A 456,174-nucleotide genomic window follows, 5' to 3' on the forward strand; every position below is an offset into this window, starting at 1 on the left:
CTCTGTCATACTTTGAAATTGAAAGACATCTATAAGAGATCATACATTCTTGTACTAAATTACTTAAGCAAGTGGCCCAACCTATTAACCTCAGTCTCACAGATTCATGAAGGTTCATGTTCTCATCTTCAACTCCAAAGTTTCTCCCATCCATTTTAGTACAAGTTGTTATCCTTCCTATTCATGGACTTCTCCAATATCTACTTATATGGATATGGTGTCTGTTCCTTATTTAGACGTCAAGTTCCGTAGGACCACACTGAGGACAAAATCTCCAATGTCATGGAACGTGTCAGTACATGAAATTACAACATAGAAGTAATAACAGATACAAATAAATGTTCATGAAACTGAAAAAAGTCAGTCCATAAATTTAAGTAAACGCTATCAGCAAGACAATAAGAATCAGCTTAATTTCTCAAGGAACGCCTCGACAGAATAGAAGGAGTAACCCATGAGGAAACTCTTCAGTTTCAATTTGAAAGCACATGGATTACTGCTAAGGTTTTTGAGTTCAAGTGGCAGCTTATTGAAAATGGATGCAGCAGTATACTGCACACCTTTTTGCACGAGAGTTAAGGAAGTCCGATCCAAATGCAAGCTTGATTTCTGCCGAGTATTAACCAAGTGAAAGCTCTTATTCTTGGGAATAAACTAATATTGGTAACAAGAAATGACAATAAGGAATATACATATTGAGAGGCCAATGTCAAAATACCCAGACTTGTGAACAGAGGTCGACAAGAGGTTTGTGAACTCACACCACTTATTGCCCGAACTGCCCATTTCTGAGGCAAAAATATCCTTTTAGAATGGGAAGAGTTACCCCAAAATATAATAACATATGACATAAGCGAATGAAAATAAGCAAAGTAGACTAATTTTCGTGTAAATAGCAGTATTAAGTCTTTGAACAAGATCCTGAACATGGGCTTTCCATGACAGCTTCTATCTATCTGAACACTTAGATATTTGAACTGTTCAGTTTCACTAATCATATGCCCATTCCGTGAAATTAAAACGTCAGGTGTGTGTTAGAAATTGTAAAAACTGAGTCTGACTGTGATTTAGCGTTAGTTTATTTTCTACAAACCATGAACTTAGGTCATGTACTGCACTATTGGAAACCGAGCCAATGTTGCACACAACATCCTTTACTACATCTACATCTACATCTACATCCATACTCCGCAAGCCACCTGACGGTGTGTGGTGGAGGGTACCTTGAGTACCTCTATCGGTTCTCCCTTCTATTCCAGTCTCGTATTGTTCGTGGAAAGAAGGATTGTTGGTATGCCTCTGTGTGGGCTCTAATCTCTCTGATTTTATCCTCATGGTCTCTTCGCGAGATATATGTAGGAGGGAGCAATATACTGCTTGACTCTTCGGTGAAGGTATGGTCTCGAAACTTCGACAGAAGCCCGTACCGAGCTACTGAGCATCTCTCCTGCAGAGTCTTCCACTGGAGTTTATCTATCATCTCCGTAATGCTTTCGCGATTACTAAATGATCCTGTAACGAAGCGCGCTGCTATCCGTTGGATCTTATCTATGTCTTGTATCAACCCTATCTGGTACGGATCCCACACTGCTGAGCAGCATTCAAGCAGTGGGCGAACAAGCATACTGTAACCTACTTCCTTTGTTTTCGTATTGCATTTCCTTAGGATTCTTCCAGTGAATCTCAGTCTGGCATCTGCTTTACCGACGATCAACTTTATATGATTCCATTTTAAATCACTCCTAATGCGTACTCCCAGATAATTTATGGAATTAACTGCTTCCAGTTGCTGACCTGCTATATTGTAGCTAAATGATAAGGGATCTATCTCTGTATGTAACCGCAGCACATTACACTTGTCTACATTGAGATTGAATTGCCATTCCCTGCACCATGCGTCAATTCGCTGCAGATCCTCCTGCATTTCAGTACAATTTTCCATTGTTACAACCTCTCGATGCACCACAGCATCATCTGCCAAAAGCCTCAGTGAACTTCCGATGTCATCCACCAGGTCATTTATGTATATTGTGAATAGCAACGGTCCTATGACAGTCCCCTGCGGCACACCTGAAATCACTCTTACTTCGGAGGACTTCTCTCCATTGAGAATGACATGCTGCGTCCTGTTATCTAGGAACTCCTCAATCCAACCACACAATTGGTCTGATAGTCCATATGCTCTTACTTTGTTCATTAAACGACTGTGGGGAACTGTATCGAACGCCTTGCGGAAGTCAAGAAACACGGCATCTACCTGTGAACCCGTGTCTATGGCCCTCTGAGTCTCGTGGACGAATAGTGCGAGCTGGGTTTCACATGACCATCTTTTTCGAAACCCATGCTGATTCCTACAGAGTAGATTTCTAGTCTCCAGAAAAGTCATTATACTCGAACACAATACGTGTTCCAAAATTCTACAACTGATCGACGTTAGAGATATAGGTCTATAGTTCTGCACATCTGTTCGACGTCCCTTCTTGAAAACGGGGATGACCTGTGCCCTTTTCCAATCCTTTGGAACGCTACACTCTTCTAGAGACCTACGGTACACCGCTGCAAGAAGGGGGGCAAGTTCCTTCGCATACTCTGTGTAAAATTGAACTGGTATCCCATCAGGTCCAGACCAGAGGCCTTTCCTCTTTTGAGCAATTTTAATTGTTTCTCTATCCCTATGTCGTCTATTTCAATATCTACCATTTTGTCATCTGTGCGACAATCTAGAGAAGGAACTACAGTGCAATCTTCCTCTGTGAAACAACTTTGGAAAAAGACATTTAGTATTTCGGCCTTTAGTCTGTCATCCTCTGTTTCAGTACCATTTTGGTCACAGAGTGTCTGGACATTTTGTTTTGATCCACCTACCGCTTAGACGTAAGACCAAAATTTATTAGGATTTTCTGCCAAGTCAGTACATAGAACTTTACTTTCGAATTCATTGAACGCCTCTCGATAGCCCTCCTCACACTACATTTCGCTTCGCGTAATTTTTGTTTGTCTGCAAGGCTTTTGCTATGTTTATGTTTGCTGTGAAGTTCCCTTTGCTTCTGCAGCAGTTTTCTAACTTGGTTGTTGTACCACGGTGGCTCTTTTCCATCTCTTATGATCTTGCTTGGCACATACTCATCTAACGCATTATGTACGACGGTTTTGAACTTTGTCCACTGATCCTCAACACTATCTGTACTTGAGACAAAACTTTTGTGTTGAGCCAACAGGTACAATGAAATCTGCTTTTTGTCACTTTTTCTAAACAGAAAAATCTTCCTACCCTTTTTAATATTCCTATTTACGGCTGAAATCATCGATGCCGTAACCGCTTTATGATCGCTGATTCCCTGTTCTGCGTTAACTTTTTCAAATAGTTTGGGTCTGTTTGTCACCAGAAGGTCTAATATGTTATCGCCACGAGTCGGTTCTCTGTTTAACTGCTCAAGGTAGTTTTCAGATAAAGCACTTAAAAAAATTTCACTGGATTCTTTGTCCCTGCCACCCATTATGAACGTTTGAGTCTCCCAGTCTATATCCGGCAAATTAAAATCTCCACCCAGAACTATAAGATGGTGGGGAAATCTACTCGAAATATTTTCCAAATTATTCTTCAGGTGCTCATCCACAACAGCTGCTGAGCCAGGGGGCCTATAGAGACATCCAATTACCATGTCTGAGCCTGCTTTAACCGTGACCTTCACCCAAATCATTTCACATTTCGGATCTCCGTCAATTTCCTTCAATACTATTGCACTTCTTATCGCTATAAACACGCCTCCCCCTTCACTGTCCAGCCTGTCTCTATGGTATACATTCCAATCTGAGTTTAGGATTTCATTACTGTTTACGTCTGGTTTCAGCCAACTTTCTGTCCCTAGTACTATATGGGCGTTGTGACCGTTTATTAATGAGAGCAGTTCTGGGACCTTTCTGTAGATGCTCCTGCAGTTTACTATTAGCACATTAATATTGTTATTCCCTGTTGCATTTTGCCTACTCCTACCTTGCCGTGTCTCAGGAGGCGTCCTGTCGGGCCTAGGGAGGGGATTCTCTAACCTAAAAAACCCCCATGTGCGCTCCACACGTACTCCACTACCCTTGTAGCCGCTTCCGGCGTGTAGTGCATGCCTGACCTATTCAGGGGGTCCCTACATTTCTCCACCCAATAGCGGAGGTCGAGAAATCCAAGCTAGTGTCATCAGCAAACAGAAATATTTTAGAGTTACCCATAATACTAGGGGACATATCATTCATATAAATAAGGAATAGGAGTGGTCCCACAACTGATCTTCAGGGCACCCCCCCCCCCCCCCCCCCCACTTGACAGTACCCCACTCATATCCCACATCAAAGCTGTTATCAACATTGTGAATAATGACCTTCTGTTGCCTGTTGCTAAAGTAAGAGGTGAACCAATTGTGAGCTTCTCCCCGTATTCCGTAATGGTCAAACTTCTGGAGCAATATTTTGTGATCAACACAATCAAATGCCTTAGTTAAATCAAAAAATATGCCAAGCAGTCGAAACCTTTGGTTTACCCCATCCAGTACCTCATAGAGAAAAGAGAATATAGCATTTTCAGTTGTTAAATGACTTCTAAACTCGAACTGTACATTTTTAATAGCAAATCGCGTGATATAAAAGGGTCAATTATTCTTACACACACAACCTTTTCAATAACTTTTGCAAACACTGATGGCATAAAAATAGGTCTAAAATTATCTACATTATCCCTTTCTACCTTTTTATAAAGCGGCTTTACTACTGAGTTCTTTAATCACTCAGGAAACTGACCATTCCTAAAGGAAAAATTACAAATATGGCTAAATACAGGGCTATCACGTGCAGCACAGTACTTTAATATTCTGCTAGACACTCCATTATAACCATGAGAGTCCTTACGGTAGTCTTCAGTGATTTAATTATTGACTCAATCTCCCTCTTGTCTGTATCACAGAGGAGTATTTCAGATGTCAATCTCGGAAAGGCATTTGCCAAGAAGGTTATATGAATTCCTGTAGAAACTAAGTTTTTATTTAATTCACCAGCAATGCTCAGAAAATGATTATTAAATACTGTACACATATCTGATTTTTCAGTAAAAGAAATGTTTTACTGTGAACTGACTTTATATCGTCGACCTTGTGCTGCTGACCAGACACATCCTTCACAACTGACCATATGGTTTTAATTTTATCCTGTGAATTAGCTATTCTCTTTGTATACCACATACTCTTTGCCTTCCTGATACCATTTTTAAGCACCTTACAATACTTTTTGAATGGGCTACTGTAGCTTGATTGTGACTACTTCTAACATTTTGATATAATTCCCGCTTTGTTCTACATGATATCCTTATCCCACTAGTCAGCCACCTGTGCTGTCCATTACTGCTAGTACCCCATTTAGAGTGTTCTAATGGAAAGCAACTCTCAAAGATCATGAGAAATGTGTTAAGGAAAGCATTGTATTTATCATCTACGTTATAGGCACTATAAACATCCTGCCACTCTTGTTCCTTGTAAAGGTTTAAAAAACTCTCTATTGCTGTTGGATTAACTTTCCTACATAGTTTGTAATTAAATATGACCTTAGGTTGAGTACAAAAGCCTTTTAGTGTTAAAATTTGTGCATCATGGTCTGAAAGGCCATTCACGCTTTTGCTAACAGAATGCCCATCTAGTAATGAAGAATGAATAAAAATATTGTCTATGGCTGTGCTACTGTTCCCCTGCACCCTAGTTAGAAAAAAACACAGTCTGCATCAGATCATATGAATTTAGGAGATCTATCAACATAATTTTTCTTGCATCATCATATACAAAATTTATATTGAAGTCACCACATATAACTAGTTTTTGGCACTTCCTACAAAGTGAATCAAGAATCCTCTCTAGCTTGAGCAGAAGTCAGAGTTAGGGGACCTATAAACAACAACAATTAGAAGTTTAGTTTCACTAAATTCAACTACCGCTGCACAACATTCAAATATCTGTTCAGTGCAGTGTTGTGATACGTCTATGGATGCAAATGGAATACTGTTTTTTGTGTACATAGCCACTATAGTTCTGGCAATACCAGCCATGACCTTCCTCTTCTGTGTGGATGCACATATATTACCTGAATTCTTACGGGACTCGGTAAGAACGTCTTCCATGAATAATGAGTGTGTTGGGTAGGGACACTATGAATGTAGTGTGTGGACATGTAAGGTGAGAACGTGGGTCTCGCGGGAAGTGGGCATGAAATAGTTCCTGCTGTCGCACTAGCCTCTGTGCCCTCAGTGGCTCAGATGGATAGAGTGTCTGCCATGTAAGGAGGAGATTCCGGGTTCGAGCCCCAGTCGGGGCACACATTTTCACCTGTCCTCGTTGATATATATCAATGTCCGTCAGCACCTGAAGGTATTAATACATAATTGTAATTTCTTCAATATCTGTCTTCCTATATTTTTGGCTATTTGCACTATATAGTAATATCAGATTCCTTTCCAAAAAGAGATAGTGACAAGTCCACCTCAATTACCCTACACATCCCTCCTCTGCTGTTAACTCATGTTTCCAGTTCAACAGGGAGCAATCCATCAGGCATGGTGTTTCCAGAAGTTTATTAAATTGTTATTTCACCATAAACAGCATGAGTCACCATTGAAAACTACTAAATTTAATAACTGTATAACAGTGCACAAACAACTTTGACAGAACTTAACTTAAGAACTGCTACAGCAGCAGTGATGTAAGCAAACTTTGGTTACAGACAATAAAACACTTTAAAATTCCTAATGTAGATGTTCATGCATTGCTCTTTGCTGAAGACCAAGTAACTGTTAGTCAGAATGAAAATAACCCACAATAACCAGAGAATACAATCTGAACATCTCCATTCCAAAGACAAAATCAGTGTAGTGATGGCTTGACCAATTTTGAAGGAGGTAGAGTGGGCCAAAATATCCAACTCTGACACATAATACTTTGCAGTGCTTCTCAGCAAGGTATTTACTATTTGTATACAATCTGGTATCTTTTTAAAATGTATTTGTGGAATGTGGAAATAAATTCCTCAATTATTTTTCTTCTTCTTCTTCATCGTCATCATCAACAACCACAACAACGTCATACATATTTCTTCACTTTTATTAGGTATTAAAATACAGTAAATAGGTAGCAGTTTCATAGATCAATTTTATTCATTTATTGGTTTTGTGAATTTAGGACTGTACAACATACGAAAGGTATTGGACCATTTCTTAATTGGTGTACACATTCCTTGAAATTTTTATGTACATCAGTTTAGCGAAAGGTTATATTACATTGTATTTTATTATTCTATATTACTGTTGTGGTCTTTAGTCTGAAGACTGGTCTGATTCAGCTCTCCATGCTAACCTATCCTGTGCAACCTCTTCATCTCCAAATAACTGCTGCAACCTACATTCTTCTGAATCTGCTTCCTGTATTCATTTTGTGGTCTTCCTTCATGATTTTTACTCTTCACACTTCCCTCCAGTATTAACTGATGATCACTTGATGTCTCAGAATGTGTCCTATTAGTGTAATCACTTTACAAAACAGTCTTAATTGGTGCTGGAGGTTTGTTTCTCTGGATACTGTATAGAAGTAGCGATTCACTAAGTAAACCTTCACTGTTGACTTGAAATTGTTTCTATCTATTATTATTTTTGTGGATTTTGGTAATGCATTGTTATTTGTCTTTTAAGGTAGCTGTGTACAAAATAATTATGAGTGATGCATCAACTGCTACTGATTAATTTTTCTTTTATAATAATTACATTTTACACTATCTAAAGCCAAGGAAGTGGTAGTATTTTTTTTTAATTGTGGCTTGCATGATAATTTTTGATTACCTCTTCCATTAGTCTAATAACCTTTTTCTGTAATCTAAATGATCTCAAACTTGCTCCACAATTTCCTCAAAATATTACATCATATTTAAATATTAAGTGAACATAAACAAAATATATGGTCCTGAGATTATTATATGATATACAGTTCCTTAGTACTCTTACTACAAAACATGTTTTGCTCAGTTTTCTGTTTATGCAGTCTACATGTGTATCCCATTTCATGTTGTGTTGCATCCATATACCGAGAAATTTTTTACTTTATGTTTTTCTGATTTTTTGTCCCATTTACTCAAGTCTACTATACTCTTTGTGATGGCCTTAAAGTTGTTTTCAAAGGATTATTTATCACTTAATGCAATTAAGATGCTGGTGTCATCTACAAACTGGTACATTTACATATGGTAAGAATAGTAGTGGACCCAAAGTGGAACTCCATGTTTGACCAATAATAAATCTGACTGATGGATACTGACTGCCCCATTTAGTTCATGTGTTATCTCTGTGAGCTGTTTTTTTTATTTTATATATATATATATAGAAGTATGATTTAATCAAGTTCTGTGCTCTCCACTAAAACCCCAATTCTGAATCTTACCAAGTAATTTATCATAGCTGATTGTATCAAATGCTTCAGATAAGTCTCAGAATATGTTCAGGGTAAGTTCCTTCCTATTTAGTGCTTGCAGCATTTCATACATAAAAGAAAAGGTTTTGTCAGGTTTGATTCCATAGGCAAACATTTGTGCTCAGTGACTGTACACATTTCAATCAGTAAAGAGCACAGCAGCATTTTTGACTTGATTGCTGTACCCTTTACCACCTGAAAGAGAAGGTTGCTGTTTCAGTCAAGTGATTTTTCCTAAAACCATGTTATGATTCTATTAGTGTATTACATTTATTTATGAAATTAGACAATTTTTGTAAAGAAGTTTCTCTAGAATTTTTGAAAATACAGACAGTAAAGAAACAGATCTGTAGTTTGACACCTCTTACTGAGTTCCTTATTTGTATAGTGGTTTCACTTCAGCAATTTTAAAGCATGTTGGAAAGTTATCAGTTGACAAGGGCAGGTCCACAAGATAGGTCAGTGGTTCAGAAATTAAGTCTACAATTTGTTTTACTACAATATATACTATGTTATCTATTCCTGATGAGTGTTTTGATTTTATAAGCTTAATTTCTTGCTGTAATTTTTGTATATTAATTGACATGAGAAATATTGTGTTATCTACCTCATCAATTGTTGATGTCATTTGTGTGTGATGTTTATGAGTGACATTTTGCTCTACAAAATTTTCTGCAGCATACACAAAATAACTGTCAAACATATTAGTTGCATCATTTGGTTTGCTGATAGTTTGTGAATTGTTATTCAACTGTCTGTTACTAATTTTAGTTCTGTTGCTTCCTGTTTCTTTCTCTACAATATTACAAACTGCTTTCATTTTACTGGCTATATTTCTCACGTAGCTGTCATTTTCCATCATTTCAGCATTTTGTATTACCTTTCTGAGTATTGCTTCACAGTTTTTAAAATACCTATCAAATTCAGATGTTGTGGGACACATTTTACTTATTCTATAAAGGAATCATTTCTGTGACTGATTTTCTAATGCCTGTAATGATCTTTTTTTTTTTTTTTTTTTTTTTTGTTTTGACCTCCTAGTTGTAAGTGGAAATGCTACATCAAAATGATATTTAATTGTATCTATAAAGATCTTAAACTTGTCAACTATATTTCCAGTACCATAAATTTGCTATCATGATTCTGTTTTTAAATAGTTTCTAAATATTTAAATTTTCTGAACACTGTAAAACCTGCTCTCATGAATGCTTGCCAGTTTATTGGCCTTATAACTTTCAATATTGAAGCTTATGGTTTGTGCATAGTGGTCTCCAAGTACAATCCTTACTATTTCTGCTTTGTAATGTTGTTGACAATATTGTGGAAAGGATAGATTGCTACTCACCATATAGCAGAGAAATTGAGTTGCAGACAGGCACAACAAAAAGGCAACTAAAAACATAAGGATTCAAGCAGAAAGCCTTCTTCTGAAATAGACACATTCACGCAAATGTAGCTCACACAAACATGACCACTGCCCTCTTCAGATCATCAGTCCCCTCCCAGAACCTCTTCCCAGAGTCCATCTCTCCCCTTACACCTACCATCCTACCATTCCCCACTCTCCTACCTTCTACATGCTTTATAAAGTTGATAAACTCAACCAGCCAGAATGCCACATTGTGGCCAATTACTGTGCCCCCACTGAGAGAATCTCTGCTCTAGTAGACCAACACCTTAAGCCTATTACCTTAAATCTACCCTCCTGTATAAAAGATACCAGCTGATGCCTCTCCCTTTATACTAACATCCCTAATGCCCATGGGCTAGCCACTATTGGAAACTACCTTTCCAGTACCCAACTGATTCCAAACAAACCTACAACCTCCTTCCTGGTCACCATGACCAGATACATCTCTCACACAATTACTTCTCCTTTTTCTCCTTTGAAGAAATCATCTACAAACAAATCTGGGGTACAGCTATTGGTGCCCACATAGCACCATCCTATTCCAACCCATTCTTGGGTGATCTGGAGGAATCATTCCTAAACACCCAGAATCCCAAACCCTCACCTGGTTTAGATTTGAGGGAATATGGAATAGTTGTAGGTAAACAACCAGAATTCTCTCAGATACAGATTTATTCACACTTAGCTTCTACACAGATACAAGTCCAGAGGTTAACTGCCGTTAGCATCCAACATCCTCCCCAAAGCCCTCTTCTCAAAGATAGCACACTTACGCACTGAACAAATATCGATATTTATGGCGCTCTATGCCACATAGCCCCCCCGCACAGTATGGAGTACATCCCTGTGAATGGGGGGGGGGGGGGGGGTGAGAAGTTAGAAAGGTAACATACAGTTCTTATGCATCAGGCAGAAGCGGTCGACTGGTAGGAGACTGGGGGGTGAAACCCGATACGTCGACGGCGAAGTCAGCAAGCGACGCCGGCGGCTGAAGACGACGTCCCGTCCTGGAGTGGAGGTGAAGCACTTCGTCAGCCGGCAGGCGGAGAATCACCTTGCCAGAAGGCTTAACAAAGGCACGCAAATTGCCACACGCAGCACTTCTGCTCAATTTAAAGCGGCGCACCACATGAGATTCTGCACTTCCTCCCTCAACATTGTCACACACGAGTACCACACACACCGTATCGCCATCTACGACAACAGATAATTTTTGTATGTCATCAGGGTGTACATGTGTTGTGAATTCTTGGGTGGCACCTGTACGAGCAATGGTAGGGAGGCAGGGAGGTGTGGGAAAGCCATGGCAGGGGGAAGCATCTGCTAAGAGGGGGATGGCAGGTGCACTGGACTGCGCAGGAGACAACCTCGGGCGATCAGCTGACAGACGATGGAGCGTGACCGAAGGCAACGAGGAGCCAGCGTGGCTTGAACGGTGTGACAAAGAGCTGTCACACGAAGATGGTAACACAATGGTAGAATCCAAGTGGTTGACAGTTCGACTGCGAGAACTGTGAGGAGTGAAGCCCCGAAAAGATTGGCCACTCGAATTAGATGAACGCAGAGAAGGAGCAGTGCTCGGCAGAGAAGCACGCTGTGGAGAATCAATACCCGAATGCATGGTATGGGAAGATGGATGGCCGCTCGAAGCAGGAGTGGGAGAATTAGGGGCAGAATCAGGGAGGTTCACCTGAGGCTCAATGAAAGCTGGTTTCACTCAGTTGAGTGAGACCGTGGTTACAGAGTCTTTTATAAGAAGATCCATGTTATTCTCAGAGCGTTTGATGACCTTGTAAGGACCTATGTAGGGCGACTGAAGTGGGGCTTTGACTGGGTCGTCTCTGAGAAACACGTACTCACAAGAGTCTAGCGTGCACGGTACGTACATGCACAGAGGTGTATGAGCAGCCGGAGGTGGTGGCTGAATTTTGCTGCAGTGCAAGCGCACCCGCTCGAGAAGTGAAGGGAGTTCATAGGGCCAAAGAAGTGGGGTGGGAGTGACTAATTCTCCAGGCAAAACCAGAGGTTGGCCATACACAAACTTGGCTACGGAACCCTTGAGGTCTTCCTTGAAAGTCGCACGAAGGCCAAGAAGCATGAAGGGCAGTGCCTCTGTCCGTAGTGAGTCATGGCAACGCAGGGCAGACTTTAAGGTGTAATGCCATCACTCGACAAGCCCATTGCTTTGGGGGTGGTATGCAGAAATATGAATTTTGACAATACCACACATTTTACATAGGTCAGAGAAAACTGAAGACTCAAATTGTCGCCCCTGGTCAGTGGTGAGGTAAACAGGTGAGCCAAATCTAGAGATCCACGAATCTAAGAATGCTCGACTTACTGTCTCAGAGGTAATGTTCGGAATAGGCACAGCCTCAGCCCACCGAGTCATCCTGTCAATAGCTGTAAACAAGTAATGGAAACCCTCGAAGGGGGGCAAAGGGCCTACGAGGTCGACATGAACATGGTGAAACCGGCCTGGCGGTTGGGCAAAACAGCCAAGGAGTGGGGAAGTGTGCCTGGAAACTTTGTTCTGTTGACACATCATGCATGCCCTTGCCCAAGACTGACAGTCGCGGCGCATGTCTCTCCAGACAAACCGTTCAGCTACTAGACGGGTGGAAGCTTTGACACCGGGATGTGCTAATGTGTGTAGTTTGTCAAAGACCTGGTGTTGAAGGGGCTTAGGAATGAATGGCCGCAACATACCAGTCGATTCATCACACCACACTAAGTCAGATATGCCAGGGAAAGTAGAGCGTACCGGTTGGAGAGAGGAGCTGTGGTCCGAAATTAACTGCATGGTATCGGGGTCTGCCGATTGCAACCGAGGTAGGTCCGTTAGGTCAATTAAGGTTGTGACAGCACCAACACGCAAGAGAAAATCAGCAACCAGATTGTCTGCTCCTCGGATGTAGCGAATGTCATTTGTAAATTGCAAGATGTAATCGATGTGACGAAAGCGTCGTGGGGGCGGATCAGCCGCAGGATTTTTTATGGCAGGAACCAACGGCTTGTGATCAGTGAGCACATAGAAATCTCGTCCCTCAACATCAGTTCTGAAGTGTCTTATGGCCTCGTAAACTGCAAGTAATTCTTTGTTGAATGCTGAGTATTTCTTCTGCACGTTGTTTAGCTTTTTTGAGAAAAACTGCAGGGGGTCGTAACATCATTGTATGTCTGACTCAGTACTGCGCCGATAGCATTGTCACTAGCGTCAGTAGTGATAAACATTGTGGCGTCCACACGTGGGTGAGCAATAGTGACAGCGGAGGCCAACAGCTGTTTGAGTTCGTTAAATGCCTTGTCCATGTCTGGTGTCCATGGTACCTGGCGGGTGCCAGAAGTTTGTGGGCCAGCGAGAGCATCTGTGAGAGGAGCCTGCACCGCAGAAGCGGTTGGCAAATGTTTTTGGTAATAATTAACTGTTCCGATGAACGTGCGTAATTCCCTATAGGTCTGAGGGCGTCGCATCTCGAGAACAGGCTTGATCTTGTCCTGTGGTGGTGTCAGACCGTCCGATGACACAACATAACTTAGTAATGTGACGGATGACTGGTGCAATTGAGTCTTTTTATTGTTCAGTTCAATACCAGCGGCTGCTAAAATATCTGTCACGACTTGAACACGGTCATCACTCTGTTCCAAAGTAGAAGCAAAAACCAATATGTCGTCCATGTATACGAAACAAAAGTCTAGATGGGATAAAGTTTGATTGATGAAATGTTGCCACGTTTGGGGGGCGTTTTTCAACCCAAACGGCATAAATTTGTATTGGAACAGCCCGAAGGGAGGGGTTATGGCAGTCTTTTCAATATCCTCCGGAGCCATAGGAATCTGATGAAATGCTGCTTACAATCCAAAACAGAGAAGTACTTTGCACCTGCGAGTGCATGATTGAAGTCTGCAATGTGTGGGACCGGATATTTATCAATGATGGTGCGGGCATTTAAACGCCTATAGTCTCCGACCATACGCCAAGTACTGTCTTTCTTTTGGTCAGACAGGATAGGATTAGCCCAGCAACTGGAAGAAGGTTCAATTATTCCCTTTTGTAATAGATCACCCAATTGTTCTTTTGCAATTTTCATAAATTCCGGCTTGAGGCGGCATGGGCATTGCGATATGGGCGGCCCATCGGTTAGACGTAACCGATGAACTGTGCCATTAGTGACCACTGCAATACGTGGCGCGACATGACAGTCAGATGTCCGTGAAGCGGAGCAGGCAGTTGTGGATGGGCAAAGCTGTGGCGCTGAGGGCACGGAAATACAGGTGTGCCAACTGCTCGTAGGCTGCGTAAAGGCCGCACGCGTGTTAACATGGGCGAAGTTGGTACACTGGTTCTTGGTAGTGGGCCGTGCTGCTACGAGCGCTGTAGGCACGAGTGGGCATGGCCGAACAACAGATGGCCGTAGTTCATTGCCACGAGCTTGGCAAGTTAATTGTCCATTCAGAACGCAAGGAGCATGAGCACTCGGGCATACACTATCATTACAAAAGGGGGTGCTGACACAGTTTACAGGGTTCACAACATTGTTGTTAATGTGCGCGGGCACGGGAACACCAGATTGTCACAGACTGACCTTGTCTGTATCCGACGAGTCGTCTGCTTGTAGTGCCGCGAGGCATTGTTGTGTGGAGGCCAACTCGTGGTGTATGTTGCAGAGATGCAGCAGCATTTCCGTTCATTCCATCCGCAACTTCGAAGACTTGGCGCACTCCACTAGCCACTTGTTTGTCCAAGATTGCAGCTCCAAGGATAGGTTTACACACTTCTTAGCACAGCACACGTTTGGTGTTTGCCGAACTGTCACTTGGCGGAGCGAAAGGAATATGTTTGTTAAGGAGGGGGTAAAACACAGTATTTTGCACAAAATCTAGTGATAACTGATAGTGCTTGAGGAAATCAATTCCGAGAACAGGTTCTTCAATTGTTGACACTAGAAACATCCACTCCAGCTTGCACTCGGGCGAAAGTTTCACTGTATACAAAGTGGAACCCGAGCACTGTAGGGTAGACAAGTTCACTGCATGAAGTACTGTTTTGTGTGGTTGCACTTTATTGGTTGCTAGGCGAACCGGCAGCAAAGAGACGTCTGCGCCAGTGTCTACCAGAAAACATACACCTGATCGTAAATTGCGAACATAGACTTGACCACACTTACTGTTGTTGTCCGAAACGGAGTGCAACGTGGGATGGTGCCCATTGTTTACATCGTAGGAGGTGGCACCGTAGCCTACCTGCAGTTGGAGTTTGGGTAAGAACACGGTGACTGGCATTTGCGAGCTTGCTCCCCGAATCTCGCGAGGAAGAAACAGTAAGGTTGAGCGGGCCTGTGCTCCTGTGGGTAGTTGCTAGGTGACGGAGTATGTGCCCCAGAGTCTTCCACAGAGGCCGATGCACTGTCGTTGCGGGGAGTTGAAGGTGCAGGCAGGGCGGCTAGTTTAACAAACTTGTTATTAGCAGCACCAGACAAGGGTGTGGCGTCAGAAAGCGTCTTAGTGCGGTTACGTCCAGAATGCAGTGCACGGAGCTCACGTTGCCTGGCGGAGTATGCTCGGTCGGCAGCGCGTAAACATTCATTTACTGGCCTATCTTCATACGCAGAGATTGCAGTCTGGACAGGCAAAGGCAGCTTTTCAGTCCAGATTTCTGCGAGCATGTCATCAGGCATAACTTGCTCATCGATGAGAAGACAGATGCACCACCACAGCTGGGACGGAGACCTGTCGCCGAGACGCTCTTCGTAGATGAGCTATCGCACATTTTCTCTCCTGGTTTTAGAGACGCACTCCAGTATCGTCTGTTTCACCACAGCATACTTCCCTGCTGGGGGGGGTGCTTTGACCAGATCGTAAATTAAATCTATGCGGTCATGAAGATGGTTCATGAGGCAGGCGAAGCGTGCGTCGTCGTCCAAAGCACAGACATTGAATGTTTGCTCAACCAGGTTAAACCAGAAGTACGGGTGAGTGGGTTTGAAGTCTGGTAGTTTTGGCAGATTCAGCACTGCAGTCACTGCGGAGGTGCGCCTATTACTTCGGACGGAAGTAGAGCATGCAGAAGATAGCGAGTCCGAATTATTGGCATCCCGTAATGCGGGAATCATGAAATTCACTTGACGTCGGGGGGCGGGGGGGCTGAGAACAGTGTGAGGATCGTAGTCAAAATGTGCATTCTCATTGACGTGGTAGCTCGGAGAGAAGCCACAAGTACTTAAGTGCGCCGGTGAATGTCCGTTATGCACACAGTATTAACTCGACCGTGAGTGGTGGGGCTGGTTGTAGATGTCGGAGTAATTACTGTCCAGCACAGAATTGTTGACTTGATTAGAAGCAACACAAGGATCCCACACACGTCCACTAGGATGCACACTCGGTGTGATATTTGCTGTTTGGTGAGCACTGAACACCTGTTGACTAGCCGGCGCGGAAGGATACACACGTGGCGGGAACTGATTCGAGTTTGAATTTACTACTGGGTTTTCCAAAGTAGCAAAACCTTGCTCGACGCCACGAACTGTATCGAATTGTGCGTTCGACACAGGAGTAGGAATGTTCCGACTAACACTCTGTGGAGAACACGTGGGAAGGTCTAGGCTAACAAAGCCAGAGTCCACGACCGTTGGTTGTTGGAAGAAACTGGCGGCACTCGATGAATTCCACTGCATGTTCTGGCTGAAGGATTCTTGCGCCATGTCCACTACGATGGCAGGAGTGATGGAGAGATGTTGCTGAAATCTGGGCGGTGGTGAGTGCTTAAAGGCCATTGTCTGGAGCTGAACAAAGGCCCTTGCGATTGCGGAGAAACCCGACGCGGTAGGCGTGTAAATAACCTTCGGGCGGTAACTCGGACGCTATTACACAAAAAATGGGGTCAACAGTGAGGGAATATGGAATAGTTGTAGGTAAACAACTAGAATTCTCTCAGATACAGATTTATTCACACTTAGCTTCTACACAGATACAAGTCCGGAGGCTAACTGCCGTTAGCATCCAACATCCTCCCCAAAGCCCTCTCCTCAAAGATAGCACACTTACGCACTGAACAAATATCGATATTTATGGCGCTCTATGCCACAGATTCATTGATGAGATGTTTGTGATCTGGATTGAGGGTGAGGATACCCTATCCACATTCCTTCAGAACCTCAACACCTTCTCCCCCATTCACTTCAGCTGGTTCTCCTTAACCCAACAAGCCATCTTTTCTGATGTTGACCTCTGCCTCAAAGATGGCTACAGCAGTACCTCCATCCATATCAAAATTACCCACCACCAGTGATACCTTCATGCCAACAGCTGTCACCCATTCCTTACCAAGAAGTCTCTTCCATACAGCCTAGCCACCTACGCCCATCACAAATGTAGTGACAAGCAGTCCCTCTTGAAATATACCCAGGGCCTGAATGAGGCCTTCAGAGAATATAATTATGCTCCCTATCTTGTACAGAAACAGATCTCATATGCCTTATCTCTCCAAACACCCACCACCTCACAAAGTCCCACCATCTGGCCACAGAGGAACATACCCCTTGTGACTCAGTAACACTCAGGCCTGGAGCAACTGAATCACATTCTCACCAGAGTTTCAACTACCTCTCATCATGCCCTGAAATCAGAAATTTCCTACCCACTATTCTTCCTACCACTCCCACTGTGATATTCCATTGCTCACTGAACCTACACAATATCCTTGTCCATCCATAGACAAGCCCTGCTCCCAACACCTTTCCTCACAGCTCATATCCCTGTAATATACCTAGTTGCAAGACCTGTTCCATGCATCCTCCCACCACTGCTTACTCTAGTCTGGCCACAAGCACAACCTATCCCATCAAAGGCAGGGCTACCTATGATACCAGTCATGTGATAGAGAAGATCCAAAGAAGAGCGGCGCGTTTCGTCACAGGGTTATTTGGTAACCGTGATAGCGTTACGGAGATGTTTAACAAACTCAAGTGGCAGACTCTGCAAGAGAGGCGCTCTGCATCGCGGTGTAGCTTGCTCGCCAGGTTTCGAGAGGGTGCGTTTCTGGATGAGGTATCGAATATATTGATTCCCCCTACTTATACCTCCCGAGGAGATCACGAATGTAAAATTAGAGAGATTAGAGCGCGCACAGAGGCTTTCAGACAGTCATTCTTCCCGCGAACCATACGCGACTGGAACAGGAAAGGGAGGTAATGACAGTGGCACGTAAAGTGCCCTCCGCCACACACCGTTGGGTGGCTTGCGGAGTATAAATGTAGATGTAGATGTAGATGTGATCTACAAGCTAAGCTGCAACCACTGTGCTTTGTTCTACATGGGCATGACAACTGACAAGCCGTCTGTCCACATAAATGGCCAATGACAAATTGTGACCAAGAAACAGTTGGACCACCGAGTTGCTGGGCACGCTGCCCATCACAAAAATTCTTCATTTTAATGACTGCTTCACAGCCTGTGTCATCTGGATTGTTCCTACCAACATCAGCTTTTCTGAATCACATAGGTGGGAATTTATCCGACATTCCCATAACCCTCCTGGCCTCAACCTTTGTTAGTCATTGTCCTTCACTCATCTACCCCTTTCCTGCTGCCACTCCACAGCCTTCTATTCCACAAGTGCACCCACAGTCTTCATAGTTCTTTCCTTTTCTGCCGCAACCCCACCCTCTGTCCAGCCTCCTGACTAAAACTAAATGCCCTTCTCTCTCTCCACCTCATCCCCGCATGTTCACACAAATGTCACTTTACCATCCCCCTGCTCTCCCTCTCTATCCCTGCCCCAGCTTCCTCCTTATCCCCACCACTCAGACTGCTTCTCCCATCACACACAATTGCTCACAGTTTGGCCTCGTCAGCCAGTGAGAGTGGTCATGTGTGCGTGAGCTGCATTTGCATGAATGTGTGAGCATGTTGTCTATTTCAGAAGAGGGCCTTCTAGCTGAAAGCTTGTGTGTTTTAGTAATATTTTTGTTGTGTCTGTCTGTGACTCAACTTCTCTGTTATATGGTGAGAAGCAATCTATCCCTCTCATAATATTTTCCATTGTTCATTAGAGTTAATTATTATTTGATCTACTGTGGATTTTGTATTGCAAGTTTCCCACGTGGGTGAATGAATTACGGTTTTCAAGTTATACACAATTAAGATATACAATAGTTCTGTTCTTACTTATGGGGCTTGCTAAAGTCAATAAATTTAGTAGTATATTGCTCAAAGAGTACAGTAATTAAGACCTTATTAGCAAAGAAATGAGAGAAAATTACACTAACAACCCACTAAAAGACAGTGAAAGTAGCATTTCTAATTCATGCAGATTCTGAAAAATAAAATCCTCAAGAACCAAACAAGCTAAAATATAAAAATCATAGACTATCAGGATTTTGTTATTGTACCATTATGAAATAAAATTCCTGGTAGCAGAGAAAAATATAGGACCAATGAAATTCTTAACCAGTTATGGAACAAAAAATGTAAATAGTCAAAGAATCATGCAGGTGTCAATTGAGTTATAGCAACGGAAACAGAAATCTACTTCACTTTGATCAGTTACACAGTACCTTTCTGTCACTACTTTCCAGTAATTGCAAACTCAAAATGAAGTATCTGTAATTGTCTTCTAGATATTTATATAATTTGTCTGGGTATGATGCACATCTATAGTAAAGTGATGTCTTTATGACGATTAACATGTATGGGGCGTCGTCATAAAATTTTGAGTACTACCTCAAAAAATAAAGTGATATAATTAATTTTCTGTTTGCTTACATATCTCTCCAGTCCTGGAACACAATGAAAAATTTACACACCACAGAACCATAGCACACTGCTAGTGGTGACAAACAAAATGACACAACCACTGAAAAAATGGAATATAGTGTGGTAGCTTGTTTTCTGCGTACCAGAACAGTTCATGCTAAATTGATGGAAGTGTAAGTGTCAACAATGCACCATCATTTGGCACATGCTTAGGTGGTGTAGACACTTCCAGTGATGTCAGACAAGTCCGAATCATGAAGAAAAAAGTGAAACACCATCTGTTTGTGAAGATACAGGCACTGCAAGAGAACTGGAGGCCATGGCACTCAAAAGCCAACATATCACAATTGAGAGGCAATACTGTAAAAGGTAAAAATCTATCATCAATCAGTTTTCAACATCTTGCATGACAATTTTGAATGAGACAAAGTTTACCACCTGCCATTATCTGTGACTGCTCACATCCATTCAACAGTCTGCCAAACCAAAGCATCAGTGGTAATGTTGCAGTTGTGTCAGGTCAATCCAGGTGACTTCTTTAGCCACTTAATCATCATAGATGCGTACTGCATATATCACTATGACCCCAAGACAAAGAAGCAAAGCAAAGAGTGGAAATATGAAGATTCACAATCACTGAAAAAGGTGAAGATTTAAGCAAATGGGCCTAGCTGACACTCAGTGTTTTTGACACTGCCACAGTGTGGTGCACATTAGGAGCAAATTGTCACAGGAGCAGTGTATGGTAAATGAGAGCTGGTATAGATACGTTATTGAACTTTATTTTGGTGAATTATTGTAAGGCAGATTAATGACATCACATTGGCACCAAATTTCATCACAATTCTGGCCAGTGCCACCAGGGATGAGTCACATGATGGGAATGTCATCATGCCCATCCTTATCCACATCTCACATCTGGTCTTGATGCCTCTGTGATGGAGGTCAGAACTGTGGTGTCCACCATTGAAATCGAGTGGTTTTCTTTTGGGTGACCAAGGAAAGTATTTCAGACACATCACTGCTGAGAATAGACATGAAAAGGCATCAGGAGGTGGTGCAAGGGCATCAATGAAACCACAAGGTTCCTTGTGGCATTCACTTATGCATGCTTTGGGGTCAAAAATGACAGATTCCAGTGTGATGTGCAGCAGAATGATGTTCTTGACAGCCTTTAACATTGCTGACACCTCCTGAACAATTAAATGATTTTCAAAGGGCATTTTAGGGCTGCAACACCGTTGAACATGATCTGACACCTTTGGAGTGTAGTGCGACAGCAATTGTGGTTCTGGTATAGGGACCATTTAAAATCATTTGATGAAGTCTGAACATGATCGGAAGCAGCAAAGGAAGTTCCTGCTTTTTCAGCCCTCCTTTGGCATGATCGTGGGGGACGTGGTATTGACAAGTCCATGATAAAAAAGCAAAGTGTCCCTCTGAGACCCTCCAGTTCAGCAACACCATTGGTGCCACCCTAACACTTTTGTTGAGCACTTTAAAAATTTACCTGTACAGAGATAAACCTTGACTGATTCTCTTGACACCCTTCAGCTGAGTGGCGCTATGCTGCTGCTCTAGCACCTGCTTGGAGGCACGCAGAATGTGAAACGGTGTCAAAAGGGTTGCCTGCCGGCAGGTGACTGGGAATTGATCAGTGGTGGTCTCTGAATGAGCACATTTTAAAGTGCTCAACAAAATTGCCTAAATGGCACCAATAGTGTTGCTGAACTAAGGGTTTCTAAGACCCTTTGTTGTTCAATTCATGCATGTGTCAGTGCCACACTTACCCATGATTGTGTCACAGGAAGGCTGAAAAAGCATGAACACCCTTTCCTACATCCCAGTCAACTTCAAATTTCATCAAATGGTTTTGAGAGGTCTTTAGCAGTTCCATCCTCTACACCAAAGCAACAACTGTGCTCACACTGCACTCCCAAAGGGGTGACACCACATTGAAAATGGTTGTAACATCACAGTGCCCTTAGAAAAGCGTTGCATTGTGTGTAGGGGTGTCAGCAGTCTCAAAGGTTGTCAGGAATGTCATTATATAGCACATCCCACTACAAACTGTCATTTTTTATTGTAAAATGTGTGTAAATGAATGCCCCAAGGAACAGGGTGGTTTCATTGATGCCTTTACACCACCACCTCCTGACACCATTCCATGTCGATTCTGAGCACCGGTGCATCTGAAATATTTTCGTTGACCACCCATAAGAGAATGGCATGATTTCAACACTGGGCACTAAGGTTCTTACCTCCATTGCAGAGGGTATAGCAAAGGGGTGAGATGTGGGTAAGGAGGGGTTTGAGAACCTTCCCATCATGAGACATGTCCACACTTCTTACTGTTGTTATTTATAGACCCCCAGACTCTGATTTCACAACGTTTTTGCTAACGCTAGAGGAGGTTCTTGGTTCACTTTATAGGAAATACAAAAAGTTAGTTATATGTGGTGACTTCAATATAAATTGTATAAGTGATTGTGCAAGGAAAAGGATGCTGGTAGACCTCCTTAATTCATATAATCTTATGCAAACCGCATTCTTTCCAACGAGAGTGCAAGGGAACAGTAGAACAACCATAGACAATATTTTTGTTCATTCGTCATTACTAGAAGGGCATTCTGTTAGCAGAATGGTGAATGGCCTTTCAGATCATGATGCACAAATTTTAAGTCTAAAAGATTTTTGTGCTGCAACGCAGGTTAAATATACACTCCTGTAAATTCAAATAAGAACACCGTGAATTCATTGTCCCAGGAAGGGGAAACTTTATTGACACATTCCTGGGGTCAGATACATCACATGATCACACTGACAAAACCACAGGCACATAGACACAGGCAACAGAGCATGCACAATGTCGGCACTAGTACAGTGTATATCCACCTTTTGCAGCAATGCAGGCTGCTATTCTCCCATGGAGACGATCGTAGAGATGCTGGATGTAGTCCTGTGGAACGGCTTGCCATGCCATTTCCACCTGGACCAGCGTTCGTGCTGGACGTGCAGACCGCGTGAGACGACGCTTCATCCAGTCCCAAACATGCTCAATGGGGGACAGATCCGGAGATCTTGCTGGCCAGGGTAGTTGACTTACACCTTCTAGAGCACGTTGGGTGGCACGGGATACATGCGGACGTGCATTGTCCTGTTGGAACAGCAAGTTCCCTTGCCGGTCTAGGAATGGTAGAACGATGGGTTCGATGACGGTTTGGATGTACCGTGCACTATTCAGTGTCCCCTCGACGATCACCAGTGGTGTACGGCCAGTGTAGGAGATCGCTCCCCACACCATGATGCCGGGTGTTGGCCCTGTGTGCCTCGGTCGTATGCAGTCCTGATTGTGGCGCTCACCTGCACGGCGCCAAACACGCATACGACCATCATTGGCACCAAGGCAGAAGCGACTCTCATCGCTGAAGACGACACGTCTCCATTCGTCCCTCCATTCACGCCTGTCGCGACACCACTGGAGGCGGGCTGCACGATGTTGGGGCGTGAGCGGAAGACGGCCTAACGGTGTGCGGGACCGTAGCCCAGCTTCATGGAGACGGTTGCGAATGGTCCTCGCCGATACCCCAGGAGCAACAGTGTCCCTAATTTGCTGGGAAGTGGCGGTGCGGTCCCCTACGGCACTGCGTAGGATCCTACGGTCTTGGCGTGCATCCGTGCGTCGCTGCGGTCCGGTCCCAGGTCGACGGGCAGGTGCACCTTCCGCCGACCACTGGCGACAACATCGATGTACTGTGGAGACCTCACGCCCCACGTGTTGAGCAATTCGGCGGTACGTCCACCCGGCCTCCCGCATGCCCACTATACGCCCTCGCTCAAAGTCCGTCAACTGCACATACGGTTCACGTCCACGCTGTCGCGGCATGCTACCAGTGTTAAAGACTGCGATGGAGCTCCGTATGCCACGGCAAACTGGCTGACACTGACGGCGGCGGTGCACAAATGCTGCGCAGCTAGCGCTATTCGACGGCCAACACCGCGGTTCCTGGTGTGTCCGCTGTGCCGTGCATGTGATCATTGCTTGTACAGCCCTCTCGCAGTGTCCGGAGCAAGTATGGTGGGTCTGACACACCAGTGTCAATGTGTTCTTTTTTCCATTTCCAGGAGTGTATATTGCTGTAGGACATGGCATGAATTACAAATGAGGAAGATCTTCACCATGTGCCTCCATGTACTGGGACTCCATAATTAAAGAAGCAGTCAGAATATGTATCTCTAAGAGTTTAATTAATAGACACATTTTCAACTAAGCAAAACATGGGAACTAGTTTAAGTGGAACAAAGAAATTCATGGCCACAGAGAGATAAATGAAAGCAAGGATAGCTAAGATGAGCTGGGGCACATTTGTTTGGGTCCATGACTCACTACCCTGACAGGCTGCTTTGGAAGTCAATTGCCCACGGAAAAGGGAACAAATAAAAGGCTGTACACACATGTATAACTAGCACCTGTGCTTTTCTAGTAAACTGGTGCTAAACTGGTAAGCCAAAACATCTAGCCATAGTCGCACCTGAAGATAATGAGCAGCTGCCTTGTGGAAATAATGTACAGTTTAGACAATACAATCTGCTGCTATGCCTGATATCCTTTCAAGCAGGAATATTCTAGTTTTATACAGAGTAGTGATATGTTACAACAGTGAACAGTCATTATATGACAATCCTCACTGTTCTGCATTGATAAGGCTTGAACAGCTAAAACTGCCAATCTCACAGACCAGGAAGTGGCCAAAACATAGTTGGCAGCAAGAATTTCGTATGAAAAATTTTAGCTGCTGATTGGAAAGCAACATTTGCAGAATGGCTAAGAACTGGTTAGGGAACAAATAAAAGGCTGTACAAACATGTATAACTAGACAAACTTAGATACTGTCTATGGATGATTAAAGAGAGCATTGGAGAGAAAAGAAGCAACTGTATACATGTGGATAGCAAAAGCTCAGGTGGCAAGTCAGTACTAGTCAAAGAAAGCAAATGAACTTTAAGACACTACTATTTAAAGGGAAGAAGTAGTAAATGAGGATGAGATGAGAGATATCATGCTGAGAGAAGAATTTGACAAAGCACTGAAAGATCTAAGTTAAAACAACATTCCATCAGAATTACTGAGACGCTTAGCAGAGCCAGCCATGATGAAACTCTTTCACATTGTGTGCAAGATCTATGAGACAGGGAAATACCCTTGAGCTTCATGAAAAATGTAGCAATACCCATTTCAAAAAAATCAGGTGCAGACATTTGTGAATATTCCTGATCTGTCAGTTTAATACATCATAGATGCTAAATATTGTCCCCAATTATTTACAGAAGAATGGAATGAGTGGAAGAAGCCAATCTTGGAGATCAGTTTGGATTCTGTAAAAAGGTAGGAACAAGCAAGGCAATACTGACCCTACAATATATCTTAGCAAGTAACTTACAGAAAGCAGATGTAAGAGTTGAAGGGTATGAGAGGGAAGCAATGGTTAGGGGAATGAGCCAGTGTTGTATCTTATCCATCATGTGATTTTGTCAGTACATTGCACAAGCAGTAAAGGAAACAAAGGAAAAATTTGGAAAAGAAATTAATGTTCAAACAGGAGAAATAAAAACTTTGAGGTTTGCTGATGACATTGTAATTCTAATCATTATACACTTTTCTTTGGTGAAAAAGACAAGTACCAGTAGTGCCAGCATGATCACATATGAACCAGTGGAACTTAAGGCCACAAGTTCATAAACATTACTGGTTGGCACTAATGTGCATTTAGCTATCCCCTTTTTGGGTCCGTTTTGTTATGAGTTGGTCAAATTGTTTAGGTATACTAAGGTACAAACTGTGTTCTCTAGAAATGTGGGAATGCAGTTCCTGCTTCCTCACTATGAGAAACCTAAGTCTTTCCCCTTCTCAGTGTTGGGAGTATATAAAATTATACACACTATATTGGCCAAATGGGGAGATCCTTTATAGCCTGTTTCAGTGAGCATCTTTTAACAAAGAAAAGGACAACTTAAAAAATATTGTCCCTTTGCGCAACATTTGAAAACTTCTCACTATCACCCACCACCCATAAATGATCTCAATATTTTGCATGTTGTAAAAAAGGTAAGAAGATGAACATCCTCAGAGAATCTGAAATTTTGAAAAGAGTCTATTTTAAGAGGCCCGGCCTGCAGCTGGCCTTCCATAACCAGGGTTACTTTGAAGCTATGATGTTCCTTTCTAAATAAATGTCTATGCACATGTGGCTTTTGTTTATCCATTCGTATTGTTTAGTTGTGCTTCCTTGTTTTTATCTTATATAATTGGCCTAAGTTTATCATTAATCTGTTAACATTCTCTGTTTTCCCCCTTGGGAGTGCCATCTGGTACTGTGTCAGTCACTTTGATTAATAGCTCTGTAGTACGAGCCATAACGTGTGCCATGAGGATGCTTTATGAACCTGGCCTGTTGTAAACATGCCCTACACTGTGTTAAGAGTGAGTATGCATAAACTTAATGTGTGATCTTGTACAATTTTATTCCTTATATTACTCACGTACTTTGTGAGCCAAGGTCTCTTAGCCCTGAATATTTGTTCCTTTATCTCCACACTTATTTACGTGGATTCTTACGTTTGTTCCACATGCCGGTCTTCACCTTGAAACATTTCTTATTTATTTCCATAGGTGGATGTGACCTGTATATTTTATTGGATGACATGCCATTTATTGTGATTGCAGGACTTTCTGCAAATTTTCCAGTGGTCTTCAAGTGTTTTTACCTTGTGAGTTTGTCTTTGCTTGCACTCTTTTCACAACTTGGGTCATGGTTTCCCAGTTGCTTTATTTAACAGACAATGTAGCTTTATAACTGATTCCTAACTCATCAACGTGTACTGAGGAAACTTGTTTTCAACCAGATGTCTGATGATGCTCCTGCAACAGTGAAATGTGTCATAAATTAAATAAATAAAAAGCCATTTTGGAGACTGCCTGTTATTCTTTCTTGATCACATCCCCACTTCATCGCTACTTCGGAGATGCTGTGTCCCATTCCTCATGCACCAACTGTAACACCACATTCAAACTCTCTTAAATCTTGGTAACCTGCCATTGCAACAGCAGTAATGGATCTAACAATTGCGCCAGACACTTGTTGTCTTATATAGGCATTGCCGACTGCAGCACTATATTCTGCTGTTTACATATCTCTGTATTTGAATACACATGCCTATACCAATTTCTTTGACTTACTAAGAAAAAAAGAATATTACTTTTCACATGGTTTCTGCACATGACACTGTCTGATGTATGGAATTTTTATGCTACATGGCTGCACATTCTCTTACACTCATTCTGTTGGCTTGTAAGGTGAAGCACCAAACTTGTTAACTGAAAACAAAAGATAATATTATTAAATTTTAAAAATAGCTACAACTTTCATTTTGCCTACAATGTCTTTGCCAAATTGGTAAGGGGTATATACAACAAACGTAAGATTTCTAATTGTTAACATTTATTCCTTGTAAAAGATTTCAAGTTGTGGTACAATTGCCCAAATATATATTTCTTATGCATCACAAACACCAGTCACCTTTAGCATTCTTTGGCCCCTAGACAAATGTTTATGAGGACCCCCAAAGCCTTCTCAACTGATAGGTGCTGTATGTTGTTTTACAGGAGAGCAGTAAATAAGGTCTGCTTGTACTGTCAATAATTTATTTATTAACAGAATGTACCACATTTGAATAGATACAAACATTAGGTCAACACCACCACCACCACCAACAACAACAATCCTCTTTTACCTGAAGCAACACCCATTGGGAGGGTAATGATAATCCTGAGGGCAATTCAGTGTTCAGAAAATGTGGATTGTAACTTCAGCTTGTTGTTGTTGTTGTGGTCTTCAGTCCTGAGACTGGTTTGATGCAGCTCTCCATGCTACTCTATCCTGTGCAAGCTTCTTCATCTCCCAGTACCTACTGCAACCTACATCCTTCTGAATCTGCTTAGTGTATTGATCTCTTGGTCTCCCTCTACGATTTTTACCCTCCACGCTGCCCTCCAATGCTAAATTTGTGATCCCTCGATGCCTCAGAACATGTCCTACCAACCGATCCCTTCTTCTAGTCAAGTTGTGCCACAAACTTCTCTTCTCCCCAATCCTATACAATACCTCCTCATTAGTTACGTGATCTACCCACCTTATCTTCAGCATTCTTCTGTAGCACCACATTTCAAAAGCTTCTATTCTCTTCTTGTCCAAATTAGTTATCGTCCATGTCTCACTTCCATACATGGCTACACTCCATACAAATACTTTCAGAAACGACTTCCTGACACCTAAATCTATATTCGATGTTAACAAATTTCTCTTCTTGAGAAACGCTTTCCTTGCCATTGCCAGTCTACATTTTATATCCTCTCTACTTCGACCATCATCGGTTATTTTACTCCCTAAATAGCAAAACTCCTTTACTACTTTTAGTGTCTCATTTCCTAATCTAATTCCCTCAGCATCACCCGACTTAATGTGACTACATTCCATTATCCTCGTTTTGCTTTTGTTAATGTTCATCTTATATCCTCCTTTCAAGACACTGTCCATTCCGTTCAACTGCTCTTCCAAGTCCTTTGCTGTCTCTGACAGAATTACAATGTCATCGGCGAACCTCAAAGTTTTTACTTCTTCTCCATGAATTTTAATACCTACTCCGAATTTTTCTTTTGTTTCCTTTACTGCTTGCTCAATATACAGATTGAATAACATCGGGGAGAGGCTACAACCCTGTCTCACTCCTTTCCCAACCACTGCTTCCCTTTCATGCCCCTCGACTCTTATAACTGCCATCTGGTTTCTGTACAAATTGTAAATAGCCTTTCGCTCCCTGTATTTTACCCCTGCCACCTTCAGAATTTGAAAGAGAGTATTCCAGTCAACATTGTCAAAAGCTTTCTCTAAGTCTACAAATGCTAGAAACGTAGGTTTGCCTTTTCTTACTCTTTCTTCCAAGATAAGTCGTAAGGTCAGTATTGCCTCACGTGTTCCAACATTTCTACGGAATCCAAACTGATCTTCCCCGAGGTCGGCTTCTACTAGCTTTTCCATTCGTCTGTAAAGAATTCGTGTTAGTATTTTGCAGCTGTGACTTATTAAACTGATTGTTCGGTAATTTTCACATCTGTCAACACCTGCTTTCTTTGGGATTGGAATTATTATATTCTTCTTAAAGTCTGAGGGTATTTCACCTGTCTCATACATCGTGCTCACCAGATGGTAGAGTTTTGTCATGACAGGCTCTCCCGAGGCCATCAGTAGTTCTAATGGAATGTTGTCTACTCCCGGGGCCTTGTTTTGACTCAGGTCTTTCAGTGCTCTGTCAAACTCTTCACGCAGTATCTTATCTCCCATTTCATCTTCATCTACATCCTCTTCCATTTCCATAATATTGTCCTCAAGTACATCGCCCTTGTACAGACCCTCTATATACTCCTTCCACCTTTCTGCTTTCCCTTCTTTGCTTAGAACTGGGTTGCCATCTGAGCTCTTGATATTTGTACAAGTGGTTCTCTTCTCTCCAAAGGTCTCTTTAATTTTCCTGTAGGCAGTATCTATCTTACCCCTAGTGAGACAAGCCTCTACATCCTTACATTTGTCCTCTAGCCATCCCTGCTTAGCCATTTTGCACTTCCTGTCGATTTCATTTTTGAGACGTTTGTATTCCTTTTTGCCTGCTTCATTTACTGCATTTTTATATTTTCTCCTTTCATCAATTAAATTCAATATTTCTTCTGTTACCCAAGGATTTCTATTAGCCCGCGTCTTTTTACCTACTTGATCGTCTGCTGCCTTCACCACTTCATCCCTCAGAGCTACCCATTCTTCTTCTACTGTATTTCTTTCCCCCATTCCTGTCAATTGTTCCCTAATTCTCTCCCTGAAACTCTCTACAACCTCTGGTTCTTTCAGTTTATCCAGGTCCCATCTCCTTAAATTCCCACCTTTTTGCAGTTTCTTCAGTTTCAATCTGCAGTTCATAACCAATAGATTGTGGTCAGAATCTACATCTGCCCCAGGAAATGTCTTACAATTTAAAACCTGGTTCCTAAATCTCTGTCTTACCATTATATGATCTATCTGAAACCTGTCAGTATCTCCAGGCTTCTTCCATGTATACAGCCTCCTTTCATGATTCTTGAACCAAGTGTTAGCTATGATTAAGTTATGCTCTGTGCAAAATTCTACAAGGCGGCTTCCTCTTTCATTCCTTCCCCCCAATCCATATTCACCTACTATGTTTCCTTCTCTCCCTTTTCCTACTGACGAATTCCAGTCACCCATGACTATTAAATTTTCGTCTCCCTTCACTACCTGAATAATTTCTTTTATCTCGTCATACATTTCATCTATTTCTTCATCATCTGCAGAGCTAGTTGGCATATAAACTTGTACTACTGTAGTAGGCATGGGCTTTGTGTCTATCTTGGCCACAATAATGCGTTCACTATGCTGTTTGTAGTAGCTAACCCGCACTCCTATTTTTTTATTCATTATTAAACCTACTCCTGCATTACCCCTATTTGATTTTGTATTTATAACCCTGTAATCACCTGACCAAAAGTCTTGTTCCTCCTGCCACCGAACTTCACTAATTCCCACTATATCTAACTTTAACCTATCCATCTCCCTTTTTAAATTTTCTAACCTACCTGCCCGATTAAGTGATCTGACATTCCACGCTCCGATCCGTAGAACGCCAGTTTTCTTTCTCCTGATAACGACGTCCTCTTGAGTAGTCCCCGCCCGGAGATCCGAATGGGGGACTATTTTACCTCCGGAATATTTTACCCAAGAGGACGCCATCATCATTTAATCATACAGTAGAGCTGCATGTCCTCGGGAAAAATTACGGCTGTAGTTTCCCCTTGCTTTCAGCCGTTCGCAGTACCAGCACAGCAAGGCCGTTTTGGTTAATGTTACAAGGCCAGATCAGTCAATCATCCAGGCTGTTGCCCCTGCAACTACTGAAAAGGCTGCTGCCCCTCTTCAGGAACCACACGTTTGTCTGGCCTCTCAACAGATACCCCTCCGTTGTGGTTGCACCTACGGTACGGCCATCTGTATCGCTGAGGCACGCAAGCCTCCCCACCAACGGCAAGGTCCATGGTTCATGGGGGGGGAACTTCAGCTTATAAATTTCATTTAGACGAAGAAATGGAAGCCCTTTGTTTTCTGTTGTCTTTGTCAAATCCAGAAATGCAGGTGCATTCACTGACTTAAACATTTGTATTTCTTTCATAAGATTATCACTCACATCATCAGGATTAGTTCTAATTAATTTTGTAATCATATCACTATCATCCAAATTTGTATTTACTCTAAGAATAGCTTCAAAAGTTGCACAAATATTTCTCATTTATTCTTAGTGAGAAGCCATCTGTGAAACAGTCTCATCTATGATTACATCAAAAACCTCTCTGAGATTGTTACCAAGTTTCATCTGGGAGTGTGTCAGGTACTCTACTACTACCCCACTCGGATTCATCAAAGAAAATCTTCCTTTTCTTTCCTCTCTTTTTTGAAAGAAAAAAAAAAACTGCCTCAATCTTAATTTAAGTAGCCATTAAAAGCTCTGCTTAAGAAAGGCAAGAGAGTTCTTACATCCTTTTTTCATATCAGTATCAAGGGAAATATCTATTAACTGCGGAATCAAACTTCTTACGTTTATATGGTCTAAAATGTCACTCCAAACAATGAATCAATATTTCAAAGTTCAAGAAATAACTGATTGGCCTACTTACTTCTGTTATCCCATCATGAGACAAACTACATGGACATTTTGTGTATTTTAAAGCTTACATTACTTATGGTAATTCTTCTGCTATAGGCTTCACTGCCACAGTTCTTGAACTCCATCTTCTTTCAGCCAAGCCATGAAGAGATCGATTGCCAGTGCATTTTAATGACCTTTCTCATCTTTGTGTGCTTACACTGAAGAAATTGTACAGTTGGTTCAGATAGCTGAAGAATGTACCTACTACTTTATTACTTTTTGTAGCATGTAATCCTACTAAGTTCAGAATATGAGCTGCACAAGGAGAAAATGATGCCCATAGATAAATGTCTCTAATTTTTGCCTGCACACCTCTTATTTGACCCACCATATTTGATCCATTATCAAAGCACTAACCATGGCAGTGCTGTATATCAAGTTATTGCTTGTTAAATATCTCTATGATAACATTACCAATTGCATCACCAGTCTTTTTCTGAAAATCAAAATATTTGTGAAACCGCTCATGAATTTTCACCTTAAAATCCGAATATTCTGTTTGGTTTTGGACACATCTGAAGTAGCATTGCAAATACATATTAATAATAATAAAAATACAGAGCTGCCTGTCTTTCGTTTGAGGCTTTTTAAAATATATTATCCCCCCACAAAGATAAAATCTCATTCTGTGCTCTCCAAAATAAACAGTGCACAATTTTTTCATGTTTCTCTTGACAGCTTTTCACATAAATTGTATATTCTCTTAAAAATGGGTCATATTTAGAGAATAAGTCAATTTAACCGCAAGAACTGCCATTAAAAGCCTCTCCTAATTGGTGGCTGTTTCCCCTCCTTGGCAGATTTCATGAGGCTAAGATAATAGTAACATCTATAATTCTTTTTAAAAGCTCATGCAAAAAGTCCTTCTTTCTTTCAGCAATAGTTTCTGGAATGTAAAATGCACACTGCTACCTATTAGACTTTGTTCATAACATCTCTGAGCTAAATAATTCTTTTCATGCAACAAACTACTCTCATGAACATGAAGAATGGAGTAAAGACCTTTCCAACTTGTTTTCCTGTAGTCAAAGCCTTCATCTAGTTTTGCTAAACTAAATGTAATAAGCTTTTCGGGATCATTCTGAAATAATACGCATGACCAACAGAAGAGTTTCTTCTGGCTGTCATTCCACACCAACCAATCTATTTTTACTTCAAATTTGATATTAGAGCATTTGGAATACAAATGACGCTTGGTAAATTTTCTACTTTGTCTACAAACTGTTTGAAAGTCAATAATTGAAACATCCTTTCTAATAATTCTGTCTCTATCACGGTTATTAAATGGATATACCCATTGGCCTCAGCTACTTGGAATCCAGTCACAATCACTGGGTGCAGACTCATTACTTTTCTTTGCTTACCTCTCGTTCATCAGATGGCAAAATGCCTACATTAGATGCTGTTAGTTTAAGTGCTTGCTCAGAACAAGTTTCTGCTTTTGACAATGTTGAATGGTTACTTACATTTGATAATGGATTATCTTTTGACAAAAAGTAGCTACCTATTAGCTTTTTAATTTTCTCTAGCATTCTCATGAATTCTGTATTGCATTCACATTTTCCTGAGTGCTTCTGGGCACCAGATTTATGTTCATAACACAATACTGTCCTGGAAATAAATAATTAAATACTTACTAGAATATATTTGCATGAATAAGGAAAGCATCAAATAGCAGTTAAAGTAGGGGTTCTAAACCATTTTTAAAATTTTGTAACCAGCCTCACATTAGCAATAATATAAAGAGAATTGCCTGGTAGATGCAGAATATATGTATTACTTACAGAAGCAAAGAAGGCTAATTTTCATGAAAACAACTTCCACACTCCCGTCACTGCGAATTTAACTGAATAAGTGAAAATAAGCACAGCACTTAAACCCAAAAACACCACATGTAAAACAACAACACACTGACAATAGAGTCAAGTGCAAAAATAAACTGTTGTCAATATTGTTGCCAATGCCATTTTTATGAAAATAGCAAAGTCACACTGCTAGAGTCTGTTTAAATTCCTACAGGCGCATTAGCAATGGAGTAAATGCTATTCTTTTCACCAAAGGGGTTCTAGAATGTCACTCAGTCCATATTTAAATGCCTTTCACCAACAGAAAAACTCATTGTCTATATTAAGGAGGACCTTCGTCATTCAACATATCTCACGACATCTGAAGTATCTATACGTATTGTGAGGGTGGGTTTGAAATACACCTGAATGTGATTCCAATTATTTGTAACCTATATGAGAAGCAAGAAGGAAAGTGATTTGATCCCACAAAGTGGATAATACATTAAAAAGGTAAAAAAGTTTCAGTTTATGGGTGCTGAGTGGCAAGAAATTAATGTAGATAAAATGGCTAAAAATTATATCACACAGTGAAGAGTAAGACTACAAAATGGTACTCACTCATGCAATCCCACAACAAACCCACACAATCACTATCTCACACACATTAAAACAACAGAGAAAAGTGAAGAAGGTGATATACCTGGGATTAAAATATAAATAAAACAACAGAGGAGTTAAAATAATGCCACAGGGAAATCAGAATTGCTGAGCACTTAGCAAAAACATGGGTGAGGCAGTCACCCTTTTAACACATTATTATTGTGTCCCTAGGTTTTAAGAAATAAGTTGGACATATCACAAAACCTTAAAATTCTCAATACATTTATTTGAATGTCACATAAAATACAGGACAGATCTGATCTGTTGGCAAAATCTGCCACTGTCCTCTGATCTGAAAATAAAATACAGTCCATTAAAATGTGATGCACAGTGATCTGCACACTACAAGCATCACACATTGGAGGGTCCTCTCACTGGAATAAGAAGCTACATTTCGTAGGGCCGTGGCTTATGTGCAGATGAGTAAGGCGTACCTCATCACACCTGCTTCGCTGGAAGGGGTTCAAATGGCTTTAAGCACTATGGGACTTAACAACTGAGGTCATGTCCCCTAGACTTAGAACTACTTAAACCTAACTAACCTAAGGACATCACACACATCCATGCCTGAGGCAGGATTCAAACCTGCGATTATAGCAGCTGGAAGGGGGTACACGAAGGCTGTGTTCTGGACTTAACTAGATGCAGCTAATTGTCTGCCACTTTCAGCCACTCTTGCCCCCATTGATGCATGACTCTGTACCTCAACAGTGAGGTGATAACATGCAGGGGGATGGCATGTGGAACTAACTGAGGATCTCAACATGCTTGCTTGGCTGCTACATCTGCCCTTCATTCCCTGCAATATCCACGTACTCTGGCACCCTTTGTGGGCAGAGGTGGGCACCCTGGGGTATTCTGGACTGCCTTATCTGCTGTGTACAAGTGCTATAAAGAGAGAAGGGAACTCAGAGAATCAGATCAGACAGGGAATTTAACACCCAGAACACATCTCATCTGCTCCAGTGCCTGCAAGATCATGTATAATTCCATGTCGAATACACTAAACTTACGAGGCAGTCTGAACTTGTGGACATAATCAGCAAAAACAACAGAGTAACTAATGGAGACTCCCTGTTTAGACCCATCAGTAAATACAGCTACATAGCTATGGTATTCAGCTAAAATGTCATAAAACAATGTATTAAAAACATATGGAGAAGTGCAACCTCTCCTGTACTGCACTAAACCTAAAAACATTCTGGGTCTCTGCAGTAACCTGGGTGGTAAGAGGTGAAAACCCTGTATTTGGAGTTGGACTTGCTCCACACTAAGTGTCACCAGTTCACACTTCGAGAGGATCCCACATGGCCTTGTTGCTGATGGACGATTGGTAAAGTGATGTTCCGTAACTGGATGAGCAATGGTGTGGTATGGAGGTGAACTGGGAGTAGTGAGGAACCTACATGCCTGATGCACTACGAGCAGTTGCCACCAGATGATAAGTGGTGGTTCCCCAGCCTCAGCACAGAGACTGGGAATGAGGCTTGTCCTGTAGGCACCTGTGGCCAGCCTAATCCCCTCATGTTGGGTAGTGTCAATAATCTTCTTGTAAGAAGGCCTTGCTGACTAATACCCTGTGTACCCATAATCTAGCCATGATCACTGGAAAGCCCTATGAAACTGAAGCAGATGTGCACTGTCTGTTCCCAAGGACCTGTGGTTAAGACACATCAAGATGTTCAGTGCCTTCTGGACCCTTTTGCCTTCAGGTCCTATATGTGTGGTAACTATGACAATTTGGAGTTAAAAATGAGGCTTAGAAACCTCACAGAGCCTTTAAAAGTGAGAATAGCATTCCTCATATTAAAGCCAGATACACTGCAAATACAATGACAATTATTAAAATACATGCACGCGCACATGCACACTTATCTGCAGAAAACTGAAAACCATCTCCCCAGCCCACTGCTTTAACCTCTACACTGTAATTTCCAAATGCTGAGTCACTGTTGAAATACTGGAGGAGGAACAGAAAATTGCAAAATCATGTGCAAATAAGGAGAATTTTACAGGACTCCTTACCACAGACATAATAATGTTTATGACAACGGAACAGACAGTAACTCTTAAAACACTGTCATGAGGAAGACCATTCTCCTGCTCAGGACGATCTGACAACACATTACCAACTCAGGACTTAACAAGACCATGATTAACTATTTGGTCCATGCTCTTTCCTATGCAGCTCATTAAGGTGACTCATTGGTATCTACTGGGACATATTCAGTCCTTACCTTGTTTGAGGAGAGGTATCAAAACTGTCTCCCTCCGCATGTTGGGGACGTGGTGTCTGCCACGCCAAAATAAAACATTTGGTGTAGATTTCCTTTGATGCTGCTGGTGAATGTCAAAGCATGCGGTAACAGATTTGGTCCGGATTGGGTGCATTATCACGAGCCTCAGCCAATGCAGAATCCAGCTCCCACCTAGAGAAAGGGCAGTTGTAACACTCAAAACTGTTGGATTTGAAGTTCAACTGGCCCCTCACTGGGTCACACAGTATTAAATTTTGCAGAGGTAAATACAGCAAGTACACAGTGATTCTCTGACACACATGAACTTCAACTGCAACTGCCTGCAGGTCAGTACCCAGAGGGAGAGCAAAGGAGTAGCACGCATTATTCACAAGCACAGCGACCCTTCCCTTGGCCCCTTCCACAGTCGGGTCATCCTTGCAATGAATAGTATAGCCCCATAGTACAGGGGCATCAGACACTTTAAAAGGATTTCCTGTAAACACAAACATAGGAGACATTCCTTTGCTAGGTATTTCAGTTCCTCCATGTGTGTCCTGAACCCATTAACATTCCAGTGCAGTTTGGGAGCCGTTTATCACAGATGATGATGATGATGATGATGATGATGATGATCAGCGCCCGTGTTATGACCCTACCTTTGCTTGGTCCAAACTCGCCACTTTCAGGAATGATGATGAAATGATAAGGACAACACAAACACCCAGTCATCTCGAGGCAGGTGAAAATCCCTGACCCCGCCGGGAATCGAACCTGGGACCCCGTGCTGAGGAAGCGAGAACGTGACCGCGAGACCACGAGCTGCGGACGTTTATCACAGAAGTAGCACTTTCACACTGTCCTTCCACTAGGGAAGATAGCCCAGTGCCACTAGTAGTGGGTGAAGGCACACTCTTGGGGCAAGATGAGTGCCCCAGGCTGATATCAAGGTCCATTGGCTCTAAAGATAAACTGTAAGAGACATCAGGGGATGTGACACTGACATCATCAAACTGATTACTTCCCTCCTCCTTGAGTGGTTCATGTTTTGCTTTTATTGCCTAGGGAGGCTTTGGAGCCACACCCACATAACTTGTAGTGGCAGCATGAGATGATGGACCAGACTGAACCTTTTGAGGGGCAGGGAGCTCTGCAACGTCGGTCTTTTCTAATGTTCTGTAGAGGGGGAAGGGGGGGGGGGGGGATGGGCTTCGAGATAACTTCAGCAGCACGAGGGCATTGACAAACATAGGTACCAGTGCTGACACTAACACATTTGTGTAGCAATATTGGTCTTTTGAATTGGCTGTTCAAGAACAGAAGCAAAGGAAGTTGTGAATCCGGGGGGCACCATGGCTTTATACATCTTTTTGGCCCCACCATATGGGGCGTGCTTCGTAGTTTTAATTTCTTATAAGCCTTCCGTTCTTCAAGATATATGCTACAGGCCGTACTCCAGACAGGGTGATCCCCAGAGCAATTCAAACACTTCAAAGGAAATTAACAAGCCGTTCTACATTTGCCAAAAGTGGCTTCTCCTTAACACTCAAGAGTAATATGTGTTTAGTGCTGGCATTTCAATCAGCATAATGAGTTAGGGGACATAGGGTTGCACACTTAGGTGAAGGAATCCTGGCTCGACATGCTCTGGAAGTTTGGTGCTGTGAGAAGTAAGTATAAACAAGTCATCTTAACAAGATCACAATCCACCGTTTTCATAATATTTTTGACATTAAAAATGCCTTCTTGGCCCCATTCAGCTTTAAGTTAATCTTCGTGAATGTCCACCAGATCCCTCCTCGTCACAACACCTTAGCTGCTGTTCAAGATGGTAAACAGCTCACTTTCAGTGGCACATTCTCCAAGGTTTTTTGCTTTCTGCAGGTTTATCACTTGTTTTCAATCAACAGTTCCTCCTTGTGAAGTTGCCTGACAGATTTTAAGATGCCGACAATGCCCTCTAAACCTTTTTGGTGGAAGAAAGGTGAAACTTTGTCAAAGTTGCCCTCTTTCCTCTTTACTATTAAAAACACATTCTGACTAGCAGCATGCATTCTGTTGTTAGGAAAAGTCTTTAAATTAATGTCTTCGTCAGGAGGATTGGCTACATGATCCCTCTTGTTTGATTGGTCTTGGTACCTACTGGTGGCTGGGAGGAGGAGGAGAAAATTTTAAGGGTACCATCGTGGTCCCACAAGCAACTAGGGGGATAAAGGTCTGCTTCGACAGAGCCCCACAAGCCTAAGTAAGCCTTATCCAACTGAGGTGTGGCAGTTTCTCCAGAGGTTGCCCACTAAAGACTGTTCCACATCAACAGCCATGCGTCTCACCTGCATGCAGCACACCTTTAGATTTTTTTAAATTTTTTATTTTTATATATAGAGGTTTTTACACTCATCACAATTCAGGTGCTCAAGCCAGGAGTCCCATTCCCTGTGGCACACAATGTTCCACCACCATACCATACGATGGTCACTGAAGCAGGCCCAGAGCATACAGTGACGGAGGACTAGTGGCACTTATGAATCCCCAGGTCAGAAAACCTGGTGTCTGCAACCCAGTACCTAACGAACGAATGGTGAGCCCCCGAGAGCCTGATAAGTGTACCACAAGATTTTTTGCAATGAAAATTGACACTTGAGTCCACTGTATGAAGTTACCATTTGATTACATGAGACAATACTATCATATGTATTTAAATGAACCGTTCAAACTAATCGCAGGCATTAAAGAGTATGAGTCAGTAAGTGCAGACAATGACTGGACTTTCCCTCAAATAAGTCAGCTTTCGTTTCAAAAACTTACTGAACTATATAGATATTATTTGCATGAACCGATGAACTTACTCTTTGCATTTGCAACAAAAGTTTCAATCGCTTCGCTTTGAATCACTTCTTTTTCAGATTTTTCTTGGTACTAATTTTATTACATTTCTTTTTATACCTATATGTGATATCTTGAAATGAGTAATCCGACTTTTAAAAACTGCAAGATCCTTTACTCTACATCATCAGAAAAAAAGTCCATTCATACAGGATAATGTCCTCAAAACCAGATTTCTTTTTTGCTTAAGGGAAAAACTTACAAAGTCACCATCATTTTAGTGACTTTTACAAAATTCTGCAGCTTTGTTTTTTAATGTATACAATACACTTTCAGAACAATCAAAACAAAATTTCTTTGGAACCATATGACTCTCTTCTTATCACATCTGTAAGACAATACACTACCATTTACAAGGCTTGAATTGTTCCACACAATCTAAACAATTTAAGTATTTGCCTAAAATTTTAAACACCATTCTGCACACCAAATAATCCTAGCACATATTTTTTGTTGATGATTTCACTTAGTATCCACTGTGGGATGACATAATATACAGAATAGTATTTACGCTTGGACTTTAGTCACAATGTTGTGTTTCGAACAGTAAGCATAAAGTAAAATGAAGAAAGCAAAAATAAAATCAAATGTTGAAACTTCCTAGCAGATTAAAACTGTGTGCCAGACCTAGACTCGAACTCGGGACCTTTGCCTTTCGTGGGCAAGTGCTCTACCAACTGAGCTACCCAAGCACGACTCACGCCCCGTTCTCACAGCTTTACTTCCACCAGTAAACAGACTTTCTTCTAGGAGTGCTAGTTCTGCAAGGTTCGCAGGAGAGCTGCTGTGAAGTTTGGAAGGTAGGAGATGAGGTACTGGTGGAAGTAAAGCTGTGAGGACAGGGTGTGAGTCGTGCTTGGGTACCTCAGTTGGTAGAGCACTTGCCCGCGAAAGGCAAAGGTCCCGAGTTCGAGTCTTGGTCCAGCACACAGTTTTAATCTGCCAGGAAGTTTCATATCAGCGCACACTCCGCTCCAGAGTGAAAATCTCATTCTGAAAATCAAATGTTGATTTCCATTTTTAACACAGATTTATAGATGTGCTCTTCTGTAATGAGAGTAGTGATGGCCCTAATATTACTGTACTTTCTTGATCATGTGCAGCAAGCTTGCTGAAATAAACAGCTAACTAGCCACATGTAGAGGTATCCATTTCTGCCTAACATGCACCACACCAACTTGTTTCCCCCCCCTTTCCTTTCACTTTTTTTTCCTTTCCTGTGTGAATTGGCAGTTAAAGCTTCGAATCTGCTTTTTGTGAGATGTTAACAAATGACAAAAAAATTGCAGCATGTTTTCACACGATACATCCCATTGCGAAGAAAATAATGGTGATTCATTGATGTGTTGTTGCCAATTTCCCGACAAGGGGGCTTCAGAAAGCAAGTTACGCGTGTTGTCCCACGCTAAGACCACTGCGCAACAGATGTGGTGTATTGTCAGAAGAGAGTACACATTCTGGGTCCCCTATAGACACAGCTCTGCCGTAGTACAGACAACAAGTGCATCACAGTCTGGGGGCGAAATGGCACGACAACTGGAGCCGTACTCCACAGTGGAAGTATGCGAGTCAGTACAGTTCCTGTTGGTAAAATATCTAAATTGTACACAGATTCATCATGAAATTCTGGCAGCATATGGACTACATGTAATATCACATACATTTGTATTGTAATGGTACCAACAATTTGACCAACATTTCGCATATGTGTTTGATGCTGATCAGCAAGGAAAGTCATCGACATTGACCACATATGACAACATCCAGGCAACTGAGGAACTGACTGGCAGCAATCACAGATTTTCCAATGATGAGGACACGTACACATCAGATCTAGAATGGCTCTATGACTGCGGGACACATTTCTGTAGTCAAAGAACTGAAAAATTGGTAGAACACATTGACTGTTGTTTACACAGGCTATGTGACAATGCTGAAAAATAGTGCCACGTATCTGTGTCACTTTGAAGTGCAGTGCAACATCCAATAAAAGTAACTCGGCTTGCCATAATAATATGTAATCTACTTTTTGAAGTCCCTCGTACTAAAACCTGGTCCAGTATAAATGCTGAGGAGATAAAATAATTAAAAGCCTTGCAGCATAAATTACTCAACAGGAATGAAGCTTGTATGATTCACACCATGACCTGCAAGACCATTCTATGTTCCAAATGAAAAACAACCCACAATTGCACTAATTATGTTTATACTAAATCTTGACCATGCTTTCAACCATCGTAATATAGCCTTCTTCAGAAGTCATAAGCTTTTAAAAATGAAAAACGTCTTAGCCCAGCCGCTGCGTTACAATCAATAAAATAAAATAAAATAACTTCAACAGACATAAGCCTGTTTCGATCATAAGTAGAACTACATATGGCAACCGTATGTCCTCCGCCACTAAATCCGTTATATTTCGTAACGGTTGCTGGTGTTGTTGCCATGATGAAAATAACATTCTATGTTCATCACATCTAGTTAACTGACTACCATTTTTTAAAGTATGTGCACCTTTTTCTAGCTTAGGGAAATGTCCATTAATGAACCAACTGTCCTGTCACCAACACAACCCTTATTAGTTCTGAATGATGAACTTTAATGGAAGTGAGAGCACATCTCTCTCAGCATTTTTTTTTTTTTTTAAGCAGACTTACTGTGGGTCAAAGGGAAGGGTCCATAAAGGGAAAGGTTATCACTTTAATTTCTTTGAGTGCATAAAACATAAAGAAATTCTTTGTAATAATGTATTCTGCAACAATACTTATACCAAAGTTGTAGTGTTTAACAATATACAGATTCAAAGAAACAACAGTCCAAAACTCACTTTTTGTAGTACAATAGTTTTAAAACACTCTACACAGGTTACTGCTATTATATTGTATCAACAATGGAGCAGTTTCTCCGTTAACATCTATCACTTGGAGGTAATGGAATAAAGCTCAACAATTGAAATACAAATGAGTTATGATTTTGTAACACACATATGGGGCACCTTACTGATCATTCATGGATTATAATAAGAAATGAAATGTAAAAATTTACTTTGAGAAGAGTAATGCGATGTTTGCCACAAGTATTAGTTTCCGTGCTCACCAAATAAACTGATACTATGAAAGTACTAATTCATAATTGTTACGGTGATTTTATACACAGTTCTTCATTTAGGTCAATTTTAATTTACAATACAAACTAAAATGTGCCTTTTGTGGTTGCATGTTAAAATTATTTGCATTAACTGTTGTTATCGAAGACCATCACATATTTACAGAGGCACTACAGCTCCCCGGTAGTGTTTGCCCCAACATTTATATGAATAGCCAGTAATGCAGACGACTGGTGTAGACTCAGAAATAAAGCATACTAAAAACCTGTACATTAAAATACACACATACTAGAAGTGAAGTAAAATTAGTTTTCAATGAGACTGAGTCAAACTCCTGTCTGTTAGACAGGAATTACTGACTTGCAATGTATGGGTCGTGGAAACACATGAAGCATGTTCTCACTTACAAATAATTAAATATTTCTTCAAAACTGGGGACTTTGTGGTTACATATAACTATCAAAGTCTGCACTACTGGCAAATGGTAGTATATCACATTTAAACTAATCTACAGGGTCATTCAGTTAAAAGTATTATAAAATTTTTTGCAAAACCTATACAGTGATGATTTTCTCCATTACATTTGTGCCTTTAAAAACGATTTCTATCCCAAAGTAAACTTCTACTTCCACTTTTTAACAATCTGAGGAGACTGTTAATGAGCAATCATGAATTTACATAGATAAAAACTTATATGTATTTTTCACAGAAAACTGTAAAACTGTTCAATCAAGTAAAAGTTTCTTTAGACATTCACACTACAAAAATGTGTTTCAGAGGTAGAAAATTATCATCTCATTGATCTGAACAGAGTAGAGATCCAAAAACACAAGACACATATATGAAAAATATCTAATACATGAACTAGTCTGTTGATTACACACATCAGTTTCTGCACAGAAGAGACTGGCAATGCTGAATGTAATAACAGGGAAAAGATAGATATAGGGTCTCTGTGAAATGTGTTAAATAAAGGTACACAACTGAAAGCAACAATAATTGAACACTTTCCCATTCACACAGTTTGCCACAGTTGCAATTGTGTCGGCTCAAAAATTTTGCATACTACTTTCACACTGTCTTTAAGGAATACTTTAATAACAACCTGAAATGACATGATTTTTCTTTTCTCTCTCTGTTTTCCTTTTCTTTTCTTTTTTTACAAAAGATGAGGAAATAAATATGTAACAAGTATCAACATTTACATCTGCATTATTATATAACAAAAATTTGAGTAACACAGAAGTAAATTTTAAATTACACATATAAAAACACTGAACAATAATAATCAAACATGCAATTAACATTGCGTAATAGGGGTTTTCTGCACACACACACACACACACACACACACACACACACACACACACACCAAGTATATTATCATTTCAACAATGTATACGAGGAGTCATAAACATGAAAAAATCTCAATTAATCCAATTTTATACATTATAAATACATTAAAATATTTGGCAAGAATGTACATAACAATGTTAAACTTGTATTATAGAAAAAAGGACAGAAGACATCAGAAAATGACACACACAGAAATGATAGAAATTATGTCACTGAAGAGAACAGTTACACCCAATATGAATGTCTGATATGCTGGCTAAACTCAATCAAACAGAACTGCCTGTGGCTACTAACAAGATTCTCTTCCCTCCCTTTTCTTCAGGTATACGTAAGATGTGCTGAGGGCTACCCGTATGTTTTACTGGGAAGGTACATTGTGAAAATATGCAGAAGTTGTGCTGAGCAAACCCATCCTTTGTTTCTGTTTTCTCTGCTCAGTCATCTGCAATAAAAGGGATCTTATTAACAAGTGCTAACTGCATATAAAGAATAAAATAACCAAATCTATGGTGAAATCAGAGATTTATAACATTAATAAGTGTTCTCCTACCTGATCTTTTAATTCAGTGAGCTGATGTGAAAGTGTTGCCACAAGATTCTGAGTTTTCTCTAACTGCGCCTGCAGTGTCCTTAACTCCATTTGCTCACCTTCACCCTCATCCGCAGCCAGAGACATTGCTCTCAGTCTTGGAAACCAATCGAGATTGCGGTCCTGTAACAGATTGCAACCAAATTTGTCAGCATAAGATTTTTACAACTCTACTGTTAGCTAATTTTACACTACTTGTACCATGGTGCATTAACAGTTCTGATCTGTAGCAACAATATCCCTACCATTATTGTGATCAATGAGTAAATATTGTCTTTAAAGATGATTAGTGGGGAACACAGATTTTTTTTATGTACAGTGTCACAATCACTCAAACGTGTAGCGTATGCAATTAAAATATTTTTGAAGAGTGTGTGTGGTTTCCCCTTCCCCTTGAACAATGTGACATATTGGGACTCAAATACAGTCAGTAAACCTATTATACCTATGGCCTTCAAATTGGAAGAGAAGAATGAAGGCAATGATTAGTTGAAATTATGAGTTAATATATGAGATACAAGCAAATTGCTCAACTGTAAGAGAACTGGCTGTGTGATGCAGCTGTGAAGGTGTAACACTATTATCGATATTACCCATAATATAATGGTCTTATATAACTTCTTCATCCATTTATTACTTAATGTGACCTGTATATCCATGCTCTTTGTTGTAACATCCATGTAAATGTTTTATTCATTATTTATAATAATTTATGTAATGTAATTAATCTATGGATGTAATTTCAAAAGTAATGTGCTGTAAAAGGAGGTAAAAATCAAAACTTTAATTGTAATACTTGAAGGGACGTCCCTCCACAATGGAACTAGCTAGGCAGGAATAGAAAAGGTGGATCTGGCAGTTGAACTGCAAGGCTTGTGTGTGGCATGAATCAGTCAGTGGCCAACAGGCAAAGGGTGTGCAGCTTATGAACTGGAAGAGGCCAGAAGAACTGCAAAATTATATAATATAGCCCCACTTGCACAAGTAATTGGCTTATTATTCATGGCATACTTTGGTTATCTCTGTACTATGAAAATCATATGCCAAGAGGACAATTTTCAGAGCTTGTTACACAAGAAGAGCCACTGATACTATTGCCAACTTTTTTGAATAGCACAGGAGATCAACATTGTCACCACCTTCATCTAATTATCAGTTGAGTACTGCATAATTGCATGGTCCAGTTATGTGGTTTCGTTTTCAGCAATAATTTCGTGTTCTGTAAACTTTTTGTTGAGCCACCATAATTTATCCTCAGCCATTTACCTATACAGGGTCCTATATCAAGTGCTATGATAAATCCAAGTATTCTATTTTACTGAACTGAAAAGCAATTATCTTCTTCAACAAAAGTTACTAAACTTTGTGGAGTTATAAAGTACACAATCATATAGTGAACATAAGTTTTGAAATACTCCATATAGTGCTCATTAATGGTCAGTTAACGTTTCATCAAAGAACAATTACTAAGATAAGATTTAAAGTATTCAGTTCAAAGATTCTTCTTATTGAAATTATAGTATTTACAATTTCATGTGTTATGTAGTTAATAGAGTTTCCTGTATTGTGTTGTGACTAAAGTGTTCAGCCTCAATGTGAATCTATTGATAGATTAGTTTTTGAATCCCCATGCTAATAGTTAAGTGACACTTAAATGAAATATTACAATAAAAGCAATCAAGAATAAGCAACTGGCTATAAATATTCAAACTATACTAGACCTAGGTATACCATGTTCCCCTTGAGCTAAATAATATAAGGGAATGTTTCTTGAGAATGCAAATAATAATTAGTACAAAAAGATAAAATTACGTCATAAGTATTTCAACAGCAGTAATTTCCTATAACTAAGCTAACAAAGGAACCTCTTGTCCAAGACAGCAGTGCTCCACCATTACTCATTTACCTATAATTATCACCACCTTCCTACTGTAATATACAGTTCGTAAGTGTTATCTAGAGTCAGTTGTTGCCTAAGAATATTAATACTCCTCCTTTGTAGTTTAAGTCAAATCACTGGTACATCGCTTGCTAAATTGTGCTACTGTCTCATATCTTATCTGCAAAACAGAAGTTCAGTTTCAAGTACAGTCAATCCCAATAGTTGACTTTCTTTAAGAAACAAGTTATTACTGGGTACAACTTTGCCTAATTAGGCTGGTGACCATTCCTTTTTACATAATGACAGTTTACTTGATTACTAATAAAACCTTTGTTCAATTCCCTTTTATCTTGCTACTGCTTCCATTCAATAGAAATCTTTAAGTAAGCAAAATTAGTCCAATACCTTCCCATTACACACCATCATGGTCACAAAAATAACAATCCTTTCACAGGAGTTAAATTATCAGCATATTACTATTTTAATGGTAGCCAGTATTGTCATAAATGTTTTAGTTCCAGTATGGCATTTCCAGTATTTTGCAAACTATTATTAATACTGTGTGATCTGAGGTTTTCCCGGCGTACAGAAATCTTGTAAATTTCTCAGGTATTCAGCCAGGTAGCATCGTCCAAAAGGCACAATATTTCGGCAAGCCGACGTCTTGCCACGTTCTTCTTCAGACACCAAGAACGCCTGAAGATGGCAAGAAGTCGGCTTGCCGAAATATTGTGCCTTTTGGACAACACTACCTGGCTGAATACTCGAGAAATTTTCAAGATACCATTAATATTCATATTAAATATGTTTGAAACATGTTATCAGCATTGAGTTATACATCCCTAATCACTTTGTTGTGAACAGAAACCTGAAATCTTTTACAGACCACAAAATTCCAAATGTGTATGTACAATGTTGATTGGTAATTAAATAACAGTTTATTAACTTGAATAGGAACAAATTCATCTTCTGATAGTTACATCTCTTTTCTTCATAAGGAAAAGCAAATAAATGTCACACAGGCTAAATCATGACAGGGACCGTGAACATTAAGATATGCATTAAAAAGTTTAATAGAGATACAAGCTACACACTCATCACTGCACAATAATGGGTGTTCGATACACAGTCTGCCACTAACTATCAAGCAAGGTGGTGCAGAAGCCCCAATTTGAGCTAACATTTCATGTCTAATAGTCTTGTAATCTGCTCCATGTGTAATGGTATAACTTACTTTCAGGTGTGAACTGTGGACCCCTGCAATTTCTGTGTCAAGTTAGTCACTTTTGTTGATGAAGATAGATGAGGTAAATGTCAAAAGCTCAAAATTTTACCAAAATTTTGCTACCAAGTACGCTAAGAATTTTCTATTTAAGAAATTCATCACAAAAAACCCATTGCCAAACTGTAAGTAGTAAATTACAAACAAAACCTAATGTTTTTAAATAACTTTTGGTTATGTATGTGAAATTCATAATGGATATTCACTATATAAGGTGATTCTGGCACAAGCTCTTTCTGTGGAATGGACAACTAGTTAATTTCCTCCGCATTTTACAATATACTGTGATTCCAAGTGACATCCCTCACAAAAACTATGTATCACTGATGATAAAAGTATGCAATTACAAAATGCACATGAATGAAAAGTTTTTGCATTTTATTGTTTTACACTAACATGAAATCATAACAATACCTTCTTCACATTTACTGTCTGTGAAACTTTGGGAAACAGTTCATGTGGTGAATGAGATTCTCCACAATATTGAAACTAATGCATGATGCAGCACATATAGAAATTTCCTCATACTGCAGGACGTATCAAAAAGAATCACCCAATTTCTAAAAAATCATAACTATTACGTTATTTGAGATATTTGCGTGAACAAACTCTCGAGTTTTCCATGGGTCCTGCTAGGTAGCAGCAGTGTGCACCCACTTCAGTTCTAGTAAAAATGTTGTTGGGCCCGCCAACTTCAGTTTTAGTAAAAAGGTGTCGGGACAACAGAAAGTGTTTTGCGTTTGACATTTTGCGCAGTGCAGGTCAGTAATAACCATTCAGCATGACTTTCATACTAGGTATGGTGTGGCTCCTCCTACAGCACAGAGCATTAGACCATGAACAATTCTGAGAAACAGATTGTTTCAGTAAAGACAAATCACCAGGCTGTCCCTGAGTGTCTGACACAGACATCAAACACATCTGCCACAGCTTCACAAGGAGTCCACAGAAACCCATTCTGCTGTGCAGCTTGACAGCTCAATGTGCCTCCGATGTCCTCCTGTTGTGTTTTGCGTTGACATTTACACATGAAACCATACAAAATTCAGCTACTGCAAGCCCTTCATGAAGGTGACAAACAAAAATATTTGGAGTTCTGTAATTTCATTCTTGGCAAGTTGGAGAATGACAGTCTTCTTCCATACTTAGTGTTTAGTGATGAGACAACATTCCATTTAAATAGAAAGGTGAACCATCATAATGAGGAACAACCACATGAAGTTGTACAACATGAGAGGGACTCTCCAAAATTTATTGTGTTTTGTGCAGTTCCATGGGAAAATGTGTATGGTCCATTTTTCTTGACCAAGAACACTGTTACAGGAAGCACATATCTCAATATGCTTGAGAAATTTCTTTTCCCATTGTTGGAGGCTGATTCGAATGACTTCATTTACTGACAATGGGGCACCACCACACTGGCATCCGGATGTGTGGGAGTTTTTAAATCAAAGGATTACTGAACAATGGATCGGTTGTACTGGACCAAATGATTAAGCCTCCAAGCTCTCTGGAGCTGACTGTATGTGATCATTTCTTATGGGGGTTTATAAAGACTCTGTTGATATGCCTCCATTACCAACAACAATGAATGAACTGGGACATCGCATGACAGCATCTGTGGAAGCTGTAGCTCAAGTTTTCTGTTCATCAAAAACAAAATTAATTGTATATATTTATTAGTATCAGAAATATAGACGTACCAAATCAGATGATTCTTTTTGATACACCCTATATTTGCAGGTCTTCATGTTAATTACTTTTTCTCTTCACTGTTTCATGTCCAACAGAAGATGCTTACCTAGCATAAAAACTAAGATAAGAAGTTTCACCAAACCATTTTGAAATGTTAAATAGATGACAATTTTATTAACCTAGTGCAATAGCTCTTTACAAGCCAGTGTATTATACATGGACTTTCTTATTGCAACTTAGTCACTAAGTAAATGGAAACAACAAAGTAAGGTAACCAATACAAATACCCAGAACAGAAAAAAATTTGAGATCTTTGCAAAATACCAATCGATCTACACTGCATACACACGGTTGTGATGGGGATGACAGACCTGAGATAAAATGTTGAGATTCATATTCGCCAAAATGTGCAAACAATAGCCTCCTTCCAAAATTCTCGAACAGTTATCCATCATGTGACCTTTAAGTCACATATTTCAAATTATGTTGGGTGACTGAATATATAAATACCTGAATTAACTCTTTAGTTACTGAGGAAAACATGTACTTGTTGGCAACTGCATTCTTTACAACAGATGAAAACTTGAAACTTCTTTGCAGATTAAAACTGTGTGCCAGATTGGGATTCGAACCCTATGGCTCATCTTTCGTGGGTTATGTTCTTATTGACTGAGTTGTACAGGAACCACACACAGCCAGCCCTTACAGTTTTACTTCCACAAGTACCTTCACAGATGTTCTGCTACATACTTTGTTGGATTGAGTCCCATTTTGGTACACAGTCCAGGTAGCTTCAAAAAAACTGCACACTCCACAGCAAAGTGAAAGATTCATTCTGGAAACCATCCCCTAGACTATGGCTGAGCCATTTATCTGCAGTATCCCTTCTTCTAAAAGTGATACTTCCACAAGGTAGTAGAAGAACTTCTGTGAAGTCTGGAACATAGGAGGGAGGTACTGTCAGAAATAGAGCCATGAGGGCAAGTCTGAGAGTCATGCCCAGATACCTCAGTTAATAAGAGCACAGCTGGGAAAGAAAAGATTCTGGGTTCAAGTACTGGCCGGGAATACAAATTTAATCTGGCAGGAAGTTTCAAAATGGTTCACAGTCCACTGGAGAGTGAAAGATTCATTCTGCAAATAAAAATGTATAAAAAATATGTACTGAAGCACAGTTTGCTAGGAGTGAAATATATTCCGCAACAATCGAGAATTCACCAGTGAAGTCAATGTACTTTGTGATTGTACATTGAGTGTAACAGACACTCCAGACATACGCCATCATTCTTCCTCCTGCCACCTAGGTGTGTGAACAGATACTTTAAATAATACTGATAGGAAATAGCAGGTGGCACGAAGACGCAAATTTCTCAACTAGCTAAAAGATAAAATTCAACTGAGCAACTACACTGTAACCCACTTCTGAGGCAACTGATGATGTAAGTTAACTCCAATATCAACTTCATTACACTAAATTGAGGAAAATGACAGAGGAGCAGGATGCTAATATTACTGCTGGATGGATGAAATACATGAAGTACAAATATTAATGGAAAATAAACTGGTCTTGAGATACCTTAGTACGATGTGTGTAACAAATCCTTCATTTACGATATTTTATTTCAGTTACTATATTCATATACTTTATGAACATGCATGTCCACATTACTAGAATGGTCAAAATAATTGTACATAAAAATAAACAGAAGCTTTGTAAAGTCTTAATTTGCAAGCAGTCCAAAACAGAATTGGAAAAAAAAAAAAATGAATATAGAAAAATAGAAGAAACAGGTACATTTTGAAAATTAATATTATAATGGGATCTGGCTTAGTTTTTTTAGTTTTGCAACAATATTGTGAATGTGCATTGTTCAGAAGAAGAAGAAGAAGTAGCAGTTCAAGGCAGAATCTTATCATGGTGATTTTGCACCTCTGGCAGAGCTGCAAAAACTCGTGGCGTAAATATCACTTTGGCAAAGTGACGTGTTACCCAACGTCTGTCTAGCCAGTGAATGATGATCGCAACAGTTGAAAATTCCTTTTTACTTAAGTATTTTAGAATTGCAAACTGTTTTGAAGTGTTTTTAATGTTTGTGCATCTAAACAGGTACGGATGGACATATCGCGTCTTCGAGGTGGGATGGTGAGGGCAGCTATACTACACATTGTGGTGCCTGCTTTCTTGGCAGATATTCTGTGCTACGGCATTCTGGCTCAGAGAAATGGGTCATGCGATCAAATAAAAGCAAACACTGTGACAATGGTGTCGACGTCACATGACACAGATGGTGCTTAATTATCTGGCAGATTAATACAGAACCATTATTTGTTAATGTCAGACAGAAGCAATGTAATGTTATAAGCTTTCACATTCCATTATACAGCTGCAACAGAGTAGTAGTCCACATTATTGAGATTTACACTGTCTGCCTGAACTTTATTTCAAGAGGCAGCAGTTCAGAATTGACGAATAACAGCACTTGTAATCTGGGCCTACAAATTTCTGCAAAGTACCAGAGTGGGTAACAATTCATTCTGACGACCTAGTGCAGGACCAAGAATAAATTCCATGGTGAGAATAAATAAAATTTGGCAAAAAGAATATATTAAAAGAAGACCAAGAAGAAATTAACAGTTTTTAGGGAAAAATTTACGGACGAATAGTGCTGTTGTCATTGTCTTTAACGATGTGGTCAACAGCAGAAACATTATATTCAATCGCTTCAATAATTACATCCGAGAAGGATTAACAGTGTTCACAAGAATTAATTTGTTGATGAATAATAATTAAATCAATTGACAACAATCAGCTTATTAAAGTCTATGACTCAGAAGATAGGCAGCCGAATCTTCGAAGAACTGCAACTGTTTCATCTATTCCAAATCTATGCTACAGCAGTGGGCAGTAGCAATGTCAGCTGAACACCTACTAATGGTAGTGCAATTTCACTGAGATGCAGTGGCACGATTCCAGTAACATCATGACACAGCGAGCTGCTCTACTGAGGTCAGTGGACTTTATCAAAATCAACTCATTTTTTCAATTTTGTTTTTCAAAAAGTTTTTAATGAAGTCATCCACACTTTAACAGTTATTGGTAGGAGAAAGTCTGTCATTAACTTAGTATCGCTTTCACTGTATACCTTTACTGACCAGAAGCATGGGGCAACAGTTTAAGGAGACTGTGAAAAGTTGGAGCAAGCAATTTAGTAAGCAACTAGATACTAAATTAAATGAGTTGAACACAAGTATCAAAGGTCCTTGGCTAATGCTGATACAAAGGCTCGAGGTGACAAGATGAAGTCGAATGTTCGTACCCAAAGTTTTATGCTAGATGCAAATACAGCTGAATTAAATGCAAACATCAAGGTGTAAGGTGTTAAATCTGTAAAAACACTTGTTGAAAATATTGCACTGTCAGAAATTAAATGAACACATAAGGGACCTGATAAAAAAAATTAGAAATTAATAACAGAACATCACAGTTACAAGCTACAATGTCTGCTTTAGCAGAGGAGTTACATTACGAGGTGAGATAGGGACTGTATAGAGGATGTGTAGGCATTTCGCAGTGAAACTTCTGCAGTGAGGTTGAAACAACTTCAGCAACATTTGGCCGGTCCACATTCATAGCCATCAACTTGCTTTGGATGAAGAGGTGCACACCTGGGTACAATCACGGTCCCACGGGCAACCGCAAACATTTTTCCATGAATGCATTGACTACCGTGACTGACACTGGGATAAATTTATTAACAATTATGGTGATTGTTTTTAAAATAACAAACAGCTTACCTATTAAACTTCCTGGCAGATTAAAACTGTGTGCCCGACTGAGACTCGAACTCGGGACCTTTGCCTTTCACGGGCAAGTGCTCTACCAGCTGAGCTACCGAAGCACGAGTCACGGCCGGTACTCACAGCTTCACTTCTGCCAGTATCTTGTCTCCTACCTTCCAAACTTTACAGAAGTTCTCCTGCGAACCTTGTAGAACTAGCACTCCTGAAAGAAAGGATACAGCGGAGACATGGCTTAGCCACAGCCTGGGGGATGTTTCCAGAATGAGATTTTCACTCTGCAGAGGAGTGTGCACCTGACCGAGACTCGAACTCGGGACCTTTGCATTTCGCGGGCAAGTGCTCTACCATCTGAGCTACCGAAGCACGACTCACGCCCGGTACTCACAGCTTCACTTCTGCCAGTATCTCGTCTCCTACCTTCCAAACTTTACAAAAGCTCTCCTGCGAACCTTGCAGAACTAGCACTCCTGAAAGGAGTGGCTAAGCCATGTCTCCGCTGTATCCTTTCTTTCAGGAGTGCTAGTTCTGCAAGGTTCGCAGGAGAGCTTCTGTAAAGTTTGGAAGGTAGGAGACGAGATACTGGCAGAAGTGAAGCTGTGAGTACCGGGCGTGAGTCGTGCTTCGGTAGCTGAGATGGTAGAGCACTTGCCCGCGAAAGGCAAAGGTCCCGACTTCGAGTCTCGGTTGGGCACACAGTTTTAATCTGCCAGGAAGTTTCATATCAGCGCACACTCCGCTGCAGAGTGAAAATCTCATTCTGGAAGCTTACTTTTTATTTTTCCATGTGCCTCATTTTTTATTTGATTGTCTTTTATATCTAGAGACACTATCATTGTGAAGACTGGAAGGTTGTTAGCAAACAGACCTCTAAGGAAGGAGGCGTACTTGTTGGTTACTAGAGAAGCAGAATATTGTTGGTTTTGAGGCATACTCCAAAGCTGCAAAATAGAGGAACCTATCCGATCTATAGTGGTCCAGTTATTATACTGTGTTAATAGATGAATAATAAGGATGAAGTGGTCTGAGCCTTGTGTACTGTTCTTAATGCAGATAATCATATGTAGGGGAGTATAGTACTACAAAAGGTTGCTATTGGTCCTGAAATTGCTATTGATTAAGGGCAGTGACACAGTGAATGAGTATATGTGCTGTAATCATTATGGCGATATATTTTGTAAGTGTTTTGTATATCTGATTTATTAGATGACAATCTGATGAGTATTAATGTGCTTTCTAATGGATGGTAGTGACAATGATTGCTACGATTTTGTACAGGGGGAATTTGTATTGTTTGATAATCTACTTAGTTTTATGGTTGGGTTCGTGCATATTTCTTAGGAGAGGTTAGCTTAACTCATTTGTAAATAGCATAGGTATTTACCTAACCAATGTTACTTGAAGGAAGTAAAAACCAAGTACAGGGTATATATTATGAGTCATAATTTTGCTTTAGTAGTTTAATCTGTTAACAGTGTGGAGGTTACTACTTGTGTTGCTACTCTCTCCACAGACATTCAACAGCAGGGTGTTAGAACCAATGTTTGGGGCTTACGGGCGTGAAGCCAGAGGTGTTGATTCTGTGGGATTGGCAGAGATCCTCATCCTCTGGCCCACCACTGGAATACCCACCAGGTGTGGATCCTTAGGAAAGGAAGGGGGTGGGAGTGGGGAGTGGGTAGGGGATAGGTGTATGTGTTTGGGCTTCATCATTTTTCTTTCTTCAGTTCTAACATTCCTAGTCTTACTTTTCCTTTCTTTCCTTTTCATCAGGAGTACCATGTCTATCCTCCTCCTTCCGCTTTCCACTGTGGAAAATCATCTCTTATCGAGAAATTGAAACCTGTTTTAACAGGAGTGCCACAGAGATAACAGTACACAGGCAGCTTCCAAACAAAGTTAAGCACATAAAATTTAGAACAGGATGTGATAATTACTGGATGTTCCTTGAAAATAACTACACGAGAAATGCTAGTTCTTAATTAACTGTGAAACTGGAGAGTAAGCTAGACTACACAGGCAACGAATTAAGATAATGCACAAAATGATTATGGATAAGCCAAGTTTGAGTTGTGACATATTTAATGAATTCAAAGTAGAATTATACAAGCTGATACTTAGTAGAGACATTAGGATTAATATCTTTCACTGAAGTCCAAGAGTTGCAAACTTAAAAAGAACTAGTTTCTCTGAATTTCATTTTTTTATATTAATGATGGGATTTTATACTTACAAATATTATGGATGTATATTTTATAATAGTGGTGACATCATTTGCCTAAGGGGGGGCAGGGAGGGGGGGGGGGGGGGGGAGATATGGTAGTACAACATATCACTTCAATGAAATGATGTGTTAGCCAATGTCTGCCTAACTGATGAATAATGATCATGATAGTTACAAGTATTTTTTTTTAAATTAAGTAATTTAGAACTGCAAACTGTTTGGAAGTTTTGTTACTGTTTGTGCATCTAAACTGGTATGGATGGAAGCCTCGTGTCTTCTAGGTGGGAGGGATGAGGGCAACAACACTATGCTTTACAGTATCTGCTGGCTTGTGTTCAAAAGAAAAGTTTTCCATTATTTAGTAAAGAGCTGAAAATGTCAAAGTTTCCAGATTCCAGCATTGAGCTTCAATGGTGAAGAAGTCCTCATTAACATGACTTACACGGTTTTTCTGAACTTTATTTCAAGATGCAGTAGTTGAGAATTTAAGAATATCAGCAATTGTAATGAGAACATAGGCATTTCTACAAGTTATTAGAAGGGGCAACACATCAAGCTGTGTAGTAAAACTACTTTTCTGGAATTTTTTTCTACACAGATTTAGCAAAGTTTATAACTCTGTATGTAGGTTTAATAAAACGAGCATTACTGAAAAATTTTACTTAAGTAAACTATATTGATGAAAAATAATGCACACAACAAATTAAATGTATCACTGTAGTAAATGAATAATAAATTGTATAAGCTTTCTAAAAACTGGAAAGTTAAAAAATCCTATATCTCGTTGTTTACGGCAACTACTGTACATTGGTTTTAGTACCATGCATAATAAAGAACAGATTTTACTTATTCTTCATAAATTATTAATAGAAGAAAAAATTAATTAGAAATAGAAGAAAAAATGGGTTACAATACAAAGTTAAGAAAGCTCTCTTTTTTAGGAATTGTTTTTATTATAATTTTACTTTGCCTGTCACTGTAGTCAAGTTTGGCAGTTGTGCCATATTCTATTGTCACAATAGCTAAACTTGAGAGCTTTCTTTCTTTCACACTTTACCTTAAGCAATATTTTATCATTTTTAATTTGCTGAAACTGCATTAACAAGATGCTACAGTAACCAGAACCACATACCACATACTAAAAAAACCTTCAAAACATCTACATCAAATGGTATGCTGTGGCAACGATATTTGTCAGTTCACACACCTGGAACTTGATAGCAGCTATTTTTTTTAACTACCTCTACTGTATCAATAGCTCTGCAATATTTGGCATCAAAATCAGCAGCACTTTTTTTCAAGATAGGATACAGAGCTTTGTATTAAGATGCAGCCTGATAGCAAATTGAAGCAACATGAAGTGATGTGAAATAGGAGAGGTCTGTTTTCCATTTCAGTTACTATTCTATCAAATTCTTGAAGCACTCACTCAAGGTTAAAATAGCTTCTTGGCACAGATCAAGTGCGCCTCACATTCAGTCACTCTCTTCACCTCTCTCAACCTTGCAACAGAAAAATTATTTTGAGTGGATACAGAATCATAAACATCTTCTCCTTTGGCTACATACTTCTGCACTCTTTCTTCATGTAGTTGTTTAATATTTTTCACAATACCAGCTTGCAATCTCTATGATACATGAAGGGTAGCACTGTTATCTTCTAGAGATTTGTTGGTACAGTTCAGTTTCATAAATACATCAGACTACATCTCCAAAGAAATTTGTAAGCAATTTCACTGAGAAGGATCCTAATACCCATTGCTGTTTCAGTGGTCCATTTGTCTGTATTCGTTATATCCTGTGCAGACTTGCGTACAGATCGTAAGTTCTTGTGAAGAGCTGCAAAAACTCGATGCCTAGAAGATCATCTTAAATCATAGTGTCTCTTGAGAGCCATTTTAAGCAAAACAAAGGGAAGCCTCAATCTCAAAGTAAAGCTGCCGATGTATTCAAAGAACTGTACCACATTTTCAAAAAAAAGTGATCATTAAAACAAACATTTCTATGGCTTGTTTGCAAGCAAGGCATAAATTTGCCAGATGGTTTTTCCAGCATATATTTGCTTGAATGTCTTCATATTTTCCTGCCAGTGCTTGAATCATTAGCAAAGCCTTGGCCACAACAAGTCTGAATGCCCCAGTCATTACTGTTGAGCTTCTGCAATATTTCTTCCACTAAGTTCCTTCAGTTTTCTAATGACTTACGATGAAGTCTTATGACACCAGATGCTTTCACAATGCAGCTGATCACCAGTGGTAGAGCATACATTTGTTAACATCAGGGTTTAACTGAGAGGAACAGAGTATAGCTGTCTATTTGCATAATGACAAACAGCTCCTGTTATACTGATCTACAATACAATAGCAAAGTAGCAACAAGAACTCCACTGTCAAACAAGAGTAAGTTGTGTGAACCGAGTGCAATACTGCCACGTGAAACATGTCAGCGATAAATAAATGTTTGGTTGTAGTCATCTCTTTATGAAGCTACATGGAAGAAATGACATTGCAGAATTGACACTGTGACAACAGTGTGCACTTACAGTACTGGGCTGAGGGGAAGGTGGCTCATCAGAGGTAGAATACAAGAACATGAATGGTAGGAGAACTCACGTACCTCTCCCAGTTAATTCTTAAACTGTCTTTCTTCCTTTCTTTTTTGCCGCTGCCCCCTCCCACCACACTCACTATTTACATCCACTCTATGCTCGCACCCTCGAAGAAGGCCTATCTTGCCACCACTCGGTACAGCCCTGGTTTGAGATGACACAGTAGTGCTGCATTTCAGACTGACACATGGTCACTTATATTTTATAACAATGATGAAAATCTCAATGAAGGTACCAAAATAAATTATACTACAAATTCACAATGAAATTTGTCCTTACAAGGGAAACTCCCCGTCACACCCCCATCACATTTACTGGTAAGACGGCCCAGTGGATAGCCTGTCAAAAACTGAACACAGATCAAGCATGAAAACAGGAAGGAGGTGTACTGAACTGTAAAAAAAGAAGAGTTTAATCATGTGACAAACTGGACTTGAAGACTCACCTATTTTTTTGGTGGGCAGTGCTTTACCATCTTGCCATCAGATTGTACTTCATGAGATAACAAAGTACGATTCTGTGATAAATTATCTTTTGTTTATCAAACTCAGCAGATACTTCTGAATGATGGCAGAGTATCATGCACAATATAAAAAGTCTTGGTCATTAACTAATAGTGTGAGACAGTATCAGCACTACTCACATAGCCTGGTGAATATTGTGAACAAGGAGACAAATCTGGGTTTTGCATGATAAGTTCCTTTGACATCCTTGCTAATTACTACAGTAAGGTAGACGATATCAAACATATACTTATTTTTTAACATTTAAGTACTTACTTTCACCATAGCATAAACGTAACTCTCTGGACCAGTAAATTCTGTTGGATCTTTCACTTTAACCAGAACTATGAAATAAAGGTAATGCCACATGTTGTGCTCACATTTTATGTGTTCTTCAAAACTCACTGTCTTATTATCAAATGCAGTTCTGTTGAGTCCTGTTGGTGGAAGAGAGAGAACCGATATCAGAAACTGTGATAAAATACATAAATATTGCATGGAATTTATTAACAGTCATTTTTGTCAATATGCCTCCTGGGCATCATGACTATTTCAGTTACAAAAACTCCATAATATTTTGACAAAGCAGCAGCCCGGCAGATTATTTAACTGGTTGAGTGAAGTCTTGGGTATCTCTACCACATTTACTGCAATTAAATATTCACAGCAAAGAAATTATAAATATGAGGAGCTCAAAGCCAAAAATAACAACAGTCCTATTTTAATTTTATTTTTTAGAACATACAAGACTTTTAGCAATACCCTCACATCACTGAATGTACTGCAGACAGTTATTTATTGAAATCCAGATCAGGTATAAATTTAGTGTGAGGCTCATAGTAACAGGAATGAAAATTGCTGAAAGCATGGTCTAGATTTCAAATAAAGAAAAATAGCACATTAGTAAGTACAGCAGAACCTCACTAATGTGACCTTGGATAAGCCGACTGCCCACTTAGTCTGACCATCCCATTCCTGGTGTTCATTTGCATGCATGGCCCGCCACTGCAGTCAGTTCTGGAATTGTCGGTGTCTCATCATCTGCGATATGGAGCAGTAGGCAGTTGACCGCTGATAGGTGCAGTAGTTGGATCCGTTTCAGTATGAAATAACTTGTTTCTAACTCGAGCAACAGCAATACTGTTATAAATTATTGTCAGTGTTCTTCGTATATACTAAAGTGTATCAAACTAAATTATGGTACCAACTAAATGTAAATGTTTGACACTGTTTTTAGTGGAGAAACTGAAAGTTCTTGAAAGGTTAGATAAAGGTAAGTCTCTTCAAAACATTGCAAGTGAAGTAGGGGTTGGCATAACAACAAGAGTTGAGAAAACAGTCATAGTTTAGTGGAGAGATCCTCTTGTAGCTATATGTGTAGGAAAGGTGCAGCCATCCTCAGCAGTTAGGTAATCTAAGTCAGTTGTAAATTCTAACAAGAGGAAGAAGGAGGAGGAGGAGGAGGTGATTCTGCTGCTAGGTAGTTCGCATGGCAGAGGTGTGGGCCAGCAGTTGCAGAAAGTGTTGAGGAGTGAGCACCAGGGCACCAGCATTGTGAAGCTTAGTGCAGGGTTGGCTCAGGCGACTGTTAGCGTAGAGGAGTTATGCAGGAATTTTATGAAAGAGGATCAGGTACTGATTGTGGGTGGAGCTGGGAACAGTCTGGATAGGGACAGGTGATAGCTACTCAAACTGGTGGCACTAATGTGTGCTTCATGCAACTGTTTCAGTGTTATGACTGGTCTCATCTTAATGCAGCTGTTAGGTGTGTTAACATGGGGCTGGAGAAGGCACTGATGGCAGAGGACATGGCTCTCATTGCAGTGGTGCCAGTTGGGTCTATCAATAGATCAGGTTTCACTAAGCATGGCCTGCACTCAATAGGTGTGAGTAGGGGAGGCTGGCAAAGCATATAGGTGACAGTCTAGTGGGCAGTGGTGGGATCATTCAAGGAAAAACTCCCGTAGTAGTTCGTGTTAGAGCAGCACCTTTCTTAGATTGAAGTCAGGTGATAGGCATCTCTGCTTAAACAAAGTCCCTCTAACAAAGAAATCATCTTCAAAGGAGGTCAGGTATCCAAGTAGTGAAGGAATTAGCATCTTTCATCAACATATAAAAGGTATTATGGAGATAAAGTTAGTGAACTGCTTCTAGATGTTGACTCTGAGATTATTGGTATAACAGAGCAGCACTTAAATAATTTGACAATTCTGAGGCTTCCTTTACCAGGATACAGGTTAGCTGTCTGTTTTTCAAGGGGTTCCTAGCAAAGTGGGGGAGTAGTCATGTATGTAAAAAACAGCATTATATTTGAGCCTGTAGACGCATCATGGCACTGCACTAATAGGTATTTGAATGTTGTGCAGGGGCATTGAATTTAGTGAAACTAAACTTGTAATTCTTGTTATTTATAGGTCCCATAACTCTGACTTCAGAGCATTTCTGCTCAAGCTAAAGAGGGTTCTTGGTTCACTTTATAGGAAGCACCAAAAATTAGTGTGGTGACTTCAATATTTTGTATGTGATTGTGCAAGGAAAAGGATGTTGGTAGTTCTCCTAAACTTATATGATCTGATGCAGATTGTGTTTTTCCGACCAGGTTGCAGGGGAACAGTAGCACAACCATAGACAACATTTTTATTCATTCTTCATTACTAGATGGGCATACTGTTAGTAAAAGGGTGACTGGTCTTTCAGAACACGATGCACAAATTTTAACACTAAATGGTTTTTGCACTTAAACAAATGCTATATATAATTACAAAATATGTAGAAAAGCTAATCCAAGGGCAACAGAGAGGTTTTTTAAACCTTGTTTAAAGGAACAAGAGTGGCAGGATGTTTATAGTGCTGATAACATAGATGACAAATATAATGCTTTCCTTAACACATTTCGCATGTTCGTGGAAAGTTCCTCTCCATTAGAACATTCTAAACAGGGTACTAGCGGTAAACGGCAGCCTGGGTGCCCGAGTGATGCGATAAAGATATCTTTTAGAACAAAGTGCGAATTACATCAAAATGTTAGAAGAAGTCATAATCCAGCTACAATAGCTCACTACAAATAGTATTGTATGGTGTTTAAATATGTTATTACGAAGGCAAAAAGAATGTGGTATGCAAATAAAATAGCTAATTCACAGGATAAAATTAAAACCATATGGTCAGTCGCAAATGAAAAGTGTGGTCAGCAGCACAAGGTCAATGATATAAAGTCAGTTTGTTGTAAAAATATTTCTGTTACTGGTAAGTCAGACATATGTACAGTATTAAGGAATCACTTTCTGAGTATTGCTGGTGACTTATATAAAAACTTTGTTTCTACAGGGAATCATGTAACACTTTTGGAAAATGCCTTCCTGAGACTGATGTCTGAAATACTCTTCTGTGATACCAGTAATGGGGACACTGAGTCAACATATAAATCACTGAAGACTAAGGACTCTCAGGGATATGATGGAGTAACTAGCAGTATAGTAAAGTACTGTGCTGCTGATGTTAACCCTGTACTTAGCCGAACTTTTAATTTTTCTATTAAGGATGGCCAGTTTCCTGAACAATTAAAGTGCTCAGTAGTAAAGCCACTTTATAAAATGGGAGAAAGGGATAATGTAGACAATTTTAGACCTATTTCTATGCCACCAGTGTTTCCTAAAGTTACTGAAAAGGCTGTTTATGTAAGGAGAATTAATCATTTTATTTCACATAATTTTCTGTCAAATCTACAGTTCAGTTTTAGAAGTGGTTTAACAACTGAAAACACTATATTCTCTTTTCTCTGTGAGGTACTGGATGGAGACAATAAAAAGTTTCGGACACAAGGCATCTTTTTTTATTTAACCAAGGCATTTGATTGTGTATATCACAAAATATTGTTCCAGAACTTGGGCCATTATGGAATATGGGGAGTAGCTCACAATTGGTTCACCTCTTACTTTCATAACAGACAGCAAAAGGTCATCTCCACATTGCTGAGAATGGCTTTGATGTGGGGTCTATGTGAGACACAGTTAAATGTGTGTGTGTGTGGGGGGGGGGGGGGGGGGGAGGAGCAGGGATCAGTGCTGGGGCCACTCCTGTTTCTTATTTATTTAAGTGATATGCCCTCTAGTATTACAGGTGATTCTAAAATATTTCTGTTTGCTGATGACACTAGCCTGGTAGTAAACAATTCTGTGTGCAATGTTGGCACTGTTTCAAATAGTGCAGTTCAAGACATAAGTTTATGGCTTATAGAAAATAAACTAATGCTAAATCACAGTAAGACTCAGTTTTTACAGTTTCTAACACACAATTCAACAAAACCCAACATTCTAATTTCATAGAATGGGCATATGATTAGTGAAACTGAACAGCCGGCCGCTGTGGCCAAACGGTTCTAGGCGCTTCAGTCCAGAACCGCGCTGCTGCTACGGTCGCAGGTTCGAATCCTGCCTCAGGCGTGGATGTGTGTGATGTCATTAGGTTAGTTAGGTTGAAGTAGTTCTAAGTCTAGGGGACTGATGACCTCAGATGTTAAGTCCCATAGTGATTAGAGTCATTTGAACCATTTTTTTGAAACTGAACAGTTCAAATTTCTAGGTGTTCAGATAGATTGTAAACTGTCATGGAAAGCCCATGTTTAGGATCTTGTTTAAAGACTTAATACAGACATTTTTACTATTTGAACAGTATCTGAAATAAGTGATAGTTAGACATGATAAAGTAATCTGCTTTGCTTATTTTCATTCACTTTTGCCATATGGTATTATATTTTGGGTAACTCTTCCACTTTTCAAATGATATTTTTGGCTCAGAAATGGGTGGTTTGGGTAATAAGTGGTGTTAAGTTCACAGGCCTCTTGTCTGTTCATTAGTCTGTGTGTTTTGACATTGGCTGCTCAATATATACAAGGGTCGTCCACAAAGTAAGTTCCATTTCTATTTCTATCCATGGCAGCACTACGAGCGCAGTTCCGAGGATGCGTGGCACTTACTCTGACTCAAGGAGATGACATGTATGCCATTTTCAGGTCACTGCTGCCAATGTGTGCTTTGTAGTGCTTCTTTATAATGTCAGCTGTAATTGAAAATGCCGCCGTGTGTGATATCAGATCTGTGATTCGTTTTCTAAATGCAAAGAAAGTTAAACCAAAGGAAATTCATTGGCAAATCTGTGAGGTTTACAGACAAAATGCTATGAGTGATTCAATGGTTAGAGGATGGGTCAGACTGTTCAATGAAAGACGTGATAAAGTGCACGATGAAGAATGAAGTGAACCCCCGTCTGTGGTTACTGATGAACTGGTTCACACAATTGAAGAGAAGATTAAGCACAGCCATATGTTTACACTTAGTGCCCTCGTATGGAAGTTCCACAAATCTTACGATCACTAATTCATGAAATTGTTACTGAAAAACTGAAATTTCAAAAACTTTGCTCACGTTGGGCACCAAAAATTCTTACTGAACAACACAAAAAACAACAGATGGGCAGTGCACTTCAGTTTTTGACACACTACAATGAAAAAGGCAATGGTTTTCTTTCTTCGATAGTAATGGGGGATGAAACTTGGGTATTGTACGACACCCCCGAAACAAAATGGCAATCAATGGAATGGAGGCACACTTCTTCCCCAATGAAGATTAAGCCTAAGCAAATCTTGACACCTTGAAAAGCCATGTGCACTGTTTTTTGGGACAGAAAAGGCATTTTGCTGACTGATTTCTTACCACGAGGCCAAACAATCAATGAACATGGTTACTACGAGACCATTAGGAAATTGCACCTCACAATACAGAACAAGCACCGACGATTACTGTGAAAAGGTGGTGTTTTTTTTCCACGATAATGCCCAACCTCAAACAGCGAATGTGACCACACAACTCTTATGGGAATTTCATTGGGATGTATTTGATCATCCTCCGTACAGCCTGGACCTTGCTCCTAGCAACTTTCATCTCTTTTTACACCTAAAATCTGTCCTTTGTAGTCAACACTTCAACAATGATGATGAGTTCAAAGAACATGTTAGCACATGGTTGAATACACATGTGGCAACCTTCAATGAAGAAGACATACACGCTACGACAAGTGCCTACAAAATTTCTGGAGAAAGGCATGAAGTATGCTGCTGCATTCATTTTCAATAAGCTACCATAAGAATTCAAAGATCTTAGCAGTAATCCACGCACTTTCAAATTGAAACTGAAGAGTTCCCTCATGGACAACTCCTTCTATTCTGTCGAGAAGTTCCTTGAAAAATTAAGCTGATTCCTGTGTTATATTGTTGATTGCATTTACATAAACTTATGGATTTTTTTCCTTTTTTTGGAGGGCTCAAACATTTTATTTTCTCTGTTATTACTTATATGTTGTAATTTCATGTACTGATAAGTTCTATGATGTTGGAGATTTGCTCCTCAATTTGGTCCTATGGAACTAGACATGTATTAGAAAAAAAGGAAAACTGTACAATGACGATTGATGATTAGACGGATTGAAAATACACAAGATTTTGTAGAGGCCTAAAAGTGAAATTCTAGACAATGCCTTGATCGTGTGATTTGAGCAGCAGAAAAGAAGAACAACTCCATTGTCTGGACATATAAAAGAAAAGGCATTGATTTGTATGAAAAATTGGATTACGAAAATGAAAATCAATAATTTACAACTCGTGAAGGCTGGCTACATTGGTGGAAAAATGACATGGCATTCGAAAAATACGGTAATTATATTCAGTGAGAAGTTGTCTGCTGCTGAAACAGCTGCAAATGAATTTGTTCCAAAATTTGAAAACTTAGTTAAGAGGAGGAAAATAAGCTAAAGTTATGAATTAAAGTTTGTGTTGGAGAGGGCACTGGACCTGGATAGTCCATGCAGCAATGTTAACCATAGTGCTGCAGTGGTGTAATGGTTAGCATTCCTGTCTAGTAAGCATGGAGACACAGGTGCAGGTCCTGGCTGTAGCACAAATTTTAATTCATTTCTTCAGATTCCATCATTATCATAGATAAAAATGAGACTTAAATGACCAGAGGAAAATGTAATAAAAAGATCTAAAACAGTTTAAGCTGACCCATGATCAAATTTATAACATTGGTGAGTATGGCTTAAATTACAAAATGGTCCCTACAAGAACTCTTGCTGGAGAAAATGCACCTACTGATCTCTGTAGTAATGATAATAGCAATCACAATATGCCACTGTTTGTCATCAGAAGGAAGGAAAACAAAGGGCTATCAAAAACATTAATAAGGGATCACTACCTGTGTATTATCCTAACCAGACGTCAACATAGATGGAATCCAGCCTCTTTAGCAAATGATTTTATGATTAGTTTATTCCTGTCATTACAAAACACCTAAAAGGAAAAAAAAACTCCTTAAACATGCCATATTTATACTCAACAATGAGACATCTCATCATTCTGAAGGAGAACTTGAAAAAGATGAAATAGAACTTTTCTTCTTGCCAATGTAACATGTTTAATTCATCTCATAAACCAGGGGATCACTGAGTCGCTGAAGAGGCAATGTTGTTGATAATACACTGGGCTTATATTAGAGAGGACACAACATGGAAGCGTAAATATAAAAGATGTAAATTGTACAATTGCTGATGTTTGGGAAGAAATGCCAGCATCAATGCTCAAAAAATCTTTGCGCAAACTGTGGCCAAAAATGAATGAAAACAAAGAAGAAAAATCACAAGAAATAAGTGAAGAGAATGAAGGTGAAACAGCTCATGCAATAAGTGATGAAAGGCATGGCGTAGACGCTCCAGTGATTGTGAGGGTTTCGCAAACTTTAGAACCGGACTTTGAGCCCACTGATACGTGTGGATAACTACAGCTGAGGTTAACTGCACAATGGAAGGAGAATGAACAGATGAGCAAACACTGAATATGTAACTCTAACAGCTCATGAGAATGAGAAAGATAATGAAGATACTGAAACTACATCTTGACTCAGCTCAAGTACGACATACAGGCGAATGCATTTGATAAAGTCCTTCAATGCATTGAGCAAAGTACTACACCTCTCCAAGGAAACATTTTGAGGATTAGGAAACGGCAGATCATCATGGCGAAATCAAGACTGTCATCTGTTAAGGAAAAGAACATTACATTCTTTTTTAATCCTGTTTAAGAACAGAACAGTTTTTACCAGGTGATTTCTTATGTTTTAAACAGTTATGTGAAAAATTAAGTTGTGTGTCAGTCCAGTACTGTAATAAGGTATGCACAGTTGTTAAACTTTCACTTACAGTATCATCATCTTACTGTTTGATACAGATGTATTTTACAATACAGACACTACTGTACACTTCGCTTTTATGTAAGATTTTTTGGCATGTTGACTTTTTCTTTTCATCTTTTTTACTATTTTTAACGTGGAACAATATTTCAGACAGTCTTCCCAGTTGAAAATTAAAGTTTTTATTTACTGTATTGTGATGTTATGGGTCAATAAAAGTGTTTACCTCATAATCCGGCCTTTTTTGCACTCTGACCATGCTCCCAGTCCCAGTGAGGGCAGATTAGCGAGATTCTACTGTAAGCCCACAGTTGACAGATGAGATGACTTATTTTTAAGGGACTATATGTATGGGTGTAGCAATATATTAGTATGATTTAACACTGGCTATTGCACTAATGAAAGTAATAGGCATTGATTTTGAGCAGTTCAATGAGTCACTTTTAAACAATAGACAACAGAATAGGAACTGCGCAGTGTTAGAAGGAAAGACACAATGACAAAAATCTATGAAAAGCACAAAATTTACATCCAATATGAATAATGTTATAAAGTATAAATGACTGAAGTGTCAGATAAATGCATCAACATACCTGGAAAAACACTTGTGTGACTGTCCTGAGCAGTAATAATATCTAAATACTGTCCAGTTGCTTGTTTCATTATGAGCCGACACTTAAAATAATACAGAGATATGAAGAATTCTAATGGTTGAGTTTTTCTCGGAAAGCTATAAAAACTATCTATTCTGCTTATTCAAGACTTCACCAACAAAATTAGTTGATCAAATGTGTTTCACAATAAAGTGTAGTGGGATACAGTACAAGTTGAAAGTGATTTGTCAGAATAGGGTGTCACATTATGATGAAATTCCTAGTAACAAACCAAACTAATTGCCCTTAGCTTGAAAATTATGTTCAGTCTAATCACATAGGTGAGATGGGAGCTACTAATGCCACTTAATATTTGATTATATGATTCCAACAGCACATTTCTAAAACATATTAGAAACTATATAAATTCACACTTACCACATATAAAACAAGTGTCCTTAAGTATTAGCTCCTTTTGTTGTTTCTCACTTCTGAGGTCGGCAAAAGTATCAATAATAACACCAAAGATCAGGTTCAACACTATAATAATAACAATGAAGTAAAATAGAAGATCATACACGACTCTTGCCACAAACAGAGGTTCCTGAAACAGAATACAAAGCATTACTCATTTTGTAATTTAAATGTGACCATCTCTGAATGTCATTTGCAAAAGAAATGTAAATGTTCAACTTACAGTACTGCTTGGAGCTCGTAAGATGTCACCAATTCCCCCACCATTTCTTAAGCCTTGGTTCAGTGTTGTAACAATACACATAATCAATGAGTCACAAGATCTTTCTTTCACTTCACTTGATACTGTTACAAGTTCAGCTACACCTTCATGGTAGATGTGACCTATTGGGAGATCAGGAAAAACATCTCACAAAATTTTAAAACATACCTTAGAATTAGTAGGCTGATTCCTCAAATGGTGGAAAAAGGCACAAAAGAAAAATAACTTCAACTAAATGGAACAGAAAATTAAAACATACAAACTGACTGTTAATAATATGCTTTCAAGCTGTAAGATGTACTACATAGTGTGACAAATCTGGATGCTGTTATAGATTACTCAGACTGTGTTGTTATTCCATCAAGGTGATAGTGAGTGGTCAAACTCCCCCCCCCCCCCCCCCCCCCCTCACACACACATTTATTCTGTCCATTACGCTTCTTCCTGATTCCCAAAGTGATTTTTTTAACCTTTCTCCCCCCTTACTTTAATTATATCTGTAGTTTCATTAGTGTCAAATTAACCTTCTCGGAACATGCTTTCAGCATTCCAAGTAGTTATTTTATAAAGGAACACAGGGACCACTAAATGTCTCCTGGATTTCTGTTACCTTAGCATCATAATTTCTATTAGGGAACTGATGGGGTTCTTTCCTGTTGCCCTCATCTTCACAGTAATATAACCATTTCAACTGTTACTGTCATGCAGATAAAATTAAAGTCAAGAACCTGTTCAAGATCAGTTATTATCCATTTTGAATGTTAATGGTGATTGTTGCTCCTTTTGTACCATCCCAACAGAATGGCTAAACTCTACTTTTGTAATGATACCAGAACAAATTAATACTAAAGAATGCTCTGAACAGAATTACATGGTCCAGTCACATCAATGTGACCAATTGTTGCTCATGTCGGCACCAATGACTCATGCCGTCTGGGTTCAGAGTTCATCCTCAGTTCGTACAGGCGGTTGGCGGAATTGGTGAAGGCGGAAAGCCTCGCTCGCGGGGTGGAATCAGAGCTAACTATTTGTAGTATCGTTCCCAGAACCGATCGCGGTCCTCTGGTTTGGAGCCGAGTGGAAGGCTTAAACCAGAGGCTCAGACGATTCTGCGGAGATCTGGGGTGCAAATTTCTCGACCTCCGCTATCGGGTGGAGAAATGTAGGGTGCCCCTGAATAGGTCAGGCGTGCACTACACGCCGGAAGCGGCTACAAGGGTAGCGGAGTACGTGTGGAGTGCACATGGGGGTTTTTTAGGTTAGAGAATCCCCTCCTTAGGCCCGACAAGACGCCTTCTGAGACGCGGCAAGGTAGGAGTAGGCAAAATGCAACAGGGAATAACAATATTAATGTGCTAATAGTAAACTGCAGGAGCGTCTATAGAAAGGTCCCAGAACTGCTCTCATTAATAAACGATCACAACGCCCATATAGTACTAGGGACAGAAAGTTGGCTGAAACCAGACGTAAACAGTAATGAAATCCTAAACTCAGATTGGAATGTATACCACAGAGACAGGCTGAACAGTGAAGGAGGAGGCGTGTTTATAGCGATAAGAAGTGCAATAGTATCGAAGGAAATTGACGGAGATCCGAAATGTGAAATGATTTGGGTGAAGGTCGCGGTTAAAGCAGGCTCAGACATGGTAATTGGATGTCTCTATAGGCCCCCTGGCTCAGCAGCTGTTGTGGCTGAGCACCTGAAGGATAATTTGGAAAATATTTCGAGTAGATTTCCCCACCATGTTATAGTTCTGGGTGGAGATTTTAATTTGCCGGATATAGACTGGGAGACACAAACGTTCATAACGGGTGGCAGGGACAAAGAATCCAGTGAAATTTTTTTAAGTGCTTTATCTGAAAACTACCTTGAGCAGTTAAACAGAGAACCGACTCGTGGCGATAACATATTAGACCTTCTGGTGACAAACAGACCCGAACTATTTGAAAAAGTTAACGCAGAACAGGGAATCAGCGATCATAAAGCGGTTACGGCATCGATGATTTCAGCCGTAAATAGGAATATTAAAAAGGGTAAGAAGATTTTTCTGTTTAGAAAAAGTGACAAAAATCAGATTTCAGAGTACCTGTTGGCTCAACACAAAAGTTTTGTCTCAAGTACAGATAGTGTTGAGGATCAGTGGACAAAGTTCAAAACCGTCGTACATTATGCGTTAGATGAGTATGTGCCAAGCAAGATCGTAAGAGATGGAAAAGAGCAGCGGTGTACCGTAGGTCTCTAGAAGAGCGTAGCGTTCCAAAGGATTGGAAAAGGGCACAGGTCATCCCTGTTTTCAAGAAGGGACGTCGAACAGATGTGCAGAACTATAGACCTATATCTCTAACGTCGATCAGTTGTAGAATTTTGGAACACGTATTGTGTTCGAGTATAATGACTTTTCTGGAGACGAGAAATCTACTCTGTAGGAATCAGCATGGGTTTCGAAAAAGACGGTCATGTGAAACCCAGCTCGCGCTATTCGTCCACGAGACTCAGAGGGCCATAGACACTGGTTCACAGGTAGATGCCGTGTTTCTAGACTTCCGCAAGGCGTTCGATACAGTTCCCCACAGTCGTTTAATGAACAAAGTAAGAGCATATGGACTATCAGACCAATTGTGTGATTGGATTGAAGAGTTCCTAGATAACAGGACGCAGCATGTTATTCTCAATGGAGAGAAGTCTTCCGAAGTAAGAGTGATTTCAGGTGTGCCGCAGGGGAGTGTCATAGGACCGTTGCTATTCACAATATACATAAATGACCTGGTGGATGACATCGGAAGTTCACTGAGGCTTTTTGCAGATGATGCTGTGGTGTATCGAGAGGTTGTAACAATGGAAAATTATACTGAAATGCAGGAGGATCTACAGCGAATTGACGCATGGTGCAGGGAATGGCACTTGAATCTCAATGTAGACAAGTGTGATGTGCTGCGAATACACAGAAAGATAGATCCTTTATCATTTAGCTACAAAATAGCGGGTCAGCAACTGGAAGCAGTTAATACCATAAATTATCTGGGAGTACGCATTAGGAGTGATTTAAAATGGAATGATCATATAAAGTTGATTGTTGGTAAAGCAGATGCCAGACTGAGATTCATTGGAAGAATCCTAAGGAAATGCAATCCGAAAACAAAGGAAGTAGGTTACAGTACGCTTGTTCGCCCACTGCTTGAATACTGCTCAGCAGTGTGGGATCCGTACCAGATAGGGTTGATACAAGACATAGAGAAGATCCAACGGAGAGCAGCGCGCTTCGTTACAGGATCATTTAGTAATCGCGAAAGCGTTACGGAGATGATAGATAAACTCCAGTGGAAGACTCTGCAGGAGAGACGCTCAGTAGCTCGGTATGGGCTTTTGTCAAAGTTTCGAGAACATACCTTCACCGAAGAGTCAAGCAGTATATTGCTCCCTCCTACGTATATCTCGCGAAGAGACCATGAGTATAAAATCAGAGAGATTAGAGCCCACACAGAGGCATACCGACAATCCTTCTTTCCAAGAACAATACGAGACTGGAATAGAAGAGAGAACCGATAGAGGTACTGAAGGTACCCTCCGCCACACACCGTCAGGTGGCTTGCGGAGTATGGATGTAGATGTAGATGCCCATGTTTGATGTCAACATGCAACATTCACCGACAGATGGCAGCACTAGCAGTGCAGGGTAGATAAAGTGTGTTGGGGTGGGGGTACAGAAAACAGTGCAGTTGTTGTCGTAATGAGGAAATGGAGAGAGATTTATCCGAGATCCAAACAGGCATTGGTTGGTTGGTTGGTTGTTTGGGGAAGGAGACCAGACAGCATGGTCATCGGTCTCATCGGATTAAGGAAGGATGGGGAAGGAAGTCGGCCGTGCCCTTTCAGAGGAACCATCCCGGCATTTGCCTGGAGTGATTTTAGGGAAATCACGGAAAACCTAAATCAGGATGGCCAGATGCGGGATTGAACCGTCGTCCTCCCAAATGAGAGTCCAGTGTCTAACCACTGCGCCACCTCGCTCGGTGCAAATGGGCATTGTCATGGGTTTTCTGACCAGGTCGGAAGCATTTCTGAAACGGCTGAGCATGAATGACAAGCAGTTACACATGAAATGTAAAATCATCCCAGCAAATTAAATGTTCAAAGAGATTTTGGGACTGCAGCCTGTCAGCGTAAACTTCACTCCAACATATTTCAACTGGACACTTCAGTCATCTTCAGGTGGGCCACCAAAGACTGACAAAAATACTCTCTGTTCCCCCTTATATAGCATGACAGAAGGACCACACCACTCGGTGGCAGCACTTTTGCTGGTGGAACTGCAAGGATCCGCAGTCGACGACACTGACGCTCGGCGCAGTCATCTGAGTATTCTGGCATTTTCATCTGGAGCAAATCTCAGAGATGACAGAATTCCATGCATTATCCAGCTGGTAGCCACTGTCCCGGTTCATTAGATTTCCCATCATGCATATTTCAATGGATTCTTTTATAACAGAGTCCTAAAGAGATGTTGCTGTGGCCAAAATTAATGTTTTGTCGTACTCCATTCAATGTCCGCTGAAGATAAAATGTTCCATAACTGCAGACTTGCTGGGTTGCAGAAGGTGAGCGAAACGTTTATGTTCTGTACAACATGGTGTTTGTCCTATACAGGCCCAACCACACTGGCAAGGCATTTTGTAAATTTCCACCTTTCGCAATAACAAATTGTCCTTCACTGAGCCCAGCAGGTCCGAAATCTTAGGTGATGGGCAGAAAATCACTTTCATGTGAACATTACTAAGGATTCAAATTATTTTGAAGGAAATTTTTCCAAGAATGGATGAGAAGACAGGGACTTTGCTGGCACATTATCCTCTTTATCCACTTCTCAGTTTTGACTGAAAATGCCCTGTTAATTTGCTGGGTCACGTATCCACTGTCTCTGAAACTGTCCATAAATGTGCAAGCTCTTTAAGTAAACTATCTGCATCTGACACTGTATGGGTCCTGGGTACAAGGATTTTGAGTACACTCATGGTTTGGGATGAGTGATGGCAACTTGAAGACCGCAAGTACAAATAAGTGTGAGTGGACTTAAGGTAAACTATGTGTCCCACAGAGCCATCACTCTTCGGTCTAGGCAAAAACATCCAGGAATGGGAGTTAAGATGATGTAAAATCTCCATTAACTTATCTTCTCTGTGGAGCCACACTATGAAAGTATCATCCATATACCTCCAAAAAACAGTTAGATTAAGAACCACTGATTCACGTACTTTTTCCTCAAAATCCTCAATAAAAAAGTTAGCCACCAGTCTCCCCTGGAGTCTAACATTTTTTTGGAGGATTTTGAGGAAAGAGCACTTGAATCAGCATAGTGTGGCCCCACAGACAAGATAAGTAATGGAGCTTTTACATCATCTTAACTCCATTTATGAGAACATTCAATTTACTATGGAATTAGAGAACAATGGTTGTCTCCCATTCCTGGTTGTTTTGGTTAGATGGAAGAGTGATGGCTCTGTGGGAAATTTTGTTTACCGTATGTCCACTCACACTGATTTGTACTTGCACTCTTCAAGTTGCCATCACCCTTCCAAACCATGAGTATGCTCAAAACCATTGTACATACGGCCCATACAGTGTCAGATGCACATAGTTTACCTAAAGAACTTGCATATTTATGAACAGTTTCAGAGACAACGGATACTCGATCTGGCAAATTAACAGGGCATTTTCAGCTTAAACCAAGGACCGAGAAGTGGACAAATGAGAGAATGCACCATCAAAGTCCCTAGCTTTTCTTCCATTCACTGGAAACATTTCCTTCAAAACAGCAAGAATCCTTAGTAATTTTCACATGAAAGTGATTTTCTGCCACCATCTAAAGTTTCCGACCTGCTGGTACCAGTGAAGGATAATTTGTTATCGCGGAAGGTGGGAATTTACAAAATACCTTTCCTGTGTGGTAGAGCCTATATAGGACACACAACATGCACAATGGAAGAATATTGCACAGAACATAAACATTGCACTCGTGTTCTGCAACACAGCAAGTCTGCAATTGGGGAAAATTGTGTGTCCAGCAGACATTCAATGGAGTATGACAAAACAATTTTGGCCACGGTAACATTTCTTTGGGACTCCATTATGAAAGAACCTGTTGAAATATGCAGTGCGGAAAATCTAATGAACCGGGACAGTGCCTACCAGCTGGATAATGCATGGGATCCCGTTGTCTCTGAGATTTGCTCCAGACAAAGATGCCAGGATACTCCAATGACTGCGGTGTGTGGCAATGCTGAAGACTTGCAGAATGAGATTTTCACTCTGCAGCGGAGTGTGCACTGATATGAAACTTCCTGGCAGATTAAAACTGTGTGCCCGACCGAGACTCGAACTCAGGTCCTTTGCCTATCGCGGGCAAGTGCTCTACCAACTGAGCTACCGAAGCACGACTCACGCCCAGTGTTTTGGAAGGTAGGAGATGAGATACTGGCAGAAGTGAAGCTGTGAGGACCGGGCGTGAGTCGTGCTTCGGTAGCTCAGTTGGTAGAGCACTTGCCCGCGAAAGGCAAAGGACCCGAGTTTGAGTCTCGGTCAGGCACACAGTTTTAATCTGCCAGGAAGTTTCAATGCTGAAGACTCCTTGCAGTTCCACTAGCGAGGGTGCTCCTGCTGGGCGGTCTGCTCCTTCTGTCACCATGATTCTGACGCATGCATGGCAATACTATCACAGCGCGTTATATGTGGTGGAGCAGAGAACATCATCATTTGTCTTTGATGGCTCACCTGAAGATGACTGGTAAGTGAGCAGTTGAAAATCATGGCGTGAAGTTTACGACGACCAGCTGCAATCCCAAAATCCTTCGAAGTGTTCATGTCATTAGCAACAGCAAAACTTGTGGTTCATGCTCATTGTCATACTGTACTTTCTATTATGAGGGTATTATTTCACAGTTCAAGAATAAACAGTAATGGCATGATATATCAGGTGACTAATTTATTAGAACAGAGAATCTTTTCTACAACTGGAAAAAAATGTTATATTGCTGCAAGTAGTTTTCTTGAACTAGGAAATAATTTCATTCAGACTGTGAAATTGAGAGTTCCACTTCACAATCGTCCCAAATGGTTAGCCTAATGGCAAAAGCTGTTGCCACTCATGGTTATTGGTAGCTACCAATTTTACATAGACCAGCTATTGTCAGTTACCCTCCGTGATTTCTAGCCAAACTATCATTGCACCACATGTGACAAAGAAATTGCACACTGCCATACCTGATGGATGTGTTTCATGTTGGATAGTACAGAAATGTATAAGAACATCACACAGATGACGAATTAAACGTTTTTCCAGATAGGGAAAGGGGGAGGGGGAGGAGGATGGAGGGGGAGGTTGTATGTACTGCTCAGGATTTGAATTCTGTTTGTGATTTCTGCTGCCAATGTTCGCAAGTGCATGTATCTCACCACTCTTCTAGTCATTTTCTGTCATTTATTTTACATAATTCTACAATCAGAATGGTGATCATCATCATCATCATCATCATCACAGCAGCAGCAGCAGCAGCAGCAGCAGCAGCAGCAGCCGCTGCCACCAACTGTTTGTACAGAGATTGTTTACACCTTTTAGTTTGTAGGTATTCTTACTTGCTTCTGAGTAGAATTGAAAAGTAGCTGTTTATTTATCTTTTTTAGCAATGCTATTTATTTTGTTGTAAATAGTTTTCATAGTTTTTGTGTAGAGTGAGTTTAACTTCTTGGGTTAGTGTTCACTATCTGGTGTACACACCAAAACCGATTAGAGATGGATTGTGAATTAACGTATTGTGTATGGATGCACGGGGAATTGGCCATTGTCTATAAACAGCTGGAAGCTGTGTTGACCACGGTCGACAGGCTTAGACTGCTCCCCTGGGCTGTGATGGCATTGGGGCACTTGAGACAATTGGTTTGGTTCCTATGGGGTCTACAGTATCGCCTGCAATCCCTGATGCCATTGTACCTTCCAACTTGCGTGTTGTGGCTGGTCGATGCTTACCTGACAATGACTGGGGAACAGTGGCAGGGTCGTGAATCTCTGAGCAGAAAAATGAAAGTGGGTACTGGCCACATAGCTGTCCCCTTACATCTTAAAACAGGTTTGAGATACTATCCACTGCTGAAAGTACTTCTGATCCCGCTCCGGACACCTTGACTATTGCGGCTGTTGGCAATCTTACTGAAACGTCCAAAAAGTGCAGAGGGTAGGACTGCTTGTCAGTGGGAGTTTCAATGTTAGGTGGACAATGGAGCCCCTCATGGAAATAGCAAGCATGTCAAGAAGGAAAGCCATTGTTCACTATGTTTTTTGATTTAGAAGGGGGGGGGGGTGAGGGGAAGGGAGGGCGGCTCATCAAAACTGTGGAAGGGCTTTGCTGGCAGTGACTCAGCATGCTGGGTGCTCCTGGCTGCCAATCAACGCTCACATTAGTATGAATGATGCCTGGGCTTAAAGGCCAATCTTTGTTCCTACAAGTGGCTGGCTGGTTTTGGTGAAGACAGCCAGCCTCGTTTGTGTGATGGAAGCAGAACTACTATTTTGTAGCATCATTTCTACAACTGATCATGGTCCTCTGATTTGGAGCTGAGTGGAAGACTTAAACCATATGCTCAGACGATTTTGTAACAATCTTGGATGCAGGTGGAAAACTGTACGACCCCTCTTAGTAGGTCAGGTGTGCAATACACACAGGAAAAAGTACTAGGGTAGTGGAGTATGTGTGGCATGCACGTATTAGTTTTTTTAGGATACAGACTTCTCTCCACAAGCCCGATAAGATGTGTTGTGATTCCAGACAAGATAGCACTCATCATAGGAGTTTGGAAAAAGAAAATGTTACTATAGTATTAGCTAACTGCAGGAGAACCTACGGAAAGGCCCTGGAAATAGTCTAATTTATAAACAGTAACAATGCCCACAGAATTATAGGGATAAAGAGCTAGCTGAAACCAGATGTCAACAGCAATGAAATCCTATATCTGATTGAATGCTGTTGGCAGGAGTGCAGGGGTATGTGTATACACAGAAAAGGGGGGGGGGGGGGTAATGAGATTAGTACAGATTGTGAATGCAAAATGATTTGGGTGAAGATAATTTGGGTGGTGCTAAAGGTGGATCAACCATGGTATTGTTTATAGATGCCCTGCATCAGGAGCAGTAGTGGCAGAATACTTGAGGGGAAACTTGAAGAATATTTCATGTAAATTTCCTGTTAATGTTATAGTATTAAGTCGTGATGCCAACTTACCAGCTATAAACTGGGAGACTACAGTGATTAGGGCAGATAGTAGGGACAGGGAATTGTGTGAAATTGATCTACATCTACATACATAGTCCGCAAGCTACCACATGATGCATGGTGGACTGTACCTTATACCACTACTAATCATTTCCTTTCCTGTTCCACTCACAAATCAGCAAGGAAAAAAGTACTATCTATATGTCTCAGTCAGAGCCATAATTATCTTCACAGTCCTTATGTGAAATATACATTGGTGGCAGTAGAATTTTTCTGCAGTCAGCTTCAAATGCTGGTTCTCAAAATTTTCTCCATAGTGCTCCTCGAAAAGAACATCACCTTCCCTCCAGAGATTCACATTTGAATTCCCGGAGTATCTTTGTAATACTTGCGTATAGTTCAAACCTACTGGTAACAAATCTAGTTGCCCGCTTCTAAACTGCTTTGTTGTCTTCCTTTAATACGATCTGGTGAGATCCCAAACACTCTAGCAGTATTGAAGAACAGGTCATAATAGAGTCCTATATGAGGTCTTCTTTACAAATGCACATTTTCCTAAAATTCTCGCAATAAATTGAAGTCTGCCTTTCACCTTCCCTACTACAATCCTTACATGCTCGTTCCATTTCATATGCATTAGCAGCATTATGCCTACATATTTAATCAATGTGACTGTGTCAAGCAGCACGCTGTATTCAAACATTACAAGTTTGTTTCTCCTATTCATTTGCATTAACTTACATTTTTCTGCATTTAGAGCTAGCTGCCATTCATCATACCACCTAGAAATTATGTCCAAGTTATCTCATATCATCTTACAGTCTCTCAATGATGACACTGTCCTGTACACCATAGCATCATCAGTCAACAGTTGCATATTGCTGCTCATCCTGTCTACCAGATCATTTATGAACGTAGAAAATAACAGCAGTCCTATCACACTTCCCTGGGACACTCCTAACCATACCCTTGTCTTTGATGAACACTCATCATCAAGGACAACATACATCATAAAATCTTCGAGTCCCACTCATACCTGAGGATCTATTATGTACAATTGTACCTTTGTTAACAGTTGACAGTGTAGTGTCATGTCAAATGCTTTACAGAAATCTTGGAATACGGATTGTACCTGTTGCCCTTCATCCATGGTTCTCTGGACCTCATTTGAGAAAAGGGCAAGCTGAGTTTTGTACAAGCAATGCTTTCTAAAACCATGCTGATTTGTGGAAAAAAGCTTTTCCCCTCTCAAGTACATTTCTTACAGTCAAACTGAGAACATATTCAAGGAATCTGCAAAAAACTGCAGTTAAAAGATATTGGTCTGTACTTTTGCGTGTCCATTCTTTTACCCTTCTTACATACTGGAGTCACTTGCACTTTATTGCACTCACTTGGGACTCTGCACTGGGTGAGAGATTTGTGATAAATTCCAGCTAAGTAAGGGGTCAATGCCATAGAGTACTCTTTGTAAAACTGAACTGGGATTCCCTCTGGACGTGACAATTTATTTGTTTTCAATTCTTTCAGCTGTTTCTCTATGCCAGGGATACTTATTACTAAATGCCTTATGCAAAAATTATTTTTAACTATTTAATAAGAGAACCAATTTGTAAAGGTAACATCTTATATCTGCTGATAACAAACAGAACCAAAGTTTTAGACTCTGTCAGTGTAGAACAGGGAATCAGTTATTGTAAGGCCATTACAGCATCACTGAATATGGCTGTAAACAGGGATAGAAAGAAAAGTAGTGAGGTAACCCTATTTCGACAAGAAACAGGTTTCAGATCACCTGAGTAGTCACCACGAAAATTTCATCCCCACCACTAACAACATTGCATATCTATGGACCAAGTTCATAAGCATTGTACAATACACTTTAGATACATGCCAAGCAAAGTTGTGAAGAATGGAAAAGACCCATCACAGTTTGACAGTTGTCTTACAGAGCCGTTATGAAAGCAAAGAGAACTTCACCACAAATTTAAATGTAGCCAAAGTCTCACAGGCAAACAAAAACTAAATGAAGCCAAATTAGTGTAAGGAGAGCCACTCATGACGTATTCAGTTATTTCAAAAAGTCAAATTCTCTCTACTGAGTTGACAGAAAATCGTTATAACTTTTGGTCATATATTAGCTCAGTAAATGAATGAATGGTATCTGTCCTGACACTCTGTGACCATAAAGGCACTGAAATGGAGAATGACACAAAAGAGGCTGAAATACTAAATGTCTTTTTCTGCAACTATTTCACAGAAGGTTATCTGTAATGCCTCCTTCAAATTGTTGCATGAATAAAAAACAGCTGTTATAGAAATAAGTGACCATGGGTGAGAAAAGCAACTGAAATGACTCAACAGAGGGAAAACCACTGGACCTGATAGGATAGCAGCATGATTCTGCATAGATTATAAAGACCTTGCCCATCTTCTAGAAGCAGTGTACTGTAAGTCTCTGGAGGAGTGAACAGTTCTTAATGATTGGATTGGATTGTGGACTGGACTGGAAATAAGCACAGGTCATTCCTGGTTTCAAGAAGGGTTGTTGAACGTATGGATAAAACTATAGGCCTCTCTGTCTCTGATGTTGGTTGGTTGTAAAATTTTGGAACATATTTTATGCTCACACATTATAACATTTCTGGAGACTGAAGATCTCCTCTGTAGGAATTTTGGGTTCTGAAAACAATGATAGTTTTAAGTCCAGCTCGTTCTGTTTGTCCGTGAGATCCTGGAGGGGGAAGATATCGACACCTAAGTAGATGCAATGTTCCTTAACTTCCACAGGGCATTCAGTAAAGATCCACATTGCTGCCTAATAAACAAAATACAAGCTCACGGTATATCAGACCGACTCTGCGACTGCATTGAAGAGTTTCTAGCAAACAGAACATAGCACTTTATTTCCAATTGAGAGAAGTCTTCAGCCATAAAAATAAGTGCAGGTGTACCCAAGAGAATGTTACAGGACCATTAGTTATACGATACAGTAGACATCAGAAGCTTTTTGCGGATGGTGCTGTCGTATACAGAGGAGTAACCGAGCTCGAAAATTGTAATGAAATGGGGGAAGACCTGCAGATGACTGACACTTGGTGTGGGGAGTGGCAATTGTCTGTCAACATAAACCAATGCAACATACTGCATATAACATAGACAAAAAGACCCACTATTGTACGATTACACGATTGCTGCACAATCACTGGATGCAGTTACTTTCACGAAATATTTAGGAGAATGCGTACGGAATGATTTAAAGCAGAATGACCACATAAAACTAACTGCAGGAAAATCACATGCCAGACTTAGATTCACTGGAAGAATCCTCAGAAAATTTAGTCCGACAACAGAGGTGGTAGCTCACGAAACCCTCATTTGACCGATACTCGAGTCTCGCTAGTCGACATACGTTCTGTACCGAGTAGGAGTGATAGAGGAAATAGAGAATATCCAAAGAAGAGCACCATATTTGGTAACAGGTTTAGATAAGCGTGAAAGCATAACAGCAGTGCTCAGCCAACTCCAGTGGCAGACATTGCAAGAGAGGCATTCTGCGCCACAATGTGGTTTACTGTTTAAGTTCAGAGAGTGCGTGTTCCGAGACGAATAAAGGAAAATACTACTTACTCCTAATATCTTGCAAAAAGACCACAAAGATAAAAATCAGAGAGATTGGAACCCACACAGAGGATTACGGGGAATCATTTTTCCAGTGAACAAATCACGAGTAGAACAGGAAAGGGAAGAAGTGACAGTGGAACATAAAGTACCCTCTGCCGTGCACCACAAGGTGGCTCGCGAAATACAGTCGAAGATGTAGATTGCGGTTTAAAGAGGTAACTCTCAAAGCTGTTCCCTTGGCCTCTCATCGCCCAAAATTTTTTTGCGTGTCGGGGGCGGCGAGGGGGGGGGGTTACACGCACGCGTGAGCGCGGGCCCACAATATGCCACCAATCTGACACAAGGAGACAATTACAGCTGTCTCCGCTCGTGTTCCCACGCACACACCCGACATCCTCGACACTCCCTACCGTCGGTCCCACTTTGGGGGTGACGACTACTGACCCCAGTCGGGCACAAGTGAGAGAAAAAAAAAAGAGTGTATATGTACTTGATGTTCTGTAACTCTTATTGCGAGGAGAACAGGTGGCCACCACACCAATCGGTACTTGCCAGTGTGTTCCTCGAACCACTCTATCACACTCCTAGCCTCGTGACACGGCGCATTATCTTGTCGAAAAATGCCACTGCTGTCGGGAAACGCGATTGTAGTGAAGGGGTGTACGCGGTCTGCAACCGGCGTACGGTACTCCTCGGTCGTCATTCGGTTGTCACAGTGCCTCGCATTAGCTCTACTGGACCCGTAGATGCCCGTACGAATTTTCCCATAGCATAATGGAGCTGCCACCGGCTTGTATCCATTCCACAGTACTGGCGTCGAAGATCTGTTCCCCTGGAAGATAATCAGATTCGTGCCCTCCTGTCGCCACGATGAAGAAGGTACCGGGATCCGTCAGACCGTGCGACACACTGCCACTGTGCCAATGGTCACTTGTCCATTTCAGTTGTAGTCGTCGATATAGTGGTGTTAAGATTAGCACATCCGTGGGCTGCAGAGGCCCACTGTTACGAGTGTTCGGTACATTGTGTGTTCGGACACACTCGTACCCTTCCTGGCATTTGTGTCCGATGTTAGTTCTGCCACAGTTCACTGCGTGTCCCGTTTTACCAGTCTTCCGAGCCTACGACATCTGACATCTGTAACGAGGGGTGGCTACTCGACCCCACGACATCTGGACACAGTTTCACCTCGGTTTCGCCACGTGTCGTAGATCTCGCCACGGCACTCTCGGAACACCCGACAAGTCGTGCTGCTTCTGAAATGCTCGTGCTGAGCCTCTGGGCCGTCACAATCTGTCCTCGGTCAAACTTAGACAGATTGCGCACCTTCCGATTCTACACACGGACAGCGTGCTCACTGATACTACACGCACATATCTGACTAGCAGTGATTCCTCACCAGGTTACACTGCTATCACTTAGATGATTTATATCGATAGTAGGTCAGTGGTCACAATGTTCTGGCTGATCAGTGCACACGAGATAATATTAACTACTTTGTAAAATCATTTTAACACCTGTCCGAATATGCACCAGTGCTAAAATAAACATACTGAAATATAGTGTATTGAAACACATCTCAATATTACGGACATAAGTGCCCCTACCCCCACCCTAAACACACCACCACTACCACTACCACTACCATTACCACTACCACTACCACCACCAAAACATTTTCCAAAGGGACATACGATAATCCATTCCACTTACATATTTTAAAACTTACCATCTCCTTTGTGTCTTGAAGTGATGTCACAATTTCTGTCAGAAGTGCAACTTTCAGTACTTCTTGCCCCATGTCCCGAACAGTGAGAGGTTTGAGCAGCTGTAAATAGTTTTTATATTTCATTGTTGCAAATAGTGCCTTTAATAGTAATGGTACAGTTTACAACTAAAACTAACCACTTAATGTACACTGAAGAAGTCGAGCTGTTAATAGGTACAGAATGCAAGTTTAAAAACTTAGCTTCGATGTTCTTCTCAAAACCTACGTTATGCTGTGGGTATACACACCTTCCGATGTTTGTATTTTAATGAAACGTATGATGCTAGGAACATTCTTGGCACAATATTTTAAGCATTACAATCTAATGCAATAGATGTATAAGGTGATATTGAAAGTTCCGAAAGTTCCACACACTTTACAAAAGAATTTCTGATGCAAAGCCCAAAATGAAATGTTTTTGATGTTTTCTACCACAGATTTGTTATTTAACTGTCCCTAGTCAGGCTAATAGTGTCTCAAAACTGTTTACTACAGCGCCGTCTCAGTGGTGGATAAATGAGTATGAAGAATGTCCTAGCCCACCACCAGATTGACACGGCTACCAACAGATCTTGTTCACACCTCTAATGAAGTTGCACAATGTGAGGATCGCAGTGCTACTTACAATGATCATATTTCAGCACTTGTTACAATTTGACCACAATTTTTCTGATCTTTTTTATTTTAGTCTGTAGCATCATTGTGCACTGTACTCTTCCCTGCAAAAATGTTATTTGATTTCGTAACACTTTTATGGTTCATTATGCAATGCAAAGTTTATCGCAAGAGGAAAAATCCAAGTCTAAAAAACATGGAAAAGAGTTATTCTTCCAGGGCAATTACATTGCTGTTATCTTTAGTTAGTCAATTACTTAGTTACATGTTCCATGGATCATTTTGCACGATAGATCGTAAGGATGTGGAACAGGTCATTTCACACTCACATCACATTAGTTTGCACATACGGTAACATTCTGAACACTTCTAAGGTTTTTTAATATTCTTTTAAATTTTTTTATTACAAAAAATATATACAGATATAAGCTAGTAATTCCTACCCATCATCTTTTACACATTACAGCAACAGAAATTCTACAGAACAGAATGAGTTGTCAAGGAGAAACTTTCTCAATTTCTTTTCAAATTTTACTTTGCTGTCTGTCAGACCTTTTATATCGCTGGGTGTGTGATCAAAAATTTTTGTTGAAGCAATGCGCACCCCTTTTTATTGCTAAGGACAACCTTAATGTGGAGTAATGACCGTCATTTTTCCTTCTGGTATTGTAATTGTGTACACGATTGTTCCTTTTGAACTGTAGAAGATTATTTACAGCAAACTTTATGAGGGAATAAATCTACTGTGAAGCAGTAGTCAGAATGCCCTACTCCTTAAACACATTTCTACAAGATGATTGTGGGTGAGCACCACACATAATTCTTAGAGCATGTTTTTGAACAATTAAGACTTAAGACTTAGTTGAGTTTCTATGGAACTTTATACCATACGACATTACTGAATTAAAATCTGCAAAATATGTCATCTTACTGATTTGTTTCTCCCCAAGATCTGCAATGCTTCTAAGCACAAATATGGACAACTTAGAATCTTGAAGTTTCCACACTATTTATTATTTCCTGACCATGTGTTACACTTATCATTGGTGTGGTACCCCTAGATGTGTAGAACTGAATATGTTGTGTCTTTTTAAAATTGAGGATGAAACCACTTGCAGGAAACCAGTCAATGATACTTTTAACAACTTTGTTTAACATTTCTTCTGTTTCTGTACATATGCTTGGATTGATTACAATACTAGTGACACCTGCAAAAAGAACTAATTCTACTTGTTGTATATTAGACAGAAGATCTTTTACACATATGATGAACAGCAGTGGATCTAAGGTTGAAGCTTGAGGAAACCCGTAAGTGATTCCTCCAAAGTAAGAATTTTGTCCCTGGACTTTATTGCTTGAATTACTAAGTACAACTTTCTGCATTCTTTTGGTTAGGCATGGCATTATTCATTGGTTGACTATACCATCAATCCCATAAAATGTCTATTTATCTAGGAAAATACTGTGATTCACACAGTCAAATGCCTTAGAGATGTTGCAGAAAATACCAACCGGCACTATTTTATTATTTAGTGCTTGTAAAATCTAGTGAGTGAACATGTACGTGGCATTATCAGTAGATCACCTCTTCTGAAATCCAAACTGTATGATCTGCATAATATGCTCGAGTTCACCGAACATCCGTTGCAATATCAGCTGGTAAGTGACTAATACATGCTAAATACATTTTTGTTTACTCAAATGGAGAAACAGCAGTTGAAAATCATTACCGATGTATTTCATTTTATGGCGAACGAAGTACAAACAGGAAAGGTAGGGTAATATTTTAGAATGAATTTTGAAAAGAAAGAAGTGACAGTCAGGAAGAAAGAAAAAGTCAATAGTCACTTATGCCCTAGACCAAAAGAATGAAGAAAAGATCTGACTAACAGGCGTTTCACTATCAATGAACCTAATGATCGATGTCCAAGAAAGTTAGCGTCCTTTGTACCAGAGATATTAGCGCATTTACGACATATCCCAGAGTTCCCAGGAAATAACATTCATGGACACTTATGAAATCTGAAAAGCAATGATGAAGGTGCATGTTTGTTATGCCAGACGTGAGCAAAGGTTTATACGAATCTGTTATATGCTGAAAGGTGACGAGCAAAGTTCAAACCTAGTCCAGTGTAATAACCTGTAAATCAGCTGGAGCTTTGAGTGTGATTCCATGATGGCTTTCTTAACATGTGTAAGGACCCCTGTGCTACAAGTAAAAATGTGATAAAATTGCTGAGTGATCAATTAAAACCATGCTACTACAGTAAATAACAACAACAACAATAATAATCGTTTTTGTATGTCCATACTTATTACATAATCATTTTTTTACAGTGCTGGTAAAAATATAAAGAAATGAAGAAAAGGTGTTAATCTTTGTCTTGTTGTACATTAACAGATTATGCAAGATACACCACACAAGTTACAATGGAAAGAACTAACATCTATTGTACTGTCAAGCAAAAACTGCAATTATTTATAAGAAACTCATACTCACGTATAACATCTTTATCAACATTTAGTAAGAAATCATCTTTGAAGAACATGTATCCAATGATTGAAAACATATATACCAAGATGAGAGCCAGAACCGCTGTCAATATAATAGATCTACCATTCCGAGTTACAGATCTTATTACATTTAATAATGTTTCTTCACGGTAAACAACATCGAACAGCTGCAATGAGAAATTTTGTAAGCATCAGCAACAAATAAATTTACAAGCTTTTAATATAGAATTAGTAAATCAGCCTGAGCACCACAAAACATAGCATTATAATTATATAAAAACACTTGATGTTGGCAAATGAGAATTATTATGAACCTCCCTGACAGTTTAAAATTATATGCTAGACTATAACTCCCACCTAAATCTTAGCTTCTGTGGACACAACTCTGCTTACTGAGCAATTTTAGCATTTCTCATCACCCCCTGCAAAGTTATAATCTCTCAGTAGACCGCTTCAACATAAATTCCACAACATGTCTCCTCCATGCCTTGCTCAAAAAGGACTCAGTTTTAATTTGTCAGGAAGTTTCATTTAAATATGAGCTACAATTTCCTAAAATTATCTCACTAAACCAAAGTCAACCATACCTTTTCCCTACTACCAGCCTTACATGCTTGTTCCATTGCATATCACACTGCAACATTACACACACATATTTAATTGACATGACTATGTCAAGCAGTACACTGCTAATACGGAATTTGAACATAAGAGGATTGCTATTCCTACTTATCTGCAGTAACTTTATTTTGCTACATTTATAGCAAACTGCCATTCATCACACCAAATTGAAATTCTACCTAGGTCACCCTGTATTCTCCTACATTGATTCATTGACAATACTTTCCCACATACTGCAGTGTCATTAGCGAAAAGTCACAGATTGTTGTTCACTACATCTGTCAGATCATTTATGTATACAACAAAGAAGAGCTTCCTATCACATTTCCCTGGAGAACTCCTGGTGAAACCCTTGCCTCTGATGAACACTCCCCTCAAGGACAATATACTTGGTTCTGCTACTTACAAAGCCTGCAAGCCACTCATACCATGGAACCTATTCTGAGTGCTCCAGCCTTTGTTAACAGATTGCAATAGACTACTGTGTCAAATGCTTTCTGGAAATCTTGGAATTCTGGAATCTGCCCTTCATCCATAGCTGACAGGATATCACGTTAGAAAAGGGCAAGCCAAGTTTTGCAATAGCAATGCTTTCTAAATACAAGCTGATTTGTGGACAGAAGCTTTTCTGTTTGAAGGAAATTATAGATAATGTGTGACAGTGTTACATAATAACACAGATATCACGGCTACTGCACTGCATCATCTGCTGAACATGACTACTGCGTGGAATTTTGTGGAAAAAGAAGGGAGGAAAGTAATTTGGAAATATAAGCGTCAATACAATATGTAGCCGATACTCTTAAAATCACAACTGTGAATGCATGAGACTCTGAAGATAATAAGTATATTGACAACAGAATAAATTAAAATAGTTTGTTATAAACAAAAAGCATAAATATTATCCACTGTGAAACAGTTAAGGTTCTGCACTGGTGATTGTGATAAGATTTGATTGCACATTTATTATATGAACAGTTGAATATTTGTATTGGAAAGTAACACATTTGAAGAACATAGTGTGGAAATGGCAGGAGGAAATAAAGTACTAGTCTTGACTAGTATATTTATTTTACACCTCTAGTTCCATAGAATTAAAGTGAGGATAAATCTCCAAAGTCGTGGAACATATCAGTACACGAAATTACAATATAAAAGTAGTAACAAATTAAAAAAAAAAAAGACAGTCCATAAGTTTATGTAAATGCAATCAGGAACATGAAATAGGAATCAGCTTAATTTTTCACGGAACTCCTCGACAGAATATAAGGAGTGACCCATGAGGAAACTCTTCAGTTGTGAATTGAAAGCACATGGATTACTGCTAAGATTTTTGAATTCTTGTGGTAGCTTATTGAGAATGGATGCAGCAGTATATTTAGCACTCCTTTGTGCACAGGAGTCAAGGAAGTGCAATCCAAATGCAAATTGGATTTCTGTCTAGTATTAACTGAGTGAAAGCTGCTAATTCTTGGGAATAAGCTGATATTGTTAACAAGAAATGACAGTAAAGAACATATACATCGAGAGGCCAATTTCGAGTATCCAGACTAGTGAAGAGGGCTCGACAAAAGGTTCACGAACTTACACCACTTATTGCCCGAACTGCCCATTTATGAGCCAGAAATATTCTTTGAGAATGGGAAGAATTTTACCCCAAAATACAATACCATATTTGTGTGTCGATTCCAGTGGGAGGCAGGGGGAGTAAATTTTATAACAATGTATGAATGAAATTTAAATATTGGTTCTAAATGATTTTCAGTGGATATATTTAAAATGTGAAGCACAAAAAAAAAAAAAAAAAAAAAAAAAAAAAAAAAAAAAAAAATGGCTCTGAGCACTATGGGACTTAACAGCTGCCGTCATCAGTCCCCTAGAATTTAGAACTACTTAAACCTAACTAACCTAAGGACATCACACACATCCATGCCCGAGGCAGGATTCGAACCTGCGACCGTAGCAGTCGCGCGGTTAATGTGAAGCACAAATAACCATTTGTGATCAAATGTGGTTGGCTGCAGATGGACTTTTAACTAGAATAACTGGCCATATGAATCGCTGAGCTGAGCGCATGGAGAGGTTTTTTTGCAATGGACACTGATCTGGTAAGATTGTTTAAGCGGAAAAGTGCCACACATGTATACCGTGCAGAGTAAGGCATTTTTGGGAGTTAATGTATTAAATTTAAACTGACAGAGTTCTGACTGCTCTTATTCAGTAGTTAAGTTATCAGTAGCTGCATGACCAGTTCAATTTGTTTTGGTATGAAATTGAACCAATTCCAGTTATTTCTTGATATCATAAGAACTCATATATTTCATTTTATATCTTTGTGTCGATGGATCCTGCTTACCGACTGAATTTCACTGACCGATTGTTTAAATTTAAAATGTGCAGATAAGGGTATAAATGCAATGGTGGACAATCGCTCCCCTCAGTAGAGGAGTTATCTACTAATGTTTAGTGCTCCATTTACCCCTTGGTGGGAAAGAAGCGTTAGATAGTTATTTCCTCTGTCTCATAGCAGTTTGGCAGGCATGACAGGGATTTGAAGTGTGCGCATGCTACTCTCCCAGTACATTACTATATGGTCAATAATTCTGCAGCAAACCAATTTTAAGATTAGTGATCTGTAATTTTATGGGTCCACTGTTTTACCCTTCTTAATTACAGGCACTACTTGTGCTTTTTCGTCTCTTGGGACTTGGCAAGAGATTTGAGATAAATGTAAGCTAAGTAAGGGACCAATGCTGAAGAGCACTCTCTGTAAAACGAAACTGGGATTCCACCTGGACCTGACAACTTATTTGCTTCCAGCTCTTTCAGTTGCTTCTCTATGACAGGATAGCTATTAGCTATTACTATGGCCTCCATATGGCAGTCTGTGAGACAGTCAAATGATTGTGTGTGTGTGTGTGTGTGTGTGTGTGTGTGTGTGTGTGTGTGTGTACAATACTCCTTCATGAATGATTTCTTAAATGCAAAATTTAAAACTTCAGCTTTCCTTTAGCTGTCATCTACTGCCACTTCAGATTGGTCTACAAATGACTGAATAGAAGCCCTCGAGCCCATTTTACATAGGATCAGATTTCTCTCAGGTCCTTTCAAATATCTTTCTCTGAGCTATGTTGGTGGAACCAACCTGCTATATGCTTCACACATTGATTTTTTATAGACACACAAAATTTTACTAATAATTGCCTGCTGATATTTTTCCATGTAATTTTTTGAACAATGAGTGCAGCAATCTCTGCTTCCTTGGCATTTCTAAATTTTGTTGTTTAACCATGATGGGTCTTTTCCACCCTTAATCCACATACGTGCACATATTTTTCCAGAGTGCGATTTACAATCAGTTTAAACTTTGGCCTTAAATTCCTCTATATCCCTCAACTTTTTCCTGTCCTTATCCTATATATGCACTAGACTGCCACGTTAATCTATATTTGGCAATGACAGTGGTATAGGGTGGCTGGATGCCCTTCTTGCTGTCCCACCCCCCCCTTTATATTCATACAAGTGGTTCTCTTTTCTCCAAAGGTCTCTTTAATTTTCCTAGTGAGATATGCCTCTACATCCTTACATTTGTCCTCTAGCCATCCCTTCTTAGCCATTTTGCACTTCCTATCTCTCTTATTTTTGAGATGTTTGTATTCCCTTTTTGCCTGCTTCATTTACTGCATTATTATATTTTCTCCTTTCATCAATTAAATTCAATATATCTTCTGTTACCCAAGGATTTCTACTAGCCCTCATCTTTTTACCTACTTGACCCTCTGCTGTCTTCACTATTTCATCCCTCAAAGCTACCCATTCTTCTTCTACTGATTTCTTTCCCCCATTCCTGTCAATCATTCCCTAATGCTCTCCCTAAAACTCTCTACAACCTCTGGTTCTGTCAGTTTATCCAGGTCCCATATCCTTAAATTCACATGTTTTTGCAGTTTCTTCAGTTTTAATCTCCAGTTCATAACCAATAGATTGTGGTCAGAGTCCACATCTGACCTAAAATCTCTGTCTTACCATTATATTACCTATCTGAAACCTTCCAGTATCTCCAGGCCTCTTCCATGTATACAACCTTCTTTCCCGATTCTTGAGCGAAGTGTTAACTATGATTAAGTTATGCTCTGTGCAAAATTCTACCAGGCAGCTTCCTCTTTCATTTCTTGCCCCCATTCCATATTCACCCACTACGTTTCCTTCTCTTCCTTTTCCTACTATCGAATTCCAGTCACCCATGACAATTAAATTTTCATCTCCCTTCACTATCTGAATAATTTCTTTTATCTCATCATACATTTCATCAATCTCTTCATCATTTGCGGAGCTAGTTGGCATATAAACTTGTATTACTGTGGTAGGCATGGGCTTCATGTCTATCTTGGCTTCAATATGTGTTCACTATGCTGTTTGTAGTAGATTACCCGCACTCATTCATGTAGTAGCTTACCCACACTCATTCACCTCATCACAAGTCTTGTTCCTCCTGGCACCGAATTTCACTAATTCCCACTATATCTAACTTTAACCTATCCATTTCCCTCTTTAAATTTTCTAACCTACCTATTCGATTAAGGGATCTGACATTCCACGCTCCAATCCGTAGAACGCCAGTTTCCTTTCCCCTGATAACGACATCCTCCTGAGTAGTCCCCGCCCAGAGATCTGAATGGGGGACCATTTTACCTCCGGAATATTTTACCCAAGACGGCGCCATCATCATGTAACCATGCAGTAAAAAGCTGCATGCCCTCGGGAAAAGTTATGGCTGTAGTTTCCCCTTGCTTTCAGCCATTCGCGGTACCAGCACAACAAGGCTGTTTTGGTTAGTGTTACAAGGCCAGATCAGTCAATCATCCAGACTGTTGCCCCTGCAACTAGTGAAAAGGCTGCTGCCTCTTTTCAGGAGCCACACATTTGTCCAGCCTCTTAACAGATATCCCTCCATTGTAGTTGCGCCTACGGTAAGGCTATCTGTATCGCTGAGGCACACAAGCCTTCCCACCAACGGCAAGGTCCATGGTTCATGGATGGGGGGATCAGAGATTTATACCAAATAAATTAACAAAGGACAGAGCTGATGCCACATGGTACACAAAACAGGTCAGAACACTGTTGCAGAAACAACAAAAAGAGCATGCCAAATATATACAAACACAAAACCCACAAGATAGGCAACCTTTCACAGAAGCTTGAAATTTAGCATGGACTTCAATGTACGAGAGTTTCCACAATGAAACTTTGTCTTGAAACATGGCAGAAAATCCAAAGAGATTCTGGTCGTATGTACGGTATGCTAGTGGCAAGAGACAACCCATGCCTTCTCTGCACGATAGCGATAGCAATGGAAATACTATCAATGGCAGTGCTGCTAAAGTAGAGTCACTAAACACAGCCTTCCGAAATTCATTCACCAAATAAGACAAAGTAAATATTTCAGAATTCAAATTGAGAACAGCTGCCAATGTGAGTAACTTAGAAGCAAATAACTTCAGAGTAGTGAAGCACCTTAAATCACTTAATAAAAGCAAGTCTTCCGGTCCTTACTGTATACCAATTAGGTTCCTTTCAGAGTACGTTGATGCAGCACATATATAACCACTCGCTCAACAAAAGATCTGTACCCAAAGCATGGAAAGTTGCACAGGTCACACCAATATTCAAAGAAGGGTAATAGGAGTAATCCACTAAATTACAGGCCCTTATCATTACTGTTGATATGCAGCAGGAGTTTGGCACATTTATTATGTTCAAACATTATGAATTACCTAGAAGAGAATGGTCTATTGACACACAGTCAACATGGATTAGAAAATTTCGTTCTTGTGAAACACAACTAGCTCTTTACTCACAGGAAGTACTGAGTGCTACCAACAAAGGATTTCCTATTGATTCCATATTTCTAGATTTCCAGAAGGATTCTGACACCGTAATTCCCAAATGGCTTGTAACCAAATTGCATGCTTATGGAATATAGTCTCATTCATGTGAATGGAGTTATGATTTCCTGTCAGAGGGGTCACAGTTTGTAGTAACTGATGGAAAGCCATCAAGTAAAACGTAAGTGATTACTGGAATTCCCCATGGTTGTGTTATAGTCCCTGTGTTGTTCCTTATCTATGTAACTGATATAGGCGATTATCTGAGCAGCCATCTTAGGTTGTTTGCAAATGATGATAATGTTTATTGTCTAGTAAAGTCATCAGAAGATTTAAACCAACTTGAAAATGATTTAGGTAACATATCCATATGGTGCAAAAATTGGCAGTTGACCCTAAATAATGAAAAGTGTGATGTCATCCATATGAGTGGGAAAAGGAATGCATTAAACTTCGGTTACACAATAAATCAGTCAAATCTCAAGGCCATAAATTCAACTAAATACCTAGGAATTACAGTTACAAAAGCTTATATGGGAAAGCGTACAGAGAAAATGTTGTGGGGAAGGCCAACCAAAGACTGCGTTTTATTGGCAGAACACTTAGAAGATGCAACAGATCTGCTAAAGAGACTGCTTACACTACTCTTGTCTGTCCTATTTAGAAGTACTGCTGCATGGTGTGGGTTCCTTACCAGAAAGGATTAACGGAATACAACAAGAAAGTTCAAAGAAGGGCAGCACGTTTTGTATTATCGAGAAATAGGGGAGATAGTGTCACAGACCTGAAACAGGATTTTGGGTGGACATCATTAAAACAAAGACATTTCTCATTGTAATGGGATCTTCTCATGAGATTTCAGTCACCAACTTTTTCCTCTGAATGTGAAAATATTTTGTTGACACTGACCTATGTAGGGAGAAATGATCATCTTAAAAAATAAGGGAAATCAGAGCTCACACAGAAAGATACAGGTGTTAGTTTCTTCCGCGTGTTGTTCAAGAGTGGAATAACAGAGAATAATTGTGAAGGTGGTTCGATGAACTCTCTGCCAGGCACTTCAGTGTGATCTGCAGTGTAGCCATGTATATGCAGATGAATCATTGTCTGTATAGTGATACTGTAGAAAAGGCAGTCTGTAGCTACAAATTCTAAAGTCATTCCATTCCGTGTAGGTTGCCAAACTAGTTGTTCATGATAGTTTTCAGAAAATGTGTTCCAAAGTACTTCACAAAACTGGCTGTCCTTATCACCTCCAACTGAATCCACAAACATCCTAGTCTATAATCAGTAGGTCAAAGTTACTTCCAACTTACACTGCACAGTTGTGATAATTCCAGGCTACTGAGTGCAGACTATCTTTGAATGAATGCAAAGCTGTTACGGTGGCATCGGGAGGCCAATAAAAACACCCAACGATTACTCTGATCTCATTAAGCGCTCTCATTTCACTCACTGTATATCATCAGTGGCTTCAAACAATTACCTAGCCTAAAGAAAGCTCCTTGTGCCCTCCATAAGTACTCTACTACCCAAGTAACTGCTTCCTCTGCGTAGTGCATCCAACAGCTGTTGAAGTCTGGAGAGGCACAGGATCAGTACACCACTCTCCTGGCCATTATCAGCTTTCTTCATCTCGGAGCTACTACTTCTCACTGAAGTTGCTCCTCAATTGGCATCACAATCCTGAGTGTACTCTGTTCCACTCTTCCCACTAAGAACAAATACCTGGCAGTGCCGGGACTCAAATCCAGGTCCTCCACATACCAGTCAGACATGCTGACCATAGCGCTACAGAGATGGACAATTCCTATGTTTGGTTAATTATAACTCAATATTATAATGTACATAAAGTTGATGTTTTGAGTTCTGCAGCACTGCAATTAGCAAGATGTTCATAGCGTTATTTATTATAGTACAATTTAGATTTAAATAGTGTGTGTGTGTGTGTGTGTGTGTGTGTGTGTGTGTGTGTGTGTGTGATTTGACATAAAACGGATAGAACGGTGGTTTTGTTAAAAGTACTTACGCTGAGTAGCACAGTGGTCACATGACCGAGTCTTTAAATGAGCATGCAGAGCAGTGCAAAGAATCTTTTATCGGGCTGTCTTCAGCTTGGTAAGGACTTGTGCCTGGTTTGACAGCCAGAGAGGCACAGGGGCTTGAGACTGTGTTAGTGGCACTTGATTTGATCATTGATCATGAGTAGAACACTCAGAAATATTTCAGGGCTCTGAATTTGGTTGAGACTTAGAAATTTCAAGTCACTTTCAGTCACTGATTCTTTGCAGTCAAGCACACTTTATTGCTATTTAACTGTTTGTAAGCAGCTGTGAGCATTCAGTGATTTGACTGCATAATAATTTGACTCAATTGTGTGATGAACTTTTTCTATATTATTCGTGATAATCTCCATGATAATGAACTTCAGATTTCACTGTGAATGCTAATAAAACTTAACGCTGATGAACTTTAAAGAGCCTGTCACTGGTTCTTCATGAATTAATGCACGTTTTTATGCATTTATTCCATAACTGCTATTGTCTGTAAACACTCTGCTTGCACCACGTAACTATACTTCACTTTAATAATCTGGGTATTCTACAATTGGTTTATTAATTTAATGTGAGCCTACCATTGATGCAGATATTTGTGTGCTTATAAAAATAAACTTCTGGTTAAAATTTCAAGCAACCCGTTGCAGGCAACACTAGCCTATGGGGTCATTTTCATATATTTACCCTTCATTTTACTTACTTATTTGTTGATTATATCTTGTTTTATTCACTACTGTCATTAGTAGAAAAGGGCCTCTGGATTAAGTTTATACAATGACTTGGGCTTAAAAGAAACAGTGCATGGCCAACCCTTAGTGATTCAACAAGCTATACTGAAAAATCAGGTTGTACACTGCCCACAGTAAACTGTTTTCCCAGCCACAACAGAGTTTAAACACGTAAAGGCATCAGCTGGCTTTTGGATTTGCACAACCAAACTTGTTAAATACACAAAGCTATCTACTTGAAAATGTCGAGCCTGTCACTGACACTAGTTCACCAGATGCTGGCATATACAAACAAGCAGCCTATTCTCCTCATGGTTCACAAATGGACACTAGCATCGTAGTGTCTGACTGAGCTGGTCACTGGCTGTTCAAAACAATTGACAGCTACACTACACATGCCATAAATCTGCACTACACAGTTACTAAAATATGAGACTACGGTTCTTAAAGACACAGACATGCAAGGACTTCATGAGTTAAACTATAAAAGTCCATATAAAAAGCTAAATATGTAACTTTCTGCTCTCACAGTGCATAACAAATGGAGGTTAGTGCCTGACACTGTATCATCAACATAGTCAGCATCAGAGCTCCTATTTGCTGATTTAATATCCACAGTGCCTCTGTTAACTAAAATTAGAAGCTATACAAACGTGAACAATGTTAGACACACAGGAAGCAGTAGTAACAGTCCTTGCATTTTAGAAATTCACATCAGAATTAGCATTGAGACATTTAGTCCAAACTTGTATGGCAGCAATGTTTGGTGATTTTGTCTTTAATAATGTAACACCACCATCCATTAAAGATTTTCCACACTGGCACAGAATCTCAAACCACATGCTGTCTAAAAGCAAGATTATCCTGCATAAACAACATAGTTGTATAAACACATTCAGAAGACTGAAAAATCTTGTGTGAATGTCTCAAGGATACTGCCATTCCTGGATGAAACACTGACATCAGAGAGCAATGTGACCATTCTTCCTTCTTGCTGATTTCTTTATTTCTTATGCGCATGCGCAATGTATGCCAAATCAGTTGTTCAGGGTAACCATTCTGGCAAAAACTAGTCTGTAATTCATCGAGTTCATTTTTGTAAATATTGTGGCTCTATTTATGCCAGTACTGTGAACTATTCAGATGTACAATTGCAGCTGCTTACCTGAAGATACACTATGCGCTATTAAACATAGAAAGAGTGAAGGAGATATTCTTCAACTTAGGCTACAATATTTACTGATACCTCTTCTTAGTTACATGACTAATGTACAACAGACATTAAAGATTGACTTCTTTTAACACTTTAACACATCTTTTTTTCAAGTAAAAATGAAAATTAAAAAGCAATATGCAGAAATAAGTAAAAAATAAGTTATACTATTTAGATGACAAATGAATTTTGACATACCAGAACAGAAAAGAAAAATGGATGCATAAAAAGGGCTAAAAGGCAAAATATCAGGTAGGTGAGATGGTACAAAAGCTCTGCATCTGTTATCATCTGTTCTAGGCTTTTTGTAAATGTTCCTTGGTTTCCCATGATGCTGACTAAGTGGACTCCTTTGAGCAATACCTGAAAAAAAGGAAAAAAACTTGGTATCATTTGTTAAAGATCTAATAAATACTATCATATGAGAGGCATGAAAAAACAAGGAGGCACCATTGTTTTATTTTTTCTGAAAGCATTTAATTGTGCACAGACACTGAAAGCAACTCATGATTATTGTCATAGTGCGTACAGCTTTTTTTTCCCCCACAGCATCATCATGGTATCTATACACATCAAAAGAAAGCAACAAATAACCAGAAATACATAAATCCAAGCAGTTATACATAGTGATATAAATTAATACTTACAAGAGATCAAAAATAATTCACATTTCATAAAATATCATATTACAGTGCCATCACTATTTTCTCGTGCTACTGTGTACAATTGGGACACGGGCAAGTCTTTTGCTAAGGCCACAAGAGCAGCCAAGCATAGAGCAGACCAAAACACCATTACATGAGATGCAGCAAAGCCACCAGTCGATTCCCACACGGCAGGCCGATCTGGGATCCAAAAATGCAATGACACTGAAGCAGCAGAAATGCATGGTGATTGCAGCATGGGCAGGCCAAGTACTACACCTCCAAGCTATCAACTTGTTTTGGTGTGCACGGTTTGAAGCAGTGCTTTGGCAAAACAAGTAGGCATTGAACCAGTATAAATACCCATCACTTTTAGCTGAATGCATCACAGTCTGTCAGCTCCATCTACAGGAGGTGGGCTATGTCAGTTGATGAGACAACATGCTTCTACAGGCAGCCACCATGGGATTTGGCATTCACCAACTACAGGTCTTCTCCTGGTACTAAGCCCACTGCTATGGACTTAGCACCTTCCTGTCAGTGCACTACTTCCAGGCTCACTTCAGCTGCTGCCGGCATTCTGCCCGGAGACCACCAGCTCGAGACTTGGGTGGTGCAGCTGCTCAACCACCCATGCCTGGGAGGGCATACTGGCGCTGTATGCTTTTGCTCACAAGGAAAGACACCACCACTAAGAAATGCCTTCCACTACAAGAATCATGATGGATTTCCACGTCTGCCTTGAGCTGCAGATCGGTGCCCAGATGGCACCTGTGCTTCCACGGACTCCACGTGTCAGCATTCCTGCCCACCTGTTGGCTGCCTGTTGCGTCAGCACTGCTGCTCTTGCTGTCATCAGCACATAACCTTGCCACCGCCACAGAACGTCATTATGAATTGTAGTTTAATCTCAGATAATATGTATGACTAGTAAAGATATTTCCCTGAACAACCATTAGTCAACATCCTGACAACAGCCCACCGCCTCAACTCAACCATCCCACTGTAGAGGTTATCCACAATGGACCTCAATTTTGGTGTCAGATATGTGATTGACATCAACAGCTGGACCAGAGACCTTGTCTCCAGCTGCAACCCGAAGCATCATACTGCAGTGGAGTGCAGTGTTTTTTCGTGTTTTGTTTGACTGCAAGCGCCATGGTAAGTCTGTGGCTCTTTTGCCAGATTTTAAATTGTGTTTGAAGGGTCACTATGTGGCAGGTACACTCAGGCAGTGATATGAGGGTGTGTAAATATAAATATTAATTTTTGCCAGGTTAATATGGGCAACATGACATATCATGAGCAAATGACAAGTTTCTTTGTCTACAAATATATATGGTGTTAACCCTATGTAGTGTTTCAGAAGGTGAAGCTGAGTTTTGTCAATAAGTGTTATGGTAGTGTTACAATTAAGTCTCCTAGTCATTTTATTTTATTTTTCCTGTTGTTTCTGTTTCTTTGTATTTACTGAACAGAGTTTCCACAACAACACAGTCTGACAACTGTAGAAAATGTGAGCTAGTCTGTGCTGCTTAGAATTAGCAGCGTATTTTGTTTTCTGCAAATAGCTCATTGTGTTTAAACGTGAACAAGAGCAGTCATGATTAGCCACTCAGGTGGAGAAGTTAAGTTACAGTGTTAGAATAGTATTACATTTCAGTGTCCTTGTCATCACCCTGTTTTGTTCTCATTATTTGTTGGATTTTATGTCATTGTAGAGGGTCAACCAATGTCCTTTGCAGTACCACAGGGCAATACTGTGGACCAAACATTATGAATTTTAGCAGCAGAGGCAGCTCAGCTGCAAGCTTACAAGGACTGTATGTCCAAGGAAATAAAGGCTGAAGAAAGGAACAGAGCTTTGCACAGAAGAGTTACTCCAGCACATGAGAAGAAAAAGCAGAGAGAAAGGGAAAACTGGATGGTTAAAAATGAGCCTTCTGGAGCAAGGAATATGAGGATTTTGGAGAGGCTGGAGGGTAGGACAAAAAGGGCAGTAATCATCTAAAAGGAAGTTAGTAGTGTCAGGTTAGTGGATGCACAATGCAATAATGTAGAAGTTAATAGGAGTAATGCAGAATTATCAGCTCCAACACCTTGTGGATAGGCAGAGTCTGAATTAGCTGTAGTACCAAATGGAGTATGTGTGTAATGTAGTGAAGTGGATAAGAGTGTGAATATCAACATGGGTAATTGATATGCAGTATTATCTAACCCCCCCCCACCCCCCCACCCTTTCGAACCATGGACTTTGCCATCAGTACAGTGGCCTGCATGCCTCAGGGATACAGATAGCCGTACCGTAGGCTCAAACACAGCAGGGGGGTTATCTGTCTGTTGAGATACCAGACAAACATGTGATTCCAGAAAAGGGGCAGCAGCCTTGTCAGTAGTTGTAGAGGCAACAGTCTGGATGACTGACTGATCTGGCCTTGTAACATCAACCAAAATGACCTTGCTGTGCTGGTACTGTGGATGGCTGAAAGTATGGGAAAACTACAGCTGTAATTTTACCAGAGGGCATGCAGGTCTACTGTATGGTTAATGCTGATGGCATCCTCTTGCATAAAATATCCCAGAGGAAAAGTAATCCCCCATTCAAGACTCCGAGCAGGGACTATTGAGAAGGATGTTGCCACGAGGAGAAACAAAACTGGCATTCTACGGAAAGAGTGTAGAATGTTAGATCCTTTAATCGTGCACTTAAAAAAGGGAAATGGAAATGTTGAACTTAGATATAGTGGGAATCAGCGAAGTTCTTCGGCAGGAGGAACAGGACTTCTGGTCAGGTGACTGCAGGGTTATAAACAAAAATCAAATAGGGGTAATGTAGTAGAAGGTTTATTAATGAATAAGAAAGTAGGAATGAGGCTAAGTTACTATGAACAGCATAGTGAAAAAACTATTGTAGCTAAGATAGACACAAAGCCAACACCCATGACAGTAGAACAAATTTATATGTCAACTAGCTCCACAGATGATGAAGAGATTGAAAAAATGTATGAGAATATAAAAGAAATTATTCAGACAGTTAAAGGAGACAAAAATTTAAATGTGATGGGGGACTGGAATTCGATAGTAGGAAAGACAAGAGAAGGAAAAATTGTAGGGGAATATGAACTGGGGGAAAGGAATGAAAGCGGCCTGGTAGAATTTTGCACACAGCATAATTTGTACAGAAACGAGACGGCAGTTATAAGAGTCAAGGGACATGAAAGGGAAGCAGTGGTTGGGAAGGGAGTGAGACAGGGTTGTAGCCTCTCCCTGATGTTATTCAATCTGTATATTGAGCAAGCAGTAAAGGAAAGAAAAGAAAAATTCGGAGTAGGTATTAAACTCCATGGAGAAGATATAAAAACTTTGAGGTTCGCCGATGACATTGTAATTCTGTCAGAGACAGCAAAGGACTTGGAAGAGCAGTTGAACGGAATGGACAGTGTCTTGAAAGGAGGATATAAGATGAACATCAACAAAAGCAAAACGAGGATAATGGAATGTAGTTGAATTAAATCAGGTGATGCAGAGGGAATTAGATTAGGAAATGAGACACTTAAGGTAGTAAAGGAGTTTTGCTATTTGGGGAGCAAAATAACTGATGATGGTCAAAGTAGAGAGGATATAAAATGTAGACTGGCAATGGCAAAGAAAGCGTTTCTGAAGAAGAGAAATTTGTTAACATCGAGTATAGATTTAAGTGTCAGGAAGTCGTTTCTGAAAGTATTTGTATGGAGTGTAGCCATGTATGGAAGTGAAACATGGACGATAAATAGTTTGGACAAGATGAGAATAGAAGCTTTCGAAATGTGGTGCTACAGAAGAATGCTGAAGATTAGATGGGTAGATCACATAACTAATGAGGAGGTATTGAATAGAATTGAGGAGAAGAGGAGTTTGTGGCACAACTTGACAAGAAGAAGGGACCGGTTGGTAGGACGTTCTGAGGCATCAAGGGATCACAAATTTAGCATTGGAGGGCAGCGTGGAGGGTAAAAATCGTAGAGGGAGACCAAGAGATGAATGCACTAAGCAGATTCAGAAGGATGTAGGTTGCAGTAAGTACTGGGAGATGAAGAAGCTTGCACAGGATAGAGTAGCATGGAGAGCTGCATCAAACCAGTCTCAGGACTGAAGACCACAACAACAACATAATTTAATCATCACAAATATTGGTTTAAGGATCATGAAAGAAGGGTATACATGTGGCAGAGACCTGGAGGCACCAGAAGGTTTCACATTGATTACCGTATTTACTCGAATCTAAGCCGAACTCAAATCTAAGCCGCACCTGAAAAATGAGACTCGAAATAAAGGAAAAAAAAAAAAAATTCCCGAATCTAAGCCGCACCTGTAATTTTAGACTCCGAAATTCAAGGGGAGAGAATAGTTTTAGGCCGCACCTCCAAATCGAAAAAAAGTTGGTCCATTGTAATATGAGACACAATTTAGGTCGAATGAATGACGATACAGCTACAGTAGTTTGGTTCTAGTCGTAAGCATAGCAGTTAAGCTTTACCAGGTAGCAATTGCTGTGCGTCAGGTGCTCCGTCCGTATTTATTCGGGTACCCTTCCTTTTTCACGTGCTTCGTCTGGTTTGAATCGATTGCTTAGTTTGCTTCGATCTGATAATTGCCGTTTTCTTTGTTATAGGTGTTTACGTCACTCTTAAGCTGAAAATGCATTACTGTACTGTGTCATGCATTGTTAGTCGCATTCTGATAGTGCGTGTTTACGACCTGTCGCGGCTCGCGGCATGGCTAGCTTTTGTGCGCGCTACCGCCGCTTACAAAAAAAAAAAAAAAAAAAAGAGAGAGAGAGAGAGAGAGAGAGAGAGAGAGAGGTATCGTCTCATTAGCAAAACAATGGCAAGAGACTGCTATTTCTTGTTACTTACACTGCTGCTTTCTTTGATAATGATCAACAAGAATCAAATAATAGACTGCGTTCTGAACAAGAGTTAGGTGAAAATTTTTCTCCATTTGAAAACCTTCGGTGCCGCTTCTTTAGTACATCAAATTCTGCACAGAAATTAGTCATCTTAGGTTTAAAAATCTAGTCAGTTGCCGTGCTTCATTTCTGACTGTATCACTATTAGGCATAAGAATAATACGAATATAAACATGACACGATACGTATATTATGCCGCGTTTGCTGTTGTCTCACTCCAGTTTCGTAGTTTATTAGGCAGACTGGATTTAAATGAGATAGCAGCAAACATGAAAAATACGTGGCACAATGTTTATATTCGTATTATTCTTATGGTGAAGAATATCACTGCATGTGATTTACATTTCATCAGGTTCCTATTAGCAACCATCTCTTCTCACAGGTAGGAAAAAATTGAGAACGTAGAGTTGGCCATATTGACAAACATCCCAAACAGTCTTACCAGTCGGATTTTCGTAGTACATTGAAATTCTGCTACATTCAAAGATGAGCAATACAGAATTTGTATTTACTTCGTTGGATAATGCATGAAAATGCAGTGGTCGAAATTCGGGGCGGAGAAAAAAGCTCGTCTTCCACCTTTTTTTTAAATTTATTTACTGACGCAGAGGTTTTGGCGCCAGTATTTATCTTTGTGCCTACAAAGCTTGCCTTTGTAGCGCTACATATATTCGACGGCAGAAGTTAGTTGTGGCGGCACCTACCAACATTTTTCAGAACCTCCGCTTGCTTTGCACTCGATTCTAAGCCGCAGCTGGTTTTTTGGATTACAAAAAGCGAAAAAAAAGTGTGGCTTAGATTCAAGTAAATACGGTACATAATATTCAGACAGCGATTTTGGAACCAGGTTTTAAATTGTAAGACATTTCCAGGGGCAGACGTGGGATCTGACTGCAATATATGGGTTATGAACTGTAGATTGAAACTGGAGAAATTGCAAAAATGTACAAATTAAGGAGAAGAGACCTGGATAAGTTGAAAGAACTAGAGGTTGTTGAAAGTTTCAGAGGGAGCATTAGGAAACAGATGTCTAGAACAGGGTGAGGGAACACAGTAGAAAACAAACGGGCAGCTCTAAGACATGAAATATCGAAGGCAGCAGAGGATCAAATAGGTCAAAAGCCTAGCTGCAATCGAGATCCTTAGCTAATACAGGAGATATTGAATTCAACTGCTGAAAGGAGAAAATAAAAAATGCAGCAAATGAAGCAGGTGAAAGGGAACACAAATGTCTAAAAAAATCAGACTGACAGGAAGCAAAAAATGGCTAAGGATGAATGACTGCAGGCCTATTGCTGGCACCGAGTCCAAGGTGAACACTGTGGACATAGTGTTTTCCAGTTGGTGGGCTAGTTCCAGACTCACTTCAGCAGCAGCCAGCCTTCTGCCATGGAGGGCACCTGCTCGAGACCAGGGCCGTGCAGCCACTCAACTACCTACACCCAGACTGACAATGTAACACCAGTGCTCAGAAGGGCAGATGCCGTCGCTGAGGACCATCTTCTGTTACAAGAATCATGGCGGCTTCCCATGCCTGTTGGCACATCCTGCCTTCGGCTGCAGCTGTGGACTCTGTGTGTCAACATACCTTCCCATACTCTGGCATTACAATAGGCTGTCAGCTGCCTGTTGCAGCGATGCCACCAGCCACCACTCTCTTCATCGGCATACACCCGGGAGGGCGGGGGTGGAGGGGTTGCCATCGGTGAGCGTTGTCACAAGTGGTGTCGTTTATTCTCCAATAAAATCAGTGAGTAATAATGACATTTCCTCGAGCACCCATCCCTGACGACAGCACACAGTCTCAACTCAACCCTGCCACTGTAAAGGTCCATCCATTCCACACCTCTACAATATTAATATGGAAATCTGTGTAGTTACTGCCCCACCTAAAATATCTACTGAACCATAAAGGTTTCTTTGCACAAGAGGTGTTGGTCCAATTTGAAGGCACCACTATCACTGACCACCAACTAATAATAAACAAATCGCAGGTTATCTGAACACAGATCTATGTTATGGAGAGAAACCCATAGCAAAGATACAACTAATGCTGTTTCATGAATTCTGTGTTAAAAGTTATTATAACATGTTACATAAAACGTTGACAGTAGACATAAGAAAAAAATAAAAATTTTACCATAAAAGTAAAAGTTGGTTGTAGAAGACTATAATGAAAAAAGAAAAATACTGACATCTGAGAATCAATAGTGTAAATACGTGAAAGTAAAGTAATACAGAACACCATATAAGCATAGATAAGAAAAGTGAGAGTAGTAGCATTACATGAAAGAAAAAGGAATAACACCTAAGTCATATAACAAGTGTGGCATAGTTTTTAAAACAATAATCACAACATAGAGGTATATGAAAAAATAGTAATTAAGACTTCCTCCCTTCTCCCCCTCCCCCAATGTCTAGGTAATAGTGTGCGAAGCCAAGAAGGAGAAAAAAAAAAAAAAATAGAGTGTCAAGGCAATATAACTAATGTTACATGCCTAAAATCTACCACAGTTTCTTGTGCTGGTTGGAATGGAATCATGATGTATGATTTACATAAGGAATAAACTGAGTCCCATAAGTACTAATAAGCACGGTGAACATCAAGCCGTGCAGTAGGCTGAAGACGACAAAGCAAGTGCCAATGAAAGAAAAGCCAAAAATATAATATCTGTGTCCATTTATTACATCTTATATGAGAAGTGCAATAGCTACCATGATATTGGGTAGGAAACATAATGTACTTACCAATGTAAGATGAGAATTAACTACTACATCACATAACAAGGATTGAGCATAATCTAATGGCTGTAACTAAATTCCCTTTACAGATATTGAGGACAGGTTGCTTACACCAAAGAAAAAAAAAGAAAAAATGTCTGGGTTTTAAAATGCATACCTGAAGAGCTAGGAGCACTTGGTCGTCTTCCATACTGTGGAACAAACCTCTTCTGTTGCAAGCTCTTCGCTTGGGCCAAAACAAGAAAGAAATGTCCACTCACTCATAGCTCTTCAGGTATGCATTTTAGAGCCCATGTTTACATGACTTTTTTTCTTGTTTTGGTACATATCAATTCCCACCAAAATATGGAAAGTAAACAGCTTTTAGTAGAAGTGATGTGTCTCACAGTATTGAAAATGACTAAGTGCTTACAGCTCTTAATTTATGCATTTTAAAGTCCGTGTTCACTCAACATTTTTTATTGTTTTAGTATAAGGAAGCTGTCTACAAAGTCTGTGAAGAGAATTTACTTACACTATATATATGAAGCCCTGGAGTAGCCTGGAAGCATGCAAGTGCTAATATGCACACAAAATAATTACAATTACAGTGAAACCCCTATCTTACATTTTCATCCAGTCCAGACATAAAAAACGCAAAATTGAGGTAAATTAAGAATTGAGGAAGACATTAAAAACCTCCAAAATATGAGCAAAAACATATGTAACTGACATATATGACTACAAATTATAATCCTTTCCAATATACTGTATAAAATCTGTATAAATGAATGAAATAAAATGTACAATGTAATGTTTACACACTAATTTGTGGTAATGAATTTCATCAGTTCTTAAAGAATCACAGATGTGTAACAGCAAGTAAATACTCATGCAAAAATTGAAATTGGTATCTGGTACAAGATAATTGGGCTATTTTTCCACACGCTATTACTGCATGTTGTGTGTCAAAACATGCGTTTTTGAGAGATCTTTCCTTTGTGCTCAGCCAGAAAAAAGCAAAAATTTATGAACATGGTGAGTTAAACTGAAAACTGATCTAGGGTGAAAGGTGTAAGAATCTAACATGTGAGGCGTGTGTTTTCCTTCTGTAGCCAATGGCAGTGCAGCATACTCTGGTGACATGAGCACAGTGACCTCTGGTGTATTACTTGTAAGCCTCCAGCAGGCGAGCTCATTTTACATTGTGTGGATTGAGTATGTTTCACACTACTTTTTGCGGAAACTGATGTAATCACGGCTGTAGTGGCACTGTGAAAGCAATTAGAAACGAGGCTATCGATTTGACAATCACTATACTGCTGAGTTGATGTTTATGGATATGTCAGTGGCAGGAGAATCCCTGTTGTAGCAAGAACTCTTTATGGGAATGTGTTTGTGGTTGTGCAGCATGTGAAATATTTGTGACAAGTAAGAATATGAATGTTATTGTTCATTGTTACATTTGCAGCAATTTAAACTGTCCCCTTACGTTCCTGCCTTACCACATACTTGCAAATCACCACACACTACGAAATGGACAGCCAAATATTTATTTCATCCTTTGTTCTCTAATTAAATGGAAATGTTAAAGAAAATCGAATATTGCAGAACATACTTGTATTGCATTCATAACAAAGTCCCAGAACGTGTTAATAATGCTAAGATAGAAGAAAATGTTAGCATAGAGCAGGATGTGAACTTACCACCTCTAACTCTGTAAATTACGTCGTCATTCATTATGCTACACATAAATAAAAGAGTTTTGTCTCTTGTCTTGGTTATCATAATCTCTTTTGAAGCCTTATATTTTTGATGCTTTATTAACTGACATTTATTGATAAGGGTGATGTGTTTGTCAACAATTTTCGAAGTGCCGCTGCTTTGAAACAGCGCGCACGCACGCACGCACGCACGCACACACACACACACACACACACACACACACACACACACACACACACACACTCTTTCTCTGCAAAGGAAATGAATAATCGAAATGCACACAGTTCACACCAGGGTTGTTCACACATGCTCGCAAAAATCGAGTCGAAAGCTCAATGGTGACATCACAACTCCAAAAAGTAATGTCAAGTATACTCGACCATATGTTACATGTGTTAGTGTGGTGTGGTCGATGCACTTGCTGTTGGCTGATGTAATATGTCACCAGCCAATACGAGCTCACTAGCTGGAAATGACAGTAGTTTCCTTGACTCTGATTGAGCATATTTGTCGAGACTCAGTGTCTGAATTTAAAAGACTATGTTCGATATTGTTGCTAAAAATAGTAAATTGGAAATACATGTGAAAAGATTAGACTGAGTTATAAGTGGCACAAGAAAAGGTTGCGGCTGGGCCCCTTCATCATGTATTGGCTTGGTCTGGAACACTTCATGTTGAATGTCCTGTTTCTCTATTGCTGTTGAAACCTTGCAGTAGTTATATCATGATTGTGTAGTGAAGCTAAACATGGAAGTTGTGTTGGCAATGCCGACTGTTGATTACATCAGCATTACCTCTCTCATGTCTCCCCTCTCTGCAACAGCCTAAAATACTCCCTTAACTCCGTCACCACTCGTGGTGCAAATCATGTCTTCTGTGCTACTTATAACCTGCTCAGTCACATCAAACGTTAACAAGAAGAAAACAGGATGAAGTCAAGCGAGACAATGAGTAAGGATGTAGAATCAAAGTAAACATTACTAGGAAGAAACATAAAATCGATGAATTTTTAGCATTGATCTTATGAGTTTTTCCCTGGGGCTTCGAATTTATAGCCTAGAATTGCAAAAAATGTAAACTCAGAGAATTTAAAATCAAAGTTCCACTGTATATCACTTACATATAATTGGTTGGGCTTTATGCATTTTTAGCTGTTTCATGCTTTGTTTTAGTGTATCAGATACCATGACAATGGTGTGAAAACAAAACTGATGGTAATAATAAAAGACAATTAAACAGATGTGTGTCATGCATTAAAAAAATACAAAACAGCCACAGGCAACCAACTTCACCTACTGCAGCAAATGCTGAAAATCTATGACAGTATATTTACATCCAGAAGAAAGTGGTCTCTACTAATCTAAGGCTTGAAAATGTTGTGCTTACTTTTGAAGCTTATTCCACACAATCTCACACCACCTTCTCAAATTGTACTATGCAAACAATTCTGAGAGCCTACGCCAGCTCTCTGTGGCTTTAACATTGCAGTTTCTCCTAACTTTATTTCCACACTAACAATTTCTTATGATTGAAATATTCCTTGTTGTGATAACTTATACATATCTGTACATATATGTTTGACACTCCTGCTGTACCATTGATTTAATATATGTCTGCAAGTTCCTATAAGCATATAAAGCTCCTTCTTTGACAATCAACCATTAACTGTAAACAGTCATAAACCCCACCAAGGACAAGTCACGACTATATCAATAAAGCAGACAGTTGTTTTTTATTAAAGATAAGCAGTTTACTAACATGTATCTCCAAAGAATGGCACATTCAAGACCTTGCAACATCTGAAATATTCATTTCCAACATTGGTAACTTATCTCAAAACACTCAGTTTCAAATTCTCAACTGTCTGTCTAATTTTGATCCCAAACATTTGACTACACAATGAAGTACTGTTTCATATTTTCATGGGAAGTGGACATAACAGATGATAAATGTATTCTCCATTATGTACAAATTCTCTTTGTTTACTGCAACAAATAAACTGGAGATTTGGGGCTGACTGTACAAAACGTACATTTCCTACATTATTTATCAGTTTCATTTAAAGTGTTAATATGAAACAGCAATTATAATTACCATAATTGTCATAAATTTATAAAAAAAAGTTACAGTTCTGAGGTGTAAAGATTACACCATAATTTAAAAACACAATCCTTTAGCAAAGGAGCTTGTAGTATTCCTCTTATCAGACATCTTATAACCTCAAAAAAGAAATTTCAACCGCATATTAACTATAGAATGAATACAAAGTGGCCACACTTTTAAAAAATAGTCCGATCTGTTTATGGGCCATCTAGAGGAATCCTTCCCAGCCTCCCAAGACCATCAACCCCTAGCCTGGTTCTGGCTTATTGATGATATATTCATGATCCGGAATCAGGGTCAAAACACCCTGCCCACATTCCTTCACAACCTCAACACATTCTCTCCCATCAACTTCACCTTTGTCCTTCTTAACCCAATGTGCCACCTTCACTGACCTCCACCTCTCTGATGGCTTCACTCACACCTCTATCCATATTAAACCCACTAAGCACTAACAGTATCTGCATTTTGACAGCTGCCATCCCATCCAGCCTGGTCACCTATGGGCAATTTATCTGCAGTGATGAGAATTCCCTTGCCCAGTATTCTGAAGGTCTCACGAAAGCCTTGATAGAAACACACTAACCTACTCCCCCCTCAACACACACACACACACACACACACACACACACACCTAGCCCACAAGCAGATTTCACGTGCCATATCCTCACACACCACCAATCTCCCAGCATCCCCGAGAATCAGCTACAAGAGAGCATCGCCATTACCCAATATCATTCTTAACTGGAACAACTGAACCATATTGTGCAGAGCTTGCGTTATCTAATATCATGTCCTGAAATGAGTGACATCCTTCTCAACCTCCCCTCAAGTGGTATTCCGTCACCCACCCAACTTAATCATCATCCTAGTCTATCGCTATGCCACACACACTCCCAGTCCTTCGCCACAGGTATCCTATCCATAAGACGCTGAGCCACATGTGAACTCTGATGCAAACACTGCACAGCTTTTTATGTCACTATGATATACCAACAATTTATCCACCAGGATGAATGGCCACCACCAAACTGTTGCCAAGAACCAAGTTGACCATCTGGTGGCACAAAATGTTGCTCAGCTTAAAATATTCAATTTCAGGGGCTGCTTTACAATCTAGGCCATCTGGATCCATCCCTCCACACCAGCTTCTCTAAACTACGTAGATGGGAGTTATCCTTGCAATACATCCTATGCTCCCACAATCATCCTGACCCACTGTTCCTACACCTTCCACCCAAAAGGTTCCCCTTTCTACAGCGTACCACTCCTTCCCAATTTATGTTCCCATGTCACCTTCAGCACGCACCATTTCCTACTGGCTCCATGAGTGTATCACATGCCCAGCCCGTGCACCTGCCACCCCTCCCCTCCTGCAAGTCTCAACAGTCAACAAGCTGCCTCCCCCCGAGCCACTAGCCACCCACCCCAACCCCTCTTCTGGCCTCCTGTCTCCCTCTTCCTGTACTCACCCCACCTGCCTCACACTACTGCTCCTCAACCTATTCCACCAGCCGAAATGCAGCACTGGCACTGTGTGTCCAGCTTGTGCCATGTAAGGTTTGTGTGTGTGTGTGTGTGTGTGTGTGTGTGTGTGTGTGTGTGTGTGTGTGTGTGCGTGCGCACGCTCTAGATTTAAAAAGGATTACTCTGAAAGCTATAAAGTTTTCTTTCATTTTTTCATGCCTGTTGATGACTCAACATTTCTGCTTTTTGGTGAATGCTCTCCTTTACTCCTCAAATATTTACAGTCTTAAACTTCATGGCAGATTAAAGCTGTGTCCCAGACTAAGACTTGAACTCAGGACCCTTGTCTTTTGTGGGCAAGTGCTCTTACATTCTACTAGAACCTTCCTACTATAATGAAATCTTATTATTTATGAAAACAGATATACATACAGATTCTCTGTGAAATGCTGTACTGGAAAGCACAATATGATGTACTACCATATAAACTTCTAAAAAGGGAAAGAAAGCTTTGCACCACTGCATATCTGTTAACTTATGTGGGCTTAGACTGAGGTGCAGCAGTGAATGAAAGAATATGCTATAAGAAAGTAAAAAATTACTTTTCACAAGGTAAGACACTATTTTTTCTGCAAAATAAAAACAGAACAATAATCAACAGTCTGTTCGAAAGGGTGCACCTTTGCACATCTGTGAACTGAAAATCCACTGCTGGGTAACATGCAATACTGTGTTGCTCCACCTTGTGCATTTAACAGGCTCAGACCTCCATGATACACATCCCGCAAGACGATCGGGACATTGCTGCTTAAGCCCGGCCCACTCTTCACTGGCAGACTTCCTGAGCCATCCAACCATCTGGAGGGTTTCTGTGATGATGCACTGAAAATTTCATCTGGTCCCAGAAAAACGTAATCAGGTTCAGGTTAGCAGAAACTACAAGCCATTCACTTAGGTTGATTCCTGCCTCCTAATGGCATGTGTTCACATAGTTGTGATGTGCTCCTGAATCTGAATTATCATTTTGCAAGACAAACCTAACTGACCAAATCCTGACTGTGGGCTCAACAATAAGTTGGAAGTTCCTGTCCTCATACTGCACAGCTTTTAAAATACCTTGAATAGTGATAGCTGGCATTCGACACCTCTACATGATATTGGCCCTCAACATGACTGACCCACCTCCATGAAGAACCTGCAGGATTGCACACCTGAGGCCTGCACTGGTACCCAGCCACCTCTGTACTCTTCTATGATGATCATTAGGCATCAGATAAATCTTGCAGTCACTGGCAAAAAGAGCCCAATGCCCTTGATCAAGCAGACTATTTCAATTTTACAATGTGTATCACCCAATGACAGAACATTTTAATCATGACAACAGATTATACACTTTGGTGTTCATTACACTACACAATTTGCATGAGCAATTTTTCCATCTCCCTTTATTGAAATTTTATGATACCGGCATTAGGAGCCATCAAGTTTTCATGCATTTCCACACAAGATAGTTCCAAAATTAGGTCTTTCTCAATAAACTGTAGTTCAATATTTATTACATAATGTTTTGTCAGATTAAGTTTCCATAAATCCATTCATGGATCTCAATGGCAGACATTCTACATTTATATTGAATGTGGAATTCACTTCATTTATTTTACACGTATTTCTTCTGTTTATTACAGACATTTTATTTGGAGAAGCACACAGCAGTACAGTAATTTATACTTACCAACAGGTAGTGAGTGGTGGTCTGAGGTAGACAACTGCCAAGTACCTAGTATGTTTGTGAAAATATTTTTGGCTGGAAGAATTGTTACTGGTGCATCAGGAAAGTGAAATAAATTCCCATTGTGTTTTAATTACGCACACACTTTTACAAAGCAGATGAAATACAGTATAAAAAACTGCCAAATGAGTAGCATCAAACATCAGAGTTGTGTGTTCATACTGCATGCTGTTTCCACTAGACCAATGGTACATAAAGCACTGAACTACTTGAGCATTAGAAAACTTTCTCTACCAACCACCATAGCCTATAGTGACAGTGACTTGTGAAGGAGGCTAGACTCAAGAGATCTTGAGGACAATCAGGATTATTGCTTGTTAGGAATGAGTTGGGACTTATGCTGCAGCTGATCAGTGAACAGATTTGTTTTTCAAGTAATATAAAAATGCAGCCTTAAAGGATGGAATCAAACTTGAAAGCCTCTGACAGGAAAGTCTAGATACTGAACAATCAGTTACAAGAGATCAGTGACAAAAATACCAACTCATCCAGCTATTCAGTTATTACAAATTATTTCTATTAGATAATGACTGCATATTCCACCTACAGAAAAAGTATGTTTTATTTGTATGCTTCTAGAATGCCGAGTTGATAATGTGTGCAAGATAGGTTTAATACAGCCATTTCCTGAGCCTACAGTTCCTCAAACAGTAGCCATCATTCCTTGAAGCTGTATTTCCACATTATCCACATACTTGGCAGCAAACACATTTAGTTACATAAAAATATTATTTACAGACAAAAATTACTTACTGTTAATGTGCCAAGGAGCCACAGTGTTGGTTCTGGCCCAACAGAAAATATCAGCCTCAGAATTGTAGAAGCAACTAATGTCCTTACACCAGATTCACGAGGTACTGTTATAACAATAGCTGCAGACACCAGCATTACTGCCCATATCAAACCCGACAAATGATGACCAAGCTCTGATAAGAAAGGCAATATATTAGTGCAGCATTGAGTATTATAATTGGCTGCAAAATGATTTATAACAAAAGAAAGTATGAGAAACAGCTATGAGCCACTAAATACATTTCAACATTTAATTATGTACTATTTTTTAAATGTGAAGAATGGTATTGAAATGAAGCAGTTCATCATCAAAGGGCTTTAATAATATGCAAAAATTTATGTTGACTATACAAATCATTATTAGCTGACAGCCATACAAAAGTACTCAGAGACTCTGAATGAAGTGGTGCATTGGTTAGACAGTGGACATATTTTCTTTGGAGGACTATGTTTCAAACCAGTCTGACCATATGTATGAAAGTTTTTCATCATTTCTAATTCACTTCAAAGGATTTAAAAAGAATATAGATGATTTCTTGCTCCACACTTATCCAAAGAAGCTTGTGAGGAATTTCTGATCAGCACAGCATCAGCAAGGGGCTACATTGCAACCCTTCCTTCCTCCAAATCTGAGAATGCATTCTGTGCACAAGAAAAACATGCTTTCAAATCAACTTAGGATACTACACTAAACACAAAACCAGTTGGCAAAACATAGTTAATTGGTAAACTTCATTGTTTACATGGAAATAAAAGTGTTTGGATTGTTGTGTGGCTTTTCTAACCTTGACATCTTTGAGTCTCACCCAGAGACTTTTTACTCATTGAGGTTGTTGAGCACCTGCAGAGAACCAGCTGCAGGTTAAATGGAGATTGTTAGTACTGTACATTTCCTGACCACTGGTCAGTTCTGGGAACAGGGCACTGATCAGTAGTGTCAGATATGTGACTTGTTAACCCTGCCTTACACTTCAAAGTGAAGCTAGAAGCCCTGATCAAGAACTTATTTCAGTAACATAGAAGTGAAGGGAGTCGGTACAATTCTGCTGATTACTTCACTGAAAGCAGTGTAATTAAGTTGCAAAGCGGGATCGTGCGTCTCTCTAAGGCCTGGCATATGTGGGTTGTGGCACAAATACACTTTTGCAACTTATATCATTAAAGAGGATTATTACACCAGCTCACTCAAATAATACAACCAGGAGAAATTGATATTAAGAAGAATTAACAGAACTGAGGAAAAACAGAACAATATCAGACAAAATTGAAATACATTTTTCCCACAAAAAATTTGAAATTTAGATATAAACTTGAAAGTAAAACTAATTTACATTTTATTTGGTCTGAACTTCACATTATGGCAAAAAATATTATTAAGTAAGTTCATCAGAAGTTATGTGCATGCTCAGTATATATAATTCCACAGTTTGGCACTTATTTATAAACTTAGAAAACTGATGTAAGTAAAAATACCATGAAGAAAGAACTACAAATATTTGAAACATACTGAAAGCCTACAATACATTGTACAGAACAGTTAACCTGTTTTTATATTATTATTATTATTATTATTATTATTATTGTTATTATTACATGGCACTTACTTGGCATTGTTTCAGTAAATGGATAAAAGAACGCTACAATGAGATTGATCAAAACTGCACAGTTAAACAACACATTGCTCCACAAAGACATGTGACTGCTAACCCAGAACAAGACAGGCTGACCTGCAAATTAAATTTCCATCAAATGAATACATACAACCAACATGCTTTAAACTTTACACAGAGAATTCTACTCACACATATGCAGCTACCTTACCTCTTAACTTTTTTTGCCATTTCATTTCATAAAACATGTCCTCTGTCCGTTCAAAGAAGTCTGAAACTTTTGAACCTTGGTCATCCCTTTCAGCTGTATTCAAAATTCTTGTTTTTGTGTCTTGTGTAAGATATTCACAAATTTCAGGAATAGGAAAAACAATTTGTTCCAGTGTCCTATCTTGACGCACAATCTATAAGTGAAAAAGCAGTCATAAGTTAACAGTGTGAAGCTTTTCAGATCGTTATTCTACACATTGGTATGTTTTAAAAAAGGCACTGTGAAAGAAAGTAAGTTTACTATGAACTCTTATCACTAAAGGTCAGTTTGTTTTCAGAAATTTTAAATGAGCAAATTATAATAATTCGAGTCACTAGTACCTCCAGCAGCAAGTTAATTATGCCCATAAGTAAAATCAATGGCGAGAACATTCTAGTGACCTTGATCTTGCAATGCTCCATTTAGACACTTTTTTCTATACTTTACATAATAATGGAATTACAAAAATGATGCTATATTTTTACTTCACCACTCATCCTCTCATAAATACATGACCCTTGAACTTAACAGTGAGATGACAGATCACAGAAGAAGCAAACGTGTACCACAATGTGTCCATTGGAGGCCTCCTCACTTGTTACCTCAGCTCCCATATTTAGACTTGCAATGGCACTCAGAAGAATATACTCCCATCCTCTGCTCTCATAGTATAAGGGAGTCTTCAATATTTACAAGCATTTTAATAACTTGTATGGCTTGCAGTGTACTCAGGAAAACTGAGCACATTAGAAATTTCTTTCAAGGGTCACCCATTTCAGTGCATTCAGGACCACACTGAGCTTATAATACTATTCACAACTATATGTGATGTACTCAGCCATAAAAGTCTTTGACTACCTACCCGGTGATATAAAGAACTTAATGAACTTCAAACACAAACTGGAACCATATCTACTATCTACTTGACAACTCCTATTATTTCATAGAAGAATTTCAAAATATGGTAAATTCACTAAGGAACGTGAATCCTGGTGAGATGTTGGGGAAGGCAATAACCTTGCTTTGATCCAGATCTGTATGCTTCAGTATAGATGAGAGACTTACCTGAACTTTTACAAAATAAGGAACTAAAAACATTACAAATGTATACAAACTTGCGCATGCTGCAGGTGAAAAATAGGTCTGCATCTTGTCTTATAATTGAAATAAATGGTTGTAGCTCCACCATAAGCTGAACTGAAAAGTACATTTTTTTTTCTTTTATTTCTTGATGGTGACTAGTTTCAGACACCTCTGTCCATTTTCAAACCATCCATATTGTAAGTGTTCCAAATATACAGGTGATAGACTACGTACAAAAACTGCCCCTGCAGTGATGATAAAAATGGCACTTTGGCTGACTCACCAACAGTAAATACTCCACATAGGATGGACATTAAAGTTATGTGTGTCCTATGTGGTGTATTTACTGTTGTTGAGTTGGCCATAGTACTGTTTTGATTATCACTGCAGGGGTCGTTCTTGTAACGATTACGATACGGTTGGTTTGAAAATGGATATAGGTGTCCAAAAATAATCACGAGCAAGAAATAAAAATATATTAAAAAAACTTCTTAATGCAACTAATGACAGAGCTACAACCATTTATTTGAATATCAAAAATTGTTTATTTTTTAGCAATAAAAATTCAAAAATAATTCTAAGTATCTGAATTGGTCATTGTGGATGTTCACTTCAATCTTTAAGTGAAACCTCAATATCTGAGACATACAGTCTCAATATCTGGTACATACAGTCTAAGGCTAGTTCCTTTTTGAATCTCTAATGGCCTGAAACCTGGGTGAACAATGACAGGGTACGCAAAACTATGTACATCTGATATGCTTATCAAATTGTGAGGAGTTGTCATATAAGGGGAAAGTAGTGGCCTGAAGTATGGTATATCCCAAATGCATCCCTGTACATCCTGATTTCCTCAAGACGGACATCATATGATATGCTTACGTCCACCAGATGCATCACTTTTGCCAGTATTCTACAAGGTTCTAGAGCTTTCTGTTCTTTAACTTAATTAAAGCCCATCTTAGTTCCTTCTGAGCAAAGGGAATCACGAGACTATTATTCACATGCTGCTCTACAAACTCAGAGTGAACATGCTGATGGTACTCAGTGTCTTCCATCATTGTATCGTCCAGCAAAGTTCCGACAAGAGAATGGTTCAATAAGACATGTCGAAACCTACCCTGAAATTTTACACACAGGAAGAAAACAACGAAAGAAATGTACTGTCAAAATTTTAACTGCTAAGAGGTGCTGCAAGTATTATAAAAAAATAGCTGAAAACTGCCAAATTCGTAGCACACCAGACAGCATTAGAAATATACAGCCCTACTGCCGCTGCAGCAACATTGACATTTCATTTGAAATTGCGGATATGTTAGAAGAAATAGGAAGTAACTGTGATGATTCCATGAATTGTGGTCTGGACGATGCAGCTGTGCAAGTAATAGTTGTGAAAAAGAATATCTTCCACGCCTAAAAAAACATGTTCTGCAACAGCTTTCAGCAACAAAGAAAAGGCAGTGAAACGAAGGAGGGGAAAAAAACGCTTGAAGTTACACGGTGCACAAAGGCATTTTCGTTTCGTAAAATCAGAGCGTGAACAGTAGACATGGAAGAATCAATTACATGAAGTATGAAATATGCACCAAATCGAAACCCGAAACCATCGGAATAAAAAAATGTTCGAAAGATTTAGAACTGCTCATGAGAGGCTATGCACCATTACTGAAGGAGATCTACAAGACTGGGCCCCAATCACATCTGACATGAAAACTGCTAATTTCTAGGCTTCATCGACCTGGCTATCCAGGTTCAAGAAATTGTACAGAATAGGAAGTCACAAAATTACCCAGCTTATGTCACATAAATGTGTAGAGCAGCTGCCAATGATAGACAATGTTACAGAGAAACTCACAGCTGACGTAAAGAAGAAACTTGTTGTTATCCCTGGAACTGCTGTTCATAATGCTAATCACTCAGGTTTTGTGAAAGAACTGCATGCACACCGCACTTTACCATTTCGGGGTGAAAAAAAGATGGAGTCAGTTGCCCTATCAATGAATGCACTGACACATTCATATATGATAATGCCAGTGAGAAGTATGAGTGGCTTACTGTTTCCACAACTGTATATCCGTCTTCAAGAACAACAAGGCAAATTAGGACCCTAAATAAAAAAATGGACTGTTTGGTTGCAAAAATCTTGTAATTGATGTACCAAAATCTGGAAAAATGGGAAAGAATAATATTTTCTGATAGTCAAATGTACAACATTCAAAGATTATTATAAGGAATAGCCTACAGGAATTGTTATAAAATGTCATAATGCAAGACACATTTCATTTCAACAAATTACATGTCCTCATTGATGGAAGTCATCTGTGACATCAAACACTGCCATGATTTTATTTTCTCTGCTAGCCACTTTTATCAGAATTACACATGTAAGAACTGAACTGTCCATATGAAGTTATCCAAAAATATGTTTGTATAGTTTAAGCCAGGTTTTCACTGGAGCAAACAAGCCAAAAAGCACAAGCAGAAGAGAATTCTGTCTGGTGCACCCAATAGGCCTCTTGCAGGTCTTTCAACTGGACACTGCTGCAGCTACTTACGTTTCCCTAATCTCCCCCAGTTACCTAATCAGAAAATGGAGACCTACAGTTTAACATGTAATATGAACCACATATCTTTCATGGCCATTCCAGCATCTAAGAGAAATGAATGCTCGGTTAAAAATCATAGTGAAAAACATGTGGTTTGAACAATACCTGATCCCATGCTCTCTGGATCACAAAGCACGCACTCTGCCACTAGATCATTTTTGTTTTAGGAAAAAGAATATTACCATTAGACCTTACATGCGTAGTGGAAACGCTAGCTGTGTCGAGATGATGCTCAATGTCAATAATTAGTGTCCTGTTTATAAATTTCCCCTCAATGGTAATGAGAAGCAAGGGAAAATGGCAGCTGACATACAAGGAAAATTTTTGACCAATGTCACGGAGAGATGGAGATCAATTCATGTACAGTGCACGATCTCCACACATGTCATGCTTCCATACAAATTGAGACACTTAAATTCTTCACTGTGCCATTTTTCCTACTCCTACTCACCATGCAAAATAATCCTCACTGAATAGCAAAGTTTCACACTGTGGTTCTAACAAGATAACAGTTGTATCCTGTATGCCAAATATTAGCTCCAAAAACCAAAAACTAATAATGCAGCATTCATAGGCAATGTTTGCTACCTCGTGTTCTCTTCCACTCCCTCTAGTATAAATGATTCTACCCATATACAAGCAAATGATAGTGAATTTTCTGCAAATTCTCAATCTCACATGTTCGATTCCATTCGCTCCATTGTCAACCAGGTTTTAGGTGCTTAAAATAGATGTCTGTGAACTGCACAAGTGATTCACCGAGTCGCTTGCAGGGGGGCAGGGCTGTACAAACCGCTGCTATAAGCTGTTCTTCGCATGGCAAAAATGTGTAACTTCAACATTTTTTACAAAATACTTGCAGTGTCTCTTAACAGCTAAAATTTTGGCAGTGCATTTCTTTCATTGTCTTCTTCCTGTGTAAAACATTTCAGGGTAGGTTTCGACATGTCTTATTGGACCAATCCCCTGTGGAACAGGTACTGTACTGATGTCTACCAGTTTGTCGCCATCATGCCGCCAGATGGTCTCAGCGTTTATAATACAGTGGATGATCAAATATTGCTTTTTGCAAGTTTATAGGGAAAACCCCAAACACTTGTTACCATTTGGTCATTAATGTACACTTCCTATTTTTCTACGCTTTTTTGGTGTAGTAGTTCTTTATATTCTTGTTAGTGTTCAGTAGAAACATGGCCTTCTCTGTTGTGTTGTTCCCCTAAGGACCTTTGGTAGTACCTCCTCATCTGCCTCGTTCTGCATCTTAAGCACTGTAGCACAAGACTCCAGGGAATTTAAAACCCTTTTGACCTCCAAAAAAATATTGGGATCACCTTGTCTTGCACTGTCTGCAACGCTCACACAGATTTGTCTGCTTTGGCGTCAACATCAAATCCGCTTCCTTAAAATCTGCCTTTGCTTTGTATAGATTGTATAGTCAAGTTGGATTTTAGCATGTAAGTTATTATCTGCATTTATAATTGTGAAGTACATTAGATTATTGTCATTTCTTGTAAGTCCATCACAGACTTTCCAGTTGACAATGTGGCCACTGGCTTTTGAGTTTGTATGGGTGATATCTATATTTGTTGCTGCACCTGCATGATTCTGGAAAGTAGGCGAGAGGTGTATTCATGACATGAAGGCCAAGTTCTTGTGTAGCACCCTGAAGAAGAATCCTCTTTCATCAATTACTCTACTATGCAACAATGTTGATTTTGTGTTTGCATCCATCACGAAAATGTGTCCGTCGCATCAACCCAGTATTGCTGCTGTTTTTCAGTCTCCTGTATGTGGCAGTATCTCCTGACTGCATTGGAAAGATTGATTAGTAATGTAAAATTTTCCAAAGGTAGTCATTATTTCTATTGTCACTGCATGTTCTCCACAGAGTTGATGTATCTATGTCACTTTTATGTCTTTATGTGGTCACTGTATGATGACCTTATGTTATGATCTGTGCTTTAATTGGCATGTGGTGTAATGCCCCATTTCTGGAATACTGCTCCTGTGTACATATAATGTGTAGGTCCAATTACTCTAACGCTTTCCCGAGTTCTTGCATCACTTTGGCACTGCACATTGCATTTATCTGGCGGATTTTAATCATTTTTCTCTGCCCACTGTGATTAGGGTGTGATTTGGCTGTAAGTGAATGCTACGGGAACCTCGTGAGCACATAACTATGGGGACAGTCTAAACTGTCATCACTAACTACCCAACAGATGCTCAGTATCAAGTGTCTTCTGCTTCCCCTTAAATATGATGTCCTTTGTATTTGTAGCCACGTTAGTGACACAGAGCCGAGTATGATCAACTTCCTTCACAACAGGAAACTTTATGGCACAGCCTTTTGGATGAATGTGCCTAACCAGGTGTCTTATTGCTACGTTTAACACACGCATATTCTCTAATGTAGCTAGTCTCATTGTGTTTTTATGCATTTCCTAAACAGGTATCAGGTCCAACCATAAACTTCTTCATTTTTCATGTCATGTCCATCACTGTATGTATCCTTCTTGTAATTCCCATTGCCATCTGTAGGAGCTATGATCTGTGTATCTTCATACTCTTCCTCCATTAGCTGTTGCGTGCTATCACACTCCACAACTATACTATCTTGTGTGCTGTCACACCTTGCATGCATTGTACTTTCAACTTTCCTGAATTTGAGAGTATGTCCTCCTCTAAGTCTTCCTTATCTAGAGGTAGGCATGCTGTCCGTTCCTTGCTTTCCTTTCTTCTTGACCACTTCCAGAAACTTCACTCTTTTAATTATTCTTATTACTGGCCTTTTTATTGCCAATCTCGTTATTGCCCTCGTCTATAAGGCCAGTCAAGTTTTGGTTTGTGTCAGTATGTCTCATCTCATTCTACCCTGGTAAGTACACATACATAGATTTAACAACGGAAACGCAAAACACCAATTCATCTTGTGCACTCGAGAAGTCTCCCAATAGCCAGCTGTAACTAACACATGGTAGTTGTAGTACTGGAAGTAGTACAGAAAACACTAAAACTGGGCAAAAGTAAGGAACACCAAATTAAATTCCACACTTCAGCAAAAAGGACTCGGGAGCAATGTGATGAGGCAGTTTCCTTTTTAACCATGTTACACTAATGGAACTGGATCAAAAGGCGGTGTTGTGCTGAGTTCAGTCGTAGTAAGAACGATTTTAGTTCTGGTCTATTGCTGTTTGTTTGTTTTGTTTGTTTCAATGGGGTTTTATAATTTTCAAGTAATGTCATCTCACAGTGTAACATGTACATTTGTTTTTTTTTTGACTGTATTAAAATAAATATTATTCTATCCTAGAATGACCTCAAAATTGGGTGTAAAAATAATTATAAGTCTGTGAGAGAGTAATGGGGTGGCATTAACATTTCTCAACTATTCACATACAGCAACTGCTTGTTAATTGATGGTTAGGGGCAAATGAGGAGTTAAAAAAAACACAATTTATGAATTTTACCACTCCAGTTTCAGCTCTCTTCCCACGCAGTTCAGTGAAGGATACATGCTTTGTGACAGGGGAATCATAACACTTCAAACAGAGACCAACTAAAGAACCTACCCTCTACTAATTTTTTTTGTTTCTCCACATAAATAGTAAACCCATTTGTTTTACACAATTATGGGAGAAATTTTATTGATGAGCAACCTGCTCGCTCTTCTTATGTTCTTACCCACTCATTGGGAGAATGGAATTGTTGGAGTATTTGTTGCTACATGTGATGATATTTTACATCAAAATTCACTGTCCAAGATACATACAACAAGACATTTGTTATTTGGTCCATTAAACAAGACTAATGCTATGTCGCATGACTGCCTTGTATTTGTATTCTTAGGACTGTTGCTACTGTTTATGGCATGTTTCCCCGTAAGTGGATATGGTGATAAAGTCACTTTCTTTGACACACTGCAATTGTTTGTCCATCTGTTTACTAAAATGACAATCTATTTTATGTAAGTCTTTTAGGTGGTGACAGTTGATAGTTTGGAGCAGGTCACAGATTTTAAGGTTGGTGCACTTTTACAAATACACTTTTGCGTGTAGATTTTAGTGCTTGCAGCTCTAAGCTGCATATTATTGTGTGTACTGACTTACTAAACTAGGGTTTTAACTATCATTACAAATGACATTGTGAAGGTAAATGACATTTCCAGTTTATTCGAATGATATTCACTTCACCAATATAAGTGCATTTTTATCCTCCTCTTATAAAAGAGATTCCATAATTGAGACTGGGTGCTTACCAGACAAGTTACCAGACAAGTACTCATCCAGGGATGAGTACAGTGGTCCTGGCCATAGTGTGCCTTTGCCCTTTGTGTATTTCTGCACGCTGTTGGCCTATTAGATATCACTGTTGTCCCTAGAAACTCTGGAAGTATTGAGGAGATAGGGTCACATCTTTACAAAGTTGGAATGCAGCAAGTAGGTGCTGAGCTCCTTGAGGATCTAACCATCTGATACCACCTAGCAGAAGGAATATCGCAATCATAAGGAGATCTATTTGCATAGCCAGTTTTGCCCAATCTACTGTCGGAGGAAAAGTACAGGGGTTCATCTAAAGAAATGTACATGTAGATATACGACAAAATTATTAAGACACCTCTGGCCATCTATTGCCACACAATGTGATGCAGAGGATAAGTGCACATGTTCACTCCCTAAAACGTAACACTTATGCCACTTATAATCACTGAAACAGAAAATAAACCAAATAAACTACAAATTGTTTCTATTAATAGTTAATAATGCAGTGTACCATCAACATACTTCTATCTGTGATGTGTGATTAGCATAATAGTCCAAAGCCTGATTCATCTTTGGATCACTGTTACTATCTAGAGGTTTCAGAAGAGCTGCTAGTTCCTTATTATGTTGTGCAAGTTGGTGACAGAGGATGTAAATATTATGACCCACCTGCAACAATAATAATGAATGCCAGAAATATAAAAGATTAAAGACAATGACTTGTCATTTACCCAATTTACATATGAAAATAGAAGCATTACTTTTTAAAATCTTATTGTATTTTCATAAGCTGTCTAGTTCACTTAAACTTGCAGTTACCTAAGCCCAGCACTGTTAAATTTATGTATATGAGAGACTTAAAATACTTTCTTATTATATAGCTATTTAAATATGATGATACCTAAAGAGACCACGCCTGTTCTCTTTCTTTCATTTGTGTATTATCATTCAACTACACAAACAAGAAAATTAAAAAGAGGATGAACATCAACAGAAAATTAAATGTGTTTCATAAAGTAAAAGATTCAGCCTTTCCAAGTTATGGAAAACCATAACTTTTATGAAATATAGTAAAATACAATGAACTAAAAGCTAATAAGTATGATCAAACATACTTCTCTGGGTGATACACCATCACTACCCTCAGTCGATGTATCTTCTCCATCATCATCATCATCTTCATCCAGAGATTCTTGATGGTAAGCACGACATGCCACTTCCACCTGTAATACGAATTTAAAGTCAGTTACACAATTATGGAGGAACTACATGAATGTTCTGAGGAAGAAAAAGGGTCAAAAATTGTGTGTCGATCTCAGGCCTTGATACTACAATCACAAAATATTAAATTTGTACTTGAATTGTGTGTTGTTGGTTGCTCACTGAAGATTGAAGAGTGATCTAAAGCAGTTCTCACACATACACAGGACTAATAAGAACATCAATAATATTTCGTTACAGCAAACATCAGATAAAAAACCAAAAATATTTTCTTCTATACTTTGATGTAAATCTGTACCCAATTATATTTACCCACATTTTTCTTTTGTATTCAATTCCAAATTTAATCGGCACAGTCTTTCCAACAAAGACTGCTGACCAGAGATGCCTATGATCTCATTAAAAATTACATGAACAATGCACTGATGTGTGTATAAACCCACTGCTGCCCGAATAACAATAAACCCACTGCTGCCCGAATAACAATAAACCCACTGCTGCCCGAATAACAATACTGTGTATTAGAATTGTAGATGTGTGAGCATAAAATAATTTATAATCAATAAAGAGCTCCCAAAGTCATCTATGAAGCAGCATTAGCTGTTCTCTCTCACTAATGCTGCTTTTTGAAAGCTATTTTGATTGGCAGCCATGCCCCAAAACTGCTAAAAAAAAAAAAAAAAAAAAAAAAAAAAAAAAATACATGGAGACCTACCACTCAGGTAGTTGGCACACAGTGTCAGTCATCCACGTAACTCAAACAATAACACAGACTCACTGGAAGATCTAAAATTCCACACCATCAGGAGCAGTAACCTTTAGAAGACTTTTTTTAATTTTTTAATATTGTTTTTATATAGTGAGGGTCAAAAGTGTCATACTCATAGTAGTGTGTCAAACTCTGTCATATATCAAGGTATGCTGTTCAAAATATCCCCTCCCTTTTATAGTGACAGAACTGGGTTTCCACTTCTTTCGATACAATGTCTTGCATTTCTTGTTTTCCTGTCACAGAACCATCAGCAGGGTGAGACTCCTAGCTTGTGTTAAAGACTGATTTTAAAACAGTTCAAGTCAGTTTTATTTATAGTTGGTGACCAGTTTTGGTAAAGTAAACATCATCAGACCAAAATGTCCACAGAGAGGTGGCAGCATGGCAGCATTGATGAAGCAGTTCCTTATACTACGTATCAATCAACGTGAAAAGTAAACAACTTCTTGTTGGCCACCTTGGCACAGATATTTTAGTGTGAAGATGGTTATTTAACTAAAGTCACACACCAAGTAGAATTCCAAAAGGCATACGAGTCAGTGGATAGACCACTCTCTTTGGAATATCAACAGAACTAGGACTCAACAAAAAACTCAACAGGTTGGTGCGAGTCACCCTCTAAAACATCAAATCCAAAGTAAAGTTTAGAGAAAAATTCTCAGAGTTTCCCAATCAACATAGGGGGTGAGGCAAGAAGACTGTATTTGATGAAAATTATTTAGCTGTGTCCTGGAAAAAAATCATCAGGAAATAGACCAGATTTCTACTCGTAAACACTGGATTAAGGATTGGGATCAAAGCAAACAGCCTAAGGAACCCCTGCGAGGCTTTTGATGACAGGCTGATCTTACAAGTAAACAACGTGCAAGAGGCTTCTATGCAATGTCAAGCACAGCCAAATACAATGTGTTGTTTTTATTGGACGAAGTTAAGTATTGCTCATCCATTGATTTATCCAGTTTTATCTTTCCCTTCTTCTAAACCTGGTGTACATTATTATAGTTACTTATTTGATAAAGAGACAAACAGTACACAATTTACCCAAAAAGTGCAGCTGATAATGAAAACAATATATGTATCACTAGACAAAGCAAACCTTAGACCGATCTGGCCATGGCACGAACTATCTCACATGAGCATGCACAGCCACGTTACATTTAAAAAATGTGTGCTTTGTTAACTCAATATGCAAACATGGAAATTTATCACAGGAAATGCTTTCACAGACAGCTGCAACGGTTTGTTGTTAATATCATTAAATCTGTGGCATCGACGATATCTTTTTCGATCGCACCCAGCGCATCGAACGTCACTCACATTGCCACAGAAGAAACATTCAAAGACCACTGCCATGAGCCACTGCCGTAGAGGGCTCACCAGATGCCGAATTCGTATAACCTCACTGCCTGCACCTTTGACTGGTCAGCACACCTTTTTAAGTTGCCACAATCAGAGCTCTGCCTCAGATTATCCTCAGACAACTCTCAGATCACGTTAAGCATATGGATGACAGAGCAGTGAGATAAACCTAGCACAACATCAGTGAGACTTTAGAAACCTAGCATGACACTACTGCTACACTGAGTGCTTGTGAATATTCTAAACCAGTACTAGTGGAGAGAGAGAGAGAGAGAGAGAGAGAGAGAGAGAGAGAGAGAGACTGCAGGATACAAAGTTACTTATACTGAATATGTATATACTGCAAATAAATGTATTTATATTTCAATCATTCTATACATCTACACCTACATCTACATTTATACTCCGCAAGCCACCCAACGGTGTGTGGCGGAGGGCACTTAACATGCCACTGTCATTACCTCTCTTTCCTGTTCCAGTCGCGTATGGTTCGCGGGAAGAACAACTGCCGGAAAGCCTTGTGCGTGCTTGAATCTCTCTAATTTTACACTCGTGATCTCCTCGGGAGGTACAATTGGGGGAAGCAATATATTCGATACCTCATCCAGAAACGCACCCTCTCGAAACCTGGGCAGCAAGCTACACCGCGATGCAGAGCGCCTCTTGCAGAGTCTGCCACTTGAGTTTGCTAAACATCTCCGTAACGCTATCACGCTTACCAAATAACCCTGTGACGAAATGCGCCGTTCTTCTTTGGATCTTCTCTATCTCCTCCATCAACCTGACCTGGTACGGATCCCACACTGATGAGCAATAATCAAGTATAGGTCGAACGAGTGTTTTGTAAGCCACCTCCTTTGTTGATGGACTACATTTTCTATGGACTCTCCCAATGAATCTCAACCTGGTACCCGCCTGACCAACAATTAATTTCATATGATCATTCCACTTCAAATCATTCTGCACGAATACTCCCAAATATTTTACAGAAGTAACTGCTACCAGTGTTTGTTCCGCTATCATATAATCATACAATAAAGGATCCTTCTTTCTATGTATTCGCAATATGTTACATTTGTCTATGTTAAGGGTCAGTTGCCACTCCCTGCACCAAGTGCCTATCCGCTGGAGATCTTCCTGCATTTCGCTACAATTTTCTAATGCTGCAACTTCTCTGTATACTACAGCATCATCCGCGAAAAGTCGCATGGAACTTCCGACACTATCTACTAGGTCATTTATGATGTGTTCTAGAGTTATACTGGTGGACACAACTGATACTTCTGGTCATGAGCATGCAATTAGTGACTACTTTGGAAGATGATTTGGCATCTCTGCATATTGAACAAATCAATATTTCTTTCACTGTTGGCAGAACTAGCTGAAATTTAGTATTTTCAAGAAACAGCCTGGGGTGGAAAGTGTCTTTATTATTATTATTATTATTATTATTATTATAAATTTGTTATATCTATTCTTGAAGTGATTTGAATTTTGTATACAGTGGCAACTTCTGGAGAGCAAACACTCACTGTACTTATTGAGTTTCAGAGCTGACATGTCCACATCCTGCCACAATGCACAAGTAAACTAGTGGAAGCTCAGCAATCAACAACAACTGAAGCACAGAATCCTGTTGGCCAGGTGCTGCCTCCTCCCTTCCATACTTTTGATGAAAAAGGAAGAGGAATGGACAGAGTACCGGATAGAGCTTGAGCAGCCCTTCACAGCTTACAGAATCGCAGGCAACTCATAATGTTCTTTCTTTTTTTTACTGGGTATGAGTGCACATCATCTTTTTATGTAGAAAAGTGTTCCCTCAAGTACAGCCTATAAGCCTACCCTGTGAGGAAATCATTTGGAAATTAGGTGAATTTTTTGAAGCACAGATACATGCAGCTGCCACTCTGTTCAAATTTCTTCATACATGTCAACACAGCAATCAGTCTTACAAGGAATGGATCACTTAACTCAAGGGTATGACTACGAATTGCAAATTTAACTGCACTTGTGGAGCTCTTTTCAAGATAAAATGCTTCATGATGCCATTATTCAGAACCCTGCAGACAAGAGAATACGTGCTGAGATTCTAAAGCATCGTAATCCTTGCCTAAATGATGTTCTTACAGTAACTGAAGCTTGGAAAGTACAAGTCCTCATGGAACTTGACTTTCATGGGCATACTATTGTGAGAGATGTTTAATCATCTGACTGTGAATCCAATCCAGCTCAGGAGCTCTGTCGGGGCAATGTGCAAGGGCACTGAGGAGCTCCCACTCTGTAAACGAGGCATTATAGGGTTCACGGTGGCTTGCAGTGAACAAGAAGCCTTTCCTTCCCATCCGCCATTTGAGGGTGTGAAAGGCTGGGTGGTAGTTCTCTGACACAGAAGCTCGGGCATAGTGCTCAGCAAAGTGCTAGGCAATTGCGTTTGCATTGGTAGAGAGCACGCCATTGATGTTAACGCCAGGGACACCTGTTGGGGTCTGGTACCCAAAAAAACGTCTGATCTTTGTCCAGACTTGGGAAGGTAAAGTACGGCACTCAATGGTCGACACATACCTCTCCCAACACTCCTGTTTCCGTTGTTTTATAAGCAGGTGAACACGGGCACAGAGCTGCTTAAAGGCTATTAGGTGCTCTAGGGAAGGGTACCGCTTATGTTGCTGTTGAGCTCGCCGATGCTCTTTAATTACATTAGCAACTTCTGGTGACCACCAAGGGCAAGGGACTGTCTTTCGCCAGGGGCACCCTAGAGAATGAGGGATCCTGTTTTCCGCCGCAGAAAGTATTGTTGCAGTGACCTGCTCAATCACAACATCGATGGCACCACATGGGGGGAGATTCAACAGTGACAGAAGAGGTGAAGGCTACCCAGTCTGCCTTGTTTAAAGCCCATCTGGGTAGGCATCCATGGGCATGATGCAGGGGGAGTGACAGGAAGATGGCGAAGTGGTCACTACCACACAGGCCGTCATGTGCTCTCCAGTGGATAGATGGGAAAATTCCTGGGCTGCAAATTGACAAATCAGTGGCCGAGTAACTACCATGAGACACAATAAAATGTGGCGGCGGCCCCAGTATTTAAGAAGCAGAGGTTGAGTTGAGACAGTAAATTTTCGACATCTCTGCTATGGCCAGTAAGCACGGTGCTATCTCCCAAAAGTAAGAAAGGTTTAGGGAGTTGATCAATCAATGCAGCCAATACGTTCAGGGGTACAGCACCATCTGGACGGAGATATACGTTGCAGACAGTTATTTCCTGTGTCGTCTGTATCCTGCCAGCCACAGTTTCAAGAGGAGTTTGAAGGGACACAGGTTCACTAAATACCTAACTCCACTAACTCCACTTCACACACTATTATATTCACTACGGTTCTTGTAATACCCTTGTAGCTGCGAAGGGCAGGGGTCCACATTGCCAGGAACCAAGTTTCCTGGAGGGCAATGGAGAAAGCAGGTGTAAAGCTTAACAGTTGCCGTAGCTCAATCAGTTGGTGGAGAAAACTGCAGCAATTCCACTGGAGGATGATGTGATCGTGAGACTGGAAAGGCATGAAACACATGATGAGGCAGTCTACACCTCAGGGTCACCTGCTGCCACTGACTTATTTCCTGAACAGGCTATAGCCATTGTGTTTCAGGGTCTGGAGAGATTAGGTCCTCAGCAGACACTATAATCTTCACCTCATCCTCAGACACAGAACTTGGTAGGCAGTGTGGTGTGGGTGGCACCGCAATTCCTTTGGTCTTAGGGGTCTTCTTTCTGGATTTCTCTCACTGATCCTTGGGTTTCTCTGGGTGGCGGGGCTTCACTGATTCAGTCTCCGGGACTGAGGATTATCGTGAAGCCCTACGACCAGCTGCTTTTGGGCACTTCAGCCACTGGCAAGTGTCATCTTTCCGACTAACAGAACTCTAGGAAGGGAGTAACCGAAAGGGACCCCTTCTTAGCGAGAGGAGCTGAAGAATACTTACATTTCTCTGGCTGAGAAGTGGGGACTGGTGTCCCCCTGATGGTTGGGAGGACAGTGCTCCCGAGGTAGGTGGTGCAGGAGAAACAGGGAGGGAAGTGCCGCCCCCCCCCCCCCCCCCCCCCCACCATCAATAGGGCAGGTGTAGTCTTCTGTAGCCGACTGGAACTCGCAGAACTGATGGGGCTACAACTGTTCTCATAGCGGCGGCATAAGAGGAGGTAGACGCTCAAATTTCCTCTTGGTCTCAATGTAGGTGAGTCGGTTTAGGGCCTTGTATTCCATCATTTTCCTTTCATGCTGTAAAATCCAGCAGTCTGGTGAGCAAGGGGAATAATGCTCTCCGCAGTTGACACAGATGGGCGGGGGGCACATGGAGTACTGGGATGGGATGGACGTCCACAATCTCGACATGTGATGCTGGAAGTACAGTGGGAAGACATATGGCAGAACTTCCAGCACTTAAAGCACCGCATTGGGGGAGGGATATATGGCTTGACATCACAGCGGTAGACTATCACCTTGACCTTCTTGGGTAATATGTCACCCTCGAAGGCCAAGATGAAGGCACTGGTGGCAACCTGATTATCCCCCGGACCCCGATGGGCGTACTGGATGAAATGAACTCTTCGTCACTCTTAAGTTGGCACACAGCTCATCGTCAGACTGCAAAGGAGGTCCCTGTCGAATATAATACCTTTGATCATATTTAAGCTCTGATGAGGTGTGATGGTAATGGAAACATGCCCGAGCTTGTCACAAGCAAGTAATGCCCCTGACTCAACAGAGGGTGCCGTTATTATCAAGTCTGACCCTGAACGCATTTTAGATAAGCCCTCCACCTCCCCAAACTTGTCCTCTAAATGCTCTATAAAAAACTGACATTTCATCGAGACAAAGGAGTCCCCATCAGTTCTTGTACATTTGAGGTACTGGGGTGAATAAGGTTCACTGCCATCCTTAGCCTGATGTTCCTCCCATGGTGTGGCCAAGGAGAGGAACAATTTAGGTTCATACTTCGAAGCATTGTACTGAGACTTGGAACGCTTAGAGAATGGTGGCATTTGATCACCAGCAAGTGATGATGTAGTATGTTCCATCACGCGTCATCTGTCCTGATGCCACCCACTCCGACCAGGGGCCCTCCCCACAGGTGCCACCTAGCCGCAGCAAAGGCCACTTGGTAGGATGTCCATTGCCGGGAGTCCCAATGAAACAGGGTGACAGGCATTTACTCCTTGGCATACTTGGGGAGTTAACGGTGCAGGCATCAGCAGAGCAATCCATGTGTAGTCAGGGGGCTACAATCAACAGGGTACATGGCGGCCCTACCACAACGGACTGGATACTGTGCTGGATATGAGGTCATCGTTGGTGCAGAAAATGACATTGCATAGTGGGTGGAGGAAAATGCATCTGGAAAGGTGTACTCGCTCGAGAGACGGAGGATGAGTGGAACTGCAACGCCACAATGAGAAAGTGGGCTGAATATCTCAATGCACGATCGACACTATACACCATATAAGGTGCCCTTCTCCAATTGGCTCGCTCTTTGGGAAAATTTTGAAAAATGGAGGTCAAACCCTACAGGGGACCATCACATAAAGGCTGAAAGGTGTGAGACTCCTTTTAGTCACCTCTTATGACAGGCAGGAATGCCTTGGGCTTATTCTAACCCCCAGGCCCGCAGGGGGGGTTTAAGCTATGTCACAGCAATTTTCCCAGTTTATTATTCATTCAAAACCCAATTACAATATTATATTTGTGGAAGACATGTTATCCTGTCTAACATGGGCCCATGGTGTGACAACAAACTATACTTTCCCACTTTCTTGGTAACCACTACTTTCTTTCCCATTCTATTAAAATATTTCTTCTAATCCTCCTGATTGCCACCTCAGTAAAGCCATTAGCTACCCAGACCTGAAAATCAAGACAGTTTCCTCTTCAATCACATCTTTAGAGCAACCTAGCCTAGCTAGCCGATAAAACAATGATGTAAGAAATGCAAAATTTTACATAGTGGATGGCATGAATCGTGCAATATAATCAAATTTGTAGCCATTGGCTTATAATATATCTCAATTTTAACAGTATGACCTATTCTGGTGATTTGTATGTCCAAAATAATAACTGAATCCTCTACTTCAATTTCATGAGTAAACTCCATATTTCTGTGTAAGGAATTAAGATTATTTGCTAGCTCCTGAAAGTCATTTTCATCATGTGAAAAAATTATGAAAATGTCAGTGGCTTATCTGGAACACACTGTAATCTTTTTGCATACTGCAGTGTATGATCACACAATTTGTTCTCTAAAAAGTTCATAAAAATTATTGACAGGATGCCTAAAAGACATGAGCCCATTGTAAGGTCATATTTCTAGTGATACATTTTCTAATTAAAAGTAAAATAACTAAAAGATCTGGATCATGGGATCTACTTTTCCAAATTGCCTAAAATTGTTATAAATAATTTCTAATATTTCATAAGCTGGTACATTATTATACAGATTCTTAACATCAAATGAGCAGATTTCATGCTGTTGTAAATTGTCCTTTGATTTTTTCAATGATTTACTTGTGAGTAGGTAGAAACTATGAGAGTCCCAATCTCACTGTTCTTTCTTTTAAATTTCTCTCTGTTTAATGGAATTCTTAATGAAAGCATGTAATTTTATCAGTGAACTGTATTTCGTATAATGCAAACATAAAGATGACATGTAACAGTACCTTCGTTTTATGAAATCTGCACTATTGCACTGTGCTTTACTGTTCAGTTTACAGCACAACTGAGCTGGTAAAAATGAAATAATTATTTTCATTAACTTTGTATCAGACATGATGCCCTATACTGAAATTATGAACAAATCATACAGAATGTGGTTCCATACGATATCATCATAAATGGAATGTCTTGCATTATTATACTGTTTTTATAATTGAGCTTCTAGCACATTAGTGCTGACTGAGCTTTTATCATTTTATATTAAAATTACAATTTTACACGCCATCAGAAGTGCTGCCATCTAGCAATATCAGTTTACATCATGGTTCCATTAGCGGCGCATTGATGCAGTAACTGTAGTCAGTCAATGGTTAGGTCTACTTTCTGTATACAACAGCACATGTTATGCTTGACATTTGTGCAGACATTACTCAATGCCCTTGTCAATGTATATAATGATCTTAGATGGTTTGCACTTATGCTCTTCAAAATTGTGTATAATTAATTTCATTTGATATTTATATAACCTCCTTGTCTTCGGTAAAGCTATATTATATTATATCATCAGTTGCACCTCTATTATTTGTTACCATGTCATCTGATAATAAATGTAGCCTCTTTGCACATATATGAAAGGCAAATCTGCTATTGGTTGCTCCATTCCATGTATTTTAATATGCTTGGATCCTCTATGGCATTTTGTAGCCAAACTGGTACAGACATAGCTGCTCAACCCTAACCCACTCTTTTAAGGCAGCCCTTCTGAGGTCACACAGTGTGTGAAGAGCTTTCAATTAATTTCAACGTAAAATTCTGTCAAATGATCTGGCTTAGAATCCAAATAGTTATGGTCTCCTGTATAGTTAGTATGCAGGTCAGAATCACCTATTTAGTCTCTCAGTGACCATACTGGCACTGAAGCAGGAGATGAAAGAGAAAAGGCTGAGATACTGAACTCAGTCTTCTGAAATCATTTCATTGCAGAAGACTGTTATACAATTCTTCACTTCAATCATCGTACAAATGCCAAAATGGTAGATACTGAGATAAGAAACAGAAAATAGGAAATCAACTAAAACTGCTCAACAGTGGAAAGGCAACTGTACTGGATGAGATGCTTGTGAGGTTCTACACAGATTAAGTGAAAAAACTTTCTCACCTCCTAGTAACAGTTTATGGTTGGTCGCTGAAGTAACAAAGCGTACACAGTGACTGCAAAAATGTGCATGTAATTCCCATTGTCAAGAGGGACCATTAGACAGATGCAATTAACTATAGGTCTCAAGGAAATTTATTCCACTCAGACTTTGAATACGTTCAAGAATTCTGCAGCAACCCAACATTAAGGGCCTTGCTCTATGATGTTGTGGGTATGTTTTTTTACCTCTCTTATATACAGCAGTCACCTGCACTTTTTCCAGCCACTTGGGACACTGTGCTGGGTGAGAGATCCATGAGAAATGCAAGCTAAGTAAGGGGCCAATGCAGTAGAGTACACCCTGTAAAACTGAGCTGTGATTCCACCCAGACCTGGCAACTCAATTGCTTCCAGATCATTCAGCTGCTTCTCTACAACAGGGATGCCTATTACTATGTCCTCCTTGCAGGAGTATGTATGAAGGTTAAATGACGGTCTGTTTGTATGATCCAACTGCATGAATGGTTTCTTAAATGTGAGATTTAAAACTTTGGTTTTCCTTTTGTTATCTTCTATTGCCACTCTAGACTGGTCAACGAGTGCTTTAGACTGGTCAACGAGTGACTGGATAGAAGCCTTTCACCACTTAGTGATTTTATGTAGGACCAGAATTGTCTCGAATTCTTAGCAAGACTTTTCACTAAGGTACAATGGTGGAAGTTGCTGTATGCTTCATTTATTGTTTTCCTAATGGACGCACAAGTTTCTACTAACTTTTGCCTATCAACATTTGCGATTTCTTTCTTGAACTGTCGCTGCTTCCTCAGCAATTTCTGAATTTTGTTATTACGCCATGGTGGGTCTTTACAGTCTGTTTAAACTTTGCCCATCATACCGTAACTAAATGATGTCCGTTCATTTTGTAAGTGGGATGCTAACAACTGCTTATCTGCTCTTTCTAGCACGAACATTCTCCTAGCCTTCTCGATTGATTTATTAACTTTATCAACCATAGTCACTATGACGACATCATAATCACTAATTCCTGTCTCTACACACCACTGAAAAGGTCAGGCCTGTTTGAAAATACAAGGTCTAAGATATTTCCATTGAGCGAGGGCTGTTGAACCAGCTGCTCAAGACAGTTTTCAAAAAATGTGTTCAAAAGTACTTCAGAAGACTGCCTGTTTGTACCACTGGCAATAATTCACAGACACTCCAGTCCATATTCAGTAAATTAAGACTAATATTCCATGATTCCATGAATTAGTATCTCTTATTGAAGGAAATAGTGCGCATATAGTATTAGGAACGGAAAGTTGGTTAAAACCGGAAGTGAACAGTAACGAAATCCTAGACACAGAATGGAATATATACCGCAAGGATAGGATAAACGCCAATGGTGGAGGAGTATTTATAGCAGTAAAGAATTCAATAATATCCAGTGAAGTTATTAGCGAATGCGAATGTGAAATAATCTGGGTTAAGCTAAGTATCAAAGGTGGGTCAGATATGATAGTCGGATGCTTCTATAGACCACCTGCATCAGCAACCGTAGTAGTTGAGCGCCTCAGAGAGAACCTGCAGAACGTCGTGAAGAAGTTTCGTGATCATACTATTGTAATAGGGGGAGACTTCAATCTACCAGGTATAGAATGGGATAGTCACACAATCAGAACTGGAGCCAGGGACAGAGACTCTTGTGACATTATCCTGACTGCCTTGTCCGAGAATTACTTCGAGCAGATAGTTAGAGAACCAACTCGTGAAGCTAACGTTTTAGACCTCATAGCAACAAATAGACCGGAACTTTTCGACTCCGTGAATGTAGAAGAGGGTATCAGTGATCATAAGTCAGTGGTTGCATCAATGACTACAAGTGTAATAAGAAATGCCAAGAAAGGAAGGAAAATATATTTGCTTAACAAGAGTGATAGGGCACAAATCGCAGAATATCTGAGTGACCACCATCAAACGTTCATTTCTGAGGAAGAGGATGTGGATGTGGAACAAAAATGGAAAAAATTCAGAAACATCGTCCAGTACGCCTTAGATAAGTTCGTACCGACTAAGGTCCAAAGCGAGGGGAAAGATCCACCGTGGTATAACAATCATGTACGAAAGGTACTACGGAAACAAAGAAAGCTTCATCATAGGTTTAAGAGTAGTCGAATCATAGCTGATAAGGAAAAGCTGAACGAAGCGAAAAAGAGCGTAAAGAGAGCAATGAGAGAAGCATTCAACGAATTCGAACATAAAACATTGGCAAACAATCTAAACAAGAACCCTAAAAAGTTTTGGTCATATGTAAAATCGGTAAGCGGATCTAAATCCCCTATTCAGTCACTCGTTGACCACGATGGCACCGAAACAGAAGACGACCGAAGAAAGGCAGAAATACTGAATTCAGTGTTCCGAAACTGTTTCACTGCGGAAAATCGTAACACGGTCCCTGACTTCAGCCGTCGCACGGACGCCAAAATGGAAAATATTGAAATAAACGATATCGGAATTGAAAAACAACTGCTATCACTTAGTAGCGGAAAAGCATCCGGACCAGACGAGATACCCTTAAGATTCTACAGTGATTATGCTAAAGAACTTGCCCCCTTTCTATCAGCAATTTATCGTAGATCGCTGGAAGAACGTAAAGTACCTAGCGACTGGAAGAAAGCGCAGGTCGTTCCCATTTTCAAGAAGGGTCATAAATCAGATGCGAATAATTATAGGCCTATTTCGCTTACGTCAATCTGTTGTAGAATAATGGAACATGTTTTGTGTTCTCGTATTATGACGTTCTTAGATAATACAAATCTCCTTCATCATAACCAACATGGATTCCGCAAACAGAGATCATGTGAAACTCAGCTCGCCCTATTTGCCCAAGAAATTCACAGTGCCGTAGACACTGGCGAGCAGATTGATGCCGTATTCCTGGACTTCAGGAAGGCATTTGATACGGTTCCGCACTTACGTTTAGTGAAAAAAATACGAGCTTACGGAATATCGGACCAGGTTTGTGATTGGATTCAGGATTTCCTAGAAGAAAGAACACAACATGTCATTCTTAACGGTTCAAAATCTGCAGATGTAGAGGTAATTTCGGGAGTACCGCAAGGAAGCGTGATAGGACCTTTATTGTTTACAATATACATAAATGACTTAGTTGACAACATCGGTAGCTCCGTGAGGCTATTTGCAGATGACACGGTTGTCTACAAGAAAGTAGCAACATCAGAAGACTCGTACGTACTCCAGGAAGACCTGCAGAGGATTAATGCATGGTGCGACAGCTGGCAGCTTTCCCTAAACGTAGATAAATGTAATATAATGCGCATACATAGGGGCAGAAATCCATTCCAGTACGATTATGCCATAGGTGGTAAATCATTGGAAGCGGTAACGACCGTAAAATACTTAGGAGTTACTATCCGGAGCGATCTGAAGTGGAATGATCACATAAAACAAATAGTGGGAAAAGCAGGCGCCAGGTTGAGATTCATAGGAAGAATTCTAAGAAAATGTGACTCATCGACGAAAGAAGTAGCTTACAAAACGCTTGTTCGTCCGATTCTTGAGTATTGCTCATCAGTATGGGACCCTTACCAGGTTGGATTAATAGAAGAGATAGACATGATCCAGCGAAAAGCAGCGCGATTCGTCATGGGGACATTTAGTCAGCGCGAGAGCGTTACGGAGATGCTGAACAAGCTCCAGTGGCGGACACTTCAAGAAAGGCGTTACGCAATACGGAGAGGTTTATTATCGAAATTACGAGAGAGCACATTCCGGGAAGAGATGGGCAACATATTACTACCGCCCACATATATCTCGCGTAATGATCACAACGAAAAGATCCGAGAAATTAGAGCAAATACGGAGACTTACAAGCAGTCGTTCTTCCCACGCACAATTCGTGAATGGAACAGGGAAGGGGGGATCAGATAGTGGTACAATAAGTACCCTCCGCCACACACCGTAAGGTGGCTCGCGGAGTATAGATGTAGATGTAGATGTAGATCTGGGTATTTCCGCACTACTGAGCGTAGACTTTCTTTGAATGATTCTAAAACTGTCATGGTGGGATTGGATGGGCACTAAAAACAGCTTATAATTAATCTGAGTTCACCTATACCTGCTACAGGCAACCAGGTAACTTCATAGTCAGACTCAATTTTGACCTCAATAGACCCAATATTTTTGTCAACTGCAATGAACACTTCCTCTCCTATGGTACACAATCTGTCTTTTTTTTATATATGTTCCATGCCTTGCTAAATATTTCAGTGCTTTGTAGTTCAGGTTTCAACCAGTTCTCAGTTCCAAGAATAAATTGAGTGCAACATCTTCCCTAGAGTGTAGTAAATTCAGGAACTTTGTTACAAATACTTTGACAATTTACTGTTAAAATTTTGACAGTAGAAGTGTCTTTACTTTGCAACCCACATATGAGCCCAGCAGTCTTTCCCACTTCTGCCAGCCACTTTTGTGCCTCTATGAAATGAAGATGGCCTCGGAACCAGTGTGAGCCACAGACAGCTTTCTTCCAACTGCATCCTGCACGACTGACATCTGCAAGTAGAGTCTATTCCACAACTTGGATGAGGCCCCTGAGCAGACATATCAAGTGCAAAATGGATTTCTTTCCAGCCCTGGATGCTATTTCCCTAAGGGGCTCCTTAACACATCTAACACTGGAGATCCCAAAAACTAGCAAACCCCTCTCCTGTGTGCCTGCACGAATCAGGCAGAAGGAGCAGCAACCTGTCCACTTGCAGGATGAACGGATGAGGCCAGACTGCCAGCCTCCACATTGACTCTCCACCTCAAGTGACACAAATGCATTAACACGCACCACTCATTCTGCAGTGAGGGCAATCCATCGTGTTAGTTACACTGTAAGATGACATGGCAGCACACCCTGTGGGAAACACAATCGGAGCCTGAAGTGTCCTGTACGACGTGCCATGTTCTCCACCACTGCTACATCCCAAGGCAGCAGTCGTAAGACAGCTGACTGTGGCCAAACGCATCTTTAGCTGTTCCCCAATTGTGGTCAGCTACTCCTGTACCCACACACAGCACACACACATCCTATCCACCCTATTACTAACTTGAGAATTAACTATAAAAACATGTAACTTAACTTTCTACCTTCCTGACTTGTTACCAATGGAGTGCAGCTGGCCATCCAAAAGAAATCACAACTCTGCTATAGACTGCACGAATCTACACATTACAGTTACCAAAACATAAGGTTACACCTCTCAAATACAAACACAGCATGGAATTCAAGCATTAAACTATGAAGAAACACACAGAAAGCTGAATACATAACTCATTGCTCTGCTTGTCAGTCGCAGGTGGCAGCTGGAAAATAAGTAGTTGTGGTGCAGCCTGATCTACTTCTTAGCCTGAGGTCCAAGATAGGCAAAAACATGACAGTTGGTATCTGAGTTGTCAAACACAATGAATATGAAGCCATGAAAATAACTTAATTCTTTTTATGGCGAGTACATCTAGGTATGTACTCCGCAAGCCACCGTACACTGCATGACGGAGGGTACCACATACCACCATTAGTCATTTACACATATTTTATGCATATCCAGTTTAATGACTATTGTTTCGATGACATCATAAGTCAAAGGAAACAGTCAGTAGATTCAATATTTCCTGCTACTTCTTTGGACAGGCAGATGTACAGTTTTCACTAGATTAATTACGTGGTGTGTGACAATTAAAAGTGCTGGAACTCTCACACAGAAAACTCACAGGTAATTTTTTCCCTTGTTAGAGTTGCCATACACCATGGATTTTGCAGACAATCCATGTTTTTATGTTAGAAGGTGAATGTCCTGAATGAAAAGATAAAAGGCCGTGAAAGTAGTGAGTGTTTAATATATGTGATCATGACCATAGGTATACAGCCGGTCTTGCACTAACAGTGACAACGGAAGCAGTCCAATAATTGATTCTCTAGGAATTTTGTAGTTTCCAGATTCTATGTTTCTGGTGCCTTCCTCGTGTTTCTGACTCTTGTTCTGTAGTTGGTATGAGGTTAATATTCAGCTGCTTGGAGAGTAATTCAAAATTTGAACAAAGTCTACCATTACTCGTGACATCATTAGATGGAACTTTAAAATCAAATTGCAGTCACAACAAAAAGTTCGCTTCTGAGAAGAATACACGTATCAGTTTCTGAGCATGGAAGATGGAAGAAATGAAAATGAGGATTTTTGTAAAGAATGTGAGTACTAATTTCAGTGCATATACTATAAAGCACAATTTATTTTTATATCCATTGAAATTAACAAGCAACATTTAATTACAAAGTTTTCTATTATAATCAGCATAGAAACAATTTTACAACATTGGAAATTCAGTGTTGAGACTAACCTCTAAGGTAAACTGTTTGGGCCCTGTGCTGCTTGTACTTCACTGTTCTTGCATGCTTTTATGATTCCTATTCAGACAACTATTTGCATTACTATTAAATAATTGAAGAAACTGAAATCAATCAAAGACTAACCTAAAGCTACTGTTGTACAAGGGATGGTCGAAAAGTTTCTAGTCCACGATAGTTACGGTAATGTCTCGCACAAACAACACCATCTACTTTTATAATGATCCTTTTTGGGTATGCAAGTCAAATTTAGCAGCTCCAGCTTTGTTGGTTTTGCTGCTAGGATGTGTTGTATATCATAATGTAAGCAAAATGGTGAATATTGAGAGACTCAAAAACCGTGCTGTGATTGAATATCTTCATTTGATGGGAATGATGCCCAAGGAAATTGCGGAGGATGTGCGGAATACAATTAAGGACAGTGCTCAGTTTTGTTCAACAGTGAAAAACTTCATGTCCAACTTCAAGCATGGAAGAACGACTGTGGAAGATGTGTAAAGGAGCAGAAGGCCTGTCACTGTTGCCACTGATGAAATAATAACTGAAATTCATGATACGATTTCACAGGGTTGTCGAACAATGTTGCAGCACATTGAAACCACATTTTGAATCTTCCATGGGCATGCTCATGACGTTGTGGATATTTTAGGAATGCGGAAAGTTTCATCTTGGTGTGTCCTGACAGACTTGAATGCAGATCAGAAACAGGATTGTGTGCAATGTTTTGAAGAAATCATCCGCCAATTTGCAGCAGATGAAGACGGCTTTCTTGCAAGGTACGTGACAATGGACGAAACATGGATTCACCATTTTCATCCTGAGACAAAACAACAGTCGCAATAATAGAAACACGCTTCATCCCCTACCCCAAAAGCATTCTGGGTGCAAAAATCAGCCAGTAAGGTGATGGCATCAGTCTTTTGGGATGCAGAAGGGGTAATTATGGTGGATTACTTGCAGAAGGGCATAACTTATCAATGCATCATACTATTGGACCCTCCTGCACTGTTTGAGAGAAGAGATAAAGAAAAAAAAGGCATGAAAAATTGGCATGCGGAGTTCTTTTGCATCAGGACAACACACCAGTGCACAAAGCCCTTGCAACACAGGAAACTGTGTGCGATTGTGGCTTTGAATTGTTATATCATCTGCTATATTCTCCAGATTTGATTCCATCAAAAGTTTTTCTTTTCCCAAACCTAAAAAAAGACCTCAAAGGATGACGATTTGACAATGATGACACAGTGATTGATGCTGTGAATGCTTGGTTGGACTTGAAATTAAATACCTTTTATTTGAATGGTTTGCCAAAGTTATCCGAGCATGCCCACAAGTGTGTTAGTGTGCATGGGAATTATATTGAAAAATAAATTGGTATTATGATATTTCTGTCATTCTTTATTTGTTAGGCTAGAAACGGTTTGACCCACCCTGATACTGATACTGTACCTAACTTAAATGCAACATAATAACTGTCAATGTGGCCTAAAAACATTAATTAGCATGTCTAAGGTTAAGTCTCAACTAATCCTTAATTACTTCATTACAGTTGTTACATTTCAATCACCGATGGTTGGGAAACGAGCTCTGAATGACCATTTTACAAGCAAGAAACATATAAGAGCTGTGCATTCAGCTACAACTTTGAAACAGTTGACCAGTTTCTTTAGTGGTAATCAAAGAGAATCAAATAAGGTTCTTACAGCAGAACACACACTTGCATTTCATGCTGTGAAACACCACTATTCCTAGAATTCTTCTTCATGCACAATAAAAATCATTTATAAGATTTTTAATGATTCTAAGGTAGCTGTTCAGTTTTCGAGTAAAAAAAGTAACTCTGAAGCAATTGTTAATTATATTATATCACCTTTCATAAAATATAATGTATGACATAGCCCATCAAAAGTGAATTATGTTGGAATCAGTACAGGTGGCAGTAATAACAACCATGTAATAATGTTTCCTGTTCTGGCCCAATATTTTGGTATCACAGGATTTGTACAGGGTAATTTACTATATTTAAATGAGTGTGACAACAAAACCTCCAGTACACTGAGTGTGTATATAAAGTGATTTCTGAATTCAGTCTTAGTGACAAAGGTTGAGTTTTTGGTGTTGATAATACTAACTTTGGAAGTGTTGGAAGAAAAGGGGAAATCAGTATAGTCAGAAAACTTGAACACAAACTAAACTGGTCTACAGTACTGGTAAATTGCCCAATTCATGTGTTACATAATGCAATCCAAGATGGGACAGATATGCTTTCACAAGAGATTCAAAGTATTATTACCAAAGTGTATAACTACCTTTTAATTTATAATGTTCACGTAGCTGCACTAAAGGATTTTTGTGATTTACTGCACATGGAGGAGAAGAAGGAGATTAGTGTTTAACATTCCATCGACAATGAGGTCATTAGATATGGAGCACAAGCTCAGACTAGAGAAGGGTAGGGAAAGAAATCATCCATGTCCTTTCAAAGGAACCATCCTGGCATTTGCCTGAAGTGATTTAGAGAAATTACACAAAACCTAAATCAGGATAGCCGGACGCTGGTTTGAACCATCATCCTCCTGGATACGAGTCCAGTGTGCTAACCATTGCGCCACCTCACTCAGTTTACTGCATGTAACACACAAAGATTTACTCAGGCATGTAAAAACTAGGTGGGTGAGCTTACATCCTATAAGCGAAAGGTTCATGTACATGTTTGAGGCTCTTAAACCATGCTTTATATTTCTTGTTAAGTGTCCAAGTCTCCTCAGATCTTTTTTCCTTATTCTTCTGGAAAAATTTACTTACACGTCCTGCATACTCATATGAGTCCATTTCAAAAGGCAATTACAAGCATTAAGAAATATGATATATCTGTGAGTGAGTTTAGGTTGCAGCTTAAGGGCATTGTGCATGTTTTAGAGGTCAGAAAACATTTAACTTCATGACTTCTAAAGTGAAAGAATTTATGTCAGATCTGACACAGTATCAACTGTTAGAATTTCACGAGGAAGTCAAAGCAATTTATCAGACACTTATAGATTGCCTCATGAAATAGAGCCAGCCTTTATGTCAACTTAAAACGTTTTGAATGGATACTGTTGAAGACTGTATCTGATTGGAAAAGTGCAGAATGTTCATTGAACTGGACACAAGAAACTTGTAAAATGAATGAGAGATTGCTGTTTGATCTGGTAGTAAATCTTGAATGTTTTCTGGGAGACACCAAGAATCAGAACATGGAGATTATACCTCAAAAAAAGTGGGTAAAATCTTTTGAAGATTGTTTTTCTGATGAGCAATTTTCAGAACTACTTGGGATTGTGCTACACTATTTCTCCATTCCAGGGCATAATGCTAATGGGGAGAAAGTATTTTCTACAGTGAGCACACAATGGACAGAAGAAAGGAACAGGATGGCTTTAACTTCAGTCAATGCAATGCTCCAAATTCAGTATAACATAAAAAATATAAGTTGCATTCATTTTTGCAGACTCATTCAGAATCTGAGCATGTTCATGTTTTCTGTTCAATGCTCAGGAAATATGACTTGTACAAAGCTTGGTGTAAAATATATCTCAACTGTAGCAACACAATAATGTACATTTTAGTAATTTGGGTTTAATGTTTCAATTAAAAAGTTAGTTAATGTGAACTTAATTTAATTTCCTTCATTAATGACAACTCATTTGCTGACAGCATTAATATGCCTGGACTAATTTCCTTCAGTAATTACAACTCCTTTGCTGATGGTGACAATGCTTGGACTATTCCCTTGGTTTTGGTTCTTGGATTATGGAAACCCTACCTTTAGTGGTTATTTGAAATGCTATTGGCGATGTTCTCAACCACCCAAAAACAAATAAATGTTACAGCTTAATACAATGGCGTTGCTGTGGAAAAAAAATAAAAGGAATCAACTCACCAGCTGCTTTGGATTCATGTTGTACAGGATCCGATCAGCATTTTCACTATCTCCTCTACTTTCCATGATTGCTAAGAGTAATTTTGAGGCATTATTTTTCAGCTCCAAGACAAGATCCATTCTTGTTTTTCCGAGAGGATTTATATCATTTAGTATGAGTGCCGTAATGATATCGAGACCATTTGATTCATGAGTTGCAATACAATTCTGGTTGTCATGGCAAGGACCTTGGCAATATTCTGTCAAAGTCTCTAAGGTCTGGTTGATGAGATGAACATTATTCTCATTTATGTATAGTCCAAGCAAGCCCAGTCCTCCAGTTGTGGAGCCGCAGATGCAATCCAGAAACATCAGTGTTTCTGACACCAAGTTATAATATGTCTTGTTATTTTGAGTTCGCAGAAGATTCTGTTGGGAGAAAAAAAAAAAAACTGTAGCTACCGACACTAAAATGAAGAACAATGTATATTTATGTGCCTGTTAATGACTCAACACCTCTACTATTTTTGTACTAAATATGACTTTATAACATTTTTCATAGTACAGTGTGAAACATTCCATGCAAATGATACAAAGTACATAGTTTGACCATACAAGAACAACAAATAACACAAATAATTTTACAGATAATATATTTTCAAATTTAGCAGCTACACAAATAGAAATACAGTGAAACCCCACTTTTACACTTTTCAAGGCACTTAAAAAAAATGGTGTAAAATGCTGGAAAATGTAAAATGTGGGGAATAACATTTTAAGCTGTAAAAGTTATGTATAGTATAACCCCTCGCATTTTATGTATGTGTACATAATAGGCATCAAAATACTCATGTCGGGGACTAGTTTATTATCTAATAATGGTTTATTATCTAACAAATACTACTGATATAATGGGAACTGATAACTGGAAAGCAGAAACGTTTGACACAATTTCATATGTCATTATCGATGTTTTTGGAATGCCTGCAGCTGTCATTTATTATTTAAATAATGAAACACTGCATCAGTTACATATTTTTTTCATGCTCAGCAAAGTGCATTTTGAGAATTTTTTCTCAATATCGAGTCACATATATTTACGTAAGCATTTTGTGTGGTGTTTGCATGTGTGTTTTTCTGCATCTCTTGAACTGTAGTTGTCTTTTTGAGATTATCCGGTACTGTGCTTCCTCAGTAATGTAGAAAACCACACGCATGCAAACTATCACTAACATTGTTTTTTGTGTAACATTACAAAAAATATGTACGTAAATATTGCACTTAACAATGAGAATAAATCCTTGAAAAATGTTTTGCTCAGCATGAGAATATACGTAATTTGCACTGCGTTTAAACCAAAAACATCTGAGCAAACTGAATGAAGAGGTCAAAACCAATCCTATGGGGTTGAAAGATGAAACACACTAAATATAGTTCGACAGAGGTATGATGACGATTACAACTATCACAAAACTGTGCATGCGCTGTAGAGACAGTTTGTAAATTGTTGTGATTCGTCATGATACCTTTATTAGTACAAACCTAGTTATGGGGTTATACTGAACAATTTCTGATTTAGGGTTATTAGATCAAAGAGCTCTTGTCCTCAAAAGTCCCTCATTGTCACTGACAGAAACAAAAGCACAGGGTGTACAAAATAAATTTTTCTACAGAAAATTGTGTAAACTTTGCAAATATCCTTAGCAATGAATCCTAGGCAGAAGTGCTGTCCCACACAAATACTGATGATGCATATAATTTCCTGCACTTCAAATTTCATGGGATTTTTGAGACATGCTTTCCGAAGAAGCTATCAAAAATTGGATCCCATGGTAACATGTATACAAGTTCCTAGATCACATCTGGCATTAAAAATTCTTATAGAAGTTGGAAAGACTAATTTTTAAAATGAAAACATCCACAAATCCAGCTAATTCCAACTAATGACAGCTTAAGTAGACAACTGGAAAACAAGTCAAATACTCTTTTGGCAATTTTGAAGCCCAAAACAGGGAAAAGATGTGAATAACAGGATATCATTCTCAAACATGCATCACACATTAATATTGAAAAGAAATCCATATTACACAAATAATTGTTTCATTAATGTAATAGCTTCATTAAGTTTGAAATTTATGGGGAAGAAAAAACCAAAAGGCCGAAATGTTCAAAAGCTGCTTATATTATGAGGCAGAGTCAACAGTGTTAAAACTTGTGAAGAGCTTGAAACTTAAAATGTCAGCAAGAGTAGGTGAAGGACTGGGGTCTTTCATAGTTGTCACTGCTCCACAAAAAATTGTCAAGTTATCATTTAGTGAAGGAGCATTTCTTAAAAGGTTGAAAATATCGGAAGTGGAGCCATTATTTAAAAATGAAGACATCTGTAAGGTAGGAAACTATCAGCCAATATCATTCCTTCTGGCACTCTCCAAAATATTGGAAAAATTGATGAAATCCAGAATGAAATTTTCACTCTGCAGCGGAGTGTGCACTGACATGAAACTTCCTGGCAGATTAAAACTGTGTGCCAGACCAAGACTCGAACTCGCGACCTTTGCCTTCCACGGGCAAGTGCTCTACCAACTGAGTTTCAATTGATGAAACGCCAAATCAAAAAATATCTAAAAGACCGTAAGGTACTATCCAGTAGTCAGCATTGCTTTCAGGGAGGTAAAAATCACAGAAATGGCATATGATATTGTCAAGCATGGCATCCTTTTAGAAAAATTGAAGGCACTAGGTATTCAAGGGCCTGGCAAAACAGGGTTTGAATCATCCCTATGAAACTGAACACAGATTGTAGAAGTGATGCCACCTTACTCAAATCACAAAATCACTTTAGCTTGAGGTAGGAAAAAAAGTGGAAATAGGACTACCACAGGGCAGAATTCTTGGTCCACACTACTTCTTACCTGTATAAATGATGTACACACCCTAGATATTCTAGGTATTACAGCCAAATTCATATGCTGTCCACAGATGATGATAATCGTGCCAAAGCAATTGCTGCACAAAACTACCAATAAAGACCTCATGTATGTCCACTCTTTCTGCCAAAGCAATTGCTGCATAAAACTACCAATAAAGACCTGATGTACGTCCACTCTTTGTTTAATGCAAACAAGTTGATGTTAAATGTAAACACATGTATGCGGATGAGTTTATATATAAGGGCCTACCTTGAATACTGACAAATGCTGACTTTCATAGTTACAGCACTCCATACACAGCAAAAACAAAAAGAACTAACACAAAAGGCATGTGAGTCACAGTGGTTTTAAACTTTTACAACAGACTATACAGTCTATATCAGAAAGTTGCAAGACAAAAATAAATTTAAAGCGAAATTTAAGAAATGCCTACTTGAACAATGCTTTTACTTGGTAATACACTGAACAATGACATTTTTGAAATAATGTCTCTAATGATCGAAAACTGTAAGTACAGTCTTTTGGCAGCAAACATTTTCTTTATATTTAAATATCTATCAAACAGCTGTTGTGTGATGTAAAACCTTTACTAAACCATTGTTGTGTGAAAAGAATTTGCTGGCTGAGGTGGTCTATGAAGAAATGAGTATGATTTCTAATAACAGCAGTCATATACATATATAAACTGTATGAAATGTATTGTATCATTTTGTGTTATTTGTGTGTATTATTTTGCGTATACATGATGTAAATAATAACTGTTTCCAACAACCACAGTGGTATAGAGGAAGTCAAGATGAACAATTTTATATGGGACAGTTGTGGTCTATCAAATCAGCAAAGTACCTCAAAATTGGCCTACAAAAACCACCTAAGTTACTACAGCACATGCATGTCGCATGAGATTTTAAATTTTCTCACTCTCTACACGCAAATTATGAGCCCAAGATAAAAATTTAAAAGAACCTTTTTGTAGGAAATTTAATGTAGTTTAATTTTTTACTCAAATATATTTTCACTAAAGGCTACAGTTTTCAAGTTATTCAGGTACTGTACAAAAGGGATCTTCAAACACACCCCCAACCCCATCCTCATCCCCCATCAGTCATGATTTCATTTATGTTGTGGCACTTCCTCCTACCTCTGTACAAAAATTTGAGACTATACAAATTATTTCCTATATTCAAACTTTTCTGGTCTTCACTGAGTATGTCGTTATGTCATCAGCTTTGTTGGATACTTTGTTAAATAACATGCCCATGAGAATAGTAAAAGAATGTATCCCTGTCTGATGTGTTTGTTACGCCAATCTTTGCTTTTGTCAAATCTTTCTCAACTTCAGTTACCCAAGGTATTGATGCTTTGAGGGATGTCATGTATTCCAATAAATGTTTAGTTAGTCTGTTTCCAGTTAATCTGTCCAGGTGTCCACAGAACTTCATTCACCTCTTTCTGATGTCAATGTCAATGTTTGATACTTTTTCTGTTATCTCGATGGTCTGCAGTCTGTATCCATCTTGTGTGTATAATAGTCCCATAATGTTTCTAATAATATTTCTCTCTCCTTTCTTAATTTCTTGTAAATCTAGTTTTCAATTCAATGAGAGTGTTTCACTTGCATATGTGGCTGTCGGTTTGATTACTGTGTTGTAGTGTCTGATTTTAGTGCCTTTTGACAGGCATTATTTGTTATACAAATATGAAACAAGTCCAGATGCTTTCTTGATTTTCTGCAATCTGTTTTTTTTTTGTGCTATTTTTTTCTCAAGTCCTGTTGGTTCAGCAATTTCATAGAGGTACTTACAGTGTTTTACTCTACTGATTATTTATTTATATGTATATTTGGACAACATCCATACAATATTTATTGTCTACGGAAGGATACAGAAATAAATATACGCTATTCTTAGGTGCAGATCTCTCTCAATTCACTAACATGAACCCAACACAGACACCTACTGAGGGAGAAGTTAACCACTGTGAATGGAGGCTGCCTTTTTGAGTGCGGTATTGTCAAAAATAATCTGCAAATTGTTGATTGACAATCTGCTCAGCTATGCCACAAGATATTGCTTCAGTACAGCTTCAGATAACTGTGTGCCTCAGGTGATTTAAGGAAACAATGAAAAATCTTAATCTAGATTGCCACACAGGGAACTGAAGCCCAGACCTCATGAATGTAAGTCCAATGGGTTAATCATGAGAGCACCTAGCTTACTTTATCCAGCTGGCACTTGCTCAGGAGCAAGAAAATAGTAAAATAATTCCTGTCTTCAACTACGTATAATATACCTGTAATCCAGTACTCCAACTTAGCATTTTTTTAAGTGTAATTGAGGAAATACAATAGCAGTTAAGAAGACTGTTCAATCCCGCAAGAAGGATAGGGCAATGGGCTAAATATAGGAAGGCCTTTGTCAAACACAACCTTGTAATTAAGCAAGAGCAACTATCATCCTGGAAATGGAAAGTACAGCTACTTGTGCTAGACTTCACAAAATTTTCACCATAATACCAACTAATCCAGGATGTACTCTAAGGAAGGAGGATGGTGAGTACACAAAGACAGCAAGCAAGACACTGGAAGTGCTTCTCAAGACTCACTTCCCTCAGTGTTCTATGGCAGACAACATAGCCCAAGATTCAGTCCCTGAGAGGCAGTGATTTACAGGCAATCAAGGGGAGTACAGTAAATCTCTGATTTCAAACAAAAATCCAGTGGGCCGTGGGAACATTTCAACCATTCAAGTCACCAGGCCCACACAAAATCTTTCCACATCTACCTCAACCAGCAGGAAACAGTTTAATTAGATGCCTATGTAGACTGTTAGGATTAGTCTAGCAGCAGGAATCATTTCTAATGCTTGTACGACAGTGAGGATTGTTTTCATTCTGAAGCCAGGGATAACTGATCATACCAAGGCCAAGGATATGAGACTGCAGTCTGTCCTCCTTTCTTTTAAAGACATTAGAAAATTGGTTAATATGCACATTAGGGAAATGAGGCTAACTGAGGATCCTCTACATATAAAACAACAGGCTCATAAATCAGGCCAATCACGGGAAGCACCACTTCACTAATGCCAACTTAATGGGAAGGTGGATAAAGCACTAGACTTTCAGGAAATTGCTCTCTGCATCCTCCTGAATATTGAGGAGGCTTTTAGCAATAAGACCTTTCAGTCCATGGTTAGAGATGCAGAAGAAAATGGCACTGAGGCCACCATATATATAAGTGGATTAATATCATGTTGAGCAGAAGAAAGGCAGACATCACTTTGATGAATGAAAAAAATGGTGATCAACTCCACTAAAGGGTGTCCACAAAGAGAGATTTTGTCCCCACTACTGGGGAATCTAGTGGTGAATGAACTCATTGAAGAGCTAAATACTATAGGATACTTTTGCCAATGATATGCAAATGACTTAGTCATAGTAATACTTGGCAAATTTTTTAGAACAATGGCACAATGTGGATATGTTGTACAAAACTGGTGCAGGAAACACAATTTAAGGGTCAGCCCCAGGCAATCTGTTGATGCAGTATTCACAAGGAAGCCTATCCGGTACACTTACTGGAATCTTAAGTTTCCTGATGAAACTCTGCCAGCAGAGGAGTACTGAAGTATCTAATGGTAACCTTGGATGCGAAACTATGATGGGTCCCTCACATAAGGAATATGTGTTCCAAGGCAAAAGGTACTGTTATGAGCACTAGAAAAGACAGGAGAAACTGGGGTCGAAACCCCAAGGGTATGTTCTGGATGTACACCACTGTAATAGGACCTACAATAACTTTGGGACTTAAGTATGGTGAAACAAAGTAGAACAGGTGGCTGCCAAGGAGCTTGGTAAGGTGCACAGCCATAACAAGTGGAATTGGCAGCACACCAATTACTAGGATGGAGATCACACTGAACATGCCCACATTAAACCTGTGGGTTAAAATGGAAGCAGCAGCAGGGGTGTATATGAAAAAACTGGATACTTTTAGGATATTCTGAATCCCACACCAATATGAAGAATGTGGTAAATATAGGAATGGTTGGGGAAATGCTGGCCAACTAAACAGTAACTTCCAGCTGCTTCAACAAACGTTTCAGTGTAAAAATTGGATGTACAGAGCAGTGCAGAAAGAACCACAACACTATGCAAGAGACAGGCTGGTTTACTGACAGGTCGAAAACAGACGAAGGCACTGAGGTGGTGTACATGGGACATAGCTTAGACTAGAAAGTGCAATCTCTCTACAGAAATTGGTCAAGGTATTTCAGGCAGAAATATCCATTGTCAGGGTTTGTACAGAGAAGATTTGTGTATGTGCTACAAAGATTGTAGCATCTACATTTATTCAGACAGCCAAGGAGATCTGAAATCTCTATCAGCTCCAGCAAGAGACCAAAGGTCATTGCAGAATGCCACAAGCCCTTTTGAGACTAGGGGAAAGCAACAGGGCAAACCTGCTGTGGGTCCCTTCAGTGGCAATGAACAAGCTAATAGGCTGCACAGGATAGGTGTGATGACTCCATTTACTGGACTGGAACCTGTCCCAACCATCACTAAGGTGCTGGTTAAATCAAAACTATGAAACTTGATCGGAAGGGAGCAATTCGAATATTGGACTGTGATCCAAAAGCAAACATATGGCATGCTGATGATGTCAAAGCCACATTTTAAGAGAAGTTCTGCAATCCTGGGCTTGACCAGAAGACAGACAAAACCATGATAGGACTAATGAATGGCCATGGGAACTTTAAGAAATACCTACATATGATGGGTATAGCCAAAGAAGCCTACGTGTCCAGGGTGTTCAAACCGCACCACACACAATCTCCCAATGTGAAACATTGGAGATCAAAAGAGACAGAATATTTGAGTCATCAAGTCCTGAAGTAACTGTGTCTAATAAAGAAACAGTAAAGGGTCTCCTTATACTCTCTAAGGATACTGGTTGGCTTTATTAGAATCGCAGGGAGTGTGTGGGCAATAGAGGGCTACAACAACACCTGTTTTTATCTCCCCATTTAAATCTAATTAAATCAACTGCTGCAACACCCATATTCAACAGCTGTCACTGCAAGATCCATCCTGGCAACTTCTAGCTAGTTCTTTTGCTTAACATGGATGTATTTAACTACACAGGTTAAACATCCAGTTTCTGTTATCAAAATATAATTTTAAACAATGGAATATCCGTATACACTAAATATAATTTTATAGCATTTATTATTATTATTATTATTATTTTTCTTTACTTTCTCAGACTGTTAAGTCTGGTTAAAAATGGAACGTGACGCGGACCTTGATCAAGCGTGACTTCCTTGTAACTGTATGGTATATGTTATATTGCATTTAGGAACTTTCGGATAATTGAACATGCATCAATAATTACAGATTTTTGTAGTTGTATATATATATGTTTGGATGTAGCTGTATTGCATTGATGTACTGGTGGATATTGTGAGGTATGACTCCTGTAGTTGATAGTATAATTGGTATAATGTCAACTTTATCCTGATGCCACATGTCCTTGACTTCCTCAGCCAGTTGGATGTAGTTATCAATTTTTTCTCCTGTTTTCTTTTGTATATTTGTTGTGTTGGGTATGGATATTTCAATTAGTTGTGTTAATTTCTTCTTTTTATTGGTGAGTATGATGTCAGGTTTGTTATGTGGTGTTGTTTTATCTGTTATAATCGTTCTGTTCCAGTATAATTTGTATTCATCATTCTCCAGTACATTTTGTGGTGTGTACTTGTATGTGGGAACATGTTGTTTTATTAGTTTATGTTTTATGGCAAGTTGTTGATGTATTATTTTAGCTACATTGTCATGTCTTCTGGGGTATTCTGTATTTGCTAGTATTGTACATCCGCTTGTGATGTGATCTACTGTTTCTATTTGTTGTTTGCAAAGTCTGCATTTATCTGTTGTGGTATTGGGATCTTTAATAATATGCTTGCTGTAATATCTGGTGTTTATTGTTTGATCCTGTATTGCAATCATGAATCCTTCCGTCTCACTGTATATATTGCCTTTTCTTAGCCATGTGTTGGATGCGTCTTGATCTATGTGTGGCTGTGTTAGATGATACGGGTGCTTGCCATGTAGTGTTTTCTTTTTCCAATTTACTTTCTTTGTATCTGTTGATGTTATGTGATCTAAAGGGTTGTAGAAGTGGTTATGAAATTGCAATGGTGTAGCTGATGTATTTATATGAGTGATTGCTTTGTGTATTTTGCTAGTTTCTGCTCGTTCTAGAAAGAATTTTCTTAAATTGTCTACCTGTCCATAATGTAGGTTTTTTTATATCTATAAATCCCCTTCCACCTTCCTTTCTGCTTAATGTGAATCTTTCTGTTGCTGAATGTATGTGATGTATTCTATATTTGTGGCATTGTGATCGTGTAAGTGTATTGAGTGCTTCTAGGTCTGTGTCACTCCATTTCACTACTCCAAATGAGTAGGTCAATACTGGTATAGCATAAGTATTTATAGCTTTTGTCTTGTTTCTTGCTGTCAATTCTGTTTTCAGTATTTTTGTTAGTTTTTGTCTATATTTTTCTTTTAGTTCTTCTTTAATATTTGTATTATCTATTCCTATTTTTTGTCTGTATCCTAGATATTTATAGGTATCTGTTTTTTCCATCGCTTCTATGCAGTCGCTGTTGTTATCCAATATGTAATCTTCTTGTTTAGTGTGTTTTCCCTTGACTATGCTATTTTTCTTACATTTGTCTATTCCAAAAGCCATATTTATATCATTGCTGAATACTTCTGTTATCTTTAGTAATTGGTTGAGTTGTTGATTTGTTGCTGCCAGTAGTTTTAGATCATCCATGTATAGCAAATGTGTGATTTTGTGTGGGTATGTTCCAGTAATATTGTATCCATAATTTGTATTATTTAGCATGTTGGATAGTGGGTTCAGAGCAAGACAGAACCAGAAAGGGTTTAATGAGTCTCCTTGGTATATTCCACGCTTAATCTGTATTGGCTGTGATGTGATGTTATCTGAATTTGTTTGGATATTAAGTGTGGTTTTCCAGTTTTTCATTACTATGTTTAGAAACTGTATCAATTTAGGATCTACTTTGTATATTTCCAATATCTGTAGTAACCATGAGTGGGGTACACTATCAAAGGCTTTTTGGTAATCAATGTATGCGTAGTGTAGGGACCTTTGTTTAGTTTTAGCTTGATATGTCACCTCTGTATCTATTATCAGTTGCTCTTTACATCCTCATGCTCCTTTGCAGCAGCCTTTTTGTTCTTCATTTATAATTTTGTTCTGTGTTGTATGTGTCATTAATTTCTGTGTAATGACTGAAGTTAATATTTTGTATATTGTTGGTAGACATGTTATGGGGCGATATTTAGCTGGGTTTGCTGTGTCTGCTTGATCTTTAGGTTTCAGATAGGTTATTCCATGTGCAAGTGTATCAGGGAATGTGTATGGGTCTGCAATGTAACTGTTAAATAATTTAGTGAGATGTGAATGTGTTGAGTTGAACTTCTTTAGCCAGTAATTTGCTATTTTATCATTTCCAGGGGCTTTCCAATTGTGTGTAGAATTAATTGCTCGGGTGACTTCATGTTGCAAAATTATCACTTCAGGCATTTGTGGTATCATCTTGTATGAGTCTGTTTCTGCTTGTATCCACTGTGCATGCCTGTTATGTTGTACCGGGTTTGACCATATGTTGCTCCAGAAGTGTTCCATGTCTGTTATGTTTGGTGGATTGTCTATTTTAATGTGTGTGTTATCTATTGTTTGGTAAAATCTCTTTTGGTTTGTGCTGAATGTTTGGTTTTGTTTCCTTCTATTTTCACTTTTTTTGTATCTTCTAAGTCGTTTGGCCAATGCTTGTAATTTCTGCTTCTTTTCATCTAATTGCTCTATTGCTTCTTGTTGTGAGATTTTACCTAACCTTTTTCGTTTTTTGTCTGATATTTCATTTCTTATAAATTGTGTTAGCTGTCCAATGTCTTTTCTCAGTTTTTCTATTCTGATCTGTAGCCTGTGTTGCCATGCTGGTTTTGTGGGCTTCTTCTGTGTGTTGGTTTGTTCTGATCTCTGCCTAGTGTGTATACTTAGTGTAGTGTGTGCTCCTATATAAACCAGTAGTTGTAACTCTTCCATAGTTGTGTTTTCATTTATTTTGTTGTGTATGATTGTGTTGATAGTTTTTATTGTTGTTTCGACTTGTGGGTTATTTGGCGGTCTATGCAAGAATGGTCTAATGTCTGTATTTGTGTCTTTGTATTCTGTATATGTCAGCTGAAATTTCTCTTCTATATCTAACATGTGTGTCTCTTCGTGTTCTATTTGTGCTTGTTCTGGTGGCTGTCTTAAGATTTCGTTTTCCTCTGATTGTTTAATTGATGTGTGTTGGTCTTTGTTTGTTTGCTCTGGGATGTTTGAGTCCATTACTGTATTTTCTTCTTCTTCTGATTGCACATTATTTAGTTCCAGTATTTGTTGTACTTGTTGTTTGATGTTTTCTAATTCTGACTGGGGTATCCTGTTATTTTTTATTATTACACGGATCTGATCAGCTAGTCGTTGTTCTGTTAAAAATTTTAATTCCGGGTATCTGGTAATAAATGTTGTGTATACTTGTGATCTGTATCCAGTTATGTTGGTTCCTAGGTTTGTTGCTTGGTAATAACAGAACATGAGGTGTCGATTAACTTCATCTGACCATCTCATCCTCTGTCTTTGTTTTCCTTCTAGGGTGGTTGCAGGAAGCATATCCTGCAAAACACCTCTATTTGGATTTAAATCATTTTCCAGTTGGCTAGCAGTGTCGTTACCATTGTGGGCGGGCATAGGGTTCAAGCGTCGTCCCCGACCAAGACGGCGCTTGTCCGAGGCTTCTTTAGTTCTGTCCTGAACCAAGTAATCACACTAAAAGGGGGGTTAGCCCTATTAGTGGTTTGTTCTTTTCGTCGCCTTTTACGACTGGCAGAACATACCGAAGGCCTATTCTTTTCCCGGGCCTCCACAGGGGTTATTATTATTATTATTATTATTATTATTATTATTATTATTATTATACAAATTTGGCCGTTAAAGACCGTGAAAACAGTTATTTCTTGCGCTTCTGGGAAGTCTTCTTTCTCTCAGTCCACACTTCTTTCATTCTTGGGCTGAAGGCGGCTTTTCTCTCTTCAGACCATTTAGTTCCACAAGTCTTCTTAATTTTCACACCGAAACCCGTGAATGAATTCAGTTTTTTTCTACAAAGGTTTCTGTTAAATATTGTTTCCTGATCTATGTCCATTTCTTTTAGATCTCTTTCTGTGTTGATAAACCATAAATTTTTATGTTTTAGATTTGTGATGTACGAAAATATTTGTTTTGTAAGCCTAATCGGGTTCATCCTCATGATGTGAGCATAAAAGGAGCATTTTCTTTTTCTGATTTCGTCTGTAATTTTGCTGCACTTCGTATACACTTCTTTGTTGCTTTTTAGTCTGTATACAGGCTTGCCTTGATCATCTGTTATTTTCCTGTGTCCAAGAATTGTCCTTACAATTCTTCTTTCACGATTTTCTATCTGTTCTGCGTATGTAAAATTTGCCAGTGCTTCTGATGCATATAGTATCTGCGGTCTAATGACAGTCTGGTAGTGTCTGAGTTTAATGTTTTTGGATATACATTTTTTTGAATACATTTGTCTGCAGTAGTGAGTTGCTGTCTCTAGTTTTTGTATTCTAGCCCTGCAGGCTGGATGACCTTTTGCCACAGGCTGAATTAGTTCACAAAGATATTTAAAATGTTTAGATACCTGTCTTTTCCCGTATTTCGTAGTTATTTTCTTTGGTGGACTTTTGATATTTGTAATGATTTCTGTCTTTTCAAATGAAATTTGCAAGCCTGCTTTTTCAGCAGTTTCTTTAAGTAATTCTATTTGTTTTATTGTGTCTTTTTGTGTGTAAGCTAAACAGGCGAGATCGTCAGCGAAGGCAAAACAGTTGGTTTCAATGGCTTTGTAGCACTTCCCTCCAATTTGGACTTTCTCAACTCAATGTTTTTGCGTGAGTTTTCTCCATTCCGCTATGACTTTATCCAGAACACAGTTGAAGAGTACCGGGGACAGCGCATCTCCTTGTCTGACGCCGGTTTTGACCTCGAAATGCCGTGAAATTTCTCTTTTGATGTTGTATTTGTTAATGTTTCTTTGATTATGGTGATTGTTGTTTCATCTATTTCATATTCTCGAAGTGTTTTGATGAGTGTGTCCCTATCGATTGAGTCATAAGCTTTTTTGAAATCAATGAATGTTATGAAATATTTCTTGCTCCTTGTAGATAAATAGTTCATTGTTGTTTTGAGGTTAAAAATTTGTTCGGCGCAGGATCTTCCTGGTCTGAAGCCAGCTTGATATTCTCCAAGTTTTCCCTCTATAATTGGTGATACACGATTGAGCAGGGCTTTTGATAGAATTTTGTATGGGACTGGGAGAAGCGATATTCCACAATAGTTGTTAACATCCCTTTTGTCACCTTTTTTAAACAAAGGGTGAATTAGGGCAGTTTTCCAGTGACTTGGGATTTTCTTGGTTTCCCATACTTGTTCAAGTTCTTTGTGTAGTGCTTCTACTGATGTTTCTCCCCCAAGCTTGAGCATTTCTGCTGTAATTGTGTCTTCTCCACATGCTTTCCTGTTTTTGAGATTTTTGATTATGTTTGTGATTTCCTCTCGTGTCGGAGGTGTTGAATGTGTTGGTAATGTTTCTGGTTGCATAAAACTGAGAGTCTGGATGGGTGTTTGGCAGTTTAGGAGTGTCTCAAAATATTCAGCCAGGATTTCACAGTTTTCAGTATTGTTGGTGGCGAGAGTCTTATTATTTCTCATAAGGTTTAGGCAAGGGGACTGGTATCCTCGGAGTTTCTGGTTGAATGTTTTGTACCAAGCTGCCGTGTTGCATTTCTTGAAATTCTCTTCGATTGAGTCCAGTTGTTGTTTTTCATATTGTCTCTTGGTGTTGCGAATAGTTTTCGAGGCATTCTTTCTGGCTTACATAAATTCATCAAGGTTGTTTTCAGTTTTATGCGAGTTCCACTTTCTCCGGGCTTTAAGTCTTTCATGCAGAACCTCATTACAGTTGCTGTCCCACCACGGGTGTCTCGGTTTGCTCTTTTTTGGAAAGGTTGTTTCTGTTGCCTCAATCAAGTTGTTCTGAAATTCTTGGAGGTTTTGTGAAGGGGAGAATGTCTTTAGTTTTTTCTGAAAATCCTTGAGGTTAGAGTTGGACTTAAGGTTGTAATTTCTCAGGGTTGTAAGATCAAAATTTATTTTATTTTTGTTTTTATATTCACCGTTTCTGCTTTTCTGTTTGTACTCACAAGGGGAGGCCGCCAATTGTGAAATGCAGATTCGATTCATACTGCGCATAATAAAAGCTCATGGCCAGAGGTATAATGTGGCAAAGCACCAAGATGCACTTCTCAGCCGTTGTCGAGAAAATCGACAGTTCAAAGAAAGCGTTACGGTGAAATACTCTCTACGAGTAATGATTTTCTACAGCGTCATAGCGCAGCGGTAAGCGCTGGGGTTCGTAATCCGAAGGTCGCCGGATCGAATCTCCGCCATGCAATATTTTTTTTATTATTAGTTTTTTGCAATTCATATATATATATATATATATATATATATATATATATATATATATATATATATATATATATATATATATATATATATATATATATATATATATATATATAAAAAAACTATTAATCAATGGGTATGCATGTTGGTGAAGGCGGATCGCTCTCCAATTGTACCGCCTCCATTTTTCCGTTTGTTTAACAGGGTGTACCAAAGCTGTCCCGTCCGCACTGATTTTCGACGATGTTATAAGTTGCGCTAGGGACCGCATCTACCTTCTTTCGAAGTTAGCAGGCAACTACGCTGTTAAGAGGCGGCTCGTTTCGGCCCATTCAACATCTGTCCTTCAAGTGTAACGAGCAAGTAACGGAGTTTATATTTCATACCTGCCACAGCAAGTTTGTGTTCGTGGGGTCTCTGTTCTAATTCAAACGTTTGACTTACGCTATACGTATTCGTTTCTACGCCTTCCGTTAACTATACGTGGTTAACATTATGATGACAATTAATAACATTTGTGAAATACAACTTTGTTTGCGGAAAACATAATGATGTTCGAAGTCGCCAGTTTTTCCACGACAAACGACTTTCAACAACTTATTATATGCATAATTGTTGTAACTGATTGCCGGGAATTATATATTACGAACCCGAGCGCTTACCGCTGCACCACCACGCTGTAGAAAATAACTAATCGTAGAGAGTATTTCACCGCAACGGTTTCTTTTAACTGTCGATTTTCTCGACAACGGCTGAGAAGTGCATCTTGGTGCTTTGCCACATTACACCTCTGGCCATGAGCTTTTATTATGCACAGTATGAATCGAATCTGAATTTCACAATTGGCGGCCTCCCCTTGTCAGTGCAGTTAAGTGACACAGATAAGACATACGAAGACCAAATCTTGAACAACTGATGGTCTGATATAATGCCAATATTATTTTGCTTTCCACATTATTTCCCACATGAATACAAAACAATACATGTGGTTCCCCATTTCCAATTTATGTACATGTAACAACATGTAAACTTCCAATATTCTAAACATTGTTGCTTTCAGCAATGGTTACTAACATATAAACTCATAGTACACAGCTTACACACAGCAGATACAAACACTGCAAATGATTTGTCTCTCTGGTCTAGCTGAAGCCAGCTTCAGAAGTGGTGGCCTCACGAGTAAAATCAGTGTAAACGTGGTAACCTAATGTAATACAGATCATCCTAATTGCCAGCTGACCGCTACCAGCACAAATGGGTAAAATAAGAAGAGTATGGTTATCTACTTACTTCTAATGTATATTTGTGTAATATCTGCAAGCATATTTCTACTGTCTGCTAATAGAATTTTAATTTATGTTTTCTATGCCACTACTTTTCTGCTGTGAGAAAGAGAGAGAGAGAGAGAGAGAGAGAGAGAGAGAGAGAGAGAGAGAGAAAGAGAGGGGTGGGGAGGGAGGGACAGAGGGGGGATTATGTTCCAGTGCATGTTTACAAACTCACTTGTAAATTTCTATTGTGATTCTCACACAATAGCTGTAGAAACCTTAGAATTGGCTGCATGACTAAAACTTTAGCAGACAGTTTATTTTTGTCTTCACGATCACGATGTCGCTCTAATTTCTCAGCCAGCATGTCTTCCAAAGCAGATCCTGGTCCCAAAACTAAAGAACCAACTTCCTCACCTGTAATGAACAAAATATTCAGATTAATTATTTATTTTATGAAAATTGTCTTGGTGAGGCACACCATAAGTTTCTGACCTGAAGAAATTCCACCAGTCTTTTAACTATAGGGTCTAATCTCAATAAAGTTTACATATCTCTCTTTCACTCTATAATAAATAATTCTATCATAAAACATTATCCATACAGTAAATGAGCAACTGTTTGGAAGTAATCAAATACCTTTTAAATTCGAGGTCTGTATAGAGTTAACATATCCCAGAATTACATAAGTCACCTGGGAAAAACTAGAAAGCTCAACAAGCTCCAAACATCCCAATTAATTCAATCAGCAGGTCATAGATGAACAGAAAGATGAGGGGAAAAAAATGAGGAGGTGTGAGGAGTGGGGGAAACAAAGACATGGGAGTAAGGGAGAATGGAGGGGAAGATAATAAGGGAGGATGACAATGAGAGAATGTGGTGACAAGCTGAAGTTATTACCTGTAGAAAGGAACCATCAACTGTCTGACTCTTCCACCTACAAGTCTGCTGCATGGATTCCATTCTGTACACCAAGCATGAACTTCTATCACTATCCAAGAATGTCTCCCCCAAATGCATCTGCATTCTTAGCTTCCTGTGGTATATTCACCTTCTACATGCTCCCTAAAATCCACAAACTTAACAAACCTGGATGCCCTATTGTAGCTGGTGCTCCCACAAAAACGATGTCTGTAGGAGTTGACTGACACTTCCAACACATTGTCCACAATCTAACTTCTTATATTAAGGACAACACCCAATTCTTTCATCATCTCTCCATTATCCTCCTCCCATTACCACTTATGTTTTTGCTTTCACTACTGATGTGGCCTCCTTATATAGTAACACCCAATAAACACAAGCGATTTATTATCGTGAATTGTGTCACCAACAATTGCTGCATCGCAGCAATCTCGCCGATCGCCATGAAGCAGCAATCGTTGGTGAATATGGCAGTGTACATGCGTTCACAACTCCAGCAATGGTTGTCAGCCTGCCACAGATGCAGCTGGTTTGGACATGGAATTGTTCACTGAAGGAGTGAAAAAATACTCTAAAATAGGGGACACATCTCACAGTTTAAAATAAATTCTGTTACCTCAGCCAGTTCAATGTAATCAGTGCTTTATTGTATTTCAACTGCAAAATACATAACTGCACACAATTCATTAGTGATACAAACTGAATATCGTTTCATATTCAGGAATAAATTGATTTGATATCCACTACGATTGTTACTGACCAGATTTAGATTCATTTGTCTCACCGTGGTACTTTACCACCATTGTCTATAAAGCAATCAGTGAAAACATTTCTTCTACTGTTAAGTGAACTTCCTCCTTTGGCTGATGGGTTTTGATTGTCCAGATCACATAGCATGGTTTTCGAATCCATTGGCATTTTCGGTCATCTTTCTCCTGGGAATTTCATTGTGCATTCTTTGTGCAAGACTTCCCATGCAGTTTACAAACTTTCCTTACAACTTTACACAGTGTTATCTGGCCAATTCTCTATTGATAATGCAGATCAATTAAAGTACAGCCATTATCCAGAAAAGATGAACAGCTGACACTATAGCTGTTGTTTTGCTGTTAATTCATCAAATGACTGTCTGCTCTGAAGTACATAAACAGGGTCACAGACATGCCTTTCATCAGGCATGAACTAATCTTTGTTCAGGTCCAAAGCCTCCTGCTGTATTTCTTAATGTATTCGTAAATGAAATAAGCAAACACTGCCTGCTTTCTTTAGCTTATATGCATAATGGTTGGCTTCCAATATAGTACTGCTGCAACGATGCCATCATGTGTGCACTGAAACAATCAAGGTCTCGTTGGGAGTGCGTGGGGCTGTTAGTCACTCCTGTGCGTCGATCCTAACATCCACTATGTCCACAGCCTTGTTGTCTTCAAACACTGATATCACTGCTGTCTCCCTCATCCTCATTTCATTGTGTACTACACATGACACTTTCTGCCTGCACCAGTGTCTGCTCACTGGTGCGATATTCCTATCCCCTTCCTTTGTTATCCCAGAGAGCCAAAGAAGCTCCAGGCACTCCTACTAACTTAGACAGACAGGGACATAAGAAGGGTGTGACAGGGGTCATAGATGCAGAGGATGATAAGAAGGTGAATGTGGAGGTACGAGAAGTGGGTGAAGTACGATGCTTTTAGGACACAGAAATTATTAAATTAGCATATTTTCATTCGTTCCAATCTTATGGGATAATATTTTGAGGTAACTCCCTCCCTTACAACAAATGAATTATTTGCAGAAAAGAAAGTAGTTAGAAGCATGTATGTAATTCCCATAAGTAAATCCTTTGGGCAGTTTAAGACTAGCGGTATATTTATTTGATGATGAAATTAGTTGTGAACAACCTACCCGAGCTTTAGAGCAATAGACAAACACAATTTTGAAAATAAAATGAATGTCAGTGTCCTTCAGTGAATCTAGATTTGGTACAGAAAGGGGTAAATGGTAAGGAAAGGGGAGGGGTGGTGGTGTAAGGAACAAAAGAAAGGTTCTGTTTTAAAAATTATTATTTATCATAAAGCACTTTACGTATGTCCTCTTTCATAGTAGCTTGCTGCTGCTGGAATCCTTCCTAGCTTCCAAGACAGCATTCTTTGGGATGATGTGAAGTTCACTTTTTGAATTTTTGTTATTTAACCTGTGATTTGGAAATGATGTCCTCATGTGGCTTTCATGCTTATATCAGCCAACCACCTAACAATTTTGTAAACATTTCTTTCGCAAATGTTGTTGCAGCTCTATAGAAAGCTATTGTTTTCATCTGCAGCCATTTGCAAGTTTGCAGTTGAAAGTTGGTGACAGCATTGCTAGCTGTCAGTGATCTTATACTTACTTGGCTATAGCTATGCAGTGTTCTGCCAAATAACTATGAATCAGATGCAGTGTTTGAGTCAGCGCATCTTTGTGATGCATAATTCACAACTGGTTTTCCACAATTCAGCCCTCTACCTACACACAGCTCTTCACAAACATGTTGCATATTTTGTACATGTACATGTACATCTACATCCATATTCTGCAAGCCACATCATGGCGCATGGGAGAGGGTACCCTGTACCACTACTAGTTGTTTCCTTTCCTGTTCCACTCATAGATAGAGCAAGGGGGAAAAGCAACTGTCTATATGCCTACGTATGAGCCCTTATGTCTCATTTCTTACCTTTGCAGTCCTTACACAAAATGTATGTTGGTGGCAGTAGGATTGTTCTGCAACAAGCTTCAAATGCTGAGTCTCTAAATTTTTCTTAATAGTGTTCCTCGAAAAGAATGTTGTCTTAGCCTCCAGGGATTCCAATTTGAGTTCCCGAAGCATCTCTGTAATACTTCCACATTGTCTGAACATGCCTGTAACAAATCTAGCAGCCCACCTCCACTCTGCTTTGATGTCTCCCTTTAACATGACCCGATGTAGATCCCAAACACTCAAGCAGTACTCAAGAATGGGTTGTACTAGTGTCCTATATACAGCCTCCTTTACAGGTAAATCACACTTTCCTAAAACTCTCCCAACAAATTGAAGTCAACCATTCACCTTCCTTACTACAGTCTTCAAGGCTGATTGTATTTCATACTACTTTGCAACATCCAGCATAAATACTTGTATGTTGTTTGAACCTAACGGTAACACATTTAGCAGCCCGTCTCTGAATTTCTTCAGTGTCTTTCTTTAATATGACCTGGTGTGGATCCCAAACCTCTAGCAGTTCTCAAGAATAGGTCACATTAGTGTCTTATATTTGGTCTCCTTTACAGATGAACCACATTTTCCAAATTCTCTCTTTTGTGGACTTATTAGTTTATCATATAAGCACAGGATATGAACTCCTGATACATAATGACTTACTAATTTAAGAACACAATCGTCAACAAATTTGGTGTTAGATCATGACATACATGCTTTCTTTGAATGAGAAAACTCTTTCTGAAACCCTAATGACAACTGAAGCTTTGTTTTAACTTCACAGCTGTAGATTTATACATGCAAACCCGCCTAGAAGACTGAGGAATATTCATGATCATTTGCATTTTCAAGTATCTCCAGGTTAACAATGATGGATGTATTTTGCAGTGATGCAAGTTAAGTGATTTTTGCTCATTCTATGTGGTGTGATTAAACTGATGAACACAATTTGTAACATATCATATCATAGCATTGATCACCAACCTTAGCACGTTATTTGCATGAGGAAACAAACACCACCTTTTAATGATGTATTCTGTACTCAGATTTACTACACGTAGTTGTACAAAGTGTACATGGTTCGTCGTCTTTGTGGTGGAGGAAAAAAATGAGCCAAATAACTGCCCTAATCAGTGGAAAGTTAAGATCAGCTGATTTCATTGGACTTAGATACACAATAGACAAAACAAGTTGTCATTGTTACTGTTCAACCACCAAAGCTTGAATGGAGCTAGAGTAGATTAATTTCACACCACAATTACATCTGATAAGTTCAATTTCCCTCAGTATCAAAGATTTATCTACAAAAGTATAGCAGTTGTGCTAGCTAAAAATATTACAACACATTGACCTTAAAAAGTAGTCTCGGATGCTACAACAAATGTAAAATACTTCCAGGCCAATAAACACAACAATGAAAAAAATATGTCCTTGGTTAAGAAGAATTATATTGACTGCACTCAGTGGAAATGGGTCATGCTTATAATGAACCTCAAATGGCCTCGTTCCTTCTATTTGATTTATAGTCCATTAAATTTTGGGCATGCAGCCGCATATCATCCAGCTATCCTCAGAACGAGTCATAAGACTGACAACAAGATGCCAAATGTGGCCTTATATGCTCAACCACAGTGGTCTGCACATGCGGATCACAGATGCTGGTCGGCAGCAAAGAAATACACTTGCACATGCACCACCTGTGGCGAAGGTGTACAGACATCCGATTCGCTTATCGATGTATGTTCGGTGGTGGTGCCACCGTGATGACTTCTCTGCAGTTTAATTAACCCAAGAGCCAGATTACTTGCTTTGTCCCAATTAAAACCATGATCTCTATTTATTTAATTATTAGTTAATCTAATCTCTCTAACTTCCTTGAAGACAGATTCCCAAAAGGAAGAGGTGGATGTCAAAATCTTCACATCACTAATTCATGGAATGCCCCGTATCAATACAATGTTCGGCCACAGCTGACCTATCTGCCTGTGATAAGCATGTGTATCTTCGATGCTCCACACATCTCTCACGAATGGTGCGTGTTGTTTGACCTACATATGACTTCTCACAATTTACGCAAGGAATCTGATACACACCCGCTTTACAAAGCAGTAAATCGTACTTTACAGAGCCGAGTAAAGCTGCAATCTTCGTGGGTGGCTGGAAGGTCACCTTAACATAGTGTTTCTCAAGAATACGGCCTATCTTCGAGGAAAGAGCACCCACATAGGGCAAAAACTTACTTGATCTGAAGGAATTACTACCTTCTTCCCCATCACCTACCCGCATTGTAGGTTTTGGATTGAATGCTCTATGAATCTGTTGCAGGGAAAATCCATTCAGTTTAAAAATGCTTGAGGTATGTGAGCTCTTCTTGCAAATTATCTTTATAGTATATACAGTGCGCCCTGTGCACTAAGCTCTTAAGGACACCTATGGTCTGTGAGGGGTGATGGCAGCTACTGGCATGAAAATAAAGACTTGTGCGTGTTGTTTTCCAATATACGGTGTGTCCCAATGTGCCATCAACTTTACAGTGAACGACAACATCTAAAAAGGGGCAGTAGCTGTTTTTTTCTATTTCCATAGTAAATTTGATACTAGCACGGATAGGATTCAAATGCTCAAGAAATCGATGTAATTCATCCATCCCGTGCAGCCATACCACAAATGTGTCGTCCACGTACCTCCAGAAGACCGCTGTGCCATAGTGCAGGCTTTCCCCATATCATCACCCATACCCACACTATCCAACGACGGTGCACAAATTTGCCAATGAGGAATGCGATATCAGTGGCATCTATGTCAACCACACAAATAACATTGCCCACATCTCAGCAGAGGATGCAACTCAAAGATGGGCCACCAGCTGGCACACTAGTTACAGGGCTCACTGTATTCTTATGGGTGGCACTACAGAATTATGCCTTCGGTTCTACTCGCTGCATCCCAATATATCTGACCGTGCATCTTCTTAAAATGCTGCTCACTGAGTTCTATACTCAGATCTCTGAAGATTCGTAAGCATGATACAACAAACAGTGCATATTGCTACTAATATTCAGACTATACTCAAACTACACTTCAGTGATCGACAACTGATAGACATTCCTGGGACAGACTCAGATCTTCAAAGTTACATATATTTCATTTTCAGTACATACTGCATATAAAAGTGATGATGATTTATTCATATATTAAATGTTTGGAGTGTTCATAGTTAGCCAGGCCATCCTGTACCAACTACGAACACTACAGCTAGTAGAAGGGAGACTGGAACATATCTGTGCAAGTTTCTTAAGAACCCTTCACATACATACATACATACATACATACATACATACATACCAAGATAGCCAAGACATTGCTGAGATACAGAAAATAGTTTAACAGTGTTATGAAAACCCTACTTTTTACAGTTCAGGCAGGCAGGCTCCAAAGAATGCCACCAAAAGACTGTCAGCTATTTAGTGAGTTTGTTCAGACCAATAAGAAAAAAATATAGTTTCTAAAGAAATTTAGTGTTTAACAATGGAGTAACTTTCCACATTTCCGAGAACGTGAACACACACAATGCACATATTTGAGTGTTACTGAAGCTCCACTCATTTGTGGAAGAGGAGTGCATTTGACTAAAACTAAACGTGTTTTATAATTGAGAAACGGTTGATGGGTCATGTTTCTTCATCAGACACATTGTGACAGGCACTAGTTACCTTGAAATGCTGTAACAACTAGGGTTTCCACTGTCAGGATTTCATCTTTCAACAGGACAGAGCCCCTCCACATTTTCAACATAATGTTCAGGACCCTCTGAATGACTGGCGACCTAAATGACAGATAGGGTGTACAGCCACTGGAGACCAAGAAAGGCTGAACTTGTTGCCATGTTCATCTGATCTCATATAATTACACTATAAAAAAGTGATCTCAAAATTCCCATTTTTGCAGCTACCTGATGAAATTATGCTTCCAAGTTGATTTGTAAACACTGAAATCTATAAGCTGTTGTCTCCACAGGAAAGCTACCTACTCTTGCAGGAATTAATAACTGGCTACTGATAACATCAGCTGTTCTAATTCTGGCACCATACTGGCACTGACCTTAAGCGAGTTAAGAAAACAATGGAAACAACTGTCACGATGACTGGGCAGTGACACAAAGCTCGCTTCTTGTGAATTTGAGTCCTGCTTCATGACTACTGCCATCTTGCATCCAGTTTCAGAAATCATGGTGATTGCATGTAGGACTGTTTGAACTGCTTTCATTTAGTTAAATTGGACAGTTGCTACATTTGTTCTGCAGTGTCTCATTCACTGTAACCCCAATCCTCCATGAGGCAGCACAAGCCGTGATGATACTGCTACTGCACTTGCATTGTGAGAATCAGGATACTGTTATGATAGCTCCAACATGAAACTAATTTCTTAATTTATACCCTGTTTTCTAGTTTTCTGAACTGTAACATATTAAGTACACAGTATAATGAATACTTTTCCTGCTGAAAATAAAATTATATTGCTGACCTTGAGAAGCACTCCTAGCACCAGCGTAGGCATGAGATGTGGCAAATGCTGCCTGGTTTAGTTCTTCTCGAAGCTCTTCTGTTATCACTATTCCATTTGGCTTAACTGGAAACATAAAAATTAATAAAATAATGAAAGTAAATAAAATATTTACACTTCAGAATCATCTCTCAAAACTATGTTACACAGTGCTTGAGCAGTAATGGTCAGACCTGCATATGATAATGTGGTGACTGATGAAAAGATATAAAGTAGCATTATGATTGAAAAATAACATTAAAAGATATACATGATAACTGAGAAGCATACATTAAACTTAAATAATGGTTTGAGAACCATCTAATATTCACGGTACACAGGACTCCCATCCCCCCTCCCCACTTTTCCAATGCTGCAGCTGTCAACATTCCTCCTGTTCCAACCACACATTTACCTTGTTTCAACAGCCAAACCAACTCCACCTATTCTACTACACAACACACAATTACTGTAAACTTCAAGATTGGGGAAGAATTTCATCTGTCATAAACAGTGATGCAAACATTTCTGTTCACTTATTAATGCAGCCACTAAGTATCGAAGTTCTTTTGACTGACTGAGTATAAACATTTGATATGAACATTATTCCTTCTACTAAACCAAACCTATGTGCTATGCTAATCTTCACATTGTTACTTATTACATAAATAACCAAAAAACAATAGCAATGCAGATGGTGTATCCGTCATCTTTTTTGCTCTGAAGATACAAGCTGATAAAGATATCCTATCTGCTTCAGCAGAGTAATGCCAACACACTTCAAATGTCAGTGGAGACTGGCTGCTTTCAGAGAAATGTAATTTTTCTTTGCTCAGAACCATTCGGTTTCACATTACTGTTTTCATCACGTCAGTGCAATTATGTACAATTAACCCTTTCCACTCTGTAGTGCAGACTCAAGGTGTCTCCACGCGCTGTTATTTAAATCAGCATATCCCAGGCGGTGAGCCCATCACAGAGAATTGTGCAAGTCTCTTTGTGGAAACTTTGAAGCCACTGACCAACAATTAGGATATACATTAAAACAAAAAGTGTGTTCTCATCATATTTATTTACAACAGCATTACAATATGAACTGTTTCATTGTGTGTTAAGTAAACATTCACAAATCAGAATGTTAACTTATATTATTTACACTGTACTAGACAGGCTGTGTGTTGGTGTTTGGGCTATTAATAATCTTTTCTTTCTGAAAAATCTTCTCGAACACATACACTAAATTCCATCCCAATGTGTTTTTAACTATCCAAGTAATTACAAGGTGGCCCTAAGTAACGAATTTAATTGTCATCTACTGAATAGGTACTTCCCAAATAGGTTTTGTAAGTTAGATATAGTCTTATTATCAGCTGCCCGACCATCCAAAATTTGTTAAAAGTAATCTTCATTAACAAAATACTCAACAGAACTGCAGTTTTTTTCAAATGCAGTGGAAATACAAGATTTGAGGAGTCATAACATACAAATAAACTGAATACAGTTACTAAAACAAGCCCTCAATACCATAATTCAAATTTTTTACTACTGCAAGTTATCACCCAGTGATGCTGCTAAAGTAGATTTGAGGAGTCATAATATACAAATAAACTGAATAAAGTTACTAGAATAAGCCCACAATATCATAATTCAGTTTTTTTACTACTGCAAGTTATCACTTAGCAACACAGCTCCATTGTTGTTTGAAGCAGTCATTGTTTTTAAAAAGTAGTCTTGTAATTTAAATTAATGCTAAAAATGAGGGAAGGCTTAAAGGTAGTCATTCAGCCCAACTGGAGCTGGAGAACTGAGACAATGAAGCTGTTCATATGTATGAATTAATCATTCATTCTAAAGAAGACAGCTAAAGTGGTGGCTGACGGAATTAACTGTTTTGAGAGAAGTGTGAAAACAGTGAATGGCTTTGGACTAGTTGCTACAATGTTAGCTTTCAATACTGTTTTCTGATACACTGTCATCCTGTTGTTATGATCATATGAAAGGACATCCAGTTGCCAGTATTTGAAACTAAAAATATAGTCTCATTTATGAATATGCAGACTCACTGAACACAATGTCATTTCCTATTTAAAGTTAACTACTATGATCGCAGTGCCAAAACAGTTGTCCTTACTGACTGCGACCAGCCAATTCCTATCAAAACTACTACTGTCAGCCACAGCATTGAGAGTCTTCTTAGAGCAAGCTAGTAGTAATTGTATAGGTGTGTGCCTTGGTTAGTCAGTTGGGTCTGAAAGGTTTACAATGATTTCTTTCGTTTATGTGCCTGTTCATCACATTATTTGTATGGCACCCAGGAATTTCTAGTATCATGTTAAATTAATTTCCAAATAAAATGAAGAAGCCTGGATTTTAAATATATTAAACCATTCTGTTGAGAAATTATTGAATACTCAATCAAAATTTTTATTCTGTCTAAAGAGTCCTTACCTCTTTATAGAGTGGTGCGATTCTGAACTTTGTGATAACATATTAATATTACCAACCAATCTAAAAAATTGAAGTGTCACTAATCGTCACAATTATCTCCACCACCACCACCACTTCATCATCATTTTTCATTGTATCAGATTGATGGATTACATTGCACAACCTGTTTTTAAGGGTGTTTGAGGATGATCAATATAGTATTTGTCTTCACGCACGATAGCTGCATATAAATAGACACTACAGCTTCAAGTAGTCAAGATTGTGATGGGTCTGTTCCAGACATAACAATTGCTGGCAAATTCAATGGAATATTTTGCATGCAAAGTGTGTATAAAATGCTGATAGTAAGCTTTGCAAACAACAGTATTATATACAAATTATAGCTGGATAATTTAGTCAACCTTTCTGAATTTTTTAAATTATTTATTCCAGCTGAGGGATGAGGTATGCAAAATGTATAACAAGGTTAAAGCAGACAGCTCAGTTTACTGAAGCAGCGGGTAATAAATAATAACCAATACCTTTCTTTTTTGTTAGCTTTTCCAATTCCCTACTTTGTTCTTTATCCTCGTGGGCTTTGGCTGCTATGTCAGAAGTGTTAACGGACACAGTTGATTTTATTTCTTGTTGAGCATCTTTCATTTTATCATTGAACACCTGGAACACACATTAAAGAGAAATTACATAGGAATGTGATTAATATGTATATAACAACATATGAAAGAATTCATGACACTATTTACCTTAAAGAAAGACTGGCTCATGTCTCCACCCATAAGTTTATTATACATGCTTTTTTGGATAATGGGATTACCACCACCCAAAAGGGCTATCCCCAATTCCACAGCTTCAACAAAAATTGAGGGTGAATGAACGGATTTAATTACGAGTTCCACAACAAGATCAGATGCACCTTCACGATCCAGGTGACACTGAACTTCATGCAGTGTCATGCCAGCTCTGCTCAACATTTTTGCTGAAAAATACAACAAAATAATCTTAAAAGTGCAGTCTTTCCAGTATGGACTTGCACAAAGAATACATGGCACCAATGTTCCAATATAACTAAAACAACAGAATAACAAATTTTCATATAATGAACTGCAGGAAAAAAGTACTTTTCACAAGAACGAGTCAAATTATTTATCCTGTATACCACAAATCTTATCATAATTTTTTCCTAGCAAACAACTATGAACTAGTATGATAATGGAAACTCTGGATAAAATACAATGAGGTGACAAAAATCATGAGATGGCAATATGCACACTTACATGTGGTGGTAGTATCACGTACGCAAGATATAAAATGGCAGTACCCTGATGGAGCTGTCATTTGTAGTCAGGTGATTCACATCAAAAGGTTTCTGACATCATTATGGGGACACGATGGGAATTAACAGACTTTGAACGCATAATCGTAATTGGAGCTAGATGCATGTGGCATTCCATTTTGGAAATTGCTGGGTAATTGAATATTCCAAGATCCACAGCGTCAAGAATATAACATTTCAGATATTACCTCTCATCACCGACAAAACAGTGAAAGACAGCCTTTACTCAATGACTGAGAGCAGTGGTGTTTGTGTAGAGTTGTCAGAACTAACAGACAAGCAAAACTACGTGAAATAACTGCAGAAATCAAATTGGAATGTACCGTACAATAAATATATCCATTTGGACAGTACGGAAAAATATGGTGTTAATGAGCTATGGCAGCAGATAACAGTCTCGAGTGTCTTTGCTAACAGCTCGACATCGCCTGCAGCACCTCTCCTGGGCTCATGACCACATTGGTTGGACCCCAGATGGCTGGAAAACCGTGGCCTGGTCAGATGAGTCCCAATTTTAGTGGGTAAGAGCTGATGATAGGATTTGAGTGTGGCACAGACCCAACGAAGCCATGGACCCACGTTGTCAACAAGGCACTGTGCAAGCTGGTGCGGGCTCCATAATGGTGTAGGCAGTGTTTACATAGAATGGACAGTGTCCTCTGATCCAACTGAACCAATTATTGACTGGAACATTCTGGACAACTTGAGCGAATAATTTTGCCCACCCAGATTGCCCGACATGAATCCCATTGAATATTTATGGGCAGCACAGCTTAATATTTCTGCAGAGGCCTTCCAACAACTTGTTTAGTCCCTGACATGTCAAGTTGCTGCACTATGCCAGGCAAAAGGTGGTCTGACATGGCATTAGGAAGTATCCAATGACTTTTGTCACCTCAGTGTATAAACAATAGTATGAAGAAAGTTTCATCACTCACCGTGCAGAAGTGGCACCGAGAGGCAGATAAGCACAGAAAAAAAGATGTTGAAAGCTGTAGGTCAACTGTGAAACATGTGTCATTTCTGAGGGGTGAGGGAGTGGGCTTGAGTGAACCGCTCACATACACCACATCCCTCTTTCTGCCCCCCCCCCCCCCCCCCCCACACACACACACAAAAAAAGAAGAAGAAAGAAACAAACCCGAACACACACTGTGAATGATAAAGGAGCTTCTTGAGTTTTAAAACCAATACCAGCCAGGATTTTACCTTACAGTACAGTGCATTTCCTAAACAAATAACAAATACTGCAATTAGTTCACCGTGACCCATTTCTGAGAAGGGAATTAAATGACCTTTCTTCAAAGCCTCTCCCTGATACCCTGATATTCTCCCATACTATAAAGTCTATGAAAAACTGAATGAAGAATCACTCAGTTTTCTGAACAGCTAATATGGCTAGTAAACATTTAGATAATACATACTCAACAGCCAAATCACAGAAAATAATGTGACAAAGGGAATGAATAGGTTGGAATACATATTTAAATATGCTAAAATTTAAAAACAATTACGAAGTTGTGGAGATATTACACTTCTTAAGAGTATGATAGAGAAATGAAAATACAACATGAATGAAAAAGAGAAAAATACCATAAATGTTGTATCACTATGTGTAATAGGGAAAGTTCCACAGAGTAACCCTATATTACTGAAGCAAATTTTGTTTGTCCTTTTCTTGATTTTTTCTTTTGTCAGTAAACGTATATGTATTACAATCTCTCTGTAATCAAACCTCACAAGCTTCACTATTTGGTGTACTACAACTGTATTTTTAACTGTTAAAGAAACTATTGTTGCAATATCAGTTATTTCCCACTGTGTGTGTGTGTGTGTGTGTGTGCGAGAGAGAGAGAGAGAGAGAGAGAGAGAGAGAGAGAGAGAGAGAGAGAGAGAGAGAGCGTGCATATGTGTTTGTGCAAGTGTGTGCGCATGCGCGCGCGCACGCGCGCACGTGCACACACACACACACACACACACACACACACACACATAGTGGAAAACTAAAAATTTGTTCAAATGGCTCTGAGAACTATGGGACTTAACTTCTGAGGTCATCAGTCCCCTAGAACTTAGAACTACTTAAACCTAACTAACCTATGGACATCACACACATCCATGCCCGAGGCAGGATTTGAACCTGCGAACATAGCGGCCGCGCGGTTCCAGATTGTAGCGCCTAGAACCGCTCTGCCACCCCGGCCGGCGGAAAACTAAAACCTCCAAGAAATTATAGACATCGTTAGGCCTGAATGTTAAAATATAAAGACGTGACAGATACATCACAGAGAGACTTATGAATCTTTGATATTTTGTTGTAGTCAATTTGTACCGCTCTTTACACACTTATTTTATCTATCAGATGAATGGTGTTTCAGTTTGCTAATCACTTAGGACTTATTGCAGCACTCTGGGAAGAGACAGCAAATATTTTCTGAACAATAATAGGAACTGTGGTACTGACAAAAGGACTGAATACCTTGATGCTCAATATTCTGCCAAATTTTGAGCACTCCTGCATTTGCATTAGAGAAGGCAGCTGATGTTGAAGAACTGGATGCCCCTATTAAGTAGGAAGAATTTTAATTAAACAGCTGAAAGACCAATGAGGCAACAAATTGCCAACTAATGACAGAATACTGATGAGCTATCTAAATGAGAAAGGCAGTGGTAGGGACACTAAAACAGTAGGGCCACCATTATGTGGATGGGGAAATTCTTGCAGATATTTACAAGTTTCTGAACATGAACAGCTTTGCATACTATTAGTTGTGCACATGCAGGTCACGTAGTTCATACATAGATGACACTCTGAAACTAACAAGGGACACATTTTGAAGGAAAACATACATTTGTGTGCATCCAAAATGCATAATCAACAAACGAAAGATTGGCGTTTAAAATGGAATAGTAAATATGAAAATTCTATTTGCAGGAGATGTTCAACGATTTTACTACAACAGAGAGAAATGATCATTAAGGAGGAACACAACTAAAGAAGGTGGCAACAGCATTCTCTTTTCGTTCATCTCTTATCTTTGGTTTACACACAGTAAATAGTTTACTGACTTGGTTGGGAACAAAACTCCTACATAAGGAGAACTAACAGCAGACCACAAACCTTTCTTGCAGTACATAAAACATCCTGAAAGTGCACTACCAAGTGCCTTTGGACAGAACACAGAAGATCAAAACCAAGTTATAGAAGGTGCAGCTATTGGGTTCGCTGGGAGACAACTCAGTATCAAAAGTGGAAGTAAAAATAGTTTAGGGAATGATGTCATCAAGGTAAACATGCTTTTTACAAAAACAACCACTTAACATTAAACTACTTCAATGGAAATCTCTTCCTAAATGCTACACTGCAGGCACCAAACAAAATACTTCAGGGCAAATAAACAAATACACACAAAATCTCTCAGAAACAGTAATGCCTGCAAAGGAATAATTATTACACAAGACTAGTAGAAGAGAAAATGTAGAAACTGCCAAGAACACAACATATACATAATCTGAAATGTACTGTGCACATATACGCACTTTAAGTCGAAATAAGGAGACAGAAGCAAATGAATTAACATTGACATAAGAACTGTAACTGATAAGACAATGCAAAATTATTTGCTTTGAAGTTGCTTCACACAGGGATAGCTGATTTTGAATACCGCATAACATGGCAAATCTTAGCAAGAAAACATTATTAATTTTATTTATTTATTTATTTTGTTCAAGTGGTAAGGGCCCCTCTTGTCAAAACTGTCTGAATGATGAAGTTTTGAGGTCTAGCTTGATTAATGTCAAAAGGCATACTCTCTGATGAAAAAATGTTTACTACAACAACATGCTTGGCACATTCCAACTCAATTTTAGATCATGCATCCAGAAATCACCGCACCTGGTAAACATTCATGCCATTTTTCCAAGAATATAATTATATGCAAAACATTTATGGAATATATTCTGAGTACATACATCTCTTTAATACTACATTCTGCAAAAATGATCATAGATGTTAATCTAGTTGTGTACTTTTATTTGACTTGAAAAGTCAAACTGAATTTCATGCTAATAATTAAATCCATTCTAAATATTTTAGGATGATAAATTCAGTTCCAAAAACGTCAGAACAGCAAGGCTTTAAATCTAGCTTCATGGCTATTATTAAAAGCTGGTATAAGTTTGTCATGTTGCACATATGAAATAAATATTGATTTATTTTACATAAATGTGAAATGACGGTCAATGCAAATTTCCAAACAAACAGAGGAGATTTTTGTTTCTCTTAACTATGACTGATATACAAAGGATGAAACTTAAATAGTGGCAATTATTTATTCACAACCGATACAAAAGAGTTACATGTTTGCACCTGTTACTGTCATTCAAAATAGTCACCAGCGTTGTATAGAACCCGTTGCCAGTGATGTGGAATGCGTAGTATACCGTTAGCAGAGCCTGTTCTGTTGATGATGCGAATGGAGAGGTCTACCGCCTGTCGAATCTCTGGAACAGTTCTGAAATGAATGACACGAAGTGGTTCCTTCATCTTCGGAATCAAATCAAAATCACAAGGACTTAAGTCCGGGAAGTATGTTGGATGGTACAGTACTTCCAGTCCCATTGACCGAAAAGAGCAGCAACAGCCTTTGCTGTATGCACTCGCGCATTGTAGTGCAAAATGATGGATGGGTTGCGCAGAAAGTGTCACCACTTCTTTCACAGAGCTGGTCGCAGGTGATGCTCCAAAAATGAACAGTAATACTGTGTGATGACAGTCTGTCATGCAGGAATGTAATGTGTTAGGATAACACCATCACAGTCGTATGCGAGAATTATCATAACTTTCACCATACTGGGGCTCCGACGCACTTCCGACTTTTGCGGTAACCCAAAATGACACCATTTGTTGGATTGGCGTTTCAGATTTGGCTTGTACGATGTTGCCCATGTCTCATCCAGTGTTACAATACAGTGTAAGAAAGCCTCTCGTTCAAGCTCATAGCGCTCCAAGTGCATCTGAGCAGCATCGTAATGCATCCATTTCTGCATTTCCGTCAAGTCATGCGGAACCCATCGTGATGCAATTTTTTGCATGCCCAGGCGTTCCTTCAGGATGCAAAGCACAGTCGTATGTGCTAATCCAGTTTCGTGGGCCAGCTCATGAATCATATGGCGTCAATCACTGTCCACTAACACAGCAAAAGAATGCACTACTTCTTCAGAGATGCTAGGATAACCTGCCCGATGCATGTCTGCCACAGTCTGCCGACCTTCGTTGAAGGCTTTTACCCAACGTGCCACTGTTCTGTACGGCAATGTCGAATACCCGCACGCCTCTTAAAGACCTTGATGACACTGTTGTGCTGTACGACCTCTGGCACATTCAATCTTGATCCAACTCCATTGTTGCTGTTTCGAAAACATAGTGGCAACATTATGTTAGATCGCTCACTAACAAGTGACTGTGTTTTCCTTGACAGTGCATACGTCAGTGACGTAGGACGGGCGAGTCAATTTGCTCGGAGGTAAGGTAGGTATGTCAATAATGTGTGCTATCAGCAACAATAGTAGATTCCATTGCATAGTGTCTCCACAGCGGTGTTGCCACTATTTAATTTCCAAACTACGTATATTACACATTTCATCCCCATTTTCACTTTTCCTTCCTTTTTATTCACTGATCAACAGCTTTAAATAGTAAGTTTCATGTTCCGTGGATCATTCGTAGGTAAGTCATAATCATGTGGAATGAGTCTTTTACAGTCAAATCACAAATTATCTTGTAAGTATGTCTACATCCTGATCATTTAAAGTCACCATTATTATTATTAAATATGAAGATATGAGTTAGTAATTCCTACCTTTTATGTGTTACAATAACAGAAAGTCTTCTATGGAATAGGAGGAGTTGTCAAGGAGAAACTTTTTCAATTTGTTTTCAGCTTTACTTTTCTGTGTATCAGAAATTTTATATCTGGTTAAGCAATCAAAAATTTTTGCTGCAGCATTGTGCACCATTTTTTGTGCTAAAGACATGTGGAGTTACGAATGACATTTTGCATTACGGTATTGTAATTATGTAAATCATTGTTCTTTCTAACTGCAGTGGATTACTTACAACAAACTTCATGAGGGAATAAATGAACAGTTAAGCAGTAGTCAGAATGCCCAGTCCCTTAAACAGATGTCTATATGATGATTGTTGGTGATCACTACATGTTATTCTTACAGCATGTTTTTGAGCAATGAAGACTGACTTTCTTAGACATAAGTTACCCCAAAATGTTATTCCATATGACTTAATTGAATGAAAAAATGCTAAATATGACAACTTACTGATTTGTCTCTCCCCAAGATTTTCAATGATTCTAAGTGCATTTGGCTGAACTAAGTTGTTTTAGGAGTTCCATTTAATGTACTTTTTCCTGTTTAAATGCTCATCAATATGGACCCTAAAGAATTTTGAAGTTTCCATCCTATTTATTATTTCCTGACCACGTGTTACATTTAATATTGGTGTAGTATGCCCAGATGTGCAGAACTGTATACGTAGTGTCTTTTTAAAATTGTGGGCGAGACCATTAACAGAAATCAGTCAATGATACTTTTATGAACCTTGTTTACTATTTCTTCTGTCGCTGTATGTTTGCTTTGATTGATTACAATACTAGTGTCATCTGCAAAAGAGAATATAATTCTGCTTGTTGTATATTAGATGGAAGATAGTTTACATACATGAGGAACAATAGCAGGCCTAAGGTTGAGCCTTGGGGAACTCTATACATAATTTCTCCCCAGTCAGAAGAATCTTCCACAATTACACGATTGAATTACGAAGTATAACTTTCTGCATTCTTTTGGTTAGATGTGACATTACCCATTGGTTGGTTATACCATCAATGCCATACCACTTCAGTTTATCTACACAATACTGTGATTCACAGAGTCACATGGCTTGGATAGGGCACAGAAAATACCAACTGGTTCTATTTTGTTATTTAATGCTTATAAAATTTGGTAAGCGAGCATGTAAATGGCATTCTCAGTACAGGAATCTACTAAAATCCAAACTTTGATTTGCTGAGACTAATATTATTGCTCAGGTGGGATACTATTCTAGAGTACATCACTTTCTCAAAATTTTTGGAAAATGATGTCAGTGGTGAAACAGGTGAGTATTTATTGACATCTTTCCTACCACCCTTCTTGTAAAGGGGATTAAGAATGGCATATTGCAGTCCTTCTGGAAATATGTATTGAATTAGTGATGCACTACGCATTTCAGATAATACAGAGCTTTTACATAGGAACAAATATTTAGTATTGTGTTAGAAACACCACCAAATCCAGATGTGCCTCTTTGAGAGAATATACAATTTTCTTACTACAACTGAATTTTATGAGTGTTGCTTCTACAGCACACTACTGTGATTTTTCTCTTGAACTGTTTACCCCTATATTTCCTATTATATTTAAGAAATGATTATTAAATATACTTGCTACCTGTGAGTCATCATTTGTAGCCCTTACTTTTAGTTCAGTAGCGATGCTATCCTGTTCTGTAGCTGGTTTTCCTGTCTATCATTTAACTACATTCCATATAGGCTCAAATCTGTTGTTGGAATTACTGACCTCTGACATTACATTGAAGTTCTTTATTTTTTTAAATAACTTTTCTTAGTAATTTTGAGTAGTTTTTGTTGTGGGCAACTACTGCAGGATTTCTACTTCCTCTTGCCAACAGATACATTTCCCTTCTTCTTCCAAAAGACACTTTACCCCCTCTAGTGATCCATGGCTTTTCCATAGCTGTTTAATGTTCCTTTCAGTAGCTTATGTGGAAAGCTATTTTCAAATAATGACTGTTGAAAGATCAAGTATGTGTTATTAAATATGTGGTTTCCAGAACATTTCATCACAATATATATATTTCCGTTAAATATTTATTGTAGTTCAGTAAATATCACTTTTACAATTGCAGAACAGCATCTTTACAGTCCAATCAAAGCCTTTGATTCAGCAGCTTCTGCCAGTAGCTTTTTTCCTTTCCTCACCCCCCTAAATGAAATCAGCATAAGTTCTTGTGCTAATAGGAAGTAATTTTTATATTGCTCTATACACAACACATTAAAAAGATGTTGAACAGAAGCGAACTCTGAGGTGGAACACCTATCTATTTGTATCTGTGAAAAACGCAACACCCTAAAAATGTATAATAGCATGATGAAATGTTTGGAAAATGCAAAGTATCGTAAGATAAGTGAATAGAAAGGTAGAGTTAATAAGCACGTCTGGGCTCTGCAGCACCTCTGGAATCGTTATGTGAAGTATATTGTATTACTGATACATAAGACAAATAGTACATAACTGCCAGCTAATTGTAATATAAGGAAAGAAAATTCAGCTTTAACATCCCATCAATGATGAGGTCATTAGAGACAGAGCACAGCCACACATTGGAGAAAGACAGGGAAGGAAATCAGCCATGTTGTTCCAAAGGAACCATCCTGGTCCTCGCATTAAAAAATTTAGGATACCCAAGGAAAATTTAAGTCCGGATGGTCGGAGAGAGATCTGAACTGCTGTTCTCCTGACTATGACTCCAGTGTCTTACCACTACATGCCTTCACTCAGTAGGTATGTTGTATGTGAGAAGTGCAGAATGTTTTCTTGACAACTCTATAGGTACAATGACAATGGGGTATAATACATAGTCTTGTCTGTTATGCAGCCAATGTACTTCCTGAGATATTGATGATGTCTTCATCAACCACACACAGCGCATCGCTCGCATCTTCATGGGGGATGATACATTAAACCTTCCACCAGCGTGCCTCTGTGAGCCCCGCTCTCTCCACTGCTCATCATCTCTGGAAGGTGGTACCATGGATTCCACAAGAGGACATCGTCTTCACATCATTCACTGCATTCAATTGTTCTGACAGGAAGTCTTTTTAATACGCCACAACAGCTAGCCAATGACTGTTTCTTACAACAGTTAGCTAGTGAATAAGTTTGTGTAAAGCACAATTCAGAAACTGATCTATCACAGCAACATTGAAGGACTCATTCCTTTACAAGTTATGAATAATCAATGTTTCAACTTGTACACATTGTAAACAAATGAGCTGTTTTATTCATTTCAAAGACATCTGATGTGTTAAACTACTTTGTACACTTTAGACACAACACTTCCAAATGAAAGCATTACCACAATGAAGCTTCCTGTGAATTTAATTGAAGGAACCTGTTGACAGTACCCCAAGAACACAGCCAACAACCACTGGTTCAAGATGAAGACTACAGTGTGGCTTCACACAAAAGCATGATTGTGTGCCACTGAAATGATGATAATATATGAAGATTTAATATATATGAATCAAGGCAGATAATAAATATATTTCAGTGTTGTTAATATATTGCAAATAGCATTGACTTACACAACTGCACTTTTTTCCTGAACACTGAAAACAAAATGTGTAAATTCTGAATACTCATGCGTGTACTTCAAAATTTCTCTTTCATCTGAAAAACACAATTGCAATATTTTTCTAGTAACTTACCACCTGGTCCATGTGTAACTGGTGGCCTTTTTGTGCTTGGCTCTACTGGATCTCGCTTTGCACCCTCAAAGTAACGATTCAGCAGACTTGCTCGAAGACTGTCACCCTGACAATCAGATGATAACTAATGTAAGCAACATGATGAAAGCCATCAAGCTCTCAAAGTGTTCAACATTTAAAAATTGATATCTTAACAGATTACATCTTGACAAATGATTTGAAAGAGATTTACACAAGCAACTGTTACAAAAACAATGGGTATAACAGCCTGTATCTCATGCATAGTTTCAGCACTTATTCTATTGCAAGCGGCAAGTACTTTGCTAGAACAAACAGTTAATAGTCATGAAACTGATTTCTGCAGATTAAGCATATGACATTAACAAACCATTATCTGTGGCATGAGTGCCCTTTCAGATACTGCAAAAAATGTTATTTCTTAAGATTGACTCTAAACAGTGAATGAACATTTCAATCCAGAATATGCTGTTGTATTGACACTAACTAATACTGTTTGTCTTTATGCAATAGTGAGAGATCAATATTCATGAATGTATCTTAAGAGAAAGTCTAAATACTTATTGTGTTTGAATATCTGTGGCATGAGTGCCCTTTCAGATACTGCAAAAAATGTTATTTCTGAAGATTGACTCTAAACAGTGAATGAATATTTCAATCCAGAATATGCTGTTGTATTGACACTAACTAATACTGTTTGTCTTTTATGCAATAGTGAGAGATCAATATTCATGAATGGATCTTAAAAGAAAGTCTAAATACTTATTGTGTTAGAGTATAATGACTTTTCTGGAGACTAGAAATCTACTCTGTGGGAATCAGCATGGGTCTCGAAAAAGACGGTCGTGTGAAACCCAGCTCGCGCTACTCGTCCACGAGACTCAGAGGGCCATAGACACAGGTTCACAGGTAGATGCCGTGTTTCTTGACTTCTGCAAGGCGTTCGATACAGTTCCCCACAGTCGTTTAATGAACAAAGTAAGAGCATATGGACTATCAGACCAATTGTGTGATTGGATTGAGGAGTTCCTAGATAACAGGATGCAGCATGTTATTCTCAATGGAGAGAAGTCTTCCGAAGTAAGAGTGATTTCAGGTGTGCCACAGGGGAGTGTCATAGGACCGTTGCTATTCACAATATACATAAATGACCTTGTGGATGACATCGGAAGTTCACTGAGGCTTTTTGCAGATGATGCTGTGGTGTATCGAGAGGTTGTAACAATGGAAAATTGTACTGAAATGCAGGAGGATCTGCAGCGAATTGACGCATGGTGCAGGGAATGGCAATTGAATCTCAATGTAGACAAGTGTAATGTGCTGCGAATACACAGAAAGATAGATCCTTTATCATTTAGCTACAAAATAGCAGGTCAGCAACTGGAAGCAGTTAATACCATAAATTATCTGGGAGTACGCTTTAGGAGTGATTTAAAATGGAATGATCATATAATGTTGATTGTCGGTAAAGCAGATGCCAGACTGAGATTCATTGGAAGAATCCTAAGGAAATGCAATCCGAAAACAAAGGAAGTAGGTTACAGTACACTTGTTCGCCCACTGCTTGAATACTGCTCAGCAGTGTGGGATCCGTACCAGATAGGGTTGATACAAGACATAGAGAAGATCCAACGGAGAGCAGCGCGCTTCGTTACAGGATCATTTAGTAATCGCGAAAGCGTTACGGAGATGATAGATAAACTCCAGTGGAAGACTCTGCAGGAGAGACGCTCAGTAGCTCGGTACGGGCTTTTGTCAAAGTTTCGAGAACATACCTTCACCGAAGACTCAAGCAGTATATTGCTCCCTCCTACGTATATCTCACGAAGAGACCATGAGGATAAAATCAGAGAGATTAGAGCCCACACAGAGGCATACCGACAATCCTTCTTTCCACGAACAATACGAGACTGGAATAGAAGGGAGAACCGATAGAGGTACTGAAGGTACCCTCCGCCACACGCCGTCAGGTGGCTTGCGGAGTATGGATGTAGATGTAGATGTAGAAATTAATTAACTAACAAATTTGTTTGCATGGCCATCCTCCGTAGCAAGCAGAGAACTACTTGTTTTGTAAATAAAACCGCCTTTTCCTGCTGCAACTTAATTTATTTTCCCCAGATGTGTTTCAATTTTTTCTTGCTCTAACTCATCATCAGTGGGATCTATAACAATACTGTTTTGTTATTTTTAGATTATCAAACATTTCATGTCGCTATTTTTTTTATGTAAAAACGTAATTACTTACAAGTTGTGATCTATGTTTCCTCTCATCTCGTCTGGAGGTCACATTACCACTTTATTACCGACATATATGCACAATTTTGAGTTCTGACTTTTTTTCATTGTTAACCATTTTTATCCTTTTTTGTGGTGTATTATTATTCTTTTGCCACTCGATATAAGCATTTCTTTGGACACGGTGCTTTTCACAACTTAAATATTGTAACTTCAATACGTGTTTCCACCTCTTTGGTTTGTTTATCTGTTGCAAACCTAACGAAGTATATCTTCAAAACCAACTTCTATTCATAATGTTTATATCATATGTGTTTATAAGAGAGAGAGAGAGAGAGAGAGAGAGAGAGAGAGAGCTGAAGAGTGTATGGGTGTGTGTGTGTGTGTGTGTGTGTGTGTGTGTGTGTGTGTGTGTGTGTGTGGCTTGAGTTGTAGGGAGTTGACTATGAATGTACTAGCTGCTAGCAAGTGGTTGAAAGCTTTGGTGACAGCTGACTTGGCTTTTCACTTCAATGTTCTGTGAAGGGGTTCTTGGATAAATGAGTGTAAATATGTTGGGTATTATTATTATTATTATTATTATTATTATATTGGATGGTATTATTATATTAATCCGCTTTGGGAGCATTATTCTATTATTTTATCTTTTAGTGTAAACAATGAATTGTTTGGCATGTGTACTTGATCATTCAACAGGTTTGTTCTTTCTGCTTTGGTTTTCTGTATGTTTTCTTCTCTAGTAGTTGGTTTGTGTTTATGTTCTCTTAGGTGTTCTGCAAATGTGGAGTTGTCTGTCCCATATTTCCAGGCTCTCGTGTGTTCTTTGTATTTGACATCAAATGTTCTACCTGTTTGCCCTAAGTATCTTGCCTTCACAAGTGTTACACTGTAGTTGATATATCCCTGCTTTCTGGTATATGTCTCTGTTTTGTGTCTCTGTTTTATGTCAGTTTTGGGGTGTATTTTTGTATAGAATTTTCTGTAGTGTATGCTATGTTTATTCCCTTTCTTTTGAAAATGTTGGTGATTTTAATTAATTAACATTTCTGTTGTTTGCAGTTCAAGTGCAGTGAGTACCTTACTAAGATACTACAAAATCCTGGGCAGAATACAAACAATGGAATGTGTAACGATACCCAGTACCATAGAGTGAGAGGGAGCGGAAAAGGTTACAAGTTGGAGGTAAGGCACGAGATGGAGACAGGGTTATGCAACCAGAGGGAGCTCACTCTGGTGCAGGCATGGATCACATATAGTAGTGAAAGATGAGATGCTAGTGGGGACAGGAAAGAGAGAGAGAGAGAGAGAGAGAGAGAGAGTGAGAGAGAAGGGCGGCAGTACAAATTAAAAATCACACACGTATTACACAAATCAAACCGAGGAGCTCAGAGTGATGTAGTCGTAAGTGAAGAAATGATGGAGGCTGAGAGGGAGAAGGGGTGAGGACAGGCTGCAATACCTATACTGTACAACTATGATGTAACATGAACAACACTTATTATATAAACTTTATTTATTTATTTATTTAAGTCACCTATTTGTGTCCATCTGTATATAGGGGCTAATCTCAGGAAATGCTGTAGGAATTTTGATTTTGTTTTCACTAATAGGTATACTGACTCGTGAGGAAGGTTTGTGTATATAATTTATAAATATTTCGTACAAATTTGTCTGCATTATGATGAATTAAAGTTGTGAAAATGGTGCCATTGCCACCTAGTGAGCAGCAGTGACTTGAGAGTGCAGCAAGGGTCACTAAATTCACATCTGGTCTGGTGGTCTAGTGGTAGAGTGTGTGGCTGGAAATGAAAAGGTTGTGGGATCAAATCCTAGCTGTGTCTTTTTTTTGCTTTGCCTTTTACCTTGCATTTCCTTTTCAATGATGTGATTTGCCAGAAACATAACACAGCTAAGATTCCATGCTACACAGTAGTTCCCCTTTCGATGGTTGGATAATTGGTAACGGACCTGCAAGTCACTTATGCAGCATACAATTGATGGCAAGTGCTTCAAAACAACTGCACAGTGAAAAAACATGCAAATCCAAAACCTATAGCTTTCAATTCAATTCTTTATGCCTAAAGTAAAATGTTTTCCAAACATTTACTTCAGCAAGGGATGTAGGTTTGCTTCATTTATAGAAAGAAAGTTCTACAGTAGAGTAGCAAGTGACTCAGTTTTCAGCTTTCTGCTTTGCTCAGGTTAAATATAGGTGTGAATATGACTCACTGGGTGATAAGATATTATTTGTTTGGACACTTTCAAATTACACACAAGACTGGTAAATGGATCTCCACAGCGGAGAAAGAGATTTAGGGCTTTTAAAGATTAGAAAGATATTGGCACGATGTTCTTAATGGAATTCAGGAATTTATTGTGGATAAATGCACAACATTTCAAAATACTTCTACATTTGTTTGAGGGATGTAGTTAAAAATATGATAACAATTTCAGACTGCCAATTTCTGCTTCATTCAGATTAGCAATCACAGCAGTGAGTTACCAAACTTTGAAGTATCGTAATAAATATGACCAATAATGAAAAGAAAACAAGCTCATTACCGAGCTGTGACATGAGAATAATAAGATATTTTTAACCTGCAGATTCCCTGCAATTGCTCGAGAACAATTGCACATTGAAAAACATGTGAATACAAAATATGTGGTGTTTTACTTTTTATGTTAAAAGTAAAATATTTTCCATAATAATACTTCGGCAACTTTGCTTCATTTACATACAGTACAGTCTTTCAACAGCACAGCAGATTACTCAACTTCCAACATTCTGCTATCCTTGAATCAAACCTAGACGTGGACACAATTTCTTTCGTGGCACAGTAAGGAAGTCTGTCACAAAAGAGTTCACAACAAAGAATGCCCGGAAGGGAATGTGCCCAATTGAGAAGGCGTAAAGGCACGAAGTTAGCACGCTAGCAGAACAACAGCTACCAGTCTGTGTCCAGCCTTTGGTGATAATTTTGCCTCACTCTTCCCTCCAGTTACTTCCACATTGAAGTATATTAAATGAGTCTCAGATGAAACTGGCATTTGCTATAATTACATGGCCAAGAAGAGATTTTGTACAGCATACAATATTAAGAGCATGATTGCATTATTTTGGCCAGCACTGCCACCACAGCACAAACTCTTTGACTTCCACCAGGCAAAGTAACAGATTAGAATTGTAATATACTGATGAACCAGTGTTTTGTGAAGTTTACTCAAGGTAAGGGTTTATTGAAATTACATGTGTTAGATACGCATCTTTGATCAGCATCACTTCACTAAAGTTAGGATCCTATTCATAATTCACAACTGTTCCGAATGATCCTAAAAGTGATGAAGTTTCTTAATCAGTTCATTTTTTTCATTTGAACAATAATGCTATTTTCAAGTGCCCCACGTGTCCATCATAATTAATACTTTCATTTAATACCAAATTATATTTATTTAACTTTGCTTCAAAAAGTAATACAGAGTATATTTTATTTGCTATGCAAATTTGGGCCTGAAAAGTGTCTTGCAAAGTAGGTTGTGTGCCACACCAGTTTAAGGGCCACCCTAATGTTCTAGGTACTATGCATCAGTGAACACTTATTAAAAAGCAGTGTGTCTATATTTTACATGACCATTCACTTTAAAACTGTCTGTTGAAGATTGTGTAGTGGAGGATAACGGACTGACAGTTCCCAGACTTTGGCCACATTGTGAGACTCAAGTTTATAATCAGCATAAACAATGTTCTAATAACATACAGCAAGGTAGCCAGATGACGTCATCAACAACTGTCAATACTTCAACAGATGCACACACTGTCAATAAAATTCTTCTGGGCTTGGAACCGCATTGTCAACTATAAAATTCCAACGTTTCGGCGACTATTACGAAACGCCTTCCTCAGGATGTATTGCTAACTGCTGAATGGGCACTAGTTTGCTTACTTATATATTACGGAGGAGTGCTGTCATTGGATATGAGGGTGAGGAGGAAGGGCATTAGGTGTTCTTTCATCGGGTCTTTGTATTGCACGTCAACACTGGCGGAAATAGGCGTTTTCCATTGGAGTTTCCTTTACTGCTTGCCATTGGTGGAAATCAGCATATAGGAAAATTGAGCAGTGACTGCTGCACAGCATTGTTTAATAATTGCCTAGTATCAACTAGGATGCATCAGCACTCTGTGTGCCCTCCGCCGCTGTGGCCTACCGCACGCCTGTTGCTTTGCAAGAGCTGTCCTTCCACAAAGCTATCACTGCTGGCAGCCAAGATGCTGGGAGCCGGTACCCGTCTGCTCTGTCCATGTTGTCAGGTTGCGTGGCTATTTCTATAGCCTCTCTGATCTTCCTCCTCAAGCTAAAAGGCTGTTTTGACAGTATATGGGCCTCTCGAAACTCGATCTTCATCCTGCAAACTAGTGCCCATTCAGCAATTAGCAATACACCCTCAGGAAGGTGTCTTGTAATAGTCGCCGAAATGCTGGAATTTTATAGTCGACAATGCGGTCCCAAACCCAGAAGAATTTTATTGACTGTGACAAAGGCTGCAGAAGCCTACATTTGCAGATGCACACACTGTCATTGCAGAGCAATTCTGGAAGAAGACTCTCTCTCTCTCTCTCTCTCTCTCTCTCTCTCTCTCTCTCTCTCTCTCTCACACACACACACACACACACACACACACACACACACACTAAACACTTATACTCCTCTCTTTGGTTGCATTCCATCCGGGATTTTCCAGCATTACATTTGTACCGAAGAACTCTTTCGTAAGAATATCAATTACTGAATAACTACGGGTACTGTCTGAATGACACAGAGATCATCAAAACCTTAGAAAAAAATCAGGTGTGCATCAGACAGATTTTCTTCTCACTGAGTGCTATCAAAACTGGTAACACTCTACACAAGATCATTATGTCAGGTATCCCTTGCACCACCAAGAGACATACACAGTCCTTCTCCCCCGCCCGCCCGCCCGCCCGCCCGCCCCCCCCCCCCCCCTACCCTCCCGCCCTCCTCCATCCCACACCTAAGCTACAAAAATGTATTTAACTTACCTTTTCACCATACTCTGGATCAATTGCCATCATTTCACGCAATGTTTTCAAAACTTTGACACACAGTTTTTCTTCTTTCTCTTCTAGTAATTTTTCTGTGTGTTTTATCAACCTAAAATTTGAGGCATTACAATTTTAAAAATCCAGAACAGAAACGAAATTTGAAATACTATTTTATACAAAAACTTTATCATGTTACACTGAATATAAAAAGAGACATAAAATCGGTTGCAGCCAATAGTTGAAGCTTATTTTTGGTACTACAGAAGTCAAAATGTATATTATAAATGTAGATGTATAGTTATCATACTGTTTGTAACATACAAAAGTAATGGACTGTTTTTGTTTTTTCAAGTTCCATACAATCTTTAATAATTTTTTTTATACTTGTAAACCATACAGTTTATATAAGTGTTTTTTTTTAACGTACAATAAGGCAGTGCACTTGATTTCTCACTTTTTCATCATATCATCTATGACAACAGTGTACTTACACCTGCAGGTAACTTTAATCTGTTCATGAACTACCTTGAAGCTGTAATGGCCCATTTAACAACCAAAAACAAAGAAGTAGTGGTTGCTGGTGACTTCAATGTAGATTTCCTTAAAGACTCTCCCAATACGAACTTATTTGCATTAGTAACACTATCATTCAACTTAATTCCCACTGTAAAGTTCCCCTCTAGGGTAGCCAATTGCTCACAACCAACCATTGATAATATCTTTATAGAAAAGTCCTATGAACAACATTATGTTACAAAACCAAATCTGTTAAATCTGAGCTCAAGAGGGTAATCAATCAGCCAAAAATTGATTATTTTGGGATACTCCTCACAGACATTCACTAGAGTGACATTTACAGTGCTCATGGCATGAATGAAAAATATAACACTTTTGCTCATAAAGTGCTTACCTTATTTGAACACTGTTTTTCCCCAAAAATAACCAAGGTCAGAGCAAAGTCTACAAAGAAGCCATGGATTACTCAAGGAATAGAGGTATCTTGTAAAACAAAAAGAAAACTATATCTGTCAATCCAAAACAGTTTTGATGTTGATGCTATAGCACACTACAAGAAATATTGCAAAATATTAAAGACTGTAATACGGACATCAAAGCAAATATATTACAAGGAAAAGATAGTTATATCAGATAACAAAATAAACACAATATGGGATATAGTGAAGGAGGAGACTAGTAGAACCAGACATGAAGAGGGACAAATAGCATTAAGAGTAAATGATACATTGATGACAAATGTGTATAGTGTTGCAGAACTTATTAACAAACATTTTCTAACTGTTACTGAAGAGATGGGGTTGTCAGGTTCTGTAGATGCTGTTATGGAATACCTCAGACCAAACATTTCAAGTAACTTCCATAATATGAATTTGACCATCACTACCCAAGCAAAAGTAATGTCCGTCAAAAAATCTTTAAAATGAAAAATATCTAGTGGGTATGATGAGATATCAACAAAGTTAATTAAAGATGTGATTCTGAGTTTATCAACATATTAAGCTATCTCTGTAACCAGTCGTTTATCAGTGGAATATTTCCTGAATGGTTGAAATATGCTAAAGTTAAGCCACTGTTTAAGAAGGGAGATAAAGAAATAGCATCAAATTTCCATTCAATTTCACTTTTGCCAACATTCTCAAAAATTTTAGAAAAGGTAATAGACAATTGGCTTTATAACCATCTTATCACAAATAACATAATGTCAAAGTCGCAGTTTGGATTTCTAAAGGGTTCTGATATTGAGAAGGCTATCTACACTTACAGTGAAAACTTAGTTAATTCATTAGACAAAAAATTGCAGGCAACTGGTATATTTTGTGATCTGTCAAAGGCATTTCACTAAGTAAATCACAATATCCTTATAAGTAAATTAGAATATTATGGTGTAACAGGAAATGCTGCAAAATGGTTCAAATCGTCTATCTCTGGCAGGAAAAAAAGGGCATTATTAGGAAAGAGAGATGTATTAAGCTATTAGGCATCATCCAACTGGGAACTAATTACATGTGGGGTCCCACAAGGTTCCATCTTAGGGCACTTAGTTCTTCTTGTGTATATCAATGACCTATCATCAGTAACATTACCGGATGCCAAGTTTGTTTTGTTTGCTGATGATACAAACATTGAAATAAATAGCAAATCAAGTGTAGTCTTAGAAAAATCGGCTAATAAAATATTTGTGGACATTAATCACTGGTTCCTATGCAATTCTTTGTCACTAAACTTTGAAAAAACACACTACATGCAGTTCAGACCTTGTAATGGACGTCCCACGAGTATATGCCTAACATACGATGAAAAGCAGATAGGAGAAGTGTACAGTGTTAAATTCTTGGTATTACAGCTTGATAATAAATTCAACTAGGAGGAGCACACCACAGAACTGCTGCAGCATCTTAAAAAATCTTTATTTGCAATGCGAATTGTGTCAGACATAGGGGATATAAAAATGAAAAAGCTGGCATACTATGCTTACTTTCATTCCATAACGTCATATGAGATTACTTTTTGGGGTACTTCATCAAACCAAGCTAAAGTTTTCTGGGCACAAAAACGTGCAATAAGAGTTATATGTGGTGTGAACTCAAGAACATCCTGCAGAAGCTTGTTTAGGGATCTAAGGATACTAACAACTGCTTCCCAATATATTTATTCCTTACTGAAATTTGTCACTAAAAATACATCACTTTTTCAAATAAACAGCTCAATTCATGGAATCAATACTAGAAATAAGAATAATCTTCACAAGGATTTACAGTCAGTTACTCTTGTACAAAAAGGTGTGCATAACAACCAATGAAATTCAATTTAAGAGAAGCCAAAAGGATTTATTGGTGGCTAACTCCTTCTACTCCACTGATGAATTTCTCAGTAGAACCAATTGATTTTGTGTGTGTGTGGGGGGTGGGGGGGGGGGGGGGCGTGTGTGTGTTTAAGTACAATCTAACTTTTGCAAAACTTCAGTGTAGTAATGTGTTCAATTATATGTTCTATTATATGTTTATTACCTTATAAATAAATAAAACTTTTTTTTTAATTTAGTAAATGAGTGTTTGTAAAATGATTCTTTCATATAGTGTTCATTAAAAAAATGATGATCATTCCACTTGGGACCTGTGGAAGGTACATTAGCTTATTTGTTTCAGTTGTAAATATCTGTCATGTATTATTATTTTTCTGACATGTTCCACATCCTGGAGGACCTCCGTACAATGGATCAATTGGAATGAAAGTAAATCTAATCTACACTACTGACCATTAAAATTGCTACACCATGAAGATGACGTGCTACAGACTCGAAATTTAACCGACAGAAAGAAGATGCTGTGATATGCAAATGATTAGCTTTTAAGAGCATTCACACATAGCTGGTGCCGGTGGTGACACCTACAACGTGCTGACATCAGGAAAGTTTCCAACCAATTTCTCATACACAAACAGCAGTTGACCAGCGTTGCCTGGTGAAACGTTGTTGTGATGCCTCGTGTAAGGAGGAGAAATGCGTACCATCAAGTTTCCGACTTTGATAAAGGTCGGGTTGTAGCCTATTGTGATTGCAGTTTATCGTCTCGCGACATTGCTGCTCGCTTTGGTCGAGATCCAATGTCTGTTAGCAGAATATGGAATCGGTGGGTTCAGGAGGGTAATATGGAACGCCATGCTGGATCCCAATGGCCTCGTATCACTAGCAGTCGAGATGATAGGCATCTTATCCGCATGGCTGTAACGGATCGTGCAGCCACGTCTTGATCCCTGAGTCAACAGATGGGGACGTTTGCAAGACAACAACCATCTGCATAAACAGTTCGACAACATTTGCAGCAGCATGGACTATCAGCTCGGAGACCATGGCTGCGGTTACCCTTGACACTGCATCACAGACAGGAGCACCTGCGATGGTGTACTCAACGACGAACCTGGGTGCACAAATGGCAAAACATCATTTTTTTGGATGAATCCAGGTTCTGTTTACAGCATCATAATGGTCGCATCCGTGTTTGGCGACATCGTGGTGAACTCACATTGGAAGTGTCTATTCGTCATCGCCATACTGGCGTATCACCCGGCGTAATGGTATGAGGTGCTATTGGTTACACGTCTCGGTCACCTCTTGTTCGCATTGATGGCACTTTGAAAAGTGGACGTTACATTTCAGATGTGTTATGACCTGTGGCTCTACCCTTCATTCGATCCCTGCAAAACTCTACATTTCAGTAGAATAATGCACGACCACATGTTGCAGGTCCTGTACGGGCCTTTCTGGATACAGAAAATGTTCGACTGCCGCCCTGGCCAGCACATTCTCCAGATCTCTCACCAATTGAAAATGTCTGGTCAATGGTGGCCGAGCAACTGGCTCGTCACAATACGCCAGTCACTACTCTTGATGAACTGCGGTATCATGTTGAAGTTGCATGGGCAGCTGTACCTGTACACGCCATCCAAGCTCTGTTTGACTCAATGCCCAGGCATATCAAGACCGTTATTACGGCCAGAGGTGGTTGTTCTGGGTACTGATTTCTCAGGATCTATGCACCCAAATTGCGTGAAAATGTAGTCACATGTCAGTTCTAGTATAATATATTTGTCCAATGAATACCTGTTTATCATCTGCATTTCTTCTTGGTGTAGCAATTTTAATGGCCAGTAGTGTACTTTACTCTGCATGTATGTAAATTTTTGTAATATTGCAAGTATATAATCAGTTTGGAGACACTACATTACAAAGTAATCATAGATGTGGTTTTTATGATTCTTGTAGGAATGAATTACTGAGAGTGCCTCTGGTCATACCTGTGATTAATAATTCCACTTTTCATTCCTCATATAGTACGAAAAATAACTTCGTATATAACTTGCTATAGCAACATCTAACCACAATGCATGTGTGCAGGACATACTGTTAGGTTATAGGGTAGGTGGGAAATCCTTACACAACACTCAAAAGCTGTAGAAGAATTTACAAGATACAAATGACATTGTAAACTCAGAACTAACTGAAATGAGATGCATTGATGAACAGTAAAAGTTGGTACCAACGCAAGAAAAGAACAGAAGTGAAAATAAGAAGAAAGATAATAGATACACTGATTATGTGCAGTCATTTTTTTCATATTCACAACCATCAGTGCCAGGATCTGTTGAAATTTCTATTATATTTGACATTGAATATGCTGTGAAACTGCCCTATTTCCTGGCTAAAATCTGCTCTTTTTAGACACAATATGAAGCAAATTGTAATCACAACAATATAAAGAAAAAGCATACATTCCTACTCACTATAAAGAGGATACGTTGAGTTGCAAACAGGTACAATGAAAAGGCTGTTACACACTTAACTTTTGGCCAAAGTCTTCTTCAGAAAAGGAAACACACACACACACACACACACACACACACACACACACAAACAAACTCTTCACACAAGAAAACACGTCATGCACACATGACTGCCATCTCCGGCAGCTCGGACCAGAATTGTGTGTGCGAGGTGTGCTTGCTTTTTGTGTGTGTGTGTGTGTGTGTGTGTGTGTGTGTGTGTGTGTGTGTGTGGTTTCTTTTCCTGAAGAAGGATTTGGCCAAAAGATAATTATGTAAAAGTCTTTTCCTTGTGCCTGTCTGTAACTCAATGCATCATCTTTATGGTGAGTAAAAATCTCTCTCTTGCCTTATATTGTTGATATAATAAACTGCAGTTTCCACTGTTTGAAATTGTAATCACAGTTGAAGAGGTAGTGTGCATTTTCCTAGATTTATGAAAGGTGTGTTGTGTAGTATCACTTGGCTGTCTAATAGCCAAGATGCAACCACATGTAGTATCATCACAAATATGTGGTTACCATGTAGAATATTTGACTGGAAGTACCCAACTGTTAGACTGGATACAAAATGTATAACAAAAATAAAGCTAACATTGGGTGTCCCCCCAAGGAAGCACAACAGGATTGCTGGTGTTTTCAGTACTCAATATTTATCAGATAGGGTCTGCAGCACACACCAATTGTCCGCTGACAGATGAAAAAATCTTGTTTCTATGTAACACCCAGATCAGAAGTTGATGTACCTGGACTCTAAAATGCTCCTTATGAACAACCCAAAAAAGTGTTAGTGTAATTTCCCTTAATCTTTTTGAACATTCTCTCTATAAAGGCAAAACATTTATCGACAAGTATGGAACTGATTAAGGCACCCTGCTGTCTTATCCTCAACTCGCGATTCCTAGTGCATTTTCTTACTTCAACCTTGAATTGTGTTATCTCCTCTGACACTTTCCTTATTTATGTTAGAATCACCTTTTGTCTTTAAGCAAACAAACAATGGCCCAAAAATGCTGGATTCACAGATATGTGGCAGATCTTAACTCCTTCCACTTCATCAAATGAAGAAGAATACATTCTGATTGGTGAAAGTTGAAAACCATGTGTTTGGCCCTGCAATTGTATGTTATTACTGGACCCACAACGATTTCAATCTTTGCCCACAACAGGAGCTATCAGGCAGTTTGTGATCTATATGAGTTAGTATCTATAAAATTAACTTCCCCAGTAATTTTAATACCAGCTTCAGCGAAGCCACCCATGAAAACTGAATAACACAATAAGCATTTAACTGCATAGAACCATTTATGTATAATGAGGTAAAAATGAAAGAGTTGACATAAAGTGAACAAAAATTCTTCTTTCTGGTTGAGAATAATCAAGTATTTAGAAATAAAGAGTCGACTCACCAAAAGGCAGAAGCATTGTGTCACCAACAGACACACAAACAAAAGGTACAGAGCTTTGCTAGCCGTCAGAATGAAATTCCTTTCTCAAGCTGTACTTGCACATGCACATGTACCTGTACCTGCACACACACACACACACACACACACACACACACACACACACACACACACAATACTGGGTGGGCGGACAGTGAGTTACCTTAGGCATAGGTGTAGGTGGTTACAGGAGCGAAGGATGTGCTGCAAGGATAGCTGCCAACTGCGCAGCTCAGAAAAGCTGGTTCTGGTGGAGAAGATCCAGATGTCACGGGTTGTGGAGCAGCCACTGAAATCTTGCATGTTGTGCTCTGCTGCATGTCAGAACACCACTTTGGGAGGAGATGGAAGTACCTTGAGTAGGATGTCCCTCATTTCAGGGCATCATGACGGATAATCAAAGTTCTGACAAAGGACATGGTCCAGTCATTCTAGCCCTGGGTGGTATTAGGTGACAAGGGGATCACTTCTTTGTGGCTGGTTCTTGGGATGGATGTGAGAATCAGGTGAGCGTGGGGATATGGCATGGGATATCTGTCTCTGTATTAGGTCTGGGGGGTATTGCCTGTCTGCAAAAGGCCTCACAAAGGCCTTCAGCGTACTGGGCGAGGGAGTTCTCATCGCTGCAGATGCATCTGCCACTGGTGGCCTGGCTGTATGGGAGGGATTTTTTGGTGTGGAAGGGGTGGCAGCTGACAAAGTACAGGTACTATTGGTGAATGGCGGGTCTGATGTGGGCTGCGGTGTTAAAGGAGTCATCTGAGAGGAGGAGATGGACATCCAGGAAGGTGGCACAGTGAGTGGAGGTTGGGTTGTTCGGGGAAGGAGACCACGCAGCGAGGTCATCGATCTCACTGGATTAGCGAAGGACGGGGAAGGAAGTCGGCCAGGCCCTTTCAAAGGAACCATCCCGGCATTTGCCTGGAGCGATTTAGGGAAATCATGGAAAACCTAAATCAGGATGGCCAGACGCGGGATTGAACTGTCGTCCTCCCGAATGCGAGTTCAGTGTGCTAGCCACTGCACCATCTTGCTTGGTAAATGGGTGGAGAAGGACTAAGTTAAGTGGATGGGAGAGAATGTGTGTTTGTGTGTACATTTCTCCGGCAGCTTGAGAAATGAATTTCATTCCAAAAGCTGGCAAAGGTCTGTACCTTTTGTTTGTGGGTCTGTTGACATCGCAGCACTTCTGCCTTTCAGTGAGTCATCTCTCTATTCCTAAATAATTCAAAAATTTCTTGTTTCTTATGTTGGTATGGAGACAGTAGGATATTTTCTCTAGTGTCATATCTACTGTAGTAAGTGCACTCAAGAAGAAAAAGAGACTGCAGTAGGGACCATTTCACTCCAGCTAAGTTGTTCGGTAGGGGCACTTGAGTACTTTATGTTACAACTGTTTTGCACTGCATCACATAGCTCAAAATTGAACATCAGTTCTGAGTTCAAAATCTACAGGTAACACAATGTAAAGGTTGGAGCAGTTACGGAGTTGAAGTAATACTTTCCATTCCCCACAGAGCTCTTATTGAACACTACATGGAACAGGTATTGTAGTATATCCATACACGATGAAAACTGAATAACTCTAAATTTGTACAAAACTGGTGATTTCAGAATCTTTGGCAAGCAATTATTGTTTGATACCTTCTAATAAAGCCACCATTCTCACATCGCTTCCTAGCTTCAGTATCTGCAGGAAACAGCAGTTCTGGTCTATAAAGAATATCAACTAGAAGTGATAACTCTGACTGAACCAGTGGTTTCAATTGATCTTCTAAAAGCGATACAATGTCTTGTAGCCCTTCTATAATGCTACGATCGAGCCGCATTAGCTGAAACAAAGTCAAACAATTACTTGAGTGGAAAAAAGAACTTTTCAATGTATGGATAACAACATCTTATAGTGAAAATCAAACTACTAAACTATAATTAATAATTATTATTCTCTCTGATACCTGAGACTGTGAACGTTCCATTTTTGGTGTTTTTGCAGCCTGTAACCATTTGCTAGTCTGTCTCGATAACATTGCTGCTTTGTTGAACATGGACAAAACTTGGCTTTCAAGGTCAGATGGTATAGCTATTCCTCTTCCTTTAGCTGTAGAAAAGAAGATACAGGTTTCAGGTATTGTCTTGACAAAAATGAATAATTTCTTACCTTCATGGAAGATTTTATCAGTGAGGTAGATTCTGAAACTACAGTTTTTTGCTATTAAATCTGATAGTAAGAGAATACAATTACTGTTTAATGTTTCATCAAAAATAGAATCATTAGAACTGGAATTCCTTGATAAACACCTCTGAAGTAGTTTTTAAAGAGGCAACACAAAGACAGTTCAATATTGACACTGTCATGAATGTGACTAGTGTTCACTAAGTGATCATGATCAAGAAGATGTTTACAGAAGCAACAATCAACTTCTTTGCTGCCAGAACTGAGTGAAATAGACGTTAAATCTAGTTTACCTAAACATACAATGAAGAGCCAAAGAAACTTGTACACCTGCCTAATATCGTGTAGGGACCCCGTGAACACATTTGCTGCAACACGAGACGGCATGGACTCGACCAATGTCTGAAGTAGTGCTGGAGTGAATTGACACCTGCAGAGCTGTCCACAAATCTGTTAGAGTATGAGGGGGTGGAGATCTCTTCTGAACAACATGTGGCACGGCATCCTAGATATGCTCAATAATGTTCATGTCTGGGGAGTTTGGTGGCCAGTGGAACTGTTTAAACTCAGATGAGTGTTCCTGGAGCGACTCTGTAGCAATTCTGGACGTGTGGTGTGTTGCATTGTCCAAGTCTGTCAGAATGCACAATGGACATGAATGGATGCAGGTAATCAGTCAGGATGCTTACGTACATGTCACCTAGACATATCAGGTGCCCCATAGCACTCCAACTACACATGCCCCACACCATTACACAGCCTCCACTAGCTCGAACGGTCCCTGCTGACATGCACGGTCCATGGATTCAAGAGGTGAAGCATAAAGCCTCGTGTCGTGCAGTCATCAAGAATACACGAATGTGTCTTTGGCTCCGAAAGCCCATATCACTGATGTTTCACTGAATGGCTCACACGCTGACACTTTTTGATGGCCCAGCATTGAAATCTGCAGCAATTTGTGAAAGTGTTGCACTTCTGTCACACTTAATGATTCTCTTCAGTCATCGTTGGTCCAGTTCTTGCAGGATCTTTTCCCGGCCGCAGCAATGTCAGAGATTTGGTGTTTTACTGGGTTCCTGATATTAACAGTACACTTGTGAAATGGCTGTATGGGAAAAATCCCCACTTCATCACTACCTCAGAGATGCTACGTACCATCACTCGTGCACCGACTGTAACACACTCACTTAAGTCTTGACCACCTGCCATTGTAGCAGCAGTAACTGATCTAACAACTGCGCCAGACACTTGTTGTCTTATGTAGGCATTGCCAATCGTAGTGCTGTATTTTGCCTGTTTACATCTCTCTATAATTGAATACGCATGCATATACCAATTTCTTTGGCATTTCAGTGTATGATTCCAACAGCAAAAACTCCATCAAATACTGCTGCATCTGGAGATACCATACAAGACAGTAAAGAACAGAATAACAGTTTTCTAAATGTCCAAATTATATATCTTGTAAACATCGTCGTAACATCCAAGTTATATGTCCTGTAAATGTCATCATATTCATCATATAAAATCTATACATGTGAATGTGCAGTATTTCACACCAAGAATGCAATATAGTACAACTTAATACTGAAAATGTCCTTCTGCTTGCTTTATAAAACATAAGATCATACAATAACAATAAAAACTGTAATACTGAAAATTTCTGTTACGGAGAGAGGTGTCACCAATAGTTATCAAAAGTATGTAATGGTAAATGACAATTTGTACAGTGACCATAGAAGTTAATTATGTCCTGAATATTATCACAGATAATTATTTTCTATTATGGCAGCACAACTCTGATATGTATTCTACTTTTTGCTGCAGTGGTAACGACTGGACACTGAAAACAAAATATCCTAATGAATAGCAAATAGTAAATATAGTAGATGCTTACCATCTGTAGTCTGGTTCCAGAACAGTAATACTACAAATGCTACATGTAACTGAACTATTACTTGGGCATCCATTTATGTCCATATTACAATTCTGGTATCTGTATATGCTGAAACTGTGGTGTTTACTGGTGCCACTTTCATTTTTTTTGTTCTCCATTTTATTACCATCTACTCCAAGTTTTTTTTTTTTTTTTAAGTACTGCAACACTTTCCTCTAGCTATTTTCTTATGTACATGGAGTGTGCCCATATTGCTTATCATCAATTCTATCTTTCTCATTTCTAACAACGAATTATTTATACCAATCATTCCTTTAAATGTATCTGGTAAAATGAAGTAACTGTGCTCACTTAACAACCATGATGTTGCTCCACTACATCTTTCTTCCTCATCTTAATTTTAAATCTACAATGCAGATGGGTATAATATAACATGGGGAAACAAAATTTAGTGACTGGTAGAAATAACAATATTAAGACTTAGTTTATGCTGAGTACTTTGCTAAACATAAGGAATGATAGTAATACATTGACTATACTGCTTTATATAGAAGTATTATGATGCCCACAACTGTCTATAACAGAGGTTCTTACCCACTTCTGACAAAGTACGAATGCAATTTTCAACATTAAATCTCTGTGCTGCATTCAGCCATGTGCACTGAGATATCCGGAATGCTGCTTGAAGAAGCTGCACAAAAATAGGTTGTCTTGTCTGCAAGTAAAATAAGCCAAATATACTTCTTGGCAGTTTTTTGACAGCAAGCACATTTTATATTGTAATGTGAAGTCAAGCCAAGACACATTACAAAAATTTACAGCTGAAGCTAAGAAGAGTATATAAAACTATTTACCTGAACAGTTGTACTCTGGTCTGAAAATGGAGTGTTAAAAAAAGTTGTTATAATGTTCATAACACTGTTGATGACATAGTTTTCCAAAGCTGTATCAGCATGTTTTCGATCATGTGTTGAATTTGCAACAATTCCCATATCGACCAGGAAGCTCTTCTCAAAAAGAGACCACATGTGGTTGGATGTATAAATTTCCTTCATCTCAACTTCTGTATCAATATAGCAATGGTTTAAGAAGTTAATATATGCTTCCTTTACCTGAAAAGTATACAATAAATTGTTAGTCTTAGTTTACAAATGAGGATTATGAAAACAAATTATTTCCCCACACTTTTATTTCTTTTAGGGGTGTTGAGTAAACAACAATTTGCATTAACCACAGGCTGAAATCTACTTATAATGAGTACAGTCTCCTAGATTAAATATGCCTTATCCGGAATAAATAAACAGCGATGAGAATTTTATGAAAACAATACTGGAACATTATGAAAACTCATTGCATTCAATAGTAACATGTTCCTAACAATTAATAGCAAGTTTTTTTATTCAAGGATGTGAGAATCTTTGAAGAGGCTCTGCTCACATCTGAAGAGTAATATGAAATTGGGAATAATTCACCATCCTGAATTTGTATTTGTTAATCCCATTCTTGGATTCTACTTACTGATATTTACAGAAAACTGAAGCCACCACTATCATACTGATGAAGCTACTTTCAGCTTCCATCTATATAAGCAGTATTACAATGCTTTCATCACTGTGTTAGTATTGCTTAAAGTGATAAGAAATGCAGTTCATTTTTGTGGAAGGTTAAAAAGAATGTTATACTGTTCTATTAAATTGCTAAGCCACTTAATTTTATATGTCTAATATGAATATTAACTAATCTTTATCAGTAATTAGTAATGCGAGGAACTCATGGGTGTTTAGTTTAACATGTCAATATTTACGAAGGATTTGAGCAGAAGTACAAGAACTTAATAAGGCAGGAAATACTAATCAGGGCACCCAGACTGAATACCTTCTCTAAAGGAATCAACATGGGTTAGACAAGCAGAGTCATTTGACTAAGCTTGCATCATTTCTTCAAAGATTCATAATGAAGCAGATAATGGTGCACAAGTTGACATGTGTTCTCTAATTTCCAGTTCCACACTGCTGCCAAGTGAACAACATATGAACATTTGGAATATTCGGCCTGCTAAGTAACTGTATTGAAGACATCTTATAACGTAATTTTCTGTATGTCATTCTCCAGTGGGAGAAATCATCAGATTTGAAAGTAATTTTGGTGAAGCCCAAGAAATTCTAATAGGATGACCACTAATTACAATACATATAAATGATGTGGTGCATTGTGTTGGGACCCACACGAGGCTGCTGTAGAAAGTGCAATTGTTTACGAGGGAGTTGCAATGCCAGAAAATTGTAGTGCAAAGACGACCTGCAAAGGATCAGTGATTGGAGAAGAGATTGGCAGCTGAAGCTCACTATAAACAAATTTAACACATTGTGTAGACATAGGTAAAAAGACTCATTATCGATTCATACAACCATTGGTGGTCAGCCAATGATCAGAGTCAAACCAGTAAAATATTGAAGGGCACACATTGATGACAATTTAAGGTGGAAATATTACATAAAACTAGTTGAAGGAAAGGCAGATTCTGGGCTGAGATTCATTAAAAGAATCCTAAGTAAATATAATTTATCTATGAAGGAGGTAGTTCACTCAAGAAACATTCAAATAATAATTCTTAAGTACTGATTGTCATTCTAAATATGGCAGTGGAAAATCATGGATGGAACATAAATAATGGAAGGTGTAAAGATAACAAATCACCATAAAGCTGAAGCCTTATGGGATCAACAGGGACACAAACAAGAATGAAAATTCTAATACTCTTTTGAACGATGTTGACCTTCTGAGATGATTAGTACACAATTTGAAAATAAAATTCTGTTAAAGATCTGAGAGAAAATCCTAAAAAGATTTGATCTTATGTTAAATTAGTAAAAAAAGCCATCTGTCAAGACATTAGCAGACACTAATGGCATCATAATGGAGGATTCCAGAAAGGGTGCGTGGTCATTCTATTTGATGCTGCTTTGACAATTTGCAAGTCAATGAAATTCAAATGGAATGCTGGGGACAGAAGAGAAGGCAGAAATACTTCATTCTTTCCTGCAAAATCATTTCACTGAGGAATATCATGCTGCAGTTACTGCTTCCAACTGTCACAAGAACATCAAGAATGATAGATGTCGAAATAAGTGAATGTGGGATAGAAAATAAACCAAAACAAATCATTCGAGAAAAGGCAACTGGAAAATGTGCAGATCTTTACAAACACTAAAAGTCTCCTCTGTAGGAATCAACATGATTTCTGCAAATAGTGAATCCCAGTTCTTTTTCTTCCATCATTAGATCCAGAAGGCTGTAAATACCAAGAGCCCAGGTTGATGCTATGTGCCTTGACTTCTGGAAGGTGTTTAATACAATTCTTTAGTGTTGCCTACTGAACAAAACAGGAGTAGATGAAATAACAAACATGCTTTATAATTGGACTGAAGAGTTCCAAGCAAATTTATTCCTAACAGAGAAAAACCTTCAGATGTGCCCTGAGGGACTGTTACAGGGCCATTACCATTCACAGTATACGTAAAATGACCTTATGGATAACATCAGAAGGCTCCATATGGCTGCTCGTCGATGATCTTGCTGTATACAGAGAACTCACAATGGCAGAAAATTGCAGAAAAATGCAGGAAGAGTTACAGAGGATCAACATATTTTAGAGGGATTCGGTTCACCCTCAAACTAAGCAAATGTAACATATTTTGCAAAAACAGGCAGAAAGACCAGTTATTCTATGATCACACAATTGCTGAACAATCTCTGGAGCAGTCAAATTCATTAAACATCTAGACGTAAGTGTATGGATCAATCTGAAGTGGAATAATAACATAAAACTAGTTGTAGGTAAGCCAGACATGAAACTGAAATTAATTGGAAGAATCTTGAGGAAGTGTAGTCAATCCACACAGGAGGTAGCTTAAAAACCTTCCTTTCATTGAATATTGCTTTTTGTTCTACAACCTGTACTAGATAGGACAGAAAAACAAAATAGAGAAAATCCAAAAGAAATGCAATGCTTTCCACCACAGGTCCATTTAATAAGCATGAAAGTATCATGGAGATGCTCTATACAACTCCAGTGGTAGACAACACACGACATGCAGTTTGCATCATGGTGTATTGCACTGTAAAACTTCCAAATGCACGCCACAAATGTGTTCAACCATCTTCAACAGCAGATAATACATGTGGTGTTGTGCATCACTGACAGACCTCATGTTAAAATACAATAAGCATATGTTACATGAATATGTGTTTCATAGAATAACCAGGAGTGTACAAAAGAAAATCAAACAATGGAAAATCCAGGACAGAATGATGACAATATTACTAAAAGGGTAGATTAAATCAAACAATGGAAATCCAGGATGTAATATTACAATATTATGAAAAGGATAGTTGCTATGCACCATATAGCGGAGATGCTAAGTCACAGAGATGCTAAGTCGCAGAGAGACACAACAAAATGACTGGTACACAAGTAAGCTTCCAGCCAGAAAGCATTCTTCTGAATTACAAAACAAACAAACACACACACACACACACACACACACACACACACACGCTGGCACCCAGAAACAGTGGTTATGTATGTGAGAGTTACATTTGTGTGTGTGTGTGTGTGTGTGTGTGTGTTTTGTCCAATTCAGAAGAAGGATTTTTGGCCAAAAGCTTATTGTTTACCAGTCTTCTTCTTGTGCCTGTCTGTGAAGCAACATTTCCACTATATTGTGAATAGCCATCTATCCTTTCAATCATATTGCCAGGGAACAAAAAGATAAATTCAAGCTTGCATTTAAGCCTCTATATAATAATACCACCAAACCGAATTTTCCTGAATTTTCAATTTAATCAGCAATTATTTATTCTGGACAACCTGCTTTGATTTGATTTGATTTATTTCATCTCATAACATACAATATTCAGATCATGTGACCTATTGTTCTGGAGACATGTCAGTATATAATTTTAGGGATTTAGTTTACAGGTTTAAAAATAATAACAAGTACAGTTATCAAACAATTTTCTAGCAGTTCAATTTTTTTTCCCATAAACTCCTCCACTAAGAGGTCATGTAATTTCTTCTTTAGATGACCAATTTCCATGTTCAGAATATCACAACCCTTTAATTTATTGTATATTTTCATGCTCATGTATTGAAGAGTCATAGAATCGGTGTGGACTTTAATTTGTTTTTCCCTAGTTGTGTAAGTGTGTTTGAAGTGAAATTCTTTGAAAAGTTCAGGTTTACTGTACAGGAAAATTAGAATTTCAAATACGTATAGTGACGGGACAGATAAAATATTTAGCTTTTTAAACAATGGATGACACGAGGTTCTTAGATGTGTGGCACACATCTTCCCAATGATTCTTTTTTGAAGTTTTAATATCTGTACCGTATAACTTGAATTACCCCAAAAAATTATGTCATATCTGATGACAGATTCGAAGCAACTATGGTAAACAATTTTTCATTTGTCCATGTCTATTACATCATGTAACATTCCCATTGCAAAAGAAAGGCTATTTAGTTTGTTAACTAAATATTCTGAGTGTGCCTGCCAGCTTAAGTTTTCATCCAAGTTTACTCCTAAGAATTTCACTGGGCTTCCTGGTTCTATCTTCTCATTTTTATCTAGGGCATAAATCTCACTTGGTTTAGATTGTTTTGTTTTGAATTGTATGAGTTGTGTTTTTGTAATGTTTAGTTTCAGACCATTTAATTGAAACTAGGCTTCCAGAGAATCCAATGTGTTTACAACACAGTCAGTGATTTCTGCAGAGCTATATTTTTCAATCAGCACTGAAGTGTCATCTGCAAATAGGACTGACTTTGCATTGATGTTTAAGGGTAAATCATGTATACAGGGTGTTACAAAAAGGTACGGCGAAACTTTCAGGAAACATTCCTCACACACAAAGAAAGAAAATATGTTATGTGGACATGTGTCCGGAAATGCTTACTTTCCATGTTAGAGCTCATTTTATTACTTCTCTTCAAATCACATTAATCATGGAATGGAAACACACAGCAACAGAACGTACCAGCGTTACTTCAAACACTTTGTTACAGGAAATGTTCAAAATGTCCTCCGTTAGCAAGGATACATGCATCCACCCTCCGTCGCATGGAATCCCTGAGGCGCTGATGCAGCCCTGGAGAATGGCATGAAAGTCAAGAGGGTTGAGGTCAGGAGAGCGTGGAGGCTATGGAATTGGTCCGCCTCTACCAATCCATCGGTCACCGAATCTGTTGTTGAGAAGCGTACGAACACTTCGACTGAAATGTGCAGGAGCTCCATCACGCATGAACCACATGTTGTGTTGTACTTTTAAAGACACAAGTTCTAGCAGCACAGGTAGAGTATCCCGTATGAAATCATGATAACGTGCTCCATTGAGAGTAGGTGGACGAAACTAAAATGAGCTCTAACATGGAGATAAAGCGTTTCCGGACACATCTCCACATAACATATTTTCTTTATTTGTGTGTGAGAAATGTTTCCTAAAAGTTTGGGCGTACCTTTTTCTAACACCCTGTATAAAACAGGAAGAGAATTTGTCCCAAAACCGAGCCCTGGGGAACACCTAGTGTGATAGTTTCCCATTTTGATGAGAAATTTTCAGAGTTAGACGTTATTATAACTCTTTGCTTCCTGTTTGTCAAATATGAGGTCAGCCACTGGAGGGCACTCCCACTGATCCCATCTCTCTCTAATTTACGGAGCAGCACGGACTGATTCACTGAACGAATGCTTTGCTTAGGTCGCAGAAGATACCTGCAACTTTTGTAGGCCACCTACAAATATTTAATGAAACACAGATAGCACAGTATGTTTACTTCATTAAATTTAACCCTCAAGCGGGTGCACCTGTATATAAAGTGCGCCAACCAAAAATATAATGGTTTTGTGCAGTTCCATTTTTGTTTCACAACTGCAAACCTATACCTATTCCTTCTGTATTGCTTCAGGTAACACAGCGATAAATTGTGTCAGTGTACGTCCAAGTGATCATCAGTAATATAAAATACAATGCGAGCTAGGCGAGAAAAAATTTACGATCAGTTCAAAAAAATGGCCCCAGTTATGAACTAGCAACATAATCCCACATTGAGGCAGTTGTCTACGAGATAATTAGTGATCGAATAAGCAGCTGACCAAGATCTGATGCAACTGCACTGCTTGATGGTTCGAATGCGTCATTACTATCTCTTTAACAGCTGTCCTTGGCAAAAAAGAGTTACAGTGAAAATTTATTTCATTATTGTTTAATTAAACAGTAGTTACATATTATGTAAGTTTATCTTCTCCTGCTTTAAATAAACTAAGATTTAACCACGATTTTGATCATGACTTACCTGGGTAACATACGGAAACCTATTCTTTTCATCTGTACAAAGTACGCCGCGCGTCCGCTCATGTTATAAAAAACGGCGCGCCCACTTGAGGGTTAAACTAGTGTGCTATATAGTAATCTGTTAAGGACCAGCATGCAAACAAACCATGTATAAGGAGACTCGCTCAACACCGTTTTGAAAGAAGTTGTGCTACTGATATCTGGAACATGTACCTAACTACATGTCCACAAGGAATCACGTCTGCTATAATAAAGCACATTGCTGATTTCTGCAACTCCTATAATTAACAACAACACCATACTAACTCATTAACAAATCAGATTACAATATTGCATGAACTGGTTCATTATGTCACTTCTTCATGCTATATTATGCAATGAATGCTGCTCCATTATGTATCAGATTAAAAGAATGGCAAAGCTGAGAATGAAACAGTTACTACGGACTTATAACTAGAAATGCTTTGTGTGTAATACACTGGTAACAATGTTTCATATATTTTAGTCTCCTACACTCAGAAAAGTGACTTCACTGGGTTCTTGAAGATTTAACAATGCAAGTGCGTGGCCTACCTCATTGTTAAGTGTTCACCTGCTTGGACCCTATTTATCACACAACATGTGACGTCATTCTATTAAGTTGTCTTGACATTCACATTTGGAGAACTATGAAGAATGAGGTGATATTGAGCTGGCTTCATTCTAATATTTTGATGACACCTGTAGTGTTATTAGAATATTTTTTTCTAGAATTTTTTGTCAATTTTGAGGCTCCAGATTTGCTGTTAAAACACGCATACTACAGTGCATCAACATCTGAACTTCTGTTATGAATAGGATAGCAATTATGATGACAGTAAACTAAAGAATTAGCGCATGGCATTTGTCTCTACAGCTTATAATGCCCGCACACACACACACACACACACACACACACACACACACACACACACACACAGGGAGCATTATCAGCATTTAAATTATGGCCTACATACTGTAAATGATAATATAGGACAATCCAAGAAATAAAATTATTAACAATATCACAAAGAAAAAGTATATATGAAGAAAAATCAGTACTGCAAACAACAACTGACAAAAATTCAGCATGCTATTAGCTCAACATATTGAAACACCAAGATACAAAAATTAATTCAATGAAATCCATCCTCTGCCGCTAAAGAAAATAATTAATCAATGCTTACAAAATATATACTACAGTTAAAACTGTTTTCCTATAAAATACAATCATTACTGTTCATTTTTTAGTTAAACTTTTAAGATTATAAGATCTACTCTAGTAGATTAGTACTGGGGGAAATTCACACTTCAGAGCCCAAGTCCACATTCACTGAAGGATGGAAAAACAGCTTGCTACGTAGAGAGTAAGTAAAAGAGTGATAGGGAGGAAAGAAGTTGGTACACGCAGTGCTGGGAGGGAGGATTCTGGTCGGAGAAGAGAAGGACAACATGCTCAAAGACTTACTTACACGGTGACAATTGTTGAACTTTATGAGGGGGAGAAAAAATGTACATTAGTTACAAACTATGGTGTGCACCCACTTCATTCAACATGTAAACTTCACAACACTACAGAGATTCAGATTTATGTTGTGACATGTTCAATATGCCTGCCATCATTTGCAATGATGTAGTATGCACAAGTAGTGAAATTCTGCATAACCTGTTGAAATGTCAGAACATCGATGCTGTCAACGACCTCCTAAATGGCTGTTTTCAGCCCAGCAATGATTTTTGGGATTATTGCTGTACACCTTGTCTTTAATACAGCCCCACAAAAAGGAGTCGCATGTGTTCAGATCCAGAGAATATGGTGGCCTGAAAGTGCTCCTCCAGGACACCAAACACTCTCCTGCTTCGATGGGGTCGAGCTCCATCTTGCATGAACCACATCTTGTCAAAATCAGGATCACATTGGATAATGGGGATGAAATAATCTTCCAAAACCTTTACATACCGTTCGGCAGTCACGATGCCATCACAGAATATTGTACTGATTATTCCGTGACTGAACACTGCTCACCACACAGTCACCCGTTGAAGGTGAAGAGATTTCTCGATTGCGAAATGTGGATTCTAAGTCCCCAAATGCACCAATTTTGCTTATTGATGAACCCATCCGAATGAAAGTAGGCTTTATCACTACACCAAACCATACAATTCCCATCATGCCCTACAGGCAACGATCCCGTTTGAACGTCCTAAAGCAAACCTTTCAGAAGTTATTACAATTTTATTTCATGTAGCTCAGTAATTGTAACCCTGCACATTTAACCTTTAATTTGTCATTAACCAGCAGCAGGGGTGAAAAAGTGACAGGGAAGAGGGACTGGGAAACGGAGTGAACACAACTGAATCACATGTAACATGCCTGCATAAAATTCAACAACACAATAGGTGTTAATGACACACAAAAACCTCAATTCGTTACTTCAAAGTCTTGGGATGGGATGCCTGTGAAAGAAACATATTTTAAATACTCACAGCAAGAAAGAAAGAAAGGACATCAATCAAACTGAAAGAAAAAGGTAAAATGATGAAAAATAGTCATGAACCTAAATCAAAGTAATAAAGAATTTACATTCAAACATGAGAAAGATAGATATTGATAGATAGATAGATAGATAAAGAGAGAGAGAGAGAGAGAGAGAGAGAGAGAGAGAGAGAGAGAGAGAGAATGAATAAACGAAACATTATGATTAACACATTTACATTTGTAAATTTACGCTAAAGGCAAATGTTTGCCAGAGATCAATTAGATTGGACTGTAAGATATAGAGAGAGGCTGAACACCTAGCTAAAATATGCAATCACACTGAAGAGCAACTAATTTATAAATACAGTCCTTGAATGATGTAGGCAGTAGTTACAAAACTTACCTCTGGAATGCAATCAGTATGGGACACCATTGCCACTATGTCATCAAGAGGAAGTAAACTGTGACATTTTATTTCGGTGTAAACATTTTTTCCCATTGTACAGCACGCCAAAAGTTTAACCAACTCCACATGGTACCTTAAAAAAAATCAATTGTCTTGTGAACATGCTTATCAGTTCACCATTTCCTTTGGTTTGCATTTAGCACATATGTAGCAAACTAAATGCTTAAAACAGCTGAAACTCAAGGATTACCTGAGAGGACCACTTTCATCCATGCGGTGCCTTTTTGATCTCATCATTTTCACAAAGTTGTTAAATGAAGCTTTGTCATTGTAGAACACCAAGACGTCTTCTCCTGCATTCACAAGCTGGGAACAAAATAGGAATAAGCATGGAAATATTTCGATTTTGAACACGAACACACACACACACACACACACACACACACACACACACACACACACACACACAATGGCAAGCAATGACGGGTCAGATACAATAGGTTGAATAGAAGTGCTGCTTAGTTATCTTCATTTCAGCTTCAAGAGGAGGACAAACTGCAACTTTGGTGACTACTTTATATCAACTAAGAACGCATATTGGTGTCATTAATTTCACAGTTCTTTCAGAATGCAATGATATACTTGTGTATACTTTATTATCCAATCAAATAACGATTAGCTGCAGTTTTAACATAATAATGCTGAAACTTCCTGGCAGATTAAAACTGTGTGCCCAACCAAGACTCGGACTCGGGACCTTTGCCTTTTGCGGGCAAGTGCTCTACCATCTGAGTTACCGAAGCACGACTCACGTCTGGTCCTCACAGCTTCACTTCTGCCAGTATCTTGTCTCCTACCTTCCAAACTTTACAGAAGCTCTCCTGCGAACCTTGCAGAACTAGCACTCCTGAAAGAAAGGATACTGTGGAGACTTGGATTAGCCATGCTGTCTTTACAAACATATTCTTCAGAACTAGTTAGAATGATTGTTACTTTCATGTCTTATTTATGCTTCATTCTTTCTCTTTATTTCAATGCTACTGCAACATATTGTACTAAATTCAGCAATTTACAAATGGAGCTTTTAGCATAAAATCCAGCTGCCATGTGGAAAGTGTGCAATTTAACTACTATCTGTCATTTGTAGAAAATTCTCAATCATTTCTCTCTGTCCATGTTGATGGAAAGCTGGATCCTGGTTCCCAGAGGTGGTCATTACAGAGCCAATGACTGTCCAGTGTCATTACAAGTTAACATTGCAGAGTTCACGGTTCAAAATATATGCTCTGAAAAAATTTATGATGATATCAGTACAAGAAATATAATGTACAGCAGCTGTCACAGTTCGCTGCACAACATGTTGACTTAGCACTTAGTTTTAAAGCTGACGATATCTGGATTTGAGTTATCGTACAGAGTAACAAAACATATTTTCCTACTACATGTACAATAAATAAACAGAACAGCCAAGTGTGGGGTTCTTGCCAGTCAAATCCACAAGCATGAAGTTCCTCTTCATAGCATATATTTTCCCACTAACTGGTGTGATGTGCAGCTTTAAAAACAGTCAGCTAATTTCATCATCACTCATCACTTGTTCTTTGAAGTGTTTTAGTCCTTATGTCTAAAGACATATAGAGTGTCTGACCAATGAGGTTGCGACATGTTTTGTTAACATCATTTTCATGGTTCAACTTTATAACTTTGTAGTTTTTTTTTCTTTTTTTTTTTAATTGTTGTGGGTTGAATTTTTGGCAATTTTTTCCAACTGTATGGCCATAATACCTCAATGCAAGCCAATTTTGACTGCAGGGTTACCAGGTGGTGAGGATTTCTCAGGGGAACAATAATTCAGTTGCAATTCTGAAGCAATTCTTTGTGTGAAAAACATGACTCACAACCTTGAAGATGGTTTGTTCATCTGTATAATATGCTATACTTGACTTTCATGCTGACCTAATTGTCACCATTTTGATGTATTTATAGTCTGCCTGCACTATTCCATAAAACTAGGCCTTTTTGTGTTATAGCAACACATTAAAACTGTTTAAATTAACTTGTTTCTTGATCGTTTCTTTTCCCCATTCCTTTGAGAAAGTTAACATTGCCTTCTTGTACTATTCAATCAATTATCCATATTTCACAGAGAGCTGGTTATGAAATACAATGTTGGTAATTACAATTACTGTTTCACCTCTAGTTGATGACAAAGAGGATGAGTACTTACTATCTGAAGAATTTAAGTGGATAAAACTAATCATATTAATTATGGAACAAAACTGGAAGAATGCTACTGCTGCAGTGTTATCGACAAGTTTACATAGTATTAAAAAATACAAGGCTCCATACACTTTAAAAGACTAAGGACTGGAGAAAAAAAATAACCTGTACTACGTGTGGTCAAAGTGAAGAGGAGTAGAGCTATCTCTTTATAGCCAACGTAGAAAGCAGTTAGTATCAAGTAGTTCAGCAATAATAACACAGATATTACACAAACTACTTACCTCTTGCATGACCATATCTTGACATTTTCTTATGAACTGATTTTCTGCTTTAACAATTGTCTGCAAAAATTTTAAATACTGAACATGTCTACCATGAGTTTCAATGCAGTGAACAAAATGCTGTATCACTTTTTCATTGACCTCATTACAAAGAGTAGAGTTATCTTGAAATATACTGCATACTGTTTGTGCCTCCAATATCTGAAAAAAAAAATTAAATTACCAATGCCATGAAAAATTAAGCTAGTTTTTATCACTTGCAGAGAAATAAACAGACAAAGCTTTTTGGTAGTGACATCATAAATAAATTTTGAAATCTCACTTACTCCTGGATTTAAGAACAGATCAAGATGCTTATGAAGAAGAACTTGATTCTGTTGATTTCCAAGGCAAAAATTCTGCAGAAATTCATGTGCCAATCTCATGAGTTCATTCATTCTTACATCCTCTTTTTTGTCATAAGGAATCTGGAGGAGGTCAAGGACAACAGTATGGACACCTACATTCCGCAACAACCTTTGCTCGTGTTTTCTTGGTTTCAGCACACCACCTGCACAACACTGAGTGCACAGCTTGTTCATTCGAATGAGGATCTAAAACAGAAACATTGACATATTTTAGCTGTGTTACACACACACACACACACACACACACACACACACACACACACACACACACACACACACAAAGATCAGCAGGTACTTAAAAGATTAGAATATCAAATCTCTTCAACAGGAAAAATGCCTTTTATAGTGCATTAGTGCTATTTGTCTTTACAGCTGTTACCAGGCCTGGTAAGGTATAAGGTATACAGGGGAGCGCACATCATCACATGATGTTTGATCTTTGGGAAGGACATGGTGATTTCACATACTCATTTGAGATACTGCTATCAGCAAGTCACAGAATTTGAAATGTCCCTCACTGTGGGCCTCCATTTGGCTGGCTGGTTGAATAATGCAATATTCAGATTTGTGGGGCATTCAGACCAGACAGTGTCCCAGCGTAGGACTGTATGGAAATGTGAGGAGACGTACATGTTTCTAAGCTTCCAGTCCACCACGTCTGACCACGACAAGGATCACTGTATTATGTGTCAAGCACATCGTAACCCCCTCCATTTCTGATTCTGCCATCCGAAACCAAGTAATGAACTCCTTGCAACATCTGTATCATCCTGTGCCACTGATTGGAGACTTACAGCAGCGACTAAGGAATTATTGCCCAATGCATAGGTTGTCAATAGCACAACAATACAAATGGCTATATTTGGAGTGGTGCTGCGACAAGGAAGTAGATACTGCTGCTTAATAGCATTGTGTTCTATGATGAATCGAGGTTCTGCACTTCCCCGAATGACCATCGTCAGTGAGGATGGCGGCAACTCTGGAAGAAGTCTTATTCTTCCAATGTTTTGGAGAGGCACAGTTACGCTACTCCTGGTGTCATGGTATAGGGTGCAATTGGGTATGAGTTCAGGTCACAGTTGGTAGTGACTGAGGGAAATCTGATGGCACAATGGTACGCCATGGACATTCTGCATCCTTTGTATTACCTCACATGCAATAGTATTCTTGTGCCATTCTTCAACAGGACAAAGCTCATCCATACACAGCACATGTGCCTATGAACTTTCTGCTTGATACTGAGGTACTCTGTGGCCACCAAGATCCCCAGATCTGTCCCTCATAGAACATGTGTGGGATTTGTGAGACAACTTTTCTCAGGAGAGGATACAAAGGCTTTATGACACCCTTCCTAACTGAGTCAGGGGATGCATCCAGGCCACAGGAGGTGCAATGTCATATTGATAAATGGGCTCATACTGCCAAGTTCTTTGTAAATTTTATTCAATTTTGTGATAACTGAACTAACATTGCATAACCTCTCAAGTTTCATTTCATTTCCACCTCCCCTTCTGGATGCACCATTTTCTTTTGTCAGGCACAGTAGATATGGTGCAGTACCAGGCATTTTAGTGTCTCAAGAAGTAATTATTAGAGCAGATACAGCAACAATGTAGTTTTAATACATTTATGTTAACACGGAAAACCTGTGCGAAACAAACTTAAATTATTTCGTACAAAATTTAAAATCAAGCAAACATAGTTTCTGACTGTTGGCAAGCAACACAGGAGTGCCATATTTTAGTTCCTGCACAACCTCAAAATACTGTCTTTATATGACCCGTGCATGTAGTGTAAAGTACATACTAGAATGATAAATGAGACCATCATTCATAAACCTTGGTGTTACATGAACTTTAATATTGTGATGCTCAAACAATATATAAGTTGGGGGAAGCAGCTGTCCTCACTTAACTATGACATCAGTTTCTCCTGCAAAGTTAATATTTTAAATCTGTTGAGAACCTATTTACCACTGATGTTAACTTCACAAACCCATAACATATTGTGCATTCTGTCTTTGTATATTTATTCTCTTCAAGCAGTTGAAAGATGTATATGACTCCCTGAGACTACAATAATTAAAGAGTGGACTAAATGGAAATTTTCTTGACTGTCTCGTTCTAGTGCAATTGTGTTCTATCAACATGGACTACATATCCATCTATCTTCAGTTTACTTGTTTCACTTCGCATTTAGGCAGGTCCAAATGCATATTTTACGAATGTCCATGATTGAATTGGTTTATCATTGCTGGTGCACATTTTATTTACTTACATGAATTAACTGATGAATGACTACAAACATGTAATCATTCAGTAACAGTTCAGGTGGAACATGGCATTTCTGAAGTATTTCATATGAGATGGAAGTCACTACACCAAGTTGTTATTCCCAATAATCCCTTTAGGAATTAAAAGCTGTTTTTGATGGCAATGTTTCCCAATAAATATGGAAGATATGTAAAGAGTTAACAAAAATGACTCCATGACAATTCTGTGGGATGTACACAATGACAAATATGTTTCCTCTTTCCAGATGCGGTAATTCACCAAATGCTACATTTGGACATATGTTCTCTAAGAGAAAAAATGTCCATTCAAAAGCATTGTGACTTCAGAAATTAAGTACTCAACCGAATATCATGTATAAAGCAAACAAAGTGACATTTCCAGGCTCCCTGTTTCCAGCATTAAACTTCTACTAAGATGTTCTTTGGAATGCAGGAATATCATCACTGCTGTGAAAATTGTATTCAATAACAATATTAAAAAAAGTGTCAATGAAATGTCCATGTAACTACACATACTGTAAAAACAGAGGGAGAGGAAGGAAGGAAGGAAGGAAGGAAGGAAGGAAGGAAGGAAGGAAGGAAGGAAGGGATGACATGTCAATGTAATTATACACACTGTATAAAATAAAAAATTAAAAGAACAAGAGGGGGGGGGGGATTTATTGCATCTGTAAAACATGTTGTCAGCAATTAGTAGTGTTAATCTGTACCGTAGTATTCCAATGAGCCTAACCAATAGATGGTACTGTCCGTTTCATAGTACACCAAAAACCAATAGATGGTGCTGCTAGTGAGCAACGATAATATCCTCAATAAATCATAGTTTGGATTTCAGATGAGTTGCTCTACTGAGAAAGTCATTCACATGTTCACTCACCAAATTTTACCAGCATTAAATAACAAAATAGTGCAAGTTGGTACTTTCTGTGGCCTATCTAAGACATCTGAGTCTGCGAATTGCAATATTCTCCTACATAAATTGAAGTTTTATGGGACTGATGGTAGAGACAACCAATGGATAATGATAATAATAATAATAATAATAATAATAATGTCATGTGACTAGGGCCTCCCGTCAGGTAGACCGTTCGCCTGGTGCAAGTCTTTTGATTTGACACCACTTCAGCAACTTGCGCATTGATGAGGATGAAATGATGATGATTAGGACAACACAACACCCAGTCCTTGAATGGAGAAAATCTCCGACCCAGCCGGGAATCGAACCCGGGCCCTTCTTAGGATTGACTTCCTGTCGCGCTGACCACTCAGCTACCGGGCGCGGACAACCCATGGATGATGTCATATCTAACAACAAGAATGCAGAAAGTTGAAATAAGTAATTGAACTAATGTATTCAGGGACATTATTCTGACTGGAGAGAAATCACATACGGGGATCTCAAGGGCTCAATCATAGGTCTGCCATTGTTCCTCAAATATGTAAATGATCTTCCATCTAATATACACAAGCAGAATTAGTTCTTTTTGCAGATGACACTAGTATTGTAATCAATTCAAGCAAACATACAGCAACAGAAGAAATACTAAAGAAGGTTCTTAAAAGAATCATTAAGCAGTTTTCTGTGAATGGTCTCCCCTTCAATTTTAAAAAGACACAATACATTTAATTTTGCACACATAGGGGCACTACACCAATGATAAATGTATCTCATGGTGAAGAAGTATTACTAGGATGTAAACTACACCAAAATTCTTAGGTGTCCATATTGATGAGAATTTAAATTAGAAAAATCACATATTGGGACGATGCACAACCATGTCATCTGTGCCCCTACACACGTGAGTGAGTAACATAAACATCTGGGGCCGATGACAATAGCAGTCTGGTCCCTTTAATCCCACAAACCAACCAACCATAAAACATCTGTACTAATGATAGGAGGTGTACATTTATGCCATCTGGTAGCTGAATAACACAATCATGAAGTTGTTTGAAGCTAACCAACACTAGGCGGCAGTGTGTATTAAGAATCGTAAATAAGATGTATTTATGTTACTTGTATTTACAGTATTTTGTGATGTCACAATGTATATCTATTTGGAAAACCATTGTTTGTTATATAACAATGTGTACAACCCATTTCAAACAATGGCAAATTCAGGATGGAATGCCACAATATTATGAAAAGGATAGTTGCTACTCACCATATAGCAGAGATTCTGAGTCGCAGTTAGGTACAACAAAACTGTCGGAAAGTGAGGCCTTTGTTGAAAAAAAAAAAACACACACACACACACACACACACACACACACACACACACACACACGCGCCATCTCTGGCAGCCGAGGCCACACTGCTCATGTTGTGTGGCCTCAGCTGCCAGAGATTGCAGTCGTGTGTGTGTGTGCGTGTGTTTTTTAGCAAAGGTCTCACTGGCCAAAAGTTCACTTCCCGACAGTCTTTTTGCTGCGCCTCTCGGTGCCTCAGCATCTTTGCTATATGGTGTGTACAATACATTTACACACACACACACACACAAACACACACACACATTTTGGTTCATAAATGTTTAACAAATATTCCAGCTGCACAAGCATCAGCTTGGATCGGCTTGGATAAGTCACATTTTGGAAAAATACTTTAAGATTTGGTGGGATTTGGATACTTTGTCAACAACTGCACCAGACTTTGTACTCTACCTTTGTGGATATAACGTGAATTTAAGATAAGTGTTTAGATGAAAAGTATGTTCCACCACATAAATTATAAGCATATGTTAAGAACCCAAGTTTCATTCACAGTGAATTTGGTGAGTTTTGGAATCTTGTACATTTATGTTCAACAGTTACTTCAAAACTTTATAGTTATTAATACGGTATTTTTAATTAATGGAGCATGGTCTTGACATACTATGGAATGGCATGGTCAGGACAGGAATTGTAACTCAGACGCCACAGACTGCGCCGTACCAGTAGGTAATCCCTAATTCGAAAGTAATGCTGGAAAGAAAAAGATTATACACACATCATACAAATAAAATATTAGCCCTAATTAATATTTTTATTTGTTTAAAAATATCTTAATTTTTTATGCTTTCTTGATGGGAGGGGACACAATTGTTGCTGTGTGGAGGAACCCAGCTTATCAATGTCTGCCACTGATTTGAGCATCCTCAACATCTGGAACAACCATTGCCATTTCTAGCCACATGGGACACTCTACTGCTCCAGGGATCTCCAATAAACTACGGCCAAAACAGAGACCAGTTATTTAACATAACTAACAGAATTTAACAAGGTAAGTCTCATAAGGCCCAGAGTTCTTTCCTCTCCCCAGTAACTTTAGTTCATTTTCAACTCTGTAATTTGTCTCATCGATGTCATGCAGGGCAACCATCTGGGAAATACACGAAATGCACGCTGGTGTCACCCTCCCCCCCTCCCAAAAAAGTTGCTTAAACCTATACTTCAGTCGCATGATGTTGAGGCTCCTACACTGATAAGGGTCAAATGTGCTCAAACAGTATTCAACACAGGTTCTCAGAACAGCTATCATATGTAGACTCCTCTTTAAATTAAGGTTCCCTCACACACTCAATATTTATTGCACCATACTGAGTATCTATTTATTTTCAACCCATTCAGCAGCTTCACAACCCCAGGGATGTCTATCACTATATCCTCCATACAGGAATCTGTAGGAGACTCAAACAGCGGTATGTTTGTACGATCCTCCTGTGTGAAAGATTTCTCAAATGATAAATTTAAATTTTCAGCTTTCGTTTTGCTGTCTTCTGTTGCAAGGCCAGACTGGCAACGGAAGACAGTAAAACAAAAGCTGAAATTTTAAATAAAAAAACTCCTATAAGAGCCACTGTTAGTAATATTGGCACACCTGCATACCACCTGGTAAAATACCTGAACACAATCTCAGCGAATGTGTGGGGAAGTGAATCACATCACATTCTAAAGTCTGCTGACTTTGTAGACCACCTCTGTCAATTAAGACTACAGGATACAGACATTATGACCAGTTTCAACATAGTCTCCCTCTCTTTATGAGAGTCTCACCTTTCTGATTCCTTGTATCTAATCACTGAGAATTTCAAAGATTGTATCACAGGCACATTCTGACATCAACTTACTTCCTGTTCAATGGAAAATTCTAGGAACGAATGGATGGTGCAGCAATGCTTAGTTCATTATTGCCTGCCATAGTGAACCTATACATGGAAAACTTTGAAACAAATGTACCTGAATCCACTAAGTTAACATGTGTTTCTACTGGTACACAAATGACACATTTGTGGTGTCACCTCATGTAGCAGAAGACTTGAGTTTATGTTACATTTAAATTCTACCTATCATAATATAAAATTCATGATGGAACTTGAGAAAGAGGACTAGCTCCCTTTCCTTAAAGTGTTAGTTAAGAGATGAATGGACTGATCCTTGGGTCACAGTGTATATACAAAACATATGTACACTTACCTCTATATTCACACTTCGAGCCATTGCCATCCTTCACAAAGAATCTTGATCCTAAAGACTACAGTCCATAGAGCTCCAACACTTTCAGACAAGAAGAGCCTCACCAAAGAATCACAACACACATGAATTGTGTTTCCAAGTCATGGGAACTCAGATAACCAAGTTGAGCAGACGTTTCCATCAAAATGAAGAATCAACATTTTTGACGAGTGACAGTCAACAGCCATTAAGTAATGTATAAAGTGCATATTTGAATCATCATCTGTTTTTATTTTAAACCAAAATAGCTACCAGTTTCGGTCTTGGACCATCTTCATGGATGAGGGTTACAATGGTTTAAGCCACAATATTGCATTAGTCATTATTTAAAATGTCTAGTGCATGACATGAATGTAAATATATGACACAGGGCTTTAAAAGCAAACACATGAATACCAAATGTATACAGAGCAGTACTGAACTAATGCAATATGGTGGCTTAAACCATTTTAGCCCTCATCCGAGAAGATGGTCCAAGACCGAAAACGGTAGATATTTGGGTTTAAAATAAAAATAGCTAATGGTTAAAATATGCATTTTATAATACAAAATGAAGAATCCCTCGGGAACAGGTTGAGACTGAAAAGAGAGGAGAGAATGCAAAAATCTCCTGTCTACCTTATGCTGGCCCACTATCCAAGAAGACTGGTCAGCTCCTACACAAACATGGCATTCAGTGTATTTCATTCCCTTCAACTAAAACTTTTCAATGTTGAATGCAACAATCTCCTGTCTACCTTATGCTGGCCCAATATCCAAGAAGACTGGTCAGCTCCTACACAAACATGGCATTCAGTGAATTTCATTCCCTTCAACTAAAACTTTTCAACTTTGAAATTCATTGTAATGTGAAGATCATCTATAATTACAAAAAACAGATGTGTACTGCATTCCATGTGAATGTGACACACTTTGCATGCAGTATGAATATCAGTGGCGTACCCAACTTGAAAAAAAGTCTATCAAAATAATGATAACAGAAAAACTAATAAATAGAGATGGCAGTTTCAATCTAAACAAGCTTTGACAATTCTGCCATGGGCGCAAAAAATACCTGGGTATGGCTCTGGGCAGCAAAAAGACTGCAGTGCATGACACGTATTCAAACACCACACAAAATACTTATTTAAATATTTGCACTTGATAATGAGAAAAAATTCTTAAAATGTGTCGAGCTCAGCATGAAAAAATACGTAACTAGTACAGTATTTCATTACTTAAGTAATGAATGACAGCTGCAGGCTTTCAAAAACATCGATTATGACGTATGAAATTGAGTCCAATGTTCCTACTTCCCAGACAGTTATCAGTTCCAGTTACATCAGCGGTTTTTATTAGATAATAAACCTTCATTACACAATAAACAAGTCCCTGACAAGTCTTTTGATGCCTGTTATGTACATATTTCATTCATTTCATTGTTGCCCTTATGGACAGTGTTTGAACTCGAAAATCACATGATGACACAATTTTCACTTCTTTCCTTTCTTCCTCTTCTCTTCCCAAAATCTCTTCATCCTTTGGCTGTGCTCCTGTTTCCTTTGCTCTGTCCATAATGTTCCTGTCTTCTTTCTCTCCTTTACAATAAATTTTGCACTCCTAACTTTGTTTCTGAAGTATTTCCTGTCTCCTATCATTTGCCTGTTGATCCCTATCTGCCTTAAGTCTTCGTCTATTTCATGATACCAATTTGTTTTCTTGCTTGAGCTGTTTACTACATCAAAAATTTTCTTTGTAAGTCGGTTGTTGTCCATTCTCTGTATGTGCCCATAGAAAGTTAATCTGCGTTTTCTGATCGCGTCTGTTAATCTGTCAGTGTGCTGGTACAGCTCTTTGGTAGGTCGCTTCATCCATATGCCATCTCTGTGAATTGGTCCAAATATTTTTCTGAGAATTTTGCGTTCTATTTTTTCTGTGTCTATGATGCCTGATGCTCCAATTGTGGTTGTTTCTGACGCGTACAATGCTTCTGGTAATACAACTGTTTTGTAGTGCCTAAGTTTGGCCTGCCTCGATATGCTTTTCTTATTATAATGTGACCATGTGAGTTTGTATGCCTTCTGGAGTTTCTTCGTTCGTTCCATGTTAGCCGCCTTGTTTGATCCTCCCATTTGTATGTACTCCCCTAAATACTTAAATTTTTCGACTCTTTCTACGGATCCATATACAGTATGCATGGTGTGTACATTTTTGGTCTGTCGTTCCATATATTGTGTCTTCTCGTAAGATACCGCAGACCTGTTTTGGCAGCTATTTCATGCAAGCATTCCAGTGCTTCCTTTGCCTTCTGTGTATTATTGCTGAGTATGGCTATATCATCTGCAAATGCCAGACATTTTATGATTGTTTTGGTTTCACGTGTTCTTCCCAGCTGTATTCCTTTAACTTGTTCCTCCCACTGCTTGATAATTTTGTCTAACACCATGTTGAACAGGATTGGTGAGAGCCCGTCTCCTTGTCGGACACCTGTGTGTATGTGGAAGGGTTCCGAAATTTCTCCCATGAACTTAATCTTGGAGGTAGTGTCTGTAAGCGTCTGTTGTATAAGTGCCCTGGTTTTTCTGTCGATACCATATTCTTCCAGCACGTCAAAGAGTGTCTGTCTGTCTATGGAATCATATGCTTTTTTAAAGTCTACAAAGGTAACTAGAGTGTTTCTTGCCTGTCTGACTTTCAAAAGTGTTCTCAAGTTCCAGATCTGTTTGATGCATGATCTCCCTTTTCTGAAGCCTGCCTGGTATTCCCCAATTTGCAGATCTGCTTGTGGTTCTAGTCTATTTAATAGCACCTTAGAGAAAATTTTGTATGTAACTGGTACTAGCGAAATGCCTCTGTAATTGTTTGGATCTGACTTATCACCCTTTTTATGTAATGGATGGATCAATGCACATTTCCATTCCTCTGGCACTTTCTCTGTGATCCAAATTTCGGAGATAATCTTATGGATTTTTTTGGTGATGTTTTCATCTTGGAGTTCCAAAGTGCATATGTAACTTTTACAGCTTAATATGTTATTTCCCACATTTTACATCGTTGTTTTGAAGTCCCTTAAAAACTGTAAAAGCAAGGTTTCACTGTATTGTGTGCACTCTTACCTGTAGAAATGGCCCTCATAACAAAATACAGGAAATAGGAGTTAAGATGGAAAGATTTAAGTGTTCATTTTTTCCATGTCTTATTCAACAGTGGAGCAGTACAGAAAGAGTCAAAGTGGTTCAATGAACCCTCTGCCAAACACTTAAGGGTCAACTGCAGAGTAGTGACGCAGATGTAGATTACACAGTTCCTCAGTTGGAGCCATGTATTTAAGTGGTCAAGGGCTGATAATTCAGTTAGTTAGTTTCATGTTCCATGGATCATTTTGCACAATAAATTGTAATGATGTGAAATGAGTCATTGTACATTCACATCACAAATTAATTTGTAAATATGGTTACAGTCTTGATATTTCTATGGTTTTTCAAAAAACACATGAGAGTTAGAAATTCTTACCTGCCACCTTTTACACCTTACAATAACAGAAATTATTCTATAGAAGAAACTTTCTCAGTTTTTTTTTCCAACTTTTACTTTGCTGTTTGTCTGATATTTTATATCAATCAGTAATTGATCAAAACTTTTTGTTGCAGCACTGTGCATGTTTTTCCGTGCTAAAGACACATCAAACGTGTAGCAATGAATGCCATTTTTCCTTTTGGTATTGTAATTATGTACATCATTGTTCCTTTTGAACTGTAGTGGATTATTTACAGCAAACGTCATGAGGGAATAAAATATATACTGTGAAGCAGTAGTCAGAATGCCCAACTACTTAAGCAGATGTCGAAAAACTGTTTCAGAAAATTTGGTAATATGGTGTCTATTTTAATATCTGTATGTACTAGGTGGTCCAAATTAAACTGCCCCAGGAATAGTGCACTGAACACTTATCTTAACATTACAAATTGACTGTTTAACTAACTGAGTGTGACTGTGTAATGCACCAGGGTGTTTTTCTTTGAATTCACATACACAGAAAGAATGAACCAAGGCTTTCTATTTTTAAAAGAGAGAAGAGAGAGAGAGAGAGAGAGAGAGAGAGAGAGAGAGAGAGAGAGAGAGAGAGTCAAAATGATCTGATACTACTTCATCTAGAAATCACCAAGAGAGCTGAACATGTGCAGTTTACTTTGGAAGTTTTAACTCATGTGATGGAAAATTTGTAAGGATAAAGATTCATGTCCTTTTTGATAATATCTTTTAATCACCACTCATGCAGAAAACCAGCATAACAATTTTGTCAGACTTTGCTGCAGTCTATCTTTTACATGAGCAATGTTTACAGGATTTTGTATTGTTTCTGATAATTTTCTAATGGTTTCTTTGCTGTTTAGATTGCATTGTCAGAAAATTATGAACACACTTCCTTCTTGGGTCACTTTTACTTTGGCCATCCTGTGCAACAAGCAATATTACATATGTAATTTCATAGGATTAATATATTGAATACTAATGAAATAAAATTTGTTTCTGTTTTAGCTGTTAAAGAACGTGGACAAAACACAAAGAAACTGCATTTAGTACATGAAGGCAATGTTACAAGCACTTAAAGCTCTCCAAGTAATTTTGTAATCCTTATAGAAAAAATAAGTGGTTCTGGAATCATAATAAATTCATTGTCACAGCAAATGATGAGAGCAAGTGGGTTTCTTATAAGCAAAAATTAACTATATCAATACCTGCTGAATTTTTTTGTATTCTTCAGCTTGATCTGGATGAAGGGGTGGGCCAACATCCAAGTCAATAGCTGAACTTCTGTCTGAAGGATCCAGAGCAGGTGCAGTCTGTTTTGGTGCTCCTTGTCTCTCTCTTACAGTTTCGTCATCATCATCTTTACTTTTTATCTTCCCATGCTCTTCAGAACTCCTAGATTTATAAACCCACAGCTCAGACTTCTCCACTGACTGGCGTAAAACATCTAAGTCTGACTTAATTTGTTTGTAAGATTCAACATCCATGTCAGACACAAGAAGTTGCACCTGAAGGACAAAGAGAAAAATTATTTCATTTGAAGTGCGATAAAAAACAGAAATAAACTAATATAATTTTTGGGTATGAAAGTCATGTTGGAAATAACATAGATAGTTGCTGCTATATGAATCTATTGTGCTTCACCCGTCAAACGTAATTCATCTTTTACTTACAACTTACTGATGATGGTGTAACAACACTGAAATTTGTATTGGGAAAGAGCATTAAAGGAGAAAGTGTGTTTCAGTCAGGGTAAAAATCCTGAAAAGTATATTTGTTGTTAGCTGAACTGAAATTATTTACGGTAGTGGACAATGAGGAATAATGCACTTGCTGAAAATAATAGTTCTTGAACAAACAAGCAGATTTCTCACTGCAGTAATAGAAACATGGGTAATGTCACAAACCACTGAATGTGTACTGATGGCACTCAAATTGAAATCTCAACCACAAGGCAGACAAACGAGCTCCCACAGCAGACAAAGTGTTTTGCAATGGAGTTTTATTCATCTTAAATGAAAGGACATAAATGAATTTAGAATACATTAATATTTTTTATAGCAGTTATGTATGCTATGAGAATTATATCTTAAATTGCAAGTAGTGACAGCAAACGGGGTTTATTTAGTCACTGCTTGACAGACAGAAAATTTTCTTAACCACTTGCTAACAACATAAGGATGTTCACAGGGAGGCAGTAACACATTAACATGATGCAGAAGTCAGTAGTGAATATAAAGTTATTATTTGATAATATTTGTAATATGAAGACTGTGAAAGTTTGAAGCAGAAACATTGTTGGATGTGTTGTCAAGCTGAAACAAAATATAAGTTTCTGCTATCACTGACAGACATGAAATGCACAATTGCTTAAAGAGGAGTGGGGAATAGGTTAACAGACCATTACAGAGGACAGGAAGAAGTAGTGGATCAAGATGATGATGATGATGATGATGAAGAAGAAGAAGAAGAAGAAGAAGACTCCACAGCAGAGAATTCAAACCATGTCACAGTTTGGAACTTTCCAGACCAAGTTCAGTAACAATCCTGCTGACAAAAGCCTAATATTTATTACGACACCAATCATTGGTTAAGTTTTGGTCTATACACCGTACAACTCTTAAGGCTACTCTATATATTGTTTGAAATACCTGAAACAGTATACGAAAAACATTTTTCATTATTCAACAAAATGATGTGTGGAAGGACAGGCACTGGGTGAGCTGGAAGCATCTGGCATTATTAAACTTTACACTGACTCCACTACGTATATACTCATCTTTACAAACAAATGAAAAATGCAGCCCACATTCACATCTTAATGTAGGTGCACTCAATATAAAGCCTAAGCATCACATACAAAATGAAGCATATAAACCTGCAGCATGCTGGAGCAGGTTGGATCAGCAATTTCAGTTAATCAGTAGAACAAAAAACCAGTCCAAGTTGCAAAATTTACTTTTTATTCATTCAATGACTAGTTTTGGGCTGAGACCCATTTTAAAATCATCATAACATAGTAAAAAATGGCATTTCTGAAGATGTCAAAAAAGTGCAATGAACATTTACAGCATATACAGGCAACTGCACTGTTATCTGTATTCACTGTACATGTTCATTGCACATTTTTTATATTTTCGGAACTGCCATTTTCAACTATGTTATGATGATTTGAAAATGGGTCTTGGCCTGAAACTAGTTATCAAATGAATAAAAAGTAGAAATTTGCAAATTAGATTGGTTTTTCATTCTACTGAAGATGAAGCTTCACTGCTATGAGAACTGTAGACCTACACTGATATTTCCAAATATTGACAGTCCATAGTTTTCATAAATCACATTGACTACCAGCACTAGTGTATTGGAAATTCACATGAGGAACAAGAAATCATAAGGCCTATCCTCAATTTATGATTCATACCTGCTTGAAAGCCTGTAGGACTTCTTGTCTTTGGCTGAAATGGCGAAACAGCAAATGCAAGGCACCTGACACAAGTGGAGGGTAGTCGTGCATTGTAAGATGTAGCAGAACCCTCAAAAATGTTTTACCTCCATCACCATCCAAATCCAAGGCTGCACAGTCCTCACTATTAAACAGAATGAAAATTGCACTGCTTATACTTCCACATACTCAACCACAAACTAAATAAATAAAGGAGAACGATATGTGGTTTAAAACATACATCATTGCAAACAAATTATAAAATATCTCTAACAGTCCAACTGAGTGGTATTATGAGCATAATGTTATCTGTGACAAAAGTAAATAATTAAAAAAATCACTTTCACATCACAACACATTTCACACTATAATTTATTGTCCCTGGAAAAACTTACACCAATGATCTGCAATGGTTATTACTAGTATCTTACGCTCTTTCTGAATCCAACATCTTACTCGTAATGGAGGGATGCTAACTCAGTTTTTCAGCAAGCAAATGGGAAGCCATGGCGCACAAAATGTAAACCAAACTTCTTTGTCAAGGTCTCAGTATCAGCTGACAGCATGTGTAGTGTGGGCAGTGAGTGGCAATGAGAAATGAATGAATGAACAGTGCAATACTAGCTTTTTATGTTACAAAATACATTCTTTGCAAGAATTTATAAACAAAGCAGTATTGTAAACTAGTGGTGAACCTAAAGAGGCTACAATGATTTTCACAGACTGGTCTTGTATTTGGGAGGAAGGAGGCTCTAAAACCCATCCAGCCACCCCGATTTAGATTGTAGTGAAATCATCAAGTTACTTCAAGCAAATGTCAGGTTGGATCATGAACCATGACTAATTACCTGTCCCATCTATGTCAAACTAGATAAGTAAGTATATAAATGTCTGTACATATGAATTACATTTTTTGTTCTTAAAACTGTAATACCACAAACCATCCAATATCTTTGTAAGAGTTTTCAACGGATGAATAAGATGGTACTGATACTGATACTACTACTACTACTACTACTACTACTACTACAATTCTTACTGCTGCTGCTGCTTCTGCTGCTGGTGGTGGTGGTGGTGGTGGTGGTGGTGGTGTTGTAACAAACCATTGTTCTTGGATGGGACTTTTAATAGTGTCAGTAATTTTTCCATACATAGTATGTTTTATTGACACATTCATACAAGATTCCTGCCAAGTAGGCATGTTATCAAGCCATAATTTCTTGTGTGCTGAGATAAACACTGAATGTCACTGACTTCTTGTTACAACAAACAGAAAATAACTAACAGATGAATGTAATGCATTTTAGAACATTTATTCTTGTTACTTCACAGACTTCTTTGGAGCACTCGCACATCTACGCACTGAGCATGAGAGCAGGTTCCAGAAAATATTATGGATTTGTGCTTATTATTTATTCCATAAAATTACACATCCCAATAATTTTTATGCTAGTAATGAGTGAATAAATTGAGGCAACTGTAATTTGACAAAATGAATATGACAAACTAGTGACATGGTGATAAATGGAATGAATGAATTACAATATGTATTTTTAAATGCTTTGAAGAAGTTCTCGATTTCTTTCTCTTCCAAGTGACTTTTCATCTGGGCATACTGTCTCAAAACAGCGTCCAAAATCTGAGACAAATACCTTTACCATCACATAAAATTGCTGTTCTTCAATGCTTCCTCTACTGATTAAATAATAAAACAAGCATGCATAGGGACATAGTACACTGAAATTACAATTCTTCATTGTATTCTTTCCTCATTTAAACTGCACGACCCTTCTCAAATTCATATTTTATGTATGCATTGTCTAACATTCTTGCATTATTTTATTTCAACAGAATAATTTCTTCAATACTTTTAATGTAAATTTCCCAGATCTGATAATGAGCTTCTCGTTATTTTATTTTCTACTGCCCCTAATTAGTTTTGTCTTTCTCTCCTTTATCTCCCCATCGAATTCTCCTTTAAACAGTCCACCTGTTTTGCTCGATGTTATTTATTTAAAGACTGAAGAAAAGTAAATGTCAATTTTGTGTGTTTTGTTCAACAAAATTCTATCATTCATGGTTCCACAGATTTATTACTATCTCTTAAATGGAAGCAAACACGCAGAGTGACTCTGCGCTTCCAAATAATATTCTAGGGAACAGTAAAGATGTGAAACTGACAGTGAGATCATCTGAATATGTGCCCACGCCATCGTCGGTGTCTTCGCTGACCACACACAGTAAATAATTCTGCTCACATCTTTGCAGAAGAAACACTTATACCAGCTACCATGAGACACTGCTGTAGACATCTCACCACATGCCACTGGGCAGCGCCACCAAACTCGCATCAACTCTTTGTCTGCAAGTGTGATTGGACCATGCGCCTTTTTAAGCCATCACGCTCAGTACTCTGCCTCAGAATATCTTCAGGTTACTCTCAGATTATGCCGAGCTTAACTATTGCTACTCTGAACACTAGTGAATATTGTAATCCAGAACTAGTGGAACAGAGAGGGACTGCATACACGCTCAAGGATAAAAGGTTATGCATGCTTAATACTGTATACATCGTAAATTGATATTTTTAAGTCTTAATCATTCTATAGTGTTACAGGTGTTATAGAGCATTCTTCCTGCTTGTTATACTAATGGACACAACAAATATCATCTGAGAATGAAGTCATTAGTCATTACTGGGATTGTATGTGTTGGTGGAGCGTCACGGCAGCAGATGATTTACTAAATTCCAGAATGAGATTTTCACTCTGCAGCGGAGTGTGCGCTGATATGAAACTTCCTGGCAGATTAAAACTGTGTGCCCGACCGAGACTCGAACTCGGGACCTTTGCCTTTCGTGGGCAAGTGCTCTACCAACTGAGCTACCGAAGCACGACTCACGCCCGGTACCCACAGCTTTACTTCTGCCAGTACCTAATCAATTTACTAAATTGATAAAAAGTACACATTTTGCATAGAAATGAGTAGATCAGGGAAGTAACAACACCTTCTCATACTAGCATTTGGAAGTGATATGATGGAACAATACAGTTGGGTGCATGATATTAACACGAAGAGAGAAAACCCCATCATGAATTGGCTGGAAACATCTTCAGGGACACTGACCGCACTCAATGAAGTCATTACCTAAAGGAATGGAACATTACATGCGCACAATAAATACAATGACCACTGGCAAAAATGAAGCAAAAGTGGTCTATATTATAATGTCTTGTCGTGCGCAGTTGTGTATAAGCATTCTCCAGCTATTTGTCAAAATTTACAAAGTAAACATTGATATTCGCTAGATGACAGTACTGTTTTCAACTAATCTGATGGCATTACAGAAAATTTCATCATTCGGTTTGTTTCTACAAGGGGCATTCAATATGAAATGCAACACCTTTTTTTTTTCCTGAAAGCAGGTTGATTTTATTTAGGATTTGAATACACCATATCATTCCCCACTCTTTTGGCTATAAAACACTGTTTTTCAACATAATCTCCATATAATGTGATGGTATTATGCACCTTACTAGGAGGGCCCGTATGCCTGCACGGTAACAATTTACTGGTCAACATTGGAGCCAACGTCTTGCTGCATCAATAATCTCCCTATCACCCACATACTGCTTCTCGCAGAGCGCATCCTTCATTGGGTCAAACGGATAGAAGTCAGAAGACGCGAGATCGGAGCTGTAGGGTGGATGAGGAAGAACAATCCGAGGAAGTTCTGTGAGCTCCTCTCGCGTGCGCAGACTGATGCGAGGCCTTATATTGTCATGGAGAAGGAGTACTTCATTTGCATTTTTGTGGCAATAAACACAGTGAAGTCATTTTTTCACTTTTCTGTGGTCAGCACAATACATTTCAGAGTTGATTGTTGGACAATGAGGGAGTACATCAAACAGAAAGACCCCTTCAGAGTCGCAGAATACCATCACCGTGACTTTACTGGCTGAGGGTGCGGCTTTGAACATTTTCTTCAGAGGTGGGGTTGTGTGGCAATGGATTGTCGTGTTGTTTACAATTCGAATTGATGAACCCACATGTCATCGCCTGTGACAATGTTTGACAAAAAATTGTCATAATCAGCCTTGTAATGCAGAAGCGATTTTGTTGCTCTTTGTGGTCTTCTGTTAGGTAGCGAGGAACCCAGCAGGCACATACTTTTGAGTACCCCAACTAGTGGACGACTGTGTCAGCGCTACAAAAGAAGACATTCAGTTGTACAGTGAGGTGTTTGATTGTGATCAGTCAATAACCTCAAATGAGAGTGTCTGCATATTCCAAAATTGCAGGAATCATAGCTGCACGCAGCCGACCAGCACACGGGAGATCGGACAGGTTTGCACGACCTCGTTGCGATGATGACAGATGCCTCGCCCAACTCCTACGAATATCTGTGGTCCTCCACTTTTCAGCAAAAGAAACTCAGTGTCATCTCTTCTCGGAACACACCTCCATTGCAGACACTATTTTGAAGGCTACATATAGCGCCACCACCTATCGGAACTATTTTCCTCGATGTCCCACAAAAAACTCTGAATTCTTTTCAGTTGAAATTGGCCGAGAAAAAATGTGTTGCATTACTTACTGAACGCCCCTAGTATATGTGAAAAGGTTCCGATTGTTTACCATATAACAAATACTCATTTCTTTACACAATATCATTGGTGAAAACCAATGTATATTATGAGGTATGTGGAAGGCTGTGACTTCTTATGCTGCATTCTGCATGGTGTATGTTTTTAAGTGTAGCTGAAAACTGAACATCTGATGTCATACTGTGAGAACGCTGGAGCTGCAATAACTCATGCCCCCCACCCCGAAAATACTATAGCCACACACACACACACACACACACACACACACACACACACACACACACACACGTACTGACAACTGCATTTGACGGTGTGTACACAAAATTTAAATATCTCCAGAAACTACCCTGTATTTTTTTTTCTTTTTCTTTTTCTTACAACAATGTGTGTTGTTATACAATTCCATAGATGTATTTTGCCTGTACATATAAAACATTATTATGACTCTTTTGCGACATGTTTATCAGGAATACCAGGGGTGGAAATGTAACTAAGGCACTTGCAGCAGAAAATTATCAAGTCTGCTTTTTTCTCTTTTAATGCAATTATCCATAAGCTTGAAGTTTTAACACTTATTTTCATCCTACAGAGCATTCTTGGATTATTTTCTTTTTGTGTCTAAAGCTATCTCCTCAAAGAGTATGCAGGGCAGTAACCGACGGTAAAATATTTTTTGAAGTTAAACCCCAATGATGAAAGGGCTATTCTTTAAACAAACCAGTTATTATTTTGGAGCAAAAGAGTTGAAGAATAGGTAAAGGATATAATATGTTGGCAATATGTCAACACTGCAGAATATACTATAAAAATACTGGCTGATAAATATGTACAAATATTTACTTTCCTTCAAAATAACCACATTTATCCTCCAATAAAATTCATGCTATTTTGCAGAAAATTGCTGCTTCTGACTGCTAGTGTGTTAAGTTCCCCTTTTCACACACTGGGGCCTCAGACAAAAAAAAGAGTCAGAATTGAAGGGCTGTTTAAGTTTTATATACCGCTACCACTGACATCATTAGAGATGGAGGACAAACACAAAATTGAGGAAGATTTGAGAAGGAAATCAGCTGTAGCCCGGCATTCACCTGACATTATTTACGGCAGGGCCGACCGTGGCATGCCAACCTTCACATGTACAGCATGTGCCAGCCATGGGTGGGCCAAGCCCAGTCTTTCACTCAGCTTTGTTCAGACTTTCTCGAAAGCACCCAGAGCAGCACGACATTTCATTTAGCATCGTGGTGTGGCATTTTTCGGTTGGCACAAATCTCTTGTTTGGAAGAATCATGCTGTCAGCACTGTTTAACCTCCACTGTTTGTTCGTCATCTTGAGGACGTTCGATGGTCCAGTACTTGTTTGCACAAAGGAGGCAGTCTAGTGATCTATTGTCAGAATCCTTTAAAATGAATGGGAGTGATGGGAGAAGGATCAGAATTCTCAATTCACATTAGGTTTCACATAAGAATTTAAAGATTTAGTTGACAATGAAAGAGCAGAAAATTACAAAGATCGACAAATGGGATTCACTGTTTTGTACATCAAAAAGCACTTTGTACTAAATCTTCAGGACTGAAGCACGTGAAGAAATTTTTGGTAGTACGAATAGTAAAATTTCGGAAGTCATAAGCATTAGTCCACTGTCAGTTGCAACAGTTTTCAAGGGAATTGAAAGAAGAGTATGGAGACTTTATATTTCACTATAAAGTACATATGTTAAGCCAAGGGCATGCTTGGAATGACTTTTCCATTTAAAACTTGCTACTGTTGAATTTATGAAGGAAAAAGAAGTGCAGGGACAGAAATTAAAACTTGCAGAATTGAGTGAAGACTTCATATTTCAAGTGGACTTGGCTCCACACTGCCCATAGTAAGACATTGCAAGGTAATGTCTTTCTGATTTGATGGGGGCACAATAAACAGAAACTAGCATTGTAGAAGGGACGCATTCCGACAAAGATAGCACAGTTCCCTCCGTTCACTGGCATTAAAAAAAGTTAGAAGTTTGAAGAATTCATTATGGCCTAGAAATAATAACAAGGATAGCTTTATAATGATTTTGAGGACATTGTCAATCTTACATATGTTTCTGAGCCATTTTTGAGACTGTTTGCCATTGCAGTTGAAAGCCCCCCCTGTGCATGTGCAGATGTAACTGACTGACTGCACAGTAATTCCAGTTATGACAAATCTACATTGCTTTCTACAGGCAGAGTTTCAATGTCCTCATAATGAGGTTACAAAAGTGCTACAATATTTCAATCAACATATTGTGTGAAAGACCTTTTTTGCGTTATGAAGCTAAATGAATCACGATTACGTGGCAGCTAGAGTATAAAACTCGGTGAAATTGTCTGCACCTGTCTGTATGCTGGCAGTTTGTACCAGATAAAAATTATATTAGTTTTCAGCATGGCAAAAATAATTAAATAATACTGAAAATTTGTTTTGTTTATGACCTATGTTGTTGAGAAATGTGAAATATAAAACCAGGTCTTAAGCAGTGCAACAGCACTGCTGTTTGATTGCAGTGTATTTGCAGTTTTCCCCTCTTCCCTCATCTCACATTCTGGCAGCATGGTGCGGTGGTGGGGGAAGAGTGAAGCTAGGCTGAGCACTTTGGCACTCGTGCCTGGGTACGAGCTACGAGCCAAATTCTTGGTTGCCCCTGATTTAGGGAAACCATGAAAAACATGACTCTGGATAGCTGGGTGGAGATTTCAATTCCACTCCTCTTGGAAATTAGTACAGTTACTTCATTATTGCACCACCTCAACTGATGTGACCAAAAATGGATTATTCCATTCATTTGCACTACACTACACAAGTGTTTGATATTGGACTTAATGTCAGTTGATGTAGTTTAATTGAGTCTTAAACATTATTCAGACTACCAAAACAGAGTTACATACCTGCTACCAAAGATTCCTTCTGCTTGCATTCCTATTCTCTCCAAATCAATGCTTTTTTGTCCAATGGGCATGTTAGTGTCAGGTGACCGTTCAGTTTCATCAAACTCCCTTTTAAAAATTGAGAGTAAACAACTGATGCGATAATCTAATCTCACATCCAGAATGAACTGAAAATAAGAAATTAACCATAATCAAATGTGTACAACAACAAGTTTACATTTACAAGCAAACTTTTCAAACAAAAAGAATGAAACACACTGCACAATGAACCTACATGCCATGTGACAAATTATAATTGGATGATCTCTGTGCTGCAAAATAGATTAACTACAGGGGTGCATCCTCAATCATGGAAATAGAAGCTCACTGTTCAAACCGTGAATGTGTGCCTCCCCACTCCCCACCCCTACACACAATGATGATGATGATAATTATAACAACAACAATTACTTTGCAAATGCCCTTGGCACTTCACTGCCAAGATATGACATACACCTGGTTCTTAACATGGTTTTAATTGATTCTTTTGGTATATACACTGCTCTGCAAAACTTCAGGATGAGACAAAGTAACATAATATATTAAGTACTTGGTGGAAATGAGTGAAAATGCAGTAGCATTTGCCAGAGGTCTCCCAGTCATGCACAGGAACTTGGACATCACACGGCTTGAGATCAGCATGACTATAGCACCGAATGGGGCTGGCCCCACAACACAAAGCAGTTGAAGGAACGGGGAAAACACTGTGTGTCAATCAGCAAGCAGTTACTGTGCACTGTGGTGGTGTTTTTCATTACAACATTTGGATGACTTAAAATTGAAAAGAATCATCGGGAAACTAGTAGAAGAGTGAAGTGTGATGAGTGTAGCCTGGGAGTCTGGTATTGCTACCAGCATGTTTCACATGCAAGCAAGGGGAGAGGGGCATTCTGAACCACAGGCACTGCTTCCCAAAGGAGAGGTGGTGATTGGCCATGGTCAACTACAGCATGAGATGACTGTTAAATTGTACATCAGGAAAGACAGGACCCATGTCAAACAGCAGGTACAATTTCAACATTTAATAGGGCAGCAAGTTACACAATCTCACACTCCACAGCCATACAGCAACTGCAATAGGGTGGTCTCTTTGGCCACTGACCAGTACAGTGTAATTCATTGACACACACACATCGACAGCACTGTTGTGATGGTGAGCCAAGAGTATAGGGACTGAACTAATGAGAAGTGTGGTCGGATGATCTTCTCAGATGAGAGCAGATTCAGTCTGGGTAGTGATACTGGATGTACTCTCATACAGCGAGAGGTGGGAAAACATATTGCACTCACGAACACTGTCAAACACAAATGTTTTGGTGGTCCAAGTATTACAGTGTGGGTAGGCATAAAATTACATGGTTGTACTGACCTTCAACACTCTGAACATGGTACACTGACTGGTCAATGTCACAGTGACACTGTATTCCTTCCCCATGTATGTCTTTTCAGGGGTGTATTCAGTCCTGACTTCACTTTTCCATAAAAGTGAAGTCAGGACAACAGGCAACTGCATTGAACAGCACAGGTGGAGCAGCTCTTGGAATGAGAGGATATTCAATGAATGGCCTGGCCTCTCTGTTCCCCCAATTTAAACTCTATCAAGCAAGTGTGGGGTACAGTGGAGACACACATTGCATCATGTCCGCATCCACCAACGACCGTCCACCTGCTATCATCCACGCTGGTGGAGGAATGGAATGCTCTACCACAACAATTCATCACCAACCTTGTGGACTGCATGAGAACACATTACAGAGCATGCATTGCTGTCCACAGTGATCGTACACCCTATTATGAACCATGTCGCGACTTTTGTAAGGTCCACGAAACTACAGGGTCCGGCATAAAAAACTCCCCGATTACAAAGTAACGTGCAGCGGACAGTAGAAGGAGCAGAGTGGTGGGGGAGGCACGTCGTTAAGTAGCTGCCTACGTGCCGTTTTCAGTGTACGCCATGGCGTGGTCTGGTGAACATCGTGCCTTCGTAGTGGAAGATTTTACTCAAAATGGCGAATCGCCTATTAATACTCAACGTGCTTTTCGCGTTCGCTTTGCGCTCGGACGACGGGACCCTGTTCCCGATAAGAAAACAATTTATTCTTGGGTTGCTAACTTTCATGAGACAGGTTCCGCATTAAAAAGGAAACCACCTGGACGACCACGGACTGCAACAGGCACCGGAAATGTTGATGCAGTTAGAGCTTCAGTTCAACAATCTCCTCGACGATCCGCTAAAAAGCATGCAGCAGCATTACGGATATCTGATCGAAGTGTGAGAAGAATCTTGCATCGAGATCTTAAAATGCATCCTTACAAACTTGTAACTACGCAGGAACTGAGTGAACGAGACTGTGGTGTCCGTGTAAGTTTGTGCCAAGACCTTCTTCGGAACATTCGTCCCAACGATATTGTGATTTTTTCTGATGAAGCACACTTTCACCTTGCCGGAACAGTGAACAGCCAAAATTGCAGGTACTGGTGTGAACACAATCCCCAAGAACTTCATCAACGACTACTTCATAGCCCTAAAGTAACAGTATGGTGTGCTGTTTACAATTCCGGAGTGATCGGTCCTTACTTTTTCGAAGAAAATGACAGGAATTTAACCGTCAACAGTGAACGCTATTGTGCCATGCTCCGCGACTTTCTCCAACCGCAACTAAGGGAGCTTTTTGGTGAAATAGAGAACGTGTGGTTCCAGCAAGATGGTGCTACAGCCCACACAGCGCGGCAGTCACTGGCATTGGTGAAGGAAATGTTTCCTGGACATGTGATCTCGTTGCGTGGAGACATTGGCTGGCCCCCACGATCGCCGGACTTAACGCCCTGTGATTTCTTTCTTTGGGGCTATTTAAAAGCAAAAGTTTATAACAATGTCCACAATCTTTACGAGCCCTGAAAGAAGCAATTACACAAGAGGTTGAAGCTATTCCACCTGAAATGACTCAAAGAGTAATGAATAACTTCAGGGAAAGACTCAATCAGTGTGTCGACAGTGCAGGAAGCCATTTAAGGGATGTTTTATTTAAAAAGTAAGACCATAAGAGTATTTTCTAAAATGGCATAATATGTACCTTTATTTAGTATAAATAAAATTGTTCTACCTTATTTGGTTTTGTTTTTATTAGCTTTCCTTAAAGGGGAGGTTTTTCTGCCGGACCTTGTACCATAAACTGTGGTGACTTCAGTTTAATTACTGTCTTAGAATAAAAGTGTCAGTTCTGCTTTTCTCAAAATGTATTTCTTCTAGTTACCTTCAGTACTATACTGAAGCAGTTCTTTTTATTTATGGTCCAAGTTTTATCGAGCTGCATTACTTGTCAGTGACACATTATGCAAAATTTACCCTCATCCGTAAGTCTTGCACAGCAGTGTAGAATGACAAAGTTCCAATATCTTTCACTGCGGCTTGCAGTTTCCATGATAAATATGGAAGGAAACAACTGGTTGAACAAGGTTATTGAGCAATGACATACTCTATATCAATTACCAAAGCAATAATTTGAAGTTTAAAACAATACCAATAAATTGGAAACTATAATACATCAGTCTCTGATTATCATGTGCACTGTTAACAAAGTAGTTCGTCAAGTAATAAAGGTGAATCCCTTATTTTGTTTAAATCTTCATCTGCAGTCTTTTGTCCATAGCGCAAGAGGAATTTGTGTTTCAAATTTTTGTATAATGATTACCAACTGAAAAAATGCAGATCTTGTATGTAAAGAAAAGTATATATTTTCTTTCTTTTTACAAACAGATCAGCATAAATATTGTGATAAGTACCTAAAAATAATTAAAATTAAATGCACAAAGGTTCCAAATGCAAACATAATGACTGGAATAAAAAATAAGAGCAAATGAAAAAGTTAATAAAATGATTAAAATGACGTGCAAAGGACTAAATATTTTTAAAAAATCACATCGAAAACAATTAATTGAATACAAATAACAATAAAAAGGTATTTAAAATAACTATTTAAAAATTTAAAAAATATTTCAAACACCTGACAAGATTTGAACCCACAATCTTCAGCACAGTAGGCTAAAATGCTGACTACTACACACCACCACCACTACATGTGCAGGTGTCAATTTTAAGGCTCTAAAACATACAAAATTAAAAAGTTCTTTTTTTCATCAATTATTCATAAACAAAACAGGATGAATGACCTCAGGATGTGTTACCGAAGACCATTACATATATCACCATAAAGATGGTTTCAAAAACTCGATCCCACCCCTGGGGACCTCTTCTTATCAGATGTAAATAATTTTATGACTCAGCAAATGCTCTTCACATACTGCCACTAGTACCCTGAAATTCCCAGAATCAAATATATCATATCCCCTTTCTACAAAAACCACATAATTCAGTGATACCTTGACTGCACCCCCTCCATGTTGTTAACACAACTACTGCTAAAGATGGGAAAAATATGCTGCTAAGAAAAGGACTGCTTGCCCACTGTAGTGCTGCAATCTGATTGCTAGACTTGTTTGCAATGTGAAAGTGAGGCAACTTAACAGATAACAGGCAAGAATGAGCTAGTCCACATGAGTCATTTCAATCCTTCCAGCCAGCACCAGTTTCCCTGAACTACAGTATTGTGAACTAGCTCTAAAATGCATCTTTTCAGTGTGTCACTCTAGCCTATTCATTTTATATCTTTCAGTTCACTGAAATTATGTTTTGTAGCTGTTTACCGTTCCACTTTCCTTGCCAATTTTGTATTCACCATAGGATAGGGTCGATCATTTTCCTCTTGAGCACCTCGTTCATTCTCAATCTTTACCAGACTGAGAGAATGTATTTTTATTATACAACAGAGAACACACTGCAATTAATATTTGTGACAAGTTGGTTCTGTGCTGGACCTGACCTCAAACATGGATCCCTAACTTTCACAACCTGCCTTACTGAGATAATCTTTTACGTATCTGAAGCACACAGTAATCCTTTTCTTCTCACTTTTGTCACCAGTATTCTACATAGTAGGAGGTAGCTAAATGCCTGAGGTAGCTAAATGCCTGCGATAGCATTCTGTTAGGTGACCGAAATGTATTTAATTGTTTTGAAACTGTCTTCTGGTTAATTTAAATGTTTTTTTTAAGTGTACAAGTTAAAGCATTTTATGATTGCACATCAGAAATGAAGGGTCCTCAATCGCAGTCAAAGTGCTAGTGTGCAATTATCTCAACTTCATAAACTAATTGTGCCACACGTACAAATGTTACTCCAAAATTTTTCAGGCTTCCCAGGCAATTTGCCAACATCTTTGAGTTGTTGGGTATAGTGCCAGATATTGTTGTCTTCTTCACACAATAATTCGGTGACTTCACTTGTCGCTTTCATCAAGTGGTACCGAAGACTGATCACTGGATGAATTGTGTAGAATCTGCTTTCCCACTCTGGCTAAGGTCTGCTCTTGGAGATGCATGCAGGACGGGACTGTGGACATATGAGGGCAGCACCTCCAGCAGTGGACCATACACACAGTGGCAAGCCAAAGAGTCAAGTAATCAAAATTTTGTACAAGAGAAACAATGATAGTGTTTAACATCATGTCAACAACTACAAAATTAGAGATGGATGAAACCTCTGCTTGGGGAAGGATGGTGAAGGAAATTGGTTATGCCCTTTCAAAGGAACTGTCGTGGTGTTTACCTTAAGCTATTTATGGAAATCACAGAAAACCTAAATCTGGATGGCCATATGGGAATTTGAATCACTATGTTCCTGTACACTAGTCCATCACTGTGTCACCTTGCTCTGGAAAAATGACTGAATTATGTTCACTGTTATGTATGCTGCCAAGAAAAACATGACAGCAACATCCAGAATCCATGTTAATGTAAGAAGTTTCAGTGACTGACTCTTGAAGGCAGTGCACAAGACTTCTCAGATATGCTTCACATACTATTTAATATCATCTACAGAGAAGTTAAATCATGAGTATTTTCTTCCAAATTTTTTTATGAGATGGAACTGTATGTGAGCACATTTAACTCCTCTAAGTGAGAACTTTTGATATTTGGTGATTATTCTCCTTCTGCAGACACAAATTTTGATTCATTTGGTGATTCTAGATACTGAATAACTTTTCTTTGAGATGAAAGTTAAACTGGGCACTGAACAATAGCTGATATCACAGAAAACAGGATTTATGTTTGGAGAATGATTGAAGAAGCAGCATGCTGCATCTATCAGCACAGTACGCATTGGGTCAGTAACTCACTCTACAATGTTACACATCACAGATAAGTCTGCAGTCCATTAGTATCACATTGTGTACTTCAGGAATGAAAGGTTCAATGTTTGGAGTAATGTCAACATAAGCTTAATAATTGTAATTCCTGCAAGTTGAAACTCATATTCAGAGTTTTGATCATTGACAAAATAGCTGTAGCACTTATATCTAGAAATGAAGCAGCAGCCAAATGTCTGGATGTAGGGGGTGCACATATTTCACTGCAAATGGGCACCACAAAAGTCACAATTGAAGGTGGCAGGGCAGTAACCACAGATCAACATGCTGACATCCCCTCCTCACACAATTTCTTTTCTTTTTTAAGGCTTCACAAATGACCAAAAGCGTGCATATGTGGGATCTTGTTCCACAATGTCAATGTAAATGCTCACTAGGTGGTCAAAATACAAGCATTTTTTATGAAGTTTCAAATCTAGACAATTACACATTCACCATACAGGCAGATTACACAATTCCTTCTCTTCCCAAAAGCTAAAGAATTCATTTTTGGGCATAATTTTGAGCCCCTGGAAATGGCTTTGCTTGTTTAGTATTGCAGGAAGGAAGAACAGAATCCCAGTTTCATATACTGTCAGCAACAAGGTCATTAGTGTTTGGCTACTATACCATTGGGAGAGGGATGATGACTGGTAAGGACCACTGCCTTACTGAAGGTACAAGTCTGGAATTAGATAAATGGCAGAAAATCTAAACAGAAGGGCCAGAGATGGATTTGACTGTCTCGCTGCTCAGGTAACCTTACTAGCCTTTTCAATGAGACCTGCACTTGGTCGCTTGTGTGACCGTATCATTGGATACAACTGCAACTTCAGTATTTTGAAAAGATCTAATGATAACTTTTCAGAAAGGCCGGTATTTGCATTACTTTCACAAAAATTTCATAAGAACCACCATAAATATTTAAAATATAACAACGAAAATAATCAATTATTGACAATAAAATGTAAATGGATAGATAAGATATCTACTCACGAAGCAGTGGCAGGGGAACACACACACAAAAGGGTTTAACTTTTACAAGCTTTTGGAGCCAGTGGCTCATTCTTTTCACGGAAGAGTTGAAGGGGAAGGAAGAGGGGTGAAGGAAATGGACTGGAGAGGTTTAGGGAAAGAGATACAGTAAACCCTTTCCTATTTCTCCCTGTACGTCTATCTTTTTAGAAATGGTTGCAGGACTCAGCTATTTGACAGAGGATGTCAAATTAAATACGTTCCGGATGTCAATTTTCAATCTTACTTTATCTTACTTTATTTTGCAACCAGTTTCAGTGTTTTACTATGCCATCCTGGATCACTATAGCAAATATCTACTAATACCAGTATTGATGGCCTCTGTTTCTGAACACAACCAAGATAAATTCTTCCTACACATCAGTCAGGGGCCTGAAGATGCTGTAATAAAACGCTGAAACTGGTTGCCAAATAAAATAAGGTTGAAAATTGACAGCTGGAATGTATTTAATTTGACATCCTCCTTTTCTGTTTGTGTTCCCCTGCAACCGCTTGGTGAGTGGATTTTTTTATCTACCCATTTACACAAATATTTAAAAGATACACAACTCAACACTGTGACTCTACCATCACATTATTATCAAGACTATTTTCTCCATGAACTTCTGGCAGATAGCACTATCGAATATTGTTATTTGAAGATGGCTTCTGCTAGGGTACGTACATCGTAATTCTTTAATATTCAACTCCTAACCCCCCCCCCCCCTCCCACCTGCCAACACACACCCACACCCACACCCACAGCTGCACGCGCACTCACCAGTTCCACCACTTGTGGAGTACTTTCATTAAAACATACAAGATCAAATAATTTCACTCCATTTATTCCTACGATCAGCCCCATTGTCTGTGGGCACAGTATTAACATAGCAAGTCATGAAGAAAAATTATGTACATGCACCACAAGTGATTTGCAGCTAACAGACTACTGCTTATGGACAAAAATCTTAATGTTGTCTAGTTTACACTGAATAACAGTGGTGTAAATTATCCAAAGCAGAACACGAAAGAAGGCACTACTACTGTAATACAGGTTTTACATCTACAACTACATCTACACGGATATTCTGCAAATCACACTTAAGTGTATGGAAGAGGGTTCATCAAACCACCTTCACAATAATTCTCTATTATTCCAGTCTCTAAAAGTGCGTGGAATGAACAAACACCTATATCTTTCCGTGTGAGCTCTGATTTCGCTCATTTTATTATGATGATCATTTCTCCCTATATACAGGCTGCAGCACATAAGTCCAGACAAATGAAACATTTTCTTAAACGCAAATTTATTAAAACAAAATATAAATGAGTATGAAAATCCTTTTACATGTAAGTAGTAGTATCTTTCAAGAGTAATATAACTCGATGTAACCCCTTTCAGCCACAACGACCGCCTCCAATCTTGTCCTGAAGTCATCACACGCACTCTTTAATACAACATTGTCCACATTCATGAATGCGGCTTCAATAGCGGTGCGTAGAAATGTGACATTAGGGTGCCTCACTCTTTGGACTATGCTTCAAACATAGTAATTGAGGCAGTTCAAAATCCAGGCTATTCAGGGGCCAGAACTCCTTTGACCAGAACACATCAACGTTATCCGAGAGCCAGTTTTGGACTAAATGGCTCGTATGGGGCCCTCCTCTGCCATCTGACACATTGTTCGCTCGCTGACATACTTACGTTTATTTCCTCAGCAATTGCCCTAGATCCTCTGAAATCAGGGCCTGAGCCTTTTCTACGACTGCCGCAGTTCGTTACATGCATTTCCTCAAATGAGGTTACCTGGCCGGGTTAGCAGAACCTTCCCCAGACTTCTCCGAAGCATTATACTTGGTCACAATATCATAAACAGTCGATCTCGGGTACCTGAAAGAACTATTTTAGTAGGCAAACACCAGTGTGAAGACTTTTGATAACTGTGGTTCTTGTCCGTGACATCTTGGCCATTTTGAGGTTCTGACTGTTTGCTAGATGCCTATGGCTTTCAAGAATGCCAATCGTGACCTCCTATGAAACTATGGTATAACAGGAAATTCAAATTCAAATTTGTCAGATTTAAGCACTGTACACTGTAGGTTGGCATCAACAAAATATTTTTGCATTTGGAGGAGAAAGTAAGTGATGGAAAGATTCCACCAAAAAGAAAATACCTTTGTTTTAATTATGTCCACCCCAAATCCTGTAACATGTCAGTAACACTCTTACCCCTATTTTGCGATAATACAAAACACACTGCTTTTCTTTGAACTTTCTCAGTGTGCTCCATTAATCCCATCTGGTAAGGATCCCAAACCACACAGCAGTGCTCCAAAAGACGATGAACAAGGGTAGTGTAGGCAGTCTCTTTAGTACATCTGTTAGGGAAGTGTAGGCAGTCTCTTTAGTACATCTGTTACATTTTCATCTACATCTACATGATTACTCTGCTATTCACAATAAAGTGCCTGGCAGAGGGTTCAATGAACCACCTTCAAGCTGTCTCTCTACTGTTCTGCTCTTGAACGGTGCACAGGAAAAACGAGCACTTCTTGTGATGATCATTTCTGTCATGCCAATAGACAGTTATCACAATCGGAGGAGGAGAAAACTGGTGATTGAAATTTAATAAGAAGATCCCATTGCAACAAAAAACACCTTTGTTTTAATGATTGCCACTCCAGTTCATGTATTGTGTCTGTGGCACTCTCTCACCTATTTCGTGATAATACAAAATGAGCTGCCCTTCTTTGAACTTTTTCGATGTCATCCGTCAGTCCCACCTGATATGGATACCACACCGCACATCATTACTCCAGAATAGTGCAGAGAAGTGTGGTGTAAGCAATCTCTTTAGTAGACCTGTTGCACCTTTTAAGTGTTCTGCCAATGAATCGGAGTCTTTGGCTGGCTCTAGCCACAACTTTATCTATGTGATCATTCCAATTTAGGTTATTTGTAATTGTAATCCGTAAGTATTTAGTTGAATTTACAGCCTTCATGTTTGTGTGACTTATCACGTAATCAAAATTTAGTGGATTTCTTTTAGTACTCATGTGAATAACTTCACACTTTTCTTTATACAAGGTACATTGCTACTTTTTGCACCATACAGATATCTTATCTATATCATTTTGCAATTCGTTTTTGTTGTCTAATGACGTTACAAGATGATAAGTGACAGCATCATCTGCAAACAATCTAAGAGGGCTACTCAGATTGTCTCCTATGTCGTTAATGTAGATCAGGAACAATAGAGGGCCTATAACAGTTCCTTGGGGAATGCTGGACATTACTTTTGTTTTATACTTTCCATCTATTACTAGGAACTGTGACCTTTCTGACAGGAAATCACGAATCCAGTTCCACAACTGAGGCGATATTCCACAGGCACGCAGTTTTGTTAGAAGACACTTGTGAGGAACGTTGTTGAAAGCCTTCTGGAAATCTAAAAATATGGAATCAATTTGACATCCCATCGATATCACTCATTACTTCATGAGTATAAAGAGCTAGTTGTGTTTCACAAGAACGATATTTTCTGAATCCGTGCTTACTGTGTGTCAATAAATCGTTTTCTTCAAGGTAATTCATAATGTTTGAACACTGTATATGTTCCAACACCCTACTGTGAGTCGATGTTAGCGATGTAGGCCTGTAATTAAGCGGATTACTCCTATTACCCTTTTTGGGTATTGGCGTGACATGAGCAGTTTTTCAGTCTGTAGGTGCAGATCTTTCTGTGAACGAGCGGTTTTATATACACTCCTGGAAATGGAAAAAAGAACACATTGACACCGGTGTGTCAGACCTACCATACTTGCTCCGGACACTGCGAGAGGGCTGTACAAGCAATGATCACACACACGGCACAGCGGACACACCAGGAACCGCGGTGTTGGCCGTCGAATGGCGCTAGCTGCGCAGCATTTGTGCACCGCCGCCGTCAGTGTCAGCCAGTTTGCCGTGGCATACGGAGCTCCATCGCAGTCTTTAACACTGGTAGCATGCCGCGACAGCGTGGACGTGAACCGTATGTGCAGTTGACGGACTTTGAGCGAGGGCGTATAGTGGGCATGCGGGAGGCCGGGTGGACGTACCGCCGAATTGCTCAACACGTGGGGCGTGAGGTCTCCACAGTACATCGATGTTGTCGCCAGTGGTCAGCGGAAGGTGCACGTGCCCGTCGACCTGGGACCGGACCGCAGCGACGCACGGATGCACGCCAAGACCGTAGGATCCTACGCAGTGCCGTAGGGGACCGCACCGCCACTTCCCAGCAAATTAGGGACACTGTTGCTCCTGGGGTATCGGCGAGGACCATTCGCAACCGTCTCCATGAAGCTGGGCTACGGTCCCGCACACCGTTAGGCCGTCTTCCGCTCACGCCCCAACATCGTGCAGCCCGCCTCCAGTGGTGTCGCGACAGGCGTGAATGGAGGGACGAATGGAGACGTGTCGTCTTCAGCGATGAGAGTCGCTTCTGCCTTGGTGCCAATGATGGTCGTATGCGTGTTTGGCGCCGTGCAGGTGAGCGCCACAATCAGGACTGCATACGACCGAGGCACACAGGGCCATCACCCGGCATCATGGTGTGGGGAGCGATCTCCTACACTGGTCGTACACCACTGGTGATCGTCGAGGGGACACTGTATAGTGCACGGTACATCCAAACCGTCATCGAACCCATCGTTCTACCATTCCTAGACCGGCAAGGGAACTTGGTGTTCCAACAGGACAATGCACGTCCGCATGTATCCCGTGCCACCCAACGTGCTCTAGAAGGTGTAAGTCAACTACCCTGGCCAGCAAGATCTCCGGATCTGTCCCCCATTGAGCATGTTTGGGACTGGATGAAGCGTCGTCTCACGCGGTCTGCACGTCCAGCACGAACGCTGGTCCAACTGAGGCGCCAGGTGGAAATGGCATGGCAAGCCGTTCCACAGGACTACATCCAGCATCTCTACGATCGTCTCCATGGGAGAATAGCAGCCTGCATTGCTGAGAAAGGTGGATATACACTGTACTAGTGCCGACATTGTGCATGCTCTGTTGCCTGTGTCTATGTGCCTGTGGTTCTGTCAGTGTGATCATGTGATGTATCTGACCCCAGGAATGTGTCAATAAAGTTTCCCCTTCCTGGGACAATGAATTCACGGTGTTCTTATTTCAATTTCCAGGAGTGTACTTGCTAAATATGGAGCTATTGTATCAGCATACTCTGAAAGGAACCTGAATGGTGTACAATCTGGACTGGAGGCCTTGCCTTTATTAAGTGTTTTAAACTGCTTTGCTACACTGAGGAGTTTTTGAATGTGCTGTCAATAAAATGCAGTGTTTGCTTTGCCTTTCCCCACAACATTTTCTGTGTGTTCTTTCCAATTCAAGTTTTTGTAATTGTAATTCCTAGGTATTTTGTTGAATTTGCGGCCTTTAGATTTGACTGATTTATCATGTAACTTACGTTTAACATATTCCCTTCAGCACTCATGTGGATGACCTCACACTTTTCATTATTTAGGGTCAACTGCCAATTTCCGCACCATAAACATACCTTTTCTAAATCATTTTGCAGTTTGTTTTGATCTTCCGATGACTTAATTAGACAATAAATGACAGCATCATCTGCAAGCAACCTAAGATCACAGCTCAGATTGTCTACTAAATCGTTTATATGGATAAGGAACAGCAGAGGGCCTATAACACTACCTTGGGGAACGCCAGAAATCACTTCTGTTTTACTCAATGACTTTCCATCAATTACTACGAACTGTGACCTCTCTGACAGGAAATCGTGAATCCAGATGATACGATGTCCATATGCACATTCATTCACTACAAGCTGCTTGTGTGGTACAGAGTCAAAAGCCTTCTGGAAATCTAGAAATACAGAATCAATTTGAAACCCCTTATCAATAGCACTCAACACTTCATGTGCGTAAAGAGCTTGTTGTGTTTCACAAGAACAAAGTTTTCTTAATCCGAGTTGACTGTGTGTCAATAGACCATTCTCTTCGAGGTAATTCATAGTCTTTGAACACAATATTTACTCCAAAATCCTTAGTTGCTCTAAGAGATGAAAAGAAGTCACATTCTTGACTACCACAAGAAACATCGCATGCAAAATTAACATGATAACGGTCGAACCTGTACTGAATAAAATAATGCATCCACTACAAAACTGACATTGACTAACACATTTTTAAACTAAGTTTCTCTACATTCTATGCTACGCTGTGCTACACTACCACTAGCTTAACTACACTAATGTTGAATACCACAAGAAATATTGCATGTAAAATTAACATGGTAACTGTTTGAATCTTTACTGAATAAAATAAAGTAGTGCATCCACTACAAAACTGACATTATCTAACATATTTTTAAACCAAATTTCTCTATATTCTATGCTAGACCAAGTTACACTATCACTATCTTAAGTACAGTAATGCATAACTATATTTTATGTTAACTTTTTACCAACAGTAACTTCTAATGTTGCTTATTTACATTATATTCAATTAATTCTGTTTACAGTAAATTGCACATAAATCTACTTACTGCAAACATTGGCTAACACCATTCTAATAACCATGAATCGAAGAAATCTGTACAAAGTATTTAATCTTCCTGGGAGATTAAAACCGTGAGAGGCAAAGGTCCCAGATTTGAGTTCTAGTCTGGCACACAGATTTAACTAAATGGAAGAGGAAGGAAAACAGTATGAGAACACGGACTGAAGGAAAAGAATGAAAGAGGAAGCCGCCTGGTAGAATTTTGGAGCTAGCATAAACCAGTAATTGTTAACATTTGGTTTAAGAATTGTGGAAGAAAATTCTGTATGTGGAAGAGATCTGGAAATTCCAGGAGTTTTCAGATAGATTAGATAAAGGCAAGAGAGAGATTCTGAAAACAGATTTTAAGATGCAAAACAAATCTAGGGACAGATGTGGTCTTTGATCATGATTTACTGGTTATGAACTGCAGACTACAACTGAAGAACTTGCAGAAAGGTAAGAAATCAAGTATTTGGGACCTGGAAAATTTTAAAGAAGCAAAGTTTGCTGAAATTTTCAAGGGGAGCATTAAGCAACAACTGACTAGAAGATGGGAAAGGTATACAAAAGAAGACAGATGGGTAGTTGTGAGAGATAAAATAGTGAAGACAGCAGGAGATCAAATTTGCAGAAAGACAAGGCCTAGTAAAAATCCTTGGATAACACATGGGATACTGGATTTAAATGATGAAACGAGAAAATATTAAAATACAGCAAATGAAGGAATACAGATGTCTAAAATATAAGACTCACAGAAAGTGCAAAATGGAAAAGCAACAATGGCTAGAGGAGAAATTCAGTGCTGTAGAAGCATGCATGACAGCAGGAAAGATAAATGCCACCTGTAGGAAAGTTAGGAAAGAGGCCTTTGGAGTAAAGAGAAGTGCTGTATGAGTATTAAGACCTCAGATGGCAAATAAGTACTCAGCAAAAAAAGAAAGGCTGAAAGTTTGAAGGAATATATACAGAGACTACACGAGGAAAACAAACTTCAAGACAATATTACAGAAAGGGAAGAGTAAGCAAATGAGGATGAGATAGGGAAGATATGATACTGCACGAAGAATCTGACAGAACACAGAAAGGCGTAAGTATAACAAGGTCCCTGGCATAGATGACATTCTTTTACAATTACTGAGACCCTTGGGAGAACATGTTATGACAAAATAAATCCAACTGATGTGTAAGATAAATGAGACTCGCAAAATATCCCCAGACATCAAGGCAAATTTCATTATAACAATTCCAAATAATGCAGACACTGACAGGTGTGAATATTACAGAGCCACCAATTTACTAAGTCATTGTTGAGAAATATTGACACAAATTAATTATTCACAAAAGAATGGAAATACTAGAAGAAGCTGAACTTGGGGAAGGTCAGTTTGTGTTACACAGAAATGTAGGAATGCATGAGGTAGAACTCATAGTATGACTTATCTCAGAAAATAGACTGAAGAAAAGCAAATCTATGTTTATAGCATTTGTAGATTTGGAGGAAGCTTTTGACAGTGTTAAGTGGAATACACTCTTTGAAATTATGAAGGGAATAGGTATAAAATACAGGGAAGCGAGCTTTTACAGAAATCATACTGCAGTTATAAGAATTGAAGAACATGAAACAGAAAGCACTATCTGTGAATTGAGTGAGACTGGGCTGTTGCCTATCCCCAATGTTATTAAATCTGCACACTGAGCAAGCAGCAAAGAAATGAAGGTGGAAGAAAGTTACTCTGAGAATGTAGAATGAAATGCATCAAGGGCTGCGAGGAGTCAGGGGAAGTATTGATATAAATACTGAACTAAATATACAAGTAGAATCCAGAATTTGTAAATGTATCTGAGATTAGATCCAGCGACAAAAGGAGGGTATCTATAAAAACCATTAATTCCACAAGCTAGCAAGTTTGCATTCTCTTTTGTGTATGTATGTCAATGACTCAGAGCTTCTGCTATTCAGTGAGTGGTCTCCCTTACTCCTAAAGTATTTACTTTCTGCCAGAACTTTCCTTACTATATAAAAGTATTTAACCCAATTATAAGAAATATTTTAAGATGAATGAGACAATGCTTGTTCAATGAGTAGAGTCATAGCTTGGGATTGACTGTTATAGTAAGGTGATGGGAGCACACAAGCAGGAAAGTAAAGTTTTTGTTAATTTATCATGGACTATCTGAAGTACTGCATAAAAAGCATATTGAGTGTACAAGTTTGCATACTGTAAGTGGAGTCTGAGCACAGGAACAAGATAATCTAAAATTCATATTTAAAAAGGAGTAATATTCTTTTGAACCCTCTGTCCTGTAATCAGTACTTACTCAGCAAATATAGGCACTTGAGCTAATGGCATATTTTCATCTTCTCTTTTTTGTTCTACTGGTTTAATCTCTTCCACTATTCCGCATGTTTAATTGGGTAATGGAAAGATTATGTGCAACACACAGTGAAGTACAGTGAGAGTGGATTACTTTATAATAACAAGTATGCAAAGTTTTTCTTCCACTACTGTGATAGGAAGATACTACTTTGAATTGTTCTGGTGATAATTTCACTGAATGACAATATTGTGCATCTGTATCCAAAACAAAACCGTCTCTGTTTTTAATCCTTCTCAAGTCAAATAGAGTTTTATTTGAATTCATGTGGCTTTAAACATGACCTGTTTGGAAAACCCAGTTTGTTAATGTGATGCTTCTGGGTTTTAGCTGAGCCAATCAGCTTGGATGTGGTTTTTAGGCAGTTTCCCCACATCCATCTAGGTAAATACCCAGCTTCCACCCTCAGATATGCAATAAGCAAACATTTACGAAACGTTCTCACACTTGAATATGAGATTTACTCTCCATGCAGACCAATAGGGTAGACAAATTCTGTCCCAGGGCGAGTGGCAGCATTATCAGGAAGGGCATCCAGCCACCGACTGTCACTAACATTGTCACCCACAAAGAAAAACAGAAATAGGCGAAGAATAAGAAGAAGAAGAAGAAGAAGTGGGTTTAAATAAGAGGATTTGGTCATGCAGCCTTAAAACATACCAAGGACACCTTTTCCTTGTTATTTTTCTTTACAATACTGGCTTGAGTGTTTTACATCCAATATTTCCCTTCTTCTGTCTTGTGCAATGCTGGATCTTCCTGTTGTCATAATCAGATGATGCAAACTCTAAATTCATTTTGCATTACTTTTTGTTTTGCACAGACCACCACGGCCTTACTTCTTGCAACCAGACAAAGTTTACAGTCCATTCTCGTGCGTACATATTGACAGTGACACTGCACTCTTGGCTTTCTCTTGGACTGAGATTCAGACCTTGTTGTTATCTATCATCGACATTCACCTAGCATAAAGAATTGCCTGTCTGCCTAAGGTGGTGCTGTCTTTGCTCACTGTTAAATCAAGAGTAGTATTTTCAGTTAATGAACCACTATCGTACGTGTGCACTGAGAGTGGACATTTGCCTAGCATAAAGAACTGCCTGTCTACCTAATGTGGTGCTGTCTTTGCTCATTGTTAAACCAACAGTCATGTTTTCAGTGAATGAACCAATATCATATATGGGCACCAAGAGTGTAATTCATATTCAACTGCTTGCCAATCGTACCAGTGTTCACCTGCACTAATGTGTATGTTATTCAGAGGATTAATTTTTGCTCATTGAAACTAATTCCAGAGAGACTCATTCAGTTAGGTAGTAGTTAGGAAGTAAAAGAAGTTAAGAGGTGCTTAACTCACATCTGTGCCTGCTGAAGATACACAGAGATTTCACAATATGGTGTACGTATGATACGACTCCTAATAACATAAGTACTGTACTATAAATGACAGACTGATTGTGTCTGGTAAGTATTCAGAATTTTGAAGGGTTTTTGCATCTTTAGTGGCAGTAAATTTAATATACATGTGCCACAGACAAATGTATTTGGTAGTTTTCTTGTAGCAATAGTCAATATGAGATGAGAGACATTGGAGTCTTTTTCGAGTACATCACTGCAAGCTGTGTCATCCTCTTGTCAGTATATTTATGTCTGTAGCCTAGAATGCAGCATGATTGTGTTAAATGCATTTTGTGCAGGATATGTAAGTTGTTATTCATGATTATGATTGCCAGGTAAGCCCCCTTTACACCATAGCAAACACTAGCAGGCTTGCAACAGTGAATGAGAATTCTCTCTGGTATGAACGACACACACACACACACACACACACACACACACACACACACACGAGATGCTGGAGTAGGCGGTTGTGTGTGCGTGAGGTGTGCATGCTTGTGTGTGTGAATGGTGTGTGTCTCTCTTTTGCTGATGAAGTCTGGGGCCAAAAGCTTTGTGCAAGTGTCTTTTAATTGTGCCTGTCTGCAACTTGACACATCTTCTTTACGATAAGTAGCAATCTGTCTTTTCCTACCTTGTTGATATTCCTACCTAGAGTTTCCATTGTGTGAATATACATATCATATGTGCTTCTGGGATCAAAGAAATCCACAGCACAAATGCTGAACGAAAATGAATATGACTGGACCAAAACTGCTTCACTTATAAAGAAAGTATTGATTTCACAGTAAATTGATTTCTTAGGATGGATAGGATGTGAGACTGCTGTACACGAATGCAGGAAGAGCTGTCCACTGTTCGCGAACAACTGAACGTGTTGATGGCCGTGGTCAGCCGTCTTCAGGCTGCTGCCTCGGAGTGTAGCGGCAGTGGGGAGTCTGGTGCGTCGCATGGTACACCCCAGGTGTTACATGCTTCACCCAATGTCCCTGCTGTCGAGACATCTTCACGGGTACCAGGCGCGGTTGGGGCAGCGATCGCGGTGCACGAGGCGGAGGGTCAATGTGGAGGCTGGCTGTGTGACTTCGCCCGCTCTGCCTGCGAGTGGACATGGGGCCGCTCCTTCAGCAAGGTCCGAGCAGGCACACGGGGGGAAAGGTTTATTAGTGATTGGGAGCTCCAACGTTAGGCGGGTGATGGAGCCCCTTAGGGAAATAGCAGAAAGGTCGGGGAAGAAGTCCAGTGTTCACTCTGTCTGCTTGCCGGGGGGTCTCATCCGAGATGTGGAGGAGGCCCTGCCGGCTGCGATAGATAGCACTGGGTGCACCCGACTGCAGATTGTTGCTCATGTCGGCACCAATGACTCCTGCCGTCTGGGTTCAGAGGCCATCCTCAGTTCGTACAGGCGGTTGGCGGAGTTGGTGAAGGCGGAAAGCCTCGCCCGCGGGATGGAATCTGAGCTAACTATTTGTAGTATTGTTCCCAGAACCGATCGCGGTCCTCTGGTTTGGAGCCGAGTGGAAGGCTTAAACCAGAGGCTCAGACAATTCTGCAGAGATCTGGGGTGCAAATTTCTCGACCTCCGCTATCGGGTGGAGAAATGTAGGGTCCCCCTGAATAGGTCAGGCATGCACTACACACAGAAAGCGGCTACAAGGGTAGCGTAGTACGTGTGGAGTGCACATGTGGGTTTTTTAGGTTAGAGAATTCCCTCCCTAGGCCCGACAAGACGCCTCCTGAGACGCGGCAAGGTAGGAGTAGGCAAAATGCAACAGGAAATAACAATATTAATCTGCTAATAGTAAACTGCAGGAGCGTCTACAGAAAGGTCCCAGAACTGCTCTCATTAATAAACAGTCACAATGCCCACATAGTACTAGGGTCAGAAAGTTAGCTGAAACCAGATGTAAACAGTAATGAAATTCTAAACTCAGATTGGAATGTATACCGCAGAGACAGGCTGGACAGTGAAGGGGGAGGTGTGTTTATAGCGATAAGAAGTGCAATAGTATCGAAGGAAATTGATGGAGATCCGAATTGTGAAATAATTTGGGTGAAGGTCACGGTTAAAGCAGGCTCAAACATGGTAATGGGATGTCTCTATAGGCCCCCTGGCTCAGCAGCTGTTGTGGCTGAGCACCTGAAGGATAATTTGGAAAATATTTCGAGTAGATTTCCCCACCACGTTATAGTTCTGGGTGGAGATTTTAATTTGCCGGATATAGACTGGGAGACTCAGACGTTCATAACGGGTGGCAGGGACAAAGAATCCAGTTAAATTTTTTTAAGTGCTTTATCTGAAAACTACCTTGAGCAGTTAAACAGAGAACCGACTCGTGGCGATACCATATTAGACCTTCTGGTGACAAACAGACCCGAACTATTTGAAACAGTTAACGCAGAACAGGGAATCAGCGATCATAAAGCGGTTACTGCATCGATGATTTCAGCCGTAAATAGAAATATTAAAAAAGGTAGGAAGATTTTTCTGTTTAGCAAAAGTGACAAAAAGCAGATTTCAGAGTACCTGATGGCTCAACACCAAAGTTTTGTCTCAAATACAGATAGTGTTGAGGTTCAGTGGACAAAGTTCAAAACCATAGTACAATATACGTTAGATGAGTATGTGCCAAGCAAGATCGTAAGAGATGGAAAAGAACCACCGTGGCACAACAACAAGAGTTAGAAAACTGCTGCGGAAGCAAAGGGAACTTGACAGCAAACATAAACATAGCCAAAGCCTTGCAGACAAACAAAAATTATGCGAAGCGAAATGTAGTGTGAGGAGGGCTATGCGAGAGGCGTTCAATGAATTCGAAAGTAAAGTTCTATGTACTGACTTGGCAGAAAATCCTAATAAATTTTGGTCATGTCAAAGCGGTAGGTGGATCAAAACAAAATGTCCAGACACTCTGTGACCAAAATGGTACTGAAACAGAGGATGACAGACTAAAGGCCAAAATACTAAATGTCTTTTTCCAAAGCTGTTTCACAGAGGAAGACTGCACTATAGTTCCTTCTCTAGATAGTCGCACAGATGACAAAATGGTAGATATCGAAATAGATGACAGAGGGATAGAGAAACAATTAAAATCGCTCAAAAGAGGAAAGGCCACTGGACCTGATGGGATACCAGTTCGATTTTACACAGAGTATGCGAAGGAACTTGCCCCCCTTCTTGCAGCGGTGTACCGTAGGTCTCTAGAAGAGCGTAGCATTCCAAAGGATTGGAAAAGGGCACAGGTCATCCCCGTTTTCAAGAAGGGACGTCGAACAGATGTGCAGAACTATAGACCTATATCTCTAACATCTATCAGTTGTAGAATTTTGGAACACGTATTATGTTAGAATATAATGACTTTTCTGGAGACTAGAAATCTACTCTGTAGGAATCAGCATGGGTTTCGAAAAAGACGGTCGTGTGAAACCCAGCTTGCGCTATTCGTCCACGAGACTCAGAGGGCCATAGACAAGGGTTCCCAGGTAGATGCCGTGCTTCTTGACTTCCGCAAGGCGTTCGATACAGTTCCCCACAGTCGTTTAATGAACAAAGTAAGAGCATATGGACTATCAGACCAATTGTGTGATTGGATTGAAGAGTTCCTAGATAACAGAACGCAGCATGTCATTCTCAATGGAGAGAAGTCTTCCGAAGTAAGAGTGATTTCAGGTGTGCGGCAGGGGAGTGTTGTAGGATCGTTGCTATTCACAATATACATAAATGACCTTGTGGATGACATCGGAACTTCACTGAGGCTTTTTGCGGATGATGCTGTGGTATATCGAGATGTTGTAACAATGGAAAATTGTACTGAAATGCAGGAGGATCTGCAGCGAATTGACGCATGGTGCAGGGAATGGCAATTGAATCTCAATGTAGAAAAGTGTAATGTGCAGCGAATACATAGAAAGAAAGATCCCTTATCATTTAGCTGCAATATAGCAGGTCAGCAACTGGAAGCAGTTAATTCCATAAATAATCTGGGAGTACGCATTAGGAGTGATTTAAAATGGAATGATCATATAATGTTGATCGTCGGTAAAGCGGATGCCAGACTGAGATTCATTGGAAGAATCCTAAGGAAATGCAATCTGAAAACAAAGGAAGTAGGTTACAGTACGTTTGTTCGCCCACTGCTTGAATATTGCTCAGCTGGGTGCCATCCGTACCAGATAGGGTTGATAGAAGAGAGAGAGAAGATCCAACGGAGAGCAGCGTGCTTCGTTACAGGATCATTTAGTAATCGCGAAAGCATTACGGAGATGGTAGATAAAGTCCAGTGGAAGACTCTGCAGGAGAGACGCTCAGTAGCTCGCTACGGGCTTTTGTTGAAGTTTCGAGAACATACCTTCACCGAGGAGTCAAGCAGTATATTGCTCCCTCCTACGTATATCTCGCGAAGAGACCATGAGGATAAAATCAGAGAGATTAGAGCCCACACAGAGGCATACCAACAATCCTTTTTTCCACAAACAATACGAGACTGAAATAGAAGGGAAAACCGATAGAGGTACTCAAGGTACCCTCTGCCACACACCGTCAGGTGGCTTGCGGGGTATGGATCTAGATGTAGATGTAGATGTAGAAGTGAGCAGTAAGAATAATATATGGTGTTCACCCACAGACATCATATATAGGTACCTCTTCTAGGAGCTAGGGATTTTTAACTGCACCATCACAATACTTACACTCACTAATGAAATTCATCATAAATAATCCACCATAATCTGAGGAGGACAGTGGTGTCCATACCTACAACACTAGAGGGAAAAATGACTTGAAACCCATTATTAAAACTGGCAGTGGCTCATAAAGAGTTCAAAAGATAGTAACAATTTTTTTTAGCATTTTCCCAATACCATAAAATGTCTGACAAGTAGCAAAGCAAGTTTTATTCTAACTTAAAATCATTTCTGCTTGACAACTTCTTCTATTCTACTGATGACGTTCTGTTTCCCTTCCTTATTTTTAGCTGCGTGGAGTGGCCGGGCAGTTAGAAGTGCCATGTCATGGATTGCGTGGCCTCTCCCACTGGAGGTTCGAGACCTCCCTCAGGCATGGGTGTGTTTGTGAGTGTGTGTGTGTGTGTGTGTGTGTGTGTGTGTGTGTGTGTGTGTTGTTCTTAGTGAAAGTTAGTTTACGTAGTGTGTAAGTCCAGGGACTGATGACCTCAGCAGTTTGGTCCCTTAGGAATTCACACTCATTTGAACATTTTTCCTTGTTTTTAAGTGTAGTTGCATGAGTAGCACTAAAAAATTAGGTTGTGTTCATTAAAGTTAATGCTAACTGTGTATATATATCTCTCCTGTAAACTGAGTTGTTCCATATCATTTTGATAAAAGAATCATTTAAATGATCTATGGAACATGTAACTAACTAACTAATTGATTAATTAACCAACCTGCCAAAGTACTCAAAGGTCCTACTTGGGCTGTGAGAAACACAGGAAATTCAGTAGGTGTTTGCATGATGTGGGGACAGAGTGAACAACCAAGAGCTTCATAACTACTTTTATGAAAAAGGAAAAGTACCATAAATTTCCTTGGAAGTTAACAAGTGTGAAATATTTATCTATTATGCCGATTAAAAATACACAGAAGACCTGCTAGTTCTTGCTGCATGTGTTCATGGTATCTGTAATTATATGCCAGCTGTATCACCATTGTGTTAGAGATTTTTGATGATCATATGTAAATATGGTTTATTAGGAATCACATTATTTGCCGCCTCCTCTTCCTCTCCCTCCCCCCCCCCCCCCCCCCACCACGCCTTTCTCCCCCTTTTGAGTTGTCAGTCTCCTGTGCTAACCTCCAACTCAGGGTAGAACTTGCAACCTATGTCCTCAATTATTTGCTGGATGTATTCCAATGTCTGTCTTCCTCTTTACCCTCTACAGCTCCATCTAGCAGCATAGAAGTTATTCCCACTTTCTTCTTCAAATTAAGGCTTATGTTTCATACTAGCAGCCTTCTCTTGGCCAGGAATGCCCTTTTTGCCATTGCTAGTCCACCTTTGATGTCCTCCTTGCTCCGTCCTAGGTAGTAGAATTCCTTAACTTCTTCTACTTTGTGATCATTAAACCTGATGTCAAGTTTCTTGCTGTTCTCATATCTGCTACCTCTCATTACTTTTGTCTTCCTTCAATTTACTCTCAATCCATATAGCACATCATATAATTATTCTTCACTTTCACTGAGGATAGCAATGTCATCAGTTAATTGTATCACTGATATCTTTTCACCTTGAATTTTAATTTTACTCCTGAACTTTTCTTTTGGTTCCATCGTTGCTTCTTTGATGTATAGATGGAACAATAGGGATGAAAGACTACACCCAAGTCTTACACCCTTTGTAATCTGAACACTTCATTCTTGGTCATCAACGATTATTATTCCCTCCTGGCTCTTGTACATGTTGTTTATTATCTGTCTCTCCCTGTAGCTTACCCCATTTTCCTCAGAATTTCGAACATCTTGTACCATTTGACATTCTCAAACGCTTTTTCCAGGTCAACAAATCCTTTGAACATGTCTTGAGTTTTCTTTAGTCTTGCTTCCATTATCAACCAAAATATCAGAATTGCCTCTCTGATGCCTTTACGTTTCCTAAAGTCAAACTGATCATCATCTAACACATCCACCATTTTCTTTTCCATTCTTCTGTACATCATTCTTGGATTCATGAACCATTAAGCTGAATGTGCGATAATTCTCCCCCTTGTCAGTTCTTGCAGTCTTTGGAATTGTGTGAATGATATTTTCCAAAAGTCAGATAGTATACTGCCAGACTCATACATTCTATACCAAAGTGAATAGTTGTTTTGTTGCCATTTCTTCCAATGATTCTAGAAATTCTGATAGAATGTTATCTATCCCTTCTGCCTTATTTAACCTTAAGTCTTCCAAAGCTCTTTTAAATTCTGATTCTAATACTAGATCCCCTATCTCTTCCTGTTGACTTTTGTTTCTTCTTCTATCGCATAAGACAAATTTTCCCCCTCACAGAGGTCTTCAATGTACTCTTTCCATCTATGCACTCCCTCCTCTGAAATTACTGGTGGAATTCCCTTTGCACTCTTAATGGTACTACCCTTGCTTTTAATTTTGCCGAAGGTTGTTTTGACTTTCATATATGCTGAGTCAATCCTTCAGTCAATCATTTATTTTTCAATTTTCATGCAGCCATTTCGTCTTAGTTTCCCTGTATTTCCTATATATTTCAATCCTCAGCGACTTGTACTTCTGCATTCCTGAATTTACCTGGACATTTCTGTACTTTCCTTTCATTAATAAACTGAAGTATTTCTTCTTCTGTTATCCACAGTTCCTTCCCAACTTCTAAGTACTGAAACTGGTTGGTAAGTACTAATATCTGTCTTATTGCCTTCCTTGTAATGGGGTCTGACAATTCCATTTTCAGTTTGTCTGAACATTTCCCCTTAATAATTGTATTTCACATATTTGGCAGTTTTCTTTAACAACTAAGAACTCACATTCCTGAACTGATATCCTGGTTTTTTTTATAACTATTGCCCATACAGATTTAATTTTACTATCTGAATTATTTATTTCAGTCATTGCACAGAGATTTTAGTCATTTTATTGTAATACGAAATCAGTCCTACTTTTCTGTTGATCAAAACCATACCATAATCATTTACATTTACTTGCAAATTACATTTTGATTCCTTTTATAATCCTGAGCTTTTTAATGTGTTATCAGGATTAAACTTTCTTGTTCTTCTGGGAAAACAGCTGTTAGGGATTGATAGAAACCCCGTCTATACATTAAATTTGAAACTGACATATGTCACATTATACACATCCCTCTGGTCAGCTTCCTTCCATGCTGCCTTGAAACTGTCTGTTGTCTGTTCCATTAATTACTCTACTTGTTTTATTCTGGTGGGAAAATTAACAACTTAATTCATGTTGTAAGTGTTAAGTGGCATGTCTGAATTGCTTCTTTTATCTGAATCTTTCGGAAAATTAATATTAAAATCTCCACAGACTATCATCTGCTTTCTTTTATCTGCTAGTTGTCATGATATTGACTCAAAATTTCTAAGAATATTCACAAGTTTCTGAGTGGGAATCTATAAATTGTGATAAGATAAATGACTACTTCTGTAGTAGCAGTCCACAAGCATATGCTTCCAATTGATGATCTCAGCAGAAACTACTGGATTCAATAGGTCTGAACTTTATTTTATATTTTTACTACACATTTCTCCATCTTTTCCCCTAGATAAATGGGCTGCGAATTTACAGTCCTCATTGCTCAATATGTGGATTCTACATCTACATACATACTCTGCATCCATTGTATAGTGTGTGATGGAAGCTGCCTTGTACCCCTATCAGTCATTTCCTTTCTTGTTTCACTCACAAATAGAACCCTGGAAAAATGACTGTCCATATTACTCTGTACAAGAGCTAATTTATCTTATCTCCATGGCCCCTAAGCAAAACTCATGCTGGTGGTAGTAGAATCATTCTCCAGCCAGCTTCAAATGTTGGTTCTCTAAATTTTTCAATGCCGTTCGTCGAAACTCCACCCCTGGTGTGCCTGCATGGACTCTGCCGACACTGACTCTCCGCCTTGAGCACCGCAAATGCATTATCACCTGCCGCTCATCCTGTGATAAGTGCAGACCCACTTAATTGACTGCACTGGAAGGTGCCACAGCAGCAAAGCCCGTGGGCGAAACGAGCGACACCTGAGGTGCCTATGCGATGTGCCAGATTCTCCGCTACTACTACTACTACTACTACACACTGAGGAAGCAGCCTGAAGACGGCTGGCCACAGCCAAAAGCATCTTTAACTGTTTGTGAACTGTGTCCAGATCGTCGTCCTTTCACAACACACTGTGCACACATCCTATCCATCTTTGTGCTACTGACTTAAGAATTAACTATAAATGTGCAGAAAGAAAGCTAACTACATAACTTGCTACATTTCTGACCTGCCTCCAATGGAGACTGTTGCTGAACTGAGCTGTGTAGCTGACAATTCGAAAGAAATTATAAATGTGCTACAGACTGCACAAAACTACTAAAAAAAACATGCACTGAATTTAAAAATTAAACTATTAAAAACCTTGGAAAAATCTAAATATGTAATTTACAGCTCTGAAGGTATGACACATGTGACAGCAGAAAACTGGATTTCTGTATTCTGAATTGTTTGAAGAAAGACAAGGGGGACTGTATCAGCTGCACACAGGGAAGAAGATGACTGTTTCTGCAAAGGCATTGTGGGAGTGGGCGTGCGCGCGCGGGTGGGTGTGTGGGTGTGTGTGTGTGTGTGTGTGTGTGTGTGTGTGTGTGTGTGTACACACAAGTTCACCCTGGAGGACACTGTCTGAAAAGTCAGCAACATTTTCTGTCTAATAGATGAATTGGAAAATGAAAATAACTTTAATCTTAATGAGCTTTGGTTGCTGATTAAGTACCACAGTTGTAAGATAGTGATTGGACAAGCTAGGAAAAACACTGATACCACAGCAATCTGTTCATTTGCATAATGAACAAGTAAAAGAATGATTTTTCTTCAGTAGTCCACAAGGAGTACATGAACTTTCCTTCTTCTAAAACATTTCTGACTTTACACTCCACAGCAATAAGTGCAATATAAGTAAACTGACTGCATTTGTCTGATTTGGGGATGCATCTAACACCTTCATTAAAAAAGTATTTGCAGATCAATCCTGATTTTGATTTTCCTATTATTATTTTGAATGGTGACATAGTGCACAACTGTTTTGCCAAGGCTTTGATAGAAAGTATACTATTGAGTGATACCTGTAGTGTCTTGAAGTTCCACCTGGTTTTAGAGATCTATTTAGAAAATAGATGGAAATGATCGAATCTGCAATACTTTAGGTGGTTTCTGACAATGATTATTCAGACGTTCCTAGTGAGAATAAAGATTTGGACGACTGTGTGAATTAATGAGGCAGTGACATCATTAGACCTATAAAGCAGTGCAAGGTGTTATTGTTTTTAAATGATTCTGACAATACTAATGACTGTGATGCTGTTCACGTGAATGAGTTGTTTTGTCATAATACTAATCATTTTGAAACAGTGTCCGAGTCTCAAATGTGTCTGCAATCAAATAACACATTCACATTAAAATATAAATAAGAGCAGCCATCCACAAAATAATGTGTTGTGTTGAACTCTAACACTCTATAATGGGAGTGCTCTTATTGCTTTTACTTTCCTCTAATGCTTGTGCATGCAGTTATGTGGTGACCTGAAGGTAAATACGAAATCCAATTTGTGCTATTATTTTGGGTACTTACATACAAAAAATGTATTAGAGCAAATCAAATACAGAAAAAAATCCTAGAAACAAATGATGATCAAATCAAGAAGTTGAACTACAATGATTGGCAAAAGAAGTAAAGCACCCAGAAGACACGGTCGGACATCAATGTAACTTCACACATGTACACACCATTGTTGAATATGAAACAATATAATGAAAAGGATAGTTGCTACTCACCGTACAGTGGAGATGCTGAGTTGCAGAAAGGCACAACAAAAGATAGTTGCTACTCACCGTATAGTGGAGATGCTGAATCACAGAAAGGCACAACAGAAAGACTGACAGGAAGTAGCTTTTGGCCAACAAGGCCTTTGTGTGTGTGTGTGTGTGTGTGTGTGTGAGAGAGAGAGAGAGAGAGAGAGAGAGAGAGAGAGAGAGACAGAGTTGCGTTTGCGTGAATGTGAGTATGCATGTGTGTGTCTACTTTTGACAAAGGCCATGTTGGACGAAAGTAACTTTCAGGCAGTCTTTTTGTTGTGCCTTCCTACGACTCAGCTTCTCCACTATAGGTTAATAGCAACTATCCTTTTGATTATACTGTTACATTCCATCCTGGATTTTCCACAGCTGAATACATAAATGAGATAGAACGGATACCAGAGCACCTTACTGCTGTTCATGTTTAGTAATGTTGCCAATCCCAAAAGGTATAAAAGGCACAAACAGTGTCAGATGTTAAGCGATCACTACAAAGGACACATAGATGTCTCATACTTATATCAGACAGCATTATCAGCAAATGACAATTTGCAACGGACCTCACTGTGAATCTACATTTGGTGGGCTGGTCAAATCAAGCAATATCCAGATTTGTGAGGCATTCTGATGTGACAGTGGCTCGATGTTAGACTGCGAGGGAACAGTATTTCACGTATACTCATCGTCAAGGTTCTGGTCGACTATGTCTGACCACCGCAACCAAGAATCACTGCATTATCTACCGATCACATTGTAATGTCTTCACGTGTGTGCCTGCCATCTGAAAACGCGTAACAGACACCTGCAACATTCTGTGTGCATTGTGCACCACTGATCGAAGACTATCAACAACTGGATTAGGAAATTACCATCCCATATGTAGGCTGCTGTTAACACCACAAAACAAACAGCTGTGTTTGGAATACTGTCACAATTAGGATCCATGGACTGCTGCAGAATGGTGTCACATTGTGTTCAGTGATCAATCATTGTTCTACACTGACCCGGATGACCATCATCTGTGAGTATGGTGGCGACCTGGGGAGGGGCCACATTCTTCCAATGTTTCAGAGAGGCACAGCCACGTTACTCCTGGTGACACGGTATTGGGGGGGAGGGGAGGGGGGAATATGACTTCAAATCACAGCTGATACCAATTCAGGGTTCCCTAATGGTACAATGGTATGTCACGAACATCCTGCATCCCTTTCATGTGAGAACATTTTGGTGCCATTTTTCAACAGGACAATCACACATGACACAACTCTATGAACTGTCTGTGTGATGTTGAGGTACTCTCACAGCTAGCAAAATTCCCAGCTTTGTTCCCGATACAACTTGTGGCACCCACTCTATGTCAACTCCACCCCAGTGCCAGTATCCAGGATATCAGAGACCAATTGCAGTAGTTGAGGGCTACCTTGCCTCAGGAAAGGATACAATGACTTTATGACATTCTTCCCAACAAAATTAGAGCATCAATTCAGGCCAGAAGGCATGTAACACCGTACTGATATCTTGGTTCATATTGGCAAGTCCTTTGTAAATGTGACTCAATTTTATAATCACTGAAACAACATTACATGCCATTTCAAAAGTGTGAAGTTTCATTCTTTTCCTCCTCCCTTTCCGGGTGCTTCACATTTTCATCAGGCAGTGCACTAAGCACACACTCTATCATCTTGTCATTCTAAATATGGGGTGGGTAGTTTCAACTGTTGTGCTTTCTTTTTTTTAAAAGAAAAAAAGGGGGTGGGGGGGGGGGGGGCAACAACATGCATACTCCAGTGATTACATTGCATCATCGATCACAGAAAATGTCATTCAGGCTGGTAATTGAAAAAGAACTACAAGAAAAGCAGAAGTATTAGCTACCATGAAAAAATGAAAATGCATTTCAAGAAATATTACTATAAAAGCTGTTATGTACTTACTTGCAAAATTTCTATTATTTTCAGTTTGGTGTCCATCACTAATGGGTACTCCTTGAGCTGGGATGGCTTCTTCTGTGCTGAAGAGATTACAGATCTTGTGAGTCCAGCAGCCCCCAAAGTGAGGCCTGTCATGACAGCCCCCATATCCCCAATGGAGCGCAAAACTCCCCCTTCAGCTAACAATACACAGAACACATACCTATATCGACACATGTAAGTGCAAGCAAACAAACATAAACAAATAAATAAACAAACATTTACATGCTAACATAACAAACAGGCAAAGAAAAAGCATGACCATTATTACTTAAAAAGCAAAATTTCATTTTCATGCTGTATACTATCAGCTGTAGGCATAAAACTCCATATTCCCCAGATGTGTACACCAATAGTCACATCCATCAAAACGTCAACTTTAATGCTATCCACTGATGCCACTACACTGGCACCTATAATAAACTAGTCTTACACATTTACCAAGTTTTTGTGTCTTCTTCAGTGGAGTAAAACAGAGTTTACTTACTGAAGTAGGTTTAGTAGCATTTTTCATCATATCTGTGTATTTTATTTTGACCCCACAGTATATATTTAAAGACTGATGATATTTTGACAAATGATGTTTTTAAAGAACGGAAAAATGTTTCCAACTATAGTATATGAATACGGAATAATCATTTCACAATAAAAATCCTTTTTCAACTTTTATTGGGTTATCCCAATAGAAGATATAACTTATTAAGCTTATCCATTACGGATGTTTTAGAACCAGTGACTGTTAATTTAATGTAAATACATAAAACTGCAACCAGTCACTTTTTTGAATAGTTATTTATTATTCCATGAACCGGTTTTTGAACATTTTTCGGACACTAATGAAAAAGCCGCCCATACTGTCGCAGTAAGTAAAAAACTAAATTTTTGCATCCAAATAGACACATATGGATGGATTCAAAAAGAGTTTTCTTTGCCACTGTCATTAAATTGACAAGTATACTCACAGAGTAATGAATAATTTACTGGAAGCAGCAATTATTGCAAACAGCACAGAAATTGTTCAAAAATACTTTTTCCACATTTGTCTACAGCTGACTGAGCAAATCAATTTTTTAATAGTAAAAATTTGTTAACTAAAGTTACTGGAAATGGAAACATGCACTACAAACAGCTTATCTACAGCCAGTAATCAAACATGCAAAAACAACAGTGAACAAAAATTTACACAGTGACATACATTTTTAATAAAAAAGAAAGCTTTAAATTTTTATACTGCAATAACTTAAATACAGTATATGTGAAACAGAAACTGTACATTTCCATGCACTTGGCGCTATTTCTTCCCTCTAAATTCTTTAATTATTCCTTCTCTGTTTTAAGCCAAATTCTTAAATGCATAATTTCTTTAACACACAAGCACCACAGTTCCTAATTCATTATGGTGTACTACTATCTCCCCAAAAACCCCCAATACTTTCCAATGTGTTTCAGTAACATAGTTTTCCAACTTTACTTTGCATCTTTTATATACTCCCATTATTTTTTCCCTTTCCTTCTTCTTCTTCTTCTTCTTCTTCTTCCTTCTTCTTCTTCTTTTGGGTGGGCATTGGATTATTAGTGGCAGGATAAATTCTAGGTACAGTACAGCATCAATTATCTGAATGTTGGTAAACCAAATGACTGCTTAACCAAACTGTTCGCTTGCACATGCCGCATTCCTCCTGCTGCTGTCTTGCTTTGGCATCCCCGCTCCCGCCTCGCCCTCATTCCCTACAAACGCCAGGAGTGAACTTGTGATATAAACTGTCTAGATGTAAACTTGTTGTCCTTTCTATGAGGGATAAATACACGCGTAATAAAAGGTTAGAGGAAGGTGAATTTGTGAACATGTTATCTAATAAGTGCAAGATTGGTAAGTAGACAATTACAGACATAAAAAACAAAAGAGGAGCATTACAAATCTTATACGTAAGCTTGATTCTACTGATGGACTGACAAGTGGTACAACTATGAAGCTTGCCATGAACACGGATCTAAATGATGCTGTTCACAAGTGGTTTACACAAAGAAGAGCACAAGAAGAACGTATCTCTAGTAACATTCTATGTGAAAAGGCAATTCAGTTTAATGGGGCTGTCAAATTTGATTGCAAGCTGGTTAAAATGCTATAAGTCAAAATACGGCATTAGTGAACTTCAAATACAAGGAGGAAAACTGTCTGCTGATTCTTTCACGATCATACTAAAGGACGTACTGAGGGAACAAGATTATGCTCTCAAAAACATTTACAATGATAAAGAAACTGGGCTCAATTGGAAGGCTTTGCCAAGAACAACTCCTGCCTCACATTGTGCATTATCAGCACCTATTCCTAAATCAAGTAAGGATCGTGTTAATGCTTATATTGTGCTAATGCTACTGGTTGCCATGGATTGCCTATGCTCGTCGTTGGTAAAAGTAAGAAACTACAGTGTTTCAAACACATTACAATGTCTGCAATGCCTATTGCTCGCACCTCAAAAAATCACCTTGATGGATAGTACTATTTTCACAGAATGGTTTACGAAAGTTTTTGTGCCCTCTGTAAAATTTCATCAGTTAGAGAATGGCAAAATGGACAAATCATTACTGCTCCTTGAAAATGCACAAACTCATCCATCATGTGATATGGTAAATGGAAAGGACAAATTCATAAAAGTGATGTTTCTTCCACTCAATGTAACTTCCTTATTACAGACCATGTATCAAAGTGTTTTTGATTTTTTCAAAGAGTATTACAGAAAATAATTGTTATGTAAGTTATCGATAGAAAGAAAAGAGGAAGAAGAAGAAATTGTGTCACACTAACTTTCTGAACCTCGACCTATGAACACCCCTTCTGCCCCAACCCCCCTTTCTTTTCCTCATTCCAACACACACACACTAACCTCACCTAATCTATTTACATCTGATATCCTTTCCCTTCACACATACCCTCCCACTGACTTGCATCTCACATTATTATCTTTTTCTCTTATCATCTTTTTATTTCTTTATCTTTTCTCTGTGCCTTCACATGGATTTTAATTCATTTTTGCCTCTCACTATTGACCTTGCTCTCCCGGGTTCTCCCCATACTTCATCTGTTCCATCCTTATAAAAGGCACTCCTGACTCAGCAGCCAGAGACAGTGGTCATGTGTGTGAGAGTTGTATTTGTCTGGATCTGTGTGTGTTTTCTACTTTAGAAGAAGGCCTCTTGACTGAAAGCTTAAATGTGTGACAGTCCTCATGTTCTGCCTGTCTGTGACTCAACATCTCCTCTGCACAGTGTGTAGCAATCTGTCCTTTTCATAATAAATATATGAGGTTTTATTGGTAAATGAAAGTACAGTACACAGTTCGATTCTCCGAATAAACCAGTGTTCCAAGCACCCACGTCTCCCAATTATTCCAAACAATCGACACGCCACTGTACAGCTATTAAAGGATGAACTAGAATGAGTCGTGATGAACTAGAGTGAGTCGTGCTTGGGTAGCTCAAAATGGTTCAAATGGCTCTGAGCACTATGGGACTCAACTGCTGAGGTCATTAGTCCCCTAGAACTTAGAACCAGTTAAACCTAACTAACCTAAGGACATCACACACATCCATGCCCGAGGCAGGATTCGAACCTGCGACCGTAGCGGCCTCGCGGTTCCAGACTGCAGCGCCTAGAACCGCACGGCAACTTCGGCCGGCTGGGTAGCTCAGTTGGTAGAGCACTTGCCCACAAAAGGCAAAGGTCCCGAGTTCGAGTCTCGGTCTGGAACACAATTTTTATCTGCCAGGAAGTTTCAAAGGATGAACTGCTATTTATGTAAGAAATTTTTATTCATTATCATAAAACCTTAAACAGTTTGAATTTTGAGGTTTTAATTAGATTTTAAATTCCATCTTATAAGATTATAGATTTAATTCTTAAATTATAATACTGACTATTTTTTAGCCATTATTTTTTCCTCCCATTCCTGTTGCTTCTCAGTTTCAATTAGACGTTTTCAGCAGCTGTGTACAAATTAGTTTCTTTGGTAACTGTCTCACTAACATTGTGTGCAGTCTGGAATAAAATGAGTAGCGGGTGGTATTTCCTTTGTATCAAGTGGTTTACACTTTCATTTCTAATATTAACTTCTGCTCTGGATGCTTCAGTGTAATGTCCCTACCTGATCCAAATTATGGGAGTTTTCAGTAATGATTAAGGTGTTTTTTTTTTCTTTTTTTTTTACAATACAGCATAATATTTATAATATCTCATTTGAATCTGCTGCCATTCAAGGGTCACACAATTTTAGACTGTCATTGTTCACTTCTCCAATTTGCATGTAAGTTTCTGGAGAAACATTAGGTTGAAGCTTCAGTTTGTTAAACTCTTACTGTTCCACCAGAGGTTCACATTAGTAGCCGCATGACTAAAAATTAAATCAGTTTCCATGAAAATAGTGTTGGTACTATCTTCCCCTTCCTAAAGATTTTCTTTTTTGTATCACTTACATTTGCAGCACCAATCTGCTGCATCTGTTATCACAGTGAGTCACTTGCTTATTTTGTGCAAGCTCTATTCTCATTTACGCTATTCTTTGTAGTATTGGCTACCGAGTTCTATGGGGAAACCATGCAATTTTAAAACATTTTAAGGAGATTCATATCCGAAGCAGGTTCTACATGTAACACAATTTAAAACACAATGCCCAAAACTCTTTCATTGAGCTTCATGCAAAACTGCTCCACAAAAACTTCAGTGTACACTTGGGATAACACTTAAACAGTGAGCAACTGAAGCAGTAGGTCAAGACATTGACACTGTGGCTACAAAACAAGAAACAACACCTATATGATAGTTTCATTTTCAGAACAAGCACTGCAAACATCAAGTACAGTATTTACAATCCCATTACACATTCACTACAATGTCCAAAAAGCATTTTAATTTCTGCACTGCAACTTTTATGACACCCAATAAATAAATCTGAACAAATCATACACAAAAAAGTCAGGTGGTGTACAGTATAAAATGACAAAACATAGTTACTTTAAAAAAAAAAAAAAGGAACATTCACATTATTATACTAATCTACTGGTAACACAGACTATAATACTAATAATGAATTCTCCGGGGGTCAATTAATAATGTTTCCCTCCCCATTTTACCCAAGACATGTATTCGAAGAATATATCATCATATATGTATATTTCACAAGTAAGAGATACATGTTATAGATATAAATGAATTGCTGCAGAGAAAACTGACACTTTAATTTTGAAGCTATCATTTTTTAGTTTATGCAAGACAATTAAATCTGCAGCATGAACTTTATGCAGGTTGAAAACTAAACTCAAACAATCTTAAGTGACTACATTTTAACATTAACAAGCTCGCTCACTCACTCACTCACTCACTCACACTCTCTCTCTCTCTCTCTCTCTCTCTCTCTCTCTCTCTCTCTCTCTCTCTCTCTCATACACACACACACACACACACACACACAAACCCAAAATAAACCACACTATATTGCATATTCAACATTAAATAACAATGAATCTCTGTCATTAAAAAAACATTAAGAGTTAAGGTGCACAAAATGTTACAGGCTGATTTTGTTTCATCAGACCACCTCTCTCCACACAGGGGCCATGTTAGCAACTCACAGAGAGCAAAGAGAAAGGGAGGGGGGTGGGGGGGGAGGCTTCCAGAAATAATGAAATATGTGCTTCTGATAGGCTTTGCCACCAAGTTTGTGATATGTAATTTTGAAGTCACATTTACTTCAGATGCATACTATTTGCTGTGCACACACACACACACACACACACACACACACACACACACACACAGAGAATTTGGTACCAAGTATATCAATGATAGTAAGTATCATACGATGCTGATTTTGTGCCACTATCTATGTCTGAGTGATTAATACATCTTCGCCTTGGAGTTATCCGTATATTTTGTAGTATCAATAATTATAGCATGTAAGAGAGTAGTGAAGTAGCTTTAGTATAGTCACATAATATCACATAATATTAATAACTCCTCAGCTGTATTATGTCTGGTATGTTCAAATGTTATTGATAATTATCCTCAACAAAAGCAAGCAAGAAAGGCTCTGAATTCTGGCTACAATGGGCCAATCAGGATCACTAGCGTGGGATCAGCAAACTGCTCTCCTGGCCACTGTCGGCTTTTTCAACCTAGAACTGCTACTTCTCATTCCAGCAGCTGCCCAGTTAGTGTCACGAGGCCCTGTGCACCCTGGTCCAGTCCTCCACCAAGGAGAAACCTCTGGCTGTACTGGGAATTAAACCTAGGTCCTCTGCATAGCAGCCACTGAGCTATGGAAGTGGACTCGACCTCAGAGACAGGATCTAATTTCAAAAATTGTGTATGCTACATATACATGTGTACTCCACAATAAACTGTACAGCTCTTGGCAGAGGATATATTGTACCAATAATGGCTATTTTCTGTCCTATTCCATCAGTGAAGAAAAACTGACAGTTTGATGTCGTTACATCCATGTTGTTTTCTCTTATTTTATTCTCTCAATCTTTATGTGAGTTGTTCGATGGTGACATCCATCTTCCTTTAATACTGGTTCCCTGAATTTATCTAACAACAATAATATCATCTTTATTCTAAAGATTTGTGTTTTCCGAGCATCTTTGTCACATTTTCATACGGGCTATAACAATCTGATGTCATGCTAGCAGCAAATCTCTTAAACTGTTTTATGCATGCTCTCATGCAAATTTGATAAGGCCTCAAAACACTGGAGCAATACTCTAGACTAGACTACAGGTTCATCTTGTTACTGATTTCCTTTACTGTACTTTCCTACATTGCGAAGACCTCTAAAAATCGGACCACTTGTGCAAGGCAGTAAAGCACAATATTATATTAAATTTATGTGATTAATCAGAGAATCTTGCTCCCTTTTAGCTGTTACTGTAAGTGCAATGAAAACTATATAGGGCAGACAATCCTTCCCATGTCTCAAATGTTGAACTGAATACATATGGCACATTGAATTTGTACAACTTAAAAGTCTGTGATAGTGAACCACATCCTCACAAAAAGGCATACTATCATTTTGAAGGTGCCCAAATCGTATCCGGCACTTATTATTGCTGGCATTCTGTCACGTACCAGGCTCATGAGGTATACAACAAATACCATGAGAGGTTGCCACCACACAGACACAACCATTCGCCTGGCATCTCTCAGTTCTGAGCAGCAGCCTCCAGATGGCAATCTCACATTCAGACCGCTTTCTGCTTCCCCACCACATCCGTCTGCACACTGCACTCATCAGCTGATAGTGTTGCCAGACACCAAAGAGAGTGCTGTCAACTATGGACTATTTGGCTTCCACCTCATACTGACGAAGATGAAAATCTTTCTGTCAATATTTGAAAAGATGATGCACCCCACACACAGAGAAAGTTCTGAACTTTTGGTCAGATAGCACAGTTCAATGCCAGCAGCCAGTTCAGTACTATACCTGCAGCACCACAACGGAGCACAGTTCTACAAATTCCATTGAGAAAACAACATTCCAACTTAGCAGTCACTAATAAGGGTAATAAGACAACCATGAGGGTCTGCAATATTACATTCAGTCATAGTGACAATAGCATAGATTTCAAAGAGACAGTAACATTATTCAGGTATCACTGTATATGACATCAAGTGCCACACATCAAACTGAACCAAAGTTAAGTGCCATTTTGTAACATATTACAATAAATGTTACGTGTCGTTACTTACTGCAGTACCGCATTTCTGCACTGGTGCTGCCCTGTGAAGTAGATGTATTAGTTGATAGTTCAAGTGTGCAATTACCACCCAATTTATTGAACAACAGCAGTAAACCACTTTTCAGCTACTGTGGATGTTTGGGCAGAATTAATGGTAGCATTCGGTTACAGCCTTCCCGACACATTCTACAGTAAAAGAAGTGCTAGAAATAAGTGTGAATAAGTGTGAGCACCAGTACATTTGACGATAACAGTGCCTATAATCTTTGTGGAGCTTGGGTTATGAAATTAGACGGGCCGTTCAAAATAAGTATCAGTAACTGTGGGTCAGAATGGGACAATTCTCTGCATCTTTGCAGGCACACCCTTTTCCAACTTTCACTGGTGAATGCAAATGTAACAGTTGATGGATCCTACAGCTACCTCTTATGCACATATGCTTCACTTAGATCATAAAGCGCTGACTGACTGTCTACGTATTTTACAGTTGCAAGGTTAGGATACCCCAATATTTTACGATGCTACATAATTACATAAACTTACATTTACGGATAGCAATCATGAGACAGCCCTTTTTAATCTATCCCAGGCATGTTCGATAGGGTTCATGTCTGGAGAACATGCTGGCCACTCTAGTCGAGCAATGTCATTATCCTGAAGAATGCCATTCACAAGATGTGCACGATGGGAGCACAAACTGTCGTCCATGAAGACGAATGCCTCCAATATGCTGCCGATATGGTTGCACTATTGGTCGGAGGATGGCATTCACGTATCGTACAGCCATTATGGCACCTTCCATGACCACCAGCGGCATACATCAGCCCCACATAATGCAATCTGAAAACAGCAGGGAACCTCCACCTTGCTGAACTCTCTGGACAGTGTGCCTAAGGCATTCAGCCTGACGAGGTTGCCTCCAAACACATCTCCGACAATTGTCTGGTTGAAGGCATATGCAACACTCATTGGTGAAGGGAACGTGATGTCAATCCTGAGCCGTCCATTCCGCATGTTGCTGGTCCCATTTGTAGCACGCGGCACGGTGTCGTGGTTGCAAAGATGGACCTTGCCATGGACGTCGGGAGTGAAGTTGCGCATCATGCAGCCTATTGCGCACAGTTTGAGTTGTAACACGGTGGTGTTGCTGTCAGGGTTCCCCGGGACATAATCCATAGGTAGCGGTCATCCACTGTAGTAGTAGCAGCCCTTGGGTGGCCTGAGCGAGGCATGTCATCGATAGTTCGTATCTCCTACCTGTCTGAACAACATCACTTTGGTTCACTCCGAGAAGCCTGGACACTTCCCTTGTTGAGAGCCCTTCCTGGCACAAAGTAACAATGTGGGCATGATAGAACTGCAACATTAACTGTCTAGGCATGGTTAAACTACAGACGACACGAGCTGCGTACTTCCTTCCTGGTGGAATGACTGGAACTGATTGGCTGTCGGACCCCCTCCGTCTACTACGTGCTGCTCATGCGTGGTTGTTTACATCTTTGGGTGGGTTTAGTGACATCTCTGAACAGTCAAAGGGACTGTGTCTGTGATACAATATCCACAGTCAACATATATCTTCAGGAGTTCTGGGAACTGGCGTGATGCAAAACTTTTTTTGATGTGTGTATAATCAATCAGCATGAAAAGAAAGACAGGGACATGATAGCAACATCCCTATTCCTGGAGCTCTTTGCTGTTCACATATAATGTGGGTATATTATGCTTCCATGCACTATCTTGGACTTTGAGATCAAAAGATGAACCCCAGCAGATGACATCTGTAGATGCAAGACTGCTATATGATTGTTTCCAACAACACTCCATTAACATGGATGGATGAATTATGTGATGAACATATACTAACAAAATGCAAATTAACCTTCTGCTTCAGAGTTCTTGTTAATGCCCATTTACACATTCCTTAAAATGCACCACAAGGCACTCATTAAAGTAAGTGGGAAAAGTTGCATGTGGTTGGATGTGCAACAAGGCACATATCAGTATTGCACACAGAGAGAGAAGGCTACCTATCATGACAGGAGTGCTAAAAAGTTCTTGCATTCTCTGTGGTTGCTGCATTACATGAAAAGCATAAAACAGGCGTTACAGGTGAAAAAGTGATGAGCAGACAGGAGAAAGGGGGCAGCATGACAGTTCTTCAAAAATAACTCATTTTTAGAGGATGAACATTTGTTTAAAATTAACTGAGGATGATTGAGGATAATTACTGAGCTCTACAGGAACTTGTGCAACAGAAATTAATAAAGCAGGAGACTATGATGAGAAAAGAAATTACTTCTTCTGAGAAGTTTTGGCTACTCTAAAATTCCATGCCACCGGTGAATTGGAAAAATACTTCCGATACATGAACATCCTCATTGTCAGCACCACTTCTCTTCAAGGTCTCAAGGATCTCTTTCTCGGCAGTACTGTGAATTCAGTTTTCATTTTCTTTACACTGTTATCTGTGCCTATTCTCTTTCAATGTACAACACATTTCGTTTAATGCTGTATCATATTTGTTCCTGTTGTTCTACTCTCTCAAATACATGGCTTCAGTTCATACCTTCCAATTAACCAAGCTGCCCTATTATACCTTGTTTCATTTTGAAATAATTTTGTTAAGTATCACAAGAACTGTGAAGTGCACAGCAGCAGACCTCATCACTGCTTGAGAGCACATGTGTATGTGAGCACTTTGGCTTCTATTGGCAGTATTCATGTATCATCACATATAGTTTGGAAAATATAATTGGATATGAAAAAAAAAAAAAAAAATCTATTCAGCATGTTGCAGCAGGAGCAAACATATAAAAGATTAATAAAATGTGCAAGCTTTCAGAGCCTGTGGCTTCTTCTTCTGGCAGACAGGTTGAAGGGGAAGGAAGAGAGATGAAGGAAAATGACTGGTGAGGTTTAGGAAATGGGGAGAGCTCAGAAAGATCACCCTGAACCCTTGGTCAGGGGAGACTTACTGGATGGGATGAGAAGGAAAGAATCTATTGAGTAAAATGGGTACAGCTGGCTAAAAATCATAGCTCTTGCTGTCACAAACAACACTTGTGGCTTGGATTCAGGTCATCCTCAGTTTCTTAGTTGTCAGCCAGCTATATGAATTGGTGAAGACAGACAGCCTTGCACATGGGGTGGAAGCACAGCTCACAACTTGCAGCATTTTATCCAAACTAGATCACAGTCCTCTGGTTTGGAGTCAAGTGGATGGTTTAAATCTGAGGTTCAGGCCATTTGGTGGCAATCTCAGATCTGGATTTCTTGACCTCTGTTATTTGGTGCAGAATTTGGCATTCCAACTGGGATGTATACATCATAAGGAGAGACGGACACCAAGTGTGACATCATATTTATTGCTGCATGGAGCTCAATAATTTCTACTGAGATTATAACATACTCCAAAAGTGAAATAATCTGGTTCAAGGTTTGCATCAAATGCAGATCAAAAAGGTATTTGGACGACTTTATAGGTCAGTTGCCTTATGTGTTCAAGTGGTAAAACACGAGAGAGAGAGAGAGAGAGAGAGAGAGAGAGAGAGAGAGAGAAACAGGAGAATATTACAAATAAATTTCCTGGCCATGCTTCTGTAATGGGGGAAGGTTTTAATTTGCCAGCTATAAAATGGGATACCCATGTGATTAAAAGAAGTGCCAGGGACAGAAATTTGAGAGAGATTGATCTGAATATCTTTTCTGAAAATTAACTTGAAAAGGTGGAGAACTGATGTACAAGGGCAATGCCTCAGATCTTCTAGTTACTAACAGATCTAAACATGTTGAATCAGTTGCCACTGAAGCAAAGATGCATACTCCAACTGAACAAAGTTCCAAGTATAGTAGTATAGCAACTTGCTTGCTTAATGAAAGAAATACTGTATTACATTTACAAAACCACAGCTACATATAATGTCACTCTATTTTCACAGATTTCTGTTAATGCACCAGCATAGAGTCGACGTATAATGCCCTCTCAGTTCCATACCTGCATTAGTAATGATTAGATGTTAGGAATCATAACTTCATGTTGCTGAAATCCGTGAAATTTTAATGATCAGTGTTACCAATGGCATTTGGTTCCTTTGCAGAAAACGTTCAACCCTTTGGCCATTAGCTTGATTGCAGGTTTTCAAGAGGTATGGTCAGTCTATCACAAGTCTTCATATCCTATAATTGGACCTAACAGCATTAAACACATCACACTCTTAAAGTAAATGATCTGCAATTTCAAGTTTATGTTCCAGTTCTTTGACGTGTCCTCACACTAAAAAATGTTTAACTGCTTGAAGTCAGGGGACATCAGAAGCACACGTGGAAGCCATTCTGACCTTTTCTGGAGAACAGCTATCTAACAATCGACAGCTGGTTCTCCTAATGTGGTGGACAGGGGACAATGCGCAGCAACTGTGTATTTTTAAATTCTGGAATTGAACATCATTGTGCACATAACAGTACAATAGAAAATGGAAACAATTATCATCCATTAGACCTGCAAGTAGTTGCATTAGTCCCAACAGCTGATAGAAAGTCTTCCACAGAGAGTAACTTGTGTATTATTTCAAAAATGAAAGCAGAGTACAGTAACTTGTAATATAACGTGTGGTGGATCTTATGTAGTGACTATTTCTTTCTTCTTTTATAGCTAAACTCTTTTCATCACAGGGTCTTTGGACATGGTTCATAATTGTTAAATTTTAATTATAATCTTAGGAATTAAATGAAATGGGAGACCTCCAGTTACACTGAACAGGGGCTATTACAGCACAGTTAGATTCATTTTAGACAGTGGTACGAAACTTAACCGATGACCCGATTTTTTGTAATGGCACCAAGCACAAAATTTTTTCAAAATGCAGTTACTAGTCAAAACAGGTAATTGATCTTTGAAATATTTTTGTTTGTTGTTGCAAGAAAATTAAATGTACCATTTAATCAAAAGGTCCTGTCAAACTGAATTCTATGCTAAAAACCAGCTCAAGAGATGATTCACTCCAATGCAAATTTGGAAGCAAAGCTCAACATCTTCTTTATGTGCCTTTCCATGGCTCAGTTCTTCCTTTATAGAGTGAAGGGTTGTCTTTCTGTAATGATATTCTCGTTTCTCAAATTGAACAAAACTTTAAATTTATCTAAGATATTTCTGAAGCTTACAGTTCTAATCAAATTGCATGCTTTTTTGGGTGGGAGGAATGAATGAGCGAGCGAGTGAGAGAAATTGTGATAGACTGTGTAGTTTCCAGTTAACCAACAACTGCTGTTGAATGTTGAAGACAAAAGTTTTACTGTGCACAACTGTTTAGTCTTGGTGGCAAAGAATCAGAATTGTTTCACAATTTCTGGCAACATATTTTTATGTCAAAGGACTTAAGTATGGCCTTGTCTGCGGTAGTTTAGGACACTAACTGCTTGTAATCAGAAGTACATTATCAGTTTAATAACAAACTTCCAATCTCTAATATATGTGTACTCCTATAGCACAAAAATGAAGAACTATATATTAGCCATATAATCTACTTTTTTTTTTTTTTTTTTTGAAAAAATAGTTACTTTTCACTCATTATGGGGAATTTCTTTCTAATAGTTTTGTATGAATGTTAAACTGTCTTTACCTTCATCTTCTTCATTTTCCCTATGTTCAGCTGCAGAAAATGGGAAGAGACGATTATTAACATTTCTATAAAAAGTAAACCAATTTATCCCACTGTAGTAATCTTTCTGAATTATAAAGGAAAAAGACTCACTAAAAAGTTGTAATGAAGAGCAGAAATTTTAAGTATATGTTTAAAGTATATTTGATTTGCTAAGAGAATAGAGAACTATTCTAAACACAAAAGAAATTACTCTTCCCATTTTGTACCATAAAGGTGCTTGGAGGAGATATAAATACATTACCTACCTGTTCCTTGGACCATTGCCAATAGAATGAAATCTTTGTCGGCAGCTTCACACATCTTCCAGAATTTAATCTTGTAAAGTTCAACTAATTTCTTAGCATTTCAAGACAAATGTGTTTGGCATGGATGTTACATGAAGAAATGATAATATATTGCACGATAATTTCTATCTAAAAACAAGATTTTGAATACAGAAAACTGTGTCTTGTATGAACAACCTGAAATATTTCTGTACAACATACATCAGTAATGGCAACATCCAGTTTATAGCTCAGGTTATAAATTTTTTATCTTTTGGGCAATGTAAACTTTATGTTACACTTCACGTAGCTAAAACTTCTAAATTGTAAGACATGAAGTTAGAAACACGTCAATACATTCCATTGTCTAGAAAGTTTAAATTTTACTTCTCAGTACTCACAATCAACATCTCCAGTTGGAATCTTTCCATTGAAATCTGCATCAGATATACAATCCAGAATGCGCAGTAAAGTTTTAGTGAGCCGCAGGAGGTCACTAAAACTATAGAATCCGAAGTAGATAAGCTCTCTTGCCAGCTTCACCACCTTAAACAAAATCCCAAATTACAATATTCACTATGCTTAGCTACTATAGTTTTTAGTAGTTTGCTTTATTATTCCAAAGAACGAGAAGAAGAAGAAGATTATTGTTTAATATCCCGCTGACAAGCAGAACACAAGAAACAGCTTTGTTATTCAAAATGCAACATATTATTACCTATGGAATGTGTTCTCTCAAGTACAACTCTCAGAATCTCTTTAGTTATGACACCCTTACTATGCCTTTTAGGTGAACTGATTTCATTTACTTCATTAATCTCCTCCATTATTTTTCAAAAAATAAATGTTATAACATCCTTTAAAACATAGAAAAAAAAGAAGAAGAAGATGAAGAAAGAAATATAGTTAAATCAATTTCACCTTGGTATTCTACACGTATTTCACATGTTGACATCACACTTTTCTACAGCCTTAATGTGATTTTATGCCTGGTACTATTATTGACAAATATCACAAAATCATTCTTCTCGGAATCTAAGATCAGCTCTCTATTCTAACTAATACAGTTTTGTGCTGGGCCACAAGACAAAATGTTAAAACTGAATATCTGAGTTGTAGTTCATCAAGGGATTCATGAAGACAACACATTTTTCTGTGCTGTTACACAGCAGTGACATAACTTCATCCTCTATAACAGCTGTAAGTGTTAAGTACTCAGTTTCAAAGATTAAATAAATGCTCAGTTTTCAAACTATCTGAATGAGCTGATACCTGGCAAGTCATCCCAAATGGAGCTTGGGTTTTGGCAGTTTTCTTTCTCACATAATTTCAAAGTAAGATTCATTCCCCCTTCTCTCTCAACACGTACATTTCAAACAACTTAATAATGACCTAAGACAGAACTAAAATCCCGCACAAAAGTTAACTACACTATGTCTCTATCTGTCATCTTAAGATAGTTTACACAAACTAGACTAAATCATAAGATTTATAATTTACGCAGCAATCAGCCACAAGTATGGTTTTAAAAAATTTATTTAACTCAAACCATTACTGGTTTCAATTTCAACAAATCTGTCTTCAGTGGCTTGTAACAGCTACCTGGTAAGCTGTAAGAAACCATCTGAAGCTGGATTTGTAAAAATCTAAAACTGCTAATGGTTTGAGTTACATAAACTTTTTAAAACTGTACTTATCAACGGTTAGCACTCAAATTATAAATATTATAACCATACAACAGCCCCATCTCTCAACATGTCAGCTTTTGAGAAAACTGCCTTACACTAAATCAGGTTATGAAGGAAACACTGCATTAGGTCAGGTGAGGTATTACAAAACATGACTGAGTTATCCTGGATATGGTACCAGGCATGTGTATCTACATGGATTATTTTTGTTACAGAACCACAAGGGTTCAAGGCTGGTGGTTTTTACACCACTGAGTGAGTCTACAGACCCTATGAGGATTAAATACTGAATTATGATGAGTCTTGTGGTGCTGATAAGATATGTGGTGCTTTATGTCAGTCTACAACCACCTTACTGAAATAAGTGGATGTAAACTTGGTTGGAAAAATATAAAATCTTCCAACTACATTGCATGAATTATACACCTACATACATTTTCATATACATATGTACACAAACTTACACTGATAATGCTATTAAACTATGTTGGGTATTAAAAATTATGATAAGATAACAGCAGCACTCAGAGAAAAGTTAAAAAGCTACAGCACAAACATGTGCCTTGCAGAACATTTAACAAAAAACTTCTGATTCTGGCACACTGTAACACACTAAAACTTTCCAATCTCAAAATTTAACTTGAGATCTAGACAAGACACAAAATTGTAAAACACAACACACAATTGCTCAATCGTCAGCTAAATAAGGCACAGGTTCCCAGTTAAAAGTTTACTGCAGTAGTCTATACAGAACATAAAATGCTTGTTCTTAAACTGTGGCATTCTAACAATCACATGTCACAGACAACAGGCTGGAAGATCCTTTCACCAAAATAAATGAGGAGAAGAGTGTGACTTACTCCAACTCTGCAACTATGAGGACGAACACCGTGGTTGGGTAATTTATTTCTCTAAACACACCTTCTTGTCCCTCACCTCCATGCACACTTCCTACCACTGATGCACTGGCCTCTGGGCTGAGAGAAAGATTATACAGCACATGGTTAATGACACAGTGTTCAATTTGGTCACCCCTTACACCTCCTTGGCTGCTGTATCAACTGCTCACTAATTCCTATTCCAGCATTCCCTGGTTCCTAGCAGAACAAAACCTCATTACCTTCAAGTTGAAGTGCTTCTTTTTAAAAATTTGTCAAATTTACAATCTGTGGTCTCTTAGGGTGCCAAGGTAGAGATTTACGCCAACCCTGGTGATAATTACAAATACATACACAACAATGGTGGGTATGTAAATGATCAGAATTGCAATTCTACGTGACAGGGAGAATGGCTTCCAAAGTGCATTAGTGCTGTTCATGTTTTGTGTTGTTACCAGGCCTGGTAAGGTACACAAGGGCAGTAAGCAATGTCATACACTGAGCATCACTGTGAAGGACACAGGGATACCAAGTACTTGTATGTGACAGCGTTATCAGTGCCTTATAGTATTTCAAATTGGACTCATTGTGGTTCTGGCCGGCTGGTCAAATTGCACAATATCCAGTTCTGTTGGGCATTCAGATGTGACAGTGGCCTGATGTTGGACTTCACGGGAAAGTGAGGACAGACACAGTCACCAAGATTTCGGGCAAAAAATCTACCAGCAAAAGGGAGGACTGCAGCACTGTGCACCAAGCACATGGTATCTCTTTCACACTTGCTCCTGCCATCTGAACTCCCTGCAACATTCTGTGACATCCCGCACCCTCGATCAGAGACTAGCAGCAGTCACATTAGGGAACTGTCGTCCCACGTGTAGGCTGCCATTAGCACTACTACACAAACATCTGTGATTGAAGTGGTGCCATGACTGGGAAACACAGACTGCCGACGAATTGCAGTGTAGTGTGTTTAGTGATGAACTGTGGTTCGGCAATACACCAGATGACTGTTGTCATCAAGTACGGAGATGACCTGGGGAACAACCCATTCTTCATACGTTTTGGAAACACACAGCAGTGTAACTCCTGGCTTCTTGGTGAGGGCAGCCATTGGGTATGAGTTCAGATCATAGAAGGTAGTGACTAAGGCAACCCCGATGACAATGGTACTTCGCGGACATCCTGAATCCTTTCGTGCTACCGCTCGTGCAAATAGGACAACGCTCGTTCACACATGGCACGTGTCTCTATGAACTCTCTTCGTGATGCTGCAGTACTTCTGTGACCCGCAGGATCCACAGATCTCCGCCTGATAGAGCGTGCATGGGACCTGCTTGCATGTCAACTCTGGCCCAGTGTCAGTATCCATATCAAGGACAAGTTACAACTGTTGTGGGCCAGCTTGTCTCAGAGGAGCATACAGGTGGAAGGAGAGGTGAAGTCACATTGGTAGGTAGGTCCATTCTGCCAAGTTCTTTGTAAATTTGACTGAGTATTATCATAACTGAAATAACTTCACAGAGCCTCTCAACTCATTTCCTCCTCCATTCTGGATGTTTTACTTTTTTTGTCATAGTGTTTTAACTGTGTAAAAGACATGAAAATGGTGGAAAGTCTTTGGCGGATTAATAAAGTCTATGGAGAAAACACTATGAGTGATGGAATAGTTAGGGGTGTCTAAAGATGGCCGTAGTAATATTCATGATGAAGTGGACAACCATCTTGTCATAACTGAAATCTTGGTGTTGAAAGAGGATGCAAAATTTCAAGAAACAGTCACCTTACAATTTGTCAATATCTAATGTGTTCTTCTCAAGTTAAAAGAAAAAGCATTTAGGTGGACGGTGCCATGAGAACACTGATGACATTGAAACAGTCACTCAGCAGAGGTTAGCAAATCAAGTAGCGTATTTTTATGAGAAAGGAATTCAGATGTTGTATTGTTCATGACAGTAAGTGCTTTAATGTTTATGTAAAATATGTTAAAATGTAGATTACATAACAGGCTTTCATGTAATAATAAAATTGTTTCAAAAACTCACTTCTGTTTAACATAGAAATGGCACTGCTTAAAAAACATGCCTTGTACACAGCTGTTTGCACAATGACATGAAGTGGCAGCTCTCTGGCTCTGGTGCAGAGGCTAGAATGTGGTTGCTGTAGCCACACTAATTTCCCCATTGTATTGTATGTTAACCAGGGACCTAGAAACGACGGAGAGGCTCCGTCCCCACCGAAGCCGCAGTGGCCCACAACCCCATGACGACTACCGCAGTCAACATCACCCCTCCGCCGCCCCACACCGAACCCAGGGTTATTGTGCGGTTTACATACTCAGGAAATGCAGTTCAGGACAAAGTTAGGTAAAGAGAAAACAACCAAGAAGGTCTTCATTATGGATATTGCACTTTGAGGGAAAGGCATAACTTGTTGGAGAATGTCACTGTGATAATGTGTTGTTCTACATGAACAGTGAGGATCTCTTGATAGGTGTGCATGAACAAATCTTTGTACACATGAAATGAGACCTAATTGATACAAACTTCAACTTCAGTTTCAATTTGGTTCTTGATTTTGCTTATTGATGTATCAAGTGGCTGAAGTAACAACAGTAGCAAATAAAGACAATATTACATGTCTTAAGGAAATAGGGAGAATATTAAGGGGTCCTCCACTGTATCTCGGATGCCGTAATACAGAACACACTGCTAAATGCTGAACATGAGATATTTTCATAACTATTGTGGGATAAAAACATGACAAGGCAAGTGATGATAAGAGATCACAGCCTGAAAACTGTTTAGCACTCAAAATAGCAGGTTTCTGTAAATTAGAGAAAGTCGTAAAAATTAAAGTAATTACAGAAACTGACATGAAAACTGGATAAAACAGTACTGCTAAATAGCTTTCAACAATCAAATGAGCCTCAAATCAAAACCAAAACTTAAAGTGACAAAGCCTTTGGTCAGATCTTTCAGGTATGATGACCATCATGGCTTCAATGAAAGATAGCTTTCTTTCATGGCTTCAATGGAAGATAGCTTTGTCTGAAGAAAAATATAATAACTGGGACTATTAACATTGTATCCGTAGAAAAAAAGAGTGCAAAAAATGAAATGGTAGTAGGTTGCTGGAAAAAGGATATAAAAAGTGGTGGCCAGGAAGAGACAAAAGGAGAAACAGTGTCACAATAATAGTGGTAAATAACTGGTGAATAAGGTACTTCATCTGGAAAATGTATGTGGCACAATAATTAAAGTTAAGATAATGATGGAAGGAAATATTACTTATATAATACAGGTTTACACTCCTCAAATACGATGCAAGACATATGAAAAGGAATAGTCTATCACTAAACTGGATGATGATGTAACTTCTAACAAGACTGTGATTATAAAGACTGTAATGCTACAGCTGAGAATGATAGAGGAGGATATGGAATGGTTATAGGAAGCCATGGAGAAGATCACACAAATGATGGATGGGAGGTATTACTACACACATGCATGAGATATAAATGGATAATTGGTAATGGATAGTGTAAGAAAAGAGGTTGTCACAAGTTTACCAGATACAGCTGGAATTTGCAATAGAAATTCATTATATAATGTATAATAATAAGTGCAGAAATCAAAAGATGCCTCAGCAATGACCATAATGGACTATTGGTAGTGACAATGTAGAAATTCAAGAAGGGTAAATTTCAAGCAGTGGGGTGGGGGGTGAGGGGAGAATAGGTAAAAATCAAATACTGGAAGATGATGAAACCTAAGAGATTTATACACGAAAAGGATTATGACACAGCTTCCCAAGGATGAGAGGAAGGATGTAGAAGAATAATGAAGGAGGTTTAAACAGGTCTTAGTCAATGCAGTATAAGAGTAGCAAGGTACTCTGTGAGAACTACAGAGGGATATCACTACTGTGCCACTGCTGTGAAGATTTATGAAAGGGTAGCTTTATAGAAAATCAGGAACACAATAGAACCACAATTAAGAGAAAAGCAACAAGGATTTTGGCCTGGAAGATCAATTATAATGCCATATTTACAGCCAGAGAGGTAGTAGAAAAGAAATGGGAATTTGGGACAGACATCATAACTGCATTCACAGATATAAAAAAACACTGGTATGAGATACGGTAAGGTCTGAACAGATTGGAACTGTCAAGTGGAATGCAACTTGTTAGACATGTCTGAAATGTGTTATAACAAAAAAACAGAATGTTTTTGGGACAAGCAGGGGGGGGGGGGGGGGGGTTGGATAATGAAGTGTGCTCCCAATATACTCCTGGGCAACACCATAAGGAAAGTTGTCCACCCCGATAGCTGAATGGTCGGCGAGTTTGATTCCCGACTGGGTCGGGGATTTTCTCTGCTCAGGGACTGGGTGTTGTGTTGTCTTCATCATCATTTCATCCCCATCCGGCACGCAGGTCGCCCAATGTGGCGTCGAATGTAATAAGACCTGCACCAAGTGGCCAGACCTGGCCCATAAGGGACCTCCAGGACAATGCCGCCAAATGCTCATTTACATTTCCATAAGGAAAGTTCATTGTGGGTCGACAGCAGATAATATGAAAATCATAGCAAGTGCAGACCAATATGGGATGACAATGTGCAGAAATTGAAAGAACAACTAAAAACCTGACAGAGGATGATTGAAGAAACAGGCAGGCATGGAAATAAGTTTAACGAAAAGTGAGGTAGTGAAAATCAGCAGGAAAAATGAAAAACGGAGGATGTAAGTCATAATGGAAAAATTACTACAAAAGTAGATGCTCGCAAGTATCTAAGGAGTAGGCTAACCAAGAGAGGAAAAACCAAGGAAGAAATTTCGGAGAGGAAAGAAAATTGCTCAAAATTCATTATTGTGCATCAGGAAATTGGAAAATACCAGCCAAAGCAAAGATCATGATATGCAGATCACATTATCTACCAGTTTTGATATGTGGATGAAAATACTCGACCTGTAAAAAGAAAGATCTGAATAGAATATCACCAACAGAGATGTGCTTTCTTCGAAGGAACTTAGATAAGAGGAAAAGGGGCAGGATAAAAAACAAAACAATGAGAAACTTGAAACTTTGCCTTTCACGGGCAAGTGCTCTACCATCTGAGCTACACAAGCACAACTCACGCCCCATCCTCACAGCTTTACTTCTGCCAGTACCTCGTCTCCTACTTTCCAAACTTTACAGAAGCTCTCTTGCAAACCAGATACAGCTGGAAACATCCCCCAGGCTATGGCTAAGCCATGTCTCCGCAATATACTTTCTTTCAGGAGTGCTAGTTCTCCAGGTTCGAACGAGAGCTTCTGTAAAGTTTGGAAAGTAGGAGACGAGGTACTGGCAGAAGTAAAGCTGTGAGGAGGGGGCACAAGTTGTCCTTGGGTAGCTCAGATGGTAGAGCACTTGCCCGTGAAAGACAAAGGTCCTGAGTTCGAGTCTTGGTCCGGCACACAGTTTTAATCTGCCAGGAAGTTTCATATCACTGCACACTCTGCTGCAAAGTGAAAATCTAGTTAATGTGAAACTTGCTTCAGATCAGTTCTGTATAAAAAACTACAAAGAGAAAGAGGATGAAATGGTTGGCCACATTAAAAAATGGGAAAATAAAGACTACACTACCAAGAGGAGCTCTGGAGTGGACAGAATCTGGAAGAAGACCAATTGGAAGACCATGAACAAGATGGAGAGATCCGGTGAAGGGTGGTGTGAATGGGACAGGACTACAATGGGTGTAAAGCAGGGCTTCACAACATACGTGCTCGCGGAGCAAGCTGTGAGCAGCAAGGCGCGAGCATGGAGCACGCTACCCCCACTACCGGACCAGAGCGGAGGGTGGGGAAAGTCACGTGGGGCACACAACAGCTGCCGCCAGTCAATGTAAATCCGCGGCCACCTGCAGGGATATCACTCACGAATTATTACTGCGACAAATGAAACAAATAAAGGAGAATGTACACGTGCCACATAATTTTATTAGCTTAGTGTATGCCTCTACATTTGTATTAATTTGTGAACTGTTACACAATAAAAGGTGTCACTGAAGTGTGGGATTCTCGGTTATCTTGTACTTTTTGCCCTTTAAAATTGCGTCTATGTCCAGAGTAACAGTTCTTGTGCATTGTAGACACAGCGTGCAGTTTAAATTTCGATCAGACAATACGTTTATCAGGCGCGTCTTGTTACATTTCATTGCACAAAACAATTGTCCACAAACATACATGGAACCGAACATTGATATTATTGTAGCCGCCAGTTTGTGTAAACGAGGAAATCTATCCTGAGGTAAGTGTCTGTAGAATTCCAAAATGATTTCTTGTTCTGAAATTTGTCTCCGTATTCTCTGTCACACTGCAGGTCAATAATTTCTAGTTGCAGCTCAGGACGAATCTCTTCAATATTCGCTGAATATGGAGAGGAGAACAGATCAGAATCACTGTCTAGTGCTGTCAGATCTTGAAAGCGTTGATCAAATTCTTCCTTAAGGGCAACTAAACTATGTGAATAATGTTCACAGTCTTTGTGAACATCTTGCATGGATGATAATTTAGGAAAATGAGCTACATTTCCTGTTTCCTGCTGGCTCACCCAAAGTGTCAATTTCATTTTAAAAGCTCGTATTCGATCTATGAACTGAGTAATTAGCAGATCTTTACCTTGTAGTGAAATGTTCTAAGCATTCAGATGGCTAGTTAAATCTGCTAAGAACGCGAGATCACATTTCCATGAAGGCTCTTTCAATTCAGGAACACACATGTTATTTATTTCCATGAACATATTTATCTCATCTAATAGGCAACAAAATCAATTTAATAATTCGCCACGACTAAGCCAGCGGACCTCGCTGTAATAAGGCAGGCTACCATACTGGCTTTCTACATCCTCAAGAAAGCTTTTAAATTGTCTGTGTTGTAGCCCATGCTTCCTTATATAATTGGTTGTACGAACAACAACACTCATCACATTTTTTAGAGTGATACTCTTTGCACATAAGTTTTCCTGGTGGATCACACAGTGAACGCCCCTTATTTCATTCGGCACGGTCAGTTTTTGCATTTTCTCCTTCAACAGCGCAACGAAACCTGATTTTTTCCCTGTCATCGCTGGTGCACGGTCTGTAGACACTGAAACTAAAGAATTCCACGACAATCCTATATTTTCAACACTTTCTTCATCACTACTTAAAATATCACCTCCGATTGTAGTGTTCTTCATGGCTACTACATCGAGGAGCTCCTTCCTCACCTGAAGATCACCTCTAATAAATATAGCAAGCTGCGCTGTTCCAGCGATATCAACACTTTCGTCCAGAGCTAGAGAATACGCCATAAAATCTTTACAGATATTTGCAAGCTGCCTCTGCACGTCGTCTACCATGTCCTGTATGCGATGCATACAGGCATAGCAATGGCACAATTCAAAACTGCTCAACTTGAGATGGACACAAATGTTCTGCTGCAACCACCAAACATTCTTTTATTAAATCGCCATCAGTGAAGGGGCGCAGGGATTTTGCTAAAAGCAAAGTAATTTTGTAACTCACTCTGAGAGATGCCTCAGTTGATTTTTCTTCGTCGTCAAGATCTTCTTCGGATAGCTTCCTTTTAAGTTTAAAAACTTCCTGTGCACGATCTGGTCCATCACATTTTCCACTTCCATAGTCTTTCGCATGGTATGACATATAATGTCACTGAAAATTAAATTTCCTAAAAGAATTCAGCATTTTGTGACATACTAAACATTTTGCAACACCGTCTTTTTCTGTAAACAGATACAATTCCTCCCAATGGGGGTTGAACTGCGAAAGCATGGTTGGGGTTACAACAACGGCGACGTGACATGATTCTTAACCAGCGAAGTGACTGTTAGAGCTGATCGTAGTACTTTAAACGTTGCACAGTCGGCGCGAATTCAATAGGCACGCTGCGGCCCTATTCAAACGTGCGCGCGCATTTCCCCTCCCTCCCCTCCCTCCCTACTCCGCGACCTTGCACCTGCTCGCGAGCACGTGCCTGAGCAGACGCGAGTACTCGCGCTCAAAACCGGCCAGTTGTTAAGCCCTGGTGTAAATAGACTGTGAGAGAAAAGAGGAGATTAGAAGAGGCTTCATGAATGACCTACATAAGCAGAAATATTTCAGGAAAAAGAAGAAGAGAAAAAAAGCACAAAAACTACTATGTGTGAACCAGTGGCATTGCTGTTAGCTTGGAACCACCACACATAATAACTGCAAATTTCTCAAGAGTATGACAGCAATTTCTGCTGAAGAATAGGAGATGAAATTTGGCACAGCCAACTTAGTCGAACCCAACAGAAGCCCACTAGCAGAGCTGGAGCAGCCAGATGTGTCCAGGACAGTAAATACAAATCCTTCTGTTGTCATAGAATGTGACAACAAATTTTAATCACAGATTATGCATGTAGAAGGTTGAATCAAAGACAACTAAGCAGTATGAAGGCTATCAATAACTCATACTTGCCATTACAATACTCAAAAGAGTACAATCATGATCCTATCACACACATAATCTGCCTTTGCTGCACCACCAGCCACAGAAGAAGTCATGTAGGTACTATGAAGTGAGGCAACCAGCAATGCGTGTATTGCTCACCACTTGTGAAAAAAATGGAGTGTCTGCACTGCACACCACAACACATAAAACTGTCTGCAAGTCAATAGGTAATAGTACTGATGGATGATTCCTAATTTAACTTGTAAAGCAACAGTGAGCATTTTTGAGAAGTCAGAGTCCATTATCATCCATAAAATGTCACAGGGATACGTCTGAATGAACACTGACTGTCTGTCTGTCTGTCTGTGTACGTGTAGAGTGGTACAACTTAAGTACATACACAGACATCTGAGATGACAGCCACGATTCTTATCATTATGCTGGCACAAAAAGGTGGCTATTTTGTCTAACAAGAGTACAACATTCAAGCATGCAAGACTTGCCTCATTAACAAATATCTTAAACAGTACACAACCTAATTCATGTAGTGGTAAGCTTAATCTCCCATCTAGCAAGTTTGGAATGCTCTCGTGAAGCATGTTGCAGCTCGTGATCATCCACCCCAAATCTTTGCCACTCTAAGAGCAGCTTTACAAAAATAATGACATTCACTTACCACAGAACTCATAGACATACACATACATTGCAGCAGCTGCTGTATAGCTGTCAGATGTATGCACACTACATACTGTTGCCAGTACGTTACTTGTTTGTGTGCTGTCCCTAGCTTCATACAAATATTTTTTTTCCATGCTCATTCATCTGCCTTCAAGGTTTCCCACTTTCCAGCACCATAAATGTATCTACATCTGCTATTAATAGGTGAGTAGTCACTTTGCAAGCTTTTTCCAGTGACAACAAGAGTATGTTTTTTGGAAGTAAAAAAATTCCAGATCATAATCATAGCATATCAAAGAAACACACAGTACAGTAAAATACCTCTTTCTACATATTTCAGTAAGCAGTGTGGATTTCAGTTTCACTTGCTTGTTTCTGAAAGGTGCACACGAAGCAAACAATTAGGTGCCAAATGTGTGAAAGAGATACCTGTTGAGAACACTTCCACAGTACAGGTAATATATTTTGTAACTGAGTTATCTTGTTACCTTTCAATGACTAATTTATTATAAACATGACCCCAGTTCTGAAAATAACAACTCAACAAGCAATAGTATTTCATTGCTCAAACCACTCTATATTTAATTTCACAACAGAAATATTCAGTCTGAAGTATTTTTAACAGTTATGTTCCTGTGTTCTAGAACACTACTGGAGACTGAGATGCACATACAATTGGTGTATTATTTTCCACAGCACCAAAACATAAATTACCAATGAAATAAATAAAAAACCTTCAATTAGGGACCATAAGTCAAAGAGAAAGTTCAGTTTTAATCCTCCTAAATTTTGCAATACAGCAGTTTAGCTGAATAAAATCTTCTTGGTTTACAAGACATGTCAATTCAAATAAAATTCTTTAGCTTTCGATGGCTATCTCCACCACCGTCAGAAGTGAAACAACTGACAGCTGGGGCTGGCACGGTTTTCTACTTACATAGCCACAACTGCAGCCTCTGACACCAATCAGAACGCGTGCATGAAAGGTGAGTTGGGCAGCTCACAGCAGCTGTCACCCACCATGGAACCGAGTGACATCAGGTGTACAAGGGTTGGCACTACATTTGAAACTGCCACTTCCACCTCCCTACATGCATCAAACATCCATCGTTGTTTCCTTTTGACTTCCAGGAGCAGCAGCTTCAAACATGGCGCTGGCTCCTTGTGCCACTTGACATCACTCGGTCCTGCAGCGGACCGGAACTGCTACAAGCTGTCCACGGCGCAAGCATCATTTTGGCCCCCTCTGATTGGGACCAGAGGTCGCAATCATGGCTATATAAGTGAAAAACCTTGCCAGCCATGGCAGTCAGTGGTTTTACTGCTGATGACGATGGTAGAGATAGCCATCGAAAGCTCAAAAATTTTATTCCAACTGATGTGCCTAGAAAACTTAGAAGATTTTATTCAGATGTGCAGCTGTGAAAGACTCTGAGGACAGAACAGTTTAGCTGGTTGTACAATCTCGTAATGATGTGGAATGTCTCCACAGATTTATAAATACAATAAATTTTCTCAGGAAGATCGTGACTGCATGTTGACCATTAACATGATTAGTTTTACAATAGTCTTATTAAATATTTAAATTTAGTAATGGTGTCTACTCAGAACTTCAACTACTGAGCAGGAAGAGTTGTCAAGCAAAAATGGTTTGATACCATTTTCATTGTCTATCTTAAACATAAACTCTGTCCACAGGCCCTGGTGAGACCATCGGTATTAACAGACTGCTGTACCACCCTCCACCAATGGCATCATTGGATGTGGTATGGAGGGGCACAGGGTCAGCACACCACTCTCCTGGCCATTTTCAGTTCTCGTGAGTTGAAACCACTATTATTCAGTCAAGTAGCTCCTCAAATGGCATCACAAGGCTGAAAGCATATAGTTCCAGTCCTCCCACCAACAAAGAATCCCTGACAGTACCGCGAGCTGAACTAGGGTCCTCCGCATGGCAGTCAACCACTCTGACCATTCAGCTACAGACACAGATTTCCTTGTGTATCAGTACCTTCAATTCACAGTGGAGGTAGTCAAATATTTTGTTGGCTACAAATAATAATAATAATACTCATTTTCATATATGACATCCACTGTTCATCCATATTCATTGAAGAAGTGATTAAGAAAAAATTTGTGTAAAGTAAATTAATACCTCAAATGTTAATTTATTTTGGTCTTGATCTGCAAAGCTCCACATTTCTCCAACAACATTGCACAAATAATCTTCCACAAATATTATTGTGGAACCAAATCTCGCCCTCACTGCCTCCTTATTGTGGTCTGGTGTTTTGTTGCTGTCATAGCTAGTAAACAAAAAAGAAAGTATAGAAAAATCTCATAACAACAGGATTAACACATATAATGATATAAAATGATGAAATTGCTGTACCATGAAAAAGATACAATTCTTAGCAGATGTATATAATGGTACTTAGGACTTAAACCTAGAGTCACAACTATTCCTTTAGTAGCAAATATTACAAACACACAAATGTATTATCATTGTGAAATGCCATAATTAACCAGTTCCTTAGGAAGTAGGAGGATTGTGGAGGCACTAGCCCAAATGCCTTGTTGTCCTAATTACATATGTAAAATGACACTTTAAAAACAAATATTTAAAACCAAGGAAGATTTGGGTTTAGCATTGAAATGCAGCAATCAAGTGGTGGACTGACACATCTAATGTATCACTGCCATTGTTTCAATGTATCATTATCCGTATCATGTTTCAGTGAACTGATGAATATCTGATGCTGATAATATGGATGATATTGAGGACTGTAAAGATCGAGCTGCTAACAAATGTTTTAATTTCTCTCTACCTGTGTCACTAATGGCATGTCCTGTATTTGTTGTATTGTACAAATCTGACAGTCTTGAATGGGCCACAGGGTAGAAGGGGGCAAGGGGCCACAGGTGACCAGCCTCCAGAAGTCCCTCAGGAGAATGCAGAGTTCTAAACATTAGTCCAGTTGGAACAAGGGATGATCAGCTGGGCACTGACCGCCAGGTAGGCACTTGTGGGTCCCATATTATCTGCTGTGGTGCTGGCGAGGCACGTGCAATCAAGATTCCACCAACTGCAGCCACGCTCTGAGATATCTGGGACTCTGGTTAAAAATCCCTCTAAAATGAACTGTGTCACACATCTGGCCAGTGCAGAACAAATTATTTTTACAAGTCAGCCTCTCTGCTTGGTGGAATGTTGTTTCCATCAGTAATGCTTTTCCTAGAAAACTGGAGGTTGCCAGACTGGTCAGGAGCTATTCATCTCTGCTTTCTCATAAGAGGCTCGGTAGCTGTTTATTGTTAAAAGTTTTTTCTTCTTCCCTTGTAGCAGAGGAAGCACAACAGGTGGGTGCCACTCCACATGGGGTGACAATTCCTCTCTCTCAAAAGGTGAAACAATATCTCATTGGGTAATCTAAAAAAACAGTAAGTGGTTGTTTAGGATGCAGCAGATGATATCTGACAACAGGGAGCTTAGAGCTTGGTTTTCTCAGAATTATATATGCAGGAAGGCAGCTCATTGCATAATTATAAAAACATCTGCTACATGGAGCATTGGACCACTGTCCTCTTTTTAAAAAAAATAAAATTAAAAAAAAGATAGAGGAGAAGATCTGGCAGCCACAGCTACCCAAGAAGGAGAGCAGGAAGGTGCTTTCCAATGTGTTGCTTTTAAACTTGATTATGTCCTGAAAGTTGATACTTAGACAGGAATTAAATGGCTCATCCATGACTGAGTGCGCTTTGTCATTCGCATGTGGTTTTCACATGTCTTTCTGGCACAATTGGGGCAAACACTGTGTACTTATCCACAGTTTTGCTTTTTCAAGGATGACTTGTTGAGACGAAGGTCGTGCTCATCACTCTTGTTTCTTGCACACTTCACCAAATCAATCTTTGTAATACCCGACAATGAGGACTAATCTACAAGTGCCATTCTATTCATACTGTTCAATCTGTTGCATTGTCTCTTGATCTACTCAATCAGTGCTCATTATTATAGCAGTCAAAAAACTTGTTACCTCAGATGACATCTTACATTAATTGGTGACCACACCAGGATTCAATCATTTGGGGTATTATGATATGCAGTCACATTTTCTCACATTAAAATGAACGACCCTGCACCAATTTGTTTTCCAAATTTTTTTTCATTTACCTGATCCCATTTTGCATAAAAATTAGTGACACTGATTAGGATTGTCTTGGATGGAGGTTTCAATTAATTTTGAGTGATGCTTTTATCAAGGGTTTTGAAGTCAAAAAAGTTTAATTTAAGGTGCTGACACATCTAAATAAACTTTTTTTCTTTTTTTGTATTTTGTCTACATGTTTCGGTTTTCTTGTAGCTACCAGCACAGTAACAGTGTTGTGAAATTTTGGAGGGGTTTTTAAATGTGTATTTGTGATACAATCACATGTGTGTGTGAATTATTAGACAAACAGGATGATTTGATTTCTTGATCAAGTGTTCAGTAGTGTCTTGGCAGTTCCCCTTTCTTTGCTACCATGAGCATTACAGTTCAAGCTAAAATGGAAGGTGCTCAAACAGTGCAAATCATTGTAGCAGCCAAAGGGTTTGTTAGCTCGGTTGGTGTGTTAAAACATCCCATGAACAATGAAGTTGTCACACACACAGCATACACTCAAATTGGGAAAGTATGTGAAAGACAACTGGACATGTTCCTGGCAAAGGAACCACTGTGGTACTCACTTTAAGGGATAATGAAACCATGAAAAATTTAAATCTGGATGACTGAACAGGGATTTTAATCGTTTCCTTCTCAATGTAAGTGCAGTGTCTTAACCCCTGTGCCAGCTCCTCAGCATTTGAAATCTGAAGAAAAAGATCATAAATGGATAATATTCTAACTTAATTTAGAGGTTCATTGGACCTTACATTCTTGAAACACTATTTTAACAGCAATATTGTGACTACTTTTCACTGTGACCATTAACCACACTGCACAGCTCTTATGTGCGCTGATTCTTACCCTTTTGTCGTCAACTACTGTTTTACATTGTGAACAGAATAGTAATCACAAAAATCGTAACAAAAACTTTTGAGTACAATACTAAAAGTAAGGTATTCGTTTAAAGCCTCATTTTGACAGAATAATGACCGGAACAGCCGTAGCCTTGTTAAAGGGAGTATCATGACTTCACCTGAAATTATTTAGGGAAATAATGGAAAATCTAAACCAAGATGACCAAATCGACATTAAAAACCCCACTCCTAAACATGAATCTTTTGGTGTAACCACAGTACCCAGTAACTCAATGCAATTTACAAGTGGTTATGGTATGAAAGCACATTTTTTTAGCTCTCTCTCTCTCGTGACAGTTTTTTTTTTTTTTTTTTGCCTATATTATTTAAGGCTTTGTCTCCAAATTTTGTCATGACAGACGTTTAAAGGACAGGAGACATACTACAACCTAGTCTCGCACCTCTCATGATAGCTATTTGATCCATCTGTTCCTCCTCCACTGTCCCCATTGCTCTCTGCCTTAATTATAACTTCATTATTAACATACTGGGCCTAGAGACTCTGTTCTCAATTTCCTATAGCCTTTATACCTTTCAACTTATCTGTTTCACCTCACCCTCCTCAACTATATGTGTTACCTTCTTGGAAACTGAGTTACACTTCACTGGTGACTCCTTTATTACTCAAGTATCATCCTGGGGTGGAGCATCAACAACAAGATAACTAAATATGGAGCACAGCTTGCAATGGGTGATGATGGGGACAGAAATAGGCTATGGCCTTTTCAAAGGAACCATCCCTGCATCTGCCCCAACTGATTTAGGGAAACCTAAATCTGGATTGCCTGATGGATATCTGCATCACCACGAGAATTTCAGCAACATTTCAGTATGTCCTTAAATTAGGAAATTACTTAAATTAGGAAAGTACTTTTCAAAATTCTTTTCACCTTACATTATGTGATGTCCCATTTTCTACTCACCCTACATCTTGGTTTGTGTTTATGCTGCTACCAATTGCAACCCTCTGCCATATAGGTCATACTAGTGACAAAAATCCAAGTGAAAGATTTGTCTCATTCACTCCCTTTTCCAATGCTGTCACAGGTAATTCTACCCCATTAGATGCAGGCCTACCTGTGAATGCAGCCAAGTCACAGACTACCTCCGCTGCAATTGCAGTTTGACTATTTATGTGCCTATGAGGATCAACCATGTATCCACCCAAATGAATGAACACATAATATGTGTCCATGTCACAGTTGCTCACCCAGTGGTACATCATTCCACTGTTTCACAAGCCATGCCATTTGATTCCTACCAACATCAGCTTTTCTCAACTGTGAAGGTGGCAGTTATTCCTCCAATACATTCTTCAGTCCAGTAATCACCCTGGGCTTAATCTTCGCTAGCCTCTCCCATTCATCAGCCTTCAATTATTCACACTATTTTTCTTATTCACACTATTTTTCTTTTTCCCTCAATGAAACTAAAGATCTGGATTAGAACTTCGCTCCAACATTCAGTTTTACTTTGTCCCTAAGTCTATAACTAAGCAAACATCAACAACAGTCGTAATACAGACTTTTAAGTGTAGCGACTGAAAGTCACAATAGAAAAATCTAATGGATGGAAGATACATATGTATTTGAGCTCCAATTTTTGCAAGTGCGAATTCAGGAGAAGAATCCAACACCAAAATACCCATCCACAACTCTTAGTATCAAAAATGTTATACATTACCATGCAACACAATAACATCTATATACTTCCACAGTAAATTTGTGGAAATACACAGACTTAACTTTGATAGTGAAAGAAAGACTTATTCAATCAAAATTTATACACAAATCTTCAAGTAAAAAAGAAAAATTACTCTCTAACCTAAATTAGCAATAAAATACATACTCCTGAATAGTCATTTTGGAAGGTATCTCCGACCACAGTCTTGCATATTTCACAGGTGTTACAGGCTCCTGAGGATCGCGGTCAACATGAAGATGAAGCATCAACCGACAAAATGAGGCTCTTAAATCATAAGGCACTCTTTCATCTGCCATGCACCTGAAACAAAATATTCTGGTCACATCACAAAAGACAAGATGACAAAATAGTTTATGACAGAGAATAATGGAAATACTGTTAGAATACAACCTTGGGGAGGATCAATTTGGGTTCAGGGGTATTGTAGGAATATGGAAGGCAATACTGCACCTATGACTTATCTCAGAAGGTAGGTGAAAAAAGATAAATCTACATTTATAGCTTTCATAGATTTAGAAAAAACTTTTGACAATTTTGACTGGAGTACACTCTTTGAAATTTAAAAGATAGCATGCGAGTTATAAGAGTTAAAGAACGTGAAAGGGAAGCAGTGATTGAGAAGGGAGTGAGGTAGGGTTGTAGCCAAATCTCCAATGTTATTTAATATGTACATTTAACAAGCTGTGAAGAAAACCAAGGAGAAATCTGGAACAGGAATTAAAGTTCAGGGACAAGAAATGAAATCTTTTGAAGTTTGCTGATCACATTGTATTTTTGTCTGAGGCACCTAAGGACTTTGAAGAGATGCTGAACAGAATGGACCTGTCTTGAAAAGTAGAAGTGAACATCAATAAAAGTAAAACATGGATGTTGGAAAGTAGCTGAATTAGCTCAGGCAATGTGGAGGGAATTAAGTTATGAAATGAGACGCTGAAAGTAGTTGATGAGTTTTGCTATTTGGGTAGCAAAATAACAGAGAAGATAGGAAATGCAGATTGGCAATAACAAGAAAAACATATATGAAAAAGATGAATCTTTTATAAATGTAAGCGTTAGGGAGTCTTTTCTGATGGTTTTTGACTGGAGTGTTGCCTTGTATGAAAGTGAAACACAGATAATAGTCATTCAGACATGAAGAGAACATAAGTTTTGAAATGAAGTGCTACACAAGAATGCTGAAAAGTAGAGTGGTAGATCATGTAACTTACGAGGAGACACCGCAAACAACTGGGGAGAGAAGTATTTTAGAATTTTTTTGACCCAACTTGACTGAAAAGAGGACTGGCTGATAAAGACACATTCTGAGTCATCAAGGAATCATCAATATAGCCCTGAATTTAGTACTGGTGGGAAGTGTGAGGTGGAGTACAAATTGTAGAGCAAGAGCACGAGATGAATACAGTAAGCAGGTTCAAATGGATGTAGGTTGCAGCATTTATTCAGAGATGATGAGGCCTGCAGTGGATAGAGTAGTGTGTAGAGCTGCATCAAACTACTCTTTGGACTGAAGACCACAGCAATTAACACTTCAGCTAGTCAAGTGACAGGAGCTTTCTGCCACCACATCACAGCCATTTCTCAATCATCAAACATTTCCTGAGTAGCCTGTTTTGTAGATACGTGCACGATATTTTCAGATGGCCATTTGACAGTCATGTAGTTGGGAAGCAGATTGTCAAATTTTATGTCACGTTTTACAACTTGCAAAAAAATATTTTTACATATTGGCAGATTAAGCTAAACATAGTTTCACTTTTTGTACTACTAAATGAAACAAATGCCATCAGATTCAGTTGTTGTATTTGCTCTGCAGTCTTTAATAAGCAATTTTAAAGAAATTATTATAGTTAAAATTTCTGATTCTTTCATATGTTATAGTTTCACATCATAGCTGGATAATGGACTGGCTGCCTTTCCATTGCAGCTAATACATATTACAGGACTTTCAAATTAAGTAACCAAATTCAATTAATTCACAGAGTTTACAATGAAAAATGAGTTTGCCATGTAATGTCTGGAGCACTTTCAGTTATACACTTACACTGCTGTATGTAAAATATGATTAGCATATCAAAATTATACTGAAAGTAAATATGGTAAAGAAAGTTTGTTCATATACGTGTGTGTGTGTGTGTGTGTGTGTGTGTGTGTGTGTGTGTGTGTGTGTGTGTGTGTGGTTTTTTTAAGGATTTGTCCAAAAGCTAGCAATGTTTCCAGTCTTTCTTGTGTGTACCGGTGCTGTGAGCCTATCTTTGGGTGCTTCTGTCTAGGTAGTTATATCAGTTTTCTTGCACTTGAATGTGATTATGCTTGAGAATGGCGTATTCCCACAGATTAGCTGAGCAAAGCATCCCTGGCTGTTAAGTTGTTGTTTAATGTTGATAATAGTGTAACACTATATGACATCACTTCACTGAAGGTGCATGAGTTTATCTACGATGATGCAAGTAACTGAGTGTTGAATACTCACTTGAGTATTAAATCAATGTCGAGATGAGGAGAAAGATTATTTAATGCTAAATACTGTCTGTTTAGGCACATGTTAGAAAACAAATTCAGCTGGTGTCTGTAATAATCCAATATTGCTTGATCTTCCCATTTTCCAAGCTTCACTCCACGTGACAGTTCAGAAACAGACATTGATTTCTGCAACAAGCAATGACAATGATGAGACTGAGAACAATAGTAAAAATGAGACATACACACAGTAGTTGCACATAAAGTTTGAAAAAGAAGTATGTATACACTCTTGCTCAAATTAATCACTGTTCACCTGTAACAACATACATGAATTTGACACACTAATGAAACAGGACTGTCCTTGTTAATTTGGTTTATGTAATCAGTTTATTTTGCAGAGCACGAAAGTCTGTACTCTAATTTTACCTAATGAGTAAAAGAATTAAAAAAGGACACTCTTCCAGCCACAAAATGGAAGTGTCATTTTCTAAATACCAAGCTTAAAAATGAATCATAGCCACACTTCATGATACACGAGCAATGAATAACATGGATGTGCCCAACAATATTTCTTGAACAAAAAATAGTCTCACCTACAGTAGCCAACATAGCCTCTAGTGCATTATTAATAAGAGATTGAAATTACACTCTTTGTGCAATTCTCTAAAGAATATTAGAAGGAATGGAAATCAGAGTTTAATGTGTGTATTAGAGATAATACACTTGCTCATTTGAATATGGATGGGAGTAGGAAATTGAAAGGGTAATTACCAAAGGGACAATGTTAGCACTTGCTTTAGAGATTTAGGAGGAAACTGCACAAAAATTTAAATCTGGAAGCTCAAACTGGGATTGGAATCATGGTGCTCCCATGGGCAAAGTCCAGTGTACCAGGCAATGGCCACCTCACTAGGTTAATAATAATAAAGCAACCTTACATGTATGGCTCAAAGAAGCTGTAGTTCAATAAATAACGTAACAGTAAGAGAGATCTTATTATTTATGTATGGCATGTGTACAGTCCATGAGTCATTATAAAAATAGAGATATGATGCAGAATCATCTGTAAATATTTTGCATTAGTTTTAAAAAGATGCAAAGTAAATAAATTAATCAGGGATAACTAAGAGCAAAGAGCTTCATTCAAGACTGAGGAAGGCCTTACACAATTTACCATGCATGTGATTCATGTTAGGTATAAGTACAGATAATGGATTCTGCTTCTACAACTTTCAATGAAATTTCAGTCTCCCTTTCGAAAATATATTACAACAGAACCTTGAAAACATAGCTCTGAAACTATTACACATGGCCAAGAAAAATAACTGTAGATATGTAACATTTTTATGTCTAATAATAAAGGAAAGCTGAAAGGTGGAAGGAGTATATAGAGGGTCTATACAAAGGAGATAAACTTGAAGGCAACATTATAGAAAGGGAAAGACCTAAGTTGAAACAAGTCCCCTGGAGTAGACGAGATTCTGTCGGACCCATTGATAGCCTTGGGAGAGCCAGCCACAATGAAACTCTTCCATCTGGTGTGCAAGAAGTATGAGACAGGCGAAATACCTCAGACTTTAAGAAGAATTTAATAATTCCAATTCCAAAGAAAGAGGTGTTAATTTTACTGAACTATTAGGTCGTGGTTGCAAAATACTAGCATGAATTCTTTACAGAAGAATGGAAAAACTGGTAGAAGCCGACCTCGTGGAACATAAGTTTGAATTCCAGAGATTGGTAGGAACGTGCGAAATGATACTAATCCTATGACTTACTTCACATGATAGGTTAAGGAAAGGCAAACCTGTGGTTATAGCGTTTATAGACTTGGAGAAATCTTTTGACAATGCTCACTGGAATACTCCCTCTGAAATTTTTAGGTAGCAGTTGTAAAATACATGGAGTGAAAGGCTTTACAACTTGTACATAAACCAGACTGCAGTTATAAGAGATGAAGAACATGAAAGGGGCACAGTGGTTGAGAAGGGAGTGAGACAGGGTTGTAACCTATAACCAATGTTATTCAACCTGTAAATTGAGCAAGCAGGAAAGGAAACCAAAGGAAAAATTGCAGTAGGTACTTGAAGACATAAAAACTTTGTAGTTTGCCACTGACAATATAATTCTGTCAGAGACTTCAATGGACTTGGAGGAGCTGTTAAACAGAAGGGACAGTATCATGAAAGGAGGATATAAGATGATAAGAATAGCTAACGAGGCAATGAAGGTAGGAAATGAGTTTTGCTGTGTGGGGAGCAAAATGACTGATGATGGCCAAAGTAGAGAGGATATAAAATGTAGACTGGCACTGGCAAGAAAAGTGGTCTGAAGAAAAGAAATATGTTAACATCACATACAGATTTAAGTGTTAGGAAATCTTTTCTGAAGGTATTTTCTGAAGGTATTTGTCTGGAGTGTTGCCATATACGGAAGTGAAATATGCACAATAAGCAGTTCAGACAACACAAGAATAGAAACTTTTGAAATGTGGTGCTGCAGAAGAATGCTGAAGATTAGATGGGCAGATCGCTTAACTACAGAGGAGGTACTGAATATAATTTGGGAGAAAAGAAATAAGTGGCACAACTTGACTAGATGAAGGGATAAGTTGACAGGACACATTCTCAGACATCATCAAGGGATCACCAATTTAGTACTGGAGGGAAATGTGTGTGTGTGTGTGTGTGTGTGTGTTTGAGGGGGGGGGGGGGGGGGGGGCAGAGTCACAGAGGGAGATCAAGAGATGAATACAGAAAGCAGATTCAGAAGGAAGTAGGTTGCAGCAGTTATTCAGAGATGAAGCGGCTTTCATAGGATAGAGTAGCATGTAGAGCTACATCAAATCAATCTTCGAACTGAAGACCACAACAGGAACAACAACATAAATATAAGGAAACAAGAATAAATATTACAACTAAAATAAATGTAGGAAAGTTCTTGTAGAATGTAAATACTAGATTAAAGGAGACCGATTGAAGAAGTGCTGGGCTGTCGACTGGCAAACACAAAAGAAAGGAAACTTGCAACTTTCTGAGTTTTCCTTTGACGAGCTAGAATAAAAAAATGATTTACACACGCACGCATGCACGCGCGCGCACACACACACACACACACACACACACACACACACACACACACACACACACACACTACCTCTGCATGGTGCCAGCTGGACTGATAGTGCCAATGGCTGTTTTTCCGCCGGTGGACTGGTTGTGGTGTGGATATCAGTGGCAGGTATATGAGCTACACATGTAATACACAAGTGTAGTGGCTGGCGAGGAGCGACGGATGCTGAGGGCACCATGGAGACATAAAATAGGAGGGAGTGACAGAACAGAGGAAGGGGAAACTGTTAAGTGGAGGGTACGGTGAGATTGGGTTACCTGAAATTGAGGCCTGGACAATTACGGGAAATGACGATGTGTTGTAACAAGAACTCCCATCTGTGCAGTTCTGAGAAGCTGGTCATAGAGGGAAGGACCAAGATGGCCTGGGTTGTAAACCAACCATTGAAGTTGAGCATGTTGTGCCACAGGGTGGTCAACTTTGTTCTCGGCAACAATTTGGCGGTGGCCATTCATGGTGGACACTGGTTGTTAGTCATACCAACATTAAAAGCTGTGCAGTGTTTGTAGCTGAGCTGGTATATGACATGGCAGCTTTCACTGGTGGTCCAGCCTCTGATGGGATAGAACAATCCTGTGACAGGAGTGGAGTAGGAGATGTTGAGTGGGTGAACTGGGCAGGTCTTGCTCCTTGGCCTTCCACAGGGACATGATCCCTGTGCAAGAGGTTGGGAACATGAGTGTTATAGGGATGGACTAATATGTTGTTTAGGATGGGTGGGGAATGGAACACCACTTTAGGAGGTGTTCCACACTGCACAGCTTTAAATTTTGGTATGACTAACAACCAGCTGTACACCATGACGAATGGCCACGACCAAAATGATGCCAAGAATAAAGTTGATCACCCATTGGCACAGCATGCAGCTCAACACAACATGCTCAATTTCAATGGATGCTTCACAACCTGGTCCATTTGAATGCTTCCCTCCACCACCAGCCTCTCAGAACTACAAGGATGGGAGTTATCCTTACAACACATCCTCCGCTCCCACAATCATCCTGGCCTCAATCTCAGATAATGACCTGTCCCTACACTCTCCACTCAACAGTTTCCCCTTCCTGCATCTTGTCACTCCCACCCAATTCGTGTCCCCATATGACCTTCAGCATGTATCACTCTCCACCTGCCTCTAAAATTGTGCATTACATGCCCATACAACTGCCACCCCTACCTCTTACATTCCTAGGCATCAAATCAATTTCCTCCCTCCGAGCCACTACTCACCGCACCCAGACCCTCTCCCTCTGCCCACCCCATCTCACACTACCCCTACCACAACCAGTCCACCCCATAAAATACAGCATTGTCACTGTTTGCTGAGCAAGCACCATGTAGGGGCACGTGTGTGTGTGTGTGTACTTTAATCTAGCAGGTCAAAGGATAACTCTGTAATCTAGAACGTGTTCTTTCTTTTGTGTGCGCTTATGGACAACTCAATGCTTCTGCCGTAGAGTGTATGGTCCCTTTAATCCAAAAGCATTACAACTACAATATTTGTTTTTACGAATAATAATCATAAATGGTTAGAACAGCCTGAACACTATGAAAGAACAGTGGTAAGAATAATTTCTAATCACAATTGTATACAAATTCCAACGTTAATCGGAGAGAAACTGACAAGAACGCTCAACAGTTTAGGTTAAAGGAGCAGAAAGCCTCACAATACTTTACACGAAGTGTTGAATGAAGTAATGCGTCAAACACAAAATTTATCATCTATGTACCTGTCTATTGTTCCACAGTAATAACACGTCCTCCTCTTCTTCAATAGTGACCATAGGTTCAACTTCTCCCTCTGATTCATCAAGGATGCTCCTATCTTCAACTTCCAAATGGGTTTTCATCATTCTGCAGTCAAAGTATATAAATGGAAGTTATTAAATTGTGAGGATCTTAACCACACCCACGAAAAATAATTTTCCAAATAACGAATTACACATTAGCATTCACATGAAAAACTGGTCGTACATATATTTCAGTTTTTAATCACAATTACAGCAAGAATATAGAATTTCACAATGATTTTTTCAATGACAAAATACAAAGAACCCCCCCCCCCACACACACACACAGTCTGATTAAATTTTAATTCTGAAATAGGTTATGGTTAAAACGACACAACATATTGTACACAGTACGATACACATGATTGTAAGTGCTTTTCAAATTAAACAGGTGGGAGGTAAGAGAACAATTAAAAGGCACATATTTATGGAGGGTTTCACTATAAGAAACAGAAGTAAGAAATGACAGTCAAATAAAAAAATTGAGCTTACAATAATATTTACTTGTTAGATAAAGAAAGCAACTGTAATCTGAAATGTGGAAACATTACCTATCAATGTGGTCACATAGTGTGATGTATGGAGCAATATTATACTGAATGGCAGCAAACACACATTATGTAGCAATAACACACAAAAAAACTAGTTATCAATAACTGTTTATTAAAGTAATACTCACATAATGATACTGAAATTATTTATAATGTTGCATATGACAAAGTCACTGTATCTTTTGATGGTATAAAATGTTGCAAAAAGTATGTTACACCATCGGAAATTAGCACATCATCACATAAGAAAGAATCAATTAATAGTACAATCATAATTGTAATAGTAAGGGATTAAAATTACCTGAATTTAGGGGCAAGAAATTTTATTCACTGAAACACTGAAAGAATACAACAGATTGTTTATTATTTTGGGGGTGCTTAACAATCTGTCGTCAATATCCTTGTACAAAATAATCAGAGATGTGGTAAAGTATTCATTACATGGACCTATGCTAAAAACATGAAGCAGTTGTAACTAATAATTTGCCTGCTATAAAGAAAATACCTGCTACCAAATCAAGTCAGACTGTTGTTGGCTACCTACTAACAAAATAACAGATGAGTGTCCCACTCTGTAACAAATAAATGTCCTCCATATCAGTTTAGTAGGGGCTCCTGACACACAAGGGACTTTAAAATTTGTCACACCTCACCATCATCCAAAATAGATTGTGGGTTCCCTGTCAAATCTAAGGACAGCCTCTCACCAGCATAAAAAATTCAATTAGTTTTAAAAAATGCACACAGAATCTGGTACAGACAAGCTCCACAAACAAGTGGTTTCTTTCACACCACAGAGCAGTCATATGTTCGGCAGCAATGCCTCGTGTGTAATATTGTTGAGGTGTTTGTTTTCGTAGAAGATTCCCCATGAACAGATTGTCTGTTTAACTATCCTTAATATATATTTTTGTACTTTCAGCCTCTCAGTTTCCCAGATGCACATGATGTTCTGGCTTAAAATGGAGTAGGGTGTCCTGAATATGCTGGACAACTTTCTCTGTTGGGTAACTCTTGGTGAGAATGTATAGAGCATTCACAGAATTGGAGCATATGAGATACTTATGCATTTGATCAAACCTAATTCAAGGCATTCCTCTCAAGACCATATACCACTCTGTATCACAGGCGTTAATTTTGGCTGGGAAACGTCATGTTTCATAAACATAATAAACTGAAGGTATTTGTTACAAAGGCTGAATTTTCTGTTTAATGCATCCTTTTATAACTGTATTTGTTATGTTGTCATAAAGTCATCAGTCACATTGTTATGTGCCTGCACACAAGATAGTTGTTTGCCCATCTCAGCCTGCAAGTAACTGGCACCCTAACAGCCTGCACATCAGCATTTTCTGACCACTGACTGCGGATGGGTACTCTAGCTGGAATATCCTGAAGTGAAGCTACTAATGTCTCTAAAATAGAATAGAATGAATCTTTACAAATATCACTAGGAGTATAAGTCAGTGTCCTGCATAATTCCAAACTGGCTAAAGCCTCGAGTAAAAAGGGCACCTTGCAGTGTTCATAAAGTACGCTTCATAACTGTCATGTTGTAGGGAGCCCACTACTACACAAATACTGCGAACATTAGACATTCCTGTTCACATCCATATTGGCTGGTGGTCAGCTTTGTGTACTTCCGTATTTGCTGTCTGACCCCATGAATATATATGTAAGAGGCAGTTCTTCATTTCTGCTGGTTATGTTAGCAGTAATACAAACAGAAATACAGTGATGGTTTCTCAGATGGGAACGTTTAAAGATAGTAGGATTTACATCAGGAAAAAGTTAAAAGCCAATTCTTATTTATGAAGGAAATATATAAGTAAATGAGTGAAGCAAGAACAAATGGAAATTAAATTGCACAATTAAACTGCAAATGCTCTATTTGATTTCACAGTCCAGTTTTCTATATGAACCATCATCATCTCTTCATTTCTTTTTCTTTGGGGAAACCAAGCTATTTCTGCGTCTTATCAGGGCCATAATTCGTGTGGTTATTGGCAGGCTCTTTGTAATCAAACAGATCTCACCACCATCACTTTAAAGAGATCACAGTCACCTATCCATCAGGTGGTTATACATGTGTGTATGCACCTCACTCCTCCATCACCAAATGCTCGGTGGTGTCAATGCACCATTTCACACTACCTGACTATTGCTGTTACCTCCTCACTAGTCAGAGCTATGCAGCGCCCGAGTGTCGAATGTTGCAAGTTGCATAGCTCAGCACAGTTTAAACTTGTGCAGGGCCTCATGAACGACAAAGGTGAAACTTATTACACCCTTGTGTTAAACATCAAATTTGCTATACTTCTTCTTCTGAGTTAATGTTTTTGACGCCAATTAAATAGCAAACAATTGAAAATTGCATTGCTTTAAATACCTTCCTTTCTTCACCAAATGATCCTCATTTAGTGAACTATGATCCCCGATTTCCTCCCCCCTTCACTGCTCAACAAATACATCAGTCTTTAGCCCGCATTGGATGGATACCAGCAATATTTGTACCAACTAGAGGGGAGGATCATCCACATTTTCTGTAGGTTGCTTTGTCTCTCTAGGCATGTGCAGCAAGTATGAATGTTTCACTGCTATAACAACATATGGTATTTGGAATACAGGGCTATACTCCAAGACAGAGCACACTTCAATGTACCCAGCTGAAGTTAAAGTGTAGAAGGTAAGAATGAATGCTGCTGTTTCTTTTCACGAATTCTGTTTTCTCTCTCTACAATACTGTACACATCTAAAAATCCTTTTTCTTCCCATTTATCTTTCAGTTCAGATATATGAATATGCATATCTCTGTGTGTTACCATATGCTTGCTAATCTTAAGGGTGTTGTGTGTAGTCACCACAACGTGAGTGGTGGTTTACCTATTAAGACTTAACATTTGTTTCACCTGACAGGGTCCCACTTTGGAAACCTTCAATATTTCATATTCCCTGTAAGCTCATCTACTCCTTACTGGATGTAAAAAGATGACACTCACCATCTCTCTCTACTACGTGGAAATACATTTCATAGCATTTGTCATGTCCTGCTACAATGAGAAATAACATTTGAAGATAACTGTTTTCACGAACAGTATTCCTTCATTCCCTCAGCTGGTTGCACACTGATCCATAATCTCCAATGGGAGTTTGTTTTATTTCAATTAGTGCATCCTACAGTGTTTCTCTGGCATCAAGGGTAATACATGTTGCCACGCAAAGCCATACACCTCTGAGCAAGGCTAACACACGGCGGGCCATTAAAACAGCTACACCAGGAAGGAGAGCAAAGAATGGGAAGTGTGATAGGACCATTGCTATTTTCTATATACATACAAGGTGGAATCCATACTTTTCGGGACTGGTGCTGCCATCTGGAAAGTAGGAGTAGTAGATCTTTGCACCGCTAGGTGGAGAGAGCTGCATATCTGATGAGTCAATGAGCGGAGTAGCGTTCAGCTCGGAGGACGTGCTGCATGTCCACAGCGATTTCCGTAATACTCTGTGTTTGGCGTGTGGCAATTTAACGATGGATCCGCGAACAGAACAGCACGTGTGCATCAAATTCTGTGCGAATCTTGAGAAAAATGCTATGGAGACCCTTGCAATGATTCAAGTGTTTGGGGGACAGAGCATGAGCCGTACACGTGTTTGAGTGGCATGCTTGGTTCAGGGCCGGCCATACAGACGTCGAAGATGATGCTCACACTCGAAGGCCCATTAGCCACACAACGCCAGACACTGTTGCCAAACTTCAACTGGTTCAAGCGGATTGATGTTGAACCATTCAAGACCTTGACGATGAAGTGGGTATAGGTTATGGGACATGTCAACGAATGTTGAGTGATAAATTGGGCATGCATCGTGTTGCCACAAAATTTGTGCCTAGGATCTTGACTGACGATCAGAAGGCACAGTGTGTTGAAGTGTGCACGGACCTTCATCAGACTGCATCTGATGATCCAACCTTCTTGTCATGGGTTATCACCAGTGAAGAGAGCTGGATTTACGGTTATGACCCAGAGACAAAGCAATAATCATCCCAGTGGAAGAGGCCAGGCTCTCCAAGACCCAAAAAAGCGAGACAGGAGAAGAGCAAAGTGAAGAGCATGATCATCATTTTCTTTGATACCAAGGGAATTGTGCACAAAAAATTCATCCCACCCAACCAAACAGTGAATTCTGTGTAGTACTGTGATGTTTTGCGACGGCTCCATGAAAACGTGCAGCGACAATGGCCCAAACTTTGGCGTCAAGGGAACTGGCTGCTGCATCATACAATGTGTCCTGTCACATGTCCTTGCTCACCAGGACCTTTTTGGCAAAAAACAACATGGCAGTTGTACTCCACCAACTGTACTTACCAGATTTGGCGTCTTGCGACTTCCCACTATTCCAAAAACTGAAACTCAAGTTGAAAAGCCATCAGTTCGACACTCTAGAGATGATTCAAGAAGCATCTCTAGCGGTGATAAACACCCTCAAAGAACAGGACTTCCAGAAAACGTTTGACCAGTGGCAGAAGCGCTGGGACTGGTGTGTACGTGCGGATGGAAACTACTTCGAGGGTGATGGTGACAGCTAGTCCAAACGTAAGGTTTTCAACAGATAGCAGCACCAGTCCCGAAAATGTAAATAACCTGTCACACAGGATGGGCAGCAATCTGCAGTTGTTCAATGATGATGCTGTGGTGTATAGGAAGGTGTTGAAGATACATGACCATAGGTTGATACAAGATGACCTTGATAAAATTTCTAGTTGGTGTGATGAATGGCAGCTGGTTTTTAATGTAGAAAAATGTAAGTTAATGCAGATGAGTAGGAAACACACACACATCATGTTTGAATACAACATTAGTAATGTACTGCTTGACACAGTCACATTGTTTAAATATCTGGGAATAACACTGTGAAGCTATATGAAATGGAACAAGCATGTGAGGATTGTGGTAGGGAAGGCAAATGGTTGATTTAGGTTTATTGAGAGAATTTTAGGAAAGTGCAGTTCATCTGTAAAGCAGATGGCATATAGGAGACTAATGTGACCTATTCTTGAGTATTGCTTTGGTGTTTGGTATCTGCATCAGGTCAGATAGAAACAAGACATCAAAGCAATTCAGAGGTGAGCTCCTAGATTTATTGCCAGTAGGTTCGATCAGCACTCAAGTGTTACAGATACGCTTCGGGAGCTCAAGTGGGAATCCCTGGAGGGCAGAAGACATTCATTTCAAAGAACACTACTGAGAAAGTTGAGAGAACCAGCATTTGAAGTTGACTACTACTACTAGTTGTGGTACAGGATACCCTCTGCCACGCACCGTACAGTGGATTGTGGAGTATGGCTGTAGATGTATAAGTGGGAATATATGACTAAATTTGTAGGTAATATGAGGGTATAAAATGTGAGAAATTTAGTACACAGAGTCAGCAACAGTCGCTCTAACCCGGCTGGGCAACAAGTTGAACTGGGCTTGGATGAAAAATACAGGTACACCATTTTATGATGCTTCAATTCCATGCCAAACTTCATCAATCATAGTGGCTGTTGAGTGGTAGCATATCAGTCCCTCAGCAACTGAATCGGTCGATTTCAACTTGTGAAAAATCTGGAGAGCTTGTAGCTCAAGGGTCAAAAACCCTTCGTGTCCAGGTACGTCAAGAAAGAACAGGCAATGATAGTACCGAATTACACTGTCAAAATGTAATGTCACCCGGACATTGGAGGTAAGACGTAGCTACATGCCTTAATGTGTCATGTCAGAAACGTAATGGCTGCTCTGCAAATCACCAGCTATGTGAACCAGAGGTGGTCTTTTGTACCCAATGGCACCCCCAAAAACCTCACAACAGGTACTTGACCCGTATGACAATGACGAATACGTCCTAGCAACGTTCATTCTCCACAGAGCCTTCACATATGAATACATTCACCATAGCGTCATACACAGAACCAGACTCATCCTATAAGATGATGAAGTGCCATTCTCGTCTCCAGCATCATAAGATGCACCACGTCTCTCTCGACTGCTCCATTGCCGTGTCGAGGGAAACCTCAATGATGGTTGTCATGCCCACGATCTGTGACATTCTAGATGTGGTAGCACTGTCTGTGTGGATACTTATCTCGGTGCAAATGAGTCAATTTCCTGACTTGAAGTACATGATATGGCTGAATGTTACTACACAGCTGATGCAAAAATATGCCTGTCCTCTCAGACACTAGTCATGAGGGACTGTCGAGGTCCAGCATGGTATCGAGTATGGCCCTCCTGCACCCATCGATTTCTATTCCCGAGCAAAGCCAGCAGCAATAACACAGAACAATAAACCTCAGTCTTCAGAGGCTACAGCAGCCAAATTATAATATGTGTCGCTAGATCTTTCTAGTTCTTACAAGAGGCACAACTTCACTTTGTTCACAAACTAACAACATTAACCTATGATTTCTGAATGAGAAACTCACTGTCTATAATCTTTCCTTCTACACAGAATGAAGATGGTGTTAACTCTTACCTACTTTGTTCGGCTGCAGTGTAACACTCTTGCACATCCAAGCATGCAATGCACAATGTGCTAACTGGCACTTACTGGATGCCACCTTCATAGTGTTGCTATTTTAATGGCCACCTAGCATGTGGCAGATGTCCTAAATATTGCCTGCCAACAAATGTTCTGCCTCATCAACTGCCCACCCCCTCAGGACATGGCACACCGTGACACTGAGATTTCTTTATAGAGGTTAGCACCTTCCTCAACATTCAGGACGTTAAGCCGAGACTACTGTTCTCTGTAATGTATGACAATTGTTATGCCCGTCATACTCACTGAAATAAGTACAGACTTTATGTTTACAGCCATTACTAGCTGAGCCCCAGCAGAAGTCAAGAGGCAAACAGAAATAGTATTTCTATCATGTAATTTGGAAATAATATTTCACTTTATCTGCATAACACTGCTATGGAGAAATTAAATGCAAAGAGTGACAGGACTGTAATGACAACTAACAACAATTACCAGGCATTGCTTAACAGGGAAATCTAGATCATAATTGTTAGTAGTAAGATGGATTAGTTAACTAAAGCCAAGCTTACAAAAAAGCAATTAAACTGCTATAATGCTGCATTTCTGGAAGAGAAAGTACAATATTCTTTTAATTACATATATCATGCTAATATTCTATGACTATTCCTATAGTTGTATTGAAGTAATACATTCCATGACACTTCAATTATAACTGTCAAATAACACAAAACAACAACAAAAAGTTGAAATGCAAGTTGATTTAAAATCAAATAAATATTCTAGAGACCCCTATTCTGAGTAAACTATTACTTACAAAAATCATTTAATGGCAGAGTACACATCCAATAAGAGGTAACATGCAAGTATTCAGTGTATTTTTCAAAACTGAATGCATTCTAAAACATCTACACAACATGTTAAAATCTACACTATTTAGCAAATACAAACTCTATACATCAATTAAAGGGAATACTAAGAACAATCACAGGTGTGGCATTTCACTCAATAATTGCAACTGCATCATAAAATAAAAGTACTATGTTTCTCGATAAAATCTTAATAGCAGATGAATTAAAGCTGAATATATAATTTTCTTTGGCATTATGAATTATTAACTGCAAACTTCATATGAAATGTAGAAACCTAATGTTTCAGAAATCTGCAGCAAAGCTTTCAATGATGATTAGTGGTGCAGATGCAGGCTATCAGCCTTCAGTCTTCAACTGTATGGGGGGGGGGGGGGGGGGGGGAGATTGGGGAATGGACAGAATGAGAATATACAAACTCTCTCTAATGTCTTCTCACGTAACTGATCCTGTAAAATAAGTCAAAATAAGGAACCCAACTCACTTTACAGTGAAAAGCATTTAACACAAAATGGAGGGGGAAGAGACCAATATTATATTTTTGATCAAACCAAATTTTACTCCATTAATTTTATAGGCATATACCATGCTTTGAAAGACTATATAGTTTTTTTTTTAATTTGTTATACTTTGTTGCAGTGTCCTTTACAGCATAAAATTTTCAGAAAATTGTTCAGTATCATCTACGTATATTTTCAGGCCTCTGCAAATTACATCCTACCGTACTGAGACCTCATTTGTTTCAACCCAACAAGCAGCTCAGTCTGCATCTGGTGTTTAGCTGTTGTCATAAACTTTTTCTCTGGCTCAAACACACTGCACTCCAACACTGTCATAATTTGATTCCAGTTTTTAATTTTTGTTACAGTGCCACACTCTTTACCATTTTTTATTTGGACCTAGACAATTAATTAAGTCTGACATATTCATCATTAAATCAGAAAGCTGAATGAAATGTTTCGATGACACCAGTACCGAAAGAGAAACATTAGCATAGCAGGAGCAACAACAACAATTGTTTACTTTTTTGGTCAAACAAAAAGGAAAGTTAATAAACCTGAGAGGTATCATGACTGCTGAAGGACAGATTTGTTCATCCAAGATTAAACTTGTTAAATAATTTTTGTTTAGTGTTAAAAGAAAAACAAAGTATTATGTCATATGGGATTTTGTTGCAACTGTAGTACTTTTTCGCATTAACTGATTTTTTTTTGTGTTAAACAATTTTCACTGTATATGATGTTTTATCAGGTGCAAGATGTGACTCATTCGCACTTGGCCAGGCAAAATGCGAAATAAATATTTGAACTGTTGATAAATGAATCAATGAATTAGTTTTAGTGTCTTCATTTACACCATCACACTCCACCAGGAGAATGTTACAGCTTCAGTCTTCCTTTCAAAGAAACATAGTACTATCTTCTTCTGTATAAGACTTTCTGTTAAACAATGTAACCCCATGCAATAAGGTGGTTCAATAACTACTATGAGGGGTTAGTTTTAAGTCAATGCTTGTTATTTGTCGATGATGTGGAAGGCCTAACCTTGTTTCAATGAGAATATCTGAGTTTTTTGGACTCAGAACACTTTTGCATATCAGTTCCTGTGTTACTGGAATAGCTTTCTTGTTTGATATGCATAAATCTGACAAATAATCCAAGAAACGTGATTCCCAATTGTGCATGTTCTTTCTCACCAGTCCAACAAATGTCTCAATTTCTGCTGCAGTAATGTGTTTTTCCAGCAATTTTCTATTATTGTGCAACAAAGCTGTAATTGTATCTTCAGCCAAAATATCATAACCAATTTGTTTCTGCATAAAACCAAAATGTTTGGCTATATACTCCTGTAAAAGATAACAGTACACACAGAAAATCAGGCACAATTGTAAAAATATACCAACACAATTTTTACAAAATAGAGCTTGTCAACTTTCAGTAGCTTATGTGACAATGTTTTAGCAGACACTTCCTTCATACTGTAAGTTAATAAGATTTGAAATTATATGCTGCAGGCAGTCAAATGAAAATTTTTATCAACAACAGTGAAAATATTTACACATCATACTATCATAGAGAATAATGCCTGAGTCAAATTTTTAATACTGATATTCCGAAATGGAATATGACCTCCCTGTATGAATAAAAAACGTAGTACACAGCATTGTCGTCAACACTGTTAATACTCTTATTATGAATCTAGTGTCCAAAACCAGTAGAAAACAGACTTAACAGAGGATACAAGTGGTTATAATTAAAGTACTGCTACTCACAGAGGTCCAGTGTGGGCTGCAGTTATCGTATGGCAGTGAAACTTGGTAGATATCCTAATGGGTTCAATGCGGAACTGATTTAGGCTGGATAAAAATTATTTCAATTTTGGGCATCAGTTGCAAATCTTGCATTGTATAGCATATCGCCAATGTCTCCGGTGTTCATACTGAACAAATTGTATAAACAGCGGTTAATAATAACATCAACATTATGCCTTCTTCACTGGTTTGACCTTCTCTGCCTACATCCCATTCCTAATCCATTACATATGCAAACATTTCTATACATCTTTCTTGCATTTGAACCAGGAGACTGAAACTGGAACTAATTTTTTTCCAGTGTAAATTGATTCCACGTTAATATATTAGAACATCTACCATGTTTCGCTACCATATGATAACTACAGCCCACTACTCTATGAGTAGCTGTACTTTAATTACAACCTAGTTGGTTGCAGGTAGTCCAACATAAATTCAACCATAATGTTTTCCACCAACTGAAATTTCAGAGTCTGTTCTGTTAGCCTCCTCCTCATTTTTGCATTTTAATTTCTTAAACATTCTGCAGATATATAAACAGCCCTCCATATTTTGTGCCTGAAAATTACAAAAACATTCTTTTTCATTGTGGCATTAGAATGTGTACCTGCTGGGTAGAATAATTCAGGAGTTTCTTAACCACATAGCATTCTGGAAAGATAAAGGATTTTTTAAGCTTTTGTTCAGAGATGACTGTAATATTTCTCTATTTGAACACCTCCCATCATAAAGCATTAACCAGATAAATTCCATAAAAACACTTTATTATTTTGTCTGCAGTAAGCAATCTGTTACTTATAATTAAATGTTAACAACTTTAAATACAAATTTTAATAAAATAATCAGCCTTGATTTCAAAAAGTGACTGTTTCCATCTTGAAAGACCATCTTGAGACCAAGGGAAATCACCACTGTGCTGAAGACTGAAACTGGTCTAAAGATTGAAGGCTGAAACTGGTCACAAAAAAAAAATTAAAAAAAATAATAATAATAAATAAATAAATAAATAAATAAAATAAAAAATAAAAATAAAAATAAATCTTTTTTGAGTTCAAGACTGATTTTTTGTTAAAGTTAGATTTTGATCACTGTGTTTCTCAAATATGTCACCAAAAATTATTCATTCTGAATATGAATACAAAAAGTACTACAAGATGCCAAAAATCTTGGTACGTACAATCATTGTTCACAATGATCATTCTTTATTTTCATTGTACAATTACATGAGAAACAGGATACATTTGAAAATTTTCAGATGCTTACAAAACTTTATTTTCATTAATTTACCAGTACGAGTGTTACTCAAACAACTTATTTCATAACAAATCAGCATTTGAGATTCAAAGTTACTGCCAAACAATAGATCAACCTGAATTTCATTGTATATCAATGCAAATAAATGTGTATTTTTGAGAATTTTTGGAAGTTACTGGTTGTGTGCATAATGTAATTTGTACTAAATCGGCTTTTGCGATTTAGTTACTGAAGCAAATATTCTAACATAAATATTGTGTCTCATTTAGTTTTCCCTTAAAGAGAAGTATCTGTTATCTACAATTATAAAAAACTAACTCTATTTTCGAGTTTGCTAATAACTATAATTAACCTCAAAAAGTTTTAGGAAATCAGTAATTTTTGACAAATTGCCTGTTAGCTTCTGTCTCGAGTTTTTTACCCAACATTTGTTTGATAATTTTTCTGATTTTTTGCTAGCACAAGTGGCTGGCATCATCAAAACTTCACCCTCCATTGCTGATGATGGACTGGAATCAAGCTCATGGCCACAGAATTATATGCACCTGGCACACCAACGTCCAAGGGCTTTTCCATGGTTCTCCTCTTGCTACCTGCAATGGTCGTTCACTACAACACAGAAATCCAGGCTCCATTCACCTTGGGGCTTTCTTCTTTCTTTTTGAAACTACTTTCACATTGGTGTGTTTCTGTAGCTTCTCTGAACAAGCACATGTGATAGCTCTTCTCTACAGCAAGAACTTCTGCGTTGGCAAACTTTATTATGTGATCGGTCTCACACGGCACATACTCTTCCATGGCAGATTCCTCCACCTGCCCCAAGCTGCAATGCGCTTATGCTTTGTGACCCTAGTATTTATTGATCATCCACTACTCCTGACAGTTTTCCGCATGTACACAGTATGTGGTATATTACCGACACATGGGTCCCTTTTCTCCTTTGTCAATCTGAGACACTCTTTGATCTTCTTTGTTGGCTTATAAATAGTCTTTACACCAAGTTTGCGAAATATATACTTGATTCTCTCTGTCACTCTGGGAATGTATGGCAGAAAGGTCATACCCAACATTTCTTTTTCCGATGTGTCACTTCACTAAGACTGTATGACTGTTTGTGACTTCTTATGTAACTGGTGTTGTATCTCACATCTGAGTTGCACTGGTTCACATATTTGTCTTGCTCACATTACGAGCGTATTAATACTGCCTCGTTTCTGGCTTGGGTGGAGATTCGACAGTTTGTGCAGTGTGTGTCAGTTTTCGAAACGCGCTGTGTCCCAGGTTTTCACCATCCCTTGTGACCAGCACATCTAGAAAGAGTAGCTGTTTGTCCTTTTCTACCTCCACGGTAAATTTTATATTAGCATGGAGGCTGTTCAAGTGTCTGCGGAAGACACTAAGCTGTTCCTCACCATAGTTCGACACAGCGAAGGTACCGTTGACATATCTGTACCACACCTTAGGTTTACAAGGTGTCAAGTCCAGTGCTTGTGCTTCAGAATGTTCCATGAAGAAGTTTTTGGACCAAGAGGACTGCCCATGGTGATGCCTTCCACCTGTTCGTAGATGATGACATTCCACATGAAATAGCTCATGGTGAGATGCACATGAAAGAGCTTGGTCATATCTTGCAGGGAAATGGAACCAATGGGCTCCAGGGAATCAAAGGGTGGCACTTAGGTAAACAAAGAAACAATATCAAAGCTGACCGAATCTTCCGCTCATAGTCTTTGGTCTTTATTACAATGATCACATTTCCCTTTTCGGCAGACAATACCAATACATTCTAGTCAGCTTTAAGACCCTTGATATCTTGTACTCTTCTTTCTTCAGGTTGCAAGCTGATAGTTTTGCTAGACGCAGTCTCTTGGCTGCTTCAGTGCATATTTCCTCAGCTCTAGGTCCAAATGGCTGCTTCAGTATTGGTGATGATGTCCTTCATAGGTATAGTTCTCGGGACAGTAGCGAAATTAACTCCTTTTAGAAGAACAGACTGTTCCTCTTTGGTCAATTGTCAATCAGTGAGTTTGACCACTGTGTGTGACATGTTGTCAACCTGTTCCCGGCATCTTACAAACTTTTTCTCCTGTCGCTCAGTGCAGCACTCAAGTTTGTTTTGTATGCTCCTGCGAATGGTGCTGTCAATCTTGTACCACTCCTCTTGATGAATTCTGCTGTTTAGCTGATAGAAAATGTCCAAAAGTTCCTCATCTGTTCTTGCGAAATATCTCTGTGTTGCATGAACTCATTCATGAAGAAAAGCTCATTCCATTCTGTCGTATACAGAACATACTTGGGCAGTGGTGAATAGGCGCAAGTATTTGAAGAACCTCGGTGTAGTTCTTTCATCCTAGAACCATGACAGAAAGGTGTGTGTGTGTGTGTGTGTGTGTGTGTGTGTGAGAGAGAGAGAGAGAGAGAGAGAGAGAGAGAGAGAAATCACACTTTCTTCTTCCATCATTGGTCAAGGCATTGGTACAATCTGCAAATCCTCTCCCTGTAGAGGTTTAGTACAAAACGATTTACCTTTTCATGGCCACTTGTTGACAAACTGCCTGTTGGCTTCTATCTTTGGTTCTTTGCTAACATGAGTGGCTGACATTGTCAAAGCTTCACCCTTCATTTCTGTACCTGGCATGCCAATGCACGAGGGCTTTTCTGTGGTCATTTCCGGTGTGGTTCTCCTCCTGCAACAGTAATTTGCCGCAACACAAGAATCCAGGACCCGCTCACCTTAAGGCTTTCTTCTTTCTTGTTGAAGCTATTCTCATGTTTGTGTATTTCTACAGCTATTCTGAACAACTGGATGCGATAGCTCCTCTCTACAGCAAGAACTTCCACATCAGCGAATTTTACTATGTGGTCTGTCTCACACAGCACGTGCTCTGCCATGACCAACTTCTCCTCCTGACCCAACCTGCAATGCTGCTTACGTTCTGTGATCCTGGTGTTGATTGAGCATCCAGTCATTCAAACATAACCTTTTCGCATATACATGGTATGCAATATATTCCCAACATTGCATGTGGGTCACTCTTCTCCTTTGTCAATTTGAGACACACTTTGATCTTCTTTGTCAGTTTATAAATAGCCTGTGCAACATACGGCTGATTCTGTCTGTCACTCAGGGAATATATGGCAGAAAGCCCGTGCGTGATATTTATTTTTCCGATGTGTCACCTGCTATGAGTATTTGACTCTGTGACACTTCTTATGTAACTGGTGGAGTACCCACTGCCCCTCAGAACACTTTCCTAAGACACTTGAACAGCCTCCATGCTGACATAAAATTTACCATGGAGGTAAAAGAGGACAAACAGCTACTCTTTCTCGATGTGCTGGTAACGCGAGGTGGTGAAAACATGGGACACAGCGTGTATCGAAAACTGACACACATGGGCCAGTAGATGCACAAACTGACAAGTCACCACCTGACCCAGAAAAAGAGGCATGATTAATATGCTTGTAACACATGCAAGACAAATATGTGAGCCGCAGCACCTCATATGCGAGATAAAACACCTTAAAAGCATTCTAAAGAGCAATATGTACTCAAACAGTAATATAAAAAGTTTCACAGACTCTAAACACTCAGCGAAGTGACACATTGGAAAAAGAAATGTCTGGTACGACCTTTCTGTCATACATCCCCACAGTAGAATCTGCTGCATATTGTGCAAACACAGTTTAAAGACTATTTATAAACTGACAAAGAAGATCAAAGAGTGTCTCTGATAAAGGAGGAAAGGGATCCACATGTAATGTCCAGAATATATCACATACCATGTACATGAGGAAAAGTTTATGTTGAAATGACTGGGCAATCAATCAACACTAGGATCACAGATCATAAGCAGCATTGTAGCTTGGGGCAGATGGAGGAATCTGGCATGGCAGAGCACGCACTGTGTAAGACCAAGCACACAGTAAAATTTGTCATCACAGAAGGTTTTAGCACACAGTAAAATTTGTCATCACAGAAGGTTTTGCTATAGACAAGAACTATCACACCCGCTTGTTCAGAGAAGCTATAGAAATACACAAACATGAGAATAGCATCAACAAGAGAGAAGAAAGTCTTAATGGGTCCTGGATTTCTGTATTGCAGTGAACCATCGTTGCAGGTAGCAAGGAGGGAACCGCACTGGAAACAACCACAGAAAAGCCCTTGGATGCTGCCATGCCAGGTACATATAATCTGTGGCTGTGAGCTCAACTCTAGTCCACCATCAGCAATGGAGATTGAAGCATTGACCGTGCCAGGCATTCATGCTAGCAAGACATCAGAAAAATCATCAAACAAACGTCTGTCAAAGAACCAAATACAGAAGCCAACAGGCAGTTTGTCAACAAGTGGCCATGAAAGTCTTAACAATTTTACTAGAAATTTTTACCACATGTTTTTCTGCTGCCTTAACAGAAATGTTGAATCATGTATTTGCTTCACTTCAGTAGTTTTTTTAGCTCAAGAGACAGAAAAGATTATAAGTATTCTTAAATTTAAAGTTATTTGTTCACTGTCCTGTAATACAATGCACCAGCCAAAATGCTGCTCCATTGTAAATGCTATTCTTGAACACAGGATGAGTTGTTGATGTTTGTAAGCAGCTGGGAACCACTCAACTACTGTCAAATAATTGACAGCTGCTACGAATAAGTGTGTTGGAAAAGCTACCAAGTCACGTACCCGTGGTACCAGAACCAAAAGTACCTCAAGTATTATCCTCTCCTGTGGATCCTGTCTCCTCTGCAGAGAGTACGAGATCTGTCATTACTTGTCCTTTTGACTGCAAGTGGCATTTCAATGGCAGATCCAGGAATCTTGCACACTGTCGACAGGGACCAGGGAGGACTCGGCGTGTTATATCGATCTCCCTAACCAGCAAGTCAAGGCGCTGTCTTTCACTGAAACTGAACCTGAGCCAATGAGACTCACTTCACCTGTTTTGGAGAACCCTGTTCTGTCTGGTGTCAAGAGCAGGCAAGTGCAAAAGGGTAGGTTCTATTAATTGTTGGCAGTCCAAACATATGGCAAATGATGGTTCACCTCAGGGAAATGGCAGCAAGGGACAAGAAAGGAAACTAGGTGCTCTCAGTGCCTAGGAGCCTCAGTCAACATACTGAAGAGGCTATTCCAGCAGCCACTGATAGAACAGTGTGCAAGAAAATGTGAACTGCAGTGCACGTTGGAGCAAAAGATGCCTGTCGTCTGGGCTCCGAGGTCATACTTGGAGGAACATTCCAGCAACTGTCAGAGGAGGTTGACAAGACCAGCCTTAGGCAAGAAGTTTCAAGGATGCTCACAATTTGCAGCATTGTCCCCAGAACTGATCTTGGTCCCTGGTTCTGAGTTGAGTGGAAGGACTGAACCAGATACTTTGTAAGTTCTGTGACAAGCTAGGCTACAATATCCTGGACTTGCGCCATAGAGATGAGAACTGTAGAGCACCCCTAAATGGGTCAGATGTGCACTGCAAATCACAGGCAGATACCTAGATAGCAGACTATATGTGGGGTGCACACAAGGGTTTTTTAATTAGGTGACTCTCCAATCAATCCAGATAACAATAGTTATAGCAAACCCGGAAGTATCAGTGTAAGATCGAAAGAAATGCCTCCCGCAGGTGAGAGTATTAATATCCTAGTGGTTAACTGTTGAAGCATTCGCAACAAAGTGCCAGAGTTTGAAGTGCTCCTGAAAAGCAGTGAAGCTCACATAATACTATGTGGCTGAAACGCAAAATTGTAGGTAGTAAGATTTTTAGGGAAAATTTAAGTGTGTATCAAAATGATAGGCTAATCGGAAATGGATGTGGCGATTTGTCACAGCAGACAAGAGATTCAAATCCAAAGAGATACAAACTGTAGTTGCATGTAAGAATGTTTGGGCAAGACTATGTATCAAGGGTGGGCATAAAATGGTGACTGGTTCCTTCTATAGCCCATGAGACCCATCTTTTGATGTAACCAAAAACTTAACAGAAAACCTCAATTAGCTTGTACGTAAGTTCCCCAACCATACTGTAATCATTTGTGGAGACTTTACTTATCCAACAAACAATTGGGAAAATTACAGTTTTGTTAGTGATGGGCATGATAAGACACCCCATGAAACATTGTTAAATGCTTTCTCTGAAAACTACCGGGAAAAGATAGTTTGGAACCCCACTCATGATGGAAATATATTGAATCTAATGGCAACAAACAGATCTGATTTCTTTGTGGCTGTCCACATCAAAAATCGTGTCAGTGATCATTATGTGGTTGTGGTAACAATGATAACCAAAGAACAAAGGGCAACTAAAACAAGCAGAAAGATATATACATGTTCAGTAAACTAGATAAAAAATCAATAGTGTCACATCTCAATGAGGAACTTTAAACTTTCAGCACTGGGAAGGAACATGTAGAGGAACTATGGCTCAAGTTTCAAAGAATAGTTGACCATGCACTGGATAGATATGGACCCAGTAGAACACATCATAATGGAAGGGATCCTCCATGGTATACAGTCACTGTAAAGAAAGAGAGACTATTGCATAATAGGTGTAAAACAAAGCATAGGACTGTAGATAGAGAAGTGCTGAATGAAACATGTGTAGCTGCCAAGAAGTCAATGCATGAAGCCTTCAGTGACTACCACAGCAGAATATTGTCAAATGATCTTTCACAAAACATAAAGAAATTCCGGTTGTACGTAAAGGCTGTTAGTGGCACCAAAGTTAGTTTCTAGTCCCGTAAACTGAGGGTATCAAAGCAAAAACTGAAATGCTTAACTCTGTTTTCAAATGTTCCTTTACAAAGAAAAACCTAGATTAATAGCCCCAATTTAATCCTTGTACCACTGAAGAGATGGCTGAAATCAGTATTAGTGTCACTTGTGTTGAGAAACAATTGAAATCATTAAAATTAAACAAAGCTCCAGGGCACAACAGAATGCCTATCAGATCCTACATTGAATTTATGGCCGAGTTAGCCCCTCTTCTAACTATAATCTATCGCAGATTGCTCAAACAAAAATCTGCGCCCAGTAGTTGGAAGAAAGCACAGATATCAACTGTCTGCAAGAATGGTAGTAGAAATGATCCACAAGACTACCATCCAATATCCTTGGCACTGATTTCTTGTAGAATCTTAAAACACACACTGAGCTCAAATATAATGAGGTATCTTGAAAAAATGACTTTCTCCATGCCAACCTGCGTGGATTCTGAAAACATCAATCATGTGAAACCTAACTCGCACTTTTCTCACATGACATACTGAAAGCTTTGGATCAAGGTAGTCAGGTAGATGAAGTATTTCTTGACTTCCAAAAAGCATTTGACTCAGTACAACACCTACGCTTATTGTCAAAAGTTCAATCAGACAGGGTATCAGGTGAAATTTGGAAATGGATTAAGGACTTTCTGGTACCGAGGATGCAGCATGTTATCTCAGATGGAGAGTCATCGTCAGATGTAGAAGTAGCTTCGGGTGTGTCCCAGGGACCCTTGCTGTTCATGTTATATATTAATGACCTTGCAGAAAATATTAATAGTAACCCTGGACTTTTTGCAAATGCTGCAGTTATCTATAATGAAGCACTGTCTGAAAGAAGCTGCATAAATATTCAGTCAGAGCTTGATAACATTTCAGTGTGGTTCAAACACTGTCAACTTGCTTCAATTCTTCAGAAATGTAAAAGTGTGCACTTCACAAAATGAAAAAAACATAGTCTCCTATGGCTATAACATCAATGAGACACAGCTGGGATCAGCCAACACATACAAATACCTGGGTGTAACACTTTTTATGGATATTAAATGGAATGACCACGTAGGCTCCATTGTGGGTAAAGCAGGTGGTAGACTTTGGTTTACTGGTAGGACACTGGAAAAATGCAATTAGTCTACAAAGGAGATTGCTAACAAATCACTTGTGTGACCCATTCTAGAACATCGTTCAAGTATGTGAGACCCATACCAAATAGGACTAACAGAGGATACTGAATATACATGAGAAGGGCTGCACTAATGGTCACAGACTTCTTTGACTCATGTGCGACTGTTACAGTGATGCTGAAAAAACTGAACTAGCAGACTCTTGAAGACAGATGTAAACTATCCCGAGAAACAACACGAGTAATTTAGACGTTGATATCCTTGGAGTAGTGAAGCAACTTAAATCACTTAATAAAAGAAAGTCTTTTGATCCAGACTGTATACCAATTAGGTTCCTTTGCAAACAGCTCCATATTTATAAATCATATACAACCATTCGCTTGATGAAAGATCCGTACCCAAAGACTGGAAAGTTAAACAGGTCACACAAATATTCAAGAAAGTCAATAGTAGTAATCTACCAAATTGCAGGCCCATACATTAATGTTGATACGCAGCAGGAGTCTGGAACATATATTGTGTTCAAACATTATCAATTACCTCAAAGAGGACAGTCTATTGACACATAGTCAACATAGATTTAGGAAACATTGTTATTCGAAACACAATTAGCTCTTCACTCACACTAAGTGTTGACTGCTATCAACAAAGGACTTCAAATTGATTCCATATTTCTAGATTTCCAAAAGGCCCCATACCGCGCAAGCACATTGTAATCAAATTGCGTGCCTATGGTATATCGTTTCAGTTATGTGACTGGATTCGTGATTTCCTGTCAGAGGTAGTAACTGATGGAAGTCACTGAGTAAAACAGAAGTGATTTCTGGCATACCCCAAGATAGTGTTATAAGGCAGATGACATTGTCGTTTACCACCTAGTACAATCATCAGAAGATCAAAACAAATTGCAAAATGATTTATAAGAGAAATCTGTATGGTGTAAAAACTGGCATTTGACCCTAAATAATGAGAAGTAAAAGATATCTGTATGGCACAAAAACTGGCAACTGACCTTAAATAATGAGAAATGTGAGGTCATCCACACGAGTGCTAAACAAAACCTGTTAAACCTTGGTTACACGACAAATCAATTAAATTTAAAGGCTATAAATTCAACTAAATACCTAGGAATTACAATTACAAATGACTTAAATTGGAAATAACACATAGAAAATGTTGTGGGGAAGGCAAACAAAAGACTGAATTTTATTGGCAGAACACTTAAGAGCTGCAACAGATCTACTAAAGAGACTGCCTACACTACATTTGTCCGTCCTTTGTTGGAGTACTGCTGCGTGGTGGGGGATCACTACCAAATAGGGTTAATGGAGTACATTGAAAAAGTTCAAAGAAGGGCAGCACATTTTGTATTATCGATAAATAATGGACAGAGTGTCACAGACATGACACAGGAATTGGTGTAGGCATCATTAAAACAAAGATGTTTCTCGTTGCGGTGAGATCTTCTCACGAAATTGCAGTCACCGACTTTCTCCTCTGAATGGGAAAGTATCTTATGGATGCCGACCTACACAGTGAGAAATAATCATCATAATACAATAAGGGAAATCAAAGCTCGCGTGGAAAGATACAGAAGTTCGCTTTTTCTGTATGCTGTTCAAGAATGGAATAATAGGGAATTATTGTGAAAATGGTTTGATGAATCTCTGCCAGACACTTAAGCGTGATCTGCAGAGTATTGATGTAGATGTTGGCGAAAGTCTACTAACAAAGGTTCAAGAACCAGTTTTAAATAATGACACTAGGAATATACCACAACCTCCTACTTCTCACTCACATGGGGATCATGAGGACAGAATTAGACTAATTACAGCATGGACAAAGGCATTCAAACAATCATTCTTTCCATGCTCCATATGTGAATGAAACAGCAAGAAACCTTACTAACTGGTACAAGAGGACATACCCTTTGTGATGCACTTTGGCACTTTGTGGTGGTTTGCAGAATATGGATATAGATCAGAGGGAGGGAGTGGGGGAGGCCAGAGAGGGAGGGCAGAGGGGGAGGGAGGGAGGGGGGAGAGGGGGAGAGGGGGAGAGGGGGAGAGGGGGAGGGAGGGAGGGAGGGGGAGAGGGGGAGGGAGGGGGAGAGGGAGAGGGAGAGGGAGAGGGAGAGGGAGAGGGAGAGGGAGAGGGAGAGGGAGAGGGAGAGGGAGAGGGAGAGGGAGAGGGAGAGGGAGAGGGAGAGAATCATAATGACTGAATCTTAAGTTTTCAGGATATATAAGTTCCTTTCGTAGCTAAATACATGGGAAAAGGTTGGCCACGTACTTTGGGGCATACATGAACCACCAAAAAGGGAAAGAGCTCAGGGAGATTCTGAGTATCACAACAATATTCTATCACTTGAGGTTCCTCTCCTTTTCTAAAGTAGTCTGTCATTCTTTGGCTTCCAATTTATTAGTACACTGCTGTTTATGCAGCTCTCTAATTACTCTTTTCCAAGTTTATGTAGCTTCATGTCCAATCTGTTACATTTAACTGGCTACAAATTCCTGTGCCTCCAAAATGGCGAACCAGTTAATTTGTCTGCATTTACTTACATTTGTTCATTCAATCTGTCTGTCTGTCTCCATACATTATTTCCCATTACAACTCTTACACTTTCCTTTCTTTTGATCTTTTCTTCTACTGTTGCATAAGGCAAGAGTTTTTAAGGCTCACAATTTAATCATAACTTTATAAATAGATGTTCCTATCAGCAATATCATAATTGCCATTTAAATTAAGTATAATTCTTGTTTTGTTATCTGTGCTTAAGACACATTGTAAAGAAAATTAATTACTCACACACATCAATAACAAATGAAAGTACAAATGCAACAAGCAGAACATTTGAACAGATACTGCAGAGCAAAAAATGATGTTCAAGACTCAATGAGTAGTTTCGTGTATAGATGGAAAAAAACACCGTCAAGCACTAAGAAATATTACTTCAAAATATCTGGTGTGCATAACTTTTCCTCTTGATTGACACTACAACCTATTACACTCAATTTGATTCCCATTCCCTGTTTAGTATGCCCATCTATAGTATGTATTGATAGCAACACAGAGATGATGCACCACGTTACAATAGCCACTGTCTGTGACCATCAAAGGTGGACCTGGCACGTCACGTAGGCCACACCTCTCACACAAGAGTTAAGGCAACCACCCAGCTATTATTGTATTGTGCCACTGTATGAAGTACTCAGTCTACAATCATATTGCTATGACTACTATAACCCCATTTGGATTCTGGACTGCCTTGTTTCTAGTACTGGTATACATCTTAATGATTTCCCCTTAGTGACGAGTAAGCAATCTTTTAATACTAAATGGGCAGGTCAGAAATATCATCCCCCTTGGCACTGAAGCATTCACCATGCACGTCGACAACAATCTAGTCATGCACAGACTGTGGCAGCTGCCATTGGCAATACAGTTGCCCGCAGCACATTGAGCAGTGTTTGGCATATGGAAAACCCAGGTACCTGGGGGCTTTGTGTTATCAAACTGGTTGTCAGCACACCACACCACCAGGGACCTGTGACAACACACTGCTCTACATAGTCACTGCAGCTGATTAGGCAGTTCTATCAGTGCTGCAGAGCCTAATGTTGGCTCTTACTATTTCCAGACAGTTACCGGAGTTTCAGCTAAACAGTGGAACTGCTGTGTCTTTAACCAATGAGGATACATAACAGCAGGTTTGCTCACCTTTGCTGCAAGACCTCAGTGATGGGTTGTGTCTTACTGCCAAACACAATCTCTCTCCCAGAGAACTGTCGCTTACAGCTACGTACAAAAACGTCGAGTGCGTGCTAACATTCTTGGTAGTGCAGTCGACTATCACTTTTAACATTTTTGACTTACATGTCTTTACAGCACTTGGTTTAAAACTACTTATATAGATCCTCTTTGCAATATGTATGAAGAAATTTAAGAGCCATCAATACATTGAGCAAAAAATTTTACAGCTCAACCACTATGAAACCATGACTGATACCAAAATTTCGTAGAGCTCGCACACTGCCATTTGCTGTTAAGAGATGCTGATCAGGCAGAGCCCTCTGGCTTCAGAAACTGGGCATCATTTCACCAGTCTTAGCCAGTCAATAGATGATGCTCATGGTTATCATTGTAAAACCAAATGGGTCTTTGCAACTATCAATGCTCAATCCAATGTAAAACCTAATGGATCTTTACAAATTTGCCATGATTTCAAGAAAATAATCAATGCTCAGCCCAACACTGATCTCTATACTATGCCTTGCCCAGAGACTAGCTGGGGCCAATATTTTCTAAATTATATTTAAAAGAAGCTTATTCACAGCTTCTGTTAGATAATGAATCAATATCATTGCTGGTCTTACACACACCATCTGGCTTGCACCAGTATAATCATTTTCTGTTTGAGGTTGCTAGTTTCCCTGCCGTCTACCAAACTGCTTCAGGGCATTCCACACTGTATTAACTGTTTAGAGACACCATCACTGCATGAGCAATGTAAGTGGAATACCACAGGAACCTGGATCCCTTATTAAGTGGCTCCTGGAAAATTCATGTTGTAAATTAGACAAGTGGAATTCTTTCAGAACCAGCATTAAATACCTAGAGCACATTCTCATTATCAAGAGCATTATGCCCACATGTGACCATTTCAGTGCAGTAATCAATATGCCATCACCCACCAACCTCAAACAATTTTTTTGGCAAGATCATTTAATACGCAACACTTATTCCCAAAGCAGGACGAGTCACCCACTCACTCAGCCATCTGCGCAGAAGGGTATCAAATTTGTGTGTTCAGTTTTATGCTAACAGGCTTTTCAATCCTTTAAGGACTCTCCCAAAACAGTACAATACCCGATGCCACATACGTCAAGGCTACAGTTCATACTCAAGACCGATGTGTCGCAGTACAGGATTGCATCAGTTTTGTTACATAATTGTCAGATGACTCTGAAAGACCACTCACCTACACCATCAAAATAAACTGTTCCCAAGTTGAGAAGGAGGCTTTAGCAATTATTTACTGCATCAAGAAGTTCCACATCCATTTGTGCAGCAGCAAATATGACCTGTTAACTGACCACTAATGTTTAATACGAATTTTTGGGCATCAGTCTAAGCACCCATAAAAGACAGCACAGCACATACAACTGTAGGTATTGTTTTTTAACAAACATAATAACAAAATTCCTTTTGTCCTACACGTAAATGCAGACACCCGTCCCACCTTCCTGTCAGCCTCGACACAGAATTTATTTTGCACTTTATCAGGACCCACAACAGACCCTGCACAAATATCCACAATGACACACAAGGTAGCCACAGCATCGGCTCACAACCCACTTCTGTGCAAACTTTTGTCAGCATCCAGAGTGGTCGGGGCACTTACCAAACGAAGCAGAGCCAGCATTTCGCAACTATTTTTGCTTAATGTCACAAATGGCATCTTAAAAATGATCACTGATGACTCTGAAAGCCAGGTCATCATCCGACCACCACTTCGGCCCCTCACATATTCCAGCTACTTTATACCTCACATTGGGGGACAATACACATGACGGCATTCGCCCAGCACCACATATAGTGGCCTGGTATTGATGCCGACATTGAATGTGTACGTTGCTCGTCGTGCCTGCTTCTCGAACTGGGAAGCCCTGGCACAACATTTTTCTCTGTGGCCATGCCCAGACCACCCATGGTAAAGGGTACACACTGATTTTGCCAGGCCATTTCAGGCAGCTTTGTAGTTGCTGGTAACAGACACTATCTCCAACATCCCCACTGTGGGCATCACCGCCTACAGTGGGTTTCAGCAGTGATACACAGACGATGCACCTTGCCACAACAACTCCTTCTGTGACTGCCAGGAGTGGAACTAGCGTGTCTTGTGGGTGGACAGAAAACACTGCACTGTCCATAACATCTTGTTTTCACGGCATAATTCACCCCATAATCTGTTTAATATATTACTTTCAGCACTGGCAGAAAACAGGAAATGTAAATAGAGAAACAAGGATTGAATTGCAAGGAAATACCGGAGGTAGTGGGGGGAAAAAAAGAGAGAGTGAATGTATAGCTGAACAACTGTCATGTTTTATGATAACATCATTAGTCCAATTGTGCCACAGGTCTCAGAAAAAAATGCATCTCTAAATATGTAGTGACACATCCAAAAATTTAGAAACTACTTTCTATATTTGTCATAAACAATATTCATTTGTTCTCTCTTGCAAATGTAAAAACACCAAACTGTTTCCACACGAAATACAAATTACAACTAATTGGCTCAGACTGCTCAGCTGCTTTATCAGCAAATAGATTAAGGAGACAATCAAAATGACATGCACTATATAGTAAGCAGTTACCTTAACCCATGCAGTTGCTTGTATTACAACCACATTTTTTATGTATAATGTTAATTTCCTCTTAATTCTTAAATCAGGAAATTCCTGAATTTCTTCTTTCACGGGAAAAGAAGGGAATCAGTGTTTAACAAAAATGGTTCAAATGGCTCTGAGCACTATGGGACTTAACTTCTAAGGTCATCAGTCCCCTAGAACTTAGAACTACTTAAACCTAACTAACCTAAGGACATCACACACATCCATGCCCGAGGCAGAATTCGAACCTGCGATCGCAGCGGTCGCGCGGTTCCAGACTGTAGCGCCTAGAACCGCTTGGCCACCCCGGCCGGCAATCAGTGTTTAACATCCTCTATATCTTTCGAAGAAGTCCTATCTATTGTTCCTGATTTCTGCACACGACTTAACATTTTAAAAAATCTGTACACAGAACTCAAGAGTTTCAACTAAATTTGAAAAGTAATTATAAGAAATTGTTAAACTGATGAACCAAAAAAGTCAAAAGGTTCTGGTCAAAGGTGCGGGAAAGCAAAGTATTTGATTTAAATTAATAATATGATTTTTAAAAAATATTTATCATACCTGGTTTTTGCGATAATCTTGTTGACTAAGTCTCAGAATACGATAACACAGACGGAAGATATATTTGTACGGTGCATGGCGGGGATCCCCAAGCTCTTCAATTCTAAGAAATGGTCCTTCACCTTCTCCACTTTCAAGGAATGGTGCCTGAAGTATTTTGAATAGCTGTTTAAGTATATATTGTTCACGGAGGAGCTTTTGTCGATCTCTGTTTGGATTCTGAACCACGAGATCCAGTGCTTCTGATTTATTCTGTTCATTTTCAAGTCCCGCAATGAAATAAACTATATCCTGCAGCAGACTTGTAACAGCTCTGAAAAATATTAAACAAACAAATTTTAAAATTATAGTTATAAAAAAGTGAAATACAAGTATATTTGTAAATATGGAATATAAATCAATTACTTTTTGCAAAATACAGCAGCTCACTAAATCCTCAATTTAGCCTTAAGTTATACTTAACAAAATAACAATCGTAGCTATTATTAAAACTTAACCAGCTGCTTATCAGAATCATTCGGGATGAGTAATTTACACTACCAAACCACCTTGAGGATTCTAGCATTGTGGTTAAACTTTTCTAACTGTATGTTCTTAACATGCAACAAATAAACAACTTGAAGTCAGTGTAAAGCTATAGCTGCATTTAACATTATCACAATAATTTATTTCGAGAAACATTTCCAAATTACAATTCTACATTTCCGCCTGTCAACTGCGTATATATTCCTATGACACTTCACTCCACTCTAATAAAAATATTATTATATTTTCATTCTGCCCTCTGAAGTATCACAATCTGCAGGCTCCACTGGACAAACCAGAGCAAAATGCCCTAGTGGAAAATGAATACACTAAAGAAATGGCACAACATGACTCATGTTTCACTCTCATTTCATACATGTTGTTAATAAATGATTACAATCATACACAATGTACTTCTCTTGGATGACACTTTCAGTATTTTGTATAACAATCTCTACTTACAACACCATTTTGCAATTCTGCAGAGATACGATCACATAGGTAATGCTGTTCTAGCTGGAGGGGCCACTCAGCCCAGACCCCACAGGCAGTCGTGGGTAGAAAGGTCAGGCAGACAGCTGACGAGTGGAGAAACAGTTGACAGGTGTGGAAACAGCTGACAGATGGGGGAAAAGACTTCACAGGTCAACACCTAGGAATCCGATCTGTGACCTACGTGATATACTGACCCAGATGAGCACTCAGGCAGCCGAGCTGTGGACTACATGATCGCACTTCCCTGGATGAGCACCCACAGTCAGGGGTGGCCAACTGACTTGTGTGCACACACAATGCCTGCAGTAAGGTTACATGGCAGGTAGTCTATATATCTGTGCCTGGCTGCAGACAAGCTGATGAGTGTCTGAGCTCTGCATAACTACTATACCTGACATCCACTTGCATGTGCTTACATAAGTCTAGCCTTGAAACTTCCTGGCAGAGTAAAACTGTGTGCCTGACCGAGACTCGAACTCGGGATATTTGTCTTTCGCGGGCAAGTGCTCTACCAACTGAGCTACCAAAGCACGACTTACGCCCGGTCTCACAGCTTTAGTATCACTGTAAAGCTGTGAGACTGGGCGTGAGTCGTGCTTCGGTAGCCCAGTTGGTAGAGCACTTGCCTGCGAAAGGCAAAGGTCCCGAGTTCGAGTCTCGGTCGGGCACACAGTTTTAATCTGCCAGGAAGTTTCATATCAGCACACACTCCGCTGCAGAGTGAAAATCTCATTCTGGAAGTCTAGCCTTGTTCTTCCTTTACACGGTTTACCCCCAAGAAATATCTCTATTAGTAAACTGACTATTCCTTGATCACTCTGTATGGGTCCTATCAAATAATCTCCTCTTTTAGTGATGTTTTGATGCAAATTTCTTTTCTCCATAATTAGATTCAGTACTTTTTGTCTTCAGTAGTTATATGAACATTCCATCTAATCTTCAGCATTCTTCTGCAACACCACATTTCCTGTTAGCATGTGGAATTATTATATCTGAGTTGACCACCTTAGTGATCTTCATAAAGTCAGTTTTGTTAAGTGTGTGTCATTGTTCTCAGATGAAATACCAACCCCTATGTCAACACGAGTGGAGCCTTGCACACATAAGCAAGCCTAATACAACTAAGTTTACCCGATAACGACTGTTACTCTTCGACAGCCATCCACACTGTCATTGACAAGTACCTCAGGTTGATGTTTGTACTATCTTCACAATCATAGCTAAAATCCAGCTCTCTGTAACACACAAGGTTCCACTGTCACACTTAACAGCTGTCACTGAAATGTGCCGACAGCTAATGTCTGCGAGGACTGGCAGCTCCAAACAGCTGGCAGCTTTGAAACACCAGATTCTTCACATTTCTACTCAATCATTGGGAAGTAAACTTCCTGAAGTGGTTGATATTTAGCAACAGCTATACAAATTATGTTTTCTGCAGTAAACTACATTATTTGCAATATTGTACATAAGAAATGCCCAACCAAACTAAAAAATTACGGGAAGAAAACTGGCTGTCTTTCACAAAATTAAAATAAAATATATACAAAATATTTTTCATTGTGTATAGTAACTATGGTAATTAAACATACAACATTATATGAATAGAGGCATAACCTGGAAATAATGCAACCATTTTACATATATACTTTCTAGTACCATTTGGCATATGCCCCATCGCGTGGCACTAACTTCCTTTGCAAGATGATGATGTTGTGGTCTTAAGTCCAAAGACTGCACACTTCCCCCAATACTAAATTGGTATACCTTGATGTCTCAGAATGTGTCCTATCAAACGATCTCTTCTTTTAGTCAAGTTGTGCCACAAATTCCTTTTCTTCCCAATTATATTCAGCACCACCTCATTAGTTACTCAATCTACTCATGTAATCTTCAGCATTCTTCTGTAGCACCATATTTCAAAAGCTTCTATTCTCTTCTTGTCTAAACTGTTTCTCTTCCATGTTTCACTTCCATATATGACTACACTCCAGACAAATATATTAAGAGAAGACTTCCTAAGACTTAAATCTATATGTCATGTTAACAGATTTCTCTTCAGATCACTTTTCTTGCCATTGCCTATCTACATTTTATATCCTCTCTACTTTGACCATCATCAGTTATTTTCCTGCCCAAACAACACAACGCATCTACTACTTTCTCTCAGCATCGCCCAGTTTGAGTACATTTCATTATCCGTGGTTTGCTTTTGTTGATGTTCATCTTACATCCTCCTTTCAAGACACCATCCCTTCTGTTCAACTGCTCTTCCAAGTCTTTTGCTGCCTCTGATAGAATTACAATGTCACTGGCAATCCTCAGAGTTTTTATTTCTTCTCCGGGTTTACTTTACTGCTTGCTCAACAGAAAGATTGAATAACATTGGTTATAGGCTACAAACCTGTGTCACTCCATTCTTAACCATTGCTTCCCTTTCATGCCCATTGACTCTTATAACTGCCATCTGATCTCTGTACAAGTTTAATTTAGCCTTTCACTTCCTGTATTTTATCCCTGACACCTTTATAATTTGAATGAGTATTCCAGTCAACATTGTCAAAAGCATTCTCTAAGTCTGCAAATGCTATAAAAGTAGGTTTGCCTTTCATTAACCTGTCTTCAGTGTTCTGAAGAATTTTCTAGTATTATCACATCTCTCATCTCATCTTCATCTATGTACCCTTCCCTTTCTACAATACTGCCTTCAAGGTCATCTCCCTTGTATAGCCCCTCTAAAAAATTCCTTCCATATTTCAGCCATACCGTCTTTCCTTAGTACTGGGTTTCCATCTGAGCTCTTGATATTCATACAGTAGCCTTTCTTTTCTCCAAAGGCTTCTTTAATTGTCTTGTAGGCAATACCTGTCTTTCCCCTAGTAATATATACTTTTATATCCTTACATCTGTCCTCTATCCATTTTCTGCTACCTGTCAGTCTCAAATAGGAAGTGCAAAGCAGCTAAGCAGGACTGGCTAGAGGACACATGTAAGGATTTAGAAGCATATTTCACTAGGAGAAAGATCGATACTGCCAACAGGAAAATTAAAGAGGGCTTGAGAGAAAAGAGAAGCAGTTGTATGAATATTTCAAGAGCTTAGATGGAAAACCAGTCCTAAGCAAAGAAGGGAGAGCTGAAAGGTGGAAGCAGTGTATAGATTGTCTATACAAGGGATATGAACTTGACAGCAATATTATAGAAAGGGAAGAAGATGTAAATGAAGGTGAGATGGAAGATATAACACTGTGAGAAGAATTTATAGAGCAGTGAAAGACCTAAGTTGAAAAAAGGCCCTTGAAGTAGATGACATTTCATCAGAGCTACTGATAGGCTTGGGAGAGCCAGTCACGACAAAACTCTTCCACGTGGTGTGCAAGATGTATCAGACAAGCAAAATACTTTAAAATATCAAGAAGGATATCAGAATTCCAACTCTAAAGAAAGCAGGTGCTGACAGGTGTGAATATTACTGAATTATTGCATAAGTAAGCCATGGCTGCAAAATGCTAACACAAATTCTTTACAGAAGATTGGAAAAACTAGTAGAAGCCAACCTTGGGGAAGATAAGTTTGGATTTGGGAGAAATGTAGGAACATGTGAGACAATACTGACCCTATCACTCATTTTACAATATAGGTTACAGACAGGCAAATTATGTTTATAGCATTTATAGACTCGGAGAAAGCTTTTTTACAATGTTGACTGGAATATTTCCTTTGAAATTCTGAAAGTAGCAGTGGTAAAATGCAGGGAGCGCAAGGCTATTTACAACTCGTACAGAAACCATATGGTAGTTACAAGAGTCGAAGAACATAAAAGGGAAGCAGTGGTTGAGAAGGGAGTGAGAGACAGTAACCGATGTCACTCAATCCAGACACTGAGCAAGCTGTAAAGGAAACCAAAGAAAAATTTGGAGGAGGAATCAAAATCCATGGAGAAGAAATAAAAACTCTGAGGTTTGTTGATGACATTGTAATACTGTCAGAAACAGCTAAAGGCTTGGAAGAGCATTTGAACGGAAGGGACAGTGTCTTGAAAGCAGGATATAAGATGAATATCAACAAAACAAGACAAGGCTAATGAAATACAGTCAAGTTAAAACACGCAATGCAGAGGAAATTGGAATAGCTAATGAGACACTAAATGCAGTAGAAGAGTTTTCCTATTTGGACAGCAAAATGACTGATGATGGCCGAAGTACAGAGGATATAAAATGTAGACTGGCAGTGGTAGGAAAAGTGTTTATGAAGAAGAGAAATTTGCTAGCAAAGAACTCAGACATAAGTGTTAGGAAGCTTTTTCTGAAAGTGCTTGTACAGAAGTGAAACACAGACAATACACAGTTCAGACAACAAAAGAATAGAAGTTCTTGAAATGTGGTGCTACAGAAGAATGCTGAAGATTACAGGGGTATTTCATGTAACTAATGGAGAGGCACTAAACAGAATTGGGGAGAAAATAAGTTTATGTTGCAATCTACTAGAAGAAGGGATTGGTTGGTAGGACACATTCTGAAACATCAAGGGAATCACAAACTTAGTACTAGAGGGAAGTGAAGGGGGTAAAAATCATAGGGGGAGACCAAAAGATGAATACAGTAAGTAGATTCAGAAGGATGTACAGCTGCAGTAGTTATTCAGAGATGACGACGCCTGCACAGCTGCAGAGCTGCATCAAACAAGTCTTTGTACTGAAGATCATAAAACAACAATCTACTGTTCATAACCAATAAACTGAGGTACATCCACCCCAGAAATGTCTTACGGTCTAAAATGTGTTTCCAAAATCTCTGTCTTACCATTCTTTAATCAATCTGAAGCCTTCCAGATTCCACAGGCCTATTTCGTGTACACAATCCTCTTTCACAATTTTCAAACCAAGTGTTAGCAATGATTAAATTACGCTCTGTGCCAAATTCTACCAGGCAACTTTTCTTCATTTTTTCACTACAGGCAATATTTACCTACTACTTTCCTTCTCTTCATTTTCCTAATACTGAATTATAGTCTCTCACCACAAATTTTCATCTCCCTTAACTACGTAAATAATTTCTTTTATCTCATCATCATACATTTCTTCAATATATTCCATATCTTCATCATTTGCAGATCTAGTTGTCATATATACTCATACTACTGTGGTGGGTGTGGGTTTCATGCCTATCTTGGCTACAATAATGTCTTCAGTGTGCTGTTCATAGTAGCTTACATGCATTCCCATCTTCTTATTCATTATCAGAGCTACTCCTGTATTACTCTTATTTGATTTTATATTTATAATCCTGTACTCTCCTGACCAGAAGCCCTGTTCCTCTTGCCACTGAACTTCACTAATCCCTATTATACCTCACTTCAACATATCCATTACCCTTTTTAGCTTTTCTAACCTACTTGCCCAACTAAGAGATCTAACATTTCATGCTACATTCCACAGAATGCCACTTTTGTTTCTCCTGATAACGAAATCCCGAAATCCTTCCTAGTAGTCCCCGCCTGGAGATTCAAATGGGGGACTATTTTACCTCCAGAATATTTTACCCAAGAGGATGCCATCATCATTTAACCATGCAATGGATCTGCAAGGCTGCTGGAAAAATTATGGCTGTAGTTTCTACTTCCTTTCAGCCATTCACAGTGTCAGCACAGCAAGGCCATTTTGGCTGATGTTACAAGGCCATCCATCAATTATCCAGGCTTTTATCCCTGTAAAAGCTGAAAAGACTTCTCCCCTCTTCAGGAACCACACATTTGTCTGACATCTCAACAGATACGTCTCCATTATGGTTGCACGTATGGTATAGCTATCTGTATCACTGAGGCACACAAGCAACCCCACCACAGCATGGTCCTTGGTTCCCCCACTGTCTATCCTTCTCCTCACACTCTTTCCTATTTCCCATCATGTGAATTGGGAAATCTGAGGCAAGAGGTGTCATGAAGTGTTTCAATACGAACGGGCAAAACAATTCATGAAAATTCAGTGCATAGTGTAATGTGATGACTGTGTGGGTGTGAGAGATGGGTAAAACCATGCAGTGTGATAGTAACAACACAAAAATTGCACCTTTAGACTAAAACTAGCCCATATCAAGTAACTTAAGAGGCGACAACTACTTTCATGGGGAATGTCACTATTATAATGGGAAAAGTACAGAAGATAACTACTGAAACATTATATATGATACTGCAGTGCCTGTGTTATTCTGAATTACGATGCAATGTTCCTTCGGGCAATGAACACGCACAGTAGCAACTGCAGCCTTTAGAAAATAAATGAAATGTATTTGCAATCACACATATGGACAACCATCACCTGTATAATGGAATGACAACAACGAAAATTTGTGCCGGACCGGGACTCAAACTCAGATTTCCCACTTATCGTGAACAGTCGCCTTACCATTAGGCTATCCAAACGCGACATGGCCACACCCAGACTTCTATATGTTGTCGACCAAATGCCTACAACCTGTACTCATCTATCCATTGTGTGTATTCTAGCACCAGTGAGATATTTTACTTGAAAGATGCTTGCCTGGTGTCGGTGGATAAATACAATACTGCAGTACCTGTGTTATTCTAAATTACAATGCAATGTTCCTTTGGACGTAATTCAGAATAACACAGTCACTGTAATATTGTATTTATCCGTCGACATCAGGCAAGCGCCTTTCAAGTAAAATGTCTTGCCTGTACAGGAATATACATAATGGATGTACGAGTCCAAGTTGTAGGCACATGGTTCATGACGTATGGAAGTTTGGGTCCGGCCGTTAAATCATGCTCAGATAGCCTAATTTTAAGGTGACCGCTCGAGATAAGCAAATCCGGGTTCGCGTCCCAGTCCAGCACAAATTTTCATTGTCGTCATTCTATTATACAGCTGATGGTTGTTCATATTTGCACAAGGTTCTTTTCTTGAATAGATATCACAAATTTAAGGTCTGCAGAGAAAAAGTACTTTCAGTTTCAGGATTAACAACTTGTCTCCAAAGGGATGAAGGACAATGGGCAAAAATACCATAAATATACATAAATATAAAATGAACAAGTGATGACTGTAAACAGGTAATAAGTTATACATAAAAGTTCCATGCCATAAAAAATACAAGACCACACTAATGCAATATTAAGCAAGCAATATGCTGACTAGAAATAGTCAGATAAAATACTGGCCAAAAAAGCAGATTTATCAGCACCCAATATAAATGTTATAACAAAGTGGCAAGAAGACAAGTTACGGATAAAGTAGTAATCAGCTACTGACCTCCTCTCATTGTGTGATATAGTTCCCCTTTCTAACTTTGTAGAAATGGTTGCTAAAACTTTACAAGCATCATTTGCAAAGTCTAGGTCTCTTACTTCTGTCGGTGAAACTGATATCAGTGCAAAAGCTTCTTTATCTTCTTTAATAGTTGCACAACCAACCTAAAACAATAATTTCCAACAATTAAGTACCACATCACACATACAGTTTACTGAGAAATCACAAATAATTCTATTCCACCTCTCACTCACCTTCACAGTCCCCAATAAATCAAGAGCTATCAAGACTACAGAATTGTACAAATGGAATGAAATAGGTATGAAAGAAGAGAAGAAAGGTGTATTTGAAATAGAAGATAAATAAGAAAACTTATCCCACATCTAAGATATAAAATTAGTAGAGAAAAGCAAAATGTAACAGGGAACTGTCATATCCCACGTGAGGAATAGAGCAAAGAGTGATGAGAGTGAGCAGCAAACAGAGAAAGGAAGTGGTAAATGGATGATGAAAGGCAAATAAAGTTGAGTAGGAAATGGTGAGAGGAAAGTAGCAGGGATAAGAGGAGGAAGACAGAAGTGATATAAGTGCTGGAGAAAGATGCATGCTGCACATGTTAGGAAAGAGAAAGGGGTGGGGATGGCAATAGGAGCAGGCAAGGAAAAAACTAAAGCTGCTGTTGAGGCATTGTCGCCCAACACCGAAGGTAGGGTGCTGGGAAAGTTAAAAGTCCGCCGCAGAGTGGCTAAAAGTGTGCAGTCCAGCAAGAGGTGGACAACCGTCATTTGTGAGCCACAGCAACACTGAGGAGGTCCTCGCAACGGAAGAGGTAACCATGCATTAGCCACGTATGCCCAATGCAGAGCCAGCAGGGGACAACTGATTCCCTGCGAGAGGGCCGCATGGAAGACTTCCACACATTCGTAGTCTCCAATGACACGCAGTTTGCTGTGCGTACTGTTCTGCCATTCCGTCTCCCAAAGCTGAAAAACCCTGCGGCATAAGAATGCAGGTCAGTTTCGGAGATGCCCATCTCCAGTAGCAGTTTCTGCATAGCTTGTCGGCAAGTTCGTTGCCTGGGATTCTGACGTGTCCCGAGGTCCACACAAACACCACTGAATGACGGGACCGTTCCAGGGCATACATGGACTCCTGAATGGATGCTACCAAAGGATGGCGAGGGTAGCACTGGTCGATAGCTTGTAGGCTGCTCAAGGAATCAGTACACAGGAGAAATGACTCGCCAGGGCATGAGGGGATGTGCTCAAGAGCACGAGACATGGCCGCCATCTCTGGAGTGAAAACACTGCAGCCATAGGGCAAGGAATGCTGTTCAATATGTCCTCCATCAACATACACAAAGCCCACGTGACCGTGAGCCATCGAGCTGTCAGTGTAAACCACTTCATGGCTCCGGCACATGACGAGAATCGAGAGGAAATGATAGCAGAGAGCCACAGGGTTAATGCAGAATTTAGGGCCATGTGAAAAGTCCAGAAGAATTTGCGGCTTAAGTGTACACCACGGAGGTGTACATGAATGGACCTCGAGGAGAGGTGGTAACGGAAAGGACCCCAGTTCACACAGAAGGGACCGGACGCGAACCGCAATCATAAGCCCTGACCCGGGCCACCGATGCGGGTGATGAACCGTCATGGGCAGGAAAAGGAGACAGTAATTCAGATGTGCAGAACTACGAACATGTGCAAAGTAACTGGCGAGCAGTTGTGCACACCTAACTTCAATAGAGGGTTTCCGGCCTCCACCAGGACACTCGTCACCAGACTCGTTCTAAAAGCTCCCGTCGCTAGGCGAACGCCACAGTGGTGCACTGGGTCGAGTAAATGCAGCACTGAGGGTGCTGCCGAACCATAAACCAGACTCCCATAGTCAAGGTGGGATTGAACAAGGACTCTGTAGAGCTGCAGCAGCATAGAGCGATCTGCACCCCAGTTGGTGTTGCTCGGGCAGCATTGAGGTGCTGCCAGCCCTTCCACTTAAGCTGATGAAGGTGAGGCAGCCAAGTCAATCGGGCGTCGAAAACTAGTCCTAAGAATCGATATGTCTCCACTACAGTGAGTGGATCGCCATTAAGGTAAAGTTCTGCTTCTGGATGAACGGTGCAATGCCGACATAAATGCATGACACACGACTATGCGGATGGAAACTGCAAGCTGTGGGCTACAGCCCATGACTGCACCTTGTGAATGGCTCCCAGTAGGAACCGCTCAGCAACACCAGTACTGGAGGAGCAGTACGAAATGCAGAAGTCATCCGCATACAGAGAAGGTGACATCAAAGGCCCTACAGCTGCTGCTAGACTGTTAATAGCCACTAAAAATAGAGACACACTCAATACAGAGCCCCGCAGAATGCCATTCTCCTGGATACAGGGATAACTATTGGGGGCACTGACTTGAACACAGAAAATATGGAGCAACAGGAAGTTTTGGATAAAAATCGGGAGCAGGCCCCAGAGACCCCACTCATACAATGTGGCAAGGATATGATGTCACCAGATCGTGTCGCATGCTTTATGCAAGTCAAAAAGACAGCAACCAGGTGCTGGTGTGTGGAAAAGGCTGTTCAGATGGCAGACTCAAGGGATACAAGATTATCAGTGGTAGAGCGACCTTGACGGAAGCCGTCCTGACATGGGAGCTAGTAGGCCACGTGACTCCAGGACCCAACCCAACCGCCGACACACCATACGTTCCAGCAGCTTACAAAGAAACTGGTGAGTCTGATGGGCCGGTAGCTATCCACATCAAGCAGGTTTTGACCGCGTTTGAGCACCAGAATGTTGGTGCTCTCCCGCCATTGTGATGGAAAGATGCCATTGCACCAGATCGAGTTGAAGATGACGAGTAGATGTCACTTGTAGTCAGACGAGAGATGTTTAATCATCTGATTGTGGATCCGATCCACCCCAGGAGATGTGTCTGGGCAATATGCAAGGGCACTGAGCAGCTCCCACTCTGTAAATGGGGCATTATATGGTTCACTGTGGCATGTTGTGAAAGATAGGACTTTCCTTCTGTGATGAAGAGGCTCGAGTATAGTGTTCAGCAAAGTGCTCGGTAATCATGTTTGCAGCGGTAGATAACGCATCATTGATGTTAATGCCACAGGCACCTGTTAAGGTCTGGTACCCAAAACGACATCTGATCTTCTCCCGTACTTGGGAAGGTGACGCACGGCACCCAATGGACGAGACGTACCTCTCCCAGCACTCCTGTTTCCGTTGTTTTATAAGTTGGTGAACGCGGGCACGGAGTTGCTTAAAGGCTATTAAGTGCTCTAGGGAAGGGTGCCGCTTATGTCACTGTAGAGCTCGCAGATGCTCTCTAATTGCCTCAGTTACAAGGGACTGACCTTTGCCAGGGGCACACTAAAGAATGAGGTATCGCGTTTTCTGCAACAGAAATGATCGTTGTAGTGACCTGCTCAAGAACAACATCAATGGTACCATGTGTGGGAGATTCGACAGTGACAGCAGACATGAAGGCTTCCAAGTCTGCCTTGTTTAAAGCCCATCTGTGTAGCCATCCATGGCATGACGGCGTGGTAGCAACAGGAAGATGGGGAAGTGGTCACTACCACACAGCTCATAATGTGCTCTCCAATGGATAGATGGGAGGAGGCCAGGACTGCAAACCAAGAGCTCAATGGCCGAATATGTGCCATATGCCACACTGAAATGTGTGGGGGCACCTGTATTTAAGAGGCAGAGGTTGATTTGTGACAGTAAATTTTCGACCTCCCTACCTAGGCTGGTAAGCATGGTGCCACCCCACAACGGGTTATGCGTGTTAAAATCTCCCAAAAGTAGGAAAGGTTTAGAGAGTTGATCAATCAGTGCAGTTAATACATTCAGGGGTACTGCACCATGTGGAGGAAGATATATATTGCAGACAGTTATTTCCTGCATTGTACTTAATCTGACAGCCTCAGCTTCAAGAGGAGTTTGAAGGGGCACAGATTCAATACATACTGAGTTCAGGACATAGAGACACAAACTCCACCTGACACTCTATTATAGTTGATACAGTTCCTGTAATATCCCTTACAGCCTCGGAGGGCAGGGGACCGCATTGCCTGGAACTAGGTTTCCTGAAGAGCAATGCAGAAAGCAGGTGCAAAGCTTAACAGTTGCCATAGCTCAGCCAGGTGGTGGAAAAAACCGCCACAATTCCACTGGAGGATTACGTGATCATGAGACTGGGAGGGTATGAAACACTCAATGAGGCAGTCTACACCTCAGTGTCACCTGCTACCACCAGATGAGCACCTGTGCAATCAACATCCATTATGTCTGAGGGCCCAGCAACATCTAGGCCAGAATCTCCAACTCATTCTCAGACATGGAGCTCGTAGGTACTGGTAGTGTGGGTGTCACCACAGTGCCTTGGTTCTTGGCGGTCTTTTTCTTTTTAGGTTTCTCTCGCTACTCCTTAGGTTTGCCCGGCTGGGAGGGCTTCACTGATTCAGTCTCAGGGGCTGAGGATGACCACGAAGCCCTACAACCAGGTGGTTGCTTCAGCCACTGGTTGGAACCTGGGAATGGAGTTACCCAAGGGATCCCTTCCTGGCAAGAGGAGCTGAAGAAGACTTACGCTTATCCAGCTGAGAAGTGGGGACTGATGTCCCCAATGGTTGGGGGGGGGGGGGGGGGGGGTGTGCTCCTGAAGTACACTGTGCAGGAGCAACAGGGAGGGAAGTGCCCCACCCACCCCCACCACCACCACAAGGTGACAGGTGGAGTCTGACTGCTCTGAGATCCAACTGTACGCGGCGGAACAGAAGATGGTAGAACCGTTATTGTAGTGACAGTGTAGGTTGACGTCAAATGCACAGGATGTACCCTCTCATATTTTCTCTTAGCCTCAGTGTAGATCAGTCGGTCCAGGGTCTTGTATTCCATTATTTTTCTTTCTTTCTGCAAAATTCTGCAGTCTGGCGAGCAAGGCGAATGGTGCTCTCTGCAGTTGACACAGATGGGAGGTGGGGCAGACGGAGTATTGGGATGTGAAGGATGTCCACAATCCCTACAGGTGACGTTGGAAGTACAGTGGGAAGACATATGGCCAAACTTCCAGCATTTAAAGCACCACATCGGGGGAGGGATATACGGCTTTACATCACAACAGTAGATCATCATCTTGACCTTCTCAGGTAATGTATCACCCTTGGAGGCCAAGATGAAGTCACCGGTGGCAACCTGATTATCTCTCGGACCATGGTGGATGCGCTGGACAAAATGGATACCTTGCTGCTCTAAATTGGCGCGCAGTTCATTATCAGACAGCAAAAGAAGGCCCCTGTGAAATATGATACCCTGGACCATATTTAAGCTCTTATGGGGCGTGATGGAAACAGAAACATCCCCAAGCTTGTCACAGGCTAGTACTGCCCGTGACTGGGCAAAGGATGCTGTTTTGATCAAGACTGACCCTGACCGCATTTTGGACAAACCCTCCAGCAACATATGACGTACTACGCTTCATGGTGTGTCATCCACCCTGATGCCACCCACTCCGACCAGGGGCCCTCCCCACAGGTGCCACCCAGCCACAGCAAAGGCCACCTGGCAGGATGGCCATTGCCAGGAGTCCCGATGCCCCATGGTGACAGGCATCTACTCCTTGGCATACATGGGGAGTTAACGGCGCAGGCATCAGCAGAGCGACCCCTGTGTGGTCAGGAGGCTACAACCAACAAGGTACATGGCCGCCCCACCACAACAGACTGCCTACCATGCTGGATATCAGGCACAAACGAGCTAAGAAGTCCATTATCGTCGAAAGTGATACTACACAGAGGATGGAGGAAAATGCACCCAGGAGGGTGACCTCGCCCGACAGCTGGAGAATGAGCGGAAGTGCAGATCCACATCAGCGAAGGATGCGAGAGGTCTCAGCACATGATGGATACTATGCAGCACGCAAGGCGCCCTTCCCCAATTGGCTCACTCTTCGGGAAAATTTTGAAAAATAGAGGTCAAACCCTACAGGCGACCATCACATAAAGGTCGAAAGGTGTGAGACTCCGTTTGGTCGACAGACAGGAATACCTCGGGCCTATTCTAATCCACGGATCCACAGGGGGGTGGGGGGCGAAGGTGTGAGGAGGAGAGTGAGGAGGATGTGGCGAGATGGAAGGGTGAAGTGAAAAGATGGGAGAGTGACGAAGATGTGGCGAGATGGAAGGGTGAAGTGAGAAGATGGGACAGTGAGGAGAAGAGATGGGAGTGAAGAGAAGAGATGGGACAGTGAGGAGAAGAGGGAGTTTGAGAAGAGGAGACGGGAGTTTGAGGAGAAGAGACGGGAGTTTGAGGAGAAGAGACGGGAGTTTGAGGAGAGGAGACAGGAGTTTGAGGAGAAGAGACGGGAGTTTGAGGAGAAGAGACGGGAGTTTGAGGAGAAGAGACGGGAGTTTGAGGAGAAGAGACGGGAGTTTGAGGAGAAGAGACGGGAGTTTGAGGAGAAGAGACGGGAGTTTGAGGAGAAGAGACGGGACAGTGAGGAAAGGAGCTGAAAAGGTGAGGAGAATGGTGAGAGTCAGTAGGAGAGAGGAAGGGGAGGAGAACAGGTGAGGGTCAGTAGGAGAGAGGAAGGGGAGGAGAACAGGTGAGGGCCAGGAGGAGAGGAGAGGGAGGAGTGAACAGGTGAGGGCCAGGAGGAGAGGAGAGGGAGGAGTGAACAGGTGAGGGCCAGGAGGAGAGGAGAGGGAGGAGTGAACAGGTGAGGGTAAGGAGGAGGGTGCATGATCAAGTGAGTATCAGGAGGCGAGAGAGGGGAGGGTCAGGAGGCAGGAGAGAGGATGAGGAGGAGGAGGAGGAGGAGGAGGAGGAGGAGGAGGAATGAGAAGGAGGAGAGGGGTAAGGTGAGGAGACAGTATAGTGAGGAGGAGACAGTATAGTGAGGAGACAGTATAGTGAGGAGGAGACAGTATAGTGAGGAGGAGAGGAGTTAGGTGAGGAGGAGACGGGATAGTGAGAGAGACAGGAGTTAGGTGAGGAGGAGACGGGATAGTGAGAGAGACAGGAGTTAGGTGAGGAGGAGACTGAATAGTGAGAGAGACAGGAGTTAGGTGAGGAGGAGACTGAATAGTGAGAGAGACAGGACTTAGGTGAGGAGGAGACGGGATAGAGAGAGAGAGAGAGACAGGAGTAAGGTGAGGAGGAGATGGGATAGTGAGGAGGAGAAGGGAAGGGTAAGGAGGAGAAGGGTAGGGTAAGGAGGAGAAGGGTAGGGTAAGGAGGAGAGGGGTAGCATAAGGAAGGGAGGAGAAGGGTAGGGAAGGGAGGAGAAGGGTAGGGTAAGGAGGAGAGGGGTAGCATAAGGAGGGGAGGAGAGGGGTAGGGTAAGGAGGGGAGGAGAGGGAGAAGTGTGGACACAAAGAGTGGGGGAGTGGGGGAGTGGTGAGTGTGGGGAGAGGTGGAGTGTGGTGTGATGGGCAGGGGGTGAGAGGGGAGGGGGAAGGGAGGGGAAGGTAGGGTGTTGAGAGGGGAGGGGAGAGGGAGGCGAATGTAGGGTGAGGAGAGGAGAGAGGAGGGGAGGAGAGGGCATGGGAGGGGAGGGGAGGGGAGGGGAGAGGAGGGGATTGGAGGGGGGATGGGATGGGAGGGGAGGGGAGGAGAGGGGATGGGAGGAGAGGGAAGGAGAGGGGATCGGAGGGGAGGGGAGGGAAGGAGTTGGGTGGGGAGGGCAGGAGAGGAGATGGGAGGGGAGGGAAGGAGAGGAGTTGGGTGGGGAGGGCAGGAGAGGAGATGGGAGGGGAGGGGAGGGAAGGAGAGGAGTTGGGTGGGGAGGGCAGGAGAGGAGATGGGAGGGGAGGGGAGGAAAGGAGATGGGAGGGGAGGGGAGGAAAGGAGTTGGGAGGGGAGGGGAGGGGAGGGGAGGGGAGACGGGGAGGGGAGGGGGAGAGTTAAGGAGTGTGAAGAGAGGGAGGTGGGGTGATGGGGATGAGAAGAAAGGTGAGAAGAGAGGGAGGTGGGGCGATGGGGAGGAGAAGAATGGGGAGAAGAGAGGGAGGTGGGGCGATGGGGAGGAGGAGAAGAAAGGGGAGAAGAGAGGGAGGTGGTGCGATGGGGAGGAGAAGAATGGGGAGGAGAAGAATGGGGAGAAGAGAGGGAGGTGGGGAGATGGGGAGGAGAAGAAAGGGGAGAAGAGAGGGAGGTGGGGCGATAGGGAGGAGAAGAATGGGGAGAAGAGAGGGAGGTGGGGCGATGGGGAGAAGAGAGGGAGGTGGGGCAATGGGGCGGAGAAGAAACGGGAGAATAGAGGGAGGTGGGGCGATAGGGAGGAGAAGAAAGGGGCGAAGAGAAGGAGGTTGGGCGATGGGAAGGAGAAGAAAGGGGAGAGGAGAGGGGAGAATAAATGAAAGAGGAGAGGGCCAGGCTCGGGAGGGGAAGAGGGCCAGGCTCGGGAGGGGAAGAGGGCGTGACTGGGGAGAGGGAGGGTGAGAAGGCGGGGCTGGGGAGGGGGAGGGGGACAGGGCGGGGCTGGGGAGGGGGACAGGGCGGTGCTGAGGAGGGGGAGAGGGCGGGGCTGGGGAGGGAGAGAGGGCGGGGCTGGGGAGGGAGAGAGGGCGGGGCTGGGGAGGGGGAGAGGGCGGGGCTGGGGAGGGGAAAGGGCGCAGATGGGGAGGGGAAAGGGCGCGGCTGGGGAGGGGAAAGGGTGAGGCTGGGGAAGGGGAAAGGGCGAGGCTGGGGAGGGGAAAGGGCGAGGCTGGGGAGGGGAAAGGGCTAGGATGGGGAGGGGAAAGGGCGCGGCTGGGGAGGGGAAAGGGCGCGGCTGGGGAGGGGAAAGGGCGCGGCTGGGGAGGGGAAAGGGCGCGGCTGGGGAGGGGAAAGGGCGCGGCTGGGGAGGGGAAAGGGCGCGGATGGGGAGGGGAAAGGGCGCGGCTGGGGAGGGGAAAGGGCGCGGCTGGGGAGGGGAAAGGGCGCGGCTGGGGAGGGGAAGGGGCGCGGCTGGGGAGGGGAAAGGGCGCGGCTGGGGAGGGGAAAGGGCGCGGCTGGGGAGGGGAAAGGGGGTGGCTGGGGTGGGGAAAGGGGGTGGCTGGGGTGGGGAAAGGGGGTGGCTGGGGTGGGGAAAGTGGGTGGCTGGGGTGGGGAAAGGGGGTGGCTGGGGTGGGGAAAAGGGGTGGCTGGGGTGGGGAAAGGGGGTGGCTGGGGTGGGGAAAGGGGGTGGCTGGGGTGGGGAAAGGGGGTATCTGGGGAGGGGCAAGGGGGTATCTGGGGAGGGGCAAGGGGGTGGCTGGGGAAGGGAACGAGGGAGGCGGTGGCTCGGGAGGGGAAATGGGGTGGCTGAGGAGGGGAAAGAGGGAGGCTGTGGAGGGGAAAGGGGGAGGCTGGGGAGGCGGATATGGGGTGGGAGAGGGGGTTTGTGAGAAGAGGGGGAGATGAGAAGAGCAGAAGGGGGATGGACTGGTAAAAAGAGTGGGAGGGATAAGGGTGAGGATAGCAAGAGGGGCTGAGAGAAGGGGAGGGGAGGGCTATGGTGAGGTGGAGGGAGAGGTGTGGTGTCGTGAGGAGTGGGAGGGGATAGGAGATAAGGAGATGAGATGGAGGACAGAGAGAGGGAGAGAGGGTAGTGGAGGATGGTAGTGTGGGTGGTAGAGGGGGAGGGGGACTGGGGAGGGGATAGGGGGAAGGGAGAGGGAGATGGGAGAGGGAGATGGGAGAGTGAATGGGAGAGTGGATGGGAGAGTGGAGGGGAGGTGGGATGGGAGATTAGGAGAAGAGGGGAGAGCGGGAGGGGAGAGCGGGTAGAGGTGTGAGGGTAGGGGAGGGCGGGAGGGGAGAGCCGGAGGGGAGATCCGGAGGGGAGAGCGGGAGGGGAGAGCGGGAGGAGAGAGAGCCAGGGAGTGCGGTTGGCAGAGCGGAGGGGCGATGGGGGTAGAGGGGGAGGGGAGGGGTGGAGGAGAGATGGAGGGGAGATGTGGAGGGTGGGGGTCAGAGGTGGAGGGTGAGAGGCGGAGGGGGAAGTTGGAGAGGGGGAGGGGAGAGATGGAGAGACACAGAAGGGGGACGGGGGAAGTGGAAGAGGGGTAGAAGGGGTTGAAGGGGGAGAGGAAGAGTGGAAGAGGGGTAGAAGGGGGACAGGAAGAGTGGAAGAGGGGTAGAAGGGGTACATGGGGAGAGGGGAAGAGGGGTAGAAGGGGGGCATGGGGAGAGGGGAAGAGGGGTAAAAGGGGGACATGGGGAGAGGGGAAGAGGGTTAGAAGGGCGACAGGGGGAGAGAGGAAGACAGGTAGAGGAGTAGAAGGGTGACGGGGGGAGAGAGGAAGAGAGGTAGAGGGGGACAGGGGGAGGGGAAGAGGGGTAGAAGGGGGACGGGGAGAGGAGAAGAGGGGTAGAAGGGGGACGGGGAGAGGCGGAAGGGGGACATAGGGATAGAAGGGGGAGAGAGGAAGAAGGTTAGAAGGTGGAGAGAGGGGGAGGGGGCAGAGGGAGAGGGTGAGAGAAGGGGAGAGGGAGGGAGGTGAAGGGGGAGAGGGGGGGAGGGAGAGGGGGAGGGAGAGGGGGGAGAGGGAGGGAGGTGAAGGGGGAGAGGGGGGAGGGAGAGGGGGAGGGAGAGGGGGAGGGAGAGGGGGGAGAGGGTTAGGGGGAGAGGGGGAGGGGAGTGGGGGGGAGGGGTAGAGAGGGGGCGGCGGATGTGGACAGGGGGGAGGCGGAGAGGGGGGAGGGGGAGAGGGCGTAGGGGGAGGGGCAGAGGGGGAGTGGGGGGAGGGGCAGAGGGGGAGTGGGGGGGAGGGGCAGAGGGGGAGTGGGGGAGAGGGGCAGAGGGGGAGTGGGGGATAAGAGCACAGGGGGTGAGGGGGAGGGGGGAGGGGGAGAGGGGGGCAGAGGGGGGCTGAGGGGAGAGAAGGGGAAAAGGGAGAGGGGGGAGAAAAGGGAGAGGGGGGAGAAAAGGGAGAGGGGGGAGAAAAGGGAGAGGGGGAGAAAAGGGAGAGGGGGAGAAAAGGGAGAGGGGGAGAAAAGGGAGAGGGGGAGAAAAGGGAGAGGGGGAGAAAAGGGAGAGGGGGAGAAAAGGGAGAGAGGGGGAAAAGGGAGAGAGGGGGAAAAGGGAGAGAGGGGGGAGGGGGAGGAGGAGAAAAGGGAGGGGGGAGGGGGAGGGGGAGAAAAGGGAGAGGGGGAGGGGGAGGGGGAGAAAAGGGAGAGGGGGAGGGGGAGAAAAGGGAGAGGGGGAGGGGGAGAAAAGGGAGAGGGGGAGGGGGAGAAAAGGGAGAGGGGGAGGGGAAGAAAAGGGAGAGGGGGAGGGGAAGAAAAGGGAGAGGGGGAGGGGAGAAAATGGAGAGGGGGAGGGGGAGAAAAGGGAGAGGGGGAGAAAAGGGAGAGGGGGAGAGGTTGGAGGTGGGAGAGTGAGGGCAAATGGAGAGGGAAAGAGGGGGGCGCCGACAGGGAGAGGGAGAGAGGGGGGCGGCGACAGGGAGAGGGAGAGAGGGGGGCGGCGAGAGGGAGAGAGGGGGGACGGCGACAGGAAGAGGGGGAGAGGGGGGACGGCGACAGGGAGAGGGAGAGATGCGGGACGGCGACAGGGAGAGGGAGAGGGGGGACGGCGAAAGGGAGAGGGAGAGGGGGGACGGCGACAGGGAGAGGGAGAGGGGGGCGGCGACAGGGAGAGGGAGAGGGGGGCGGCGACAGGGAGAGGGAGAGGGAGAGATGGGGGACGGCGACAGGGAGAGGGAGAGAGGGGGGACGGCGACAGGGAGAGGGAGAGAGGGGGGACGGCGACAGGGAGATGGAGAGAGGGGAGAGATACGGGGAGAGGGGGAAAGGTGACAGGGAGAGGCGACAGGGGGCAGCGACTGGGAGAGGAGGAGAGGTGACAGGGAGAGGCAACAGGAGGCAGCAACTGTGAGAGGAGGAGATGTGACAGTGGAGAGGGGAATAGGGTAAGGGGGATAGGGGTAGAGATGGAGGGGGATAGGGGGAGAGGCGACAGGTAGAGGGGGACAGGAAGGGTGACAGGTAGAGGGGCTCTGAGCACTATGGGACTTAACTACTGAGGTCATCAGTTCCCTAGAACTTAGAACTACTTAAACCTAGCTAACCTAAGGATATCACACACATCCATACCCGAGGCAGGATTCGAACCTGCGACCGTAGCGGTCACGCAGTTCCAAACTGACGCGCTTAGAACCGCACGGCCACACCGGCCGGCGGGACGGGAAGGGCGACAGGTAGAGGGGGGAGGGGGAGGGCGGCAGGGGGAGGGGGAGGCCGGCAGGTAGAGGGGGAGAGGGAGATGCGACAGGTAGGGGGGGGAGATGGGACAGGTAGGGGGGGAGATGCAACAGGTAGGGAGGGAGTGGTGAGGTGACGGGTAGAGTGGGAGTGGTGATGTGATGGGTAGAGGGGGAGTGGTGAGGTGACGGGTAGAGGGGGAGTGGTGAGGTGACGGGGAGAGGAGGAGAGGCGATGTGGAGAGGAGGGATGCAGAGAGTACATGGGGAGAGGAGGAGAGGTGACGTGGAGGAGGGATCGAGAGAGAGCAAGGGGCAGAGGAGACGAGGATGGGAGTGGACAGGGGGAGGTGGAGAGGAGGCAGGAATGGGAGGGGGAAGATGCACCAGAGTAGTGGGTGAGGGAACATGGGGGGAGAGGGGGGCCATGGGGGGGAGCCAGTGGGGCTTTAGGGAGGCGAGAGGGGCCATGGGGGGCAGAGTGCCCATCGGGGTGGGGCCAGAGTGGCCATCGGGGTGGGGCCGGAGTGGCCATCGGGGTGGGGCCAGAGTGGCCATCGGGGTGGGGCCAGAGTGGCCTTCGGGGTGGGGCCAGAGTGGCCTTCGGGGTGGGGCCAGAGTTACCATGGGGGTGGTGCCAGGGGGCCATGGGGGTGGTGCCAGGGGGGGATGGGGGCGGTGCCAGGGGGCCCGTGGGGGCGGTGCCAGGGGGCCCGTGGGGGCGGTGCCAGCGGGTCCGTGGGGACGGTGCCAGGGGGGCCGTGGGGGTGGGGCCAGGGGGGCCGTGGGGGTGGGGCCAGGGGGGCCGTGGGGGTGGGGCCAGGGGGGCCGTGGGGGTGGGGCCAGGGGGGCCGTGGGGGTGGGGCCAGAGGGGCCGTGGGGGTGGGGCCAGAGGGGCCGTGGGGGTGGGGCCAGAGGGGCCGTGGGGGTGGGGCCAGAGGGGCCGTGGGGGTGGGGCCAGAGGGGCCGTGGGGGTGGGGCCAGAGGGGCCGTGGGGGTGGGGCCAGAGGGGCCGTGGGGGTGGGGCCAGAGGGGCCGTGGGGGTGGGCCAGAGGGGCCGTGGGGGTGGGGCCAGAGGGGCCGTGGGGGTGGGGCCAGAGGGGCCGTGGGGGTGGGGCCAGAGGGGCCGTGGGGGTGGGGCCAGAGGGGCCGTGGGGGTGGGGGTGGGGCCAGAGGGGCCGTGGGGGTGGGGCCAGAGGGGCCGTGGGGGTGGGGCCAGAGGGGCCGTGGGGGTGGGGCCAGAGGGGCCGTGGGGGTGGGGCCAGAGGGGCCGTGGGGGTGGGGCCAGAGGGGCCGTGTGGGTGGGGCCAGAGGGGCCGTGGGGGTGGGGCCAGAGGGGCCGTGGGGGTGGGGCCAGAGGGGCCGTGGGGGTGGGGCCAGAGGGGCCGTGGGGGTGGGGCCAGAGGGGCCGTGGGGGTGGGGCCAGAGGGGCCGTGGGGGTGGGGCCAGAGGGGCCGTGGGGGTGGGGCCAGAGGGGCCGTGGGGGTGGGGCCAGAGGGGCCGTGGGGGTGGGGCCAGAGGGGCCGTGTGGGTGGGGCCAGAGGGGCCGTGGGGGTGGGGCCAGAGGGGCCGTGGGGGTGGGGCCAGAGGGGCCGTGGGGGTGGGGCCAGAGGGGCCGTGGGGGTGGGGCCAGAGGGGCCGTGGGGGTGGGGCCAGAGGGGCCGTGGGGGTGGGGCCAGAGGGGCCGTGGGGGTGGGGCCAGAGGGGCCGTGGGGGTGGGGCCAGAGGGGCCGTGGGGGTGGGGCCAGAGGGTCCGTGGGGGTGGGGCCAGAGGGGCCATGGGGGGGCAGAGGGGGCATGGGGGGGCAGAGGGGGCATGGGGGGGCAGAGGGGCCATTGGGCAGGCAGAGGGGGAGTGGAGCCAAATAGGGAGGAGAGGAGCCAAAGAGGGGGGAGAGGAGCCAAAGAAGGGGAGAGGAGCCAAAGAAGGGGAGAGGAGCCAAAGAAGGGGAGAGGAGCCAGAAGGGAGAGGAGCAAAAGAGGGGGAGTGGAGTCGGAGAGAGGAGAGGTGCTGGAGAGGGATGAGGAGCCTGAAAGTGTAGTTGGAGAGGGAGAAGGGAGTCAGCAAGGAGAAACTTTAAAGCAGAGAGGAGATCCAGAGAGCGGATAGGTAAGCTGGCGAGGGAGGGGGAAATGTAGGGGAGCCTGGAGATGAGATGGGGGACTGGAAGATGGGTGTGGTCCATGAGTGGGATACGAGTGGTGACCAGAAGTGTGGAATGAATGTGTAGACTGGTGGAGAAGATGACGGGTGGATAAAGAGGTTCTCGAGAGGAGTAGGTAGGAGAGGAGGGAAGACAATGGGTCATAAAATGGAGGGGTAGTGAAATTAGTTGGTTTCAGTGGTTTCAGAGGGATTGTTAAGGTACTACACACCGAGGTCAGCAGTCTCTTATTTATGGGACAGCCCATCTGGAGTTAGCGACATTAGCCACACATTTGATTTCCATTGTAGTAGCATGTAAGAGTGGGAAAATCAAGGCACTGAAAAGTATAATGGAGGTTTACCAGTTGTGGAAATGGTCGATATTGTGTTGATGTATGGCTATTGTGATCAAAATGCCCAACGGGCATGTGCTATGTATGCTGCTCGGTATCCTGGACGACATCATCCAAGTGTCCGGACCGTTCGCCAGATGGTTATGTTATTTAAGGAAATAGGAAGTGTTCAGCCACATGTGAAATGTCAACCACAGCCTGCAACAAATGATGATGCCCAAGTAGGTGTTTTAGCTGCTATCGCGGATAATCTGCACATCAGTAGCAGACAAATTGCGCGAGAATTGGGAATCTCAAAAACGTCAGTGCTGAGAATGCTACATCAACATCGATTGCACCAGTACCATATTTCTATGCACCACGAATTGCATGGCAACAACTTTGAACGCCGTGTACAGTTCTGCCAATGGGCACAAGAGAAATTACGAGATGATGACAGATTTTTTGCATACGTTCTATTTAGCGACAAAACGTCATTCACCAACAGCAGTAACGTAAACCAGCATATTATGCACTATTGGGCAACGGAAAATCCAAGATGGCTGCGACAAGTGGGACATCAGTGACCTAGGCGGGTTAATGTATGGTGCAGCATTATCAGAGGAAGGATACATGGCCCGCATTTTATCGATGGCAATCTAAATGGTGCAATGTATGCCGATTTCTCATGTAATGTTCTACCAATGTTACTACTAGACGTTTCACTGCATGACAGAATGGCGATGTACTTCCAACATGATGGATGTCTGGCACATAGCTCGCGTGCAGTTGAAGCAGTATTGAATAGCATATTTCATGACAGGTGGATTGGTCGTCGAAGCACCATACCATGGCCCGCACGTTCACCGGATCTGACGTCCCCGGATTTCTTTCTGTGGGGAAAGTTGAAGGATATTTGCTATCGTGATCCACCGACAACACCTGACAACATGAGTCAGCGCACTGTCAATGCATGTGCGAACATTACGGACGTCGAACTACTCGCTGTTGAGAGGAATGTCATAACATGTATTGCCAAATGCATTGAGGTTGGCGCACATCATTTTGAGCATTTATTGCATTAATGTGGTATTTACAGGTAATCACGCTGTAACAGCATGCATTCTCAGAAATGATAACTTCACAAAGGTACATGTATCACATTGGAACAACCAAAATAAAATGTTCAAACGTACCGACATTCTGTATTTTACTTTAAAAAACCTACCTGTTACCAACTGTTTGTCTAAAATTGTGAGCCATATCTACATCTACATCTACATTTATACTCCGCAAGCCACCCAACAGTGTGTGGCAGAGGGCACTTTACGTGCCACTGTCATTACCTCCCTTTTCAGTCGCGTATGGTTCGCAGGAAGAACAACTGTCTGAAAGCCTCCGTGCGCGCTCGAATCTCTCTAATTTTACATTCGTGATCTCCTTGGGAGGTATAAGTAGGGGGAAGCAATATATTCGATACCTCATCCAGAAACGCACCCTCTCGAAACCTGGCGAGCAAGCTACACCGCGATGCAGAGCGCCGCTCTTGCAGAGTCTGCCACTTGAGTTTGCTAAATATCTCCATAACGCTATCACGGTTACCAAATAACCCTGTGACGAAACGCGCCGCTCTTCTTTGGATCTTCTCTATGTCCTCCGTCAACCTGATCTGGTACGGATCCCACACTGATGAGCAATAATCAAGTATAGGTCGAACGAGTGTTTTGTAAGCCACCTCCTTTGTTGATGGACTCTCCCAATGAATCTCAACCTGGTACCCGCCTTACCAACAATTAATTTTATATGATCATTCCACTTCAAATCGTTCCGCACGCATACTCCCAGATATTTTACAGAAGTAACTGCTACCAGTGTTTGTTCCGCTATCATATAATCATACAATAAAGGATCCTTCTTTCTATGTATTCGCAATACATTACATTTGTCTATGTTAAGGGTCAGTTGCCACTCCCTGTACCAAGTGCCTATCCACTGCAGATCTTCCTGCATTTCGCTACAATTTTCTAATGCTGCAACTTCTCTGTATACTACAGCATCATCCGCGAAAAGCCGCATGGAACTTCCGACACTATCTACTAGGTCATTTATATATATTGTGAAAAGCAATGGTCCCATAACACTCCCCTGTGGCACGCCAGAGGTTACTTTAACGTCTGTAGACGGTTCTCCATTGATAACAACATGCTGTGTTCTGTTTGCTAAAAACTCTTCAATCCAGCCACACAGCTGGTCTGATATTCCGTAGGCTCTTACTTTGATTATCAGGCGACAGTGCGGAACTGTATCGAAAGCCTTCCGGAAGTCAAGGAAAATAGCATCTACCTGGGAACCTGTATCTAATATTTTCTGGGTCTCATGAACAAATAAAGCGAGTTGGGTCTCACACGATTGCTGTTTCCGGAATCCATGTTGATTCCTACAGAGTAGATTCTGGGTTTCCAAAAACGACATGATACTCGAGCAAAAAACATGTTCTAAAATTCTACAACAGAACGACGTCAGAGATATAGGTCTATAGTTTCGTGCATCTGCTCGACGACCCTTCTTGAAGACTGGGACTACCTGTGCTCTTTTCCAATCATTTGGAACCTTCCGTTCCTCTAGAGACTTGCGGTACATGGCTGTTAGAAGGGGGGCAAGTTCTTTTGCGTACTCTGTGTAGAATCGAATTGGTATCTCGTCAGGTCCAGTGGACTTTCCTCTGTTGAGTGATTCCAGTTGCTTTTCTATTCCTTGGACACTTATTTCGATGTCAGCCATTTTTTCGTTTGTGCGAGGATTTAGAGAAGGAACTGCAGTGCGGTCTTCCTCTGTTAAACAGCTTTGGAAAAAGGTGTTTAGTATTTTAGCTTTACATGTGTCATCCTCTGTTTCAATGCCATCATCATCCCGGAGTGTCTGGATTGTTTCGAGCCACTTACTGATTTAATATAAGACCAGAACTTCCTAGGATTTTCTGTCAAGTCGGTACATAGAATTTTACTTTCAAATTCACTGAACACTTCACGCATAGCCCTCCTTACGCTAACTTTGACATTGTTTAGCTTCTGTTTGTCTGAGAGGTTTTGGCTTCGTTTAAACTTGCAGTGAAGCTCTCTTTGCTTTCGCAGTAGTTTCCTAACTTTGTTGTTGAACCACAGTGGGTTTTTCCCGTCCCTCACAGTTTTACTCGGAACGTACCTGTCTAAAACGCATTTTACAATTGCCTTGAACTTTTTCCATAAACACTCAGCGTTGTCAGTGTCGGAACAGAAATTTTCATTTAGATCTGTTAGGTAGTCTGAAATCTGTCTTCTGTTACTCTTGCTAAACAGATAAACCTTCCTCCCTTTTTTTATATTCCTATTAACTTCCATATTCAGGGATGCTGCAACGGCCTTATGATCACTGAGTCCCTGTTCTGCACTTACAGAGTCGAAAAGTTCGGGTCTGTTGTTATCAGTAGGTCCAAGATGTTATCTCTACGAGTCGGTTCTCTGTTTCATTGCTCGAGGTAATTTTCAGATAGTGCACTCAGTATAATGTCACACGATGCTCTGTCCCTACCACCCGTCCTAAACATCTGAGTGTCCCAGTCTATATCTGGTAAATTGATATCTCCACCTAAGACTATAACATGCTGAGAAAATTTATGTGAAATGTATTCAGTTGTTCTGCCACTAATGCTGCTGAGTCGGGAGGTTGGTAAAAGGAGCCAATTATTAACCTAGCTCGGTTGTTGAGTGTAACCTCCACCCATAATAATTCACAGGAACTATCCACTTCTACTTCACTACAAGATAAACTACTACTAACAGCAACAAACACGCCACCACCGGTTGCATGCAATCTATCCTTTCTAAACACCGTCTGTGCCTTTGTAAAAATTTCAGCAGAATTTATCTCTGCCTTCAGCCGGCTTTCTGTACCAATAACGATTTCAGCTTCGGTGCTTTCTATCAGCGCTTGAAGTTCCGGTACTTTACCAATCCAGCTTCGACAGTTTACAACTACAATACCGATTGCTGCTTGGTCCCCGCATGTGCTGACTTTGCCCCGCACCCTTTGAGACTGTTGCCCTTTCTGTACTTGCCCGAGGCCATCTAACCTAAAAAATATGTTTGTGACTATTACAGCGCCATCTATCACAAAGCGAAAAAAGTGGTCCAACTAAAACATTCATATTTCTTTATGTACTACATGAAAATGTAATAAAACATGGGGGTTCCCATTTTAAAAAAACACAGTTGATATCCATTTGACCTATGGTAGCGCCACCTAGCGGGCCAACCATAGCGCCATCTGGTTTCCTCCTTCAAGCTAGACAAGTTTCATTCTTTGTAGTTTTTTCATTTGATGCTTATTTCAAGAGATATTTGGCCCGGTCGCGATCAATGGACCACCCTGTATATACAATCATGTAGGAAGAGACCATGAACAGCTGTTGATATTTGGTAGTCCAAAAGACTATGGGGCTTGGCCCACACCTTGGATGAAGAGGTTCCTGAGGATGAGACATAGCATTCCCAGCATTTTTTTTAAATATGTTTGATTAGATATCAAGCCTTAGTGCAAAGTCACTTAAAAGTGATGGGTGTGGTCTGTGAAGAATATCACTTGAGACACTGCAGGACCTTTTGACAGTCCTGAATAGCTGTCCCATGTCTTTGGTCCACCATGACACCAGCTGACAGTGGAGTGGACCCATAGAAAAGAGCATAGCAGTTCCGGTGAAGCAGGTGATCATGTCACAGATGTCTGCCGCAACCACTTCGACGCAATCTGTCAGAGGCAGGACGAAGGCCATGGCAGTGGTACACAAATTTCAGTTGGCTCTTCGAAGAGCCCAATGTGATAGATGGTTCACCAGGGTGTAATGTGGAAGTAACAGAATCACCAGAAAGTGATCACAGTAACAAAGATCATCAACATACAGCTACCATTGTAGTGAAGGCATGGAGTAGGAGGAAGAGTTGGTTAGATCAGTTGCCAAAAAGGTAACACTGGAGTTGGTAGATGTACTGTCACTGAGGAGATACAGATCGGAAAGAAGCTGACCGATCACGAGGCCACTACCAGACAAAATGGCACTTCCTCAAATGGGGGTAATGCACACTGAAATTCCTAAGTTGGATAAACAGGAGGGATAGGAGTAGGGAGGGGGGTGGTTGTTGGATTAAGGTTGTCATATCAAGCCTTCCTGCCTGGAAGTAAATAACCATTACAAATGGTGATCACTGGGGTCTTTTGCACTTTTACTGCTACTGTTTCCAATATGGTATGGGGGGAGTGGGGGGAGGGGATCTGCTCACTGATGACATCTTTATAAAACAGTGTACAAACACTTCGTGCTCTCTTGAGGTCCAGTATAGATCCAACAGAAGGCATGGTAACCTCGAAGAGTTCGAGTATGTTCATCAGTGAAGTGTGTTCCTTGGAGAGCAACACAGATTGCAGAAAAGGAGGATAGTACTAGTATGACGGCATGCTCAAAAGAAATGCCTCCAAATGTTTTATCCTGTTCCGACTATCAGTCACGCATATTACTTGGTCAACTTTCCTGCCTCGCTGACACACACTGAGACCCTCTGCCACTACAAAGCTCCAAACTGTATTGTGTACTGAGGTGGTGTGTAATGCAACTATGTTAATTCATGAGAAACAACATGCTGTAATTGAGTTTATAACCAAAGAAAATGTGCCTCTAATTGAAACTCGTATGAGAATGAAAGCGATGTACAGTGATGACTGTATCGACATCAGTAACGTGTGATGTTGGTTTGTTTGTGCTCTGTATTGACATCAGTAATGTGTGATGTTAGGCTGTTTGTGCTCATAATGAAGGAAATGGTGATGTTAACCTCAATATATGTGGCACAGCTCGGAGTGGATGACTGTGTATGTGAACCAGTGAGACTCATCGTAACTGGGTTGAAGAACTCGTCAGAGAAAATAGTCAGATAACACAGAGACAGCTCTCAGGTAAGTGTGGCATATCACTACAGCGTGAACAGCACATCTTTGCAGAACTGCGATACAGAAAACTCTGTGCAGGGTGGGTGCCTCGAATGCTGACTCCAGACACAAAACAGAGGAAACTGGACATCTGTCAACAATTTCTTTTGTGTTTTCAGCATGAGGGTAATGGGTTCCTTAATAACATTGTGACAGGTAATGACAGCTGGGTTCACCATTTTCACCCCAAAAATGAAAGAGCATCGGTGGAGTTCCATCACAAACAATCACCGATGCCTTAAAGTTCAGGATCATGCCATCAGCACGCAAAGTCATGCTCATAGTGTTCTGGGATGTTCAAATTGTGGTACCTTTGGAATTCATGCCTAAAGGCATCACCATAAACTCTGCATGGTACTGCCAGACACCCAGAAAACTGAAAGCATGAATTTGAAGAGTTAAGTTTACACATGGAGCACCATTTTCTTCTGGATGACAAGCCAGACTACACACAGGCACTATGACAACTGCAACAATCCGACACTTTGGGAGCTCTGTCCACACATTCCCAATTTGGCCCATCTGATTTTCACCTGTTTCCAAAACTTAAGGACACCTTGAAGGAATTCACTTTGACAGTGATGAAGAAGTGCAACCAGAGGTGGAAATAGGGCTCTGTCTATAAAGTGACATTATCAAGAAACTGGTCTCTAATTCCGAGAAATGTGTCCATCACCAGGGTGACTATGTTGAGAAATAAATATGTAGACATGATGAATAAAGATGGAGAATGTTAATAAAGTTTGTTTTATTTGAAAAGCTTTAAGAGTTTTCGCCTTAAAAAAAATCAGAGGCATTACTTTTCAGCATGCCTTTGTAGTTCTTGCAGTTCCATTGAATTATCACATGGAGAGGGTTCTGGTTAGACATGAAAGGGCCAGGACACATCATGCCACATGGTCACTTTCTGTCACTGGTGAGGGTTGAACAACATCAAGGAAAATCAGTTCCGAGTCCAACAGTGTGAGGGCGATGTGGCGCCCCCAGAATCCCAAATTAACTTTCTTTTCCCCTTCCACAACTTTTGGCAACTGAGACGCTCGTAAAGGCTTATCTGCTGTGGATTAAGAAATGGAGAAAAGAGGTGGCATTTATGGGACTCAGAGTCTGTGGCTCCTTCAGGCACTGGTAGTGTCAAGTGTGCTCCCTGCCGCCGTTGGATAAGCAGCTGCAGCAGCAAGTCGTATACTCCTAGCTCACTCATTTGTTACATAGTTTAATTCTTAATTTATTTGCGTGTTTTTGGTACTTGCATTGTTAAATTCATAAATTTCGGGCGTATTATAGTATTTGAGAGTTGTAGCATCGCGTTTTAGTACCTGAATAGTGTAAATTCGCGTAGTCGTCTGTCTTATGTTTTTGTTTTGAACGGCCAGTGTCGGTTGGTCACAGTCAGTGTGCTCCCTGCCGCCGTTGGATAAGCAGCTGCAGCAGCAAGTCGTATACTCCTAGCTCACTCATTTGTTACATAGTTTAATTCTTAATTTATTTGCGTGTTTTTGGTACTTGCATTGTTAAATTCATAAATTTCGGGCGTATTATAGTATTTGAGAGTTGTAGCATCACGTTTTAGTACCTGAATAGTGTAAATTCGCGTAGTCTCCTTCCGCCGCCGAGCAGTGTGTCAGCAGTGCACAAGTTACTGCATTTACTAGGCAATCTCGTATTTTAATAACCGTTTAAATTTTGTGTCGATTTGTTTGCGCTCTGTGTTGATTAGTTCAGACGTTCTTTGCACAAGTTTTTAGCATGGATAGGGACTGCAACTGCTGTGTTCGGATGCAGGCTGAGTTGGCATCCCTTCGCTCCCAGCTTCAGGCAGTGTTGGCTTCGGTCACACAGCTTGAGGCTGTTGCCAATGGGCATCACTGTGGGGGTCCGGATGGGAGTTTGTCGGGGACGGCCAGCTCGTCCCACGCATCCCCCGATCGGGCTACGACTGTGGTTGCCCGGGATACTGCCCGCATTGAGGCTGATCCCTCACCTGTGGTAGAGTGGGAGGTCGTCTCAAGGTGTGGCAGGGGGCGAAAGACATTCCGGAGGGCTGAACGGAAGGCCTCTCCAGTTTGTCTGACGAACCGGTTTCAGGCTCTGTCTCTGGCTGATACTCAGGCTGATACTGATCTTCGGCCTGACATGGCTGCCTGTCCTGTTCCAGAGGTTGCCCCTCAATCTGCAAGATCCGGGCGGTCGCAGAGGGTGGGCTTACTGGTAGTTGGGAGCTCCAACGTCAGGCGCGTAATGGGGCCCCTTAGGGATATGGCAGCAAGGGAGGGGAAGAAGACCAAAGTGCACTCCGTGTGCATACCGGGGGGAGTCATTCCAGATGTGGAAAGGGTCCTTCCGGATGCCATGAAGGGTACAGGGTGCACCCATCTGCAGGTGGTCGCTCATGTCGGCACCAATGATGTGTGTCGCTATGGATCGGAGGAAATCCTCTCTGGCTTCCGGCGGCTATCTGATTTGGTGAAGACTGCCAGTCTCGCTAGCGGGATGAAAGCAGAGCTCACCATCTGCAGCATCGTCGACAGGACTGACTGCGGACCTTTGGTACAGAGCCGAGTGGAGGGTCTGAATCAGAGGCTGAGACGGTTCTGCGACCTTGTGGGCTGCAGATTCCTCGACTTGCGCCATAGGGTGGTGGGGTTTCGGGTTCCGCTGGATAGGTCAGGAGTCCACTACACGCAACAAGCGGCTACACGGGTAGCAGGGGTTGTGTGGCGTGGGCTGGGCGGTTTTTTAGGTTAGATGGCCTCGGGCAAGTACAGAAAGGGCAACAGCCTCAACGGGTGCGGGGCAAAGTCAGAACATGCGGGGACCAAGCAGCAATCGGTATTGTAGTTGTAAACTGTCGAAGCTGCGTTGGTAAAGTACCGGAACTTCAAGCGCTGATAGAAAGCACTGAAGCTGAAATCGTTATAGGTACAGAAAGCTGGCTGAAGCCAGAGATAAATTCTGCCGAAATTTTTACAAAGGTACAGAAAGTGTTTAGAAAGGATAGATTGCATGCAACCGGTGGTGGAGTGTTCGTCGCTGTTAGTAGTAGTTTATCCTGTAGTGAAGTAGAAGTGGATAGTTCCTGTGAATTATTATGGGTGGAGGTTACACTCAACAACCGAGCTAGGTTAATAATTGGCTCCTTTTACCGACCCCCCGACTCAGCAGCATTAGTGGCAGAACAACTGAGAGAAAATTTGGAATACATTTCACATAAATTTTCTCAGCATGTTATAGTCTTAGGTGGAGATTTCAATTTACCAGATATAGACTGGGACACTCAGATGTTTAGGACGGGTGGTAGGGACAGAGCATCGAGTGACATTATACTGAGTGCACTATCCGAAAATTACCTCGAGCAATTAAACAGAGAACCGACTCGTGGAGATAACATCTTGGACCTACTGGTAACAAACAGACCCGAACTTTTCGACTCTGTAAGTGCAGAACAGGGAATCAGTGATCATAAGGCCGTTGCAGCATCCCTGAATTTGGAAGTTAATAGGAATATAAAAAAAGGGCGGAAGGTTTATCTGGTTAGCAAGAGTAATAGAAGGCAGATTTCAGACTACCTAACAGATCAGAACGAAAATTTCTGTTCCGACACTGACAATGTTGAGTGTTTATGGAAGAAGTTCAAGGCAATCGTAAAATGCGTTTTAGACAGGTACGTGCCGAGTAAAATTGTGAGGGACGGGAAAAACCCACCGTGGTACAACAACAAAGTTAGGAAACTACTGCGAAAGCAAAGAGAGCTTCACTGCAAGTTTAAACACAGCCAAAACCTCTCAGACAAACAGAAGCTAAACGATGTCAAAGTTAGCGTAAGGAGGGCTATGCGTGAAGCGTTCGGTGAATTCGAAAGTAAAATTCTATGTACCGACTTGACAGAAAATCCTAGGAAGTTCTGGTCTTACGTTAAATCAGTAAGTGGCTCGAAACAGCATATCCAGACACTCCTGGATGATGATGGCATTGAAACAGAGGATGACAAGCGTAAAGCTGAAATACTAAACACCTTTTTCCAAAGCTGTTTCACAGAGGAAGACCGCACTGCAGTTCCTTCTCTAAATCCTCGCACAAACGAAAAAATGGCTGACATCGAAATAAATGTCCAAGGAATAGAAAAGCAACTGGAATCACTCAACAGAGGAAAGTCCACTGGACCTGACGGGATACCAATTCGATTCTACACAGAGTACGCGAAAGAACTTGCCCCCCTTCTAACAGCCGTGTACCGCAAGTCTCTAGAGGAACGGAAGGTTCCAAATGATTAGAAAAGAGCACAGGTAGTCCCAGTCTTCAAGAAGGGTCGTCGAGCAGATGCGCAAAACTATAGACCTATATCTCTGACGTCGATCTGTTGTAGAATTTTAGAACATGTTTTTTGCTCGCGTATCATGTCGTTTTTGGAAACTCAGAATCTACTATGTAGGAATCAACATGGATTCCGGAAACAGCGATCGTGTGAGACCCAACTCGCTTTATTTGTTCATGAGACCCAGAAAATATTAGATACAGGCTCCCAGGTAGATGCTATTTTTCTTGACTTCCGGAAGGCTTTCGATACAGTTCCGCACTGTCGCCTGATAAACAAAGTAAGAGCCTACGGAATATCAGACCAGCTGTGTGGCTGGATTGAAGAGTTTTTAGCAAACAGAACGCAGCATGTTGTTATCAACGGAGAGACGTCTACAGACGTTAAAGTAACCTCTGGTGTGCCACAGGGGAGTGTTATGGGACCATTGCTTTTCACAATATATATAAATGACCTAGTAGATAGTGTCGGAAGTTCCATGCGGCTTTTCGCGGATGATGCTGTAGTATACAGAGAAGTTGCAGCATTAGAAAATTGTAGCGAAATGCAGGAAGATCTGCAGCGGATAGGCACTTGGTGCAGGGAGTGGCAACTGACCCTTAACATAGACAAATGTAATGTATTGCGAATACATAGAAAGAAGGATCCTTTATTGTATGATTATATGATAGCGGAACAAACACTGGTAGCAGTTACTTCTGTAAAATATCTGGGAGTATGCGTGCGGAACGATTTGAAGTGGAATGATCATATAAAATTAATTGTTGGTAAGGCGGGTACCAGGTTGAGATTCATTGGGAGAGTCCTTAGAAAATGTAGTCCATCAACAAAGGAGGTGGCTTACAAAACACTCGTTCGACCTATACTTGAGTATTGCTCATCAGTGTGGGATCCGTACCAGATCGGGTTGACGGAGGAGATAGAGAAGATTCAAAGAAGAGCGGCGCGTTTCGTCACAGGGTTATTTGGTAACCGTGATAGCGTTACGGAGATGTTTAACAAACTCAAGTGGCGGACTCTGCAAGAGAGGCGCTCTGCTTCGCGGTGTAGCTTGCTCGCCAGGTTTCGAGAGGGTGCGTTTCTGGATGAGGTATCGAATATATTGCTTCCCCCTACTTATACCTCCCGAGGAGATCACGAATGTAAAATTAGAGAGATTAGAGCGCGCACAGAGGCTTTCAGACAGTCGTTCTTCCCGCGAACCATACGCGACTGGAACAGGAAAGGGAGGTAATGACAGTGGCACGTAAAGTGCCCTCCGCCACACACCGTTGGGTGGCTTGCGGAGTATAAATGTAGATGTAGATGAAGTCGCTTGATTCTGATTTTCTGGGGAGAGGGTTCCTGAAAGGGAGCCCTGTCAGCGGAGACACCGGAAGAGAATGCTGCTTTTCTAGCCAGGTGTGAGCAGTGGTTCCTGAAGATTGTGCCACAGGAATCACGAGAGAGGAGGCCCTGTTGTTGTTGTTGTTGTTGTTGTTGTTGTTGTTGCGGTCTTCAGTCCTGAAACTGGTTTGATGCAGCTCTCCATGCTAATTTATCCTGTGCAAGCTCCTTTATCTCCCAGTACCTACTGCAACCTACATCCTTCTGAATCTGCTTAGTGTATTCATCTCTTGGTCTCCCTCTACGATTTTTACCCTTCACGCTGCCCTTCAATGCTAAATTTGTGATCCCTTGATGCCTCAGGACATGTCCTACCAACTGATCCCTTCTTGTAGTCAAGTTGTGCCACAAACTCCTCTTCTCCCCAATCCCATTCAATACCTCCTCATTAGTTACGTAGTCTACCCACCTGATCTTCAACATTTTTCTGTAGCACCACATTTCGAAAGTTTCTATTCTCTTCTTGTCCAAACTATTTATCCATGTTTCACTTCCATACATGGCTACACTCCATACAAATACTTTCAGAAACGACTTCCTGACACTTAAAACTATACTCGATGTTAACAAATTTCTCTTCTTCAGAAACGCTTTCCTTGCCATTGCCAGTCTACATTTTACATCCTCTCTACTTCGACCATCATCAGTTATTTTGCTCCCCAAATAGCAAAACTCCTTTACTACTTTAAGTGTCTCATTTCCTAATCTAATTCCCTCAGCATCACCCGACTTAATTCGACTACATTCCATTATCCTCGTTTTACTTTTGTTGATGTTCATTTTATAGGAGGGCCTATCACCACCGTTTTCAAGTTTATTCGTGCAAATACTGCAGGTTCAATCTTGAGAGAATAAATATGCCAACAAACTGCTCACAGTAATGGCAAAAGCCAATATCACTGAAACTAGATACAATAGATTGTATTTCTTCTGAGCTTCCAAATATAACAGGCAATTAGTGACCTTCAGTTCCTGAATTGTACATTCACTGAATAGGTGATCAGAAAGGGTGGTTGTTCCTGCAATTGACACAGGCAATGGTGAATTTTCATGAAGTATCTGGCCCCAGTCTCCGCAAATGTGGTCATATGTACACCAGGAAGACACATGCCTGGAATGTTGGCACTTACAGCGTCGCATTGGGGGCAAGAAATGCAACTTCACATTGTGGCAACAAATGGTGATTTTGACATTTCCTGAAGACAAAGTCCCCTCAAAAGTGAGGATGAATGTGCTGGTTTCGACATTGCAGTTTGGTAACTCTTGACATACACAATGCATGGATTGGATCCTTCGTCTCCCAAGTAATTGCGTAGTTCTTCATCTGTCTGCAGCATTATTTTTACAGTGAAAAATCAGTCCCAGTGCCATGTTACCATGCTGGGATTTTTATGAGATGTTATAGTAACAAGTACATCACCAAGTTGTTTGCAAGAGAGTAACACCTGGGATTGGGTAGGATTTATCATCTTAATTAAGATAGAACCACCTTGAAATTTACTAAAGGGAAAGAGTTCACCAAATATGTTTTAAATATTCTCCAACAGAGCTGTGAGCCTCAACCACAACATGAGGTTGCCTCATTACATAAGATAAAACTATGGGTTAATCTGATATGGCAAATGTAGAAGCAACACAGGATGATGAATTCCTTCTGGGAGAAATGGAAGGATGAGTGCCATGCATTCATAATCTCCTTGATAGTAATGAGTTTGTTAGACACGGCAGTAGGCCACCATATGATGATCTATCTATGAATGAGTAGAGATTTGCACCCACACCTCTGCACCCAGGTTTGTCAAAGCAAATGTTGGGCAAGAAATAACTTCTTTAGCCCAACAATCAGCCAGTTCATTCCCTGGGACACCCTTATGATTTGGGGCGCAGAGAAAGACAACTGAGCAGGCAGGAGGACGAAACTCAGGGAGAAGACTGTGAATATCAGATAACATGGGATGACTGGAGTAACATTGATCAGTAGCCTGGAGAATGCTCACTGAGTTACTACACATTGAAACATGGATGTGAGAGGTCTGTTTTAATATAATGCATGGCTTTGTTAATGGCTACCAGCTCTGCTGTAAAAATACTATGTTTCTGGCAATAAATGCTGTTCCTGACCAGTGGGAGATGAAAAAGCATATCCTGTGGTATCCACAGCTTTAAAACCGGCAGTGTAAATAATAGTAGTACCCTAATACTACTGAAGAACTGAGAGGAACAAATGCCAAAAGATCATGAGGGCAACTGAAACTTTAGGTCTTTTGAAATTATTTTGTCCTAACCTGTCATATGGGAACTAACCAAGGAAGAGTGCACAAGAATACATGGAGGGTACATTCTAAGGGGAAGAGTCGTAGGTGGAGGTCCCAGCAGAGAGTTTTGAAGTGCAGTCTGACTGAAAAACTCATTTGAGGGTGAGTATGCAAAATGAATTTGACGAGTCGGTAACTAGTAATTATATGGTGATTGCACAAATGAGCAACAGTTGGCACTGCAGGAATTGAAGAAGTAAGATCCCCACTTTGTTGACATGTGCAACAAGAAGTGACACAATAGTCAGAATACCACAAAGAAGGAGTAGAACTGGAACAGTTGTCAATCTTTGGCAGTCTAGTAGACTACGAAACTTGTCTCACACCTGGGATGAAAAGGTATATCATCCCAAGGAGACTCTGCTCTTAGAACATTCCTTCTTACTGTCATTAATTAGGTAGCAAGCCTTTGTGTGGAGCCACTTAAAAGCAATGAGGGTGATCTGTGAAGGACATCACTTGAGATTTGCATGGCCCTTTGATAGTCCTGAATAGCCATTATAGAGTCTCTGGCAAAAGTGGTATCTGTCACTGGTGGAGGGCGGCCCATAGAAAGAGGGGTAACACTTCCAGTGGTGCGGATGATCACGTCACAGACATCTCTGACAATCTCTGTGATACAGTCTGACAGAGCAGGAACAAAGGTGACGGAAGAGATACACAACTGCAATTGGCTCTTTGGGGAGCACAACATGGAAATTGTTCAGTCAGGGTAGTGACAAAGAACTGACAGTATCAGTATCACCAGAAGATGATAATGTAACTGTCACAAATATCATCATATAGTGACAATTTTAGTGAAGCCAAGAGACTGGCAGAAGAGATCATAAGGTCACTCACTGAGAAGGTACCATGAAAGGCACTGAAGTTGATAGGACTACCATCATTGAGGAAACACAGATCAAGATCAGAAACAAATTGGTCAATACACTGAAATGGAAAAGTAGGATAAAGGGTTGGAAGGGAAAGTTGTAAGATTAAGGTGGCCATCTCGAGGTTCGTAAGTTCCCTGAGTGGGAAATGGTGACTGCTGGCTTTGTTCACACACGCTGCTATTGCGTCTGATGTATGCATAGGGTAAGCTATTAATTGATGACGTGTGTGAATCAATATACAGATTCCTCCAGTACAGTTCCAACAGAAGGCACCGCAACTCAAAGGGATGGTGAATGGCCGTGAAATATGTTTCTTGGAGAGTAACACAGACTGCAGAAAAGTACATTAGTAGTAGTAGTAGTAGTAGTAGTAGTAGTAGTAGTTAAATTGTTGTTGTTCTGACAAGCAACAGTAATATTCACTGGAGTTCTATCGAATTATAATGTTCAGGGTGTCCTGGTTAGGTGTGATGGGGCCAGGGAACAGGTTGAACCACAGGATCACTGTGACAGATGCGGGTGGAACAACATCTACACACATAGATCCTGATTCCAATAGCATGTGGAGATCTGGTGCCTCGGAGAAACCTGAGTAGCCTTATCCCAAGACTTCTATTTCTCCTCAACTACTACAGTGGGTTGGCAATCCTAAGAGAACTTATCCACTGTGAGGGTAGGAACCAAAGAGAAGCAGGCACCCCTGGGACCTGCAGTCCACGGCTTCTTCAGCCACTGGCAGACGTTGGGTGGTTGGTCTGTACAAATCTGGGAGGTGGTTGCCTAAAAGGAGCCCCATCACTGGTATACACCAAAGGAGGATGCTGCTTCTCCAGTGTGAGGAGTTGAGATACCTGAAAATGGTAGTGCAGAAGGCTCATGAGAACATTGTTTTTATCCTCCATGTGTTAATTTCCTTTGCGACTACCAGAGGTCACACTGAAATAATGTAGGGAGTAAATATCTGAGGTACTGCTGATGACCTGGCCACAGCAGTGACAAAATTCGATACCACTGGGATGGGACACAATTGGTCCTACTTTACCTGAGATTAAAAAAAAAATCTGAAGTGATCAGAGAGTTTAAGTTCATGAATTTTATGTCCCTTAATAGGGTAGCACACTTCTGAGATTGAGGAGGATGATCATCTCCACAAATGACACAGAATGATGGTTACTCATATGAGTTTTCATTAAGCAGCCGGCTACTGTCTCCATAACTTGAATTGTTAGTTCAGTGGGAAGACACACGCCTGAAGCTTTGGCATTAAAAGTGTTAGATATTAGGCACAGGCTGACTACGTATGCTGATTGTATGACGTCTTCATGTCTTCATCCTGCAGGTTTGCCTACATGTTACAAGCAGCACCAGAGGGCACTAGCCACACTTCAGAGAAGTGCACATCAGGAAACTAGCAGTGGTGCTATTGAGGAAACAGTTACCAAGTCATGTGGATATGGACATACATCCACATGCTAGAAACTTACAGCAAAGTCTCCAGCAGGAGCATTCAGTTGCTCACTCAGTTCCAGGCCAGGAGCCAGCTAAACTTGTAGCTAATCAATTGGTACATGCCAAGATGCTCTGTTCTACAATGCACCATCTCTGCACTGCTTCACGTTACTACACATGGTGCAGCCCCCACGGATACCACTATGCAAGCCACCTGGGATGAGGCTTCCCTCAGAATAGGTTTCTGTTATTCTCGAGTGATCATAATCTTTCAGTTGCCTTTGGCACTACCTTTATTGCGAATTTTTACCCTGGATAAAGTGTTCTTAATTTACTATGACCCGCATCAACAAGAACAGGATAAAACAAAAAGCACCACATCATGGTGGGAAATGCGGCTATACATCACAACAGCAGACCGTGATTTTTCCTTTCACACAAAGCGAATGCCCCATAAAAAAGCAATGACGAACACTCCAGTGTCAGCCCTTGCTTTTTCAGGTTTACCATAATTACTCATCCATCAACAGTGATAGCTCCCAGTGAAAAATTAAATGCAGTAACACGTTCATGTTCTTGTAGGGGGGGGGGGGGGGGGGGGTGTTATGGTAATACGTATGTCACCGAGATTCTCGCAAGCAAGTACCACTCAGTACAGGGTAGAATTCATTGTTTTAATTAGTCTCTTGTTAATTTACTGAAGGAAGTGGTTTCTCCAAGTACATTTTTAATGTTATCTACAAACAATGTTGGTTTATAAGATAGAAAGGATCCCTACAAACAATGTTGGTTTATAAGATAGAAAGGATCCTCCAACATTTCAGGTGCAAACTAGTACTGAGGGGAATAAGTTTATACAATCCGCTTCGCTTTGATGTTCTCCCATAGGGTGGGTAAGGACACAAGATTCTTGGAGTCAGTCTGCATTGAAGCATTTAGGTCTGTCTGCAGAGACTGCCAAAGCCTCCATGTCACTGGCTAATAACTTTCGAGTTTTCACTGTGTGAGATATTCATTGTGATGCCACCTATTCCAAATGACAGCTCTACCCAAGGGGGCAACTCAGCGTGAGCAATGGCCACGTGGTTTGATGGTCACTGCCTGGAGTTCTAGTGCCCCAGCAAACCCAAAAGGATGTGCAAGGAAGTAACAGCTCAGACATCAGTAGTGCATACCCCGCATAGTTAGAAGGCTGCCATAGAACACATGGACTGGCTCTTCCCCGCATTGCCCGCACTTCTGTGACAAGTGTAGGTCAAACCGAAATGTAAGGACCAACCATGAGTTAACTGAAAGAAGTCCTGTAAAACAGATAAAGTGGTGAAAATCCATAATGTCTAATGAGCAAGTTTGACTGTGAGCAGGGAATATTCATAATCTGTCCAACAAACCAAGTCTGAAATAAGATATAATCAGAGCGTAAAATTGCACCACAGGAAAAAGAAGAAATACTGCAATTTGCGCCATACTCACAATGCACCTACTCAAAAAAGATTGTAAGGGTGCTGTGGGTCCGCTGAGGGTGGAGGCAAGAAGAAGAGAGTTGGGAGAGGAGAGAAGGAAGTGATAGGAAGAGAGGAGGAGAGAGAAGAAATAGGAGGAGAAGGGGACAAGAGAAGGAAGAATAAAAAAATCAGAAGGAGAGATACTCTCTCAAAACAAAGTACAAAATAATTCTGTAAAACCCCAACACATATCTACTGCACGTGCACATGGCAGTAAAATGTAAAACTAACAGGAACACTAAACACATTAACCATTTATGCAGATATGAACACAAAGATAACTAAGTAATGGCAGAAAAGTCAACTGATTGCGATTTCAGATTTAGGATGGATGGAAAATACACAGTCAGTAGAAGTCTCCCTTCTGCATGTGACTGCAGCAAATCTCAACAATACAGGTGTCGGGTCTCATTTTTATGGATATTACTTACTTTAGACATCACAGGTTTCTCATCATCTTTGTCAATGGGAATAGATGTGCTGTGAACCCACGTATTAGTACACAGGTGGTGAAGGCGAACATAAGATGACTGTGGGACAAGGGAGTCTCCACGTGTTAGTGTAGTTGGATCCAATTCAAACAATGATGCAATTTCATTGGGATGAGGAACAGAAACTAAATGGAACACTGGTCCACCTTGAGGATCTGCAACAAAAGTTATAAATGTAAGATTATATAAATATCATAAATGTGTGTTAAAATATAGCAAAATACCAAAGTTTCAAGTATTGTATTGTATTGTACTTTTCACAGCATATCTTCAGTGTCCTAATACTTTTATTTTAATTTCTAAATCTCTCCTCACTTCCACATGTGTTACAGCAACAATCACTTTAAACATAGCTCCAAAAAGTGCTGAGCTACTGGTACATGAACTTATTTCACTTTGTTAAGTTTGTGTCCCACTTACACCAAGATCCTCTCGGGTACAGTACTTTAGAAACTAATGGTCTGACTGTGGAATGTACCCGAAAAAATTATTATACATTTAAAGAAAACATGAAACATGATTATCAGTTTAGAATTCACAATGTGATAATTTAGGTACTAGTGTATTCACAAATAGGTGCCCCCTCCAGTGAGAAATGATAAAATAAGAAGAAGATAAAAATTGATGACACTGAGTTAGAGAGTCTGGAAAACCAAAATGAAGATTATATTTCTTGGACGCCAACAAAAGGAGAGAAAAAGGGGGATGGAGGGTTTCAGCACAGCTATAGGAAGATGGTGTATCTGTAACAAGAAACTGCATAACTGAAAAAGACAAGACTCATATAAAAGCCACAATGATAAATTATGGCAGTGCCAAAAGACAATTTTATAGGATCACAGTGTCACATAGATGACTGCATAAAAGATTACAGTCAGCAGAAATAAACTGCTGTGGAGAGCACTTAAATAGAGACAAATGCAATCATGACTAAATGAACTCTTTCACTATTTGACATTCAGTCCCAGGTGGGGTCATATATAGCTTCCTGAACACTGCAAATTTTATTTATAATCATCATCATATCAATCACAGACCTTGAACACTGTGGGCTGCCGTAACATATTGTGAAACCTTATATTGCTTAGTGTTCCCTCTCCCAAACTACTGAAACTCACAGCTTGATAAGGTGTTTTCCACTAATATTCCAGCCAGACAATGTGGCACCAGTAATAATAAAATTGTATGTACAGCACAATGGTTTGTTAAGATAACAGAAAATGACAACAGGGTACTGCTTATTATTAAGCTCTACCAATATCTCATTAGTAAGTAATCAACACGTATTTTTCTACAGACAAGCATGTATAGAAGCCAAACTAGAAAACTGTCAATAAACGAACACCTAATGCAATACAGAATAACTGTCACCTATTTCACATGAAAGGTATTAAAGCACGAACTATGGAGCACTGTTGATAGGGAAGAAACTGTTATACATGTTACTGTTAATGAGTTAAACAAGGAAAGTGAGTCTTTCTGGATGAAATTGATGCATGTTCCAATGAGAACACAATATACTCATCTTCAGTCTTCCAAATTAGACATTTTTGCTTAAGTATCAAAGGTTCCATGAACATCATTTACATTTTAAACACCTCTGTAATGGAAAATTAAAGCACTCATAACGTATAATGAAGAATAGCTCCAACTGTACCTCTAAGTTTAGCACGCATGGGATCATATGTGTCATCATCATCAATTTCAGCTGCCAAATACTGGCCTGTAGCTAGGTGTTTGAATCGGAAAAGGGAATTCCAGTGGCCAGCTCCTCCTTTACACGGATCATGTTGAACAACCTAGAAGAAACACAAATATATGAAAAATATCACTTCACTCCAAGTAAAAAAAAGAAAGTTTAACCATCATAATATTATCATGTTTCACATGATTGTCAGTGACAGCTCATTCTTCTCTTTATATGATAAACTGACTATTGCAAGGGAAATAATTCTTTTTAAATGAAATACTCTCCACACCTAGGCATGCACTGCACACCACACTTTGCTTGAATTCAACCATCACCAGCTTAAAAGGACTCATGACACCATAACTTTATTATAGTAAGTCTGAACTGGTGTGACAACTGAAGATATGTATGCTTACCTCCACTTCCCACAGAGCTTTGCTACTTGTTGCAGATGTTGCAGAAGTTCGTCCTGTTGCTCGAAGAAAAAGATGCTGTTTCTTTTTGTATTCATCCATGGTAAGAAACTTTTCTTGCTCAGCATGAAACAATCTAACAACATCACCACCCTTCAAAATTTCTTCTTGGTTTTCTTTGTGTTCCATAAATAACGTCACTTTCCACGATGTACTAGCATTTACAACATTCACCTGCAAATGAAAGAAACTGTTTTGTGATAAATCAAAATACAAAGGTGAGGGTAAGAAGGAACAGTTTATCAAGAAACAGCATTCAATGACAAATTTCAATATTTTTTAATGCAGGCAGACAATTCTGGCAATAAGGGATGGCCTTCAGCCAATCAAATTATGCAGACAGTACCTCTTTACAGCCAATATTATCAGGCAGTTCATAGTTTGCGGCAACATGCAAAACTTGATGCCCTGCATTGACAGGATTCAATATAACTTTATCACCAACAACAACATTATCTCCTGTAGCACGTAATTTGTAAAATGGCAATATGTAGAACCATGATCCTTCATTTCCGTTAGCATCTAAGTAAACACGCATTGCATTTTTTTCAAGGAGAGCTGGCAGACGCTTGTTAACAGTGAGGTACTTGTTAGATTTTAAGTGCAGAAGCTGAAAAAGAAAGAAATAAAAACATTTTTCAAATTATTTATAAACAAAAAAAATAAAGAAAAGTTTTAGAATTAAAAATACAATGTAATCTCATATTGGATATTTGTTATGTTACACTTTTATTTTTGCACACTGAGATTCAGTAGAGCCAGACTTATACTAATGCATGCTAGTATTCAATAGAGACAGGGTGTGGGCAGAGTATGAATAATTAACATTCTTCCCAACTGGTATAGCATGAACCATATTGTATGAACAGCGTCTGTGTATTTAACACAAAACATTAAACTTCTTTAAGACTTCTACTGGAGTGAATAGTTATCCAAGTTATGGTACATAAATCACTTACTTACATACATTCTCGAGAAAACTTGTAAAACTACAACAGGAAACCTCAAAATTGTGTATTCCAAACATGACTGACTGAACACGAAACCTACTGAATACCTGCATACAACTCACATTTACGTAACTGTGGATATGCTTTCCATAAACTAGCACAGCAGCTACAGTTAATAACTTTAGTGTGATCAAAAAGATAATTAACAGCACACAACACATATTCTCAATATAACCACTCATTCAAATGGTGTTGTTAAGATGAAAATAAGTTTTCCAGGTGGAGAGATGAGTGTGGAGTCCGGTACTGAGGCAAGGGGCACAGCAGTAACTTCTCAGTTCAGAGCCATCAGTGGGTGCCATAGTGTGAGCAGGAGTGAAGAGTGGAACTATGTTTCACACAGTAAGTATGAAAGTAGTTCAGGAGTCATCAGTGGATGTCCTCAGTGTGTGGGCAGTGAAGAAGGAAACTATGTTTTATTTAGCATGTTACATTAAACAATTTGTGTGTAAATGAAGGAACTGTATACAATAGAGAATTACCAAATGAGGCATTGCCACTGTAGGACATTGACCTCATATTCGAGAGGATAGAACTGCTCTGTCTGGCCATTCTGATATGGGTTTTCCGTGATTTTCCTGGATCACTAAGGCAAAAGCTGGGATGGTTCCCCAATCTAGGCCACAACCAAACACCTGTCTCATCCCTGGAGGCTGCCAGTCCTATCCCCTTAAAACATGTTATGTATGTTGTGTTTTATATTTTGGCCTATTATATATCACTGTGAGATGATCCTAGGATGAATAAAGAAAAATAGACAGATAGGTACGTACTGTACCAGATTGAATGGCAGAAGACAGATCAGTTGACCTTTCATCTCAGATTAGCAGGCCAACTGATTAATGTGTATTCATCCAGAAAAAAAGAGGGGTTCAGTGCCCACTGTGATCCAGCAAAGAGAGGAGTTTCTCATGTGTCAGATGATGTCTGGCTAGTGAATGTAGGCAAATATGTCCTGAACAACAGTGAAACTAGGAAGCAATGCAGATACTGCTGTACTAAGTCTAAAGACAAGAGAAAAATAGCTGTTTGTGCAGCTTGTGCTGCACCACTTTGCAACACGCCATGATTTTCTAAGTTCCATGGTGTATAAGGTTTTGTAAGTTTTGAGCTTATAATTTCTCAAGAAAACTAAAATATAATGAATATCTTTGTACACTGACAGTAATCAAATAAATGTATACTTAATGTGTCCGTTACATTATTTCCTACCAAAGTTTGTTTATAAGATAAAAGATAAAATTACAAAATCAATCAGTCATGGTATCCTGCATTGGTTTGTGGGACAGGAGTGTTCTAGCTCCCACTGTGAAAAACAATGGAGAGCTTACACATTAATTTGGAAGTGAAAGTATATTAATGGTGTTGAAAGAAAACCATCATCATCTTAAATTTCAAAAAACTTTTCAAATTCAGTTGTAACCATGAAAGGTTTAAAGGATTCCAGAGGAATGTGCAGTATTCAAAATAGGTACACAAAAGTGTCATGTAAGCAACTCTCTTGTACACTCACATGGAATTGAAATCTGGTGTTTGCCTCTCCCATGACAAATTGTATGTTGCCAGACCCTATTGTATTATAACGATTAGTCACTCTGTAATATGTGGTGATACCATCATTCATGATTTATTACTGAGTGGATACTTTTATTATGTTGGGTATTTTTACTTGAAGACAAAGAAATCATAGTGATACTTGATGATAAGAAAAGAAATTAACAGAAAACAAAGAGGAAAAGGCATGACGAGGGAGAATAAATTCAATGAAAAGGCCCACCTTGTGCACTTAATTAAGGCAGCAAATTAAGTCACACAAGCAATAGTGAGAAAGAACGCATGCATCACACTAGCTGCTGAGAATAATGATGTCTGTAGAAAAACCATTTATGCTACATTAGTGAAAATGGTAATCATTGTGTGTCTAATCCATCAATAATGTTACATGTTCTCACTCCTCAAGATACTGCAATGTGGGAGAGATGCGATTCAACTGACCAATAACCCAACCGGTTGAACAGGAATTTTAAGCTACCACTCTACTGACCCTTGACACTTGCATTTCAGTTTTGGAAATTTCTTTGAGCAAAAAATTTGAATAAACACCTTCCAGTTCGAGAATCATCATTTTACTGGAATTACCAATTTGCATAACAAAAGCAGAGGCAAATTTACCACTACCTAAACATCAGACAAACCTGTGTCCAGCATAGGTAATTACACCAGTAAGTTGTTGGAGCAGCTGTAAAACACAGCTCTGAATTCTGACTAGCTCTTACACAAGTATAATACGAAAGAGAGAAACCTGTACCTGTGATTTCTGTATTATGTTGTCAATTAATTTTCCCCAATACAAAAAATACAGCTTTATGTGGCACTAAAACACAGCATTTCTGCCTGCTCTTCTCTCTCTCTCTCTCTCTCTCTCTCTCTCTCTCTCTCTCTCTGTGTGTGTGTGTGTGTGTGTGTGTGTGTGTGTGTGTGTGTGTGTGTGTGTGTGTGTGTGTGTGTGTGAGGGGGGGGGGGGGGGGGGGATCTAAAACCCAAATACAAATACTCTACGTTTCAGAGTTTCATAATATCTTACCTGTGTGACACTGCCATATGTCACAACATTGCCTAGAACTTTTTTGTTCTCAGTCTCATTTTGTTTTTTCTCAATTTCTGCTGCATGCTGGAATAATTAAAAATTTATCATCAGTTATATATCTTACAGGTTTGAATAAACTAATACTTTATCATATCACTAGACTACTCACATGTAATCGTTTTAAAAGAACAGCATCCGTTGCTGAACTAGCACTTTGCTTTGCAGCTTTCCAAAACTGTTTCTGGGCTGAGTAGCGGTTCATAGGACATATCTTAAACAAGCAGTCTGGAAAAAAGTGTGTATGTGAAAGATAAAATTTAGTGCAGTATACTTGTGGCACATTCAAACTGCCTCATATTAGGTAAAAGCATTTAAATCTAATATTTCCTCACCTCGAAATTTTTTTGGTGGGTTACTTAAGTCTCCAGCCTCCGGACAAACGACACAGCGATCATCTACCAACCTGCAAAAATAGTTTTTTCCAAATAATAAGTATACTTTTAAAAGACCCTGTTATAAAGCAATTCTGACAAATGACTGACTGAACAAATATGTAAAAAAATCATGAAATTTAGAAACTACTTATATCGCAAGGAACATACCCTAAGGTGCTCAGAAATCCACATACAGCTCCTTCAGCATAGAGGGACACGATGTCCCCCATATGAAGGAAACTTGCAGAGCCAATTTCACCCATTATGACTTCTTTTGCAATGCTTCAGCTAATTTTTGTTGTGTTCATAGTGTTTCACCTCAGGTATTTTTTCACGTAAGCAGCAACCACAGCCATATCACCTACTAAACAGAGAAAGCATACAGAAGCTTATAAATGATGCATTTTACAATCTTTCTCTTACGTATGTGCAGTATATATCTCTTGAGTTATTGGCAGAAAATAGAAAAAATTATATAAAAATGCTTTGAGAAAAAAAAAAACTGCTACCCAATAAATAGTGAAGGAGGTTACTTGCAGACAGGCAGATAACGCAAAATGTGGAAACTCTGAAGGACTGTCATGACTATTCTTTAATGCTACAATACTAACTGGTATAGAATTCTGCAGACTTTTGAAAATATCTGAAGTTTAAATGTTTCCAGAAATTACTGAAATTTTAATATAATTGCAGACATATACATGACTGATGGTAGTTAGTTGATTAATTAGTTTCAAGATTTTTGGATCATTTTCACAATAGATCATAATCATGTGGAACAAGTCATTTTATACTCGCATCACAAACTATTATGTACATACGTCAACGTGTTTATTACTTACAAGTCTTTTTTCTTTTTAAAAAAATAAATACAAATGTGAGTTAGTAATTCCTACCCACAACCTTTTATTCTTTACAATAATAGAAATAATTCTATGGAGTAGTAGGAAGTGTCAAGGAAAAATTTTCTCTGTTTATTTTCAAATTTTTCTTTTCTGTATGTCAGACATTTTATATCACCAAGTAAGCGATAAAAAATTTTGGCTGCAGCATTGTGCATGCCTTTTTGTGCTAAAGACAACCTTAATGTGGTGTAATGAATGTCTTTTTTTTTTCTTCTGGTAATGTAATTATGTACATCATTGTTCCTTTTTAACTACAGTTGATTATTTACAACAAACTTTATGTGAGACTAAATATCCCATGAAGCAGTAGTCAGAATGTCCAACTCCTTAAACTGATGTTGTCTACAAGACGATAATGGGAGAGCATCACGTATTATTCTTACAGCAGGTTTCTAAGCAACAAAGACATTCTTTCTTAAAGATGAGTTACCTCAGAATATTATTCCATATGATATTATTGAATGAAAATATTTGAACTTGCTTGTTTGTCTCTCCCCAAGATTTTCAATGATTCCAAGTGCAAATGTAGTTGAACTAAGTTGTTTTAGCAGTTCTAAAATGTGCTTTTTCCCATTCTCATCAATATAGACCCCTAAGAATTTTCAGGTTTTCATCCTATTTATTATTTCCTCACATGTGTTACATTTGTCACTGGCGTAGTACTCCTGGAAGTGCAGAACTGAATATGTTATGTCTTTTTAAAACTGAGTGTGAGACCATTCACAGAATACCAGTGAATGATAGTTTTAAGGACCTTGTTTCCTATTTCTTCTGTTGCCATATGTATAATTGGACTGATTACAATACTAGTGTCACCTGCATAAGGAAATAATTCTGCTTAATGTATATTAAATGGAAGATTGTTTCATACATGAGGAACAATAGTGGACCTCAGATTGAGCCTTGGGGGGGGGGGGGGGGGGGGGGGACACCACACCATGATTTCTCCCCAGTCAGAATAATGTCCCCACTACATTGGTTGAATTACTGACTACAACTTTCTGCATTCTTTTAGTTAGATATGACAGTATCCAATGGTTAGCTATACCACTAATCCAATAAAACTGCAGTTTATCTACAAGAATACTGTGATTCACAAAATCAAATGCTGTAGATAGGTCACACAAAATATCAATTGGCACCATTTTGTTATTTAACACTTGTACAATAGGTGAGTGAACATGTAAATGACATTCTCAGTAGAACTACTCTTCTGAATTCCACACTGCAGTTTATTGATGATGATATTGTTGCCCACATGGGACAATATTCTAGAATATATCACCTTCTCAAAAATTATGGAAAACGATGTCACCATTGAAACATGTTTTACCAAGTCAGTAGTTACTGACATCTCTCCTCACACCTTTCTTACAGAGGGGACTAACAAGGGTGTATTTCAGTCTCTCTGGAAAAGTGCCTTGAGTCAGTGATATATTAATACATGACAAGACTTATCATATGGGAACAAATCTTTAGTACTCCAGAGGAACTTTACTTTAAAAGAAGTTGGAAATACATTCATATCACTCAATCTTATCTAAAGCAATTATATTATATTTTCAAAAATTGATTATTTTCATTGATTCTTTAACAGCTGGGCACAATGACAACAGCCTCAAAGTAAATTTACTTTCCTGTGATGTTTGTTGCCAACAATCAATCACAATTAGAAAATGACAGTAACATTAGAGAAAGACATGGACATTATTAAGTATAAGCCGCTGTACACAGGTATTAGTCAACCAAAATATCACACATTGAAGTGAGGGCGCTTTGGTCAGCTTATCATGAGCTTTTATCATGATACACTCCTGGAAATGGAAAAAAGAACACATTGACACCGGTGTGTCAGACCCACCATACTTGCTCCGGACACTGCGAGAGGGCTGTACAAGCAATGATCACACGCACGGCACAGCGGACACACCAGGAACCGCGGTGTTGGCCATCGAATGGCGCTAGCTGCGCAGCATTTGTGCACCGCCGCCGTCAGTGTCAGCCAGTTTGCCGTGGCATACGGAGCTCCATCGCAGTCTTTAACACTGGTAGCATGCCGCGACGGCGTGGACGTGAACCGTATGTGTAGTTGACGGACTTTGAGCGAGGGCGTATAGTGGGCATGCGGGAGGCCGGGTGGACGTACCGCCGAATTGCTCAACACGTGGGGCGTGAGGTCTCCACAGTACATCGATGTTGTCGCCAGTGGTCGGCGGAAGGTGCACGTGCCCGTCGACCTGGGACCGGACCGCAGCGACGCACGGATGCACGCCAAGACCGTAGGATCCTACGCAGTGCCGTAGGGGACCGCACCGCCACTTCCCAGCAAATTAGGGACACTGTTGCTCCTGGGGTATCGGCGAGGACCATTCGCAACCGTCTCCATGAAGCTGGGCTACGGTCCCGCACACTGTTAGGCCGTCTTCCACTCACGCCCCAACATCGTGCAGCCCGCCTCCAGTGGTGTCGCGACAGGCGTGAATGGAGGGACGAATGGAGACGTGTCGTCTTCAGCGATGAGAGTCGCTTCTCCCTTGGTGTCAATGATGGTCGTATGCGAGTTTGGCGCCGTGCAGGTGAGCGCCACAATCAGGACTGCATACGACCGAGGCACACAGGGCCAACACCCGGCATCATGGTGTGGGGAGCGATCTCCTACACTGGCCGTACACCACTGGTGATCGTCGAGGGGACACTGAATAGTGCACGGTACATCCAAACCGTCATCGAACCCATCGTTCTACCATTCCTAGACCGGCAAGGGAACTTGCTGTTCCAACAGGACAATGCACGTCCGCATGTATCCCGTACCACCCAACGTGCTCTACAAGGTGTAAGTCAACTACCCTGGCCAGCAAGATCTCCGGATCTGTCCCCCATTGAGCATGTTTGGGACTGGATGAAGCGTCGTCTCACGCGGTCTGCACGTCCAGCACGAACGCTGGTCCAACTGAGGCACCAGGTGGAAATGGCATGGCAAGCCGTTCCACAGGACTACATCCAGCATCTCTACGATCGTCTCCATGGGATAATAGCAGCCTGCATTGCTGCGAAAGGTGGATATACACTGTACTAGTGCCGACATTGTGCATGCTCTGTTGCCTGTGTTTATGTGCCTGTGGTTCTGTCAGTGTGATCATGTGATGTATCTGATCCCAGGAATGTGTCAATAAAGTTTCCCCTTCCTGGGACAATGAATTCACGGTGTTCTTATTTCAATTTCCAGGAGTGTAGTTCACAAGGTCTCCCTGAACCACTTGACAGTATAGACACAACTACCTTGAAATCACTCACAATTCAATGTGTTTTCCTTAGTCATTTTCTTACTGTTACAGTGTGGACGTTTCCAATAATGGCTCTGAGAGGCCAAGTGCAATAATATCGTGGTCAGATTTTTTTTTTTTTTTTTTTTTTTTTTTTGCTAATAAAATGTACTGTACTTGTAAAACTGACTCATTCCACATCTTAGCAAGAGTCTGCAATTATAGTCTATGGTAAATCACTACCTAATAACACACAGTAACCCTGTACGCATGGTATGATAATGACTAAATCATAGTTACAATACAGTAATGAAATTACAAGTATATAATTGTTAAGGTAATAACAACAGCAGTTATTATTTACCTTTAGCCAAATATTACAATGATGATTTATGGCACTTGACATTATGGTCTTTAGCACACACATTAAAATAGAGGAGCAATACAGAAAAGGAAATGATTAAAATACCCCACTATAACCAATGTAACTCTCGCAGATATATCATGCATTTTTAATCATGGTGGTACAATTCCAAGGCTCCACACAACAACTAAAGTTCCAGTACCAGTCCTGTACACAGTTTTAATCTGCCAGGAAGTTTCAAATCAGTGTGCATTCCACTGAAAAGTGAAAATTATTTCTGAAATCAGACTTTGATATCCATGTCCTATGAGCAATGAATTTCAAAATATCAACACTCCGAGAGACCACACTTTCAAGTCTCTCAGGTGTTGCAGCCAAAATGTTTCTAATAAAAAATGAGGCTCAGAAAGCATGCCAGATCTTTAAAACTTTACACTCTTCACACATACATACCGTAAAATCATGTTGTAAGCAAATTCTAAAAACAATATTTTGTCTCAACAGGCATACTTCCACACTAGTTAGTGGGCATATACTCATCAACTGCCAATCAGTCTAAATCTGAATATATAATGTGGAACTGGTGTCTTGAACAGCATTCTGTCATTGTATACATGTACTGGGTGTCACACTCGCTATGAATGTTACAAATCCCAGGGGCCATAACACCAAGGTCTATTGTTGGGCCTAGAACATTATTTATACTCCTGATACAGTACTGCCATCACCAGCATTAGTTTTCCTCCACAAACCACATTACATTATCACAGTTTCCCAATATTTTTGTGCTGGGTGGCTTTGTAGGATGCCACTCAGCTGCTCGCCAGTCAGTAAACATTGGGAGTTCACAGTTGTCGTTCTCCAGACCAGGAACCAACTGCACAAGTGGTTTCACAATCAGAGTTCAATTTATCGGAGCACAGCACACATCAGTTGGAGACTACAGCCTCACATACTGTGTCCAAACCACTGAGTATTCACAAGTGCTTCAACAACAAACAGGCATTTGCGGGCTACATCAGTGCTGCCTGATTTAGAAAGGACAATGTAATTAACTCAGTGGCTACATTAGCATGACTGTGCAGCACATACATCTGAGAAATTGTCATTGTGTTTGGTGTCAACCCTTATCAGATCAGGGAAATCTTTAGCAGTATTACTTCGGAAGCAGTTTTCAGTTGTACTAGCTGAAAGTATTGTATAACAAATTTCTACTGTTCTTTTGGCTACTGGGACACATCCATTCATTGTAGCATGCACCTCCCACAGTAGAATTCAACAGTTACTATGCTGACATCAGTTATGCATCAGGAATAAATCTATGAAGTTTTTGGATGGACGGTGTACATGTACATGTACGATTGATGAACAGCTGACAGACGTGGATTCCAGGTGGCCAAATTACAAATGTGTTGTCAACGTAATAAAAGAAGGAAAATGTGAAAAAGTAGGGAGGTTTTGTCATGCCTACCAGTCACAAAACTATTACTATCCCAATCAATTGTTGAGTGATTAAGTCTCCTCCAATGACAACAAAATCATACATTGAAGTTCTTGGCAGGCAATTTTCCTTCTGACAATTTCAAGCTGATTTGCTCTACTTTAGCGACCATTCACTTTTTGTGAGACAGCAAAGTAGTGAAGTTACTAGACATGCAAGTGTTGATAATGTGGAAGACAGCAGGACAGACATAGGCATCATCATAATCAATGTTATGAGTGGGTATTATAGTTATCGAACCTTGAAGACTTAAAAATACAGCAATACAACAGCTGAACACATCATTTTTTTAAAATCTAGTCTGCTTCCCCCCCCCCCCCCTTCCCAAGCGTCTCAAGTCTGAGAATTTCCAAGGATGCAATGTAGTGATCCATTCTAATCCTAATTCAGAACTCAATATTTAAAAATCCCAGCTCAGTAAGGCACGATTTATTTAGCTCTCAGTAGAGAACATCTCATTCTTTTAAGAAGTGCAGCACACAGTTAAAGGAAAATGATTGGCAAAGCCAGAAATTCCAAAGCCTGCTAACTGTGGGAAGTCCCTTCCACAAAATAAGTGGAATATTATCAGTCAACACAGACACTGGGCACAGGTTCAGCCAAAATCAAATCTCTTTAGTGTTCAGATACAAGGCTTGGACAAAAATATGGAAATACCACAAACACAACCCATTACCATTACAGTATAGGAAAACTATTGGCTTTCAAAATAGCTTCCAGTCATGCCAGAATGGACAAATAAAGGTCCCGGATGGTTTTTAAGGGACTCTTATACCAATCTTCCCGCAAAATAGTGGCAAGTTCAGTAACGATGATTGAGGTTGATAGCAATCATGTGCCCTTCTTTTCAAAGCAGACCACAAAGTCTCAATAATATCACAATCTGGTGACTGTGGTGACCAGGGGTGACAGGCTCAAGCTCACAAAACCAGTTCTGGATGGTACAAGCTGTGTAAACATAGGCCCTGTTGTTTTGGAATATAATATCAACATTAAGGAACAAATACTGTAGGATGGACATGATCAGCTGAAAGGGTCACATAATCCTTGGCAGCAATGCAATCTCACAGAGTAAATGTGGGGCCCACAGAATACCACGATAAAGCTGCCAAAATCATCGCCAAACTCCTGCTACGTTTCACTCTCGGGAAATAAACTCGGCCAGAATTTAAAAACAGTGTCATCCGACCAAATGACATTCTTCCATTGCTCCACAGTCCAAGTTTTACAGCTTCGGACCATCTTTTCCTGTCATGGGCATTTTCAACATTGACGAGTGGCTTTGGAATTCCAGCTCGCCCAGCAATTCCTTGTTTACGGAGCTATCTTCTCTTTGTTTTGGTGCTGACAGGGTTCACAAGAGCAACATTTTGACCTGCAGTGGCATTTGCAGCTGTCCTCCTCTTGTTTTTCACCCCAATCCTCTTCAATGGCCATCTGCCACCATCACTAAACATACACTTTTGTCTGCATTGTGACTTAGCAGATGACGGTTTCCCACTTTCCCTCTATATGGTATACACCTTTGATACAATAACTCTTCAAACACCAAACCCTATGGCTACCTTGGTCACAGAAGCACCCACAATGTAAGCATTAACGATTTTCCCACTTCCGAATTCTCCGACATAATGCACTCGTGACTACACAGAACACTGTTCTGAGCATGACTGAGATTTGCATTACATTGAGGACATTGCACAGGTGCCGATTGTTGTCAAATACAAAAGCTCAACATGCAGACTTGGCTAGCATCTGCATTAATGTTCAAGCAAGCATTTCTCACAGAGTTTCCATATTTTTGTCCAACCACTGTACTTATTTTGTTATTGTATGCACCCATACACAAAAAGTACAAAATGTCATACTCTTTTGTCATATAATCATATGTTTTTCAGATTTGAAGAAATGAAAATTGCTCCCCATTTTGAGCGTGCCATGAAACAAAACTGTCCATACCAACAAAACTGTTGATGCTTAGGAAGCTAAAACAGCTGTTATAAAGATCTCGTTTTACACTTTAGAAATGACAGTGTGAGTATGGCTTTAATTGACATCATCTGCATGTTTGTTACTACAGTTTTAGGCAGCCACTTTCTAACACAGAGGATGATAACAAATAAAATGAAAAAGCTCCACTGAGTAATCACTTGAACTGTGTTACTTGAAGTCTTACTTGTATGATGTCTTTCACTCAGAGTTTTTAAATGGTGGTGGTGGTGGTGGTGGTGGTGGTGGTGATATTTCATCAAAAGTCAATGTATAGACTTTTCCTGTAGGCACCCTGGACTCAGCCTTTCTTAGCCTACAATCAGTTGACATGTCTAAGATTTCAGAGTTTTGATAGGGATCAAAAGATGAAGAACAGTAAATTTGAATTTATTACCTCTGTTTCAATAATGCAAACAACATGTCACCAACTTTGAGAAGTGGCACTACTGGTTAAGGCAATTGTAACCAATCCAGTTTCAATTACCTTCAATTCTGATGAAGTACACTGTTTAGAATTTGAACATTCGAGAAGTATCACTTGACTGCAGCCTGAAATTCAGACATCGGAATGAGACTGCGTAGACTGTGAGACTCTTGGACGATATTTGAATTACTGAATAGAGGCAATAACCTTACAACATTCTGCTAGTATTACTCTGCTAAACATATTTAAAAATGGATACCACGAATGCTCGGGTATCATGATTTGACATTCAAATGGTCTTTGTAAATTTGCCTTGGCAGCTAGTATTTTAAAGTGCCCCAAATATAACCCATCACTATCACTTTTGAGATATACTGTGGCAAAACAGTGCCAGTCTGATGATTACAGGTTTAAAGGGAGTAAACTACTTGGTTATCAACCCCTCAATTCACAGGAAATTCACATAAAGAGATACGAAACAAGAAAAAGGGAACTGTTATCTCCAGGGTCTACAAGCATGTCGCTGTGGTTAAAAATTATGTGAGACAGTAGCTGTAGCCAGATAGTTAAAAATGACATAAAATTCAGGCAGCTAAAAAGCTGTGGCTAGTTTGCTGAAGGATGTACAAATAGACACGACTAAAATGGGGTGAGAAACTAAGAGGCCACACAGGGCACCCACTGCACCAAGAGGTCTCACTCCACATCCACACTCTGACACTGAGCATTAAACTCCATTTAAGTTTGTTATAAAATCCATTTTCCCTCACAGAACTTAGGACTTTGGTAGCTGGTAACCCGTCGGCCACAAGTATTTGAGGTAGTACGTAAACAGGTCGATTACTGGTCTCCAATCAGCCAGCCGGGCACATTCCACAAGACTACAGGCTATTGAGAGACGACTACCACAGCTGCACAGAGGGGAAGCCTCTCGGCAAAAAAGTCACGGGTAAGTCCGGTGCGAACGATACACAGTCGGCACAGCCCGACGAGACCTTTCTGAGGGGTCCAGAGAGAAGTAAGCCACAACTCGGTGGTACCCTTGATCACTCTCAGCTTGTTGAGGATCATGGTAGTCTCCCATTCCACATCCCAGTTTTTCGAAATTTCACGTCACAGTTGCAATCTTAAGTCTATGCTCGGTACTGCTAGTTCAAATTTGTCTCCTAGGTTGATTCTTTAGTTAGTTCATCAGCAAGTTCACTTCCCGGAATAACCACAAAGCTCGGTGTCCAGACAAACGTTACTGTCATTCCGAAGCTGTGGAGGTCAACTAACAGGTCTCGGATATTAGCAACCGGAGGGTTTTTGGAGTAGCGCCGAGATATGCCTTGTAAGCAGCACATGGGAGTCACTACTAACAGGAAGTCATTTGTGGCAAAGAGTTTTAGTGTGCTGCAGAGCCGGTGATATGGCGACCAGTCATTGAATACACTGCACGTATTCGGGAGAGAGGATTTCTCATGCCCCCTTGCACGTGCAGAAGCATAACCGACCCCGTCACTGACTTTCAATTCGTTCCTGTAAATGTGTGTCGAATTTGGGTAGTCATGGAGAACCAAACAAAACAGGTATCTGAGAATGGTGGACTCAGAATTTTTCTTAGGGCCACAAAAGAGGTCCAGCCAAATCGTACCACAGGGTACGTACTGTGGGCGATGCTGACAGGGAACTCTGTGAACACTGACCAGAGTGGGCAGTTGGAGGTCCTTGCATAGAGGTACCAATCTTATGTCTCAGAGCTGGTCTACCCATTTTTAGGCAATTCATAAAACAGTCCAAACTGTCGGTTGTGAAACAGAGTCGAGTAATGTGGACAGGTAGGCATCTGACAGACTGTGACCGCACAGTTTGCCAAGCGTCCCTAGTGTCCGACCCTCAGTGGTGCGATACCAGCTCCCACTAGGAGTCAGTCTGCAGGGCTCATACGGAAGGCTCCACCTGCCAACCACATACCACTGTGGTGGACAGGGTGTGAAAAGCTCAGTACTGACGGTGCTGCCAAACGTTACGCAACACATCCATATTCCAGACAGGATAAAAACAAAGCGTCATAAAACTGTACAAGAACTGTGCAGCCTGCTCCCCAGGAGGTGCTTCTATGAAATCTGAAAGTATAAAGCTTCCTCACGCAATTTGCCTCGAGCCTGCATATATGGGGTGACCACGTTAACTTTCCTTCAAATAACAGGTCCCAGAATTTGAAAGTTCTGACAACTTCAAGTAACTAGTTACTGAATTAAAGTTCGTTCTTTCAAATAATTTACACAGTTTATTTGTTACAGCAATTGGTCAATAATTAATGGAAATTTGAGGGAGTTTTCCAGTTTTCATGTTAGGAATAATAATACCCTCCTGCCATTGGGAGGGTAACTCCATTTTCTGCCAAATACAATTGAAAAAAACCTGAGGATGCTGTCACTGCTAAGATGTTTGAGCATTCAATTAAGGATTTTATCTGATAACGAAGCTGTGTCTCAGCAGTCTGCCAAAACACTGAAGGCCTACCAAACAGCGAGGTCATCGGTCTCATTGGATTAGGGAAGGATGGGGAAGGAAGTCAGCTGTGCCCCTTCAAAGGAACCATCCCAGCATTTGCCTGAAGTGATATAGGGAAATCACAGAAAACCTAAATCAGGATGGCCGGATGCAGGATTGAGCCGTTGTCCTCCCGGATGCAAGTCCAATGTGCTAACCACTGCACCACCTCGCTTGGTATATAGTTCTGTCTAGAGATAGATAGATATTACATCTTGTTATCCTAACTGACATGCAGACGTGAACATCCGTGACTGCCACTGCAGCAGTTAGTGGCACTTGCTCACTGAAAGTGTCAGACTAAACGAGTGTGCCGACTTTCCCAGACGTCTTCTTGGCCTTATTGTGACTTGTACACAAAGATTTGTAATTTTTAACAGTTGGGAGTTGGGTTTCTGTGAACTGTATCTCCTGAAGTGCCACACCAACTGCAGATAAGTAGCCATTAAATAACAGAGCTGGCCAGGTGTTAAGGGCTGCAGTTACAGTTTCAATGAATAAACATCATATTGGGATCTGATACAGCAGAAAGGGGAAAAATGGGAGAACAAATTATTTTGCTGCTGAGCTGTGTTCCACGTGGATGTATGGCTTTTCGTCATTATTCATAGACTCAACTTTGGTGGAGGGATGCTGACTAGATCGAGTGGAGCATCAGAATTCGGTTTAACTCTCAATTTATCCTTCTTGTCCCCATGAGGTTTCAGTTTCTGTAAGAATTTTCTTGTATTACTTTCTGGGATGTAAGAGAACCATTCTTTCCTGGAACCTGCAGCCTGTGCCTCAGTTGACCACTGGCTGGTGGTAGATTGCCAGTCTGTTTTGTCCTGAGAGGGAGGCCACCTTGGCAGGTATCCTCTTTCTTGATAAAGCCAGAGGAGCTAAATCAGTGGGGTGGTAACCATGGGTGCTGTGAATGTGGGGGTCAAGGGAGCTGGTGTCCCCTTCTCCAAATGAAAAACAGGCACTGACACGTGGCTAGGAACAGAAGTCGTCATTTGAGACCTTGTCACTGTGCTAGGTGAGAATTTTGACACAATGTTTGCAAAGATTTGATATCATACTGATCAAGAGCAGTCATTCAAACTTCCTTTTAGCATCTTGATGAAACAGTCAGGTAAGACAGTTCCTCAATTTTCTTCTCCCTCTGGGGGAAAACTGAACACGTCGGCAAACACAAGGGATGTTGTTCTGGACAGTTTACCCACGCAGGGGGTTGTTTGCAAGAGATGCTCCCATGTGTTGTCCAGTCACATGCCCCGCAAGTAGCCTCATTAGTAGAGGAGAAGGACAGGTGTCCAAACCTCTGACATCTAAAACATCTCATAGGAAGAAAATACGACTCAACATCACAACTATAAACTATGGCTTTAACTTTCTAAGATAAGACATTTCCATAGGAGGCTAGGAAGAAAGCTCCAGTGTCCATCCTGCTATCCTCCGGTCGTCTCTGGATGTGATGAACAAAATGTTTTTGAGAAATTGTTCTTCCCACAAACCACTTGCGATTGGAACAGGAAAGAGGGGAAGTGACAGTGGTACAAAAAATACCCTCTGCCAAACACGGCAAGGTGGCTTGTGGAGTAATGACGTAGAGTGTGAGATGCAAGAATGTTGGTATATTATCACATAGCCCCAAGTTTCTGCAATTTTACTGTTTTGATCAGTAAATGAAATGTTTGTGGGTTAGTTCTTGAATCGTCAAACATACTCTCTGAATATCTTCCCTGCACCATCTCTTACCAGGGACTCTTGACCATATTTGCAATGCTCTCACACAGTCTAATGAAGCAAATGATGAACACAGCTCTTCTCTCTCTTTTTGCATAAGTCCAAATTGATGAGTCTCCTAGACTGACAAACAATATTCAAGTAACATAATAATTTTATAACTTCTCTCATGGATGAATTAGACTTCCATACGATACTGCCAGTGAAACTTAGTATGGTCTCTATCTTCCTCAAAGCTTCATTTATGTGTCCGTTTCACTCTGAACTGCTCTGGATGGACACCCGTAGCGATTTGATAGTTTGCATCTTCAGAAGCATAGAAAAAACAGCTGTGTCTGTCTGCCTATTTACACACATTGCATTACAGTTGATTAATTTTTGTGTCAGCTGGCAGCCTTTGGCCCATAAGTCAATCATATGCAGATCATTTTGCACTTCGCAACAATTTTCCCTGTGTATAGCTGTGTTTATAAGAACAACATCAGACAGCTGTTAAAATTATCTGGAAGGTCATCATACACATCATGACTACAAGAAGGGCTATCACACAATCCAGAGCCAGATCTGAAGCTTCTTTCCATTCTTACTCTGTCTCCTCATTGAGAACAATGTACTAGATTCTGTTTTCCAAATATCTCTCAATCCAGCTGTATACCTAAACAAATATTTTGGTCATCTCTCTCTCTCTCTCTCTCTCTCTCACACACACACACACACACACACACACACACACACACACCAGTTCAGTGTCTAAAAATAAATTGTCATATGTGGGAATAACACATGTCCCATAACACTGCATGTTACTCACAACACCAGTGATGAAGATCTGTAGTTATGTGCAACTGTTCATTGAACACTTTTAAAAATCATTATGAACAGTGCCAGAATTCAACATCTCATTCAACATGGGGGGGTGGGAGGGGGGGTGGGTGGGGGGGTGCTGATTCAGTTTTTCGGGTGGACAGAGGGAAGGACATGAAGACTTGGACGGGGCATAGTTACATGTTTATGGGCATGAAGTCAGTATTCAAAGCAGGGAAGGACATGAAGACTTGGAAGGGGCATAGTTACATGTTTATGGGCATGAAGTCTGTATTCAAAGCAGACTGGAGTTAGTACAAGATGCATAGAAGTATATTTGTGCTCCAGGAGTGACCAGCAGGTGCCACTGGTTTGTGTAGCAATGAAGAGCAAAACTATGTTTTACATTATAAGTTATCTGGAGCAAATTCAGTGTAAATCAAAAAACATTGTACAGTAAGGAGCCATGAAACGAGGCAGTGCAATTGTTCATATCCAGGAGCATGAAATTCGCTCTACCGGCCATCCTTATTTAGTTTTTCTAAATCATTTTAGGGAAATGCTGGGATGGTTCCTTCATCATGGAATGGGAGACCATCTGTCCTATGCTCACAAAAGCATACTTACATATTCTGTATGTATATATATTTTTAAGTGGCTGTGTAGTGCCACGCCCTGATGTTAGTCGTCTTCTGTAAGTAATGGCATATGGAATCTCTTGACGGTACATCTGTGATGATGTCCCTCATTTCTCACTGGCAGTGACTGTCCCTACGTGTGGTTCCATCGTGAGCTACCAACTCTTGACATGGGACATGGTTCTTTGGATGACACCACACTCTCTTTGAGGTTGTGGGGAACCATGGATTTCCTGTTTTAGAACTTCTTGAATTATTTTAGTATATCTAATACTGAGATGGTAGAAGGCAATACCATCCCTTCTTGAGCCTCGTAGCAAAGTCTGCCAGACCTTCGTGGTGAGTTTAATGGTCCATAGTTTATTAGCTTGTGTACTATTTTGCTATTTGTTTCCCCATTTTTTCAGGAGGTGGCATTGAATGTGTGTCCTGAAGTCAGTACTTGGAATACCTCATTCAAATGTTTCCATCTGTGTTGCTTCTTTGGTTATTTTGTCAGCCAGCTCATTACCCGGAACACAGATATGACACAGTGTTCAGAGAAAAGTGGTGGACATCCCTCTACTGCGAAGTTGGTGACGGTTGACATAGACCATTGGATATTTTGGATAGCACCTGTCTATTGTTTGCAAAACACTCAAGAAGTCACTGCATATAATGAAATTATACCAAGGGAAAGTCATTACGTTTTGCAGTGTTCTACGTATGTCTATTAACTCCTCAATATAAATACTGCATTATTTAGATAGAGACCATTGTTCTCGACTCCAGTTGTGTATGTATGCAGAGCTGACTCTTATTATCTGTGGATCTGTCTCTATAAAGGAGATTTAAATGAGGATACTCTTGGCTGACTGGATAAAATGCACGGAGACAAAAATTGGGAGTTGTATTGTCTTTGGTGTCAAACCTTAGGTCCATCCTTACTACTTGTTGGGTAACATACTATGCAGGCATTTGTGGCTGCTAGTATTGCATACAGGTAATTGGAGGAAGTTGAAGTTCATGTTGGAGGCTTTCTAGTCATACTTCTGCCAGTCATCCTGTTCTAAGAGAGTAATAAGGTCATTGGAATGTGAAATAAAATGGTATGACAGGGATTATTTGGCATTTGATTAACCATGATTGTGTAGTTAAATAAATGTTATTGGTGTCATGTTTTCAGTGGTGGTACTCCCATTTCTACAACAAAACTATCGACTGGGCTCGTTTGGAGAGCTCCAGCTGCCAAAAGGACTGCATTGTGTTGGACAGAGTCTAATAGTTCAAGGATGAGCAGTGCAGCTGATCCATAAAAAACAATGCTTCCATAGTGCAAACCAGAGCATTTTATAACATGTTAATGAAACAGATAGATTTGCACCCCAGGTACTTTTGCAGAGGAAATGGAAAGGACTGTGTTTATTTGTGCAGAGAGCCTTGAACTGTCATATTTGTGGTGTTCAAGTAGTAGTCCTAGAAACTGTTACTGGTCCACCAATTCCAGTAGCTGAGTTTCAAGGCACAGTTCTGGATGAGGATGGGAAGACTGCATTTTACAGAAGTAGATGTGCAGTTTAGTTGGTAAGAAACAATACCCAGGGCTTTTTGCCCATTTTTGTGCCTTCTGTATAGCTATCGGTAGTTAACATTCCACTGTACATAACAACACAGAACTATAAAATAAACAAAGGTCATCATCATATAATACTGGTGTGACTGTATGTCCCACTGGTTTTACTATGCCATTTATTGTATATCTGATAAATGTGGCACTTAAAACTGATCCTTGCGAGACCTCACTTTCCTGCTTGTAATGGTTGTTCAGGGTCGTGCCCATCCTTATTCTAAGCAGTCTAAGTGACGAAAATTTTGTATGAAGACAGGTAAATTTCCTCAAAAGCCTAATTTCTACAGAGGTGATGAATTGTGATGCTGCTATGTTGTATCAGACGCCTTGCGTAAAGCTAAGAACATTGCAATCAAATGTCAGTGGTGCACAAAGGTATGTGTAATCTTAAAACTCCAATCCTACAATATGATCAGTGGTGGTTTGAGATATTTGGAGTCTGCACTGGAAGGAGATTTCTAGATTTCAAACACCAAGTAAGCTATGCATTAATGATCCTTTCTAATAGTTCAGCCAAGTTACTTGTTAGGCTGACTGGTCTGTTGCATTTCATTTTTTGGGCCTTGTCCTGATTTCAGTATAGGTACTGTGTTACTCTCTCTCCAGTACGATGAAAATTCACCATCTTGCCAAACCTTGTGAAAAAATTTTGGATTAGTGTTTTTACTACACACACCAAAAAAAGTTCTGCATCACCCCACTTCCCAGAACTCCTGAAGATAGACACTGACTGTGGATATTGTACCACATACACAGTCCGTTTGACTGTTAAGATGTCACTAAAACCGCCCAAAGATGTAAACAACCATATATGAGCAGCACCTATTAGACAGAGGGGCTCCGACAGCCGATCAGTTCCAGTCATTCCACCAGAAAGGAGGTATGCGGCTCATGTTGTCCGTAGTTTAACCATGCCTAGACAGTCAATACAGTGGTTTGATCGCATCCGCATTGTCACTTTGTGCCAGGAAGGTCTCTCAACAAGGGAAGTGTCCAGGTGTCTCGGAGTGAACCAAACTGATGTTGTTGGGACATGGAGCAAACACAGAGAGAGGAACTGTCGATGACATGCCTCGCTGAGGCCGCCCAAGAGCTACTATATCAGTGAATGACCGCTACCTACAGATTATGGCTCAGAGGAATGCTGACAGCAATGTCAACATGTTGAATAACGCTTTTCATGCAGCCACAGGACGTTGTGTTACGACTCGAACAGTGCGCAATAGGCTGCATGATGCGCAACTTCACTCCCAACATCCACGGTGAGGTCCATCTTTGTAACCACAATACCATGCAATGTGGTACAGATGGGCCCAACAACATGCCGAATGGACCGCTCAGAATTGGTATCACGTTCTCTTCACCGATGAGTGTCGCATATGCATTCGACCAGACAATCATCAGAGATGTGTTTGGAGGCAACACAGTCAGGATGAACGCCTTAGGAACACTGTCCAGCGAGTGCCCCCATCATGCACGTCTTTTGAATGACTTCTTTCAGGATAGCGACATCGCTCGCCTAGAGTGGCCAGCATGTTTTCCAGACATGTACCCTGTCAAACATGCCTGGGATAGATTGAAAAGAGCTATTTATGGATGACGTGACCCACCAACCACTCTGAGGGACCTACGCCAAATCTCCGTTGAGTGGGACAATCTGGACTAACAGTGCCTTGATGAACTTGTGGATATAATGCCACGACGAATACAGAAATGCATCAGTGCAAGAGAACATGCAGTAGCCCAGTAGGAACCGTTGTGTACACCAATCTGGACCACATCTCGTTGTATGGTGGCACAACATGCAATGTGTGGTTTTCATGAGGAATAAAAAGGGCAGAAATGATGTTTATGTTGATCTCTATTTCAATTTTCTGTACAGGTTCCGAAACTCTCAGAACTGAGGTGATCCAAAACTTTTTTTGATGTGTGTATTTCTGGCACAATCATGAAGCATCTGATTTGTCTTGGCCTGAGGACATATTATTACATTGTTTTAAAGCATTATTCAGTTCCAAGGCTGTAAAGGATGTACTGTAAGTAGCCAGGTCTGTTAAGATAAAAGATATGGTATCGTGTTCTGTTAAAGGTGACGATGAGCAAAAATATAATAGTAATTTTTGGAGTCCATCATTTCCGCACAATTTATTGCTGAATGTTAGACAAACTGGGGTTAATTCCTCCTTCATTAAAGATTTCCAGGATTCTATTGGTGGCTTGAAATTAACTAATCTGTCATAATTTGGACTACACTTGTGAAACTGTGGTATGTACTGGCATTCAAGAATCATACTGTTCCCAACATTCTTGCTTCTTTTGTTGCACTAACTAATGTGATTTTGTCCTTGATCGCTTTAATAAAATTAAATTTTTGAAGAGTCATTCATCATTCTGTGATGGCATCTGCACTTTCTGTGCATCATCATGGAACAGGTATCGGTCTAGAAGGACCTGAAGAGAATATTATTGTAGTGTTTGCAGCTCGGATGATCATTTCTGTAGCTTCTTTTACTTCATCGATCCTCTTCCCTGAATTTATCGTGACCTGTGCTTTAGCAGTGAAAGCATTCCAATTAACTCTTTGCAGTGACCAAAACGGTAAACAATCTGAGTGGTGTAAATTTGGGACCAATATAATAATTAGGTAATGGTCACTATTGCAAAAGTCATCAATATTTATTGGATCACAGGCCCAAGGTAAGGACAAGAGATTATCAAATCTATAGCAGAACAGGAGCTGTAAGAAGTGCCAAAATGTGTTGGGGCTTCCAAATTTATTACACACAGATCAGGGTCTATTTTTGCCATATACATTGTGTCATCTGGGCATAGGAAGACAGTCTTCCAAAAAACTTGATCTTGTATTGCTATACAATTGCAGGATAGTTTGTGATTTAACTACCAAATTTCTTTCAAAGTGGTGATAGTAACCATTACAATTCCATTGTAAAATCATTGAAAACATGAAAAATTGTACAGTTTAACCTGTGTATGATTAATGTACAACTAAGGCTTTCGCTTTGAATGCAGTCTTCACACCAGAGATAATAACTGTGTTGCATGACACTTAGTTATGCATAACTGGATGTTTGTTAATAAAGGTTACACAGATAATATAATTTGAAAAATATGTAACTTTTTTATGTCTTTCACCTTATTTTTATTTCTTTAGACAGTATGTGGACAACATACAATAAAAAATAATATTTTAGAGTTCAGCATTGACGTCCTGTATGGAAAGCAGTAATTTTTTATATTGCACCTTGCAATGAAAACATAGGGTCGCATCTGGAGGGCATGTTATGTCATTACCACCTGTATTTGAATGTTTCATCTGGATGTTACATTATTTTGTAAAACAAAATTGTTAACATTTTCTGTAATGTAAAACTGATATTTTTCTACTTTTTTAAAAATGCTATCAATAAATGACAGTGGATGTTGCAGCACCACAGCAAACTAATAGGCAGCCAGATGCACATGCATGTATGTATGAGGGCTATTGACTATTAAAAGTTATTATTGTCACTTTGGTTGTTTTGTTCACACAGACTATCTTATCAATGAGAGTTCATGTTGTTCACAATTTGTCTTTCTGTACAAAAGCTATCTGTGACCTTTTGACACCATACTGTATGACTAATTACAGGTTACAACAAGGTACGTCTATAAGCATATAGGTACTTGTTATATGGATACGTATACTGTGTGTCAACATTGCAGTACAACATGTACTTTGTAATTTTTAGGTGTGTTGTTTGAGAATGGATGTGTCAGCCTGAAACAAGTAATCACTGCAGCAAAAATTGGATTTTCATTCAACTGAGAGGGAAAAAAAATATATACAAAATTTGCTGTGAAACTTTTGTTGATTGCAAAAAGCTACTTAAGCTCACAGAAGAAATCTACATACCAGCTATGATGATAAGCATTCAAGGTGGTCAACGAGAACTTTGGAACACTAACCGTCCCAAGCAGCCACAACTCATCCCCATAGCTGTGTGCATAGGGAGAGCCCAAGCAGTCTATGAAGTCTAGTTTCAATGATGAAGAATCATGCTCCACTACCACAACAGACAATGCAGGAAAGGATGTTACACTCAAACTCCCAGTAGGATTCAACTTGACCAAGAAACAATGTCAGCAAGTATCAGCCATTCTGTGTCCATTTTCGGATGCTTTCAAATCTGGAGTTGAGATAAAATAGAACAAATGGCCCATAGTAAAACATTGTATCAACACCAGGGATCATCCACCAATTAGTCAGTTCTTGCATATGGTGTCAATAACTGAATGGCACAAAATTTGGGAGGAAATGGAGAAGATGCTACAAGATGACAACATTTAACCTTCAGGGAATCCTTTATCCCCCTCCTGTGATCCTTGCAAAAAAGGAGGACAGCACATGGTGTTTCTGTGTTGACTACAAATGACTGAATAAAATCATGAAAAATTATGTCTACCCATTGCTGCACACTGATGACATCCTAGACTGCTCAAATTATGCTCTCATGCACCACAGCTCGTGGCATTACTGATGACTCTAGACAGAATCAGACACAGGTATCACTTGCCAAGTCTCTGCTGATCCATTAGACAGTATGAGAGCCACAGTAGAGGAATGTCAGTGACAAAAGCATGTGCCCCAATTACCTCCGGGGCACCATTTCCACATGTGGCAGCACCATTACACCAAATCTGAGTCAACCTCTTGGGAAGGTTACCAATGTTTACAACTGGGAATTGATGGATAACAGTCTGCACTGACTAGCTCACACTATTGCCAAAGCTGTGCCAACTGCCAAAGCTATGGAAAATTGCAAGGTTCCTTGCAGAAGGCATCATTTTTAAACACAAAGCACACCACATGATGATCTCTGATTGCGGAAAAGTGTTTCAGTATTAGAGGTAATTTCAAATTGCAAAATAACCCACAGGATAAAAACTGCCTCCCATCCAGAGATGAATAGCCTCACAGAATACTTTAATATGATGCTGACAGATATGCTCTTGATGTACAATGTTATCAACAGAGATCCTGGAATACAATACTGCCCATTGTGACTTAAGCATATAACACAGCGATTAAAGACATTACAGGCTTCACACCATTATTTCTGGTTTACAGTCATGTGGCCAAAAAGAATGTATACACTGTCCCTGTTTCAACTGGACAATACTCAGGATGACTACATGAAACACCTTATTACTCAGACCAAAGAAACAGGATGGCTTGGTCACATACAGACTCTGGACATTCAGGGGAAAGACTGACAGCACTATAACACCAAGCACCAGCCAGTGAGAGTCAGCTCTAGAGATCAGCATAGCTTTTTATATCCGTGCAAAACAGGGGACTACCAAAAAAGTTACTAAAAATGCCACTCTGGTCTGTACTTTTTCCTTCATTGCATATCAGATGCCACATTCCAAGTCAAGGATTATGCCCTTTCATAAAGAAGATAAAAAGCGCAGAGATGTTGTCCGCATCCTCTGTATGAAGCCCTCCTATGGTCCTGAGGCACAGATGGACGATGGGGGTTACCTTTGATGCTCATCACTGTGAAAAGGATGTGACATGATGTGTTATAATACAGGGGGCCACTGAGAAGATCTAGATCTAGGATGCTGATTAAAATTAGAAGTTCTCAGACACTACCTTGCTGTGTCTCCCCACAAGTTGTGCTATGGTGTAACGGTTAGTGTCACTGGCTGATGTGCTGCGGGTCCAATTCAAACCCAACCACTAGCAAATATTTGTCATTTTGTATTTACCATTTCCTTGTCAACCTAGAACCGTAAGCATGCAAATGTCTGTATACAGTGTAAGTCAGAAACCCACTAACAAACTTTCACAGTTGTTAGCATATTCTATTTTTGTATAAATAACGGCATACACTGTCCAGGAGGCAATTCTGTTCATTCTATGTGTTGATGTCTGTAATAAACACTCTTCCAGTACTATACTTGATTGATGATCCAGCTTTCAGATTTGGACTCAATTGTGGTAACAACCTGACAATACTGCACAAGAATATGATTTTACTTTAAAGATCCAATTGCATTAGGTCAATAAACAGGTAAATATACTTTTAAAATAAAATACAAAATTATTACATTTTAAGGAGTAGATCTACAGTGAATATTTGACATGATATTCATAACAGCATTGGGCAATAAGTAATACAGAGAACACCAGAGGATGGGGAAATGAACTCATAACAGTCCAAAGAAGCAGCAAAAAGCTACATAAAAAAAGATGCAAATCAATGCTAAGCACTTAAATGCCCACTGCTACTACTATTTTGGTAACACTATCAATGTAGCAGAACACACAACAAAGCATGGCAACTTCAAATAATAGTTGTCAACATAGCTTGTGGTTTGTATTGTATTGTATGTTAACCAGGAACCTAGAAACAACGGAGAGGCTATGTCCCTGCCGCAGCCGCAGTGGTCCAGAACCCCACGACAACTACCACAGTCCACTTCACCCCTCCGCCGTCCCACACCGAACCCAGGGTTATTGTGCGGTTCGGCCCCAGTTGGTGGACCCCCCCCCCCACCCAGGGAACGTCTCACACCACATGAGTGTAACCCCTATGTTTGCGTGGTAGGGTAATGGTGGTGTACGCATATGTGGTGGAGAACTTGTTTGCACGGCAATCACCGACATAGTGTAGCTGAGGCAGAATAAGGGGAACCAGCCTGCATTCGCCAAGGCAGATGGAAAACTGCCTAAAAACCATCCACAGACTGGCCGGCTCACCAGACCTCGACACACAAGTCCGCCAGGTGGATTCGTGCCGGGGACCAGGTGCTCCTTCCCACTCCGGAAAGCGTGCGTTAGACCGCTCGGCCAACCAGGCGGGCAACTTGTGGTTTAATGCAATAACATAATGAAATGAAAATATGGTGATGCCATAAAGAAATGAACACTAGAGAAAAGACTTGTACTTTGACATATATAACATATGAGACTGCTCAGTACAAAAGACACTATACCTAGTGACACCATTCAACTATAATCACCATGCCTTAGGTATAAAGACTGCAGGATAAACATCTCCTCTAGTCTTTTCCATGCTTATTGATCTTCAGCAGTCAACATCCTGCATATTTTCTAATGATATCTACCTACCTTATTTTAAGTCTTTGCATTGTTTTATCTTTATTTCTTAGAATCTATTACCAAAGACTTCCTTGGACCATCTACACCCCATTTGCTGGCTACATATAGGTCTACTTCCCATTTGCATTTCAATATCATTACAGCTATAATTAAGTTTTCTGCTACAGTCTGTTCCCTTGCACATCTGTCTTGTTTTCTTGTACCACCTAATAAATCCCAACATGTATTCCTCCACTGCTAACAGTACAATGTTTTAACGTTTGTCTGAGTGACATATATCTTGTCAAAACTGGCAATAAACAAGATTTGTTTCCTTTCCACTTCAAACACATCACGAGTCTTATTTTTGGTAACTCAAAATCATTTCCCAAAAGCACTGCAGAAAAATTTTACTCCCCTTCTTGTTTCCTTTCTTGTCCGCACAACTGTTGTTTTCAAAATCCTAAATACAAAAACTTATCATTTGGTCTTATGAAGTCATTATTTTTTTGTGCATTACTTCCTCAATATGTTGATTACACATTGTATTAGCCCTATTATTACTGACTTTCAAACTTGCCCTGTTGCCCTGTTAAGTGCTTTCATTTGCTGCTGATGTTTACCCACACTAGAGGTAAACAGTGCAGTGTCATCAAACAATGGGTCTAGATAAATATTTTTTATTGGTAGACATTGAAAGTTAAACATTCTGTCAATGTATCGCTCACACAATGGTGGTGGTGGTGGTGGTGGTGGTGGTGGTGGTGGTGGGAGGAGGAGGTTGTGGTGGTGGTTTTATTTATCTGTGGATCACTTTTACAAGGATATTGGAAAAATCGAGGTATTACAATTTGGCAACAACAAATTAACATAATTCATGTACAGGGTGAACCAGAAGTTCAGCAAAGAACTGTTGGAGGTAGTAGTATGGTCCAAATCAAGAAAAAGTGACAAGTAATCATGGGCTCTAAACTGCATACCTTAAGAGCTATGAGCACTTGTTCCTCTTTGCTACTGTGAGACACACCTCTTCTACTGTAAGTGCTTTGCTTTCCGTATTTTGGGAGGAGGTAGTATGGACCAAACCAAGAAAAACATTGTCTAGTAGACAAGGGCTCTAAAATCTGTATCTTACAAGCTCTAAGCACTTGTTCAGTAGAAGATATGTGTCTTACAGTAACGAAGATGAACAAGTGGTCATAATTCTTAAGGTCTGCAGTTAAGTGCCCATGTTTAGTGGACATTGTTTTCTTGTTTTGGCCCTTATTACCTCCTACTCATGAGGAAATGTGGAAAGCAAAGAGCTCACAGTGAAAGATATATGTTTCACATAATCGGGGATAAACAAGTAACCACGTTTACTAGTCCCCCCACCTTTCCTTTTTTTTTTTTTTTTTTTTTTTTCACACTACCACCTCTAAAAGTTTGTTGGAGGAGTTCTGGTTCACCCTGTACACAGGCATTTAAATACTTATAGGTGTAGCTTGACAAGGAACTGACAGATAGTTGGTTGTAGCCTTATGGTAGGAATCATCCTGGCATTTGCCTAAAGCAATTTAGAGGAACCACAGAAAATGTAAATCAAAACGGATGGAAAAAGATGAAGATTGAGACCTCCATTCTTCCTAACACAAGGCTTGTCTATTTAAAGCAGCACTACACACTTGGCTTATTCTTAGTGTACAGTACCATTTAGGAAGAAGTTATTTAATAGTGTAAAAGGCTAGTGATACTCTGTTTATTCATTTCTGACTACCAGTCACTGCACACACCATTTCATAATGCTAACACTATACATATGCTACCAGCTGATGTAAGGGCCACAGTGATGCTGTTTTGTTTCCATTTTGTGTACTGCAACTTCCCATTTTGCTAGCCTGAAAAACTGAGTCAGCATCCCTCTATAATCGACATTTTGCACTCAGGAAGAGGGTAACATAGCTTAAGTGTAAGGTTTTTCGGAAAAGAAAGAAAAGGAAACCATAGTGTGAAAAGTTATGTGAAATGATAAGATATTTTGTTGTTATTAATATCATTTACTTGTGATATATTTTTTACCATACCACTACCCTGCATTACCTAAGTAATCCTCCACTGTACAGAGTGCATGGCTTAACAAATACTTCTAACTGCCTTTTTAAATATGTTTGTTTCCATAACCTCTTCCATCTCCATGGGCAATGGAAGTTTAGGTTTATTTCTTGGTAGAAAATGTTTTGAGTTTTATGTTTATTTCTTCTCAGTAAATGTTAAGTTCAGTCTAGATCTTGTTCCATGGTTATGGACAAAACTGTTTGTGCCATAATTATCAATGTTAGTTTGACGTGCAAAACTATTGGTACATTTACTTACATTGTGACCTTTACAACAAGTTTGATTGCTGTTATTGGTTACCGTTCTTTTCTGTAGTTTGACAACTGTGTTCCTATTTCGTGTATTTATTCCCCAGAAAAGAATTTTATAGCTAATAAATGAGCGTACATATGAACAGTATGTAACTAAAAAGATACCGATTGTTACACACTGATAGAAGGACTAAGAGCATAACAGGCTGATGACATTTTTTTTTTTTTGCCAGTATCTGCCCCCCCCCCCCTCCCCCCCCCCCCCCCCCCCCACATCAACTGAGACTCAATATTCGCTCCTAGAAATTGTGCACTTGTTATGCAGTCTACAGAAGTACCATCCATATTTTAATTAACAACGTCAATTTTCCCTCTTTAAACTGGAATTTAGAGCATTTGTTTTCTTTCTGTTCAGTGTAACATTATTTCATATTGACAATTCCTTGAGGATTTCATTTACTTTCCCTGAAAGGAGTAATATTTTCTTCTTCAGTGACTAATACTGCAGACACCAGCAAAGGGAATCTTTTCCCTGGTACTAACACTACTGTGAAAGTCACTGATGTGTATCAGCAGCAGTATTGCTCCTAATATGCTACACTGAGAAACTATATTAATGTAAATGTTTCACCAAAAGTTTAGCCTTATTTGAGTTTTGTGTCATCTCTACTCCTTGTACCCTATGTGCTTGGCATGATCAGAGCCAGTCATTTAGCTATGTCTCTTATTCCTAATGATTCAACCTCACTCAGTAGTATCAAAAGCATCACAAAGATCCAGGAACATGCTTGCGACACATTCATCTTTGGTGAATTCTACTATGGGTTTTCTGTATTACCTCCACTTCAGTATCCAAACTATAATTCATTTACTCAAGACAGGGAATTTGTGTGAATGTACTACGCCATTTGTACAAACAAACAGTGCAATACATACTGTGAGTAAGACATCATAATACCCTGCTGACACATTTGACGGAGTGCCAATGCAATGACTGTGCTAATATCCACAAAAAGCATCATGTAGCCCTTCCTATAAACACATGTTTATCTCAGAATGTATGCGTTTCTGGAATCATGTTTATTAGGCTTATTTTTCTTGTTTTGACGAGTACTATCACCTCCCAAAGTATTCAACACTGTTTTTTGAACACCCTGTATAGATATCCCTATATATTTCTCCCACCTTTCAGTTTTCCCTTCTTGCTCAGTACTGGGTTTTCTATCTTAGCTCTTGATATTTATACAGCTGTTTCTCTTATCTTCAAAGGTTTCATAAATTTTCTTACAGGCAGCATCTATCTTTTTCCCCTCATTATGCATGCTTCTATAGCCTTGCATCTGTCCTCTAGCCATTCCTGCTTAGCTATTTTGAACTTTTTGTCAATTCCATCATTCAGACAGCTATATTCCCTTTCAGCTGCTTCATTTGCTGTATTTTTATATTTTCTCATTTTATCAACTAAATTCCACACATAATGTGTTATCCAGGAATTTCTATTAAGTCTCGCCTTACCTATTTGATGCTCTGCTGCCTTTCCTATTTCATCTTACAAAGCTACCTGTTCATCATCTATTGTTCTCCTTTTCCCCGTTTCAGACCAAAGTTGGCTACTGCTCCCTGTGAAACTCTGGATTTGTCCAGGTCCCATCTCTTTAATTTTTTGCCTTCTTGCAATTTCCTCAGGTTTAGTCTGCAGTTAATACTAAATATATTGTGGTAAAAGTCCAAATCTCTTACAATTTAAAATCTGATTCCAACATTTCTCTTTCAATTATATAATTGGTCTGAAACCTTACAGTGTCCCCAGGTCTCTTCCACATATACAACCTTCTTTCAAGATTCTTAAACCATGTATTAGCGGTGATAAAATTATGGTCTGTGCAAGATTCTAGCAGGCAGCTTCCTCTTTCATTTCTTTCCACCAGTACATGTTCTCCTACTATTTTTCTGGCCCTTCCTTTTCCTACTACTGAATTCCAGTCACCTGTCACAATTAAAGTTTCATTTCCTTTAACTATTTGAATAATGTCCTTTATTTCATCATAAATATTTCAATTTCTTCATCATCTGTGGAGTTAGCAGGCATATAAACTTCCACTACTGTGGTTGGTGTTGGCTTCAGCTGCCAGAAGCTGCAGTCGGGTGTGTGAGTTGTGCATGTGCGTGTGTGTGTTTTATATTTTTGACAAAGGCCTTGATGGCCGAAAGCTTATATTTTGACAGTCTTTTTGTTGTGCCTATCTGCGACTCAGCATCTCCACTATACAGCGAGTAACATCTTTCCTTTTAATAATATTGTCAGAATTTTCTGGTTATAGAGGATCTCTTTATCTGACTTGTCTTTCAGTACCAAATTTATCATCATAATGATGAATTATAAAGAAGCTGTAGCACTGTCATATACAGGCTATTATAAGTATTCTATCATCAGCTGAATCAACACATTTTTTTCTCAAGAGCTGTTTTGTTAAGCCAAGTCAAAAGGTTCTCCACCTATGAAACCCACACAAAATGCATTGGAAAGCTAAAAGATATTTAGTATGGCATGCAACATATACCAGAAAGATAGATTAGACACCATGGGAGAGTTTGCAGTTGACAAAAACCCTATTTCTATTGAAGTCAACTTTGAGCATGACAGTGAAGTTAACTGGTTGTGTATAAAAGGTCCAGATGAAATCAAGTTAACTGTTGGATGTTTTTACCAGCCACCTGATTCCACTGTGAGAGCTTTAGAGTCATTCAAAGACAGTCTACAGTCACTAGTATGTAAATACCCAGAACATGCAATACTGCTTGGAAGCAATTTTAACCTACAGAGTATAGACTGGATATTGACAATATCATAAAAAGTGTAGACTGCTACTCACCATACAGAGAAGATATTGAATTGCAGACAGGCACAGTAAAAAGATTGCAAAACATGTGAGCTTTTGGACCTAAGGCCTCCTCCTAAAGTAGACAACACACACAATTTCAGACAAGCGCAACTCACACACACTTGACCACTGTCTCTGGCCACTGTGGCCATCACATGGCCTTCACTAAGTGGGTCTAAGACATCTATCCAGTCACTCATCAACCTGTCTACTGTGGCAGAAGAACACAGCAAACGGAAAACCGAAGTTTTACATTTCACGTTTAAAAAATCATTCACGCAGAAGAGTCGTACAAACATGCCATCATTTGACTCTCATCTGGACGACATAATAATAGGCATCCCTGGCACAGGGAAACAACTGAAAACAAATAAGTTGCCATGTCCAGATAGAATCCCACTTTGGTTTTACAAAGAGTACACAACTGTACTGGACCCTTATTTAGCTTGTATCTATAGTGAGTCTCTTGCCCAGCACAAAGTCCCTAGTGACTGGAAAAAAGTGTTGCAGAATACTAGAACACATTCTGAGTTTGAATATAATAAATTGCCTAGAGATCAAAACACTTATGTCCATGAAACAGCACGGTTTTAGAAAGCACCATTTTTGTGAAACTCAGCTTGCCCTTTTCTCACATGATATACTGTGAATTATGGATGAAGGTCAAAAGACAGATTTCACATTCCTAGATTTCTGAAAAACACTGGACATGATACCCCACTGCAAACCATTAATGAAGGTTCCCAGATATGTGAATGGCTCGAAGTCTTCTTAAGTAATAGAACCCAGCATGTTGTCATCGACAGCAAGTGTTCATCAGAGACAAGGGTATCATCAGGAGGGCCGCAGGGAAGTGTGATAGGACCACCGTTAGTTTCTATCCACATAAGTAATCTGGTGGACAGGGTGAGCAACAATCTGATGATGCTGTGGTGTATGGGAAAGTGTCATTGTTGAGCAACTGCAGGAGAATACAAGATGACTTAGACAAAATTTCTAGTTGGTGTGTTGACCGGCAGCTACCTCTAAATGTAGAAAAATGTAAGTTAATACAAATAAGTAGGAAAAACAAACTTATAATGTTCGAATACAGCATTAGTAGTCTGTTATTTGATACAGTCATGTCATTTAAACACCTGGGTGTAACATTGCAAAACGATATGGAATGGAATGAGCACATGGATTGTGGTACGGAAGGTAAATGGATGACTTCGGTTTATTGCGAAAATTTTGGGAAAGGGTGGTTCATCTGCAAAGGAGACTGAACATAGGATACTAGCGTCACCTGTTCTCAAGTAATGCTCGAGTGTCTGAGATCCGCATCAGGCCAGATTAAAGGAAGACATCTAAGCAATTCAGAGGTGAGCCTGTTACTGGTAGGTTCAAAAAATGCGAAAGTAGTACAGAGATGCTTCGTGAACTCAAACAGGAATCTCTATAAGGAACTTGAAGTTTTTTTGAGGAACAATACTGAGAAATTTAGAGACCTGGATTTGAAGCTAACTGCACAATGATTCTACTGCCATCAACATACACTTCGTGTAAGGACCATGCTGCCACCAACATAAATTTCACATAAGGACAACAAAGATACGATATGAGAAATTAGGGCTCATATGGAGGCATACGGACATTCGTTTTTTTCCTTCACTCTATTTTTCGTGAGTGGAACAGGGAAGGAAATGACTAGTAGTGGTACAGGGTACCTCAGCCATGCACTGTACACTGGCTGGTGGAGTATATATGTAGATCCAAGAGATTTACTGATCTGTTGTCCCAAAATGAGAAGTAGTAGAAGCAGTTAATTCTAAAGTCCATGTTATTGTCTATTTAAACCAATTCATGTAGCAAGGTAAGACGCAGATTTAATTGTGTGTGCCCCATGGTTTGAAGTGATTGCTTGTATACCCTCAGTCCACTACTCCTAACATTCTTACATCCGGAATACTGATATCTCAGGAACTCAAAAACAGTACGAAGGCCTTAGACAGCACTAGCTATGGTGCCTGAAACAGCTGGAGATACATGTGAAGAGAGTTAAGCCTTGACACAACTAAGTACGTCTCAGACCTAACCTGCATGCTTCTAAATCTGAGTTCCTGGTCTCTACACAAGTTTGTGTGCTGATAATGGTCCAGTAGCAACTTAAGATCAATTTTACCTGCTAATGGTCATTAACACTTTGGAGACCGGCCACTTAGAAGAATATTGGGCCTAGAAAAGCGGTCATTTATGCCATTGTTTACAATGTTACTGGCATATGTGTAATTGATGTATCTTCAAGAGTAACACATACTAAAAAAGGGCCAAGCTTCACAATTGCTTTGCATATTTATAAATTTTAAAATAAAGATAACAGGAAGTATAATTATCTTACCACGAAAAAAAGTGCAAAGTGAGCTATTGAGCAATTTCTTCCTCACTCAACAAGCATGATATATTTGTAGCATACTTACAGAAAACTGCAAAATCTAATTAGGCCTAGTACACACGCAAAATTACAACAATGCAATCATACTGGCTCGGCCATTCACAACAGCAGCTGTTACATTTGCTAACATTTCTTTCAAGATAATTCCAGAAATTGATAACACAAGGCAGCACCAGCCAAGGGGCAGGTCACGAGGCGTCAAAACATTGTTCTCGTACGAAATTAGTCCAGTTGTGCATTGAGAAAATTGCTGCCTGACATATACTTGGACGCAGTCTTTTTAACACAATTTTGCTGCCCAAACTACGTTTGGGCTTGGTTTGTGCACGATACGTAATACATCTAGTTAAGGAGACAGCAGACGTTGGTTCATAATGCAGGCTACAGTTTGGGTTGGTAAGCAACCCATCCATATTTGTTCTCCACAAAATAAGCACCAACAGCTGCACCGTGTGAATGTCTGCACTGAACACTGGGCTCTAGTCTGATTGGTTCTCTTAATCTTCACAAAGATGTAATTTGAGGCTCTCCTCCCAGTTCTTATCAGTACACTTTTTGTTTACTATGTATGACATTTTAATTCAATTAACTGAATCCTTTGATACCACATCATCAACTCACAACCAAACTGCCACCTTTCAACCTAGCCCAAACTTAAAGTTACTATAGATCAATATGTCACCCCGACAAAGATTTCCTATTCACATTCATTACTGCTTCATCAACTCACAAGCAAATTGTCACCCTTCAACCTAACCTACACCTTGAGCTACACCACAAATTACTCTGTCATCCCAACCTACATAAAATAGAATACAAACACACACAAATATTATAAGATGTTGTATGTCACAGCACTGTTAAATCATGGGACAAAGCCAACTTCTGGTATTGACAGGTTCAGTCAATCCTCCAAATTTTAGTATTTACATAAATGAACCTTTACTGAAATGTTCAATGTTTTAATTGAAGATCAGTATTAAAGTACATAATCTAGTCTATTTTATCAGAAAACTGTAGTGATATTTCAGCAGCCAATGCAGTTTGCACTGAAAAGTGACTTACACTACTACCACTCTAATTTTTTTTGTTTTACACACCATCTCTCAGGTTTTCTTGGTCTGACTGCTTAATGGTGTACTCTTTGGAATACAGTCACATTGCTAATTCCACTCTGTGCATAAAATGGTATCAACCTGCCTGTACACCAGAACACACACCATTAACTGTTTTACATGCCTGAAGTTAGGCATACTTAACAATGAAATATTAACTATATGTAATTTAATTCAAAAGAGAGTACCCAAGTATGAGTTCCTTTGCAAGCTAAGGTACTCCTACAAGAATTGGTACCATTTAGTGGAACTGGCCAACACCCTGCTGAGAAAGCACATTCTGTAAGAGTTTATTTTAATTTTATTTTTGTTGAAAATGCGATGAAGAGGGAGGGGGAAGGCGTGGTGGGCAGAAATTGAGAAACAATGTATTCTCAGTTGGAGACAGGACCACGGAGTACTCCTGACAGATTGAGGACTAACAGGCCCTGCTAAAATTGCATAATATTAAGTATAGTTAGTGAAATTGCTTTTAGAGGAGAGAAAGTGCAAAAATAATTGTAACCTGGTGGAATACGTGGTTACAAACAATAACCTGACATGCAAACTTAAGTACACAAACGTCACTGATACTTCCTTCAAACTGGTAAGATAAGTATTCATGTTCCAGGGATCATTTTGCATGATAAATCATAATGGTGTAAAACAAACCTTTTTTTAAAAAAAAAATCATCTAAGGATTAGAAGGAGTTGTCAAGGAGAAACCTTTCAGTTTGTTTCCAAATTTTACTTTATTGTCTGTCAGACATTTTATATCACTGGGTAAGTGATCAAAAATTTCAGTTACAGCAATTTGTGCCTTAATTTGGAACAATGAATGTCATTTTCCTGCTGGTATCGTAATTATGTACCTCACTGTTCCTTTCGAGCTGCAGTGGATTATTTACAACAAACTTCATGAGGGAATAAACATACTGTGAAGCAATAATCAGAATGTACCACATAATATTCTTCCTGCATATTTCCGAGCAATAAAGACTTTTTTTTATAATGGAAAATAAAAAGTGATACGATGATAGACAAGCTCTTCCTACTGTACAGAGAAGCCACTGATCAGCAGACAGGTAGACAATAAAGCAAAGACAACTGTTAATAAGCTACTGACCTTGCAGTGTTTACCAGAAGATGCAAAAAATATATATAACAAGCACCCAACTATCTCTTTGTTAATTATGTAGTTTCCAGATTATTCTTGCATAATTCAAGAGTTTTTGAAAAAGTAAAAAGCAAGGCCTACAGCCTTATTATAACCAGAAAGATTTTTTTTTTGTTTAAAATATCCCATTATGAATGTGACCCATGTTTTAACACACAAACTTAGGCACTGAAATGCAGCTACTTAGTACAGTAAACAGGGCAAAATTCATTCCACTGTACTGCCAATGTTTCAAAACTCCGGAAAATGAGGATCACAGACAATTATTTCATGAAAATGAACTGAAAGCAAATGATACGCAATACAGTGTGCAATTCTGTAAATAGATTGTCTGTTTCCAGCATGTAATACATGACTAATGTACTGGGCCTTCAAACACAACACTTTTGTAAATACAGTAATTACTAAGTCGCCAGCAAAAACTTTTTTTAAAAATGGGTATTCTGAATTATCTACACTTTTCTATAATTCTTGCAGTCTTGGGTCCCTATTATATTTATTATGTGTGGTGGGGGAGGGAGGGATACCACCCCATCCATATATACATCACCACCCCCACCCTCTCCACAGTTGTTTTCTGTTTTCTCTGCTGTCACTACAACACAACTAAAAAGAACTGTATGAAAGAAAGTACATAAAATAAGAGGAATAAAAATTTTAGTGTTATCAGGGTGTTCTCCACTGGGAAAGTACTGTGAGATGAGAGCTTTTTAAGTACTGTCTGAAACTAACTGCACAGCCAGTGAGGAAAACTACAATGACAACCCTTACCAGATCTTAGGCACCCACCAGAGAAACTGGGGAAAAAAGATACAAAGGAGTCTCTTTGTATTCGTATGTGGGCATTCATCATGTGGCAGTGGCCACAGCAACAACCACTGAAGGTACAGGGTACAATCTGCTGCAAATAGTAAAGCTCAAAGTAATGCAAATGTAATGTAGCATAATGGAATACATCTGTAAAATAGACGAAAACACCCAATACTTTCTGATTACAAAGTCAGCATATAATCAATGGAATAACTGTAATGTAACATATTTCAGGGTTCCCCTTCACCAGTGGAGTTGACTAGTTGAAATAAGCAGAGATGCCAGGTGGTCTTGTTCAATTTATCTTAAAAATGTGTAGTTTATGCCTGAAGGATGCCTTTACAAACCTGTTTCTGACTGATTTGTACCAAGTTTGGCTAACAGACGACACAAATGAGTAAAAGAAGCGTGGCTCAATACAACTATCAGTGCAAGTACGTCTACAAAAATGGTTTTAGATATATTACATGAAGACTTAAATATTTTCTTCCCATTTCTACCATATCAACTAAAGGTTGAATACGTCTAACATTAACACCACTTACACGTATGATGAAGGGTAATAACTGAAACTACAGTCTTGGAAAAAACTAAAAACACTTCCATCTCTCTTACTAATTCTTTCAGTTTACACATAAAATCGTCACAAACAAATGCACTAAGTGAACAGAAAATTAATACCACTAACGAAAACTTATGAGGACAAAAACTAGCGGAACACAAAAATCCGCGCTTTAAACAGGAATCGAAAGTGAATTCTCGTGTGTGACATAATTACTATAATAAAACATCAAAAGGAGGAACTACATTCATTTGCAAAATCAAGTGAATTCTGTACACTAAGGCTGTCAACAATGATGTTCAACCACCTCGAAAATTACACACTGAGTGACGTTTGTCGGTGAGATACATAGTGTTCCAGTAAATATTAAATAGGCTATTCAGTCCAAAATTACTGAAAACTAATAGTCCACTGACAAAGGGAGAAGGGGCCACTAGTGGGAACCACGTAAGAATACACAGCGAAAAATCGTTTGCGCGTTGATGAATGTAGATGACGGATGTTGACATCTTGAACATTCCAACACGATGGTTCCTTTTTATTTATTTTTTAGACAAATTCGACTGTTCTTGATGCTACACACAAGCAGAAACTGTATTTATTGCGAGATACTTCGTGGTTCGCCCCATAAAAATTAGAAAAATAGAAGAAATCGCTATCGTTATGGATAGAGCACCTATCCTTCACAGCAGTGTGTAACACAGCTGCGATACAAGACACTGAATCCACTTGCCCGTCGAATAGTGTGTAAGAATCTCAGCACTGGCATTAGAAATCCAAAAGTCTTGTTTAACTGTTGTCTTCAAGCCGCTGACCATTACAGTAATCGTTACGTCGTCTTCGATATTGTTTACTTCACAGGGTGCATCAAAATAAAGAAATGCAATGACAACTTCCAAGGATGAGAAGGGATAAAAATTACTAACGAATCAGTCTTGTACGTTGGTGCATTTAAGAGAGAGAAAAAAATTTTTCCTCTGCCGAATGCTGCAACATCCGCTCATATTTTGTTTCACAAAACTTGTGTTAGCGCACATCACCAATCACCGCACCACTAGAAAATAAACGCTAAAATTTCTAAAATTCACTAAATTATGGGAATTATACGGTTTCATTATATGAATGCAAATAAGATTCAACAGAGTGGAAATAATTCGCGCAGTTATATTATGCAGAGCACTGACGTATCCTGTATCTGAATTCACTCAGTTTTCCGTCCGTCGAAGCATCAACAGTAAACAAATAAGCTCTCATAACTACATACTCCAATTTGCACGCCTTACCATTAAACCAAATATTTACAACACGGGACTAATTTGAACTGGACACTCACAAGCACATCACTACATCGAAATACAACACACCAAACATCAGCACGGTAAAGATAGTCCTGTGCGTTCAAGTCGCCATTCTGTCATTTATGAGCAAACACACCGTTCCGTCAGCCTTGGTTAGCCACAATATTGCATCCCATGGATAAGTGGACGTCGTATTTTAGCAATAAGCGAGTAACAAAATAGCCAAAAATCAACAAACTCATGTAAATATCACAGTACTGAAGAACTATCTCTTCAACTTTAGTATTGTTCACTGAAGACTTTCCGTAATGCACAAAAACAAGTTCTAGAGCACTTGAGATGGACGTTACATACACCACTAACATCTTTTAACTTTCTTTCCACGCCTTTCACTAACAAAGAATTTGTTTAAGATGCCGAACAATTATGGTACAGAAGGATTTACGTCCGCATCTATTCTCTGCAAACCAGTGTGAAGAGCATGGCAGAGGGTGATTCCTATTGAACCATGAATTCTAGCTTCTTCTTGTTCCAATCGCGTTTGGAGCACGGTAAGAATCACTGCTTAAATTCTTCTGTAAGCGCAGTAATTACTTTCGTCTTTGTGGACCCTAAGGAAGCGACAGAAGGAGGCAGTAGTATATTCCTCGATCCCACACTTAATACTGTTTCTTGAAACTTTATAACTAGGCTTTCGTGAAATTGGTAGAGTCTATCTCAAACATCCTTCAGTTCAGTTATTTCAATATCTCTATGAAGCTCTCCCGTAGGTCAAGCAAATCCATGACCATGGGTACTGCCCTTCTTTATATACATTCAGTATCCCCTGTGAGTCATAGTTGGTATTAAAAGAACAGTAATTCTATTTTTCTATATTAGACTCCTCACGATTTGTTTGCTGCGTATTCGCATAGAATATAAATATCTATGGAGTGAGCATAGCAACTGCACATGTTCTCAACAACAAACCGGGCTAGTCACGTGGTAATAGGACGTCGCTGCTTATCTGCAATTTGTGGTAACAGCGAAGCTTTAATATTACACATATTCACCTGGTTTTAAATACGTTCGACACGTTTTAATAGTAGTAATAGCCATGGTGCAGTTGTTGTTACGGATGTAAAGACAAGTACGTGAAAGGTACGTACAACAAATCTCTAATAGTGAATATAATATTAATGTGAGGCGCTTTATATGTTTAAAAACTTCGAGGCGCGGTATTACAATGTCTTGTAATGTAGAGAAAATTCCTGCATGTTTATTTTTTTGTTTCTCCCATATGTTTACAAGAGAAATGCTAGATATATTTGCAAGTGCGTTTAAGCTGCCAGTCAGTATTTACGTATTCGTCCTATATTCATCTGCAGATAAAATTTATATCTTGGCTGTCAAATAAATAAAGCAGGTGGTGTAAATTGCTTATTTACAGTAACAATTTCATTGCTGTAAATGCATTCCCTCCCCACCCCCTTACCTGAGATGCATTGGCATCCAGTACAGTGTCATTGTGACGTAATTAATTAGAACAGAGATTCGACGACATGAATAAGTGCAATAGAAAACCTTAAAAGGTATTGTTGGCTGTCACTTCTTTTCCCACATCCAAAAAAACGTAATTAAAGTGGAACTGAGCTATGATACTGTGCAAAAAAGCACAATATCCTTGCTCTTCACAGCTTTAAAACTATTTCAGTTCCAGGTATAAAACTGTTAAGATACTTATAAAACGCATATACAAAGCTTCAGGGTACTTCCAAAGATGATCTGTGTGTTCTAGCAAAGTAATAACACTCAATATACGCTAAGCGCTATACGGACTAACATGCATCGTCCCAATACCACGTGACTACAGCAACAGGAGATGTTGCTGGCAGATTTCTCGTTCTGCGCGTCCGAATGTTCACTCCATAGATATTTATGCTCAATGTGTATTCGTATTTGCTAATGAAGAGTCTTTGACTTTTTTCTATACATTGAGTGTGTATGTATGTGTTATTGTAAAGTGTGTCGAACGTATTGTTATTTCTTTACTGAACGGATTAATTAAAATTAAACTTTCTTGCCTGCTGTCACACTCTTCTATCAGTTTTCTCATGAGGTTATGGACACACAGGCAGAGAGTAAATAATTGGAAGATCGAAACATAACTATTTTGTCGGTGTTTATGTATTTCTAGTTCATCAGTTAGAAGATTCACCATCTTAGAAGAATATGAAAGCGCATATCTAATTATTGAGTTCTAATTTTCGAAGCAAACAATTTCAAATGCTGCGTATTTCAACTGCAATTTTATAGATAATGATATGGAAAAGGAACAAATTGAAAAGACAAACAACTAAAAAATATCGCAAATGTGAAAAAACTGTCGCTGAAAACTAACAGAACGAGTTGATGGCAGCCATCTGGAATAAGCGGAAGACTGCATCACTGACTGTCAAATATAGAAAATCTTGAGCGACACATTTGAAAGAAAAAAAACATCGCTAGTCAGTTACTTCTTCATAAACAGTTACTGCAATTCAAGTTCAACTCAGCAAAAAGTAAAATGACAAACTGATTTGTAATCTTTGCCAGACGACAGGTGTGAAAGATGAAGGAACTGATGCCATGTATCATTGTTTGTTAAGAATTTGACAAGGGTGCGAGTTAGTTATTTTCGTATTCTATGGATAATTTTGCACGATAAATCGTAATGATTTGGAATTATTTTTTTTAAAGTCACATTGCAAACTAATTTGTAAATATGCCTACATGCAGAACATTGATAACTTATTTTATTTTTTTAACGTACAGATGTAAGTTAGTAATTCATACCCACCTCCTTTCACAAATTACAATAACATAAATTCTTCTACTGAACAGAAGGGGTTGTCAGGGAGAAAGTTTTTCAATTTGTCTTCAAATATTACGTTGCTGTCTGTCAGACATTTTATATCACTGCGTAAGTGATCAATAATTTTAGTTGCAGCATCGTGCACCAATTTTGGTGCTAAAGACAACCTGAATGTGGAGTAATAAATGCCATTTTTTCTTCTGGTATTTGTAATTTTGAATATCATCGTTCTTTCCAACAAACCTCATGAAGGAATAAGCACACTGTGAAGCAATAGTCAGCATGCCTAACTCCTTAAACAGATGTCTACAAGAGGATAATGGGCCAGCACCACATATTATTCTTACAGCATATTTCTGAGCAATGAAGACTTTCTTTCGTTAAGATGAGTTACCCCAGAACATTATTCCATATATTATCGAATGAAAATATGCAAAATATGCCAACTTACTTTTTTGTCTCTCCCCAAGATTTCCAATGATTCTAAGTGCAAATGTGGCTCAACTAAGTTTTTTAGTAGTTCCAAAAGTGTGCTTTTTAAAGTTCAAATTCTCATCTTTATGTACTCCTAAGAGTTAACAACTTTCCACCCGATTTATTATTACCTCATCATCTGTTACACTTATCATTGGTGGAATACTCCTAGATGTCCAGAACTGAATGTGTTGTGTCATTTTAAAACTGAAGGCGAGATCATTCAATGATACCAATCATGATTCTTTTAAGAACATTGTTTATCATTTCTTCTGTTTCTGTGTGGATGCATGGATTCATTGCAATAGTAGTGTCATATGCAAAAAGAACTAATCCTGCTTGTACATTCGATATAAGATCATTTAGATATATGAAGAACAATAGTGGACATAAGACTGAACCTTGGAGAAACCCTACATGTGATTTCTCCCCAGTCAGGATTACGTCATCAGAATGTATTGGTTGAATTACTAAGTACAACTTTCTGTATTCCTTTGGTTCGATATGATATTATCCTATGCTTGGCTATATAATCATTCCTACAAAATTTCAATTTATCTAGGAGAATAATAACATTTTAACTGCAATAGAGACATTATCTACAGACAGTCTGTATTTAAGCTTCATGAAAACTAGGTTACTGGTACATGAAACCTGCAGGGGACTCAGGACAGAACATTGTGTTTAATATGTACAGAAACACTTTCAGCAGTAAGAAAACTAAGAGGAAAAACAAATTCACAAATTTCACACATTTCAGTGGAGAAAATGAAATTTGTTTTAAATCTCTTACCTTTGGTGCATTTGTACATAAAAGAGCTGTCTATAAGAAAAGAAACCAAAATGAAAAAGACTCTGCAAATTCAGTAACTAGCGATTCTAAATAGGCTTCTTTGAGTTCGGATGCATGTCGTTTTTCGGCTGGTGCATTTAATGAATCAGTTTTCTGCTGCCTGGACTATAGTTGGAATGAGCACTTTGTGGGTGACTTACAGGCGTTGATAATGTGCAAATCCTTGATGCAAAAATGTGCACTCTCAAATTTGCCAGAAACTCCTGCATGGCATTTTTTACTGAAACATTCCAAATCTGTCACCGAAGGTTAGAATATCTGAATTATATTGATCTAACAGTCCTTCTGAAATATGTGGAAGGAATGAACACTGAAGATATGAAAAAACGAACATCTGAAAGGAAAGTAAGCATACAAGAATTCCACACAAGCATATGAGGACAAGAAAGAAACATCCACTGGAGCTAGTACACAGTGATATAATGAGTCATATTACTCCCATGTCTTACAACAGAAATAGGTACATCGTTACATTTTATAGATGACTATATCCATTTTATAACTCTATAATTATTCAAATTCAAAATAAATCAGACTTACTGGAATGTGTTAAACAGCGCGAAGCTGTGGCAATTTCTCATTTCACTTTGAGATTTGTAGATTCTGCTGTAATAGTGGAGCTGAATATTTCTCTAACGAAATGAAAAGCTTGTTTGGAGAGAAGAGAATGCAGTATGAATTGATAATAAGATATAAACCACAGCAAAATGGAGTAAGAGAGCACATGATCACTGGATATTGTGAAACAATAAACTTGAAAAATCTTTATAGCCAGAAGCAGTGTAGACTCATGCTTAGTTGATGAACAGAACACCAGTGAGCGCATTAAAAATTAAGGGTACCACTACTCTGTGGAATGGTGAAATGCCAAAGTTGCAGAAATTGAGATGTTTGGTTACAGGGCATTGCATCCTAGAGAGGTGATTACTGGAAATTTTCATTCCAGAGTAAAGAAGTCCTTCATGGTTGGATATTGTGTTACTGGATATCGACTATGGTACCTGAAAGAGAGATGAATCATTCTTGGAAGTGACATTAACTTTGTTGAAAACTGTTATGATAATTGATTTAGAGAGATCTGCTTGACTTGTACTGATATTCATTTAAACTATGACTGGTTTTGAGATTTTAGAATCCCACATTCAGGTATATGAAATTACAATATTTGGTAATACATAACATGCGGTCAAGGCCAGTCAGTGCAAGACGTCCAATAACTGCCACTGGGCAGCCGCACACTAGGAATGCCAACCACTACTGTGCACAATGCCATGCCAGAGGTCTCTAAATTAATCATCATGCCTCTCAGCTGCAGATGTTCTACATACTAAATCTTATGCAAAATTGCTACAATTTTAATAATGTAGATTGGTTCTCTTGCAAAGAAAACACAAAAGATAAGGTAATTATTGATGAGAAAAATATCAATGACTACAGAAATGACTCCATATCAAGTGATAATAAAGCCAAATATATTAAATCTCCTGAAATTCCAAGAAGTATAACAGAAAGAAAAGTCCAGCATGCATGGAGAGCTATGCTGCATTTGCAGGAAATGCATAAATGTATGTTGAGGATGTTTTGGACAGTTTCAGTGATGTCTGCTTCAGATAAAGAAGAATGGCTTCACACTGTAGCAGAAGATATGTTACTAATAGATGTGAACATGCCTGGACAGTATGTTGTTCGCATAAAAACAAGAAGGCTATTGACACAAAGTGGGTTTTTAAAGTGAACATGATGTGGGCAACATTACTAGTTATAAAACTAGACCAGTTCCTCGTGGTTCTTATCAAAGAAAATGGTTTGACTATAATGATAAAAAATCTCCAGTAGGAAGGTTGTGAACTCTGAGAATATTATTTGCTGTTATAAACAAAAAACTGCAAATCAAATGGATGTAAATGGTGCTTTTCTTCATGGAAATTTAGATGATGAAACTTATATTAAGGTATCTCAAGGATTAACGTAGAAGCAGGTTCTGTATGTAGGCTAAACAAAGCAGTTTATTGAATGATTTCATGATGTCTTCAGTTTCCATCCTCTCTAGTTCACATACAACTGCACGGTTTCAGCCTTAGGCCATTTTTAAAGATTTTATGAGCGATTCTTTAGTATTACATTACGCCATGTACGTCCTTGCGTCTGTAACTGCATGTAACTCACAAAATAAATTAGAAAATGCTTTTCGCTGTTGACCCTATCGCAATGAAAATTATAAAAGCAATTTATCGTTTAAAGTGGAACTCAACATCTTGGAATGTAATGTTTGGCAAGTTTGTTAAAGATATGGTCTTTTTTCAAAGCAATGCTGATCGTTGTCTACATATTTACAGGAGTGAATGCTTCTAAGAGTGGTGAAAATAATTCGAGAACAAGGCTGTAAAAGCGAAAAAAGATAAAACAGCTGGAATGTTACAAAGTCAATAAATTCACATCTGAAAGGAAATGACGTGAGACCTGTGTGAATCACTGAGGGGAAAAGTATTCCAGCAGAAACACCTACATTCACTTGCTAGTAAGTAACAACATTTTTATTGTCTTAGTAAATGATTAATGTATTATGTTACTTAAAAGCTAGACATGCTTCGTAATTTACATAATGTAATTTATCAACAGAGGAGCAATTTTGCGTTTAAATACTTTCATTTTTCTATAATCTTATTTTGTAACCAGCTCACATGATACCAGTAGTGTTTGGTGATTGTTTGCTCATTGAAACAGTGCGCAGTGCACAGAGAATATGAATAATTCTATGTTTCTTTGTTATCAGCATGTGTCTTTTATTCTTGAGTGTGCTAAGCCTTTATTTAAAAGTCATGAATGTTTAATGTACAATACATTTTTTAAGGTCCATGTTTCTGTGCTACATCTGTGCCACTGTGAATTTAGACCATTCTTAGTATGTAGCATTTAGTCCAACATATCTCAATAACACTGTGTTGCAAGAGTATTCTACACTTACATATTATAAAAATACGTGTCCACTACAGGTTTGCACAAAACTGATTGGCAGAAATTGGAGAAGAAAATTGCCTAGATATATTTTTACACAGTTTCACAATATTCCAGCAAAAAAATTATCAAGTTATATATCTTAAGAGCTGATGGATAGGTATGATGTGAAGCAGAGGCACCCAAATAACGACGCTCCAAGGATTAATTCTGCCACCTTTAAGTATCACATACTTAATGGAACTACAAGAGAGAGAATATGTTTTGGTGCATTTACGCGAGTTTTAGCATCAGTGTGACGAGATGCAGACTGTGTTTTTTTCTAACTAGGGTGTAGGGGAACAGTAGCACAGCCGTAGACAATATTTTTATTTATTCTGGATTTCTAGATGTGCATTCTGTTAGTAAAAGGGTGAATGGCCTTTCAGACCATGATGCACAAATTTTAAGACTAAAAGACTTTTGTACTCAAACAAATGTCACATATAATTACAAACTATGTAGAAAAGTTAATCCAATGGCAATTGAGTTTTTTTTAAACAAGGAACAGGAGTGGTAGAATGTTTACAGTGCTGTTAACATACATTTAACACATTTCTTATGCACTTTGAGAGTTTTTTTTCTATTAGAACGTTCTAAGTGGGGTACTAGCAGTAAAAGACAGCATGGGTGTGTGCCTAGTGGGATAAGGATATCATGTAGAACAAAGTGTAAATTATATCTAAATGTTAGACGTATTCATAGTCAGGCTACGGTAGTACATTAGAAACAATATTTTAAGGTGCTTAAAACTGTTATTAGAAAGGCAAAGAGTATGTGGTATGCTAATAGAATAGCTAATTTACAGTCGTAAAAGAAATGTCTGTTTAGCAACACAAGGTCGACAGTATAAAGTCAGTTAGCAGTAAAAATATTTGTGTTACCGATAGATCAGATATATGCATAGTATTTAACAATCATTTTCTGAGCATTGCTGGTGAATTTAGTCTCTACAGCGAATCATATAACTCTCTTGGAAAATGCTTTTCTGAGATTGAAGTCTGAAATACGCCTCTGTGATTCAGACAAGGGAGAGATTAAATTATTAATTAAATCACTAAAGGCTAAGGACTCTCATGGATATGATGGAGTGCCTAGCAGAATATTAAAATACTGTGCTGCACATGTTAGCCCTGTACTTAGCCATATTTGTAATTTTTCCTTTAGGAATGGTCATTTTCCTGAACTATTAAAGTACTCAGTAGTAAAGCGACTTTATAAAAAGGGATAATGTGGACAATTTTAGACCTGTTTCTATGCCATCAGTGTTTGCTAAAGTTATTGAAAAGGCTGTTTATGTAAGGATAATTAATCATTTTACTTCACATAATTTGCTGTCAAATGCACAGTTCGGTTTTAGAAGTGTTTTAACAACTGTAAATGCTATATTCTCTTTTCTCGGCCAGGTACTGGATGGATGCAATAAAAGGTTCCCAACACTAGGCATCTTTTTTTATGTAACTAAGGCGTTTGATTGTGTTGATCACAAAATATTGCTCCAGAAGTTCGACCATTATGGAATACGGGGAGTAGATCACAATTGGTTCACGTTTTACTTTAACAACAGACAGGAAAAGGTCATTATTCACAGTGTTGAGAATGATGGCTGTGATGTGCGGTCTGAGTGGGGTACTGTCAAATTGGGGGGGGGGGGGGAAGTGCCCTAGGGATCAGTGTTGGGGCCACTCCTGTTCCTTATTTATATAAATGATATGCCCTCTAGTATTATGGGTAACTCTAAAATATTTCTGTTTGCTGATGACACTAGCTTGGTAGTAAAGAATTTTGTGTGCAACATCAGCTTGGTTTCATATAGTTCAGTTCATGACATACGGGGTCTGACTATCCGACCTTTGATTTTACCACGCAAAATAGAGACGATAGCGCGGCGCCACTGTACACAGTAAAGGAAGAAAAGGAAGAGACCTTTATGCGTTTGCGTGAATTTTGCCCCCACCTTCAAGTGCGTCAGTCGCTGCCTGTCGGTCGCTGAGTGAGGTGCTACACAACGTGTTCGTCGGATTACCGATTTTCTCAAGATGACTGAACATGTTGAGCAAAGATACTGCATCAAATTTTGTCAAAAGCTTGGTGATTCTCAAAGCGAAACAATTTGTAAGATGCAGCAGGTGCTTGGAGAAGATGCGACGGGTGTAACACAAATTAAGGAGTGGCTCAGCCGATTCAAAAATGGCCACACATCAGCGGAGAGTGATCAGCGTTCTGGCAGGCCCCAAACTGCTTGGAGTGCAGCTGTTGTTGAGAGGGTGCAAAATTTGGTGGTGGCAGATCGTCGTTTGACCGTGCGGGAGATTGCCCAAGAGGTTGGAGTGAATATAGATTCTGCACATGCAATTTTCTGTGATGATTTGAACATGCACCGAGTGGCTACGAAATTCGTGCCCGAGTTGTTGTCGCCAGAACAAAAAGACCTCCGTTTTGACGTTGCAAAGGACCTTCTGGACACCACCAACACTGATCCTGGGTTTCTGAACACTGTGATAACTGGAGGTGAGCCATAGGTGTACGGGTACGCCCATAAACAAAAAGACAGTCGTCGCAATGGGATCATACCGTATCTCCAAGGCTGAAGAAAGTGTGGCAGATGCGAAGTAAAATTAAGGTGATGCTGACTGTCATCTTTGACGTCTGTGGAATTGTGCATCACGAATACACACCGGAAAGACAACAGTGACAAAGGAGTACTTTTAAGATGTTCTCCAGTGACTCCGTGACGCAGTTTGTCGCAAAAGACCAGACATATGGATAGCGAAAAACTGGCAACTGCATCACGACAACGCCCCTGCAAGTTCATCCCACTTGATCCAAAATTTCTTGGCCAGACATGGAATTACAGCCGTTTGCCAACCTCCCTACCCTCCAGACATGGCTCCTTGCAACTTCTGGTTGTTTCCAAAATTGAAGACGCCACTGAAAGGAGCCAGTTCTGAGAGTAGAGAAGAGATAATGCGGAACTTGTGTATTTATGATCTGTAGTGTTCACAAAAGAACTGGGGCATTTGAAGAAACTGAGTTTAATAGGTGAAAGAGGTCTTCTCGTCGGAGGTACAGACAACAGCTATGCAATACGGAATTCTAAGACTGGAACATTTTCTCAAGCAAGAGATTCTGAATCGACTGATTAATATGAAGTCTGAAACTACGAAACGAAAGATAAAGGAAAAATCAAACCTCAGAAAACCAAATTTTTGAGGAAAAAATATGATTTTGAAGAAGAATAAAGAAGAGAAGGTTTTAGTGAAAAAGAAAGAAGATAAGGTCTAGAAGAATAAAGAAGAGGAACTCCAGGAGAAGATAAAAAGACATATAAGAAACCAAGAAGTGAAATAGATTTGTCAAAGACATATGATGATTATGTCATGTTCACATACAATGAATGCACTGGAGGCAAAGGCAAGGAAAATTGAATGAAGGCTATGAATGAAGAGAAATAATTATCAGAGAAAAATGAAACATGGGCTCTTGTGAATAAAGAAAATGCTCGTGGGAGATAAATAATTACAGGAAAATCGTTTAACAGGAAAAAGGATTATGGCAGGCTGCATGCAAGAAAAAGTCAACAGGATCAAATAAAACAGAATTTTCAAGATATTTTTAGTTCTTTTGTAGAAACTAATTCCTTGAGATACCTGTTTGCGTTTGCTCCACAAGATGATTTGAAAATGATGACATTTGATAGCAAAATAAATTTACTGTACGGTGATCCAAAAGAATAAAGTTTTAATGGAAGTTCTAGATGGATACAAAATATCTGGGGGAATTTGCCTGCTCAAAAACACACTGTACAGACTGAAACAGTCTCTTTTCGAATGAAATAAGAAATTGAATGAATTTCTTAAGAATGAAAAACTCATCCAACTGAAATCTGACCAATGTGTTTACAGTTCAGATACTGAGAAGAAAATATACCTAATCAAAATATCCACAGGTGTACTGCCGGTCTACAGTGTCCAACGGGCACAGTATTTCGGCGATCATACATGTCGCCATCATCCGGTGAACTGACGGACTGAGCTCCTGTGAACGTGCCGGTACGGAGATCCGTACGCTATGGCTGTTCAGGGGGAACTGGGTTCGGTCGCGGCGGCGGCCGATTTAAATACCCTCCGCCCGCGGCGCACTCCCTCCGCCGTCCGCGCCCCGTGCCACGGTCGCGCGGTGGAACAGATTGCGACGTCGTCTGAGATGACGTCGGTGTGATGGCTCTGTCCGCTGTGGTCGTCACAACTATACATTTGCTCGATTTACTCTTGATTAACCCAATCGCTGGTTCCCAAGCCTTGCTAAGATTATAGCCACAATCACGGTTTATGAGGTCGTCATTGGTGCGAATTTCGATGGCCTCTCTAACAACACTGTCCCAGTATGTCGACGTCTGTACCAGAATCCTCGTGCGTTCATACTCCATAGCGTGATTTTCATACAAACAATGTTCAGCGACCGCCGACTTGTTCGGATACATCAGTCGAGTGTGCCTCTGGTGTTCACGGCATCGATCCTCGATGGTACGCATCATCTGACCAATATACGACTTGCCACACTGACACGGAATCTGGTACACACCGGCCTTCCTCAAGCCGAGTATGTTTTGGGGGTGTCCGGATACTTTTTATCACATAGCGTATCTGCAGCTCACTGTTGCCAAGAGATGAAGTCTGTGAAGACTTTCATGAAAGAATTTTTGAATAAAAACACAGAAATGACACTTTGTGTTGACAGTGAATATAATAGCAATGCTAAAATGAAGCAGAATGCGTATCTGCAGCCCAGTATTGTTTAGAGATGAAATATGTGAAGACTTTCATAGAAGAATTAAAAAACGAAAATGACACTCTTTGTTGATCATCAGTGTGCAATAGTAATGATAAAATCAGATCAAATGTTGAGAAGAAGCAATCACATCGATGTGAAGTGTAATTTCGTCAGTGGTGAACTGTATCATGGCTGGTACAACATACAATGCTGTCAAACTCAAAAACAATCTGCTGACTTTCTAACTAATCCTCTCCAAAGTATTGCTTTTGAAAGATTGAAAGACAAGTTTATTGTTTAATTTATTTTAAAATGTTTTGTTGTTTGACAGGTATATTTTCAGATACTATGGTTACAAATGTTTTGTCGGATAATAACATATTGTTTTGTTTAAGGGAGTGTGTTCACATTAAAAACGATTGTGGTAATCAAAAGCAGTGTGTCTGTTAATGTAATACCACAGCTGATATCAGTACTTTGTTCCTCTAATAAGTTCCCAACATCAGTTGGTTGTTTTTTGCTTTTTTAGCTATATATTTCAATGTATTCCTTAAGGAAGAAATCCTCTGTGGTTTCTCAAACAATAAAAGACAGTCACTCAATTTTACAATGAGACATCTTAACATGATTTGTAGATGGCCAAAATCGAAGAAAGAAGGCTATTAACACGTTTTCTACAAATGAGATTGCTTTAAATTTTGAAACAATTCAGTTAATAACTCACTTTTGTGCCATTAAAAAATATCACCATTGTAAATTTAGTGGTTGAACAAATAATGGATAAACAGGGTAGAAAGATGCAAGTGTTTGGATGTGCATATTGATGAAAACTATAACTATCAGGGCATACTAAAAAATAATATTCCCGATTTTTTATGTGAGAACTTTTAAGGCTTTTTCAATAAAACAAATGTTATTAACATCCAAGATCGATCATGTTTCGTTGAACAGTTTGCACGCTGACACTTGTTGATGGCCCCGCATTGAAATCTGCAACAATTTGCGGAAGAGTTGCACTTCTGTTACGCTGAATGGTTCTCTTCAGTCGTCGTTGGTCCCGTTCTTGCAGGATGTTTTCCCGGACGCAGCGACGTCGGAGATTGACGTTTTACCAGATTCATGATATTCACGTCACACTCGTGAAATGGTCGTACAAGAAAATCCCCACTCCATCGCTACCTCGGAGATGCTGTGTCCCGTCGTTCGTTTGCCGACTACAACACAACGTTCAAACTTACTTAAATCTTGATAACCTGTCATTGTAGCACCAGCAATCAATCTAACTGCGCCAGGTGCTTGTTGTCTTATGTAGGCGTTGCCGACTGCAGCGCCATATTCTGCATATTTACATATCTCTGTATTTGAATATGCATGACTATACCAGTTTCTTTGGCGAAATGTAGCTAACATTTTGAATTTTTCTTTAAACTTGTGAAGGAATCAATAAATGCATCGAGTCTCGAGCAAATAGATTTTACATAGCACATTCACTTTCGATAGCACACGCGCGATAATGAATTATTCGTAACATCCCTCATATCTTCTAAATCATTCGAGATATGAAACAAGATTTTGGCAAAAGATAGTGTTCTGGCGTAACCACAAGCGCCGGAAAGAAGATGAAGAACGCAAGAGAAGAGAAGGCAGTGAAACGACGTTTTCCAATGGTGCACTGATTAGGACCGCACCACGACAGGAGCGGCCTCTACAAGAGGACAATATAAGCGCCGCTCCTACCAGCCTCGCCGCTCAGTATTCGGACAGTACTGGGACAGCATTAGCACAGCCTAGCAGAGAGTGTTATGATAGTAGTTATTAATGATCCACAAACTGTGTGACAAGCTTGCATGAACATTGTATATAGTAAAGGACTCTGACTTGGTTGCATGTTACCCAGCGCTTGCGACATCTTTGTAAATTCAAGTTCAGTATTGTCAACCTGCTTTATTGAAATAAAACTATTAATGTTATTTGCTTGAATTGTTGTACAGCATTCCAAGAACGCAGCATCGCTTAGACACCCTATACGTGATGAGTGGGCAGGACCCCACAGATAGCATATAAAAAGGAGAGTATTTTGCCATTTGGTTAAAATAGAGAACTTTCGTATCTATAGCGAATTAGCAGGAGCTATAGTTTTTTTATCGGTAAGCCATTAACCTCTACGATTGTCAACCACTTGTTTAACAAGACATTCTGTTTCAGGGTTTTGTTAGAAAATCTACTCCAAGGTGAGCTTGTGCAAATTATCCTGGGTCTTGGCAAAAGAAGCAAAATTATACGTGTCAGCCAGAGAAATGTAGCTGTTAATCATAATTGATTATGCTTCTTCAAATGAAAAATTTTTAACATTTCAGAGAAAAATAAATCGCCAGTTATGTTGCACTTTCTACGGAATTCCGTAACCTATCGTGTTTTCAAGAGTCAACAGCTGGGACTAAAAGTTACCAAAGGATTTTCTTCCTGTTCTTCATCTGAGAAATATGAAAATAATTCGCAGCAACCAGTGTATCATCTTTTTTTTTTCCTATCGCCATTCAGACTGAAGTGGTGAGTGTCTTCACGTGTATTATCTTCTGATTGTTACAGACAGGTTATATATATTTATGATCTATTCAACCTTAAACAGTTGTCTCAGAGTAGTGAATATCATGTTTTCATAACCTTGTTAACTACAGATAAACAGCCATCCAATTCGTTATTTCTAATACAACAATTCTGCACGTTTGCTGCAGATTAGAAATGACCCAATAAAACTTTTCATAGCTCTGAAGCTGTGAACACATAGACAACTTGCAGACCGTTGCCAGCTATTCATCAAAGTCAATATTGCCGGCTGGTGTGGCCGAGCGCTTCAGTCTGGAACCGCACGACCGCTACGGTCGCAGGTTCAAATCCTGCTTCCGGTATGGATGTGTGTGATGTCCTTAGGCTAGTTAGGTTTAAGTAGTTCTAGGTTCTAGGGGACTGATGACCTCAGATGGTAAGTCCCATAGTGCTCAGAACATTTGAACCATTTGAAAGTCAATGTTACTGATGAATTAAGAGATATTTGTAATAAGAAGATTCACTTCCTCACTCTGTACAGCGATAGAAACGAAAAGATGGTACGTCATTTGCTGTAATTTTTCATATGTCAAAGATAAGTAAGTGTACAAAAAAATCCTTTGGTAAGTTTCATTGCGTCGACTTATAGTAATATAAGATAAGAAATTTCATGCTTTTCATGCAAGTAAATTCTCTTTTCACTAGCTGCCGATGACTCTTAAAATAATTACAGTACTGGATTGAAAAAGTAAAATAAAAACTATACCTTTTGCTATATCGCCGTAGATAAGGAAGTTCCGTATGTTAACCATATGGCAAAATACTCTCCTCTTTGCGTGTTATTATTTGGCAAAATTTCGTTTCGATATGTCGAATGGTTTACGAGGTATGAGGGATGTTATTTCATTCTCGCACGTGTACGATCGGAAGTGAGCGTGCTATGTAAACTCCATTTTCTCGAGACTAGAGGCAGATATTGATTCCTTCCCAACTTTAAAGAAAATTCAAAATGTTAACTACATTTCATATACAGCAATATATGGTCTAACATGCACTAAACGCAAATTCGTAGCGACCCCTGTTTTGCACTGCAACATTTTCGAATTTGGTGCTTATAAGTAAAATATCACAATAACTATGACTATTAACGAAATGATGGGCGCTTCACTATGAAACTGACATATAAAGCCAAAAGTAAGGCAGAAATCATTTTTTTTACTGAATACCATCTGTAAAACCGTATGAGAAAGATTGCAGTGTGTGTGCCTCACTTCTGTCAGCACAGTCTCGCCAACTCTGGTCCATTCTAGGGCCCACGAGAAATACAGGCCCCGCAATGAACTTGTGACCTCGTACTAGTCGCTTGTCTGACATACTTCGCAAACGCTCCCGTCCGTGCAAGGCCCATGGAAAATCAACATGCCAATGGAAAGGTACCCATTCACGATCTTAATTTTATCGTGTGTTACCGAGAGCTTGTTAAGAATTATTAAACTTGTCTGAAATAGTTACTCGCTCCCAGCTGGACAGTGCTGCTGCAGCGTCATGTGCTGTGACATGCACGCCACAGGCTGTCTTTTTCATGGCCCTCGGGAAACTCCGTGTGACATCACACGAGCGTGCCACAATCTTCTCTTTAGGTGGCAGTGGTGACAACCACCTTTCTCCTGCTGGGGTGAGTGTGATAATATGGAGAGGGAAGGGGAGCGGAGGAGATGGACAGACAGCAAGGGAGAGGGAGGAGATGCGCACAGATACCGGAGGGGGGTGATGGACAGAGAGAGAGAGGAAAGGAGTAGATGGACAGAGAGACGGAGTGGAGAAGATGGACATAGAAAGGAAAATGAGGAGATGAACAGGGAGAGTGTGGAGGAGGAGATGGACAAACAGAGGGGGAGGAGGAGATGGAATTAAAGGGGGAGTAGAAGATGGACAGAAAGGGAAGGAGTAGCTGGACAGAGGGAGAGGAACACATTGACACAGAGGCCAGGAGAAGATGGACAGAGAGAGGGTGAAGTAAGAGATGGAAAGAGGGAGGGGGACTAAAAGAAAACTGGAATAAATATGTACCTGGGCAATGTTGGGTACTCAGCTAGTATGTTAAATATATGTGACATCTGTACACATAGGCAAAGCCATATGTAAAAAGCTCCTCCTAAACTGCTGGATCGAATTCAATCAAATTTGGCACCTATACTAAATACTTACTCTCTGGAAAGAAATACTGTGGGGGTAAGAACCAGCAACCTTCTATTGGGGTAGCGGTGATAGTGTGGAGAGGGAAGGTGTGAGGAGGAGATGAACGGAGAGAAAGGGAAAGAATGGAAAAAAAGATTAGGTTTAACATCCCACCGACATCGACATCATTAGAGACGGAGAACAAGTTGGGATTATGTCAAGGAGGGGGAGGGGAATCAGTTGTGTCCTTTCAAAGTAACCATCCTGGCATTTGCTTGGAGTGGTTTAGGGGAATCATGGAAAACCTAAATCTGGATGGCCAGACACAGGTTTGAACCGTCATCCTCCCGTATGTGAGTCCAGTGCGCTAATCACTGTGCCATCTCGCTCAGTGGGAAGCAGGATATGGACTTAGAGGGATGAGGAGGAGATGGTGGGGGAGGAGGAGATGGACAGAGGAGAAAGGAGTACATGGACATGGGGGTGGAGCAGATATGCAGTGAAAGGAAGGGGAAGAACAGACAGAGGGAAAAACAGTAGATGGACAGAGGGAGGAGGGGCAGACTGATAGTGAAAGGGAAGAGTAGGAAATCGACAGAGGCAGGGAGAAATGGACAGAGACAGGGAAAGGAGGGTATGGACAGAGAGTGGGAGAGGTAGACTGACAGAGAGAGAGGGGATAAGAGGAGATGGACAGAGAGAGGGGGAGGAGCAAATGGACAGCGATAGGGAAGCAGAGGAGTTGTTCAGAGAGATGCGATGGAAGGAGATGGACAGAGAAATGGAAGTGTAGGAGACAGACAGAGATATGGGAGAGAAGGAGATGGGCAGAGAAAGGAAAGAGGAAATGGACAGAGAGAGAGAGGAAGAGGAGGAGATAGACAGAGAGGATGGGAGGAGGATATGAATAGAGAGGGGAGAGGAGAAGATGGACAAAAACAGTGGGAGGAGGAGAAGAGAGGATGGGAGGAGGATATGAACAGAGAGGGGAGAGGAGGAGATGGACAAAAACAGTGGGAGGAGGAGATGGACAGAGGAGGATGGAGCAGATGGATGTAGAGGGGAGGAGCAGATGGGCAGAGAGAGGGGAAGAGGAGGTAAATAGAAAGGGTCTAAGAGGAGATGGACAGAGAGAGTAGGAAGGAGGGGATGGACTGAGGATTGGAATAAATACAAACCCAGGCAATGCCTGATACTCAGCTAGTCAGCTCATATATTTTGATGTTGTACAGTTGGATAGCACGATGTACTTATGAATAACTTGTTGATACCATAGACCATACACTTTTCTTTTATAACATGTTTCATCTGTGTTATCAGAATATCGAAAACAAAGACATTTAAATAATAACTATAGGTTTACGGGAATTGATTAAATTTTTGGTGAATGTTTAGTTTTTGGATCAATAAAATAATATCAGGGAGTATCGTCATACATTATCTGATCAAACGTATCCAGACAGCCCCATTTAATACGGAATTGACTGCTAGATGTCACGAGAGGCGAACCCCCCATTGTAAAAGGAGTGGAGAGTACTGTGTTGTCAGTAGAGAAATAGTAACAGGAGAGTTGATTGGGTGGGAGAACGAAGTGACTTCGAACATTGGCCATTCATTGGATGTCACCCATGTGACAAATCCAGCAGACATATTTCAACCCTTCTTAATGCTGTCAAAGTCGATTGTTGGTTATGAAGTGGAAATATGAAGGAACAACGACAGTTAAACTGGGACCAGGCAAACCTCACGCACTAACGGACAGGGACTGTTGAGCATTGTGGAGGAGGTTGGTCGTAAAGAGTGGCTTGAAATAAGCAAAAGGAATCACTCGTGCATTCAGCTAGTACAGTGAATTTGTACAAGGAATTAAAAAGAGTGGAGTTCGACTGTAGAGCCACTCGTCACAAGCCGTATACACTCACGCTCATAAATTAAGCATAATTGCAGAATGTGGTGGCACACAACTCGGCACTACAAAAAACTGGCGCTAATAGCATAGGCACATAGGGAACACACACGGCATAGATCTGTAAGTCCACAGTATTGGTCATCAGTTGCGAAAACCGTTCCGAAACACATGTGCTACAAAACGCCACTGTTTCCTGTGCATGTACCCCGACATCAATATGGGATATGATCACCATACACGCGTACACAGACCGCAAAATGGGTTGGCATACTCTGGATCAGGTGGTCGAGCAGCTGCTGAGGTATAGCCTTCCATTCTTCCACCAGTACCTGTCAGAGCTCCTGAAGTGTTGTAGCGGTTTGAGGACGTGCAGCGATACGTCAACCTAAAGCATCCCAGACGTGCTTGATGCGGTTTAGGTCTGGAGAACAGGCAGGCCACTCCATTCACCTGATATCTTCTGTTTCAAGGTACTCCTCCATGATGGCAGCTCTGTGGGGCCGTGCGTTATCATCCATCAGGAGGACGGTGGAACCCATTGCACCCATGAAAAGGTGGACATACTGGTGCAAAATGGCGTCCCGATACACCTGACCTGATACAGTTCCTCTGTTAAAGACATGCAGGGGTGTACGTGCACCAATCATAATCCCACCCCACACCATCGAACTATGACCTCCACACAGGTCCCTTTCAAGGACATTAAGGGGCTGGTATCTGGTTCCTCGTTCGCGCCGGATGAAAACGCGGCGAGAATCACTGTTCAGACTATACCTGGACTCGTCCATGAACATAACCTGGGACCACTGTTCCAATGACCATGTACTGTGCTCTTGACACCAGGCTTTACGGGCTCTCCTGTGACCAGGGGTCAGTGGAATGTACCTTGCAGGTTTCTGGGCGAGTAAACCATGTCTGTTCAGCCGTCTATAGACTGTGTGTCTGGAGACAACTGTTCCAGTGGCTGCGGTAAGCTCTCGAGCAAGGCTACCTGCAGTACTCCGCGGCTGTCTGCGGGCACTGATGGTGAGATATCGATCTTCTTGTGATGTTGTACACTGTGGACGTCTTGTACTGTAGCGCTTGGACACGTTTCCTGTCTGCTGGAATCGTTGCCATAATCTTGAGATCACACTTCGTGGCACACGGAGGGCCCGTGCTACGACCTGCTGTGTTTGACCAGCCTCCAGTCGCCTTAGTATTCTACCCCTCATAACGTCATCAATAAGTGTTCTTTGAGCCATTTTCAACACACTGTCACCATTAGCACGTCTGAAAACGTCTGCACACTTACTCGCTGCACCATACTCGGGCATGCACCAACACACCTCTGCGTATGTGGGCTGCTGCCAGCGCCACCGTGCGACGACCGCAGGTCAAATGCACCGCATGGCCATACCCCGAGGTGAATTAAACCCACAAACCGGCCACCAGAGCGTTGTTTCACCATGTATCAGCATTATCCTTAATTTATGAGCATGAGTGTATTTATGTAGTCGGTGCTGAGCAACACTTGAGGTGATTTGGAGTGATTAATCGCGCTGTACCCTGCGGAAATCCGACGAAAGTGTATGGGTTTGGTAAATACCTGCTGAACATTGCCTGCCATCAGTGAAGTACAGAGGAGGTGGTGTTAAGGTATGGGATTGCTTTTAGTGGTGATTGTGTGATCCCCTCGTTGTGCTTAAGAAAACGCAAAATGCGGAAGGATACGAACACATTTTACTGCACTGTGTATTGCGTACCGTAATGGATGAATTCGGAGATGGTGATTTTATCAGCATGACGATTCACCCTGTCATAAAGCAATGTTTTGTCAATAATGACATTTCAAAATTCATGAAATGGACTGGTCTGCACAGAGTAGCGACCTGTACCCAACCGAACACCATTGCATTGAGTTAGTACGTCGAATCCGCTGCAGACCCCAGCGTCCAACATCACTACCTTCTCTGGCTTTGGCTCTTGGGGAAGAATGGGATGCCATTCCTCCACAGACATTCAGGCACCTCATTGTAAGTATCGCCAGTAGAGTTCAAGCCATCATAAATGAGAAGGGTGGACGCATTCCATATTAATGTCCACTAATAGGTGTTCATTTAATCTGGTCAGATAGTGTATACAGGGTGTGGTCAATAAGTAGTAGGAGTGAATTTCTGTAGCGAGAACGGAGCGGTGGAGGGGGGTTGGAACGCCTGGGCGTGATAGTGGGGAGCCTTCCAGAGAGATGGATATTTTTCCCAGTCGCCTGCAGGGAAGCGGAGAGCGAGCATGTCGATTTTTGTGGTCCTCCGTTCAGCAGTGTAGTCGCGCTTCAAGATGGAGAAAAATCTCGAGCAGCGCTACACCATCAAATTCTGCGTGAAACTCGGGAAAACCGCGATGGAGACCCTCGGAATGACTAAGGACACCTACAGGGATGCTGCCCTGAGCCGCTCAACAGTGTTTGAGTGGCACAAGCTGCTCTGGAAGGGGTGGGAGCAGCACGCTGGACGCCCATCAACTTCAAGGATTGATGAGAATGCAGCCAAAGTGAAGGCGCTCCTGGACTCCGACCGGCACTTAAAAATTCGTCTGATGGTTGACGAGTTGGGGATTTCACACGGACCATTCAAAACATTGTTACCGAGGATTTGGCTGGGCAAAAGGTGTGCTCCAAGCTTGTGCCAAAAATCCTGAGTGGCGAACAAAACCTGAATCGTGTGCAAATTTCCCATTAAGTTCTGGACTGTGTCCAAGAAAATCCAAATTTTCTTCACAGTGGGATTACCAGTGACGAATCGTAGTGTTTTGAGTACATCCCGGAGACCAAACGGCAGAGTGCTGAGTGGCACACCGCCAATTCCCCGCATCAGAAGAAAGCCAAAATGAGCAAGTCGAGGGTGAAAACCGTGCTCATCTGCTTTTTTGACTGTTGTAGTGTGGTTCAACGGGAGTTTGTGCCCCCTCGACAAACTGTGAATGCTAAATTTTAGATGAAAGTGCTTGAAAGGTAGTGCAAACGTGTCCACCAATTGCGACCAGACATCGTCGCTTGTCGGTAGCTGCACCGTGACAAGGCGCCATGCTACTGCACGCTGTGGGTGTTGGAACACCTGGCTGAGCACAGGGTTGCCACTTTGCCTCGTCCTCGCTACAGTCCAGATCTGTCACCGGCAGACTTCTTCCTCTTTCCCCGGCTCAATCAGGACCTCAAGGGACACCAATGCGGCTCCGTAGAAGACGTCCAAAGCGCCGTGACGCCGTCTCTAAAGAGGATCACGGAAAGCGAGTTCCATAAGGCGTAAATGCAGTGGGAATCGCGTTATACGCGTTGTGTCAAAGCACAAGGGTGCTACTTCGAGGAATACTAAGGATTTGTATCAGTTAGTCCAATAAAAAATTTAAATTAATTCAGTCCTGCTACCTATTGATCACACCTTCTACATAACCAGCCACTAAAAATGTGGTACTACAAAAGATAACAAAAAAGAAGTGAGTAGGAAGAATACATGATTAAATGTGAAAGTGATTTGGGGGTGAGGAATTTAATAGATGGAGCTACTACCTCTGACAGCAACAGTGGCTCTAGCATGACTGGACGTGGATTCGAACTGAGCTTGAATGACAAATACCATGCTGCTTCAACTCAATGCCAGAGTTCATCAGTTGTAGTGGCTTGCGAGCGGTGGCATGCCAGGTCCCGGAAAGCCATGATCAGATGCTTTCAGTGGGTGAGAACATGCTCTCCAGAGCAACAGGGTAATATCTTTATCGAGGCGGTCAGGACGACGCAGGATCAGTCACAAGGGCTTAGCGTCTGTACTGCCCTATGTAAAAAAATATAAAAAAACATTCTTCGCAAACATAACCGGACTCCTACTGCGCTATACTTACTGAAATATCATTTCACTGTGTTTGGAGAACGCCAGAACATGTAATGTATATTGACTAGTATCAAGCGTACCCACAGTCATTTACATCATTTTTCCAGACGATTCGCCGTCCGCCACGAATCTAAAACTAGTCCCCCCTCCCTAGTTCATATCTTGGGTATGCTCTTGTCACAGAAGCATGGCCTTTAAATGCGAAAACCATGAAAAAAACCTGGCAGCTGCAACCAGATGACTGTAATGAAGTTGCAGGATAATGAGTCAGACACGTAGCCAGATGAATGGATTGACCCAGGAAGTTTTATGCTATATTTCAGATTATAAGAAAAGACTATACGAGCAAGTCTAAAACTTTAACAAATATGAAAGTGAAAACCTGTCGCCAGAGCCATTAGAGATCTGAATAAATTTTTAATCAAACGTGAAACAAGGGAAGGAAACCATGTGTCCCAGTGAGCTGTTTGAGGAGCCGAAACTGGTGACAGTCAAAGGGCAACACAAATTTTTAGTTCTGGTTTTCAGAACTAATTTTGTTGATGAAGACCGTTCGATTGTAGCAGTGAGATTATTATCGAAGTGCTAGACCGAACTGTCTGCGGAACTGAAAATCAGCTGAAATCTTTAGGTAAGAAAAGTTCCTAGGGCTCGGATGGATGCATCATATTCTGCTGCATATATGCAGCAGAACTGGGCTCGCTAGCAGCTGCTGTGTACTATAGATCACTCCAGCGGAGATGCGACCCACGTGATTGGAAGAGAGCCCAAGGGCACACTCGCTTCCAAGACGGGACATACGCCGCACTGACTCGGTGCTAGAGTGATGTTCACATATAAAGGCGACACGTGGGACTGCATGCCGTTGCAGTGGGCAGAGCACCACGTGGCGTATCAGCCAACAGCTTCGTTTTGTCGAATTTGTCTGTAGTATATGCTTCGGAATGCGCTTTGAACATTCAGTTGTGATATTTATGGTACAGTGTGTGTATCGAGACTGTTTAGAAATCGCATTTATTATTGTGGTAATTGCTGTTAGAGCCGAACCTTTTTTACACTGAAGTCAGCTGATAGATATCCTTGCTTAACGGAAGTCTCTCCAACAAAGGAAGCACCTTCAAAAAAGTTCAGCTGTCTAAGTAATAAAGGAATTAGTATATTCTGTATAAGAGGTATCAGTGCTAAAGTTAGTACACTTTAGTACACTGCTTGTTGATGCTGACTCTGATGTTATTGGTATATCAGAGCACCACTTAAACACTGTGACAGTTCTGAGGTTTCCTACGCTGGGATATAGATTAGGTGGCTATTTTTCAGGGCGCTCTTTGTGGTGTGTGAGGGAGGGCATGTACGTGAAAAACGAAATTCCGTTTGAACCTGTTGACGTATCAGACCACTGTACTGAATAGTTCGTTGCATGTTGTGCAGGGGCATTTGAATTTAGTGAAACTTCAGTACTCATTATGGTTACCTATAGGCCCCCTAACTCTAATTTCAGGACGTTTCTGTTCAAACTGGTGACAGTTCTTAGTTTAGTTTACAGATAGTACCAAAAATTAGTTGTGTGTGGTGACCGTAATATTAATTTTAAAAGCGATTGTGCAAAGAAAAGAATGTTAGAAGATCTACAAAATTCATATAATCTGATGCAAACTGTTTCCTTTCCAGTCAGAGTGCAGGGGAGCTGTAGTACAAAGTTAGAAAACGTTTTTGTCTATTCCTGATTACTAGAGGGACAGTCTGTTAACAAAATGGTAAATGGCGTTTCAGACCATGATTCACAGATTTTAACACCAAAAGGAATTTTTGCACACAAAAATGTTCAATATAATTACAAACTTTTTAGAAATGTTAACCCAGTGGCAACATAGTTTTTTTTTAACCTCATTAAAGATCAAGAGTGACAGGAAGTTTATAATACAAATAACATAGGCGATAAGTATAATGCTTTCAACACATTTATCATGCTCTTTGAACTGCTTTTCATTAGGACGTTAAACAGGGTACCTGGATTGCTGACTAATGAGATAAGGGTATCAAGTAGAGTAAACTCCGACTTACAGTATATCAAAACATTAGAGATAGTAGCAATCGAGCTGCAGAAATCCATTGCAATAGTATTGTAAGGTGCTTAAAAATGTCGTTAGGAAGGCAAAAATCATGTGGAATGTAAATAGAATAGCTAATTCTCAGGGTAAGGTTAGAACCATTGTATGTGCAGCATTCAAAAATCAGTTTTTGAATATAGCAAGTGAATTAAATAAAAACTTAGTTTCTACAGGAAACCATAAAACTCTTAGAAAATAGCTTTCCAGGACTTGTAAGTTGCTCCTCGTTTTATTTAAGCTAACTCGTCCATTTGGCTCTCTGAATTTTAATAGGCAATCGGACTTAATTTTAATAGGCAATCGGACTTGGTGGTTACAACAGCATAGGGGTGGACTTACCCCAAGGTACACACACTAGTTCGAGAAGGTTCTGAACCGTACACGTACCCTATCTGTACTTCACACAATTTTAATCAAAACTCCCACCGGAATGCTATCATTAATATGACCAACAGAGTTTTACACTGATTTGATAGTACTTGGTTTACTGTACTTAATCACAAGTAAGGTTATCACTACAGCCCTAATCTGCTCGCTCCACAACCGCATTCATACACTTAATACTTTTTGATCTGAGTTTGCCATTGATGGTAAGTTCCTCACGGTTGCCCATAATTTAAAATCATTCACTGACTATCTAATCAATCTCAGTTCCACAATTTTTTTTGCTTTTTATTCCCGATCGCATAACGCGCACACACTTGCGATCCTCTCTGAAGAAGTTTCGGACCTTACAGACTCACTTAACGCGTCAAAGCAAACGGTGAGCGCCGATCACCACCATTCCAGAATGCTGGTGCTTAACGTCAGCGACCCTAGCTCGCTGTATCAGAGATGTGTAAGGATAAATTCCATCTGACCAGGACAGGATCGACATCTGAACTTTACATCCCCTCAGTAACTGTTTCCAAAATCTGCAAGAATCAAGGATTTTTGGGAAATTAAGATAATTCGCCCAGTTTAATGAAAAGAAGGAGAAGAAAAAACAAAATAGCCCAAATGTAATGGAAATATCTCAGAAATAGAAATCTAATCGCGAACTGCAATGGATCCCTCTCTTTTTTATTAATCGTTTGAATGTCAATACGTTAAAAGAGTACACACATCGCATTCATCCATCATTGTCAATTTATAGTTCTTACAAAGTTTGTTTTTACATGACGTAAATTGTTTAAGAAAATTATTACATTTTACAGTCTTATTTAGTTTCTATCCCTTTCCAAGTCTCTTGGAATACTGTTTTCAAAGCTGCAAGAAAATAGCACATTAAAAGTATTTAAAAAATTGAGACGCAGACATCAACGAAATTACCAACGCTTACAAAAGATTCACATTTACAGTCAAGCATTTTTAATTATGTACAGAGGCATGAGTCTGTTGCTTTCGAAGCAGCTTTCTTTAGTGCAACAGTTCTACATCTACATCCATTCTCCGCAAGCCACCTGACGGTGTGTGGCGGAGGGTACCTTCAGTACCTCTATCGGTTCTCCCTTCTATTCCAGTCTCGTATTGCTAGTGGAAAGAAGGATTGTCGATATGCTTCTGTGTGGGCTCTAATCTCTCTGATTTTAACCTCATGGTCTCTTCGCGAGATATATGTAGGAGGGAGCAATATACTGCTTGAGTCTTCGGTGAAGGTATGCTCTCGAAACTTCAACAAAAGCCCGTACCGAGCTACTGAGCGTCTCTCCTGCAGAGTCTTCCACTGGAGTTTATCTACCATCTATGTAATGCTTTCGCGATTACTAAATGATCCTGTAACGAAGCACGCTGCTCTCCGTTGGATCTTCTCTATCTCTTCTATCGACCCTATCTGGTACGGATCCCACACTGCTGAGCAGTATTCAAGCGTACTGTAACCTACTTCCTTTGTTTTCGGATTGCATTCCCTTAGGATTCTTCCAATGAATCTCAGTCTGGCATCTGCTTTACCGACGATCAACTTTATATGATCATTCCATTTTAAATCACTCCTAATGCGTACTCCCAGATAATTTATGGAATTGACCGCTTCCAGTTGCTGACCTGCTATTTTGTAGCTAAATGATAAGGGATCTATCTTTCTATGTATTGGCAGCACATTACACATGTCTACATTGAGATTCAATTGCCATTCCCTGCACCATGCGTCAATTCGCTGCAGATCCTCCTGCATTTCAGTACAATTTTCCATTGTTACAACCTCTCGATATACCACAGCATCATCCGCAAAAAGCATCAGTGAAGTTCCGATGTCATCCACAAGGTCATTTATGTATATTGTGAATAGCAACGGTCCTACGACACTCCCGTGCGGCACACCTGAAATCACTCTTACTTCGGAAGACTTCTCTCCATTGAGAATGACATGCTGCGTTCTTACCACATTTAATAGCTCTTGTGCCACAGTCAATTCTTGCCCATTTCATTGCCTTTTTAAAGTCTGCCTTTCAGCCCCTGATGGACAGTTAGATATTAAACTTGCAGCGCCATGGCACAGCACATTAATCAGCGTAGTTTTCCTTGCTGAAACCCTCGTCATTTCCCAAAGCGATCAGATGTCTTTGCACTATACACGTCTGTAGGCACTATTTGTTTCGTTTTTACTTGTTTTATTTGATTATTTGATTTTTCATCCATGTCCTTCGTTTGTCTACCATTTTATAACTTGATTTCGGTTTTTATTTCTTTTGCAGCTGACGTTAATACTTCCATCATTTTATTGAAACGTATCCTGTTTTCTAACCCTGTATCTGGTGCTCCTGTAAACACATCATGGCCACTATTTGCGCTTACCTCTGTGATTTCCTACTTTATCGTTCTGGGTGTGATCACGTTTCCAACTCGTTCTTGGCCAATGCTATTCTCAAAGGAGAATTCTGACGAGTTACTGATCGGATATTCCTCCTCATCGAAACCGTTTTTCTGTTTAATTTCATTCGTTGATAACAATTGCTCCATTTTTCGCGCCTTAAATTCACTGTTGTTTTCATCTTATACACTCTCCTGCTCGGCCTAATCTACTAGTAATATTGGCTCCAGTTATTTTATTTTAAGCTTGCTATTAGTTTTCCTGAATAGTACCCAACTCCTAACAATACTTAAAATTCGTGAATAACACTTTTCATCACACACAGTTTTGAGTAGACTATTTAGTCTAGTGCAACTATCATTACTCACATCTTGCGGCACTGTTAGAATATTTTTCTGCGGCAATGAACTTTTTATTAATGGCGTACAGCAACTTTCGGTGCTTATATTCGTTGTTTCCTGGTACTGATGGCTGCTATGTGCAGTATTGTGGCATGTGCTTGATCCATTGGCTCGCTCTGTTGTCCGGCCTCTTCTTCTTCTTCTCTCTTATTTCTTGTATCAATATTCTCGACACATCTAAACGTTTGAAATCTGTTCCAGCACTCGTTATTCGTTTTCACTATCGCATCCTAATATTAAAGCTGAGCACGTCCTTTCACATGTCGACAAATGTACGTTACTCCTCCTTTTATTCGAACTAACTCACGTGTTTTGGATGACTGAGTTTTTATAGGCAATCAGAACTGATGGTTACTACAGCATGGAGCGCGAATTTTATTCCCTATCGCGTACTTGCGATCCTCTCTTTTAAGAAGGCTCAGGTGGAACGGATACGCTTACGTGCCAAAGCAAACGGCAGGCGGCAAGCTGCACGATTCTGATACAATAGGGCTTTCCAGTCAGCGACGATAACTCGCTGGGTCAAAGATGCATAAGGATATATTCTATCTGTCTGGGACAAGATCGATATCTCTAACATCACAGACTTCTTTCTGAAATACACATCCGTGATACTGACAAAGGGAGATTGAGCCAATAATTAAATCACTCGAGACTAAGGACTCGGATATGACGGGATATCTAGAAGGAAACTAAAGTACTGTGCCGCATGTGTTAGCTTAGTACCTAGCCACATTGTAATTTTTCGTTTAGGAATCGTCAGTTTCCTGAAAGATTAAAGAATTCGATAGTAAAACCGCTTTATAAAAGAGACGAAAGGGATAATGTAGACAATTGCAGACCTATTTGTATGCTATTAATGTTTGCAAAAGCTATTGAACAGGCTTTATGTATAAGGGTAATTTCTCACTTCAGTCCACATAGTTTGCTGTCAAACATCCAGTTTGATTTCACAAATTCAACAACTGAAAACGCTATATTCTCTTCTCTCGGTGTGGCGCTCGACGGATTAAACAAAAAAAAAAAATACTAACACTATGAATATTCTTTAATATAACTTAGGCGTTTGATAGTGTGGACGATAAAATATTACTGCAAAAGTTGGACCATTAAGGAATAACAGGAGTAGCTCAAAATTGCTTCCTCTCATACTTTAAGAACAGAACCAAAAGCTCATTCTACACAGTAGTGAGAACAGATATGAGTCGGTGACCTGATTCTGTCACAAATAAGTTGGGAGTGCCTCAGGGGTCAGTGATGGTGCCGCTATTGTTTCTGACATATACAGGGTGATTATAATTAAAGTTAAACTTTCAAACCGCTATATAAATCACACCACTGATCAGAATGACGTCAAATTGCAACAGAATATTATTGGAGAAGGGGGAAAACGTATGGCAGAAGAAAAATAAATAGTTACAAAATGTAGCAATAGATGGCGCTGTAAGCATCATAATTTAATGGTGGTCGACTACAAATGACAAATGAGTCATACAACAATGCCTAAGGTGTACGTTTGACATTAAGCAAACTGTACTACTCAATGTGCATGGGTGTACAGGTGTAATACTGTTAGTTACATAAGCCCATCCACCATGGCAAGATAATATCACATCGGATGGGAAAAATCGGTTTTTAATTGTCCTGAGGCCAAAAACCGCATACAAGCATCACTCACATCGGTTGTTAATTTTCCTGAGGAAATAAACGCATGAAAAGCATAACTCACATCAAGTTTTAATTGTCGTGAGGCCAAAAACCGCATAAAAAGCATCAATCACATCGAGTTTTATTTGTCCGGAGGCCAAAAACCGCATAAAAAGCATCAATCAAAATCAAATCGGATTATTTATTTCCGTGCGACTGGCGCAAAGCATGTTCAATATGCTGTCCACGGTTTTCTGCAACAAGTTGAAATCGAGAAACGGCATGTTCCACAACTGATCGAAGTGTTTCCGGAGTCACGTTCAGAATATGGTACGCAATGCGTGCCTTCAATGCAGCTAAGTTTGCAATCGGAACAACGAACACAACATCTTTCAGATAGCCCCACAGCCAGAAGTCACACAGATTAACATCGCCCACTGCTTGAATACTGCTCAGCAGTGTGGGATCCGTACCAGATAGGGTTGATACAAGACATAGAGAAGATCCAACGGAGAGCAGCGCGCTTCGTTACAGGATCATTTAGTAATCGCGAAAGCGTTACGGAGATGATAGATAAACTCCAGTGGAAGACTCTGCAGGAGAGACGCTCAGTAGCTCGGTACGGGCTTTTGTCAAAGTTTCGAGAACATACCTTCACCGAAGAGTCAAGCAGTATATTGCTCCCTCCTACGTATATCTCGCGAAGAGACCATGAGGAGAAAATCAGAGAGATTAGAGCCCACACAGAGGCATACCGACAATCCTTCTTTCCACGAACAATACGAGACTGGAATAGAAGGGAGAACCGATAGAGGTACTGAAGGTACCCTCCGCCACACACCGTCAGGTGGCTTGCGGAGTATGGATGTAGATGTAGATGTAGATCGGGACGGGTAGGCTGTAGAGAAATGACGGCTTACAATTCTAGCAATTCCGAAATGGCGCTGCAGCAGCTGCTTAACTGGATTTGCAATGCGTGGAGGTGCACCATCTTGCATAAAAATGATCCCATCCACACATCCACGCTGTTGGAGAGCTGGAATGGCGTGGTTGCGCGTTAGACACTCATAGCACTTACCAGTGACGGTACAGGTAACAGGACCAGAAGCATCTGTCTCTTCGAAAAAATATGGCCCTATGATAAATGACACCGTAAACCCGCGCCACACAGTGACCTTTCCAGAATAAAGTGGTACTGGTTGATTTGCGTGCCGGCCGGGGTGGCCGAGCGGTTCTAGGCGCTGCAGTCTGGAACCGCGAGACCGCTACGGTCGCAGGTTCGAATCCTGCCTCGGGCATGGATGTGTGTGCTGTCCTTAGGTTAGTTAGGTTTAAGTAGTTCTAAGTTCTAGGGGACTGATGACCTTAGAAGTTAAGTCCCATAGTGCTCAGAGCCATTTTGATTTGCGTGTGGACTTTCCGTTGCCCATATTCGACAATTATGTATACTGACATATCCTGTCAGATGGAAGTGGGCTTCGTCTGTCCACTAAATCTACCACGGCTAATCATTGTCCACTTCCATGCGAGCAAGAAATTCTACGGCAAAGGTCTCTCTAGCTGGCAGATCAGCAGGAAGCAACTCGTGCACATGGGAAATTTTGAATGGATAGCAAAGAAGGATGTTTCGTAGGATTTTACGTACCGTGCTCACGGGCATGTCCAATGATCGGGAAATTCTCCGTGCACTTCACGTTGGCACACCACCACTCGTCTCCTCCTGCATTGCTGTGTCCTCTGCCTCCTGTTTTCGAATTTCCGAATCATTTTCTCCGGACCCACGCCTTTTTCCAAACTCTTCAGTGTCAAGAACTTCTGCAGGACGACGTGTGCACAGTCATCATTCTTGTAACACAGCTTTACAAGCAGAGCGCGATCCTGCGTTGAGACAGTCCCGGTAAACGTCGCAGACGCGAAAGGAGGAAAAGCCGTGTACCCGGCGTGTTTATACCAACTTCAAAGTGTCGTGAGCATGACAACTGTTTCATTTACGTATTCTGACACATTCAGAGCCACCTATTGATCAATTTTCACATTTTTTTTCCTTCTGCCATACGTTTTCCCCCTTCTCCGATAATATTCCGTTGCAGTTTGACGTCATTCTGACCAGTGGTGTTATTTCTACAGCGTTTTGAAAGTTTAACTTTAATTATAATCATCCTGTATAAATGATATGCCTTTTAATATGACAGATGATTCTAAATACTTATGCTTGCTAGTGACACTTAGCTTGGTAGTGAAGGATGTTCAGTGTAACATTGGCGATATATCAAATAATGCAGAAGAGAAACTGATGCTAAATAACAGTAATACTCAGTTTCTACAGTTCCTAATATACAATTCAACTAAAACTGACACGTTGATAACGCAGAATGGAATTATGATTAATGAGTCGGTATTAGTGCGTCAGAGCAATTCATATTTTTAAGTGTGCACGTAGATAATAAACTGTCATGGAAAGCCCATGTTCAGGATCTAGTTCAAAAAATGAATGCTGCTATATTTAACATTAGAATACTATCTGCAGCAAGTGAGGATCCAGCAAGAAAATTATTCTACTTTGCTTATTTGCTTTTGTTTATGACGTACGACGTTATATCTGGTGTAACTCTTCCCATTCACAAAGGGCATTTTTGGCTCAGAAACGAGCTGTTTGAGCAATATGTGATGTAAGTTCACGAACCTCTTGCTGACCCCTGTTTGGTAGTCTGGGAATTCTGACATTAACTTCTCAATATTTATTTCCTTTAATGTTGTTTGTAGGATATTATTTCCATGAATTAGCAGCTCTCACTCAGTTAATATTACGCAGAAAGGCAATCTGCATCTGAATCTCACCTGCTTCACTCTTGCGCAGAAAGGCATACAATATTCTGCTGCATCCATTTTCAATAAACTACCACAAAAATTATAAAATCTTAGCAATATTCCTCGCACATTCAAGTCCAAACTGAGGAATTTCCTCGCGAATCACTCCTAAGCTGCCGGGGAAGTCCTGTAAAAAAATAAAACTAATTCCTGTGTTACGTTGTTGATTATGGTAATATACAGGGTGGTCTATTGATAGTGACCGGGCCAAATATCACACGAAATAAGCATCAAACGAAAAAACAACAAAGAACGAAACTCGTCTAGCTTGAAGGGGGAAACCAGATGGCGCTATGGTTGGCCCGCTAGATGGAGCTGCCATAGGTCAAATGGATATCAACTACGTTTTTTAAAATAGGAACCCCCATTTTTATTACATATTCGTATAGTAACAAATATGTATGAATGTTTTAGTTGGACCACTTTTTTCGCTTTGTGATAGATGGCGCTGTAATAGTCACAAACGTATAAGTGCGTGGTATCACGTATCATTCCGCCAGTGCGGACGGTATTTGCTTCGTGATACATTACCCGTGTTAAAATGGACCGTTTACCAACTGTGGAAAAGGTCGATATCGTGTTGATGTATGGCTATTGTGATCAAAATGCCCAACGGGCGTGTGCTATGTATGCTGCTCGGTATCCTGGACGACATCATCCAAGTGTCCGGACCGTTCGCCGGATAGTTACGTTAATTAAGGAAACAGGAAGTGTTCAGCCACATGTGAAACGTCAACCACGACCTGCAACAAATGATGATGCCCAAATAGGTGTTTTAGCTGCTGTCGCGGCTAATCCTCACATCAGTAGCAGACAAACTGCGCGAGAATCGGGAATCTCAGAAACGTCGGTGTTGAGAATGCTACATCAAAATGGATTGCACCCGTGCCATATTTCTATGCACCAGGAACTACTTGGCGACGACTTTGAACGTCGTGCACAGTTCTGCCATTGGGCACAAGAGAAATTACGGGACGATGACATATTTTTTGCACGCGTTCTATTTAGCGACGAAGCGTCATTCACCAACAGCGGTAACGTAAACCGGCATAATACGCACTATTGGCCAACGAAAAATCGACGATGGCTGCGACAAGTGAAACATCAGCGACCTTGGCGGGTTAATGTATGGTGCGGCATTATGGGACGAAGGATAATTGGCTCCCATTTTATCGATGGCAATCTAAATGGTGCAATGTATTCTGATTTCCTACGTAATGTTCTACCGATGTTACTACAAGATGTTTCACTGCATGACAGAATGGCGATGTACTTCCAACATGATGGATGTCCCGCACATAGCTCGCGTGGTAACAGCATGCATTCTCAGAAATGGTAAGTTCACAAAGGTACATGTATCACATTGGAACAACCGAAATAAAATGTTCAAACGTACCTACGGTCTGTATTTTAATTTTAAAAAAACCTACCTGTTACCAACTGTTCGTCTAAAATTGTGAGCCATATGTTTGTGACTATTACAGCGCCATCTATAACAAAGCGAAAAAAGTGGTCCAACTAAAACATTCATATTTCTTTACGTACTGCACGAATATGCAATAAAAATGGGGGTTCCTATTTTAAAAAACGCAGTTCATATCCGTTTAACTATGGCAGCGCCATCTAGCGGGCCAACCATAGCGCCATCTGGTTTCCCCTTTCAAGCTAGACAAGTTTCGTTCTCTGTAGTTTTTTTCGTTTGACTCCTATTTCGTGAGATACTTGGTCCGGTCACGATCAACGGACCACCCCGTCATTTTTTCTAGAGAGGTTCAGAAATAGAAGCTATGTCCAAATGTGGCATACGCCCCAGGTAGCTACCATGATAGTGAGCACACACTGGCGACACGACAATACAGTGACCATTTCTCTCTGTACATGACTCGTCACGCACCTGTCTTCTAAGCTCCACATCACTCTGTAGTTTACGAGCTTAAAGTGTTAGCAGATACTGAATTCATCCATTATAAGTTCCTTGACTGGTTAGTTCTTGGCTTGTCGGGTAAGCCCCAGGCAGATTTGAACTCCTGTCTGTATTTTAATCCACATGCCGATTATTTGCTCAAGTTGTATGGCTCTGAGCACTATGGGACTTAACATCTATGGTCATCAGTCCCCTAGAACTTAGAACTACTTAAACCTAACTAACCTAAGGACAGCACACAACACCCAGTCATCACGAGGCAGAGAAAATCCCTGACCCCGCCGGGAATCGAACCCGGGAACACGGGCGCGGGAAGCGAGAACGCTACCACACGCTCAAGTTGTAGCTCGTTGCTTTCGAGTGTAAATACGTATCTGCCTTAGGGTTTGAATTCGAATCTGGCAAGCAGTTTGAGTGTGTCACAAAGGGTCGTCGAAGATTACACTTCACTACAGAATACATGTATGCCGTGTGTCAGTCCATACGAATAATGTCAAGTTCGCAGGGGGCCATGATAAGGAAAATATGGAATGGTGGGCTCATGGGTTGTTTTGCAGCTAGAGAAAGCTCATTGTGACCATCTCCGAAAGCTGTTGTTACATACAGGGAACTCAAAATCTGACACGGATTCTTCCGACGAGCAAGGTGGAGGAAAACCTCAGGTATATGACACAGACCTCTTTCATTCAATGTGACAACGTCTCTCGATGAGATAAGAGCAGTTTTGAGGGGTTTTGATAAAATTATTTACCTGATGATAAAAACAGACATCGCAGGGTTGCACTATCAGACTGCACTTGGGCGAAATAACTTTAATACTGCAAGATCTATTCTACACTGAAGAGCCAAAGAAACTGGTACACTTCGCTAATATCGTGTAGAGCCGCCGCGAGCACACAAAAATGCCGCAACACGACGTGGCATGGACTCGACTAATGTCTGAAGTAGTGCTGGAGGAAACTGACACCACGAATCCTGCAGGGCTGTCGATGAATCAGCAAGAGTGTGAGGGGGTGGAGATCTCTTCTGAACGGCATGTTGCTCAATAATATTCATGTCTGGGGAGTTTGGTGGCCAGTGCAGCTGTTTAACTCAGAAGTGTGTTCCTGGAGCCACTCTGTAGCAATTCTGGACGTGTGAGGTGTCGCATTGTCCTGCTGGAATTGCCCAAGTCTGCCGAAATGCACAATGGACATGAATGGATGCAGGTGATCAGACAGGATGCTTACGAACGTGTCACTTGCCAGAGTCATATCTAGACGTATGAGAGGTCCCATATCACTCCAACTGCACACGCCCCACACCATTGCATAGCCTCCATCAGCTTGAACAGTCCCCTGTTGACATGCAGGCTCCATGGATTCATGAGGCTGTGTCCATACCTGTAGACGTCCATCCGCTCGATACAATTTGGAACGAGACTCGTCCGTCCAGGCAACATGTTTCCAATCATCAACAGTCCATTGTCGGTGTTGATGGGCCCCGGAGGGATGTTAAGCTTTGTATCATGCAGTCATTAAGGATATACGAGTAAGCCTCCGGCTCCGAAAGCCCATACCGATGATGCTTAGTTTAATGGTTCGCACGCTGACACTTGTTGATCGTCCAGCATTGAAATCTGCAGAAATCTGGGGAAGAGTTGCACTTCTGTCACGTTGAACGATTGTTTTCAGTCTTCGTTGGTCCCGTTCTTGCAGGATTTTTTTCCGGCCGCAGCGATATCGGAGATCTGATGTTTTACTGGATTCTTGATATTCACTGTACGTGGTACATGGTAAAAAAAGAAAAAAATCGAACTTGTTTTTAAGTGCAGTAAGATGATTGGGAATAAAGTTTAATGTTAACATTAATCATGTATACATATCCTGTAAAATGACTCATTCCACATGATTTCCGTAAAGTAATCGTTCAAATGGTCATGGAACATGTAACTAACAAGATGTGCTGTTGTGGAGGATACGGTGTTCTGACAAACATTTGCATGAAAAAGATATAAAACGTAATAAATCAATTAATAAAATAGTTACAATTACAACACTTTCAGCGATGGTAGCTATAATGCAATGCTATCATCTGAGATGTCATTTGTTGAAGTCACATGAAGCGATTTAACGTAGTTAATTCCAAGGTTCATTGTGAAAAGATTTAGTTATTGTAAAATATTAACTTCTGCAGTTTTTAAGTTATTGAAAATTTGATTGTTTCATTGGATGGGTCGCAGGTGTATTCGGATTTTCTTTATTATGCAACTGTGATTTACTGTAGAATTTCTAAAAGCTGTAAGTAACCATATTTCAGACTGTTTTACAATCCGCCGTTTTTGGTGCATTGTCTGTCCTCGCCGGCCGTGGTGGCCGTGCGGTTCTAGGCGCTTCAGTCCGGAATCCCGCGACTGCTACGGTCGCAGGTTCGAATCCTGCCTCGGGCATGGATGTGTGTGATGTCTTTAGGTTAGTTAGGTTTAAGTAGTTCTAAGTTCTAGGGGACTGATGACCTCAGATGTTAAGTTCCATAGTGCTCAGAGCCATTTGAACCATTTTTTTGTCTGTCCTCCGGCGAAGCGAGCAACTGCTGTCCAAATTCCGTGCACTGGGTTTTATCTTCTGTTTCTGGCCAAGGGCAGCACGTCTTCGTACCTGGACTCGCCTAAATACGTGTACTGTTACGTATACCATTGGAGAACTCGTAATATGTTATTAACCATTCAGTGGTTCTCAAAGTGTGCGCCAGGGCGCACTGGTGCGCCATAGAACGTTTACGGTTCGGTCCTATAATATTTTAGGAAAACATATGGCCAAATATAAAAGAACATATAGCTACTCACTTTTATCCATTTCACGACAGGTATAATACGGTACGCGTCCTTAAGTTTTGTCGAATAATTCAGTTTGGTTAAGGAAATAAGGTGGCTTATTACCCTTGTAGTGTCGACAGTATTCGGAACGTTTCATACTGACTGCCTTCTCCCTTTTCCTTTGCTGCTAATCTTAGCTATCTAACAGTAGCGGCTGTTTTTTTTGAACTGGGAAAAGGTATTTCAAAATAATGAGTGATGATAAAGTCATCGCTGGCCCGTCGAGGTCATCTATTACACGCTCGAGAAGTGTAATGAATTCTAGGGAAAGTGTAATTCGCAGTGCGGCGAGAAAAATAATTATTCAGATGGCAGAATGTTGCGTTCTAGAGAAACAGAATGGTCAGATATTTGTCATATTGCTACAATCATAACAATATGCAGCGGTGGAAGTGATTAATTCATTTGATAATCAATGAAACTGTGTTTATAAACGTAACACTTGATCCATGGTAAAGTTTGGTGTGGCCAACACAGTATCTTATTTGATATGATGTAAAAATCCTGCAGTTCAAGACTGCAACCATTGGCTGCAAGTTTCTTACAACATAATGCTTCATGGTCATTCATAATTAATAAATGCCTCAAATGCCATTTTCTTCAACTCCTTGCACTAGAACTGCATTACAACAGCCTTCCTTAATTTCATAATTTTTGATAGAAATGATGCGCTTTTAAAGATTCGTTTTTACTTTTGTGTGTAAAATATAATTATCTTACTCGCTGGTCGGTAGCAGGCGCATAGGCATCCGTGGATGGCTAGCACTGATGGTGAAATTTTCCTAACCACCCCCACTCTCATCAGCCTTCGCCCTGTAGGCGCTGTGCAAATTATTTTCGCACGTCTCGTTCCGTGCCTTCTTTCCGTAACCCAACGGTACGACATTTGTGTCGTTCTTAAAGTTTGTAAATAAACATTGAGTTAATCCACAGTGTTGTCAAGCGTTAATGGAGTTCTGGCCAACGTTCAGAATCAGGAGAAAACGGTGAAAAAATATTTGACGACTGGCGGATTTTTCCAACGGAAACTCTTACGGATATTATCTGATCGTGTCGTGCTTTTCTTTAGCAGCTGTTTTGTCTATGGACGATTTTCTTTCATGACGGTAGCCATGCTGAAATTGAGCCTTCTGCGCTATGCTTGTAATCACAACTTGTCTACAGAATTCGGAAGGTTTCCTGTCGTTCCCAATTATTGCGAACCTATTCATCTAACTCCGAGTGGTGCTGCAATTGCACATAGGAAGTGAATTGCATATTATTATTATTGGCCATTATGACCTATGTAGGTCCCGTGGCCGGCCGGAGTGGCCGAGCGATTCTAGGCGCTTCAGTCCGAAACCGCGCAGCTGCTACAGTCGCAGGTTCGAATCCTGCCTCGGGCATGGACGTGTGTGATGTCCTTAGGTTAGTTAGGTTTAAGTAGTTCTAAGTTATAAGGGACTGATGACCTCAGAAGTTAAGTCCCATAGCGCTCAGAGCCATTTGAACCATTTAGGTCCCGTGAGTGGTGGATTGCAGAGTGTTGGCGCGGATGTTGTTCGATCAACACACAAGTATTGCGGAGATACTTTGGGAGCTCAAATGGGAATCCCTAACCGGGAGGCGACTTTCTTTTCGAGGAACGCTATTCAGAAAATTTAGAGAACTGACATTTGAAGCTGGCTGCAGAACAATCCTACTGCTACCAACGTACATTTCGTATAAGGAAAACGGACATAAGTTAACAGAAACTAGTGCTCGTACAGAGGCACACAGACGAGCGTTTTTCCCTCACTCTGTTTAGCAGAACAGGAAAGCAAAGGATCGGTAATGGTACAATGCACCCCCAGCCATGCACTGTAGGGTAGCTTGCGGAGTATGTATGTAGATGTAGATGTATGTAGGTGCCTACGAGAATACGGGTCCTGCCGTGCCAGGATGGAAGATACTGGTCCAGTGAGCTATGCCAGAACATCCGATCTGGAAGAGAATGAGTTACATTCGATTGGTGACAGTCTTCCTACGAGCTTTGAACATAACCCAAACAACCGTTTTGAGAATCGTTGTTGCATCCGCATCATCCACAGATGGTGCGGCGGACTTTCCACGTCGAGTGGAGTTTGCACGTTGGTTCCTAAAATAATCTGCAGAAAAGCGCAGTTCAACAGTAGGAATAATACATATGGGACGGCGAAGCCCTCAAGCACTGGTGTGTTGGTCCTATTAACACATGTTCGCTGTGAACGTATGAAGAGGTATTGTAAACAATTACGCAGTTGGACCTTAAAAAACTTCCCGATAAAGTGAACAGAGTACTTTCCTTAATAGCATTGTTGTGGTATTCAGTAAAATGCTGATCGGACGTCAAGAAATTTGCCTGATTGCTTTGATCCAGGAGTTTCAAGATGTCATGTGGTAAACGTTTGAGTTGGGTGCTGTAGTGTGCTTGAGCCAGGTTGACGTTCGGAGCGAGTAGGCGAGATGAATACGTAACTGCAGCGGCGGTTTACATGCTCACTCAAGGCCGAGGTTACGCGCAGCTGTCAGCTGGTGTTGCGCAATTTAGCTAAAGGCAGGGGGCAGGCGACAGAGGCGGGCAACGTCAAATACAAGGCCCAGTCTAGCCTGTAGTCGACGTTCCTTTCCGTTGTAACGAGCTCTGTCGGTGAAAACTTTCTTTTTTTTTAAACTGAGCGTGCTGGCGGTGAGAAAACCGCAAAGCTTGAAGCGTGCAAATATGAAGTTTGTCTGCTATAACTTTAAGCGTTTACCGATATACAGGACGCCGCAGAAGGAATAACCTGGACTGGGTGTTATCTATTGCCAACAACTCGCTGATAGCAGGACTACAACAAATAAAACACATGCTGTTCTTGAATTATGTGTTAACGGTCTGGTGACACGTTATTGTTTAGAAAGGAAAGAAAGAAATTTAGGGTTTAATGTACTGTCGACAATGAGGTTGTTAGAGAGGGGACACAGAGTCGGATTCGAAATACTTGGTGAGATGGCGCAGAGGACTCGTACTTGGGGATACACCGTTTTAGTTCCCCTTACGACCATTCACATTTTCGTAAATAAACTACTGGCCATTAAAATTGCTACACCAAGAAGAAAAGCAGATGATAAACGAGTATTCACTGACAAATATATTATACTAGAACTCACATGTGATTACATTTTCATGCAATTTGGGTGCATTGATCCTGAGAAATCAGTACCCAGAACAACCACCTCTGGCCGTAATAACGGCCTTGATACGTCTTTTGGGCACTGAGTCAAACAGAGCTTGGATGGCGTGTACAGGTACAGCTGCCCATGCAGCTTCAACACGATACCACAGTTCATCAAGAGTAGTGACTATCGTATTGTGATGAGCCAGTTGCTCGGCCACCATTGACCAGACGTTTTCAATTAGTGAGAGATCTGGAGAATGTGCTGGCAAGGGCAGCAGTCGAACATTTTCTGTATCCAGAAAGGCCCGTACAGGGCCTGCAACATGCGGTCGCGCATTATTCTGCTGAAATGTAGAGTTTCACAGGGATCGAATGAGGGGTAGAGCCACGGGTCGTAGCACATCTGAAATGTAACGCCCACTGTTCAAAGTGCCGTCAATGCGAACAAGAGGTGACCGAGACGTGTAACCAATGGCACCCCATACCATCACGCCGGGTGATACGCCAGTATGGCGATGACGAATACACGCTTCCAATGTGCGTTCACCGCCATGTCGCCAAACACGAATGCGACCATCATGATGCTGTAAACAGACCCTCGATTCATCCGAAAAAATGACGTTTTGCCATTCGTGCACCCAGGTTCGTCGTTGAGTACACCATCGCAGGCGCTCCTGTCTGTGATGCAGCGTAAAGGGTAGCCGCAGCCATGGTCTCCGACCTGATAGTCCATGCTGCTTCAGACGTCGTCGAACTGTTCGTGCAGATGGTTATTGTCTCGCAAACGTCCCCATCTGTTGACTCAGGGATCGAGACGTGGCTGCACGATCCGTTACAGCCATGCGGATAAGATGCCTTTCATCTCGACTGCTGGTGATACGAGGCCGTTGCGGTCCAGCAGGGCGTTCCGTATTACCCTCATGAACCCACCGATTCCATATTCTGCTAACAGTCATTGGATCTCGACCAACGCGAGCAGCATTGTCGCGATACGATAAACCGCAATCGCGATAGTCTACAATCCGACCTTTATCAAAGTCGGAAACGTGATGGTACGCATTTCTCCTCCTTACACGAGGCATCACAACAACGTTTCACCAGGCAACGCCGGTGAACTGCTGTTTTTGTATGGGAAATCGGTTGGAAACTTTCCTCATGTCAGCACGTTGTAGGTGTCGCCACCGGCGCCAACCTTGTGTGAATGCTCTGAAAAGCTAATCATTTGCATATCACAGCATCTTCTTCCTGTCGGTTAAATTTCGCGTCTGAAGCACGTCATCTTCGTGGTGTAGCAATTTTAATGGCCAGTAGTGTAGCTTCCGGTAAATGCCGGGATGGGTTCCGTTGAAAGGATGCCGGTATTGTTCCTTTGAAAGGCACGGCCCATTCCTTTCCCCACACTCCCTCAAACCGAGCTTGTGCCACGTCTCTAATGACCTCGTTGTCGACAGGACCTTAAGCCCCAATTTTCCTTTCGCAATGGAAAGGAAATCGACCGCATCGTTTTCAAAGGAAATGACCCGGTATTTGCCTGAAGTGTTTTAGGGAAAGCACAGAAAACCTAAAGCTGGAGAATCGATCGGGTATTTGAACCGCTGTCTTCCCCCATGTGATTCAAATGTCAAACCGCTGTGCTTCCTCGCTCGGATTTCGTTTCTCATAAACAGAAGGTGCCCTACGAACGCAAATTGAGAGAGGGTTCTTTTCCATTTGCTAACAGCTCACATACAGGACGCTTCCGTAACAGCGTACAAAAATTTAACAGGACATAGAGAATGCTCCTCTGTACAATTTGAGGCACGGAACCTGACGTCGGAGGAGCCAGCTTTAGAAGATAATAGGAATAAAATCACATTAGTGTGTACTTTTTTCTTTACATTATTTAACTGCAAATACCATCGTTGACACAATGAGCGTACCATTTGCACTGTATCTTACAACATGTGCTGGATCTGACAGCCATCAATCTCAGTGCAAGCATGACATCGGCGAACAAGATTCTGACGCATCCTGACAAATATTCCTTGTGTATTTCGAATCAGATCACAGGCAGCTACAATTGTGGCAACTAACTCCACCTCCGTAACCACTGGTGGCTCATACACAAGCGACTTTAGATATTCGCTTAGGAAATAACCAAGGGGATTCAGCTCAGGTGACCTCGCGGGCCATGGAATGGGTACTCCCGTTCCAATCCAACGACCAGGAAATACTGTATCGGTACTGCTCCATCGTACTGTACTCTGAATAACACTGCGTCATGGTTGATTGGTTGGTTGGTTGGTTTGGGGAAGGAGACCAGACAGCGTGGTCATCGGTCTCATCGGATTAGGGAAGGATGGGGAAGGAAGTCGGCCGTGCCCTTTCGGAGGAACCATCCCGGCATTGGCCTGGAGTGATTTAGGGAAATCACGGAAAACCTAAATCAGGATGGCCGGACGCGGGACTGAACCGTCGTCCTCCCGAATGCGAGTCCAGTGTCTAACCACTGCGCCACCTCGCTCGGTCACTGCGTCATGAATAGGCCTGTCGTTGATTCATAGCACGTTCTGTCATGGAACAACGTAAATACGATACAACAGAGCCACCTTATGGACAAGTAAAGTAAACAAAACCTGCATCGTGACTTCCTGGTAATCAGGCTCGTCCTCCTTTTTTCTTGCAGGAAATAAAGAATGTGCATGTAAACTTGTACGCATGCTAGTCGTAAATAAGCTGGAAAACAGTAATGCTAAACAAAGCGGTAGACAACTTTACTTCCAGATCTCAGCTGGGTTCTCTGACCTCAGGTTCCGTACCTCAAATTGTTCGGTGGAGCATTCCCTACGTCCTGTTACATTTTTGCACACTCTTACGGAAAAACCCTGTATACAGACCGCAAGCCACAGTACTCATCGTAGGGCGCTTCGTACCAGTATCAGCGATATCCCGTTGGCATATTGAGAGAGGGAAAAATACTACACGCTCCCTCATCTCTCTAATTGTCACAATCTCTGCGCGAGATGTATGAGAATGACTGCATAGTCTTACTGGAATAGTGCTTCTCTAAATTTACCCAACAGGCATTTGCGAGAACTACGTTGCCTTTTTTCTAATGCTTCCCATTTTAAGTTCCTCGAGCATTCCTCCTACCCTTTCATATGGGTTACATCTTTCTGTTATGGTCCTAGCAACACGTCTCTGAATTCCTATGATGTATTCCTATGATGCATTTGTCTACAAATGCCGGAACAATACTGTATAATTTGTTACCCGCAGGTCTTGTATGCGAACCCTTTGCAGTTCCCTTTTTTCTAATGCTTCGCATTTAAGTTCCTCAAGCATTCCCCTTACCCTTTCATATGGGTTACATCTTCCTGTTATGATCCTAGCAACACGTCTCCGAATTCCTATGATGTATTCCTATGATGCATTTGTCTACAAATGCCGGAACAATACTGTATAATTTTTTGTCCCCGGGTCTTGTATGCGAACCCTTTGCAGACGTTATGCACTTTCCTAGAACCCTTCCGACAAGTCCAAATTCCATTACCCTTCCCTACTCCTAATTTTACTAGTCGTCTTATTCGGTATCACTCCTTGGTATTATGGTGCGAACTGTTGAAAACTACTGATCTAATTATCAGATATCATTTGGTACTTCCTCTTTATTCAT

General features: G+C 40.3%; 1 protein-coding gene across 1 annotated transcript; it reads right to left on the minus strand.

Annotated features, from left to right (window-relative positions):
• Positions 1-39,926: 39,926 nt before the first annotated feature.
• Positions 39,927-412,388, minus strand: LOC126184403 (inositol 1,4,5-trisphosphate receptor). The gene is made up of 49 exons (XM_049926787.1): positions 412,327-412,388; positions 377,031-377,226; positions 376,821-376,891; positions 376,598-376,713; positions 376,426-376,512; positions 373,178-373,441; positions 372,775-373,005; positions 372,326-372,467; positions 370,609-370,823; positions 337,651-337,811; positions 329,365-329,677; positions 312,499-312,800; positions 302,956-303,079; positions 298,110-298,285; positions 295,784-295,939; positions 291,029-291,179; positions 277,569-277,713; positions 263,475-263,650; positions 233,375-233,541; positions 225,834-225,999; positions 223,621-223,920; positions 212,038-212,304; positions 211,712-211,912; positions 209,458-209,573; positions 209,205-209,340; positions 199,806-200,063; positions 199,546-199,666; positions 196,837-196,979; positions 196,526-196,713; positions 188,098-188,209; positions 180,784-180,889; positions 170,631-170,863; positions 170,409-170,544; positions 167,422-167,526; positions 159,472-159,653; positions 143,440-143,847; positions 123,036-123,143; positions 122,443-122,589; positions 113,931-114,123; positions 113,714-113,836; positions 112,071-112,243; positions 96,119-96,283; positions 85,403-85,583; positions 82,249-82,347; positions 67,599-67,759; positions 67,340-67,505; positions 58,347-58,507; positions 44,041-44,202; positions 39,927-43,932 (listed from the first exon to the last, which is right to left on the minus strand). The coding sequence occupies exons 2-49, from the start codon at positions 377,123-377,125 to the stop codon at positions 43,849-43,851; spliced, it is 8,193 nt and encodes a 2,730-aa protein (XP_049782744.1). The 5' UTR covers positions 377,126-377,226; positions 412,327-412,388; the 3' UTR covers positions 39,927-43,848.
• Between the last annotated feature and the right edge of the window lie 43,786 nt (positions 412,389-456,174).

The sequence above is a fragment of the Schistocerca cancellata genome, chromosome 4 (assembly GCF_023864275.1).
Source record: "Schistocerca cancellata isolate TAMUIC-IGC-003103 chromosome 4, iqSchCanc2.1, whole genome shotgun sequence".
NCBI classification, from domain to species: domain Eukaryota; kingdom Metazoa; phylum Arthropoda; class Insecta; order Orthoptera; family Acrididae; genus Schistocerca; species Schistocerca cancellata.

Excerpts from the sequence above, each read along its gene's own strand:
- LOC126184403 (XM_049926787.1), bottom strand. The coding sequence starts at position 377,125 with ATGGGTGAAATTGGCTCTGCAAGTTTCCTTCATATGGGGGACATCGTG. Across the intron at positions 226,000-233,374 it reads GAAGGAATCTTTGGTAGCAG|TGAGGACTGTGCAGCCTTGG; the intron begins GTATGTAACTCT and ends TCTGTTTAATAG. Across the intron at positions 44,203-58,346 it reads ACGTTTATGCTATGGTGAAA|GACCGCAATCTCGATTGGTT; the intron begins GTAAGTACTTAA and ends AATCTGTTACAG.